Here is a 576,716-nt window from a genome sequence, read left to right as displayed (position 1 = left end):
TTATGAAGATCTGTGTGAAGGATGTGGAGGGTTCACAGACACCTGAGTCGTGGATCAAAGATGATAAAAGAAAGGAAATTAACAATATTTTAAATGAAAGGAAAATTAAAACTTTACAGAACACAAGTGACAGGATGTATCTACAGCTGTTCAGAAAAAAATATCTATAACACTAAGTGCTTTTTTATGAAAATAACAAAGTTCTAAAATCATAGATGATGCTTCCTCCTTAAGATATTGTTGCTGATGTTGTTTAGTCACTAAGTAATGTCTGACTTTTTTGCGACCCCATGGACTGTAGACCACCAAGCTACCCTGTCCATGGGGTTTCCCAGGCAAGAATACCGGAGTGGGTTGCCATTTCTTTCTACAAGGGATTTTCCCAACCCAGGGATTGAATCCACATCTCTTGCACTGCAGGCAGATTCGTTACCACTGAGCCACCAGGGAAGCCCTTAAAAAGATACAAAAGGGTAAATTAAATCCAAAATATGTCATAGGAAGCAAATAAAGATAAGAGTTAAAGCACATTACACAGAAAATCATAATACAAAAAATTAATAAAATATAAATTTTTAAGAATTAGTAAAATTTATAAACTGCTTTGGCCACCTCATGCGTAGAGTTGACTCATTGGAAAAGACTCTGATGCTGGGAGGAGGAGAAGGGGACGACAGAGGATGAGATGGCTGGATGGCATCACCAACTCGATGGACGTGAGTTTGAATGAACTCCAGGAATTGGTGATGGACAGGGAGACCTGGCATGCTGCGATTCATGGGGTCGCAAAGAGTCGGACACCATTGAGCGACTGAACTGAACTGAACTGAAATAGTTTTATTATAAAATTAAAGGCATAATATCAAGAGTGAATGAAGCCACATGATTATGGGAGCTAAAAATGTTTCAAGGACAATAAGGAACTACGTCAAACCACTTTATACCAACAAATCAACAATTTAAATGAACAAATCCTGTGAAAGACAAATTTCTAAAACTGACCTGGAAAGAAACAGAACATCTGAATATTCCTATATAACTAAGGATTGGGTTGCAACTGAAATTCCCCTCAAAATAATTGTCAGGGGAACTGTCTGGTGGTTTAGTGGCTAAGACTCCACACTCTCAATGCAGGTGCCCCAAGTTCCATTCCTGGTCAGCGAACTTGATTCCACACGCCACAAGTGGAGATCCCACTTGCTACAGCTAAGACCTGGTGCCACCCAATAAATAAACACTTTTTTAAAAGAAAGCTACAAGCCCAGGTAACCTCACTATTAATTCTATCAAAAATCTGAGTTATAGTCATCCAAAAACTCTTTTAGAAATTAGAAAAGGAGAGAATACTTCCCAATCTATTTTAAGAAGCCATCATTACATTAACACCAAAACCAAAGACATTAGAAGACAAAATAATCACCAGTGATGCCTATTTAATCCTCCTTATCTTTATCATGCCCATTTTACTAAGGAAATTATGACTCAGCCAACACACAAATTATTAATGGCGAAGTGCTGGCTAGAACTCGGGCATCTATACTTTTTATTACTAAAGTCATGCCTATATGATATTATACATATTTCAATGCCATTCTCCCAAATCATCCCACCCTCTCCCTCTCCCACAGAGTGTAAAGTTAAAAAATTAAAACACACACACACACACACACACACACTCTAAAAATGACCACATATTCTTATGTAGCATACCCCCTTGTATAATTAAGCCGTGTATTTTGGAAAGAATTTGATTTCCTTCTTGAAGAAGAGCTAATAAATTCTTTAATGTGTGAAAAAAATATAAAGTCATGCCCACAAGGAATCGCCCATATATTCTACTAGAAGCTATGATTTCTAGTCTGGGTCAGATTCCAGATCTGACAGCTTGTAAAACTACTACCTCTACAAATATTAGTACTTTGATACACTTTGCAGTGAAATTGTTTTGATTGGATATAGGAGTGCTTATGTGCCTGTGTGCTCAGCCGTCTCCAACTCTTTGCAACCCCATGGACTTCTGCCCACCAGGCTCCTCTGTCCATGGAATTATCCAGGCAAGAATACTGGAGTGAGTTGCCATTTCCTCCTGTAGGAGATCTTCCTGACCTAGGGATCCAACCCACCTCTCTTACATTGGCAGGCAGATTCTTTACTACTGAGCCACCTGGGAAGCTCATAGGAATGCCTCAGTTCAGTTCAGTTCAGTTCAGTCACTCAGTCGTGTCCGACTGTTTGCGACCCCATGAATTGCAGCACGCCAGGCCTCCCTGTCCATCACCAACTCCCAGAGTTCACTCAAACTCACGTCCATAGAGTCAGTGGTGCCATCCAGCCATCTCATCCTCTGGCGTCCCCTTCTCCTCCTGCCCCCAATCCCTCCCAGCATCAGAGTCTTTTCCAATGAGTCAACTCTTCCCATGAGGTGGCCAAAGTACTGGAGTTTCAGCGTTAGCATCATTCCTTCCAAAGAAATCCCAGGGCTGATCTCCTTCAGAACGGACTGGTTGGATCTCCTTGCAGTCCAAGGGACTCTCAAGAGTCTTCTCCAACACCACAGTTCAAAAGCATCAATTCTTCGGTGCTCAGCCTTCTTCACAGTCCAACTCTCACAGCCATACATGACCATTGGAAAAACCATAAGTTTCCCTAAAAAACCTACAAGTCTTACTGTAAATACATATAAATACTAACTGCTGCTGCTGCTAAGTCACTTCAGTCGTGTCCAACTCTGTGCAGCCCCATAGACAGCAGCCCACCAGGCTCCGCCGTCCCTGGGATTCTCCATGCAAGAATACTGGAGTGGGTTGCCATTTCCTTCTCCAATGCATGAAAGTGGAAAGTGAAAGTGAAGTTGCTCAGTCGCAACTCCATGCTAACTAGCATCCCTTATTTTGATGACCAGATTTTAAAGACATTGGAATATTGTAAAACTTTGGTACACACAAAAATGCAAATGTGTTTAACAATTCTTGATTAGAATAATAGAAACCAGGGTTGGAGAAAAATTTAGAGAGCAATTAATTTACCTACTCTATGCAATAATTTCCCTGGGCAAATCTGCTTGAACATTTAAAGTAGGTAGTTTGGATTCATCACTGTTGACTCTGAAATTTTAATAAGGAGCCACAGTTTTAATCAAAAAGTGAAGGTTGTCTGAGCTGTTAGCTTTATCCCCTGCCTTGAATATTCGAACATGCTTCTTACCACCTGGCCTGTACACATGAACAATGAAGAAATGAAGAAGAACTCACAGTAGTAAAGGAAATTCAATTCGTAACACTTGCCTGCTAGAGCATTTAATACTCAGCTCTTGTGAATTTGTCAGGTTGGTCACAGTTTGTTCCATTGCACAGAAAAGTAAACAGAGATCCAGAGATATTACATGGCTTGTTTGTCCAGAGTCACTTATCAAAGAAAGAGCAAGAAAAATATGACACAATTGTCTTTTTAATGTTAAAAATTTTATTCAGTGGTATGCACTTATTGACTTAATTTGATGTAAAAATTTCTCAAATTTTTCATTTCCAATAAAATAGCTTATTCTGGGTGTGGTTGTAGAGGGTTCATAATTTACGTTTTAAACAGTGAAGGTGAAGTAAGGCATCAACAGAGGAAGGTCATAACATAACTGACATTTCTTCCTCCCAATCCATGACAGAGTTGCAGCATTAGCTCTAAAATCTAAGCATTCAGTGAAAGGGCAAAATTCCGGTCACTGCTCTCTTATTTAAACAAATTAAGGTTTGAGATAAGGCTTACATTATCCACATTGCTGTATATATGACTTTTTTTGGCATATAATTGCTTTAAAATTATACAATGGAATATTACTCAGCTATAAGAAGGAACAAAATTGGTCCATTTATAGAGATATGGATTAACCTAGAGTTTGTCATACAGAGTGAAATAAGTCAGAAAGAGAAAAACAGGTATCATATATTAGTGTATATATGTGGAATCTAGAAAAACGGTACAGATGTACGTATTTCCAGGGCAGGGATAGAAACGCAGATGAACTTCTGACATTTAAGGTTAGGCATTATGAGCCAACTTCTGAGTTTGAGTGACAGGTTACATACCTTCTAATTGCCATGAAAATGAAAGGCACGGGTGGGTAATTTCATCATTTGTAAAGACATTAACATACACTAAAAGTATACATATTGGCAAAGAAATAACACTTTCTTCACAAAAGAAGAATTATGAAATGGAAATATTTCTGTGATATCTAGGTGCATGGGGAAAACATTATTAGTATTTTCTACCTAGAATTAACAGCTTCTACAAAAGTCCTGAAAAAATTATGCCAAGTGAAATAAGCCAGGCACAAAAGGATAGCTATTTCATGATTGCACCTACATGAAATATCTAGCTAAATTCATAGAGACAGAAGTAGATTAGAGATTGCCAATTCTGAGGGAGTGGGTAAGCAGTGGGGAGTTATGACTTAACAGACAAAAGAGTTTCTGCCTGGGGTGATGAACAAATTTTAAAAATAGAAAACAGTGATGGTTTACACAATGTGAATACACTTAATGCCAATAACTTGTGTCCTGAAAAATGAAAAAAAAAAAAGATGCTCTGAATAAATTACAAACCAATCTTCTAAAAGATAAGTAACACAAGCTGGCTAGCTGAACGCAGTTTTATGATACCTTATCCAGTGTTTGTTTGTTTTTCCTATTATTTCGAGATGCAAGGTCAGAGAATCTCTTTGGTTGCTGCTGAATCTCAGAAATAATCAATCAGGCAAAAAAAAACTTTCTATGCAAATCCGGTCTATTCCAGAGACATGGAACACTGACCACTGCCATAGCATTTAAATGAGCAGTGTAAAAACTAGAAATGTGTATTTAATCATTGGATTTAACCATTCATTATTTAATATTAAAACAACAAAAACCCATTCATTCAAGGAATGAATTTTTTGAGGACAATTATGTGGAAGGCACTATAAGAGAATCAAACCTGCCTTAAGACATTTATCCTAGCCTCCAAAGCATTTCATACTGTTTATGGGGTTCTCCAGGCAAGAATACTAAAGTGCTTTGCCATTTCCTTCTCCATAACTAACTAACACCACTTTGCGGACAAAAGTCCATGTAGTCAAAGCAATAGTTTATCCAGAAGTCAGGTATGAATGTGAGTTGGACTGTAAAGAATGTTGAGCGCCAAAGAATTGATGGTTTTGAACTGTGGTGCTGGAAGAGACTCTTGAGAGTCCCTTGGACAGCAAAGGGATCAAACTAGTCAATTCTAAAGGAAATCAAATCTGAATACTCATTGGAAGAACTGAATGCTGAAGCTGAAGCTCCAATACTTTGGTGACCATCGATGCAAAGAGCTGACTCATTGGAAAAGACCCTGATGCTGGGCAAGATTAAGGACAAGGGAAGAAGGGGATGACAGAGGATGAGGTGGTTGGATGGCATCACTAACTCATGGACACGAGTTTGAGCAAATCAGGGAGATAGTGAAGGACAGGGAAGCCTAGGGTGCTGCAGTTCATGGGGTCACAAAGAGTCAGACATGACTTAGCGACTGAACCCAAACAACCAAAGAGTTGGCAAAAGAAGAGGTTTGTCAATTTGTGTCCGTTACCATAACATAAGACAGGATGTGATTAGAAGCAATGTACAGCAGAGGGAAGGGCCCTTCATCAATGGTGAGCTGGGTGGACTTGCTAAGCGACTTTGACACTGCATCTTTTAGAATAAGCACATTTCACTACACACACACACACACACACACACACACAAAGAAGGGAATTCAGAAAACAGAATTTGTTTAAAAAGTAACCTGAAATAAAGGTGAAATAGAAATAAAGCATTTTTGACAAATGGTCAGCATAGTAATTTCCTGGACTGTTATTCATGAGATAATAAATATACTGTGTAATATATAATAATAAAATCATGTAATGATTTATTAAGCTTAAGATTTATCTTAAAACGATTATTTTGGTGGATTTTACTAACTTTAATTTAAGTCCTGACCCAACATCTTTATAAGTGGGGCACTCAATCTGTACCTGAAAAAGGAAATTATAAATTTAATTACAAACGCTTACTCAAATAATATATAGTTTAGTATTGATCCTGTGTATATAAGCAGTCAGATGTACCAAATTACTGTCTTTCCACTAGTCTGCATTCTTGACAGAACTACAAAGTGTTTAAAAACCATGAGAGCTTCCAATTCCTTAAAATTGTACTCAAATTAGAAATATTTCAAGAAAGTAGCAGTTGTATTGGGAATAAATGAATATAAAATCAATATTATTATCAAAATCAAAAGAACATCAAGATACACTCTATCTTCCAATTCTACAAAACAAATATTTATCTTGATTAAAAAGAATCAAACTTTGCACCCATTTTTATAGTGAACATAAATAGTCATAATACACTTTGACATTAAAGGAAAATCCAAATTTTCAGGAACCATTTCTAGGCATACAAGTGAACATGAGCTAGTTCCGGTGTGAAACCTGTGAGCAGTCCCTTGGTACCTCCTGACTCTGATGGGCATTTCTCCCCACTCAGAGGCAGGATGCTGCACTGGGTCCCGCTGAAGCCTGCCCTGCCGCTCCTTTATCACTGCATTTATAAACCTAAGCTTCTGACCTCAAGAGTTACAATTCCTCAGTTCTATCCTCTTTCCCTTTCCCTACTAAAATAAAATAATTTCTCTCTCCTGTGTTACTTGTTCCACTTCAAAATGCCTTAGACCTCATGTTCAACTTTTTGTGTAATAGACCCCTTTAACATTCTGTTGAAGTCTATGGATCCCTTCCAAGAATAGTGTTTTTAAATGTAGAGTATTACAAGGAAGTTAGTTATATTGAAATCCTGTTATTAAAATTAAAATGTGATATAATAATATCTGCTTCTTTATTAACATGTTAAACATTGATATCTGGTGAGATGTCTAATAATGCCATATTCTCCAAGGAATTCTGAGTGTAAATTATATTTTTGAAATACTGTAATAAATTTAATATGCCATAAAAATATTCCAAGACTTCTGGTGATAAAGTTCACCAGTGTTACAAATTCTACAGTGGTTTATTGCCTGTATTCAAAATTAATGAAACTGCTAATTTTGAGTGAGATGTTAGCAAGAATTAAAAGATGTAATTTTGTTACTCCACCCCAATTCGGGGATTCTGCTAATCCTCTCTCTGCCTCAGGTCAGCCTTTACTTTAATGATGTAAAATGAGGCATTTGTGCACTGTGACAGCTGAGAAGCAGCAGCATGCCTCAGGAAAAACACAAGTTTTATAATCAGTGAGACCCAAAAGTCAACCCAGGATGTGCCATCTGCCAAGTCCCATCACCTCGTGAGTAAAGGACTTGGCATTTAGCGGTTGTCTGCTGTCCCCTACGTTGAAGTCAACTCCTGGATGTGGGCAAGGGATCTACCAGGATATGTCAAATCTCTTGTCATTTGGTATAGACCACAGCAACTTCTAGAACTATCCCAGCTGAGTCTAAAGAAAATGACCTTCCTGTGTACTTCCCTCTTACGTTGTCTTACTAATCTTTCTTCTTTGGCACTTACCGTCTGTGACTTGTGTAGGCATTTAGAGGCCAACTTGTCCTTTAAAATGTGAAAGTCGGTTTGTTTATCACTCATATTCAGTCTAATAGCCTCAGAGGAAAAGCTCTGCATAGTTATCTAGGGCATCTTCTCTCAAAGGTTCCTTCTTCCCATTCTCTCTTGTTGGTGACCTCCTAGTTCTGTGTGCATCTCATCCTGTCTCCCTCTGTTTCAGTGGGGAGACTGAATGTCACTTTCCCACAATCCTCCTCTTTTGCCCATCCTCCTCAAAAGAGAATAACAAAAGTGTCCACAGAGTATTTTGTGAGCAGAGTTGATGATGCTTTAGGGCAATGGAGGAGCTGATGTCAGCACCCCTCCACCACCACCACTCCCTCAGTCTCCTCCTGGCAGCTCTGTTTTTCCAGACCTAAGCATCCTTGGGTGTTTTCTTTCCTGGTATTGGGCTGAGTAATTTGGCTCTTTATCACTTAAATGAAAACTAACCTTTTCCAGTCCTGTGGCCACTGCTGAGTTTTCCAGATTTGCTGGCATATTGAGTGCAGCACTTTCACAGCATCATCTTTTAAGATTTGAAACAGCTTAGCTGGAATTCCATCACCTCCACTAGCTTTGTTCCTAGTGATGCTTCCTAAGGCCCACTTGACTTCACATTCCAGGATGTCTGGCTGTAGGTGAGTGATTACACCATCGTGATTATCTGGGTCATGAAGATCTTTTTTGTACAGTTCTTCTGTGTATTCTTACCACCTCTTCTTAATATCTTCTGCTTCTGTTAGATCCATACCATTTCTGTCCTTTATGGAGCCCATCTTTGCATGAAATGTTCCCTTGGTATCTCTGATTTTCTTGAAGAGATCTCTAGTGTTTCCCATTCTATTGTTTTCCTCTATTTCTCTGCATTGATTGCTGAGGAAGGCTTTCTTATCTCTCCTTGCTGTTCTTTGAAACTCTGCATTCAAATGGGTATATCTTTCCTTTTCTCATTTGTTTTTTGCCTGTCTTCTTTTCTCCGCTATTTGTAAGGCCTCCTCAGACAGCCATTTTTCTTTTTTGCATTTCTTTTTCTTGGAGATGGTCTTGATCCCTGTCTCCTTTACAATGCCATGAACCTCTGTTCATAGTTCATCAGGCACACTGTCTATCAGATCTAGTCCCTTAAATCTATTTCTCACTTCCACTGTATAATCATAAGGGATTTGATTTAGGTCCTACCTGAATGGTCTAGTGGTTTTCCCTACTTTCTTCAATTTAAGTCTGAATTTGGCAATCAGGAGTTCATGATCTGAGCCACAGTCAGATCCTGGTCTTGTTTTTGCTGACTCTATAGAGCTTCTCCATCTTGGCTGTAAAGAATATAATCAATCTGATTTCGGTGTTGGCCATCTGGTGATGTCCATGTGTAGAGTCTTCTCTTGTGTTATTGGAAGAGGGTGTTTGCTATGACCAGTGTGTTCTCTTGGCAGAACTCTGTTAGCCTTTGCCCTGCTTCATTCTGTACTCCAAGGCCATGTGTTTTCATAACAGGCTGCTCCAAACATCACTGGCTTTCAAAACTGCTGCGTAAATTCCACTGGGAATCAGCCATCTTTTCTCTTCCAGTGTTTATGATTGGCAAGGCCATGGTGATTAGCATTTGTGGACCTGATTGAGGTTTCTCTGGGCTACAGGGTGCTAACTGCCTCCACTTCGTCCTTTTGTGCAAAGGTCTTATCAACAACTCTGTGGACCCTTTTGGCTCCATATAAATCTTGAGTCATGAGGAAAACTTCATCAAAGGGCAAACAGGATCCCATGCTGTTCTGTCTCCTCTCATTTATGGGTAATCAATGTCCATTTAGTTGTGTTCTCTAATGCATGGTGTCTGCCCCATGACATAAAAGGGAGAATATTTTTTATGAATGTTAATAGCATTTATTAAACTGTTTCTGGTTTCACAAAGCTAGTAAAGCATTTTTTAAACACAGAAAAAGAAGAAATTTATAATTGCCAATGCATATAATTCTTTTCCTACTAGGAGGCATAAAAAGGTTGTATTTCTAAACAAACACAGTCTTAACTGTGTCCAGTCCCCAGGAAATCTCTGTGTCAAAGCTAAAGCATAGAAGAGTTAAAAGAAAGGAAATAAGCTGTATTTGGAAGGTAGATGAAGACTGTGTAAATGGCCAAGTGCTCCCTGTTAACTGCTTTTCTACAAGAGAGTTTTATCCTGTTTTTCTTTTCCTTGTAGGAACAACATACCTTTTGATTCTTTTCTGGCCCAATAGATGTCCCTACTTCTTATGAGGCCAGTATCAGCCTGATACTAAAGCCAGACAAAACAAGACAAGAAAACTACAGACCAATATCTTTGATGATCATCCATTTAAAAATTCTCAACATCCAATGAGCATTTGATGAAAGAGGAAAGATTCAAAAGTAGAGAGATCAAAGCAGGATTTGAGGGATAAACCATAAAGGATGTGGAAAGAAACCTGCTCAATGGCTAAAAATGGGAAGAAATGGGTCTTCCATCTTGGCGCATGGACAGAAGAGAAATAAGATGAGACAGCGAGTTTACACATCCCTTTACATGCTTTCCTATTAAGTGTTCATGCTTCCATGGGGACAAATAAGAGATGGCAAGTAGGAATAGGTGAAGCTATATCACCTATGCATTAGTATAGGCTATCTCAGCAACCAACAGTCATATTTGATAATATATATAACGTACAAATGCAGAAATGTATCACAGTATCACATTTTGTCAATAGGATAAAAATGATTTTTTAATAAAAACAGCCCAGATCTATTTCACCTGGACCATCAATATTTGCTAAAATTAAATCTCCAATGGTTGTTGAGAGTCCCTAGCCACTCCCTTCCCATACTTCCTTTCTAAAAAAGATTTATTTAAATATTAAAATAAAGTCCTTAGGAGTTAGGGAAAAGGAGAGTGAATACTTTTGTGGCATAGGCTCATATTTGTTTGAAACAGACTCAATTTCAAATGTATAATCTTATAGTCACTCCATGAATTACAGTTTGAGATGGCAAAATGCAATCAATCAGGTGAGTCAAAGACACAGAGATGAACGGAGGTAGGAGTTGGAGGCAAGAAGAGTCAAATAATAAACTGTTGTTCACCTTTTTCTCTGCCACATGCTTCCTTTACTTGTCCCTGTTCATCCCTTTCTCAATCTGAGAAACTCCTTCATTCCCCAGTTTACATGGGTATTCTCTGGTGAATCTAACCTGAAAATCTGCACCGCATCCTAAATGATTTTTCCTTTGTGAACTAGATAATATTGTTTATGTCCTGAACACTTAGTTGGTACAGTTATTTGTTTTTATGCCCTTCTTAAGCTTTACTGGGTCTTTGCCTACCTGGTACTTAGAATCGAGTAGTCACTCAGTAATTTTTGAATAAACTAAATAATAAGCAATGGGAGGGCTTGTCTGAGCAGAAATCAGTGTAGGACTTTCCCACATTCCCCATCTTTTCCTTCCTCACTCACTCAGTTCTCTTTCCTTCACTTTGAGTCCTTACTTTTCTTACTTTATTCTTAATTTTTTCTCACTTTAGTGAGAATAGAAGGGGGCGGGGCACAACCTTTAAAGGAATGACATTGCCAAGGACACAAGATAAACTGATTAGAACCAACTAGATCCAAGATGGCAGACTCAACTTCCGCTTGACCTTAAGCCTCAGTGTACGCTCAGTGTAACACATCAGCATGCTACCTGACACACCCCAGGTGCTGCGGTGGTTCCAAGGATGACCACAAAAGTTCAAAAAGTGGGTGGTGGCCCAATTCCTGGAAGTCCCCACCCTTTCCCACAAATATCTGGAATATTCTTTCTACTCATTAGCCTATGAAATTACTCACCCCTACAAAAACTGACAACCCCATACCGCGGTGCCTCTCTTGCCTTTCCAGATGGCTCACAGTCTGTCCATGAAGTGTGATTCCCCCCGAATGAACTTTCTGTCTCTTTACTATAGCTCCAATTGAATTTTTTCTTGTATGAAGCCAAGAACTCATGCTTGGGATGTGACCATCCTCTCATGTCCCACTCTCTTTCCTGCAATAATATCTTTCTTATTTCTTCCTTATCTCCTGTCACTTTCTTCTTTTATCTCTTTTTCCTACTTTTCACTAGAGTTTCCATTTTTTATGAGACCTAAGCAACCCAAGTTTTACATTTAGAATTACTAAAGCTTAACTTTCAATTTTTTATTTGTATCACAGAATTTTCTCTTTGATCTTAAGAACACATGTATACCTGTGGCGGATTCATTTTGATATTTGGCAAAACTAATACAGTTATGTAAAGTCTAAAAATAAAATAAAATTAAAAAAAAATTTAAAAAAAAAAAAAGAATTTTAAGAAATGTAGAGGAATGAATGCTTTATGATTTTCTTTTTCTTTATTTCCATTTTCCCTAATCTACCCTTTACTCCCAAGACTGACTCACAATAAATTCTAACTAAAGTTATTTCAATTTGCTTTTAAGTGAAACCAAATTTTTTGAATCATCAATGAAGAAGTAACCACCAAAAGAAAACAGATTTCTTCTTCTTGGTGCTCAAGAATGCTAATTGTTGGGATCTATGTAAGCTCTCAATTAACCCAGGGGATTCTTATTCCTTATAGATTAATTTTATCCGTAGGCAGAAGAAGTTACCTGGAATTAACTACAATCCTGAAATTTTTTATTGCAGAATAATAAAATCAACTAATGGAAGATTGTTGATTGGCAGTTTTTATTTTTTAGCTTAAGACTTGGGGAGTTCTTTAGTTAAGAAGTTTTTTTCTCATAGGATAATTAATTTTGTTCTAGTCAGTTCTTATATTTAAATACATTTCAGAATAATTCCTTTTTTTTTCTATTTGAAATAAGCAATGTTCCCTTGCCTTCATTAAAATATTTACATTTCAAAACACAATATGGGTTATTTGCCTAAAGTTTCTTATTGTAACAATCCACTTTCTTGCTTTTCTTTCTCTGAGAAATAGATTTTTGTTTTGTGGAGAATCCATTGCTCAAAAAAAGTTAATTTACAATTATTTTTGACACCATATACTTTGAAAGACACTTCTCATCATAATGTCCCAATATAATAGGGAAAGATAAGTTATTTTCTTCATTTTATAGAAAACTGCACTAAATTCCCAGGAGGTTAGGTGACTTGTTCAAAGGTACATAGCAGGGAGTAGAATATACAGATTCATAATCCCTAAATACAGAGAAGGCAATGAACAAGTGTTTTTTAGAATTTTATTTCCTGATAACTCTTAAAAGTAAAGAGTTAAAATTAGAGCACTAAAGTTCTGGGTTTTGGTTTTTAACCCTTCGTATATGGTTCTTTTTTTAATATCATATTATACCGTCCAAAAGACAAGGCAAAACAGACACACAGCACACGTCTTCTTGGTAGAGGGGATGTAGTTTTCTCGTAGTAGAATACACTGGCAGACATCCTAATCACCTTGGCGTCCCTGTTGATGTTCAGCTTGTAACACCAGTGTGTATGTGCTCAGTCATTTTGTCGTGGCTGACTTCGCAACTACAGGCTGTAGCCCACCAGGCTCCTCTGTCCATGAGATTTCCAGGCACAACTCCTGGAGTCGGTTGCCATTTCCTTCTCCAGGGAATCTTCCCAACCCAGGGATCGAATCTGCATCTGCTGAGTCTCCAGCTTTGACAGGTGGATTCTTTACCAGCGTACCACCTGGGGAGCCCAGTAAAACCAGTACCACAGTGGAACATAGGCATTTGCAGAGTATTGGAAAAATTGAAAAATAAATGATCAGATTCTGATGCAGTTAAACACGCAACCATCTTTCAGAATGCCTTAATGTCTTTGTCTTGTTCAGCGTTCTTAGCTTCTGCCAATAGAATCCATCTTAGCTAGTGTGGTTGTGGTTTAGTCACTAAGTCGTGTCCAACTCTTGCAATCCCATGGACTGTAGCCTGCCAGGCTCCTCGGACCATGGAATTCTCCAGACAAGAATACTGGAGTGGGTTGTCATCTCCTTCTCCAGGGGATCTTCCCAACCCAGAAATCTCCTGTATTGCAGGCAGATTCTTTACCAAATGAGCTAGAAGGGAAGCTAGTATAAGCCAAAAAAAAGGGGGAGGGAGAGAAAAAGGTTTTATGGATTCACATTGGAAACTTTAAGAATTATTAGGCCTTGAACACCATTGTCAGAACATCTCTGACTCCAGAACAGGCCTGAGATGATAACGTGTCAGAGTGATACTGGCTCTGCCACAGCTGAAATTCTTAATTTAAGATACTGTCATGTTACCCACTGCCGGTCCCAGACACCAAACTAACTGACCTGCCAACTCTAAGTATCATCAATCTTAAAATCAAGAGCCAGCAAAGTATATTTTCCATGTTGAAACTGTTCCTTCATCTAGCTCAAATTCAAACCAGAGTCCAGGGAATTCTTGTTTCATTGGAGAAAGTGCATCATCTGTTTGGCCCTAGTGTACGGGAAGATGGAGGAGGCAATTGGGAGACGTTCTATCTTGGGAAGGCACCACTCAATAAGGCTGTGGAAATGTGGGTACATGTTTAAGAGATTTTAGAAATTTCTGAATGGCAGATGATCATTATACCTGTGCAAAAATATCACTCTTATTTGTAGGCATATCTAGAGCAAAAAGAAAAAAAATTAAAATACTAACCATGCACTATATATTTTTTTTTCATGCAAATTACCCATAGTTCCTTGTTTCTCAGGTATCTCCTTGGGAAGAAGTTCTGAAGCTAGTTTAATTTTAAAAATGTAAAGTTAAAGTTGTTCACATAATTTAGTTGTAGTTGTTTGATAATGAAATCAAAGTCGACTTTTAAAATTATGTTCTTCAAAGAGTGAGTATCTCTGGGATTAGGTGAAAAACAATCCTGTTTGACAGTGGTATGGTTAATGAAGCACACTGCTTTCTACACTTTTAGAGTTGAGCTTTTCAGACTCAAGGCACAATGTTGAAGTTTATTTGCTTTCCTTTAATATTGGCTTCTGAGCTTTCACATTTTATTTGTAAAACTTGATCAAATGTTATTTCCAGGTAGCTTATTGTAGAAGCCATCCTTCATTCAATAAGGAGATATTACTTTGTCTTGTCAAATTAATCTAATTTGTCTAGTCTTTTCTCTCTTTCCTACAGGGTTTGAGCTGCAAAAAGTTAAATAGCCAGGTGAAGGGAAGAACATTATTACCCAGATATTGTGACCATGAGATCTTATCAACAAAATCTTTTTTAAAAACTTTTTATTTTCTACTGGAATATAAACAGGGACTTCTCTTCTAACTCAGATGGTAAATCCCTGGGTTGAGAAAATCCCCTGGAGAAAGGAATGGCTACCTACACCAGTATTCTTGCCTGGAGAATTCCATGGACAGAGGATCCTGGCAGGCTGCAGTCCATGGGGTTGCAAAGAGTTGGGCATGACTGAGCAACTAACAGATAGCCAATTAACAATGTTGTGATAGTTTCAGGCACACAACAGAGTGACTCAACCGTACATATACATGCATCTATTCCCCCCCTCCCCAAACTCCCCTCCAATCCAGGCTGCTGCTGCTGCTAAGTTGCTTCAGTCATGTCCGACTCTGCGACCCCATAGACGGCAGCCCACCAGGCTCCCCCATCCCTGGGATTCTACAGGCAAGAACACTGGAGTGGGTTGCCATTGCCTTCTCCACCAATCCAGGCTACCATGTAGCAATGAGCAGAGTTCCCTGTCATACCAGCAAAATCTTGGTTTGCTAGTATGTCCGTCACATCTGACAGGCTGAGTATATTTCCTGATTTGCCATTTTGTACACTGTGGTCTAGTTTTGACTCTATCATTAGATGAATAACCTTGAACAAATCATTTAAATTTTATGTGTTTTATTTTCCACAGTCAGATCAGATCAGATCAGATCAGTCGCTCAGTCGTGTCCGACTCTTTGAGACCCCATGAATTGCAGCACACCAGGCCTCCCTGTCCATCACCAACCCCCGGAGTTCACTAAAACTCACGTCCATCAACTCAGTGATGCCATCCAGCCATATCATCCTCTGTCGTCCCTTCTCCTTCTGCCCCCAATCCCTCCCAGCATCAGAGTCTTTTCCAATGAGTCAACTCTTCACATGAGGTGGCCAAAGTACTGGAGTTTCAGCTTTAGCATCATTCCTTCCAAAGAAATCCCAGGGCTGATCTCCTTCAGAACGGACTGGTTGGATCTCCTTGCAGTCCAAGGGACTCTCAAGAGTCTTCTCCAACACCACACTTCAAAAGCATCAATTCTTTGGCCCTCAGCCTTCTTCACAGTCCAACTCTCACATCCATACATGACCACAGGAAAAACCATAGCCTTGACTAGATGAACCTTTGTTGGCAAAGTAATGTCTCTGTTTTTGAATATGCTATCTAGGTTGGTCATAACTTTCCTTCCAAGGAGTAAGCATCTTTTAATTTCATGACTGCAGTCACCATCTGCAGTGATTTTGGAGCCCAGAAAAATAAAGTCTGACATTGTTTCCACTGTTTCCCCATCTATTTCCCATGAAGTGGTGGGACCGGATGCCATGATCTTCATTTTCCACAGTGACAACATATAAACTGATAACTCATGACTCATGCTTCCCAAGCAAATTGATAAGATGGAATTGGTAGCATATGTGCATGTTCCATTGAATTTTTAAAGGAAATGTATGAGATAAACATTAAACTAGGGTTACCTTTGAATTGGAGAAGACGATCCAATATCATTTTTAATAGTTTCTATATTTTGCTTTTTAAATTGAAATATAGTTGATTTACAATGTTGTGTTTGTTTCTGGATTGTAGCTTATTACAAGATACAAATCTTCTGTGTTTCCTTCACCTTTGCATACTTTGCTCCTTTATAAGGTAACAGTATTCTGTGTTTGGGGGAATATCCTCTTTCCCTGCTTCCACTCTGTGGTCTGGAGGAACTCCCAAACACAGAATCTAATTCTCCTGGCCAGGGGTGTGAACATATACTTTCAGTTCAGTTCAGTTCAGTCACTCAGTCGTGTCTGACTCTTTGCGACCCCATGAATCACAGCACGCCAGGCCTCCCTGTCCATCACCATCTCACAGAGTTCACTCAAACTCATGTCCATCGAGTCAGTGATGCCATCCAGCCATCTCATCCTCTGTCGTCCCCTTCTCCTCCTGCCCCCAATCCCTCCCAGCATCAGAGTCTTTTCCAATGAGTCAACTCTTCACATGAGGTGGCCAAAGTACTGGAGTTTCAGCTTTAGCATCATTCCTTCCAAAGAAATCCCAGGGCTGATCTCCTTCACAATGGACTGGTTGGATCTCCTTGCAGTCCAAGGGACTCTCAAGAGTCTTCTCCAACACCACAGTTCAAAAGCATCAATTCTTCAGCACTCAGCCTTCTTCACAGTCCAACTCTCACATCCATACATGACCACAGGAAAAACCATAGCCTTGACTAGATGGACCTTTGTTGGCAAAGTAATGTCTCTGCTTTTCAATATGCTATCTAGGTTGGTCATAACTTTCCTTCCAAGGAGTAAGCATCTTTTAATTTCATGTCTGCAATCACTGTCTGCAGTGATTTTGGAGCCCAGAAAAATAAAGTCTGACACTGTTTCCACTGTTTCCCCATCTATTTCCCATGAAGTGATGGGACCGGATGCCATGATCTTCGTTCTCGGAATGTTGAGCTTTAAGCCAACTTTTTCACTCTCCTCTTTCACTTTCATCAAGAGGGTTTTTAGTTCCTGTTCACTTTCTGCCATAAGGGTGGTGTCATCTGCATATCTGAGGTTATTAATATTTCTCCCCGCAATCTTGATTCCAGCTTGTGCTTCTTCCAGTCCAGCGTTTCTCATGATGTACTCTGCATATAAGTTAAATAAGCAGGGTGACAATATACAGCCTTGACGTACTCCTGTTCCTATTTGGAACCAGTCTGTTGTTCCATGTCCAGTTCTAACTGTTGCTACCTGACCTGCATATATGCTTCTCAAGAGGCAGATCAGGTGGTCTGGTATTCCCATCTCTTTCAGAATTTTCCACAGTTTATTGTGATCCACACAGTCAAAGGCTTTGGCATAGTCAATAAAGCAGAAATAGGTGTTTTTCTGGAACTCTCTCACTTTTTCGATGATCCAGAGGATATTGGCAATTTGGTCTCTGGTTCGTCTGCCTTTTCTAAAACCAGCTTGAACATCTGGAAGTTCACGGTTCACGTATTGCTGAAGCCTGGCTTGGAGAATTTTGAGCATTATTTTACTAGCGTGTGAGATGAGTGCAGTTGTGCGGTAGTTTGAGCATTCTTTGACATTGCCTTTCTTTGGGATTGGAATGAAACCTGACCTTTTCCAGTCCTGTGGCCACTGCTGAGTTTTCCAAATTTGCTGGCATATTCAGTGCAGCACTTTCACAGCATCATCTTTCAGGATTTGAAAGAGCTCAACTGGAATTCCATCACCTCCACTAGCTTTGATCGTAGTGATGCTTTCTAAGGCCTACTTGACTTCACATCCAGGATGCCTGGCTCTAGGTGAGTGATCACACCATCATGATTATCTTGGTCATGAAGATCTTTTTGTACAGTTCTTCTGTGTATTCTTGCCACTGCTTCTTAATAGCTTCTGCTTTAATGAAGCTCATTACAGCTTTATACATCCCTGGTTCTAGTCATCTATCTAAGAGTTTGAGTGTAATTGAAACTAAACTAGTAAGAGTCCTTCCCTGACATTCATGTAGAGTGCAAGAGACAGTTTGTTTCCTTCATAGCACTGTTTCTCTAAAAATTTGGCAGACTTTAATGTTACCTGGACAGTATTGATAAGGCATAGATTGAGGAAGGGAAGCCCAGGTGCAAAGCTTTTGAGTCAGTAGGTTTGAAGTATGACCCTTGCATTTGCGTTTCTAACAAGTTTATAAGTGTTGCTAATGCTGAACCAACAGCATCAACATGTCTCTGAAGTCAGTTAAGATGATGTCAACTTAAACTCACCCAGTGAGTGCTTCCTTTGTTGTGGGGATATAGTCTGCTCGTTTTTAAGTGGCATGTGATGAAGTCAAAGCTCAAGATGTGGAGAAAAGAGCAATGAAGATACGAGATAGAAAACAGCTTGCCATTTAGGCTCTGGATCCTGTTGATCCATTGCCATCTCTGTTTTATGAATCAATAAATGTTCTATCTCATCCAAATTTGAGGTGGCTTTCTATTTTGTGAAAACAAAAATTTCATGTGGTTAGCTTCCAAAAATAAAGGAAAATTTAGTTTGATGGCATTATTTAATAATCTAAGTTTTATTTAAGAAAAATTGTCCACCCCCATTCCCCCAAAATGATGGTACTGTAGTTGCTAAGTCGCTTCAGTCATGTCCGACTCAGTGCGACCTGATAGATGGCAGCCCACCAGGCTCCGCCATCCCTGGGATTCTCCAGGCAAGAACACTGGAGTGGGTTGCCATTTCCTTCTCCATGGTACTGTAGTAGCCATGTTTAATTCTGCAGGAAGAAAATGTCTTGGCTTCTTTCTATAAAAAAATTTCATATCAAAGTTTTTAAAAGTGCTTTCCTATTTTCATGTGTCATGCATTAAAATATATTAGTACAATGGATTAGTGTATCAGTGACTGGTTCCTTAAGAAATAAGTATACACACACAGAGAGAGAAATAGATATGCATAATTATATGAATTACCACTAAAAATGGTATTAATTTCAGCAGAGCCTTTTCTCTCCTCATCATTCTCTATTGGGTTTTTTAATAGTTTATCAATAGAATTCAAATTATAATAATACAGGAGCAGCATAAAATGTCACATACTTGTAAAATGCCCACAATTTTTTTTTGCATGTTTGCACTATCTGCTTTATGAATTCTTAAGTGACTCAAACCATAGAACCTATTCAGAAGTTCAAATTTATTTCCAAAAATAAAAGTGGAAGAACAGAAGAGAGTGGTGCTGGAAAGATGCAGAAGAATTTTGATGATCCCACTAGGTAATTAACACAATAAGTAATGCCTTCTTTGCATGATCTCTCAATTCTCCCACAGAGCCAAAATCAAAGTCTTTTCATCTTTTATTACACCTCCATTTCTAAGGACCTTTTCTTTACACATCACTGAAAAGTCCTTCATTTCTCATTAATGCTTTAAGTATAAAGCTAGTCCTGGTGATGATATAATTTTTCCCAAGTCTAAATTAGGTTTCATACAGAGTATTACAAAGTCAAAAGGCAGAACTCATGCTGTTCTGCTATTTTACTTAGTGTTTATATGAATGAAGAAACACGGAGTTTCAGAAGTTTGCTTTTTCTTTTATTTTCCTTTTTTAAATCAGATATTTGTGGTTGACTTAGAATTCATTAGACAGAAAATAGTAGAAATGCTCAGTTTTAGACTTTTATGCTTGCCCAGACTTGAAAAGGAAACTTAGAGTTTATGTCAATAGAGGCCAATTGTATATGTAGGCAAGGAAAGAATCATCTAAATTTAAGCATCTTTGTGTATTTGCATTATCTGAAGCTCTATCAAACTCAAATTCCTGGTGCTATTGAAATCCAATTTTTATTGATTTCTTGTCTTCTTCGAACTTCAATTAATCAGAATTACTTCACTCTACAGACATTGCTGATACTAAACTTGGCCATTGGAATATTCACCAAAATTTTGCATCACTTTTTTTTACTATCTGCACTTTAAAATGCTAGCTATTCATTAGCAAGCATATACTAAATATCTGTTTGGAATAAGCATTACATTAGCACAATTGAGGATACAAAATTTTCTCCCTCAAGAAAATTCTAATCAACTATGAAGAGAATATACTTTACACACACACACACAATCTGTATATATACATATACACATACATACATATAGAAAATCTTTAGTATTTTTTTAATATTGTTCAATTTCTACTTTAATTGCCCATCCAATATTATGGGCAAATAATATCATATTAGTAAATTCTTGGTTGTTGATCAGTCACTTGGTCATGTTCTACTCTTTGAAACCCCATGAACTGAAGCATGCCAAGCTTCTCTGTCCTTCACCATCTCCTGGAGCTTGCTCAAACTCATGTCTTGGTACAGATAGTCATTTATATTTCAAAACTAGTTAACTGAGGATTTGTTCCTGATTGATTTCTGAGATGTAGTTAATTCCCAAGACTTATTTAGCCTTCCTTGGAGCATTGCACGATGACAGGAAGGAAGAAGGGTATTTGGACCTCATCATCGGCAAAGAACTACAGAGCCTCTTGAAAGTGAAAAAGGAGAATGAAAAAGTTGGCTTAAAATTCAACATTCAGAAAACTAAGATCATGGCATCCAGTCCCATCACTTCATGGCAAATAGATGGGGAAACAGTGGAAACAGTGGCAGACTTTATTTTTTTGAGCTCCAAAAGCACTCCAGATAGTGACTGTAGCCACGAAATTAAAAGATGCTTGCTCCTTGGAAGGAAAGCTATGACCCACCTAGACAGCATATTAAAAAGCAGAGATATCACTTTACCACCAAAGGTCTGTCTGGTCAAAGCTATGGTTTTTCCAGTAGTCATGTATGGATATGAGAGTTGGGCTATAAAGAAAGCTGAGTGCAGAAGAACTGATGCTTTTGAACTGTGCTATTGGAGAAGACTCTTGAGAGTCCCTTGGACTGCAAGGAGATCCAACCACTCCTAAAGGAGATCAGTCCTGGGTGTTCATTGGAAGGACTGATGCTGAAGCTGAAACTGAAACTCCAATACATTGGCCACCTGATGCGAAGAACTGACTCATTTGATAAGACCCTGATGCTGGGAAAGATTGAAGGTGGGAGAAGAAGGGGACGGAAGAGGATGAGATGGTTGGATGGCATCACCAACTCAATGGACATGAGTTTGAGCAAGCTACAGGAGTTGGTGGTGGACAAGTAAGCCTGGCGTGCTGCAATCCCTGGGGTAGCAAAGAGTCGTACGCAACTGAGTGACTGAACTGAACTGAACTGGAACAGAAATCAAACCGATGTCCCCTGCATTGTAAGGCAAATTCTTAACCACTGGACCACTGGAGAAGTCCTTGGATATTTTTTCATGCCAGACTAAAAAGCACATTTCCGAAAGGAGAGCCCAGGGCTGACTTTTTTGCCCCAAATATCCCTGGTGCCTGACACATAGTCTAATACAGAGCAGACTCTTGATAAATTTCTATTTAAACTTGGATGTGAAAGAGACTCCTATCTCCAAAGTTCCAAAAAGACCAAATGTGTCTGTGTCTACATGTGTGTACACATGTTCACATGTGTGTACATTACCACCATAGACAATATCAGATTATTAAAACCATTGGCAGCAAATGAATGTTGAAATTCTCCTCCCACTGCAAGAAATCTAGATGATCCTGGAAGACACAGATTTACATTTCCATCTCCTAAAGTGAGATTGTGTATGTTTACCTCCAGTTTCTATCTGGAACTTGGAAACCTTCTCTTTTCTTCCCTTGTCCCAGGTAGTCCTTGAAGGATAACTTTAAAACTAGAGGAGTGTCTGTTCTATTTAGAAACATTTATTCACATAGCATCCTTGAGTAGTAGATTCTCCAAAGCCATCATGATGTCAAATAGAAGATCTCATGATCTCCCTAAGCACACTTGTAGATATCTGACTAGGCATCCTAATAGTTGGATCAGAAAATATGGACACTGGCCTTACACTCTGAGGCAAGCTGCCCACCCTTAGTCAGCTGCAGGATTGGGAGTCAGGAGTGGGAAAAAGCTTCAGAGACTTGTTTGGATCATCCGTGTCCCCCCCTCCCTTTTGCCTTCACCTGTTGCCACCTTAAGATAAGGAGAATGTTGTCCTGTCATTAAAAGAGCCTGTGTCCTGTTTAAATTACATCTCCTGGAGCTGCATGAACCACCTGTTAAGTGAAGTGGAGACTCTGAACAGCCCTTGTCATTATCACTCAGTACATAGCAAAGACTCAATGAATGTTAACATGATTAATATGTTTACTTAGTTGAACGTGACCCCCCAAGAAGCAATAGACATTTAGTAACTTCTCAGAGGTCTCAAAGCTGCTTTACTTGATAATTTGATTTCACATGGAGAGTTGAGACTAAGTTTTACTGTGCAGTTGCCCCTTGAACAATATGGTTTTGAACTGCATAGGTCCACTTATACAGGGATTTTCTTCAATACTTACTACCTGATCCACAATTGGTTGAATCCATGGATGTGGAACCAGAACACTGGAAATAAAGGTCAACTGTAAAGTTATACATAGAATTTTGACTTTCCAGAGAGTCAGAGCTCTTAACCCCTACATTTTCAGAGGTCAATTACATTTCACAGGCACTCCTCCAAACTACATTAAAATAGAAAAATGCTATTTTTATTACTTCATTGCATTATCATCTTAATTATTCTATAATCCTTTAAAGCACTGTTCATATGCATGTCATATACATATGTTAAATACCTGACAAATAGTCAAAAGGGCTTTTTTTTCCTACAACGGAGTTATTTCTGTTTGAAATTAATACATTTCCAAGGAAAGATATCTTGTGCTGTATTAATTCATGAATCAAAAGTATAAATTAGACAGAGTTGGGTAAATGCTAAAGAGGTTTCAAATGGCAATTATCACTGGTAATTGCAATGGTAAGAATAAAACTTTCTTCCTGAGCACAAATATCTCTTTACTGAGAATGTACGTGTGAATTTAACATACCAAATGCCAAAATATTTTAGAGAAACACAACACACTACAAAATCAGAAATGAATGTTTTAATGCAAAATCATTTATAGCTTGCTTGGCTTTTCTGCTACTTTATTTTCTTTGTCTGTAGGAAACTGTAGGCTAAGAAAGGAGGGATCTCATAGTGAGTGGCTCTTGAAAAAGAGACTCTTATCACCGGAAATGAAAGAACTAACACTTAATGGCCTGGCCACAGAGAGAAGTTCTCCCCAGAAATATGACTTTCATAAGTAAATACATCTGAGAACTAGCCTGCTGTGAATGTTCCAGCTTCAAATATGTATTAGAGGCCTAAATATTGAAACGTGTTTCTTGCAATGCAAAGAACATCAATACAACTAAACCATATAGTTGACATACCTGTGCCATTTAGTTCTGCATTGCATTTGTAAACTCACTGAATAGAGATGAGCTAAGAGAGTACATGAGAAGTAAAATATAACTACAATTGATGCAAATTTTATCAAGGTTCCCCTTAATAGAAAATGTGTGTCTTAAAAAAAAAAGTAATTAGAATTATAAAGAGTGAAAGGAAGCCATGATTATACTGAGAAGCATCATTTAGAGAGCATCGTACATAAATACTTCAGTTCAGTTCAGTTCAGTTCAGTCACTCAGTCGTGTCCAACTCTTTGCCACCCCATGAATCACAGCACGCCAGGCTTCCCTGTCCATCACCAACTCCCGGAGTTCACTCAGACTCACGTCCATCGAGTCAGTGATGCCATCCAGCCATCTCATCCTCTGTCATCCCCTTTTCCTCCTGCCCCCAATCCCTCCCAGCATCAGGATCTTTTCCAATGAGTCAACTCTTCACATGAGGCGGCCAAGGTACTGGAGTTTCAGCTTTAGCATCTGTCCTTCCAATGAACACCAGAAAAGTTCAAAATTAATGAGTTAAGGGTTTACTTTAAGAAGTTAGAAAAAATATTCAGAATAATTGCAAAGAAATTAGGAAGAAGATAACAATGATGGAAACAGTTATTAACTGTAACTATACAGAAAACAATGATGCAAAAGAAAATATGAAAAACCACAATTGTTTCTTTGAAAAGGAAAATGAAATAGACAAATCCGTGATGAGTTTAAGAAAAGAGAAAAATGTGTAAAGGATAAAGGATATTAAGGAGCAAAAGTGAGAAATAAATACATATCCAGAAAAATTAAAAGAATGATAGTAACACTATAAATAATATAAACTAATATTTTTAGTAATATGAAAGCATATGAAATAGGAAAATATATATTTCTATTGCTTAGTATTCCACAAATATTTTCTCATTTACTTCATCTCTTCATTTTCCTTATTGTTTCAATTGTGTCTTTTGTGGAATAATGTTATAAATTTCATGCAGTAAAATTTAGCAAACCTATTTATTTCTTGGTTAATGCTTTCTCTGCCTATTTATTTCTTCTTGGGTCATTTTGTCTTTTATACATATATCATATAATTTACATGACTATCTAATATTTAATATATGTGTATATAAAACACAAAATGACAATATACACTATTTTACAAAACAGTAGTTTGTGAAATAATATCAGATCAGATCAGATCAGATCAGTTGCTCAGTCGTGTCTGACTCTTTGTGACCCCATGAATCACAGCACGCCAGGCCTCCCTGTCCATCACCAACTCCTGGAGTTCACTCAGACTCACGTCCATCGAGTCAGTGATGCCATCCAGCCATCTTATCCTCTGTCGTCCCCTTCTCCTCCTGCCCCCAATCCCTCCCAGCATCAGAATCTTTTCCAATGAGTCAACCCTTCGCATGAGGTGGCCAAAGTACTGGAGTTTCAGCTTTAGCATCATTCCTTCCAAAGAAATCCCAGGGCTGATCTCCTTCAGAATGGACTGGTTGGATCTCCTTGCAGTCCAAGGGACTCTCAAGAGTCTTCTCCAACACCACAGTTCAAAAGCATCAATTCTTTGGCCCTCAGCCTTCTTCACAGTCCAACTCTCACATCCATACATGACCACAGGAAAAACCACAGCCTTGACCAGATGAACCTTTGTTGGCAAAGTAATGTCTCTGCTTTTGAATATGCTATCTAGGTTGGTCATAACTTTCCTTCCAAGGAATAAGCGTCTTTTAATTTCATGGCTGCAGTCACCATCTGTAGTGATTTTGGAGCCCAGAAAAATAAAGTCTGACACTGTTTCCACTGTTTCCCCATCTATTTCCCATGAAGTGATGGGACCGGATGCCATGATCTTCGTTTTCTGAATGTTGAGCTGTAAGCCAACTTTTTCACTCTCCACTTTCACTTTCATCAAGAGGCTTTTGAGTTCCTCTTCACTTTCTGCCATAAGGGTGGTGTCATCTGCATATCTGAGGTTATTGATATTTCTCCCTGCAATCTTGATTCTGGCTTGTGTTTCTTCCAGTCCAGCGTTTCTTATGATGTACTCTGCATATAAGTTAAATAAGCAGGGTGACAATACACAGCCTTGACGTACTCCTTTTCCTATTTGGAACCAGTCTGTTGTTCCATGTCCAGTTCTAACTGTTGCTTCCTGACCTGCATACAAATTTCTCAAGAGGCAGATCAGGTGGTCTGGTATTCCCATCTCTTTCAGAATTTTATATAATATATATAATTGAATCTGCAGATGTGAAACCCATGAAAAAGGAGGGCCAACTGTCAACACTGAACCATGCTGTTTTATGCATAATAGGGACTTGAGTGTCTGCAGATTTGGGTATCTGTAGTCAGACATGACTGAGCTACTTCACTTTCACTTTTCATTTTCCTGCATTGGAGAAGAAAATGGCAACCCACTCCAATGTTCTTGCCTAGAGAATCCCAGGGACAGGGGAGCCTGGTGGGCTGCCATCTATGGGGTCGCACAGAGTCGGACACGACTGAAGTGACTTAACAGCAGTAGCAGCAGCAGGAGCTCCTAAAACCAATTCCCCATGTATACTAAGGGACAAGTGTAATAAATATAGAATTGATAATGTGTTTCATTTAATGAGGATTTTTAAGAGAAAAGGGCTGTGGACATGCATGGAACCATTGTACACAACTGTACATGCTGTGTACAATGTTGTGTATGTTTATGCAATGAACCATTATATACAATGGTACATATCATGTACATGTACTATACAATTATGAAATAAGTCACATTTTTATGGCAAGACCAGAGAAATTTAAACAAAAAAAACTTTGCCCTTTGACCTCCTCACCCCATACTGCACATTGTATATCTGCTTTATTCATCAACAGACCTCCACCACAGGCAGAAAGACTCGCTCAACCATAAAGAGCAACACTGTTTTAACATCAACGACAAAACTCTTTAAAAGATCCATTCCTTCCTGATCGGGGTCACAGGACACATCATGATGATGTTAGATCTGATTATGTAGCTATCAATAACACATCATTTGATGTACAGGCTTCTGCCTCAAAAATATTTATACAACTGTGCCTTGACATCTAACAGGTGGACGTGCTCTCAGAGTTTTCTGAGATTTCTGGGTTATAATCTTCAAAACTGCTTAAAAATAAAATTTTCTACTTCTTTCTTAGATGGACTTAATAATTTTGGTCACTATGATGATCCACTCTATAAAATGATACATGTTGTGTATGATGAGTATGTTGCATACAATGAGCCATGGTACACAACTGTAGATTGTATGCAACAATACACACAGGTCCCCACAATGACACCTGGCCAGGTGAGTGAGCCCAGAGCCAGGCAGAGCTTTGCCAGGTGTCCCTGCTACTGCAGAACTTCCCAGTGGCCTAACTGTAACCTGGGAGCATTTTAAATGGTGGGTGTAACCCAAGATAAATCTTATATTCTATATAACTGACACTTTTCTATATCTCAGAAGAAACAGACTTAGCTCATTGTATAGGAGGTAGAGGGGGTGGAGGTTACAAACAGGGGGCCAGGGAATGGATGACAGAGGGAAAAGTTCTTTCCAGCTGCACTAATTCTAACCAATGAGGTTGTGACTAGTGATTCTTGGGAGAAACCTCACATTATAGGGGTTACCTGCCAACTAAACATTGACTTTAGATATCTAAACAAAATGATGTATATTAGTGCTCACTACTGAAGGTGGAAAAGCTTTCCCCTTCATTCAGTCACACCGTTTCTGACAGTACTGTCCTGATTCTCCCACCTTCATAGAAACCTCTGGGGAGAGAAATGTCTGTATGCCCTTTCAGTTCAGTCGCTCAGTTGTGCCCAACTCTTTGCAACCCCATGGACTGCAGTACGCCAGGCCTCCCTGTCCATCACCAGAGTTTACTCAAACTCATGTCCATTGAGTGAGTGATGCCATCCAACCACCCTCTGTCGTCCCCTTCTCCACCTGCCTTCAATCTTTCCCACCATCAGGGTCTTTTCCAATGAGCCAGTTGTTTGCATCAAGTCACCAAAGCATTGGAGTTTCAGCTTCAACATCAGTCCTTCCAGTGAATATTCAGGACTGATTTCCTTTAGGATGGACTGGTTGGATCTCATTCAGTCCAAGGGATCCTCAAGAGTCTCTCCAGCACCACAGTTCAAAAGCATCAATTCTTTGCGGCTAAGCATTCCTGGTGGCTCAGCTGGTCAAGAATCCGCTTGTAATGCAGGAGACCTGGGTTTGATCTCTGGGCTGGAAAAATCCTCTGGAAAAGGAACAGCTACCCACTCCAGTATTCTGGCCTGAAGAATTCCATGGACTATATAGTCCATGAGGTCACAAAGAGTAGGACAGGAGTGAGTGACTTTCACAAGCTTTCTTTATGGTCCAATTCTCACATCCATACAACAACTGGAAAAACCATAGCTTTGACTTTATGGACTTTGTTGGCAAAGCAATCTCTCTGCTTTTTAATATGCTATCAAGGTTTGTCACAGGTTTTCTTCCCAGGAGCAAGTGTCTTTTAATTTCATGACTGCAATCACCATCTGCAGTGATTTTGGAGCCCAAGAAAAGAAAGTCTGTTGCTTTCTTTAGAGATCTCTTCAAGAAAATTAGAGATACCAAGGGAACATTTCATGCAAATATGGGCTCAATAAAGGACAGAAACAGTCCTAACAGAGCAGACGATATTAAGAGGTGGCAAGAATACACAGAAGAACCATACAAAAAAGAACTTAATGATCCAGATAACCACGATGGTGTGATTGCTCACTTAGGGCCAGACATCCTGGAGTGAGAAGTCAAGTGGGCCTTATTTCCCCATCTATTTACCATGAAGTGATGGGAGTGGATGCCATGATCTTCATTTTTTGAATGTTGAGTTTTAAGCCAGCTTTTTCACTTTCCTCTTCCACTTTCATCAAGAGGCTCTTTAGTTCCAGCTTGTGCTTCATCCAGCCCAGCAGTTTCATGATGTACTCTGCATATCAGTTAAATAAGCAGGGTGACAATATACAGCCTTGATGTACTCCTTTCCCATTTTGTAAGGAGTCCACTATTTCATGCCGAGTTCTAACTGTTGTTTCCTGACCCGCACACAGATTTCTCAGGAAGCGGGTAAGGTGGTCTGTTGCTCCCATCTCTTTAAGAATTTTCCACAGTTTCTTGTGATCCACACGGTCAAAGGAATTGGCATAGTCAATAAAGCAGAAGCAGATATTTTTCTGGAATTATTTTGCTTTTCCTATGATCCAGTGGATATTAGCAATTTGATCTCTGATTCCTCTGCCTTTTCCAAATCCATCTTTAACATCTAGAAGTTCACAGTTTGCGTACTGTTGAAGCCTTGCTTGGAGAATTTTGAGCATCACACTGCTAGCATATAAGATGAGTGCAATTGTGCGGTAGTTTGAGCATTCTTTGGCATTGCCCTCCTTTGGGATTGGAATGAAAACTGACCTTTTCCAGTCCTGTGGCCACTGCTGAGTTTTCCAAATTTGATGGCATACTGAGTGCAGCACTTTCACAGCATCATCTTTCAGGATTTGAAATAGCTCAACTGGAATTCCATCACCTCCACTAGCTTAGTTCACAGTGATGCTTCCTAAGGCCCACTTGACTTCTCACTCCAGGATGTCTGGCCCTAAGGGAGCAATCACATCATCATGGTTATCTGGGTCATTAAGTTCTTTTTTTGTATGGTTCTTCTGTGTATTCTTGCCACCTCTTAACATCTTCTGCTTCTGTTAGGACAGTTTCTGTCCTTTATTGTGCCCATCTTTGCATGAAATGTTCCCTTGGTATCTCTAATTTTCTTGAAGAGATCTCTAGTCTTTCCCATTCTATTGCTTTCCTTTTTCTTTGCATTGATCACTGAGGAAAGCTTTCTTATCTCTCCTTGCTCTTCTTTGGAACTCTTCCCATTTCTCCTTTGCCTTTCAGTTCTCTTATTTTCTCAGCTATTTGTAAAGACTCCTCAAACAACCATTTTGCCCTTTTGCATTTTTTTTCCCTTGAAGATGGTTTTGATCACCACGTCCTGTACAATGTCATGAACCTCCGTCCACAGTTCTTCAGGCACTCTGTCTATCAGATCTAATCTCTTTAATCTATTTGTCATTTCTATTGTATAGTCATAAGGGATTTTATTTAGGTCATACCTGAAATGTCTGACTTCCCTGGTAGCTCAGTTGATGAAGAATTCGCCTTCAATACAGGAGACCCTGCTTTGACTCCTGGGTCAGAAAGACCCCCCGAAGAAGGGGTAGGCTACCCACTCCAGTATTCTTGGGCTTCTGTGGTGGCTCAGCTCATAAAGAATCCACCTGCAATGCAGGAGACATGGGTTTGATTGTTGGGTTATGAAGATCCCCTGGAGAAAGGAACAGCTACCCACTCCAGTATTCTGGCCTGGAAAGTTCCATGGATTGTATAGTCCAATGGGTTCCAAAGAGTCGGACACAACTGAGCAACTCTCACTTTCAGTTTGAATGGTCTAATGGTTTTCCCTACTTTCTTCAATTTAAGTCTGAATTTTGCAATAGGGAGTTCATGAGAGTCAGCTCTCATGTAAGCCAGAGTCAGCTCCCAGTCTTGTTTTTGCTGACTATATAGAGCTTCCCCATCTTCAGCTGCAAATAATACAATCAATTTGATTTCAGTATTGAACATCTGATGATGTCCATGTGTAGAGTTGCCTCTTGTGTTGTTGGAGAGTGTGTTTACTAGGACCAGTACATTCTCTTGACAAAACTCTGTTAGTCTTTGCCCTGCTTCATTTTGTACTCCAAAACCAAACTTGCCTGTTACTCCAGGTATCTCTTGACTTTTGCATTCCAGTCCCCTATGACGAAAAAGACATATATATTTTTTTTTTATTAGTCCTAGCAGGTGGTGTAGGCCATCACAGAACCATGAAACTTCAGCTTCTTTGGGATTAGAGCTTGAGGCATAGACTTGTATTACTGTGGTATTGTATGATTTGCCTTGAAAATGAACAGACACCATTCTGCCATTTTTGAGATCGCACCCAAGTATTGCACTTTGGACTCTTATTAACTATGAGGGCTACTCCATTTTTTCTAAAGGATTCTTGCCCACAGTAGTAAATATTATGGTCATCTGAACTAAATTCAACCATTCCAGTCCATTTTAGTTCACTGATTCCTAAAATGTTGATATTCACTCTTGTCATCTCCTTTTTGACCACTTCCAATTTACATTGATTCATGTTCCTAACATTCCAGGTTCATAGGCAAGTATTGTTCTTTATAGCATCAGACTTTACCTCCATCATCAGTCACATCCACAACTGGGCATTGTTTTTGCTTTGACTCCATCTCTTCTTTCTGGAGCTATTTCTTTACTCTTCTCCAGTAGCATATTGGGTACCTACTGAGCTGGGGAGTTCATCTTTCAGTGTCATATCTTTTTGCCTTTTCATACTGTTCATGGGGTTCTTAAGGGAAGAATACTGAAGTGGTTTGCCGTTCCCTTCTCCAGTGGACCACGTTTTGTCAGAACTCTCCACCGTGACCCGTCTGTCTTGAGTGGCCCTACATGGCATGGTTCTTAGCTTCACTGGGTTAGACAAGGCTGTGATCCATGTGATCAGCTTGGTTAGTTTTCTGTGCTTTTCCTTTTCATTCTGTCTGCCCTCTGATGGATTAGAGGCCTGTGGAAGCTTCCTGATGCAACAATCTGACTGTGGGGGAAACTGGGTCTTCTTCTGATGGGCAAGGCCATGCTCAGTAAATCTTTAATCTAATTTTCGTTGGGTGGAGCTGTGTTCCCTTCCTGTTGCTTGGCCTGAGGCCAAACTATGGTGGGGTAAAAGCTATGGTAGGGGTAATGGCAGTAATGGCGCCCTCCTTCAAAAGGGCTTATGCCCCCACTGTTGCATTCAGTATGCAGCAGGCTACTGTCTTCCCACGCCTCCGCAGGAGACTCCGCAGGCAAGTCTGGCTCAGTGTTTCATGGGGTCACTGCTCCTTTCTCCGGGGTCCTGGTGCACACAAGGCTTTGTCTGTGCCCTCCAAGAATCTGTTTCCCCAGTCCTGTGGAAGTTCTGTAATTAAATTCCACTGGCCTCCGAAGTCAAATTCCCTGGGGGTTCTTAGTCCCTTTGCCGGATCCTCAGGTTGGGAAATCCATTGTGGGTCCTAGCACTTCCTTAACAGTGTGAGAATTTCTTTGGTATAATCGTTCTGCAGTTTGTGGGTCGTCTGCCCAGCAGCTCTATGGTGGGGCCAATGGCGATCTCCTCTAAGAGGGCTTGTGCCACACACCACGTGTCTCAGATCTGCTGCAGCCAGAGCCCCTGTCCCCACGGCAGGCCACTGCTCCCCCATGCCTCTGCAGGAGACACTCAAAGGCAGGTCTGGCTCAGTCTCTGTGGGGTCTCTGGATCCTGGTGTGCACAAGGTTTTGTTTGAGCCCTCTGAGCATCTCTGGCAGGTATGGGATTTGATTCTAAATGCGATTTCACCCTTCCTACTGTCTTCTTGGGGCTTCTCCTTTGCCTTTGGATGTGGGGTATCATTTTTGGTGGGATCCAATGTAATCAATCAGTGAGTAATTGTTCCTTCATGAACTCTTAATTTGCAGTATCTATATGGAATGAAACAAAAATATATTTTCTGTTTCTTCTATCATTTATCCCCTATCCTCATCCTATTCTTTGTATCTGGTAAAGGGCGGAATTTAACCATGACAGTTTGATTTCATCACCTCCTGTATCAATTGTCTTTCAGCAGGATCAGCCAATGAGAGGCACTGATGAGAGTCTGGAAGGTTTGAGCAAGGTAGAAGCTTTAGTATTTGTCTACCTTCCTGCTTTAGGTGGCACATTTGGCAACACTTTGTCTTTTCAAAACTCCAGCTTTCACCAAACAGGTCAGTCCTGTTCCCATCTACCAGCAGGAAAACACCTGTCCCCAGATCCCAGTCACCCACTGCTTTACCTTGAGTCCCTCGGTCTAGGGATTCTGATAGCCTCTTCCTGTGGCTTGTCCCTGGACTGACTCAGCATACTTTACTCCCCTCTCTGCTCCTCCATCACCTACACAACCAAGTCTTTTCACTTTATTCCTCTTATTGCAAACACTTAGAGACATTTCCTTTTTTTTTTTTTTTCTGGTAGAATATCAACCAGCAATTCCATTTGGGGATTTAGAGAGAATTCATGAAGATGATTTTTAAAAACCTGGAGAAACCATTTTCTTGTTTAGAAAACAAAGAGGTGGGACTCAAACATGGTGAACCCTGAAAGGACATGAGTCTTGTCTTCCAGATCTTCTCTATTTCTTTCTTATGTATGTTTCCTAACAACACTTGAAGAAAGAAGCATGATTCAACAGGATGGAGCAGCCAGGCTGTAATTCAATGTGCTATCTTGGGACTATTTCGTGTTTTTTCCAGGAAAAACTAGACGAAGTTCTGGATTTCAACTGAAACCCATGAACAGCACCTAAGTGGCACATACCTTGGATTGAACAGGAAGAAAACCAGGTCTGAGTACTCTCAGTGTCACCCAATCAAGACTTAGTGTCCTGGCTGTTATGTGATCATAGGACGATTCTTCCCTCCTATGCTCTAAACACAAAATAATGAGACCTCATATGTGTAAACAGAGACTGGAATGCTGAAGTCACATGGACCAAATATGTGGTCCTTCTCATTGCTCAGTCCAGGCCAAGGTGAGAAGGGCACACCAACAGGCCAAGAAAAATCACAGCATAGGAGGACACTGTCTAGCCAGCAGTCAAATCTATTCCACAAACAGCTACTTACTGCTTAGTGGGCAAAGGAAGATGCTAATCACTCTTTTCTGAAGGCCAACTCCAGGACTTCAGATAATAAATAGAACCAAATATGCCCTTTAAAGTTAAAAGAATGAGAAAATTTTGATTATTATAGTTTATTACAAGATATTGAATATACTTCTGTGTGCTATACATTAGGTCCTTATTATTTATCTGTTTTATATACAGCAGTATGTATCTGTTAATCCCAACCTCCTAATTCATCCCTTCCTCAACTTTGTGCTTTGGTAACCATAAATTTGTCTTCTATATCTCTATGTCTATTTCTGTTTTGTAAATAAGTTCATTTAAATAATTTATTTAGCTTTGACACAGAAATGATATCGTATGGCATTTGTCTTTCTCCATTTGATTTATTTCACTTACGATGATAATCTCTAAATACATCTGTTACTGCAAATGGCATTATTTCTTTTTTTTGGCTGACTAATATTATATATTACATTATATATATGTATATATATTTGTACATACACACATATATGTGTGTGTACCTACACGTATGTCCATACACATATATGTATCAACCAACCACAACAAGGTGAATGAGACTCCTGTATGGTTTCTAGGGGAGAACTAAGTGAATAGATGCTTCTTCTGATAACACAGCAGAGATTAATGGAGAAAACAACCGTTGCAGCAGCACTTCACATTTCCGTTCTCTGTTTTCTCCCATTTTCCGCACATCTGGCTCATTTAGCCAGGGTATTGCTGGGTGCGACCACATAAAAGAGCTCTACACTGGAAATCCAGACAACAGAGGGCCCAGCAGTGAAGGGCATGGGTATCCCACCATCGTCATTATAATCCGCCAGGCTCACTGACAGATCAGCTTCACTTCTTCATTTATTAATTTGTCATTTAAGATGTCAGTGAATTATTAGAAGATTGCATCCTTTCCCAACAAGGATGAGGAGGCTATTTTTGTTTCTCTGACTATTGAGAACTGAAATCAGATGCAAATTTGTGACATCTGAGCTGTTTTGGGGGGTAAATATGTGATCTCGCCCAATACAGTTTTGCAGCTCATTTTAATAGACTTTCTACCAAGTACACTGGTTTCCAAAAATAGGAGTGTGTGTCCTACATACACATTAAGACAGTACTTCCGTTGCCAGCATCTACGTTTTTTTGTTACTTACCATCTTCCCCGCATCATAAGCAATTACTTTGTAGGGTAAAGAGTGGTTCTTTCCTATGATAGTGACTCTCCCTTTGAGTTAGATTGCAAGTTCAGTTTAGAAGAATGAAAAGAACCAAAATGTCAGCTTACTGAGAGAAACAATATATTTCCACTGCTTTTTAGCAAATCATAAGCAATGTCGGAATTAAGAAAGCATTATTGGGTGGAAAAAAATTGCAAATGATGGCAAACTGGTGTTTTCAGTGCTTTTTGTTGTCTGACATCCTCATTGTTCAAAGACAGAGACCAGATCATTTCCACAAACAAATGCTAGGAACTTTTAAAACAAATGCCATCACACTGTTTGCAAATGATCAAAGTCAAAAGGAACATTGTCATGAGGGAAATGAAGACTACTAGGGAATTTAAAAGGCATTTAGTCCCTCTGCAGTCCTCTGCTAGTGGTTTTACATACTCGGTGACAATAAGGAAATGGGAGCTTAGGGCCTGGGGTGAAACAAGAAAACAAGAAGGTTGTGATAACAAGGTGACAAGGCAAAGATTGCACTGTCACAGAGAACCTCACATGGTTTAATTCCAATTTAAAGGGTGACTTGAATGCTTGGCCTGATGGAAATTTAATGATATGCTATGGTTCATCTGCACTTGTCAGCTGGCCCCAAGCTGCGATAATCAACTTTTCAATGTCAGACTCATTTACTCCTCGAAGAATCCTAAAATAGCCATTTTCTCCCCAGGACTTGCCCCAGGAATTGGCAGCAATCTGTAGAAAAACCAAAAAAAAAAAAAAAGAGAGAGAGAAATACTGAATACCATGTTTGGATATTTTTAATCCAGTCTGTAATGTTACAAGGGATTCCTGTGTCACTTTATATGCCTTTGACTTATCTTTGACTTTTTATAGACTGCGATTATTAAGAACCTGCGTATTTTCTAAATAAGAACAAAACAATCATGTTAGTCATTTATTACATTCATAGGCATGTATCCTCATGTTCAATAAGCAGAATTGGTGAATCCCCCAGAGTACAATGGTAACATATGCATGAGGGTTTGAAGTGCCACGTTAGATGACACAAAACTCCTGTTAAAGAGGGTCTGCTATGTGACTGGTCCATGATAAAAAAATATCCCGTGTTCAAGGAGCTTACAGTCTAAGGAGAGATGATCAACATAAGGCAAGTACTAAGGTAGGAATATGTGCATAGAGAAGCATCTCATTCATCTGAATGGTTCAGGGAGGTTGTCATGGAGGAAGTACCACCCGAAATGCTTATTAAAGCCTGGAAGTCAATTGACCAGAAAAAAAAAGGAGGAAGAGAGATTCAGGTAAAGGGAAACAGTAAAAAACATAAATATAAAAGCATGAAGCATTGAAATAAAGCAAGAAAGTTGTCATTGATCATAAAACAAAAGCAGGTTGGTAGCTTATGAGGCTAGAAGAGAAGGAAAGGAAACCCATGCAGAGAAAATAATGGTGAAAATGATACAAGTCGTTGTTACTTCCAGCAGGAAAACAGGTGGACAAATTTACATTTTGATTACATTATTCTCTATGAACTGAGATGGTTAAGTTTAAAAAGGCTGGGAAAAAAATGCAGGGATGTAAGCAGCCCTTTGCAGAAAACTGTCCTCAACAGGAAACCCCTTCTTGCCATGTTAGCGAAGCTATATTTTGACTAAACTTAAATCAGGGCCTCCTCATGCTCTGCTCATCTCAACCTAAGCACACTTTTCAAATCTTTTGATCGCACACTACCGTGTCTAACCCGTTGGTTCTTCCCATAAACCAAAGAAGTAGAAATGAAGATTAAGTAACCAGCAGGTGACCAGACCTCTTCCCCAGCTTCCCCTTCAGTAACCTCAGGAACGAACTGTGTGAACAAGATAGCAACTAAAGAGAGACCTCAAGAAGCTGACAAAGCTGAAGGCATGGGGGACAGTGACGACCCTGACCCCCACCCCAGTGACTAACTGAGATCATTCCCCTTTTCCCTTTAAAATTTTTGTGATGGAGTAGGATCTTCAGACTTGTTTTTTGGGGTGCACAAGTCCACCTTTCCCCAAGTTACTGGCTTTCTGATGAAAAGAAACTTTCTTTTCACCTTTATCTCTGAGCTCTCAATTCTGTTCCATAATCTGTCTGTTTTTATGCCAGAATCATATTGTTTTGATTACTATTAATTTATAGTATAGCTTGAAATCAGGTAAGATGATATTTATTGCTTTGTTCTTTCGAAGGACTGTTTTATCTACTCTTTTTTGTTTCCATATAAATTTTAGGATGGTTTTTCTATATCTATAAAAATGCCATTGGAATCTTGATAGGGATTACATTGAATCTATAGTTTTCTTGGCAGTATTAAATTTTTAATAATATTAATTCTTCTCGTTCAAGAAGAGAAGAATTAATAAAAATTCCACTTATTTGTGACTAAAAAGTAAAACAAACACCTTTCATCAATGTCTTATAGTTTTCAGAGTAAAGGTTTTTCACCTCCTTTTTTTTTTGATGCTATTGTACATGGGATTGCTTATTTTCTTTATTTTTTCTGATAATATGTTGCTAGTTTATAAAAAGGCTACTGATTTTTGTATGTTAGTTTAGCTATCCTATAATTTTACTAAATTAACTGATTTGATCCGACAACTTCGGGATGAAGTCTTCAGGATTTTCCAAACATGTATACCTTGGAGATTTTGCAGATTCAGTTCCAGTTCACTGGTATAAAATGAACATTGCAATAAAGTGAGTCACATGAAATTTTTGGTTTCCCAGTGCATATAAAGTTATGTTTACTCTATACTGTAGTTTATTAAGTGTAAGTAGCATTATGTCAAAAAATAATGTGCATACTTCAAGAATACTTTATTGCTAAAAAATGCTAACCATCATGTGATTATTTTGCAAGTTGAAATATTTTTGCTGGTAGAGGTTTTAAAATATTGCAAGCATTACCAAAATGTAACATAGAGACACAAAGTGAGTAAATGCTGCTGGAAAAATGGTGCCTACAGGCTGCTCAATACATCCTACTGCCATAAATCTTCCATTTGTTAAAACAAGAAAAAAGTTGAAAAGTGCCATAAAGTGAAGTGCAGTGAAACACAGTATGCCTGTATGTAAAATCGTGTATCTACAAAAAAGATAATTTTACTTCTTTCCAACTCTGATGACTTTTATTTCTTTTTTTTGCCAGATGGCCCTGGAAAGGACTTCCAGTACTATGTTTGTTTCTTTTAAATGAATTTATTTATTTTAATTAGAGGATAATTATTTACAATATTGTGTATAAAAAGGAACACATCTGAGTCAGTTCTAATGAGGTGGATGAACCTGGAGCCTATTATATAGAATGAAGTAAGTCAGAAAGAGAAAGACAAATACTGTATATTAGGGATATATACATGGAATTTAGAAAGATGGTAACGACCATTCTACATGAAGGGCAGAAAAGGAGATACAGACTTAAACAACAGACATCTAGGCCTATGCTGAATAGGTGTGGTGAGAATGAGCACCATTATCTTGTTTCTCAACTTAGAGGAAAAGATTTCAACCTGAAACCATTAAGTGTGTGTGTATATATATATATATACACACATATATACATATTTCCACTGGACATGGAAGCAATCCATTGTTCCATGTCCAGTGGAAATATATATATACATGTCTATATATGTGTGTATATATATATGAAATATTATCAGTAAATATATATGCACAGAAACATGGAAAGTTAGGTCCATGAATCAAGATAAATTGGATGTGGTCAAACAGGAAATTGCAAGAGGAGTGAACACTGACATTTTATGAATCAGTAAACTAAAATGGACAGGAATCGGTAAATTTAATTCAGATGACCATTATATCTACTATTGTGGGCAAGAATCCCTTAGAAGGAATGGAGTAGCCCTCAGAGTCAACAAAAGAGTCCTTGGTTACAATCTCAAAAATGAAAGATTGATCTTGGTTCATTTCCAAGGCAAACCATTCAGTATCATAGTAATCCAAGTCTACGACCCAACCAATAATGCTGAAGAAGCTGAAGTTGAAGGATTCTGTAATATATATATATATATATATATATATATATATATATACATCCTGTATATAATATATAGCATAATTAATATATATACTGATAACATTATACTTACTAACATATATGTGACATATATATTTACTGATAATATTTCATATATATATATGTGTGTGTGTTCCTTTTTATACCTGAGTAATATTTCATTGTGTATATGAGGGCATCCCTGATAGCTCAGTTGGTGAAGAATCTGCCTGCAATGCAGGACACCCCAGTTCAATTCCTGGGTTGGGAAGATCCACTGGAGAAAGAAAGGCCACCCACTCTAGTGTTCTTGGGCTTCCCTTGTGGCTCAGTATATGTAGCACAGCTTCCTTATCCATTCATCTGACGTTGGACATCTAGGTTGCTATATATATACACATGTCTATATATGTGTGTGTATATATATATGAAATATTATCAGTAAATAATAACATACATGTACACATATATGTATATATATGTATGCATATATGTGTGTGTATATATATATGGGTATATATACATACATATATAATATATATTATGCTATATATTATATATTATATATTATATTATATATGTATAATATATATTATGTTATATATGTATAATATATTATAGCATAATATATAGCATAATTAATGTGTATAATATATAGCATAATTAATACATATACTGATAACATTATACTTAATAACATATATGTGACATATATATTTGCTTCCAAATTGGGAAAGGAGTGCATTAAGGCTGTATATTATCAGTATATACTATATATATATACATATACTGATAATATATATATATATATCCTGTATATAATATATAGCATATATATTTTTCTTTACAGCATCAGAATTTACTTTCACCACCAAATACAACCACAATTAGAGGCCGTTTCTCCTTTGGCTCAACCTCTTCATTCTTTCTTGGGCTATTTCTCTGCTCTTCCCCTGTAGCATGTGTATGTCTGTCTTAGTCGCTCAATCATGTCCAGCACTTTGCGACCCCATGGACTGTAGCCCACCAGGCTCCTCTGTCTTTGGAATTCTCCAGGCAAGGGTACTGGAGTGGGTTGCCATTCCCTTCTCTAGGGGATCTTCCCAACCCAGAGATTGAACCTGGGTCTCCAGCATTGCAGGCAGATTCTTTACCATCTGAGCCATGAGGGAAAACTCCCAGTAGCATATTGGACACCTACCAACCTAGGGGTTTATCTTTCAGTGTCATATCTTTTTATACAAAAGTACTGTTCATGAGAAATGCTGGGCTGGAATATCAACAACCTCAGATATGCAGATGACACCACCCTTATGGCAGAAAGTGAAGAAGAACTAAAGAGCCTCTTGATGAAAGAGAAAGAGGAGAGTGAAAATTTTCACTTAAAGCTCAACATTCAGAAAACTAAGATCATGGCACCTGGTCCCATCACTTCATGGCAAATAGATGGGGAAACAGTGAAAACAGTGGCTGACTTTACTTTTCTGGGCTCCAAAATCACTGCAGATGGTGACTGCAGCCATGAAATTAAAAGACGCTTACCCCTTGGGAGGAAAGTTATGACCAACCTAGACAGCATATTCAAAAGCAGAGACATTACTTTGCCAACAAAGGTCTATCTAGTCAAGGCTATGGTTTTTCCAGTGGTCATGTATGGATGTGAGAGTTAGACTATAAAGAAAGCTGAGCACCGAAGAATTGATGCTTTTGAACCGTGGTGTTGGAGAAGACTCTTGAGAGTCCCTTGGACTGCAAGGAGATCCAACCAGTCCATCCTAAAGGAGATCAGTCCTGGGTGTTCATTGGAAGGACTGATGTTGAAGCTGAAATTCCAATACTTTGGCCACCTGATGCGAAGAGCTGACCCATTAGAAAAGACACTGATGCTGGGAGGGATTGGGGGCAGTAGGAGAAGGGGACGACAGAGGATGAGATGGTTGGATGGCATCACTGATTCGATGTACATGAGTTTGGGTGGACTCCGGGAGTTGGTGATGAACAGGGAGGCCTGGCATGCTGCGGTTCATGGGGTCACAAAGTCAGACACGACTGAGTGACTGAACTGACTGACTGACTGTTCTTGGGGTTATCAAGGCAAGAATACTGAAGTGGTTTGTCATTTCCTTCTCCAGTGGACCATGTTTGTCAGGCCCTAACTAGCAGCCCTGATAGACAAAGTGCCTGAAAAACTATGGATGGAGGTTTGTGACATTGTACAGGAGGCAGTGATCAAGACCATCCCCAAGAAAAAGGAATGTAAAAAGCTAAATGGTTGCCTGAGGAGGCCTTACAAATAGCTGAGAAACGAAGAGAGGCTAAAGGCAAAGGAGAAAAGGAAAGATATGCCCATCTGAATGCAGAGTCCCAAAGAATAGCAAGGAGAGATAAGTAAGCCTTACTCAGCGATCAATGCAAAGAAATAGAGGAAAACCATAAAATGAGAAAGACTAGAGATCTCTTCAAGAAAATCAGACATACCAAGGGAACATTTCATGCAAAGATGGGCTCAATAAAAGACAGAAACGGTATGGACCTAACAGAAGTACAAGATATTAAGAAGAGGCGGCAAGAATACACAGAAGAAGTATACAAAAAAAGATCTTCATGACCCAGATAATAACGATGGTGTGCTCACTCACCTAGAGCCAGACATCCTGGAGTCTGAAATTAAGAGGGCCTTAGGAATTATCACTACAAACAAAACTAGTGGAGGTGAAGGAATTCCAGTTGAGCTATTTTCAACTCTTAAAAGATGACACTGTGAAAGTGTTGCACTAAATATGCCAACAAATTTGGAAAACTCAGCAGTGCCCACAGGACTGAAAAATGTCACTTTTCATTCCAATCCCAAAGAAAGGAAATGCCAAAAAATGTTCAAACAAATGCACAGTTGCACTCATCTCACATGCTAGCAAAGGAATGCTCAAAATTCTCCAAGCCAGGCTTCAACAGAATGTGAACTGAGAACTTCCAAATGTTCAAGCTGGATGTCGAAAAGGCAGAGGAACCAGAGGTTAAATTGCCAACATCTTTTGGATCATCAAAAAAGTGAGAGCATTCCAGAAAAACATCTGCTCCTGCTTTATTGACTACACCAAAGCCTTTTAGTGTGTAGATCACAACAAACTGGAAATTCTTAAAGAGATGGGACTACCAGACCACCTTACCTGCCTCCTGAGAAATCTGCACACAGGTCAAGAAGTAACAGTTAGAACCAGGCATAGAACAACGATTTGGTTCCAAATTGGGAAAGGAGTATGTCACCCTGCTTATTTAACTTATATGCAGAGTACATCATGCGAAATGCTGGACTGGATGAAGCACAAGCTGGAATCATGATTGGCAGGATAAATATCAATAACTTCATATATGCAGATGTCACCATCCTTATGGCAGAAAGTGAAGAGGAACTGAAGAACCTCTTCATGAAAGTGAAAGAGGAGAGTGAAAAAGCTAGCTTAAAACTGAACATTCAAAAAAAGAAGATCATGGCATCAGGTCCCATAACTTCATGGCAAATAGATGGGGAAACAATGGACGGAGTGACAGACTTTATTTTCTTGAGCTCCAAATTCACTGCAGATGGTGACTGCAGCCATGAAATTAAAAGACGTTTGCTTCTTGGAAGAAAATCTCTAACCAACCTAGACAGATATTAAAAAGCAGAGACATCACTTTGCTAACAAAGGTCTGTCTAGTCAAAGCCCTGTTTTTTCCAGTAGTCATGTATGGATATGAGATTTGGACCATTAAGTCAGCTGAGTGCTGAAGAATTGATGCTTTTGAACTGTGTTGTTTGTTGGAGAAGACTCTTGAGAGCCCCTTGGACTGCAAGATCAAACCAGTCAATCCTAAAGAAAATCAGTCCTGAATATTTATTGGAAGGACTAATGCTGAAGCTGAAACTCCAATACTTTGGCCACCTGATGCGAAGAAAAAAAAAAAAAAAAACTGACTCATTTGAAAAGACCCTGATTCTGGGAAAGATTGAAGGAAGAAAGAGAAGGGGACAACATAGGATGAGATGGCATCACCAACTGGATGGACGTGAGTTTGAACGGAGGAGAAAGGAGCAACAGAGGGTGAGATGGTTGGCTGGCATCACTGACTCAATGGACATGAGTTTGAACACATTCAGGGAGATAGTGAAGGACAGGGAAGCCTGGCAGGCTGGAGTTCTGGGGTAGCAGAGAGTCAGACATGACTTAGCAACTGAACAACAGTATATATCATTAATATTACTATATATAGTAATCTTAATAGATTCAGAAAAAAACATTTGACAAATTCTGTATTTGTTCATGATGTAAACTAAACAAATTAACTGTAGAAAAAATGTACCTCACTAATAATATATATGTCATTCTATTAATGGATATTTCATATTGACTAGTTTGTGTATTTTAAAATATCCTTGCATACCAGGTATAAATCATGATCATTGAGAATGATTTTTTTAATGTGCTTCTGTATTCAATTTGCCAGTAATAAAATATCTTAATTGCTGTAGATGTATATGAATTCTTGAAACCTGGTAGCATACATGCTCCAGCTTTGTTCTTCTTTCCTGTGGCTATCTTGGGACTGTAGGTTTTTTACATTACCATTTAAAGTTTAGAATCATTATTTCAATATAATCCTCTCTCTTCCAAAAGCATAAATAAATAAATCTCTAATTCTTAGATTAGAATGTTAGTAAATTAATAAATCAAGTTGGGAATGCTAATCTAAAGGTTTGGGGTCATTAATATAGTATAATTCTCCTTTTAGCTAGGTCTTCTTTAATTTCTCCTAACACTAAAAATCTTGCACATTTTTTCATTGAAATATTCCCTCAGTTTTTAAATAGTTACATCATTTTAGGTTATGTTTATTTTTAATTTCCCATTGCTTCTCACTACTATATAGAGCTACAATTTGTATTTTACATTAACCTAATGCGACTGATGTTGAAGCTGACATTCCAATACTTTGGCCACCTGATGCAAAGAGCTGACTCATTTGAAAAGACCCTGATGGTTGGAAAGATTGAATGCAGGAGCAGAAGGGGACAACAGAGGATGAGATGGTTGGATGGCATCACCGACTCAATGGAGATGAGTTTGAGTAAACTCCAGGAGTTGGTGATGGACAGGGAGGCCTGGCGTGCTGTGGTCCATGGAGTCGAGAAGAGTCAGACACAACTGAGTGACTGAACTGAACTGAACTGAATAATGAGTGATGCTGAGCATCTTTTCCTGTGCTTACTACCTATCTGTATGTCTTCTTAGGAGAATGCCTCTTTAGGTCTTTTTCCCACTTTTTGACTGGATTGTTTGTTTTTCTGGTATTGAGTTGTATGAGCTACCTGTATATTTTGAAGATTAACCCTTTGTCAGACATGACTGACATGAGTCAGACCTGACTGAGCAACTGAACTGAACTGAATATCAAGAAAGCTTGCCAAATATGCTATTTCTAACAGTTTATTTCTATATGTATTTTTTAATTTTCTATACACATAACCATGTCATTTGCAAACAACTTCAGTTGTATTTCTTTCCACACTCTGCCTTTATTTTTTGTTTAATTTTTGCTTGATTGTTTGTTTGTTTTACTATACTAGATGGAAACTTCAATAAAATGTTAACAAAAATAACAATAAATGTTTTACTTTTCAGTGATAAGGGGGAAATGTTCAGCATTTGACCATTAATTATGATGTTAGCTACTGGGTTTTTGAGAGTAGACTTTATAAGTCTAGGGAAGGTAGATTCTTTTCTTAACTTGCTGAGGTTTTTAAATCATAAATGACATCTGAGGTTGGCAGAATTCTATAATGACCGCCACACTCCTGCTCCCTGGTGTGGTTGCCCCATATAATCCTCTCACTTAATTGTGGAAAGGACCTGAGGATATAATGGGATGTCACACCTGTGATTAGATCATGTTGTCTCACAAAGTTGAATAAGTTTTGAAGATGTGATCAAATCTCCAATCAATTGGCTGTGAGTTAATTAAAAGGGAGATTATTCTGCCTAAGCTAATCATGTGAGCCCTTTGAAAGAGAGTCTAGAAATCAGAAACTGTTGTTCTAATGATCTTGCAGCTATGTTTGGAGAGGATGTATGAGAGTATCTATGAGGGGACAAGTGGCAAAAAGCTATTATTACAATTCAGCACCAATTAAGATGAGGCTTCCCTGGTGGCCCAAACAGTAAAGAATCTGCCTGCAATGCAGGAGACCTGGGTTCAGTCCCTAGCTTGGGAAGATCCCCTGGAGAAGGAAACAGCAACCCACTCAGCAAAGGCTCTTTGCTGTTTGCAAAACAGCAAACCCAACCCAAGTATTCTTGCTTGGGGGAAAACTCCATGGGCAGAGGAGCCTAGTGGGCTACGACTGAGTGACTCACACACACACACACACACACACACACACACCAATTAAGATAATCATTTTTTTCCATCTTTAGTCTGGCAATGTGATGAACTGTATTCATTGATTTTACATTTAAAACCAACTTCACAGTCCTGCCATAAACCTCATTTGATTATATTTGCCCTTTTTACATTTTACAACTGGGATGTTTTGTTTAGAATTTTGTGTTCATAAGAGATATTGACCTGTAGTTTTCCTTTCTTGAGTTGTCTCTGTCAAGTTTTGGTATTGGTGTTATGCTGATTTGTAAAATGAGTCAGGAACTGTTTCTTCTCTATTTTCCTAAGGTATACTGATGTAAAATTGATTTTATTTGTTCTTTAAATGTTTGGAAGAATTTACCAGTGAAGTGATTAGAGACTGGTGAGATTAGTAAGAGTTTCTTTTTAATACAGTCAGCTTTTCTAACTGTATTATAACTAGATTTTCTATTCTCACCTTGTATGAGTTTTGATGCTTTGTTTTCCAATGAATTTATCCATTTCATCTATATTTTCAAATATATTGGCATGATGTTTGCATAGCATCTTAGAGCCTCTTAATAATCATGAAAGATGAGAGTGAAAAAGCTGGCTTAAAATTCAACATCCAAAAAATTAAGATCATAGCGTCTAGTCCCATCACTTAATGGCACATAGAAAGGGGAAAAGTAGAAACAGTGACAGATTCTTTCTTCTTGGGCTCCAAAATCACTGCGGATGGTGACTGCAACCATGAAATTAGAAGATGATTGCTTTCTGGAAGGAAAGCTATGACAAACCTAGACAGTGTATTAAAAAGCAAAGACATCACTTTGCCGACAAAGGTCCATATAGTCAAAGCTATGGTCTTTCCAATAGTCATGTACAGTTGTGAGAATTGGACCATCAAGAAGGCTGAGTGCCAAATAATTGATGCTTTCGAATTGTAGTGCTGGAGACCTTTTAAGACCTTTGCTGTCCCTTTGGACAGCAAGGAGATCAAGCCAGTCAATCCTAAAGGAAATCAACCCTGAATATCCATTGGAAGGACTGATGCTGAAGCTGAAGCCAAAGAGCCAACTCATTGGAAAAGACCCTGATGCTGGGAAAGATTGAAGAGAAAAGGAGAGGAGGGCAGCAGAGGATGAGATGGTTGGATAATATTACTGACTCAGTGGACATGAACTTGAGCACACTCTGGGAAATAGTGAGGAACAGGGAGGCCTGGCATGCTGCAGTCTATGGGGTTGCAGAGAGTTAGACATGGGTTAATGACTGAACAACAACAACAACAACAATATCTATTGAACTGAAGACAGCCTTCCTTTTTTATTTCTATGGTAAGTTTTTTTTTCTCTTGGTTTCTTTACATGCTTTCCTAGGAATTTAATCTTATCAAAGAATCAAATTTTTGCTCTCTTGATATTCTCTATTGTATGTCCACTTTTTTCATTGATTTCTGCCCTTTTCCTTTTAATTCCCTTCCTTCTATTTTTTGTTTGTTTGTTTGTTTGTTTTTGAGGTTGGAGTTCTTTATCTAGATTATTAAATTGCTTTTTTCAGCTTTTCCTCTTTTAATATATGTATTGATTTTAACCTTTTATTTTTCAAATACATGCATTTCCTATTAAATTCAGTACTGCTTTAGCTAACTAACACAAGTTTTTCCATAGCACACTCTGTAAAATTTAAATCCTTTCAATTTGTTGAACTTGCCCTATAACCAGCATATGGTCAACTTTGGGAAACATTCCATAGGCACAAGAAACTGCCCATTAATATCTGTGTCTAGTGTTGTATGAATTTTAAGCTACATAATAGCTTTTTAAAAAATCTTCTATACCTTTACTTATATTTTAGCTGTTTTCTGTATGAAATTATAAGTGAGATGTGCTGGAATAGGCAACCAAATTGTAGATTTGTTTTTCTCTTTTTTCTATGACTTTTGCTTTATATATTTTATACTGTGTTATTTTAGCTTTTGTTTGAATGAAAGTGTTTCCTACTTACCTTCTTTGAAGAAATTTGTCAATGGATATATTAATAAAATTCTGGTTTCTCCTACTTGGAGTTTATTGAGCTTCCTGAACTTAGGTTGATGTCTCTCAGTTTTGGAAAACTTTTGACCATCAGTTCTTCAGATTTTGATACTGCCTCATCCTCCTCTCTCTCATCCTTCTGAGAATATAGTTATACATACAATGAATTAAGTCAGAAAGAGAAAAACAAATATCATATATTAACACATATATGTGGCATCCAGGAAACTGGTGCAAAGGAACCTATTTGCAGGATGAGATAGAGATGCAGGTGCAGAGAGCAGATAGGTGGACATGAGGGGGGCAAGGAAATGGGATGGGATAAACTGGGAGACTGGGATTTCCATACGTACACTGCTGCTGCTGCTAAGTTGCTTCAGTCGTATCTGACTCTGTGCGACCCCATAGACAGCAGCCCACCAGGCTCCCCCATCCCTGGGATTCTCCAGGCAAAAACACTGGAGTGGGTTGCCATTTACTTCTCCAATGCAGGAAAGTGAAAAGTGAAAGTGAAGTCGCTCAGTCGTGTCCGACTCCTAGCGACCCCATGGACTGCAGCCTACCAGGCTCCTCCATCCATGGGATTTTCCAGGCAAGAGTACTGGAGTGGGGTGCCATTGCCTTCTCTGCTACCAAGTGTAAAATGGTGGGGAGCTGCTGTACATCACAGGGAGCTCAGGTCTGTGCTCTGTGATGACCCAGAGGGGTGGGATGGGGAGGTGAGAAGGAGGTCTAAGAGGGTGGGGATATATGTATGATATATGTATGATTTACTTCATTGCACAGCAGAAACTAACCCAACATTGTAAAGCAACTATACTCCAATAAAAACAAACAAACAAAAGTCTGAATGTGTCCCACCCATCTCTTACTAGTGCTTTGGATTTTCCATTATATTTTCCTCTGTGTACTGCAACTTGGATATATTTTATTACATTTATTTAAGATATATCATTTTGTATGCTATTTAACCCATACATTGAGTTCTTAATTTCAGACATTGCATTCATATCTACAAAAACTCTTTTTTTTTTGTATACTGAAACCATTCAATGAAATTCTCCATCTTTTCATTCATATTTTTAAATATTTTTTTACAATGGTTATTACATCTATTGCTTCTATTGACAGCCTTTTCCCTTGGTTATTGTCACGTTTTCTGCTTCACGTGTCTCAAATGTTTAAATGTATGCTATATACTTGGCCATAATAATTAGAATTGTCCCTTGATGTCTGTGGCGGATTGGTTCCATGGGACCTCTCTCTTTTGCACTAAAATCCATAGTTGTTCAAGTCTGCCAACTAAAAATTGACACTTTCCAGCGTGGCAACCCACTCCAGTACTCTTGCCTGGAGAATATCATGGACAGAGGAGCCTGGTGGGCTACAGGCCATGGGGTCACAAAGAGTCAGGCATGACTGAGCAACTACACCTAACACATCTGCCTCTAAAAGGATGAAGTCACTAGCTGCTGCAGTCTCTGAGCTTCAACACACCTGAAAAGAGTTCAGGGATGAGATCAGGAACGAGGTACCCTGTGTTCTGGAAAACTGGCAGAATAGGCCTTTAGATAATTAAATATTTTCAGATTTTATGAGCTTAAATTCTTGCATCTTCTCATATCTAGAAAAGCACTAAAATCTTTAATGGAGACATGTGACTAGCTGTAACCTCCACAAAACTAGCAGCAACCTTCTGCAAAAACGTGTATTTGATTGCATGTACTCTCCCTTCACCCAAACCATATATATATATAGACCTCCTCCTCATCTCTTACAAGCAGTTTCTCGGAGCTATCTGAGAGGCTATCTTCTGGACTATAGTCCTTATTTTGCCCCAAATAAAACAACTCACAACTCTCACATTGTGGGGCTTTTTGGACAAGTCTTTTATATAAAATAGCATAATATTTGTGTATAACTTGCACACATACTCTCATATACTTTAAACCATCTCTAGGTTACTTATAATACCTAATGCAATGTAAATGTTACGTAAAAAGATGAAAATACAATATAAATACTATATAAATAGTTGTCAGTGTACAACAAATTCAAGTTTTGATTTTTGAAACTTGGTAGAATTTTTAAAATATGTTTTGCATCTGTGGATGCAGAACTTGCAGATATGGAGGGCTAACTGCATAGATATTGACACTGAGTTGTGTCAATTTCCTAAAGAAGGTTAATCTTATCTTCTTCAAGAGTGATATGGTGAAGAATGGAACCCCTCAATTTAGTCAAGAACTGAGCAGGGTCAGGGCTACAGAAAAGTTTGGTTAAACTTAGTTGTGTGTGTGTGTGTGTGTGCGTGCGCATGCATGTGTGTGCCTGGTTGCAAATATTTCAAGTGCGTGTTTCAGGCTCTCTTCAGGCTTGTCCTTCCCCGCTTTTGGCAGCAATGTAGACACTCTGTCTCCCCCTTCCCGTAACTACTCATAATATCCCAGCATTCAGAAATATTCCAGGAGGCTCAAATAATATATTCTCTTTCAAATATTATAAATATTAACTGTTGAACACTAATGTTAATTATTGACTACCTCAAGCTGTATTTTAATAAGGAAAATGATATTTGAGAAAGCTAAGTTTAAATACAAAAAAGCATCATTCTACTCAAGGTCATGTGTGTGTGCCTACTAATTGCTAAATCATGTATGACTCTTTGTGACCCACCAGGCACCTCTGTCCATGGGATTCTTCAGCCAAGAATACTAGAGTAGGTTGCTATGCACTCCACAAGGGGATCTTCCCAACACAGGGATCCAACCCATGTCTCCTGCATTGCAGGCAGATTCTTTACCACTGAGCCACCTGGGAAGCCCATACTTAATGGCATAACACCTCTATATATCAACAAGATAAATACAGGTGGTGACCACACACTTGGGTGATTGATTTTTTGTGAGTGCCTTTTGGAAAAATCTAATTAACAAGAGTCACTCAAGTGAGCACAAGACCTAATATTTAGTATTTTGTAAGTTATAATTTGCCTTCTAATGCATATATTCAAATTAAAATTCTATGATAAATAGACATATTCCAATACTCTTGCCTGGAAAATCCCATGGACAGAAGAGCCTGGTAGGCTGCAGTCCATGGGGTCACTGGGAGTCAGACACAACTGAGCGACTTCACTTTCACTTTTCACTTTCATGCATTGGAGAAGGAAATGGCAACCCACTCCAGTGTTCTTGCCTGGAGAATCCCAGGGACAGGGGAGCCTGGTGGGCTGCCATCTATGGAGTCACATAGAGTCAGACACGACTGAAGCGACTTAGCAGCAGCAATGGCAGCACCAGCAGCATACAGTAGTCATGTTTGGATGTAAGAGTTGGGCTATAAAGAAAGCTGAGCATCAGAGAATTGATGCTTTTGAACTGTGGTGTTGGAGAAGACTCTTGAGAGTCAATTGGACTGCAAGGAGATGCAACCAGTCCATCCCAAAGGAAATCAGTCCTGAATATTCATTGGAAGGACTGATGTTGAAGCTGAAACTCCAATATTATAGCCACCTGATGCAAAGAACTGACTCATTGGAAAAGACCCTGATGCTGGGAAAGAGCGAAGGCGGGAGGAGAAGGGGATGACAGAGGATGAGATGGTTGGATGGCATCACCGACTCAATGGACATGGGTTTGAGTAAGCTCTGGGAGTTGGTGATGGACAGGGAAGGCTGCCAAGCTGTAGTCCATGGGGTTGCAAAATGTCAGACACGACTGAGTGACTGAACTGAACTGATGATAAACAGCATTACCTAAACTTTATTTCTGATAGAATAAAGGGTATATGGAGTTTCCCTAGTGGCTCAGCAGTGAAGAATCCACACTCAGTGCAGGAACTGCAGGAGACACGGATTCCATCCCTAGGTCAGAAAGATCCTTTGGAGGAGGGCATGGGAACCCACTCCAGTATTCTTGCCTGGAGAATCCCATGGACCAAGGAGCCTGGTGGGTTACAGTCCATAGGGTCACAAAGAGTCTGCCATGACTGAAGCAACTTGTCACACATACATACAAAGGGTATATGTTATAAGGACCTAGGATAATTCATCAAAGTTTATTGTAGTCAATCAGGTAATAATTCCAATCTTCTTCAAACTGTTTCTTACATATAACTTTCTATAACTTTAGGCTAATGATTGTTTTTTCTCAGTATAGAAACATATGTGTTATAAATTGGTGAAAACAAAAATAAAACTCTATATGTATATTCAATACTAACTTTACAAAGCATCATGCATAACAAAAATAATGTAAGAATACAAAGTTGATTGACATATATGAGAGAACACTGATCAATTTTTTAAGTTTATATAGATGATAAGAGGCAAGTTTTTCTGTTGATTTCATTTTGAAAAAAATACTGATTCACTGTTATAATTTGAAATATGAAAAGTTGAAAACTATTACTATAACATAAATGATTATAATGGATTTTGTCCTGGAGAAAATACCAATATTACAATCAACAGTATAGTGATTTAGGATATGACTAAATAATACAAAACAGGGAGTAGAGGCACAGATGATTCTAAAATACTCACTTCACAGTAGGAATTCAATTGGAAAGTGTTACATACCCAAAATTTTTCTTTCTGCCCCTGTGCTCCTCTTAGTGTGCCCCATCTAGAAATAATAATAAAAATTATTGGCATGGTTAAATATGCTTGATTTGCATCTTGATAAAACACAAATCATTGTGGGAATTATAGCTTTTCTATTTCCCTCTGTCCCACCATGTCTCACTATGGAACTATCATCATTGCCTACAGAAAGGTGAGTGTACTCTTTCTTTTTAACCAAAGCATCATTGACTTTTTAAGAGTACACTTATCTAGCCCAAATGGCTTGAAATCAAACTCATTGATCAAAGGAAATAAGCCTTAGGGTAGCTGGGATGCAAGGATTTAAAGTATTTAAATATGTCTTCCCTCTTTATGTCTCATCTTCCGAAACTCTACTAAAACTCTCCAAGAATACTGATAAAACCATGATGTAAATAAAGATAATTGCTATAAAAGTGTGTTTTTGCAAATATATTCATATGCATATATTATTCTGTAAAATGACTAATATGGGATTTCCCTATATACATGCACATATGGAAATCAAATCCTATATTCTCAGTAAATGAAGAGGGAAAAGTTGCAGAATGTGAAAAGGAACTTAAGAGCCTATTGATGAGGATGAAGGAGGAAAGTGAAAAAGCTGGCTTAAAACCCAACATTAAAAAAACTAAGGATGATGGCAACCAGTCCCATCACTTCATGGCAAATAGAAGGGGGAAAAGTGGAATCAGTGACAGATTTTATTTTCTTGGGCTCCAAAGTCACTGTGGATGGTGACTGCAGCCATGAAATTAAAAGATGTTTGCTCCTTGGAAGGAAAGCTATGACAAACCTAGACAGTGTATTAAAAAGCAGAGATATCACTTTGCTGACAAAGGTCCGTATAGTCAAAGCTACAGTTTTTCCAGTAGTCATGTACAGATATGAGAGTTGGACTGTAAAGAAGGCTGAGCACTGAAGAACTGATGCTTTTGAATTGTGGAGAAGATGGAGAAGACTCTTAAGAGTCCCTTGGACATCAAGGAGATCAAACAAGTCAATCCTAAAGGAAATCAGTCCTGAATATTCATTGGAAAGATTGATGCTGAAGCTCCAATACTTTGGCTACTTGATGTGAAGAGCTAACAAATTGGAAAAGACCCTGATGCTAGGAAAGATTGAAGGAAAAAGGAGAAAGGGGTGGCAGAGTATGAGATGGTTAGATAGCATCACTGATTCAGTGGAAATTGAAAGTTGCTCAGTCATGTCCAACTTTTTGTTACCCCATGGACTTTACAGTATGTGGAATTCTCCAAGCCAGAATACTAGAGTGGGTAGCCTTTCTCTTCCCCGGGGAATCTTCCCAATCCAGGGATTGAACCCAGGTCTCCTGCATTGCAAGCGGATTCTTTACCAACTGAGCTATGAAGGAAGATATCTCACTAACTCAATGTACATGAATTTGAGCCGACTGTGGGAGATAGTAAAGGAGAAAGGAGCCTGGCTTGTTACAGTCCATGGGGTTGCAGAGTCAAATGCAACTTAAAGACTGAATGATGAGGATGATTCCATTCTCAATGTAACAGATAACAATTCATTAAAAAAAAAAATCAAGGCTTAAAACACCTCTTCTTTTTTTCTGATTAAACCCAGTGACATAAATGTTACTAACATGTTCTATTTACTAATGAAATATCAAGACGTGTCCAAGATCCTAGAGTGGGTATGTTGAACCACGACTCCAAATCCCATGTTCTTCTCAATATGTTATATTGCTTCTCTTATAAACATTCAGTCCCCAACTGCAATGTGTTATGAATTGCATCAGTTTTATGTGGAGAAGCATATTTATCACCACTTCCATGTGTTTTGGTGGATTATGGGAAAATAATCCTGCTCACATCAATTAATCCCTAATAGTGTCAGACTTTATTTTTTTGGGCTCCAAAATCACTGCAGATGGTGATTGCAGCCATGAAATTAGAAGACGCTTACTCCTTGGAAGGAAAGTTATGACCAACCTAGATAGCATATTCAAAAGCAGAAACATTACTCTGCCAACAAAGGTCCGTCTAGTCAAGGCTATGGTTTTTCCAGTGGTCATGTATGGATGTCAGAGTTGGACTGTGAAGAAGGCTGAGCTGCGAAGAATTGATGCTTTTGAACTGTGGTGTTGGAGAAGACTCTTGAGAGTCCCTTGGACTTCAAGGAGATCCAATTAGTCCATTCTAAAGGAGCTCAGTCCTGGGTGTTCTTTGGAAAGAATGATGCTAAAGCTGAAACTCCAGTACTTTGGCCACCTCATGCAAAGATTTGACTCATTGGAAAAGACTCTGACGCTGGGAGGGATTGGGGGCAGGAGGAGAAAGGGATGACAGAGGATGAGATGGCTGGATGGCATCACCAACTCGATGGACGTGAGTTTGAGTGAACTCCAGGAGTTGGTGATGGACAGGGAGGCCTGGCGTGCTGCAATTCATGGGGTCGCAAAGAGTGGGATACAACTGAGTGACTGAACTGACCGACTGACTGACCCCAAATCTCAACATGAGAGTGGTTTTCCATTGTATAAAAATCATTCTGGGAAAGATAAGAATTTGCTGTTCAAATATTATCAATATGTCCATTTCCCAGTAAGCTTTTTTTAATAGGGTATAAATAGAATGATGATGCGGTACCATAGAAGTATTGTTTAAAGATGGCAGGTTTATTGTAAGAATCTTGGGGGCATTCATGAGAATAAGAAATAATGCATTTGGATCATTTGATCCTGTGACTAAGAGGTTATCTCCTCCTTCTTCCCCAGTGGCTCAGATGGTAAAGAATCTGCCTGCAATGCAGGAGACCTTACTTCAGTCCCTGGGTCAGGAATATCTCCAGGAGAAGCAAATGGCAACCCACTCTAGTATTCCTGCCTGGAGAAGTCCATGGACAGAGAAGCTTGGCAAGTTACAGGCCATGGGGTCACAAAAGAGCTGGACACAATTTAATGACTAACACTTTCACTTTTCAAACTGATTCAGTTTTCAAAATCATTTTTCAACTTTATAATTACATCTGCATTCTTTTATTTGTTCTAAATAAGCTACTGACACTGAAAATTTTACCAGTCAAATGATTTGACCCCAAATATTCAAGAATCATTGTGTGCTTCTACCAGTAGATCACATCTAAACGCTGAGTTGCTCATTTTCTGCTCGTGATGGCTATCATGTCAATTTCAGGAAGGTCAAATTCTGGACCCCTCAAGAAAACATTCTTTCAGGCAGTCTGTCCACTAATTACTTTAGCTATTTATACCAAATACAAAATACATGACTAAATCGGAAGAATCTAAGGAGCCACTTGACTCCAAAACAATATAGGCAGGAGAGGACCCCCAAATCTGAGATCCATCAGCTGTGGTAAGAAGTTGAGGTACATCATGCTTGAGGCACTAAAGAGCCTCATAGGAAAGAACTTCCATTAGAGAAAGAGGTATCTAGACACAACGAGCTCAATCCAGTAGTTAAACATTTGTCAACAATGAGGAGGAGCCATTGAGAGTATAATCCATTCCCTGTCACTCCAATATGTCCAAATAGAGCTCCATAATGAACTCAGCTAAGTTTGGAGTTGGGGCAGAAACAGGTCAGACTTTTTATTAAAATCTGAAAAAGCTGTTTCACTAAAAGCTGTGTATGCCATAAAACACTTTTAGTAATACTCAAAAATAGAGGGTAATGATAGAAATGCATAAAAGTTTCTTTCCCACTTTGTAAGAGATTTCTACCTTCCTAGGCTCCACTGCATTGAGGATGGTACATGGGAAGACAAAGCAGTATACCAGAAGGAATTGAAAACACATAATGGCAAAATACACCATGAAGTAAGAATTGCATGTATTATAAGCCCATTTTAGATATCCCTAGCACTCTCAGAAATATTGAGACTGTTTTGGAGCATGAAGATCCACAACTGCATATGGGGTTAAGATATACCAAAATGATGACTACCCAATAATTCCATTACCAACAATCAAAGACTAACTACAGTGGACCTTTGAATAATATGGGCTTGAATTGCATAGGTCCACTTGTATGGAGTTTGTTTTCACTAAAAACATACTACAATACCACAGGGTCTGAAGTTGGTTGAATCCATGGATGCCGAAGTATGGGTGCTGAGAACAGCCTGTAAAGTTACATTCAGGATTCCGAGCGTGTGGGGCTCGTGCTCAACCTCAGCGTTATTCTAGGGGCAACTGTAATCCTAACAGCCCTAAGAAACAGCATTTTCTCACAAAGAAGAAGTGTAGTTGTATAATTTTTCTTATTCTATATCACTGAAAAAAAGTAAATAAACTATTCTGTAGACATCTAAGAAGTAAAAACTTTCACTTTTACTTTTGTTCAAGTGTCATATTTTTAATATGTTCCTAATATTTTGTTATGACTATCTAAATAATATTTTAATGATATAATAGCAAGCATTCTTATCTTATAAGATAGCCTATCAACTCTTTGGAGTTGCCTTAAATTTCTTTTCAAGTAGTATTGCTATTTATTATCATTTTAAGATGCATTATTTTGAGCACCAATCATTTTTAACCCAGGGAGAAAGTCGGTGTTCAAATCATTATAAACATTCTCAAGGTAGACAGAAAAGTTCATTAAATCCTTCAATAAAAGTGAGAGAGGAAAAGGAAATAAGTAGGATAAAGCTGATAATTTCAGGGGTTTGGATGCTTGTGAAAAAAAATTATAAACAAAGGATGTTGACCTTTATGCAAAATTCAGTCAGAAAGAACATATCACACCTCCGCACAGAAGCTATTGTTCAGTTTCCCTGTGTTACAGCCTCTGTGTCAAATGACAAGCAAGTTTCATCCATCAGAGACTCTAACGTTTGCACTACAACCTTCAGCTATCTTTTCTTTCCTCTGTCTTCTGTGGACAGTTCCTAAGATGGTAACCAAATATCCCATAAAGTGACAAGAAGTGTTATAGCAAGGTAGACGTGTGGGTTATTTTCTAAATATCCCAGGATCTGCATGACTGGGAAGAATCAGACCCTAGATTATTAATATAGTGAATGCATATATATATATATATATATATGAATAGTATATAGTGAATCCATACACACACACACACACACACACACACATTTATACTTTCCTGAATTGTGGTACCGGATTTTGCTTGCCATTGTACCAACAGGTTGAAAATTTTAGGAATGTGTATATATTTTTACAAATATCTACTCATCAGACAACAAATGTCTTTGGGGACATGAGGATTTTCTTTACATTAATATTTGCTCAAAACCTGTTTACACTTTTCTTTGCTTCCCTTGTACCTCTTCAATTTGAGAAGTATTCACAAATATTTGTTTAAATGGACCAGTACCTTAACTGTCCTTTGCTGAGATTCTTTCCCTTTTAAAATAAAGATGTTTTATATAAATTATTCCAATTTGGGGGGCTACCCCACATGGCATGTGGGATCCCAGTTCCTCAATCAGGCATCAAGCCCATGCCCCCTGCAATGGAAGGGAACCACCTTAATTAACCACTGAACCACCAGGGAAGTCCCTAAGATTGTTTATTAGGGAGGGATGACTTGGGAGATTGGGATTGACGTACACATACTACTATATATGTGTGCATACGTGCTAAGTCTTCAGTCGTGTGTGACTCTTTGTGACCCTATGAACTGTAGCCTGCCAGGCTCCATCTGTCCATGGGATTCTCTCAAAAAGAATAATGGAGTGGGTTTCTATGCTCTTCTCCACGGGATCAAACCCACGTGTCTTATGTCTCCTGTATTGGCAGCCGAGTTCTTTGCCACTAGCACCACCTGGGAAGCCCATTGCTATAAATAATATATAACTAATAAGGACCTATTATATAGCACAGGTAACTCTACTCAATATTTTGTAATGACCTATATGGGAAAAGAACCTTTAAAGAAGAGTGGATATATGGATATGTATAACTTAAACTCTGCCTTCTGGATTTATCTTATATTCTTACTTTCAGGTAGTTCTGGAAACATTACTCTTTTGCATAATATTAAGTCTTTCTTAGAGAGACCATAAATTCTGCAAAGTAAGCATTAAAGATGATGTAAGATTTTGTATTGCTAAGGTTATTCCCTTTGAAAAGGATGTTATTCTTTTCAGACAACTGTACTAAATGATACTAGACTTCCTAAAATGCTGTTTTAAGTTCTGTCTAAATAGTAAAATCATTGGAACTAAATAAGTATTTTGTATCAATATAAGATTTTAAATGATACATTTTTTTTCTCTCCTTTGGTTTCACTTGATTTTGCCATTGAGACCCATTTATCCAATGATGGTCATATTTGACATGGTAAATAAGAGAAAACTGAATATGCAATTTTCTTAAAGTAATATTGATATTACTATAAGTATTTTTTTAATATGAAAGCACAGAATCTCTTGTGTATTTCATCCATTTATTTCTGCCTTTATTCAGCAAACTACTCTTTGCTGCTAAGTCACTTCAGTCATGTCCGACTCTGTGCGCCCCCATAGATGGCAGCCCACTAGGCTCCCCATCCCTGGGATTCTCCAGGCAAGAACACTGGAGTGGGTTGCCATTTCCTTCTCCAATGCATGAAAGTGAAACGTGAAAGTGAAGTCGCTCAGTGGTGTCTGACCCTCAGCGACCCCATGGACTACAGCCTTCCAGGCTCCTCTGTCCACAGGATACCAGGCAAGAGTACTGGAGTGGGGTGCCATTGTCTTCTCCAAACTACTCTTTAGTACAAAGAAAATACATCTTCTCCCTTCAAGATGCTGATTATCTAAAGGGAGTGATGTTGGGAAATGAAAAACAAATGAATTTTTGTATCTTGTTCATGTCCCTGGATATGTTCCAGTGTCTTCTAGTTTACAATCTATGGGAACTTGAATAGAATTTGTATCCTACTGTTGTGTGAAATTGTATAAATCTTAATTATATTGAATTGGTTCAAAATTAAAAAATAGTAAAAAATAAATGTCATGGACATGTAATATACAACTTAGAGAATATAGTCAATAATATTGTCATAACTTTGGTGATAGATTGTAACTAGGCTTATTATGGTGATCATTTACTAATGTATAAAAATATTGAATCTCTATGCTGTATATCCAAAACTAATATGCTATTGTATCAAAAACTATAAGAATAAATTGAACTCTATAATTACTACCTTTTTGAAAGAGTGTTTCACAACTTTTCTATAGGTTACGGATGAAGAAATTAACTGTGAGGGCAAAGACAACTCCCTTCGCAGAGTGGAACAGAAATTCTTCAGGTGGAAATGGAGTGTAGAATTGTAAGCACTTAGTGCAAAGTCACGAGAGAGCAGTGAAACGCTATTGCAGCCTATTTTTACAGCAGCACTCAGTCCAGGGGCTGGAGGACAGCGGTGGGAGTGGCTCAGCCCACAAAGAGCACTCCAGGCTACAATGCTTGGCGTTTACAAAGCTGCTGATAAAGAGTCATCCAAATTTGGGATGTCACATGATCCGGGGACAACTTTGGTGTTAGCATAGGAATAGATTCCAGAGGGAGGATTCATTCATCTTAATCCCACAGTTTAAGATGAATGTTGTCATTAAAGCAAGACATAATGAAATGCCCAGTAAGAATGGAAGCCCTCTCAGTCAAATGCTGATTCTTTTTACAGCTGTGTCTCCAACTCCTGAAAAAGTGACTATCACAGAGGTAACCCTCAATAGACACTTTTTGGAGCAAGTACTGGGAATGAACAGGAAGGCATAGGTTTGAGAGCTATTTTGGAGATAAAAGGGAGGGAATTTACTGGCTAATATGTACCAACTGAAAGGGAGAAGGACTTGAGGCTAACTGCAGGATTTCAAGGTTGAATGAGCAGGAGGGTTCATCAAATATGGCAAATCTTGGTGTACACGTCACATGATACAAAGATGTATTCCTGACAACTGGGTTGACTGATCAACACCAAGGCTGTAATTACAGAACTGCTTGTTCTTCTTGGGAGTTCTCCCTACTGATAGTGGTTCTGCTTATTCACTTTTAAATTCATGGTTGTTCAGGGGTTCTGACAAGTAAAATACTGAAATAAAGAAGGAAAGCTGATGATTTAAAATAATGGTGAAAGTGACTTTCTGCAGAGTGAGAACCGGGAGGAGGAAATTGCAACCCCCTCCAGGATGTTTGCCAGGAAAATCCCATGGACAGAGGAGCCTGGTGGAGGCTGGTGGGCTACAATCCATGGGGTCACAAAGAGGTGGATACAACTGAATGACTGAGCACACACACACATGTAAAGTAAGGAATTCTGTGATGAGAACAATTATTTTCTAACCTACAAAGTCAAGATCATATTTGCTTAAGAATCAAGTTCTTTAAATCCAGCTAAGAATTTGGAGTGACAAGAAGAAAAAAATATTATATTGATGGTAAGTATATTACACTGTGATCCAAATATCTAGATCAAAATGTTGCAATGCTTCAGATAATTTTCACTTCTGGGGTCCCAGCATTTATCCAATAGACTGAAAAGAGGAATTCAAACTCATGTTTTCTGGGCAGACCAGTTCCATATCAGTGAATACAGATCCAGACAGATAAAAAGCAAAGTTTCTAAACAGTGGACATGTAAAGAAATTTGATGCAGTACAGACAACTAAAACCGGAAATTTTGGAGGAAAACAGGGAACAGATACATTAAGAGAGCCTGATATGAAACTCCAACCCTTCTTATTGAGGAAATGAAAGTCAGATAGGATACAAGTATAAAGAAACCACCAAATGAGTTTCAAGTCATAACAATGATAAGACTACTCTGGATATAGGACTACACTTTTAAAGGTGAGACTACAGCCAGATAATTAGGGCTCTTTAACACAAAGATTTGAAAGATAACTGCATTAATAATGAGGCAAAGATACACAGGGATTTGCTGTTTTATGAATGTTCTAGTGGAGACACTTAGTAACTTCATTCAAAAAATTACTCAGGCTTGGGGAACATGGCCATCTTGAATAGGACAGAGAGCCATCACAAAGTGCTAATTAATGCTAGATCAGAGATGAATGAGAATAGTTTGCATGGGAAAGTAAAATAAAATGATGGTCTCCCCCATCCTCCTTCATTTTTCTACTGAAACAAAATGTACGTCAAGCCAGGGTTCACCGAATCTAAGATTGGCTATTTTATTGATGCATTCTGCCAGTGAGCTATAAACTTTATCATTGGTTGAAATAGCATATGGAGATTTCTGAAAGACCAGTTTTTGTATGAAAGTGTCAGAGAAGATTGTATATTTTGTGTGCTCCTTAATTAGTCACCCAAACAACACTGTTTATTGAGTTGCAGGAATATTGCTTACACTACCCTATTGTAATATATCAGGAAGCAAAAGGATTGCTGAGTGTACTATCACATTTAATTTGACCTACAGAAAGGATTATGGAGGAAATTGATGACAAGGTTGTACTCAGTTCATGCCCTGGTCAGAACGACCCGCTGTGAAACTGGGAGAAGTATTCCTCTGCATTTACTATGTTGACAGATTATGTGCTGAGATGTCTGCACCATGAGGAATGTGCTGGGAGAGACTGTAGGACCAAAACTATCTGTCACCATCAGTGACAGTGAACTAGGGCAATATCTAATGAAGCTACACTGTGATGGAAAACTTCAGCCCTTTGATGTTGGGAGTAGAAATGGCTTTCTATCTTCTTATAAAATCTTAGCACTGAAAGGAGCCTTTGGGTTTGAGTATATGACTAATAGGCTAAATCTGGTCCACAGCCGGTTTGGTTGTTTGTTATTTTATTTTATTTTTTTATTGCGGGAGAGTTGACTTACAATGCTGTGTTAGTTTCAGCTGTACAGCAAAGTGACTCAGTTATGGGACAGTCAAGCTCATGCATCTACGTATTATTTATGTCAGCAAATGGCAGAGTTGAATAGTCAAGATCAAACAATTTTGCCAATTTAATCTGACTGTAATCCAATTTATTTCCTTCACAGATAATGCAACTGAGGCCAAAAGAAGTTAAGTAACAGTTCAAAACTATGTAGTAAGTGGCCAAATTGCCCTAGTGGCCAAGGAACACAAGCAACAAAATATAGGACCAGAGGCAGAAATGGGTGGAGTCCTTTCCAGCTGTGAAGAGGCAGTGAATGACGGGACTTGTGCAATTTGTAGCGGATGCCAAGGGAGAGGGGGCGCAACGAGAGAAGAGAAGGACATAATGCCAGGGGTCGCCCTTTGTGACTTCATGGAGGTGTCATGAAAGGCCTGGAGTGGGAAGGGCTGTAGGCAGCCCTAGAAGGATAATAGTGGTGATGATGAACAAGATGGGCTAAAATGAAAAGTGTGGGGATGGAGTCAGGAGGGACAGCTTGGCTGTGATAACAACATTCCATCAGGGTTGCGTTCACTCACATCCAGCCAACTCATGTATACACAGAGACATTATTAACCTAATTATTAGAATCATGGGGATGAAAATAATATTTGAAACACTTATTTTGAGGATCAAATGAATTAAAGTTTTCGTTTAGATTCACAGGTAGAACATGGCATCAGTCCCATCACTTCATGGGAAATAGATGTGGAAACAGTGTCAGACTTTATTTTTTTGGGCTCCAAAATCACCGCAGATGGTGACTGCAGCCATGAAATTAAAAGACGCTTACTCCTTGGAAGAAAATTATGACCAACCTAGATAGCATATTCAAAAGCAGAGACATTACTTTGCCAACAAAGGTCCGTCTAGTCAAGGCTATGGTTTTTCCAGTGGTCATGTATGGATGTCAGAGTTGGACTGTGAAGAAAGCTCAGCACCCAAGAATTGATGCTTTTGAACTGTGGTGTTGGAGAAGACTCTTGAGAGTCCCTTGGACTGCAAGGAGATCCAACCAGTCCATTCTGAAGGAGATCAGCCCTGGGATTTCTTTGGAAGGAATGATGCTAAAGCTGAAACTCCAGTACTTTGGTCACTTCATGCGAAGAGTTGACTCATTGGAAAAGACTCTGATGCTGGGAGGGATTGGGGGCAGGAGGAGAAGGGGATGACAGAGGATGAGATGGCTGGATGGCATCACTGACTCGATGGACGTGAGTCTCAGTGAACTCTGGGAGTTGGTGATGGACAGGGAAGCCTGGCGTGCTGCAATTCATGGGGTCGCAAAGAGTCGGACGCAACTGAGAGACTGAACTGAACTGAACTCATTCATCACCTATGAAATTTATTTTTTCTGCCACCTCTCCCTTTGTTAGTGAAACATAGACTTGGCCAGACCTTCTCTTTGACCTTCTCTTATAGAAGGAGTCAATCATATCCTACATGTTTTTGTTCAGAAACATGTAAATCATCATAGCAACACATGCTTTTAACAAAACCTCCGAATTCATTCATCCATCAGAATTGTTATATTCCTGGAGCAGAAGATAAAATCCTGAGCCTAGATTACAACACAGTAAGCTTCTATTATTGGTTTGGTCACAAATTTTATTTGGGTTTTTCCATAGCATCTTACGGAAAACCTGAATAAATCCTTTGGCCAACCTAATACATACTTTCTAAAAATGAATAGTGATTATTTTGAAAGTACTCTGTCTTTCAAGGGGCAATCTTGAAAGTTCACAAACATACACTTTACCTAATCTTCATGTGAACTCTATCATATTTAAAATTTTGAGGACAATACCTAACCTAGTGATAAAGAATCCACCTACCAATGCAGGGGGCATAAGAGATGCAGGTTAAATCCCTGGGTCAGGAAGATTCCTGGAGAAGGAAATGGCAACCCATTCCAGTATTCTTGCTTGGATAATTCCATGGACAAGAGAAGCCTGGCAAGCTATAGTCTACAGGGTCGCAAAGAGTCAGACGTAACTAAGAATGTAATGACATACCTACCATAGAAGGTATTAGATTAGAAAACAGAAGTAAAACAGAATCATAATAATAACATACCAAGCTACAAAAAGGAAAAAGCTAAATTTGAAAGGTAGCACTGTGCCAGGGACTCATAATAAAGCTCCATCATACAGGCCTCCCAAATCTGAAGCATTCACAGGCATTAAAACTCATCTCAGCAGGAAGGTAAAGTGTGCTTTACCAGTACCTGAAAGCCACTCTCAGCCTTGTTGTAATCCAAGTTCTCCATAAATCCAGGAAATTGTCTATAATCACCTTCCACAATCGAAACATTTGTTCACGTACCTTGTCTTTCCTCGATATTTACCAAATACAAAATTATTATTTCAAAGTACATGTTTTACACAACCCTATAGAATTAAAATGTATATGAAACCAATGTAAATGTAAAACCAAACTCCCAACTACCTGTCTGACTTTCTTGGTGCAAACAGAATCATACTATCTAACGTCATAAGAATGTTATCACATTTATCAAAGAAATAAAGTTTTCCCTTCTATAGTCACATTTCTCTTTCCCTTCTCATTTTTATTCAATTGCTTGTCTTCTCGGAATAATTGGATCATTGTCTAAAAAGAATAATAAGTTGAAATGATAAGGGTAAAAGTACATCATGTCCTTGATCAGTACTCACTAATGCCGTAATTAGAATCAGCTTCATATTATACTTTTAAAAATTCTTAAAACAGATTAAGGTAATAAATTAAAAAGTTCAGGAAAATACAATTTTTTATAGATATTAAAGAACATGTAAAATGAGTAGCCTACTAGGAAGCAGACACAGTGTCTCCTTAATCGTAACAACAAGACAGTGAGGAAACTGTTGTTACTCCAGTGAGAAAACTGAGATTTAGAGAGATTAAATAACCTGCCTGAGATCACCCAGGGAGCAGGGCAAGGACCAGCTTCTGCACCTAAGCTTGTCTTTAAATTACATGTCCTTAATGCTCTACAGAGTTGCCTCCATAATCAAACTTAGTCTGTACTGTTCTGGAGCAAAAACAGTCTTAGAGACCTTTCCATGTTAGTGTGTGTGCATTAGTCACTCAATCATGTCCTACTCTCTGTGACTCCATGGACTGTAGCCTGCCAGGCTCCTCTGTCCATGAAATTCTCCAGGAAAGAATACTGGAATGGGGAGCAATTCCCTTCTCCAAGGAATCTTCTGGACCAAGGGATCGAACCAGAGCCTTCTGCACTGCAGGCAGATTCTTTACCATCTGAGCCACCAGGGAAGCCCTGTGCATGTGTATGTACACATAAATATGTGTTTTATGTATATATTTATATATGCTTTAAAGGTGTGTTTTTATGAATGTCAACAGAGATTTCAAACAGCTCTTTTTATTTTTTATCTTTTTATTTAATTTTTATTTTATATTGGAGTATACTTGATTTACAATGTTGTGTTAATTTCAGGTGTACAACAAGGTCACTCAGTTACACATAAACATATACCTATGCTTTTTCAGATTCTTTTTCCATGTAGGTTATTAAAGAATATTAAGCCAAGTTCCTTGTGCTATACAGTAGGTCCTTATTGATTATCTATTTTATTAATATACACAGTAGTGTATATATGCTTACCCTAATGTAATATAATCTCTCCCTCACCATGAAGTTTCCCATTTGGTAACCACTAGTTTGATTTTGGGGCTTCCCTGATAGCTCAGTTGGTAAAGAATCCACCTGGAATGCAGGAGATTCCAGTTCAATTCCTGGTTGGGAAGATTCCCCTGGAGAAGGGATAGGCTACCCACTCCAGTATTCCTGGGCTTCCCTTGTGGATCAGCTGGTAAAGAATCCAAAAACAATGTGGAAGACCTGGGTTCAACCCCTGGGTTGGGAAGATCCCATGGAGAAGGGAAAGGCTACCCACTCCAGTATTCTGCCCTGGAGAATTCTAAGGACTGTATACTCTGTGATGGACCGCGGAGAAGCACACTGGCTGTGACAGATCGCACAGAAGTGTGGCCAAGAGGAGCTACCCCTTGTCCAAGGTCAGGGGCGACAGCCAAGAGCACCAGGCTGTGATGGCTAAGGAGCGGCCAAGAGGAACTACCCCACATCCAAGGTCAAGGGCGGTGGCCGAGAGGAGCAACCCCACATCCAAGGAGCAGCAGCTGTGCGGGCGCAGGAGGGCCTAGAGGAGCTACTCCACATTCAAGGTCAGGAGGGGCGGCCATGAGGAGATACCCCTTGTCCAAGGTAAGGAGCAGTGGCTGCACTTTGCTGGAGCACCCATGAAGAGATACCCCACATCCAAGGTAAGAGAAACTCAAGTAAGACAGTAGGTGTTGCAAGAGGGCATCAGAGGGCAGACACACTGAAATCATAATCACAGAAAACTAGTCAATCTGATCACATGGACCACAGCCTTGTCTAACTCAATGAAACTAAGCCATGCCCTGTGGGGCCACCCAAGACAGGAGGGTCATGGTGGAGATGTCTGACAGAATGTGGTCCACTGGAGAAGGGAATGGCAAATCACTTCAGCATTCTTGCCTTGAGGACCCCATGAACAGTATGAAAAGGCAAAATGATAGGATACTGAAAGAGGAACTCACTAGGTCAGTAGGTGCCCAATATGCTACTGGAGATCAGTGGAGAAATAACTCCAGAAAGAATGAAGGGATGGAGCCAAAGCAAAAACACTACTCAGTAGTGGATGTGACTGGTGATGGAAGCAAGGTCCGATGCTGTAAAGAGCAATATTGCATAGGAACCTGGAATATTAGGTCCATGAATCAAGGCAAATTGGAAGTGGTCAAACAGGAGATGGCAATAGTGAACGTCGACATTCTAGGAATCAGAGAACTAAATGGACTGGAACGGGTGAATTGAACTCAGATGACCATTATATCTACTACTGTGGGCAAGAATCCCTTAGAAGAAATGGAGTAGCCATCATGGTCAACAAAAGACTCTGAAATGCAGTACTTGGATGCAATCTCAAAAATGACAGAATGATCTCTATTTGTTTCCAGGGCAAACCATTCAATATGACAGTAATCCAAGTCTATGCCCCAACCAGTAATGCTGAGGAAGCTGAAGTTGAACGGTTCTATGAAGACCTACAAGACCTTTTAGAACTAACACCCAAAAAAAATGTCCTTTTCATTATAGGGGACTGGAATGCAAAAGTAGGAAGTCAAGAAACACCTGGGGTAACAGACAAATTTGGCCTTGGAATACGGGATGAAGCAGGGCAAAGGCTAATAGAGTTTTGCCAAGAGAACGCACTGGTCATAGCAAACACCCTCTTCCGACAACACAAGAGAAGACTCTACACATGGACATCACTGGATGGTCAACACCAAAATCAGATTGATTATGTTCTTTCCAGCCAAAGATGGAGAAGGTCTATACAGTCAAAAACAGGAACGGGAGCTGACTGTGGCTCAGATCATGAACCCCTTATTGCCAAATTCAGACTTAAATTGAAGAAAGTAAGGAAAACCACTAGACCATTCAGGTAGGATCTAAATCAAATTCCTTATGATTATACAGTGAAAGTGAGAAATAGATTTAAGGGACTAGATCTGATAGATAGAGTGCCTGATGAACTATGGACGGAGGTTCATGACATTGTACAGGACACAGGGATCAAGACCATCCCCATGGAAAAGAAATGCAAAAAAGCAAAATGGCTGTCTGGGGAGGCCTTACAAATAGCTATGAAAAGAAGAGAAGTGAAAAGCAAAGGAGAAAAGGAAAAATATAAGCATCTGAATGCCGAGTTCCAAAGAATAGCAAGGAGAGATAAGAAAGCCTTCCTCAGCAATCAGTGCAAAGAAATAGAGGAAAGCAACAGAATGGGAAAGACTAGAGATCTCTTCAAGAAAATTAGAAATACCAAGGGAACATTTCATGCCAAGATGGGCTCGATAAAGGACAGAAATGGTATAGACCTAACAGAAGCAGAAGATATTAAGACGAGGTGGCAAGAATACACAGAAGAATGTACAAAAAAGATCTTCATGACCCAGATAATCACGATGGTGTGATCACTGATCTAGAGCCAGACATTCTGGATGTGAAGTCAAGTGGGCCTTAGAAAGCATCACTACAAACAAAGCTAGTGGAGGTGATGGAATTCCATTGAGCTCTTTCAAATCCTGAAAGATAATGCTGTGAAAGTCCTGCACTCAATATGCCATCAAATTTGGAAAACTCAGCAGAGGCCACAGGACTGGAAAAGATCAGTTTTCATTCCAATCCCAAAGAAAGGCAATGACAAAGAATGCTCAAACTACCGCACAATTGCACTCATCTCACACACTAGTAAAGTAATGCTCAAAATTCTCCAAGCCAGGCTTCAGCAATACATGAACCATGAACTTCCAGATGTTCAAGCTGGTTTTAGAAAAGGCAGAGGAACCAGAGATCAAATTGCTAATATCCGCTGGATCATGGAAAAAGCGAGAGAGTCCAGAAAAACATCTATTTCTGCTTTCTTGACTATGCTGAAGCCTTTGACTGTGTGGATCACAATAAACTGTGGAAAATGCTTCAAGAGATGGGAATACCAAAACACCTGACCTGCCTCTTGAGAAACCTGTATGCAGGTCAGGAAGCAATAGTTAGAACTGGACATGGAACAATAGACTGGTTCCAAATAGGAAAAGGAGTTCGTCAAGGCTCTATATTGTCACCCTGCTTATTTAACTTCTATGCAGAGTACATGAAGAAATGCTGGGCTGGAAGAAGCACAAGCTGGAATCAAGATTGCCGGGAGAAATCTCAATAACCTCAGATATGCAGATGACACCACCCTTATGGCAGAAAGTGAAGAGGAACGAAAAAGCTTCTGGATGAAAGTGACAGAGGAGAGTGGAAAATTTGGCTTAAAGCTCAACATTCAGAAAATGAAGGTCATGGCATCTGGTCCCATCACTTCATGGGAAATAGATGGGGAAACAGTGGAAACAGTGTCAGACTTTATTTTTCTGGGCTGCAAAATCACTGCAGATGGTAATTGCAGCCAGGAAATTAAAAGACGCTTACTCCTTGGAAGGAAAGTTATGACCAACCTAGATAGCATATTAAAATGCAGAGACATTACTTTGGCAACAAAGGTCCATCTAGTCAAGGCTATGGTTTTTCCAGTGGTCATGTGTGGATGTGAGAGTTGGACTGTGAAGAAAGCTGAGCTCTGAAAAATTGATGCCTTTGAACTGTGGTGTTGGAGAAGACTGTTGAGAGTCCCTTGGACTGCAAGGAGATCCAATCAGTCCATTCTAAAAGAGATCAGTTGTGGGTGTTCATTGGAAGGACTGATGCTAAAGCTGAAACTCCAATACTTTGGCCACCTCATGTGTAGAGTTGAGTCATTGGAAAAGACCTTGATGCTGGGAGGGATTGGGGACAGGAGGAGAAGGGGACGACAGAGGATGAGATGGCTGGATGGCATCACCGACTCGATGGATGTGGGTTTGAGTGAACTCCAGGAATTTGTGATGGACAGGGAGGCCTGGCGTGCTTCGATTCATGGAGTCTTACAGAGTCCGACACAACTGAGCGACTGAACTGAACTGAACAGAGTTTGATTTTGAAATCTGTTAGTCTGTTTCCATTTTGTAAATAAGTTCATTTTGTATCTTGTTTTAGGTTCCAAGTATAATTGGTATCATATGATATTTGTTTTTCTTTCTTCACTTAGTATGATATTCTCTGGGTCCATCCACATTGCTGCAAATGACATTATTTCATATGAATTCTTTTCAAAATCATTTGTTTTAATCAGAGGCTAATTACTTTACAATATTGTGCTGGTTTTGGCATATATTGACCTGAATCAGCCGTGGGTGTACATGTGTCCCACCATCCTGAAGCTCCCTCCACCTGCCTCCCCATCTCATCCCTCTGGGTTGTCCCAGTGCACCAGCTTTGGGTGTCCTGTGTCATGCATCAAACTCGCTCTGGTCATCTATTTTGCATACGGTAATATACATGTTTCAATGCTATTCCCTCAAATATCCCAGCCTCGCCTTCTCCCACATAGTCCAAAAGTCCGTTCTTTACATCTGTGTCTCTTTGGCTGGCTGCCCTGCATACTGTCTTTCTAAATTACATATACACATATATATATGTGTGTGTGTGTGTGTGTGTGTGTGTGTATTAATTATTTTTAAACCAACCCTCCTACCTTGCCTTTCCCTAAATGAAAATACAGCTGTACTTTTTTCTATTGCTTTGTTTTATAAAAGCAATAATTTTTGCTGTTGTTAATAACAGCAGTTACAGAGTTAACAGTCCTGGTCAGTGTTTCAGATGACAAATCAATGAAAGACCAATGTCAAACAAGAGAAGCGCAGGGAGCACAGACTGTGCTGTCAGCTTGATTCAGCATTGACAGACAAGGCAATTGATGCCATCCGCTCTGAACACCGAAGTAAAATAAAATCAGTTTCACCTCCCTGGGTCTCTCTTCATCTCCACTCTTCTGTCAATGAACTCAGCTCAAAAGATCCCAACTGTCTGTATAGCCACTCAGTGGCTTTTCTGAATGAACGATAGCTTCCCCTAGCCAGCTGCATCAAAACAGTGGGTCTTGTTTTATTTATTAAGGCTCTCAGTGTTATTTATCTCAGTATCCTCAGCTCCTAGCATGTATAAATTTAAAATATTTGAAAATAGTAGAAAAAAAATCAAGCCAACTTTTTATAACTATTTAGATGATGTCACTTATTAAAACACCCAGGATGATTTTATTTTCCATTTCATCACTTCCATTTTCTCAGATTAGAAGTTCAACTTTCATTCACAAGGAAAGAATATGAATAACATTTCAAATTTGAGAATGTCATTTACAATTATTAACCTCTTCAAAATGTTGCATATTGGGGGGGGGGGGCGGAATTCAGCAAATTTTAAAAGGTTTTTGGGATTTCCCTGGCAGTCCAGTGGTTAAGACTTTGCCCTCCAGTTCAGGAGGTGAGGGTTTGATCCCTGATCAGGGAGGTAAGTCGCTCAGTCATGTCTGACTCTTTGTGACCCCATGGACTGTACAGTCCATGGAATTCTCCAGGCCAGAATACTGGAGTGGGTAGCCTTTCCCTTCTCCAGGGCCTCTTCCCAACCCAGGGATCGCACCCAGGTCTCCCACATTGCAGGCGGATTCTTTACCAACTAGCTGCAATGTGGGAGACCTGGGTGCGATCCCTGGGTTAGGAAGGGCCCCTGGAGAAGGGAACGTCTACCCACTTCAGTAATCAGCCTGGAGAATTCCATGGACTGTATAGTCCATGCATCACAAAGAGTCGGACATGACACGACTGAGCGACTTTCAGTTCACTTCACTCCAGGCAGCTAAGATCCCGCATACTTCACAGCAAAGCACCAAGACATAAACAACAGAAGCAACAACATAACAGATTCAATACAGACTATAAAAATGGTCTACATAAAAAAAAAACTTTAAAACTTAAAAAAAAAGTTGTTGAATTATATATCTAATTACAAATACGGCCCAATCGATCCCCACTGTTGATATTATTACTAATAACAGTAAACATTTATTGAATGTTCCCGTATATCCAGCATATGAGTACTGTGTCTGCATGATCCCATTTTTTCCTCACAAACATCCTTTTATCCCTAGCTTACAAAAGAATAAACATCTAAGTAAATTATAGCAATAGCTTTGATATAGATTCTCTAATGTCAGTCCAATGGTTTATTAAACAAGATTAGTATTGAACTGGTTTCAGCTGAATATTGGGTCTGCAACTAACCAGCATGTAATCTCTGGAAAATCTCTATTGCTATGCCCTCTTTTTTTATATTAGGTTATTGGGAAGGGAAAATCCAGGGTCCTTTACAGATCTTAGATGGATAAAATATTTTAAGTTTGAAAAGTAGCAAATTATCTAATCAATTTAATCAAATTATCATTCTAATACTTCTTTTATTTTTAATACTATTTACAATTGGAATATTTCAATACAGTAATAAAAGTAAAATAAAATAACAATTTAGCAGTCAAATAACCTCATCTTTAATATTGTGTTTAAGAAAGATATAAAAAGCTTAGGGTATAATGAAGAGAAAAAAAGTTTTATAAAAACAAAATCTATTAAAAATAGCATTTCTCTAAAGAAAAATAAATGCAAGGGACTTAATAGCCTTTAAAGTAAGAAAGCTTATGTTATGTTATTTATAAATAAAACATACAAGTTCCAATTTAAGTTGCTCTGAGTATTTTTTTTTGTTTTAATATCATTAGATAAATAAACTTGAAAATAACTAGATAAATATTGAAAAATGAGAGCAATATAGCAATTTGAAACAACCTGATAAAATAAAGCTGTAGGAAACTGAACAATGGCATGTCTTTTGAGCAGAACACCCCGAGTCAAACCATAATAAATGTATGTAATAATTTAATAAGCTATAAAAGTGCACTTCAAAGGGTAAAGAAGGAATGGATTATTTATTATGTGGCCTTCTTGCTTTTAGTTCAGAGTTTAGAGAAAAAAATTAGATCATCACCACACATCATTCACCCAAATATCTTCCAGGTAGATCTTTGACTTAATTGCCTTAGAAATAGAAGTTTGAAAATCTAGAATAAAAGGTAAAGCATTGTCCAGGTCAAAGGCATTAAAAGTAAATTTATGAAGCCGAAAATAAACTGGGATTTAGTCAATAGTATAAAAAAGTCAAGTTCCCAATACATTATGAGCTCATACCCATCAAGATTTTAAAATTGAAGTCTCTGCTAGAAAAATGAATAAAGGACAAGAATGCTAATGACCTTTATTCTAGGGTCACTTCCTACCCTAGTCCTCACCTGCACACTCTTTGGTGAAGATTGCCCCCATGCCCAGGCTTTCAAGCACTTTGATTCCATCCATTTCAAAACCACTTACGCTTGGGGCTGGTGCACTGGGACGACCCAGAGGGATGGAATGGGGAGGGAGGAGGGAGGAGGGTTCAGGATGGGGAACACATGTATACCTGTGGTGGATTCATTTTGATATTTGGCAAAACTAATACAGTTATGTAAAGTTTAAAAATAAAATAAAATTTAAAAAAAAAAAAAAAAAACCACTTACATTTCAATGCAGTTACATTATATGGGTTCTTTGTTTGTTTTAATTGCTGGAGATCAGCCAAAACGGTGGAGTAGAAATACCCTGAGCTCACCTCCTCTCACACAGTGTGTTTACAGGGCTGTCTCCACTACCAGACTGGAAACAGTTCAAGACCAGGCGACTGTATGAACATGACTTCCCAGAGCTCAGGCCTGCCACCGTGTGTCAGGGGAAGAAAGAGTCTTTTTCGTTTTGAATGTTATTCAGTTTGCACTACTTGCTTTATCGCAGAAACTGAACAGTGGATCTTGTTTATTGAAATCCCATTTCTATTCTTTGGTGACAATTTCTGCTCTTAGATACACCTGCATCTCAAAGTACAATGACCCAGAAACAGGCTGAACTGAGTTAAACTGAACATCACAGAACAAGGGGGAGGAGAATAACCACCTGGGCACTTGGAACTTTCACTGAAAACCAAACAATGTGCTGCAAAGACATACAACTTCCTGCAGAGTCGATGGAGGACAGGGAGGCAAACCTAGAGGTGCTGAAGCACTCAGACCAGGGGAGGCCCCCGAATAGGTAAGTAAATTATCATTACTAGAAGAGTGCTCCAGGATTAGGCTGCCTTTTAGTCTCAGTTGTCACTAGATTCCCCCTTGCTCTACTCGCTACCTATTTAATACTTCCAGTGCCTTAAGTGGATTACATTCTCTCTTACTGTTAGATTGTCCATTTTCTGCTCACTTTTTCTCTTCTCTTTCCACGTAGCTCTAGTAATTCCTCTCTGCTCTGCTCACCTCCACAGCAGGTGTTGCTGCTTCCCTGGAGTTTTCTCTGGCCCCCAGAAGTGGAGTCATGTGCCTGCCTATATGATGCACGCCCTCACGACTCAGTTTAAATTCCTGTTGTGTTTGCATCTCCACACTCGAGACATTGTGTGTGGTCAGCACTGCTTGCTCCTCTCTCCCTCTCTGTCTCCCCATCGCCTTCTCTGCAGCCCCTGTTTCTCTCTCCCCACCTGCTTGAAAACAGGAGCAGAGCAGGATATTTTTGCTGTTTGTATTCTTAATGCCTAGCACCGTACTTGACATATATTACATACTCAAAATAAGTTTCTTGCTGAAAAATTAGGAAAAAGTCTTTACATATAGAGTAAAGGTGTGTGATCAAAGCAAAGGATAATATAAGTTTATATAGGAAAAAGGAATACATCTATTTTTACCCTAATGTAACTTTTTGTAAAACAAAAATTAGAACAATTCCTTGAGAAAACCTATGTGGTAAAAATACACTGAGTGAATCTTGACACTGGACCTTCTTTGATAGATAGATATGGATGAATAATAGATGGATGGAAAGAATGATATAGATAAATATAGTTAACATTTATATATAACCAAACCCCATGAACAGCATGAAAAGGCAAAATGATAGGATACTGAAAGAGGAACTCCCCAGGTTGGTATATGCCCAATATGCTACTGGAGAGCAGTGGAGAAATAACTCCAGAAAAAATGAAGGGATGGAGCCAAAGCAAACACAATACCCAGTTGTGGATGTGACTGGTGATAGAAGCAAGGTCCGATGCTGTAAAGACCAATATTCCATAGGAATCTGGAATGTTAGGTCCATGAATCAAGGCAAATTAGAAGTGGTCAAACAGGAGATGGCAAGAGTGAATGTCGACATTCTAGGAATCAACGAACTAAAATGGACTGGAATGGATGAATTGAACTCAGATGACCATTATATCTACTACTGTGGGCAGGTATCCCTTAGAAGAAATGGAGTAGCCATCATGGTCAACAAAAGACTCCGAAATGCAGTACTTGGAATCAATCTCAAAAATGACAGAATGATCTCTGTTTGTTTCCAAGGCAAATCATTCAATATGACAGTAATCCAAGTCTATGCCCCAACCAGTAATGCTGAGGAAGCTGAAGTTGAACGGTCCTATGAAGACCTACAAGACCTTTTAGTACTAACACCCAAAAAAGATCTCCTTTTCATTATAGGGGACTGGAATGCAAAGGTAGGAAGTCAAGAAACACCTGGGGTAACAGACAAATTTGGCCTTGGAATACGGAATGAAGTAGGGCAAAGGCTAATAGAGTTTTGCCAAGAGAACACACTGGTCATAGCAAACACCCTCTTCCAACAACAAAAGAGAAGACCCTATACATGGACATCACCAGATGGTCAATACTGATATCAGATTGACTATATTCTTTGAAGCCAAAGATGGAGAAACTCTATAGAGTCAGCAAAAACAAGACCGGGAGCTGACTGTGACTCAGATCATGAACTCCTTATTGCCAAATTCAGACTTAAATTGAAGAAAGCAGGGAAAACCACTAGACCATTCAGGTAGGATCTAAATCAAATTCCTTATGATTATACAGTGAAAGTGAGAAATAGATTTAAGGGACTAGATCTGATAGAGTGCCTGATGAACTATGGACGGAGGTTCGTGACATTGTACAGGAGACAGGGATCAAGACCATCCCCATGGAGAAGAAATGCAAAAAAGCAAAATGGCAGTCTGGGGAGGCCTTACAAATAGCTGTGAAAAGAAGAGGAGTGAAAAGCAAAGAAGAAAAGGAAAGATATAAGCATCTGAATGCAGAGTTTCAAAGAATAGCAAGGAGAGATAAGAAAGCCTTCCTCAGCAATCAATGCAGAGAAATAGAGGAAAGCAACAGAATGGGAAAGACTAGAGATCTCTTCAATAAAATTAGAGATACCAAGGGAACATTTCATGCAAAGATGGGCTCAATAAAGGACAGAAATGGTATGAAAGCAGAAGATATTAAGAAGAGGTGGCAAAAAATACACAGAAAAACTGTACAAAAAAGATCTTCATGACCCAGATAATCATGATGGTGTGATCACTCACCTAGAGCCAGACATCCTGGAATACAAAGTCAAGTGGGCCTTAGAAAGCATCACTACGAACAAAGCTAGTGGAGGTGATGGAATTCCATTGAGCTCTTTCAAATTGAAAGATGATGCTGTGAAAGTGCTGCATTCAATATGCCAGCAAATCTGGAAAACTCAGCAGTGGCCACAGGACTGGAAAAGGTCAGTTTTCATTCTAATCCCAAAGAAAGGCAATGCCAAAGAATGCTCAAACTACCGCACAATTGCACTCATCTCACACACTAGTAAAGGCTCAAAATTCTCCAAGCCAGGCTTCAGCAATACGTGAACTATGAACTTCCAGATGTTCAAGCTGGTTTTAGAAAAGGCAGAGGAACCAGAGATCAAATTGCCAACATCCGCTGGATCATCGAAAAAGCAAGGGAGTTCCAGAAAAACACCTATTTCTGCTTTATTGACTATGCCAAAGCCTTTGACTGTGTGAATCACAATAAACTGTGGAAAATTCTGAAAGAGATGGGAATACCAGACCACCTGACCTGCCTCTTGAGAAACCTATATGCAGGTCAGGAAGCAACAGTCAGAATTGGACATGGAACAACAGACTGGTTCCAAATAGGAAAAGGAGTTCGTCAAGGCTGTATATTGTCACCCTGCTGATTTAACTTACATGCAGAGTACATCATGAGAAACGCTGGGCTGGAAGAAGCACAAGCTGGAATCAAGATTGTGGGGAGAAATATCAATAACCTCAGATATGCAGATGACACCACCCTTATGGCAGAAAGTGAAGAGGAAAAGGCTCTTGATGAAAGTGAAAGAGGAGAGTGAAAAAGTTGGCTTAAAGCTCAACATTCAGAAAACGAAGATCATGACATCTGGTGCATCACTTCATGGGAAATAGATGGGGAAACAGTGGAAACAGTGTCAGACTTTATTTTTGGGGGCTCCAAAATCACTGCAGATGGTGATTGCAGTCATGAAATTAAAAGACGATTACTCCTTGGAAGGAAAGTTATGACCAACCTAGATAGCATATTGAAAAGCAGAGACATTACTTTGCCAACAAAGGTCCGTATAGTCAAGACTATGGTTTTTCCAATGGTCATGTATGGATGTGAGAGTTGGACTGTGAAGAAAGCTGAGTGCCAAAAAATTGATGCTTTTGAACTGTGGTATTGGAGAAGACTCTTGAGAGTCCCTTGGACTGCAAGGAGATCCAACCAGTCCATCCTAAAGGAGATCAGTCCTCGGTGTTCTTTGGAAGGAATGATGCTAAAGCTGAAACTCCAGTACTTTGGCCACCTTATGCAAAGAGTTGACTCATTGGAAAAGACTCTGATGCTGGGAGGGATTGGAACAGGAGGAGAAAGGGGTGACAGAGGATGAGATGGCTGGATGGCATCACTGATTCGATGGACATGAGTTTGAGTGAACTCCACGAGTCAGTGATGGACAGAGAGGCCTGGCATGCTGCAATTCATGTGGTCGCAAAAAGTTGGACACAACGGAGCGACTGAACTGAACTCAACTGATAGTACTATTAAAATAGATATTTTGAAAAATGTAAAAAGTTTTCTAAAACATTTTCAGACTCTTATTTCTAATAAAGTGGAATGATAATTCCATCTCATAAGGCGTTTTGAACAGGATTGTGTGTCAGTGCTACTTCAGCAATTATAAATATAGTTGTTATATTAATCAAATGTATTTATTAATTGGTTTAATCTTATAGATGGGGAAACAGTGGAAACAGTGTCAGACTTTATTTTTCTGGGCTCCAAAATCACTACAGATGGTGACTGCAGCCATGAAATTAAAAGACGCTTACTCCTTGGAAGGAAAGTTATGACCAACCTAGATAGCATATTCAAAAGCAGAGACATTACTTTGCCAACAAAAGTTCATCTAGTCAAGGCTATGGTTTTTCCTGTGGTCATGTATGGATGTGAGAGTTGGACTGTGAAGAAGGCTGAGCACCGAAGAATTGATGCTTTTGAACTGTGGTGTTGGAGAAGACTCTTGAGAGTCCCTTGGACTACAAGGAGATCCAACCAGTCCATTCTGAAGGAGATCAGCCCTGGGATTTATTTGGAAGGAATGATGTGAAAGCTGAAACTCCAGTACTTTGGCCACCTCATGCGAAGAGTTGACTCATTGGAAAAGACTCTGATGCTGGGAGGGATTGGGGGCAGGAGGAGAAAGGGACGACAGAGGATGAGATGACTGGATGGCATCACTGACTCAATGGACGTGAGTCTGGGTGAATTCCGTGAGTTGGTGATGGACAGGGAGGCCTGGCATGCTGCGATTCATGGGGTTGCAGAGAGTCGGACACGACTGTGCGACTGATCTGATCTGATCTATAGAGCAGTAATTATTAGAATTTCCCAATAAGATTCTCTAAAAGCAGAGCACATAATCACTGAGGGCCTAGGAGATGCAGATCGAGTCAGCTCTCCACAAACTGAAATTTGTGTTTCTGTGTTTTATTTTTTTTAAGTTTATGAAAATTTGGAATTCTACTTGAAGATATACCTCTATTTGTTCTGATATTATAATATTATTGACAACACTTTTATACTTCCCAGCTGACTCCAGCTGGGTAGAGTCATATCAATGAGCTTTAGCCAAACAGACATGAATGGACTAGAAAAATCATTTCTGAGTCAAGGCTTTAAAAGAAGTGAATTTAAAAAGTCCTCCTCATGCTCTTCTTATTTTCCAGACACAGAATAAAATAAAAATATGTGACCCTAAAAGATTTCAGAGCAACAAAGTAGAAAAAGCTTGGGTTCCTGAAACAATACTGGGGAAAGCCACCCCAAATGTAACACCTCCGATCTTGAACTATTAAATGAATAATATGCTTCTATAAATGTACTTGAATTATCAAGTATTTTGAGTATGTTTATTGCAGCAGCTTGTTATTCAAAGCAGTGCACCCTCTAGCCCCCCTCCCAAAAAGAAAGAACTAAGTACTTTGCCATTAAAGATGCCTGAAGACCCAAACTCAATGTTTTTGCATTCCCTATACTGATTATCACATATTTATTTCCATTTTCTAAGTAAGTGTTCATTGATCTGTCTTAGACTTCGCCATTCATTAAAAACCTCTAATTAAAACATCTGCTCAGAATGTAACAATTTGCCAGGGGTTAAACATAACATAGCATGAAATTTCAGGTTTACCATTCAGTTATTATTTAGAAAGGAAGAAGGGGGAAAATGAATGGGGAAAAACAAGTGGTGGCCCTAATAAAACTACATAAAAAAAGGTTCAGTTGCACTTAATAGTGATTTGTGTTCCTGGAATCCTTTCTGTATGTATGTTTAGAAAATATGAGGAAATTATATTAGAAATTTAGCTCTGAAGCATTATTTTTACTTTTTTAATGAAATATAGTTGAAATATAGTTGATTTAATAATGTGGTATTAGTAAAATGAGTTTTATATATATATGTATATTTTTTTCTTACATTCTCTTTCATTGTAAGTTATTACAAGGTGAAGCATTACTTTCATAGTCTCTTTGGGGTAACTATCTTTAAATGGATAGATGAATAGATAAATAAATATATAAGACAGATAGGCAGAAATCAAGCGTTTAGGACCTAAAAGACGCTGAGTATTCCAAGATAATTAGGTGCTAACATATAAAATTATGACTTAGTCATTCTACCATGATGTTCATAATCTGTAAAATATTACCTCATTATTACATGATTACTTTTTTCTCATAAACAATAAAAATAAAACATTAAAGCTCTAAAAGGTAAGAAAAATAATTTAGAGAATCATAAAAATCACAGAGATTAGAATCATCATGGTCTCTAGTCCAGTGCTTTTTCTATTTTCTTTGAATCCATCAATGCTTTCTTTTCATCAGACTGATCAAGTTTTCTGCTATCTTACTCATATCCTAAACCCCTTGCTTTTCCGATGCCTCATTGCACCCATATGGAGAACTGTCTGTCTTAAATGAACTCATTTCTCTTTGCATCCACCAAGTGCTGATTACAGCTGCAGAGATCATATATATGAGGCAGACGGCACCATCAGCAAAGTTAGGCAATTCCTGTTGGTTCCTGGGGCAGCTCCCTCACCTAAATATCCAGAGGACCATTGCAAACCATCTCTATTCTCAAATTTCTGATCATTCATCCTCCCACTACCTCTTCCCTCTACAGTTAACCTCACCTCCCAATTCCTGGAGGTTAGAAAAAGAAAGCAATCTGATAGGAATTTTCCTCAACTTACCACTACCTTTCATGTTAGAAGTTTCATTTAACCTCCTTAATGGCACACCACTCCAGTACTCTTGCCTGGAAAACCCCGTGGACAGAGGAGCCTGGTGGGCTGCAGTCCATGGGGTTGCTAAGAGTCGGACAGGACTGAGTGCCTTCACTTTCACTTTTCACTTGCATGCATTGGAGAAGGAAATGGCAACCCACTCCAGTGTTCTTGCCTAGAGAATCCCAGGGACAGGGGAGCCTGGTGGGCTGCCGTCTATGGGGTCGCACAGAGTCAGACACGACTGAAGTGACTTAGCATAGCATAGCATTCCTTCTCTGATATAATAGACTTGTCACTCAGTCTTTCTCTGAGACAGATGTCTTCACATACTCTGGATCCCAAGCTTACAGTTTTCCAGTTTTCTCCAGATCTTACAATAACCACTTTTTAAAATATCCTCACTGGTTTCTGCTCTTTCTTTGCAGACTCATCATTTTCTAGCCAGTTATGAATATTAGCTTTTTCCCATGCCTTAGCCTCAGTCTGTCTTGCTTTTGTGCTTTCCTTATTCTGTTCAGCACCATCCATCTTCAACCCTTGCCTCTACTATGACCTCGAGATCCGTGTATCTACCTGTCTTCTCTAACATCTATCTGCATTTTTATGTCTCGAAGACATCTTGAAGTCACCAAGCCCAGTAGGGAATACCATGTCTCCATTGTATCATCCATTTCAATATTAAATCCACATCCTATCTTCCAGCTTTTCTCTTGAAATCTTTTTTGACTCACCCTTATTTTCTCAACTCTTTCACCATCTAAGTCCAGACCATTATCTTTTACTGTGATTATCACCATTTGCCTTTTGTATCACATTCTTTATATTTATTGCTTTAACAATGCAATATTTTTTAAAAATACAAAGATCATACGACTTTCATATTTAAATCTTCAGTGACTTCCCTTTGGTCTTAAGGTCCTTAATGGAATACTTAGTATCTTTGACTAAATTCTCTACACTAGCCTACAAGTCCTTGCCTTTCAAGATTCAGCAAACACAACTTTCTTTGTGTTCATGTACTACTTTGTATCCTTCTGACCACAAGGACTTTACACAAGCTAATCCCTTTGCCTGCTACTAAACAACTCATAAATCTTATCTCCTACTTTTTTTCCTCAAGGGTCTTTCTCAGATCTTCAAATCTAGATCAGATATTATAATAAATGTTAACACTTTCCACCCTGCCTTGTTAAATGTATCAAAACTTCCCATTTTTGAGTGTTTTTGGTTAATATATAGCTGCACTGTGAGGGCAAAAGCTGTATGTTTTTGTTTTTGTTTTCATTTTTCTTTTCATATCTGATACCGAGCACAACATGGTGAAGAAGATGGGCTTTCTTTTAATGTTTGTTGAATATGTAAAAAAGAGAAATGACTCATTCTGTGTCCAATTTTAAGTAACATTATGGATTTGCATCAACCTTTCAGAAATCTCTGACTTGGATTTTCAATAATTTACTCAAGCCAAATGCCTTCACAGTCATTTTTGGAAATATGCCCAATTTCTATCACTTTGCAACATTTTAATGTATTTCAGTCAGTCAGTTCAGTCACTCAGTCATGTCCGACTCTTTGCAACCCCATGAATCACAGCACACCAGGCCTCCCTGTCCATCACCAACTCCCCGAGTTCACTCAAACTCATGTCCATTGAGTCGGTGATGCCATCCAGCCAGCTCATCCTCTGTCGCCCCTTTCTCCTCCTGCCCCCAATCCCTCCCAGCATCAGGGTCTTTTCCAATGAGTCAACTCTTCACATGAAGTGGCCAAAGTACTGGAGTTTCAGCTTCAGCATTGGTCCTTCCAATGAACATCCAAGACTGATCTCCTTTAGGATGGACTCGTTAGATCTCCTTGCAGTCCAAGAGACTCTCAAGAGTCCTCTCCAACACCACAGTTCAAAAGCATCATTTCTTTGGCACTCAGCTTTCTTCACAGTCCAACTCTCACATCCATACATGACCACTGGAAAAACCACAGCCTTAACTAGATGGACCTTTGCTGGCAATGTCTCTGCTTTTGAATATGCTATCTAGGTTGGTCATAACTTTCCTTCCAAGGAGTAAGCGTCTTTTAATTTCATGGCTGCAGTCACCATCTACAGTGATTTTGGAGCCCAAAAAAATTAATGTATTTGGGGTTGTTTAATTTAATTAAAAAAACTGCAATCCTCATTCACAATCTACTTGAAACATCTTTGTTATTTTTTCATCTGTTTTCCTTGGACTTTCTCAATGTTTGCTTTCCTTTTGGCCTCCACCTTCCAATTGTTTGCATTTTCTCTCTGAGTCAATTTTTTATACGTTAAAAATTTAACACTTTTGACCCCAGACACACAAACAGATAAACTTTAGCATAAAAATTCTGGCCTTTCATAAACACAATTGTGTTTGCCTAACAGCCATACATCAATTCATAGAATATAAATTTGATGAAGACCCTGTGTCTATTTTGTTTCCTGATATATCCCTAGCTTCTTGACAACACACCTGGAACATAGAAGTACTCAATAAAATATTTGCTGAATAAATAAACTTTCACATAAAGCATTATTGAACAATGGCAAAAATATGTCCTAAAATAATTTTTATTATTCTCTTTTGTAACAGAGAGATTATTCCTCAGTAAAATCCTGTCCCACAAGCAGGGATGACAATGACTTATCCACATAACTTCCTGTAACTTTCTAAAATATCTAGCTGCTACTTTTTTTTAATTTGAGTTTTAGTGATAATGCCTGGAATAATATGCAAAAGCAAATGCCTTTAAGGTACTACTTTATACTTCCAAATGAGGGTTTAAAGAAAGTTCATAAGTGTTGGTGGACAAAGACACAGGATGAGCTGTCACTTATATAGAGGACCATAACATAGAGACCACTGGCCACAATAAAAGTATTAACTATCATATTCTTCATTGTGTGATACACTTTCACCCCACATTTTAACATCTCTAAGTTGAAATCCATTGAATAATCAATGGAGTTGCTTAGTTTAATTAGTAACATTTCTTTCTTCTTATTATTATTATTGGCATATAAAATAAGCCATGTTTCAAAATATCTGGCATTTTTAATTCAGTTAAATCCTTTCATGATCATAGTATCCAAAACAGAGGTTTTGGTAAGAAAAGAAAGAAGAGTAAACTAAAATGGTGAGGAGTGAAGTGGACAAGAAGATCTAGGAGGAAAAAAAAGGGGGGAAGTACCAACCAGAGGAGGATTACCATGAGGGCTGTGAGCATGTCTAATACTATGCTTCAGAGTACTTTTGAAATGAGAGTCCTTATATGAAATCTGTCAGCCAGACAAAGCTTCCTAATGGAGCAGTGGCTGTGAGGAGACAGAGCATCCCAGGTGTAACAATTAACACAAAACATCTTCTGAACACTGGCAGAGGACCCCAGACATCCAGAAAGTCAAACCAACATCCTTGGAATGAGTCCATGAATCTCTTGGGTGTTCTTGGCTGTTGAGAGCCATTTCACTATAAATCTAGAGATTTTGTCTTTTGCGCTGTATGGCCTGAGAAGTCTTGATGCTATTGTAAGAAGTCAGGTCTGAATCCCAGAGGCAGGAGACTTAAACTAAGACTTTGGACCTTCAGAGAACTCCTCACCATGGAACATTAATAGACAAGAGCCCACCCAAAGTCCTCCAACTCAACACAGACCAAGCACCACCCAAGAGCCAGCAAGCTACAGTTCAGGATGCCCCATACCAATCCTTCAGCAAAACATGAGCACAACTCTGCACATCAACAGGCAGTCTGCCCAAATCCATATTGAACCCATAGATACCCCAAAACACACTACTGGACACAGCACTACCCTCCAGAAAGACAAGATCCAGCTCCATCCACCAGAACACAGGCACAAGTCCCGCCAACCAGGAAACCTTCACAAAACACTGGTCCCAACCTACCCATGGGGGATAGACTCCACAATTAAGAGGAACTACAACCTTCCAGCCTGCAGAAAGGAGACCCCAAACTCAATAAATTAAACCAAATGAAAAGATAGAGAAATACACAGCAGACGAAGGAACATGGTACAAAGCTACAAGACAAAACAAGCGAGGTGGAAATAGGTAGTCCACCTGAAAGAGAATTTAAAATAATGATAGAAAGATGATTTAAAATCTTGAAAGCACAATGGAGGCACAGATAAGTAGACTGGAGGTATGTTCAAGAAGAAGCAAGAAAGGTCTAACAAGGACTAGAAGAATTAAAAAATAATCAACAATGAACAATGAAATAACTGAGCGTGAAAATATCCTGGAGGGAACCAACAGTAGAGTAACTGAGGCAGAAGAATGGATAAGTAAGCTGGAAGATAGAATGGTGGAAATACCTGAAGCAGAGTAGAAAACAGAATAAAAAGAAATGAGGACCGCCTCAGAGACCTCTGGAACAACATTAAACATCCCAACATTCAAATCATAGGTGTCCTAGAAGAAGAAGACAAAAGGAAAGGTCATGAGAAAATATTTGAAGAGAACATAATTGAAGGTTTCCCTGGAATGGGAAAGGAAATAGCCACCCAAGTTCAGGAAGCCCAGAGTCCCATACAGGATAAATCCAAGGAGAAACACCAAGACACATATTTATCAAATTAATGAAAACTGAACACAAAAGCAAATATTAAAAGTAGCAAGGGAAAATCAACAAATAACATACAAGAGGACCCCCATAAGGCCAACAGCTGACCTTCAACAGACACTGTGCAGGCCAGAAGGGAATGGCAAGATATATGTCAAGTGATGAAAGGGGAATAAACTACAACCAAGATTATTTTATTCAGCAGGGATCTCATTTAGATTTGAAGGAGAAATCAAAAGCTTTAAAGACAAACAAAAGTTAAGAGAATTCAGAGCCACCAAACCAGTTCTTCAATAAATGCTAAAGGAACTTCTCTAGATAAGAAACATAAAAAGAAAGGCCTATAAAAACAAATCCAAAACAATAAAGTAAATGGTAACAGGATGATACTTATCAATAATTATCTTAAATGTAAATGGGCTAAATGTTCCACCCAAAAGACACAGATTGGCTAAATGGATACAAAAAGAAGACCCCTATGTATGCTGTCTACAAGAGACCCACCTGAGACCTAAGGAGACATACAGACACGGGGCTGGAAAAAGCTATACCATGCAAATAGAAATCAAAAGGAAGCATGAGTAACAATACTCATATCAGATAAAATAGACTTTAAAATAAAGACAGTTATGAAACAAAGAAAGACACTACATAATGATCATAACTGACATATTGTTAACCAGGCTCATCAAGAAAAAAAGGGAGAAGACTCAAATTAATAAAATTAGAAGTGAAAAAGGAGGAGTTATAACAGACAACACAGAAATACAAAGGATCCTAAGATCCTACTATGAGCAACTATATCCCAATAATATGGACAACCTGGAAAAAAATCGGCAAATTCTTAGAAAAGTATAGCCTTCCAAAGCTGAACCAGGACAAAATAGAAAATATGAATAGGCCAATTACAGACACAGAAATCAAAGCTATAATAAAAAAAAAAATTCTTCCAGTAAACAAAAACCCAGAGACAGATGCCTTCAAAGGTGAATTCCAACAAAAGTTTAAAGAGCTAACACTTATCCTACTCAAACTCTTCCAGAAAACTGCAGAGGGAGGAAAACTCCCAAACTCACTCTATGAGACCAAGAGCACACTAATGCCCAAACCAGACAAATATGCCACAAGAAAAGAAAATTATAGGCCAATATCACTGATGAACATAGATGCAAAAATTTTCAACTAAATTCTAGCAAACAGAATTCAGCAGCACATTAAAAAGATCATGAATCATTACCAAGTGGGCTTTATCCTAGGGATGTAAGGATTCTTCAATATATGTAAATCAATCAATTTGAGACACTATATTAACAAACTGAAAGATAAAAACCCTATGATTATCTCAATAGATGCAGAGAAAGTTTTTGACAAAATTCAATACCAATCTATGATAAAACTCTCCAGAAAGTAGGAACAGAAGTAACCTACCTCAACATAATAAAGGCCATATATGACGAATCGACAGCAAATATTATTCTCAATGGTGAAAAACTTAAAGCATTTCCTCTAAAATCAAGAACAAGACCAGGATACCCACTCTTGCTACTCTTAGTTAACATAGTTTTGGCAGTCTTAGCCACAGCAATCAGAGAAGAAAAAGAAATAAAAGGAACCCAGATTGGAAAAGAAGTAAAACTCTCACTGTTTGCAGATGACATGATTCTTTACAAAGAAAACTCTAAAGATGTCACCAGAAAATTACTAACACTAATCAATGAAAATAGCAAAGTCAAAGGATGCAAAGTTAATACACAGAAATCACTTGCAGTCCTATACACTAACAATGAAATATCAGAAGGAGAAATTGAGGAAACAATCACATTCACCATTACAGCAAAAAGAATAAAACACTTAGGAATAAACCTACTTAAAGAGACAAAGCACAGACATTCAGGTTGCCAACAAAGATCTGTATAGTCAAAGATATGGTTTTTCTACCAGTCATATACTGATGTGAGAGTTGGACCATAAAGAAGACCGAGTGCCAAAGAATTGATAGGCAATTCTTATCAAACTATCAATGATGTTTTTCACAGAATTAGAACAAATAATTTTACAATTTGCATGGAAACACAAAACATCCCAAATAGCCAAAGCAATCTTGAGAAAGATTGGAGCTGGAGAAATCAATCTGCCTGACATCAGACTATATTACAAAGTGACAGTCATCAAGACAGTATGGTACTGTCATAAAAAAAGAAATATAGACCAATGGAACAAGACAGAAATCCTGGAGATAAATCCATGCCCTATGGGGACCTTATCTTTGATGAAGGAGGCAAGAATATACAATGGAGAAAAGACAGTATCTTCAATAATTGGTACTGGGAAAGTTGAGGAACTACATGTGAAAGAATGAAATTAGAACACCTCATAACACCATACACAAAAATAAACTCAAAATGGATTAAAGACTAAAAAATATAAAACTCTTAGAGGAAAATTTAGGCAGAACACTCTTTGACATAAATGACAACAAGATCAACTATGACCTACCTCCTAGAATAATGGAAATAAAAGCAAAGTAAACAAATGGGACCTAATTACACTTAAAAACTTTTGCACAATGAAGGAAACTATAAGCAAGGTGAAAAGACAACCCTCAGAAAGGGAAAAAATACTAACAAATGAAACAGCTGGCAAAGGATTAACTCTAAAATATACAAGCTGCTCATGTGGGTCAATACTAGAAAAACAAACTACCCAATCAGAAAGGGCAGAAACACTAAGCATCCATTTTTTCAAAGAAAATGTACAAATGGCTACTAAACACATGAAAAGATGCTCAACACTGCTCATTATTAGAGAAAGGCAAATCAAATCTACAATGAGCTATCAGCTCACACCAGTGAGAATGGCCACCATGAAAAAATCTACAAACAAGAATTGCTGGAGAGGATGTGGAGATTAGGGAACTCCCTTGCATTGCTGATAGGAATATAAATGGATACAGCCACTACGGAGATTCCTTAACAAACTAGGAATGAAACCACCATTTGACCAAGCAATACCACTTCTAGACATATACCCTGAGGAAACCAAAACTGAAAAAGACATATGTACCCCAATATTTATTGCAGCACTGTTTACAATAGCTAGGATGTGGAAGCAACCTAGATGTCCATCAACACATGAATGGATAAAAAAGCTATGGTATATATATACAATGGAAACTACTCAGCCATGCAAAGGTACAGTTCTAATGAGGTGGATGAACCTAGAGCCTATTATACAGAATGAAGTAAGTCAGAAAGAGAAAGACAAATACTGTATATTAGCACATATATATGGAATCTAGAAAGATGGAACTGATGATCCTGTTTGCAGGGCAGCAAAGGAGATACAGACATAAAGAACAGATTTAGAGTCACAGTGGGGGAGGAAGAGGGTTGGAGAGAGTAGTATTAAAACATGTGCATCACCATATGCAAAACAGATAGCCATTTGCTATATGGGAATTTGCTATATGATGCAGGGACCCCAAAGCAGGTGAACTGTGACAGCCTGGAGGGGTGGGATGGGGAGGAAGGTGGGAGGGAGGTTTAAGAGGGAGAGGACAAATGTATACCTATGGCTGATTCATGCTGCTGTGTGACAGAAACCACCACAATACTGTAAAGTGATAATCTTCCAGTTAAAAATAAAATAAAATGATGAAGAGCAAAGAAATTTAAGTGTTTATCTATCTACCTACTGTAAATATATAATATATATATCTATAATATAATGCCATGCATATGGAAATACACAACTTTTATCACCTTATACTGTAATCACTTGTGAATGTCTCTACTTTATTCCCTAAACTCCTTAAGAACAGAACTATGTATTAATCTTCCTTCTATTGCTCAGCGATGGGCATTTGATAGAAGTTTAAATTCATTAAGTACAAGTGAGTTAAATCTGATAGCTTTGTGTTTGACAAATTCATAGCAAATAGAATTTGACGCAATAAATTTGTAAGGTATTTCATAGAAGTACACTAAGTTCTCTGATAAGGAACATTAACTTACTTGGGTTATTTGATTACTCTCTAATTCACTGATGCGTTAATTTTCTGAATACAGTAATTACCAAATCAGGAATTACTAATAGAGAAATGAATAAAAATCTACTGCTTCAGGGCATTTAACAATGCCCAAGGGCCCTAACATATTTCTGAAAAATAAACAAAATCTCCAAAAGTTATTTGCTCACTAGAAGAATTAGCCTTGCTAATTGTCACACATATGAGATAAATTTTTAAGTGTCCCAATCTTTTAGGAGTTTATAAAAGTGAACACATTATTTCAATTGACACACTCAATATGGAAAATATACAAACAGTGCAGAGTGATTAAATACAAACACATTCATATTGTTCAACCCCAGCATGAACAAATTTAGGAGTAGAATGAAGAAAACATGATCAGCATGGCAGGAGAGAGATAATAAAGAATCAGTTCTAATCAATCAAGAAAGGGTCCACATCAAGGTTGCCATTTCCAGAGTTCTCTGAATAATAAGAAAGATCATTTCAATCACCCAGTGTGTGGGAAAAATTTTTCCAAATCATGACTATTACTAGGGGAAACAAAAATTGATAATGAAACGTACATAGGAAAGAGATTTAGAAGAAACAGGACTTTCAAACTGAAGGGAAATGGAATTCAAGTGGCACTGAATTCCCAGTTCCAGTAGCAGTATAAAGGAATTTTTTACTCTGTTTGCCTTTCTGAAAAGTCACTGAACAATTAAGAATGGAAAAACAAAGTAAAACAAGACAAGTTTTCACAATTCTCACATAGATTTAAACAAATAATTTTACATTGAATAAAGGAGATCTTACCCTGTCTTCCTGCTTAATCTCTACCATTTGTAATTCCATCCAAACCTTCTCTCCACATCCTAGCACACTTTGGTTTTGCACACTTTCCTTGATCATCCCATATGTAGAATTCCAATAATCTATTTCCTTGCCCTTAGAACAGTTTCTTAGGATGGATTCCCAAGTAAGTGAGAGACATGCTTTGGTACCTTTCCTAAAATAATGAGTTGATTTTTCACTGGATTTTAAAATAATGACTAAATAATGTCAAGGTTTTATAATTTTTAATTTGTATGAGAAGCTCTCATACCAAGGGGAATTCTGGCACCTAAATGCACTACATAATCTATTTTCAATTTTATTTTCAAGAAGTATTAAATGAAGACTTTTGAGAAATCACCTTACCCAGTGAGTTTGACTGCATGTGTCCGAAACTTTCGATATTTTTCTGAGTCTTCATTTGTGCTGGTAATGTGTCTATATATCCCTGTCTTATAATTGAAGAAATCCTCATGAACTTGCATTATAGCTAAAATAAAACCCAAAAGGATAAATGACATGATTTTAAATCATTATCTTAAAAAAAAAAAAAACCTTCAGAAATTCTTACAGAACAGTCAACAAGTAAATTACCAAGGGTAGAATCTAAAAAGGAATTTTGCAGTTCCGCTTAATTTTCTTTCCTACTTAATTGATTGAAACATTTTCTAGTTCTCTTATAAAAGTAACTTTTAGCTACTTAGCATATTACTTAAAGTCACATTATACATTTAGAACTCGATCTTTTTTAATTAACAGAAGCACTATTATCAGGAGCTGAATCCTTGCAGGAAACCCACTACACACTGGTGATCACTATTTCTCCATTAACCTTGGGCTTCTCCACCAGTCCCTTAAAATTCCAATTAAGCTATCAGTGAAGGGTGAACCTAACAAACAGGGTTTAAAGTAATTGTCCTTCCTCCTTAGAAGTAAACACAAAAGTTTCCTTGGTGAGTTTAAATAAAAAGTAAACCCTTAGCAAAAGACTACTCTGAGAAGATTGCATCCGTCCAGCTCTGGGGAGCTAAGCCAATAGTGTATTCTTTAGAAAGGAAGAGTTTATACTCTTCAGAAAGGAAGAGCTTATATTTTATAAAACTCTTCTTTCTTCCCTCACCTAGATTATTTCTTTTTCTTTTCTGTATTGTGGCTGTTTTACTGAAAGGCTTGAGCAATTTATGGTGGATACTTTAAACTCCTCTAGAAGACATGAATTGAAAGCATTTTTATTTGGGCTAGTTACATATACCTTGACAACTGTGCACAATGCTTGTCTTAGTTTGATGTGAATTTTAAATAAAATAAGAAAGAAAGCCACTAACGTTTGACAGATCCTAAAATGAAGCTTCTCCTCCAAAGTCAAGTATTACTTTTGATTTCTACTTTTTATTTCATTTTTTCATGTTGCATGCCTTTTCTGATGGTGTCCAAATACTCATAAAAGAGATGAAATCTTTATTTACTTGAACACACCTTTCCATAGGATGTTAAGAATTTATATAACTGTACTCTATTCAGCTCTTTCGTTTTGTCCTCTTTCCTGGACCTAAACTTCTTTTTAATTCTACAGATTTTAGAAGAATGCACACAGTACCATTTATTCGTCAATCTATCCCATTTTACATTCTTTTGTAAGGCAGAGGGGGAAAATGTTGTACCTTAGCACTGGCAACAACACGCAGACAGCCATGTTGCATCTACAGCAAGATGAGGCAACCAGCATTTATAACTGTGAAAATATTGCTATTGGCAATCTCTTCCATAGAGCTACTGACCCCATTAGCATTCAAAGCACCATAAGTAAAAAGTACTCTTCAACGCAGAAAAATACCCTCCCCAACTAAAGAAACATGAATGAGATGCCATGACAATTAACTTGAAGATGGATTCCTCCTTGAGTTTCTGACACCAAACAGACCTGATGATCCAACTACATAAGCTACCATAATGCAATTTTACTTCTGGAAACCACACAAACTTATTACACTCTACCCACACACAAGGGTAGGATACTGAGCTCTGTCTTCTGCTCTTGCTTCAGCCTGGCAGGAGAAAAGTTCTCAACAAACATTGGTTCCATGATGCTGAATAATTTGAACTTCAACTTTATTATTTTCAAATTTTACCTCTTTATTTTTGATTCAGTCTGTAAAATTCATGAATACTTAAGTATCTGACCATTAAATAAACATAAGCTATTCTCAATTTTCAATCATTATGCTGCAGATTTCTTTTAACTGATTAAAAGAATGAGAGAGAAACTTTAAACAGTAATATAATGATTTTAAAGACTCAAAGAGGTTTAGATAATTTGACCAAAGTCATTTAAGTAGGAAATGTCAAAATTGGAATTTCAAATTTAACCTTGACTTCAAATGCCTCGCTTCCTTCAAGTTTGTCACACAAACTCTAGTTAATGAAGGATATATTTAAATTACACATTAATTCCCTACTGTTTTTCTAGCCTTCAAAGATTACACAACTGAAAGGAGAAAAAAAATTTCTTTTTATTCATTTCAGGTTTTGTGTATGGCCCCAGGATTTTAAAAACTGAATTCAGGCCATGTTCAGAATAAGCTTTGGTTTCTCAATAAATGTTAAGCCTTGATAAAGATCAATAAAAGTCTTTCCAACACAATTTTAAAATCTGTAGTTCCTGTTATCTGTTGAACCAATATTGATTAGGCCGGCATTCAGAAACACAAAAAATACATATAACCAATAGTTCTATGGGTATACATCAAATGTTTTCAATTTAATTTTGGTTTGTTTAACCTAATTATTTTATTTATCAATTCCACTGCAGTGATAATATTAATATATTTTTGGACTTTTCAGTATTCGCAGCCTGAATTTCTACTTTAGGCCTCACTGGTTTTGTTCTCCCAAGCATTTCAAGGCAATATTTAATACTGGAAATATACACTGTGAACTTATTTTTATTCATACCATTGGTGCAAAATAAATTCCAATAGATAAGCAGAGGAACTGTGTATCAGATATAATATCTTCATATTAAATCAATGGACATTTTATAAATTAGCATATGATTTCCTTATTGATTTTAGCTTACTATCCATAACACATTTTCAAAATAGATCAAAATGGAAAGCATTTTATAAATCACAAAAATCATCCTGGCTTATTTGATTTCTTTTGAGCTCATAGGAAAAGGGAAGTGTCTACTTTGTTTCTATTGCTAAACCTTCATTTTTTACAATCCATTATCTAATCCGTTTAAGCTGAAGTGAGAAGATTTTTAACACTATGTATGAGCCAAATATAACTAAACAATGAAACAAGCTCTCAGCATTTCCTGTTTGAATGTCTTTTGGGTCCATGATCACTTTGTATAGACTAAGCTGACTTTCATCCAATGTGTCAATAACATTTGTTCAACAATTCAATTTATGAATGAGTCTGTCTTCTTCAAGTACAAGAGGAGCTAATGAGGCTATTAGGTGAGTGTATCTCCTATAATTACATTGGTTTTACAACCATTGAATCTTTAAGAATTATCTAAAAGCAAAAGATGTCTATCATTTATTAAGCTCTTTATATAGGAGTTAAACGCAAAGTTTTTATTAAAGGAATAAATAAGACACAATCATATTTCATCCAAGCTTACCTTGTGTGCATGCTAAGCCACTTCAATCAAGTCTGACTCTTTGCGACGCCATGGACTGTAGCCTTCCAGGCTCCTCTGTCCATGGGATTCTCCAGGCAAGAATACTGGAATGGATTGCTATGCCCTCCTCCAGGGGATCTTCCCGACCCAGGGATCAAACCCGTATCTCTTATATCTCCTGATTGACAGGTGAGTTCTTTACCACGAGTGCCACCTGGGAAGCCCAAGCTTACCTTGAACTGGTCCATTTTGCATGATTTCTCTCATGATCTCAGTTTCCTGGAGGGAAAAATATCAATGAACACCATTATCGTTGTCAGAGTACACTACACCTATTGTTTGGTCTGTAATGTTAGGGGCTGTACAGTCAGCTCAGGAATTATGGAACCCAGAGTGCCTTGACAACTTGCAATTTACTCTTAATCATACTTTGAAATACTTGCGTGTGAATCTCCACATTGGTGAAGTTGCTAAAGACAAGACACACACATTTCATCGACTCTTACCACTGGCAATAAATTTGGAACAAAGAGAAAATATAATAATTTTTATGGTCAAAAAGAAAAAATTAAATAAAACACTGTTTTATCAGTGGAAAGTAGTGTCATCTCCATTCTTTGGACCACAACAGTGATCCCAGATGATTATTTTGTGAGGTTCCTCAGTTTTAGCATACAAATATTTCTCTGTTTTCATCCACCGTGTAATGCAACTTTTAGGAATGAAGAAGCTCGTTCACATATGCACTTTGATTAGAGTACATCCCAGAAACTAGGACAGAAACAAATATTAACCCTGCACCAGTCCTCCAGATATTTCCATTTTGGTGGAGTAGACAGACAATCACATAACTAACTGCTAAGTAACATAACTATGAAATACTAACATAACTCATCATGATATACTAAGCTTGATTATAGAGACAAGCACAAATACCGTGGATGCAAACAAGAAAGGGACTTTGATTCTGCCTAGAAGTCAAGAAAACTTCTCAGAGAAGGTGAAGTTTTGACCTACTTCCTTGACATGGAAGTTGGCGGGATAACCACTGGGTGTGAGAGGAATCATCACCCAGTTAAGTAGAAGCAAAAAGGGCCGGTGCATGTGGGGAGCAGACAGCTGTCAATTTATGAGGAACATTATGGGCAGGTGAGGAATGGGTAGGTTGGTTGGACATGAGTCCAAAAAGCAGTAGATCAGAACCAAGTCATGAAGTTTTGACCTACTTCCTTGACATGGAAGATAACCACTGGTGTGAGAGGAATCATCATCCGGCTAAGTAGAAGCAAAGAGGGCCTGGTGTCATGGTAAGAATGTTGAACTGTATTCTACAGATAACTGAAAATCACTGAAGCTTCAAACAGTCTGAAAGTGAGAATGTCTAGGTGGCACTGATAAGATGGAGTAAAATTCTCCCAGGATTTTAACATGACAAACCGGAATCCAGGGGAATCTTTTTCCCACCATGACTATGTCCATTTCAAGTATTTTGTGGAGTAAGGCAAAGGATGAATAAAATAAGCTAATACCACAGAAAAGTCAATGAAAAAAGGTTTGCTTTAGCTTTTATCTGTCAAGTATGTATATATGTATGTGTGTATAGGCTTCCCTGGTGGCTCAGTCAGCAAAGAATCCACCTGAAATGCAGGAAATGCAGATTCAATCCCTGGGTCAGGGAAATCCCCTAGAGAAAGAAATGGCAACCCACTCCAGTATTCTTGCACAGAGAATCCCATGGAAAGATGAGCCTGGCAGGATCACAGAAGAGTCCATGGGGTTGCAAAAGAGCCAGACACAACTTAGCAACTAAACCACCATTTACTTTATATACACATATATACGTGTGTGTGTTATATAATAAACATAATTATAAAACTCTATTCCCAAGGACATTTTAAAATTTAAGGCAATCATTTGCACAGCTATATAATATAATATTATATTGTAATATATTGTAATATTGTAATATATAATATTACAAAGATCAAAAATTATACCCAAATTGGAAGTCCTTAATAAACACTTCAATAATATCAAAAATTATATCTGAAAGCATAGTATTATTTTAGAATATACTTGTTTGTAAATAGTTTTATTAACAGTAGTATATATTTTTGAGAAAGCTAACCACTAAGAAGTCTTGCAATTCAGACTTACATTGGAAGAGACCCTGTACGGAGGAGAACACTGGTAGATCCTATTGGATTTCTCGATGCTGTTGGGACATGGTGTGGTGGCATGCCGTTTTCCCCGTCCATCAGACCTACTTGCCATGGCACAGCCATTGTTGGTAGCATTTTGGTCCTTGAAAAGTGGATAGCACGCATGGGATACCAGTCTACGAGGAGTAGGCAAAGAAGTAAAGGTAATACTTAGGAAATGCAGTAATGACCTATCTCTGTATGATTTTACTGATTTGCATATCTGTAAATCATTCTGGCAACTTACATGTAAGTTTCATGACACTGAACATAGTCGTTCAATCATATGAACTCTTTCCCCGCCCCATTCCTATATCTTCGCTATAGTTTTTTTCATGGTAAGGCATTTTATTTTAAATATAGCAGTGTGTACATGCCAATCCCAAACTCCCAATCTATCCCTTCCTCTAACCCTTGCCCTCTGGTAACCATAAATTTTTTATCTAAGCCTGTGAGTCTGTTCTGTTTTATAAATAAGCTTATTTGTATCAATTTTTTTAGGTTCTAAAACCTTGCTCAAATCCATTGTAATAAAGACATTTACCTACCAAATAGAATTTTGTGAAGATGAAAAGCAATGATTAATAAAATATGTGGTAATATTAATAGGGGAAGGGCTCCTTAAGTCTTCATTTATAACCATAATATAAAAAAGCCAAATAGATAGCCAAAGGGAATTTGCTGTATGACTCAGGGAACTCAAATTGGAGCTTTGTAACAAGCTAGATGGGGAGGAAAGAAGAGGGAGTTTCAAGAGGGACATGTGTATACCTATGGCTGATTCATATTGATGTTTGGCAGAAACCAACACAATGCTGTAAAGCAATTATCCTTCAATTAAAAATAGATAAGTTAAAAAAGCCAAATTAATATGAAAAAGAACAGGTATTATCATAATCAGATGGAGTATTCTGATAAATTATATGTTTTTATTGTTATAAATACCTTCTCATAGGACTTCAATTATTATGTGCTTATAATTCATGATCCTTCAAGAGAAATTATATATACTCCTACAGTATTGAAGCTAATAAAGTAGAAAGTGATCAGATATATACATTATACAAATGATAAAAGAATTTGGTTTCTGATTTTGAAACTGAACAAAGAAAAATACAAATTATTTGGATCCAAATCTAACACAATTCATTGACTACAGAAGCAGACAATAAGGAAAATAAAACAGTGAATTTATTTTATGGGTAGCTGATGTTCAGCTGGCCATAGAATTATGGTACTAGGATTGCCTCAAGGAAATTCAACAGTGTGAAAAAAGTAAGAGAATCTGAGTAAGGAGCATGATGAAAGCTAAGCCACTTTGACAAAACGTACCAGTGGATTACTTGGGGATAATGAGTACTATGGATTGAGGTGTGTCACCCCAAATTCATGAATTTAAGCTCTAATCACCAATGCAATGGCATTTAGAGGTGGGAACTTTGAAACATAATTAGTTTTTTGTGTGTGTGGTAATATAACTTTATTTAAACCAGTAGTGAAAATATTCACATTCTTGAACAATATACTAGATTGGAAACAAACCATGATTATCAGATCATCCATGAACAAGGTAAGATTATGGACAAAATTTTCAGAAAGAAGAAAGCATATAATTCATATATATATATATATGTGAATTAGCACTTTCTTTCCAGAAAATGTTTCCTTATGCTAACTTTTCAAATCTCCCTACAAAACTTCTGCTCCATGTAAGTTTAGTTATTCTGTATTCATTCATTTTCTCTACTTTTCAAACATTTGTGTGCTTTACTTTTCAACCATAGATTTATCTTTCTATATACAGATTATCTATATCATCTCTATATACAGATATATAGTTATATCAGTATAGACAGATAATTAGCTTTAAATTAAGTCATGAGGGTGGGGATCCTCATGCTGAGATTAGTGCCCTGAGAGACAGAGACGTCTCTCTCTGCAAGTGGGGACTCAGTAAGACGTCAAGCCAAGAGCGGGGGTCTCACCAGAAAGTGATTTGACTTTGAGTACATTGATCGTGAACTTAGCTTCCAGAAATAAAAACTCTGTGGTTTAGGCCAGAGTTTATGGTATTTTGGTATGTTAACCTGAGCAGATTAATACAAGGAGATTTAATTGGTTTTCAATGTTGTTATATTTTTAAGCTCCTGAAGGGCTTTAACTTTTATTATAGTAAAATAATACAAACAGAGCTGACCAAGCACTATTAAATCAGGAAGGTAATAGCCCAAGTTGCCCATTCTAATCACCATCTTATTAGCAAAGCATTAGATACACATTTTAAAGAACTTTATAAATACGTAACACCCAGTCTCTTATAGCACACCCAGAGCACTCAGTGGATGAGGAAAGAACACATGGGCAGCACATACACCAACTATTAGTTATCAGCTGCTATTTCCTTTGCCAAATAACTCAGCTTTTAAGTAGATCTTAGACACACGGTGCTGCATGGGTATCAGACTACATGAGAGTAAAGAAATACAACCTGCATCGTCTCATCAGATGGGATTAATGTGACAATGATGTTGATGAGTTGAGGCGACTATACAGCATGTCTTTATATCATTCCTCTGGGTCTTAGGCTAATTTCCCCCTGGTATCACCTATTAATCTGCCTGGGGAACTAAGAGTCTCAAGATAAGTATGAACTCTACCCTCCTTGCGGGATTCTACAACCATTTGGCTCAGAACCACAAGAAGACAATGCTTACTTGTCTCGATTAATTTAGCTAGAAAAGTATACATTTTTTCAAACAATTGTTTCTGATAGCTTATAACTTCAGTAGATACCAAACAGAGATTATATTTAAATGAAATTCCTGTGTTTATATAGATGCAGCATATATATTTGTAGAGTTTGGGGAAAATGCAAAATGTTTTTTCCCCTTATTCTAACCCAAGCAACACTCTTAAGAATCCTAGAGATACATGTTGGGGAGCTATTTACCCACGTTTTCTCAGGTACCACCAAGCCCTATCAACACTTCCGCTGTTGCATCCATGGCGCTTCTTGGCACAGCAAGAGATCAAATTCTGAGGGGATAGGTTGGCGGTGTATCGACCTTGGGACTGAATTGCTATGCGGTCAGCTGCCACACCTGCTTCAAAGAGAATATTAATTAGTATTCAAATGGCATATAATATTGCCAAAATTTGCATAGATAGCCCTGTTTGTGTGAATCATTAAACTAGTCTCTGAAACTTAATGGAACTTAAAGGCCAAATGTGATGCATATCCCAACACACTCAACCGTGTCATAATTTCACTCATAGTTTATGTCCGGTTTTGGCATTGCTTCATTATGTTACTGTCTTCAAAGTCTGTTCTAGTTCCTTATTCTTTTCATGTTCTTTATACTTCTGAATTCTTTATTAAGAAACCTGTCAAGTGAAACACCTTGCAAGCAAGAGTCATATCTTGCTTACATTTATATCACCTGTACTTAAAATGTGTGTGTGAATACATATAATGAATATATATATATTCATTATATAATGAATGTAACTAACCTGAGGCAATCAGAAAAGCTAATCACAGAAATATTCATTGAAAATGTATCCATGTTAATCTGATATAGTGGAATAAATTAAATTTTGGTTTTAAAACTAACTGAGACTAGCATGAATCTACATTATAAATTATCACTAATTAATACTTATGTATGGAATCTAGAAAGATAGTTCAGATGAACCTATTTGCAGGGCAGGAATAGAGACGCAGACAGAGAAAACAGACTTGTAGATACAGTCTGGGGAATCAAAGAGTGGGACAAATTGAGAGAGTAGGATCAACATACGTACACTACCATGAGTGAAATAGATAACTGTGGAAAGATGCTGTGCTACACAGAGAGCTCAGCTCCTTGCTCTGTGATGACCTAGAGGGCTGGGATAGGGGGATGGCTCAAGAGGGAGGCGATACATGTGTACATACAGCTGATTCATTTTGTGGCACAATAGAAATCAACAAAACACTGTAAAGCAATTAAACTCCAATTTAAAAAATTATCAAAAAGCTACATAGCACACTTCCGTGCTTATAATTCTCTTGAAGATCATGTTCCTAATCTCAGTAGATGTCGAATTCACCTTGTTTTATGTGTACGTCTACCCTTTGTGACTGAACATTCCATTTGTTTAAATAATCCCCTAGCACGGTTGTTGTTAACATGTGTTCCTTTCCCCAGCACACATTTGTTCACCACCTGCTAGGTGGCAGGCACAAGACTGAGCAGTAGAAATTGCAACAATGAACAAAATCAAGAGTCATCATCCTAACCTCATAGAATGATAGACTGGGGAAACTAATCAACCAGTAGCAGAAAACTATATATGTGAGCATTTTGATCACGCAACCATGATAATATGTGTGTGGAGATCACAAGAAAATTGGAGTCAGTGACATTTTGGTACAGACTTTTGTTGTTGTTGGAGACCCGATATAGTCTTCTTCTTAATCTCCGACTCACTTTTGATTAAAAAAGCACATTCATAACCTTTCTTCTACCTATCCACTTTTCTCAGAAGTTATAGTTTTTACTTATCAAAATTATCTGTGTACTGGAATCCCTCACAGTGCTAGTTTAGCATTATTAAATTAGCACTGAAATAAATTCTTTAAAAATAATTCCTTTACTTATGTATTTCTGTATATGTATTTATAAAACGTAATTACAGCACATGTACAATTCTGTAGTATAACTGCTGGCATATTTTAGATGCTCAGTGTGTGCTGGATCTATAACCTCCTACTTGCTCCTCAATTCCCATGTATTTTGTGCTAGGATACATTTCACAGGAGCAAAAATCATTATACCTCTATCTCTCTTAGTCTCAAGAAAATAATTCCCTGTTTCATAAAAGAAAATAGAAATTCCTTGATGCTTTGACTTTCAGTACAAGGGCTCAGAATCAAGTGTTCCTGTAACCATTCTCTGGTTCATAAAAGACTTTCACAAACAATACTGAAGGAGTCAGAAACCTGCCTCTGGGGTCACTTCTGGGACTTCTTGCCTTTCACTTTGGGCAGGTCACTTCTTTTGTTTGTGCCTCTTTTATAAAAGCAAAGGCTTGAAAATGGGGACCTCTACCTTCCCTTCCAGCCCCATGAATCTAGATTCCAAGCAAAGAATAAGAGCTTTAAATTCTAATGATATTCAACATGTTGCTCTTATTACAGACATTCCTGAATCTCAGTGAAGGTGTAATCCAAATTCTCTTGAAATACTTAGAAAAGGTCAGAAGATTTAAGAATGACTCAGTTCAACAAATTGTTTTCCACTCTTTATATGAAAACTTTCACCGGGCTTTACCTCTGAGACTCACACTGCTATTTTTCCTGCTTATTTTATTCTGTCTCCAAGTTTGCTCTGCAGCAGGCATCACCCCTACCATTCGGAACTCCTTCGCCTCTTAGCTTCTGACATCTTGCTTAAATTTTATTTAGCTATATAACTATATTTTTACATGTGTGCATATTTTTAATTGTCTTCTTTATCCCATTTTATAATTTTTAGCTTCTTTGAAAGACAACTTTTCTCATTGTAACCACTGCTATATTGAATATGCAGGATACAAAACTGACATCAGAGGGACAGATGGACTTGGCCCTGTGCTGAGGCCATCTATGGGACTGTGATCAATGGACCCCAAAAATACACAGTCCAGATCAGCCTAGCAAGTCACTTTCAGTATTTCACAGCAAATATTTTTCCTAAGACATCTTCAGAAATGCTGGTCTAGCTTAAACTTAAAGTAAAATTATTATATATCCCTTAAGAGGTGTAATACATTAGCCACATAAACATAAAATGGCAAATGATGTATCTGATTAAATCTGTCCCCATCCATTTGAAACAAGGCTCAAAAAGATTCCCATGCCAGAGAATATTTACGCTGGGGGAATAAGCATTACCACAGATGTAACAGATGGAGACACTCCAGGGTGAGCTCAACCAAATGCATCTTTTCTAGAACAAACTAGCTTATTCTATGAAGTGATGGTATTTAGAGAAAGTCTCAGCACTGCTCTGTCCCAAGAAGTGCCACCCTTCAGAGCCTGTGAAGTTATTTCATGATGCATTCAGAACTTGGTCTGTTTTTGAGGACTCTTGGAATTATTTCTAAGCCTAGAGCACAGTTTTATGAAACTGATCTTTGAGAGTAGACAATGTTGTGTGAGGTCTAATTGTTGTAATATAATCAACACATTTTGAGGATACTTTGGAGACCAAATCTTGGGATTAACCTGAGTACTGATGTACTGGCCTTGTGAAACTGTATGAAGTTGCTGTAATAGAGGTGTGTTATCCCTCACACTGCTTTTAGTGAACTTTTTTTAAGTCTTTATTGAATTTTTTACAATATTGCTTCTGTTTTACTTTTTGGTATTTTGGCCACAAGACATGTTGGATCTTAGCTTTCCCACTAATGATCAAATCCACACCCTCTTCACTGGAAGGCAAAGTCTTAACAACTGGGCCACCAGGGAAGTCCCTCCTTACACTTTTGAAGTAATTTGGAAACTACTCTTGTTAGATCAGTTGTTTCACTGTAGAGTCAGAATCTACAAAACTGATTTTATCTAAAATGAAATAAAGGGATGGTATGGGGAAGGAGGAGGGAGGAGGGTTCAGGATGGGGAACACATATATACCTGTGGCGGATTCATTTTGATATTTGGCAAAACTAATACAATTTGTAAAGTTTAAAAATAAAATAAAATTTAAAAATAAATAAATTAATTAATTAAATGAAATAAAGCCCATTTAATCCATTATCACTTAGTTCTGAAGTATCTACATCAAATATATTAATTTCATAATTAAATATATTTCTGCAGATCTAATCAAGAGAAAAGAATATAAGAATTATTTTATACATACAATATATATGTATAACATACATATTAGGATTGCAGATAGTACTATGGGTAAAGAGGAATCTTATACTCTTCTTATGATCTGGCCTTAACTCTCAAAGAACAAACACATTTTGGCAACTTTTCTCTGTTACTCTTTTGATCTACTCTCTATTTAAAATTAGTCTGTGATGATAAAGACCAATTTCAGAGTAAAAATGGGTTTTTATTTAATCTTCAGGCTGCTTTCTCTGGTTAAAGTAAGATTTTATTTTATTGACCAAGTGATAATATTTAGATGTTCTAAATTAAAAACCCTTTTAAGTACTATCCCAGTGTCTAGAGTAAAAGGGAGAATTTGTAAGTAAGTAATTAAAATGACTTTATTACTTGCAGTGGAAAAAGCCCAGGATGCAGCACAATTTTTTTGATCCAAAGGGCCATGGGTCCATCCAGGCCATTTGTAAGATGCAATAAAGAATTCTGGAAGATCAGTAGTTTCAGTTGAAGAAGCCTAAAGAAGAAAAAGAAGCAAATATATGAGAGTTTTTCCAATTTATCCCAATAACCATTATAAGAAATCCCCATGCCCTGTTATAATGTTTTTTTATTTTGTACATTCAACTGTTCTGAATGACATTTCTTAAATGTATTATTTATGTAACACATCTATTTCACTCTATGTTTAAAAATAGCAATTCAATGTGGGGAATCATAACATAGTACAAAATTGAAAGAATACGTAGAATGTGTTTTCTCAGTTACTATATAATGCAATAATTTTGGCCACTGTTTTTTGTTATCTTGAATATCCTGCATTTCCTTACATGCTGCTATTTAGGTGATGGGATAAAAGTGTCAAATTCTCAAGCAGATTGTGCTAGAGTGTCTGCATGAAAACTCGAAGAGCAGTGCCTAGAAATCCTAGAAATCTGGGTGGTTTTAGATTCTTATGTCATCAGATTGGCCACACAGCAGAATCTTGGAGTTGAAGCAGAATAAATTTGCTTCTCTGAGTACATAGTTTCAGAGACATAGACATGAACTCAAAGTCTTTCTACCTGGGACAGAAATACACCTACCTTCTACATTACTCATACTTTCATTATTGGTTAATCAGTGTGCTTTTAGGAGTTATGATATTAAGCTGCCCCATGTTCCAGAAAAATAGCTAGATTATCATTGTTATTGCAATTTATCACTTTAGAATTCTAATTTAATAATGGAGCTGGGCTATTTCCCTCCTGCTCTGTGGAAGTAATAAAGGTATAACACATTTTTGCAGGGTTGAGCTATTCAGAATTCGACATCCACTTTCCAAAGTTGGGAGAAGGCAATGGCACCCCACTGCAGTACCTTGCCTGGAAAATCCCATGGACGGAGGAGCCTGGTGGGCTGCAGTCCATGGGGTCGCAAAGAGTCGGACACGACTGAGCGACTTCACTTTCACTTTTCACTTTCCTGCATTGGAGAAGGCAATGGCAACCCACTCCAGTGTTCTTGCCTGGAGAATCCCAGGGACAGGGGAGCCTGGTGGGCTTCCGTCTATGGGGTCTCACAGAGTCGGACACAACTGGAGCAACTTAGCAGCAGCAGCAGCAGCAGCAGCTCCAAAGTTGGCCAGAGAACTTTGTACATGGGAGGTATGCAGTAAATACCTGATAATAATGAGGAAATACACATCTATCTGATAGACTGCATAACTTTAAGAACATCATTTCCTCCCCCAGGCACATTCTTATAATAATAGCATTTATTTATTTTTTATGATTTACTGTTTAAAAATAAAAGTATATTAATGAATAATCCTTCTCCATAAGAAAAGGTGATAAACAACAGGCAAAATACCATATTTATTAAAACATATTTACAGTATCTATCACTAAGTCAGATCAATTCATGAAGCTCACCTGTCAGATCTTACAAGACTTTTTACCAATTATTTAATATTGCTTTTCTTTAAAATAAACCCTTAAGACTTGAGACCCAAGAAGCACATATTACCTTGAAATTTTATTTACTTTATGACACCAGACAATCTGATATAATAAACACAGGGCAAATTTTACATCTCATTACTCCATGATTATTGCATTCCTCTATAAAGTAAGAATGTTTTCAAGAGCTAATAAAGAAAAGTAAACACCACAGAATAACAGCTTTTAGTAGTTGGTAATGAAGTCTGACTTCATTAAATGATTTTTTTTTCCCTTGGTCAAAGGATAACTTAATAAAGCAAAAAACTCAAGAGGATCAGCTGACAGAGACAGAAATTCCAAAATGACAGTGACCTAAAGATGCAAAAATTTAATTTTAAAAAGTTTTACACTATTACAGATGGCATTTTACTTTCATTGTAATGTTGAAAAATTTCAGCCACATTCTGTTTTCAGATTAAGATTAGTCAAACTTGAACAGTCTCCCACCTTAATATTTCAATTTTGATTAGAGATTAAATATCCTGTAAAAAAATGTAAGAATTAAAAGCATTGGTGAATGCTGGAGAATATTTTACAAGAATTGTTGCATTTAATAGAATCAAAATCTCTAAAAGTAATGGACACCCAGTCACAGAGCAGATTGAGAACTAACTAATCAAATTCTGGACGTTCTAGACAGTGTTACTAAGAGCCCATATTTGCACAGTATCCACTCGGTGAATCACCCCTTCATCTCCTAGTTGCACTTATTCCCACTTAAATGTGGATAATGAGTGACCCAAGAATCAGAAGAAGTCAACAGAAAATATTATTCTCTTCTGACCAAGTTCAGTGGCCATGCATACCAAGAAATTTCTTCTAAGCTACTTAATATTAGAGAAGAAAGGGCTAACTTCCAGGTGATAATGGCAAAATGAATTTTTCATCTTCAATAATATTTGCTTTCATGCTTGAAATCTGAAAGAGTTTTGCTTTGTTACTTGGCCAATTTTGTTTTTTTATACGGAACTAGTTTCTTGTAAATATCATTAATCAGTGACCACACTATGACAGGTGGAGCTAGTCCCTCAGGGCTCCTGCTTTGAGTAGGCTTTCCTTCCATTTATAAGTTTTAGTGATAGCAATTTTAGTTCAGTACCTGCAGGCTCAGAAAAATGACTATATTTCCTGGTCTCCCTTGGCTCCCAGGTGTGGCCACATTACTAAGTTCTGTCTCATGGAATTTTACCCCTTTTTATTTATCCTTTTCAGAGAAGGCAATGGCACCCCACTCCAGTACTCTTGCCTGGAAAATCCCATGGGCGGAAGAGCCTGGTAGGCTGCAGTCCATGGGGTCGCTAAGAGTTAGACACGACTGAGCGACTTCACTTTCACTTTTCACTTTCATGCATTGGAGAAGGAAATGGCAACCCACTCCAGTGTTCTTGCCTGGAGAATCCCAGGGACGAGGGAGCCTGGTGGGCTTCTGTCTATGGGGTCACACAGAGTCGGACACGACTGAAGTGACTTAGCAGCAGCAGCAGCAGCATTTATCCTTTTATCTTTTTTTTTTTTTTTGGCTTGAACCCAGGACATTGTCAAATGTAAGAAGCATCCCAGCTTCAGAGGTGTGATAATAAAGAAAACGTATCTCTGGAAATTGATGAACTGCTCTCTCTTAAGATGACTTTCTCAGAACACTAGTTCTGAGAAATTTTAATAGATAATTGCAAGAGGAGCAGCTGATTAATCAAACAGTTCTAAGAAACACTGGCTTTAAAAATTAGTCTTTGTTGTCCTCACTGCAATACTTTTTATAAACTACCTAAGTGCTGAGAGGCTGTAAGAAACAAAAATAATGTTTGTGATTCTCAATATGCGTGACCCAATGCAACATATTCTACTCTATTTCATTTAACATCATTTTTGCTGTGAAGTAGATCAGAGGACTAGTGTTTCATGGAACTCACTTTGGGAAGAATGATCATATAGACTAGATAGTTTCTAATTTGGGGAGTCCATGTAACCCAGAAGGACCCTGCAAGATCATCTGGAAACAGACCCCCACCCGTGTCCTCCACCTGCCTTTTGTCTTTAGAAGTGAAGTGAAAGTCACTCAGTCATGTGCAACTTTTGCAACCCCATAGACTGTAGCCCGCCAGGCTCCTCTGTCCATGGGATTCTCCAGGCAAGAATACTGGAATGGATTGCCATTTCCTTCTCCATGTCTTTAGAAAACTTTAATTAAAGAATGAGTTTAATTAAAGGAATGAGAAAATGCAAATAGAAAGGAAAACAGTGAAGCAAGACAAAACAATAATACCTTAGCCATTAAACAAAGTCCAAGGCCTCCTTTAGTTATTCCTCAAGGACTCTAGATAAATATTCAAGTCATGTCCTTTGAGCTGTTTTTCAGACACTGAAACCCCCACCAGGTGGGAGAAGTTAACTATATGCTGCCTGCAAGGACTTAGATCCCAGACCGCTTCCAACCAGAAGGTTAATGATGTGGACTCCCACTTGCCTCACCACCAACCAGTCAGAAGAACGTCCACAAGCTCACAATGCCCTCTTTGACCCGTTGCTATAAAACTCACTACCCTCTCCAGGTCAGAAACACAGTCTTGAGGGCACTAGCCCGCTGTGGCCCTCTTGCCTGGCAAAGCAATAAAGTTATTCTTCTCTGTCTCACACAAAACTCTCTCTCTGAGTTTCTATTCAGCACCAGTGAACAGAGGCCATATTTCGGCAACAGCCAAAGAGCAGGTATCTATTTTATCAGCACACCTCAGGAATCACCTCAGGAATCTACTTTTTAACAGCCCCCAATTTTTGTTCCCAAAAAAGGGAAAAAGTAAATTTTCACATTTCTCTCTCAAAGATATGTCCTGTGGTGATCAATTCGGCCTCACAATGTTGATTCAATTACATCACAGTGCTACGCATCAGGCTTCGACTAGTAAAGAAAATAAACTGAAAACTCAGAAACAGACTGATAACACATTCATTCTGCCACAAGTTCAGCTGAATGAGGAGTGAGGACAGTGTCGTGTTTCCTCAAGTTTGCTGAAGGGTTTGTGATTCTATTTTGAGGACAGAAAGAAAGAAAAGAGAGAGTCTGGAGGAAACATAAGGAAATGCTTGATGCTCTTTGAATTTCAAAACGCTTGTTTCAGAGACATCCAATTCTGCCCCTGGTTCTTCACCCACAGAGTGGAGGAGATGCTGGGATGAACTAAGGGAAGTGCACACTTAAAGTCCACCACGACATCTGCCTGTCATGGTGCCGCATCACTGACACCTACTGTAAGCTGTGACAAACCTAGACAGCCTGTTAAAAAGCAGAGACATCACTTTGCTGACAAAGGGCTGTATAGTCAAAGCTGTGGTTTTTCCAGTAGTCATGTAAGGATGGGAAAGTTGAACCATAAGGAAGGCTGAGTGCCAAAGAATTGATGTTTTCAAACTGTGGTGCTAGAAAAGACTCTTGAGAGTCCCTTGGACAACAAGGAGATCAAACCAGTCAATCCTAAAGGAAATCAACCCTGAATATTCATTGGAAGGACCGATGCTGAAGCTGAAGCTCCAATACTTCGGCTCCTGTTGTGAAGAGCTGACTCACTAGAAAAGACCCTGATGCTGGGAAAGATTGAGGGCAGGAGGAGAAGGGGGCAACAGAGGATGAGATGTTTGGATGGCATCACCTATTCAATGAATGTGAATTTGAGCAAGCTCTGGGAGAGTGTGAAGGACAGTGAAGTCTGGCATGTTTGCAGTTCATGGGGTCACAAAGAACTGGACACAGTTGGGTGACTAAACAACAACATGATGAGAGGTAAAAAAGACCTTGGGAATAGTCACCCTGATATTTCCCAAAGGTACCTCATTGCTCAATATTTACCCACACTAAAATACATTTCAGAAAATAATAAGCAACTTCCTCCTAGAGAAACAGATTTAGTCAATCAAATACTATGTTTTATCTAGATAATGATGATCCAGGTAATGAAGTAATTTTTTCTTTCTCACCTCAATGATCAGTGGTTTTAAAAGTTATATAATATATAAAATGTTATTTTACTTTAACTTCCAACAAGCAAAAGAAAAAGATGCCGTTTTTTATTTGTTGGTGATGCCAACTTAGACACACTAATATCATGCATATTGAATGTCTGAGAAAAGACGTACTAGTAAACAATGAGGTTATCCCCCAAATTTAGAACATATTTAAATACATCAACCTGATACCATATAATGTAGTAAAGTTACAGGCTTTAAATGTTTATTATTGTTTATTTATTTGGCTGCATCGGGTCTGAGTTGTGGCATATGAACTCCTTAGCTACAGGTTTTAAATGTTATACCAGCTTTATTAGTATTTTAATAGTTTCCAAATAGCTCCACCTAAGAGGTGAGTCTTATTTGTGATAAATTAGTTAACTTCATTGTTCTTCCAGGGAATGAATAACAAAGCTATTAAAATTATATTTTTTAACTAAGCCAAGTAGAGAAATGAACTCTGACTTTCCCCATCTCTATTTGAAAACAGTATCTTTTATTCAAAATATTTGCAATATTTATAATAGGACATAACTCAGGGAAGCCTCTTAAAGTTATCTCTCAAATTCAATGCACTTGAACTTGACTGAAAAACAATCAGGTACAGAGCTGTTCATTTGATTAGATTAGACTTGACATGATTTGATTTGATTTGATTTAGGAGAAGAGTAGAATTTTCAGGTTCACCAGAAATACATAAAGTCCATCAAGGCCAATAAATCCAGAACACTCTATTTATGAAATAAAATGCTCTAAATAATGAAGCCTTTCATTATTTAGCTCTTACAGAATTTACCTGTTTCAGAAATCTGCTATTCTCCCAAGGTTAATGAAAGGAAGAAAGAGCAAATTTACATATTATATAATAACATTTCTGTTATGCTCAACTATTATATGAGCATAATAGATTATGCTCAATCTATTATAACTGTGTGGAAAGTACTTCTTATTCATCATTTCATGGACTTCTCACAGGCCTGTGAGCTGGGTACCTCTGCTATAACCATTTAAGCCAGACTAAATAAGACCCAAGCACACAGCATGCAGAGCTCATGTCCATCAGGGCATATGAAACACAGCAATGTGACTAAATGCACTGCCTACATGTACTTATCAACAGACCTCAACTGTGCTCCTTCTGTTGGTTTCAAAGGACCTCAGTTTTCAGTTCAGTCGCTCAGTCCTATCTGATTCTTTGCAACCCCATGGACAGAAGCATGCCAGGCTTCCCAGTCCATCACTAACTCCCAAAGTTGCATGCCAACTTTGCCTACAATCATAATAATTATTTTCTTTCTGAGACACTTAGAAACCTTTGTTTTATCCCTGAATGTATTTCTGCTCCCTCCAGTACTTTTCTTTCAATATTTTAGCATCTCCTAAGTGTGTTCTGTGGGCTTCCCTGGTGCCTTTACGCTTTACCATCTGGTAAAGTGTCTGCCTTCAATGTGGGAGACCCGGGTTAGATTTCTGGGTCAGGAAGATCCCCTGGAGAAGGAAATGGCAACCCACTCCAGTACTCTTGCCTGGAAAATCCATGGACGGAGGAGCCTGATAGGCTACAGTCCATGGGGTCGCAAAGAGTCGGACACGACTGAGTGACTTCACTTCATTAAGTGTGTTCTGTGGAATATAAATCCTGTGGAATATTAACCATCATTATAAGCAAAGGAGAAAAGGTTCTATGATGTCATGATTTCAGGAAACATGGGGTAAAAAAAAAATGTCAATGAAGTGACTCTTTGGAAGAAAGATACACCATTTCACAAATATATTTGACCACAGATAGGACACTTTTATTCCAAACCTTGCAGGATTGATAACTAATGGCACATATGTCGAGAAATATTGAAATAAGTTTCTGTGTTTTCTAACCTGTTTTAACTGTGTTTTTAACGGTTTCTAACCTGTTTTTCTACCATAAAGAGAAAAAAGTCCTAAGTGGTAGAGTTTAAATTTTCAGGGAGCGATGGTCTTCTGAAAACCAGCTCCCCATCAGTCCCACTGTGAATTTACCAAGACAGCACACAAAGTTCCAATGGGCTGACAGAGAATTGTTGATTAATTTAATTTAGAGGAGAACAATTTGGAACAGGGTTGTCTAATCAAGGCATTATTTTGAACAATCTCAAGAAAACACCTTTAAGAAAAAGTTAGGCAAATGTTGACCAGCCGATGTCATTTGACTTGACATTAGACGTAATTCTAAAGTATACCTGTGGCGGATTCATTTTGATATTTGGCAAAACTAATACAGTTATGTAAAGTTTAAAAATAAAATAAAATTAAAAAATAAATAAATAAATAAAGTGGGTGGAAATGAGTCTTCCTACAAAACAAGGATCTGCATGGTCTAGTCAGGACCCTCTTGCCCTCTTTCTTTCCCCTCTCTCACTTCCTCTCAGTCAGTCTGCTTGTACCAGGGAAAACAATCAGTTTTTGTTTCCTTTTGTCGGCTCACCCTTAGGACTGTCATCCAGGAAGAGCTACCAAAATCTTTAAGCTAGACCTTTCTAACCTCCCATGATCAGTATATTCTATTCCTCATTGTTACACATCACAGCCTACAAAAATTCATTTGGGTTGAATTAATTCATATTTTGGGGGGCTCCAAAATCACTGCAGATGGTGATTGCAGCCATGAAATTAAAAGACGCTTACTCCTTGGAAGGAAAGTTGTGACCAACCTAGATAGCATACTAAAAAGCAGAGACACTAGTTTGCCAACAAAGGTCTGTCTAGTCAAGGCTATGGTTTTTCCAGTGGTCATGTATGGATGTGAGAGTTGGACTATGAAGAAAGCTGAGTGCTGAAGAATTGATGTTTTTGAACTGTGGTGTTGGAGAAGACTCGTGAGAGTCCCTTGGACTGCAAGGAAATCCAACCAGTCCATTCTACAGGAGATCAGTCCTGGGTGTTCATTGGAAGGACTGATGCTGAAGCTGAAACTCCAGTACTTCAGCCACCTCATGCGAAGAGTTGACTCATTGGAAAAGACTCTGATGCTGGGAGGGATTGGGGGCAGGAGGAGAAGGGGACAACAGAGAATGAAATAGCTGGATAGCATTACCGACTCGATGAACATGTATTTGGGTGAACTCCGGGAGATGGTGATGGACAGGGAGGCCTGGTGTGCTGCGATTCATGGGGTCACAAAGAGTCAGATACGACTGAGCGACTGAACTGAACTAAACTGAGCTGAATTCATATAGATTAACCAGGTTTTTTTTTTTTCATATTTATATGATCATGGAACTCTTTATCAAAGACCTGTTGATAAGCCACCAACCTAGCTCAGAAGACATATTATGGGAACAATGGCTTCAAACAAGCCGGGAAGCCAGGAAGCCAGCTAGAGAAGATAAGAGCTTTTCCACAAACCAGGAATGACTCACAGTTCACCTTTCCCACTCAAGATAAAGAATATGATAAATCTCAGTTCTCATTCAGGTAATGTGCTCGAGGAAAAGGACCTGTCTTGGGCTGGTGATGCAGGGTTCTCAGAAAAACCATCCCAACTGTTGGTAACTGCCTATCCAGTTAGTACAGTTAGTATGTAACACACCATCCTATGTTGAAAATTGCATTTAAAAAATGTATTGGGGAGGGGGGGAGTTATCCAGAAGCAAACACACACAAAATAATTCATTTCTACTGTATTCAGAGTCCATTTGATAATTGGGGGTATTTTGTGTTATATGTAGTCACCAGGCTAAGAATTAACCTATTTTTAAAGCTCTTCCTGTAGCAACTGGTTTAACTCAGTTCATTTGATCCCATGTTATTCACTGAAGTACTTGTTATATTTCTGATTTTCTAATATTTGACCAGATACCAGGACAATTTCAACACTCAGAAAATTTTTGAAGAGACTTCAGCCTTGAAGCTACTATACCTTAGAAATGGGAAGCTATTTCCTTGCTTTGTATCATAAGTGGGCAGCAGAACTCTTACAGATCAGCCAAATTTTCCTTATTGCCTTCCTGGAACTACTTGGCAACTTTATTACATTAATTCATAGTGCTAGGTAATTTAAATTCTCCCAAAGCTCTAATCGTTTTTCATTTAAATATTGCTTTAGTGACTTTTATGCAAACAAATCCCCAGGAGCCAATAAGTGATTTAGAATTAGATTTCCTTTTTCTATGCTATAAACTGTGGCAACCTGGGAAAGAAATGTACCTCATTTCTCCCAGAATATAAAATACTCTAAGTTGCAAGAAAATAGAGCTTCATAAGATATGTTAGAAAGAACTCAGAGAAAATGTATATCGACACCTAAATGAATATTTGGCTTAGTGGGCCCTCACTAGAAGCAAGGGAAAAATATTCCTTACAAAGGGGATGAATTTCTTATTTTCCCAAACAATTCTGTCTCTTTTTATCCAGATAAGGACAAAAATGAAAAAGAAAAAAACCAGGAAAAAGTACCTCTTTTTCCAACTGATCATATAATTAAGTCACTCAAAGTTATGATAACCTCTAAAGATGTTATAATTTACTGATTGTAGAAAAAAATCCAAAAATATATCTATTGTAGCTGTTCAGTCACTCAGTTGTGTCTGACTCTTTGTGACTCCATGAACTGCAGCATGGCAGGCATCCCTGTCCATCACCATCTCCTGGAGCTTGCTCTAACTCATACTCATTGAATCAGTGATGCCACCCAACCGTCTCATCCTCTGTCATCCCCTTCTCCTCCTGCCTTCAATCTTTCCTAGCATCAGGATTTTTTCTAATGAGTTGGCTCTTCTCATCAGTGACCAAAGTATTGGAGTTTCAACATCAGTCCTTCCAAAGAATATTCAGGATTGATTTCCTTTAGGATTGACTGGCTTGATCTCCTTAAAGTCTAAGGGACTCTCAAGAGTCTTCTTCAATGCCACAGTTAAAAAAAACATCAATTCTTTGGTTTTCAGCTTTCTTTATGGTCCAACTTTCACATGCATACATGACTGTTGGAAAAACCATAGCTTTAACTAAAGGGATCCCTGTAGATAAAACAATATCTCTGCTTTTCAGTACACTGTCTAGGTTTGCCATAGCTTTTCTTCCAAGGAGCAAGCGTCTTTTAAATTTCATGCCTGTAGTCAACATCTGCAGTGATTTTTGGAGCCTAAGAAAATAAAGTCTATCACTGTTTCCATTTTTTCCCCATCTATTTGCCATAAAGTGATGGGACCAGATGCCATGATATTCATTTTCTGAATGTTAAGTTTTAAGACAGCTTTTTCACTCTCCTCTTTCACTTTCGTCAAGAGGCTCTTTAGTTCCTCTTCATTTTCTGCCATAAGGATGGCGTCATCTACATATCTGAGGTTATTGATATTTCTCTCGGAAATCTTGATTCCAGTTTGTGCTTCATCCAGCCCAGCATTTGGCATCATGTACTCAGCATATAAATTAAATAAGCAGGGTGACAATACACAGCCTTGATAGACTCCCTTCCCAATATTGAACCAGTCCATTGTTCCATGTATGGTACTAACTGTTGCTTCTTGACCTGCATACAGATTTATCAGGAGGCAAGTAAGGTGATCTGGTATTCCCATCTCTTTCAGAATTTTCCAGTTTGTTGTGATCCACACAGTCAAAGGCTTTAGTGCCATCAGTGAAGCAGAAGTAGGTGCAGTCAATGAATCATATTTGCTGCTTAGAAATATATCTAAGCTGATCATTTCAGAAAGATATCTGGCTCCAAGATTAAAAGCCATTTTGCTATTTTGAACCTGAATGGGTCAAAGTTAACTGATTCTACAGGAACACTCAGGACCAGTTGGGGGACAGATCTTTTAAAGTCCTGTCTCTGCCCGTGATATGGAACAACTTAGATGTCTATCAACAGATAAATAGATAAAGAAGATATGGCACATGTATATATACAATGCAGTATTACTCAGATATAAAAAGGAACAAAATTGGATCATTCATAGTGATGTGGATGAAACTAGAGTCTGTCATACAGAGTGAGGTAAATCAGGAAGAGGAAGATATCGCATATTAATGTACATACTATGGAATGTAGAAAAATGCCACAGCCGAACCTATCTGCAGGGCAAGAATAAAGATGAAGACATAGAGGATGCAATTGTGAACACAGTAGAGTGGGAAGTGGCTGACATGAGCTTAGAGACTAGCATTGACATATATACACTGCTGCTGCTGCTAAGTCGATTCAGTCATGTCCGACTCTGTGTGACCCCATAGACGGCAGCCCACCAGGCTCCCTGTCCCTGGGATTCTCCAGGCAAGAACACTGGAGTGGGTTACCATTTCCTTCTCCAATGCATGAAAGTGAAAAGTGAAAGGGAAGTCGCTCAGCCGTGCCCGACTCTTAGCGACCCCATGAACTGCAGCCTACCAGGCTCCTCCGTCTATGGGATTTTCCAGGCAAAAGTACTAACATGTATAAAATAGTGGAAAAATGCTTCTTGTACACACAGTGGACTCTGCCCAGTGCTGGGATGACTTAGAGGGGTGAGATGGGAAGGGGAGGGAGGCTCAAGAGGGAGAGAATAAATGTATACATATAGCTGATTCACGTTGTCGTACAGCAGAAGCTAACACATTGTAAACCAATTCAACTAGAATAAAAAAAATTGTAATAGTATAGTTCTGGCTCTGCCATTTAAATAATTCTAGGTGGCTTCTCTCTACTTCAGTGTGACTTAGCCTCTCTCTTTCTCAGTGTTCTTGTCTTTAAAACACAGATAATCACAGTACCCACTACATCAAGCCAAGAATTAGATGAGATAATGCATGCAAGTGCTAATAAGAGTGCTTGGCACACAACTACTCAATCCATGGCAGCTATTGTGATCTTTTCGCATACTAGTTATAATTTAGCAGCGTCTGCTACTGGAATGTGAATTGGAATAATAACTCAGGGGATTACATCTTCCGAAAGCAAAGCACATTAAACATTTAATGAGAAACTTGTGGATTTACAACTCATCCAACAGCAAACAGCAGCACTGCCTGCTGTCAAATGCTGAGAGCTTCCAGACAGCCAGGAACTGACATCTTCATTGCAGAGTGAAGTGTCAGTTCTTTAGCAGCCTGGACATTTGTTCTTTGGGCTTTTTTTAAATTTAATTTTTATTTTATATTGGAGCATGATTGATTTTCAATGTTGTGTTTGTTTTAGGTGTACAGCAAAGTGATTCAGTTTGTCTATATGCAAATATTCATCCTTTTTCAGATCCTTTTTCCATGAAGTTTATTAAAGAATACTGAGTAGAGTTCCCTGAGATATAGGGGGTGAGTTATGTTAGTCCCTCAGTCATATCTGACTCTTTGAAACCTCATGGACTGCAGCCCTGAGGCTCTTCTGTCCATGAAATGCTCCAGGCAAGAATACTGGAGTGGATTATCATTTCTTTCTTCGGGGTATCTTCCTGACCCAGGTATTGTACCTCAATCTCCTGCATTGCAGACAGATTCCTTACTATCTGAGCTACCAGGAAAGCCCCAAGATATACAGCTCTCTTTTTTGATTATCTATTTTATATACAAGGGCTTCCCAGGGAGCTCAGTGGTAAAGAATCAGCCTGATAGTGCTAGACGCAAGAGACACGGGTGGCAAAGAATCAAACCATACAGGCACGCACACAATGTGTATATGCTAATTCCAAACTCCTAATTTATCCCTCCTTTCCAGCTTTCCCTTTTGGTAACCATAAGTTTGTTTTTGAAGTAAGTCAGACAGAGAAAGAAAAATATCTTATGATATCACTTATATGTGGAATCTTTAAAAAGTACAAATGCTCTGGGCATTTGTAACAGGCCTTGAATATAATCAACATCTCAACTGAGAGGTCCGCACGTGGGGTGGTAAAGCTGCAGCTCTAAGTTAGAGGTCTGTGATAACTAGAGAAGCAGAAGTCTCTTTATACAAGACGCCTACGATCAGAAGATAACACCTCTCAGTTACGAAAGGGAAAACTAAGTCAGTAATACAGAGCACGAAGGTGTTAGGAAACATGGCAATTTCATGAAGGAGTTTGCCAGCTTGTCAGGCAAAGTTTGAAGGTGTTCTTTAAATGAAAAATGTGAGGATTTTTGAAGATAAACTTTATTAATCATCAAAGCATACTCATCTGCAGTTACTGGCATTTATTTTTTTAATTTCATGATGGAGAGTCCAAGGGAGCCAACAAAACTCTGTTTTGATGAATTCACAAAATAACTAAGTTTACTTAAAAAAATATAAATAAGGACAATTAGTGATTTGCTTAAGCACTGAGTCACTGGAAAGCCAATTATCAGAAACATGAATTTCTCTGAAATGATTAGCAGTGTAAATGGACACACCATCATTCTTGAAGAGACTATATCTCATTGATATTAGTGAACTTACAAAGTCCACATGAAAATTTTGAGGGCAGTAACAACCATTTTGGAGAAAGGTGTTTGTTTTTTAATGACAAAATTATCTCAGAATGCTTAAAACTCACTCTTTCAGTTATTTTAAATGATTTTATTTGCAAAGCAGAAACAGAGACAGAGACATAGAGAACAAACGTATGGATACCAAGAGGGGAAAGGGGGTTGAATGGGAGGAATTGGGAGATGGAGACTGACGTATACACTAGATAGATAAATGATGAGAACCTACTGTATAGCAGAGTGAACTCCACTCAATGCTCTGTGTGACCTAAACGGGAAGGAAATCCAAAAAAGAGGGGATATATGTAAATGTGGGCTTCCCCCGTGTCTCAGTGGCAAAGAATTCACCTGCAATACAGGAGACACAGGAGACGTGGATTTGATCTCTGGGTCAGGAAGTTTCCCTGGAAGAGGAAATGGCAACACATTTCAATGTTCTCAACTCCAATACTCTCACCTGAAAAATCTCATGGACAGTGGAGCCTGGTGGGCTACAGTCCAAAGGGTCACAAAAAGTCAGACACCTCTGAATGCCTGAGCATACGTATAATTACAGCTGATTCACTTTGCTGTATAGTAGAAACTAACACCGGAGAAGGCAATGGCACCCCACTCCAGTACTCTTGCCTGGAAAATCCCATGGACAGAGGAGCCTGGTGGGCTGCGGTCCATGGGGTCGCTAGGAGTCGGACACGACTGAGCGACTTCACTTTCACTTTTCACTTTCATGCATTGGAGAAGGAAATGGCAACCCACTCCAGTGTTCTTGCCTGAGAGTCCCGGGGACGGCGGAGCCAGGTGGGCTGCTGTCTCTGGGGTCGCACAGAGTCGAACACGACTGAAGCGACTTAGCAGTAGCAGTAGCAGTAGAAACTAACACAATATTGTAAGCCAACTATACTCCAATAAAAGTTAATTTTAAAAATTGCTTTAAATTCACCTATGAACACACTTATATAAACACACATATACATGAATCAAACTGAGCAAATACTTACGGTCACTTCATTCATGCTCAGAAGCAAGGGGCTGGGTGGTAAGGTACCAAGGCGGTATTTGAAACCCTCCTCTAATGTCATTCCCCAGAACTGGCTATAGTTCTGGGCTGTCCATCTGCCTTACAAATGAAAGAGAAAAAATAGGTACAGGTTATATGATGTCACTTTCATCAGTATAGGTTCATGTGTTTTTCTGAAATTACACAGAAGCAAGTCTGACAAAATTGGAACCATTACTGAAACCTAGGTATTTGTTATATTAATGATGCATTATTGATCACTCTAATATGGAAGCATACCACTCTTCTTAAATTAGGTCTATGTCAATGATTTAAATACCTCATTTGAGGAAACTAAGGTTGTATCAACACAGATTAAATTTAAGAATATGAAATCGCTACTTACAGTGAAGTGATTTTAGTAAAAGGCCAATATGGGTAGTTTCTTTTAAAAAATCATTAAATGCATTTTAGAAAGAAGCTTGAATGTTCAGAAATGTATTTAAAGATTAAATAAGGTAATGTTTTATTTATAATTTAGATGTGAAAAGAAGTTGACTGTGTAAAAAGAAGTATCCATGAAAAATTAAAGACAAATAGTTACACTTAAAAAGATTACAGCAATGCTAATTAATTTTATTGAAATATTTAAATATTGCAGCCATGAAATTAAAAGACGCTTACTCCTTGGAAGGAAAGTTATGACCAACCTAGATAGCATATTGAAAAGCAGAGACATTACTTTGCCAACAAAGGTTTGTCTAGTCAAGGCTATGGTTTTTCCTGTGGTCATGTATGGATGTGAGAGTTGGACTGTGAAGAAGGCTGAGTGCCAAAGAATTGATGCTTTTGAACTGTGGTGTTGGAAAAGACTCTTAAGAGTCCCTTGGACTGCAAGGAGATCCAACTAGTCCATTCTGAAGATCAGCCCTGGGATTTCTTTGGAAGGAATGATGTGAAAGCTGAAACTCCAGTACTTTGGCCACCTCATGTGAAGAGTTGACTCACTGGAAAAGACTGATGCTGGGAGGGATTGGGGGCAGGAGGAGAAGGGGACGACAGAGGATGAGATGGCTGGATGGCATCACTGACTCAATGGACCTGAGTCTGAGTGAACTCCAGGTGTTGATGATGGACAGGGAAGCCTGGCGTGCTGCAATTCATGGGGTGGCAAAGAGTCGGACACGACTGAGCGACTGATCTAATCTGATTACATATAAATGAGTTAATTTGTGTTAAGTGCCCAATAATCTTAGTCATTATTAACAATAATATGAATTCAATTGATGTAAAATTATATAACAAAAAAGCACATAATTTTCTAGAAACATATTTCATGCCATACATAGAAAAGGAGGCTTTGTTTTCAAAATCTTATGTTGATATTTGAAGAAAATTCCTTAAGAGATGATAGGAGATGACAAATGAAAAAAGATGAAAAGTAATTTAATCAATTTTGATTAATTTAATCAGAAAAAGATGAAAATAATTTAATCAATTTTGTTTGAATTAGCTACAACTTAAGGACAATATATTTTCAGTACTTAAGTCAAAACTAAACTTTATCCTATTGTGTTTATCACCAAAATTGCTTATAATGGGAAAGGGTCTAAGGAATGATTCAAGATACAACTTAATCTTCAATAATATGCCTGACAAGTTAATGCTTTTCTTTTATAAGATCTGTTAGTTCATAAAAGCTTAAGCAACTTTAAGCCACAATGTTTAAATATGATGTCCATCATCCAAGGAATTTCAATAAGGAAATTTCTGAATATATTAGATACTGCAGCCTTTATTTAGGAGACTACCAGGGCCAGCCTTAGGCAAAATCATGATGTCAGTAACGTATGTTTTTGATGCTCTACACTAGTAGTCTTCCGACAATGAGATATTTGTGGGTCTTTTAATTAACCATTCAATTTAGTAAACAGGGATCAATTTTAAAAGATAGAATATGGGGAAAACAACAGGAAATATTAGAGTTTATCAGACAGAGTGAGAGTAGGTACTATTTCTATACATTTAACTATATATATAGGTGCACACACACACGTGTGTGTGTGTGTGTGTGCGCTGTTGTTTAGTCACTAAGTCATTTCTGATTCTTTTGTGACCCCATGGACTGTAGCCACCAGGCTCCTCTGCCCTCGGGATTTCCCAGCAACAGTACTGGAGGGGGTGGCCATTTCCTTCTCCAGGTTATCTTCCCAACCCAGGAATCAAACCCTCTTTTCCTGCATTGGCAGGCAGATTCTTTACCGCTGAACCTCCAGGGAACTCTGTATATTATATATCTTTTTTTAAAAAGAAATTTAAATATTGAAGAAATATTTAAAATATTTTTACACATATATTTTCTAGAAAAAAATAAATTTCATTATTTAATGATATTGAATATATTTCCCTGTGCTACACGGTAGAACTTTGTTGTTATCCATTCTATATGTAACAGTTTGCATCTACCAACTCCAAACTCCCAATATATCTCTCCCCTACCCTGCCTCCTGCTTGGCAATCACAAATCTGGATATTGAATATATTTCCCTGTGCTACACAGTAGAACTTTGTTGTTATCCATTCTATATGTAACAGTTTGCATCTACCAATTCCAAACTCCCAATCTATCTCTCCCCTACCCTGCCTCCTGCTTGGCAATCACAAATCTGTTTTCTATGTCTGTCATCACTTTCCAAGTTAGCATTTACTGAATATTCTTAATTTATGGATCATATTCTCCAATAAACACTGGGAACATAGAAATAAATAAACTTCTCAACCTTCAAAAATCTCATACCCTAAAAACTGACAAAGAGAGAAATGACTTCAGTTTGTGTTATTTATTAGCAGTAGGTCAAACCCTGATCAGAGTAGAGAATTGAAACATAACTCTGCCTGAAGCAGTTAGAACAATTTTTTACAGACAGTGACTTTTCAGTGCTCATCCTAGAAGAATGAGAATGAGTTAGGTAGCCAGATGTGGGGGAAGATAGAATTTATTCTAAACAAAGGCAACTCTGGAGCAAAGCATATTTGAAATTGGGAAGCACATTTAGCGAAGAGGAGATACGTAATGCTTAAACTATGAGAGAGACCAGAAAGACAGGCTGGAAAGAGTGTAAATGATGAGGCAGTAAAGCATTTGGGCCAAATTGTCATTTATGCAGAGGAGCATAATTATATTCTAAATCAATGGAGTGTCATTGAAGAGTTTTCAACAACAAGAGTGACAGAAGCAAAGCTTTGTTTTAGAAGGATAGCCATGAAAGTATAAAGGATTGGTTTGAGGTTTCATTAGGCTGGAAACAAAAGAAAAAGTCAGATCACTTCAAACTAGGCTTGATCAATAAATGCACTAGAATATAGCATAGAAATATAGGAAACAAATTTCTAAAATAAGCTTTGTGAGAAAAATAAGAGCCTAGTGACTGAGAGTGAAGAGGGAAAAAGCCTGAAACTAACTTTGGATATTCTGGCTTAGTTGACAAGGTAGAGGGAGTTGCCAGTAACCAAGGACAAGTCAAGGGCTAATCTTTTTAGTTTGGGGTATTTTTGATTTGACACATCATTGAGAAATCAGGACCAACTTATTCAATAGACTAGACATTGAGTTCATAACAAAAAATCAGGTTTAGAGATATGATAGATTAAAAATGGGCACAAATTCTTCTCCATTTCTTCCCATTAATAAATGGAGTTCATTTCTCCAATTGTTGAAAGTGAGCTGGCCTGGTGACTTGCTCTGCTCAGTAGAAAGCAGTGAAACTGGCAATGTGAAAATTTCAAGCCTTGGCCTCCAAAGGGGCCATTTCTAGCCTCCACTCATGTCCTGCTTGAACACTGTCATTATATGAAGAAGCCAAGGCTGTCCTCCTGGATACATGTGGGCCCCCAACAACCAGCACCAACCACCAGCCATAGGAGCGAGGCCACCTAGACAGTGCAGCCCGGCTAAGGCTCCAGATGTCTGTGGACACATGAGTAACCCAAGGAAAGATCAGGAAAAGAGCCTCAGCTAAGCCCATCATGTACTGCTGCTGTGAACATAAAAATAAAGCCATGGGTGTACATGTGTTCCCCACCCTGAACCCCCCTCCCACCTCCCTCCCCACCCCATCCCTCAGGGTCATCCCAGTGCTCCAGCCCTGAGCACCCTGTCTCATGCATCAAACCTGGACTGGTGATTTATTTCACTTATGATAATATACATGTTTCAATGCTATTCTCTCAAATCATCCCACCCTTGCCTTCTCCACAGAGTCCAAAAGTCTGTTCTTTACATTTGTGTCTCTTTTGCTGTCTTGCATATACGGTCATCGTTACCATATTTCTAAATTCCGTATATATGTGTTAATATACTGTACTGGTGTTTTTCTTTCTAACTTACTTCACTCTGTATGATAGGCTTCAGTTTCATCCACCTCATTAGAATTTATTCAAATACATTCTTTTTAATAGCTGAGTAATATTCCATTATGTATATGAACCACAGTTTTCTTATCCATTCATCTGCCAATGGATATCTAGGTTGCTTCCATGTCAATGTATGGCAAAAACCACTACAATATTGTAATTAGCCTCCAATTAAAATAAATTAATTAATTTAATAAAAAATGAAAATAAATAAATAAAGCTTGTGCATCTGTTTGAGTTTCCTGAGCCATACAGCAAATTCCCGTTGGCTATCTATTTTACAAATGGTAATATAAGGTAAGTTTCCATGTTACCGTATCAACCTAGAGGGGTGGGATGGGGAAGGAGATGGGAGGGAGTTTCAAAGGGGAGATGTATGTATACCTATGGCTGATTCATGTTAAGGTTTGACAGAAAACAGCAAAATTCTGTAAAGCAATTATCCTTCAATAAAAAATAAACTAATTTAAAAAAAAAGATTCCACTTGCTGCAAGGTGCAGCCAAAATAAAGAGAACTTTTTAAAAAGAAAGAAAGAAAGCTTGTGGTTTTAAGCTACTAAATTCCGAAGTGATTTTGTTACATAGCATCAGATAACTGAGACTGTCTCTTTCTCCCTTCATTCCACTAACTTGCTGGTTATCACTTGTGCTACGAATTTGGGATTTATAACAGCCCTATCATTAGAAACCCTTTTACAAAGCTATGGCATGTGGGCTCCTCAGCTGGATTGTAAATTCCTCTAAGACATTATTTATTTGTATCCTCAGCAGTGCCAAAAGGGAAACACATGTTTTGTTAATATTAATTGCATGAAAACATAATACAAGGAACAAATAAGCACCAAAGTAGGTTATGCAGAATGAATAAAGGCTTGGATCTAAATACTACCAAGATGACAGAAATAAATGCTTTAAAGCAAAGGCTGCATATATTTCCATGTAGGTTGTTTTTAAAAGAGCCTAAAATAGACACTGAATGATATAAAATGATTTCATTTTCACACAATGAAAGCAATTTGAACATCAGAAACAGTAAATATCTGAGAATTAGAACTTTCTTTTAAATTCAAGGACTTTCTACACTCTGTCTTTTCTTCCCTGATAAATAATTTTAGTGTTAGTCCTTTTCTTCATCACTCATCTCTTTTACTTAACTCTTGCGGGCAGAGAGCAAATTGGCCAAGATGGTGTGTTCAGGCTCCCTCTCCCCATGTTTTGTAAACAATGAGTATGCAACAGCAGAGATCATTTATAGCACTGCACATGCCTGTCACGAGGTACTCACTTGCTCACAGGTTGTGTGCAGTACACATATATGTGAGCTCCACCCATAAAGTCAGGGTTTTACTGTGATGTCATGGCTGTGTCTGTTGGATCAGTCACGAGAGGAGAGAATTTTATGGCTGCTGCATCAGCCAAGAGAGAATACTGCTATGGCTTCCGAACCAGCCAAGAGAAAGGCTGTGTTAGAGCTGTTGTGCCAGCCAGCAGAGAATAAATGTGCCTGCAGTTCCTTGGCCCCTCAAGTCTCCTTCCAGCCTCTTAGCTCACAGCTTGCCTCCCCTGGGTTCAAAGAACAGTGTCCACAGTGGGATACAGCAAGACAATTGGTGCCACAAACAGGATGATCAGCGATACAATTGGCATAGTTGGCAGGATATCCAGCAGGTAGGGGAGTCTGAGGCTCCACTAGATGGAGGAAGCCAGTGGCCACCAGACAGCATATGGTACTGGTGGCCTCTGTTCTCTTGACATGGGCTCCAGTTGGAAGACTGGGAAGTGGTGGATGGTTCACTGGATAGTATTGAAAAGGGGTTACAGGCAGTGAGTTCCCATTTGCCAAACAAGGTGGCAGGAACTGCCTGGCACCGTGGGGTGTGTTTTCCTGACTGCCCTGAAGGAGAATACTGATAGTGCTCTCTGTGATGCCATGCTGGTGTGCAATGTGCAGAGACACGTGGAAGGACTAGAACAGCGTATATTGGTGTTAGAGCAAGAACCCCGTGGCCCTGAAGAACCCAGCATCTATGACAGCGAGGCGGTAAGTGACTGATGATGAACGTTATGAGCCCGTGGGTCCCCGCTAGACAGTGAGGCCCGCTGTGCAGCAGAAAGTGAAGCATGAGCAGCCTAAGGCCAAGGAGGGGGGCATCGTCAAGGGATCCCAGTGTGACCGAGTTCATGACATATACTCAGATGGAGTTGGTCAACTTGGGTAAGCGGTTTCAGCAAATGCACAGGAAACACTTGGAAGCATGGCTTTTGTGACTTTGGGACACAGGGGTGGGCCCCGCACCTGAGAGGTTTTGCAGGTCCTTAGTGAGAGAAGCCCTGGAGAAGGAAATGGCAACCCCACTCCAGTGTTCTTGCCTGGAGAATCCCAAGGACGGAGGAGCCTGCAGGCTACAGTCCATGGGGTTGCAAAGAGTCAGACACAACTGAGCGACTTCACCTCACTTCACTGAGAGAAGTAGAGAGACGGCATGCAGGACGCCATTTTGAAAGTGCGAATAGCCCACAGGGGGCCCGAGCTAGCAGGGGTCCCAACTGGGTTACGCAGATGCAAATGTGTGCTAATTTATGGGGAGTGTACTGTAAAGTGTAATCGTGTGGGTGGACTGTGAACAGGGACCACAAAACATCCCTTCCTTGCGGGGTGGGCCTGGTGCCTGTGGGGAGTTTTGTGTGTCCTTAATAAAAATTCCACAGGAATGGAGTTGCCCCTGTGGAGGCTTTCCTCCAGTCTCACAAGGACAGACAGTGGACTGGACTTGGCCATGAACGATAAAGGCACTCCGCGTGCGGTGGGTGACTCGTCTAGCACCATGAGGGCAAGGACTGCAACATGGGTCCCAAGTGATACCTGGTGTTGGGCTTTGCTCTGTGTTGGGGATGTAACTGCTGTTGTAGCTACTGCTGTTGCAAGATGTAAATCCAAGGGTTAGTGTTACTGGCCAAAGGAGTATCACAGATGGACGGCGCATAGAACGTGAGCGAGAGACCCTGAAGGGGTGGAGTGTGGGGAGAGAGCAAATTGGCCAAGATGGCGTGTCCAGGCTCTCCTGCCCCACATTTTGTAAATAACGACTGTGTAACAGCTGAAATCATTTATAGCACCGCACATGCGCGTCATGAGGTACTCGGTTGGTCATGAGTTGTGTGTGGTATCTATGTGAGCTCCAGCCATAAAATAGGGGAAGTTACTGCTGTCTCACGGCTGTGTCCATTGGGTCAGTCATGAGAGGAGAGAACTGCAGTACGTCCGCTGAGCCAGCCGAGAGAGCGGCTGTGTTATGGCTGCTGTGCCCACCAGGAGAGAATAAACCTGTCTGAAGTTCCTACGGCTCCTCGAGTCTCTTTCCAGCCTCTTAGCTTGTGCCTTGCCTACCCTGGGTTCAACGAACAGTGGGCACAGTGGGATACAGCAAGACAATTGGTGCCACAAGCAGGGCGATGAGCGATACACCTCTTTTTCCCCTTTGTCTGTATATATTTTCTTTTCCTGCAATTTTATTTCGCCTTTTTTTTTTTTGAGTCATCTATATTTGCTACTAAAAGGTAAAGCCCATGCCTCTGACATATTCCTAGAGTACTCTCAACAGTAAATGAACAATGGGAAAATGCTTCCTTCCAAGGGAGATAGCATTCCCAACAGATCTAGACTCTTTTATGACTTTCTTTCCACATTGCTTTAAGTGGTGGTTTCTCTTGGGTTCTGTGACAACAGAAACGTTGGCTGCTTATCTTGGCTTCCTGGAAGTGTGTGCTTGTTAGGGCAAGCATTTGAATCCTTTTAGGAACCTGATTCAGATAATCTCTCATAATGACACATACTCTCATGTTTTTTAAATAATTTAAATATCACTTAGCCACGGAAAAGAATTGATTTTCCCTAGAAATACTTAAAATGTCATCATATTATCACCCAAAATATTGGTGAAACACACACAGAGCAGTTTAAAATGGCTTGAGAATATTAATATCAACAAATGTGACTTCTGTCTTTCATGTCTTCCAAGAAAATACTCGGAGTATGTTGAAAATTAGTGCCCCATTGTGCTGGGAAACATACAGCTTAAGTGTGGAGAGAAATGATATTTTTAGTTTTAAAAAATTCATTTGAGGATGACTTCACTTTTATAGTTGCTAGACAATAGATCTTTTCAAGTGAAATCTTTTCCTGAAGGTGGAAAATGTTATCAAGGGTAGCGAAATCCTGAGGCAGAAACCATCCCACCACCCCTCTTCCTTCCAGTTCTGTAAAGAAAGCCAGTGTTGACATCTTCTCCTTATTCCTTCTGTGAAGTGGCAAAGTGACTTTGCTAATCTACAGAGCATCAAACAGTTATTTTAAGTGTCAATCAGCCCAAGTTTCTGTTCATTAGCAAAGTAAAATGGCCTGACCTTTTGACTCAACTATGAGTGAAATTGGCTAGATACCAGTCATCTCAGTGAAACTGTCTAGATGGACTGGTCTTTTGGAGAATCCTCAAGATAAAATATTACTCTCTTAAGATAAGATTCTGCACAGGATAGCTTGAGCTTGTGATTGGCTGCTGCTGCTACTAAGTCGTTTTAGTCGTGTCCAACTCTGTGCGACCCCATAGACGGCAGCCCACCAGGCTCCCCCGTCCCTGAGATTCTCCAGGCAAGAACACTGGAGTGGGTTGCCATTTCCTTCTCCAATGCATGAAAGTGAAAAGTGAAAGTGTGATTGGCTAGGTCAGGGCAAATGTGGAAGGAAAGAAAATAAACATGAATGAATCAGTTTGCTACTTCCTGATTTTGTCTGACTACTTATTTAAACTAAATTTCTTCCTACACACCTCACTCATACCATGACACTGCTCCTTCCTGAATAATTTAAGACCATGCTCCATATTTCTCCTTTGTACATTTTAATTTTTAGTTATTTGAAGTTTACCTCTGTGTATTCCAATTTCACATGCCTTTCTATCTCCCTCTCCATTTCTCTCACACTTTTTTTTTAAATTATTTTAAAGAATTATCTTTTTTGCAGGTAAGTGATAAGAACTACATTGTTTGAAACGTGAAGGGTAACAGGGAGGTGGGCACCAAAAATCCCAGAAAGCAAAATTTTTCTCACCCATAGTCTCCTTTATTGACATGTTCAATTAATCCTGGTTGAACAAGGCATACATGCTGGGAACATTTCCACTGCTGTCCTGAGCATGTGCTGTAAAAATACAAACATTATGAAAATGACTGGGCCTTTTAGGAGTACATTTACGAAATTAGTACCCAGAGTTGCACCTTGTTAAGGCATAAAATATATTTTTGATTAATGTTAATGCTTTGATTAATGACTATTTAATTCTTGACAAAAACAAATCACAATACGTTCATTAACTATGCTACAACGCAATATCTTCTACTCCAGGCAGTTAATGAATGAAATGACCACTCAGTCATTGAAGTTTGAAAATAGACAACAATGAAGACAGCAGATTCAGCATGTGTAATTGCAAATTTTCTGCAGGATAATCATTTTAAGGCAGTCTGATTATAATATATTTAGTTACTGTGCTCAAGGAAACACGATTTGATTTGCCTATAGTACATCAGAATGTTTGTAATTAATGGGTGTGCTTAGTGGACTGTCACTAACATCAAACTCAAACATTAAAAGAAATATTCATGTGTAGATTTGGCACATCTATTAAAATTAAATATGTTCATAAAGACTACTGATCTGTGCTATCTTATGATTCTGTGTATCTGTATTTAAACATATGCTTTGTTTCACAGATATTCCTTTTATTTGAAGAAAACATACACAGTAGAATTCAGTTCTGGGCCACTTAAATTCATTACCAGGAATTGCAGTTTTCTTTAATTACTGCTCCTTCTTCATAATGTTGACCATCTCTGTGACAACCTGTCAACATAACATGTAAACAAATCAAAATTCTAAATTGATTAATAAAATGCATTCACATAACAAGTACTGTAAAATTGTGTTTAATGTTCTCAAATATGCAAAAATATTTGATGCCAGTCTGACAGAAATCTACATGGGGTTTTTGTCAGGGTTTGGCCACCTCATGCAAAGAGTTGACTCATTGGAAAAGACTCTGATGCTGGGAGGGATTGGGGGCAGGAGGAGAAAGGGACAACAGAGGATGAGATGGCTGGATGGCATCACTGACTCGATGGACGTGAGTCTGGGTGAACTCCGGGAGTTGGTGATGGACAGGGAGGCCTGGCGTGCTGCGATTCATGGGGTCGCAGAGAGTCGGACACAACTGAGTGACTGATCTGATCTGATCTGATTTATCCAATTTTTCTGTATTTGTTCCATAATCTTCTATCCTTGCACTGTGTATTTGTCCCAACTGAGAGGGTTTGTAAAGCATTAAAAACTAGATTACTGAGGTATTAATCACTAAACACACTCAAAAAATAATTAATGTGTTTAAAGAAATAGGTAAGCAGTAAAACAGTGTTTGAAATAATTAATAGCATTTCTCATCTTAAAATCTAATCAAGTCTCATGTGGATATAAATAGTTGCATATGAAGGAACAAAGTTTTGGACCAAAATATGAAGCTGTTTCAGCGAATTCACCTTACAAAGAGAAACTCTATTTTTTCTCCAGAATGTGAATCCAGAGGAAAGTTTATAAGATTGCAGCCCTTTGTGTTCTAAATCTAAATGTTCCTCAACTATTAACCAAAAAGTGAAAGTGTTAGTTGGTCAGTTCTGTCCAACTCTTTGCATCCCCATGGACTGCAGCACTCCAGGCTCCTCTGTCCATGGATTTCTCCAGGCAAGAATACTGGAGTGGGTAGCCATTCCCTTCTTCAGGGGATCTTCCCAGTCCAAGGACTGAACCTGGGTCTTCCACACGCAGGAAGGTTCTTTATGGTCTGAGCCACCGGTGAAGTCACATTAACTGAAACTTTTTGCTGTTTTACCAGATTATAGAAACTACTCCAAAGAGATCAATGGTGAATTATCATTGCATGAAAGCCAATCAGAAAGACATGGTAAAACAGTGCACTAGCTAGAAACTAAATCCATTTGTAAATATAATATAACTTACCCAAATTACCGAATTAGCAAAAGTAACAATTCACTCCTATGTCACATGAAAACTTTTTTGATGGAAACGCAACATTGAGAGATCACATCAATGGCCCCTAGTTAAATGAAATGAATTCTAACTTTTTTTAAAATATATTTATTTTTAATCGGAGGATAATTGCTTTACAATATTGTGTTGGCTTATGTCATACATCAACATGAATCAGCCAGAGGTATACCTATGTTCCTTCCCTCTAGAAGCTCCCTCCCACCTCTCACCCCATCCCACCCCTCTAGGAATTCTAACTTTTTACTGTATATAATAATAGGAATAAATCTACATATTTAAAAATCATTTCAAGGGACCTGGTTTAACTACAAGCCATAATGTCACAAAAGCCAATTTCAGATTAGCTCTCTTCCAATTTTTCAAGAAGTTGTTTCTCAGGGAACATTTACAGCTGCTTTTTTCAGCAAGCACCATGTTCTCACAGTTCAATGTTTTGCTTAATGAATTTCAAATCTCCTTGTATTTGCATCTATCCATCCCTTTTCCGTGTATTCCACCATCACAGGAAGAGAGAAGGAAAACACTTCTTTTGTGGCCCACAGGGGAGGAAAATGACTCAACTTTAAATTAAGTTCAGAGTTTTAATTACTACCCAGGATTAAACACTTTTTGTAAATAAATTTCTATGTTTGCAATTTACAAAGATCCTAGAACTTTTCGTTACCTAGGCAAGCAACAGTAAAAATTCAAGCAACAATTAAGTGTCATTCAAAGTCAAGGAAAGTACTCCACTGACTAGTTCTAAAGGGTGGATAAAAGTGGGGGGAAAAGCTGATTTTTAAAATTTATTATACTGGAGTATAGTTGATTTACAGTGTTATGTTAATTTTTCCTGAACAGCAAATGATTCAATATGTATGTATATATACACATGTGTGTGTGTGTGTGTGTGTGCTCAGTGGCTCAGTCATGTCTGACTTGGACCCCATGGACTGTAGCCTGCCAGGCTCCTCTGTCCATGGAATCTTTGAGGTAAGAATACTAGAGTGGGTTGCCATTTCCTATACCAGGGACTCTTCCCAACCCAGGGATCAAACCCGTGTCTCTTGTGTTTCCTGCATTACAGATGTATTCTTTACCACTGTACCACCTGGGAAGCCCTATATACATATATATATCTCACATTGTTTGAAACCTGAGGGGTAAAAGGGAGGTGGGCACCAAAAATCCCAGAAGCAAAAATTTTCTCACATACACACACATATATATGTATGTATGTATTATGCCAAAGAATGCTCAAACTATCACACAATTTTACTCATCTCACACGCTAGCAACGTAATATTCAAAATTCTCCAAGCCAGGCTTCAACAGTACATGAACCATGAACTTCCAGATGTTCAAGCTGGATTTAGAAAAGGCAGAGGAACCAGAGATCAAATTGCCAACATCCACTGGACCATCAAAAAACCAAGAGAGGTCCAGAAAAACATCTACTTCTGCTTTATTGACTATGTCAAAGCCTTTGACTGTGTGGATCACAACAAACTGTGGAAAATTCTGAAAGAGATGGGAATACCAGACCAACTGATCTGCCTCTTCAGAAATCTGTATGCAGGTCAGGAAGCAACAGTTAGAACTGGACATGGAACAAATCAGGAAAGGAGTACGTCAAGGCTGTATAGTGTCACCCTGCTTATTTAACATATATGCAGAGTGCAGCATGAGAAACACTGGGCTGGATGAAGTACAAGCTGGAATCAAGATTGCAGAGAGAAATATCCATAACCTCAGACATGCAAATGACACCACCCTTATGGCAGAAAGTGAAGAAGAACTAAAGAGCCTCTTGATGAAAATGAAAGAGGAGAGTGAAAAAGTTGGCTTAAAACATTCAGAAAACTAAGATCATGGCATCTCGTCCCATCACTTTATGACAAATAGATAGGGAAGCAATGGAAACAGTGGCAGACTTTATTTTGGGGGGCTCCAAAATCACTGCAGATGGTGATTGCAGCCATGAAATTAAAAGACGCTTGCTACTTGGAAGAGAAGTTATGACCAACCTAGACAGCATATTAAAAAGCAGAGACATTACTTTGCCAACAAAGGTCTGTCTGATCAAAGCTATGGTTTTTCCAGTGGTCATGTATGGATGTAAGAGTTGGACTATAAAGAAAGCTGAGTGCCGAAGAATTGATGCTTTTGAACTGTGGTGTTGGAGAAGACTCTTGAGAGTCCCCTGGACCAGTCAATCCTAAAGGAGATCAGTCCTGGATATTCATTGGAAGGATTGATGTTGAAGCTGAAACTCCAATACTTTGGTGACCTGATGTGAGAACTGACTCATTTGAAAAGCCCCTGATGATGGGAAAGATTGAAGGTGGGAGGAGAAGGGGATGACAGCGGATGAGATGGTTGGATGGCATCACTGACTCAATGGACATGAGTTTGAGTAAACTCCGGCAGTTAGTGACAGACAGGAAGGCCTGGCATGCTGCGGTACATACGGTTGCAAAGAGTCAGACATGACTGAGCTACTGAACTGAACTGATGTTGTATGTATGTACGTATACATATGTATATCTTAAAGCTGGTTTTTATTCATACAGCTTAAATGTTTCTTGTCCAATGTACCGGTTATATAGATAAAGGGACCAGAAATTACAAAGGTTCTAATTGAAGGAGGCTGTCCCTTCTCTGACCTGTTCCCCAGCTACTAATTTTGAAGCCAAGAGAATGCTATCCCCAGGCCTGCCCAACATCATTAGTACTATGTCTAGTGTTATCAAAAGTTACATTTCTTCATCTTCCTTCCTTAATGTCAAGTCAGAATTGACTATCAGAAACAATGTTTGCTACAATCTCACTTGAGAGGTGGCTTCTTAAACAAAAACCATTATTTGTTCATCTGAGCCTGGACGAAGTACTGACAAAGTGAAGCATCAGCTTCTACACTAATACAGAAATTCAGTTCACCCCCTTCCTCTGCTCCTGCCTGACTCCAGTGTATCCTTCATCCCCTGAACAGAATTTAGAGAGCTCTCTTAAGATCTGTGTTATGTCACTCCCTGCTTAAAAGCCTCATGTTTTTCTGTATTAAATTTAGACTAAAACTGAACCTCTTACAAGGACTTGTAAGACCTTATCCAAAGTGTCTCTTCCATAAACTGTGTCCTCACCTCTCCTAGTCTACTGCCTGGAGTGGTATTCCCAGAGGAATGAAGGATTTGCCTGATACAGATAAGGGTGGAAAGAACTGGATGAACTTAATTTGGAGCCAAAGCAAATGGGATTAACTATTGGAGAATCAGGAAAAATAAGGGTCACAGAAGTCTCACTAAGATTTTTGCTTTAGGGATAGAGAAGCAGTGATGCTATTATTGAAATAAGGAACAGGTTTGTAGTGAGAAATCAAGCTTCTGCTTTACATATTTTAGACTAAGATCAAATCTAAGTTAGACATCCTAATGGAGAACATCAAGTATAGTAGGAACGGAAGTCCAAAGTCAAGTCAAGGCTGGAACATGAATTTCAGAGCCAGTAACATACATATCTTTAAGTTTTTGAGAATAAATAACAGTCTCCTTGAGAGAGTGTTTGTAGGTAAGAGAAAGACATCCAGGACTGAGCTCAAACACTGTAACCAACAGACATTCAGAGAAACAAACTAAGAAGAACTGACCTGGGAAGAAGAGGGGAATTCAGGGGATGGTGGAGTCCTGGAAAGCAACAGACGTATTCCAAAGAAGCAGAAACAGTCACCTACATAGAGTGCAGCTGAGGGGGTCAAGAAAAGAATGGAGATCTGGGATTTCCCTGGTAGTCAAGTGGTTAAGACTCTGCACTTCCAATGCAGAGGAGGCAGGTTTGATCCCTGGTAGGGGAACTAAGATTCCACATGCTGAATAGCAAAAACAAAAAATAAAAGAGAATGGACACCTGAATACTGCACTTGAAAACATGGAAGTCTTCAATAACCCTGCCAAGATAGAGCTTGGTAAAGTAGCAGGGGAAAAGGTCTTGTAGGAATGAGCTGATGAGAGGTTTAGAAGTCAGGAAGTGAAATGTTTCTTTCAGATATTTTGCCATTAAAGGAAAGGAGGAAATAAGATAAAACTAGTTAAGGACATGGAGATGAGGGTGGGCTTTTTCAAAGTTGGGAGCTACAACTACCCACCAGCGTCCTGCAAGAGAATGTCTTGTAAATGACATTTGCTCACTTTCTTAGTTATTTCCTCAGGAAAAGTTCCAAGAAGTGGAAGTTCTGTGTCAAAACTGAGGTTTGGACATCTTTAAGGCATTTAATTCATATCATCTTTTTTTTTTTTAATGATTTCACCAATTTACACTCACCAGCAGTGAAAAGATGAATTATCCTGTGTCACTCTAAGGAATAAACTGTATGGTTCCCATGCTAGGTATCACTTCATCATGGAAACAGAGTCAGGATTAGAAATTAATCTTTGATGTCTAGCTCCATCTCCCAAGCAATGTTTGTATCCTGTTTTGGATTCTGCTAGTTTTAAATAAAAAATATTTCTTTTAAAATGTTCATTTGAAAATATGATTGATGATTTAAAGGTAGTAGAAATTGAGTTAAAGAAAAGTTGGGAGCTACAAAAATACTTACATAAATCAATAACTTTGTAAACTGATTAATCCAGAAAAGAAGGAGGAAAATGATGGTTTAGGAGAGAAAGAGGGGAAAAAGGGGAGAGAGGAAAGAAGAGAAAAGGAAAGGGGAGGGAGGGAGGAACGGACAATTGTAAGGGTGGAGATCTTGAAAAGACAAGAGATGATGGGATTCAGAGCCCAAGAAGAGGAATCTACTTCATGGAAACAGTAACCAAGATGGCAGTACGTTGAAAATTATGATAAGAGATGAAAGAATCCCTGGTGTATTTATTTTCTCAGTGAAAAGCGTTCAGTGTGAGGTAATCAAACTGGTTACACCTTGATATAAATAAATAAATAAGTAGATAGATGCATAGTGGTGACTGTTGAAACCAAATGAGTTTTGCAACATTATCAGCCATTATTAAAAGAATTAGGTAAATCAGATTTTTGGAAAGTTAAATAAGTCTCTTGATTTTAGAAAAAATGACAGTATGCCTTATGATCCAGCAATCCCACTGCTGGGCATACACACTGAGGAAACCAGAATTGAAAGAGACACGTGTACCCCAATGTTCATCGCAGCACTGTTTATAATAGCCAGATGTCCATCAGCAGACGAATGGATAAGAAAGCTGTGGTACATATACACAATGGAGTATGACTCCGCCATTAAGAAGAATACATTTGAATCAGTTCTAATGAGGTGGATAAAACTGGAGCCTATACAAAGTGAAGTAAGCCAAAAAGAAAAACACCAATACAGTATACTAACGCATATATATGGAATTTAGAAAGATGGTAGCAATAACCCTGTATACGAGACAGCAAAGAGACACTGATGTATAGAACAGTCTTTTGGACTCTGGGAGAGGGAGAGGGTAGGAAGATTTGGGAGAATGGCATTGAAACATGTATAATATCATATATGAAACGAGTCGCCAGCCCAGGTTCGATGCATGATACAGGAAGCTTGGAGCTGGTGCACTGGGATGACCCAGAGGGATGGTATGGGGAGGGAGGAGGGAGGAGGGTTCAGGATGGGGAACACATGTATACCTGTGGCGGATTCATTTTGATATATGGCAAAACCAATACAATATTGTAAAGTTAAAAAAGAAAGAAAGAAAAGAAAAAATGACAGTATAATATAATTTATTTTAAAATACTCCATCATAATGTGTTCTACTATCTGTGTTGGTCCCAACATCACTTCAGGGAAGGCAGTTGCCTGCTTTAATCAGGAGTTTGCATCCATAGGTGGTCAATATCATTTATCCTGAAAGTCCAGACTCAAAGGCAGCTCCTACAAGGTGTTCCACTATCCATCTTTTAATGAACACTAGAGTATAACATAATGAGTGCCAGATATGGGCTTTCATTGGTAAAATTAGTGACTTGCTAATCAGCATAATGGATATAAGCAATCAACTCATCACTTAACAATATTCAATTTATATAGATTAGTTTAAATAGTTAAAAATCATATCCCACTCATACTCCCCAGTTTTTTGTATCTTTTAAGATCAAAAGACTTCATGCTTAAACCTGATACCCTAGGATTAATCTCCAAAACATCTGTCCAGCCACTGGGTAGGAGGATTTATTATAACCTGATAATCTGTAATATTATCAGATATGGGAAAATGCCAATAAATTTTTCAAGCATGGTAGATATGGCAACATCTAACAGGATGGGGACCTGAGATTTCATGATGCTTACACAGGTTTATAGACTAGTGTAGGTCTCCGTACCAATGTATATTTTTGTAATTATCAGTATGCACAGCAGAATTTGGAATGTGATTTATCTTCATTGTAATGTGGTTAGGGAGGTTGTGAAAGGGTAAATAACTCTGATTCAATTCAAATGTCAGTGATTTACATCCTTTTTTTTTTTTAACCAGTGTGAACATAGAAGTTGTGTATAATCAAATTAGCTTATGTCTGTTCACAGCAGATGGTTCACTAGACTCTTCCTTAATATCTGCCACACTAGAGATTTTGTCTGGAAAATCCAGTCTAGTTGCATTTCAAACTCTATCACTTTTTTTCTGTATCTGACCTTTGAAATTCCCCAATGACTGGAAGTAACTATATGTCCAACTTCCAATTTATACAAAAGGGACATTATAAACAGGGCTTCAATGAACATTGGGGTACACATGTCTCTTTCACTTCTGGTTTCCTCAGTGTGTATGCCCAGCAGTGGGATTGCTGGGTCGTATGGCAGTTCTATTTCCAGTTTTTTAAGGAATCTCCACACTGTTCTCCATAGTGGCTGTACTAGTTTGCATTCCCACCAACAGTGTAAGAGGGTTCCCTTTTCTCCACACCCTCTCCAGCATTTACTGTTTGTAGACTTTTGGATAGCAGCCGTTCTGACTGGCGTGAGATGGTACCTCACTGTGGTTTTGATTTGCATTTCTCTGATAATGAGTTATGTTGAGCATCTTTTCACGTGTTTGTTAGCCATCTGTATGTCTTCTTTGGAGAAATGTTTAGTTCTTTGGCCCATTTTTTGATTAGGTCATTTATTTTTCTGGAATTGAGCTTCGGGAGTTGCTTATATATTTTTGAGATTAATTCTTTGTCAGTTGCTTCATTTGCTATTATTTTCTCCCATTCTGAAGGCTGTCTTTTCACTTTGCTTATAGTTTCCTTCATTGTACAAAAGCTTTTAAGTTTAATTAGGTCCCATTTGTTTATTTTTGCTTTTATTTCCAATATTCTGGGAGGTGGGTCATAGAGGATCCTGCTGTGATTTATGCCAGAGAGTGTTTTGCCTATGTTTTCCTCTAGGAGTTTTATAGTTTCTGGTCTTACATTTAGATCTTTAATCCATTTTGAGTTTATTTTTGTGTATGGTGTTAGAAAGTGTTCTAGTTTCATTCTTTTACAAGTGGTTTAGGACATGGAAGCAACCTAGATGTCCATCAGCAGACAAATGGATAAGAAAGCTGTGGTACATATACACAATGTAATATTACTCAACCATTAAAAAGAATACATTTGAATCAGTTCTAATGAGATGGATGAAACTGGAGCCTATTATACAGAGTGAAGTAAGCCAGAAAGAAAAACACCAATACAGTATAATAATGTATATATATGGAATTTAGAAAGATGGTAATGATGACCTTATATGCGAGACAGCAAGAGACACAGATGTATAGAACAGTCTTTTGGGCTCTGTGGGAGAGGGCGAGGGTGGGATGATCTGAGAGAATAGCATTGAAACATGTATATTATCATATGTGAAATGAATCACCAGTCCAGGTTCGATGCATGATACAGGGTGCTCAGGGCTGGTGCACTGGGATGACCCAGAGGGATGGGAGGGGGAAGGAGGTAGGAGAGGGTTTCAGGACGGGGAACACATGTACACCTGTGGCTAATTCATGTCAGTGTATGGCAAAAACCACTACAGTATTGTAAAGTAATTAGCCTCCAACTAAAATAAATAAATTTTTTAAAAACGGGACATTATTTACTTATTTGGCATATTGTTTTTAAAGCTTAAGATAATATGTTTTTAAGTCCCAGGTTGAAAATAATTACAGTATAAGAAATTACTGTAATTATTTTCAACCTGGGACTTAAAAACGTATTATCTTAAGTTTTAAAAACAATATGCCAAATAAGTAAATAATGTCCCGTTTTTAAAAAATTTATTTATTTTAGTTGGAGGCTATCCATATCATGCAGTTAAATAACTGAAAAACATTTAATAAATCAGTGATTTTGTCTCTAGCATCTCAGAGGAAAGTCACTTCATACATGCAAAAAATTACTACAAATAGTATGCCATTTGGAGAAGGCACTGGCAACCCACTCCAGTACTCTTGCCTGGAAACTCCCATGGATGGAGGAGCCTGGTGGGCTGCAGTCCATGGGGTCGCTAAGAGTCGGATACGACTGAGCGACTTCCCTTTCACTTTCCACTTTCATGCGTTGGAGAGGGAAATGGCAACCCACTCCAGTGTTCTTGCTTTGAGAATCCCAGGGACAGAGGAGCCTGATGGGCTGCTGTCTATGGGGTCGCACAGAGTCGGACACGACTGAAGCGACTTAGCAGCAGTATGCCATTGTCTATTTATTTCATATAATTGTATCTTTTTCAATATTGTGTAGTGTTATTTTCTTTCAACAAGCTACTTTCATAAGAAAGAAAAAAACAAAAGAAAACAATTACCTCATGAGTACAGTTATGATGTGAACCTTTTGCCTCTAAATAAAATAATAAATTGCTTCCCTCCATCATGAATGGAATAAAAGCTATACTGGGAACATAAGTTCTACCTAAAACATAACCCTAAATAAAAACAGAGCACATGTCAACTTTATCTATATATGTTAAGGTACCAGTTATATTCTTCTAGTATGTATGTATGAGGTATTTCATTTAAAATGAGTAAACAATAAAAATAAAATAAAATTAAAAAAAAATAAAGTCTTAGCAAAGTCTTAGCTTTAAAGCAAAAACAGACATAGATGAAGTAGCAGTTTCTTTTCTAAATGGGCTGTTGCTGCTGCTGCTGCTGCTATTACTGCTGCTAAGTCACTTCAGTCGTGTCCAACTCTGTGCGACCCCATAGACAGCAGCCCACCAGGCTCCGCCGTCCCTGGGATTCTCCAGGCAAGAACACTGGAGTGCGTTGCCATTTCCTTCTCCAATGCATGAAAGTGAAAAGTGAAAGTGAAGTCGCTCAGTCGTGTCCGACTTCGCGACCCCATGGACTGCAGCCTACCAGGCTCCGCCATCCATAGGATTTTCCAGGCAAGAGTACTGGAGTGGGTTGCCATTGCCTTCTCCATCTAAATGGGCTACAGGGCTCAAATAAGGAAAGCTCAAGTATGCTTTAGCACATCAAAAACGCTGCAGCTAATACATAATACTCACTCTCAGCATTCGTGAAGCCGACCCTGCTCGTACCTGACACCTTTCAATGAATTCTTATTATAGGATAAAATTTAAAATTCTTGATATAGCCTATAAGTCCCAGCGAAATCTGACCTCTACTCCTCTCAAACCCCTTCTTATGTCACCTTCAACCCTCCGCCAGCCATGACTCTCAGAAATGGTGGCCTCCATCCAGCACCTAGTCCACACCAAGCTCCTGGCCCCCAGACCAGGTTCTGTCAGCTCCTCAGGTGACCACACCCCTCACTCCCCAAGCTAATACTGTATACTGCTTTCCATGTTGACATTATATTCTGATAGGCTTTCCCACAGCACCGAAATGTTTCCTTCTGAGAATTTAACACAATTTGCGACTGGACAGTGCATTTGTTAAATATCTTACACCACGCATCCCCCCCCCCCCGCGCCCCCCCTCCATGCACACACACACAAAACTTGACTATCACTCCCATAAGGATAAAGTGAAAGTGAAAGTGAAGTCGCTCAGTCGTGTCGGACTCTTTGCGAGCCCATGGACAGTAGCCTACCAGGCTCTGCGATCCATGGGATTTTCCAGGCAAGAATACTGGAGTGGGCTGCCATTTCCTTCTCCAGGGGATCTTCCCAACCCAGGGATCGAACCCGGGTCTCCTGCATTGCAGACAGACGCTTTACCATCTGAGCCACTTCCCCATGGTTGCCTCAGCAAAAGTGCAATGTCTGGCATGGTGGAGGCAGTCAATGAATATTTTTCAATGAATGACAAGCTCTCCCATTTCTGATGGACTGTCTAATTGCTGTTTGCTAGGAAAGGCAAAGGTCCAGCAGGAATGACCATGCTGTGGAAATTTTAATGTAGCATGTGTGTGTTTTACAAACAAGATGGCACTATTGAAAATGAAAGCAAAAGTCAGCATCTGGATTTTGCTGTAAGGATACAAATCCTAATTTGTCCTGCACTGTCTTCTAATAGTAATTTCCACTCACCATCACCTACTTATAATTATGTGACAGAGCTTTGAGGAAACCTGAATTTTGCCTCATATAAAGTGGAGCAGGAGAGTTTTGTTTTGTGTTTTTTGCAAACTTTAGATATATTGATTGCTCAGAACCTACAGTCATTCTACTATAATTAAACCAATAGAGCAAATAACACCGTTCTCCTTTTGAATTATTGAGTTGACCAAAATATTCATTCAGGTTGCTCTATAGAATGTAACAGAAAAACCCAAATTAACTTTTTGGCCAACCCAATATTTGTATTTATTCACTCAGTCTTAGACTTTTACAACTACTCTGTATGAAGCACTGTTTTGTTTTTCACAGTTTAAAATCCCTGATTGGCAAAATGAACAAAAACATACAAGGAGAATCTCTTTGGTGTTACTTAGGCAGGGAGGGTGGCCACCTTTATTATGCTCCTGCGTTGGTTTAAATGGCATTGCTGTAACACAGGTTCTAATGCCACTCAATGAGACAATAAGTAAAATGTTACATACATCTGCAGAGGATCAATTTTGTGACTTTGATGTGATTCTCTGAGGTTACACTCAAAAAAGCAGGAGAGGTTGTTTTTTGTCAAGACGTTTTACAAAGAAAGAATTTTAAGTAATTTTTTATAAGGTGAGTGGCTATTCAAAGCAGAACGGAAAGCAGCCTTCGTGGCCAGTCACACCAGGACTTTGCCGAAGGTGCTAGGCTGAGGCAGGTGCCGGCATCTGAATCAAAGCATGTTAACAAACCAAAGAAATTTAACCTGGTGATCAAAGTATTCATTTTTCATTTCAACTTAAGAAAGGAAGGGAGGAAAGAAAGGAGAGAGAGAGGTAAGGAGGGAAGGAAGGAAAGATGGAAGAGGAGAGATGGAGGCAGGAAGGAAGGAAAGAGACAGTTAGACCTTGTTATGAACTAGGGCAATGCTGAAACACATTCCCGAATCCTACCTTCTGGGGACCAAGGCTTTGTGCGAGGAGGCCAGCCATTTTCTTCACGGCAAAATGACTTGTAATCAGGACAGCAATCAGAATTTTCCCTTTCACAGAATTTATCACAGTAACACAGCGCGTCCACCTCATAGAACTGAGTCACGCAGCCATCATCTCTGTCTGAACAGCAACCAAAACTTCTACAGTACTGCCCTTCGAAAATGGCTCTTTTGAATCGAGGACCTTCCAAAATGGTGTGATTCCTAGTGAACTCAGCTCCTGGGTCCACTTCTAGTTGTGATAAATACTGTCTCTCCATCCAAATTTCTGTGGTGAGATAAGCAAGGATTAAGATCTTATATCCGGCCCACATTCTCCAGAGGTCAGTCAGCAAGGCTCCCACTGGTTGGTATGTTCGATCCCCTTGGCCTTGGGGCTTCTCCTTGGAGCCTAAGTTCTAATCATCAAGACAACTCAGCGTGAATCCTGAAACTGATCCTTTACTTGAACTGAGTGTATTTCTTGTAGTTAAACATTAATCAAGAATTTCAATGCTTGCCAAAGATAATGTGCATGTTAGCAATAGACCATTGTCATTCCTCCAATGTTAAAATTTTATATTTCATATTACAGGAGAAACATCCGTTGCCATAAAAATAAATGCATAAAATCTTAGGTGTAGATGATACATTGAATATTGCTTGCCTTCAAAATAACCTAGATTCTTAAATCAAAAACCTCTCTGGAATACACATGGCCCAAATTTTGGCAGCAAGGACTACTGGCAAGGTGTAGGAAATTCAAAAGTCAAAAACACAATTATTCATCTCACCTACTTGCACTGCCACTAAAATCCAGACTCTCCTGAGATTGCCTGCTCCGCTCTGTCATATCAGTAACAAATGCCCAGTCACATACGGGCTTGATAGCGCATCCATACAGCACTCACCTACCAGAAGCATTTTGATTTCAAAACTTAGTGGAGTCTAATTTAGCTAGAAATTCCCTGATGGTGACCTTAGTTTTCTCTCCCTGAATTTCTGCTTGACATCAATGCAGGGGTCTGCAATATCTGAAAGGCAGTTTATAGTCAAGAAGAGTCAGTGATCTGAGCTAAGGAGCTGTTGGGGAGCGGGGAGGGAAGAGATGTGAAGGAAACTCAAAGGTCAAGATATCGTTCATGTTTCTGTAAGGCTGTGGGTTTTGCCATCCTGTATTTACTCATTAACTATAATATCTTCCTTTGGATTAGAGACAAATAACCAGCAGACAATGATTCACCAAGAGCGTCTGGGTTGCCTCGTGGAAAGGACTTGTCCTGAAGATCAGAAAACCTGGATCCTTGCCCCTGAGCTACTATTTAATTGGCTTTAAATCTTGGGTTCATGATTTGCTTCTCTGGTCCTCAGTTATTTTCCTATAAAATGAGAGTCTTTCTCTCCAAAGTTAATTCATAACTCCAACATATCAAACGTATTCCCCAACTTTGCTCTGTAAATTATTTAACTCATAATTTTATCTTCATTGTTTCCCTTCCTTTGGCACCTTTCTTTCAGACTATAAACTAGTGCAAGTCTTTATCTTTTGTTGTTTTAGTTTAATATCATCTTGGCGTCGATGTCCATAATCCTACCTGTGCAATCTTAATTCTGCTGCCTCTGATTCCTTGCCACCCACTGAGTCACTAAAGTACTGCAAAGTGCCATTTCCAGCCCCATTCAATCATCTCTAACCTCGATTCTCATTGACCTGAGTCCATATCATCACACCTGAATCCTCCACAGCATTTAGCCCTGTACAGTGAACTTGTCAAGAACAGGAGCCAAAGAGACTTATGGAAATCAATTTCTAGTTTCACCAATGATTAGCAACACATCTTTAAGAAAGAGGATTAGTCTCTCTATGCTTCGATTTCATCAGCTGCAACATTTAGATAATAAAATTTATTCCCATATCAGGTGGCTGCAAAATTTAAATGAGATAATACATAAAGGTCCTTAGCACATCAATAGTTCAGTCACTCAGTCGTGTCTGACTCTTTGCAACCCCATAGACTGCAGCACGCCAGCCTTCCCTGTCCATCACCAACTATCGAAGACTGCTCAAACCCATGTCCATAGAGTCAGTGATGCTATCAAACCATCTCATCCTCTGTCGTCCCCTTCTCCTCCCACCTTCAATCTTTCCCAGCATCAGGGTCTTTTCCAATGAGTCAGTTCTTCATGACAGGTTGCCAAAGTATAGTAATTTCAGCTTCAGCAGTTCTCCCAATAAATATTCAGGACTTATTTTGCTTAGAATTGACTAGTTTGATCTCCTTGCTGTCAAAGGAATTCTCAAGAGTCTTCTCCAACACCACAGTTCAAAAGCATCAGTTCTTTGGTGCTCAGCTTTCTTTATTAGGGGCCTCCCTGGTGGCTCAGAGGTTAAAGCGTCTGCCTGGAATGCGGGAGACCTGGGTTCGATCCCTGGGTTGGGACGATCCCCTGGAGAAGGAAATGGCAACCCACTCCAGTACTCTTGCCTGGAGAATCCCGTGGAGGAAGGAGCCTGGTAGGCTACAGTCCATGGGATTGCAAAGAGTCAGACATGACTGAGCGACTTCACTTTTGCTTTCACTTTTCTTTATAGTCCAACTCTCACATCCGTACATGACTACTGGAAAAACCATAGCTTTGACTAGACAGACTTTTGTTGGCAAACTAATGTCACTGCTTTTTAATATGCTGCCTACGTTGGTCATAACTTTCCTTCCAAGGAGTAAGCATCTTTTAATTTCCTGGCTGCAATTACCATCTGCAGTGATTTTGGAGCCCAAGAAAATAAAGTCTGTCACTCTTTCCACTGTTTCCCCATCTATTTTCCATGAAGTGATGATGGGACCAGATGCCATGATCTTAGTTTTCTGAATGTTGAGTTTTAAGCCAACTTTTTCACCCTCTTCTTTCACTTTCATCAAGAGGCTCTTCAGTTCCTCCTCATTTTTTTGCCATAAGGGTGGTGTCATCTGCATGTCTGAGGTTATTGATGTTTCTCCCAAAAATCTTGATTTCAGCTTGTGCTTCATCCAATCCAGCATTTCACGTGATGTACTCTGCATATGAGTTAAATAAGCAGGGTGACAATATACAGCCTTGACCTACTCCTTTCCCAATTTGGAACCAGTCTGTTGTTCCATGTACAGTTCTAACTGTTGCTTCTTGACCCGCATACAGATTATTCAGGAGACAGGTCAGATGGTCTGGTAATCCATCTCTTGAAGAATTTTCCACAGTTGATTGTGATCCACACAGTCAAAGGCTTTGGCATAGTCAATAAAGCAGAAGTAGATGCTTTTCTTGAACTCTCTTGCTTTTTCGATGATCCAGTGGATGTTGGCAATTTGATCTCTGGTTCTTCTGCCTTTTCTAAAACCAGTTTGAACATCTGGAAGTTCTTAGTTCACATACTATGGAAGCTTTGCTTGGAAAAATTGGCACACTACTTTGCTAGCGTGTGAAATGAGTGCAATTGTGCAGTAGTTTGAACATTATTTGGCATTGCCTTTCTTTGGGATTGGAATGAAAACTGACCCTTTCCAGTCCTCTGGGCACTGCTGAGTTTTCCAAATTTGCTGGCATATTGAGAGCAGTACTTTCACAGCATCATCTTTTAGGACTTGAAATAGCTCAGCTGGAGTTTCATCACCTCCACTAGCTTTTCTCATAGTGATGCTTCCTAAGGCCCACTTGACTTCACAGTCCAGGATGTCTGGCTCTAGGTGAATGATCACACCATCGTGGTTATCTGGGTCATTAAGATATTCTTTGTATAATTCTTCTGTGTATTCTTGTCACCTCTTCTTAATATATTCTACTTCTGTTAGGTCCATACCATTTCTGTCCTTTATTGAGCACATCTTTGCATGAAATGTTCCCTTGGTATCTCTAATTTTCTTGAAGAGATCTCTAGTCTTTCCCAGTCTATTGTTTTCCTCTATTTCTTTGCATTGTTCGCTTAGAAGGTCTTTCTTATCTCTCCTTGCTATTCTTTGGAACTCTGCATTCAGATGGGTATATCTTTTCCTTTTCTCCTTTGCCTTTCACTTCTCAGCTATTTGTAACGCCTCCTCAGACAACCATTTAACCTTTTGCATTCCTTTTTCTTGGGATGGTCTTGATCCCTGTCTCCTGTACAATGTCACGAACCTCCGCCCATAGTTCATCAGGTACTCTGTCTATCAGATCTAGTCTGTTAAATCTATTTCTCACTTCCATTGTATAATCATAAGGGATTTGATTTAGGTACCTGAATGGTCTAGTGGTTTCCGCCACTTTCTTCAATTTAAGTCTGAGTTTGGCAATAAGGAGTTCATGATCTGAGCCACAGTCAGCTCCCAGTCTTGTTTTTGCTGACTGTATAGAGCTTCTCCATCTTTGGCTGCAAAGAGTATAATCAATCTAATCTCAGTGTTGACCCTCTGGTAATGTCCATGTGTTAGAGTCATCTCTTGTGTTGTTGGAAGAGGGTGTTTTCTATGACCAGTGCGTTATCTTGGCAAAACTCTATTACCTTTTGCCCTGCTTCATTTTGTACTCCAAGGTCAAACTTGCCTGTTACTCCAGGTGTATCTTGACTTTCTACTTTTGTATTTCAGCCCCCTATAACAAAAAGGACATCTTTTTGGGGGTGTTAATCCTATAAGGTCTTGTAGGTCTTCATAGAACCATTCAGCTTCAGCTTCTTCGACATTAGTGGTTGGGGCATAGACTTGGATTTCTGTGATATTGAATGGTTTGCTTGGAAACAAACAGAGATCATTCTGTCATTTTTGAGATTGCACCCAAGTACTGCATTTTGGACTCTTTTGTTGACTCTGATGGCTACTCCATTTCTTCTAGGGATTCCTGCCCACAGTAGTAGATATAATGGTCATCTGAGTTAAATTCACCTGTTCCAGTCCATTTTAGTTCACTGATTCCTAAAATGTCAATGTTCACCCTTGCCATCTCCTGTCTGACTACTTCCAGTTTGTATTGATTCAGGGACCTAACATTCCAGGTTTCTATGCAATATTGTTCTTTACAGCTTATTCACACTCTTTACAACTTATTAGCATTCATGCTAAATAAGTATTAATTATCATTCAAAAGTATATTCTCCACCTAAGAACTCTCTTGTCCTTCAAATCCTGCACTTTCACTGAGAAGCAAATGTCAGAGAATGAGATGGTTGGATGGCATCACTGACTTGATGAATATCAGTTTGAGTAAGCTCCGGGAGTTGGTGATGGACAGGGAAGCCTGGCGTGCTGCAGTCCATGGGGTCACAAAGAGTCAGACACGCCTGAGTGACTGAACTGAACTGAACTGAACTTCATTCTCCCCTGCTTCTCATCCCATTTTTCATCAGGCCCCCAATTCATCTTCTTCTTGGACATCATCTTGGACTCACTTCCTCTCCTTTTCTATGGTCATTTAAAATATGTTTTTATAATATCCTCAATCCTTTTCTTCCCTGGTCCTCTCAAATAATCTTTCCTCATTATTCTTAGCATTAAACCAACTTAAAAGCCATAGACTACAAAGATCTTATACAATGTGGACCTCCAGCTTTGGTATCTCTCTGGCCTCAATTTAACCAGTTTACCCTGGCTCATATTGGTCCAGCCATCACACTAACTTTGCTCTTGTTCACCATGCCGCACACTCTCCTATCTTAGAACCCTGGCACTTGCTCTTCCTTCTCCTTGAACCATGTTTCCCTGAATCCCCAAGACTTCATTTCTCACCTCTTTTAAGTCTTTCTTCAAATGACACCTTCTCTGAGAGTTCTGGTCCACATTTGCTATATAAAATGACACCACATCTCCAACCCCAGCTCACCCTAATACACTATAATTGTATTCATCAATTATTTGCTTTCTATATTTCTCCTCTAGAAAGTTCTGTAAAATCACAGAATTTTGTCTAATTTGTCTGTTGCCTATTTTATCTTCAGCCTTTAGTTCTTGACACATATTGGGCACTCAATAAACATTTATTTCATAAATATGTGAGTCCTACCCTTTTCATTTTCTATGCTTGTACGATGTCTCTTAGGTACTATTGGAGATGACCCACCACAGTCTTGGTGCCACCACGGATTTTCAGATTTTTGTCTCAGCTAAGCTTTTAGATGTTGCTCACATGTCTTTAACTTGTTCCTTTCATAGCTATTGATTTCTTAACTTCTCAGAGATCATCACTTTCCAGGGAAGATGTTCTCTCAGAGGTTACCAAGGAGACAAAGATGGTAAATGTCAGTCCTATTCCTTCCTGTCATCAAACACATAAACCCATGTCCATCTGCAGCCATCCTTCCCATCTTCTTTCCAGACTCAGAAGATGAGGTGTCATCCTGTCCCCAAGCAATCCTTCCACCTATGATGCTTAAATCTGCCACCATTTCTCTTCGTCCTTCACTTATCTTTTAGTGCCCATACATATTCAAACCCTTTCTCATTCAGTGACTTCAGTCCATGAGTAGGATTGCAGCAGATACTACTGTCACTCTACACATATTACCATCTGCACAGCTTACCATTTTAGGACAAGCTGGCTGAAACTGTAACACTGTGATTTACGGACCAGAATCCTCCCCTTCTCCAGTCCTTCCCCACCCCAATCCAAGAGAGCTGAGAATAAACACCTTCTCTGAAACCCAGGAGCAGTCTTTAAAGAACGCATGGATGAGTGTATGTATAAGTACCTCTCCTTGTTCTTTGAGGGGTTATCTCTGATATCCACATGCACATTGCTTTCACCCTGAGGTAGGAGTGGGAACCCTGCGATTGGGAGGGATTGAAAGTGGTGCCCTAACTTCTTTGTTTCCAGCACATGGCTAAATACTGCAGTTCAAGTGTATCTATTAATTATACTATCTCATTTCAATCAATTTATGGTCTAGAAATTAACTAAAGCTTTCAAATATTCCTGTAAAGAAACTTCATATTGAAAGTGACATATTGGACACAAATTCCACAACTAATAAATTCCTTTAGACTAGCAGTTTTCAACAAGGGATGACTTTACCTTCCAACAGAAATTTAGCCATGTCCAGACTTCATTTTTTAGGTCACAGACTGTTTTGTTTGTCTAGACCACAAGGATCTAGTGAATGGTGGCTAGGGATACTGCAGAGCTTCCTAGAGTGCACAGCACAGAGCTCACAACAAAGAATTATCTGGCCAAAATTTTCAGTAATGATGCTGTTTGTGAACCTTGATTGACACATTACAAACATTTTAAAACAACCAAGAAGAAATCAGAAAAAGAAAATGAAATGATCATGTTTACTTGCAATTTGGATTTACATGAAGGTTGATCAGATGAATTTCCAATAAATGACTTCTTTGAGATAATAACCAGTAACAGTAATACATAAATATTGGAGTAGCTTTTCAACAAATTGGATGTAGGATATGCATAACTAGAAAGATCAGAGCCCGCCACGCCACACTCTTTCTACATGACCATTCTCCTTGGACGTGCTTCACTTCAGATGAAAAGAAAAGCACTGCATTCCCTCTTCTTGTGATTTTTCCTACCATCATTACACAAGAACAATGAAGGGAATCAGAATCTTTAGATGTTTTCTTGGAAATAATTAAGTTAATCAAATATGTTTCTTAACACTAGATCTTAGCTAGATGTGTGAAGATTGACGACACTAGAAATTTTAGCCACGCTTATCCAATCATCATCTGATTCAGTTTCCCCTTCTGTGGTTTCAGTTCCCCGTGATCAAGTGCTGTTTGAAAAAATTAAGTGGAAAATTCCATAAGTAGGCAATTTTTTTAAGTTGTTAATTTTTATTGGAGTCTAGTTGCTTTATAATGCTTTATTAGCTTCTTGCTGTGCAGCAATGTGGATCAGAAATACATATATATAGCCCTTCTTTTTTGGATTTCCTTCCCATTTAGGTCACTGCAGAACATTGAAGAGAGTTCCCTGCTATCCAGTAGGTTCTCATTAGTTATGTATTTTATACATAATAACGTATATGTGTCAGTCCCAATCTCCCAATTCATCCAACTCCCTCTTCCCCCCTTGGTATCCATATTTTTGTTCTCTTCTGCATTTCTGTTTCTGCTTTGCAAGTTAGTTCATCTCTATCACTTTTCTAGATTCCACATTTATAAGTGATGTTACACAATATTTTTCTCTTTTTGACTTACTTGTCTGTTTGACAGTCTCTAGGTCCATCCACATCTCCGCAAATGGCACTATCTCACTCCTTTTAAAAATCACACACTGTTCTGAACAGAGTAATGAAACCCTACACTGTCTAGCTTCATCCCACCCAATATACTAATCATCCCTCTGTCTGGTGTGCCGTGCTGTGCGTGCTGCCCACCTGTCATCACTTATTGGCCATCTCCATTATCAGATTGACTGCCGGGGCATCCCAGCCCCTATGTTCAAGGAACTCTTACCTTACTTAATGCTCATGTCCCTGAAGCACTAGAGTAGTGATGCTGGCATTTCAGACATTCTCTAACTGTGCCCAACTTATAAATGAAACTTTACCATGGGCACATTTGTATAGGAAAGAAGCATAGTGGTATTCATATACGGTTGGTAGTAGCCAAGATTCCAGGCATTCACTGGGGCTTTTCAAATGCACGCTCTGTGGTTAAGGGAGTAGTACCACAATTGGAAGATTTAGATATATTTAAATAGGCAAATATAGGGAGAGAGAGAGAGAAAGAGAGAGAACAGGAAGGCGGGCTTGCCTAAAACAGCTTATTTTATTGGCTTAATTTCCACCATTAGAGATTTCTCTCTTCAAATTATGGAGGCTGCCAAAATGTCCTGCAGGAGCAAGTGCTCTTCGGTGAGGTGAGTTAAGAATTACCAAGTCAGCTCTGAGGGCCTGGGACTTGGTCCCCTCACCTGCATGAGAGGTCCAGGATGATCTAATGATGTGGTGGGATGGACCAGTGAGGATGTCAGAGTGGGGATCGGTTTGAGGCAAAGGGATGTGCTCACCTTCACACACTGGGCCATCGGCAATAGTTTGAGGCTACATTCTTATTTCTACTCCACTGGGTTTTCTCAAATTTTAGAATAAAAATTTTCAGTGAGACATAAAACCTCTGCCTACAATGTGTAGTTATGTTTGGATTAGGTTGCTAAGGAGGCCTGCAAGATTTTATACATTATAACTCCAATATATGTCTGTGTATGTACATGGGTCTGATTCCTGGTTCAGGAAGATCCCCTGGAGGAGGGCATGGGATTCCACTCCAGTATTCTTGCCTGGAGAATCCCATGGATTGGGGAACCTGGCTGGCTATAGTTCATAGGGTCACAGAGTCAGACACAACTGAAGTGACTGAGCACACATACACACGTACATTGTGAAAACACTCAAGTGAAAGCTACTTCTCTGTGGAAGTTTATGGTGCAGACTTGCAACTGTACATTGTTAAGAAACTTGAAAAAAAAAAAAGTCAAAACTTAGTAGATCCATGAAATGGAAAAGAGTATCATATACTGGATGCTGGGCCCAGGTCCAAGCTAGAAGCAGTTTGCCTCAAAACCTTCTCACCTCTCACAATAATTAAATAGGTACTTTGGTTTTACTTTTCCTCTGTTTTGTTTTGTTTTTTAATTTTTTTGAAATGGCAATTTCAACATCTCATTCTATTTTTTAAAACTTTTCCAACATAGAATTGTACCCACACCTATTTATGTAGCATACATTTCCAGATGAAGATAGCCTCAAGAGAGTATTTGGTTTAGACCAATAATCATCTAAGCAGACTCTAATGGGCTGAACGGATGCATCCAATTTGGGCCTGGAAGGAAAATAAGAGTGTTCTACTCTCTCTCCATATATATATATATATATATATATATATATATATATATATACTGCTAAGTCACTTCAGTCGTGTCCGACTCTGTGCAACCCCATAGACGGCAGCCCACCAGGCTCCGTCCCTGGGATTCTCCAGGCAAGAACACTGGAGTGGGTTGCCATTTCCTTCTCCAATGCATGAAAGTGAAAAGTGAAAGTGAAGTCGCTCAGTCGTATCTGACTCTTAGCAACCCCATGGACTGTAGCCTACCAGACTCCTCCATCCATAGGATTTTCCAGGCAAGAGTACTGGAGTGGGGTGCCATTGCCTTCTCATATATATATATATATATATATATATATATATACACGTATATACATACATACATATGCCAGACATTTATGTATATGCGGCTAAAGATTCCACCTGCAATGCAGGAGACCTGGGTTTGATCTCTGGGTTGGGTAATCCCCTGGAGAAGGGAATGGCAACCCACTTCAGTACTCTTGCTTGGAAAATTCCACGGACAGAGGAGCCTGGCGGGCTACAGTCCATGGGGTTGAAAACAGTCAGACATGACTGAGTGACTGAACAACAACATAATCCAGGCACATTTGGAGGAGGCATAGATTAATAAAACTTAATTTTTACAGAATAACCCAGTCTAGCCAGAGAAGCCAGCTTGTCAAGAAAGCATTGCAAGTAGCCGTGATTAGAGTTATTACAGGATTACAGGGGTATTCATAGGGTTTAGCGAGCACACACAGTGGCCCACTCATCCTGCTGGAATTAGGGAAAACATGACTGTGGAAATGACATTTCAGTTGAGTTGTAAAAATGGATTGGAAACTTGGGGTTAGTAGATGCAAACTGTTATATATGGAATGGATAAACAACAAAGTTCTACTGTGTAGCACAGGAAACTATATTCTGGGATATAACATAATGTAATAAAATATAAAAAAGAATGTATATATGTGTATAACTGAATCACTATGCAGTACAGCAGAAATTGAAGAAAAGTGAAGTGAAGTAGCTCACTCGTGGCAGACTCTTTGCGACCCTGTGGACTGTAGCCTACCAGGTTCTTCCCTCCATGGGATTCTCCAGGCAAGAGTACTGGAGTGGGTTGCCATTTCCTTCTCCAGGGGATCTTCCCAACCCAGGGATCAAACCCAGGTCTCCCGCATTGTGGGCAGATGCTTTAACCTCTGAGCCATGAGGGCAGAAATTAACACATTTTAAATCAATTATACTTTAATAATAAAGAGTAAGTAGGATATTTGCGATGTAAAGCAGATGGAATTCTAGACTGAGAAACAGAATATAATAGGTGACATATTTGAAAAACTGATAAGGTTCAGATAATTTTGTACCTTAAATGACAAGGACACACTAAGTATAGATTTCATTTTAAAAAGGAAAAGGAATGTGAGTCAGTTGTTATATATTTTCACTCATGCTCAAAATTTTTTAAGTAGCATCACACACTTTCCTTTGGGTATCTGCTCTTCCTCCAGGCCATGGACTCCTGGTCTAAGTGACCACCCCAGGTCTTCATCCTACCACTTCCTAGAGGTCTCATGGGACACAAACTGAGCCCCTCATTCAGTGGGGTCACTGGCATGAGTTACTCAGACACTAACACCCTCACAACTGACCAGAAGGCCCAGGATCCTCAGTCGGTCGGCTTTTCCTTCATTTCTGTGAATACCAAGATCCTTCAAAAACCTCTTTGGGGAAGATTTTGGTTGACCATGGTCGGTACCTGACATTTGTAGTGGATTCTTAGACTGGGAAGCTAGTCCAAATTCACAACAAGACAAGGATATGGTCGGACGGCACTCGCTGTTAGATCACCACACTGGCAGAAGAGAGCATGGATCAGATGAGGTTGGGGACCAGGAAACTATTGCAGGAGTCTTGGCAAGACTAGTGAGAACCTGGCCTTGAAAGGTGGTTCTGAAACAGAGCTAAATAAGAGCGATATGAAGGAAGTAATACTTATAAAGTGTCTTATTGGATGTGAAGGCAAAGGAATAGGGGCCTCCCAGGGTGAGTTCCAGGTTTCTCACACTTAGAACTAGTGAGTAGCATCAGCTACAGAAGAAGACCTCTGAGCAAAAATTAGCTCAGTTTGGAATCTATTATTTGATTTTTCTGATGTGTTATCCAGATAGGGGTGTCTAATAAGAAACTAACTTCCATCTTTGCTTAAGTATATATTTGCAACTCACCAACATATACTAAGAACCATGAATATGAATAGCTTTGCCCATCATCAGCCAGAGCTGGAGCAAGACACTGGCATGAATACTGAATAGTCTAAATGTGTTTGTAAGGAAATTCATTTTAGAACCTCATGGGCTATAACTGAACATTTTAAAATCATTTTTCACAAACTATATGAAAATTCCAAATATTCCTCAGGCATATGTTTTATGAGAGACATCACTGTGTATCAGAATGATTCTTAGCTTTGTTTTTTTTTTTTTTCTCAAGACAAGAGTCAGTTGAAATCCCTTACCAGCCACATGACATGAATCAAGCTGTTTTATATTCTTATGGATTTGGTTAACTCACATATCAAAATTGGAAACATAATACCAATCTTACAGAGTTGTTTTGAGGATTAAATAAAATAATCTATGGGAAAGTATTAGAAATAGGCAGAAGCTCTTTTCCTTGCAAAGGATTAGTTTACAAAAGGTTGATCTTAAGCCAGTGTGTTTAAAATCCAAAGGGGACCCATTCTTTTAGCTTGTGGTCCTAATGCATTTCCTTAAAATGACTTAAAACTAAACATAATCTTATCCTCTTTGCTGATATGCACTTATTTAGAAATATTTTTCAAAACCTGATTGTTTCACTAATATGAAATGTGTGAATAAGACCACTTTCTCAGTGATCTCTGCGCAAGTGAAAGTGGATTTCCTATAATATGGCAGTAACACTTACTGCCTCGTCACTAGTTTTAATTTGGAAACTTTGAAAAAGCTTTGAGTCTGTTGAATCTCCACCAACTTGAGGCAATCATCCTAAATGTATAAAACCAGCACACCCAATTTTTTAAAGCCTTTTTATTTACATACCCATTGCCTCCCTTCTGACATCCTAACCCAGGGGTTCACACTGGCTGCAGAATAGAGTCACTGGGAAAGTAAAATTTATAAAAAAATAAAATTAACCAACCTGGACATGACTTAGCTACTGAACAACAACAAAAAGTAACAATCTGCAGATCTTGTCTCAAGAAATGATTATTTCATTGGTATGGTATGAAATATGGTCAAACTCAAAAACAATTGCTGGAATCCCACACTCAAAAGCTGTTTCATTTCTTTGATCACTTTTTCTTATCTCTTGTCTGTTAATTTTAGTGGTACAGACCCAGGGCCTTCCTTTAAGTGTTTCGTGATTTGCAATATGTGCTCTGGATTCATTGAAAATGAATCACTCCATACTCTTCTGTAATACTCATCCATTTCTTTATCACTTTTAATTTATAAAAATTGTATCTACTTTTCATCCCAACATGTCTTTTCATTTTGGCACGTATTTTGTACTTATCTACCAGAATGGGGGTGTTCATGATAATAAGAGACTAACCCATGCACAGCAGACTTCCTGTCTATGACTCACAAAACGTAATAACCAAAAATGACCTAAGTGTGTCTATTGGTGGTAGGTGCTTTTAATTGCAGCACAGTTTCATTCACAAAATGAGAGCCTATGAATTGAACATTTATGAGTGGAAAAGCTTCCGTGAAATGCCATTTGCAGCAACATGGATGCAACTGGAGATGATCACACTAAGTGGAGTCAGTCAGAAAGAGAAAGACAAATACCGTATGATATCAGTTATATGTGGAATCTAAAATATGATACAAATGAAGCTGTCTATGAAACAGACTCAAGGATAAAGAAAACAGACCCAAAGTTGCCAAGAAGAGAGAAAAGGAAATGGGGAAGGGATGGACTGGGAATCGGGGTTAGCAGATGCAAACTATTATACGTAGAATGGAGAACAGCACAGAGAACTATATTCAATGTCCTATGATAAACCGTAATGGAAAAGAATATAAAGAAAGAATGTGTATATACATATGTATAACTAAGCACTTTGCTATACAGCAGAAATTAACAACATTGTAAATCAACTATACTTTCAGGCTCTTCCATCTATGGGACTCTGCAGGAAAGAATACTGGGGTGTGTTACCATACCCATCTCCTGCATCGGCAGGCAGGTTATTTACCACTAGAGCCACCTGGGAAGCCCCCCACCCTTACACAATAGCGAGGGATATAAACAACACATCTGTACAACTAAAATGACTTCATTCAAAATACTGTGTTCAAGAAGAGAAAGTATGGGGTCTGGAGTGAAGGAGGACCAAATTTTGGTTTTGATATTAAGCCCTCATATTTTGGTGCATTTCTTAGAACTAACTTAATCTTTATGCAAGTCAGTTTCAAAGTGCAATGACAATAAGTAGACCAGTTCAGCATATTTCCTCCCAAGCAGGTTGTCTGTGTGAAGGACACTGACAGTGTAGACCATCAGCCAAGTCAAACCCACTTCTATATTTCTGCCTCTCCTGCAATATGGTGCAAATCTCATGTCCACACATTTTTGCTGCTTGATTCAGAGTCAGTCTAGGCGCCTAATGACTATCTGAAACCATATCCAGCCTCTGCACCCCAACACTGAATGAAATCTTGGAGACAGAGTTTGAGTGAAGTAGAAAAGAATGGCTTTATTGCTTTGCCAGACAAAGGGGGCCACAGCAGGCTAATATGCTGTCAAAATGCTGTGTCCCAACTAAGAGGGGATAATAAGGGGTTTTATAGTAAGGGTTCAAAGAGGAGGGCATGATCAGCACGTGGACATTCTTTTGATTGATTGGTGGTGAGGATAAGTGGGCATCAGCATCATCAACCTTCTGGTTCCAACCAACCTGGGGTCTACATGCTTGTGCCCAGCATAGAGTTAACTTCTTCCACCTGATGGGGCTTTCAGTGTCTGCAAAACAGCTCAAAGATACTGTTGTGTGCATCATTTGAGGAGGAACAAGGAACCTGCTCCAAGGCTGCACTGTTGTCTTCTTGACTGCTCCTCCCTTGTCTCTGCATCCTCTCTTTTCCCTAATTAGCAACTGTTTGAACTTGCTCCTTGGAATTCAGGGAAGGTCAGAGGGGCCGAATAAAGCATATTTCCTGTAACTAAGAAATTAAGGACACAGGTTTCAATGCCCAGGAGCCCCACAGGGTTCTGCGCAGTATCATAGCCAATGAATTCATATCAGATTCTTATATTTTATCCCTGAAAACAACAAAATCTTCAGCATTACAAAGTACTTCAATCTTGTAAAATTTGCATTACAAAATAGCTCTCTTAGCTTTGTGTCTAAATGATACTCAGATTATTCTATAGCTGTCCACAATAATATACTGGTACTTTTGTTACAAAGGTTCCTTTTACATAATTTTTCAAAATAACTCCTAGTTTGAACATCACTTAGGTAAAAACTGGTTGCAGATTTCTAATAGCAATTGTTTGTTTTTCCTGCCCTTCTTTGAGGTGGAAGTTGGTTCTTCAATAAACATTCAAACAGGGCACACCGATGTATACAGCATCTTGAAGAAGTGTAAAAACGAAAATAGCTGTATACTATATTGTCATATTGAAAAGCTTTATACTATATGGTGATACTGAGATTGACTTATGCAATTTTAAAAGTAAAGAATAAAGTTTTATGGAATTCTATTGCTTTATCTAAAGGACAAAAAAAAACAGAGACCATTTTGGAAAATGATATGCTCAATTAGATCAGAATATTTCAGATCAGTACAGTTATTCAGTTGTGTCTGACTCTGTGATCCCATGGACTGTAGAACAGCATACTTCCCTGTCTTTCACCAACTCCCAGAGCTTGCTCAAACTCATATCCATCAAGTCGGTGTTCCATCCAACCATCCCATCTTCTGTCATCCCCTTCTTCTCCTGCTGTCAATCTTGCCCAGCGTCAGGATCTTTTCCAAGAGTCAGTTCTTCACATCAGGTGGCCAAAGTATTGGAGCTTCAGCTTCAGCATCAGTCCTTCCAATGAGTATTCAGGACCAATTTCCCCTAGAATTGACTGGTTTGATATCCTTGCAGTCCAAGGGACTCTCAAGAGTCTTCTCCAACACCACAGTTCAAAAGCATCAATTCTGTGGCACTCAGCTTTTTTTAGAGTTCAACTCTCACATCCATACATGACTAATGGAAAAACCATAGCTTTGACTAGACAGACTTTTGTCAGCAAAGTAATGTCTCTGTTTTTAATATGCTGTCTAGGTTTGTCTTAGCTTTTCTTCCAAGGAGTAAACATCTTTTAATTTCATGGCTGCAGTCACCCTCTGCAGTGATTTTGGAGTGCAAGAAAATACAGTCTGTCACAGTTTCCATTGTTTCCCCATTTATTTGCCATAAAGTGATGGACCAGATGCCATGATCTTAATTTTTTAAATGTTGAATTTTTAAGCCAACTTTTTCACTCTCTCTTTCAATTTCATCAAGAGGCTCTTCAGTTCCTATTTGTTTTCTGCCATAGGGGCAGTATCATCTGTATATCTGAGGTATTGATCTTTCTCCCTGTGATCTTGATTCCAGCTTGTGCTTCATCAGTCTGGTAATTTGCATGACATACCCTGCATATAAGTTAAATAAGCAGAGTGACAATATACAGCCTTGGTATACTCCTTTCCCGATTTGGAACCAGTCCTTTTTTCCATGTCCAGTTCTAACTGTTGCTTCTTGACCTGCATACGGATTTCTCAGGAGGCAGGTCAGGTGGTCTGGTATTCCCATCTCTTTAAGAATTTTCCACAGTTTGTTGTGATCCACACTATCAAAGGCTTTATCATAGTTAATTAAGTAGAATTAAATATTTTTCTGGAATTCTTTTGTTTTTTCTGTGATCCAACAGATATTGGCAACTTGATTTCCACTTCCTCTGCTTTTTCTACATGCAACTTGAATATCGGGAAGTTGTCAATTCAAGTTCTATTGAAGTCTAACTTGGAGAATTTTGAGCATTACTTTGCTAGCATGTTAGATGAATGCAATTGTGCGGTAGTTTAAACATTCTTTGGCATTGCCTTTCCTTGGGATTGGAATGAAAACTGACATTTTCCAGTCCTGTGGCCACTGCTGTGTTTTCCAAATTTGCTGGCATATTGAGTGCAGCACTTTCACAGCATCATCTTTTAGGATTTGAAATAGCTCAACTGGAATTCCATAACCTCCATTATCTTTGTTCATAGTGATACTTCGTAAGACCTACTTGACTTTAGTATCAATTCTTCGACATTCAACTTTCTATGATCCAATTCTAACATCCATACATGACCACTGGAAAAACCATAACTTTGACTGTATGGACCTTTGTGGACAAAGTAATGTCTCTGCTTTTTAATATGTTGTCTAGGTTTCTTTTCTCAATCTAAACATCAGAATATTTAGGAATCTCACTTCTCACATTGCTTCACTTATTGGCTATGATGTCTTTTGAAATCTATAGTCCCAGCCTTGATTTTGCCTCAAATCCCTTACCATATTTTAACTGTATACTGGACACGTCCTTTCAGATATCTCTCATTTAAAGAGGAGTCAAAGTAGTGAAGGAATAGGTGGACATGGAGTACATCTCTCTCCACAGATGCATGAAAAATACATCTTCACATGCAGAGGATCTTGCTGAGAACCAGGTGAGTACTGGCTGGAGCCTCTGACCACTGGAAAGGAATATGTAGATCCATGAAAAACTCGACAGAATGAAAAGATAGAGAAGTATTTTGTGAATGAAGGAACAAGGTAAACACCCACAAGACCAAATAAACAAAGAGAAAAGAGGCAAACTGCCCGAGAAAGAATTCAGAGTAAAGATAGTAATATGATCCAAAATTTTGAAAATAGAATAGAGAAAAGGCAAGGCTAATTTAATACACTTAACAAGGACCTACAAGAGATAAAGAGATAGCAAACAGTGACAAAGAACACAATTACTGAAATTAAAAATACTGTAGAAAGATTCAATAGCAGAATAACTGAGGCAGAACAATGAATAAGTGAGGTGGAAGATAGAATGGTGGAAATAACTGCTGAAGAGTTGAATAAAGAACAAAGAATAAAAAGAATTAAGGACAGTCTCAGAGACCTCTAGGACAATAGTAAATGTACCTACATTTGAGTTGTAGTGGCCTAAAAGAAGCAGAAAACAATAAAGGTACAGAAAAATTTTGAAGAGATTATAGTTGAAAAATTTCTTAATGTGGAAAAAGAAATAGTCAATCAAGTCCAAGAAGTGCAGAGTCTCATATGAGTTAAACCCAAGGAGAAACACATTGAGACACATATTAATCAAACTAACAGAAATTGAACACAAATAAAAAATATTAAAAGCAACAAGCAAAATACAAGGGAAACCTTATAAGCTGATCTTTCAGCGGAAACTCTCCAGGCCAGAAGGGAGCAGTGAGATATAGTTAAAGTAATGAAAGGGGGAAATCTACAACCAAGATTACCCAGCAAGGATCTCACTCAAAATTAATGGAGACATAAAAAGAAAAACTTTACAGAGAATCAAAAGTTAAGAGAATTCATCACCATCAAACCAGCTTCATGATAAATGCTAAAAGGATTTCTGTAGGTAAGAAAAACAAGAGAAGAAAAAGACCTACCAAAACAAACCCAAAACAATTACAACAATGCCAATAGGAACATATGCAGGTCAGGAAGCAACAGTTAGAACTGGACATGGAACAATAGACTGGTTCCAAATAGGAAAAGGAGTTCGTCAAGGCTGTATATTGTCACCCTGTTTATTTAACTTATATGCAGAGTACATCATGAGAAATGCTGGACTGGAAGAAACACAAGCTGGAATCAAGATTGCCGGGAGAAATATCAATAACCTCAGATATGCAGATGACACCAGCCTTATGACAGAAAGTGAAGAGGAACTCAAAAGCCTCTTGATGAAAGTGAAAGAGGAGAGTGAAAACGTTGGCTTAAAGCTCAACATTCAGAAAACAAAGATCATGGCATCTGGTCCCACCACTTCATGGGAAATAGGTGGGGAAACAGTGTCAGACTTTATTTTTCTGGGCTCCAAAATCACTACAGATGGTGACTGCAGCCATGAAATTAAAAGACGCTTACTCCTTGGGAGGAAAGTTATGACCAACCTAGATAGCATATTCAAAAGCAGAGACATTACTTTGCCAACAAAGGTTCGTCTAGTCAAGGCTATGGTTTTTCCAGTGGTCATGTATGGATGTGAGCGTTGGACTGTGAAGAAGGCTGAGCGCCGAAGAATTGATGCTTTTGAACTGTGGTGTTGGAGAAGACTCTTGAGAGTCCCTTGGACTGCAAGGAGATCCAACCAGTCCATTCTAAGGAGATCAGCCCTGGGATTTCTTTGGAAGGAATGATGCTAAAGCTGAAAGTCCAGTACTCTGGCCACCTCATGCGAAGAGTTGACTCACTGGAAAAGACTCTGATGCTGGGAGGGATTGGGGGCAGGAGGAGAAGGGGACGACAGAGGATGAGATGGCTGGATGGCATCACTGACTCGATGGACGTGAGTCTGGGTGAACTCCGGGAGTTGGTGATGGACAGGGAGGCCTGGTGTGCTGCGATTCATGGGGTCACAAAGAGTCAGACATGACTGAGCGACTCATCTGATCTGATCTGATATTAATAATTACTTTAAATGTAAATGGATTAAGTACTCCAAACAAAATAAACAGACTGGCTAAAAGGATACAAAAACAAGACCTATATATGCTACCTATAGGAGACCCACTTCAGACATAGAGCTGCATACAGATTGAAAGTGAAAGGATGGAAAAAGATATCCCATGGAAATCAAAAGAAACCTGGAGAAGCGATTCTCATATCAGACAGACCTTAAAATAAAGGATATTAAAGAGAAAAGGAAGGACACTACAAAATGATCAAGAGATCAACCCAAGAAGGCATAACAATTGTAAATATTTATGCACCAACATGGGAACATGTCAATACATAAGGCAAACTCTAACAGACATGAAAGGGAAAATCAATAATAGCACAATAATAGTAGAGGACTTTAACACCCCCACTTACACCAATGGACAGATCAGTAGGACAGAAAATTAACAAGGAAACACAAGCCTTAAATGACACATTAGATCAGATGGACCTAGTTGGTATCTTCACTCAAATGCAGAAAACTACACTTTCTTCTCAAGATCACAAGGAATATTCTCCAGGATAGATTACATCTTGGGTCAAAAATCAAGCTTTGGTAAATTTAATAAAATTGAAAATTTTCAAGTACCTTTTCTGATAATGCTATGAGGCTAGATATCAAATACAGGAAACAAAAAACTGTTAAAAAAAACACACACACAAATACATGGAGACTAAACAGTATGCTTTTAAATAGCCAATAGATTACTGAAGAAATCAAAGAGGAAATAAAAAAATTGTTGTTGTTCAGTCACAAAATGTGTCTGACTTTTTGTGCCCTCATGGACTGTAGAATGCCAGGCCTCCCTGTCCTCACCATCTCCCAGGGTTTGCCTAAGTTCATATCAATTGAATCAGTGATGCCATCCAACCATCTCACCCTCCACTTCCCTCTTTGCCTATTGCCTTCAATTTTTCCCTGCATCAGGGTCTTTTCCAGTGAATCAGCTCTTCACACAAGTGGCCAAAGTATTGGAGCTTCAGCTTCAGCATCAGTCCTTCTGATGAGTATTCAGGGTTGATTTCCTTTAAGACTGACTGGTTTGATTTCCTTGCTGTCCAAAGAACTCTCTAAAGTCTTCTCCAGCACTATAATTTGAAAGCATCAATTCTTTGGTGGTCTGTCTTCTTTACGGTCCAGCTCTCACACTTATACATGACTACTGGAAAGACTATGGCCTTGACTATGTACTTTTGTTGGCAAAGTGATGTCTTTGATTTTTAATACACTTTCTAGGTTTGTCATTCAAAATATAACTAGAAACAAATGACAATGAATACATGATTACTCAAAATTTATCAGTTCAGTTCAGTTCAGTCACTCAGTCATGTCTGACTCTGCGACCCCATGGACCACAGCAAACCAGGCCTCCCTGTCCATCACCAACAGCCAGAGTTTACTCAAACTCATGCCCATTGAGTCAGTGATGCCATCCAACCATATCATCCTCTGTCATTCCCTTCTCCTCCCATCTTCAATCTTTCACAGCATCAGGGTCTTTTCAAATGAGTCAGCTCTTCGTATCAGGTGGCCAAAGGATTGAAGTTTCAGCTTCAGCATCAGTCTTTCCAATGAATATTCAGGACTGATTTCCTTAAGAATGGACTCGTTGGATCTCCTTGAAGTCCAAGGGACTCTCAAGAGTCTTCTCTAATACCACAGTTCAAAAGCATCAATACTTCGACGCTTAGCTTTCTTTATAGTCCAACTCTCACATCCATACGTGACTACTGGAAAAACCATAGCCTTAACTAGATGGACCTTTGTTGGCAAAGTACTGTCTCTGCTTTTTAATATGCTGTCTAGGTTGGTCATAACTTTCTTCCAAGGAGTAAACGTCTTTTAATTTCATGACTGCAGTCACCATCTGCAGTGATTTTGGCACCCCCCCCAAAAAAAAAAAATAAAGTCTGACACTGTTTCCACTGTTTCCCCCATCTTTTTGCCATGAAGTGATGGGACTGGATGCCATGATCTTTGTTTTCTGAATGTTGAGCCATAAGCCAACTTTTTCACTCTCCTCTTTCACTTTCATCAAGAGGCTCTTTAATTCTTCTTCACTTTCTGCCATAAGGGTGGTGTCATCTGCATAGCTGAGGTTATTGATATTTCTCCTGGAAATTTTGATTCCAGTTTGTGCTTCATCCAGCCCAGAGTTTCTCATGATGTAGTCTGCATATAAATTAAATAAGCAGGGTGACAATATACAGCCTTGATGTACTCCTTTTCCTATTTGGAACCAGTCTGTTGTTCCATGTCCAGTTCTAACTGTTGCTTCCTGACCTGCATACAAATTTCTCAGGAGGCAGATCAGGTGCTCTGGTATTCCCATCTCTTGAAGAATTTTCCACAGTTTATTGTGATCTACACAGTCAAAGGCTTTGGCATAGTCAATAAAGCAGATGTTTTTCTGGAACTCTCTGGCCTTTTAAATGATCCAATGGGTGTTGGCAATTTGATCTCTGGTTCCTCTGCCTTTTCTAAAACCAGCTTGAACATCTGGAAGTTCACAGTTCACGTATTGCTGAAGCCTGGCTTGGAGAATTTTGAGCATTACTTTACCAGCATGTGAGATGAGTGCAATTGTGTGGTAGTTTAAGCATTCTTTGGCATTGCCTTTCTTTGGGACTGGAATGAAAACTGACTTTTTCCAGTCCTGTGGCCACTGCTGAGTTTTCCAAATTTGCTGGCATATTGAGTGCAGCACTTTCACAGCATCATCTTTTAGGATTTGAAATAACTCAGGTAGAATTCCATTACCTCTACTAGCTTTGTTTGTAGTGATGCTTCCTAAGGCCCACTTGACTTCTCATTCCAGGATATCTAGGTCTAGGTGAGTGATCACACCATCACAGTTATGTGGGCTGTGAAGATCTTTTTTGTACAGTGTATTCTTGCCACCTCTTCTTAATATCTTCTGCTTCTGTTAGGTCTATATCATTTCTATCCTTTATTGAACCCATCTTTGCATGAAATGCTCCCTTGGTATCTCTAATTTTCTTGAAGAGATCTCTAGTCTTTCCCATTCTATTGTTTTCCTCTATTTCCTTGCACTGATCACTGAGGAAGGCTTTCTTATCTCTCCTTGCTATTCTTTGGAACTCTGCATTCAAATGGGTATATCTTTCCTTTTCTCTTTGTTTTTTGCTTCTCTTCTTTTCACAGCTATTTGTAAGGCAATGGGATACAGCAAAAGCAGTTCTAAGAGGGAAGTTTATATCAATACAATCCTACCTCAAGAAAGAAGACAGCAAGAAAATTATTGAATTGACAAGCTAATCTTCCACCTAAAGCAACTGGAAATAGATGAACAAAAGAAATCCCCAAAGTTAGTAGAAGAAAAGAAATCATAAAGATCTGAGCAGAAATAAGTGAAAAAGAAATGAAGAAAACAATAGCAAAAGATCAATGAAACTAAAAGCTGGTTCTTTAAGAAGATAAACAAAATTGACAAACCATTACCCAGACTCACCAAGAGAAAAGAGAGAAGACTCAAATCAACAAAATTGTAAATGAAAAATGAGAGGTTACAAAAGACAATGCAGAAATATAAAGGATCATAAAAGACTACTATGAACAAGTATATGCCAATAAAATGGACAGCCTAGAAGAAATGGACAGATTAATAGAAAAGTTCAACCTTCCAAAACTGAGCCAGGAAGAAATAGAAATTAATTACAGACCAATCACAAGCACTGAAATCAAAACTGTGATCAAAAGTCTCCCCTAGGGGAGGGAGGAGGGAGGAGGGTTCAGGAAGGGGAACATGTGTATACAGTGTGGTGGATTCATGTTGATATATGGCAAAACCAATACAATATTGTAAAGTTAAAAAATAAAATAAATGTATATGTTTAAAAAAACAAAAACCAAAAAACACTTTTTGCATCAGCTGACCAGAGTCCGCGTAGGAGGGCTCCAAGGTCTGGCCAGACAGACTGACCCAGGTAAGAGACTGGCTGAGCGACCGACGGGCTGACAGGCTGGGGCGGCCTTGGCAGAGGCAGGTACGTAAGGGGTTGGGAGGGGTCAGCTTGGGGCCGCCCAGGTTGAGGGACGGGGACCGGTTTCCGCCCTCACTGGGCCCACGGACTTGGACACTTGAAGCCCAGGAGTGCAGAGACTTCAAGCCCGACTCTGGCCCAGGCCCTTCTTCCCAGGAGGGGGTTCAGGATTTAAAAAAAAAAAAAAAAAAAAAGGAAAAAAAAAAAGTTTCCCCTAAAGCAAAAGCCCAGGGCCAGATGGCTTCACAGGTGAATTCTATCAAATATTTGGAGAAGAGGTAAGATCTATTCTTCTCAAATTCTTTCAAAAAATTGCAGAGGGAGGAACACTTCCAAACTCATTCTACAAGGCCACCATCACCTTGATACCATATAACTGTGATACTGCTAAGTTGCCTCAGTCGTGTCCAACTCTGTGCGACCTCATAGATGGCAGCCCACCAGGCTCCTCCGTCCCTGGGATTCTCCAGGCAAGAACACTGGAGTGGGTTGCCATTTCCTTCTCCAATACATGAAAGTGGGAAGTGAAAGGGAAGTTGCTCAGTCATGTCCGACTCCTAGTGACCCCATGGACTGCAGCCTACCAGGCTCCTCTGTCCATGGGATTTTCCAGGCAAGAGTATTGGAGTGGGTTGCCATTGCCTTCTCCTGACAAAACTCAGTACCCATTTATAATAATAACTCTTCATAAAATGGGCATAGAATAACCTACCTCAACATAATAAAGGTCATATATGACAAACCCAGAGCAAATAGTATTCTCAACAGTGAAAAGCTGAAAACATTTTCTCTAAGATCAGGAATAAGATAATGATGCTCACTCTTGACAGTGTTATTCAATATAGTTTTGGAAGTCCTAGCCATGGCAATCAGAGAAAAGAAAGAAAGAAAAGGAATCCAGAATGGAAAAGAAGATGTAAACCTTTCACTGTTTGTAGATGACATGATACTACACATAGAAAATGCTAAAGATACTATTAAAAATTACTAGAGCTAATTAGTGAATTTAGTAAAGTCATAGGATACAAAATTAATACATAGACACCCCTCACATTCCTATACACTAACAACAAAAAATCAGAAAGAGAAATTAAGGAATCAATCCCATTCATCATTACAACAAAGGGAACAAAATACCCAGGAATAAACCACTGAAGGAGACAAAGACCTGTGTACAGAAAACTGTAAGACCCTGCGGAAAGAAACTGAGGTGAAATAAACAGATGGAGAGACCCAGCATGTTCTTGGATTGGAAGAGTCGATATTGTGAAAGCAGCTATACTGCCAAAAGCTATCTACAGATGCAACAGAATCCCTATCAAGTTACCAGGGGCGTTTTTCACAGAAGTAGAACAAAAAATTCACAATTTGCATGGAAACACAAAAGACTCCGCATGGCTAAAGCAATCTTGAGAAAGAAAAATGGAGCTGGAGGAATCAATTTACTTGATTTCAGACTATATTACAAAGCTACAGTCATCAAGATAGTATGGTACCAGCACAAAGACAGAAATATAGATCAATGGAACAAGATAGAAAGTCCAGAGATACACCCATGCACCTGTAGGCACCTTATCTTTGACAAAGGAGGCAAAAATATACAATGGAGAAAAGACAGTCTCTTCAATAAGTGGTGCTAGGAAAACTGGAAAACTATGTATAAAAGAAAGAAATTAGAACACTTCCTAACACCAAACACAAAAATAGAGTCAATATGGACTAAAGACCTAAATGTAAAACAAGACTCTAAAACTCTTAGAGGATAACATAGGCAGAACACTCTTTGGCATAAATCACAGCAAGATCCTCCATGACCCACTTCCTAGAGTAATGGAAATAAAAATAAATAGAATCTAATTCAACTTAAAAACTTTTGCACATCAAAGGAAACCAAAAACAAGATGAAAAGATAACCCTCAGAATGCGAGGAAATAATTGCAAATGAAACAACTGACAAAGGATTGATCTCCAAAATATATAAAAAGCTCATGCAGCTCAATATCAGAAAAAACAACCCAATCAAAAAATGGGCAGAACACTTAACAGATATTTCTCCAAATAATACATACAGATGGCTAATAAGCACATGGAAAATTATAAACATCACTTATTATTAGAGAAGTGAAAATTAAAACTATCAGTTATCATCTCACACCAGTCAGAATGGTCATCATCAAAAAATCTACAAACAATAGATGCTGGAGAGGGTGTAAAGAAAAGGGAACCCTCCTGCACTGTTCATGGGAATGCAAATTGATACAGCCACTGCGGAGAACAGTCTGGAGATTTCTTAAGAAAAAAAAATTACAAATAAAACTATTATATGACCCATTAATCCCCACTACTGGGCATATGCCCTGAGAAAACCACAATTCTAAAAGACACATGTACTCCAATGTTCATTGCAGCAGTATTTACAATAGCTAGGGCATGGAAGCAACCTACATGTCCATCAACAGATGAATACATAAAGAAGTTGTGGTATATATATGTATATATATGTGTATATATATATATATATAGTCTATACTGCACATATATACATTGGAATGTATATAATTGTATATACTGTGTATATGTATATATAAACATTGAAAAATTACTCGGCCATAAAAAAGAATGAATTGGAGTCAGTTCTATTGAGATGGATGAACCTAGAGCCTATTATACAGAGTGAAGTAAGTCAGAAACAGAAAAACAAATATCATACACTAACTCCAATACTTTGGCCACCTCACGCAAAGAGTTGACTCATTGGAAAAGACTCTGATGCTGGGAGGGATTGGGGGCAGGAGGAGAAGGGGACGACAGAGGATGAGATGGCTGGATGGCATCACCGACTCGATGGATGTGAGTTTGGGTGAACTCCAGGAGTTGGTGATGGACAGGGAGGCCTGGCGTGCTGCAATTCACGGGGTCGCAAAGAGTCAGACACGACTGAGCGACTGAACTGAACTGAACTGAACACAAATATATGGAATCTAGAAAAGTGGTACTGGCAAACCTATTTGCATGGGAGCAGTAGCAATGCAGACATGGAGCATGGACTTGTGGACACAGTGGGGGAAGGAGAGGGAGGGTGGAATTGAGAGAGTAGCACTGAAACATGTACCTCACCATATGAAAAATAGATAGCCAGTGGGGATTTGCTATATGATGCTGGGAGCTCAATCTGGTGCTCTGTGACAACCTAGAGGGTTCAGAAGAGGTGGGGTGGGAGGGAGGTTTAAGAGAGAGGGGACATATGTATACCCACCTATGGCCGACTCATGTTGGTATATGGCAGAAACCAATACCTTACAAAGCAATTATATGCAATTTAAAAATTAATAAAAAAGAAAAAATACCTCTCAGGACACTTAAACTCAACATTTGTAAAACTAAATTTACCTTCTGCCTTTTCCACCCTATTTTTGCCGCCAGCCCTACAACAACACACACCCAAACACACACACATCCCCATACTCAGACACACACACCCAAACACACACACACACAAACACACACACACACACACACACACACATTCTTCTATGTTTTAGTATTTTTCAGGACAGACTAGCCTTATTCTGCAAGAACATCCCCAATCTTAAAGCATGACATGAAAAGTCTGTTTCCAGCTCACACAATGTCCTTCCTGCCTGGGCAACAATCCAGAGCAGCTGCCTCCTCAGCATGACGCAGGGTTCTCAGCTGCTTCGAGTCTGTGGCTCTACCATCTCCACATATGGTCTCCCTCCTTCTACGAAAGAGGAAGAAAGAGAGGAGATGCCCTGGGCTTTCTGTGGCTTCATCCCAGGTTGCAGCCATAACCTCCACGCACATCTCACCAACTGGTAATAGCTACACTGTCTCTCCTCACTGCAAGAGTGTTGCCAAGTCTAGTCATCCACATGGTAGAGGATGGAACAGAAAATGAAAACTATGAAGCATCGTCTTCGACTAAATTTCTTAGTTCAGATTCCCAGACCAGAAATTAGACTTCATCCCGTTTTCTCCATCATCCTCACACTCTATCCATCCATAAGTGTGTGTGTGCATGCCAAGCTGCTTTAGTCATATCCTTCTCATTGTGACCCTATGAACTGTTGCCAGACAGGCTCCTGCATCCATGGAACTCTCCAGGCAAGAATACTGGAGTGAGTTCTCCAGGCAAGAATACTGGAGTGAGTAGCCGTGCCCTCCTCCAGGGGATCTTCCTGGTCTTCCAGGGGATTTCCTGCAGCTCCTGCATTGCAGGTGGATCCTTTACCATTGAGCCACCGGAAAAGCTCATCCATCCATAAGTGGATATGATTAATTTTGCTTTCTATCTCCTTAATCAGCCCGCTTTTCTTTATTCCCCCACTTAGTAAATTCAAACTCTCATCACGTCTGTCTTTGATGACTGTAGCCACTTCCTCACAGAGCGCCCTGCCTCCAGTATTTTCTCTGATCAATTCTCTACACAGCAGCCATGGTGATCCTTTTAAAACACAAACATGATCGTATTGATTTAACGTCAGCTTAAAATTCTTCAGTAGCTCCCTGTTGCTTAAAACAAAAAATGCCCAGACCTGTAAATATGACTTGTAAGACTCTATATCACCCAGTATGTTCTCACCTTTCTATTGCATCTTTTACAGATTCACTCCTTGTAGCGAGTACTGTGCTGTGCTGCAGAGCCCCTTCAAGTCCTGGCTCTTTTCTTGAGACTCTCAAAGGTGGCAGTTGACAGGTCACCGCTGAGACCTTTTTCTGGAATTGTCTTCTGTCAAAGGAAGCCGCCTCCGCCAGGGTGACTCCTTCACCCCCGGGCAACATTTATCCAAGGTCAGTGGAAAATACAAGGACCCTCTCCTTGCTTCACATCTGTGATAATGTTAAAGAGCCATCCTGGTTCTAGAACTTGCTATGGGGCAGCCTGAGGTCCCTGCTGTAACTGCATCACAGCCCAGCTTCTCTGGCGGCCCAGCCCCGCCTCCTTCTTCCTCCTTGACAGGCGCTGTCAGCTGAGCACACTTCCCAGTAACTTTCTATAGTGACATCTCGGTCTTAGACTCCATTTCTGGGGGAACCTAAAATGTGCCTCAAACTGTCCTGTGAGAGAGAAAGTCACTCAGTCACGTTGACTCTTTGCGACCCCATGGACATTACCAGCTGAGCCACCAGGGAAGCCCAAGAATACGGGAGTGGGTAGCCTGTCCTCCAGGGGATCTTCCCAACCCAGAGATCAAACCGGGGTCTCCTGCATTGAAGGCAGATTCTTTACCAACTGAGCTGTAGCCACTTGAAATACTCACAGCACCCAGAATGTGTCCTTTCTCCCTTTCAGACCTATACTCATGTGATGTCTGAGGACTGAAATGCCAATCCCACCTCCTTATTCTGCCTGATTAAACTCTGCTTACCCTTAAGGATGTGGCGATCACATGATCTCAATAAAGTGCATCATAATCGGAAGAAGCCTTCTCATCAAGTCCACATTGGATTATGGCAGATATATACATATATAACAATATATATAAACTAATATAACTAAATATAAACTAATATCACCTAAAACTAATACAACACTGTAAAGCAATTATACCCCAGTAAATTTAATTTTAAAAAACCATACCCAAACTCTGAGCAATGCAATGTTCTTATCAAATCGCATTGCAGTTCCCTGTGAAGTAGGCTCCTGAGTTCTCTCAGATATATAGTGAAAACCATTTGGGATGGCAGGAAAGACCAATCATAAAAATCTGTGATCCCAGTTATTTGCCTCTGGGCTTGAAGCTCAAATATATTCCTTCTTTTCTTAAAAAAAATTCTGAACTTAGTCTGTGCTAGCACTCTGGGTTCTTAGCACCTTCTTCTGACCTGGGAACCTCTGAATCCCCAGAACTCTACACAGGGGTGAAGAGATCTCCCCAGATTCCTCCTTTTGCATTGTCCACATGATTACCCACAGACCGGGTAGATATGGTGCCAATCTGAAAGCTGAGATTTGTCCAGGAATCTTCAGTATCCCCCACCTGACATCTTTCCCTCCTCTTCTCTCACTAACATCAAGGGTAGAAGCTGGCTTTCTCCATCCTCCGCCAATCCCCTCAGATCTCTCTACCCTTGCCATCAGCTGCCTCTTCAGGGCAACCCACTTATCTTTGGATATGCTAGAGGTGTAACCAAATAGGACTCTATGGGATCTTCCCATGGCAGCTCCTCCCCTCAGGTCCTGTTTTAGCTCCTCTCTGAATTACCTACATAATAGTATCTGAAGCACATTTCCTGAGTTGCTGTACAGATGCTAAAAAACCCCACCAAGTGGGAGAAATTAACTACTGATGACCAGGAGTGAGTAGCCCTCAGACATACTGCAGCATGAGAACTGACAATGCTAACCTCTGTGACATGGCCCTGTCACCTCACCATGGACGAGTCAGAACTGTATCCATGCCAACTGCACACCCTAGGATGGCCCCCCTCACCTGTGACATGGCCCTGTCGCCTCACCATTGACCAATCAGAATTGTATCCATGCCGACTGCACACCCTAGGATGGCCCCCCTCACCCGGCCCTAGGAAGAATGCTTTGCTGAAACTTATCCAGGAGTTCAGGTGTTTTGAGCATCTACCTGCCCTGGACTCCTTGCTTGGTGCCTGCAATTAAACAGCGCACTTTCCTTCACCACAACTGGTATCAGTAGATTTTCTTTACTGCATGTGGGCAAACACACTCATGTTTGGTTCAGTAACAAGGAAAAATAATTTAGAAAATCATTTCCTCTCTTACAATCCATTGTGGAGAGACTGACTTCCTTCAAAGGCCAAGAAAGTCAGCTTTAAAATTTAAAACCAATCAGTGACCTCTTTTCTAAGTATTATCTTCTCTTCTCCTTTCCTGGAATACAAAGTGTGGAGGCTCAGCTTGAGGAGGAGTTGCAAAGAAACACATTCAAGAAGATATGAAAATGTGTGGGCTTCATATTTGAAAAAAACTGACCCATATCACATCTATTCGTGTATCTACCACTCCAGGGTATGTTTCCTGTCAGCAGGAAGCATTTTTATTTGTCTTTGGAAATTCCATGACTAACAGAGGGCATAGTACATGGCAGGTACACAAATATTATTTGTTGAAAGACATTCAGAATTTCTCCAAATCTGACTTCAGGCCCGTTACAATGTTTCTCTGGTTCTAAGGAGCTCCATCTTCCATGTCTGTAACACTTGCCTCTTCTCTTCTATTTTCTTTTGAAAGCCAGGAACTTCTTATAATTTTTTATATTGAAGTATAGTTGATTAACAATGTTGTGTTAGTTTCAGGTGTATAGCAAACTGATTCACTTATACATATATGTGTATCTATTCTTTTCTCAAATTCTTTTCCCATTTAAGTTGTTACAGAATATTGAGCAGAGTTCCTTGTGGTATACAGTAGGTCCAGAGTTCCCTGTGGTATACAATAGGTCCTTGTTGGTTTTCAGCTTTAAATATCAGTTCAGTTCATTCACTCAATTGTGTCTGACTCTTTGCAACCCCATGAACTGCAGCACACTAGGCCCCCCTGTCCATCATCAACTCCCAGAGTCCACCCAAAACCATGTCCATTGAGTTGGTGATGCCATCCAACCATCTCATCCTCTGTCATCCCCTTCTCTTCCTGCCCTCAATCTTTCCTCAAAAAGCATCAGGGTCTTTTCAAATGAGTCAGCTCTTCACATCAGGTGGCCAAAGTATTGGAGTTTCAGCTTCCAAATCAGTCCTACCAATGAACACCCAGGACTGATTTCCTTTAGGATGGACTGGCTGGATCTCCTTGCAGTCCAAGGGACTCTCAAGAGTCTTCTTCAACACCACAGTTCAAAAGCAGCAATTCTTCGGTGCTCAGCTTTCTTTATAGTCCAACTCTCACATCCATACAAGACCACTGGAAATACCATAACCTTGACTAGAAGAACCTTTGTTGACAAAGTAATGTCTCTACTTTTGAATATGCTATCTAGGTTGGTCATAACTTTCCTTCCAAGGAGTAAGCGTCTTGTAATTTCATGGCTGCAATCACCATCTGTAGTGATTTTGGAGCCCAGAAAAATAAAGCCTGACACTGTTTCCACTGTTTCCCCATCTATTTCCCATGAAGTGATGGAACCGGATGCCATGATCTTCGTTTTCTAAATGTTGAGCTTTAAGCCAACTTTTTCACTCTCCTCTTGAAAGAGATGGGAATTCCAGACCACCTGACCTGCCTCTTGAGAAACCTATATGCAGGTCAGGAAGCAACAGTTAGAACTGGACATGGAACAACAGACTGGTTCCAAATAGGAACAGGAGTACGTCAAGGCTGTATATTGTCACCCTGCTTATTTAACTTATATGCAGAGTACATCGTGAGAAACGCTGAGCTGGAAGAAGCACAAGCTGCAATCAAGATTGCTGGGAGAAATATTAACAACCTCAGATATGCATATGACACCACCCTTATGGCAGAAAGTGAAGAAGAACTAAAGAGCCTCTTGATGAAAGTTTTAAATATAGAAGTGTGTTTATGTCAATCCCAAACTCCCAGTCTGTCCCTCAACATGTTACCGCCTTGGTAACAAAAGTTCCTTCTCTAAGACTGAGTCTGTTTCTGTTTTGTAAATAAATTCATTTGTATCATTTTTTAAGATTCTGCTTATAAGTGATATCTTATGATATTTGTGATATCTGTCAGACTTACTTCACTTAGTATGATAATCTCCAGGTCCATCCATGTTGCTGCAAATATTGTGTCTTCTCTTTTAATTTCAGTTAAAATATATCCTCTGAGATACTGTTTCCCTCCACTTTTACCAGTAATCCACACAGTAGGATTACTAAGAAAAATAAACTAGATCCTTGTACATATAAACAAATATACTTTTATTTGTACTTGTGGTATACACTCTATGTACTCAATTTTGTCTGTTGATGTTAATTGACTGCTTTTTATCTTCTTCAACTATTACCCCAGACTCTAATCTCATATAGATAGAAATTTATTTTCATATCACTTGTCTTTGGTATACATTTTTTCTGCATACAATTAAAAAATAATGTTAATCAGCACACAGAAATAGATGAGTAAAGGAGTGAGACTTTAGTATTATAAATAAGTGCAAGATATTTATTCTGATTAGATAATGAGACACACAAGAATTTCTAAACCTAGCTAAGGCTACATAGCTGCAATAATCAAAATAATAGATAGCATTTATTGAACTATTACTGAGACAGACTACATCTTGAGAGTTGTACATGTATTACTTCACAGACTCTTAGAACATTATTGAGAATGTTCCCATTTTACAAATGAGTTTAAACAACTTTTCTAAAGTCATACAGTTGCTATATGTCAAAAATAATAATTCAAAGTAAGACATTTTAGTCTAAAATTCATATTTATTACAACACTGTCTACTTTCTGCATATGTGAGGAATCTTTTGTTATTTCTATGAAATATGCTTTCTACTATACACACTAGTTTTATAGTGTAATGAAAGGTTGTGGTTGTCACACAATGAAGTGATTTTAGTGGGTTCAAATCCCAAAGAAAGGCCATGCCAAAGAATGCTCAAACTACCACACAATTGCACTCATCTCACGCTGGTAAAGTAATGCTCAAAATTCTCCAAACCAGGCTTCAGCAATATGTGAACCGTGAACTTCCAGATGTTCAAGCTGGTTTTAGAAAAGGCAGAGGAACCAGAAATCAAATTGCCAACATCCACTGGATCATTGAAAAAGCAAGAGAGTTCCAGAAAAACATCTACTTCTGCATTATTGACTATGCCAAACCCTTTGACTGTCTGGATCACAACAAACTGTGGAAAATTCTGAAAGAGATGGGAATACCAGAGCACCTGACCTGCCTCTTGAGAAACCTATATGCAGGTCAGGAAGCAACAGTTAGAACTGGACATGGAACAACAGACTGGTTCCAAATAGGAAAAGGAGTATGTCAAAGCTGTATATTGTCACCCTGCTTATTTAACTTATGTGGAGAGTACATCATGAGAAATGCTGGGCTGGAAGAAGCACAAGCTGGAATCAAGATTGCTGGGATAAATATCAATAACCTCAGATATGCAGATGATACCACCCTTATGGCAGAAAGTGAAGAGGAACTAAAAAGCCTCTTAATGAAAGTGAAAGAGGAGAGTGAAAAAGTTGGCTTAAAGCTCAACATTCAGAAAACGAAGATCATGGCATCTGGTCCCATCACTTCATGGGAAATAGATGGGGAAACAGTGGAAACAGTGGCAGACTTTATTTTTCTGGGCTCCAAAATCACTGCAGATGGTGACTGCAGCCATGAAATTACAAGACGCTTACTCCTTGGAAGGAAAGTTATGACCAACCTAGATAGCATATTCAAAGGCAGAGACATTACTTTGCCAACAAAGGTCCGTCTAGTCAAGGCTATGGTTTTTCCAGTGGTCATGTATGGATGTGAGAGTTGGACTATGCAGAAAGCTGAGGGCTTAAGAATTGATGCTTTTGAACTGTCGTGTTGGAGAAGACTCTTGAGAGTCCCTTGGACTGCAAGGAGATGTAATCAGTCCATCCTAAAGGAGATTAGTCCTGGGTGTTCTTTGGACGGACTGATGCTAAAGCTGAAACTCCAATACTTTGGCCACCTAACGCGAAGAGCTGACTCATTGGAAAAGGCTCTGATGCTGGGAGGGATTGGGGGCAGGAGGAGAAGGGGACGACAGAGGATGAGATGGTTGGATGGCATCACCAACTCGATGGACATGAGTTTGAGTGAACTCCTGGAGGAGGTCATGGACAGGGAGGCCTGGCATGCTGCAATTCATGGGGTGGCAAAGAGTCAGACACGAATTAGCGACTGAACTGAACTGAACTGAAGCACAGGACAGCACACACTTCAACACAGACACTTTAACTAGAATCCTCTGCTTTAAAATCAGGCCGTCTCTTCTTACGGCAGGCTTTAATGGAAGTTCCCCCAAGGTGATCCAATTTACTCTAACAAACCACACTTTTTATTAAGTTTTCTGTCTATGGGATTATGCAGACAAGAACACTAGAGTGAATTGCTATTTCCTTCTCCAGGGGATCTTCCCAATCCAGGAATCAAACCTGAATCTCCTATGTCTCCTGCATTGCAGGTGGATTCTTTACCTGCTGAGCCATTGAGGAAGCCCCTTATTAAGTCTAAGCTAAGCTAAAAATAAATTGGAAAATCTATATCTGAGTATTATTAGAAATGGACATACTTATCAAGAGCAAAGAATGCTACAGGAAATATATATACAATGAAGTCTGTGAAAAGAGATGTTTTGTCTCTAAGTGTTGCAGTGACCATCTGGGTTAGCAGGCTATGAGTTTTAATATCATTATCAATCAGTTAAACCTTCTTTTGGTTACAAGCAACAGAATACAACTTGAACAAATGAAGGCAGAAATAAGAACATTATTGGAAGGGTACATGGAGAACTTCTGTAAGCAGGAAGGCAGGTGGCCCTTTGGAATCAATGGGACCAGTGACTGAAAAGCCAGAGGAATTCAGATGAGTCTCTCTCTAATCTGTATTTCCCTTTATGCCTTTCTTTCTTTTGACTCTCCTTGCAAATTATGTTTCTGTGTTTGCCTGTATCCACTGTGGAAAATGACCCTGAAAGCTTCTGAGACAGCTTAACATGCAGCATCTTACACGAAAGGTAAAATTAATTTTCTCAAGTCAAAATCCAAATTTATGGGGGAGGAAATGTATTAGGCCAGCCTGAAACATGTGCTCATCATGACCAGTTAGATGTGGACTGAGCAACATTCTTGAACGGGGGTTTCGTTTCTGTGCAGTTGAGTCGGACCTGGGGGCATCGTCACAGTTGTATGTGCACCAAAGCCCCTGCAGTGGCTGTGTACATAGAAGAGCTGGGGCGTTCCTAGAGAAAAGAGTGTGTGTTGGGAAACTTACCTCAACCAAGAAAGGTGGGGAACATAGATAGCTATGATGCTCAAACATGCTTGTGCATGTCATAGATATTGGAGGCACAAAAGAATACTATTCTGCATCACAGCCTCAAACACCCTTGCAGGAGGTATACACGGTGCACCCTTTCCTTCACCTGGGCTACTCTCAAGGCCGAGACTGGCTGAGAATGAGTGAGGCTCAAGGAGAAATAAAGGCTAAAGACACTTATTTTCGCTTGTTCCTAGTGATCTGAAGGAAAGAAGAAGAAGACTCATCTTTATTGTGTAGGGCACAATATCATTTCTTTTCACTTATTTTCTCTTTTCATCCTCACAGCAATACTTGCTGCTGCTGCTGCTGCATCACTTCAGTCGTGTCTGACTCTGTGTGACCCCATGGACAGCAGCCCACCAGGCTCCCCTGTCCCTGGGATTCTCCAGGCAAGAACACTGGAGTGGGTTGCCATTTCCTTCTCCAATGCGTAAAAGTGAAAAGTCAAAGTGAAGTCGCTCAGTCATGTCTGACTCTCAGCGACCCCATGAACTGCAGCCCACAAGGCTCCTCCGTCCATGGGATTTTCCAGGCAAGAGTACTGGAGTGGGGTGCCATTGCCTTCTCCAACAGCAATACTTAAACTACCTCAAAGAGGTAATAACTTTCCTAATATCAAATATAATATGTTTTAAAAAGAGAGACTTAAACCCAGGCCTGTCTTAGTCCAGAGACTGTGCTCTTTTGTTTTTACCATGAAAAAAAAATGCATTTTAGAATAAAAACGGAAAAATAAAACTCAAGTTCCAAAAGACTAGGGTAGCAAAATATAAGCTACAAATAGGACAGTAAAGCATATGGATGAAGAAAACATGAATAAATCATATGGATGAAGGAAACATCAGGGTAAGGAGAAAAGCCTTAGCTAATATTAATTTAAAAGGCTCATGATCTGGGAGGGAGTAAAAAAAGGCAAGAATGACCATGTAGGTAATGTGATAAGTGATGGAATCTGTGAGATATGCTTGGTAACTAGCACCGTTACCAATGGTTCAGGATTCTCCCTGATCATTGCCTAGGAAAATTGTGTCATATAACTCAGGACTTGGACAGCTTGGTTAATGAACAGTCTGTTAGTGAACTTTGACGCTCTGACCACAGTTCCCTGGGCACAACCTTATTTAACCATTTTTGCTTAGTGAAACATTGTTTGGTACACATTAATCAGGAAATCTCAAGAGTATAAATTCCAGGAAGATTTTGAGATATTACTTGGTGACAGAAGGGGTAGAATCTTCATTTCACAGATTAAAAAAAAAAAAAAGCCCTAACAGAACCAGTGACTCAGCCAAACACACACCAAGCATCCAGTTAGAGTCCGATCCTACCTTCTACCCAGCCCACTGGGAAGGGGCAGGGCTGAGCCTAAGGCAGGGCTAAGTGTGTCCCCAAACAGAGGACCAGTCCATGCTGGCAGGGGAAGGGCCTGGACCTGAGGTCAGATGGTGCAGTCCTCAAATCAGCCACTCCATGTTTAAAGCAAGTTATCAGAACATAGCTTAAAGGGATTTCCCTGGTGGTCCAGCGGTTAAGAATCTGTCTGCCAAAGCAGGAGATGCAGGTTCCATCACTGCTCCAGGAAGACCCCACATGCTGCAGGGCAGTTAAGCCTGTGCACCACAACCCCTGAGCCTGCATTCCCTAGAGCTTGTGTCGGCAACAAGAGATTAGCCCTGACTTGGAGCAGCTAGAGAGAGCCTGCATGCAGTGATGAAGACCCAGCACAGCCAAAAATAAATAAATTTTTTAAAGTAAAATAAAAAACAAATGCATAGTTTAGACTCTCCACAGGTCCTCAGCCTTAATGCAATAGTCGTGTTCAGCTACTGTTCACTTACCACAATAGTCTAATGTTCTTATTTTCGGAAAAACAATTGGAAGGAAGCTTTCAGTTGATCGAAGACTCCCAGGTGGTGCTACTGGTAAAGAATCTGCATGCCACTGCCAGAGTCTTAAGAGACACAGATTTGATCCCTGGTTCAGGAAGATCCCCTGGAGGATGGCTTGGCACCCACTCCTGTATTCTTGCTTGGAGAAATCCCATGGACAGAGAAGCCTGGTGGGCTACAATCCATAGGGTCACAAGAGTCAGACATTTTTGAATCAACTTAGCACGCATGCATGCACAATCTCCTCTACAACACAGGATGGCAGGTGTCGGGGGAGGGCCATATAGTGATTTAGTCTTGCACACCCCTCCCCTGGTGGAGCCTTGTTACCCCTCTTTTCTGAAACATTTTTTACTTTAAATTTTTTTACTTTTTTTTTAACTGAAGTATACTTGATTTACAATATTTCAGATTTACAGCAAAATAATTTGGTTACACAAATACATATATATACATGTACAGTATATATAAATATTTTCCAGATTCCTTTTCATTATAGGTTATTACAAGATATTGAATGCAGTTCCCCATGCCATACAGTAGGCCCTTGTTGTTTTTCCTTTTTATATATAGCAGTGTGTACCTGTTAATCCCAAACTCTTAATTTACCCCTTCCCCTCCACCTTTTCCCTTTGGTAACCATAATTTTTTTTCCCTAAGCTTATGAGTCTATTTCTGTTTTGTAAATAAGTTCATTTATATCACTTCTTTAGATTCCACATGTAAGTGATATGGTATTTGTCTTTCTTGGTATTTGTCTTTCTCTGACATTTTAGTATGACAATCTCTAGGTCCATCCATATTGCTTCAAATGTCACTATTTTATTCTTTTTTCTGGCTGAGTAGTATTCCATTGCCTATACATACCACATCTTCTTTATCCATTGACCTGTTGGTGGACATTTAGGTTATTTATGTGTCTTTGCTATTGTGACTAGCGCTACTTTGAAACTTTTAATAATAGAGTGATACACGACACCATGAATGCCCTAACAGTGACACTAAGGCAGCCCTCTGTTCCCACACTGAGCAATCCAGAAGATAGTTTAATTTCAATTCAGTCTGGTTCTGAGTCTTCAGCCCACTCTCACAAATTTATTGACTCTGTATATAATCCCGTTTAAATGAGATACAGAGAGGCATAATGAGAGATTTTCATTTGTTGCAAGTTCAGTTTATCTGGGTTCACTTGGGATGCAAATATTTGGTTTTAGCTTTATTTTGGTTTTGCTTTTGCTTTAATATTTGTTTTACTTTAAAAATCTTTATTGGAGTATAGTTTACTTACAGTGTTTATAGTTGCTACTGTATATTGAATAGATAAGTAATATGATTTTGCTTTTCTAATGTCACTCGTCCTTAAACATGATCTGCTTGGAAAAGCTAAGGTCTAAACACCAGGAAGATTTAGAAACGTTTCCGAGGGCTCTAGAGTGCACCCTCCTTGACTGCACTCCCAGCACATTTACTCCCGAGCTGCCCTCTCTGCTAATCCACCCACCCTCCTTGGCCTTGGGGGGCAGTACTTCATCCTTTGTCTCAGTCTCACATCCATCCCCCAATGAAACAATGCCCCATCCTACAGCCAAACACTGTGGTACCTCCTATCCTTCTGCAAGTCTGCAATTAACAGGAGAGCCTGGAGGTAACTGCAGCCCAGCACAGCACAGAGCAGATGTTCCATATAAAAGTTATGAAATAATTGAATGAATCAATTAATTGATAAGTCCAAACCCATTTTCTTGGAAAGCTGCTTTTGTTACCTGAGTTAGCCAGAAATTTTTCCTTAGGTGAAGAATATTAAACCCCAAGGAGGTCTAGTAACAATGTGAATTTAGTCATGTTACTTAACATCTTTCTGCCTCAGTTTTCTCATCTGTGAAATGAAAAAGACAATAGTAAATAATGGCATAGTACAAAAAAAAAAAAAAAGAATGCTTGGCGTGTAATAAGAGGTCACTTAATTTGAACTATTCTTTTTCCAAGGGGAGTAGCAAAATGAAACATGACGTTATAGTCTCTCCCCCATGTCCTCTGCCTGCTTTGTCTGCAGACAACCTTTAGCCAAAGAATAAGTTTAATCAGAGAACTGAGAAAATGCAGGAAAAAACGGAAAACAGTCAAAGGAGATCAAATAAGTTTAGTCATTAAGTATAGTCAAGGACATTTAGTTCCTTCCCAAGGGCTATAGATAACACTATGAGCCATATCCTGTGAGCTGTCTTATAGATACTGAAACCTTCAGTAAATGGGAAAAGTTAACTACATAAAAACCAGACTATAGCCATGATGTTGTTGTTGTTCAGTCGCCGCTGAGTCAGGTCCTATTCTTTGCTACCCCATGGACTGCAGCATGCCAAGATTCCCTTTCCTCACTATCTCCCTGAGTTTGGTCAAACTCATGTCTGTGGCGTCAGTGATGCTATCCAGCCATCTCATCCTCTGTCTCTCCCTGCCCTCATTCTTTCTCAGTATCAAGGTCTTTTCCAATGAGTCAGCTCATTATATCAGGCAGTCAAAGTATTGGAGCTTCAGCGTCAATCTTTCCAATGAATATTCAGGATTGATTTTCTTTAAGATTGAGTGGTTTGATCTTACTGTCCAAGGGACTCTTCTTGAGCACCACAATTTGAAAGCATCAATTCTCTGGTGCTCAGCCTTCTTTATGGTTCAACTCACATTTGTATATGACTACCAGGAAAACCACAGCTTTGACTATACTGACTTTTGCTGACAAAGTGATACCTCTGCTTTTTAATATGCTGTCTAGTTTTGTCATAGGTTTTCTTCCAAGGAGCAAGTTTCTTTTAATTTAATAGCTGCAGTCACCATCCACAATATATTTTTGAAGCCCAAGAAAATTAAATCTGTCACTGTTTGCACTTTATGAATACCATAATCTTAGTTTTTTGAATGTTGGTTTTTTTAATTAATTTATTTATTTTAATTGGAGGCTAATTACTTTATAATATTGTGGTGGTTTTGCCATACATTGACATGAAATCAGCCACAGGTGTACACATGTCCCCCATCCTGAACCCCCCTCCCACCTCCTTCCTCACCCCATCCCTCTGGGTTGTCCCAGTGCACTAGCTTTGAGAACACTGTTTCATGCATCGAACTTGGACTGCTCACCTATTTCACATATGGTAATATACATGTTTCAATGATATTCTCTCTCTCCCTCACCTTCTCCCACGGAGTCCAAAGGTCTGTTCTTCACATCTGTGTCTCTTTTGCTGTCTTGTATATAGGGTCATTGTTACCATCTTTCTAAATTCCATATATATGCTTTAATATACTGTATTGGTGTTTTTTTTTCCTGATTTACTTCACGCTATTTAATAGGCTCCAGTTTCGTCCACTTCATTAGAACTGGTTCATATGTGCTCTTTTTAATAGCTGAGTCATAATATTCCATGGTGTATATGTACCACAACTTTCTTATCCATTCATCTGACAATGGGCATCTAGGTTGCTTCCATATCCTAAATATTGTAAACAGGGCAGTTCTATTTCCAGTTTTTTAAGGAATCTCCACACTGTTCTTCATAGTGGCTGTACTAGTCTGCATTCCCACCAACAGTGTAAGAGAGTTCCCTTTTCTCCACACTCTCTCCAACATTTATTGTTTGTAGTCATTTTGATAGCAGCCATTCTGACCAGTGTGACATGGTACCTCATTGTGGTTTTGATTTGCATTTCTCTGATAATGAATGATGTTGAGCATTTTTTCATGTGTTTGTTAGCCATCTGTATGTCTTCTTTGGACAAATGTCTGCTTAGTTATTTGGCCCATTTTTTGACTGGGTCATTTATTTTTCTGGTATTGAGCTACTTGTATATTTTGAAGATTGATTCTTTGTCAGTGGCTTCCTTTTCTATTATTTTCTCCCATTCTGAAGGCTGTCTTTTCACCTTGCTGATAGTTTCCTTCATTGTGCAAAAGTTTTTAAGTTTAATGAAGTCCCATTTGTTTACTTTTGCTTTTATTTCCATTAATCTGGGAGGTGGGTCATAGAGGATCTTGCTGTGATTTACGTCAGAGAGTGTTTTGCCTATGTTTTCCTCTAGGAGTTTTATAGTTTCTGGTCTTACATTTAGATCTTTAATCCATTTTGAGTTTATTTTTGTGTATGGTGTTAGAAAGTGTTCTAGTTTCATTATTTTACAAGTGGTTGACCAGTTTTCCCAGCACCACTTGTTAAAGAGATTGTCTTTTCTCCATTGTATATTTTTGCCTCCTTTGTCAAAGATAAGGTATCCGTAGGAGTGTGGATTTATCTCTGGGCTTTCTATTTTGTTCCATTGATCTATATTTCTGCCTTTGTGCCAGTATCATACTGTCTTGATGACTGTAGCTTTGTAGTATAGTCTGAAGTCAGGCAGGTTGATTCCTCCAGTTCCATTCTTCTTTCTCAAGATTGCTTTGTTTTTTGGTTTTTTGGTTTGTTTGTTTTTGTTTGTTTGTTTGTTTGTATTTCCATAAAATTGTGAAATTATTTGTTCTAGTTCTGTGAAAAATACCATTGGTAGCTTGATAAGGATTGTATTAAGTCTATAGATTGCTTTGGGTAGTAAACTCATTTTCACTATATTGATTCTTCCAATCCATGAACATGGTATATTTCTCCATCAATGGTGAATGGTATAGTTTCCTTAATTTCTCTTTCTGTTTTCTCATTGTTAGTGTATAGGAATGCAAAGGATTTCCGTGTGTTGATTTTATATCCTGCAACTTTATTATAGTCACTGATTAGTTCTAGTAATTTTCTGGTGGTGTCTTTAGGGTTTTCTACGTAGGGGATCATGTCATCTGCAAACAGTGAGAGTTTTACTTACTCTTTTCCAATCTCAGTTCAGTTCAGTTCAGTTCAGTCACTCAGTCATGTCCGACTCTTGTGACCCCATGAATCACAGGATGCCAGGCCTCCCTGTCCATCACCATCTCCCGGAGTTCACTCAGACTCACGTTCATCGAGTCAGTGATGCCATCCAGTCACCTCATCCTCTGTCGTCCCCTTCTCCTCCTGCCCCCAATCCCTCCCAGCATCAGAGTCTTTTCCAATGAGTCAACTCTTCGCATGAGGTGGCCAAAGTACTGGAGTTTCAGCTTTAGCATCATTCCTTCCAAAGAAATCCCAGGGCTGATCTCCTTCAGAATAGACTGGTTGGATCTCCTTGCAGTCCAAGGGACTCTCAAGAGTCTTCTCCAACACCACAGTTCAAAGGCATCAATTCTTCAGTGCTCAGCTTTCTTTATAGTCCAACTCTCACATCCATACATGACCACTGGAAAAACCATAGCCTTGACTAGACGGACCTTTGTTGGCAAAGTAATGTCTCTGCTTTTGAATATGCTATCTAGGTTGGTCATAAATTTCCTTCCAAGGAGTAAGCATCTTTTAATTTCATGGCTGCAGTCACCATCTGCAGTGATTTTGGAGCCCAAAAAAATAAAGTCTGACACTGTTTCTACTTTTTCCCCATCTATTTGCCATGAAGTGATGAGACCAGATGCCATGATCTTCGTTTTCTGAATGTTGAGCTTTAAGCCAACTTTTTCACTCTCCTCTTTCACTTTCATCAAGAGGCTTTTTAGTTCCTCTTCACTTTCTGCCTTAAGGATGGTGTCATCTGCATATCTGAGGTTATTGATATTTATCCCAGCAATCTTGATTCCAGCTTGTGCTTCTTCCAGCCCAGCATTTCTCATGATGTACTCTCCATATAAGTTAAATAAGCAGGGTGACAACATACAGCCTTGACATACTCCTTTTCCTATTTAGAACCAGTCTGTTGTTCCATGTCCAGTTCTAACTGTTGCTTCCTGACCTGCATACAAATTTCTCAAGAGGCAGGTCAGGTGGTCTAGTATTCCCAACTCTTTCAGAATTTCCCACAGTTTGTTGTGATCCACACAGTCAAAGGCTTTGGCATAGTCAATAAAGCAGAAATAGATGGTTTTCTGGAACTCTCTTGCTTTTTCCATGATCCAACGGATGTTGGCAATTGGATCTCTGGTTCCTCTGCCTTTTCTAAAACCATCTTGAACATCTGGAAGTTCATGGTTCATGTATTGCTGAAGCCTGGCTTGGAGAACTTTGAGCATTTCTTTACTAGCGTGTGAGATGAGGGCAATTGTGCGGTAGTTTGAGCATTCTTTGGCATCTGGAATCCTTTTATTTCTTTTTCTTCTCTGATTGCTGTGGCTGAAACTTCCAAAACTATGTTGAATAGTAGTGGTGAGAGTGGGCATGCTTGTCTTGTTCCTGACTTTAGGGGAAATGCTTTCAATTTTTTGCCTTCGAGGATAATGTTTACTGTGGGTTTGTCATATATGGCTTTTATTATGTTGAGGCATGTTCCTTCTATTCCTGCTTTCTGGAGAGTTTTTATCATAATGGGTGTTGAATTTTTCAAAGGCTTTCTCTGCATCTATTGAGATAATCATATGGTTTTTATCTTTCAACTTGTTAATGTGGTGTATCACCTTGATTGATTTGCAAATATTGAAGAATCCTTGCATCCCTGGGATATGGCCCATTTGGTCATTATGTATGATCTGTTAAATATGTTTTTGGAGTCTATTTGCTAGAATTTTGTTAAGGATTTTTGCATCTATGTTCATCAGTGATATTGGCCTATAGTTTTCTTTTTGGGGGGCATCTTTGTTTGGTTTTGATATTAGGGTGGTGGTGGCCTCATAAAATGAGTTTGGGAGTTTACCTTCCTCTGCAGTTTTCTGGAAGAGTTTGAGTAGGATAGGTGTTAACTCTTTTCTAAATTTTTGTTAGAATTCACTTGTAAAGCCATCTGGTCCTGGGCTTTTGTTTGTTGGCAGATTTTTCATTACAGTTTCATTTCCATGCTTGTGATGGGTGTCTTAAGATTTTCTATTTCTTTCTGGTTCAGTTTTGGAAGGTTAAACTTTTCTAAGAATTTGTCCATTTCTTCCAAGTTGTCTATTTTATTGGCATATAGTTTCTGATAGTAGTCTCTTATGATCCTTTGTATTTCTGTGTTGTCTGTTGTGATGTCTCCATTTTCATTTCTAATTTTCATTTCTTCTCCTTTGTTTCTTGATGGGTCTGGCTAATGGTTTGTCATTTGTTCTATTTTCTCAAAGAATCAGCTTTTAGTTTTGTTGATTTTTGCTATAGTTTCCTAATTTTTATGATTTCTTTCCTTCTACTAATGCGGGGGTTCTTCATTTCTTCTTTTTCTAGTTGCTTTAGGTGTAAAATTAGGTTATTTATTTGATTTTTCTCTTGTTTCTTGAGGTAAGCTTGTATTGCTGTGAAGATTCCCCTTAGACTGCTTTTACTGAATACCATAGGTTTGGTGGTGTCGTGATTTCATTTTCATTTGTTTGTACATAAATTTTTATTTCCTTTTTGATTTCTTCCATTATTTGTTGGTTATTCAGAAACGTGTTGTTTAGCCTCCATGTGTTTGTATTTTGAATAGTATTTTTCCTGTAGTTGACATCTCATCTTACTGCATTGTGATTGGAAAAGTGAAGTCGCTCAGTCGTGTCCAACTCTTTGCGACCCCATAGACTGTAGCCTACCAGGCTTCTCTGTCCATGGGATTTTCCAGGCAATAGTACTGGAGTGGGTTGCCATTTCCTTCTCCAGGGGATCTTCCCTACTCAGGTCTCAAACCTGGGTCTCCCACATTGTACATAGACGCTTTACCGTCTGAGCCATCAGGGAAGTCCTGATTAGAAAAGATGCTTGAAATGATTTCAAGTTTTTTGAATTTACCAAGGCTAGATTTATGGCCCAAGATGTAATCTATCCTGGAGAATATTCTGTGTGCACTTGAGAAAAAGTGAAATTCATTGTTTTGGAGTGATATGTACTATAGATATCAATTAGGTCTAACTGGTTCATTGTATCCTTTAAAGTTTGTGTTTCCTTGCTAATTTTCTATTTGGTTGATCTATCCATAGGTGTGAGTGGGGTATTAAAGTCTCCCACTATTATTGTGTTACTGTTAATTTCCCCTTTCTTACTTGTTAGCATTTGCCTTTAACACTGAGGTGCTCCTATGTTGGCTGCATATATATTTATAATTGTTAATCTTCTTCTTGGATTGATCCTTTGATCATGATGTAGTGTCCTTCTTTGTCTCTTTTCACGGTATTTATTTCAACGTCTATTTTATCTGATATGAGTATTAGTCTCCAGTTGCATGAAATATCTTTTTTCCAGCCTTTCATTTTCAGTCTATATGTATCCTTGGTTTGATGTGGGTCTCTTGTAGACAGCATATATAGGGGTCTTGTTTTTGTATCCATTCAGCCAGTCTTTGTCTTTTGGTTGTGGCATTCAATCCATTTACATTTAAGGTAATTTTTGATAAGTATGATCCCATTGCCATTTACTTTGTTACTTGGGTTCAAGTTTATAAACCTTTTCTGGGTTTCCTGTCTAGAGAAGATCCTTTAGCATTTGTTGGAGAGCTGGTTTGGTGGTGCTAAATTCTCTCAGCTTTTGCTTATCTGTAAAGCTTTTGATTTCTCCTTCATATTTGAATGAGCTCCTTGCTGGGTACAGTAATCTGGGTTGTAGGTTTTCCTCTTTCATCACTTTAAGTATGTCCTGCTATTCCCTTCTGGCCTGAAGAGTTTCTATTGAAATATTAACTGTTATCCTTATGGGACTCCCCTTATGTGTTATTTGTTGCTTTTCCCTTTCTGCTTTTAATATTTGCTCTTTGTGTTTGATCTTTGTTAGTTTAATATGTGTCTTGGGGTGTTTTGCCTTGGGTTTATCTTGTTTGGGACTCTCTGGGTTTCTTGGACTTGGGTGACTATTTCCCTCCCCATTTTAGGGAAGTTTTCAACTATTATCTCCTCAAGTATTTTCTCATACCCTTTCTTTCTGTCTTCTTCTGGGACTCCTATGATTTGAATGTTGGGGCATTTAACCTTGTCCCAGTGGTCTCTGAGGTTGTCATTATTTCTTTTCTTTTTTCTTTTTTCCTCTCTGCTTCATTTATTTCTACCATTCTGTCTTCCACCTCACTTATCCAATCTTCTGCCTCAGTTATTCTACTGTCAGTTCCCTCAGAGTGCTTTTTATCTCATTTATTGTATTATTCATTACTGATTGACTCTTCTTTATTTTTTCTAGGTCCTTGTTAAACATTTCTTGCATCTTCTCAATCCTTGTCTCTAGTCTATTTATCTGTAACTCCATTTTGTTTACAAGATTTTGGATCATCTGTACTATCATTATTCTGAATTCTTTTTCAGGTAGACTCCCTGAAAAAGAGAGTATCTCCTCATTTTTTGTTTGGTTTGGTGGGCATTTATCATGTTCTTTTATCTGCTGAATATTTCTCTGCCTTTTCATTTTGTTTAGATTGCTGTGTTTGGGGTGCCCTTCTGTCAGCTGTAAGTTCATGGTCCCTCTTTATTGTGGAGCCTGCTGCCTGTGGGTGGAGTTGGACAGGTGGCTTGTCAAGGTTTCCTGGCTAGGGGAGCTTGCATCTGTGTTCTGGTGGGTGAAACTGGATCTCTTCTCTCTGAAGTGCAACGAAGCATCCAGTTGTGAGTTTTTGTGTGTCTATAGCTTTGGCATGGCTTTGGGCAGCCTGTCTTTTAATGCTCAGGGCTGTATTCCTGCTTTGCTGGAGAATTAGTGTGGTTCAAATTAGAATTAGTCTTGCACTGAAACTTGTTGGCTCTTGGGTGGAGCTTGGTTCCAGTATAGGCATGGAGGCTTTGGGGTGAGCTCTTGTCTATTAACGTTTCCTGGAATCAGGAGTTCTCTGATGTTCTCAAGTTTTGGAGTTAAGTCTCCTGCCTCTGACTTTCAGTCTTATTCTTACAGTAGCCTCAGGACTTCTCCATCTATACAGCACAGATGATAAAACTTCTAGGTTAATGGTGAAACAGTTATTCACAGTAATGGACACCCAGAGAGGTTCACAGAGTTACATGGAGAAGAGAAGAGGGAGGAGGGAAAGAGAGGTGACCAGGAGGAGAAGAGGGGGAGTCAAAAGGAGAGAAAGAAATCTAGCTAGTAATCAATTTCCTAAGTGCTCTCCACAGTCTGGAACACCCAGAGAGATTCACAGAGTTGCATAGAGAAGAAAAGAGGGGAGGAGGAGATAGAGGCTACCTGGAGGGGAAAAGGAAAATTCAAAAGGGGAGAGAGCAATCAAGCCAGTAATCACACCCCTAAGTGAAAACGGATACTGGAAATTAGATTCTTAAAGGTACAAAATTGATAACAAATACCTAAAAGCAAAGATTAAAAATCTAGAGTAGAGGTTAGATTCTCAAAAAAAAAAAAAAAAAAATTAAAAATGCAAAACAAAATCAATCACAAAAATAATAAATAGGGTCTTTTTTTGTAAGGTAATAGTAGATTATAAAAATGAAAATTAAAGGAGTAATAAAGAACTTAAATATTAAAAGAATTAAAAAGTGATAATGGTAAAAATATATCTAGGAATTTCTCTGGCGCTATTGAGGACAGTGTGGGGTCAGTTCAGTTTCAGATAGTTCCTTGTTCCAGCTTGTACTTGTTCTCAGGTCTACAGGCCACCTCCAATATTTAGTCAATGCTAACTACAGGGTTTTAATCTGTTGCACCTGTCACTTCCAGAGCAGTTCCCTCTTCTTTGTTTATTTTGGCTTCCTCTTTTTGCAAGTCTCTTCATTGTCTAATTTCCGTCCTGACACCAGGGGGTGAAGGTGGTCACTTACTTAGGCTCACTTGTTCAATTGTGTTGTGGGGAGGGAGGGACATTGCAAACAAACATCACTGGCATGTATTAGGAGTGTTCACTGTGTATGGACCACACTGGGTTTGTCCCAGCTCAAGGTGGCGTGTGCTTCCTGGGTCTACACTGCTCAGGCTCCAGGGTGCTCTGCAGGAGCACTGTCCAAGGCGGGCCTTGTGTTTCCTGCACTTCCCAGGTCTAAGCCACTCAGGTTCTCGGGTACTCTGCAAGGGCACATACTCAATTGAGTGTGCATTTTGTACCCTTCCCAGGTCCGAGCAGCTCAGGTGACCATGTTCTTGGCAAGTGCACTGTCCCAGGTGGACCATGTATCTTAATCACCTCCCGGGTCCTGGCTTGTGGTTTCCTGGGTGCACCATGAGAGCACTGTCTCAGGTTTACTGTGTGTCTCCTCTGCGTAGCTGATCTCAGGCTGCGATGCTCCTGGCAGATGTCAACCATCCAGGATCCGAGGAAAACGTGGTTAGTAACTGGGACCCTGCTCACAGTTTGGTGGAGGATGCCAGCCTCTGCAGCTGAGATTGTAGCAGCCCTTTGCCTTCCAGCTCTGGCTGTCACATGAATGTTGAGTTTTAAGCCAGCGTTTTTACTCTTCTCTTTCACCCTCATAAGAGGCTCTTTCGTTCCTCTTTGCCTTTCTGCCATGGGACTTCCCACATGGCACTAGTAGTAAAGAACCTGCATGCCAATGCAGGAGACATAAGAGATGCAGGTTTGATCCCTGGGCCAGGAAGATCCCCTGGAGAAGGAAACGGCAACGCACTTCAGTATTCTTGCCTGGAAAACCCCATGTAGAGAGGAGCCTAGAGGGCGATAGTCCATAGGGTCACAAAGAGTCAGACACAACTGAAGCAACTTAGCACAGCACATCTTCATAACCTCAGCACATCTGAGGTTATTGATATTTCTCCCAGTAATATTGATTCCAGCTTGTGAGTCATCCAGCCCAGCATTCCACATGATATGCTCTGCATAAAAGTTAAATAAACAGGGTGACAATATACATCCTTGATGTACTCCTTTCCCAGTTTTGTACTCCTTTCTCAGTTGTTCCATGTCTGGTTCAACTGCTGCTTCTTGACCTACATACAGATTTCTCAGGAGACAGGTAAGGTGGTATTCTCATATCTTTAAGAATTTTCTAAAGTTTGTTTTGATCCACACAGTGAAAGGCTTTAGAGTAGTCCATGAAACAGAAGAGAGATCTTTGGGAATTCCCTTGCTTTTTCTATGATCCAACAGATGTTGGCAATTTTATCTCTGGGGTTGGACCCCAGTAATCCTCTGCCTTTTCTAAATCCAGCTTGCACATTTGGAATTTCTCCATTAACATATTATTGAGCCTAGCTTGAAGGATTTTGAGCATTAGTTTGCTAGCGTGTGAGATGAGAGCAATTGTGCACAAACTGAACATTCTTTGGCATTAACCTTCTTTGGTATTGGAATAAAAACTGACCTGTCCCAGTCTGTGGCCACTAGGAGTTTTCCAAATTTGCTGACATACTGAGTGCAGCACTTTAACAGCAAAATCTTTTAGGGATTTGAAATAACTCAGCTGGAATTCCATCACCTCCACTAACATTGTTCATAGTAATGCTTCCTAAGGCTTACCTGACTTCACACTCCAGGATTTTCTGGCTATAGGGAGTGACTACACCATCATGGTTGTCTAGGTCATGATGATCTTTTCAATATAGTTCTTCTATGTATTCTTGCTACCTCTTTTTAATCTCTTCCACTTCTGTTAAGTCTTTTCTGTTTCTGTCCTTTATTGTGCACATCTTTGCATGAAATGTTCCCTTGGCATCTCTGATTTTCTTGAAGAGATGTCTAGTCTTTCCCATTCTATTTTTTTCCTCTATTTTTTTGCATTTTTCATTTAAGAAGGCTTTCTCACCTGTCCTTACTATTCTCTGGAACTCTGCATTCATCTGGGTTTATCTTTCCCTTTCTCCTTTGCGTTTTGCTTCTCTTTTTTTTCCCAGCTATTTCTAAGGCCTCCTCAGACAACTACTTTGCCTTCTTGTATTTCTTTTTCATGGAGGTGGTTTTGGTCACTACTTCCTGTACAGTGTTACTAACTTCCATCCATAATTCTTCAGGTATTCTGTCTACCAAATCTAATCCCTTGAATTTATTCATCAATTCCACTGCATAATCATAAGGGATTTGATTCAGGTCATATCTGAAATGTCTAGTGGTTTTCCCTACTTTCTTCAATTTAAGCCTGAATTTTGCAATAGGGTCAATGATCTGAACCACAGTCATCTCAGGTCTTATTTTTGCTAACTGTATTGTGTTTCTCCATCTCCCTATGCAAAAGATATATAATCAATCTGATTTCAGTTATGACCATCTGGTGATGTCCATGCATAGAGTCATCTCTTGAGTTGTTGGAAGAGTCATTTGCTATGACCAGTGTATTCTCTTGGCAAAAATCTGTTAGCTTTTGCCCTGCTTCATTTTGTACTCCAAGGCCAAACTTGCCTGTTACTCCAGGTATCTCTCAACTTCCTACTTTTGCATTCTAACTCCCCCTAATGAAAAAGACATCCTTTCTCGGGTCTTCATTTTATTTTCTTTGGCATTATTGGTTGGGGCTTAGACTTGGATTACAGTGCTATTGAATAGTTTGCCTTGGAAATGAATCAAGATCATTTTGTTGTTTTTTGAGATTGCACCCAAGTACTGTATTTATGACTCTTTTGTTGGCAATGAGGCCTATACCATTTCTTTCTGGGGATTCTTGCCCACAGTTGTAAATCTAATGGTCATCTGAATTAAATTCACCCATTCACACCCATTTTATTTCACTGATTCTGAAAATGTCAGTGTTCACTCTTGCCATCTCCTGCTTGACCATGTCCAATTTACCTTGATTCATGGACCTAACATTCCAGGTTCCTATGCAATATTGTTCCTTACAGAATCAGACTTTCACCACCAGACACATCCACAAATGAGCATCATTTCCACTTTAGCCTAGCCTTTTCTTTCTTTCTGGAGCTATTTCCCTACTCTTCCTCGGTAGGATATTGGACACCTACCAACCTGGGGGGCTCATCGTTCAGTGCCATATCTTTTTGCCTTTTCATACTGTTCATGGGGTTCTTGAGGCAAGAATACTGAAGTGGTTTGCCATTCTCTTCTCCAGTGGACCATATTTTGTCAGAACTCTCCACCATGACCCTTCCATCTTGGGTGGCTTCGCATGACATGGCTCATAGTTTCATTGAGTTACATAGGGCTGTGACCCATGTGATCTGTTTGATTAGTTTTCTGTGATTGTAGTTTTCCTTCTGGAGACTGTGGGATTATAGTTCTTACTTCTTCTGTCTGCCCTCTGATGAATGAGGATAAAAGGCTTGTGCAAGCTTTCTGATGGGAAGGACTGGATGTGGAGAAAACTGGGTCTTGCTCTGTTGGGCAAGGCCTTGCTCAGAAAATCTTCAATCCAACAGTCAGGTGATGGGTGGGGCTGTGCTCCCTCCCTGTTAGTTGTTTGGCCTAAGAGGACCCAGTCCTGGAGTCTACAGGCTCTATGATAGGGCTACTGGTAACTTCCAAAAGGACTTATGCCAACATGTCTGTGATATAAGCCACCACAATCCCAAGAGCTGGTCTCAAAGAAATGGGAACATACTGACCCTGGAACTGAAGATCAACTCTACTTAAGCAGGATGCTTATTAGACCATCTCATGATCAATTTCAAGATGATTGTTTGAGCTAATGCACTGTTTCTGCATGATCCCACTCCCTCCACCTATAAAAGCTCTTGCCTCTTGCCCATGATTGTCAGTGGGGGGATTCAGCCTTTGGGTAAGAGTTCCCTGTTCCCACAACCCTGGTTCCTGGCCTCCAAAATAAATCAAACTTTCTTTCCACCAACTTTGATTTTTTTGGCTTTTGATCAGAGAGCAGCAGGACCCCACTTTTGGTAACAGTTGTGTATTGATGGGTAATTATATGGGTGATATACGAGTGGGTGGATTGCAGATTGTGAAGCAGAAGCACACCACCCAGCTCTTGTTTCATTCTCAAGCACACCACCCAGCTCTTGTTTCATTCTCAAGCAGCACCCGGGCATCTAGATTATGCCAGTTCCCATACATTCTCAAGATGAGTCGAGAAAGAAATCAGTTCTTTGGATAGTTCCCAAAAGCCAGCATGGTGGGCTACAGGTCCAGTCTTTTCTCTCCTTCTCTAGGAGTCGAGAGTTTTCCTCTCAACTATATGGCCACATGCCAGGGCTAGGAATCATTGTAAGACAGTGCCATGAATTTTCCTGCTGGCTTTGATGCACCTGAATCTGTGCTTGACTTAACTGGCTTCTGATTCTTTCACAAAAAGAACTGGTCCCTGTATTGTTATTGAATTAGTGTCTCCGTGCAAGGAAGGAGGGAATGGGACTTCCTACTGTAACCAAGTGGGAGCCTACGAGGCCTTCCCACCCCTCACCCACATCCTCTGCCTGCCTTTTGTCTGTATAAAAAACTTAAATCAAAGAATAAATGTAACCAGAAGTGAGAAAATGCAAAAAGAAAGGAAAACAGTCAAGCAAAACAAAATAATAATTACTTTAGCCATTGAACAAAGTCTAGGACCTTTATTTAGTTCCTCCTCCAGGACTATATATAATATTCTGAGCATGTCTTATGAGCTGCTTTGCAGATACTGAAACCCACACCTGGTAGGAGAAACTGTGTGCTGCCCACAAGCACTTAGATCCCAGACTGGTTGGAACCAGAAGCTTGATGGTATTGATTCCCAGTTACCTCACCACCAACCAATCAGAAGGATGTTTACAAGCTGACCACACATCCCACAAACCCCCTCCCTCATCCTGTCTTTATAAATATTTCCCTGAAATCCATCAAGGAGTTGAAGTCTTTTAAGCACTAGCTTCCTGAACTCCCTGTTTGGCACCTGGAATAGAGCTATTCTTTTCTAATTCACCCAGAACTCTGTCTCTTAAGCTGCAATTCAACACCAGTGCACGGAGGTCAGGTTTTGGCTTTACCACTTTGCCTTTTTGCTGACTTCACTCACCTATTGTGTGTCTTTCTGAGAGCTAAGGAATTCTTACTAAAAGGCAGATTTTCTCTTAAATCTCTTGGATAAGAATTAGGTCCCATCTTACACCATCGATGACAGTGGGCTCCAACTGGCACCAGGAATTAGGACAAATAAGTTTCCATTTTAGACGCAAAATGTTGGGAAGAGAGAATTTCTTTCCTGCAGGAAAAAATAGTGGTTTGGAAATTTGGAGGAAGGAAAGATGCATAGGACACAAAGGCACCAACATTGCAGGATGACTATGTTTTGTGGAATCTCTGCCTGTATAAGCAATTCGAGTCAGCCTGATCTTGCATGATTCTGAGAAAGAAATGACATGTAAGGCAGCCAGGACGATCCACTCACCAGATCAATTTCCTAAAACTGGGACATGGGACAACCCTCCAGCATGCATCTCTATGCATCTTAGAGGACCTAGCTGCCTCAAGCACAATGTAGAGGCTTGAGAGCCTCTGAAGTGGAGATACAGGGTCTAGGCGGGGCCCGCAAAGTTTCTTATCCAAGCCCAGGATGCCTCATTTTGGTGGTGCTGTTGACTCTGACTCGTTTGGGCAACTAAAGAGAGGTTCAGACATTTTTTAAAAAAACATTTCAAATCTCAGCGACCCTTAAAGTTCAGTTTCCAGAGCATCAGCCCCACTTGCCCAGGGATAAGGGGAGTACTGGGGATTTGGGTTGATTTAGACAATCAGAGAGAACAGTCCTCAAGAAGGAGGAAGAAGAGCCCAGAGGAAAGGAATATCAAAGAGCCAATTTGCAACACGTCAGGGCAGGAGAGGTAACAGGCTTCCTCTTGAACATAAACTATAACCATTTGATTATGGCTACCTGAACCTCTGTGTGAGTCATTCTGAACACAAACCTAGACTCTGTAGCTCAAGATCAAGATTACAAAAGGGTTCTTTGTGAATAGAGGATGCAGGTTGGGAAGACTGGCATCCAGTTTGCCATTCTGGCTGAGAAGAATTGTCTCAGCCCCTTGCACCTAGGATCTGTAAGAACACTTACACAAACCGCCCTATCAGCACTCACTGGTCTGTACTGAAATATTCAAAAGGGAGTATAGATTATTCTATAGCCATCAGAATGAAAACAAAGGAATGCTTATAACTCAGCTTCTAGTAATGAAGTAAAGGAGTGTGTCTATTTGTGTGTGTATATTCGTATGTGAGGGAGAGAAAGTGTGTGCATGCGTGTGTGTGTGTGTGTGTGTGTGTGTGTGTGCTGGAATGTACTGGGATGTTATAGCAAAACCTGAATAAACCTTTTGGCCAACCCAGTTAGTTGGAAAACACTTAGAAACTGGAGAACTGTGACCACGTTTAAAATGGAAGACCGATTTAACACCCCATCTGCTTCTGTTCGCTTGCGTGCCTCCCTCCCATCCCCGAATCCGGCAGCAGTGCTAACAGGCTGTGGCACCCCGAAAGCCCAGGGCCTAAGAGCTGACAGGGAAGTGTCTGCCAGGAAAACCTTCACTGAGGCTGTGTGCAGACGGGCCCTGCCAGCCAAGGACACTCTCTTCATAGGAAATATCTGAAACTCGCTCCACAGGGCAGATCAACAAAGCAGAACCTTAACAGGTGTACAAAGCACATTTTCTTAGTTAAATTCTGGCTCCAGGCTTACATGGAAATAGGATACAAGCTGAAAGGACTGGTCAGTCAGCTGCAGATTTCCATTTATGTTTCCTATAAATTGTAGAGATAAAGCACTTACTACTTAGGAAATGGCCTGACATGACTTATTGGTAATAAGCCCCCCAAAATTATCTTATAAAACAAAAGAGACTCTTCTGCTCCATTTAAGTCTTCTAAAGGAAGCACACCTCTCATGTAGCCAATCAATAGAAGCTGAAAAGTTTTCTGGGCATTTTTCCAGAAAGTCAAGTGCATTTTTAATTAACAGCACTTTTCGCTGTTTCTCCCCATATTATTATCTACCACTGAGACAGAGTGAAAAAGCACAGGTCACCTTCCCCATAGCTTATCATTCAATTCATAACCACAATAGCTCAAGTCTAAGGTCAAATCTCTCCTATTCCCTTTGCTATGTAGGTTGGTCCTGGAGCCTGAAATCACAGCTGCATCAGAGAGCTGAATATGGCAAATTTTCTAAAAATAGGGTCCATAGAGTTAAGGGATCAGCCCCTCGAGGAAGTCAGATCGGAGCCTAGGATATGGTTCAAGGTCAAGTTGTGGTCTGAAGGGAGCCTGGTGATGAGGGAGAGCATGACCGGGGCATGGATTTCAGTCCGCTCCCCATTGTTATCCAACGTTTTGCCCCTATCAGTACTGCCACAAAGCATGCTGCTGCTGCTGCTAAGTCGCTTCCGTCGTGCCCAACTCTGTGCGACCCCATAGACGGAAGCCCACCAGGCTCCCCCATCCCCGGGATTCTCTAGGCAAGAACACTGGAGTGGGCCACCATTTCCTTCTCCAATGCGTGAAAGGGAAAAGTGAAAGTGAAGTCACTCAGCCGTGCCCGACTCTTAGCGACCCCATGGACTGCAGCCTACCAGGCTCCACCGTCCATGGGATTTTCCAGGCAAGAGTACTGGAGTGGGGTGCCATTGCCTTCTCCAGCCACAAAGCATGCCTTCAGCGAAATATTGCACAGAGATTTCTTTCTTTCTATTGCTTTGATTTTTTCACTGTTTTCATTTTAGAGATTCTGCTCAGGGTCTGAGTCACCATCTGTAGCCCTCTGGAAAATGTTATTTTTTTTTTTAACATTATTTACTAAGCTTCCTCTGACTATTGTATAGTTTCATGTTTAAAAAATTTATTCTCAGAGTGTTCACTTAAGGTAAGTCTAGACTCAGGTGCTGAAGGGATATTATTGAATAATTCCAAATAAATCCATTAGAAAACCTTTATGAGAAAAAATTAAAGTGTGTTCATTAAAATAGTAAACAAAAAGTCTTTCTAGTCAAATATATTGAGAATAATATGTTCTAAAACATGAGGGAAATATAACTTTACAACAGACCACAAGAGTATGTGGAAAGTCCCCAAAATGTAATATATATTTTAAACAAATTCAGTAATAATTCCTAACTACTATCTGATTACTCTAAGGCCTCCAGACTTGCTCTAAGCAAAACAGTCTTTCCTTCTTACAAAACAAATTATCTTCTCACACTGTTTATTTCATTTCTAATAGATAGTTTTTATCAAGTATGAAAATACAAGGCAGTACAGTTAAGATTTTTGTTCCTAGACCTAATTGTAGAATTGTCTGCTTCCCTAATAAATAAGATTCTGAGAATTCTCCTTATTACTTAAGGTTTCCATGAGCTCTTTCTTCTTGTAGGTTACTTCAGAGGCTATAAAAGGCAATATTCAAGGGACTTCCCATGTTTTCCAAATTGAAATTTCACAAGAAGATAGAATCCTATTGGAAATACACCATGAGAAGTCCCCAAACAGAATAGATACATGTGTACGTATAACTGAACCACATTTTTATATACCTGAAACTAATGAAACACTGTAAATTAACTATACTCCAGTATAAAATTAATTTTTTAAAAAGCCGTATCAAGAAATCAGGGTTGTAAAGGTTAATGGACAGGGAGGCCTGGCGTGCTGCGATTCATGGGGTCGCAAAGAGTTGGACACGACTGAGCAACTGATCTGATCTGAAAGGTTGATAGTCCAGCTTTAGAATGACTGCCCCAATTTACTCTGAGTTTAATTAACTGTGAGAACACATTCCACCTTGTGTCCTAGAAACCACCCAAGCAGGGCCAGGAGGAGGAGCTCTGGTCACCCACTGAAGTCACTGGTCTTAGGATAATTCTTCACTGGCTCCTCCCCTCTCTAGCTCACTCCTTCATTCCTTTATCAGGGTTGCCTGTGGTCACTAGACATGGAACAACAGACTGGTTCCAAATAGGAAAAGGAGTACGTCAAGGCTGTATATTGTCACCCCGCTTATTTAACTTTTATGCAGAGTACATCATGAGAAACGCTGGGCTGGAAGAAGCACAAGCTAGAATCAAGATTGCTGGGAGAAATATCAATAACCTCAGATATGCAGATGACACCACCCTTATAGCAGAAAGTTAAGACGAACTAGAGAGCCTCTTGATGAAAGTGAAAGAGGAGAGTGAAAACGTTGGCTTAAAGTTCAACATTCAGAAAACGAAGATCATGGCATCCAGTCCCATTACTTCATGGCAAACAGATGGGGAAAATGTGTCAGACTATTCTTCTGGGCTCCAAAATCACTGCGGATGGTGATTGCAGCCATGAAATTAAAAGATGCTTACTCCTTGGAAGGAAAGTTATGACCAACCTAGACAGTATATTAAAAAGAAGAGACATTACTTTGCCAACAAAGGTCCATCTAGTCAAGGCTATGGTTTTTCCAGTGGTCATGTATGGATGTGAGAGTTGGACTATAAAGAAAGCTGAGCCCCGAAGAATTGATGCTTTTGAACTGTGGTGTTGGAGAAGACTCTTGAGAGTCCCTTGGACTGCAAGGAGATTCAACCAGTCCATTCTGAAGGAGATCAGTCTGGGTGTTCATTGGAGGGACTGATGTTGAAGCTGAGACTACAATACTTTGGCCACCTGATGAGAAGAGTTGACTCATTTGAAAAGACCCTGATGCTGGGAAAGATTGAGGGCAGGAGGAGAAGGGGATGACAGAGGATGAGATGGTTGGATGGCATCACTGACTCAAAGGACATGGGTTTGGGTGGACTCCGGGAGTTGGTGATGGACAGGGAGGCCTGGCATGCTGCGGTTCATGGGGTTGCAAAGAGTCAGACATGACTGAGCAACTGAACTGACCTGTGATCACCTCCAAGATAAAGTTATCACACACTAAATACTTGTCTTTCAATCTACTCACCAGGGAGCCCAAATAAAGACACAGCCTCAGTACCTGTCTGTTCCACACCTGCTGCTGCTGCTGCTAAGTCACTTCAGTCGTGTCCGACTCTGTGCGACCCCATAGATGGCAGCCCACCAGGCTCCCCCGTCCCTAGGATTCTCCAGGCAAGTATACTGAAGTGGGTTGCCATGTCCTTCTCCAATGCATGAAAGTGAAGAGTGAAAGTGAAGTGGCTCAGTCGTGTCCGACTCTTAGCGACCCCATGGACTGCAGCCCACCAGGCTCCTCCACCCCTGGGATTTTCCAGGCAGGACGTGGGTCACCATTGCCTTCTCCTAGTCCATATCTATCCCTGCTACCTTCTTCCCTCCAAGCAGCCACTGTGCTCCCAAGTTGCTCAGGGCTCTGACACTATCACCAACCAATCTGAAAATCACGCTCTTTTCCTGGTTCTCCCCACAATCAACTTGTCCCTCTGTGCCTGTGCTCTCAGCACTCTGATCTTTGCTGAGAAAATGAACAGATTGGACAATGGCACTCAGATGCAGCTCACTTTGGTAGAAACAACACAGTAGCGAAAGCAAAAGGCCTAGTGCTAGGTTTATCCATCACTACCTTGGTGACCTCAGTCAAATAATCCTTCAGGTTCAAGGTCTTTCCATCAATGATATGAAGAAAAAATACCTAAGGGACAACTGCACTGATTTAGAGGGTCTAGAAGTTTCTGAGAATTGGAAAATTCAGCATGGATAGGACAACATGTTCAAACTTCCTGTCTTAAGCATTGTCTTTAATGATGATAAAGCCTGAGTTTTCATAGTTCAGATCTTCAAGTACAGAGAAGTTGGAGACATAATAGCCCTAACACATTGTTGTGGTAATAAAAATGAGGACTTACATTCAAAGGAATAGTAATGTGGAAGGATGTAGTCCAATTAAGCAGATCTAATCTGATTATGCAGACTTAAAATCAAATAATTGTAAACCTGGGTATATATACATTCCAGAGAAATTCTCATAAAGGTACATAGGAGGTTACAAGAAACCATATACAATAAGTCCCATACCTATAAACAAGTTCCATTCTGAGAGTGTATTCATAAGTACTGTGTGTTCATAAGTTCAACAAAGTTAGCCTAGATGCCCAACTAATACAGTCGGCTGTATCGTACTGTACTGTAATAGGTTTATAACACTTTTCACCCAAAAACACATTAAAAAATGAACAAAAAGTAAAACATTTTTAATCTTACAGTATAGTACCTTGAAAGGTACAATAGTTCAGGACTGCAGCTGGTATGCAGGGGCTGGCATTGAGCGAATAGGTGAGAAGGGTTTCTGACCGGAGGATGGAGAGGAGGTGGGAGATAGAGCTGAAGGATCATCAGCAACAGGAGACAGGACAAGCTGCAGTTTCACTCACACCTGATGCCGATGGCCCAGGGTCTGGTTCCTTACTGGAACCAGATGCACATTCACATATTTGAAAGTTTACAGCTTGAAGGTTCGCACGTAGGGGACTTACTAGACGTCACAGCTGATAGAGGGTAAAGAGAGGCGCTCTGAGAGCTCACCCTGGAGCAGATGGGTAGCTGAGATGTGAAGAAGGCAGGTGGGTAGCTGAGATGTGAAGAAGGCAGGTGGGTAGCTGAGATGTGAAGAAGGACCTCAGGTAGCTGAGGCGTTTACAGAGCAATAGAGCTTACACACCACAGGGTGAAGTGAGAAAAAAAGAAACGAAATATAAACTATATCATTTACATTTATTAAATATATATGCAGCAAAAAAGAATGCACATCTTCAAAACATATATAGGTAAAGAATATATATCAAACACAAGAATATGTACCTATAGCAAGAAAAGAGAAGATAGAAATCCTTAGAAAAGTTAATCAATCAATCGTCTGAACAAGTACACAGGAGAGGGGTCTTGCCCAAACTTATAAGAGCAATGAACTAGGGAGTGTGATCGACTCAACCTTTTGTTCTCAAAGTCAAAGATGAGTGGACAAACAATTGAATAAATGGCTGTCTTAGAACCTGATTATCTGGTGTTAGTTCTGTCTTTAGCATTTACTAGCTTGATTTAACCTTTTGGAGCCTCTTCTCACAAACATAAAATATGAATAACACTATTACCTGCCCCACAGGCTCATTGTGAAGGTTAAATCAAATTCGTGGTGCCGGACACATGATCAGAACACAGTGGATACCAGAGATGATGATCAATAATCTAAAATGATGCCTCACACAGGCTAGCAGGTAGAGAAGTAGTGTTTGGGGGAGAAGAAATGAGCATAAAGCATTACTAGGGCTCCACTTCTCCTCACCCACTAATGAAGGAGATGATAAGGACTTTGTATTTCCAGGCACCAGCTGGAAATACAGGATGTTTTTCTTCACTTCTGCTCCATCTTTATTGCTGCAATACAGCAATGGAGCCATCCAAAATGGTGCGTGGAGGATGAGGAGGCCAACTGTTCTGTGGCAACTCTCCTTGCTTTGCCCTGGGCAGGATGATGAGGGTGATGGAGCAATGGTCTGAGGGAGCAATGGCTCCAAGGAGAATGTGAGTTGGGCACGAGGGTACGTAGTGTCTACCAAGTCCTCTGCTACCAGGGACTCGATGTCCAGAACCATGGTGGATTCTTCATTGGTGTACTGCCCCAATTGGGCAGACAAGACAAAAGCAGCCACTTCGAGAAGGTGAGGAGTGGAAGCTGGGGGTGGCAGCTAGGAAAGAAAGGGAACACGGCCAATATGGCGGACACTGGGTGTGCTGGGGTGGAGGGGAGGGAGGCTCCCGGGACTGTCTGCAACAGGGTGGTTTGCTCTCCGGTCTCGGCTGCTCCCAAGATGATGGGTACAAACTAACTCTGAAGCAGCCTCTGCAAGAATCACGTGGCAACAGTCAGAGAATCAGTGATGGAGGACAGTTCAGCAACACGACCTACACTTGACTGTCTGCACGTCCCAGGAAACGCAGAACCCAAACAGGACAGGACAACAGCACGTGTCTGTGTCAATACCAGCTTTCACACCTTCAAGAGTTTCCCAGTGAAGCCCTGAAAGCAGGCAGGGACTCCTTTTCCAAAAGCTACTTTTTTTTTTTTAATGTGTAAAAATAATTAAGCAGTAAGGAAATATAACCTGATTCAGACAGTAACGTATGCATAAAATAAAACTGGTGTTGAAAAATCATCACGCCCATCCGTCTATTTCCCCATGTTTCTTTTTTATTTGCCTGCTAAACAGAGGGGCGTGTTAGTATTGCTGTCAGCTTAATGGAAGGCATTCAAGGCTCTAACAGTGGTGGGAGAAACTGTAGGGAAATCTCTTCTAAGCGGGGTGTTAGTGACTACTGCCATGTTATATGTCCGCAGGGAACCTTTTTAGTTTCACTGCAGCTCATAAGGAAAACACTAAGGCTGAAAAAAAAGAGTGATAAAAGTTAAATCTAGCAAGTGATTAGCACCAGCGTTCCAAAAACTTCAGCCCAGCCTGAGTGTTCACTTCTGCTCCATCTTCATTGCTGCAAAATAAGAGGAAACAGTAATCAGGTTAATGGAGAAAGAACTTTAAAAAACATGCCCATTCATATTCAAGTATAGCATTTCATATAAAAATGATTTGGAGTAGGAAGTTTTTGTTTGTTGTTTTTCTCGGTAGCTGTTTTTTGTTGTTGTTATACAGTTAATGGTAGGATAAAGACACCCAGTGGTACCTTCAAATCAGACCCCGGTCTCTCCAGAGCTCAGCACAGCAGTTCTGACCTCCTGCAAGGGGTGACAATGGCTTTGAGGGGCTGGTGCCACCTTGAGGAACAGTCCTGCCATATCCCACCCACAACCCTCATCCTTCAGTGACTTGGCTGCTGCCAACTTTTTCTTTAGTGTTAAATGCATCATTCCCTAAAATGTAGCCTCTAAATCACAGAGAAGGTAAAGTGAACTGGGATTGGATTTCCAAAATGGGACATTACAAAAGCTGCTAAGTCGCTTCAGTCGTGTCCGACTCTGTGCAACCCCATAGACGGCAGCCCACCAGGCTCCTCTGTCCCTGGGATTCTCCAGGCAAGAACACTGGAGTGGGTTGCCATTTCCTTCTCCAACGCGTGAAAGTGAAAAGTGAAAGTGAAGGCACTCAGTCGTGCCCGACTCTTAGCGACCGCATGAACTGGAGCCTACCAGGCTCCTCCGTCCATGGGATTTTCCAGGCAAGAGTACTGGAATGGGGTGCCACTGCCTTCTCCGATTACAAAAGCAGGAGGCAGCAAATGAACCTCTTGCCTTTTTTTCACATATTAATTCCATTGGCTTCCCAAGGCTGCTATGGAGTAGGGGGGTGGTTCCACTGATTTCTTTATCCTTCAATCTCTGTTTGATAAGATTACATGGTCTGGAGCAGATAAGGTAAACTTAACTGAGTGGAGATCAGTATTAGCAGATTATACCAGTCTAGAAAGAAGTATAAAAGGAAGTATCAGAGAGGAGGACAAAAGAGAAATTTAGTTCTAAAACTGTACTCTAATAGAGCAATGTGATAAAATGACATTGAAAAGAAAGACCATAACTATATATTTGCAGGTGCCAATGCATGGCTATCAACGGAACATTCCAAAAACGCTAGTGGAAATTGAGGGAGGTCAGTGTCTCTTCTGCAGGCAACTCTCTGTTTTGTGATTTGTTGTTTTTGTTTTAATTTTTTTGGGGGGGAGTATGGTTGATTTACAATGCCATGTTAGTTTCAGGTGTACAGCAAAGTGATTCAGTTACACATTTATATGCATTTATATGCACATTTATATGCATCTATTCTTATTTAGGTTCTTTTCCCATATAGGCCATTACAGAATGCTGGGTATAGTTACCTATGCTATACAGTAGGCCCTTATTAGTTATCTATTTTATACATCATAGTGTGTATCTATCATAGGAAAAGGAATATAGTTCTCTGTGTTGTAGTAGGGCCTCATTGATTATTTTATATATAGCAGTGTTTATATGTCAATACCAACCTTCCAATTTATCCCTCCCTCTCCCCCATTTCCCCCTGGTAACCACAGGCTTGTTTTCCACATCTGTGACTCTGTTTCTGTTTTACAAATAAGTTCAGTGTTTTTATTTGTTTGTTCTGTTGGTTGGTTTTTTGTCCTGAGCCAGACCAAGGGGTGAAGAAGCCACGGTCTGAGAGAGCTGTGGCTCAGAGCCGCTCCATAGGGGATACAGGGGACGTGCAAGGCCTGAGGGAAGCAGACAGGAAAACTGCACGCAGCAAAGCCAAGTGGCTGAGCAGGACAGAGGAACAGGACATGCCTGAGTCACAGAGGAGAGCCTTCCTTTGCCAGATTAGGAGGAGGAGGAGGAAAAGTTGCTAAAAACAAGAGGTAGCTGCACCCCTGTACTGATTTGTTCTGGCCACAGAAAACCAATAGTCATGAAATAAATGAGTTGTGGTTTTCAACATTTGAATTCTCTGAAGTTTTAGAATGAAAGGAGAAAAATGCCTCAATGGCATCACCTCCTTTTTCCTTCTAATAAATAAAAATGAGCATGTTTTTTATTTTCCTGAGAGTAGCAACATTTGGTGGGCTTCCCGGGTAGCTCAGATGGTAAAGAATCCGCCTACAATGCAGGAGACCCTGGTTCAATTCCTATGTCTGGAAGTTCCCCTGGAGAAGGGATAGTCTACCCACTCCAGTATTCTTGCCTGGAGAATCCCCATGGACAGAGGAGTCTGGCGGGCTACAGTCTATGGGGTCAAAAAGGGTTGGACACGACTGAGCGACTAAGCACAGCAGCAGCAACATTTGGTATTTGAGATATTTAAAGAAATCATCATCTTTGACTAACTCTTATGAAGGGCTGTGTATTTTATATACTAAGCACTTTATACACATGAATGTAAATCTTCACCATAATCCTTTGATCTAACTTTACAGAGAATGAAATTGAGGCTCTAAAAGATTAAATACCATGCCCAAGAACACAGTATTCGTAATTACTTATTTGTTCAATGTTTCCCATTTGTTTTTGTTGGTCACACAGTCATTAGTTTGCTTCATCCATATTAAGGCATATAACATGTTTGACTTGTAAATGGTAAACTCTGCCCCAGAAGAGTTTCAACAGAGAATTTAAGGATATACAGGATTATAACATACAATTAAATATTGGACAAAAGGCCCTTTCAATTCTCTTTCAAATGTAAGATGTTATAATTATAGAAATAATTAGATCAGATAGCAGAGGACTGGGCATCTCATGCCCTGACACCAGGCTGGGAAACTGAGCACCATTTCTCATCTCCTCTGAACCCACTGAAAGGTCAACGCCGTGCTTACCACCACTATTGAGCAGTTGGTTTGAAATGACATGATGTTATGACAGGTTGAGTCAACATTTTATACCTTTTGTGACTTATCTATTTTCTTTGCCAATCTCAATGTAGGTAAGGAGCTGAATTACTCAGGAAAAACAAATGTCTACATTTAAGAAATATGTAAATCATTAATAAAATAAATAAATTATAATTTTCAGGCTACTTCCCAGCAGTGAAGGCTCAGTATTATATCCTGTCACCAGCTGCACAACAAAGTTATTTTGAATAAAAAATATATATACAGGAAAGACCATAAGATATTTAGAAAATTACAATTTTGAAAAGAGTCACATTCCAACAGTGGTTTTGTTTAAAGTTAACTTTAGGTAATAAGTGATGCAGTGTTGTGAAACTTTAAGCCAGTGTGACAGAAGGACTTTCTTAAAGAATGTGCTGTGTAAATTGATTTTTCCTTCCCTTTCAATATATAACCAACTCTGAACAAATTTATCTGTCAAATGAAAGAGAATGATCTACACATGTCTTCTTGTAAAGATGAAGCCAGACTTCAGGTATACAAAGCAAATTGTCATTTCCAGAAAATGTATCTAATAATTTATTAACAGTTACATATTAATTTTTTCTGAAAAATTTAAAATATATTTTGGACATTTGCATAACTACTAAAGTTGGTGTAAAAATACAAGATCTAGCATCAGAATTTATTATCCATAAGACAGAAGTGACAAAATATTCAGCAGCTAAGGTCCTATGTGGATAGGATTGTAGGTGGAGAATGCAGGTCTAATGGATTCTAGGAAAGACAATGTTGAATTTGGAGTCCAAAAAATTTAATATCTGGTGACCTGAGCCCTGAATAGTTATTAACCCTGATTCTATTATTTTGTTTTGTTTATCTTGAAAAGCTAGTGCCCACAAGAAGGTCAGTCCTTCTACTTTCTGACTTCTGCTCAGCCTTTTACCATGATTCATTATAATATAAAACCCAACATGAATCTATTGAAATGACTTTGAGGGAAAAAGCCCCAAATTGAAAGTCTACAGCCTGTATTGAGGAAATAAAATTAAAATAAATATTTTTTACCAACCCTCACCTCTCCTATAATATTTACAACTGAGTCCCGAGAAAAGAAAAATCAATGAGACTTTTTTCTCTTTAGTGGCTACTTTAGAATCAGACTCTCAGCTTCTGGTACTACTATCAGCCAGGTGTAAGGACAAATAAAAATGTTTGAGAGGCTTAATTACCCTTGCTGAAAGTAAAGGAAGAAATTTCCCTCCCTTGTTCTTAGAGCATTTGTTTCAGAAAACTTGTCTCCTCTCTTGGAAATGGAGATAAATCCTTGTGAAATCTAGATGGGCATTTTACCAGTTTTAAGACTCAGAAAAGTCTCAAGGACTTGACAACCATCTCCTTTAAAGGTAAACATCCAAAGGAGATAGAAGAAGCCTTATCTCTAAGTTTTTCCCAGGTTCTCAGGAAGGATGGGAGTCTAACTTTAGTTGACACCTGGCTCAAAGTTGTAAAAATAGCTCCTGTCATAAAGATAGAAGTTTCTTTTTCCTTTGTATAAAGTCAATGAACTAACACAGGTGGCCCTCCCAATTACCAGGTGATTTAGAATGAGCTAAGTGGAATAAACACTATTTGTCAAGTCTCTTATCTGAGGGTAAATCGAATTATTGTTTATCTTGAGAATGTATATATAATGGGTTAAACCTACTTGGCTATATGAAGGGTGAGATGTCTTCTGTCTTTGTGATCTTTTGGTGCTTGTGATACACATCACAGTCTGGTTGAATGCTTAGTCAATAATAAAAGTGCTTTTTCTTCTCTACTACCTTTGTGAGGAGGACTCTGGGGTTGGTAAAAAAATATTTATTTTAATTTTATTTCCTCAACACAGGCTGTAGGCTTTCAACACAGAAAGGTCATGTTGATAGGGTTCACTGCTGCAAATCTGGTGGTCAGATATCTTTCTTTCTATTTTTCCTTGCCCACCTGGATGCCTGGGCAAAGTAGGGATCTACTCAGGTATTCATATGAGGTGACCTGGACCTCCAACCAGTTGTCAATCAAAGCATATGAATTTTCTTCTCATCAGTAGTTACAAATATACAGATACCAAGGACTTCTATAAAGTTACAACCTTGAACACTGCAATTCAAGATTTATCAAAGTTTGATTTTGATAAATAATATTTATGGGAAATTGCTTGCAGGGCACAGAGTGGGCCCATTCCTCTTGATAATTCCATTTTTACCCTTGAATCAAACAAAAAAATGAGAGTGGCTTCCATGGACAAATAACTTATTTTTCTCATTTCTGTGTTCTCATTTGGAGAATAAAGATAAAGGAATGAGACACTTGTCCCATAAAATTAGAGCTTGAGACATCAATGGAGGTTCTGGAATTAAAAATAAAATGAACACAAAATCTTCTATACACAAGAGCAGCAAATCGATCCTAGACTGTCACCTTGCCAGCAGAACTGTTATCTTGCCAACTCAAGTATTTATCAAAAATCTGCAAAGAGAAGGAATAAGAACACAGGAGAAGAATTTGCCTAGTATGTGTTTTATGAGCAAGTAGTGACTGATTAGCTCTCCAGTTGTGTTAATAACAAATGGATCTGAAAGTTCAGAACCAAATGCATATTTAATCTTGGAAATCAATTGACCCTCAAGTTAAAAATGAAATAGGCCTAGGACTGCATGGAGCAGGTGATGTGAAGACTGGCAGGTCGGTTATATCTCATTCCCAGCCTGACTTTCACATTTAAACTTGTAGAGAGAGCAGTGAGCTATCTGGACTGGTTGTGGATCCGAGTTGCTGAATTCACCAGACATGAGGAATACAATCAGAAATGATGATGATGACTGTTAATGGAAATTAATTTTTTCTAAGTAACTATAACCAGAAAGCATTTATCTCAGGCAGAGAGTCTGCTCTAAATGAGATGGTGTTATATGTTCACCTACTGGGAGATTACTGCAACGGTGTCAACAATTGTTGGTGGGAATGTAAACTGGTAAAGCCACTATGGAAAATAGTGTAAAGGGTCCTCAAAAAAAACAAAGACAGAGTTGTCATAGGATCCAGTAATTCCACGCCTGGACATATATCCAGACAAAACTAATTCAAAAAGATACATGAGCCCCTATGCTCATAGCTGCACTATTTACAATAGACAAGACATGGAATTAACCTAAATGTCCATCAACAGATGAGTGGATAAAAAAGATGCAATGTGTATACACATATATATATGTATACACAACTACATATATATATACACATATACGTACATACATATATACACATACATATATATACATATATATACACATATACACATATATACATATATATATGTGGAATACTACTAAGCCATACAAAAGAATTAAATAATGTCATTTACGGCAACATGGGCGGACCTAGAGACTATCATACTAAGAGAAATAAGTCAGAAAGAGAAAGACATATACCATGTGATATCTCTTATATGTGGAATCTAAAATACACCACAAATGAACATATCTACAAAACAGAAATGGATATAGAGAACAGGCTTGTGGTTGCAGGGGAAGTGGCAGAAAAAGGGAGAAAGATTGGGCGTTTAGGATTAGCAGGTGCAAACTACTATATATGGGAGAAGGCAATGGCACCCCACTCCAGTACTCTTGCCTGGAAAATCCCATGGACGGAGGAGCCTGGTGGGCTGCAGTCCATGGGGTCATGAAGAGTCGGACACGACTGAGCGACTTCACTTTCACTTTTCACTTTCATGCATTGGAGGAGGAAATGGCAACCCACTCCAGTGTTCTTGCCTGGAGAATCCCAGGGACGGCGGGGCCTGGTGGGCTGCCGTCTAGGGGGTCGCACAGAGTCGGACATGACTGAAGTGACTTAGCAGCAGCAGCAAACAGCAAAGTCCTACTGTATGGCACAGGGAACTACATTCAATATCCTTTGGTAAAGCATAATGGAAAAGAATATGAAAAAGAATGTATATATGTATAACTGAATCACTTTGCTGTAGAGCTTAAGTTAATAACAATACTGTGAATCAACTGTATTTCAATGAAATTACTTTAAAAAAATAAATGCAAAGGAACTCAAAAGAAAAAGAAATCTATGCAAGTGACCGTCTTTGAAAACTGATCAGCCAGCTGATCACCATGGTTAAATCCATTATTTAGGGATCTTGCCTTCTTCTTCCTCAGACACAACTTAGCAACCTAACAACAACAAAAGCCCCTGGACTTAATTCACATCAGATGTTACGCCCAACCCCAGTCTAAGTACTTTCCAAACCTTGTGTAGAATGTCAAAGGAAAAAGAAAATATTCGGTTTTATTAACTCAGTAACAGTGAATCTCAATGTAGAACAGATCTCTCAAATGTAACCTACCATAGCTTACAGTATAGGCTAAACTTTTATGACAGTAGACAGGAAGAATTTGTGACCCAAATCTTTATTAATGCAAGTGAAGTGAAGTGAAATCGCTCAGTCGTGTCCGACTCTTTGTGACCCCATGGACGGTAGCCTACCAGGCTCCTCTGTCCATGGGATTTTCCAGGCAAGAATACTGGAGTGGGTTGCCACTTCCTCCTCCAGGGGATCTTCCCGACCCAGGGATCGAACCCAAGTCTCCCACATTGCAGGCAGATGCTTTAACCTCTGAGCCACCTGGGAAGCCAGCATTCCCTAAAGCAACATTGTTTTATGATTTCAAATTTTTGTTTCCAAGATTGACTTGATTGGCTTTTCTAGATGACAATGAAGGAGCTAGAATTTGAGGCTCTCAACTCCGCTTGTACATGTAAATCACCAGCAGAGATTTTACACCTGCCTTCGCCCACCTCTAGAAATTCTTGACCCACTCCTGGAGAATCCCAGGGACGGGAGAGCCTGGTGGGCTGCCGTCTGTGGGGTTGCACAGAGTCAGACACGACTGAAGCGACTTAGCAGCAGCAGCAGCAGCAAAGATTCTTGATTCCATTTTCCTAGTGGAAGTGCACTATTTGGGCTTTAAAAAGTCCTAGGAGGGGACTTCCTTGGTGGTCCAGTAGTTAAGACTCTACTCCCAGTGTATGGGCCACAGGTTAGATCCCTGGTTGGAGAACTAAGATTCCACAGGCCACTGGGCACGGCTGAAAAAAAGTCCCAGGAGATTTTAATGCTGAGCCAGAGCTAAGAACCACTGTCCCAGATGAGCAGCTGAACTGTTTTGAGTTAGCTCTTTTTAAATGGACTTTATAAAGCATAGGACTTATAAAAATAATGACCAAATTAAATCCCACATTTCAGGCAGATTTGTTACTAGCTGAGCCACAGGGGAAGCCCTTTCAAGTGGACTTTATAAAGTATAGGGCTCATAAAAATAATGATTAAATTAAATCAAGTAAATCTAAGGTTGTTTTTAACTGAATTCCTGAACTATCACTCATTATCAGAGAAATGCAAATCAAAACCACTATGAGGTACCATTTCACACCAGTCAGAATGACTGGGATCCAAGAGTCTACAAGTAATAAATGCTGGAGAGGGTGTGGAGAAAAGGGAACCCTCTTACACTGCTGGTGGGAATGCAAACTAGTACAGCCACTATGGAGAACAGTGTGGAGAGTCCTTAAAAAACTGGAAATAGAACTGCCTTATGATTCAGCAATCCCACTGCTGGGCATACACACTGAGGAAACCAGAAGGGAAAGAGACACGTGTACCCCAATGTTCATCGCAGCACTGTTTATAATAGCCAGGACATGGAAGCAACCTAGATGTCCATCAGCAGATGAATGGATAAGAAAGCTGTGGTACATATACACAATGGAGTATTACTCAGCCTTTAAAAAGAACACATTTGAATCAGTTCTAATGAGGTGGATGAAACTGGAGCCTATTATACAGAGTGAAGTAAGCCAGAAAGAAAAACACCAATACAGTATACTAACGCATATATATGGAATTTAGAAAGATGGTAACAATAACCCTGTGTACGAGACAGCAAAAGAGACACTGATGTATAGAACAGTCTTATGGACTCTGTGGGAGAGGGAGAGGGTGGGAAGATTTGGGAGAATGGCATTGAAACATGTGTAATATCATGTATGAAACGAGTTGCCAGTCCAGGTTCGATGCACGATACTGGATGCTTGGGGCTGGTGCACTGGGACGACCCAGAGGGATGGTGTTGGGAGGGAGGAGGGTTCAGGATGGGGAGCATACGTATACCTGTGGCGGATTTGTTTTGATGTTTGGGAAAACTAATACAGTGTTTCAGGTTTAAAAATAAAATAAAATTTAAAAAAAAAAAGATTAAAAAAAAGAAAGAAAGAAAGAAAAACTAGTGCCTACAAATAGCAGGATCAAGCAAAAGAAACAGCAATCTGGAAGTCCAAAAGGCAGGCTGCTGTCTTCAGGAAATGAGAGAAAACCAAGAGGGGAATTCTGAGATCTGCTCAAGGTCCTTCCATGAGTGTCTGTTTGTACTGGGTTGGCAACTAGCATACTTTACTCTCTAGACCATATGGTCATAAGACCAGACTTGCTTTATAAAAACAGGTAGTTTTCTTGTTTGGTGTTTTGAGGGTAAATAAATACCAAAAAGAAGATTTGGGAAAAGTGCACAGGTAAATACTACTGTGGATCACACATCATAAGAAATTGTCTAAAGTTATTAAATCACTCCCATAGGTGCCAGTGTAACTAAGTAAAATCCTGCACATGGATGCCTAAAATGGTAGTTTAATTATCAAAAACATTTCTTCTTTTATTTTTTTAGTGTGATATATATTTATTTTTATTGAAATGTAGTTTGATTTACAATTTTATGTTAGTTTCTGGTGTGCAGCAAAGTGATTCAGTTATACATATAATATTAATATATTATATATAATATATATAACCCCTAATGGAAAAGAATCTGAAAAAGAATGTATATTATATATACATAAATATATATATACATATATTCTTTTTCAGATTCTTTTCCATTATAGGTTATTACAAGATACTGAATATAGTTCCCTGTGCTCTACAGTAGGACCTTGTTTAACTATTTTACACACAGTAGTGTGTATCTGTTAACCCACACTTCCCAATTCACCCTCCTCTCTTTTTTTCCTTATTAACTTTGTGATTTTCTATATCGATGAGTATGTCTCTGTTTTGTAAAGAAGTTCATTTGTATCATACTGTAGATTCCATGTATGTGATATCAGATGACACATAGATTATCAATAAATGGATACCTTCGGCTCCTCTGTAAAATGGGAAAAGTAATACTCAACTTACAATGTTTTTTGAAGATTAAGTAAAACAATGCATCTAAAGTGCACAGCATGTTAACATATAGTAAACTCTCAACAAATTGGTAATTATAATCATTCTTAATGCTGGCATGTGTACACAGAAATCAACAGGCTTCTGATAAGAAGAACTGCTAAAATTGTTCAGCAGTACAACTTGGCTACATGTATCAAAATTTTCCCATTACACCAATAATCCTGGTTCTAAAAAACATCAGAGATATGGTCAAGGATACAAATCCATGCCTATTCATAGCATGCCTTTATATTGTAATAACTAAGGTTATAGCAGAGGGACACATCAATACTGTATGTTAGACATTTCAAAATTTGCATAAATTGGGATGTCAGTTTGTGAAATATGCCCCAAATTGTAGAAAATATACTTGGGGGAAAAATTCAGATTTCATTTATAATTTTATTTGGAATATTATTATTATCTCTCTTTCATATTATTGTATTATATATATATTTTTAAACTTGGAGGTTACAAAATTGAGCATGACTAATTTGTAAGGGTATCTAGAATGAATGCATGAATTCACTTTTTACCTTCATAAAGACAAGTCCTTTAAAAAGTACTTTTTTCCCTCACCTTTACCACTTTGCCTAAAGGGATATAAAAGAAAACAATGCTCAATTATTCTTGCTCCACAGAAAATTCAATTTTTTTATAGAATTTTTTTCTTACCCCTTTGATATAGCATTTTTAAAAAATAAGAAAGGTCTTTTCATTTACTTTTCTCTGTCAGCTCAAATGTGAAAGTGGCTCAATATTTGAATGTGATTTAGAGCTATATTTTAGATGGCACACTTTTGCCTGTATGCTACCCACCATGTGCAAAATTCACTTGGGAGTTGGAAAACTGAGCTACCAGATGGTCCTGGGATTTCTGACTCAGAAGACACTTATAAATATTATGGGACATTCAGTGACCTTCTAGAAAAAGAAAACAACAATGGCTTCACATAATGAATCCAGAGAGAAAAATCACAAAAATAGATGAGATAGAAGTAGTTTGTGATCAAAGTGCTAAATACATGGGCACCTCTAGTACCACCTTCCACACTGAGAAGCAAGAATTTACTCCTTAACTATCAGATGCTTCTGAACAACACAGAGTAGGCCAGTTCATTCTTTCTTTAAAATAAAACAGACTTTATTAATTTTTAATAGAAGATTAGCTTACTTCTACAATCCAGTATTACATGGAGATGGATAAGCAGATGTTCAATTATATTCTACATTTACCTCTTTGGAATCAAGGGTTTCGTGTTCCGGAATAGCCATCATTGGATGACTCAGCTTCACAGAAAAGACGCCCAGGATGTGATCAGAGATAGAGGTAAGGAGAGATAAAAGTTTAAATTTAAGTTGGCAGTTAAATGATGATGCAAGTATATTATTGCTGATCATAGTAGATTCTACCAAGTGTAAACATTAAGATTTGATTGTTACTAAAAACAAAGGAAGATATTCTTAACACAGAAAAAATTTTTAGCAGATGGTGAATCCTTAGAGCCTAAAACCACATCTTATTTCTCTCTGTGTCCTACATACACTCGAACAGTGCTTGGCACACAGCATAGACAGTTATTAAATGTTTACTGAATGAATGAACTGTTAACATACACTGGCAGTTCTCAGAGAGAGGAAATGAAGTTAAATCTATTTTCTCACAACAACCCTCAAACTGAAAAGCTCCAAAGCAAAAGAGACAAATCATGTTCAGGCCAGCAATGCAGATGCCTCTGCAGATAGTTAATGCCTATATGAAATGTAGAACACTGTGCATTATTGTAAACATAAAGAATCTCTAAACACAAGGGCTTCATAAACACTGCAGTCTTACCAGATGCCACCATGATAATGCAGTTTACAACATAGTGGCACATTAACAGAGGGAGGTTCTTTGGTTTTTATAGGAATTTTTTTTATTATTGCATGGGTTTTCTGAGCACTATACATACCCTTAAACCTATTAGGAAAGAAGAAAGTCATAGATATGCAAGCAAAAAAGGCAGGCAGACAGAATGAGGGACACAGACAAGGGGAAGGCAATCATTTGTAATAGATCTGTTTACCCCCTTTATTTTTTAACCGTCTCTCCTCACTCCAGCTTTAAAGTAACCACGATACTTGATTTCCCAGAAATGTCCCAGCTTCTACTATGATCCTGGGCAAATCCAGGCTATGGAAATAATTGCCTGCCCTTTACTCTCATCTTATCCTAATTTGATCAGTGAATCATCAGATCAGTAACCAGCTCCAAGGCAATTCGGAGGATCCCAGGAGTGCAGTCTTGGCCCCAGGAGGACATCACCAGTGGCTGCCAGGGAGGCCAAGGAAGTCCCATCTCCTTAAAGTTTCCTGAAGTTTCCCTCTGTTCTAGCCCATTTTCAAGAATGGAGCCTGCTTTTATTTAAAGCTATAGCTTTGTTAAATCTGTCCCAACTGTGAAATACCCTGGGTGTCAAAACATCAGGGCTCCTAGAATCCTGAGATCATTGCTTTAAATGGAAGCGTGATCTGGCCCCAAACCAACTAGAGATCCAAACAGCTTTCCAAAACTCAGCTGAAAGCACTTGCTTTCTCCTGTTGATCAGGGTCCCCTGACACCCTAAACCTGGCTTAGGATCAGATGTACCCCTTCAAAACTCAAACCTAAGTCCTGGAGACAGCAAAATCTTAAGCATACCTAGGCTAAGAGGTACGGTAATTATATGAATCATCAGAGTCTGTACAAATGTCAATCTCCATTCTCCTAAGATACAATAGGATAAAAATCCTGAAATTTTAAAATGTTGTCCCAATAAAATATTTAACTGACATTGGAAAAGCAATTGAGTAATTATCTGATATCTATTTTACATTTTATTTTTTCAATATAGGTATTCATTCATTTAAATTCTAAAATATATTTTAATCTGGAATTTCAAAAACTATGTATGAGCTATCTTAACCAACAAAAAATAACAGCAAATGACTGATTCTAATTAACTGGTAATCCCCAGATCACTTATATTTGGCTTTGGAATGCTTTCTTCTATTTATGATCTTGGGACCCAGTAGGTTTGCTTTTTGATTATCCTTGAGGTGACTAAAAACATATAAACTGTGATACTGTTAATGGAGTAAGTCATAATAATTTATAGTTTCTTCACATGACAAATTCATTATATGTATGTGTTTATATAGGCTTCCCTGGCGACTCAAGTGGTAAAGAATCTGCCTGCAATGCAGGAGACCAGTGTTCGATCCTTGGGTCAGGAAGATCCCCTGGAGAAGGAAATGGCAACCCACTCCAATATTCTTGCCTGGAGAATCCCATGGACAGAGGAGCCTGGCAGGGTACAGTCCATGGGATTGCAAAGAGTTGGACAGACTGAGCGACATCACTCACTCACTCACTCATTTGCTTATACAGTGTTAAGAGCAATCTAGTGAGGTGAGCACTAATTTTACCCTGTTTCACAAATGAAACAAAAGCACCAAGAGATGGGATGATGACTTCTTCAAAGGCTGGAGCTAGTAAGTGGCAGAGTCATGATTGGAGTCTGGGTGACAGTCTCTGGAGATGGTGTTTTCAAAGCAGCGGAAAGTGGTAATACGCCGCTGGGAAGACGCTCGGGAGTGCGCAGTGGGGGCAGACAGATGGAGGGAGTGGGGTGTGTGCCACGTTGCAAAAGGGAAGGCCAGGTGCTAAAGGCAAGAGCATACAGTTCAGAGATCAGAAGCAGTTCAGAGTGTCTGGGGCAATGCGTGTCTCCACACAGGAGACGCAAGACAATGAAGCTTGGATGTCAGACGAGGATTCTGGGCTTCATTCTCTAAAGAGTGAGAAGTCCTTGAATCTCCAAGGGAGACAGGGGCACATGCGATCAGATTGTCACGTCAAAAGACATCGCCCTGGCTAAAGAGCAGAATACAGATGGGGGAGGAGGGGCTGGAAGACCTGCAGGTAATCAGAGAGAAAGAGAATAAAGAAGAAGGTTTAAATGAAAGCAGTACCTTAGAGAATAGAATGAAGTCAAGTTTCCCTGGCTGACCCTAGATCCCCCCTACTCTCCAGGGTGAGTGAAGGAGCATCGGGTTGACATGTTGAAATTTTGTTGATTAGGGAAGAAAAATCACAAAATGTTCCAAGGAAATACAGTAAGCCTCCTGCATACGAGCCTCCGAGTTGCAAACTTTCAAAGCTGGGACCACCTGCGCATGCGCCTCCATGTCCAGTCACGTCAGGCATGAGATGCACTGCTGCGTGCCTCCCTCTCCTGCTGCCGGCCCCGCAGCTCCACCGTCTCCCACCTCCTCTACCCCCCATCAGTAGCTCTTCTAGCCTGTTCACTCGATGCCAGCCCCTGTATCCCAGCTAATTGTACTGTAGACCACTGTACTTTTCAAGGTATTGTAAGATTAAAAATGTTTTCTTTTGTGTGTTTGTTTTTACTATTATTGGGTGAAAAGTATTATAAACCTATGACAGTACAGTACTATATAGCCAATTGTGTTAGCTGGGTCCCTACCCTAGTCTAACTGTGTTGAACTTCTGAACAAACTGGACTTACAACACGCTCTCCGAACAGAACTCTTTTGCATGTAGGGGACTCACTGTCATGCTGAGGTTGGCATGCATGCTGAATACAGAGGTTTTGTAAAGCATAAGAGATGGAAATGCCACGTGAGGAGAACAAACATGGCAGGGACAGCCTCTCATAGTCAGAATGAGAATGAGGACACTAAAACATGGAAATATATCCCATATGTTAATAGACGGATGACGTGCTATCCAGAGAGTTAGTGGTTACAGGGGGACGGCGAGAGTCCTCCCAGCCTGATTACTTGGTGGTGAACGTGCTGGAGAACAAATTACTATTTTGTCTCAAAAAAAAAAATACCCTGAAAAGTTATTAGTTTTATCATCAGACCTTTATTCAACATAGACAGATCAATGAAATGGAAAGCTCGGGTGAAATGCGACAAAACATCCTTTCATCCCAGATGGAAACTCCAGTCACAGATATTGTGTAACACTCATCAGACCTTTGCTGACTCAGCACTGGGGGCTGATCAACAAGCGGTGTTTGAATGAGCCTTCGGTTGAGTTTTATTACCCTCATGATCACAGCTGCCACCCAAATATAAAGCCTTGTGGAGTATTTCTCACCCGTGTGGGGCTTCCTCACAAATGTCACTGCATCTCCAGGGCTAACTTCTGCGACAAAGACAGATAAAAATCCCCTCCAAGCAACTGGAGAGACTCCTACAGCGAGAAGGAAAAAGAACTATGCCAAATGTGGTGAAATCGCTTAATGAAGTCTTAATCTACCTGAGGAACGGCATCCAGAGCACTAGCTTTTATGAATCAGCTCTCGCTCCTGCTCAAAGATGTAGCAGATTTTTCTCACCTGCCAGAAATGACGAACCTGAGGAAGTGCAGCAAGAAACGTTCCCATTTTTAAATCGCCGAGGGTGCTACAGCTGCTTTTCAGAATTCACTCCTCAGGATTGCTTTTTAGCTGAACCACATCCTCTTGTAAACTTCCTTCACTGTATTCATCTTCAGGAAGCTATCCCCCCTACTTCTGCCTCCTACCAAGATTTGTGAACCACTCAAGCTGGAGTGTAAAGTTAAGAACATCTCTCAAAAATAGACATGACGATTACCGAAGGGCCACCTACATAGAGCTCTTTGCTTTCTGAGTACAGTGTTGTCATGGTGAGACTGTGAGCCACTGGACGCCAGGTCCATTTGATGCTATTGACCTTTAGGTTGACTAGACCTGGTACAGAGGCCATGCAGCAGAGGAGACACAGAACATATATTGAATAAGTAAATTAGTAATGAAAGAGGGAAGGAAGGAAACAGAGGAAAGAGTGTTTTCTGATTTACAAAACTATAGAAATTCTGCATTGGTGAAGAACTGGACTTGTTTACTACATTCCCCAAAGTCTTCTCACTGGTAAGAAACTTTGCAAACTAGGGATGCTAAAACCAGTTCTATGGCACTTGTGTGTTCTGCTTAAATCCCTCATGATTCTTCAGCTTCAGGAAGACAAATATACTATGATATCCCTTACATGTGGAATTTGAAAAAGTGGTATAAATGAACCTATATACAAAATAGAAATAGACTCTCAGACATAGAAAACAAACATGTGCTTCCCAAAAGCGAAAGGTGGGAGGCAGGGATAGATTGGGAGTTTAGGGTAAACAGGCACACACTACTGTACATAAAATAGATAAACAACAAAGACCTACTGTATAGCACAGGGAACCATATTCCATATCTTGCCTATGATAATTAATAATAACCTATAATTTAAAAGAATATATAGATATATATGCACGTGTGTGCTCAGTCACGTCAGTCGTGTCTGACTCTTTGTCGCCCTATGGACTGTAGCCCACCAGGCTCCTCTGTCCTTGGGATTCCCCCGGCAAGAATACTGGAGTGGGTTGCCATGCCCTCCTCCGGGAGATCTTCCTAACCCAGGGGTCGAACATGTGTCTCCTGTGTCTCAAACAGATTCTTTACCCACTGAGACACCTGGGGAAGCCCATATACATATATGTATAACTAAATCACACTGCTGCACACCTGAAGCTAACATAACATTGCAAATTAACTATCCTTCAATTTTAAAAAAAGGGGAAACATAATTTAAAAAAAGAACTGAAGTTAGTCATCAGTCTCTGAGTCAAGAGATTCTACTTGCAGGTTTGTATCTTTTTCTCTTGAATTGCTCAAGGGGCCTGCAACACTAGGCCTTCAGGCATCCTGATCTGTTGGGGGCCAGCGTGAGGCACTCCGCCTGTGGCAAAGGTCATGAAGAAGGAGGCTTGACATACGCAAAGGCGGGATCGAGCCTCAGGAGTCCCCCTGGAAATCCTCGAGCATCTATCCCCATAACCAGAACCTGCCTACTTTACTATTTTGTGCTCTCACCTTCACCTCTGACTTTATGGGGGGCTGTCCCCCACCACCTCTTTCAGAGAAGGAGTTAACTTAGAGCTCTAGTTAATAATAATTCCTGGGTGTGACAGGAGTGTTTCAACCTACAAACTCCTCTGAAGGTTCTCTAGCCTGCCAGACAGGCTTGTCCGGCCACATGTGATTGCTCACAGCCTCCCAACCGTGAGAGGCATGAGATGCTTTAAACCTTCTAAAAACAGGTTCCTTAGAAAAGTTAGAAAACTATTAGTATAAGTATAATGGGCTGATTAGAAATTGTATTGGTGAAGGGTTTTTCATTTGCTGAGCCAATGTTTGTTGCTAAGTCTCCATATCCCCTGCCCTTACACACATTAATGAATATATAGAAAAAATAACTATTAACCTTTAATATTAATCACGTTAGACCTTAGGCTAAGTAAATTCTTTCCTTAACTAAAACCCACTACACCCTCATCCTATAGGAATATAACTTTATTTGGGTGGCGTCTGTTTTAAGAATAATCACCCCTGGAGAAATAAGTGTCCTGGTTGACTGACTGCTGTCACAAGGAGAGGGTCATAAATTGTCAGCAGGCCCCCTGGCCAGAAGATGATGTAACACCCCTAAGACCTCTGTATACATTTGTATGAAACACCTGACTTTGATAAAAGTCAGGACTGCTGACCCCGTGTGACTTTTGCATAACATCTCAGTGTATAAAAGTAGACCATGGAAAATAAAGAATTGGGATCAGTTCCTCGAAAGACTGGTCTCCCCATGTCTCTCTCTCTCTCACTCTGGCTGAGTCTCCATCTGGAGTGCGGAACCCACCATGCTTACTAATTATGCCTGGGCTTCTAAGATCCGACCGGGGAGGCCTCTGTGTCTCCTCTCCTTCGGGAGAACAGATGGACGCCTGCGGCCTCCGTAAGTGGTGCAAACTTCTTGTCTTGAAGTTTTATTGGTCCCCCATGTAAACCAAGCTACTCAGCCTCTTTTCTCCACTGAATTTTCCTACTGAGCTATCCTTATTCTATTACTCTTTATATCTTTAATTAATATCTAATTGAAGCTATTGTATCCTGATCCTCGCCGACGCCGTCCCCGCTTCGAATACCCTGGATCAGCCGGGGCTGGACCCCGGCACTGATCTGCACAGCACTACCCTTGTTAGATGAAGCTAATCTCCAGGCAGCACAGTGCCCACCACTCCCACTGAGGGAGGTCAAGGACCAGAGATCACCTAGGATCGTGCTTACACCTAAAAGTCTGGTTTACTTCACTCACTTAGGGGGTCTGCCTGGCCAAACAAAACATTTGAGATTTTATTCCCTGATTCACAGCATATCCCAGCACTGAGGAAGCACCGGGTAAGTCCTGTAAATTTCAGATTCTGACGCAGCAGGTCTGAGGAGGGGCCTGCATGTCTAACGGGTCTCAGGTGAGGCCAACAATCCCAGAGGTTGAGGAGCCAGACCCCAGAAAAGATCTGTGTATGAACTGATGGAATCGATGTGTTGTTCAAATATTTGTCTATTGACAACTGAAATTAGCTATATCCAAAGTTCTTAATCAATTAAGTTACACAGAAGTTGTGTAATTAAATACTTTTCTATGAAGGGTTTTATTGAGTAAGTGTTCATGGGCCAGACACTTTGCTGGATGTTAGTGAATGAATAGACATTGTCCCTCCTCTTGGAGACTGCAGTGCAATGGGAGAAGCAGATATTAACTATATAATCAGGATTCAGTTCAGTTCAGTTCAGTCACTCAGTCGTGTCCAACTCTTTGCGACCCCATGAATCACAGCACGGCAGTAGGCCGAAACAAACACAAAATAATGTGTTTGAAGGACAAGTTCAGCTTGTTATGAGGGTTCATCACAGATAAAGTGGATCTGGTCTAGAACAAAGGAATCTCTTCCCAAGAGGCTGAAATCTACATTGTAGATTCTACGGGATAATCCTCCTAATAGCGATAAGAGGGGCAGAGTTCATAGGGGTGAATAGCTAAAAAGAAATTACTAACCACTGGGCTGATGGGAAAACAGGGAGAAATATCAGAATGGATGGACCAAACGAGTGAGAAAATCAGGAACCCAGGCTAGAGAATCACTGTGCAGGCATTCTGCCTGCGTCAGCTCCACTTCAGAAGCCAAATGGAAAATACTCATTAAATAAATCAAGGCTGTTAAATAGGAATCTGTCTCATTGCCCAGAAAGACTACAAGCTGCTAGAGGACAGGGCTTCTAATATGCTAGTACTAGCTGATTGATTTTACTGCTCAAGATTCTATGCTTGGTTGCAGGAACATGGGTAGACCTAGAGATGATCATACTAAGTGAAGTAAGCCAGACAGAAATTACTGTATAGAACTGTAGAGACACAAAAATATCATATCGCTTATATGTGAAATCTAAAAAAAAAAGAAATGATAGAAATGAATTTGTATACAAAACAGAAATGGATCCACAGACATAGAAAACAAATTTATGGTTACCAAAGGGAAAAGGGAAATTAGGGCTATGGGATTAGCAGATACAAACCACTATATATGAAATAGATAAACAGCAAGGACTTAATGTACAGCACAGGAAACTATACTCAGTATTTTATAATAATCTATAAGGGAAAAGAATCTGAAAATAATTTATATATATACATATATATATACACACATATGGCTGAACCACTTTGCTGTACATATGAAACTAATACACTGTTGTATAATAAATCAATTATACTTCCATTTTTTAAAAATGGAAATTAGACTATGTGCATTTTGAAAAATATGCCTGGGATAAAATATGCCTGGGACAAATTTAACTTTGCCTGGGACAAATCTGAGTTTGCACTTAATGAGAGCAGTTCGTGATACAGGCTATGAGGATGCAGCTGTTCATGACAGTCAGAAATATGCTATTCCTATCCATACGTCTTAAAGATGTCATCAGTATTAGCCTGGGATTTTTTTTTTTTAATTACTAAACGATTTCAGTAGCTTGAATATTTATTTTTAGAATTTAAAGGTATAGTGTTGACTATTTCAGGCAATGCCCAGAAGTTTACACATTTGTCTATGCTACTAACTTCTGATGTAAATTGGGGAAAACCACTTTGTCTCGGGACCTCAGTTTTCTCATCTTTAAATTCTGGCTGCTAACTAAATGATTTCTAGTTCCTTCTCTCCTTGGATTATTGTGTTCATTGATAAATGCTATCTCAGGAGAAAAAAAGGAAAAAAGTTCTTCCTTTTTGGAATCTCCTGCACTGAGCCACAGCTGAGGCAGAAGTTATATCTACAGGGAGGGTAAAAATGACCTCCCTGTGGAACCTTACCTGGGATCCTTAATATCAGTTCTTAGCTGTGCCACTTGCTCCGTGTGTAAAGTTTCATAAACACTATGAAATTTCACAGCATTCTTTTGTGCATTCACTGAGTATCCTCATGTGAAAGTCAAAGTGTTAGTCGCTTACTCATGTCTGACTCTTTGCAACCCCGTAGACTGTAGCCCACCAGGCTCCTCTGTCCCTGGGATTTTCCAGGCATATTTCCACTCAATACTGGAGTGGATTGCCATTTTCTTCTCCAGGGAATCTTCCCAACCCAGGGATCGAACCTGGGTCTCCTGCATTGCAGGCAGAGTCTTTACTGTCTGAGCCACCAGGGAAGCCCCAATGCTGAGCTGGAATTTGGTATATTAATTGTTTTATAAACCTATAGGAAACTCACCATTAAGTGCTGATCATTAATATCATTATATCAGTATCTAAAGAGCAGTAAGTCTAACACCAGCAAGAAAACAGGAATTTTCTGCTTTGATCTCTGTGATAGATCTTTGGCAATATTGCTGAAGATTCCCCAACTATGCTATTTTTTTTATTCTTGGCCTTCTCTCTTTGACCCTAGGAGGCCCAGACTCAAAATGAGTTAGAACCCCCTTCTCCTCCAAAGACCACCTTTGAAAGGGCAGCAGATGGTATTTTTTCCATCTATGCATTCAGCCTATTTTGAAGATAAACACCACATCTCCCTGTTTACTCACATTTTTCATCTAAAATTGCTTCTTTCTCAACTGAAAAACTACTTCCCAGAGGGGATTAACCACACATTTGCTTTCTTCACTGCACAGCTCCCAGGTTGGAATGGAAATGAAGCAAAATCTACCTTCTAACAATATTCTAGGACTCAAATTCTGGAACCTGAAATTGGAATTGACAAGGAAGCATATTTGCTGTTTTTTATTTCCTCTATCCTTTAAGGGGCACAATTAGTTGCTTAGTACTACAGGCAAAGCACCCTTTTCCATTGTTCTCAGTATCTCACACTCACTCCAGTACAATCATAAACCAAATGTCTCCTTCACAACAGATAATGTTAGTGGCATTTTTCTCCCCCATTCTCTCTCTTCTACAGACTAGAAGGGGTATTAGCCATTTTATTCCAATGTGACACACAATTCCTGCCCTGCCTTAGCTCCACCCCAGCTATTCCTAAATTGTAACTAGCTATTCCCAAGTTGCAAGGAATTTATCCCAGAACCCAGGAGTGTGTCAACAGATGTCAACTGGCATATCATAAAAATTTGGAAGTGGTTTTGAAGAGGAAGAACAGGCATGATTGTGATGAGGTCAATCCGTGCCCCCGTCCCCTCCAGAGGCCCTGACCTGACCTCTCTCTGCTCTCTCCTAACACGACGCTCCCAGCCACCTCCTTGAGGGAGCTGATGTGTAAATGGCTGGGAGGCAGATGAGCTGAGGACGGTGAGTCTACAGGTCAAGCAAAAGGCTGCCTCCTCCATGGCACCTGCCAGCCCCACCTCCCTGAGCTTGGATTCTGGTTCTCCACATCCACATCTCCCTGTTCATTCTTTCAACTCACCTTTCAGGAATGATGTCAGCACGTCCTAACACTCATCACATCTGCTATATGCCTTTGAGCTTTCAGTACCCCCATGCTCCCTGCCCCGCACCAGGCCCTCCCCAGCTCTGTCATCCGGCCAGGCCCTGCAACTGGGTCTCGGTTGGCAGTCATTCCTGATTGCCCCAGCCTTGCATCCTTGAGCCTTGTTGTAATCTAAGATCTCCCCTCTAGAGATTCTGTCTTCTTTTCCGATGTTCCTGCTAGAACTGCAACTTCATACTATGATAGTTCTTTATCTAAATATCAAATCATAAAATAGGTGGAGTATTTACTGGTTGCTAAGAAGCCCATGGAAAAACCTATGTTTAGTTATGTTAGCAGGTTTCAGCCATTTCAAAGAATGAATGAGATCTTTTGAAAGTCAGGGTAAAAATGCTACCAACTTTGTCCAAGATTTTTATCACCTAGCATTTGAGACAGTGTTAAAATGGCATATAAATACAAAAGCATAAACTATATTCTCAGCCATACAAGGCCTCAGAATATTTGCCAAATAAAGACCTACCTTGAAACTTGCTTGCATTCAGGACTCAAGCAATAAAAACAGGAGGCAGCAAGAAATACAGAAAAGTAAAACACCCTGAATAAGTATATCATTGCCATTAAAAAGCCACAAAAGAACTATGGAAGAAAGAGGAAAATGATAACCACCACATGCCAGGAATAGAGATCTAGAATTGAATGGTATCCACATGATGAAAGACAATGAAAGGAGCCAAGTGAGCAAATAAAACATGGATACTGACAGGGGTGTATAAAAGTGAAGGTGAGTCTCAAGCCAAGGACATTGTAACAACAAAGCAGGATGGATAAATTCTAAACTAATAAATTAAATTCATGTCTTTTGGATGGAAAACTTGGAAGAGACACAAAATTATAGTGATGGAAAATGTAAAATAATACAGCAGAATTAATGTCATGTAACGAGATAATCTCAGACACAAAGAGAAGTCTCTCATGTTAAAATAAAAAATCAGGAGGGAGAATATCCACTTAATAAGAGACACAAAGAAGACATATAAAAGTTGGAAAGAAAGGAGGAAAAGATCTACTGTCCAAGATGAGCCAAAATAAAACTAGAAGAACAGCTTATTATCTTTGAAATGGAATTTAAGAAAAAAATTTGTGTAAGGGGCAAAAAAAATTATGTACTGATTAAAAAAACAAACACTGAACAAGAAAATAGAACCATCAGAAACACACATTCCTAATCCTATAGTCCCAAAGTCTTAAAATGTCCCAATGGTTGACTTGTAATATTTGGGGAGTGAACTTACACACAGCTAGGGTATCTCAAAAGTTAAGAAACTGTTTCAGTGTCCAGTGGGAGCTAAATAAATACTTTGAAATAACCTGAGGAAAGCTCTAATCTACTGAGATATCTTTCTTCCACAAAAGAGATTTCTATTTGAATCACAGGATATATGGACCATGTGAGGGCAAATGAGCATCGTTATTTGATGACTGTTAATCAAGTGTCTAATTGTACTTCAATCAGTCATACATGGGTAAACTTCAACAAATTTAGCAATCAGAAACAAGTTTATGGTCAAATTTTAGTAAAAGAAAAAAAACAGTGGTCACATTAAGCAACAGGAAGCAATACAGGAAAATTTTTCCCTGAAGTTTCAACATGAGACTACTTGATTGTATAAATGCCATATTTCATATATGGCTTTTGTTACATGGAGTAAATAAAAGGATAACAAAGCAAATTAAAGGATGAGACCAACAATTAGGTTGAACAATGTGAAACTGGTAAAGCTAACGTTCTTCTAAGTCAAGAACTGTTGAATAATACAATTTCATAGGGATCAATCTCATATATAAGATAGCTGTTTATCTAACCTTTTAATGCTGTTCTTTTTCTTAAATGTCTTTTAAGAAATACATATTTAACTCTCTTTTAGACACATATATATGTATTGAACATATATATATACACACACACACACACACACACACAAAAAGAAAAAATACATATATTTTAAAGACTCAGTATGAAGATAAATGCCTCCATCAGGGATTTCATTTACTTCAGAGCCCACAGCTGCCTCCTTCCACAGACCGTTGCCCTCTGCTGAGAAGGGGGTCCAAATACTGAGTTCCTTGACCCTCTATGCACACGGAGGTCCACAGCCAGTGATGACAGATGAGGGGTATCCAAGGGCAGCTCCTTTGCCTCAAGGGTGGATGACCTTGCAATTTATGGTCCAGAGCCCTCTCCCTGTGAACTAGGCTATGGCTAGACTGTCTGAGATCATTCTTTCTCTTCTCCCTGCCCTTCCCAATCATGATATACACTCTCCCTTACGGGATGCTTTTGTGGAGAACCACATCCTCAGCAGATCACAAACTCCGAACCCCTATCTCAGGCTCCACTGCTAAGGAAACTGGTCTAAGACACCATGCAATGGGGATGGGGCAGGTGGCAGCTGAGTGCTGTGAAACGCAGAGGGCTCATTTTTCCTTAGTGTCTCCATCTGAATAAGGTCCAAATGAATGCCTACAACATAGAAACATGGTTCATCAATTCTAAGGGGCTGGTATGTTATTTTACAAGAGTTGTGAAATGAATCTTTCTCCAAATATACTTTTCTTTGCTAAGAATTCCATCCAACCTGCCTTCTACTGCACATCTCTTTCGAATCAGCAAATTATTTTCATGGTGATTTTATTAAAAGTGTTATAATAAAAACCTTCAGCTAGGTATCAGCACATGAGTTTATAGAGAGAGAGAGAGATAAATGGATTATTCTTCATTTCCTGAAAGAAATGTACAAGTCAATTTCTTGTGACTATATTAAGTACATTTTTAAGTGATAACTGACAATGAGATAACCCAACACACGTCTGGTTTTAAATGCCAGCCTGTCGTTAGGCTTCTATAGTGTTGAGTTGTTCTTTCGGCCCTCTAGTGGAGAACCTAGCAAAATACTGACTGATTAATACTTTCTTTTTCAGAACCACCAACAACTCATTGGCATTCTTTGTTTTAATGTTAAAAGTCCAATTAATTTGCATTTAGCCATTTTAAACAGGACATTCTTTATGAACATATTATACGAATTAATCCATTTCAAAGACAATTTGGCACAGGCCAACAGGTTTTAGTTTCCTGAAAAATATCAAAACATTAAAAACCAATTTCGAGTTTATAGAGCTTTTCCTCCTATTCCACCCACCTCAAAGGTTTTCTCTTCTACAGAATCTTAATAGTTATCCAATTCCCATTAACTCCAAAAGTTGTCAGAGAAATTTTAGAATTGAGCAACACGGTTTATCTTCCTGATGATAGAAAATAAATTACCTTCGTTTATTCAGACAGAAGGATTTCTAATTATGTAGAAAGAACACAAACAGACGTTATTAATGGGGAGGATAAAAAGAGGTTTTGCTTCCAAAAGTCAAGGTGACTTTTTCACTGAGGTAGCTATGGCTACTGCTACTGCTGCTGCTAAGTCGCTTCAGTCGTGTCCGACTCTGTGCGACCCCATAGACGGCAGCCCACCAGGCTCCCCCATCCATGGGACTCTCCAGGCAAGAACACTGGAGTGGGTTGCCATTTCCTACCTCAGTGAATTTTTGTCAGTTTTAGGAAAACAGCGGCTCTCTCAGCCTTTAACTTTGGAACTGTGGCTGCCTAAGAAGGTTGGAGCCTGGGATAAAATATGAAAAGTGTACGTGGTTGATGATGAACCCAGCCTCAAGCAATCACTCACGCCAACCCACGGGTGTGTCACACAGCCATCTTTAGCCCTCAGTTTCCTCATCCAGAAACTGAAAGAAGTGAGGAGGTCTTGATGGTTACTTAGTTCCTGTCCTGACATCTACATCCTGCCATCTAACTAAAAGAAAGCCTGTGGTTCCAGAGCAGAGGCATCCAAGAACATGGTAATGCGGCTTCTCTGACAGATTATTGTGTGTGTGTGTGTGGTGGTGGGGGCGGGGGGGGGGGGGTGGAAATTCCTTAAGAAAAACTAGTCAAGTACCAGCTGTTAAGCTAATTCTGTGGAATCCTGTACACGTCATTTACACTTTCTGAGCCTTGGTTTTTCATATGTAAAATAAAGGGGATAAAATCTACTTTACGATTGTTTTGAAATTTAAATAAAATACTGTCTATAAGGGAAGCAGCCTATACGCTATGTTTTGTAAATATCAGTTCCTTTCACAGAGAATCTTGGAGACGCCTCATCTCACAAGTTCAGATGAGCCCCCCGCACAGGAGGCAGAGCTGTCTGGCAGTATTACCTCTTGCTAACTTCAAACCATACTTCTGATTCCAGCTGTTTCCTCAACACTCTGGGCTGCTTTCATTTTCTCAAGTTTTCCCTATTTCTTTTCTTTCCCACCTGGAAACCATCCCCACACTGTTCCCTCTGCTTGGATGTCCAGATTGGACCCAATTTTCTTTATGAACCTTAGATGAAAAATCATTCCTCACTAAATATTCCCCGATTCATCAGACGGGATCAGGACCACTGTTCTATGCACTCGTAACTACTTGTCATCTGTGTGGCCGCTGTCACGATGATCATTTATAATGATTTTTTTTTTTTTTGCTTATTTGTTTAATTTCTGTGTTTCCCCAAATAGAAAAGAGGTACCTGACAAAGGCCCTTGCTTCCCAATGCATGAGCAGCACAGACACACTGCTTTGCAAATAAGAGCTACTCAATATATCTTTATGAAATGAATATAGTACACTTTGTTAACTGCCAGACTCGAGGGTTCTCAGACTTTGTGTTATAATAAAAAAAATTTCAAGTTTTATGCTCTTTGTTATTCTTGGGGAATTAGGCTAGAAGTTGGACAAGGATTTTGTAACCTTGAACCCAATCACATAACTTAGGGTTCATTTTCTCCTTCTAAAGCTATGCCCAATTGTAAACTACTTATCTCAAAGGAATGCTGCTTTATTCTTGAAATGTATTCATAAAAGATTTTTTACATCTTTAGATCTAAATATTTAGAGCTTACATTAGAAAAGCAAGTTTTTATTTCAAAGCCCCTTCAGTCTTTGAATCAGTTGGTAAAAGACAGAATTACTTTAATTTTTCCCTTCTCCAGCTGAGCCATAATCTGCTTTAATTTCTGTTGATTGATTTCTGTTAAAATATCAAAAGAAACTTCAGGGGAAAAAATCTCATTTCAGTGGAGCTACTAAAATATTTAATGCATGTTGGAAATATGCCTTTAATATTAATATTTTAAATTATTGAATTTCTATAGATTTCCAGGGTCAGTTCTCTGAGTAGCTATGTAATGATTATGCCAGTTAAGATATTCTCAATCCCATGGTAAAAATATACATTTTACTAATGAATTAAATTCGAAAATTAAGATATAGGAGATGAAACTGGGGAAAAAGAAACAAATGAGAAAAGTCAACCTTTATAGGGTGAAATATCCAAGAGGAAAGAAGGGATAGTCGTATCTGGGAAGAAGGCTAAAGCCTGTGCCCCTGACTCATCCTGTATGTAAAAGTTTCTTTCCTTCCTTTGTCTTCCTATCTCATTCACACTCCTGTGCCAACCCCCCAATAATCCATAATACGAGAACAAAAGTCAACAGAATCTAATGGCCCCAAAGAGTTGACAATTACAATTGGTTTTTTTTCCCCCTCCTATTTCTAATACTGTACACTTCTTATTCATAATCCATCTTCTAGGTAAATTCTTCACTATTCTATTAATAATAGACATCTCACCCTTGGCTTATTGTAAGTGGAGTGATCCTTTACCTAAAGAAGGCAAATAATGGATGGAATTGAGCTGAAAACACCTCCATTTTGCTCATTGAAGTCTCACTTTTTCATCACAGACAAGTTATATTTCCTTTTTATTCTTAATCTACAATATCAGCAGCAGCTGCTTGGAAAACAGCCTAATAAAGATGGATCAGTAAATATTCTTTTAACATATCATAAGGAAAAAATACATTTCAAGTAAAATGCTTCATCTTTCTTAGCAAAAATGTAATGCTAATATAAAGCATTGCTATATTTTAAAATCTCTTTTTATGAAAAAGGCACTTTAATTTCTTAAAAGAATTAAATTATAAAAAACTGCATGTTGGCAGTTGTGGTATTTTTTTTCAAAGAGAAATGACTTTTAATAATTGAAGTAGCACACTGGGAAAAAATATGTGTACCTGGGATTCAATAAGTCCAAGAATACTGGATATATAACCACTCAATCCAACTGTAAATGTTACAAGCTCATGGGGACAATTTTGACTAAGAACTCAACATTACCTTTTACAACCTACTCTAATTAGAAGAAAATTCTGTGACTTATGTTAGTATATACACTATTTAACAGTTGTGTTTCCTTTAACTTACTAGAGGTTATGAGAAAAAATCCATTATAATCAAACACTTGCAAAAATGTCAGTATAAACAGGTTTTCTTTCTAAAGTTATTTTTCATATTGAAGTTCATTTTCTTGTTGAATCATTACAGAATTTAAAAAGCAAAAGAGGAAAATGTTGCTTATCATAGAAGAAGCATAAAATTTTCAATGGAGCAGAAACTTTAAGATCACTCAATTCAGTGGAAGTTCTGAGTTTAGAAGTTTCAACTGAGTCCCATTAATCTACATTTTTCTAAGCTCTTCAGGTAATTCCAATACAATCAGCCAAGGTGATCTCTGAGAGCAAAAGTTTTGGAACCAATCCCAATACCGTATTATCACAGCTAAGAAAAAAAGAAACCCACAGGAAAAGAGCGAAGCATGTGGCACAATAGCATCTATATAAATTTAATTATAAATACACAAAATAATAATGCAATTTTGAAAGAAAATATACTAGCAACAATAGTGTAGTTGCCAAGGGGAAGAAGGAAAGCAAAGTGAAAAATTAAAATGAGACAGAATACATATGTGAATAAATTTGGAAGGATAAAAGTACCGAATAGATTGTAATAAAAGGAAAAAGTCAATTTTAGATGAGAGTAATGTCCTACTAACTACACTGATGGATTGTTTCTTTACTCCAGCACCAGAATTCTACAAACAATAGGCAGCACGGTGAAAACATATAAAACTGTGTACTTAAGGTGAAATGTGAAAGCCGCATGTATTGGTTGATCATGGTAACAATTCTAAGCTAGAGATTCTATTTTTATTGCTATTTTATAGGTAAGAAACTAAAGGACACGTTTGAATTACTTTTCCAAATATAAGCATAAAGCAATTCATTTATTCAACAAGATTGTCAGCAACCGATGTCTTCATTACAGAGTCTGAAGACAATCTTAAGCTGGTTTTCATTGTAAGTGCACCCACTGATCTGGAATGGGCAATGGCAACCCACTCCAGTACTCTTGTCTGGAAAATCCCATGGACAGAGGAGCCTGGTAGGCTGCAGTCCATTGGATCATGAAGAGTCGGACATGACTGAGTGACTTCCCTTTCACTTTTCACTTTCATGCATTGGAGAAGGAAATGGCAACCCACTCCAGTGTTCTTGCCTGGAGAATCCCAGGGACAGCAGAGCCTGGTGGGTTGCCATCTATGGGGTCGCACAGAGTTGGACATGACTGAAGTGACTTAGCAGCAGCAGAAGCACACTCACTGATCAAGTCAAGGCACTTCTGCTAATGAGAAGGCTCAGTAAAAATAACTGAAATCACACCACTTTAAAAATATTTATTATTGACTAAAATGGTTTGTTACATTAATATACCTGTAAAATATTGACTTTCGAAAAACTTTTTAAAATGAAATATTTTTTTTAAATGGAAAACACATCAGTATGCTTTAAAAATAAAAAAGATGAATGTTTATCCCACAGAGAAGTTAATGCCTTCTTGTCTCTGTGGGAAACCTTTAAGTCTAGCCATGGTGTCAGCAGCCCAGGGGTCTGACGCAGGAGAGAGAGTGGGAGTGGTCATGACCTTGGGGAGACAGGAGTGAGTAGTGAGGTCTTAAAGTTCCCTGCCCCAGAGCTGAACCTGGGAAGCCTGGGTGAAAACCAGGAATCCTAACCACTAGTCCACCAGGGAAGAGTGGCTGGAATAGAGCCACTCTGGCTCTTGTCCCTCTTGAAAATAAGACTTCAAGGATACAGAGCTGTAAAAACAGGCACAAAGCTGATGATGAGAGGCACAGCTCAGTCATCTCTGCATGGGAGGACATGCTGAGAAGCAGTTTATTTATTTAAGACAGAGGCGAGGCAGAAACACACACCCAGAGAAGAGTGCGGGCGTCCTCCTGAATAAGGAGGGAGAAGAAGATACTTACATCATCATTTATCTGTCACTTATATCAGGCAGTTCCTCCTGGCCCTTGTTTTCCCCTAGCCAATCATCCTGCTTCATTTCCCACATCTGACCTGGTCCAGGGCCCTCTTGGACAAGCAAGTGCATCCTTTAGCCAAGATGGATTCCCCAGCAGGGGGTCGCTGGGAGATTCACAGTGCCTATTATGGAAGAGCAGCCCCTCTTTTTTTGACCCCCAAGGAACTTTTCCGCACATGTGCAGTCAGGGAAGTCTCCTTGACCCTAAGAATGACAGATGTGGTCATCTTATCTCTTTACTCCAGCAGAGCTCAGCTCCTGCCATGAACTTTTTCCTTGAAGCATCCAGGGAAAACAAATCTCCAATGTACTCAGTTTGATAAATTCTAGCTGCTCAGCCATGGAGCCAATCTACCTCCCACCTCAGTCATGGCTGGGAAGAGTATTCTGGACAGGAAGAAAAGAGGTAGAAGATGAATAACTCTCTCCTGCTCAGAAGGGAAAGCTATAGTGGTAGAAAGGATACGCCAGAGATAAGCACTGGAATATTCAAATTGAAAGTGCTGGAACCAGCCCTTGCATAGAAAATACAAAACAGAATTTAACAGCAGAGGAACCTATGGGAGGGCATGTATGTAAACAAATCAGCTATACTTAGTCCTCCAGGGACAAAACCAGACCAGAAATAACATGGAAAGTGGTTACAAAAAAGGCTCAAAAACTTCAGTTTTTACAAAACTGAAGGTGAAATAAAATGGCTGGATAGTCACACAGGCAGCCCCCTAAATAATCTAATTTTTAAAAATGACAGAAGATATCCTCAGAATGCCTGTGAATTTTCTCCTGGGGCTTCAAAGCTGTCTCTCTGTCTATAAAAATCTTATTCTTCCTTGTAAAATCTCTCCAGCTTTCCCTGTAAATAGAGCCTTCCAGAGTAGGAAATCCCAGCCTTCCTCCTGCCAGCAGATGAGAAAAGCCATCTGATGGTGACGGCTTAGTTCTGTCTCCTCCCAGCTCTAATCATCGCTGGCATGCGTTTGCTTATTGCTGGTGTAGACTGGCAGAGCAGAGACTCTGGGGAAACAAAGATGAGAAAGAACATCCTGTCAACACAGCCTATGGTTGTGGTAAATGAAAGGTCAAAAACGTAGTTGGGATAAGAAAAGAGGAAAAAGCGCACAAGGCTGAGAACTTCAGCTGGAATATGAAAGTGGGCCACAAGAGTTGGAATCCTGGGTTGACTTAAAATGCCTGTGAGAGTGGAAGAGAGAATAAATGAGGCAGAGGCTGGAAAACAGATGTTTGGGAGAGCAATAAGCTTTCCACAGATGCACGTTAGAGGTATGTAGGTTTTCTCACCTGAGGGTCAAGAAGGTAGCTGAGACCCCAGGGCAGTGCGTCAGTGGGCCCAGAGAAGAGGAGTCTTTCTAAATGAACTGAATTCTCACAAATAGAGGGTGGACAGCATTAGACCTAAACATAAAAGATGTGCTGTGAGTGGGTCGTTTTTAGCTTTGCAGATAAACATGTTTAAATGCATTGCAAGATGGAGGGTAAAATGGCCAAATGAGTCTAGATGAGAGACAATTTTAAAACTGACTAGCAGGTCACAACAGAATTTTAGAGAGTAGGCAAATTCACAAATACAGACTCTTGCAGAGTTCCTACGGCAAAGGAGGCAAGAACAGGAGAGGAGAATATGTGGAGGCTCTAAGCTGATGGTTCTGAGATGAGCAGGTTCCACGTCTACCTGCTCCTAGCATGTAACTAACAATGTTTTCCAATGCATGCTATAGAGATTCAGGAGTACTGACCTAGAGCCAAGGAGGTCATGCTGTGCAGGTGAAGAAAGAAGGATGCAGTAATGCATTATTGGATTGATGGTCATGGACCAACAGGACTGCGGACACCCTGCAGATTCCAGCATCCATGTTCAGGTGCGGAGGATCAGAGGTCTCCTGCCTCCACATACCATTCCATTCAAGGCCCTCTGTAAGCTCACTGGAAACTGGTGGTAGCCCTCAAAAATGGTAGATCCTTAATTGATGTAAATTGTACTGAATGTACCCATAAACCTTTAAATTGACTCAGATTTAGCTTCTGCTTAAAATAGAAATGGGGCTTCCCTAGTGGCTTAGATGGTAAAGCGTCTGTCTGCAATGCAGGAGACCCAGGTTCGATCCCTGGGTTGGGAAGATCCCCTGGAGAAGGAAATGGCAGCCCACTCCAGTATTCTTGCCTAGAAAATCCCATGGACCACGGAGCCTGGTAGGTTACCACCCATGGGGTTGCAAAGAGTCGGACATGACTGAGCGACTTCACTTTTACTTTCACTAAAATAGAAATAATCTGAAATTTGTATTCAAACATCTTGTGCTCCTAGTGAATAAGTTGGGTCATTTTAGTATTTGTTCATCATTAGCACATATTTGTTGCTCTACCTATAATGTGAAAAATATCATATTAAGCATGTCGTGTCCTAGGTGGACACTAAAATAATCACAACAAATAAATACATGATAACCTTTAATATGCACGAGATACCTTGGCACAGGCAAAGGTTATAAAAACTGAAAGAAAAATATCACTTTGAGTGCTGATGCAGGGGGAAACTTCACAGAGGAGGAGGGATCATTTGATTAGGTCATGAAATTTGAAAATGATTTTCATAAGTAAGGTAAAAAGCAAGAAGGTATTTTTATATGGGGGGAATGAGTGGGCGAGTTGAATAGCAAGAAATTCCGAAGGCACACCTGGAGGAAAATAGCAGATTAGTTTAAGCAAAGTGGAATACTAATAAAGCGTAGTAAAAGATAAAAACATGACAGATATAAGAAGAATCCATGCAACTTGGTGAATGAGTAGCTATGACGACAAAGCAGAAGAAGCGTAATAGGTGAATCAGGTTTCAAGTCTGGGGGCTGAGCATTGTGGTATTGACAGAAGGAGGGAAGCCAGAACAGAACTGGTTTGAGGTGACATGAGATGATGAGTTTGAGGTGACAATATGACATCCTAGGGGAAATCACAAGTAAGCAGCTGAAGGTATAATTCTGGATCTCAAAGGAAAAACAGAATTGGAAATGTGGATTTGAGGATCATCAGTACAGCTAAGATCATCCCAGAAGTCTGTGAGTGGGTGAGTGTCACGTGAGGCAATTAGAGACAAGACACAGAGGAAGAAGAAGTGTCCACCAAGAAAATAAAGAAGGAACAGTAAGGGAGTTGAAATGTCCATATTACCCCAACAGCAGAGTGAGGTCAGAGATCCAAGAGTGAATAATTAACAGTGTCAACTGCGACAAGGGATAAAAGAGAAGACTCAGTTAAATTCAGCTGAGTTTGTTGACAAGCAGTTTACCCTTAAGAGAGAAATCGCAGTAGAATGATAAAGGTGAAAGACAAAATGTTTTCAAGAATGAATTAAAGAGTGAGTTTACAGAGGGGGATGAAAATAATGGCTACTGACCCCTTTGAGGGAAAGAAAGTCTTGAAATTACTAGGTTTGCAACGTCGTGAAAGAAAAGGATGGAAAAGTATTCATTTTAGTTTGTGTTTCGAAGTTTCTGCACTCAAAGAAGAGTCCATTGGAAAAAGAACAAATGGAAATGTAAGAATGTAATGGGACTGACAATTCAGGAAGAGCTGAGTCATTGGAAAAGACCCTGATGCTGGTAAAGACTGAAGGCAAAAGAAGAAGAGGGCAGCAGAGGATGAGATGGTGGGATAGGTCACTGACTCAATGGACATGAATCTGAGCAAACTCTAGGAGATGGGGAAGGACAGGGAAGCCTGGCGTGCTGCGGTCCGCAGATCACAAAGAGTCAGACGTGACTTAGCAACTGAACAACAGTTAGTAACAAGATCTAACTCTTACATGATCCTCATGTCCCAAGCACTATTCTAAATACTTTACACATACTAGCCCATCTTATCATAGTCTAATAAGGTAGGTACTCTTATTATCCTCACTTTATAGATAAATAAATGGAGACATTTGGAGGCTATATAATGTACCCAATATCACCACCTGGAAAGAATGGTGTCAAGAAATGAACTCGGATGGACTGATTGAAGACATTGCACACTTACCCACTGGGCTATGTTAGTTACAAGGGTTAAAGAAGGAAGTAAGAGTAATGACTCCCTTCATGAGGTGGAGGAAAGAGAGGACATACTGGTATAACCAAGATATAAAGGAAAGTGCCTGATCATCATCATATGTGATAGGATGTCATATAAGGTTCATCATATGAACTTATGAAAGTAGAAGAGATCAGGGATTAGTGTAAAGATTTAGGGCAAGAGAGGAGCACACACTACAGATGCAACAGAAGAATAAAACCTGTCAAACATTTTTCTGTAGCTACAGTTGATAAAGAAGCCCCAAAGATAGCTATGTAAGGTCAAGTTCAGTGTGGATCTCTGGGGCAGGGGTGGGAAGGTTTGAGTTTGGAGATAAACCTAGCAGGTAAGGCTGAAAGTGAAGCCTGGGAAGGATGTTAGGATATTGAAGAGAAGTTAATTTAAATGACTATGTTTTACAATTCCAGACAAGTTATTTCATTTAGTACACTGTTGGCCATTACAAGTTTAGTAAACACAAAGGTCAAATTGAATAATCCATACATTTTAATAAGAGCAATTAAAATATCAGACTAAGCAACTGAATATTCCATCAAGAAATGTTAACATTATTATTTCAGATGTGAATGTTTCTTTATTCAATATCAATAAATCTCAGACATTGAAAGACAAAATCTATTGCGAAGTTTTTATAAAATGAAAATAGTTGTCCAGCCTCAAATGGCTGTGATATATTTTTCTTCACAGGCAGACCAGGAAAAGGCTAAAACATGGATGAAATACTGACTTTATCTTTGCTGAATGTCTCCAGGAAACACTACCAAAATGTCAAAGAAAGAACTATTTGGAGCAATTGATATTTATAAAATACAATTATAATCCTATGATGCTCATCGATGACATTATAAGAAAATGGTGTGTTATCAAAATATTAACTCTAATAGCTAAATGAATTTCATAGATGTTGGCTAGTATTAAAATAGGGAGAATTTAAAGCAATATAAAATCTTTTAAAAATACTATACTCTCCATGAAATACTTTTTCTAGACCAAGAGTTAGAAGCAACCAAAGGTCATACAAATGCTATCCTGAACTTAGCCTAAAAATACTTTGTTTGCAGAAAATGATTACTTTTTAAAAATTTGCTACTTTTTCCATAAATTTTTAAAGTTGATATGTTGTATTTTCATTTTTTGTTTAGTTCAAGAAATTTTCTTTCTCTTTCTCTTGTTTTTTTAGCCACATGGCATGCAGGATCTTAGTTCCCCAACCAGGGATTGAACTTGCTCTCCCTGCAAAGGAAGCTCAAATCCTCAACCACAGGACTGCCAGGGGAGTCCCAGAAATGAATACTTTAAAAATTTAATTCAGGGTTAACCATTCAATCATGATAAATGCTATTAAATATAAAAAGCAAAATTTTCCTCATAATTGTGCTCACTTTTTGGATGATCTTTTGGTGTTTAGATTGGATTGATGAACAGTTGCTTTTTTTTAATTCTTTAGGATTCAAGGAATATTACTCAACTGCATACACTCTGGAACATATGGTCTTGATTGATTTCCAAGTATAGAGGTATATTTCATTAAATATAGAGATTTTGCAAAAACAAATACTTTAAAACAAGATTTTGAATTTAAAAATGATTTAACTGGTGATTGATTTTGACTAGTCAATTCTTTTAGAAAAGTTTCTAAATCTGAGAGCCTATGCTAGCCAGGACGTCCTTATGGTGATGCTCAGAAGAGCAAAGAATGCTTATACATAAGCCTCTTGTGCTACTGACCGCTTGCTTCTAATAGAATATTCATGATTACATTCCAAAGCCAACTATAAAATTTTTGCTTTGTTAAAAATATATTTTAGGTACTGAACGCCTCATTATTTGTTACATGTCTCACCACCATACATTATAAGGCAAATAGATTCATTTTAAAATAAAATATCAATATTCTGTTACAGATATCCATAGAAATTCTAAGTATTCCATTGCACACTGACTACAATTATAAATGCTTCCTCATCAAGGCACTGTCATTTTGAGACGTTTTTAAGAACTTTGAACTGAGACTAGAAGATAAATTTATAATGGCCTCTTGTCAGGCTTTGAAGCATGTCTTGGGATTTCCACTTTGGGATCACAGCATGAAACAATAAGCAATGCAAATCAGGAAATGACTCTGAAAGGAAACAAATACTTCATACTTTCCCAAGGTTAATTATTATCTTTTTGTAAGGACATGTGCCTTCCCACAAATATTTAATATTCTTAATATACTTCAATATTTGTAATATATGTTTTCTCCACATTTAAAAGTTAAGCATGGGGCATTCTCACCTTATTATATGCGTTGTAACTAAACAAGGTGTGAGAATTCTCCTGTTCATCACTCAAGGAGAAGGAGGACAAGTGGCTGAAGGGTCCGGGGGTAAGACCGTCAGCATGCGGGCGGGTCTGTGGTCGCAGTAGGGACTTAGCAGGAGGATGGAGTCTAGTCTGATATAAAGGATGGAGAGAAACAGGCTTGGGAGGGGCAGGCACATCCTGGGAAGAAGAAAGGCATAAAGAGGATGTTAGTGGGCAAAAGTCATGCTTACTGGAAACTGAGTCTAAGTACTATTGATGCTGGGCTTCCCTGGTGGCTCAGATGGTAAAGAGTTGGCCTGAAATGCAGGAGACCTGGATTCGATCCCTGGGTTGGGAAAATCAACTGGAGAAGGGAATGGCTACCTATTCCAGTATTTTTGCCTAGGAAATCCCTTGGACAGAGGAGCCTGGCCAGCTACAGTCCATGGGGTCACAAAGAGTCAGACAAGACCAAGTGGCTAACACATACACACTATGGACGCTGCATCAGAATATTTTACTAGCAGGAAGTAAATCTCTCCTTACACTTTGGATCCTCACAAGACTTCTGCTTTTACAGTGCATTGTCTGTCTCTTCCAGTAATTTCTGTAGGTTGCCCACCTCCAGCCTCTCCTGCAGAACTGAACTAGTATCTGCAGTGACTCCTGATGGGACCACATTTGTTTAAGGACAGAACTCATCCCAAAGGCAGGAAGATGGGACTAAAGTCTCTAATGAAGAGGTAAGAGTGGAATTTAACTTAAAAGTACTTGTGATTTGGTCTGGAAGAAACAGGGGGAGGAAAGTGGGAGGGCATCATAGAGAATATCAACTTATGATTTAAGCCATAGGGCCATGAGTTTCTGGGTTGGGCTGAGTATGAGGAAGAAATCAGAGAGAGGTGAGTCTAGAAAAAATGAACGGAGATGTTCATTCCAGGAAGTGTGTTATTTAGGGAAGAAACTGGAGAGCAAACAGATGAGCTCAACTGTAGAGGAGAGAGTCAATGAGGTTTTAACCAAAGAGGGTCTTTCCACCCCTGGAAAGGGATGCCTGTGGAAGTCGTGAAGGAAATAAGAACTAGTAGATGAGACCTTCAATTATGTGAAAGGAGCAAAAAAAAAAACCATCCTGGGGGGAAGTCTCGAGCTTACAAAGAAAACTCAAAAGAAGGGCCTATATACATAGTTATCATAAAAGAAAAGGGTTATTATTTTGCAGATCTTTTTTAGGCACCTCTTATATTCCTGAAATTTTTACTGTAAGATAATAAATTGACAGTGATTATCCTACAATAAAATTCCTTAGGGCATAAACCTTATAAAATGAAATCTGTTTTATTCACTTTTGTAACCTCAGCATCAAGCATAATGCCTTAATGGAGCAGATGTTCAATGCAATAATGACTAAATTTTCCAAAGAATATGATATATTCAAAGAGGTCAAGAATGCATTCAATTATTTCATTATTTTTCTGTTCTATTAGCAATAAATGAATGTATTTGGCTGTGTGAAATGGAAATTTAGTACAAAATAATGCACATTACTCAAAATGACAGTTAAACAGGAAAATTCAACTTTTGAAACTATTCAATTAATATTATTTTCTGTTAGCCAAATTGATTTTGTCAAAATCATGATTGATTAAGTCCTAATTTGTTTTCTAAAATTTATGCTGAATCTGTTTGTTGTATCAGAAGATGCCTCCTGCAATGGGGTCAAACTTACTTTAAAAAACTTCAAAACATACTTTAAAAATATTTAAGCAAGTTAATCACCCTGATACCAAAACCAGACAAAGACAACACAAAAAAATAAAACTACAGGACAATATTACTGATTAACATAGATGTAAAATCCTCAACAAAATTTTGGCAAACAGAATTCAGCAACACATCAAAAAGTTCATACAGCATGATCAAGTTGGGTTTATTCCAGGGATGCAAGAATTCTTCAATATATGCAAATCAATCTATGTGATACACTGTATTAACAAATTGAAAGATAAAAACCATATGATCATCTCAATAGATGCAGAAAAAGCCTTTGACAAAATTCAGCACCTATTTATGATTAAAACTCTTCAAAAAATGAGATGGAAGGAGCCAACCTCAACATAGTAAAGGCCATATATGATAAGCCTACAGCAAACATTATTCTCAATGGTGAAAAACTGAAAGTATTCACCCTAATATTAGAACAAGACAAGGGTGTCCACTTTTGCCACTATTATTCAACATAGTTCTGGAAGTCCTAGGTACAGCAATCAGAGAAGAAAAAGAAATATAAGGAATCCAGATTGAAAAAGAAGAAGTAAAGCTCTCACTTGTTTGCAGATGACAGATACTGTACACAGAAAACCCTAAAGATAGTATCAGAAAATTACTAGAGCTAATCAGTGAAGGTAGCAAGGTTGCAGCATACAAAATCAATATACAGAAATCACTTTCATTTCTATATACTAACAATGAAAAATCAGAAAGAGATATTAGGGAATCAATCCCATTCACCATTGCAACAAAAAGAATTAAATATCTAGGAATAAACTTACCTAAGGAGATAAAAGAACTGTACACAGAAAATTATAAGACACTAATGAAAGAAATCAAAGACAACATAAACAGATGGAGAGATACTCCATGTTCCTGGGTAGGAAGAATCAATATTGTGAAAATGACTATACTGCCAAATGCAATCTACAGATTCAATGTGATCCTATCAAATTACCAATAGCATTTTTCACAGAAGTAGAACAAAAAAATCTCACAATTCATATGGAAACACAAAAGCCCTGAATAGCCAAAGTACTCTTGAGAAAGAAGTCTGGAGCTTGAGGAATCAACCTTCCTGACTTCAGATTATACTACAAAGCTACAGTCATCAAGACAATATGGTACAGACACAAAAACAGAAATATAGACCAGTGGAACAAGATAGAAAGCCCAGAAATAAATCCATGAGCCTATGGGTACCTTATTTTTGACAAAGGAGGCAAGAATATACAATGGGGCAAAGAAAGCCTCTTCAATAAATGGTGCTGGGAAACCTGGACAGCTACACATAAAAGAATGAAATGAGATCACTTCCTAACACCTATACAAAGATAAACTCAAAATGGATTAAAGACCAAAATGTAAGACCAGAAACTAGAAAACTCTTAGAGGAAAACATAGGCAGAACACTTGATGACATAAATCAAAGCAAGATCCTCTATGACCTACCTCCTAGAGTAACGGAAATAAAAACAAAAGTAAACAAGTGAGACTTGATTAAACTTAAAAGCTTTTGCACAGCAAAAGAAACTTAATATAAGCAAGGTGAAACGACAACCCTCAGAATGGGAGAAAAAAATAGCAAATGAAACAACTGACAAAGGATCAATTTCCAAAATATACAAGCAGCTCATACAACTCAATACCAGAAAAACAAACAACCCAATCAACAAGTGGGAAAAAGACCTAAACAGACATTTCTCCAAAGAAGACATACAGATGGCTAACAAACACATGAAAAGATGCTCAACATTGCTCATTATGGGAGAAATGCAAATCAAATCTACAATGAGATATCACCTCACACCAGTCAGAATGGCTTATTAGTTTCTGGTTTTTTACCTCATGTTTATTTTAAATATCAAGCAAATACAAATCTACATTTCACTTCACATATACAGACACATATACAGACTATAAGATACATTTATTAAAAAGAAGCAATCTATACACAGTGTTCTGAATTTTTTTTTTTCCATTTGACAACAGTTTGGGGACATTTCAGTACATGAAAGCTATGGATTCCCTATGAGCCACATTACTGAGTTATCTCACTGGTTATAACCACCATTCAGTGCTTCTCTTGGAAGTCCCAGGTATATAACCTAAAATGCCAAATCAACTAGGACTGTCATAAATTTGGCTCTTCTTTGCCAGTTTGTACAATTTTCAGGATTTTCTTTTGTCTAATCCCATTGGCTAATGCCTCTAACATTATTACTGTTAAATAACAGTCATGTTAATGTGCAATTTTAATGGGAGTCTTGTAGTATTTGCCCACTAAAGGTGGCTTTTAGATTAAAATGTATCCTAATTATGTTTTATTTCTCAATCAACTGTTTGATTGTTTTATCAACTAATTACATTCCTTAATTGATGTGAAAAGTGGTTAATATGAAAATTGAGTAGTAAGCACAAAGAATAATTGTGTAAGAAAAAGTCAGCATTGCTGTTGATTATTGACAGTACCTAGGAAAAGAGAAACTGCACAGGCTCTGGTTTATAGTCCAGGTTCAGCTTGTTTTCCTTGAAAGCTTTTTTTAATTAATTTATTTTAATGAAGTAGAGTTATAAATTTTCTTCCAAGGACTAGTTTAAGTATGTCTGATAAGTTATAATAGATGATTATCTCATTATCTTTTTTTCAGGTAGAAATTTTATATTTAATTTCTTTTTTAATCAAATAATTTGTTGAAAAGCAAATTTTTCAATATATAGATGACAGGGATTTTATGTTTTCTAAATCTGTTATTAATTTTATCAGAGAAATTTCTCTACTATTTTTTCTTGGCAATTAATATTTTTATTGAGGTATATTTTATTAACAGTGTTATACAAATTTTAGATGTACAACATTATGATTCACAATTTTTAAAGATTATTCTCCATTTACAGTTACTATATAATATTGGCTATATTTTGTTGCAGGATACAGTTGATCTACATGTATATTAATTCAATTTACTTAAGAGGATCTATCTTTATGTAGTTTCCTATATAATCTGTCATAACCTGAAAAGTGAGATCTTTATCACCAATATATTTTCACTTTTTCTCACCTTATGTCTCGCCTTTGCCTTATGAGTGTTGATCCTATATTCTGATGTTTAGATACCCTAATAACTGTATCTTCCATGTGATTTTTATCTTTTAGCATATAAAGGGGTCTTATTTGTCTTATTGGGAGAAGGCAATGGCACCCCACTCCAGTACTGTTGCCCGGAAAATCCCATGGATGGAGGAGCCTGGTGGGCTGCAGTCCATGGGGTCGCTAAGAGTCAGACACAGCTGAGTGACTTCACTTTCACTTTCCACTTTCATGCATTGGAGAAGGAAATGGCAACCCACTCCAGAGTTCTTGCCTGGAGAATCCCATGGATGGAAAAGCCTGGTAGGCTGCAGTCCATGGGGTCGCACAGAGTCGGACACAACTGAAGCGACTTGGCAGCATTTGTCTTATTTAAGGAAATTCTATTTAAGAGCCTCTTGATGAAAGTGGAAGAGGAGAATGGGAAAGCTGGCTCAAAACTCAACATTCAAAAAACTAAGAACATGGCATCTGGGCCCATTACTTAATGACAAATAGATGGGGAAAAAATGCAAACAGTGACAGACTTTATTTTCTTGGGCTCCAGAATCATTGTAGATAGTGATCGTAGCCATGAAATTAAAAGTCTTGCTCCTTGGAATAAAAGCTATGACAAGCCTAGACAACATATTAAAAAGCAGAGACATTACTTTACTGACAAAGGTCAGTATAGTCAAAGCTATGGTTTTTCCATTAGTCATGTATTGATGTGAGAGTTGGACCAAAAAGAAAGCTGAGCACTGAAGAACTGGTGCTTTTGAACTGGGTCGTTGGAGAAGATTCTTGAGAGTCCCTTGGACTGCAAGGAGATCAAACCAGTTAATCCTAAAGGAAATAAGTCCTGAATATTCATTGGAAGGACTGTGCTGAAGCTGAAGCCCCAATACTTTGGCCACCTGATGCAAAGAACTGACTCATTGGAAAAGACCCTGATGCTGGGAAAGATTGAAGGCGGAAGGAGAAGGGGACGACAGAGGATGAGATGGTTGGATGGCATCACTGACCCAATGGACATGAATTTGAGTAAGCTCTAGGAGTTGGTGATGGACAGGGAAGCCTGGCGTGCTGCAGTCCATGGGGTCACAAAAGTTGAACACAATTGAGCAATGAACTGAACTGAAGGAAATTTTGGCCAGGAGTCAACCTTCCCAATATGAAGATTATAATCTCTCCTCTTTTGGTTTGTAGCACCTAGAACAAAACTTTGTCATCCTCAACTCTTCTCATTCACTGGGTTTTACAGTCCCAGCTGTTGTTTGTTATCCAATCTGGCAGGCTTTTCTTTTCCCTTTATAAAAATTTTGTTTATCTCCACAGTAAATGAATTTTTCCTGGACTGTAAGTTTTTGCAAGAGGTTCATATGAGGAAGGGACAGTTACCTGGGATTGTCTTTGCGCTCCAAAGATACAGGGTTTGGGGTGTGAGTCTCTCTAGCCTTTATTTTTCCTTAAATAATGAAGACTGTCATCTGTATAGTATTTTATGTGGCAACTTATCTGTGTCCAGGCTGCCACAGAGAGAGCCTCCTACAAGTATGACTTACTCTGAGATTCACAGTATAGCCTCACCTCTTCTATGTCCCAGAACGAAATCAGGTCAGGTATCTTCTGTTACCAACACGTGCACCCATGCAAGGACACGTGGTTGGGGTTTGCACATTAAGGTGTATTCCACACATTCAAGAAGGGTGTTTACTGACTGTAATCTTACTCCATTTCCTCCCAAAACTCACATCTGCTCACACTCGGCACTGATCTCAGCGGCCTTTAGTTATCGCCTCACTGCTTTTTGTTTGTTTGTTTCTCCGCCTTTTTGCTTCCAGATGATATCAATGATAAAATGTGATTCATGGCTAACTTGATAGTGGTCATAGTCAAGAACCTCCTTTACAGCTTTGAAAAACACTCATAATGCATAGGACAAGACTGAAGTGACTTAGCAGCAGCATGCAGCAGAATAATGCATCATGAACTTTTTAAAACAGTTCGCCATAAGGAGATAACTTGAACAACTCTGGACGAGCCAGAATATTTTCTTGGTTCTTCTCTATCTCATTATTGTAAATCATGTAAATATCTTTTATATCCATATCCCTATATTCCTATTCCTATATATAGGAGTCTTAACTATATGCATAAAATCATATGCATATATGTAATATATATAGTGTGTATGTGTTTCTACATCTTCCTTTTCTCATAGCTTATCTATGAATATTTATATAATTTGCAACCTCATAACACAGTCCATTTTATATATATATACTCCATTGCTAATTATACCTTCACAGCTTTCTCGAACAATGATTTCATTAAAGGCACTTATTTTAGAAAATAAAATATATTCTGACTTAATTTTCCTTTAAGTATTTCATATTTAGAACACAAATGCTATAATGAGAATATTTTTATATTTATACTTTGATCCAGCTGCATAATAAAACTCCAATATAATGTAATTTGCTCATTACTTTTTCAAACATTCAGAGGTGTTTTCTATGCATCTTCTAAAGGCATCTGACACAAAGGAGTAAATTTCAGTTCATCATTCTTTTGTTTTCTATGTATCATATTTCAGTGTTTACTGCAGTAGGAAAAAATAAATGTATCCCCAATGAAATTGGATTTTTAATTTCTTCCTTTATTAAGGTTCCTCAGAAAAGATTTTGTCATTTACTTAAGGAAAACTTTAATACTTAGTGCCCCTTGCCTTTAAACAAGCAAGCTCTGGCAGTTGGTGATGGACAGGGAAGCCTGGCATTCTGCAGTCCATGGGGTCGCAAAGAGTCAGACACAACTGAGCGACTAAACTGAACTGAACTGCCTTTAAACATTCCTGAAAATTGCACAGCATCTCCAAGTCCTAGATGCCTACTTTGTAAATGCCTTACTAATTATGATGCCATAATACAATTATTATTTAAAATTCAAAGCAAAAAACTATAAGCTGAGGGCTAGGTATACTAATTACTTTGCCAACAAAGGTCCATCTAGTCAAGGCTATGGTTTTTCCTGTGGTCACGTATGGATGTGAGAGTTAGACTGCGAAGAAGGCTGAGCACCAAAGAATTGATGCTTTTGAACTGTGGTGTTGGAGAAGACTCTTGAGAGTCCCTTGGACTGCAAGGAGATCCAACCAGTCCATTCTGAAGGAGATCAACCCTGGGATTTCTTTGGAAGGAATGATGCTAAAGCTGAAACTCCAGTACTTTGGCCACCTCATGCGACGAGTTGACTCATTGGAAAAGACTCTGATGCTGGGAGGGATTGGGGGCAGGAGGAGAAGGGGACGGCAGAGGATGAGATGGCTGGATGGCATCACTGACTCGATGGACGTGAGTCTGAGTGAACTCCAGGAGTTGGAGATGGACAGGGAGGCCTGGCGTATTGCGATTCATGGGGTCGCAAGGAGTCGTACATGACTGAGTGACTGAACTGAACTGAGGTATGCTAATAATTAAATAGTTACAAAACAAAAACAAACTCAGACAGAGGACAGACTTGTGGTTTCCAAGGGAGAGGGGGTGGAGCAGGGATGGGCTGAGAGTTTAGGCTTAGCAGACACAAATTTTTATATATATCGAATCAATAAACAACAAGGTCCTACTGTTTATAGATTAGGGAACTATATTCAATACCCTATGAATGGAAAAAAATATGAAAAAGAATTTAGTGTATAACTGAATCACTTTGCAGTATTCCAGAAATTAATACAACATTGCAAATCAACTATACTTCAATAAAAGTTTAAAATGTAATGAAAGCAGATATAAAATCTTATTTCAAATATTAACATATATTAGGGAATCTAGAAAAATGGCATTGATGAATCTATTTGAAGGGCAGGAACAGAGATGCAGACATAGAGAACAAACTCGTGGACCCAGCGAAGGAAGGGAAGGATGGGACAAACTGAGAGACTAGTATTGACATAATCACTGGTGCTGCTGCTGCTGCTAAGTCGCTTCAGTCATGTCCGATTCTGTGTGACCCCATAGACGGCAGCCCACCAGGCCCCGCCGTCCCTGGGATTCTCCAGGCAAGAACACTGGAGTGGGTGTCATTTCCTTCTCCAATATATACACTACCATGTGTAAAACAGACAGCTAGTGGGAAGCTGCTGGATAACACAGTGAACCGCACCTGATGCTCGGTGACATCCTAGAGGGGTGGGATTGAGGGTGGGTGGGAGGAAGGCTCAAGAAGGAGGGAATATGTATATACTTATGGCTGATTTGTGCTGTTGAACAGCAGAAACCAACACAAGATTGTAAAGCAATTATCTTCCAATTAAAACTAAAAATTAAAAAAATTAATAATTTCAAATTTGGCCTCAGTTCAGTTCAGTTGCCCAGTCATGTCCAACTCTTTGCAACCCCATGAACCACAGCATGCCAGGCCTCCCTGTCCATCAACAGTTCCCGGAGTCCACCCAAATCCATGTCCATTGAGTCGGTGATGCCATCCAACCATCTCATCCTCTGTCATCCCTTTCTCCTCATGCCCTCAATCTTTCCCAGCATCAGGGTCTTTTCAAATGAGTCAGCTGTTTACATCAGGTGGCCAAAGTTTTGGAGTTTGAGCTTCAACATCAGTCCCTCCAATGAACACCCAGGACTGAGCTCCTTTAGGATGGACTGGTTGGATCTCCTTTCACAGAAGAACTGTACAAAAAAGATCTTCACGACCCAGATAATCATGATGTTGTGATCACTCACCTAGAACCAGACATCCTGGAATGTGAAGTCAAGTGGGCCTTAGGAAGCATCACTACGAACAAAGCTAGTGGAGGTGATGGAATTCCAGTTGAGCTATTTGAAATTTGGCCTACTTTTTGTAAAATTCCAGTAGGTTATCAGTGTTTATAACTTATATTTATGGCTGACAGCAGGCTTATCCTAGACCTAGGTGTTATATGACCTCTGGTCACTTCTTGTTGTTTCTTATTCATTTTCTATATCAATAGTGGTATATTCAATCTAGATTATTTTGCAGAAGTTATTAAAATAAAGGTATTTGCTTACTGTATGAAGAATATTTAAAAATAGTTGAAATGATAAATGTTGCATCCAGTTGGGCACACAAACTGTAATAAAAGCCAGCTGAGGACTTTCTGTCCATCGCACAAAGCTGGAGAGCCCTGACCCTTGCCTGGGAAACCTCACTTAGGATATACATGAGTTGCCAGTGTCCAACACTCAGTCCTACAAAAGAGACTAATGTAAAACCACATGCATCAACAAAGCTTAAAATCTTTCTTAGAGAACGAACTTATGATTGCCCGGGGGGAAAGAATGGTGGGGAGAGATAGTTGGGGAGTTTAGTATCGACATGTACACACTGCTATATTTAAAATGAATAACCAGCAAGGTCCTACTCTACAGCACAGAGAACTCTGCCCAGTGTTATGTGGCAGCCTGGATGGGAGGAGGGTTTGGGGGAAAATGGATACACGTATATTCACCTGAAACTATCATAACATTATTAATCAGCTATATACTTCAATACAGAAAAAAAAAAAGCTAAAAAAAAATCTTTCTTACTGTTTTTGGTAAGAAGCCAACTTTTACTGTAAATGCCTAGGTAGTGTATTTGTAGGCTTTGCAAATCATGTATTTTGTCACAATTACTCCTGCTATGATATCATGGAAGCAGCTTCGGATAATACATAAATGAATAGATGTGGCCGTATGCCACTGAAACTATATAGAAGTAGTAGTGGATCAGATCTGACGCATAGGCCATAGCTCCTAAATCTAAAGGTTTTTAAAAAACAGGCATTAATACAATATTTATTATGTCTGGCCTGCACCCCACCTCCCTTCCAGTGAATTATCTTGACGTTGGTACCTTTTTCTTTGGAGATCACTATTCTAGACGATTCCTGACAATGAACATCATTCTACTCTGATTTAGCATTAAATCGATGAATCTCATAAGGTTCTAGTGTTTGAGGGAAGAACGAGAACCCTAAAATTCTCTTGTCTATGTTTCTTTCAGCAAGATATGTAAACATAGTAATTTCCCATAAAATCCATACAGTGTTTTTCACTTACTTGAGAATTTTCTGTTTCAACATAAAAATACATAGAACAACTTTTTCAAAATAAGCTTTATTTAAGAGGTTGGTTTTTAAAAAGGAATTATGTTATAATATCCTGCAAAACTCCAAGAACACAAGAAGTTATGAAGCAAATAATATTTTTGTTCATTAGAGAAAAATTACCAAATATGCAGTGAATAAATTCATTTAGCTGCGTTTGTTAAAAGAACTACAGTGCCTGCAGAATTAGATACTGACAGAGGCATCCGAAAAATAATGCTATAGCAATACCTAATACATTCATCACTCTAGAAAAAGCCCACTTTCTATTTAGCATCAAGTCAAATTGTTCAACGGCAAAAGTTGTTTCCATTTATTTAACACCAAAGGGCATTGGAAGGCATATGGACTCTTCTCATTAAAGCTGGCACATCTGAGGCTTTTTTGTTCCATCTGGTTTTCAAAAGTTACTTCCTTTCTTGTTGTTTAGTAATGAAGGGTGAAAATCCACTTTCCCCTTGCTTCTGCTTCCCCTCGCACCCCCACATAGCTATCTGTGCCTGTGGGAACTCAGAGCACCGCTGGGGGAAATTACGGGAGCCTTTAAATCCATCTTCTTTTTCTTCTTCCCACCTCTTTGGGAAAACAACACTTATTTTTAAATGCAGCACTTATTTTCAGCTTTTCCTTCCTGCCTGAAGCCTAGAACAATTTAGAATCAAAGGGACAGCATTTCTGCTACAGTTTTAATTTCAAACAGCAGTGTTCATAAAGGCAAGGACAATTACAATGTATTTCTTAAAGAGTGCCTCCTTCAGCCAAAGATGTATCAACATTTTAAAGATATGATCACAGAGACTCCAAATTACTAGGAAGAGATTCAAATCATTGATAGTTCACTACATCAGACCAAAATAAATAAGGTCTCTTAATTTTGAACATATGGCATAACTTCTTGCTTATCAACTGCAATTTTGAAGCATTCATATGCGTTTTAAAAGCAGACATGCTTAAAGCAACACATCTATTTCAGGTCCTGATTTGAACCAAAAAATGTAAAGTTGTGAAATATGAAAAAGGTAGCATATGCTTAGCTATCTCAAATTCTCTATTTTAAAAAGAAGTTTTTAAAGGATTAAAACATAATTTTGAAGACAGAATTTGTATTATTTAGTGCTGAAAGTTTGTAGTTAGCTGAAAGCAAGTTTCACAGAGCAGATAACATAGATAAGTGAAAGTGTTAGTCGCTTAGTCGTGTCCAACTCTTTGTAACTCCATGGAGTATATCCCACCAGGCTCCTGTGTCCAGGCAAGAATACTAGAGTGGGTTTTCATGCCCTTCTTCAGGAGATCTTCCCAATCCAGGGATTGAACCTGGGTCTCCCACATTGCAGCCAAATTCCCTAGTGAGGAAGCCCTGGAGAAGGAAATGGCTTCCCTGGGGAAGAAACTCCAGTATTCTTTTTTATTTTTTATTTTAAATTTATTTATTTTACAATTGAAGGATAATTGTTTAACAGAATTGTGTTGGTTTCTGCCAAACATCATCATGAATCCACTCCAGTTTTCTTGCCTGGAGAATTTCATGGACAGAGAGGTGGTGGGCTACATACACCCCATGGGGTCACAAAGAGTCAGACATAACTAAGCAACTTTCACTTCACTTTACTTCTTTACTGTCTGAGCCACCAGCAAAGCCCCTTAAACATAAATAAACATGAAGATATTTGATAGAGACATGCTCATGGGAAAAGAAAGAGGAAGTATTTTATAATCAATCACAGTGGGCACCAGAGAATGAAAATGCGGAGTTTTATGTTTTTCTATACATATAGTTCAGTTCTTACCCCCCCATTCTGATCTGGAGGTTTTTGTGAGGAAAGGCACAATTTAAGGTGAAGAAGTAAGAAAGTAACAAAGAAAAGAGGCTTCTCTGACTTCCTACTAAAGTGTCAGCAAATACATTCTCTTCATGGTGGGAAGAAAGAAGAGAATGTATTTGCTGACACTTTAGTAGAAAGTCAACTCCTTTCTTCCAAAATTATAGTACTTCTAGAAGAAAGAGTAACAACAGTAAACATTTAGAAAAGTGTATTCCCTTTAATGCGGAAGGCAATGGCACCCCACTCCAGTACTCTTGCCTGGAAAATCCCATGGATGGAAGAGCCTGGTAGGCTGCAGTCCATGGGGTCGCTGAGAGTCGGACACGACTGAGCGACTTCACTTGCACTTTTCACTTTCATGCATTGGAGAAGGAAATGGCCACCCACTCCAGTGTTCTTGCCTGGAGAATCCCAGGGACGGGGGAGCCTGGTGGGTTGCAGTCTATGGGGTCGCACAGAGTCAGACAGGACTGAAGTGACTTAGCAGCAGCAGCAGCGACTTAGCATTCCCTTTAAAGTGTCCAGAGTCCTTTCACAGTGACTGGGGGGACTTTTCTGGCAGTCCAGTGGTTGAGAATCTGGGCTTCTACTGCAAAGGGCCCAGGTTCAATCCCTAATAGGGGAACTAGGATCCCACATGCTGCATGGACAGGCCAAACACATTTTTTTTTAAGTCATAAATGAGCATGAGTATGTGTACCATTAGAAATGAGATTAGTAGTCCCAGTTTTCAAGGACAAAATAGAAGTTTCTGAAGTTCGGAAAGTTGACTGATACTCCCAAGATCACACCAAGCCCGTTCCTTCCATTGCCTTCTGTCACATTCCTCTCCTTTGTAGGAAGCAGGAAAGTCACTGCTGGACCAGTGAAAGTGAAAGTCGCTCCATTATGTCTACTCTTTGTGATCCCATGGAACTCTCCAGGCCAGAACACTGGAGTGAGTAGCCTTTCACTTCTCCAGGGGATTTTCCCAACCCAGGGATTGAACCCAGGTCTCCCATATTGCAGGCAGATTCTATACCCGCTGAGGCACCTGGGAAGCCCAGTAGTCTCCAGTAACAAACCAACCCTCCAGTCATGGTAGGGTCCCTTAATGGATAAGGAAACACCAGGCCATGGAGTATGTAGCCTGAGTGTGAAATCAACAGTCAGAGAGAGAAAGTGCAGAGGGCTGCAGAGAAGGTTAAGAGTAGCAGGAAGGCAACAGAGATTAAGGTTCAGATATTTACAAACCACTAGAATCTAAGCACAAAGGGGACAGGGATATTATCTGCCCTGTTTCCTGAAAAGTCATCCAGGTTTTTTACATAGCCTGGCACAAACATAAATGGCTGGAGGCTAAAAGGAAACAGAAGGGAAGTGAGTATGGAGAGACGTAGCAAAATCATCCATCAGGAAATCATGGCAAGAACCACATACCAGCGGTTACTGTCCATCCCTTTCTGCTCTGTAGGTCTGCACTCCATGGCCCTTCCACCAACCTGGGCAGCTAGGGCTTAATACCATCCTCATATCTAAGGGTAGGATTTGTAGTAACAGTTACAACTGAATTTCAAAGAGAAATTTGGTACATTTCACATATGCTGTGCTAAGTCACTTCAGTCGTGTCCGACTCTGTGTGACCCCATAGATGGCAGCCCACCAGGCTCCGCCGTCCCTGGGATTCTCCAGGCAAGAACACTGGAGTGGGCTGCCATTTCCTTCCCCAATGCATGAAAGTGAAAAGTGAAAGTGAAGTCGCTCAGTCGTGTACGACTCTTAGCGACCCCATGGATTGCAGCCTAACAGGCTCCTCCGTCCATGGGATTTTCCAAGCAAGAGTACTGGAGTGGGGTGCCATTGCCTTCTCCGACATTTCACATATAAGAACCACTAGAGGTAGCCTTCACATTGTATGTTAACAAAGTGTTACAATTTTAAAGAAAAATGATCTTGCAATTTTTAATATCCTGAGGTTTTGTTCCTTTGAATCTATTATTGTTTTACCGAGAACCTTAAGTGAAAACATTGAGGTTCAGGAACAAAATTGTGTTTCCTGTACAGAGCTGTGTCACCTAGTCTAGCATCACCTTATAGAGAGATTTAGAAAAGCAAAAATTATCCCCCAAGTTCACTGCAAGGATTATCCCAAAGTCTTTTGTGGTTGTGAAACAAAGGAATTAAAGTATGGTATCTTCTGTATTTAAAGAATGCAGAAATGGGAAATTCAGATATGGCAAAGACTTACAAAAACATCTTCACTTTCATTATAGAAACATTGTTATTTAAATTTTAGTCTGCCTACTTGGCCTTCCTATTCAGGATGTTTGCAAAGGAAATAGCTGTCAAGTTTGCAAATGGAAAAAAAATAATTTAAGTAACCAATACCAGGACCCCGATAAAGGCTGTTATATGTTTGTGACTTTTATAGGAATATATGTATACATACATGCATGCGTGCTAAATCACTAAAGTCATGTCTGACTCTGTGTGACCCTATGAACTTCAGCCTGCCAGGCTCCTCTGTCCATTGGATTCTCCAAGCAAGAAAACTGGATTGCGTTGCTGTGCCCACCTCTGTATACATATATATTTAAATTTAATTTTGAAAATATATCATTTCTCCCCCCCCAGGGATTTTAGTTTAAGGAAAAGCAAAACAAAACTATAGTTATTCAAAGTGAAATAATGACTCTGAATCATATTGATGGTTTCTTAATACTCCACACATAGGAATTAAATAGGATTTTTTTAAGGAAAAGTCAAAATAAAAGTTTATCTACCCTAAATTGCTCAATCAAAAAGAAAAAAAAATCAAAGTAAGCTCTCTGGAGATGGGTATTATTTGTCATGATTTTGACCTAGATAGTAAATTAAAAGATTTTCCATCTCTCTAGAGTTATGACCTGATTAATACTCGATCTTTTTTTTCCCCTGGTTTTTGGATCACCTAAGGATGTGAAACCTCAGAAGCATCCCGATAATATTTAAAGGCATGAACACAAAATTTCACAGTAAGGAGGTACCTTTGAAAGTACTTCATACAACACCCTCATTTGCAGATGTATAATTAAATTCAGGAGCAGGAATGACTTAGTCCAACTTAGTGTGATGCTAATGTTTTAACAGTTACCATCAGACTGCCCCCCTTTTTTGAATTTCTCTTTTAGTTAATTGTCCTGACACCTAACAATTGGGGAAATACAAGAAAGAGAGAGAAATGTTTGGGAAAGTAGGGAAGCTATAATCTTGCTGACAAAGCCAGAGCCGATGCAAATGCATGTCCCTTGTCAAACAGGGCTATCATTATGAGTAGAGGCTCCGTGGAATGTGGAAAATTTCATAAATGGAGACTTGTTCATCTCTTCTGTGTCAATCAAATAGGAATAATTGCTTAGTTCAAACACAAAAAAAGTCACCTAACCAATGTTGGTTGAACAGAAATGTCCCTGGCATGGGTGGCATTAAGCATCATTAATCATAAAATTCTTGGAACTGGAAGGGAGACAAGAGATGGGCTAGTCTAGGGCCTCTCAACTCTTGTACTAGTGACATTTGGAGCAGAGTAAGTCTTTGCCCTGGGGCACCGTCCTGGCCACTGCCGTCATGTTTAGCAGCTTCCCTGGCCTCTGGCCACTGCATGTCCGTAGTACCCCAAGCTCCAGGCAAGATAATAATGGCTGGGGCAATTCATACCAGATGAGAACCACTGCCCAGTCTAGCTCCCTCTCTTCATCAATCAGGTTCAGAGTTCACAGATGCACTGGGTAGAACTGGCTAACCACACAATCACAACTACACACACTTCAGAGCTCTTTCCACAAAACCAAGCTGCCCTACTTCCCCTTTGGTTCAGTTATACATCAGAATGAATAAAGGCATCAGATCTTGCCTGAATGAGAGGTGAAACCAGTCCAACCTAAGAATACACTGCAAAGGGTCCCCCTGGTGGCTCAGCTGGTAAAGAATCCACATGCAATGCAAGAGACCCTGGTTTGATTCCTGGGTCAGGAAGATCCCCTGGAGAAGGAATAGGCTACCCACTCCAGTATTCTTGGACTTTCCTGGTGGTTCAGATGGTAAAGAATCCACCCGCAATGCAGGAGACCTGGGTTTGATCCCTGGGTTGGGGAGATCCCCTGGAGGAGCGCATGGCAATCCACTCCACTATTCTTGCCTGGAGAATCCTCAAGGACAGAGGAGCCTGGGGCTGCAGTACATGGGGTCACAAAGACTCAGACATGACTGAGTGACTAAGCACACGCATACGAGGATACACTGCAAAGAGCCAATCCTGCTATGAGATGCAATTCACAAGGGTCTAAGGCTTCCCAGAATCCATTAAGCCACAGATTGAGAAAAACACCTCTATTTTTCTGAGCTTACCCAATGGGATAAATATCACATATACTTGTTTTGATTTGAGCAGGTAAAATATGCTAAGCCTTTCTGCTCTACTAGACAAGGATAACTGACAATTCAGTTCTTGGTAAGCGGTTTCTTACCAAATGCATTTTCTGTTTTCAGAAATATTAAAGATATAGGGGTTCATAAAGCAAATTGGTATTTGGAAGGCTGGGCTATAGTAGAGTAAATTTCACTTAGGATGTCTAGATTTGGAGATTAGAACAATATTTTGAAAAACTCTAAAAACCTACTAGCTCTTCCATCTCAAAGGAATCGCCAATCCTTTACAAATTTACTGCAGATAGCTCTTTTCACATAGCCTTTGAGATAAAGAAAAATACACTTTAATCCTGTTTTCTATTTTTCCATATATTTATTTTAAATCACTCGCTTCACTAACCTGATCTCAGTTTTTGCAGGTTGGACTGCTGAAGCTCTTTGGTTTCTTTAATGGGATTTAAAAAATAGTTTATTTACCAGTCTGAGCTCTCTGCTTCCTTCTGGCCTATGCACTCTCTTGGCTGTTCTTCTCATTTGGATTTATCATTTTCTCTGCCAATATGACAAGCTTAAAGTTATTTTATCTTAGATCACAGTGAGGAAGAGAAGGTTCCTAATTCTCTTCATATGAATCAGCTTCAAACTTCCATATCTTCCTGTGACCTTTATATCTGTCATCATACAAAGTCTGTCTAATCTCCCCCACACTTACACACACTCCCATGTATAAAAGAGATAGCTAGTAGAAACCTGCTGTATAGCACAGGAAGCTCTGCTCTGTGCCCTGTGATGACCGAGGGCCAGGGGATGAGGCAAGGGTTGGTGCGGAGGAGGTCCAAGAGGGAGGGGATGGGTGTATACACACAGCTGATTCACTTTCTTGTACACCAGAAACCAACAAAACGTTGTAAAGGAACTATACCCCAATTAAAAACATGTATTATAGTGAAATTCCTAAAAAGTAAAATACCTAACAATCTCTCCAATGGTTAGAGATTGTAACATTTATTCTAAACACATTAATCTTAGCATTTATAGTCAAAGAATATATCCAGTTTTTAGTATGTCCTCCTCAAGATGTATTCTACTTGGATTCCATTTCTCATGGGTCAAGGAAACATTCAATTAAAAAAAAAAAAAAACAGAAAGAAAGGAAACCATAAGCCCCTCACCCCAGGTTGCATTTTGCTACATATATTTATTTTGATTAACTAGTCCCCAAATCATCTTAACAAAGCTGTGGGATTGAACCTGTTTGGGTGGAGTTGGAGGAGATCATTGTAGACAGTGTTCTGGTATATCAGACAAAGCCATTGAGTTCTATTCATAGGCTGATGTTGATTCAAAGTTCAACATGGGTTGAGAAACAGAATCCTCTGAAGTAAAACATAAGATGCATATTTTTTTCACAAATAAAATGAACTTTCTAATTTTTGAATAACCCTTATTTTGCCTATTACTTAAAATTATTTTACACAGCTACCTTCACTCTTTTGAAATCCTGTTGAATGATACTTTTAAGGTGAGCACAATAGAGAATTTTAAATTCTATATTTTAACAAAACCTTATTTTAGGTACTGTTTGTCTTGCCTTTCCCTGGCTTTTCTCAAACAAATATACAGAGAAAAGCTTAATTTAAAGCTGGAATATTCAAAGAAACTTAATTTTTTTTAATTTATTTTTAATTGGAGGATAATTGCTTTACAATATTGGGTTGATTTCTGTCCTATATCAACATGAACTAGTCATAGGTATACACATGTCCCCTCATACTCTCCAGCCTCCCTCCCACTTTCCATCCCATTCCACCCCTCTAGGCTGTCACAGAGCACCAGGTTTGAGCTCCCTGGGTCATTCAGCAAATCCCCACTTGCTATCTATTTTACACAGGGTAATGTATATGTTTCAGTGCGACTCTCTCAATCCGTCCCACCTATACTTCCCCCACTGTGTCAAGTTTTGCTCTCTATGTCTGTGTCTCCATTACCATCCTGCAAATAGGTTCATCAGTACCATTTTTCTAGATTCCATGCTGTTGCTGCTAAGTCGCTTCAGTCATGTCCAACTCTGTGTGACCCCATAGACGGCAGCCCACTAGGCTCCCCCGTCCCTGGGATTCTCCAGGCAAGAACACTGGAGTGGGTTGCCATTTCCTTCTCCAATGCATGAAAGTGAAAAGTCAAAGTGAAGTCGCTCAGTTGTGTCCGACTCTTAGCGACCCCATAAACTGCAGCCTACCAGGCTCCTCCATCCATGGGATTTTCCAGGCAAGAGTACTGGAGTGGGGTGCCATTGCCTTCTCCACTAGATTCCATACATATGCATTATTATATGATATTTGTTTTTTTTCTTTCTGACTTACTTCACTCTGTATAATAGGCTCTAGGTTCATTTGCCTCGTTAGAACTGACTCAAATGTGTTCCTTTTTATGGCTGAGTAATATTCCATTGTATATATGCAGCACAACCTCTTTATCCACTCATCAGTTGATGGACATCTAGCTTGCTTCCATGTCCTAATTATTGTAAATAGTGCTACAAGGAACACTGGGAAGATGTGTCTTTTTGTCTCATTGTCTTTTTCACATTGTTCATATGTTCTTTGTTGCTTTTATGGTTTCCTCAGGGTACATGACCTAACAGTAGTGGGATTGTTAGGTCATATGGTAGTTTTATTCCTAGCTTTTTTGAGGAATCTCCATTTCTGTTCTCTGGGGCTTCCCAAGTGGCACCAGTGGTAAAGAACCCTCTTGCCAGCGCATGAGACATAAGAGATGCAGGTTCAATCCCTGGGTTGAGAAGATGCCCTGGAGGAGCGCATGGCAACCCACTGCAGTATTCTTATCCGGAGAATCCCATGGATGAAGGAGCCTGGTGGGCTACAGTCCACGGGGTCACAAAGAGTCAGACATGACTGAGGCAACCACACACGCACACACACACACTCTTCTATATAGTGTCTGTATCAGTTTGCATTCCCATCAACAGCGCACTGTGGCAAGAGGGTTCATTTCCTCCACACACTCCAGCATTTATTGCTTGTAGATTTTTTGACGACGGCCTTTCTGGCCAATGTAATGTGATACTCACTGTATTTTGAATTGCATTTATCTAATGAGTGAGGGGCTTCCCAGTTGGCGCTAGTGGCAAAGAACCCGTCTGCCAGTGCAGGAGACCTAAGAGATGCAGGTTTGATTCCTGGGTTGGGAAGATCTCCTGGAGGAAGGCATGGTAACCCACTCCAGTATTCTTGCCTGGAGAATCCCATGGACAGAGGAGCCTGGCAGACTATACAGCCCATGGGGTCATAAAGAGTCAGACTTGACTGAAGCAATGTTGAGCATTTTTTCCTGTGTTTATTAGCCATCTATATTTCTTCTTGGAGAAACGTCTATTTAGGTCTTTAATTTTAATTTTTTTTAAAAAAAGAAACTTAGCCTCCCAATTAGAATTGATAAAAATTTAGATTTAATGAATACAACTTTTTATGCCATAGACCTCAATCCTATCAGATGTAGATAAAAATGAAACTAAAGGTTAAACTCAACCACAACAAAAAACAGAAAAAGAGGAATACAATTTACATGAGAGGCTCTAAATATGGTCATGGTCATCTCTCACAAATAAAGACATCTGAGGAGTTAACGAAACAGGACATATTTGCTTAAAGTTTTCAGATCGTCACTGTTTCCCAGTGGATTGGGGGACAGGTGCTACGTATTCACTATTTGTTAAACTATTAATGCTCTGAAGCTTCACTAATTTTTAGAATTCAGTTGCTTAACTAATTATTAGAAGTATTCTGTCTATTATGACAGAATTGACAAATAAGTCTTCTTTATGTGTTTGTTTTAAAGCAAGTAAAAATCTAAGATTCCTAATCCTACAGAAAGCAGCAGAGGGGGACAGAAGACGTCTCCCTTAGCTGTGCAGACCCTGCAGCCCTTAGCTTCTGTCTTCCATGATACATACACAAGGTCAAGAGAAAGCTTAAAGCAATGCTAATAATAACAATAATAAATAAAAGGGAGAGATAAAAGCCTAAGTTTGAAGAGGGGAATCCTAACTGATTATATCCTGGAGGAAAAAGTGTATTCTGTCTCCATAGGACAATTTTTCACTATTAAAAAGTTTTATTGTACTGATGAGAAATTATCTATTACATATAGTACATAACCCATATATGAAAATCATCTATTATCTATTACCTATAGAGGAGGAAAGAAGGAAGGCATGCAGGAAGAAAGGAAGGGAGGGAGGAGGGAGGAAAGAAATAAGAAGAGAAAAACGCACAAGGATTTCATTACATGAATAAGAAAAATAACCTGGTAGAACTTGGAGAAGCTGAATCTCTAGGCTTAACTCTTCAAAAACAAATGTAGCCCTACAAGGAATTTAAGCTCTGTCTCCCCAAAACTATTCACCAAATCACTTAATCATTTCTAGATCTGAAAAGGTTAAACATTTTAATCTGAAAAAATATTTCCTAATAAAATATTAACAAGATAAAAGATAATTTTATGATAAAAGAGAGTGAGCCACCTTGATTGAGAAATGTTGAAAAAGGTAGCAATTTGTGGCAAAAACAGAAGTCATTCAGAAAAAAAAGGCAGTATTATCTAGTTCACCTTTTGACATGGTGAGTGTCTGCTCAGTAACTATAAAACATGAGTGACATGAAGAAGTGCAGGGGACGATCACAGTAAAAATATAATTTGATGAATAATTAGATAGAAATCTGAAAGTCATCCACATAATCATTAAAGTTGAATGTCAGGCAGATAGTTTGGTAGGGCAGTCAGATGGCTAAGAAAACTCAGAAGTAAAATAAAGAATGTAAATGCTACAACAAAGAAAATTCTCTAAATTATCCTTTTACATTCTCTATGGTACAAAGGAAACTCATTAAATGATCATTTTCACACAAAAACATGCAATTTTCCTGTTGAAGCAAATTAGAAGGAAAAGAAAATTTAAGAGGTATACATGCTAGAAAGCATTCTTTTTCATTTAAGAGAAAAGAAAAACATTTGCAGGAAAATCAGATTAAACTACAATATCACCCCCCCTCAACTTTCAATTCTGTCCAAAATATTTTTCCTATATTTCTCTATGGCTTCAAGAAAGAAATGATATATCTAACAGTATGGGTTGAATTACTAATTTATAAAGAATGAGAGGAAAATGTTTTATACATGTCATATAACATTTCAATTCTGTCCAAAATATTTTTCCTATATTTCTCTATGGCTTCAAGAAAGAAATGATATATCTAACAGTATGGGTTGAATTACTAATTTATAAAGAATGAGAGGAAAATGTTTTATACATGTCATATAACTGAGGTTAGCAATTGCTTTTGCTTTTTCATTGGAGTTGAGACTCCAATGCAATTCACTTTGTCCAATTAAATACATTGAATGACCAGAAAAAAATCAATATATTTTGAAAACTCACACAGATAAACAAAAAGCCATGCCTCTCTTCAGTATCTTTATTTTCATCAGCGAATTGATTTTCTAAACCTTTATATCTTCTGGATGTCCATTTGTCCAACCAATTCTGTTAATTATTTTCCAACCCAACCTTTAGTTATTAACAAAACTATGCTTCAAAGTACATCATCATAGTTTTATATCTATATATGGAGTGTTGAGGATATTCTGTAAGAACTCAAAAGGGCGACAAATTGATATAATAATGGATTGAAAGGTAATTTCAGAGAAGCCTAAGCTTCATTCTGAAGTGTCTTTGTTTAAAAATTCATCTAATATAGAATGGTAGATCCTGGCCTATGCCATTTTGATGCAAAAGTTGTTGATTAATAAGTCTCAATGACTCAATTATGCATTTGGTTTCAAACTTTGCTTTTAATACTCAGAGGGTATCTCCAGGCAAAATTTCAGTTCATTATCAGTTCAAAAGACTGCCCTATTGTACCTTCTGAAGCTATAGTAAATACATTTCCATCTGGTCTCATCATCTTTGGTGTCTGACATTTTGTAACATAGAGTTTTGAAATCATATTTTATGGCACTGAAGCTGCCAGGGGAAATTTACTGACTTAACAATCCCATTCAGCACTTCCTGTCATGTGGAACTATCCCCAGGACGAGGCAGATTAGTGAATATGAGCTGCTCCAATTTGGCTCAACTGTCAGGCTGAAGTATTCTCCATTACATGGATGGCTGAGATCAGCTGAGTGTGGGGAACCATTCAATTTATTCTGTGGCACCAGTGAAGGAGACAATAATAGTGACCAGAACGGAATACACTTGAGTAGACTCCCTCCTGCTAAGTTCTGATGAAGCAGCCACACTGAAACCATAAATTGTTGCTACTCAATGTATTGTTTAAGGAACTCGCAGCAGCTACACCTGGGAGCTGCCTTTTGTATCTGCCTCCATTGTCAATTCTGGCCACAATGAGATATTAGTTACAGCTCAATCTAGAGGCCAATTGATAGCATACGCAGTTTCCTGGTTTCTTATTATACGCATTTTTCCTCTCCTGCAAAGTCAATGAATAAAACCAGGCAAAGTATGGAATTCACTTTTAAGTACTCTGTTAGACTTCTTTGAATTTTGATAGTCCCCTGACACAGAAGTTAGGATACACACAAGAATAAATTGATTGAAAGAAAATATAAATAAGTTTATGTCTGTGGCACCAAAATACTTAACAAAAGAACTAAAATTGTGCACTAATTATCTGAAAATACATTGGTTTATGGTGTATATACATAGAACTTTAAGCTTGCTATATAGTCAGGAAAAGCTGTGAAAAGAATTGGCAACTTCTTTTAATGAAAATAATTTCCTACACCTGAAAATGGAATTTATCATTCCAGAGGACAGTAAATTGTGATACTGTATAGGAAGATTAACTTGATATTCTGCAAAGAATCTTGTTCAAGGTAAAATGCATAAATTTGAAACTATACTAATAAAAAAGAATACAATTTTTACTTTATAACATTAGATCATATTTAAAGAATATATTGCATGGATAATATGTGAAATTTATTTTGTGTCAGCATTTTATCATATAACAATAGATAACTTTTATAAATTTTTATAATAATCCCTTATTGTCTAAAATGTCACATTAAGCCTCTAAATGATTAGTATCTTTAGATATCTAATGAATGCTTTTACTGATAATGGAAACATGCTTTCCTAAGAGGAATTTCCATTTCTTTTATGTGCAAATTTAGTGAACACAACCTTATATATCAATAGGACTTTTCTAATTTAAATTGAGGGCTTTTTTCCCCCTGAAAAATGGAAAAAATTGCCTCTAATTATCATTTTCAATGATATTGCTGCTAAGTCACTTCAGTCGTGTCCGACTCTGTGCGACCCCATAGACGGCAGCCCACCATGCTTCCCCGTCCCTGGGATTCTCCAAGAAAGAACCCTAGAGTGGGTTGCCATTTCCTTCAATGATATTAGTGCCCTCTAAAAATGTTTAACTTATTGAAATCCTATCAGTTTTCACAAAGTATATACAAATAAGCAGAAAATATTATCATCTCCATTTTATAAATAAAAACTATAGCTAAGCATGAGAAAGTATTTATAATGAACTTTTTCAAGACTTTGAGCCTGGTCATATTCTTAGATTTTAAGTAAACCAGATTTTAAAATTTGAAGGATCCTTAAATACTTCATCAGAACACCTCATCTTATGCATTAAGATACTGGAACGGGGCGAGATGAAACGCCTTGCTCAGTGTCATAAAGTGAGACGAGATATTTCTTATGTTTCACAAATATGAACAGAATTTCTATTTCCAAGAATTGGTTAGTTATCATTTTCAAACTAAAGTTTAAAGAGTACAGCACTTTATGTTCCTTTGTAAGTCTATTCTATTATATATTACCAAATGTGGTGGTGATCTTGTGTTTCCCGGTTATATCCACAAAGGTTTCTGGATTGTTTGCATTGCTTAAGCACGTAATAAAGTTTGAGATATAAAATATATAACCTATGCCTATTTGTTGCATTGGAAGAAGACAAACAAAGATGCAAGTTTCTCTTTGAGATAATGTATGAAATTTTATACTGTCTAAATGTATATCTTCATGCTTTCCCCAAATGTCTTATAAAGCATCATTAACAACCTTCCAATAAACATTCTCCAACAATAGGATATATAAGGGGGATTTACCTTTTTAGTACATAAACAAACAAAAAAATACCTTAAAATAACTTAACCTCCTATTCCCTACCTGGCACCACTCAATCTAGGGGATCACATCATCTCTACTAAGTTGATAGGAATCCAAACAATAGATCTTTTGTCAAATGTACTAAAGTACTACCAAACCTAAAAAACTATGTCACTTCAAGAGGAAACGGTATTTTAGTAACAAGATGCGACATTATATCACATGAAGACTCCATGATGTCTTCATAGAAAGTAATGTCTTAATCCCCAAAATAATACCAGCACTAGGTAGAAAAATTTTAGACAAAAGCCTTTAAATACTTCCAAACATCCTGGAAATACTTAAGAATTTTTATTATGCAGAAAATGGAGCTTTTTTTAAATTGCTAAGGTTATTCCAATGACATTTTCCTGCACATGCTCTATTCATTAGGGCATCTCTGTATTTTGTACAGTTATTTATCCAAATATCAAAGACATTTTCATGTGTACACTCACCTGCTCAGAAAAGAAGTCACTGTTATCCTCCAGGTATTTACTGAAAGGGTTGGGTTCATAGACTTCCTCCTCTTTTTTCAGTAATACTTTGGATTTTACTGGTACGGGGCGAATTACTCCAGGCTTTGTCTTCATGAATGTCAATGATTTTTTAGAAATAAAGAAAAAAATACTATTAAAATGAATACATAAGTGTATTAATTCATTCAAACGTTCTCACAGCAATTTATTATTTTTAATTTTTAAATGCTTTTATAAATACATAAATAGCCAGAAATCAAAAGATTTTAAGTAAAGTAGCTTTAGTTTTAAGTGACCTGTTATACAGTAATCAATTTAAAAAGATCTACTATCATGACATTCAAAATGCCAAAACATCTTCATCTGTCTAGTCAAGTATCTTTACCAGCACTTTCAGCCAATAAATATTTCATTTGACAAATATTTAGTGACGGCATCCTCAGGGCCAGGCAGCATACCCATTTGGGGCATGATAGGAGAGATGAATTCGGTACAATTCACCAAGTCCATAACAACTTTCTTCTTCTGGAAACTGCCCCCGCCCTCCACACCCTAAAATCCCAGAATCCATGTTCAGACTCCCGATAATGAAACCAGACAGGGGTGGCGTTCTGACCCGAGAGGGTAGGGGCTTCTCCCAAGAATATGGAGCAGGGCTTTAATCTGCTCTTTAGTCATGCTAGGAGATGGAAATGATACTATGTAAATCTGGGAGCTTTGGGAAAGCCTTACTCTGCCATAAAAGCAGATCTGATGAGATCAAGAAAAATACAGCAAAGTATAAGGAGAAGCAGCCGGTAGAGGAAACACACTTGAGGGCTTTCCAGAACTGAATGCCAAAACATCCCTGGAACCAAGCAAGATTTCTGGTCTGAGACTCCCTGAGACTTTCCTTTTCTTTAACACAAAATTCCCTTTTGTAAACTCAGGTTGACCTCTATAATTTGCAATCAAAAGTCTGAGTGAATAGGCCAGTCATTCAAAATTCATGGATTTATACCCAACATCAGTTAGACAAGAGAGGGAAAGGGAGAAATGTAGTTTGGGGCAATTTCAAAATGATGTTTCACAAACACAAAAGTCTTGTTACATTGTAAAGTGTCACAAAATGACGGATAAGTTTACAGAAACATCCCAAACAATAATTCGATAAAAAGTTGTGACATTTTTTTCTGTATGAGCACTTTGCTGTAATCATTCTTATCAGGTCCATTTCTTTGCAGAAAATAGAAAATTAGCTCTCTTCAGTCCGTGCTGATGCTCACTAGTTAAGCCTTAAGGATGAATATCTATCTTGCTGCCATACAAGCCATTGGTTATGTTTTGAGGCTTGAATAAGTACCACTCTGCAACAATTTTTTTCAGCTCATATTTTCCCAGGCGACTTTCATTTCTGTGCCAACTGGGCAAATAAAGATGGAGGAAAGTCTCTATTTTCCACAGGCTGGGCTGGGAAATATCTCCCATTTAAGAAACTGATTTCTTTCCAGAGGGGAAAAGTAAGCAAGTATTAGGTTGGTCCAAAAGTAATTGTGATTATGCATTGCTGAACTTTGCTGTTTGATATTGGAATGCATTCTCAAATAAACGTGGTTATGTTATATATCATTTTAATGTGCATTTCTTGCTTTATGTTTTTTGCTGATGACTTACTACTTGCTGCATATTTTGTATTTATTTTAGACTAGGGAAATGATTTTAGACCAAAAGCAACTTTGAGCAATTTTCTTATTCAAGTTCAAGATGGTAAAGCAGCGGAGACAACTTGCAGCGTCAACAATACATTTTGCCCAGGAACTGCTAACGAACATACAGGCAGTCGTGGCTCAAGAAGTTTTGCAAAGGAGACGAGAGACGTGAAGATTAGGAGTGCGGTGATCAGCCATCAGAAGTTGACAGCACCCAACTAAGAGCCGTCATCGAAGCTGATCCTCTTATGACTGCATGAGAAGCTGCTGAAGAACTCAGTGTTGACCATTCTATGGTCATTTGGCATGTGAAGCAAATTATGTGTAAAAGCTTAATAAGTGGGTGCCTCGTGAGCTGACTGCAAATCAAAAAGATCATCATTTTTAAGTGTTATCTTCTCTTATTCTATGCAACAATAACAAACCATTTCTCAATCAGACTGTGATGTGTGATGAAAAGTAGATTTTATACAACAATCAACAATGACCAGGTCAGTGCTTGGACTGAGAAGAATCTCCAAAACACTTCCCAAAGCCAAACTTGCACCAATAAAAGGTAATGTCTGGTGATCCACTACAGCTTTCTGCATCCCATCTGAGAAGTATGCTCAGTAAATTGATGAGATGTACTGAAAACTGCAATGCCTGCAGCCAGCACTGGTCAACAGAATGGGCCCAATTTTTCTCCATGACAATAATAAACCACGTATCACACAACCAGCGCTCCAAAAGTTGAACAAATCTGGCAACGTTACAGTCACCTGACCTCTCTCCAACTGACTACCACTTCTTCAAGCATCTCAACAACTTTTTGCAGGGAAAATGCTTCCACAACCAGCAGAAGGTAGAAGATGCTTTCTAAGAGTTTGTCGAATCCTGAAGCATGGATTTTTAGGCTACAGGAATAAACAAATGTATTTCTCACTGACAAAAACATGCTGATTGTAATGGTTCCTATTTTGATTAATAAAGATGTGTTTGAGCCTAGTTACAATGATTGAAAATTCACAGTCCAAGACCGCAATTACTTTTTCACCAACCTAATAACACCCAATTATATGTGAAATTGCACAGGTGAGCATACACATGAGAGTCATATCCTCCAATGAACCAACACGAGAACAAAGCCCAGGCAAATACTGATTTCTACAGCCACCTGTAACGGGGAAGCCTGATATCTCGGTCATAATGCAAAACTGTCCAGATTTCAGGCCTCTCTTTTCCACACGACTTCCTATTACATTTCTCGTTCCTGCCACTTCTATTCCTGTTCCTTCTCCTAATTTCCACCTCCTTTGGAAAGTAGGAAATCAGTACAACCCCAGTACTTAGGGTTTACCAGGTTCGAAAGCCAGCATGGAATTTTAGGAGCTAAGCTTGACAGCAGCAGCAGAAAGATGAAAGCAGAGGCGAGAAATCTGGTCAGATGCACATGAGATGCTAGAAGACTCTCCCTGCCAGGAAAACAAGGTCCCCTGGTCCCCGCATTGCTAGCAGGTTGATGTGTTGGGTTATCCTGACCTGGAACCTTCCACTCGGATCATCTCTCTTGGTTTCCTCAACCTCCAGGGTGAGTCCAGAAAAGACACTCTTCTGGTTGGTTGGATATCAAATATTAATAGCTTTAATATCAGAATCAGTTACTTATGTTTCATATTTGTTTCTCTACCAGGCCTTATGCTTTATGTTGCTATGAATTTCCTGAATCTGATGGTCGTCTGACCATTCGACAATGATTCTTTCCCTATTTTCTCTACTTCAGATTTTCTATTTTCTATTAGAAAATAGAAAAATAGTTTCTAATTATAACTAGTCTAATTAGATTTCTCTATTTCAGATTTTCCAGATGCTCTTTACTTGGATTCTGTGTCCCTCGTCTTGGCCTACCAGAAGTCTCTGAATTTTCCTCCTCCTAGTTTGCTTCCTTAGTCTCAGAATTATTGCCCCACGCTGATTCTTCCATTAAATTCACCACCTCTTTCTTTAATCATGATTTTTTTTCTTTTTCTTTTTTTCTTCCCCCTGAACCTTAACTTGCTGTCACTCACCAGTCAGCATTTAATGGACAGGGAAGTCAACTCTATGCAAAAGAATACTAAACACTGTTTGCCTTTGACATTGTTCACACTTCCCATCCTATGACCTTTACCCAAACCCTCCACACCCAACTGTGTCTCAGTGTTTGGTCAAACTGGAACTCGAACCCTGGCAGCCCAATTCTGAACCTCACGCACTCTCCGTGAACCATGGTACACAATCAGTCCTGACCACGGCAGGCCTCTGCACCTGCTCATACCATTCCACTACTGCTTTGAAACCTGCCTCAAAGGCTGAGCACTCATTGTAGACAGTGACACCATCATTATCCCAAAGACTCCAATTCCATATATTACAGGCACCACATTCAATATGTTAAATTGATTATCTCAGTTCCTGTTCTCAACACCCTGTGAAAGAGTCAGAATCCGTAACATGCCAAAGCCATGCAGATAATATGTGAACAACTCAAGATTTAATCCAAGTCTGGTCTGATCATAAGCCCAGGATTTTAATTACTCTGGATGATTCATTTTTAGCTGCTAAAGCATTGACAGATCCAGCTAGACTCACAAGTGATACAAATATCATTCTAACGACACCAGGAAAAGTCACTCCATCTAAGTGGAGAAATAAAACAGGTAATAACTCCCCTTCTCAGCACAAAGGACACAGGAAGAAAAATAAGAAAGTGCTTCAAAAAGCAAATTTCAATGTACTGTGATAAACCTCTTGAGAAATGGTTTACACTGTACATAAGACATTTTTCTTCTCTTTTGGAGCTATATTTTGGGGAAATAATTGCTAATCTTTTCATTCTTGCTATTAAAATATTTTCCCCACATTCAGAAAAATAACATTATCATTGTAGAAGGGATGATCAGACATTTTATTTTTAACTGGAACCAGAATACTATGATTTTGATTAGTTATTACAAGTTTTAAAATCTGAGAACCTCATTAGAGCCAGGTGAATATGTGGGCTTTGAGTGGATGGATACTCTGTCTGTTTATATTCTTCTTGACACAATTCCAAGAGTGCTAGACTCCAACAATCACGGAGAACTCTACTCTCCATTTGCTTTGAAGAGCAGAGTAGCTCACACAGTACTGATAAATTCTCTGCTTTAAACTAAAATATAGCTGATTTACAATGTATTAGTTTCAGGTGTACAGCAAAGTGATTCAGTTACACATATACATATATAATGTGCATATGTAATTACGTATGTATTCTTGACATTTTTAAAGTGCCTCAAAGACAAAACAACCATTGTCTTAGAGCTTTGAAGCATCCTTCTATCAGATCATCTATCAGATGCTCTCTGGAGCCATTTTTCCAGTTGAGATCTAGTCTATGTCAGGAAATGTAGTGTCTACACGGAGGTGAACAAGACACACCTCGTGTTCTCAGAGGGCTCACAGTTCAGGTGAGTTAAGCACGTTACAACCACCGTGTAAGTCAAGCCACATCACTGGACTCCTCTCAAAGCTCCTCTCTAACTCCACCTTCTCACTTAGAATAAAAGCTAAAACCCTTACAGGGGCTGCAGGGAGACCTACTCTTTCACTCCCCAAACAGCCTCCCCTTTCCCATGGAATCTCCTGCTCTAGACCTCTCTCCCTCACTGTCCCCTCTGGCACACACTGTGTCTTCCCTCCTCTGGAGTTTGAACTTGGCCTTCACATTGTATGGAACTCTCTTCTCCCTTTCTAGGATTCTCTTTCGATTCTTCATGTCTCTGCTCAAATGCCACATCATTATCAGATAGGTCTTCTCTAACGATCTGTATAAAAGATCTTACTTGCCCTATTTTTTTTCCATCTGACCTCAGTTGACGTTTATTTTCTTGCTTCCTCCACTAGAATGTAAGCTCTGTGAGGCCAGAGATCATTGTTTTCTTCACTGTTATCCTTCTAACACCTAGAACTGTGTTAGGAACCTAGCAGATGCTAAACAGACATTTGAAGGATAAATAAACTAATTGACAGGCAGAAGCTCAATATGTAGGCTGCTGCTGCTGCTGCTGCTAAGTTGCTTCAGTCGTGTCCAACTCTGTGCGACCCCAGAGACGGCAGCCCACCAGGCTCTGCTGTCCCTGGGATTCTCCAGGCAAGAACACTGGAGTGGGTTCCATTTCCTTCTCCAATGCATGAAAGTGAAAAGTCAAAGTGAAGTCGATCAGTTGTGTCCAACTCTTCGCTACCCCATGGACTGCAGCCTACCAGGCTCCTCCATCCATGGGATTTTCCAGGCAAGAGTACTGGAGTGGGGTGCCATGGCCTTCTCCGAATATGTAGGCTATAATCCATCAAAGCCTTAAAAAGTTTTGACTGTCCATTTAATGTCTCCTCTCATTTTTCTTGGACTTCCCAGCTGGCGCTAGTGGTAAAAAAAAAACCTGCCTGCCAATGCAGGGGATATAAGAGACATGGGTTTGATCCCTGGGTTGGGAAAATCCTGTTACTGCAGTGCTTTTGCCTGGAGAGTTTCATGGACAGAGGAACCTGATAGGCGATAGTTCAGGGGGTTGCAAAGAGTCAGACATGACTGAAGTGACTTAGCGTGAACACACTTATTTTTCTTGGAATGACTTTTTGATTACAGCATAACCAAGGAAAAGGGAACATTACAAGACAGAAGATCCATACTACCTTTCACTCCTAGAGAACTAGAAGAAGGGATGTGGATTGGTGAGCTCTACCTTCAGAGATGAGTAGAAAGCAGAAGTTACCATCTTTGATGATACAGGAAGTCAAGACCAGGGACCACATCTTTAAGGACTTTGCAAGATTTTAACTCTATTTTTTAAAAATAATTTCTTTCCCCCCGTTTGATTACAGTGATAAGCAATAAAACTAACACCACCAGGAGACAATGATGTCATGTTCTTTGGAGAATTCGAGCGTGGGTGAGACTTGGGAGATCACATCTAATTCTATTCTTAGTCTTAATGGAGAAAAAGCTCAAAAGGTGCAGTGAGTGGAGTCCCAGGGCCTGGAGGCAGGTTTTAATGGTCTGTGGGGCGCTGGTTCCGCTGTTCATACTCATCAAGTAAACACTTATCCGAGAGCATTGTTACTTTCGCACTGTAAAAAACAGACATTGTCTCTGTCCTTTGGAACTTATAACTCTATGACAATAGGTTGGTATTGTCTCTGGCTGGAGACCAAAGTTTAAAAGTAACTGCCAGCACTGATCTAGAGAATGCATTATATAGATAATGCCTTCTTAAAACAACATCTTTCTTAAATTAACTCCAACTAGCAGACTGTGTTTTTAATTGCTTTCGACTGCAGTAGCAAGCTCTTGGGTCACATGATAAGAAAAGAAAACACTCAACAACAACAAAAATCAGCAAAGGAAGTAACAGAACATAGCACATAGAAAATCCATGGGTCTGGCTAGGAATTCTACTAATTTGATGGATCCAAAGAGTGTGAAAGTACCATCGCTACTTCTTTTAGCCATTTGCTTCTGTCTTGCCTATATTCTCCAGTGCTTTTGTTTTTGTTTTTTAAGTTACTGGGGCAACAAACTCAAAGAAATGCAAAAACATTCTCCTAGTCAAGATTGTTGACAAAAGCAACATTTTCTAAAGTATTTAGCTGATTCACTCGTTCAATTAATAAATGTTCATTAACTCCAATTCTTTTTTAAATAAAAATGTTAATGTGCTTGTAGCAAATACTTAAGCATTTTTTCTCTCAAAGAAATATCTCAAATTTTAAAACATTATAGTACAGAGTGAAGCTTCCAAAATTGGGGAAGAGGGTGTGGACAGATTTTAATACCACCCATTAGCTGCAGGACTTTTGACACATGGTAGACTTCAAAGTGTTTTTCATCAGAATAATGGAAATAACAATTCCTGCCATACTAAGTCACAAACTGTGCAAATCTAATAAGATAATATGCATGACAGAACTTTGTAAAGAGAAAATAGCATAGAAGGAAATTGAAAAAGAAAACAATTCTTTGCTTTTTCTAGCTTTTGTATTTATAATTCAGAGTACTGATACCAAAGGATCTTGATTACCCAGGAAAATGTTTATCTGATGACCTTTTAAAAAAATGTCTTATGGTTTTTTGATTAGCTTGTAAAGAATCTGCCTGCAATGTGGGAGACCTGGGTTCGATCCCTGGGTTGGGAAGATCCCCTGGAGAAGGGAAAGGCTACCCACTCCAGTATTCTGGCCTGGAGAATTCCATGGACTGTATACTCTTATGGGGTCGCAAAGAGTCAGACATGACTGAGTGACTTTCACTTTCACTATGATAGTTGTATTACAATAAACATATACAAGATTTCAATAATTATAAACCTATTCCACAGCTCAGAAAACATCTTTTGAAATGTACACAACACAGATTGCCCAGATTGAAATATCTCAATAGTTAAAGAAAAGCCAATAGCATGACTCAAACCTGAGGCGGCATCCATGACAAATGGTGCAGCACTTAAGCATGTTGTGTCAAGGCAAATTAGTCAAGAATAAACTGCCTTTAAGCTTAAAGAAGGCATCAGTTCTACACAAACGCTTTCAGGGCTGCAATTTCTGAACAACAGAGACCTCAAGGGCTCTTAGAACAGTCATGCACCACTAAAACCAGACACATCCATGGGCTTTCAGAACTGGGAACAAAACATATGAAAGGTTAAGTACTCTTCTGTATAATGTTCCAGGAAGATGCACTTTGCTCTTACCTGTAGTCATGTGGTTTATTAAATATGTTGTTTTGTACTCTCTAGATTCAGTGTTGCGTCTTGGGCAACAATGAGCATTTTGCAGTGGCATAAAATTTCAAAAGCAAAAGCCAGTGTCTTCTAACCTTAGGTTCCCCATCTAACTGCCAAAGGAGACCAGTGCTCACCCATCGTGTTGAGCCCAACCTGTTTTCCTACTCAGAAAAAAAAGACGCTGCCAGCCTCTGTTAAGACGGTGATGACCCAGTCCAGGAATTAGGAAAGCTTTGTGAAGGGTCAGCCTAGATATTGGATCTTCCTTTCCTTCTGTTCCCTTTCGGATGCTAAAGGATTCCCTGTTCACAGGTGTGAAGCCTCAGAACCCTACTGGACTCACCCAGCCCCTCCTCTTCGGGAAGTGATCATATGTGCCCTGTGAAGGTCACACTTCCATAGCGTCCTGATTTCCCAACAGCCTTTTTTTTCCCCCTCCTTGAATTATCTAAAATCAATAATGATTCCTTTTTAAAAATCACACAACAAAGATGAGCATGAACCCTGTGATCTTAGATAATCTATTCAAACTCTGTGACCCTGTTTCTTTATCTGTAAAATGGCCACAAAGTAAATTTCAGAGATAATATTTCAGAGACTTTTTGTGCAATAAGAGACCCTCTGACTTAGTGACTAAACAACAACACACCCAACTCCATACAGGATTACACTGGCAACGTCACATATTATGATATATGAGCCTTGCGATGACCCCTTCAAGTTGACACAGCAGTTGTCCCAACCTCCATTTTCCAGGTAAGTATTTCCAACACACTCTCATCTCTAAGTCCCTTCGCAGTTTTGATGTACTATGTTTCTGTCTAATAGAAGAGAAACAGACATAGTTGGTGAACAAGTTTCAAAAGGATCCCCAAAACACTTCTTTCTGAGCCTAATATTACATAACTTGGCTTGCAGCGTAAACAGTGGAAATATTTTAATAGTAAGGGGAAAGATCACATTTCTTTTCTTCCTTGAAGTGTTGAATTGGCATAATTATAATGTAATCAGGTAAGCCAAGTTAAAATGAAAAAAAAGTTTGGTTTTTTCTTGGTCTATTCTTTTTGTTTAATTTATTTTTTAATTGAAAGATAATTGTCTTACAGAATTTTGTTGGTTTCTGCCAAACCTCAACATGAATCAGCCATAGGTATACATACGCCCCCTCCCTCTTCAGCCTCCTTCCCATCGCCCTCCCCACCCCACCCCTCCAGGTTGTCACAGGGCCCCTGTTTGAGTTTCCTGAGCCATACAGCAAGCTCCCACTGGCTACTTGTTTTCCATATGGTAATGTAAGTTTCCACGTTACTCTCTCCATACATCTCACCCTCTCCTTCCTTCCCACCCCTACCCCCCTGCCGTGTCCATCAGTCTGTTCTCTATGTCTGTGTCCCTCTTGCTGTGTCCCTCTTTCATCAGCACCATCTTTCTAGATTCCAGATGTATGTGTTAGTATATGATATTTACCTTTCCTTTTCTGAAGTAAGTACTTCACTCTGTATGATAGGCTCTAGGTTCATCCACCTCATTAGAGCTGACTCAAATGTGTTACTTTTTATGGCTGAGTAAAAAGCCAAAGCTCAAAAACAAAACGGCTTCTGTATTAAGCTTAGGCTACCATAGCAATCCATCATTTATTTTCACTTCAAACAATTTATTACTTTTCTCCCCTAAAATAGGAGTCAAATAATTTTAATTAACTGCTTATTTCATGCAAAGTGTACAATATTTATTCAATATTTATTTACATAATTTAACCATAATCTATCATATGTTCCCCCAAATTTTGTTTTCCTGTGTTGTACACATGTTTATACATGTATAAACAAAAAGCAATACATACACATGTGTATGTGCCATCAGAATTACCTGTAATATGGCATTTATATGCATAGCATATGTTACAAACACACACATATAAATGTGTGTGCGTGTGTATATATATATATTTATACACATATTGGTTTTTCAAAGGTATTCTTATTACTCATTTTATTCAGAACTTAACTCAAAAGAGAATTCATAATGGCAAATATTGGAAATCCACTCATAAAAATGAAAAATTATAATTTAATTCATAATGACAATACTTAAGGGCAGAAATATTATAAATTCTTTAAGAAGCAAATTTATACACTATCACTAGTATGTAATTATTTCTACACTATTCCATACTCAGGGAATGTAAGTACAGGGTTAATGCGATGAGATAGAAGTCAGTGATTAAATTGAATAATTATATCAATCCAAGGGATGTTCTTTTTGTGTGTGATAGCTTCCTTGAAAATAATCACTTCACAAAACTACCTAGATCTCAAGTGCCTTTGGGGATTAAAACTTAATTTAAAACTTATTTTAAAACTTGGCTAAAAAATTCCTTGAACTCTCTATAGAAAAGGTCTAAAGTAAATGCAAAAAATATTATCATCAACATCAGTTAAAGCAATGCCCCCTAGAGAACACAGGAGTCAAATTCATAGAATTATTTGATTAGGCCAAAAAAAGTTCATTATCACATTTACAATGAGTCATTCATACTATATCCTATTTCATGAAATCATATTTACTTTCTCAAAATGTTTTGTAAAATATTACATCAAGACTGACATCTATACATATATCAACATATATCTATATATGTATCATATATATGTCATTCTGATAATACATATATACATTCACACGCAGTCAACACCTAAAATCTATTTTTTGTGTACTATGTTGAGTATACAAATATTTCTTGATTTTCAAACATTACTCTCAAGAAACAGATACATATATCATTATTTTAAATGTTAAAATAGCTATAACAACAGTTCCATATCTAAAGTGGGAAATTGTTCAACTTCATAATATTATCATAGTGCTTGTTTCCATGGCAACGCCTTTGCTCCCTTGAGCTAGTAACCATGGACTCTGCCCTAGAGAGGCTTGGGCAGAGTGTAATTGAATGCTTTCGTTGCTCAGATAGGAAATTGAAGCCCGGGTTCTCCGATTCCTGACTTCTCACTGTCAGTCCAGTAGTTAGTGTCCGAGCAGGAAGTAAAAGGTAGGTCTTCTGGCCCCTGTTCCAGCATCCTGTCAACTACACTATACTGCCTGCCACTATTTGTTAAGCCACAGAAAAAATAAATAAATAAATAAACCAACAGACACTAAATGCATACACACAAGCACACCTCATATACAAACTATACATACAAACACCAACATACCCAAGCCATTTGCTTCAGTCAGGCTATTTTAAGAGTCAAACAACATTCTTTATGATTTTCTAGCACTACAAATAAAACACTGTTATCATTTTGGCATGATAATGACAAGATGACTTGTTGGTTATGGATGTAGGATATAGAAAGAATTGCTTAAAAAGAGAAGAATCAGTATCACACTACTTTTCCAGATATTTTCATTCATTTTACTAGTTATTTTCATTCCTTTTCAATTCCTTTTCCGTGTCTATTGTTTAGGAACCTATAATTATAAACAGTTAAAACTGTTTATATTATTACATGTAATAATATCTAGGCAGTTTATATCATGGTTCCCATTTGCTAACCACTTTTGTAACAATAAGAAATATGAAACACTGTAAGAAAAAGTAATTTTTCTATTTCATTAAATATTTATCTATAAATAACAAACAGATCCTAGAGCCCAGATCTGTGTTGTCCTACAGAGGAGCCACCAGCCCCCTTGGTGGGCCCTTGAAATGTGGCAAGTCTGAATTGAGAGATGCTGTAAATATAAAATACACTGCAGATTTCAAAGACTTTACCCCTACAAAAATAATGGAAAATAATCTCAATTTTATACTACTGTATGTTGAAAGGATAATGTGTGTATATTAAATAAGTAAAATATACGATTTAAATTAATGTGACCTGCTTCTTTTTAGTTTTTTAACATGGCTACTAGAATATTTAAAATTGCCTATGTGATTTATATTGGTGGTTCATACTATATTTCTGCTGCTCATCCCTGGTTTGATCATTCTTTATCTTCCTGCCTGAAACATCTCATTTCCTATTTCCCCAAGTTCAGAACCTACCCTACACGATTAAAGATGACCTTGTTCTTGAACCCTTTTCTGATCTCTCCCACCAGGAAATGAATCCTTGCCTCTAAAACATCAGTATCTGCTTCCAGCCTTGACCACTCTATTCTAACACCACTACCAGGGTGCAAGTTACCAGCAAACACGGTCTCTGTATGTTTTTATGCATGTTTGTAGCCTATAAAACAACCAGCATGGAGCTTTAAAGCATCAGTAAACTTTTACTAGACAAGTAAGCAAAGAAATTTACCCATAGTATATTTGTCCTCAGTTCACTTTTTAAAAAATTTATCGATTTATTTTAATTGGAGGCGAATTACTTTACAATACTGTAGCGGTTTTTGTCATACGTTGACATGAATCAGCCACAGGTGTACATGTGTCCCCCATCCAGACCCCCCTCCCACCTCCCTCCCCACCCCATCCCTCAGGTTGTCCCAGTGCACCAGCTTTGAGTACCCTGTTTCATGCATCAAACTTGGACTGGTCACCTATTTCACATACGGTAATATACATGTTTCAATGCTATTCTCTCAAATCATCCCACCCTCGCCTTCTCCCACAGAGTCCAAAAGTCTGCTCTTTACATCTTTGTCTCTTTTGCTGTCTCGCATATAGGGTCATTGTTACCATCTTTCTAAATCCCATATATATGGGTTAATATACTGTATTGGTGTTTTTCTTTCTGACTTATTTCACTCTGTATAATAGGCTCCAGTTTCATCCACCTCATTAAAACTGATTCATTTTTGTTCAGATAAATCTATCTTGAAAGATTAGGATTTTCTAAAATACTAGGTCTATAATTTAATAACAGGATACATACCAGCTGACTCTCTGGTACTGTAGAAGATGGTGAGGAGAGGTTTGCCTGCAAAATTATAAACATAGTGTCTTTTAGTGAAATTCATAATTTAGTAATTATATCTGTTTAAGTATTCTGAAGTTTTTTATTATTAAAATAATACATATCAATTGTAGAATTTTGACAGATATTGAGGAAAAATACCATTATGTCAACTCTAAAATAATTGTTTTACATTTTTTGCTCATTGCCTTTCAATATTTCCCCTACACATTTTCATTCAGCTCACATAGTGGTAAATCTGATGTTTTCCATAGTGCTTTTCCTTAGTATCTTAACACAAGCACCAGCAAAAGGCATAAAAAATTCTTCAAGGCGATGTAATATTTCATCCTCCATACATTCCATATTCTACTTACACCAACACTGTTAGCTATTTATCTTTATTTATAGTAAAAGAAAACAACAGATTTTTCCTTAAATTACTCATATTAAAAAAATAAAGCTTTCATGAAAAAAAGTCTTTGGTTTTTTTTAAATTGTTTTAAATTAATATTGTTTCATCATTCTTGGTTCCTGAATTTCACACCTTTCTTCTGGATTTAGTTTCCTTCTCATTGAAGTAAATGTTTCGAGAGCTTTTTTTTCCAGAGCTTCCCATCTTGAACTCTCTCTGAAAATGTCTTTATTTTGTTCTCCTCTTGAGCTAGAATTTACCTGAACATAGAATTCTAGGATAATGGTTATTGTTCCCAGCATCTTGAAGATACTGTCCACTTGCTCTGACTTCTGTTACCTGCTGTCAGTCTAAACATTGTAACTTGGATTATCTGTCTTCGCATTTCATTAGTGGTTAAGGTTTTTCTCCAGGGAATTCTGAAAGCTCACTACGATGTGTCTGAGGGTGACCTCCTTTTACGAATCCTTCTCTGGGGCTTGGTATAGTCCTTTACTCTGAGTATGCATATCTTTCTTTGCTTCTGGAAAATCCTCTAGGAATCTCTTCACATATTGCGTCTCTCCTACTACATCTAATCTGTTCTTTACAGTTTCAATGAAATATATGTTGGGTCTTCTGAATCCATCCTTCATTTCCATAAAATTCCTTGTCATATTTTTTTATCCCATTATGCTGCATTCTGGATTGTTTCCACATAAGCCTGACAGTTAATGAATCAATATTAATATACATTAAACGTGGCCATTGGATTTTATATTTTTACGACAGCATTTTTAACTTCAAGGAGTTCAATTTGATTCTTTATCAAATCTTTTTATGGTGTCCATAACTCCTTTTAACTATTTCAACATTTTTATTCTATTTATATTTCATTCCAGATTTTTATATAATCTCTCATGGTTAAATCGGGCTTCCCAGGTGGCACTCACCAGTGCTAAAGAACCCTGCCAATACAGGAGACATAAGCAATGTCCAGTTCAAACCTTGAGTCAGGAAAATCCCCTGGAAGAGGGCAAGGCAACCCACTCCAGTATTCTTGCCTAGAGAAATCCTATGGACAGAGGAGCCTGGTGGGCTACATCCCATAGGGTCACAAAGAGTCAAACATGACTGAGAGACTTAGCACACACACACACGCATGATTAAATCTGCTGTTTCTTGTATCTGCTGATTCTCCTCCATGCCTCTGTCCCAAGATGTCCTTCACTCATTTGGTGACTTTTTAGTTTTGATTTTGAGCTCCTCTTTAGTCAGGGTAATTTTAGCAAAGATGTTTGTAGGTATCTGAGAAACTCTGGGTTGGAAAACCATGCCAATAATACATTTCATGTTTGCCCTGGTGGGGCCCCAGGAGTTTCACTGACTCTGGGCAAGCTTCCATTTTATTTCATCAAACGCACAGGGGCGCAGGTCCCCACATGTTCAAGTTTCACAGGTTTGTTGTTGCGTGTACTCTCAGTTGTGTCTGACTCTTTGTGACCCCATGGACTGTAGCCCACCAGGCTCCTCTGTCCATGGCATTTTCCAAGCAAGAATACTGGCTTGGGCTGCCATTTTCTGCTCCAGGGATCGTCCTGACCCAGGGATCGAACCATTGTCTTTTGCATCTCCTTCATTGGCGAGCAGATTCTGTATCAACTGCACCACCTGGGAAATCCCATTGAACTTGCTCCAAATCCTTCATCTTCATATGTTGAGCACCCATTTTTTTATGGATGTGCAGGGGTGCAGGGTACCCAGGAGTGCAGGGTAAAGATGTTGGAAGGATGTATGTCTATTTCTATCCCACACTTCATGGATAGGGAACCTACCAGACACCTGGATGCACACAAAGGATTCATTTCGAGCTCTCAGATTCACTATACAGTGAAAGTTAAACTCGAAGTTCCTGGCTCCTAGGTCCTGATGTACCTGTGTCCTACAGAACTTACACTTATTTCCCCACCTTATATCTTATTTTCCCACTTGGAGCTCTCTCCTCATATCTGGCACCCACAGTTTCACTTTCTTTCTTGTAGTTTGAGATACATATATACCTTAACAGTTACATTTTCTCAAGCTATTCTGCCCTTAAATGGGAGGCTGGGCTTCCATATCAGCTCAGTTTTCACCATTGTTGGGAAGTGGGCAATATATATAATTTTTTTTTTTTTTTTTTTTGCTGTACCACGTGGCATACAGGATCTTCCTAACTAGGGAATCAAACCCTTGTGCCCTGCATTTAAAGTTCAGAGTCTTAACCACTGGCCCAGAGAAGTCCAGGAAGTGGTCAAATACAGATGCACAATTTTAAATATACTTGGCTAAGACACAATAAAGCTGTGTTTCTAAACTATTTCTATTCCTCTTGAAATTGCAAATATGTTCAGGGTTTATGACAGATGAGTCAACGTTGTCTTCACCCCCTGAGAGGTGAATGATGACTGAACACCGAAGGCTGAGTGATTCCCGTGGTATTGCCAAGCACACAGGAGTGTGAATCACTAAACGTGATAACCAGGCACCTGCAGTCCTTCTTGTATTGTGTCCATCATTGTTTGTTTTTTATTTTTGACTCATGCCATTCTTCACCAAGATGGCCACTGATCACTGTCATTCCTGGTGGCTCTAAGGCAGCAGGCTGTCCAGGTTAATGGCTTCCTACCTCTAGCTGTCCTGGCCAACAGCTGTGGACCAGGTTAGTGTCCACTGAGGTTTCTGACTCTTCCGTGCTACAGAAAATTGTCCTTCAGAACGCTCACTCACCAATTGCTCAGTTCACCGAAGCCTTCATTTTTAACCTTGTAATGCAATATGAGTAATGGTTACTTCTAATGTCTAAGGATCGTTTTCCTTTAGTTAGTTTTTCACTATTGGAATACTGAGAGACTTTCTCTACTCATTTCCTTAGTTAAACGGCTTCTATGAAATATGCTGAACTAAATGTGTCTTGATGGAAACAACACATAGTTAAGGGGCTTCTCTGGTGGTCTTGTGATTAAGAATCTGCTTTGCAATGCAGGGGACCCTGGCTCGATTCCTGGTCCAGGAAGATTCCACATCCAGTGGAGTAACTGGGCCCGTGTGCCACAATTGCTCAGCCTGTGCTCTAGAGCTCAAGCTCCGCAACTGCTGAGCCCACATGCTGCAGGTACTGAAGCCCACGTGCCCTAGGGCCCGTGCTCCACAACAAGAGAAGCCAAAGCAGTGAGAAGCCAACACACCACAATTAGAGAGTGGTCCCGCTCACCGCAACTAGAGACAGCCCACAGGGAGTGAAGACCCAGCACGGTCAATAAACAAATATTTTTAAAAGCATAGTTAAGTTTTTATCTCAATAATTTTAAGGAAAAAAGAAGTCACCCACTAAAAATATTTGCACAATCTAACTACATTACTAACATTTTTCAGTACATTGTGCTAAATAATACCAGACTGTCATAGAGAAAAAAGATAAAATGCTCAGGCAAATATATTGATTAAATTAGGGAAAAACCCATATATCTTTGTATTCAATCTCCACAAGTCCCCCAGATTTCTTCACTGAGAATGATGACATAACATTAAGGTGTTTTAGACATCCCCAATACATTTTTATTTCATCTAATATAATGGACTTCGTATCACTATTATGAGAAACTATTTCCAGGAGGAGAAAAAAAAATAGAATTAAATTTGAACTTGAGGGTGGAGTAAAGCCACTGCAGATCCTTTATCAAAGAAAAAGAATATTAGTTTATGTGTATTATCACTAATAAAACCAGACTCTCTCAACTAATCTAGTTGTGTCAAACCCTTAGAGAAGCCTCCTTCTCCTTGCCCAATATGGTTTGAGATTGTTTATTAAATTCTGTAGCTATAGTTATGTTACCAATATTCTAGCAATGATTTTTCAAGAGTAAGGAAAGATTGTTTTGGTGAGCTGAGACTGGAGCTGTGAATAGTGAGAGGAGACTACTATATTTAAACAACTGCCCATTGGTTAAAAAACTAAACTAAGGAAGAGAAGGAACATGGGGTACCTAAAAACAAACCTGAAATTGGATGTGAACTGCACTAAGCTTAATAGTCATTTGATCTATCCATGAAGAACATCAGAGAGAGTGTAAGAATGGTTCTTGTGTGAAACAAGGTCTTATGGTCTATATTCTGTAGCCTTTGACATCATTTTAATTACTAAAGAAAGAAAAGGTAGAGAGTGCAAGTATTTTAACCCATTTATCATCATTGAAAACCAAAAAAACACAAAACTTTTTAAAACAAACAGAGCAGTCAAAAAATTGTGAAAATCAAAACTTCTTATTTCAAAGAAAATCTGTTAAAAAAGCAAATTACATGCAAACTAATAGAGTTAGACTAAAGAAAGAAACAAGGATTTGAAATCCACTGAAAAATGAATTGCCAAAGACCTCATGCCCGAGGCACATAAAGAAAAACCAAGCTCCTCAGGCTTTTTCTAATGCTGCTTTTCCGTGCAATCTGCAGCTGTTCCCTATGCTTGACTCATGGGTATCTGGCATCACACTAACAGACACCCTTTTGGGAGATTGAAATAAAATCAAGGTGCAGCAAGTAAAAAGTGCTAAACACTTGCTTTTGCCTTCTACCCTCTGCACTAACACTTTTAGGAGTTTTTTCTCCAACAGTTATGTCCCTCTCAATTCAATAGCATTAAAGTGTTTCTCTTTGACCTTTTCTCTGTTGACTTTGATTGTCCTGAGTTTTCTTAAGGCTCAAAGGATTTGAAGTCCACTGACAGTGATTTGGGAAGGGCTGGGAGCTGGGCGTAATCAACCTTAATATCCATTCTACTCTTAGGGTGAGAGAGTTCTTTGTTTTGTATAGAATGGTGGGGAGGATCCAGAGGGGAGTTTTAACTCCAGGCTATTTTTTTGCCCTGTAACTTTCCTTCAACTTATGCTGAGCACCGAAGAATTGATGCTTTTGAACTGTGGTGTTGGAGAAGACTCTTGAGAGTCCCTTGGACTGCAAGGAGATCCAACCAGTCCATTCTAAAGGAGATCAGCCCTGGGATTTCTTTGGAAGGAATGATGCTGAAGCTGAAACGCCAGTACTTTGGCCACCTCATGCGAAGAGTTGACTCACTGGAAAAGACTCTGATGCTGGGAGGGATTGTGGGCAGGAGGAGAAGGGGACAACAGAGGATGAGATGGCTGGATGGCATCACTGACTCGATGGATGTGAGTCTCAGTGAACTCCAGGAGTTGGTGATGGACAGGGATGCCTGGCGTGCTGCGATTCATGGGGTCGCAAAGAGTCAGACACAACTGAGCGACTGATCTGATCTGATAAGTAGAATCTGAAATATGATACAAATGAACATATCTACAAAACAGAAACAGACTTACAGACATAGAGAACAGACTTTATCGAAAAAGCAAGAGAGTTCCAGAAAAACATTATTTCTGCTTTATTGACTATGCCAAAGCCTTTGACCGTGTGGATCACAATAAACTGTGGAAAATTCTGAAAGAGATGGGAATACCAGACCACCTGACCTGCCTCTTGAGAAATCTATATGCAGGTCAGGAAGCAACAGTTAGAACTGGACATAGAACAACAGACTGGTTCCAAATAGGAAAAGGAGTACATCAAGGCTGTATATTGTCACCCTGTTTATTTAACTTATATGCAGAGTACATCATGAGAAACGCTAGGAAGAAGCACAAGCTGGAATCAAGATTGCCGGGAGGAATATTAATAACCTCAGATATGCAGATGACACCACCCTTATGGCAGAAAGTGAAGAGGCACTAAAAAGCCTCTTGATGAAAGTGAAAGAGGAGAGTGAAAACGTTGGCTTAAAGCTCAGCATTCGGAAACTAAGATCATGGCATCTGGTCCCATCACTTCGTGGGAAATAGATGGGGAAACAGTAGAAACATTGTCAGACTTTATTTTTTGGGGCTCCAAAATCACTGCAGATGGTGATTGCAGCCAGGAAATTAAAAGATGCTTACTCCTTGGAAGGAAAGTTATGACCAACCTAGATAGCATATTCAAAAACAGAGACAGTACTTTGCCAACAAATGTCCATCTAGTCAAGGCTATGGTTTTTCCAGTGGTCATGTATGGATGTGAGAGTTGGACAGTGAAGAAAGCTGAGCACCGAAGAATTGATGCTTTTGAACTGTGGTGTTGGAGAAGACTCTTGAGAGTCCCTTGGACTGCAAGGAGATCCAACCAGTCCATTCTAAAGGAGATCAGCCCTGGGTGTTCACTGGAAGGACTGATGATGAAGCTGAAACTCCAATACTTTGGCCACCTGATGCGAAGAATTGACTCATTGGAAAAGACCCTGATGCTGGGAGGGATTGGGGGCAGGAGGAAAAGCGGACGACAGAGGATGAGATGGCTGGATGGCATCACCAACTCGATGGACATGAGTTTGCGTGAACTCTGGGAGTTGGTGATGGACAGGGAGGCCTGGCGTGCTGCGATTCATGGGGTCGCAAAGAGTCGGCCACGACTGAGCAACTGAACTGAACTGAAGTGGGAAGAAGGGTGGGGAGGAAAGGATTGGGAGACGCAAGGTGTTACTGTATGGTGCAGGGAATTTATTTAATATTCTGTGATAAACCAACATGGAAAATAATATGAAAAAGAATATATATGTATAACTGAGTCACTTCTCTGTACAGCAAAATTAACATGTGTGCATGTCTGCTCAATCATGTCTGATTCTTTGCGAGCCCATGGATTGTACCTACTAGACTCTGCTGTTCATGGAATTTCCCAGGCAAAAATATTGAAGTGGGTGGCCATTTCCTTCTCCAGGGGACCTTCCCAACCCAGGGAGTGAACCCTCATCTCTTGAATTGGCAGGCAGATTCTTTACCAGTGTGCCACCTGGGGAGCTCCACAGCAGAAACTAACACACAACACTGTAAATCAACTATCCTTCAATTTAAAAAAATTAATCCAATGGTAAGCAGAGGAGGTACCAAGACCATAGAGATATATCCGTGAGACATCATATCTTTCTTGCTTCTTATTGCTTTTTCTATCTGTAGACCTTACCCTGTATGAATATCTCACTACAAGTCACTGTAGCAGTTAGTAATATATCCCCAAATGTTCTAAGTATAAAAAGTAGAGTTGGAAGTATTTTAAAAGTTTGACTCAGTAAGTTAGGGAATGATGATTCCATGTTGCTATGAACATAATTGGTAGGCAGAATAAATAACCATGGGGACCAGTGGCAGTCACAGTCTCCATGTGTCACAGTTTAAAGATCAAACCAAGGGAAATGTGGGTGAAATATGGCACCTTCATGTTTGATGATGTGTAAAATGATGATAAGGACCAAGGCATAAGAGATGTCTCAAGTCATTTCTCTTCCTCCTCATTTAGCACAACTGATATAATGATCTTCCATTTCTTCCTCAGCCTCTCTCACACAAACATATCTTAGAAATATTTCTGAACCATCAAGAAAAGAAAGAAGAATGATCAGCAGAGTGGAATTTCTTGCTGAAACTGTTCATAACTCATCAAATATCTGGTCACATCCTACAGAAGCAGATGCGGATCCATGTCTGGATGTAAGTGGATTGGATTCGTCACCTCTTACCCTAAGATCTGTGGCTGCATTAGGGCATGTCTGCCCTGAAACACTCCAGCATAGCAACGTTTCCAGCCATAGCAACAAGGGGACTGTGTGTGCTGGCTAAATTGGAGAAGATGACCTTTATTTGAATATCTGTATATAGAGAAGGAAATATTCTTAATAAAGTTTGACACATTTTTAATATACGATGATATTTTGAAAGCAATATATTTCCATTGTAATGATATTTTTCTGTCCCTCCAGCTCATTAAAATGAGATTTTTTTACCTCTATGCTATATTATATTCAATAAGCCTGTCTTTGTTCTTTCTCTGGCACTTAAAAGTAATTTCTGAAATGTAGTGACTTTATTAAATGAGTTGTTATCAATAAAATGTGACTCCAAGTGAGAGTTTTTTGGGTAAATTAGTAATAAGTCCAAATACTTGCCCTATTTTCTGAAGTTGCTCTTTATTAAGAAAGTATACTGTGGTTTTGAATTACATGAGTGAAATGAAATTATACTGGCAGTAGTTAATGAAAAATAATAAATAGTTACAAAGACATGTATAATGTAAAGGAAAAAAAATGACATTCCCCTCCAGAGATGTTAGTATGAAAACAGAATCAAACGGAAACTTAATTAGAAAATTCATTCCTTAGGGGGAAAGAAACTCTAAAAATGAGTGCCATGGTAAACAATCACTCATAGGTTAACTGATAAATTATGAGTTAATTTACACATAAGAAAATAATTTAAAACATTAGAAATATTTTAAACATTATCATCTCAGATGTTGTCACCAGATACAAAATTACTCATTTCAAGTTTAGACTGAAGGTTTGGGGTGATGAAGAAATAATTCAGACCCAGAAAATGAATACTAATGTATAAAATATTTAAGGAAGACAAATTGTTTTCAGCTGCTGTTGGTGCAAACAAATATTAACGACAGGGGCTTTAACATGAGGAAGACCTAGGTTGGATTTTTCTCCTCTGTGACTGTTTCCTCCTCCATAAAATAGAAATTTGAAATAATCAGACCCACATCATAGGACTGGCATCATGTTAGATGAGATAGTTAAAACTCATCTGTAAGAGCTCAAAACATTAGTTATTATGATTATTGAATTTGGCATCTGTTAAAAACAATGAAGTGAAATATGAATGATAATATAATTAATCCCACAAGTGACCTGTGATGATTAGGACCACTCAATGTGTTTGTTAGCCTCGTTTAAATTCTATTACACTTAAGAGAACCTGAATTAAATTACTTTGAAATAAACTGCAATTCAAGAACACCATGAATTGAAGAAAAACCTTGACTTTACTACAGTAAAGTAGTCGAGTATGGTACTTTACTACAGTAAAGTAGTAGAGTATGGTACTTTACTACACCGGGCTCATCCTAAAAAGCAGACTATGTGGAATGTAACAATGTGTGCAATCAAGATGAAGAAAAGGACATGAATTGTTTTACAAGGATTTTCTATCTTTTTTCTTTTTTTGATGAAGGAAAGCCAGCCTGTCATCATAGGCCCCATAAAAAGGAATTAGTCGTGTAATTTCTCGTTATTTAATTAAACCACTCTCATCATCCCAGGAAAATCAGAAATCCAATGAACATACTACATTGAGAATTAGCATCTTTGTACATTTGTTTTAACGTCAGTTCTCAACACCAGTTCTCTGTCTCGCTCTCCTCCATGTGAATCTCGCTCTCCTCCAGTTTCTGTGAACAAGTATCTTGCTCTTTCCTGTTTTGATTGTTTATTGTCGTCCCCATCCTGCGCTTCACAAATGGGGACACCGCTGTTCTGCTCGTCCCTCACACCCAGTGACTCTGCAGAAGAGCTAGGGCATGGCAGACACTCAGATATTTGTCAAGTCAGTGGGGGAAAAGGGGAAAAATGAATAATAGGGCTAGAAACAGACTATACTTTCTACTCATCACAGTTCATAGATTATATAGGATAGTTTTTTAAAGCGCCCCCGACCCCTCCAAAGTAGGGTTTTGAGTGGAGTGTGCTAACCAGCTGAGGATACTCCACAGTGTAACAAAACTTTTTCTTCTTGGTTCTTCTTCCCTTTTCTCCTCTGAGGTGCAGAAGTTGGTAAACTGCATGATCCCTGCTTTGGAATAAAATCTAAGAAGGGCAATAACACACCTACTCCTAGCAGATGTATACTGCAAAGATGACTGCTTTCCTCAAAGTTTTGAAGAGAGATGGTAGAATGTTGAAATGTTACAACCTGTAGGATTCTCAGATTTGCTTTTGAGTTTCCATGGGAGAAGAAAGGAGAAAAATATAAAGATTAATTAAGTGAAAACTATTCAAGTCACACTTAATATGATGCACTTATAGCTCTGTTAATAGAAATATTAGAATTTCTAGAAGAAAATATTACAGAATCAGTGGGGAGAGATAAATTAGGAGGTTGAGATTAACCTCCTAATTATTATATTATATTATTATATGTACCGTAGAATATATAGAATAGATAATCAACAAGGACCTAAAATAAAGCACAGGAAACTCTACTCAGTACTCTGTATTAACCTATTTGGGAAAAGAACCTGGAAAAGAACAGATCTATGTATAGCTACATCACTCTGCTGTACACCTAAAACTAACACAACATTGTAAATCAACTATACACCAGTATAAAATTTCATTTTTTTTCAGTGCAAAAAGTTTTGAAAAAGAAAATATTCCAGTGTCATTCTTTTTTAAAATCATGGTATATTGTATTTAAGATCAATTGTTCACATAAGATTAAGGCTTATAACTAAGGAAGACTTCTGTTCTAAAATTTCATTTTTCTCCTGGAAAGAAATGTCAGACATCATTTAGTAAATGGAATAACTGAAGCCAAATATTTACAAGTGTGACTTCCCTATGATGGCACCAGAAACTAGTTTTCGCACCCCACTGTAAAATTACGCATCTAGTCTTCCAAAAGACATGGACATATCGGAGCTGTCACAACGATTCAAATGTCATTTTGTGGGAGAAAGTAAAAAACAAATCTTCTCCAAGAAACCAAATTTAATCAAAGTCAAGAATCTTATCTGAGTAAGAATTGATATTTGTTTGAGTCTATATTAAATCTACTTGATGATTCAGTTAACTTCAGTTAACTTTGAATGATTCAAATGTTGTCACAAAGTTTGGGGCAAATGTTAACCTCCTTTAATTAAGTCAGATAACAGAAGAATAATTTGAAATAGCCTCTAACTATGGAGACTGAAGCAGCCCCTGTAGGATTATTGCCATTGCTATCAAATTACTCATCCCCTGGAGTGATGGAAGAAGGCATCCTTATTTCAAATGAGCCTAAATCAGACTTGGGTGCAAACTAAGAGTAGATGAGAAAGAAAGGAGAGAGTAAAGAATATTCTAGCTCTTTTTTTCTTGGATCTGGCTTTTGTAGAATGTCTTAGTCACAAAAAGTATAGAAACATCTCTAAGGACTTTCTTTTCTTACATTCAACTAAAGAATCAAAGAACTAGCTAAATCATGGTGCATCCAGTCTTCCCAAGATAAGGAGGAGGAAGAGAAGTGGAGAGACATAGACGAAGGGGAAAAAAAGAAGGAAGGGAAGGACAATCATTTATTGAGTCATATCTGTGTCAGGACTACATTAAGGACTTTTCATACATTAACCACTGTAAATCTTACATCAACCATTAGTATCCCAATTTTGAAAGTGTTTGTCACTCAGTCGTGTCTGCCTCTTTGTGACCCCATGGACTGTAGCCCACCAGGCTCCTCTTCCATGGAATTTTCCAGGCAATAATACTGGAGTGGGTCACCATTTCCTTCTCCAGGGGATCTTCCCAACCAGGGACTGAACCCAAGTCTCCTGTGTCTCCTGCATTGCAGGCAGATTCTCTACCTGCTGAGCCATTGGAGAAGTCAATATTATAGATTAAAAAAATCTAAGGCACAGACAGGTTAAATGACTTTCCAGGATTCTGGAGCAAGCAGCAACAGTGGACGTGAACTTGGGCAAACTTCAGGAGATGGGGAGGGACAGGGAGGCCTGGCATGCTGCAGTCCATGGGGTCTGCAAAGAGCTGGACACGACTGGGCGACTGAACAAAAACAACAAATAGCCACCAAATGCCTCCACTTTTTAAAGTATTTGCTTCAAATAACTTCCAGGAATAACAGAAAATAACAGTGAAACTTCTAAATAATGTTCTAAGCAGTGTTCCTATCCATACCCCCTAAACATCACTTCCTGAATGTGATGAAGCTCAGTAACTTCACTCAATTCATTATCTGCCTTGGGAAGGTTCAAATAAAGGCAAAAATGTATATACTGAAAGAAGACTGGTCACAAAATTTATATTTACTAATTGACTCTGAATGATGATGACGATACTCGAAGATATAAGCTAAAAGGAATAGTTTGCTGGTTTGTTTTAAACTAAATATTAAACACTTCCTTAGGGAACAGTCTTATTTACCCCAGAATATGTTTGGTCAGATGCAGAATTTGACTGCATGATGGGTTATTTAGTGAATAAAGAGTAGGAATGGGGTGAAGCTACGTGTGTGCATATAGCACATTCAGAACCAACTTGTCACAACTTATTGAATCAAGTGTGTGAGTTTATATCTACATGCACATTACTAATACACTTTTGCTCAAAAGTGGGACTGATTTCTTTGTTAAAAATTTAAATTCAAGAAAGCAGCAAACTAGTCAAAATCAACTAAACTGGCAATCCCATTGGAAATACACAAATCTTAATATTTCAAGTATATGAGTGGACTCTATCATAATAAGCATGATAAATCATTACAAAAATGAAAATGCTATCTAAGCACAGATAATTAGAAAGACAGAAAGCAGGTATTGGAGTTCTGTTTGATTCAGCCAAACTAATTAGATAAGTAAGACCTCACTTAAGAAGGAATTCAGTCAATATACTTACCTGAAATAACTGATTTTTCCACCTCTGGGCCAATCACACCATCCTAACTCTTCCATTTATGAAAAATTCAATTAATTCAGCTCAGATGATTGTATAATTGAGTTCACCCCAAAGCATACCCAAGCACCCATTACGACGTCGAGCAGTATGTATAATTATAAAGCGACTTACATATTTGGTTTCTCGACCAGCTGCTCTTGGAAGAGTTGTAGGCATCTGTATGAAAATAAAAACAATTATGCTACTGAAGTAATCAAGAAAATATGAAAAGATTTAACTTCTGGGATATGTGTTCACCTTTCTTTTCCTATTAAGACTTTCTAAACAGTACTCCATCTTTTCTATATAAAACCTCCTGTTCCTTTGAAATTTATTTCACTAAGCTTTACTTTCACTTTATTATTCTCTTTATTGTTGTTATCAATCAGTTTTGAAGAAATTATATCTTATTTATTGATGACGTTCACTCATGGATCATAATAGTTCCTCACACAATTTCAGGATTCACACAGAAGTCTCTATCCCTCAATTCTTTGAGCTGTTCAACTCCAAAAACATCCTCATCTGCTCCATTTCAATCATCAGCTCCCAGGACTGTTCCTAGATGTCACTTCACAAATAAAATGGGAAACTTTTGAAATTTCATTTCTCACATCTGTCTTTTAGAACTCTACTTCCCATCTACCATCTTCATTTTTCAAATATCCCAACACAACATTTCTACAGCCTCACTGAGACTTCAAAATTAATGAGCCTTCCCAGCTCCATTACATATGCTTCATATTCTCAGTCGTTTTAATATATTAATTTATCTTGCTTCTTTCTCTCCTTGTGAGACAAATTCACAAAAACTAACAATAAAAACATAGATGGATCATATTATATATTTCCTCTAAATTTGCACTTGAGATGCAAAACATGGCTAGAGGAACCTTCTCAATCAAGCTAACTGATTTCATTATAAATTATGAAATAAATTTGTACATCAAGCACATTACAATAAAAATGAAGAATTAGCTATGGATACATGGGCTTCCCTTGTGGCTCAGCTGGTAAAGAATCCGCCTACAATGAGGGAGACCTGGGTTCCATGCCTGAGTTGGGAATATCCCCTGGAGAAGGGAAAGGCTACCCACTCCAGTATCCTGTCCCGGAGAATATACAGTCCATGGGGTTGTAAGGAGTCACACGCTACTGAGCGACTTTCACTTTTTCACATGCAAATGAACCTGGGTTGCAGGGAGAAAGAGACTCCAAAGCAGCACATGGAAAGCATTTTATTTCATGGAAGTTTTGCATGTTGGATGTGGTGGTGGTTATATAACTATATGCTTTGTCAAAACTCAAAGAATTGTACACTAAATGGGTAAATTTTACAATGGGTAATTATACCCCAATGAACCTGACTTTTAAAACAGAATTATATAAGCTACAATAAAGAACTGAACATAAAGACTGAAGAATAGAATAGATAGTGAACAAATTCTTGAACTGGAATATCAGACCAAGGAATCTTCTTGGAAGAATTAGGAAACAATAAATAGAAAAAAAAAATATGTAAAGATGAAGACATGGAATATAGAAACAAAAGTGACAAAATCATATAGTGAGAGCCCTAGGAAGAAAGAAACATTTGAAAAAATTATGACTAAAAATATCCTAAATGTGAGGGGAGGACGAGACTGAAAACTTCAGATGAAAGGCTAAAGAGAGGATCAACTCAGATACATAAAAGAATACACACACACACACTTAGACACATAATAGGAAAAATCAGTAACATCACAAAGACAAAATTCTAAAACATTACAGTGCTACTCTGTGAATGATCACTCTGCAGTGGTGGAGTAAATATCATACGGACAAAATATTTCACAAGTTATGTTGTTGACAAGAAAGAATCTAGGCCAAAAATCTGTTGAGAAAAGGGGACCTATAATTTTATATCTGGCAAAGCTATAATTTAAAAGAAAGGGTAAAATGCTAATCTCAGGAATACAGGCAATAGAATCAATACAAAAACACTGAATACACTTTTCAGCAGGAGTTAAAAAAAAAAGAAAAAGAAATCTAGGAAAAATCTATGAATCTTTCAGAAATCAGGATCTAAATAAAGATCAAGCATCTAAATAAAGAATAAATCAAGAAAAATATCACCATTAAAATTCAAATATAGAGGTCCAAAAGATACTAGCAAACTGTGTGTGTATATATGTACATATATAGAGCTCTTGGTTAAAGCTGGAAAGTGCAAAATGCTGTGGTATTTAATTTTGGAAAAATACATTTGTAAGTCTGAAAATTGATAGGAAAATCAGCACAATTATTGTTTTTAATAATTTACATCTAATTATGAACAGTAACAAAAATGCAAACTGAAATTTTCTTCATTTTCAAACCAATAAATGTCAAAATATCCTAAAGAAAACATTTTAAGTAGAAAATATACACTAAGATGACAGGAACTCATCCTAATAGAAGAAGAATTGCAATAACTGTTAATGGCTTAAGGTCCCAGATCAACAGAATTCCAGATTAAATATAAAAGTGATATTCAGAAAAATGTTGTCTTGAAGAAAATAAGAGCCTACAAAAGATAAAAAGTAATAGAAAATAGTAAAATTAAAAAAATAACAAAGTATATCTAGGAAAACATGGAGGAAAAACTACAGATACATTGTGCTTATCAGATCAGTGTTTTCATACAAGACTAAAAAGAACAGCCTTCCATGTGGTGTCCTAAATGCGAAAAAATTCGAAGAACGGATATATTTATACATGTTGTACATTCACCTTGTCACACAGCAGGAACTAACACATCATTGTAAAGCAACAATACTCTAAAAAATTAATTAATTAAATTTAATTTAGAAAATAAAAAAGAAGGGACTTTAAAAAATAAAAGAAGGTGTACACAAAATTAAATTGAAAAAAGAAAAAGTAGGTTTGGTGTAAAATTTTTTTTCTCTGGTTGTTTTCTTTTTTTCCTGGATGGTGCCAGAAAAAATAAATATGATTTTTATGAGTGTCAAAAGTAGAGAAAACCACTAGACCATTCCCATATGACCTAAATCAAATCCCTAACGATTATACAATGGAAGTGAGAAATAGATTTAAGGGACGAGATCTGATAGAGTGCCTGATGAAATATGGATGGAGGTTCATGACATTGTACTGGAGGCAGGGAGCAAGACCGTCCCTAAGAAAAAGAAATGCAAAAAAGCAAAATGGCTGTCTGAGGAGGCCTTACAAAGAGCTGAGAAAAGAAGAGAAGCCAAAAGCAAAGGAGAAAAAGAAAGATATACCCATCTGAATGCAGAGTTCCAAAGATAGCAGGGAGAGATAAGAAAGCCTTCCTCAGTGATCAATGTGAAGAAATAGAGGAAAACAATGGAATGGGAAAGACTAGAGATCTCTTCAAGAAAATCAGAGATACCAAGGGAACATTTCATGCAAAGATGGGCACAATAAAGGACCTAAATGGTGTGGACCTAACAGAAGCAGAAGATATTAAGAAAAGGTGGCTAGAATACATAGAAAAACTATAAAAAAAAGATCTTCATGACCCAGATAATCACAATGGTGTGATCACTCGCCTAGAGCCAGACATCCTAGAATGTGAAGTCAAGCGGGCCTTAGGAAGCATCACTACAAATAAAGCTAGTGGAGGTGATAGAATTTCAACACAGCTATTTCAAATCCTAAAAGATGATGCTGTGAAAGTGCTGCACTCAATATGTCAGCAAATATGGAAAACTCAGCAGTGGCCACAGGACTGGAAAAGGTCAGTTTTCATTCCAATCCCTAAGAAAAATACCAAAGAATGCTCAAACTACCTCACAAGTGCACTCATCTCACACGCTAGTAAAGTAATGCTCAAAATTCTCCAAGCCAGGCTTCAACAATGTGTGAACCATGAACCTCCAGATGTTCAAGCTGGTTTTAGAAAAGGCAGAGGAACCAGAGATCAAATTGCCAACATTCGCTGGATCATCGAAAAAGCAAGAGAGTTCCAGAAAAACATCTATTTCTGCTTTATTGACTATGCCAAAGCCTTTGACTGTGGATCACAATAAACTGTGGAAAATTCTGAAAGAGATGGGAATATCAGGCCACCTGACCTGCCTCTTGAGAAACCTGCATGCAGATCAGGAGGCAACAGTTAGAACTGGACATGGAACAACAGACTGGTTCCAAATGGGAAAAGGAGTACATCAAGGCTGTATATTGTCACCCTGCTTATTTAACTTCTATGCAGAGTACATCATGAGAAACATTGGGCTGGATGAAGCCCAAGTTGCGATCAAGATTGCCAGGAGAAATATCAATAACCTCAGATATGCAGATGACACCACCCTCATGGCAGAAAATGAATAAGAACTAAAGAGCCTCTTGATGAAAGTGAAAGAGGAGAGTGAAAAAGTTGGATTAAAGCTCAACATTCAGAAGACAAAGATCATGGCATCTGGTCCCATCACTTCATGGCAAATGGAGAAACAGTGGAAACAGTGGCTGACTTTATTTTTTGGGCTCCAAAAACACTGCAGACAGTGACTGCAACCATGAAATAAAAAGACGCTTATTCCATGGAAGAAAAGTTATGACCAAACTAGACAGCATATTAAAAAGCCAACAAAGGTCCATCTAGTCAAGGCTATGATTTTTCCAGTGGTCATGTATGGATGTGAGAATTGGACTATAAAGAACGCTGAGCACTGAAGAATTGATGCTTTTGTACTGTGGTGTTGGAGAAGACTCTTGAGAGCCCCTTGGACTGCAAGGAGATCCAACCAGTCCATCCTAAAGGAAATCAGTCCTGAATGTTTATTGGAAGGACTGATGCTGAAGCTGAAAGTCCAATACTTTGACCACCTGATGCGAAGAGCTGACTCATTGGAAAAGATTCTGATGCTGGGAAAGATTGAAGGCAAGAGGAGAAAGGGATGACATAGGATGAGATGGTTGGATGGCATCACCGACTCAATGGACATGAGTTTGAGTAAACCGAGGGAGTTGGTGATGGACAGGGAGCCCTGGCATGCTGCAGTCCGTGGGGTTGCAAAGAGTCAGACACGACTGAGTGACTGAACTGACTGAAAAAAATTCAAAATAAATTAAAAAATCAAAAGAATAGCCTTAAGTTCAAAAGGTCTGTATATGCTAATAAAGGCTAGAAAAATGGCAGAGGTAAGATAGAACAACACATAAGCAACAACAGTATAGTTTCAAAATCAGAGTCAAATAAACCCCACTGAAGCCTTAGTTTCAAAATCAGAGTCAAATAATCCCCACTGAAGCCTTATTTATTCTTTTTTCTTGGCAGCTGTCACCACGTTCACCTTCTCTTGAATGCTGTGCTCTTGTAGCTTCTGTGCTGCCACGCTGCCCTGACTTTGCTCTCAGAGTGGACTTCCATTCTCCATGATTGGACCCGCCACGTTTCCTTCCTAGGATCTTCATACAGGGTGCCCACAACATCCAAATATTAGTCGCCCCCTCCCCAGCCCTCCTACCATTGCCAGATACACAGGCTTAAGGCCTGCTTGACACATACCTTGAATTTATCCTGTCCAAACAAACATAGCCTCTTCATCTTCCACATTATATTTCCCTGTCTGCACTCAATGCAGAGACCAGGAGCTCTTCCAAGATTCTCCTCTGCTTTTCTACACACATCCAAACCCAAGCAAGCCTGTAAGATCTCTTTCACACCTAGTTCTTCTCTGCAACTCCTCTGCACCCACTCCATCGAGACCACCATCACTGATCCTCCTAGCCTCGGTAGCCTCCTTACAGCAGCCATCAGGATCTTTCTCAGCAGTTTCCTATTGCTGCTGCTGCTGCTGCTGCTAAGTCACTTCAGTCGTGTCCGACTCTGTGCAACCCCAGAGACGGCAGCCCACCAGGCTTCCCCGTCCCTGGGATTCTCCAGGCAAGAACACTGGAGTGGGTTGCCATCTCCTTCTCCAATGCACGAAAGTGAAAAGTGAAAGCGAAGTCGCTCCGTCATATCCGACTCTTAGCGACCCCATGGACTGCAGCCTACCAGGCTCCTCTGTTCATGGGATTTTCCAGGCAAGAGTACTAGAGTGGGGTGCCATTGCCTTCCCCCCATATTTTTATATCTTCACATTTTCCCATGGAACTCAAACTTCATGCCATGGCATGTAAGCGTCCTCACCAGCCCTGCCCCTGTCTTCTCAGCTCATTTCCCACTGTTCAGCCCAGGCTTACCACACTGCAGCCACGCTGGCCTTCCTCACACGCACACACTGAGCTCTTGCCTGTCAGGACATCTGCAAATACTTACTCCTCTTCCTGAAATTGATTATCCCTGATCTTTATATGACTGGCTTCTTTCCATCTTGATCTCAGTTTGAATCCTACTTTCAGACTGCTATATCCAAAGTACACCCCTCAGAGTGGAGAAAATGGAACGCTCTTGCAGTGTTGGTAGGAGTGTAAACTGGTGCATCCACTATGGAGAACATTACAGAGATTCCTTAAAAAACTAACAATAGAGCTACCATATGACCCTGCAATCCACTCCTGAGCATACATCCAGAGAAAATTCTAGTTTGAAAAAATACATACACCCAATGTTCATCGCAGCACTATTTACAATAGTCAACACATGCTGCTGCTGCTAAGTCACTTCAGTCATGCCCAACTCTGTACGACCCCATAGACAGCAGCCCACCAGGCTCCCCCGTCCCTGGGATTCTCCAGGCAAGAACACTGGCGTGGGTTGCCATTTCCTTCTCCAATGCATGAAAGTAAAAAGTGAAAGTGAAGTCGCTCAGTCGTGTCCGACCCTCAGGGACCTCATGGACTGCAGCCTTTCAGGCTCCTCCATCCATGGGATTTTCCAGGCAAGAGTACTGGAGTGGGGTGCCATTGCCTTCTCCGAGTCAAGACATGAAAGTAACCTAAATGTCCACTGACAGAGGAGTTGATAAAGAAGATGCAGTACGTATATACAATAATAAATTACTCAGCCATAAAAAATAATGAAATAGTTCCATGTGCAACAACATGGATGGACCTAGCAATTATAATACTAAATGAAGCAACTCAGACAAAGACAAATACCATACGATATCATTTATAAGTGGCATATTAAAAAAAGATACAAATGAATTTATTTACAAAGCAGAAACAGATCCACAGACAGAAAACAAAGTTGTGGGTACTAAAGGGGAAAGTGGGTGGGGGAGGGGTACATTAGATTAGAATTAACATATATACACTCCTATTAATATATATCAAATAGATAAAAATAAGGTTCTACTGCATAATATCAATATAATACTACTATACTCAATATTTTATAACAACCTATAAGGAGAAAGAATCTGAAAAAGAATATCTGTGCATATTATACCTAAATATATATATATTTATATAAATATATATATACATATATTAACTAAATCACTGTGCTATAACCTGAAAAACTAACACAACATTGTAAATCAACTCTACTTCAATTAAGAAAACAACTAAGTACCCCTGTCAAGCTACTCTGCCTCCCTCACCTTTATCACCATGGTGCCTCACAGTGCCAAGCCCATCACTAACAAATACTTGCTAAATAAAATACTTGCCTTAAATTTAATGGCCTGGAATAATGTCGTTTTAACTTATAAGCATTAAATATGTGTTAAATAAATAAATAATATAGATGATTACTCACATTATTTCTTAAATCCTATCCCTGTCACATTTAATGTAATATGGGGTATTTTTATATGTTTAACAAATGAAAAGAAAAAAAAATACCTAAAATTTATTCCATAGCTCTGGCAAATCAAAACTTCCCATCTTTAGATTAAAAGACATAAAGAATATACAACAAAATAGATTACAAATAGAGAAGGTGTAACTATTTGCAGGTCCTCTCTATGAAAATATAATTCTTCATACAGACAGATTAATTACCTGGCTTCAATGTCATTATTAAAGGATATTTGTCTATAATGTTCCAATTGAAAGTTAGGAATACTTTTAATCATAGGCAATTCTATACATTTAAAATCTACTTTAAACATGACATTGTAAGTCAACTATACTCTAATAAAAAATTTAAAATAAATGCAATCTACTTTATATATATATATATATATATATATATAATTCTAATTTTGAAAAAGAATAGGCAAAAAAGCATTTATACTAATTCCAAGGGGCAAAATAAGACTGGCCTAAAAAACTAACAATTAACAATAAAAGAAAAACCACAATCATTTTAAAATTTGGATAAGTGGATCTATACAAAATATTCAAAAGAATAATTTGGAGAAATGTAAATTTTATCCCAATGAATGAAAATGACTATATGATAAGAAGGAAATATTTAAATATTTAATAATAACAATTAATGCTTTAGTAGTCCTCAAATAATATAAAATATCCAGGATTCAGTCTCTCTGAGTCAAAGAACAAGGAAATAAATTTAGTCAACCAAAAGAAAAGAATTCCAGAAATAAAGACGCTTGCTCCTTGGAAGAAAAGTAATGGCCAACCTAGACATCATATTAAAAAGCAGAGATATTACTTTGCTGACAAAGGTCCATCTAGTGAAAGCCATGGTTTTTCCAGTAGCCATGTACAGATGTGAGAGCTGGACCATAAAGAAGGCTGAGTGCTGAAGAATTAATGCTTTTGAACTGTGGTGTTGGAGAAGACTCTTGAGTGTCCCTTGGATGCAAGGAGATCAAACCAGTCAATCTTAAAGGAAATCAGTCCTAAATATTCATTGGAAGGACTGATTCTGAAGCTGAAGCTCCAGTACTTTGGCCACCTGATATGAAGAACCGACTCATTGGAAAAGACCCTGAAGGTGGGAAAGATTGAAGGCAGGAGGAGAAGGGAATGACAGAGGATGAGATGGTTGGATGGCATCACCAACTTGATGGACAGACATGAGTTTGAGCAAGCTGTGGGGATTGGTGAAGGACAGGGAGGCCTGGAGTGCTGCAGTCCATGGGGTTGCAAAGAGTCAGACATGACTGAGCAACTGAACTGAACTGAAAGCTCTTAGACTAATGAAAGCTCTTACCTCATTAGTCATTAGACTAATGAAAGATCTTACCTCATTTTCCATTTCTTCAAAGTCTAAGGGTTGTGAATTACATAAGGACTGAAGCTATGGTTTCTGATTAGAATAAGCCACAAGCTCTACATGCAATTCCATATTTGAAACGTCAACATATGACAACATAGCCCCATATTTTGGCTTCTAAACTGTTTTGAATGTAACCTACAGATAGAAACAGATTTTACTCCAGCCTGTACACACAAGCCTATACCTCTACATGTAAACAAATTGAAAGAAATAGCAACAATATCTACCCACTGGTTGGAATAATAGAGTCTGATGGATAGTTTACATTCTTACTGTTATATTTTTAAAATAATCATCAGCACATTATCTTTTTAAAATTTATTTTGAATTTATTTTTCTGGCTGTTTGGGGTCTTCATTGCTGCATGTGGGCTTTCTCTAGTTGCAGCGAGTGGGAGCCACTCTCTAGTTGCCGCGCTTGGTCTTCTCATTGTGGTGGCTTCTTTTGTTGCAAAACACAGGCTCTAGGCACACAGTCTCAGTAGCTGCAGCTTGTGGGCCCTAGAACACACAGCCTTCAGTAGCTGCAGCACACCAGGCCATCAGCTGTGGCTTGTGAGCCACAGAGCATGAGTTCAGTGGTCATAGTGCAGGGGCTTAGTTGTTCACAGCATGTGCAATTGTCCCACATCAGGGAGCAAACCTGTGTCCCCTGCACTGGCAGGCGATTCTTATCCACTGCACCACCGGGGAACTCTCTTACTATCCTATTTTTAAAATGCTGTTTGCTAACAAAAAAACACAATACTGGTTGCTGTCCACTAATTCCCCAAATCACTACCGGGCCCTGACCTTTATTTTAAAAATCATTAACCTAGTAACTCTTATGGTTGAGTAAATTATATTAAATATATATACATACTTTGACTGTGTCAGAACCCAAAAAAGTCTGTAGGGAACTTGAAGGAGAATCAGAAGAATGCTAGGGAAAAAAAAAAAAAAGGACAAGCTTAGGATGCATCCAGCCTAGTCAAGCAGAGGGAAATGAAGTGAAGCGAAGCAAAGGTTTGAATTGCATGGTCTAGTCTAAGGCATTACCATAGACAAGGAATCCTGTAAGACCTTATCAATGGTAGCACAGAGCTCTTCAGTTTGCTGCCTGAGCTGTGCAGGGGAACACAACTGGAAGAATTGAAACCAGGTACTGGGTTAGCAAAGAGTTTCGGGATTGTATTTCAAAAGCAGGGGTGGATCTGAAGCCATTACCTCCAGAGGTGGGTCTAAGGTGCTGTCCTTGGAAATGCTGTCCGTCTTGGCTGGTTCGTCTAGTGCCTAGTGATAATAAATGAAATGGTTCTCATGTGAGGCTTTTAGTCAAATATACAGATAGTAAAGTCTGAATTCAAAAAAAGCTCTGGATGTCTCAATGTTTCCAAGAATAATCTTTGAATCATTTCATGAGCTACTGTCTGACACAGAGGCATTGCCCACAAATGTCTACGTTCTGCTGTGGAACTAGTACCTCCAATATAAGAAACCTTGTAGCTCCTATCGGCACCCCACTGGCTTTTCAAGGTAAACATGTGAGGGGCTTTTCCCTTAGGTGGGAACCTTAAAAGTTGGGACATTCGATGTTCAGCCTAAAACCTAAGGGAGGAACTGGGAGCTGGAGTTGCCCTCCCAATTGTTTGACACCGTACCAGGGGTAGAGTTAATGGCAAGAGTGTATCTCAGCCTTTCCTGCCAGGTTTGATGTGGGTATTTTCTTATTAATCTGAGATGTTGGAGTCACTCAGCTGGGTTCTGGATTTCTCTCAGGGGGAATTTCTCCATGCGCAGTTTGCACATTCAGCCTATCATTGGGAGGAGAGGAGTTCAGAAGCCATCATGTTGCCACCTTGGTCTCTCTCCTTCATCATGTCTAATATTTGTGTCTACCTGCTTTTTTCTTAATCAAATTCCAGGTAGGATTATCCATTTCTAATCTCTTAATTGGACTAATTTTTGGCTTTGATCTTTGGCATACTCATTCCATTTCAGTCATTTCTGCTTATGACTCACTATTTAATTCTTTCTATAGTCTTTGGATTTATCCTTTTTTCCCTCAAAGAATCCTTTTTGTGGCATTCTGCAAGTTATGATATGTATATGATCACTATTATACAATGCTAAACATATTTTTTTAATATTTCCATTAAGTTTCCTTAGACTTAAGAGTTACTTCAAAGTAGTTTTTCCTTCTAATTTTTAGGAATATAAGTTTTTTATCCAATTTTTAAATGACTACTTATTTAGTTAGAACCAAAGAATTTCTTCAAAGTAGTAATTTCTTATGTAGTTTGATATTTATGGTATAAGACATGTTTTATGTAAATATTCCATAATATCTATTCTCTAATTGTTGGCTGCAGAGTTCCATGTGTATGTGTGTGTATGTATCAGATCAAAATTTTTCATTGTCTTTTCCAAATCATGTTTAGCTTTATTGCATTCTTATGCATGTTTATTCTTATTAACAATTGAAATCATAAAATATGACTTAATTGTTAATTTCTCCTTGTGATCTTAGCAATTTTGCTCAATGTCATTTGAAGTCATTTTATTAGCTACCTTCATAATTAGAAGAAGCATACCTTCTTCATGAATTAAATATTTGTATTTATAAAGTGTCTCTCCATATCCGTAACAGTACTTTGGGTCTTAATCTCTATTTTGCCTGATACAATCAAATGTTTTTATTAGTACTTTTTACTATATCGTTGCCTTTTTATTTCCAACTCTCTGCACCCAAACATTAGAAATCAGTGTTTTTTATAAATGTCTGGAATTCATTTCTTAATCTGATCTAATAATGTTTTTTAATATAAGGTAACATTTATTATCATTTGTTTCTAAAATATATTTGTTTTACCTTTGTCTCACTTTTTCTCTTTAATTTTTATTCATATTTTGAATTGTTTAATTGATTAAAGCTAATAAATTAAATTTACTGTAATTTATTTTTTCCCTGCACTAATTTGGATATCATGCCAGACAAGGCTAAGGTTCACCAAATTACTTCATTTTCTCAGGCAAGGATATACATTTCCTTGAACTTAAGAATTTAGGGCTTGTGACTGACTTTTCCTAAATGAATGTGAGCAAAGGTGATTCATAACTTCTGATGAAAGTCACTTAAGGGTGGATATGACTTTTCATCATTCTCTTTCTTCTTCAGATACCTGAAAATGCGAGACGGAAAGAGATTACATCACTGAGCCACGTTGAATCGCCAAGTTGAGCTGTACCCCCTTGTGATGTGGGAGAAAATGAATATTTATTAAGCTAGCTCCCTCATTTCAATAACACAGAGGAAATTGTCTGGAAGCTATTTTTTCAAAATCCACTCCTTTACATTAAATAAAATATAAAAAACTAGCTATGGTCACCTAATAGAAATGCTTGAGCTTTCCTTTTTCCTACCATTAAAAAAAAGTATCTCTTTTCTTCTCCTCCATCCTTCCTACTTAAAATTAATTATGCATAATAGATAGCAGGGAACAGAAAATATCATAAAGACAACTCCTTTCTGCTGTTCAGACAATTTAATTTTTCCTCGACATGGTGTTTTAACCACTTCCTATTTACCCTGTGGGTTGGGGTGAGGCGGGGAAGGGGTTCCCACTCTATAGTGCTAGGGACCCCTGAATGCATGACACTGGGCAGGTGAAATCAAGCAGAGTTTAATACTCAGAAGTAGTCATGGCCCAGGGGAAGAGAGTGTGTGTCCCATCAGGGCCACAGAAAAGTTGTGCTCAGGAAACAGTAAACAGCTAGGGGCTGTGGGAGGCAGGCTTTGTAGGATCAAGTGAGATGTCCCTGGTTCCTTAGAAGGCTGTGGTCACCTTGCCTGAATAACTACACACTGCACCTGGTCGGTCTGACAGGGAGAGTTGGGGGACCACGTCTGGAGAAGCGGAATGGGGAAGAGAGCTTGTAATTAAGCTATCTGAGGTCCTCCCAGTTCTACCAGATGCCAAGCACATAATATTGGGCCTTAGTTTTAGGCTTTACACCACATATGGCTTCTATGATAATAATTATAGAAAAGAAAAAAGTCAGGAATTAATGATCAGAATTAGGAACAAACTCCTTAGGAGAGAAGTCTGATCCAGCCCTTCCTTGCCTCGCCACCAACACCTTCTACCCACTCCTCCCTTGCATGCTGCTCTTTAACCACAAGGGACTTGGGTTTTTGAACTTGTGTTAACCTTCTAATCACACATCATCAACTCCACCTAGATGGATCTTTCCTCCACCATCAGCTCACCCTAAAGATCTTAATCCAAGTCCTTTATAATGGCTTTTGGCATTTGAACCAGGCAAAGTCTTTCACTCCCTCCTTGAGATACCACATCATTCCACACATGATTTAAAAATATTGTATCATCATTATTCTTCGACTGTATCTCTATCCTACTGGACCACTTGTCCTACTACAATTATGTAACTGTGGCATTTATCTTGGTAGCCTCAGGATATAGCATATGATATGTCTTCAGGAAAGACATTTAGGATGAACTGGAACCAGGGTAAACTGGCAAATAAATGGAGTTAAATGAATCATAGAAAGAATATGATTTCAATACGCCTCAGTAAAATGCTCTAGGGAAGGAGGTTGAACTCTGAATATTTTAAATAACAAATAATTTATTTTCCCACATTCCAATTAAATTTGTTTACCATCAAAGATCTGAGTATGTGATCAGTTTAATATAATGAGCAAATATTATTTTAGCCAAAATCAAATAGGGTTATTATCCTGGTTACTTCATAGGAACTTACTAAGCAAACACATCCTTTATTATACAACTTAAAACACTGATGTTTACTCAAGGAATAAAAAAACTATCTACACAGAATACTTGGAAAATTAAGGAGGATAACTAGTAGTATTAATATATCAGCAATGCTGAAACCTTGAAATGAAGACAATACTCAAATTGCATTAAAATTTGGAGGGGGGATTATTTCGAGTTTAAATAGCCTTGAAATTTTCTAGAATTGATTTTTTTATTGACAAGGAATTCTCTGTCAAGTATATCATCTTGATCCACTCCTAGCAGACTTTTTTTTTCCCACTGTGGTACAAAATGTATTAAAAAAAACATACATTAAATCTCTATTAACATGAAGTGTAACCATAGATTGCTTTTTGACAACTTAGCAGGACTGTATTGATGTTTCTTATTCATTTTAAGTGAAGTTCTCTCAGAACACTCTCCAGTAAAAGGTTTTATAAAAACATATTTTCCACCAAATTGGAAGATAGCCAAGCAAGGCATAAAGAGAACATACTTTGAATCCCATTTTTCAAGATTCTTAAGTAATGGTTAGAAGTATTCTGATTAAAAGTTGTTATATTTTGCTCAGCACAACCAACTTTGGGGCCCAGTTTTTGAAAAGACACATAGTCTCTTTCTGACTTTAAGAAAAAAATAGTTTCTGAATTCAGTATGATTTTCTAATTAAGGGCCAAGAACCAAGAACACCATTGAAAATCAAAGTCTTCGTGAGCTATGCCTACGCATCGTAAAAGGTGTTCCTCGTCCAAAAGGAGCAGCTCTCATGGAGCCCCAGTCACTGTCAAGTAAGATATGTTAAACCAGAAGACTGATCAGAACCTGCTTTCTTTGGAAATAGGATTAAGTGCTAAAAATCTGAAAACAGAATGAATTAGTTGCACTCTAAGCAGAATTAGAAAGTAAACTGTTTCCAAACAAAAAGTTATCTAAAAAGACTGGTGAACTTTTTGTGATGCCACGACTTTCTAACTGGATTGGATTTCAAAAATTTCATGGGTAAGTACTGTATTTTAGTAATGATAAAATTAACCTCCCAAAAAACAATTCAGGCAGAACCCAAATGTTGCTATACTTTGTTAACCAGGAATTTGGTAGAAAAATCCTCTAACCATAAGAGATTTGCTTGATTTTCAGTCATTAATACAAAACCATTTGTAAGACTGGAGATATTCTCAGGCAAATAAATCTCATTTTGATTCTCTAGTCAGAGAATAGCTTTCAGACCTGAAGAAAGGGGGGAAATGTACACTGTAAGCCAAAGGGGTTTCCATTATAAAAGTATAGCTTCTTTAAAGATCTAGGAATATTTATCAGTAGATTATTTTCATGTGATTGGTTTAAAATTCAAGAATTGAGGAAATTTACTTGGTGTTTTTAATCCCAAGATCTTTGGAGGGTTAAATATCTGTTCCTCACACACAGAAGGAATGGATTTTTGGCAAATCATTAGGCTAGTTTCAAATCCATTCATCAAGGCCCAATGGCAAAGCCTCTGGACTTTTTCTTCATTTAATCAAGGATATCAGAAGGATGTTTCTGATTTCCAGCCGGCACCTCCTCCACTGTAATTCACCTCCTCTCTTTCAGTAACTTAAGGAATTGTGCTGGTCTGTAAACCCTCATTCACTCAAGTCTTGTCAGAACTAAGCCATTTCCAATTCCCTTTAACTGTTCCTCATTAAAAAAAAAAAAAAAAAAAAAAGCTTTTGCTGCTCTAATTTAATGAATATTTAAATATATTTTAGCAAGTAATAAAAAAATTATCTAAAACCACCATCTCTTGCTGAATATTTCACATTAGCTAATTAGCTCAGCATCACTGTTGCATGCTGAGGAGGGAAAAGCCAGGGGGTAATTGGATCCCACTTGAGGTCCATTTCAGCAACTTACTAGCCCTGCTGCTTTTGGAAATGCAGTTGACATCTTGGAGCATCAAAATCCTTACAGAGTTGTGAAGATAGTAAAGCATTTAGCTCAGTGTCTGATACACTAAAGGACTCAATATGGCGGCCGTCATGGTATTCTTTAAAAGGCACCAAGTCTAAAACCAACTTGCTTTCCCTGTAACAGAAGGCCCTTTGTATCTTTTCCATGGAATTAGCGTTAATGAGACTTATTCCACCCCAAAGCAAGACTCCTAACTACCATACACTAGGTATCTTTATTTTTATAATCCTATGAGCAAAAATTTGGCTTAAAACCCTGTGATTGGAAATTTTAGAGACCTACCCAGGTGAAAACTGAATTAATTTATTCAATGAATGCTTAACAAAAACTACTGCATTTTCTCACAGTTTATAGTAGGGAAAAAGAAAAATCCAATATGTATATTTAAATATGGTTTAATAAGTGTTTTAAAAGAGTAGTTGAGTGGTAGACAATTGCCCAAGGGCAACCAGTTAGTATAGACTTGGGTCCTGGGCACTTCTCCACTGCTAAACAAATTGGGAACACAGTTACTTCTTGAAGTAACCTAAATTAAGACACTCACTCTAGTCTAGACCATATGCTTAAGTTAGTAACCAGATTTTGTTAAATTTTTAAGACATGCATTCATCTTAAAATAGTCTCACCCAAAGACATATAATTAATCTGATTGGAGTTTAAAAAGTCACCTTTAAAGAAATTAAACTGGCAACTTAGAATAAAACATTTACATTGACAAGATATCTCAAATCTTTACTTTTCTATTTTTTTAGCATAGTTCTCCCTATTGTCTTTGAAACAGCTGTTTATATTCTCCTTCCACCAGGAGAAATAAAATGATTTTTCCTGTAATCTTCATTTAAATAATTCTGTAGTTTATAGGTGCTATTTATAAAATTGATTCACTCTAAAATTCTTTCAAACACACATAGGTTATGAATTAAATGCACAGTAATATCATTTGTTGGAAAAATTAGTACCTAACTGTAGCCTTGATTTTATCCCGAGAAATATTTGTGAAGAAGGCAATAGATAAAATACTTCCAAAGAAAAAGTGTATTATTTCATGGAAAAATAGCAATCACCATGAGACAATAAATATTCGTATTATTTGATTACAAGGAAACATTCCTTTATCTTTCCTATCCTTAAAATAATTGCACAATAAAAATAATAATCCATGTATTTAGAATATAAATATGTTTCCTTCAGTTTCACTTTTTACCTATTGCTATTGGACTTAGATGATAAGAAAAATTAGTCAATAAGAGAGAGATGTTTAACATTCTCTGAAAAGGATAACAGTACCCATATGGAGAATAAAAAATAATGTCCATATCAAAATTATTTCCTCTACAGAACTTGGTATATTGTTGAACATATTGTAATAAGGACAGTCATGAATGCAAATTCATCTAATTATTTTGTTCCTGCTTTATAATCACTTGTATTACATCCTCATCTCAGTCTTGGAGAAGATGATTATTGGCAGGAGATTAAGTCAAAGACCTCGATGCCAACACATTAAAATATGAAGGCTGACATTCATCTTTTCCTGTAAAGCCTTAGTTAAGGCTTAAGCTAAAAATGCTTTCCTCCTAAACATTCATGGAGGGGAAATGATAGAAAATGGAATAAGCTATAAATTTAAGTTTGATGTGGACAATAAATTATAGAACAGAAGTACCAGATACTTCATACCCCTTGTCAACAAAATGCACACTTTTGAAAACTATGGGCTTCATCAAGGGGTGATTAAAGCTGAAACCAGTTGGGGGATTCAATGAGAGCTTAAGGTCTAATCAGAAGGGATACCTGTATTTCAATTTGGAGAAAAGTTTGCTTTAAAAAACAGTATTTTTTTTAAAGTGATTCTGGTTCCTCATTAATTATACTATATGCTATAAAACAAAATATGGTATAAAAAATCTGACTGGGGGAGAATTGTTGAACTATCTTAAGATGAAGTAAATGGGTTCATTGCATCTTCAAGGTGGTCCCCAGCATGGGCCCTAACAGAATCCCGTAATGACACTGTGGCATCACCCTTCTTAATTGTAGTGTTCTGCATGATATTAAAGGGATCTCCAAAAAGTTTCTGGGATTCAACATATTCCAAACTACAAATCCTCCCCCAAATAGGTGAGCCTCTTATTATTATAGTCCTAGTTTACCCACTCCATTCAGAAATAAGTCCCTTTGATTTTGATGGCATAGGATGAGTTCTATCGTATAAACCAGATTTATTTTTTTAAAACTACAACCATGAAAGAAACAACACAGTATAATTCAAGAAATATGACGGAAAATATATAAACTCTCATAAAATCTTGGGATAATATTTTTATGATTTAAAAATTCTTAAAAGTAAAGTCTCCCATTGGGGAGTACATAACATAGGAAAGCCAACCAAAAAAAAAAAAAAAAAAAAAAAAACATGGAATTATAAAAGGCTCTAAAGAAAAACAAGCATCATGTTATATTCTGTGACCCTGAAGCAAGTCAAGTATTTGTGGTCCAAAAACAATATCTTAGCCAAGAGACAATTATCCACACTAGATAAATGTATTGCGTGCTCAGTCAGGCTAATCCCTGGTGAATAAATGCTTCAGGTATTTTAAATTAGATATCATGATATTTACAGATGTTGTACTAAAAACAAAAATGATAATTTTACTGAAGAGCATGTTTTATTTGAAATTAAAAACACAAACCCTCTACTTTATGAACTTGCGTTAGGTTCAGTAAAAACCAATACCACCAAAGATGTTTATGAAATGGGTTTTGATGAAATTTGAAATTAAGCTAATCATTCTTCATTTTTAATGACTGACTAATAAGGTATAATCCTTAAAATCCATTGAACTGAAAAAGACAGAAATTCTGAAACCAGGAAGTCTGCATGGCTGGTGAGGGAAGAGCTTCTCTCACTTCTGTGAAGGCAGGCCCTTGTGAGCAGATTTTGGAAACGTCCATCTAAATGGGCAGAGGGTCTATGGTGAAGGAACACTTCTACTACGACTCCACGTAGTAACTCTAGACATAGGATAAGGGGCATCTGGTGACACGGTGATGGTGTCACTTCCTCACGCCTCCAGAAATCTCCCAATATTGGAAATCTCCCTTTTGGGGGAGTGGGGGGTGGGCATGCAGCATGCAGGATATTAGTTCCTCAACCAAGAACTGAACCCGTGTCCCCTTCAGTGGAAGCTCAGAGTCTTAACCACTAGACCACCAGGGAATTCCCCTATGTTATCCTTCAATGAACCATAGAAGGTCAAAATTCAGAAAAGAAGCTAGAGGAAAAAGCTACCCATCTGCCTGCAGCCAAGTAACTCCCACCCCACCTCAAAGGATTCAGAAATATAGAGCATACTCTGGGCCACAGCTGGATAACAGTTCCTTATCAGAGATACATAATGTAAGAGATACTGTCAATTAATGTTCACTTATACACCTCTTAGCATTCCCCACTAACAATTCCTATTTTTTAGACAAAGCAATATACAGAATATGAGAATATACAGTTTTATTCTCCAGATCATGCTAAAATGTAGATTTTAGCATGTAGATTCAAAAACCAGTGGTCAAAATATCACCTGGTTGCAAACACTAACATTTGACAAATAATAATATTATTTGAAACACTATAATTGCACACACACACACACAAAAATGGGCTTCATGCAATCAAAGATATATTGCCTAAATAAATAGCATAAAAATAACATAGGAACTATACCATGTCATAAACTTGGTAATTGATTTCATTCATTTCCTCCACTGGGACTTCATTAGAGCCTTTGTAATGGACTTGTGAAACAAGAGGCTTTAATTTAATTTACCCACTGAAGCAGAATCCTGTAATTTTATAATGACTCTTAATAGCAAATCAAAAATGCCCTGGAGCCATGTGAAAGCAGCTAGGTCACTGGAAAGGATTTCCACCTTCTATCTCATTCATGGAGGTCAGATCAGTGAGATGGATAAAGATGTTCAGACTGTGATCGGATTTAAGAGGTTAAGTTAGGTGCTTGGCTAATGCATTTCCACCCTGTGGAAGTCACGTAGTGTGTTAAAGTGAAAGTGTTAGTCGCTCAGTCGTGTCCAACTCTCTTTGGCCCCATGGACTGCAGCCCACTAGGCCACTCTGTCCATGGAGTTCTCCAGGCAAGGATACTGGAGTGGGTTGCCATGCCCTCCTCCAGGGCATCTTCCCGACCCAGGGATTGAACCTGCATTTCCTGTGTGTCCTGCACTGCAGGCAGATTTTTACATCTGAGACACCTATGAATCACTCAGTTTGAAAGGTGGCCAGTTGCCCAGATGTAACCCCATTTTACCTCTACTCCGTCGATTGACCAATGTGAACAGAAGTGGACACCCTTACATATTTTTTTAAGATTTTCTATGTGGACTTTATTTTTAAAGTCTTTATTGAATTTGTATCATCCTGCTTCTGGTTTATGTCTTGGTTTTTTGCGAGGCATGTGGGATCTCAGCTCCCCAACCAGGGACTGAACCCACACCTCCTGCATTGGAAAGTGAAGTCTTAATCATCACGAGACCACCATCCTGGAAACACTTAAATTTTAACAATTATTTAAAATTCCAAAGGACAGGGATATACTCAGAGATACACGATGTAATCAAGTTTCCCAGAGTTGCCTGACAGCTCCTACCCAGACTCTACTGATAAATTAATGATATCTCCAATTCTACTCACCAAGATGCTTTCACCATGTCATCCTAAACTAAAAGCAGCATTTTATTTTGGTAAATGCAAAACTTGAAAACAGAAATTTTCTAAAAAACATGAGCAATCTTAGAAAACATCACCAAAATTTACTCCGCTTTTGAGCCAACACTGACCTTCTGTTCCAAAAGCAATGTGTTTGTTGGGATTGCTGCAAAAGCCTTGTAGCTGGACTTGGTCTTGTATTGCTAGAATGGGGGGTAACCAGAAAGTAAGAATGGAGTTGAAAAGGGGAAAGAATGTGACATAATTTTAGACCAGTTCTACTAAGTTAAATGACATGTTATCAAATGAAGGAAACAATGATTATGCTTCAACAACTTGCTTTTGACAGAAAAAAAATAGCTCTTCCTGTTGATGCTTTATTAGAATGAAAAGCAAAGAAATACCACAGTAAAACATCAGCCTAGGGATTATAGGCAATTATATGGTATATCATTTCAGAGTTTAAAAACATTCCTTTTTACAAAGTTATATGTAAATTTCTCATTGGCAGTATGCCCTGACAGGAAGACTATTGTATAAATATTTGGGGTATTTTTGCTTGATTCTCAAAGGAATGTGGGTCTTTTTTTATGGTGCTGTAATTAACAAATATTATGCCAATAAGTTTAATTGAACTTGATAGTCTCTTGCATCATTTATAAAAACAGTGATCAGAACACATAAAATCTGGTAATAATGCTTAAAAAGTAGTATTTTGAATAGATGTGATAGCAATTTAACTCCATAATGGGAAAACTAGAAGGCCACTAGAAGGTCTTAAATTCATTTTTTAAACTTCATCACCCTCTCCTGCACTTTCCAATACAGTGATATTAAAGAATCAAAAGATAAAATATTCCAAGTTTTAAGTAAAAGTTGGGGTAATCCAATTCAGTTTTGTAGAGTATTTGGGGTCAAGCATGAGGAAACTGTAGAAATCAGGATCATAGACATAATCAAAATCCCAGTGTTGACATTGCTCTGGGTGCCAAGTTCAAGGTTCCTCTCGCTTCAAAAGCTCCTGTCTCAGGCAGCTTCCCCACCGGCCCCAGAGCTGTGGGAAACTGGCGTACAGCACCAGGCTGTCTTCATCCCCTGCAAGCAAACCAAAGGGTCTACAGAAGAAGACAGAGCAATCAAGTAAAATAAAAAAATGCCAGGGACGGAAGAAGCAACACTTCGGCCCCTTCAAGCCCTGAGTCTCTCTGTTGACCTGGTACAGTAAGCCCCCTACATATGAACAAGTTGTATTCCAAGAGCGCATTGGTAAGTTCAATTTGTTTGTAAGTCCAACTAAGTTAGCCTAGATACTCAACTAACACATTTGGCTATATAGTACTGTACTATAATAGGTTTGTAATACTTTTCATACAAACAAAATGTACATTAGAAACACAAAAAATGAAACATTTTCAAATTTACAGTACAATACCTTGAAAGGTTCAGTACTATAGTACAACAGCTGGGATATAGGGGCTGGCATGAACGTTCACATTTTTGAAAGGTTGAAACCTGAAGGTTTATATGTAGGGCACTTACTATACTGCTATAGTCTCCAGAAAATAATGTATTTAGATTAATGATTGAAGCAAAATACCATCTCAACATGGAAAATAAGAGCCGACATCTATAACTAGGCAAATAACATGCATTGCCTCATTTAATTTTGCAGAATCCCTATAACTAAACAATCATTAAGCAAAGGCTATGTGGTGAGTTCAGATGACTCATCTAAGACCACAGCCCATATAAAATCTAAAAGATGTGGAATGCAGGTCCACCAGGCCCATATTTCTCAATAAGATATCTTCTCCCAAGGAATATCTAAACAGATAAATAATGCAGAAAAAATGTTATTAATACTCCACAGTGGTTTTGTGGGTATTTAATTGCAACAATAGTTGCAATAATAATTAACAATCACTACCCTCTAAAACGGAGAAGGCAATGGCACCCCACTCCAGTACTCTTGCCTGGAGAATCCCAGGGACAGAGGAGCCTAGTGGGCTGCCGTCTATGGGGTTGCACAGAGTTGGACACGACTGAAGTGACTTAGCAGCAGCAGCAGCACCCTCTAAAAGCTTACTAGGTACCCTCTAAAAGCTACCTGTGTATTATCTCCCTGAGTTATCAAAACAAACCTATGACGTAGATACTATATTACGTTCACTTTATATATGGAAACTAAAAGGCTTCCCTAATAGCTCAGTTGGTAAAGAATCCGCCTGCAATGCAGGAGACCCCAGTTCTATTCCTGGGTCATCAAGATCCTCTGGAGAAGGGATAGGCTAACGACTCCAGTATTCTGGCCTGGAGAATTCCATGGACTGTATAGTCCATGGGGTCGCAAAGAGTCGGACACGACTGAACGACTTTCATTTTCACCTCAAAGCAGAGAGACGTTAACAAAGAACTTATCTAAGGTCTGCTGCTGCTGCTGCTGCTGCTAAGTCACTTCAGTCGTGTCCAACTCTGTGTGACCCCATAGACGGCAGCTCACCAGGCTTCCCCGTCCCTGGGATTCTCCAGGTAAGAACACCAGAGTGGGTTGCCATTTCCTTCTTCAATGCATGGAAGTGAAAAGTGAAAGTGAAGTCGCTCAGTCATGTCCAACACTTAGCGACCCCATGGACTGCAACCCACCAGGCTCCTCCATCCATGGGATTTTCCAGGCAAGAGTACTGGAGTGGGGTGACATTGCCTTCTCCGAGGTCACTAGCTACTAAATCATCGCTGGGATTTGGACATGGGTGCTCCAGGTCAACAGCCATGACTCACCTACCATAGGACCTCACCTCATCTTTCAGGGTGCATAATTATTTATAACCTTTGCTCGCCTATCCTCAGCTGCTCTAAAGAATATAGCTGAAAAGCTTGGTCAGAGCAATATTTTTCTGTTATACACGTAATGCCATATAATATTAGAATCAGAAGTGAAATTGAAGGCAATTTGGTTCAACCCGCTTAGCGAAAGCATCAATCTCTCTGATCCCTTGTTCAGCCACACCTCCCAAGGTAGCACGTTTTGCTCTGTTAGAATTAGTACAAAATTCTCCGTTATACTGAGACAAAATATGCTTCTGCTAACTTACTCCTAGAGGATATTGGTCCTTTTTTTCCCTGTTTGACTAAGAGCTCTCTTCTGTGTAATGGTTATACTGCTGTCTCTATCAACCTTTTTCTTACTGATCCTCAATTGAAGAACTCCACTATCATTTTCCTCTGTCAATATTCGTTTAACATTTTTAAAATTTAATTTTGATTTTATATTAGAGTATACTTGGGCAGTGGCACCCCACTCTAGTACTCTTGCCTGGAAAATCCCATGGACGGAGGAGCCTGGTAGGCTGCAGTCCGTGGGGTCTCTAGGAGTCGGACACGACTGAGCGACTTCACTTTCACTTTTCACTTTCATGCATTGGAGAAGGAAATGGCAACCCACTCTGGTGTTCTTGCCTGGAGAATCCCAGGGACGGGGGAGCCTGGTGGGCTGCCGTCTATGGGGTTGCACAGAGTCGGACACGACTGAAGCGACTTAGCAGCAGCAGCAGCAGCAGCATACTGATTTACAGTGTTTTATTTTAAAAATGATACAAATGATCTTATTTACAAAACAGAGGCAGATTGACAGAATTTGAAAACATTTATGTTTACCAAATTCTGTTTACCAAATTTGAAAATTTATGTTTACAAAGGGGAAAGGTGCCGGGAAGGATAAATTAGGAGTGTGGGATTAACATATACACACTACTATATGTAAAAATATTAAAGATATGTTTAACTAGATGTATTTTTAACACAAGGCAGAATATCATCATCATGTACATGATATTGACAATAAACTCAATTAATACAGAGAAGATAATAATCATAGGAATTGTCTGCTTAGTTTTTGTGTTATGTTTAGAATACAGAAGAGAGTGAAATTGAAGTCATTTTATATATTACTGGATCACAGTGAGTATGCTAGAGCCTCAAATTCCTAATTCTTTCATCACTTTTTTAAATTAATTTATTTTAATTGGTGGCTAATTACTTTACAATATTGCGGTGGTTTTGCCATACATCGACATGAGTCAGCCACGGGTGTACAGGTGTCTCCTCATCCAGAACTCCCCCTCCAACTCACCCCCCACCCCCATGGAGAACAGTGTGGAGAGTCCTTAAAAAACTGGAAATAGAACTGCCATACAACCCAGCAATCCCACTGCTGGGCATACACACAGAGGAAACCAGAATTGAAAGAGACACATGTACCCCAGTGTTCATTGCAGCACTGCTTACAACAGCCAGGACATGGAAGCAGCCCGGATGTCCACTGGCACATGAATGGTAAGGAAACTGTCCTACACAGACACAATGGAATATTACTCTTTCATTTCTTTTTAACATTTGGTTTATATTTGGTTCGTCATTGTAAACTGTAAAGTTAATAATTTTATGTTATTTCATGAACCATTTTTATCTTCATTCAAGCCACAGATTAAGGATAGAAAGCTCTTGCCTACTGGATTCTGCCAACCTGATGGGCATTGATCCATCTTGTAAATTTACTTGGATACAGCAGTCCAATTAACAGAGTCATTTGACAAATTATTATTGAGTATCTACTTTGTGACGTGTATTGTTCTAAATATTAGAGATTCAGCAGTAAACAAAACTCACAAGACTTTACTGTCCAGAGTTGATATCTCATTGAACTGAAACAAACGAACAATAAATAATTAATAAAGAAAAGTCCTAGAAAGATAAATAATATTCAGAAAATTAAAGTAAAATGATGAGATAGAGAGTGATCTCAAGAATGCTTTGGATTAAACATTCAGAACAAGTGGGAATTCACAGGAATACATCACTAGACCTCTAATAGGTCTAGTGGAAGATAGGAAGAAAAGGAAGATATCTTTCCTTGTTCATGATATCATGAGAGACATCACGAAAGCTGGAACCTGGAAGTCATTCAACAAATGTCTATTGCTTTAAGAAAATCTCTCACTTCCAGTTATAGTTGTTTTTCTAAACAATCACAAACTAAGAATTTGCCATAATTTTCAGAATTTACCTTGGAATTTTGTGTGGAAAAAAAAATTGCTTGCTTCTTTTTTCTGGTAAATCTCTTCCATAATTTACAATAGTTTTGCAATAGAAGTCGTAATTTAATCCTTCTTTTTTTGTGATATAATTTTTCTAGACCAGGAGATTGTACTTCTTTACAGCAACCAGATGTCCTTTCTCATACTTCATCTATCTGGAGCCTTATGCATCTCTAAGATATATTTTCCCTTCATGGATCAAGGCAAATTGAACATGGTAAAGTAGGAAAGAGCAAGATTGAATATCAACATATTAAGAATCAAGGAAGTTCCAGAAAAACATCTATTTTTGCTTCATTGACTATGCCAAAGCGTTTGACTCTGTGGATCACAACAAACTGGAAAATTCTTAAAGACAACCCTACCTATCTCCTGAGAAATCTGTGTGCAGGTCAAGAAGCAACAGTTAAAACCAGACATGGAACAATGGACTGCTTCAAACAGGGAAAGGAGTACATCAAGGCTGTATACTGTCACCCTCTTTATTTAACGTATATGCAGAGTACATCAAGCGAAATGCTGGGCTGGATGAATCACAAGCTGGAGTCAAGATTGCCTGGAGAAATATCAATAACCTCAGACATGCAGATGACACCACCTTTATGGCAGAAATGCAAAAGGGCAAAATGGTTGTCTGAGGAGGCCTTACAAATAGCTCAGAAAAACAGAAGCTAGAGGCAAAGGAGAAAAGAAAAGATATACCATTTGAATGCAGAGTTCGAAAGAATAGCAAAGAGAGAGAAGAAAGCCTTTCTCAGTGATCAATGCAAAGAAATAGAGGAAAAAAATAGAATGGTAAAAACTAGAGATTTCTTCAAGAAAATTAGAGATACCAAGGGAACATTTCATGCAAAGATGGGCACAATAAAGGACAGAAATGGTATGGATCAAGACAAGCAGAAGATATAAAGAAGAGGTGGCAAGAATACATAGAAGAACTACAAAAAAAAGATCTTCATGACCCAGATAACCATGATGGTGTGATCACTCACCTACAGCCAAACATCCTGGCATGAGAAGTCAACTGGGTCTTAGGAAGCATCACCACGAACAAAGCTAGTGGAGGTGATGGGATTCCAGTTGAACTATTTCAATTCCTAAAAGATGATGGTGTGAAAGTGCTGCACTCAATATGCCAGCAAATTTGGAAAACTCAACAGTGGTCACAGGACTGGAAAAGGTCACTTTTCATTCCAATCCTAAAGAAAGGCAATGCCAAAGAATGCTCAAGCTACCGCACAATTACACTCATCTCACACACTAGCAAAGTAAGGCTCACAATTCTCCAAGCCAGGCCTCAACAGTACGTGAACCATGAACTTCCAGATATTCAAGCTGGATTTAGAAAAGGCAGAACCAGAGATCAAATTGCTAACATCCACTGGATCATAGAAAAAGCAAGAGAATTCCAGAAAAACATCTATTTCTGTTTTATTGATTATGCCAAAGCCTTTAACTGTGTAGGTCACAACAAACTGTGGAAAATTCTGAAAGATGTGGGAATACCAGACCACCTGACCTGCCTCCTGAGAAACCTGTATGCAGGTCAAGAAGCAACAGTTAGAACCGGGCATGGAACAACAGACTGGTTCCAAATTGGGAAACATCAAGGCTGTATATTTTCACCCTGCTTATTTAACTTATATGCAGAGTATATCATGCGAAATGCCAGGCTGGATGAAGCACAAGGCGGAATCAAGATTGCCAGAAGAAATAATAACCTCAGATATGCAGATGACACCACCCTTAAGGCAAAAAGTGAAGAGGAACTATAGAGCCTCTTGATTTGGAAAAGCTGGCTTAAAACTCAACATTCAAAAACTTAGATCATGGCATCTGGTCCCATCACTTCATGGCAAATAGATGGGGAAGCAGTGGAAACGACAGACTTTATTTTCTTGGGTTCCAAAATCACTGCAAGTGGTGACTGAAGCCATGAAATTAAAAGATGCTTGTTCCGTGGAAGAAAAGCTATGACCAAGCTAGACAGCGTATTAAAAAGCAGAGACATTACTTTGCCAACAAAGGTCCGTCTAGTCAAGGCTATAGTTTTTCCAGTGGTCATGTATGGATGTGAGAGTTGGACTATAAAGAAAGCTGAGCACTGAATAATTGATGCTTTTGAACTGTGATGTTGGAGAAGACTCTTGAGAGTCTCTTGCATTGCAAGAAGATCCAACTAGTCCATCCTAAAGGAGATCAGTCCTGAATATTCATTGGAAGTACTGATGTTGAAGCTGAAACTTCAATACTTTGGCCACCTGATACAAAGAACTGACTCATTAGAAAAGACTCTGAGGCTAGGAAAGATTGAAGGTGGGAGAATAAGGGGATGACAGAGGATGAAATGGTTGGTTGGCATCACTGACTCGATGGACATGAGTTTGAGCAAGCTCCGGCAGTTGATGATGGATAGGAAAGCCTGGCGTGCTGCAGTCCATGGGGTTGCAAAGAATGTCACATGACTAAGCAACTGAACTAAACTGAACTGAATGGCAGAAAGAAAGATAAACTAAAGAGCCTCTTAATGAAGGTGAAAGAGAAGAGTGAAAAAGCTGGCTTGAAACTCAACATTAAGAAAACTAATGGCATCTGGTCCAATCACTTCATGGCAAATATATTGGGAAAAGGTGGAAACAGTGACCAATTTTATTTTCTTGGACCCAAAAATCACTGCAAATGGTGAGTGCAGCTATGAAATTAAAAGACACTTGCTCCTCGGAAGAAAAGGTATGACAAACCTAGACAGCATATTAAAAAGCAGAGACATCATTTTGCCAACAAAGGTGCATCTAGTCAAAGCTACAGTTTTTCTAGTAGTCATGTACAGATTGTGAGAGTTGGACCATAAAGAAGGCTGAGCACAGAAGAATTGAAGCTTTCGAACTGTGGTGCTGGAGAAGACTCTTGATTGTCCTTGGACTCCAAGGAAATCAAACCATTCAATCCTAAAGGAAATAAGTCTTGAATATTCATTGTAAGGACTGATGCTGAAGTTGAAGCTCCAATACTTTGGCTACCTGTTGAGAAGAGCCAACACTTTTGAAAAGACCCTGATGCTGGGAAAGACCAAAGGCAAAAGGAGAAGGGGACGGCAACAGATGAGATGGTTAGATAGCATCACTGACTCTTATTGCCATAAGAGATGCCTTTTATGTTCACTATATTTCCTCTGTGTTTTCTTAACAATATTCTAATTTGGAACATATTTCTTCTTCAGCATTTCAAGGCTTCCAGGTATTAAATCAAATATATTGACTTCTCTTCTTTAGTTTAAAATTACAAATCACTCCAATCACTGTTATTATAACTCAAATAATAATAATAGGCTGTAATATTACAGACTGGAATCACCATTAACAAATCATACAAGGTAGAACCAACTAGGCTGACTTTGAATCCAGCAAAAAAATTCAATGATAACTATTATATCTCTTCAATTTGCAATCTATGCTTTCAGCCATCATTCAATAAATATTTCTTAAATATCTACTACATGACAGGTGCAGGGCAAAGTTTAGGTTTAAAAAAAGAACTGGTATTTTGTATGCAAGTTTATCAGAGCTAATTCTATTTATAGGCAATGCTAGATATTGCAACATAAATCCTGGGTGTGAAGATGAAGTTAGCAAGAACACCCTTCTCCTTCAGAAAATACTTCCCACCACTATTTTCACCATCACCCCTTCATTACGTGTGTGCGTGTGTGCATGCTAAGTCACTTCAGCTGTGTCCGAGTTTGTGCAACCCTATGGATTGTAACCTGCCAGGCTCTTGTGTCCATGGGATTCTCCAGGCAAGAATACTGGAGTGGATTGCCACGCCCTCCTCCAACGAATCTTCCCAACCCAGAGACCGAACCTGTGTCTCTTACATCTCCTGCATTAGCAGGCAGGTTCTTTACCACTAGCGCCACCTGGGAAGCCCAGGTAAAAGTGTCAGTCACTCAGTTGTGCCCAACTCTGTGGACACTATGGACTGTAGCCCACCAGGCTCTTTGGTCCATGAACTTTCCCAGGCTAGAATACTGGAGTGAGTAGCCATTCCCTTCTCCAGTGGATGTTCCTGACCACCCAGGGATTGAACCCAGGTCTCCTGCACTGTAGGCAGATTCTTTACTGTCTGAGCCACCAGGGAAGCCCACACCCCCCATCACTGACACGTTAAATCCACCACAGGCTCTAGTAATAAAGAGCTATGCGACCTCAAAACAAACTGTGCTACTTGCCTGGAGAATCAGGGATTTGAACTTATGGTTACACTTTCAGTACAGCCAGCTTCTCTGTCTAGAAGCATGCATCACATGGCTGAGAGCATCACTCCGAATGTCTGCTTCCTGCTCCTCAGGGACCATGTTTACATTGCCCTAGTTAGAGTCTCCCTGAGATGAAAGCTCAAGCCAAGCCCTGATCCAATTCACAGGAGGAGGCTGCCCAGACACGTCCCTTACATCTGAATCACTGGCAGAACACAAGGTCCACACTGAGCCTGATAACTGAAGTGCTGTGGGCAGAGCAGGCTGGCTGTAGATAATGGCCAGGCAGAGAAGCTGCAAGCTACTAGGAGAAGTTCCCCGGACAGTTCTTCCCAGGTCCCTTCTCCATGGCTGATTTATTTTTTTTGTGTTTCTAGCAAGTGTATAGCATTTATTTCATTGTATTACAAGATTCTGCCATCCTTATTAGCCTCATAGGTCATTTAGAGGAGAGATTTTATATTATTTCCAACACCTAGTACCAACCTGGCAAAGAACAAATGTTCAGCAAATATTTGTTGAAATAAATTGAAACATTTAATTAAAAATTACAGTAAGATTCAGGAGGTATAAAAAAAACAAAATTTTAATTCCTCATCTGCTGTTTAAGTCTTAGAAAAGTCTCTTAGAGTTAAATTGCACAATCATCCCTTAGTAAAAATGCAAAACTCCCTGAGGAGTAAAAAACTAGGGCTTTGGTCAGTCATTGTCACTTGAGTGTGAATCCTTCCTAAGATGAGTTTGGAAAAGCTAGCTGAAGAGAAGCAAAAGAATGGGATACAGAATTGGTTAGTTCTGAGATAGTAGGGATGTGACAATCATGAAAACCTGGAATCCCCAGAAAGGTGCCAAGGTGGAGGAGGTGGAGGAGAAGACAGTGAGACAAAAACAGAAAAAGGAAACAAAAAGATACCCATGTCTAGTATCAGCTATTTTAATGACATTTTACATACAGCTGGCTTTGATCATGGCTGAATGTTTGCTAATTACCTACAAAATATACCCAGAAATATTATCTTCTCCTTCACCGCCACCAGAGCCACCATCGTCCATCACTCCCCCACCCCAGGTGGTTGCAACAGCTTCCTAAGGTCTCCTATTTTCCCTCTCACCCTCCAACGGTCACAGCATAGCAGCCAGATAGATTGAATTGTGTCAAATGAATGAAACTGGGTCATTTGTAGAGATGTGGATGGACCTAGAGACTGATACACGGAGTGAAGTAAGTCACAAAGAGAAAGACAAACACTTTTTATATTAAATATATTAAAATGTATAAGTGGAATCTAGAAAAATGGTACAGATGATCTTATTTGCAAAGCAGAGATAGAGACAGACATAGAAAACAAATTATATGGATACCAAGTGGGGAAGGGGTTGGGATGAATGGGGAGATTGGGATTGACATATATATACACTATTGATAGGTATAAGATACAAAACTAACTAATGAGAACCTATTGTATAGCATAGGGAACTCGACTCAGTGCTATGTGGTGACTTAAATGGGAAGGAAATTAAAAAAAAAAGAGGGGTTATATATGCATATGTGTGATTTCCCAGATGGTTCAGTGGTAAAGAATCTACCTGCAATGCAGAAGACATGGGTTCTGTCCCTGAGTCAGGAAGATCCCCTGGAGAAGAAAATGACAACCCTCCCCAGTATTCTTGCCTGGGAAATCCCACGGACAGAGGAACCTTGTGCGGGCTATAGGCCACGGGGTCGAGAAGAGTCAGACTTCACTTAGTGACTAAACAGCAACAACAATATGTCTATGTGTAGCTGATTCCCTCTGCTGTACATTAGAAACTAACACAACATAGTAAAGCAACTACACTCCAGTAAAAATTAAATAAATTTAAAATATAAAACATTCCAATGGTTTCCTGACTTACTCAAGTTAAACATCAAAGATTTAGCATAGTAAAGAGTCCGAAATGCAGTACTTGGATGCAATCTCAAAAATGACAGAATGATTTCTGTTCGTTTCCAAGGCAAACCATTCAATATCACGGTAATCTAAGTCTATACCCCAACGAGTAACACTGAAGACCCTGAAGTTGAACTGTTCTATGAAGACCTGCAAGATCTTCTAGAACTAACACCAAAAAAAGATGTCCTTTTCATTATAGGGGATTGGAATGCAAAAGTAGGAAGTCAAGAAAAACCTGGAGTAACAGGCAAATTTGGCCTTGGATACAGAATGAAGCAGGGCAAATCTAACAGTTTTTCCTAGAAAACACACTGGTCATAGCAAACACCCTCTTCCAACAACACAAGAGATGACTCTACACATGGACATCACCAATTGGTCAACACCAAAATCAGACTGATTATATTCTTTGCAGCAAAAGATGGAGAAGCTCTATACAGTCAGCAAAAACAAGACCAGGAGCTGACTGTGGCTTAGATCATGAACTTATTGCCAAATTCAGACTTCAATTGAAGAAAATGGGGGAAACCACTAGACCATTCAGGTATGACCTAAATCAAATTCCTTACGATTATATAGTGGAAGTGAGAAATAGATTTAAGAGACTAGATCTGATAGAGTGCCTGATGAACTATGGACAGAGGTTCATGACATTGTACAGGAGACAGGGATCAAGATCATCCCCAAGAAAACAAAATGCAAAAACAGCAAAATGGCTGTCTGAGGAGGCCTTACAAATAGCTGTGAAGAAAAGAAGCCAAAAGCAAAGGAGAAAAGGAAAGATATACCCATCTGAAAGCAGAGTTACAAAGAATAGCAAGGAGAGATAAGAAAGCCTTCCTCAGTGATCAATGCAAAGAAATAGAGGGAAACAATAGAATAGGAAAGACTAGAGATCTCTTCAAGAAAATTTGAGATACCAAGGGAATATTTCATGCAAATAGGGGCTCAATAAAGGACAGAAATGGTATGGACCTAACAGAAGCAGAAGGTATTAAGAAGAGGTGGCAAGAATGCATAGAAGAACTATACAAAAAAGATCTTCATGACCCAGATAATCACGATGGTGTGATCACTCACCTAGAGCCAGACATCCTGGAATGTGAAGTCAAGTGGGTCTTAGGAAGTATCACTACGAACAAAGCTAGTGGAGGTGATAGAATTCCAGTTGAGCTATTTTCAAATCCTAAAAGATGATGCTGTGAAAGTGCTGCACTGAATATGCCAGCAAATTTGCAAAACTCAGCAGTGGCCACAGGTCTGGAAAAGGTCAGTTTTCATTCCAATCCCAAAGAAAGGCAATGTCAAAGAATGCTCAAACTACCACACAATTGCACTCATCTCACACGCTAGTAAAGTAATGCTCAAAATTCTCCAAGCCAGGCTTCAGCAATACATGAACCATGAACTTCCAGATGTTCAAGCTGGTTTTAGAAAAGGCAGAGGAACCAGAGACCAAATTGCCAACATCTGCTGAATCATCAAAAAAGCAAGAGAGTTCCAGAAAAACATCCATTTCTGCTTTATTGGCTATGCTAAAGCCTTTGACTATGTGGATCACAATAAACTGTAGTAAATTCTGAAAGAGATGGGAATACCAGACTACCTGACCTGCCTCTTGAGAAACCTATATACAGGTCAGGAAGCAACAGTTAGAACTGGACATGGAACAGCAGACTGGTTCCAAATAGGAAAAGGAGTACGTCAAGGCTGTATGTTGTCACCCTGCTTATTTAACTTCTATACAGAGTACACCATGAGAAACGCTGGGCTGGAGGAAGCACAAGCTAGAATTAAGACTGCCGGGAGAAATATCAGTAACCTCAGATATACAGATGACACCACCCTTATGGCAGAAAGTGAAGAACTAAAAAGCCTCTTGATGAAAGTGAAAGAGGAGAGTGAAAAAGTTGGCTTAAAGTTCAACATTCAGAAAACGAAGATCATGGCATCTGGTCCCATCACTTCATGGGAAATAGATGGGGAAACAGTGGAAACAGTGGCCTACTTTATTTTTCTGGGCTCCAAAATCACTGCAGATGGTGATTGCAGCCATGAAATTAAAAGTTGCTTACTCCTTGGAAGGAAAGTTATGACAAAGCTAGACAACATATTAAAAAGCAGAGACATTACTTTGTCTACAAAGGTCCATCTAGTCAAGGCTATGGTTTTTCTAGTAGTCATGTATGGATGTGAGAGTTGGACTGTGAAGAAAGCTGAGCGCAGAAGAACTGATGCTTTTGAACTGTGATGTTGGAGAAGCCTCTTGAGAGTCCCTTGGATTGCAAGGAGATCCAACCAGTCCATCCTAAAGGAAATTAGTCCTGGGTTTTCATTGGAAGGACTGATTTTGAAACTGAAATTCCAATATTTTGGCCACTTGATGCAAAGAGCTAGCTCATTTGAAAAAACCCTGATGCTGGGAAAGATTGAAGGCAGGAGGATAAGGGGATGACAGAGGATGAGATGGTTGGATGGCATCACGGACTCAATGGACATGAGTTTGGGTAGACTCTGGGAGTTGGTGATGGACAAAGAGGCCTGGCGTGCTGTGGTTCATGGGGTCGCAAAGAGTCAGACACGACTGAGTGCCTGAACTGAACTGAACTGAACTGTGATAATCTATAAGGGAAGAGAATCTGGAAAACACCATATGTGTATATATATACTGAATCACTTTGTTGTACATCTGAAACTAACACAGTATTGTAAATCAACTATGCATCAGTAAAAATAAATTAAAATATATTGAAAACTTAGAAGTGGTCCACAAGTCCTCATAGGACCAAGCTCTCCCAGTTACATCTCCCTCTGACAGCCTCAGCTTCCCCCACTCACTCTACTTTTGCCACACTGGCTCCCTATCTGTTCTTTGTACCGGCCTGGTGGTCTGTGGCCTTAGGAATTTTTCCTGACTATATTCTCTCAAGAAGCATCACCTCCACGGATGTCGCCCTCTCAAAGAAACCTATCTGCATCACCCAATATAAATTTATGAAAACCACCACCTCTTGCCCTGATAGACTTTTCTCCATGCCACTTATGATCTCATAGACAAGAAAATTTACTTATTGAGAAGGGAGGATCGTTTCTCTCTCACCGTAGATTGTAAATGCTCTTCCAGCAGGCATTTGTGCAATTTTGGTTCAACATCTTCACAACTTTGAAAGGTATACATAATAAGCACTCAATACATATTGATTGTAGGAATGAGTGATTTGTTTTGAGCCCACATAACCATTTTTCCTCATGGAGGTACATTTCATATTGTTTGTTTCCCAGATTACATGAGGATCAGCAGAAATGGAGAAAGTCGCATGGAAGCTTACCACCAAGTTTCCAGTGTGATATATTTGGAAATGTTATGATGCCTCAAAGGAATGAGAGTTTATAAATAAAACATCAGCTGTAAAAGTTCAGGAAATATCAAAAAGCTCCCAAATGATTACCTAAATAAGCTACGTGCCCAGATAGCATTCAAGCCAGGGCAGCCACATCACTGACCCTCACAGAGCTCCAGACCATCATCAGTGAGGGGCAAAATGAATGAGTTTTTGATACAATGACCATCCCAAATTTCCATATGGAATGCCATGATAACCCACTAGGAGAAAAATATAAACTATTTTATAAGTGAAGGCCAAATATATTAGAAGCCCAAATACAACTCGGTGGATTAGCTTTCTGATATTCAGGCTTTCCCAAGGCGAAAAGAAAGGTCTCCAACAATACACATGTTGATCAAAGAGCCGTGAGAGCAACATTTAAGGAGACACCCATCCTGTCTAGGGCCATGATTATAATGTAAAGTAGTATTTTCAACCATATCTGAAATTAAAATATAGCCATTACATTATATAGACTCAGAACCTTCAGGTTCTATGAGAAAGAAATATCAAACATGTCTTATCCCTGAATTTAGCTCAGCATTATCCAGCTGTTCCATTTTATTTTCATATCAAAGGAGAATACAGCCCAGGCTTGGAACTAATACCTTCCAGGCACTGATGTTTTAATTTGATCATCTTCCATATTATAGGACCACTCTCCTCTTGGGATCTGGCACTGAGGGAAGCTGATCTAAATCTGAAACTCTTTGACTTCAAAGAGTGTTCTGTGCTCAGGTTAGAACCACAGTGGAAAGAGCCAGATAAGAAACTCCACAAAAACACAGAAATTATTTGATATCCTGAAGCTTTTGTCTATTTCCTCCTATCAATCTATAAAATAATCTTAGCAATTTAAGCAAAGCTAGTCAAACATCAAAAGAAACTGAGAATTGGGGTAAGCTTTATCTCTTCCAGTATCCATCAGTGTTTATTTTAAAGAACTTTATATATGCAAGTTTATATATTACTACTTGGAAGGAAAGTTATGACCAACCTAGATAGCATATTCAAAAGCAAAGACATTACTTTGCCAACAAAGGTCCGTCTAGTCAAGGCTATGGTTTTTCCTGTGGTCATGTATGGATGTGAGAGTTGGACTGTGAAGAAGGCTGAGCGCCGAAGAATCGATGCTTTTGAACTGTGGTGTTGGAGAAGACTCTTGAGAGTCCCTTGGACTACAAGGAGATCCAACCAGTCCACTCTGAAGGAGATCAGCCCTGGGATTTCTTTGGAAGGAATGATGCTAAAGCTGAAACTCCAGTACTTTAGCCACCTCATGCAAAAAGTTGACTCATTGGAAAAGTCTCTGATGCTGGGAGGGATTGGGGGCAAGAGAAGGGGACGACAGAGGATGAGATGGCTGGATGGCATCACTGACTCAATGGACGTGAGTCTCAGTGAACTCCGGGAGTTGGTGATGGACAGGGAGGCCTGGCATGCTGCAATTGATGGGGTCGCAAAGAGTCGGACACAACTGAGTGACTGATCTGATATATATATATATATATATATATGGATTCCAGGGATCGAACCTGGGTATCCTGCATTGCAGGCAGACTCATTACCGTCTGAGCCACCAGGGAATCCATATATATATATATATATGGATTCCCTGGTGGCTCAGACGGTAATGAGTCTGCCTGCAATGCAGGATACCCAGGTTCGATCCCTGGGTGGGGAAGATCCCCTGGAGAAGAACATGGCAACCCAATCCAGTATTCTTGCCTGGAGAATCCCCATGGACGGAGGGGAATGGTAGGCTACAGACCATAGGGTCGCAAAGAGTCGGACACGACTGAGCAACTTCACTTTACTTTCTTTCATATATATATATATGTATATGCTATGCTAAGTCACTTCAGTCGTGTCCGACTCTGTGTGACCCCATAGACGGTAGCCCACCAGGCTCCCTCGTCCCTGGGATTCTCCAGGCAAGAACACTGGAGTGGGTTGCCATTTCCTTCTCCAATGCATGAAAGTGAAAAGTGAAAGTGAAGTCGCTCAGTCGTGTCTGACTCTTAGCGACCCCATGGACTGCAGCCTACCAGGCTCCTCTGTCCATGGGATTTTCCAGGCAAGAGTACTGGAGTGGGGTGCCATTGCCTTCTCTGATATATATACATATATATATATATATACACACACACACACACACACACACACACACACGGGCTGATTTTTACCTAGAGAGATAATAGCAAAAAAAAAAAAAAAACAAGGAGGAAATAAATATGCTAAAGAAGAGTGTTATTCAAGAGAAACTAATTTTTCAGAAGTTATTATAAATTTTATCCATTATATGAAACATTTTTCTGTTCAAAGAAACAGATAAAAATGGATAAATTATAACCACTCTTCATATTTTAATACAGTTCATCAAATTTTATCATGCATTTCTATAAGCTTGAATTATATGAACTTGGAAATAAAGAAACTAAACAGGAATAAATAAAGCAAATGCCAAGAATTCTTCAATACTGGGAGTAGTAAGTGAGCTGTGGAGGAAAAGGTCATCGAAAAACTTGATTTTAGGACAAAAAGATTTTATCAGAACTCCCTTCAGGTTCATCCTCTTCCAACTCTTCAAAAACAGGGCAAAACATAAACAAAGCAGCTGCTAAGTCGCTTCAGTCGTGTCCGACTCTGTGCGACCCCAGAGACGGCAGCCCACCAGGCTCCCCCATCCCTGGGATTCTCCAGGCAAGAACAGTGGAGTGGGTTGCCATTTCCTCCTCCAATGCATGAAAGTGAAAAGTGAAAGTAAAGTCACTCAGTTGTGTCTGACTCCTAGCGACCCCATGGACTGCAGCCCACCAGGCTCCTCTGTCCATGGGATTTTCCAGGCAAAAGTACTGGAGTGGGGTGCCATTAACAGAAACTCTCTAAAGAAGCCAGTGGAGTAAAACTACTTTTCACAAAGGTAAAGAATAATTTAAGTATAATGCAGTGTGGTTTAAGAGATCATTGTGAATAAATTCAGGAAAAGGTAGTGTTTAAATCACCAGGTTTTTTTTTTAATACATCACAAGTGAATTCCATAATAACATATATGTATTGAAAAAATAACCACCAGCTCATTTACTTCAAATAAACCACTTTTTCAAATTTAGAATTAGGGTAAAAGATTTCTTCCATCCCATTTGCTTTTTAAAATAGAAGGACTTCATAATCTGGAAAAAATACATTTTAAAATGATCCAAATATTATATCAATTGATCATTCTAATCATCTCATAATGATTATTTCCTTCCTAAGAATTAATAAATCGGGCTAAAATTATAATGAATATGAGTTATTGCTTTGTTGCAGTAAATCTCAGTTTAAAAAAAAATGGCTTCAAGATTCGGTAGACTTCAATTAATATAAATGTCATCTCAGCCAGCATAAGAAACATTACCTGAGCAAGCTATTCATTGAACAACAGTTTCTTAGTACAGAGAATGGAGAAAATAATATGACCAATCTGATACGGTCATAACAAAATTAACAGACATAGTCTCTTCTAATTAAATTTTAACTGCTTTGTGTAACTACTATGATGGTTCATGATTCACAGAGAGTATTCGATCTCTCTTTCTGTAATTATCATTTTGCTATTATCACTAGTTGATGATAAGACCAGTATTCTTATGTGTCCACATACCTTCATCTGGGACCATCTTCTGTATATTTGGTCAGGTCGTTTAACATTTCTGAAATGCCAACTGCGTTCCTCTTCATTAAACTAAATCCTAAACATTGGAACATAAATGTTCCAACATTTCCAACATTTATGACAATGTACCTCACTAACCATATCCCATAATATTCTCTGAATTCAGTGAACTTTTATAATTTTATACATAATCTGTATTATACTGTTAATATTGCCTTTGTCCTTGTTTTCTAGGTTTACTGTAAATTTACTAAGTCTCTACAGCTTCTCCACATTATATATATATATATATATATATATATACATGTATGCGTGCATGCGTGCTAAGTCGCTTCAGTTGTGTCCGACCCTTTGTGATCCTACGGACTGTACCCTACCAGGCTGCTCTGTCCATGGAATTCTCCAGGCAAGAATACTGGAGTGGGCTGTCATTTCCTTCTCCAGCGGTCTTCTGACCTAGGGATATAACCCACATCTGTTTGCGGCATTGGCAGGAGGGTTCTTTACCACTAGTTCCACCTGGGACGCTCATATATATGTATGCTTTTCTGCTACATAAAATTTGTTTTTTAAGATAAAGGATTATCTCTTCCTTAAAAATAAAACACACAACCTCTAAAAAGCTATTAGAGCGGTGGGCATACAGTAGATACCTAATGCACGCTTTTTAAGGTGAATCATATTGTAAACTTATTAGGTTAAGATCTTCTTAATACAAGATCATGTGGCTCTTTCATCTTTTCCACGATTAGTTCACCATCCTGACAGTGATAGAATTGAACACAATCTCCATGGAATCAACCTGGATGCTCTAATGGTGTTATTTCAACACACTGAACTTAAAATCCCTATCCCTTTCTAAATACAGGCATTTTCATAATTTTATTTCATGTGTATAATAATGACTGGATTCTAAGCTATCTGTCTAACCACAGATAAACTCCACATCCTAAGTTACATGGGAACAGCTGGGAAGCTGGCAGAGGTGCCATTCTAGGGCAGAGGTGCCTTCTTCCAGGACAAATGAACCATGAATGCTATGGGTAACTCCTTCAAATGTTTCCCTTCTCATATTAAAATAGATGCTGATCCACATCCTTGTTCAACAGGTTATGTTGGAGCATTTAAAAGTCAATATTTCTCCTCTCTTAATTCTATTTCCCTATACCCAGCCTGTCCACTCTTTCTGTATTTTATAATCATTATGTATTTAGTGTTTAGAATAAAGCAAATAATTTTCACATACAAAGGAAATTTCTATTCTATTTTGACATATATGTTAATATATAACTAAATACATATTGATTTAGCTTGAGGTTTATGGAAAGCAATAAAGAAATCAACATTGTAGAAGGGGGGAAAATTAATAATAATAAATAAATGCCAGCAAAGGAAATAGAAAGTTTTCAAATTGACTTGGCAATCATCTGGGGCTTCACATATAAAATTCCATTTTACACTAATCCTATCTACTATTCTATCAGTACAGGATATCTTGGTGGATAATACAGTTCATGTTATTAAATAAATCATAAATGTATCATATTCCCAAATCTCATCTAACTGCTCTAAATTCCATCTTTGGGATCAATAATATAACTCATTATGCCCGGGAAAAAAATGCCCTTAAGGCCATAGATATAAAAAGTTACCATAAGAGGATTTGCAAAATCAAAGAGGTTTTCAGAAACATGCATAATTTTAAACAGATTATAGTTCATCCACACATTCAAATCCACCAAGTCTTACATCCTCTTGCACTACCTCCTTGTAGGAGCAGAATGAATATCATAATCATTGATTTTCCCCTGGAAAAAAATTCTTCTCTTTTCAAAAGAAGCATGCACCATGCAACGTGCAAAAGAAATACCTTGGGTTTCTTATTCTCAGGGCCTGCTGACATGGACAATGCACAAGGTGAACTCAGCTCCTTGGTTCTTGTTAGAGAGAAGGGAGGTGACGGAGCTGAGACAGATGACCTGTGGTCAGATATAGAGCTTTCGGATTTCCCAAGTCTTGAAGGCAGGGTAAGATTTGGGTGCAGCGCGGAGGGACTGAGCTGGTGTGCTTTTGTGGGAGGATTAGCCAGGGGCAGAGCAGAGGACCCCAGACAGGAAAGAGAGGCAGAGCTGGAGCTGGAGACAGGGGCTGGGGGTGGAGTAGACGGAGTCTGCCCTTGGCTAGAGACCGGCGCTTGTGCGCTCTTAGATCTGTTTATCAGGTTTGAAAGAGCTGGGGACGGATGGTAGCGTCTCTCTGGTGAGGAGAGCATGGCCCTTGGGTTAGTGGGAGGAGACACAGAAGACGATATGGAGGAAGGTGATGTAGAGGCATGCGAGCAGATATCCCTGGGCTTCCCTGGGCCTCTGGGCTCAGCATCCTGTCTGCCTTTCGAAGACAGAGGAGAAAAGCTTGGAGGGACGGGAGGCAGACCCACAGAGCTGGAGGTACTGGTTTGCAGCTGGGAAGTCACTGGGCTGCTCTTCAGAGTCGGGGATGGCATTTTCTCTACAATCACAGAAGCGAAGCTGCTACTGCCCTGTTTTGGGGGAGAAAGGGCCGATGCCTGGGGAGGGGGTGCAGCTTTGGTGGGAGAAAGAAAGGGGAAGGATGGCTGGCTGAGGTCGGAAACCGGGTTTTCCTTTTGCTCTGGAGACCCTGATCGCAGGGAGCAACTTGAGAGGGATTTCTTAGGTGTGGGTGGGGTTTGTTTGACTTTTTGATCAAGCGTGAGCGTGGAGGAAGCCAGGGAGTTGAGAGAGAAGGTGGGACAGGAGGCCGGGGAGAGGGGCCTTTGGTGAGAAGGGCTGGACTTCAGGATGGCGGTGAGGACGGAAAGCCTGGAGGGCACCGGGGGTTTCACCCCTGACCTCGAGAGGCTTCCGCTGGAGGACGCTTGGCTACAGACCGTGGAGGAGGAGCCGTGGAAAGGGGAGGGGAAAGCTCTGGGACTCGGCGAGAGCGAGTGCGTGACGATGCGCACGGGGATGTAGGAGGCTGCACTCGACTTCAGAGAAGCACCGGAGGCTGGTGAAGGAGAAGAGGCTCTCGGACTCTCTTTGGGACTAAGGACGTTCGAGGTGACCGTCTTCTTGAGGACTTCAGAAGTCTGCCCCGTGTTTTGCTGTGCTGTGCTTGGACTGGATGAAGGAGACCCTGATAACTGAGCGGGTTGGGGGACCTGTGACGTCGAGGACGTGCCCTTCGGTGCAAAAAAAGGTGCAGAGTGAGCAGAAGTTTGAAAGTACGTGGTTGTTTCTTCCACCAGGGCCCCGCGGGCATCCAGCCTCCTCGAGTGGAACTCCTCCAGGACAGAGGCTCTGGCGAGGTCGCCTGGGGCAGGTGGTGTTTTCTGATTAGTTGGAGAAACAAAGGAGAAAGCAGGTGGTTTACGGGCAAGCTGCTCAGAGGCAGTGGGAGAAGTTAACTAGAGGAAAGAGAAATAGACAGGGTCATAGGACATCATTTGTGAAACTGTCAAAGCATTCTTGTCACTCGTGCGTTTATGCAAACAGTCCTATTCGTTTACACAAAAGGAAGCCCTTAAACCTCCCCTCAAATGGAAGAAACTCAGTTTTGCTAATGAGGCGTTTCTTTGAATTTGAAATAAAATATAAATAAATGGTGAACTCTTAGACACTAGATCTCATTTATTCCCCGGAATAAACATCAATATAAAATTGTATTTGTATGTCTCCCTTTGGAAAATAATTCATTGACAAAATCTAAAAGAGCTATCTTCTTTTGGAATTGGGTGATTTGAAAAGATTTAAATCATCATTAATATAAATTTCAAAATGCACTTTGGAAAAGGAAATAGCTTTTCTTCCATTGTAAGACTATAAACCATAATATGATAAAAATGATTACAATATTTCAAGAGTCATTTTGATATTTGGCAAAACTAATACAATTATGTAAAGTTTAAAAATAAAATTTAAAAAAAAAATGTTAATAAATAAATAAAAATAAAAACTTAGACTTTTCCTACACATTGTAAACCTGAAAATAATGGCCAGAATTCAAAAGATACAGCACCCAACATCAACATACAATGATAAATTGAGAATGAAAGCCAAGGTTTATAAGTTTTAGCTTATTAAAAATATTTTCCCTAATTACTTGTCAGAATGAACAGTTAACAAATGATGTGAGTTATGCTGGAAGGAATGAATAGATAAGCATAGTACTTTACAAATGCAATCTGCCTGAAACAATGCAATTCACCAATCCACATCAAATAAAAAGAAAATAAAGAAATCATGTCCAAAAGTGGTTAGGGAGAGCCCATAAAATAACTGGGTATCTATATTCTTGTGCTGTTTTTTTTTAATTATCCATTATTTTAAAACAAGTACTGAAATTATAAATGATTCTAAAGTCAAATCTTTTAAAGAGCAGTTTCCTTTCAAAATTATTGAAGGGAGTCTATCAGTCCATAAGGGAAAGGAAAATATTTGTACCAAAGAATTTAGAACATATCTGTTATCAAAAATATTAATAAATATTTATTAAGTTATATATGTATATAATATATAATATTATATATATTACAGTATATATCAGATAAGCTTACAACCATAATAATTAACTTAGCAAGAGCTTCATTTATAAACTCAGTAAAAGATATTTCTTGATTTTGCTTTTTAACATGTTAAAATGGTGCCCATCAGACCGAATGCAAAGATTTTCACATCAGAGCTTTGAGTCCTAAAAATATTTAAAACTGATAAATGCAAACAACTCATCCAAAACTTATGTTTCTGAATTAATGTACCCAAAATATTCCTTTCTTTTCATATGTAAATTTGTTTGTAAATTTGCAACACAGAATTCTTGCCACATAAATAATTTTTGAATATTTTGGCATGTAACCCAGAATATCTGAAAATCAGGGATAATTGAAAATTAAGCAGAATTCAATAAAATTGAGATAGAAAGTTTAACAACCTCCTCACATAAGTTCTACTTAGAAACAATTCTGCTTATCCAGTGTTTGTAAAACCAACTCATAAGATTAGTTGTAAGTGAAAGTTCTCTGTTTCCAATGATTGATCTCTTCTCATAGAAGGAATGAAGAAATTTCAAGACTATGTAGAGTCTCTTTTTATGTTATGCCATAGCTTTTGGTATAAAAAAATTTTAAATTAATCACAGCCACAAAAATCCCATTAACTTTTCAGCCATGTTTCCAAATAACTTCATTTCATATAACAAATTCACTAATTCATCCTGATTATCCTGTAAAGTCACAGGACTGTGATTTTGAGGGTCTCATCAGAAGAAAAGACTCTTCTCTCCAACTTCCTCAAGACCATGGCTTCTAATTAATTACCAAACATTCTATTGCATGAAGTCCTGTCTTACCTAATATAAGTAATTCTAAAACTTGATTACTGAAGAACTAAGAAAAGTTCAAAGAGAAAGATTCTGAAGAGTCTAAGAATGTTTTTATTATATTTTTCTAATCAATGTACTAATAAGCATTTGCAATATATTTTTGGAATTTTATATTATCCTAATTTATACTAAAATAAAAATGTGGTACCATATTCTTATAAAATTCCCAGGAGAGGAGAATGCCTTTTGTAACATATAAATGAAAAAGATTCATTTCTTGAGTTCCTCTTATTAATAAGTTAAAAAAAAAAAAGAGGGTATAAAGACATGAATAATTTTATGCAGAAAGAAAGGATGGATACCTGTCAAAATTTAGTCAACTTACTCAGAATAGGCCTTTTATTTTGCCTCTCACCTGTAAACCCCTTACAGGTGATAATACACTTCTCTAAGATGCCTGCAAATTATTTCAACCCCTTCCTCCTCTCCCATTAATACCCTCTGTTCTGTTCTCTAGGTTTGTTACTGATGTACTCTAATTCCTTCTCTCTCAAGCCTGTTCTCTGTCCTCTCCTCCATTTATCTTCTAACCTGACCTTTGTTGATGCCTTTGCTTCAGAAACTTCTCTAAAAACACTGCTGACCGTGTTCTCTCATCCCCAGCTCTCTTCTGATTCCTTGAAACCCCCTCACCATACGCTTCCTTCCAAATCATTTCCAAAGCTTTCTCCTAGAAAAACTATCCTGAGCTCTGAATACATTCACAATAATCCCCATAACAGAGGATGCTTGCAATGTTCTGCTCTCATCAGGTGGATGATCCTTATCCTAAATCCACCCTTGGATCCTGCATAATAGAGATTATCAGTTATTTGAACAACCAATCTCTGTAATAGAGCTGCCTTGTCATTTTAGTAAGTCTAAAATTAACTGTTTCTCAACACTATTCACAATAACCAACATATGGAAATAACCTAAATGTCCTTCAACAGATGAATGGATAAAGAAGATGTGATACATATGTAAAATGGAATATTATTCAACCATAAAAAAGAATGAAATAACACCATCTGCAGCAACATGGATGCAACTAGAGATTATCATACTAGGCAAAGGAAGTCAGAAAAAGAAAGACAATACCATATGGTATCACTTACACGTGGAATCTAAAATATGACACAAGTGAACTTAACTTCAAAACAGAAACAGACTCAGAGACAGAAAATAGACTTGTGGTCGCCAGGGAAGAAAGGTTTGGGGGAGAGATGAGTGGGAGACTGGGGTTAGCAGGTACAAACCATTACATGCAGGATGGATAAACAAGAGCCAACTATATAGCACAGAGGACTATATTCAGTATCCTGTGATAAACCATAAATGAAAAGACTTTGCAAAAGTATATATATATGTGTGTGTGTGTGTGTGTGTGTATAATTGAATCATTTTGTTGTACTGTAGAAATTAACACAGCATTGTAAATAAACAATACTTCAATAAAAATTAACAAATAAAATTAACTGCTACTGTGTATATTCAGTTTTTTCCCAGCGTGTCCATGGATTCTGAGACATCAGACTCCAAGCCAGAGTGCCTGATCTGCTGCTGCCTGATGTTCTGAAGAGCGACAAAGATTTGATCCATGTTGGTCCATATATATAGTTGTACTCTTTCCCCTCAACTGATACAGTCATGCAAGGCAGAAACTTCTGATTCTCCAGTGTCCTCAAATGCAGTCCTTACATTATAACAGCTAGGTCTCCCAACATACCTACTACTCTGTCCTCTTCTCACAGATGGACATTTATAGTGCCATCAACACCTCCCCATATCTACCATGAACTGATTGTTCCTTCACAACAGAGCTCTTCTCTTATGACCCACTCTCATCTCCCTCAACCCCTGCTAGTTTGCATTTTAGGTTTTAAAATTACTTTTTTAATCTCAACCTTTTGCAAGCACTGTCAACATTCTGTCTTGTTCTTTTGCAGATCCACTTGGCAAGTTGTTATTCTTAAATCAGTCCCACCAACTGTCCTTATGCTCCTAGATCTAGTTTACCTAAAGCCACTATTTTAAAAAATCTAATATAATCCTGTTGATTGGCAGGGCCACTGCACTTATTTATGAGTTTGTCTTGCATAAGGGTATCAACTGAGAGTGAGAAAGACGTTTCCTGAACGAGGCAGAGGGGGTCCCTGTCTCTAGTTCACCCATGCGCTGGTAAGGCACTGTGGATGGGCACCAACATAAATGTAAGCTCTGTAAATCTCAACAGGGCTGTGTACCACTCACCTTTTGTGTGGACTGTTTGGGATTTTTTTCCCTCTCTTATATTTTGACCTCAGCTTCCTCTCCTGTTCTAAACAACAGCCTTCAACAAAGTTCACACTCTCCACAAACTCTTTTCCCAACACCACCCTCACTGTATTCAATAGATGACCTGCTGCTGCTGCTAAGTCGCTTCAGTCGTGTCCGACTCTGTGCAACCCCATAGATGGCAGCCCACCAGGCTCCCCCGTCCCTGGGATTCTCCAGGCAAGAACACTGGAGTGGGTTGCCATTTCCTGACCTAGGTTATTTTTATCCAAGGAAAATTGAGACTATCAGGAAAATTAAATTTTTCTAGAACTTTCTTTCTCCCCTTTCATTCATTCTATGGACATATAATGGACTTTCCCTTTTTAAAATGCAAATTCCCCAGTGTGCTCTGCATTCCAGCAGCTTTTGTTTTCTCCAGGATCCCATTTCATCAGTCCCCTGCCCCCCCATAAGCTATGTATCCATCTTTTTTTTTTTTTTTTTTTACTGATTTGCTCATCCTAAAAGCAGAATACTTACAATCTTTAAAAAGTAATAACTATCATGTAGTGGACTGTAAAAATACCCACATTTTTCTACTCTTTTTATAAGAAAGGCAAAGTCCTTTTCTTCACTTACCCTTTAACCTCAACTGGCCATATGACTTGTTTTGACCAGTGGGTCATTAGCAAATGTAATATAAGACATATTGAATTGAAAAGCACTTGTGGATTGGTGCTTGCTGGCTTGCTGAGTGGACAGCATCACCTTGATGTAAATGAGCCCAGTTCCTCACTGGAAGAACTACAAGACCACATCTCAGTTAACCAGCCAGCAGCTGACCCAGAAGCCAACTGCAGGCACATCAAGAACCACAGTAAAGATCACCTGAGTCTGACCCAGATCTGTAGAACCACCCAGCTAAACACAAACTGTTGATCTGTACTTTTTTTTTTTAGCTAAATAAATGGATGCTGTTTGAAAACACAATTTTAGCACAGTTCATTAAGCAGCAAAAGCTAACCGATAAAAGCATGTGCACATACATGCACCAAGTTCTGTGGCATCCATAAACACCCCATTCACAGGTCCACGTAGCTTTATTCTGAGTCACATCTGAATCTATATCTTTGTATTGATTTCCTTATTTCTTGTGGCCAACAAATCCTAAAGTAACTTCCCACAGAAGCCCTCATCGACTGCCTTCATAATCCCCTCTTAATTATAGATGGAAACTGTGACTTGCTTCTAGCTAATCGAACCTGGCAAAGGATTTTGCAGATGCATTTAAAGTTCCTAATCAGGTGACTTTAACTTAATCACACAGGAGATGCTCCTGAGTAGGCATCACCTAATGCAATAGAGCGATCTGTTTCTTTAACTTTACCCTTTGTATTCTATTGCTTATGCTATAGCATATTGCCTATAGCCGGAAATATACAGGAGAGCCCATTCGCAAGGCTCTTAATTTTAAAGGCATAACATTTTCCATTCTTAAAGAGATAAAAAGCTGTGGAACAGAGAATAACATCTATCTTGTTGGCAGTTTATAGGAACATCATGACCTGACCTATATGGACAGCTGCAAGAACAAAGGATTCCAAACCAAGAAGTCTGCAACAACTAACCACACTTCCTTCCTTTTTACTATTGATTAAAAAAAAAAAAAAAAAACTGAATACTAACTTGGGGAAGACAGTTGCTCGGAACAGTGGCTTGCCATCTTTTTGGTCTGCTCAGTTAAGTTCAGTTCACTTGCTCAGTCGTCTCTCATTCTTTGAGACCCCATGGACTATAGCATGCCAGGATTCCCTGTCCATCACCAACTCCTGCAGCTTGCTCAAATGCCCGTCCACTGAGTCAGTGATGCCATTCAACCATCTCATCCTCTGTAGTCCCCTTCTCTGCCTGCCTTCAATATTTCTCAGCATCAGAGTCTTTACCAATGAGGCAGTTCTTTGCATCAGGTGACCAAAGTGTTGGAACTTCTGCTCCAGCATCAGTCCTTCCAAAGAATATTCAGGAATTATTTCATTTAGGATGGACTGGTTGGATCTCCTTGCAGTCCAAGGGACTCTCAAGAGTCTTCTCCAACACCACAGTTCAAAAGCATCAACTCTTCAGTGCTCAGCTTTCTTTATGGTCCAACTCTCACACCCATACATGACTACTGGAAAAACAATAACTGACTAGATGGACATTTGTTGGCAAAGTAATGTCTCTGCTTTGTAACATGCTATCTAGCTTGGTCATAGCTTTTCTTTCAAGAAGCAATTGTCTTTTAATTTCATGGCTGCAGTCACAACCTGCAGTGATTCTGGAGCCCAAAAAAATAGTCTGTCACTGTTTCCATTGTTTCTCCATCTATTTGCCATGAAGTGATGGGACCAGATGCCATGATCTTAGCTTTTCGAAGGTTGAGTTTTAAGCCAGCTTTTCCAATCTGCTCTTTCACTTTCATCAAGAGGCTCTGTAGTTACTCTTCACTTTCTTCCATAAGGGTGGTGTCATCTGCATATCTGAGGTTATTGGTATTTCTCCTGGCAATTCTGATTCCAGCTTGTGCTTCATCCAGTCTGGCAATTCACATGATGTACTCTGCATATAAGTTAAATAAGCAGGGTGACAATTTATAGCCTTGATGTACTCTTCCCAATTTGGAACCATTCCATTGTTTCATGTCTGGTGCTAACTGTTGCTTCATGACCTGCATACAGATTTCTCAGGAGGCAGGTAAGATTGTCTGGTATTTCCATCTCTTGAAGAATTTTCCAGTTTGTTGTGATCCACATGGTCAAAGGCTTTGGCATAGTCAATAAAGCAGAAGTAGATGTTTTTCTGGAACTCTCTTGTTTTTTCGATGATGCAACGGATGTTGTCAATTTGATCTCTGGTTCCTCTGTCTTTTCTAAATCCAGCTTGAACATCTGGACATTCTCAGTTAAGTTCAATACTGTTGAAGCCTCGCCTGGAGAATTTTGAGCATTACTTCACTAGCGTGTGTCATGAGTGCAACTGTGAGGTAGTTTGAACATTCTTTAGCATTGCCTTTCTTTGAGATTGGAATGAAAACTGACCTTTTCCAGACCTGTGGCTACTACCGAGTGTTTCAAATTTGTGCACATATTGAGTGCAGCACTTTAACAGCATCATCTTTCAGGATTTGAAACAGCTCAACTGGAACTCCATCACCTCCACTAGCTTTATTCATAGTGATGCTTCCAAAGACCCACTTGACTTCACGTTCCAGGATGTCTGGCTCTAGGTGAGTGATCACACCATCGTGATTATCTGGGTCGTGAAGATCTTTTTTGTACAGTTTTTCTGTGTATTCTTGCCACCTCTTCTTAATATCTTCTGCTTCTGTTCGGCCCATACCATTTCTGTCCTTTATTGTGCCCATCTTTGCATGAAATGTCCCCTTGTTATCTCTAATTTTCTTGAAGAGATCTCTAGTCTTTCCTATTATACTGTTTTCCTCTATTTTTTTGCATTGATCACCAAGGAAGGCTTTCTTATCTCTCCTTGCTATTTTTGGAACTCTTCACTCAGATGGATATATCTTTCATTTTTCTCCTTTGCTTTTCATTTCTCTTCTTTTCTCTGCTATTTGTAAGGCCTCCTCAGACAGCCATTTTGCCTTTTTTGCATTTCTTCCTCTTGGGGATGGTTTTGATCACAGTGTTACGAACCTCCATCCATAGGTCTTCAGGCACTCTATCATATCTAATCCCTTGAATCTATTTCTCACTTCCACTGTATAATCGTAGGGGATTTGATTTAGGTCGTACCTGAACTTTCTTCAATTTAAGTCTGGATTTGGCAATAAGGAGTTCATGATCTGAGCCACAGTCAGCTCCCAGTCTTGTTTTTGCTGACGGTATACAGCTTTTCCATCTTTGGCTGCAAAGAATATAATCAATCAGATTTTGGTATTGACTGGTGATGTCCATGTGTAGAGTCATATCTTGTGTTGTTGGAAGAGGTGTTTGCTATGACCAGTGCATTCTCTTGGCAAAACTCTGTTAGCCTTTGCCCTGCTTCATTTTGTACTCCAAGGCCAAACTTGCCTGTTACTCCAGGTATCTCTTGACTTCCTACTTTTGTATTCCATTTCCCTGTGTTGAAAAGGACATCTTTTTTTTTGTTTGTTTGTTTTTTGATGTTAGTTCTAGAAGGTCTTGTAGGTCTTCATAGATCTGTTCAACTTCAGCTTCTTCAGCGTTACTGGTCAGGGCATAGACTTGGATTACTGTGATATTGAATGGTTTGCCTTGGAAATGAACACAGATCATTCTGCTGTTTTGGAGACTGCACCCAAGTACTGCATTTCAGGCTCTTTTGTTGAGGGCTACTCCATTTCTTCTAAGGGATTCTTGCCTGCAGTAGTAGATATAATGGTCATCTGAATTAAATTCATCCATCCAGTCCATTTTAGTTCTCTGATACCTAAAATGTTGATATTCACTCTTGCTATCTCCTGTTTGACCACTTCCAATTTACCTTGATTCATGGACCTAACATTTCTGGTTCTTATGCAATATTGCTCTTTACAGCATCGGACTTCACTTCTATCACCAGTCACATCCACAACCAGGCGTTGTTTTCACGTTGGCTCTGTCTCTTCATTCTTGCTAGAGTTATTTCTCCCCTCTCCTCCGGTAGCATATTGGGCACCTACCAACCTGGGGAGTTCCTGTTTCAGTGTCATATCTTTTTGCCTTTTCATACTGTTCATGGGGTTCTCAAGGCAAGAATATTGAAATGGCTTGCCATTCCTTTCTAAAGTGGACCACATTTTGTCAGAACTCTCCACCATGACCCTTAGTCTGCTAGCTTTCTGAATAAAGTTGCTAGTTCATGTCCCAATAACTCTTCTCTCAATTTATTGACCTGACATATTGCAAGTAGTATGAGCTTGGACTTGGTAATACTACTCAAGTGGGCCCTTTAAAAGAGGTTCCAAGTGCTAGCAATCAAAGTAACAAACTCTCTCTATTGCCAGCTTTATGAAGCAAGCTGCCATGAATTCTACATCCTCAAGGGAATGAATTCTGCCAACAACACAGGGGAATTTAGAGACAGACCCTTCCCTATAAAAGCCTGAAGATGAGAGGAACTTGACATCTCGGTTTCAAACTTGTAAGACCCAGCTCAGCTGTGCCCAGACCTCAGATCTACAAAAATCTGGAGAAAATAAATAGGTGCTTTTTTTAAAGCCACTAAATTTATGATAATCTGTTATGCAACAATAGGAAAGTAATACTTCCCCCCTGATTCTTAACAGCTTTTACCCCATGCTCTTCCACAGAATCTGCCATCAGCAATGTTCACAATGGTTTATTTTTGCCTTAAGCTCCACAGTCACTTGAATCCCTTATCTCTTCTGATTTCTCTACAGAATCTGGCTTCCAATCTTGTCCTCCTTTTCAAAACTGTTTATCTGTGGCCTGTATTTCATCACTCACCCAGCGTACTTCCTAGGATATTTGATGAGCTCTTAGCTCCTTCTATTTCTACCCTCTCCTTGCGTGTCAGTACTTCCCTGGCTGTCCCCACTGCCTGGAATGCCCAGGCCCCGGTGGTCGGCCAAGAATACTTTGGCTCATCTTTCACATTTCAGCGCAGACGAATGTGAACCCTTCCCGGTAGTCCAGGCCAGCCTAGGCCTCCTCCTCTACATGTGTCACTCTCCCTTGAACATATCACCTTTCGTTGTCATCGTTTCCAGGCTGCATCTGTTTTCCAAGCCCCTTGAAGGCAGGTACTATGTTTTTGTTTTGTTTTTTTTAAGTTTACTTCTGTAGTGTCTAAGGCCTGGCATGTTACCTTCTTGCAGGAATGAAGAAATAAATGTCCAGTGGGTTTAGGAAGGCCAGAGAGCAGGATCATGGGAAAAGGAGGATCATTCATTCATTCATCAGACACTTTCTAAGCACCTACAGCGTCCCAGGCATGGGGGTTAGGTGATAGGGATAAGAAGGTGAGCAGATTTTTTGTCTTCACAGGGCTCAGAAATCTACTGGGGTAAGAGAGAGATAGAACGGCTACTCTGATATAATGTGCCAATACGAACAGGGTATTTCAGTGTAAAATAAAGGCCTAGGACTATAATAAAGGTTTCTATGTATAATGCCTGTCCAAATGATTTTCCAGACTCTCTTTTCCACAGATCCCTAAAATCCAGTCTCTTAATTACAATAATATGTGTGCCAATGTCCAAATTTCCCCTAATTTGTTATAAGAACCTCCTCTATTTGACCACCATTAGTCCTTTTGATCTTATGTTTCATATCCTTTCTTAAATTCTGACGTCCAAACTGTGTTTGAACCAATATATAAAAAATTTCCCTCCACCCATGTTCTTTACCCTATGCCCCTGAACATGCCATTTCTAACTTTTTTAAATACAGTGAGTCATTTCTGAGAATGTACCATGGGCTAGGAACTATTCTAGCCTATACAGATGATCACATTCAATGCTCACAAGGAAGGTTGATAGAATCGCTCAAAGGAAGACACTAAAATTTACGATTTCAAGTCACTACCCAGATGGGCATGACTATAAGTTGCCTGTCTCATTTTTGCTTTTTCATACCATCTCTCCAAAGCATGACCCCTCTTTCCTCACCACTTATCTACTCTTCAGCTTGATTTCTGCCCATCACCACACTCACACTGTTCCCATCAAGGTCATCCAATGACTTCCTATATTTATAGGAATTGTCTATTCCTGTAAATGTCTATATTTAATGGAGTTGGAGGGCCCTACTTTATTTGGCTTTGTTCTGTATTTTATTTGACTTGCATTATATTTATAATATTTTCTATTGCGCTACATGTTTTTTCATAAACCATGTTCTAGAATAATATTTGAATAGAAGGCAGCAGGCAGCCCTTTGGAGACGAGCTGGTCAGATGCTGGACAACCTCATCCCCACTCCCAGAGGAGGTGTGTGTCCAAGCAGGTAACCAGGACAAGGCTCTAGGCTCACACCTGGGGCAGCAGAAGGGGTCCCGTGTTCCAGACTGAGACAGTGGCCAGGTCAGACCCCCACATGCCTGCCTCCATCCCCACAAATCTTCTAGTTTTACTAGTAGTCAAAGAAGAGAAAGCCCCTCCTTTCCTCGCAGGGGCCACACCTTCCCATAGGGGCCCCTAGGGCTTCAGCTCCAGTTCTATAGGCTAAAGGCCTTCTGATCTTTCCCTTCCCTTTGATCTTGCCCTCTTGATCTCTTAGCTTCCAATCTTCTCTAAATCAATCAGGAGCAAATATTAACCTGACTGTCCCACCTGGCAGAATTACTTGCTGCTGCACAGTAAGAAAATCTGGCAAGCAGCTAGAGAGTATGGAAGTACAGAGTTGGTGAGGAAAGCTGCCTGCTTCAGGTGGTCTCCTGACATCAAAGGCAGAGAACCGTGTGTTTCCTGTGTGATAATCCCATGTTCTTGCTGAAAACATGTCATGCTGCCAGAATGTTCTTTCACGGATTGGTATTCTGTGTTCCCAAATGGATGTAATTGATACCAGATTCACTTGATCTTAATAAAGAAAACATTATTGAGATACCTTAAAATTACTGATTAATTCATGTTTGTATATTTTGCTATCTTGGCCCTGTTTATCATTTTTTTTTGTGGAAAGTCTCTTTAGCTTTCCCTGCATGAAACCCCCCTCTCCAACTTTTTCGGTTCCCTCTCAGCCTTCTTCTTTGCTTCTCATCTTTCACAGGTTCTGGATACTTTACTGTGTCCTATCTTGTATCCTGTGTCTTCCTATGCTGCATTCTTTCCATGAGTAAACAATTCCATTCTCATAGCTTCAGCTTATGTGCCAAATACCTCCAGTCTCCCATCTTCCTCCCATGTCCAGATTCATATTAGTATTCCCAGCCTCTTTCTAGACAGCATCATGCTGTACCATCAGGCATCTCAAATTCAACATCAGATGGCTCATCTCTTCCTATCCCCTCCCAAGACCTGTTATTCTTTTCTCATTAATGCTAGCATTCATTCAATTTCCTTGGTTACAAATTTCATTCATTGTTTATTTTCCTCCATGTATTGTCAAGGAGCAAATTCAGTTCATTCTATGCCACAAAGTCGCTCTTTTTGTTCCCATGGTCACTGTCTTTGCTCCAGACTTTATCATAAGATTTTCAGATAAATCACTCTGTTTTCATGTATCCATATTCACCTCTCCTTTTAAGTCTAATCCTATCCCTTGATAAGACATTCTTAGAAGTCTACACCAACATTCAAGAAATTAACTTTCAAAATCATTCTGAATTTTGAGAGGATTTTGATTCAACTGCAGATATAACTTTTTTACTTTTGACTTAATGCTTTAAAATTACAGTCCTTAATGATTTTTAACATAATGTACTTTTAATTTATTTTTTATTGAAGAATAATTGCTTCACAGAATTTTGTTGTTTTCTGTCAAACCTCAACATGAATCAGCCATAGGTATACATATATCCCCTCCCTTTGAACCTCCCTCTCATCTCCCTCCCCACCCCACCCCTCTAGGTTTACACAGAGCCCCTGTTTGAGTTTCTTGAGAGTGAAAGTGAAAGCTTCTCAGTCATGTCCGACTCTTTGCGACCCCATGGACTATACAGTCCATGGAATTCTCCAGGCCAGAATACTAGAGTGGGTAGCCTATCCCTTCTCCAGGGGATCTTCCCAACCCAGGGACCAAACCCAGGTCTCCTGCATTGCAGGTGGATTCTTTACCAGCTGAGCCACTAGGGAAGCCCTTGAGTTTCCTGAGCCATACGGCAAATTCCCGTTGGCTATCTATATTACATATGGTAATATAAGTTTCCAGGTTACTCTTTCCATACATCTCACTCTCTCCTCCCCTCTTCCCAAGTCCATAAGTCTATTTTCTACGTGTGTTTCTCCATTGCTGCCCTGTAAATAAATTCTTCAGAGCCATTTTTCTAGATTCTGTATATGTATGTTAGAATATGATATTTATCTTTCTCTTTCTGACTCACTTCACCCTGTATAATAAGGTTCTAGGTTCATCCACCTCACCAGAACTGACTCAAATGTATTCCTTTTATGGCTGAGTAATAGTCCGTTGTGTATATGTACCACTTCCTTAAAAAACTAGGAGTAGAACCACCATATGACCCAGCAATCCCACTCCTAGGCATATACCCTGAAGAAACCAAAACTGAAAAAGACACATGTAATCCCATTGTTCATTGCAGCACTATTTACAATAGCTAGAACATGGATGCAACCTAGATGCCCATCGACAGATGAATGGATAACATAAGTACTTTTACCTAAACATGCCACTTCAGCAGAAATATTTGGAACACAAAATACACTCAACCCAATATTTACACTGACTATGTTTAAGGTGATACAGTAGCCACTGTAGGGAACAAAGTGCTTAATAAAAATGGATTCAAGGTGAACGTTCCTTTTAAACACTTTACAATCTGCTAGGCAAGATAAGGCATGAACCTAAATAGTTACATACAGATTGCAATAGGATCGTTGTTATAGAAGATGTACAGAAAAAGCTACTAGAATTATCTTGAAGAAGCGTTTGCTTTCACTGAAGGAACCAAAGCAAGCCTCATAAAGGAGTTAATATCTGAGCAAGGACTTCAAAGATATGAACTTTGAAATATTTCTGTTTTTTATACACCATTTGAACCTCATGTATATGCAAGACACTCCAGAAAGTGCTACAGATACAGAAATGAACAAGAGACAGACTTTCCCTTGACTTCAAATTGTTCTCAGTCTAGCGAGAAAGATAAAATCCAGTATTACAATCAGGTGAAAAGGAATTATATTGGAGATTTTCTAAAAATACTACAACCTACAAGGAAAATTACAAAGATGTAGGAAAGAAACTAAATCCTCTTCAAAGGGAATGTCTCTTGGAAACGGTGCTGCTTGGGCCTGGCTTAGGGTTTCAGGTAGCTGAGGTTACATGAGGATGGGCTGGGAAGAGAGCAGCGTCACACACAGAAGGTCAGGGGTCAGGGGTCAGGGGTCAGGGGTGTGATGCGTGAACTGTGATGACAGGTCAGGAGTGCTGAAGAATAGAAGCATGAGATGCGGATAGAAAGTGACATCAAGGCTAGGTAATAGGTTAAAGGCCACACTAGGCCTGAGGTACATCTTTTTAGGAATAACTTCATAAATTACACAATACACAGATTCATTTTTACCAAGTAGACCAGAAATAGACTTAATCAACTGCCTCTCTGATTGAAAAACTGATGTTGTTGGCATCAGATAATCCAATCATGGGATAATCTTTAGGCTTTTTACATTAAGCTTCAACTACTGGCTACCCTGGGCACCCCTCAGAGCTCAGTCAGTAAAGAATCTGCCTCAATGCAGGAGACCTGGGTTCGATTCCCAGGTCGGGAGGACCCCCTGGAAAAGGGTATGGCAACCCACTCCAGTATTCCTGCCTGGAGAGTCCCCATGGACAGAGGAACCTGGCAGGCTACACCCCATGGAGTCATGAGTGGACACAACTGAGGGACTAAACCACCACGGGCTACCTTGGCTTCTCTGGTGGCTTAGATAGTAAAGAATCTGCCTGCAATGAGGGAAACCTGGGTTCAACCCCTAGTCAGGAAGATTCCCTGGAGAAAGGAATGGCAACTCATTCCAGTATTCTTGCCTGGAAAATTGCCATGGACAGAGGAGCCTGATGGGCTATAGTCCAGGGGGTCACAAAGAGTTGGACACAACTGAGCAACTACCACTAACACAGACTGGCCACATTCAGCTTCTCAGACAGCCTTCTGGCCTCTTGCCTCTTCTGTTTAGTTTATATTTGTCAGTAACAGTCATCTTATTTTTATTTCATGATAATCTACTATTCATCACTCCAATGGATTACTATAGGAAATGGAATCCAAGACAATGGCTATTCACAAACACTTTAGGACCCAGGTTTCCTCCACCTGGAGTAATCATAACACTCAGCCACTACTCATGAATTAGGCTGAGCTATGCCTTTTCATTTGGAGCTTTGATAACTGTAACCTTTTAACTAACTTATTTTGGCCCCCTGAAAAAGATCCCAAATGTGTGTTTTGTCTCTAGTTTGCCCTCTATATATTAGGTAACATAAAAAGAAAATAAATGACCAATTTAGCAGTAGAAATACAGTAGTTGAGGAAAAGGATAAATTAAAAATCTAAACATTGCTTCATTAAGAATGTTTTTCCTTATTTATTTTATTTATATTTGGTGTCATCATGTTTACGTGTTCTTTAAAAGTCCACATTAAACTACTCTCCACTGACTATGGAAGCCTCTACATCATCAACTTGCTTCTTTCATCATCTTTCCTGAGGCAAGAAAGAAATGTTTAAGCCTATCTCTACTTACTGGGAATATGTTTAATTAGATTATTAGAATTTTTCCAATAACTAGGTAAGAATAAAGTTCAAGAGGAAATAAATGTTTTAGTCCAATAGACTGGACAGTGGTACCGCAGTGAGAATCTTTTATCACCCAAAGATGCTATGAGGATACTGGATGCTTTAAGTGACATAAATACATCATCAGGAAGTCAATGAAGGCTCCAAAAATAAAGACGTGGCACCAGAGATTTAAAAAGTGCCTGCCCTACAGTCTTGCAGAGGTCCTAGTAGTACCAAAAGGCCAACTCACCAATAAAAATGTTCTCCCAGCTACTTTAGGTAGCTTGCAAATACCTGGTTTAGAAGACTCTAAACAGGACACCGTGATACTGACTCACGCTCATTGTCACAGAGGGCTCTTCATTGATTCATTTTTCACTCTCAAAGCCAAGCCAGCCTCTGCATTCCTGACATTCTCTGCTTTATCAAAGTCTGATAACTTCCTGACAACAAATAGCCATTCTATTTTTGTTTTCCCTTCAAAATTCCCCCTTTCTCCTCCTTCTTTCCTGTCATCACAGATAATGGGTCTCCTACTATATCAAAGACTCTCCACTTAAAAGGAACCATTCAATCTTGCTGCTAAATTTTGTGGTGGGATCAAACTGAAAAATTCTTAAAGAGATGGGAAGACCAGACCACCTGGTCTCCCTCCTGAGAAATCTGTATGCAGGTCAAGAAGCAACAGTTAGAACTGGACATGGAACAACAGACTGGTTCCAAGTCAGGAAAAGAGTATTTCAAGACTCTATATTGTCACCCTGCTTATTTAACTTATATGAAGAATACATCATGTGAAATGTCAGGCTGGATGGAGCACAAGCTGGAATCACAAGCACAAGATTGCCAGGAGAAATATCAATAACCTCAGATCTGCAGATGACACCACCCTTATGGCAGAAAGTGAAGAGGAACTAAAGAGCCTCTTGATGAAAGTTAAAGAGAGTGAAAAAGTTGGCTTAAAACTCAACATTCAGAAAACTAAAATCATGGCATCTGGTCCCATCACTTCATGGCAAATAGATGGGGAAACAATGTAAACAGTCATGGATTTTAATTTTTTGGGCTCCAAAGTCACTGCAGATGGTGACTGCAGCCATGAAATTAAAAGATGCTTACTGCTTGGAAGAAAAGCTACAACCAAGCTAGACAGCATATTAAAAAGCAGAGATATTACTTTGCCAACAAAGATCTGTCTAGTCAAGGCTATGGTTTTTCCAGTAGTCATGTGTGGATGTGAGAGCTGGACTATAAAGAAAGCTGAGCACTGAAGAATTGATGCTTTTGAACTGTCGTGTTGGAGAAGACTCTTGAGGGTCCCTTGGACTACAAGGAGATCCAATCTGTCCATCCTAAAGGAAATCAGTCCTGAATGTTCATTGGAAGGACTGATGTTGAAGCTGAAACTCCAATACCTTGGCCACCTGACACGAAGAACTGACTCATTGGAAAAGACTCTGATGCCGGGAAAGATTGAAGACAGGAGAAGGGGATGACAGACATGAGATGGTTGGATGGCATCACTGACTCAATGGACATGAGTTGGAGTAAGTTCCAGGAGATGGACAGGGAGACCTGGCGTGCTGTGGTTCATGGGGTCGCAGAGTTGGACACAACTGAGCGACTGAACTGCCTGCCTTCCTCCCAGATCACTGAGGCCAGCCCTGCTTATGGTGGTTTCCAGGAACACAGTCAATATTTCTCTTAAGACACAGAGGAGGAAACGATTTTCCTTACATACTCTTATTCCTAGTGTATCCTTTTACTCTTCTTTTACTAGTTTAAAAGTCACGTATCTACATGTCATATCTAGTTGATTTCTATATGTCATATCACATCTCATCTTTGAAATGTGCTTCCTGATGCACCCAGCCCAACAAGCACTCTAAGAAATTCCCTTTACTGACCTTATTCAAGCATTTTCAAAAGGAAGAGTTAATATTCACCCAAATCCACCCCAGCTAAGCATTTTACATGTTCGCTTCAACCAATTCACAGTATAATTTATCCAATCCTTGGGAATTTATTATCTTCATTTACACTGTGATGATTTGTGATCTTGGGATTTTAGCTTTTTAATGTTTTTTTTCCTTAAGAGTTTTGTATGCCTCGATCCCTTCAGTAAACAGAAGGCCTTTGCAGACAAGGAATATGAAACATTTTTTTCTTACTCACAAGAAGAGAAACCTACCTGCCCGTGTCTTTGCTGAGGAGCCATCACCTGAGGCCGTTCAGGATGCGACGGGGCCTGGAGGTCCGCCCCTCGAGTTTTGGGGCGCACCGCATCGGAGGCCAGACAGGAGGAGATGGCGAGAGACGCGGGCCGAGCGGCCGGGGGGCCTGTCCCCACCGGGGGTCCCTGGTCACCTTTTCTGCCCGGGGCTTCCTCCTCCCCCTCAGAGTCCACAATAAAGACATATTCCGCTTTGAAGAGGTCACTTTGCTGCATTCCTTGAGGTTTCTTCTCTTTAAATTCCCTTCCTTGGGAAGCCTTGTCCTCAACCTCTGAAGGGCAAGTCAGTGCTCCTCGTTCTTTCTCCTGTTGGTGCCCAACATTCAAGGTCAAGTACTCACTGGAATCAAACTGCAATAAATGGAGAAACATAAAAGAGTTGATGTTGCTTTGATACTTGCTTCTTTTCTACATGTACTCTTAAACACTTAACTTGCTTATATTCTCAAGGACAAAAGGTTTTACAAATATACCCCCAAATCAAGTTGACATAGGAGAGTTTGGGTTGAAGTTAATGGCTTACTTTTAATAACTCACTTGTATGTCATGCTCCAAACCTAAGTAATTTAGGACTCAGAATTAACGTCCACAAACAAACATGCTTTCAAATAAATTTTGATATGACTTTTTAGAAAGAGAGGATGAGGGCAATGTCTTCCATAAAGACATTCACAAAACAAATGGGAACTGGTCAGCCATGGGCTTAGTTAATAGTGAAGCAAAACTTGTACAGCCTGCATAAGCTGGGGGTAGGAAATGAAATCCCATTGAAGGGTTCTAAAATAATATGCATTCTTCTAAAAATCTAAGAAGGAAAGTAAAATTGGAACAAAATGCAGAAAATTCAGACAAAATAGTCCAAGCCTATGGGAAGAACTCATGAATAAGACATCAAAAAGACAGATATTTTTAGCATAAAGTGTTTTCTACTGTTATTTTAGTTTTTATTTACAATCCTAAATATTTTCCCATTCAGTTTTCTATGAACACATAGGAGGTTTACAAGACCAGGAATTAGATAGTTTTCTCATGTTACCAAAGCATCTTTTTTCTAAAATGGTACCAGCAATGTACACCAAGACTATGTTTAAAAGACCCAATACTAATTTCCTTGGTTTTGATAAGCGTTGTTGTTGTTGTTGTTGTTGTTGTTAGTTACTAAGTTGTGTCAGACTCTTTGCAACCACATGAGCTGTAGTCAGGCTCCTCTGTCCATGGAATTTCCCAGGCAAGGATGCTGGAGTGGGTTGCCATTTCCTTTTCCAGGGGATCTTCCTGACCCAGGGATCAAACCCTCATCTCTTGCTTGGCAGGTGGATTCCTTATCACTGAGCCACCTGGAAAATGCTGATACTAATCTCTTTTTTTTTTTCTTTTTTTTTGGCAACATTTCCCTAAGTCTAACATTATTTCAAAATAAAAAGATATAAATAAGCTAAAATAAACTAAATGTCAACTATAGTCATCAGTTTAATGTTTGCTAATATGTATTATGTGTTGCGTGAGTGAAGATAGAATAATCAAATCATTGATGAACTAAGAGTCAAATTCATACCACCAGACCACACTTTTCAGCTGATGATGACATAATCAAGATAAAATATTCTTTGCCTCTGATGTGGAATTTTCTGAGAGTGGTCATTTCGCATATTAAATTACAACACTATGTAGTAACAAGGGCCCTTGTGTCTCAGATAGAAAAGAATCTGCCTGCAATGCAGGAGACCCGGGTTCAATCCCTGGGTTGGGAAGATCCCCTAGAGAAGGGAATGGCAAACCATTCCAGTTCCAAGGACAGAGGAGCCTGGTAGGCTACAGTCCACGGGGTTGCAAAGAATCAGACACGACTGAGCGACTTTTCACATCCAGTAACAAAACCCAAATTAGAAGGAAGCTTAAATTAAAAATAGAAGGATTCAAAGACAGATTGCTTATGATGGAAAGTAGCAGAATAACTAAGAGCTGGCAAAATTGAACTCATTTTTGAAAATGCTATTAATGATCTACAATAACTCCCTGCTTCCACAGTCCAACATTCTCTATTTGTTTATTCTGATGTATTTTTTACAGCATTTCTTACCACCCGAGGTTTTATTATATGTTTTTTATTTTTTTCATTGTCTGTCTTTCCAATAACAAATAACTTATGAGTTGACTTTATTCATCCAGAATCCACAGCACCAAGCACACAGCATGTGTTCAAGGAAATAGTTTTTAAATATACAAAGAATGAGGGATTATTTACCCTGCTGTATTATAATATTGAACTGCTTAAAAAATAGGAAGAAAAATGTTTACTCTTTTAAAAATGTGGTTGTGTAGGTACCATTGCCATCTGTAGATGAATATCATTAGTTCAGGAAGCTTTGGAAATCTGCAACCAAGATTGATTCATACGTCTATAGTCTCATGAACTCGGAACACCTAATCACAAAGGATCCCTTGAATATATTGTACGTACTTGAGTACCGTGAGAGAGAAACTTCCGAGAAGTGTCTTATGTAGCTTTCAGAATTTCTCTAAAATAATTTGTTCTCACAATAGTTTTTGAATTAAGTCCCAGGTTCATGGACATATTACTGCTTGCTAGATAAGATGCTTTCATATAGACAAGGAGAATCAGATAATTTTATTTCTTACAAAGCTGGCTCAAAAATACCACAAAATTCACACAGGAACATTTTTTTATAAGAGGACAGTATTAAAATACATTTTAAAGAAATAAAAGTTTTTACCCAAAAAGTTGTTATTTTCACACAAGTAATTTTTAGTTTTTTGTTTAATTTCATTTTCAGCCTTGGTCTCACTTTAGATAAATATAATTGGGGTATAAATACAATTTTATAATCTACTGTATCATTTAACATAACATTAACATGTTCCATAAAATTGAATAATCATTATAAGTTTGTCAAGGTGCTGCTATCAGATGCTTAGCTTTTCTCTGTTAGATATTAGGCTCTTTTTATTTTTCCTAATTATTTTCCTACATAATACTTTTTATCTTCTGTAGTATTTCTCTGGTATACATTTCCACTTAGATCATTGAAAGGTTATGAAAAGTTGTATGATGTGGATAAGGGTTTTCCATCCAAAATTGTACAAATTCACAAAACTAGCAGCAAAGTGTGAGCATGACAATAGGTCCACAAGTGCCCTAAACATGGAATATTATATTTTTTAACATTGTTAATCTATTACACATAAAATAGCTCCTCACTCTTTGTCTAATAGCCTTTAAAGATAAATTTAAACTTTGCAAAAAATTTTGTATTTTTATTTTAAGGTACATCTGGGAGGGGAGGTGCCAGGAGGCATAATATATCACGTGAACAACAAACGACAGGATGTCAAATCAAAAGGGATGAGAATAACTTATTGTAGAAAACCTGAGGTTTGATAACACTGAAGTACCCATTACATAGTTATATTTTTAGCCACTCTTAGATTTCCACGTTATCTCACTTTAAGTAGAGAAAATAAACATGCATACAGATTTTCATGTTGTTATTATGGATACTTTAATTACTGGACATAAAAATAATAAAAATAATCCTACCCTATTTACAGTTTCTGGAGTCTTATCACTTGGTTCCTCAGGAATTTTAACAATGTACTTAGACGTGTCACCCAGCTGGGAGTGGGTTGGCAGTCTTCTGACAGTGGGGACAAATGTGAAGATCAGAGGTTTGGCTTCAGAATCACCAGAAGAGACCTATGAGACATGTAATAAATTAGACTTTCAGTCTTATCAAAGGTTTATCTTGACTTTACTTTCTATATATTATGGTATTTTCCTGTTTATTTTAATAAACTGCCTACTGTCCTGTGATTACATGAATGATTGCCAAAGAGAACAGCTATTAAAGAATTCATAGTGCATCTGATCCTTTTTTTATGAAAATATTTATCAGTGAATGAAATAAAGCCCCAGGAAGATCTTATTGTAGGACATGGCAACAGAAGAGTAGGTTGACAAGCTGAGCTGCTGGAATGCTACACGTTAACATGGATAAACGTGTAGCATTCCAGCAGTTCAAGCCCTGACGTTAAAAGATGCTTACTCCTTGGAAGGAAAGTTATGACCAACCTGCTGCTGCTGCTGCTAAGTCACTTCAGTCATGTCTGACTCTGTGCGACCCCATAGACGGCAGCCCACCAGACTTCCCCGTCTCTGGGATTCTCCAGGCAAGAACACTGGAGTGGGTTGCCATTTCCTTCTCCATATGACCAACCTAGACAGCATACTAAAAAGCAGAGACATTACTTTGTCAACAAAGGTCTGTCTAGTCAAGCCTATGGTTTTTCCAGTGGTCATGTATGGATGTGAGAGTTGGACTGTGAAGAAAGCTGAGCACTGAAGAATTGATGCTTTTGAACTGTGGTGTTGGAGAAGACTCTTGCGAGTCCCTTGAACTGCAAGGATATCCATCCAGTCCATCCTAAAGGAGACCAGTCCTGGGTGTTCATTGGAAGGACTGATATTGAAGCTGAAACTCCAATACTTTGGCCACCTGGTTCCGAGAGCTGACTCATCTGAAAAGACCCTGATTCTGGGAAAGATTGAGGGCAGGAGGAGAAGGGGACAACAGAGGATGAGAGAGTTGGATAGCATCACCGACTCAATGGACATGGGTTTGTGTGGACTCTGGGAGCTGGTGATGGACAGGGAGGCCTGGCGTGCTGGGGTTCATGGGGTCGCAAAGAGTCAGACACAACTGAGCGACTGAACTGAACTGAACATGGATAAGTCAATTTCAACCCAGACCACATGCTGTGCTTGTGGTGACCCCACAGAGGTCAAGGACGTTCATCCATTTAACCCTGGGTTAGCAGGTTCAAACTGGCTCATAAGCACCGACTACATGTGAAACCTCAGACATGCATCATCAATGAGTAGGCTAAAACGTGAATGGAAAGTTGAAAATGTACTTTCCTGGCTATCAATATACCAATGCCTCTTCTCAAGGACATACCTTCTCTCTCATTCATCCTTTATTCATTCAAAAATTATTTTGTTAAGTTTTTACCATGTGGCAGGCACTCAGGAGCCAGAGAGACAACAGCAAAAGGGAACAGTTAATAGATCTCTCACAAGTAGGAAAATGGTGTGCACAGAACAGGAAGTGAAGCCGCTCAGTCGTGTCCGACTCTCTGCGACCCCTGGACTGTAGCCTACGGGCTTCTCCATCTATAGGATTCTCCAGGCAAGAATACTGGAGTGGGTTACCATTTCCTTCGCCAGGGGATCTACCCGACCCAGAGATCGAACCCAGGTCTCTCGCATTGGGGGCCGACGCTTTAACCTCTGAGCCACCAGGGGAGCACAGAATAGGAAGGGAAAAAGCAATGATGGCTGGACGCCTGCTGAGTCCCGGAAGCTCCATAAAAGGCAGCACCTTGAATTTAAGTCCTGGTGGAGGGGAAGAGAAGGCTCTCCCACGCTGAGAAAACTAGATAAGTAAAGGCATGGAAAGCAATACTGCGTGTAGATCAAGCCCGGGTTTTGCCCTATTGACAATGAGAACCAAGTGATGGGGAATGATTTAATCACGTCAGAATGTCGGGTGGGTGATGCTGGTCTTAAAAGACCCAAGCCTGGCGATCAGGACAGAAATCGAAGAGTGGTAGATGGAGGACTGAATGGAAAGATGGCAAGAGAAGATGATGTTGGAGATCTCTTTCAAGAAGTTGGATGAGAAGTAGGAAGAGAGATGGAGAGAAGTTAGAGAGGAAAGTCCGGTCAAAGAGATGCCTCTGTTGGTCTCTAATGGGACAGACATGAAGACATCTGTAGACTTGGGGAAGGAGCCAGTAAGAAGGAATGTGAAACTCGGTCCTGGAGGACACAGGCAGGACAAACCAAAGGAAAAGGGACGTCAGAGACTCCGCCCTTCCATTGCAGGGGAAGGAAGGAAGTGAAGTGAAGTCGCTCAGTCGTGCCCGACTCTTTGCGACCCCTTGGACTGTAGCCTACCAGGCTTCTCCGTCCATGGGATTCTCCAGGCAAGAATACTGGAGTGGGTTACCATTTCCTTCTCCAGGGGATCTTCCCGACCCAGAGATCGAATCGGAGTCTCCCGCATTGGAGGCAGATGCTTTAACTTCTGAGCCACCAGGGAAGCAGGCGACGTAGGTTCAATTCCTGGTAGATCAATTAAGATCCCACATGCCACACAGTGAGGCCAAAATATAAATAAATAAAAGTAAACAACAGAAAGAATATAGCCTCCTCTGTGAACAGAGAAAATGAATGAAGATACAGAAAAGATCCCACTGTGGAGCACTGGGAGAAGCTGGAAATGACAGGAATCATTTTGCATTTAAACCATATTTGTGATGCAATTAGCCCCATCTAGTCAAGGTGACACTACCATGTTGCCACCTCCCTGCTCGTCATAGGAAATGCAATGGTCCCAGCAGGGCCTCCCATGCTCCTCTCCCTTCTAGCCATGCCACCACGCCTTATCTCAACATGCCCTTTAACCCCATCACATCAGCCCCTCAAGAAACCCAGCCATCCCTGTATCCCTGTGTGCCATGTACAGCCCTAGTCTTGTTCCTTTCTTGTCCTTGTAACTACGCAGGACCCTCTGAGGCCTTCCCAGAATAGACCCCCAACTCATGCCCTCCACCTGCCTTTTGTCTGTAGAAAAACTTTAGTCAAAGAATAAATTTAATCAGAGAAACTAGAAAAAAGGAAAACAGTCAAGCAAGACAAAATAATAATAGCTTAGCCACTAAACAAAGTCAAAGACATTTAGTTCTTCCTCAAGGACTATAGATAATATTCTGAGCCATGTTCTTTGAGCTGTTTTGCAGATACTGAAACCCTCACCAGGTGGTAGAAGTTAATTGTATACTGCCTACAAGCACATAGACCCCAGACCGGTTGGAACCAGAAGGTGAATGATGTGGACTCCAAATTATCTCACCACCAACCGATCAGAAGAACGTCCACGAACCGACCATGCCCTGCTCCTTGAACACTGACTCCTCATGACCCCCTCCAGTAAGGGATGCACAACCGTGCAGGCACTGGCCCACTGTGGCCCCCTTGGCCTGACAGAGCATAAAAGCTATTCTTTCTCCTTCATCCAAAACCCTGTCTCTACATTTCTATTTGGCACCAGTGATCAGAGGTAGAGTTTCAGAAACATACACTTATCCAGCTCTTGGAAACTTCTCATCCTTCACTGTCTGGAATTCAGGCAGTCGTCACACAGCCCTGCACATCCTGAACCTCTTCTTCGCCTGCTCTAGCTCTCAGTAAACCTCAGGCCCCTCTGAAGGCCTCTGCTTCCCAGCAAGTTCTCAGTGACCGTCTCCTCTCACACTAGGTCTAGAATAGGAGAAGCGTCCTCCTTGTTGTCTTTATAGCTTCCAGACCATTCTTCTTCTTCCCTCACCCCTACAAACTTCTAAGTCTAAAGCTCCTGCCATGCACCAGATAACGCCCTTCACTACCTACCTCTCCTTGTTGCAGTCATCTGCCCACAACCAAGTCAACCCCTTCTTTCTTTGAAGATTTAGTTCTAGGGTTAATTCCACTCCTTCTAACGCTATATCCCACGGGTAATTTTTCTAGTAGCATATGTCACTGACCTCTACACTTCGTTGCCCTTCACATCCCTGGCAACAACCAACAGCCACAACAACCCTTCCATAATTTTGGAGTGTTTTCCTTCTCTGACCAACACTTCTTTCCACATCATTCCTCTGGTTCTCTAACTCCAGCATTTCTGGGAACCCATTAAAATGGAAGTCTACCGATCCTTCCAGCAGTAAGTTTTCCCGGATTCCTTTTTTTAGCCAGTTTCAATGTCTGATGCAACTACTCCTGTGGACACCCCTCCAAAGCCTTGCCTTCTCTCACGTCATCATCCCCTTTGGGTAAATCATGGTGCTCATTGACTCTAACCCCTACCAACCCTACTCTGGCATCACAGAGGTAAATGTGGCTGGGGAAAAAGTTACAGGACCATGCTTGCTGGTTTCACTTAAGATGCGTGGCTCTGAGCCTCAAGTAGGTCCTTTCATACTACTCTATAATCATACTATATTTTTTATTAGACTATGATTGCTTTACAATGCTATGTTAGTTTCTACTGTACAACCAAGTGAATCAGCTATGTGCAAATATATCTCCTCCCTCTCTGACCGCCCTCACACTCCACCCCTGATCCCACTCCACCAGGACATCACAGAGCACCCAGCCAAGCTTCCTGCCCTTTATAGCATGTTCCCACTAGCTATCTATGTTACACAGCGTAGCATATATATGTGGGCTTCCCAGGCGGCTCGGTGGTAAAAAATCCACCCACCAATGCAGGAGATGCAGGAGACATGGATTTGATCCCTGAGTCAGCAAGATCCCATGGAGGAGGAAATGGTAACCCACTCCAGTATTCTTGCCTGGAAAACCCCTTGGACAGAGGAACCTGGAAGGCCCCAGTCCATGGGGTCACAAAGAGTCAGACAAGGCTGAGCACACATGCATGCAGAGTGTATCTGACAATCCTAACCTCCAAATTCATCTCACCCAACTCTTCCCCCTCCATATGCATATGTCCGTTCTCTACATCTGCGTCTCTATTCCTGCCCTGCTTCTCTCTATCTGGAAGAGAAAAACAAATATCAGATACCAACATGTATATGTGGAATCATACTACACATTGATAGATCCAGAGCCCATTTACTCTCCCACGCACATAGAAAGCTCACATCTCTGCTTTCTGCAAACACCTGCATCTTCTTCCCCATTCTCACTCTGAGCTAAAAACTTTGTTTCCCATTTCACTGAGATAATTGAAGCAAACAGAAGAGAACCTCCAAACCCCTCATCACAGCTTCTAGTCACCCACCTACATCTTTGTCCTTTTATCGGACCATCAGTCCTTCTATTCCACTCCTACTAAACCAAACCTCACGTGATTACATTGCCTTCTATAATACTTTCATTTACTTAAGATCTTATTAAATGCCTACCAGGTGCTAGGCTTTATTTTAGGGCTTGGTGATATGAACAAAACCTCTACCCATTCTAGTGGGAGGGAGACAGGAAGCAAAATAAATAAGAAAAAGGTAGAATTTTCAATTGAGCTAAGTACTATGAAGACTAGTATAATAATCCACAGGAGAAAAAATAATAGGTAAAACTTGGGTTGGCTATAATTTAAAGGAAAAACTTAGAATTTGCTGAAAAATTAGATGCGAGATACAAGAGGCAGACAAGAGTCAAGACATACAAAGTTTTTGACCTGAATAACTTAAAGATATGAGATAGTCTTCATAGAAGTGAGGAAAATAAGAGGTGGCACTGGTTTGAGAATAAAGATCAAATCTGATATGACAAAAATACATCCAAGAGGAAATGTGCGGATAGGAGAAGCAAAGTTCAGAGCAGAGTCTGTGCTGGAGATAAAATTATTAGGATTGTTAACCTATACATGGCTTTGAAAACCACGAGACCAAATGAGATCACCAGGGATGTGGGCACAAACAGGAAAAAAGAGGTCCAGGGTTGAAGCATCCAGGCTCTACCATTTAGTGGCCCAGTAGCTGAAGAAGAACTCGTAAAGGTGACATTGGATTTTAAGATAAAAATAAGCCTGGAACATCATTGACAGCAATAAGAAAGAGGCCAGACCATGAATAATAAAAGGATCGACAGGCTATTGTGAGAGTCCAGCCCAAATGTAAATCCAAGAATTTGTCATGAAAGCAATTTGCTTGGTTGTTGGATAATCTCTCCAGGGATGCTCAACTGCCTATCACAGGAACAGAGAAAGTGAACTGCAGCATTTATAGAACTGATGTTCAGAGTTGGTTCTGGCAGAAGAACATTGTGCATGTCAGGAAACTGAGGGCACCAATGGGAGAAAAGCAACGGGTCAGCCAGGGAGCTCAGTGCAGACAGGAAGAAGGGGGACCTCACTCTAAGAGACTAGCAGGCTCTGTGGCTGAGAAATCAGATCTGAAAGCACGGTGGGTATTTGGGAGAACAGTGCGGGGTCACAGTACAGGATGCAAGAGAGAGCTTGAGATCCGGTAGCATGGTAAGTCCAGCTGATTATCAGTTCTAGGCTTATAACCAGGTACAGTTAGGATTCAGGTTTCTAGAAACAAGGCACATTCCTTAAGAAATAAAAAATACACAGACCAACCCTTCTGAGCCAACTATCATTTTTCAATATTATTTTCTGCCTTTCAAAATAATTGTCATTATTCCTCCATAACAGTCAGGTCACAATTCTCAGGTTGTAGCTTATCATCAGAAAATAATAAATCAATGGAGATAAGCCTGAGTACTTGAGATGAAAAAACAGGAAGGGCACTGAGCCTGTGAAGGTCAAGGAACTGGGAGACCAGAAGGCCAACAAGACTCTAGTTGTGACAACAGAAGCCACTGGGGCTGCAGGGCGGGGCTGGAGAAGACAGCACAGAACACTGCACGAGGCAAGGCTCAAGTGTCACCAGGATCAGCTGACATTGGGGACAGGAGATCGCTAATCAGATTTTGTGTGTGTGAACACACAATCAAATAAAGAGAACTAGATATCCTTGCAGGAGATTTCACCAAGTTATAGACGGTCTAACGAACTAACTCTGGACCACTTACTGCAGAAAACAACTTTCTGGTAACCATTTTCCTGGGCTCCAAAATCACTGCAGACAGTGACAGCAGCCATGAAATTAAAAGACGCTTGCTCCTTGGAAGAAAAGCTATGACAAACCTAGACAGCGTCTTAAAAAGCAGAGACATCACATTACTCACGAAGGTCCGAATAGTCAAAGCTATGGTTTTTTCAGTAGTCATGTATGGATGTGAGAGTTGGACCCTAAAGAAGGCTGAGCGCCAAAGAATTGATGCTTTCAAACTGTGGTGCTAGAGAAGACTTCTGAGAGTCCCTTGGACTGCAAGGAGACCAAACCAGTCAATCCTCAAGGAAATTAATCCTGAATATTCATTGGAAGGACTGATGCTGAAGCTGAAGCACCTGATGCAAAGAGCCAATTCACTGGAAAAGATCCTGATGCTGGGAAAGACTGAGGGCAAGAGAAGGTGTCGACAGAGGATGAGATGGTCGGATGGCATCACTGATTCAATGGACACGAGTTTGAGCAAACATTGGGAGATAGTGAAGAACAGGGCAGCCTGGCATGCTGCAGTCCATGGGGTCACAAAGAGTCAAACACAACTTAGCGACTGAACAGCAAACCAGAAAACTAAGACACCTATGCCTTCTAGAAGCAACGCCTATTCTTTAGGGCATAAAAATTACACAGCAAATCCTCTGAGCCAACTTTCATTTTTCACTATTATTTTCTGCCTTTAAAAAATTGTCATTATTCCACCATGGCAGTCAGGTCACAGTTCCCAGTTTGTAGCTTATCACCTGAAAAATAATAAGGCAATGCGTTCCTTTGTAGGAAGAGACATGAGATCCCTCAAGAGATTCGGGGAGTCCAGTAGCCTTCATCAGTGATACACAATACAAGACACTTTCCAGAGGGAATTTTTTTTCTAGGAAGGTTTCTTTACATGACTAATCTCATCAATATTATGATAGATGGAGAGAGGTTTTAGCAAGGAAATCACTGAGGATAGCTCAGATAATTTATCACAGAATTTCATTTGGGTAAGAAATAAAGACAGTCCTTTAAGAGTCAAAGAAGAGGTGAAACTGACTTTGTCCTCAGGTTCTGTAGGCCTGTCCTCATCTCCCCACAGAATGATTACAGGTCTACTTTAGGTTCTATCTAGATGAAATTTAAACACTAATGTATGAAAGACTTCAATTCACTTCCCTGTGGTTACAAAATATGTATCACCTTTATTAACAATAAGTGGTTTTACTTTCTAAAGCACATACAATGACAAAAATTTACTTCCCCAAAAGGCCTGCTACATAAGTTCCCAAAATACAAATAGAACGTCACTATTGATGCATCGTAAACTATTGACTTTTTAAAGGCTAATAGCTACAATTTTAGTGAATAAAATGGAAATGTGGTACAAGAAACACGGATGCTTCAATGAATAAGGTGTGCTTTTAGAAGGATGTCTTCAAAGGAATTTCTAAAAGTAACCATATGTTGACAATGAAAGCGACTGAAAATAAGTAAAATTGTTTCCTTCTCCTTTATTGCTGTATTTTCCTACAAATAGCCACAGCCTACATAAAATTTCTTCACCAGGTAAAGAGAACATTTTTTGAGAATTTTTAGTTGAACCAATACATAATATCATCAAGAATAACATTAAAAATGGAAAATCCAATAGTACTAAAGGCTTATTCATCTTCCTAGGTTACTGTCAGAAGATCACAGATAAATTCCTGTCCACACATGTAACCTCAGATCATCCTCAAAAAGGGGCAATGGTTTGGTATTTGCTTTTAAGCTGAGAGTACAATGTTGGCATGTGGCTCTTTTCATCACATTTCCGTACCATCTTCTTATCCTACCACGGATGCACAGAGTTTTTGCACAGAATTTAGTTGGAAAGGATTTGAAATTACACTAGCTATGCTATACAACAGGCTGCTTGACTGCTGAATCCCTTATTCGGGAAAGAAAAAGAAAAATTTTGTTGTTTACTGCACACCGTGGCCAAGTTCCAAAAAGCCCAGAAATGAATCGCTATGGTGATGAAAAATCATTTTCCACACAAAGCAGAAACAGATGCATGTTAATATCATTGCATTGGTTAAATGCCAATTAACACTTTCCTTTGTCAGCGTTGTTTAAAAACACATCTCAGTTCTTATCCTTGGGAAACTAGTTTAATAATAGAAATTAGAGCTGAAAGGATGAAAAGCTTTCCCTAAATATGGTTTCAAGCACTTGAAACTCTGAGACTGTCACCTTCTCACCGGCCAGCCAACCAATAATTTAAGAAACTGCTTTCCCTCATGCCATGCGGGCGGACTGTTTCTTTGCTCAGTTTCCAGGAGCAATGCCTTCCTTCCTTCTCTTTCTCGAAACGCTCTCTTCTTCTGATGTTGACACCCACACTCACAGATGGCCACTAGCCTCTTGTTGAGAAGAGACAAGACAGGGTGTCAGCGCTCACACTCCAAGGACCGTCCTCAGCATCTTCTTCGGTTGCCAGTAAGCAGCTTTGCTCTATCTGCTCATCCTTTCCACTAACTGCCTATAACATTTCATTTTGACATAGTCAAATTTATCTACACCCGGGCATCTCTCTCACAAACCCTCTTGCAGCAAACACCACAGTGCACAGCCTTTCAAAGTTCTCAAAAGCAGGAAGGAAAGCCTTCCTTTTACCTGGGGTGTGGTCTGCACGCTCCCTGCTAAGACGCACGAGTTCATTTGGAAGGAATTGTTCCCGCAGTCCCTCGGAAGCCCCTGGGTTTCTGGAAGCATTGATTCATCCCATAAGGGAGTGAGCAAACCAATGAGTGAGGTGGGAAGGGAGCTGCTCCCTGAAACAACACACACACTCGCGGGGAGAAAAGAATTCTAAAAAGAGGTAATGTGGACTCCTCCCTGAACAGAAGAATTTTTGTCAGCTCCAAAGAGCAGATTCATGCTCAGACAGTTTTTAGATTTGGAACTTCAGGAGAGGTCAGATTGACTGCTGAAATGGAGCCAGTAGAAGTAAAAAAAAAAAAAAAAAAAGAATCGCCACCTATATGCAGTTCCCTTTTCTTTTCATGCACATAGTCCAATTAAACATTCTGCAAAAAGAACAGAGGAGCCAGATTGTACAGCAACAAGAAGCTGATTGAAGGGCCCGCACAGCTGACAATCTCAGCAACCAGTTGGTCACACTCGCTGAGAACATTTAGAGGCACAAATACACGCAAACACTGGGTCTAAATAAAGAACGAGAAAACACACAGCGATTCCTTCATAAAATCAGTAGCTTTAATTCTTGGTCCTTGGCATGTACGTAGTGAGCAACGCTACACCAGCATCAGCAGTGACTGAAGTCTTGCTATTAACCAAATCTGCTCTCAAATAGAGCTTGGAATCAAAAATCTGTCAAAACAACATTCCAAGGTTCCTGGAAGACAGTGAGTGTCCCGACTGCAGAAAACTTCCAAACTTTACACGTGGAATTGATTGGCGTCTTCCGTTTTTGTACTTCTATTTTCTGAGTATTGATTTTTCTCCAAATCTGTAATATCTGTATTTGTGCTTTGGCGATGAAAGTTGTTCTGTTGCAAGAGCTGGTTATAGACCAAAAGCTCTGGGAAGGAATGAAGGAGTTATTTTAGGGACCTAGATTATACCACTTAACATTTTCCCTGCTTATCAGAAGCACGAATTTGTGGGAACACTACAAGTAAAACAATTGTCGAAAGTGGTGCTGGGGAAAACTAGCACCCTGGGGAAAACTACTCCAAATAACCTAGTACTTGTTTTTCAGGCAAGGCTTTATCGGGGCCCCTGCTGCAGTGGTGGGGAGGAGAGCAAATGACAAGTTCCCGTGTCTGCTCTCTCCCTGAGGAGGGGCAAGCATTCCTCACACTGGGAGAGGGTACGGGTGTGTTCAGGGATTGGGCCAGGGGGCTGGCTGGCTTAGGTGGCTTGCCCATCCCTCTGATGGTGTTGCCTTTTCATACTGTTGACAGGGTTTTGAAGGCAAAAATACTGAAGTGGTTTGCCATTCCCTTCTCCAGTGGACCACGTTTTGTCAGAACTCTCCACCATGACCTGTCTGTCTTGGGTGGCCCTACACAGCATGGCTCATAGTTTCATTGAGTTAGACGAGGCTGTGGTCCATGTGATCAGATTGCTTAGTTTTCTGTGATTTTGGTTTTCAATCTGTCTGCCCTCTGATGAATAAGGATAAGAGGCTTACGGAAGCTTCCTGATGGGAGAGACTGACTGTGGGGGAAACTGGGTCTTGTTCTGATGGGCGGAGCCATGCTCAGTAAATCTTTAATCCAATTTTATGTTGATGGGTGGGGCTGTGTTCCCTCCCTGTTGTTTGACCCAAGGCCAAACTATAGTGAAGGCAATGAAGATGATGGCGACCTCCCTCAAAAGGTCCAACAAAGGCCTGTCTAGTCAAGGCTATGGTTTTTCCAGTGGTCATGTATGGATGTGAGAGTTGGACTATAAAGAAAGCTGAGCACTGAAGAATTGATGCTTTTGAACCATGGTGTTGGAGAAGACTCTTGAGAGTCCCTTGGACTGCAAGGAAATCCAACCAGTCCATCCTACAGGAAATCAGTCCTGAATATTCATTGTAAGGACTAATGCTGAAGCTGAAATTCCAATACTTTGGCCACCTGATGCGAAGAGCTGACTCATTGGAAAAGACCCTGATGCCGGAAAAGATTGAAGGCAGGAGGAGAAGGGGTCGACAGAGGATAAGATGGTTGGATGGCATCACCAACGCGATGGACATGAGTTTAAGTAAACTCCGGGAGTTGGTGATGGACAGGGAGGCCTGGCATGCTGCAGTCCATGGGGTCAAAAAGAGTCAGACTGAATGAACAACTGAACTGAACTGAACTGATGGTGTTGCATGCAGGAGATATGTACAGTATTCTACTTTTGCTCCTGACACCGAGGTTTTTTGCTCTCAGCTCTTCAGAAATGGTAATTGGGTTTTTTGGTCTCTTTGTATCTTTTGTCCAACATTTGTCTAAATTGCACATACACACATTATGTTTAATACCATACAATTTAATGATCTAAATTTTTAAAGTGAATACTGTAAGACATCAGAAAATAAATTGTGCCTTTTTCTATGCAAGGTATATTTGTGGATACTTTTGCCCTCAAAGAGCTTACAGCCCAAATGAGAATATAAAACAGGTGTATGAATAGAGAGATGCAAAGTGAAAAAGAAAAGAAAAATTCCCATACTGCAGTTCTCAAAGTTGATACATAAATCACTTGAAATCAGGTTAAAATGCAGTTTCTTAAATATCCTGTGATAAACCACAATGGAGAAGAATCTGAAAAAGAATGTAAATATGTATATAACTGAATCACTTTGTTGTACAGCAGAAATTGTACATTGTAAATCAGCTATATTTCATAAAATATTTTTAATGCAGTTTCTGACTGCGGAGATCTGAGGTGTGGCCCAAGATTTGACATTTCCCACGAGCTCCCAGTGGTGCCTACCTACTGGTCTGTGACACTATGAGTAGCAAAGACTTAGAGGAACTTTTGGAGGGTGGTGAGATCACAGTCATCTGGGGTGAGTAGTTCGAGGATAAAGAAATGTTCAGGCTGGACTTAGAAGAACTGGAGCCTTCCTGGTGGCTCAGATGGTAAACTGAGAGAGTCCCAGGTTTGATCCCTGGGTCAGGAAGATCTCCTGGAGGAGGGCATTGGAACCCACTCCAGTATTCTTGCCTGGAGAATTCCATGGACAGAGGAGCCTGGAGGGCTACAGTCCATGGGATGGCAAACAGTCAGATGTGACTGAGTGACTAACACTTTCACTTTCACTTAGCAGAGCAGGGGAGTGAGACCTCTGAAGATGAGGCAGAATAGCCCTTATTTCAGGCAGAGAGAAAAGCTTGAGCAAAGGCCCCTATCAGACCAGCAGTAAGCAGCAGTGAAAGTTGCTCAGTCGTGTCCGACTCTCTGCGACCCCACAGACTATACAGTCCCTGGAATTCTCCAGGCCAGAATACTGGAACGGGTAGCTGTTCCCTTCTCCAGGGGATTTTCCCAACCCAGGGATCAAACCCAGGTCTCCCACATTGCAGGCAGATTCTTTACCAGCTGAGCCACCAGGGAAGCAAAAGAATACTGGAGTGGGTAGCCTATCCCTTCTCCAGGGGATCTTCCCGACCCAGGAGTCAGACCCAGGAATAGAACCAGGGTATCCTGCATTGCAGGCGGATTCTTTACCAACTGAGCTTTGAGAGAAAGCCTCAGGGTGGGCTGCAAGGCATGGGGCCAAAGAGTCAGATAACCCACTGGCTGGAGGACCTTGGGTGGGGTAGTTACAGGACCTCTCAAAGGCTCAGTCCTCCACCAGTGAAACGTGAATCAGAATAGTACTTATTTCACTGGGTTCACAGAACAGCACTTATTAAATTCAGCATGTAAAGCTCTGTACCAGGCAAATAATGTGTGTTACTGCCGTGAGGACTATTGTTACTCAGTAGAACCCAGGTCTCCTGCACTGCAGCAGATTCTTTACTCTTTGAGCCACCAGGGAAGCCTGGTAAGTAGTGTACATCAGAATAAAGGCAAATAAGGTTCAGTGTGGATCATCAGAGACCTTTTTTTAATACACCATTTTAACCTTTGCAAAGGGTACAGTTTAGTGAGCACGTTAAGGACACCTACATTGCTGTGCAACCGTCATTACTAATCATCCACAGAACTTTTTTCATTTTGTCAAATTGATGTTCTGCTCTGATTGAGCAATAATTCCCCATTCCCCACACCCCCCATCCCCAAGTAACCACTGTTCTACTTTCTACATCCAGACTCATCTCTCCTCTTCTTTGTAGATCATCAGAGATCTTGAATTAAGGTGTTTTGATGTTATTCAGTAGGGAATAGGAACAAAGATTTGTATATATGAAAATGTATATATTGGGTTGACCAAAAGGTTCATTCAGGTTTTTCCATACCATCTTATGGAACGAACCTTTTGGCCAACCCTGTATATGTATATGATTTTCCTTGAGTCATTTTACAACATGAGAAACAATGACATTAATCCATTATTTTGCTATATACACATGTATGTATATAATATATTTATCATCGTATATGTATATACCACATACACATAAAAATCTTAATTCGTAATCCCTACTGAATAGGGTAGCCTTAACAAATCCTAGAGACCACACTCATCTCCACGTTCTGTCCTTTGTCAATGGTTCATAAGTTTATGCCACATGAATTCAAACAATCAGGAAGCTCTTTTCCAAAGTCTCATTCTGTCCTTCCCCCTCTGATCTTTCCTTTTTCTCATTCCCTCTGCCAAGCAGAAAGCAATATTTAGACATATTGGTATATCATATTTGGGAGAGGAAATATGTTATCCCCTATCCTTTGCCCTATTTGAATTTTTCCTTGAGTCATTTTACAATATGAGAACCAATAAAATTAATCCACTATTTTGCTATTTTCTCTGTCTCTTTAATCATTTTCTTTCCCTTGTTTTATTAATAATTGTTGGTATTATAGAGTATTTCTTATATTGATGGAAAACATAATTTTTTACTTAAAAAAAGCATAATAGCCATGCATTATAGTAGCATGCTTCAGTCATCTGGCTAGTAACTACATACAGCCTCCCAGAGCACATGTATCTAGAAAAATTTCTATAGAAACCATCCTCAATGGAACAGAAAGTGATGGCACCTCATCAAAAAATAGGCCTCAGTCGTGGATGATGAAGACCAAGTGAATTAATGACACAGGATCAAGGCTGGGAGGAGGGGAGAGTCTAGCCTCCAATTACAACTACTGTTTTCTAGAGATAAGAAGGTCACCTAGGGTCTGCCTAAGACCATGAAGCATTTCACAAATAGAGTTTTAATGATGTCTGTTTTACTAAAGAACACAAACTGTTCTGTTGAATAATCGATTCCCAAAAGAAAGTAAAGTTTGTTGAAGTTTGCAACCGGCAAATACAATCCAAAATTCTCTTTAAAATCTGGCATTACTGATGGCTGAAGTAGGGCATCCTTCCCACTTCTTAACTATACAGATATTACTGCAGTACCTTCCAGCCAAGAGACTCTTAAGGTATTGCTGTTAAAACAAACCGTATAGAACAAATAGTCTCTCTTCCTGACATGGGAAACAAATTGGAGGAAAAAAATAGACATATCCAGAAAAGTTTGCTAAGAAACATGTAAGTGATCAAACAGATCCAGCTTCTATTTACTTCTTCATAGCAGGTGCTACTATTAAAATCAATATATAGCCGGACTTCCCTGGAAGTCCAGTGGTTAAGACTTTGCCTTCCAGCACAGGGGGTACAGCTTTGATCCCTGGTGGGGGAGCTAAAATCCCACACACCTCACAGCCAAAGAACCAAAACGTAAGATAGAAGCAATATTGTACCAAGCTCAATAAAGACTTTTAAAAATTGATATGGTTATATGTACCGGGAATTCTTTAATATCTGGTTCCCTGATTGGAATGAAAGCGCTAGAACACTGGGAAATTTCTATTTTTTTCCCTGCTGTATCCCCAGCATCTAATACAGGAACTATCACATAGTGGGGGCTCAATAAATGTCCATTAAATAAATGAATGACCACGTGCATTCATGAGAGCTGTATGGAGGTCTCAGAGAAGGCAAGAGAGATTTCCGTGTTCAAGGAGTATACAGTTGTTAGGGAACCACTGACCGAAACCACCTGCCTTGGCCAAGCACAATGAAAACCATTTCCCTGAGTTGCTTCACATCAGGAGGTATCCTGATAAGGAACACGCTGTGGCTACAGAACACTAACCAGGGTAATTTGGGAGGGGCACAAAGGAGGGAGGAGACACAAGCCCATAATATGTCCTACCAACCTCCCAGAATCCCTTGCACTGATTTCCATCTTGGCTGAGAGACACACCATCAGGAAGGACCCTAAGTCAGACCAAATATGGGCCAAGCAAGATGACTGGCCAGAGACAACCTGGAAACTAACCCCACTGCCATAAACCTGGAGCCGCGAGACACGTGGCAGAGCAGTTCTCCTGGGTTCCCTGACCCTGCTTCTCTCCACCTGGGCGCCCCTTCCCAATAGTGTCTCTTGCTTTGTCAGCGCGTGTGTCTCCTGGGACAGTTCATTTTTGTGTTTAGACAAGAGCCCACTTTCATGCCCTGGAAGGACGCCCCCTTCCTGCAACACAATAAGAGTGATTTAATCACTGTATAATTTTGCTTCTTTGAGGATAGATCAGATATAAAAACAGCAACACCCAATGCCAAAGCTGTGAATGTTTTAAGGATGGATGCAAGGAATCAGCATCCAAAAGGTATGTGAGGGGCCGAGGTTCTTGGAGGAAATGGAGAAGCTTCTCTGGTCTAAATCACTCCTCCCAGTCTTGGCTGCTGTGGTCTGTCACCCTGGCCACCCCACATGCTCCACCCACTCATCACAGAACAGATTGTATCCTACATATACTATGTATAAATACACCACTTAACAAGTTTTATGTGATGCTATTCTTGGTGCTTAATATAGATCATCTCTTGAATTTCTCACAACAAGCCAGCAAGAGAATTATGATGTCCATTAGATGAGTAAGAAAAATAAGACTCAGGGAGATTGAATTACTTGCTTAACCAGCATAAGATGCAATCAGATTTTAATCCTGCTGTGCCTGGCTAGAACCCAGGTTCACATGGACTCTTATTTGCTAACTGCCTCTGCCAGTCTTAGCTTAGAAATACTCATTTACAAAAAAGTGATAAGAAAGGTTTAGGAATCAGTAGCCAGCAAAGATTTTGTTTTTAACAACATTAAAGAGAATTGGTCTCAGATGAACATTTTCCCCAAGCCTCCGGTATTCATTCCCAAAATGTGGCTGGCTACACACTGACTTTTCTACCTTTCATCACTGTTATTCTCTTATTATTTCCATGTAGTTCTATATAAAAGGAATGCATCATTATTTTGCAACATACATAACTTTAAATTGGAAATGAGATGACAGCAAAAAGTCAAATTGTATTGGTACAAATGCTAAAGCTATCTAAATTTCAATATGGATAGTGCAGCACAGACTCAGAAAAATATTGTTGAATGATTAAATCTGTTTATGACAAGTATTTCCTTATATTTATAAACAATATTTATCTTCAAAAATATCTAGAGTAATGTGTGATCTCCACTGTTTTATACCTTCAATATATTAATTATTCTAATAAACAATATTTATTTTTGATAATATCTAAAGTAATGTGGGAGCCCTGGCTTATGGTCTACACCATCAATGTATTAATTCTGCTAATGGAAACAATGAAATGTGAAATCAGATTCCAATCATAAATCTACTAATTATTAGCCGATGAAAGCATGTAGTTACTTTAAATCCAAGTACTTGTGTTTCTCCATCTATACAATGGGCATAATAAAGGCATCCAAATCTCAGAGGGTGAATATGAAAATTAAAGACATATTTCATACGTCTCATGACATATAAGACCCCAATGTTTGGCCCCACACAAAGCAGGCGCACCATAAATGTTAATTTCTCTCTTTCTTTCTAGGACAGATGAAATGTATAAGATTTAACAAAAATCTCTAGTGGATACAGTCTCAGAATATGCCTGTGTTTTCTTGCAGTGTCCTCTGTTTTCCCCTTAATGTGTTCACTCCAAAATAAAACAGGAAGGCATATTTTAATCATCTTCATCCTTGTCACTGCCATCCTAAATATCTTTTACAGACCCTCTGACTTGCCCACAATCGTTGAAGACTGGATTCACCACGAGTTCCAGAACACTCCAGCAGCATGTTAATAGACCCAACATTCAAGGCTCCTTCTCCTACAGAATCAATCACAACTTGGACAGAAGGTTTGTCCTGAAAGTCCATATGCAGAGTAATTGGCTGAAAAGATGCCGGTGAATCAAAGCACTTTGGGATGATCCTTCCTTTTGATTTTAGGTTTGACACCATAATTTCCACAGAGGCAAAAACCAGCCAATGGCTACAGTAGCCAGTATATTCCCCCAGGATGGGACATGTCCTGGGACCAACACTGCCGAGTAGTCTTCCATGAAGACAGTCATTAATGATGGCTTTTTGAATCACAATGGCACCCCTGGTACTTAACCTTGAGTAGACACTAAATGTTTGTTTGTTGGGTGAATTCATTAATAGTGCATGCCTACCCTACAGAAAAGAAAAGGTCAGAGACAAAGGTGTTAGGGGTCAAGAGTAAAGAAATAGAAAATCAAAAGCAAAGCTTTTCTCCCCACGACTGACCTCATTAGAGGTAAGACAGGAGCTACTGTAATTTAGCCTTCCACTGTCACTTGTCCGACTACATCGCATTATATAATAGAATGTTTCCTAGGTCAGAAATGGCTAGCATTTCAAATGCGGGATGTTAAGAGGCAACACAGGAGATAATACAAGGAAAACATGTTTCTTAAGTGTCTTCTCTGTGTGCAGTGAAGTACTACACAGCAGGCAAGAAGGAAAAATCTCAAGTTAATAAAATAGATCATTTTAAAGTAATTTATACATCATGAAAAGGAAACTGAAATAGCAACTATTTACCCCCCCAAAAAAAACACTTTACCTACTTTTCAAATTTGTCCAAAAATTAGAATAAAGAGACTATTAAAGATTTGCAATGGCTTCCTTATTTCCATAAGGAAACTAGATTACCTAAATGCACAGGGATTTGGGATACTTAAATGAAATGATACATGAGACATTTCCACCATATGATAAACTCTCAGAAATGATCAGTTGTTGTTGTTCCTGTAGGCGTGCAATCTAACATTAAGTATACATTTAAAACCAAGAAATGTCAGTTCTGTAATCATTTTAAGATTTCAAAAAATATACTATTACTGAATATATAATCCTAAGTGCTTTTCTTTAAAATCAGTATTTTGAGTTCTTTTTTTTTTTTTCCTCTGATCAACCTTTACTATTTTTTCTTGCCTTTAGATTTTTACATCTGTACAGTGAAACTCTCTTCCCACTAATGATTTTGCTCACTGATAAGTCTGCATGGAAAGGCAAATCTATTCCCTTCAAATCTGCCTATTCTTATAACCAGCAGATTCTAACCAGAAACACTTTGCAAGAGTTTTTCTGGTTTTAAATACCATCATACTACGTTATTCTAAAATCAAACTATAGGGTTCCTGGTAGAAATATTTTAAGAATCACTTCTCAGTATTTTGAAAACACATATTGACGTGAATAAATCCAGTTACCTGAAAAGGTTAAGGATGCTGTAAGGCTGTCTTCTGTAAGTCTTAGATTCCAACAGGCTGCACATGTGCATGGTGTGCAGGAACATGTATATATAGAGAGAGATTTTTTTCAGATCAACATGTGACTGTGTAGGCGATAAGTGAGCCTTCAAACTATGCGAAAATAAGTTCTAGAGGTTCTAATGACATTCAGCTGATCAGTCTGTAGGCATAAAGGAATCTGAGATACACAAAAAAATCATTATTCCAGTGCCTAGTTATTAAAATGTTTTGCTGCAAAAAGAGAATGCCCTCTTTCTTTCTGGAGACATTTACTAAGGACCATAAGGTATCATTTCAAGGCTCTCAACAAGCTCACCATAAAAAATGCAATATATGTTTTCTTAATATTTTCAAATTTCACTTTAATTTTTTAAACTATTTTTTATTTGAAAACTAACATAGTAAAAAATCAAACAAAATGGATTCCTCTTCAAAACAGATGTTTAGGGAAAGAAGAATGAATAATCACTAAGTACCCTTAACAATTCCTATGAAAATGGATGTGGGATTTTATCTCAGAAAATAGAACCTCTGTGGACTCTTGCCAACTCATTACTTTTTAAAAAAAACTGTTGGCTTTTCCAGACTCTTAACCATGAGCTCAGCAGCCAGACTGCTGGGCTTGGGTCAGAACTCTGCCACTAAATAACTGTGTGTGTGGCTTTACATAGATGACTCAATTATCTCATCTGCAAAATGGGAATATCCAGAGTAGCTACCCCATGGGATGCACATAAACCCTTAGAACAGCATTCAGCATGGCCTAAGCAATCCATAAATAGTCACAGTTACAATCAACCATTGCTAACAATAGAACAACCATATAGAATTTAAACCCTGGTGGCTAAGATGGTAAAGAATCTGCCTGCAATGTGGGAGATCTGGGTTCCATCCCTGGGTTGGGAAGATCCCCTGGAGGAGGGAATGGCAACCCACTCCAATATTCTTGCCTGGAGAATCCCATGGATAGTGGAGCCTGGCAGGCTACAGTCCATGGGGAGGCAAAGAGTCAGACATGACTGAGCGACTAAGCATAGCACATAGATTTTAAATAATTAATCCATTTTTTTCCAACCTTCCTCCAACCATTCACACATCCTATTTCCAACACTTCTAAAGAATGAGTAGCCTCTTACTGCTCAGATCATTGACTTTTTTCTGACCGTCTGAGTTATAGACATTGTTGGCTCTTTTCACGGTCAGAGAAGTCTTCCTCTGGGTCTCTCGGAGCCCTCCCCACCTGGTTCTTCCCCAGTCTCTCCTCTGCTTCTCCTTGCCCAGAAGAAAGAGCCCAGAGACTCAAGCTTCCTCTTGCCTCTGCCTGATTGCCTCCATCCAGAGGGTTGCCCTCAGCTCTCACGGTTTCAACCCCCACCGGCACCTCCATCGCAGCCCTCTCTCCCCAGTCCCAGCTCTGCTCTCTGATGCTCCGATCAAACATCAGATGTTTGATCTGAGCATCAGAGAGCAAGTGGTCGGGCTGGGGGGCTTGACCAGTGGGGGTTTAAAGCCCGGCTCTGCCCTCTGCGAGCTGTATGACTTTGATCAGTTTCTTCCTTCCTCAAAATCCCCATTTCCTCATCTATAATAGATTGTGTAGAACATCTACCCCATAGGCTCCATTCAACAATACAACAGATGTAAAGCGTTTGACATAGTTCCTGGTCCACAGAAAGGGCTCAGTATTCAGGGAGTAGGGGTGGAGGAACTGGGGAGATGTCATTAAAAGTTACAAACAAAACTAGAAGACAAATAAGTTATGCAGACCTTATAAACTTGACACTAGAAGATGAATAAGTTATGGAGACCTAATGCACAGCATTGTGATTAAAAACAATACTATATGTTTCAAAATTGCTATGATACTAGGTCATAAATATTCTAAGAATAATTTTGTGACCTTAAAAAACATGTTAGATAAGTATTAATATTAACATTCAGTAGAATATGTCCAAAATCTTCTGTCATTCTCCATCATATGTCAAATAATTATTCTTCTTCATAATTTCTAAAACATTTTATTGCCACCATTATTTTCAAGACACTACATTTTAGGGGTTTTATTATTTTCTCTGATTTGTTTCCATCATCTGAAGGAAAACATGGTAATATATTCTTCAATTGTGATAAAAAGAATTTTTTTCACCTATGTATGTTGCTGCCTAGTTTAAATGTTAAATTCTGCAGCCTCCCTTACTTATAGGTGTGGCCATGTGATTAATCTATGATCAGTGAGATATAATTAAAAGTAAGGCTCCTTAAAATTGTGTGACATGCCCTCTTTGTCTCATTTTTCATCCTTCTGTCTGGGATGTGGATGTGATGGATAGATCTCTAGCAGCCATATGAGACCCTGATAAGACCCATATGAGACCTTTTAAGCTTTACTCCGAACACGATAGAATGATTCATGAATTGGCAGGAGGAGCCCCCAGTCAAGGTTTGGGCCGACAACCTCTGAACATTTTTTTAAATAATCTGAGAGAGAAATAAATGTTTATTTTGAGGTGTCTCTCTTGTCTACAGTGAGGTATGATCGTAAGTGAATTAAGAACATCTCGATTTCTGATTTTCTCTGACATGCACCCACCCCCTTCTAGCCAGGCCACGTTCCTTGCACTCTTGCAGTCACTTTAGTTCCCTTTGCCTGTCAACTTCTAACCCCCCAGGGGTCTCGGTTGTGCTCAACAAAGCAGTCCAGAGCCAGCAGGAGCCTATAATTGATTTTTTCTCCCTCTTATCTAAATGTTGTAGCATTTCTCTTCTGGTCCACATTATCAGTTATTCCCATAGGGTAACCTTGCCTCTTGGATTATTTGTAAGGTCATAAATAACCAGGGGTTGCAGGTTGGGTTCTTCAGAAACAGATCCTGAGATAAAGTTCAGGGTGTCAATTATTTATGAGGGATCAACACCCACGAGAGTGATGAGGCAGAAGCAGGACTGGGCAGAGGGAGACGCTGAACTGTATGTGAACCTGATGGAGCCTGGCTGACTGTGTAGGGAGCTCGGGAGTGAGTGTCATAATGAGAGCATCCCGCATCCAGCCAGACGGCCCAGGCCTCCGCCCCGTGTCCTTAGCAAGACGTCACTGCAGGAGGGGAAGACCCTGAGTGGGGTGACAGGTCTGCCCCCACACTCCACGCACTTGGCAGCAAGACCTCCCCCAAGAGGGAGCCGGGTGTTCACCTCTGTGCCTTGTGTCTGAATTCCCTGCTTCTCTTCCCAAAACACCAATCTTAATATTAAACCAACAAGTGTTTGATAAATCTTTACAGAAAACTGCCTTAAAACTTACTCTGTGTCTAACTAAGAAACATAATCAGTATGAACTTCCTGAGATGAAGCCCCTCACCCCCTAAAAAAAGGGTATTTAAATGTTCCTTTATAAGAAAAGGTCTTATAAAACTTTTTCCTTCTGCTTCCTGGAATCAACACTGACTTCGGCCAAAGCTTGTGTTGCAGAACATGCCTTTTTCACTTAATTCCTCTGAAACCTCCCACCACGCTGGACGCCGCCAGGGGCCTCCTAACACACACCCCGTCTGAAGGAGGAGTACGTGGGTCCAGCCGCTCCTATGAGCGACCCCGTGCTCCTGGGGACCGTCTTCCCAGGACCACAGCCCACTGTGTACCTGGAGATCGTGAAAGCAAGCTCACGATGAAAACACTCCCTCTGTTACTACGTCTGCTCTTCTCTGGTATTTTCCAACCCCCCTCACTCTAAGCTCATTCAGGGGGGAAATCTCAGCAGGGTCTCCCCAGTTTCTATAGGTCTCTTGGCTCATCAGGAAAAAGGTACCTTTCTTGTTTACTCTGCCCGACTTTCCTACCCCAAATACTCCACCCAGACCCACCGCACTCCGGTTACAGAGGGGGCTGGCAGAGGATTGCGGAGGGGGAGGGACTGTGGAGCGGGAGTTATGGAGCCCACAGCTGAGTGAGGTTCTGACTGTGCTCACAGGCTGAGGGGGCAGCCGCAGGGGGGAAAGTCACCAGGGCTAAATGATAATAATAATACCAGAAATAATAATAATAAATGAAAAGCCCATCCAAGAATCCGCTAAGACCTCTCCCTTGGTCCTGGCCGCTTGTGAGCAGAGGAAGGAGAGCCAGTGTTCCTGGGATGCATCTGGGCTGTAACGGACACTACCACTTCAGCCTAGAGATGAGCAAGATGGAACAATCCCCAGGTGAGCTCGCTTGGCCGGGCTGCCAGCTGCAATCCCTCTACTTCTCCATCCGCCGCTTCCCACATTGTAACTTTATGGTAATTTTTCCAGTCGGAGCATCACTCATCTGTTCTCTGCTACAAGGATAGCTTCTTCAAGAGCCCATGATCTTCACAGGTCGGCGATGGAGGGTGGCGGTGATGCCGCCCGACATGCCATCCACGGCCAAGCCACCTCAATGGAGTTCCCGTTTGTTAAGGCGCCACTTAGTGTCTTCGAAATGTTTGTGTTTGGATGCTGTTTTCTTCATCTCCCCAAGCGAGCGGGCCTTGTCAGAAAGTCAAACTTCAAAAGTGACAAAGTGCTCTGATTATGGAAGGGTGGCTTTGTTGCCAGGGAAACAGCTTGCAAGGGAGAAACAAATCCTATTTGTGAATGTATAACCAGGAGAAGAAGCAGATGCTAAGTTTCTGAGTGGGTCTAATTTACTTTGAGATGTACTGGATGGGAAGAGTGGGTTCCATTTTTTAGGCCATAGATTAGCAAAATTATGCACTTTAGAGGAAATCTTCTTACTCTAGCCTAGAAATTATGGATAAAAACAAATTACTTATTCTCCTTTTCTTAGCTTTGCAAACCAAAAAAATAAAAAGTCTAGAAAAGCAAACAAAATTTTCCCAGGAATTCCCATGGGATCCGAGAAAATGACCCCAGGATGTACCACAAAACCCAGCACAGGAGAAGGCCTCTTACATACTTAAGCATGATTGTAGAGGCGGAAAAAATTGTGAACACTTCCCACATATTTTCTAAGCTGTTGTCCAGAATGAAAAAAAAAAAAAAGTGTGAAGAGGTTAGTGTGCACTTTGCAGAAATGAACAAGGAACAGTTTTGGGCCCCCCTCAGAATACCTCCCCTCCCTGCTGATGAAGCCTGAAATCTAGAGCTTCGTTCTTTGACCTTGTGGCAAGTTTCAGATCCTTTCCTGGAAGTTAATTTTGATACCAGGAGAAAGGAAAAAAACCCTTTAAATGTGAGATATCAGCCAATCTAAAGAGTGGTTTCTATAATAGGATGAAAGAATTTGGAGCTGGTGGCCAAAGAAATTAATATAATTTTTATCATCATTGTCATCATTATTACTATTAACACCCCATCATCATCTCTATTATTATTATTATAATTATCATCACCAACACTATCATAATTCACTGAGACCTCTATCACTGTTACATAATGAGAATAGCTGCTCTTCTTTAGAATTTACCATGTACCAGAAACCGTGTTTTACATTCATGATCAAGTAATTCTCAGGAGTTGGCAAACTTTTCTGTAAAGGGCCAGAGAGTAAATATTTTAGGCTTTTTGGATCATCTCTGGCACAACTACTCAGCTCTGCCATCGCCAGGGAAACGTGGCCACACAAACATGCACATCATGGGCACCCTGGTGGTTCCATTCAGCTTCACCCACGAAAGCAGACCGTAGGCCAGGTGTGGGCTGCTGCCCCTGGCTTACCAACTAGCACCATTTCATCAGTATCCTCACAAGGCTGTGAGCTCGGCGGGAGCATCTTCATTTCTCCAGTGAGGAAACCAGGCATGTCAGAGACTGAGTCATTTGTCTACGGTCACATGGGAAGCAGACGGAGGGCAGAGTGAGACCTGCCACCACCAAGGCAAATACCTGCTCCCCACCTCGTCCGAGTCTGATCCACATACCCCGTGCTGCTACTCAAGCTGATTTTAGAAGATACGTTTATAAACAGTTTAAGAGCTCCATTTATTTTAATATGCATGAAAAACATATAACCAGAAAACTCAACATTTGATTTTATTAATGGTTTTTCTTCAGATGAAACACAGGAACAATCATAATAATCATTTGTGTGCCTTTCTATTTTTAGAAAATAAAGAAAAGATATATCTGTTGACAAGAGGGAAAATCTTTTGTAATACCCATTCAGTATGTAGGTATCATTTTGGCCTTTCAAAAAAGCTTTCATTCTCTGCTCTCACTTGATTTGCACAGAAAGAAGAAAAGAAGTGTGATATTATTATCCCCTTGTGGCAGATAAGATAAACCAAGATACAGAAAGGTCAAATGGTTTCCCAAGGTCATGCACTGTGAGAGTGGCCTGAGACAGAGCGGGCAGTTTATATAGCCCCAGCTCCCTTTTTCCTCCTGCTGTGTCATCCACGTGGGCTCCCCAGGGCTCAGAATGTAAACAGCCAGCTGAGGAACTTCTTGTTTCTCCCACAGTATCAAGGTAACTAAAAGCCAGCAACATGAGTCAGGTTTCTTGGGCCTTGGTGTTACAGGCCAGTCACCCAGATGAACAAGTGTGTGTGGGCATGCACAGTGGCAGTGGGTAAGGCCTGCCCCTGATTTCCATCAGAGCAGGCTGAAAGCCTTTTCTGTTTATTTGCTTGGTTTTTGTTTTTTTTTCTACTCCACTTGGATAGCAGAATCTTAGTTCCCAGACCAGGGATCGAACCCAGAAAGTCCTGCAGTGAAAACTCCAAGTCCTTATCACTGGACTGCCAGGGAATTCTCTGAAAGAACTTTCCAGATTAGCCATAAATCACTTTGTAAGTACCAAATGCTAAATGAAATGAATATGAAATTCCATATGTGTTTTTAAAAGAATGCTTGTTTTAGCTGCTAAAAGACGCTTACGCCTTGGAAGAAAAGTTATTACCAACCTAGATAGCATATTGAAAAGCAAAGACATTACTTTGCCAACAAAGGTCCATCTAGTCAAGGCTATGGTTTTTCCAGTGGTCATGTATGGATGCGAGAGTTGGACTGTGAAGAAAGCTGAGCACTGAAGAACTGATGCTTTTGAACTGTGGTGTTGGAGAAGACTCTTGAGAGTCCCTTGGACTGCAAGGAGATCCAACCAGTCCATTCTGAAGGAGATCAGTCCTGGGTGTTCTTTGGAAGGAATGATGTTAAAGCTGAAACTCCAGTACTTTGGCCACCTCATGCGAAGAGCTGACTTATTGGAAAAGACTCTGATGCTGGGAGGGATTGGGGGCAGGAGGAGAAGGGGATGACAGAGGATGAGATGGCTGGATGGCATCACCGACTTGATGGACATGAGTCTGAGTGAACTCCGGGAGTTGGTGATGGACAGGGAGGCCTGGTGTGCTGCGATTCATGGGGTCTCAAAGAGTCGGACACAAATGAGCGACTGAACTGAACTGAACTGAAGATATTGGATCTTAGCCAAGTCACTTCCTGTTCAAGGACCCCAGATTTTTCACAAAACATAGCTGCTGGACTTGATCAGCATTTGTTTGTTTTGATTGTTGTGTTATTTGGGTTTTTCAGGGGATTATAGTTTATTCATCTACAAAAGAAAACCTAGATGTATTTCAGAATAAGCAGATTGAGAAAAAGAAAACACCTCTAGCTTTTCTATCAGTTTCAGGAGCTCATCCATAGCGCAAATACAGCCATGCCTTGGAGAAAAAGCATCACGACACTGAAAGATATTTCTACAGTTTAACTTAGGGAAACTTTGTTCATTTCCTGAACCAGTCCTGCGTTTAATAAAACACAGACTTAGAAAAAAGATGGGGAGTAAGAATAGGAGGAAGAGATAGTTAAGGAGTTTGAGATCAACACGTACATATTGCTATATTTAAAGGGGATAACCAACAAGGACCTACTCTATAGCACATGGAAGTCTGCTCATGTTGTGCGGCAGCCCGGATGGAAGGGGAGTTTGGGAAGAACAGATGCGTGTATATGCATGGCTCAGTGCCTCTGCTGCCCACCTGAAACTATTACAACACTGCCAACTGGCCAAACTCCAAAATAAAATTAAAAGTTAAAAAAAAAAAATGGGTACCAGACAGTAATAAATAGATTTTAGTAAAAAAATTTTTCACTAGACCAGTGTTTTTCAAATCACAGGTTATGAACATGAATAAATTGTGTTCAGTATTTTTAAATGAATTCACGAGCAGAATGGAAAACAATCAAATGTAATAGAAAATATCCCAATAAGCACAATATCAGAGACTGTTTCAGATTCTCTCACACACACACAGACACACACACATGGGATTTGTGGTCCACAATTCTGAAAGCCATTGGTCCAAATGAGCTGAGCTTTGTGTAGCTGAAAGACTCAGTAACCCTCTACCCTTTTCTCACTGTGATAAACTCACTCAAACCACACACTAAAGTGATGGAAAATCAATAGAAATGTAAATCTTACCAATCCTCTCAACACTCCAAGTCTTCCAATTATTGAGAAATTCTTTATAATTCTTCTACTATTATTATAAATTGGTTCTAGTACATTGCAGACAAATTCTATTATGATGTCATTTAGATCATTACCATAGACTATGAACATATTCATTAACAATAATGACACTTTTGCTACATTATAGATATAATATAACTATACTTATATTTAAATATACTTTGGGAAAATATGATCAATAAAGAAATAAACTCTGAAAAACCTGATTTTTGTGGTCCTCCTTGCCTGCATATAAGTAAGCGTGTGTGCTTAGCCGCTCAGTCATGTCCGACTCTTCACAACCCTGTGGACTGTAGACCGCCAGGCTCCTCTGTCCATGGGATTCTCCAGGCAAGAATACCAGAATGGGTAGCCACTTCCTCCTCCAGAGGATCTTTCTGACCCAGGGACAGAACCTGCATCTCTTATGTCTCCTGCATTAGCAGGTGGATTCTTTACCCACTGAGCCATCGGGGAAGCCCATGTAAGTAAGACAAGACCAAATAAACCATTCCACAGGGACCACTTTGAAAGGAATCAAACATGTATCAAGATGTACAAAAAAGAGCAATGTTTTCCAGTTCTGATTTCCCTTTAAAGGTATGGTCAATGCTCTTGCAGGACAGGTATGTTATGATTTGCATTGAAATGGCAACTCATCAGTCTGTAGAAAAATCCAGCCAACAGAATCCAGCCCTTTGGGTTCCAATTCAATGACACTCTGCCTCATTTGCAGAAATGGTAGTGGCAGCGTGTGTGATAAATTGAATGGAAAGGACAGGAAAGACACTTCAAGAATTCACTTTCTGAAACTGAAACCCATTCTATTTTTAATCCTCTCTCGTGGGCATTTAATTCCAGATCCTAGTCAAGTCATGCTGTAAAAAGTATCCACGTTGACAAATTACCAGCACCTCACTTAGCTGCCATTCCCCTTCTGAAAACCATCTTCATGGATTAGTATTCAGAAACACAAGCTCAGTTAAGTGTGTTTTGCAGAATAAAGACTCTGAAAACTGAAGAATGAAAAGGAGAATTATACAACTTGGAAGCACAAAGTGAGAGAATAAATAAGAAGTTTTGATTGTGCTGAATGTTTACAAGCTCTCCAACAGCAGGCATGAGTATAATTTAAATAAATGCACAGGTGGACACCTGGGGTTTAGAAGGATCACCAGAGGTGATCCTCGCAGAAGCTGAACACATAGCACGGTTCCCAGACAATAAGGGCCAAGTCTTTGCTTGTTCCCACTGTGATCAGGGAACGGCTAGATTTCATTGAAGTAATAAAAACTAGCATTACCACTGTATAGCCCAGGGCACTCTACTCAATATCCTATAATAATCTATATGCAAAAAGAATCTGAAAAAGAATGTTTATGTACATGTATAGCTGAATCACTTTGCTGTACACCTGAAACTAACACAGTGTACATCAACTAAACTCTAATATAAAATAAAACATTTTTTAAAAATACCATTTATTTGGAACTCACTGATTTTTCTTCCAAAGATCTTGAAAACTCATCCTTACTCCTATCTTACTGACAAGGCCAATCTCCTAAAGAGATTCTGTGAATAAAATCTTCCCTATTCTCTATTTCATCTTAAATTCAATTGACAAGTATTTTCTCTCAAGCATCGAATAAGAATGCCTATAGTGAAGACACTGTTATTCAACAGAAAGAGAAGATATTAGTTCAAACTTCACTGAATAAGAATTTAGAGGCTTCCTCTGTACAAGATGCCTTCCTCAAAAGACCTGTAGATTTTATAGTATTTCATTTTCCATATTTAATAAATGTCTTTAAAAAATAAAAGTTTTAAGAAAACTCCAGTGGCTCAGTTATTACTCATCAATCTAGAAGGGGTTCTCTGCTGGGACTATTCTACTCCCTGAAGATCATGGCTGGAATCACTTCTGATTGTCGCAAAAATGGGGAGGAGTGAGCTGCTGGCATCTAGTGGGTAGAGGCCGGGGTGTTTCTAAACATCCTCGAGTGCGCTGCTCAGGCCGCTCAACAATAGTCTGTTTGGCCCAAAATGTCAGCAGTGCTGAGGGTGACAAAACCTCTTTACAGCATTTCCCTGACAACAAAACAGACAAACAAAAATATGAAAATGAACGATTGTGACGATGCTATATTTTGGTCTGTGCGTGCCTGAGTGCTACGTTGCTTCAGTCACGTCTGACTCTTTGTGAGCCGATAGACCTTAGCAGGCCGGGCTTCCCTGTCCATGGGATTCTCCAGGCAAGAATACTGGAGAGGGTTGCCATGCCCTTCTCCAGGGGACCTTCCTGACCCAGGGATGGTAACTGCGTCTCTTACGTTGCCTGTGTTGCAGGCGCTTTCCCACTAGCACCACTTGGGAAGCCCTATTTTGGTGAAATAGTTGGCTTAAATACTCGCTAAGTGACTTGCTTCCCTACCTTAACCTCAAGTAGATGGGATTCAAATTCATGTTTAGCAAAGCTGCAGATCCCTTCATGACTCTCCTACTTTCTGCCTCAGGATTGCTGGAGAATTTTAAAGCCATCCATACCAAATCTGCAATCCTATCTTCTGTGTGTGTGTGTGTGTGTGTGTGTGTGTGTGTGCATGAGAGAGAGAGAGAGCTTCTCCACCACCACCACCACACACACACACACAGACATAGTACTTAACACAGATGGAATGCCCTGCACACAACCGGTTCTCCTTCCATTGTGAAGCCTGGTACCCACATCAACCAATCGTTCAGAGTGAGAGGGTTAAAAAGACTGCCTTGGAGTCAGAAGGATGGAGATTGTAATGGTCAAAGAAAGTTGCTTTTAGATAGAAGGTGAAAATTAAAACCAACCACAGTAAAAAACTTAGAATAAGATTGTCAGACATGCCAACTGATGACAGAGTGGGAGTGTCTTCCCAGGAGGGGTTAGAGTAGTCTGAAAGCCTAATTGATTCTAACAGAGAAGAGGCATCTTCAACGTAATTCTTATACATGAATGTCTATATCTCAAGATGTCCTTATAAGCTTGTGGGTGCACTTTATACAGCCATCTGAGACTTTTCTGCCAGACAAGACACAGGCAGAACTTTATCACTGAGGAACAGTTGAGAAGAAAATGTAAATCCCTTAAGGATCAGATCTCACTCATGATGGGGAGGTGAAGTCTGAGACCCTCTACTTATGTTTCTTGCCACTTTTAATGTGCAACAGCAAAAGAAAAAGAAACCAAGAATCAGGTAACAAAAGCACTCTCATCTCTCTAAAAATGATGCTTCCAAATTAGAGACAAGGTTATTTAAGAGGTGGGGAGGTACTATCCATAAGGATTCATGGGAAATTGGTTGCAGAGGTGTGGGCAGGTAAGGAGGTTCGATCCAGGGACTTACCACCAAGGCACTGGATCAAGGTGAGTCTCATTCAGAGGATATGTTAATGGCCTCATTTGGTTACTATCCCATAGTTTTTTAAATATGCAAGTTTGGCAGCTGTTCAAACGAAATGTTTTTAAAATATGCTTGTACAATATAGATTTTAGTTTAAAAATAAACTCAATATTTGGGTTTAATTCAGGGTTTAGTAAATTCTTCAAGGATATTTGGTGTAATGGGATGTAACATTTTATTTTGGCTTTTTGAGATGATGTTTCAAGGGGATTCTGATTCTGGTTTCACAAAGACTCAAATGTTCAGGTATGAAAATTCTGTGGAGGGACAGTCTTGGACTTTAAGCTCTTTTATTAGCATTCTACCCATGAGAAACAGAAATATCCTAAACCATTCAGCACACCTGTCATTCTTCAGAACCAAAATGCATTTCAATCACATTCTCCACTCTATTAAGAGAAGTACAGTTTTGAATCCTGGAAGGAAAATTATCTTGTGGCCTTGGAATACAAGCTTATTCAGGTAATATAAAATGCCAAGCAGCCTACAATTCCAGCTCAGATAAGGTAATTCATAATTGTATTAATATCATGGAAAACAGGTATTTCAGCCTTGTTGAAATATTATTGTGAAAGGACTTCTTTTTATCATCAAAGTAATGTAACTCAGCATGGCTACAAGTGTAGAAAATCTCTGAAAACCCATATACGTCTTCTAAATTGTGAGTCAATTTAATTACTAATTTAAGTAAAACTCAGAGAAAACCAAGTGTCTTTGAAAAGAAAGATGCTTTTGTTGTACTTTTGAATGTATTTTTAGTTATAGAAATAATTTTTTTTTAAAAACCTTCAGAATTTTGTCTAAATGCTTTACTTTCTTTCTTTCTTTTTTTATGTTCCACTGCTGCTGCTGCTAAGTTGCTTCAGTCGTGTCCGACTCTGTGCAACCCCATAGATGGCAGCCCACCAGGCTCCGCCGTCCCTGGGATTCTCCAGGCAAGAACACTGGCATGGGTTGCCATTTCCTTCTCCAATGCATGAAAGTGAAAAGTGAAAGTGAAGTCGCGCAGTCGTGTCCGACTCTTCGCAACACCATGGACTGCAGCCCACCAGGCTCCTCCGCCCATGGGATTTTCTAGGCAAGAGCACTGGAGTGGGGTGCCATTGCCTTCTGCGTATGTTCCACTAGAAGCGTTCAAATTATTTGCATTAACTTCAAAAATGTTTTAATTGGGAGGAAAAACTTAATTTTAAAAAAGTTTTAAGAAAGTATATTTAGTTATCATTCATAGCATAAGAATGAGCATATTCACTAAAAGAGATGAAGAAACTCCCTTCTAGTGGGTCAGCATTCTCTATCATGTTGCATATATAAGACACCCTTAAATGTTTAATACACTAAGTCTTCTTAGGGGTTAGCACATAGGATTGTTTAGGCTGAGGTGGGGGTATCAGAGCACATATGATCTGCATATAGCAGTCTCCAAGATTCCTGGAGTATGCACCAGGAATAATTAATAAAATAATCCATGTGCATGCTTTCACTATATGAATATTTGTTTATTTATTAATTATCTCGTGTGTGTACTCCTGCACAAACATATAATGTAAAAATTGCACCTAAATGGAAATCAAAATGGTGAAAATAAAAATTAATACAGATTAATAACCCCCGCGAAGCCCTAATAATGGAGGAGACAGACGGACCCCAGGCTGAGCAGCTGCAACCAGTCTCCTGCTAATACTTCAAGATAAGATACCAGAAGAAGCACCAGGCACGGACTGGGTGGAAGGCAAAGTGACCACAATTTCCTCACGCTTGTGGTCAAGGGGATTTCCCAGCCTGACACATGTGCAGAGAAGGTACTCCATGTAGGGAGGGTGTAAGGGAGGAAGCAGCTGCCAGCGCACAACATGTTCTGCCAACCCCCAGAAACCTTCCAACTGAAATCCATCTTGGCTGAGAGATGCATATGACTACCAGGAAGGGCCCTGAGTTGGGTTAAACACGGCCACAAGCAAGACAACCGGCCAGAGACGACCCAGAAGACCGCCCCCATGAAAATGATCTAAGCTGCCCCGAACTATTGGGCACAACTCACTGTGAGTTCATGTACTCTTCTACACACATTGCACTTTGCTTCTAATAAATGCTTGATCTGTTTCAAACTTTGGGCTCTCTGCTGAATTCTTTCTTCAAAGAGGACAGGGACCGAGACCCTTCTTCCAGCCACCTCACTGCTCAGATCACTAACAGGTTGCGTTGGCACAACAACCGAGACGTGGCACCCACTCTGAGACTGCTGCGATACATGTAACGCAGGCTACTCAAGCGTCACGCACAGCTGGCTTTTATGAGGCACTGGTTTTGGAACATCATAAGGAGTGGCAAAAAATACCCACCAAAGCTGAGAAGCTAGTTTGCCCTAAAATCCAAGGGACAATGTGCTTTAGGAGACATTCTTTGATGCCCTTAACATTTAAAGAACAGCCTAGAGAGATGGTGGGGATGGATGAGTGGCATGTACAAAGTGAAGTCATGACCCAGTCTTTATGGCTGGTCATGCTCTCTGGCCTTTTCCAGTTCTGGCTTGGAGACTGTCTCATCTGCCACAGAACCCCAGGGAAGCAATGAAGGGTAAAACAAATCTATACTTTGCCAGCCCTACACTCAAGCGCCTTGCCAGTCCCTCATGTCTCCCGGTTAGGTTATTCACACACACCTTTTTCTCTCCTGAAGCTCCAGCCTCGGACCTTTGACACCTTCAGGGAGCTAGGTGCCTCAGAGACCTCACAGAAGTTTCTCTTTTCCTGGATTTTCTTCAGAAAAGACAAACTCTTTTACCTGAATTCTAAAACCACCTGGTTTCAACTAAATGTACAACATTTGGAAAACACATTAGTATAAGAAGACACACATTTCTTCTTTAGAACAGGAGCTCAAGTGAAAATAACCCTAGGGTCCTTTCTTAAGGCTCCCAAAGGCAGCTGCTCAGCTGAAGAAGTTGAGCTCAACACTAAACTCAGCCTCTCCAGATGTTTTCCTGTTGGGCACACTCCCCAAGCAGGGCTTCAGGCTCTTCCAAAAGACTGGCAGATGGGCCTTCTGGCAAAGGGTAAGGATCTCAAGGGCAGGTAGAAGAAACTAGAAAAGGAGTTTCCTTCATAAGCATCTGAATATCTCTCTGCTATTTACAGTTTTCTTAATCAGTCCAGTAAATGACAGCATCATTCAGGCTAAACCTGCTTTCCTCGGTTCAATCAGAGTAGTGTTCCCCCAACAAATGCACCCACGTGGGTTGAGAGCTTGCACTCTTTCTCTTTCACTGCCACGCAGATCTAAGAGCATGGGCCCTCCAGTGCAGAAGTCGGAGGGCCCAGGAGAAGCCACCAACAGCTTCCAAGGATGCTCTTACCTGAAATTCCTTAGCTCTTTTTTTTTTCCCTAAAGACTTTTTTATGCAGACCATTTTTTAAACTCTATATTGAATTAGTTTCAAATTTGTTTCTGTTTCATGTTTTGATTTTTTTGTCGGTGAGGCATGTGGGATCCTAGTTCCCTGAACAGGGATTGAACCTTCATTCTCTGCATTGCAAGGCAAGGTCTTATCTACTGAACCACAGGGAAGTCCCTCCCTTACAACTGCATTCATTTTTCTTTTGTCCATACTTTTTCTCCTTGATTTCCCTTTTTCCTTTCTTTCTTTTCCCTTCCGTTTCTTAAAACACTTTCCCTCCATGAAATATCTACCTCAAATGAGTCATTCAGTTCATTCTTCTTAATTGATAAACAATCTAAACCCTGAAGCTTATTGCTAGCAACCTGAACCTTCTAACATCCTGAGAGGTTTATGTCTCTAAGGCAGATTTTGTAATAGCCGCCCCACCCCTGACCCTCCACCCTTAGAGCTATGGAAGAGTTGCTTCTATACTATGTCATTTTGGTTCTGGTACCATATTCGTATGGAATTTCCAAGGCCATTCCTACTGTTACCTCCTCAACAGTGTTCATTCATCTGCTTTTTAAAAATAAATGTTGATTTGAGCATGAGTGGTGTATCATTCGGTTCTAGAGACAGCGGTGACCTAAACATACAAAATTCCCTGCCCTCTTGGAGCCTCTATTCTGGAGGAGAGAGAGACAACAAAAGAAAAAAGCTATATATTAGAGTGCAATAGTGCTGAGGATGGAGAAGGAAATGGCAACCCACTCCAGTGCTCTTGCCTGGAGAATCCCAGGGACGGGGGAGCTTGGTGGGCTGCCGTCTATGGGGTCGCACAGTCGGACACGACTGAAGCGACTTAGCAGCAGCAGCAGCAACAGTGCTGAGGAAAAGATAACAGTGGCAGCTGGATACAGAGTACCAGGAAGTGGAGATGGGAGTATGATATATTTAAATAAAGTGAACAGGAAGACTTCCTTGAGGTGACTTTTAAAAAGGACCTTGAAGGAAGTAAGGAAATGAGTCATGCTGATCTCTAGAGGAAACACCTCAGGAAGAGAGGATGGCAAAAGCCAAGAACCCGAGGTGGGAGGAGATCTGACAGAAACAGAGCCCGGGGTGGCTGAGGACCAGTGATCCTGGGGAAGAGTCCCTGGAGACGGCCAGGAGAGGCTTGAGGAACCCAGGTCAGATGCGAAGACCTGTCCACCACTGTGAGGACTTGAGTTTTCATTCTGAGTAAGAAGGGAAACTCTTGGAGTATCTGGAGCAAAGAAGTAACATGATCTCCTTATCCTGTGGAAGGGTCATTCTGGCTGTATTAGGAATAAATAAAAGGACATGACAATACAGAGATAAATAAATTGAGACTTGCAATGGGGAGGGGAGGAGAACAGCAGAGGGACACTGGAATAAGCCTCTTTCTCCAAGGACACTTTTTTGTATAGTTTTGACCACTGAAATCATGCTAGTCTTTAAAATATTCAAAAAGGTAAAATTAACAACAATGGGGAGGACTCGCACTAGTGACTATAAAGAGAAACAAATTAACACAGATATAAAATTGACCACATAACACAATGGAAAACAAAAGAAGTTAATCCAACTTCTGAGTTTAATATATATGCCAAAAAAAAAAGGCTTAAAACATTAGTATACAACTCAAAGATCTTATAAAATTGAATATACCCTTAGAATCATGTCCCAGATCAAGAAACAGAACTTCTCCAGCACTGGACATGTCCTCATTCTCCCTTCCTGTTGCTATCAATCTAATAATGGCCGATCAAGGGTAATCGCTACCCTAGCTTCTAAGAGCACAGAACAATGTCAGCTGTGGCGGGGGCAGGGGAAGGGTGAGAGGGGGGTGTGTTTGTCTTTAAACTTTTTGTTTTCTATTGGGGTATTCTATTGTTGATTCTGCTCACAGCACCAATCGTTTCTCTGTATCTCACTGTGCGCACTGTTCACTGAACCCATGGTAGGTAAGGTGAGAACTAAGCGGCCTGAAGAAAATGCGAGGAGTTCCATCTGCGTAGGGACTGCAGATGCATTTATTTTCTCCTGGCTGGTACAGCACAGTTCAGTACAACATAACTACACACAACTCTTCAGGGCTTTTCCAGGTGAAGCTTATATATACTTAGAGGACAAAAAGTAGCCCGTGGCCAAGAGAATACCTCATGCAAAGTCACTGTTTGCAGAGCACGCCGTGAGAGGCTATGAGAGCGTGGGGCGAAAGAGCCTGACTGACGCCATCTTGGTAATTTCCCCACAAGTATCAACGGGTTTTCTTAGCTCTATGTAAATAGACTCATATGGCATGAAGTCTTTTAAGTCTGACTTGTTTTCCTCAATATTGTATTTTAAGATTAATGTATATTGTTATGTGAAGGTGTAGATCCTTCACTGTGGGAGAAAAAAGATATAAATGTGAAGGGGGAAGATCAGAAATAACCCCAGTTCAGTGGATGGTAGAGATGACTAGAAAAATATTTGCTTTTCCTAGTTGTTTCTGCTGAAAGGACTTAGAGGCAATGATACCCCAGAAACACCTAAATCTTGATTCCTGTATGCCATATCCCCTTAAAAAGGACCAGGGTTGGAGAAATAACCAAATCCAAAGTTGAGTCAAGAAATCTACAAGATGATACTGAGACAGGCTGTGACCTGGAACCCTCTGCTGCGGTGCTGCAATGCTTGGACCCGGACAAACATCTCCTCCAGCAACAAAATACAAAGAAACTACAAGGGACTAAAAATAGCTGTGTGCATGCACAGTTGGGGCAAATTATGGACTGCTGCTAAGTCGCTTCAGTCGTGTCCAACTCTATGCGACCCCATAGACTGCAGCCCACCAGGCTCCCCCTTCCCTGGGATTCTCCAGGCAAGAACACTGGAGTGGGTTGCCATTTCCTTCTCCAATGCATGAAAAGTGAAAAGTGAAAGTGAAGTCGCTCAGTCGTGTCCAACTCTTAGCGACACCATGGACTGCAGCCTACCAGGCTCCTCTGTCCATGGGATTTTCCAGGCAAGAGTACTGGACTGGGGTGCCATTGCCTTCTCCGAAATTATGGACAAGATACAGAAGACAAAAAAAAAAAAAATTAGTTGCCACTTTTGAAGAACTGGGAGCAAAAGCAGGGTACTGCACATGCCCCCTGCACACACCACCACCAAAGCGGTGAGCAAATCAGCTAAGCCACCCCTCCTGCCCAACCCCTGGACTCACCACTACCCTCACCCCACATAAAGAACCAGCTCACCCCCTTTGGTGAGTGAGCCAGCAAGGGAATCTGTTACTTGTTTTTGCTCCCCTCTGCTGCAGCAGGGGCTCCAATAAAGCCTTGCTTAAATTTCTTGTCTGGCCTCTAGTCAATTTCCATTGATCAAGGAGGCCAAGAACCCTGGTTGGGAACAATACTAAAAATTCCACCTAAAACATAAATACATGGGTAGGGGGAGAAAGTTCTTCCTAGCATGACAGTACCAACTAAAAGTAGAAATAATATCAGAGTTAGAAAAAAATGAATCCTAATAAGTGCCAAAGCCATCAGATAGAAGGCTGAGAACAGCACGTACAGTCTCAATGCCTCCTCATAGATTGCTAATTAATTGCAAGGAGAGAGGAAATATTTTACAGGAGATGAATATGATAGACATCAGCTTATACAAGTAATCAACATGAACGTCAATAAAAAAGTAGCAAACTGAAATCATGTGCTTTCTTATGTGATAATAACAGGAATACATTGCTTGTATTTCATTCTAGATGAAAATATGAATCTCATTATGAGGGAACAAACAAAAACACCCAAATTAAAGGACTATCAAACGAATATGCTGCTGTCTTCAAACTGTCAATGTCAGAAAAGACAAAAGTTGAGAAAATGTCCTATATAAAGAAAACCAAAAAGACATAACATCTAAATAGAACACATGACTCTGGGTTACATTCTGAATTGAAAAGAGATGATGCTATAAAGAACATTGCTATAAAGAGTAGTTCACTAATTTTGCATTAATCCAAGCAAGAAAGAATGAGTTTGGGATGAAGGTATAAGCTGTGGAAATTAATATAAAACATATGTTCAAAAACAATACTATATCTGTGGTAAATTTCCTAAATTTTATAACTGTAATGAGTTATATTAAGAAAATTTTCTTGTAATTAGAAGATTCATGCTGAAGTATTTCGGAATTAAATATTGTGATGTCAACATCTTACCCTGAATTGGTTCAACAAAAATGAAGATGATAGATGATGATGGTGAAGATAGAGATATAAAGCAAATATGGCAAAATGTTAAATAATTGGTGAATCTAGGTGAACATTATTTGATGTTCATTGTACATTTCTTCGAGTTTTTCTGCAGCTTTGACATTTTTAAAATAAAAAAGTAAAAACTTTGAAAAGAATATATCTATTAAACATTTTTAGTTTTAATTATGCATACCTCAGTTTTAAAAAATCAGAAATATCAGCTATCAACATGCTATAATGAATCCTTTGTTAGCCTGAAGCAAAAATACAATGGAACTGTCACTATTTTCTTATTTCAAATGCACAGAGAGTTATTTGGCAATAGATGCTAATCATACTGGCTTATTTAAACTGATTTGTTATGACAAGATGTCCTGGGAAAGAACAGGTATAGGGGAATCTGAAACTTTGCAAAAGAATAAAATTTACAGTTAAAAATAGAAGACAATACACTTTAGGGGAACAAGGGGCAGCAAAGAGGGCAGGTTGGAGGCAATAATTTTGCACAGACAAGGAAGTATGGGTTTGGGACCAAGGCGATAGCTGTGGAAGAAGTGAGAACTGGACAGACTCTACTTTCAGACCAATGATGAGGCTGATGGACTGAATGTGGGGTATGAGAGAAAAAGAGAGGAGTCAATGGTTGCTCCAAAGTTTTGGACCTGGATAAGAAAGTAAATGTGAGTAGATGCTTACACGAGGATGAACACTGGTGGGCAGGATGAACACTGGTGGGCAGCTCTGTACACAATGAGTTCTTCAAAGGAAGGGAGGATGGAGGGCTTCTGAGATGAAGGTTCCATTTCTTGATCTGGGAGACGCTTTAAAGTGACATCGCTACAGATGATATGGACATTAAAAGAATAATAAGGGAACACTGTGTATGAGTGTATGACCATGAAACTATCAACTTTGGGTGATTATAATGTGTCTATATAGGTTCATGTATTACAATGAACATATCACAAATCAAATCAATAAAATTAGAAATGAAAATGGAGAGATCACAACAGACAACACAGAAATACAAAGGATCATAAGAGACTACTATCAACAATTATATGCCAATAAAATGGACAACGAGGAAGAAATGGACAAATTCTTAGAAAAGTACAACTTTCCAAAACTCGACCAGGAAGAGATAGAAAATCTTAACAGACCCATCACAAGCACGGAAATTGAAACTGTAATAAAAAATCTTCCAGCAAACAAAAGCCCAGGTCCAGACGGCGTCACAGCTGAATTCTACCAAAAATTTAGAGAAGAGCTAACACCTATCCTGCTCAAACTCTTCCAGAAAATTGCAGAGGATGGTAAACTTCTAAATTCATTCTATGAGGCCACCATCACCCTAATACCAAAACCTGACAAAGATCCCACAAAAAATGAAAACTACAGGCCAATATCACTGATGAACATAGATGCAAAAATCCTTAACAAAATTCTAGCAATCAGAATCCAACAACACATTAAAAAGATCATACACCATGACCAAGTGGGCTTTATCCCAGGGATGCAAGGATTCTTCAATATCCGCAAATCAATCAATGTAATACACCACATTAACAAATTGAAAAATAAAAACCATATGATTATCTCAATAGATGCAGAGAAAGCCTTTGACAAAATTCAACATCCATTTATGATAAAAATCTATCCAGAAAGCAGGAATAGAAGGAACATACCTCAACATAATCAAAGCTATATATGACAAACCCACAGCAAACATTATCCTCAATGGTGAAAAATTGAAAGCATTTCCTCTAAAGTCAGGAACTAGACAAGGGTGCCCACTTTCACCATTACTATTCAACATAGTTTTGGAAGTTTTGGCCACAGCAATCAGAACAGAAAAAGAAATAAAAGGAATCCAAATTGGAAAAGAAGAAGTAAAGCTCTCACTGTTTGCAGATGACATGATCCTCTACATAGAAAACCCTAAAGACTCCACCAGAAAATTACTAGAACTAATCAATGACTATAGTAAAGTTGCAGGATATAAAATCAACACACAGAAATCCCTTGCATTCCTATACACTAATAATGAGAAAACAGAAAGAGAAATTAAGGCAACAATTCCATTCACCATTGCAACGGAAAGAATAAAATACTTAGGAATATATCTACCTAAAGAAACTAAAGACCTATATATAGAAAACTATAAAACACTGGTGAAAGAAATCAAAGAGGACACTAACAGATGGAGAAATATACCATGTTCATGGATTGGAAGAATCAATATAGTGAAAATGAGTATACTACCCAAAGCAATCTATAGATTCAATGCAATCCCTATCAAGCTACCAACAGCATTCTTCACAGAGCTAGAACAAATAATTTCACAATTTGTATGGAAAAACAAAAAACCTCGAATAGCCAAAGCAATCTTGAGAAAGAAGAATGGAACTGGAGGAATCAACCTACCTGACTTCAGGCTCTACTACAAAGCCACAGTTATCAAGACAGTATGGTACTGGCACAAAGACAGAAATATAGATCAATGGAACAAAATAGAAAGCCCAGAGATAAATCCACGCACATATGGACACCTTATCTTTGACAAAGGAGGCAAGAATATACAATGGATTAAAGACAATCTCTTTAACAAGTGGTGCTGGGAACTCTGGTCAACCACTTGTAAAAGAATGAAACTAGAACACTTTCTAACACCATACACAAAAATAAACTCAAAATGGATTAAAGATCTAAACATAAGACCAGAAACTATAAAACTCCTAGAGGAGAACATAGGCAAAACACTCTCTGACATACATCACAGCAGGATCCTCTATGACCCACCTCCCAGAATATTGGAAATAAAAGCAAAAATAAACAAATGGGACCTAATTAACCTTAAAAGCTTCTGCACATCAAAGGAAACTATTAGCAAGGTGAAAAGACAGCCTTCAGAATGGGAGAAGATAATAGCAAATGAAGCAACTGACAAACAACTAATCTCGAGAATATACAAGCAACTCCTACAGCTCAACTCCAGAAAAATAAATGACCCAATCAAAAAATGGGCCAAAGAACTAAATAGACATTTCTCCAAAGAAGACATACAGATGGCTAACAAACACATGAAAAGATGCTCAACATCACTCATTATCAGAGAAATGCAAATCAAAACCACTATGAGGTACCATTTCACGCCAGTCAGAATGGCTGCGATCCAAAAGTCTACAAGCAATAAATGCTGGAGAGGGTGTGGAGAAAAGGGAACCCTCTTACACTGTTGGTGGGAATGCAAACTAGTACAGCCACTATGGAGAACAGTGTGGAGATTCCTTAAAAAACTGGAAATAGAACTGCCTTATGATCCAGCAATCCCACTGCTGGGCATATACACTGAGGAAACCAGAAGGGAAAGAGACACGTGTACCCCAATGTTCATCGCAGCACTGTTTATAATAGCCAGGACATGGAAGCAACCTAGATGTCCATCAGCAGATGAATGGATAAGAAAGCTGTGGTACATATACACAATGGAGTATTATTCAGCCATTAAAAAGAATACATTTGAATCAGTTCTAATGAGGTGGATGAAACTGGAGCCTATTATACAGAGTGAAGTAAGCCAGAAAGAAAAACACCAATACAGTATACTAACGCATATATATGGAATTTAGAAAGATGGTAACAATAACCCTGTGTACGAGACAGCAAAAGAGACACTGATGTATAGAACAGTCTTATGGACTCTGTGGGAGAGGGAGAGGGCGGGAAGATTTGGGAGAATGGCATTGAAACATGTAAAATATCATGTATGAAATGAGTTGCCAGTCCAGGTTTGATGCACGATACTGGATGCTAGGGGCTGGTGCACTGGGACGACCCAGAGGGATGGAATGGGGAAGGAGGAGGGAGGAGGGTTCAGGATGGGGAGCACATGTATACCTATGGCGGATTAATTTTGATATTTGGCAAAACTAATACAGTTATGTAAAGTTTAAAAATAAAATAAAATTTTAAAAAAAATTAAAAAAAAAAAAAGAAACCATTCAAAAAAAAAAAAAAAAATAGGAGAGGTTATGGATGTGTGAAGGCAGAGGGTATGTGGGAATCTCTGTACCTGCCCCTCAATTTTACTGCGAGCCTTAAATTGCTCTAAAAAATAAAGTCTTAATAATTTTCAAAAATGGTTAAATAACATCTCACAAGGCCATACGCCAAGTAAATGGTAAACCTGGAACTCAAATCCAGGTCTTTCTGATGCCATGGCAGCGTGATCTTAACCAATATCCTACAATGCTTCTCAGAGAGATGCCTCTCAGAGATGTAACTTGCGACATGGCCAGTTGGAAATGAAGAGACTGGACTCAAGAGAAAGGAGTAGGCTGGAGATGCGCTCTCAGCGAGCCCCGTCTCGTCCTTCAATTGGTTACCCACTGAAGGAGCTGCCATCTGGAGACTGGGATTTACTGAAGGTGAAAAGTCTCCCACAGGTGCAGTTCCTGGAGAAAAGCCATCTACAGGCTAAGCGCAATGGATTTGAAATCAGACCTATCCGTGTTATTAGATCTTCCAAGAAGTATGCACTTGTTGCAGAATCTGAACACATTTCTATAGTAACTTGACATCATCTCAAAGAACCTTCAAGTTGTGACATATATAACTTCCAGACAGAAAATAAATGAAGTCAAGACAAAATTTTATAGAAGGTCACAACAGCTGAATTTCTGGAATAAAAACTTAGTATTCAACTGCTCCCTTGCCTCTGAGATAAAAAGGCCTTTACGATAGTCAGGATATATTGGGAACAGTTACAGCTGTGCTACCCTGGGGGAACAAGCTTAAAAGGCAATGAAAACACACTAATCTTCCCAATTTGACAAATTCTAGAAGAATAAAAATGCCTGAAATTGCAAGACAAAGACCACCTCTATCCTTATTAACCAAAATAAAAAAGGTCGCTAGCTATTTCATCTGTACACATATCCACCTGCTAGAAGGCATAGAAAAACAATCAAATCACTCTGGAATGCATTCATGGTGGATTAGATAAATCCTTTTCTCTCTGTCCCATTTCAGTGGCACCTAGGTAATGTGACCCTGACTGCATGAGCAACGCCTCACAAACAGAAGCTGCCGGAACATTCGGTACCCATTCCGTATGCCATCCTCCCAGGCCCGATATACCCAATGCCCAGTGTAATTACATACAGCACCACAAACTACGGTCCTATCTCCAGCTACTACTGTGGACAAAGCTCAGTTTCAAAGGGCACCCTTGGGGAGAAAAACACAGAATGAAACTTCACAAGTGGAGTGCAAAGTGTCAACTGAAGAGCCTAGGAATGCTTGAATGCCAGGTTAGGAAAGAGTGAAGGGTGGAAGAGGGAAAGAGGGGGAGAAAGAGAAAGAGAAAAAGCAGTGAAGTTCAAAGAACGGCCAAGGTGGGGAAGTGAGAACCGTGGCTTTTGATTTTTGCTCTCCTAATGCATAGCTAAGAATATGTTAAGGAGTTAGAATTGCATTTTGAAATACATTTCAATACATTTCAAATGTATTTCAGTATGTTTCAAAACATTCAGAGTTTAGTTACATCTTAAACAAAAATTAATTCCTTATTAAATTCATGATGCTCCCTCCAACCCAAAATTTACTCAAATGATTTCTTGTTACATAAAGTTACAGTAAAATCAACTTTTCCTGGAGTAATTCTAAGTCGAGCATGCATCAGTCCACAGCAACTTGAACATCTATCTCCTGCTATATTATAAACAGTCACATCAACTACAACATACTACCGTGATATGAAAGAAGAAACACGAAGATAGGAGACAGCATTGTCAATGTCAAAATCATGACACAGTAACACTAATAAGGAATTTCACTAGTAATGCCAGACAACTCACAGAACATTCCAGTCCAAAGTACCAGCTGCCCACAGAGCCTGGTGCCATGTGTCAAGCTGGCAGAGGTCGAGAGAGCAATGGTTGTAACGACAAGGTCAGGGTTAGCCAACAGACTCTAATTGGCAAACACTTGCTGGTGTCAGCTGCTGATACTGATGAGCTGTGAAGATGGCAAAGCACTGTACGATCACGCCCCCCTTCCTCCTGCCTCCCCAACAACTCTGGACCAGAAATAGAGATGCATCTGTTATTCAAATCGCATCTGAATATATTAACCTATTTCAACCTTAGTTTCGTTCTAAGAAAAATTCTTTGCCTGGAAATGGAGGGAAGCCCTATTTTAAAGGTTATGAAAAGGGTCTAATTTGTTTTGGTTGCAAACGTGTTGTTTAGTCACTAAGCCACGTCCTTCTCTTTTATGACCCCAGGAACTATAGCCCGCCAGGCTCCTCTCTCCATGGGATTTCCCAGACAAGAATATTGGAGTGGGTTGAATATTGAATCCCCTTGAAGATTCCAGGGGATCTTCCTGACCCAGGGATCAAATCCACACCTCCTGTATTGCAGGCAAATTCTTTACCACTGAGCCTGCAGGGCATCCCTGGTATGTATGTACACATATGTTCATATGTACATTATGTGTATATATCAAATAACTAAGGCTGACAGAAACTCCTCAAATTGAAAGCCTTAAGTACAGCCTCAAATTTACAATAACATCCATATTAAATTGACACTCTCAAGTCAACTCAAGCAATTTTTCTAGGTACCATCTATGTGCCAGGGACCAAGCAAATAAAAATGAAAAGGTCTGTTTTTGCTCTCACTTGAATTCACAGCCTTATGAGAAAGTGAAAGTCACTCAGTCACGTCTCTTTGTGACCCCATGAAATATATAGTCTATGGAATTCTCCAGGCCAGAATACTGGAGTGGTTACCCATTCCCTTCTCCAGGGGATCTTCCCAACCCGAGCATCGAATCCAGCTCTCCCATACTGCAGGTGTATTCTTTATCAGCTGAGCCTTATGAGAGACAGAGGCAAACAGAAAATATTGCAGAATGAGGTCACCACTACGTTAACCCACCAATGGGAGAAATGCCCTGCATATTCAGAGCTGGGGAGAAGACACTGGCAGTACACAAATTTTTTAAAAAGGATTTTTAAGTTAAATATATATATTTCAAGGGCTCCATATAGAGCAGCCTTTAAGAACTGGAATAATTAGCAAGTTATGTAAGGAGAAAATTCACAGAATGAGCAACAGAAATAGCAAAAACAAAATAGGACAAGATATGCAATCTGCCTCATAATCAGGAAAGTGCAAATGAAGCGCATAATGAAATGTCATTTCCTCCCCAACCAAAGTGGCAACACTAGATGCTGCCAGGATGCAGAGGAACAGGTAATGTCACACACAGCTAAAGGCAGAGTAAGGCCACCTTAGAAAGCAGTTGGGCAGCGTCTCAGAACAGGGGACCGTGGGTACATGCCATGACCAGCGATAGGTGCATAACCTAAAGAAACTACTGCACATGGTCCAAGAAATCACGTACCTGAATATTGTATTGATGCTCTCCATTAGAGGAAAACGAGAGTCCAAAAGCCCATAAACTTAAGAATAGATAATTGAGTGTGATGAATGTATCCAATGAAATAGTACAAAGCAATAAAATTAATTCCCTAGAATTATATCAACATAACAATATCCTAAAAATAGACTATTTTGAAAACAAGCAAATTATAAAAAAAATAACTTCCATGACATGATTTGTGTGGTATTCAAATAAAACACAAACTAGCTACATATAGATTACAGGTGGTATTAGTATAAAGTGCTCATGAAAATCATAAACACTAAACCCAGGACAGTAAACTATCCTGAGAAAAGTACGATAGAAAGAGGGAGATAAGAAGTTTCCATTATACAGAGTGAAGTAAGCCAGAAAGAAAAACACCAATACAGTATACTAACGCATATATATGGAATTTAGAAAGATGGTAACAATAACCCTGTATATGGGACAGCAAAAGACACACTGATGTATAGAACAGTCTTTTGGACTCTGTGGGAGAGGGAGAGGGTGGGATGATTTGGGAGAATGGCATTGAAACATGTACAATATCATATATGAAACGAGTCGCCAGTCCAGGTTTGATGCACGATACTGGATGCTTGGGGCTGGTGCACTGGGATGACCAAGAGGGATGGTACGGGGAGGGAGGAGAGTTCAGGATGGGGAACACATGTATACCTGTGGTGGATTCATTTCGATATATGGCAAAACCAATACAATATTGTAAAGTTAAAAAATAAAATTAAATTAAAAAGAAAAGTGAAAGTGAAAAAAAAAAAAGAAGTTTCCATTAATGTTTAAAGATCATTATTTCTCTTTGTTATGGATCGGAACTACTGTAAGATACTAACAATAAGCTCCAAAAATGAAACAAAAGCAGAGGCAAACAAGCAATTGGCTCTGCCTCAAGATAAATGACAGTGAAACTAGAGTGAATAAAATGGTGATGAGTCATTGGTGGTGGTGGTGGTTCAGTCACTAAGTCGTGTCCGACTCTTGCGACCCATGGACTGCAGCCTGCCAGGCTCCTCTGTCCATGGGATTCTCCAGGCATTACCTGGCATCAAAAAAAAAAAAAAAATCTGCCATGGAGAAGTCAAAATGTACTAAAAATTTTTGAGAAAAATATTTTGATCCCAACACCAATTTAGAGGGTCCGCTGCTTTCTGTTCATTGATTGCAACTGAGACTGAACAGTCAGTGTGATCAAATACTCTGTGTAATCTGCACAAGCACTAAATGTGCCCTTTTTCATCTCCTCCAGTGGAAACCCACAAGTATCTTACGACTATGAAGGCAGCATCTCCCCAGGATCTTGCTCCTCTCTTGCTCCTCTCGAAAATCAGATTGCTTGAAAGCAACTCACTTTCAGGGCAAAATCTTTTTGTGATACTGAACAGTGCTGGATCCCACTGTTAGGGTTAGGCTGAAAGGAAGAGAGAAACTGCATCTGTCTATTGATACCTCCATGCAGCAGTTCGGCAGTGCAGTAAACAAATACTTATTAAACGCCTACTGTGTTCCTGCCACTGTCATGAGCAAATGGAGGGAAAATTACACATGATCTATTGCTTGCAGGAAGATCCGAGAGGGACTCGCAAATAAACAAGAGCACGGGAGAGGGATCCATTAGTGCCAGAGGAGACCAGGGGAGGTGGGGAGATAGGTCTGAACAATAAAATAAAATAAAACAGCACTTTGCAGAAGTTTTAAAGGGCACTTCAGGCAGAATCCCAAAGTCATGAATCTTAGGGTTGGAATAGAGTTCATTTAAAACAAGGTCTCTGAGATCAGGGTGAGGAAGACTGGGGGAAAGAGGGCATAAAAGGAGATGAGATAAATGTTCTTTCACCAAGCCTAGTGATGAAATCTCAAGCAGGAATAAATGGTGCGCCTCAGGTAAAAGAGAAAGTGCACAGTACTTTCAGAGTTTCTTCTGGTTCTTTGGATAGATGGTATATCTATCTATCTACATAAATTTTTTTTCAGACAAATATTTATGTATCTATCTATAGGATAGAGAGGTCAGAAATAAAAGCTACCTATTTATGGCCAATTAATCTTTGCCAAAAGAAGCAAGAATATACAATGGAGAAAAGACAGATTCTTCAAAAAGTGGTGCTGGGGAAACTGGAGAGCTACATGTAAACGAATGAAATTAGACCATTCATTCAAACCACATGCAAAAATAAATTCAAAATGGATTAAAGATCTAAATGTAAGATACTATAAAACTCCTGGAGGGAAATATAGGCAGAGCATACTGACATAAATCACAGTAATACTTTTTGGATCAATCTCCTAAAACAAAGGAAATAAAAGCAAAAATAAACAAATGGGACCTAATTAAACTTAAAAGCTTTTGCACAGCAAAGAACACCATCAATAAAATGAAAAGAAAACATACTGAATGGGAGAAGATACTTGCAAATGATGTGATCAATAAGGTCTTAATATACAACGTATACACATAACTCACATAACTCATACAACTCAACATCAAATTGAAAAATGGGCAAAAGAACTGAACAGCAATTTCTCCAAAGCGGAAATGCAGATGGTCAACAGGCACATGAAAAAGTACTCAGCATCACTAGTCATTAGGGAAATGCAGATTAAAAGCACAATGAGACATCTCTACACACTTACAAGAATGGTTATCCTCAAAAAGAACACAAGTAACAAAGTTAGCAAAAACGTGGAGAAAAGGGGAACCTCATACACTGTTCGTGGAAAAGTAAATTGGTGCAGCCACTGTGGAGAACAGTATGGCAGTTTCTCAAAAACTAAGAATAAAACTATCATGTGACCCAGCAATTTCACCCCTGGGTATATATCCCCCCCCAAAAAAACAGAAACTAATTTGAAAAGATTCATGCACCTCAATGTTCATAAGCAGCATTATTTACAATAGCTATTTACAATTGTAATTTACAATGACAATAATTGTACAATCATTTACAATGGAAGCAACCTAAACATCCATCAACAGATGGATGGATAAAGATGTAGCACACATACTACTCAGCCATAAAAAAAAAGAATGAGATTTTGACGTTTGCAGCAATGTGGATGGACTCGCAGAACATTATGCTAAGTGAAATAAGCCAGACAGAGCAAAACAAATACTGTATGATATGAGTAACCTGTAGAATCTAACAAATACAACAAACTAGTGAAATAAAAAGGAAGCAGATTCACAGATATAGGGAAAAAACCAGTGGTTACCAGTGGAGAGCAGGAAAGGGAAGGGGTAATATAGGGGTAGGGAGGAAAGGGGGTTATTAGATTATACTAAACCATGTCTGAAGGAAGCAGAATCAGATTCACAGATACAGAGAACAAACTAGTGGTTACAAGTGGAGAGTGGGAAAAGGGAAGGGGCAATATAGGAATAGAGGGGAAAGGGGGTTATTAGATTATACTAAACCATGTTTGTGAAGCTTTTGATAACTATAAAGCACTATAGAGTTTAAAGAATCATTCAATTTAAAAACCTTTTTAAATTAAAAAAAAGTTTCTGCTGGTTCTCTTAGTAGTTGGTAACTTTTTTTTCTCAGATAAAGATTTATATATAGCTGTAGAGATGATAGATAAATATGTGCTGAGTTTCTCGATTGTGTCGAACTCTCTGCAGCCTCATGGACTATAGCCTGCCAGGCTCCTGTGGTCTGTGGGATGGAAGGAAACTTCTAAGAACAGGATACTCTATACCCAGTGTCAAGACTTCCCATCCTGTGCTGTGGAGTAGATTCATCCCCACCAGCTTTCTAACCTTCGGTAAAAGTCGACTCCGTACAACAGTGTTGTGCTGGTGGCATTTGAAGGAGTGCAGTAAGAGGGGAGACATCTAAGAAACAGCACAGAAAGAGGAAGAGTGACAACCAGAGGGATGGTTGAGGATCCGTCAGGGAAGGGAGGGAGAGCAGGAGGCTATAGGAACGGAGACTACATGATCTTGGCGAAACTTTTAAAATACTCATTTCCCATAATATGGGATAAGGAGAACTAAGGCAGCGTATTTGGAAATTAATGGTAGAGATGACAGTTCAGAGCTGAAGTGCTTTCAAATATTCAAGACATCATAGCTTCTGTCATATGCATATTATACACACACACACACACACATGAAAGACTAGATTGATAGTACACATAACAAATGCTGGAGAGGGTGTGGAGAAATAGAAACCCTTCTGCACTGTTGGTGGGAATGTAAATTGGTGCAGCTGCTGTGGAAACCATTATGGAGGTTCCTTGAAAAAACTAAAAATAGAATTACCATATGATCCACAATCCTACTCCTGGGCATATATCCAGACAAAATTATAATTCAAAAAGATACACGGAACCCTTGGCTACACACTATAGCCAAGACATGAAACCAACCTAAATGCCCATCAACAGATGAATGGACAAAGACGACGCGGAACATACATACAATGGAATACTACTCTGCCGTGAAAAAGAACAGAATAATGCCATTTGCAGCAACATGATGCAACTAGAGATTATCATACTAAGTGAAGTAAGTCAGAAAGAGAAAGACAAATACCATAAAATATTACTTACATGTGGAATCTAAATTACGATACAAATGAACCTAAATATGAAACAGGAACAGACTCATGGACATAGAGCACAGACTTGTGGGAGGCATGGACTGGGAATCTGAGATTAGCAAACGCCAACTATATGTTTAGGATGGATAAACACCACAATACTACTGAACAGCCCAGGCAAGTTTATTCAATATCCTGTAATAAACCATATTGGAAAAGAATTTGAAAATAATATCTATAACTAGATCACTTTTCTGTACACCAGAAAGTAACACAACATTGATAATCAACTTTATTTCAATTAATTTTTTTTTACAAATTTCCTAGTAGAAGCATTTACATTTTTCAACTTTAGTAGTACCCAATATAAAACATAGTAGATGGCAGAAATCATAGTTCTGCACTTACTAAAACACGATTCAGTGTACAGTTAAATTTGAATTTTAGATAAACACCAAATAAGCTTTTAATATAATTATGTACCAAAAAGTATCTAGAATGAAGAATTTTTTAGTATTAGTGTGTTCCAAATAGTGTGTTCAACATACTGAAACTAAAAATGTACCTGTCATTTATCTGAAATTCATGTCTATATTCATGGAAACACTAGTTCCATCCTTTGTGCCCAAACAAGAGCTAGACATCTCCTTTTGTCTACTAATTCTCTGTGTGGTATTTTATGAGCACAATTTTTAGGGAGAAAATAGGGGAAATTGATTACACGTCTGTTTTCAAGCATTGTTAATCTAATCTGTGAAAGCCTGAAGCAGTAGGTATCTCAAAGGCTTTGATACAACAAAGAGCCCCCTGCTTGTCAGGAGCAGTAAATGGAACCAGTTGAAATATTTCTGCCAAAATGACAGCAGGTCAGGTGGTCACACAACCTATTCAGAGTCATTATTCCATTTTTCTGTCAGATTGCTGAGTGAAAATGAGAACAACCTGGACCAGGATTGCAGAAAACTGTTAATTTTGACCTGAATGTAAAGCTATTTTCTCATTAACGAAAAAAAATGGTTCATAATCCTCAGTAACAGTTGAAATAATCTAACTACATGTCTGGCAAGAAAACATATGTCCTAAGTCATGTATTTGGAAGATAAATGCTCTTGACTGAGCTTTATTCATCTGTTTCTTAAAGCATTTACTTGCTTGCTTGCAGACTTTATAAATGCTCTGCTGAGGTCAGCTGGCGCTCTAAGCTGATGCTGCTATGGGCCCCACTTTTTTTATTAGTACATAAACAGAACGCATTTACATTTTCCTAACATTAATAAGACAGTCTCTGACTGCTATAGTGTTATTCACTCAGTCATATCCAACTCTTTGCAACCCCATGGACTGTAGCCCGCCAGGCTCCTCTGTCCATGGAATTCTCCAGGCAAGAACACTGGAGTGGGCTGCCAGGCCCTCCTCCAGGGGATCTTCCCAACCCAGGGAGCGAAACCAGGTCTCCCACAATGCAGGCAAATTCTTTACCATCTGAGCCATCAGGGAAGCCTGATTGCTTTAGAGGGTGTAGTTTTTTAAACGTCCTGCCAGTTTTAATTTTTTAAGGAAAAGTAGAGTTTGGTATGCTTTTAAAGCAAGACCATGTTGAGTAACTATTTTGAATATTGAACATATTAATACAGTCTACTTTTTATAGGTTCACCAGAAATGGTCTAAACCAGGGATCTACAACTAAGGTCTGCAAGACCAATGTGTCTTGCCACCTAGGCTGGAAAAGGAACTTTCATTGGAATACAACCACACTCAATGTTTATTTATACATTGTTTTTTTGCTACAGCCACAGGGTTGAGTAGTTACAGCCTTTAAAGCCTAAAATATTGACTCTCTGGTCTTTACACAAAAGACTTGCCAACCTCTGGTCTAAACAAACATTTGCTGCCAGGCAAGGGGACCGATCACTCACCTAGAGCTGACTTGGCAGCTTTGGTAAGTCAGGCCTTGCATAGTGAAGAGACAAAGTTCAAAACACTGTCAACTTGGAAAAGTCTCCTCAGGCAAGGACAACAAAAACAAAAGAAACAAATGGGGCTACATCAAGCTAAATGCACAGTGAAGGAAGCCATCAACAGAAAAGGCAACTGAATGGGAGAAGATATTTTCAAATGATATATCCAACACAGAGTCGATACAGAAATATATAAAGAACTTATATAACTAATCGGAGAAGGCAATGGCACCCCACTCCAGTACTCTTGCCTGGAAAATCCCATGGATGGAGGAGCCTGGAAGGCTGCAGTCCATGGGGTTGCTGAGGGTCAGACACAACTGAGCAACTTCACTTTCACTTTTCACTTTCATGCATTGGAGAAGGAAATGGCAACCCACTCCAGTGTTCTTGCCTGGAGAATCCCAGGGATGGGGGAGCCTGGTGGGCTGCCGTCTATGGGGTCACACAGAGTCAGACACGACTGAAGTGACTTAGCATATATAACTAATATCAGAAAACCAAATTGTTTAAAATGGGCAAAGGAGCTGAGTAAACATTTCTGCAAAGAAAATATACAGATGGCCAATAAGAAAAGGTATTAATCATCACTAATCATCAGGAAAATGCAAATCAAAACCACCCTGAGAAAATGCCTTATCACATGTCAGATGGGCTACTGTCAAAAATACAACAAATAACAAGGATTGGTGAGGATGTGGGGAAAAGGGATCCCTTGTACACTGCTGAAGAAAATGTAAATTGGTTCCATCACTAAGGAAAACAGTATGAAGGGTCTTAAAAAAACTGAAAATAGAACCACCATGATATGATCCAGCAATTACACTCATGGGGATTTATCCAAAGGAAACTGAAACACTGATTTGAAAAATACTATTAGAGTTTCAAAACACTAATTTGAAAAATTCATTGCAGCAGTACTAACAACAGCCAAGATATGGAAGCAATCTAAGTGTCTATCAACAAATGAACAGATTAAGAAGGCGTGGTATACACACAGAAACACACAGATGATGGAATATTTCTCAGCCATAAAAGAAGAATAAAATCTTCCTATTTGAGGTAACATGGATGGACCTGGAGAGTGTTATGCTCACTAAAGTAAGTCAGACAGAGAAAAACAAATACTGCATGATTTCACTTATATGTGGAATCGAAACAAACAAAACAGAAACACTCACAGATACAAAGAACAAATTGGTCGTTGCCAGAAAGCAGGGGTTATGGGGGCATGGGTGAAATAGGTGAAGACCATTAAGAGGTACAAAGTTCCAGCTATAAAGAAACTCAAGAGAAGAGAATGTACGCATGGGAACATAGTCAACAATACTGTGTGGTGACAGATAATAGCAGTCTTATCGTACTGACTATCCTTATGAAATGCATAAAAACAGCAAATCATTATGTCGTACACCTGAAACTGATAAAATACTGTATGTTAATTATAACTCAAAAATAATATAAATAAACATATGGAAAAATAAAAAGAAATCAATTGTGGTGATGATCACACAGGTATGTAGTGCGCTAAAAACCACTGAATTATACACTTGATATGAGTGAATTGTATGGTGTGTGAACTTTATCTCAATAAAGCTCTGTACACACACATACAAACACACTCTATCTACAAAGGGGCGGCCTCCTCACTCAGCCTAATGCAAAAACCATTTTTAGTGGGTCATTCACCTCCATCTTGCACTCCTGGCAGTGAAACTAGATAAGTTAGTTATCTAGTTGCTATAAGAATCAAGTTCGACTCAGTTTGATGTCTTTCTCCTTTTATCTTTTTGAAACTAAAAAAATCCTTTAAAGTTGCCTCTGGCACATCACACCCTCACTGCCCATCAGAAAATACTAGCCAAAATCAATCTTAGAAACACTACCAACCAGTCTTCATCATCAGTTAATACACTTTCATTTGGGGAATGCAGGAGATACATACTTTTCACACAGGGCTGTTTTAGATGAAACTGTTGTATTCAGGCTTTAATCTTGGTGGTGCCTCCAGCACACTGTGCAGAATTTATTCTCTGAAGCTTGGGAAAAGCCACGGGGACCATCTATTGGGTTTCTCTCTGTTTCCAGCAAACACTGGCCACAGACACGCCTCACTGCAGAAAATAAATGCCTTACATTGCATTTCTTTTCATGCCATTCTACTGGCAGTGCCCTAGAGATGCTCTCCTCCAGAAAGATGGTCCAGTGGCCTTTCCAAATTTGTTCAGACAAAGCCCAGAGACATCAATCAGGTGTGGATTGGGTAGAGGAAGTATCCACACTTGCCTCTACTGCACAGTCAGCCCATGATTTTTAGTTAGATTTATGGTTATTGGGAGTGCGACTGGTGGCTTTGGGAAGACCAATGGAAATTATTCTGAAGAGCCTTAGGTATTCCACCCTAATCCACCCAATGCATCCATTCATCCCAAGCTCATGAGAGCAGGAGAGGATGGGTGACTGCAGAGAGGTAAGTGCTTCCCCAGGGAGGAGTCAGAAATGTATCATCTGATGCTCACCAGAACTGGAGGCTTTAGTAGACTAAATACCTGTGAAGTCATTCACTTTATTATTGAAGCATTCTTAACTGGGACACAAATGATATTCTCATTCTATGAGACACTTGTCACCCATTAAAATGAAACCCATTAAAATGGTACTGTGATGATGAAATATTCAAATCCACTCTTTCAACTGTAGTGAAATGAAGGACAAATTCAAGTCATGGATTGGCTTTGAGGACTGACGCTTGGAGGTATCAACTGGCAGACTCTAGAGATGTACCTGAAAGGCAGCAGCCCTGGTGCTGGGCTCTGAGTTATTGGGAAAACTTCCTTACTGGCCTGGGAGACCAGGAGGCCCTCAGGAATGAAAAAGGAAGGAGCTCTTTGTGAGATGTGTCTGAAGTGATAACTTGCCTCCTGACTATGGACCCATATCAGTTAGTTCAGTCCCTCAGTCACGTCTGACCCTTTGCGACCCCATGGACTGCAGCACGCCAGGCTTCCCTGTCCATCACCAACTCCTAGAGCCCACCCAAACTCATGGCCATCAATTCAGTGATGCCATCCAACCATCTCATCCTTTGTCGTCCCCTTCTCCTCCTGCCTTCAGTCTTTCCCAGCATCAGGGTCTTTTCCAATGAGTCAGTTCTTTGCAACAGGTGGCCAAAGTATTGGAGTTTCAGCTTCAGTATCAGTCCTTCCAATGAATATTCAGGACTGATTTCCTTTAGGATGGACTAATTTGATCCCCTTGCAGTTCAAGGGACTCTCAAGAGTCTTCTCCAACACCATAGTTCAAAAGCATCAATTCTTCAAGGCTCAGCTTTCTTTACAGTCGACCCATATCAGTTGTGGTCCAAAAAAAAAAAAAAAGCCCCTTTTACTCTTTAAAATATCTCAAGTCTGGAAGCATCATGGAATCTTTCAATAGTTACTAACAAAAATCACTAATATTTATCCGATAAATGGTATATGGTAGAGATTTTCAACATTTGCCAGACATGATAGAAATCCTATTTATAATAATGACATACTTAAAAGCTACTTGAAAGAATTTGATCATAAACAACAAGGCCCTACTGTACAGCACAGGGAACTATATTAACACTGTGTGATAAACCACATGCATAAGCACACAGCCACTCAGTCCTGTCTGACTCTTCGCGACCCCGTGGACTGAAGCCCACCAGGCTCCTCTGTCCATGGGGATTCTCCAGGCAAGAACACTTTAGTGGGTTGCCATGCCCTCCTCCAGGGGATCTTCCCAACCCAGGGATTGAACCCAGGTCTCCCAAATGGCAGGCAAATTCTTTACCGTCTGAGCCACCAGGGAAGCATGATAAACCATAATGAAGAAGAATATAAAAAAGAATGTACTGATATACATATTTATGTATAACTGAATCAAAGCAAAAATTAGCACAAGATTGTAAATCAACTATAGTTCAATATAAATAAATAAATATGTGATCCAACCAGTAAAAGATCTGATGTTGCTCTTAAAATTCAACAAACCAATCACAAATCTATCTCCACACAGTAGACAAAAGCAAGGACAAATAAGCATAAATCGCCTTGAATAAAAAATTCAGTAAGAGATACACAAGCATCTCTCTGATTATTATTCAGGGACTTAGGAAAATCTTTTTTCTCAAATGAAAACAGCAGCTGTGCTTTTGCAAATAAAGAAGTCAGAAATCTTGAAATTTATGAGCAAATTAATGCATTTCTGTCTATAATAATAATTTCCATGTATCAGCTGCTCTCCGTGTACCAGGCGTTTTCCATGTAGAGTTTCTCCATCCTCACAGCCTGAAGGCCCCCTGTGATTTCAGACAAGGAAACTGAACACTCGCCTCCAGCAGCGTAACTAACAAGTGACACACTGAGGCTTTGTTGTGCTGCTCTGGTTCCCCAGTAGATAGAAGTTTCTAGTTATAAGACAGGAACAAAGAGACAAATCATTTGCATAAATTAGGGTAAACCCATTTCTTTCTCCAGGGGATCTTCCCTACCCAGGGATAGAACCCGAGTCTCCTGCCTTGCAGACAGGCGCTTTACCATCTGAGCCACCAGGGAAGCCCAAGGCTTCTTTCAGTTAGGGACAAACCTCAACCCAGTATATAAAAATTATTCATCTTTCAGGACGACAGCTTAACTAAGGTACCTCCACTGTGATCAACAGCTGTTTGTTTTTGAAAGTGAGATCATGAAAGCTAACAGGAAAGCAATGTGACTTTAGGCCCTACTCTACAGCACAGGGAACTACAGTGAATATCCTCTGATAAATCACAATGGGAAAGAATATTAAAAAGAATGTGTATATATATATGTATGACTGAATCACTATTCTGCACAGCAGAAATTAGCACAGTTTTGTCAATCAACTAGACTTCAAATTTTTTTTTTTTTAATGTGGCTTAAATTTCCCTTTTCAGGGAATTCCCTGGCAGTCCAGTGGTTAAAACTCCACACTTCCATTGCAGAGGGCACAGGTTCTATCCTTGGTCAGGGAACTAAGATCCTGAATGCCAAGTGGCAAAAAAAAAAAAAAAAAGATTTCTATTTTCCTCCAGAAAGAAAATCAGTACTTGGCCGTTCACCTCCCAGAGCTGGTCTGGAGTCCTGCCATGATTAGTGACGGAAGTCTTCCATCCCATTCAATTCACAGGTCTGCAAAGTGCCAGCAGTTTCCAGAGTGAAGCATTCGGTTCACTATAAAATCAATTACCTTATCCCATCTATAGAGCAGGAACATCCTGGCAGCTGTTTGTCTATAGTGCCTCGAAAAAAATAACCATAAGATAATGAACTTGGTGGAATTTCTACTTTAAAACTCTTGGAAAACATGACTTAAGAAAGTACGGCTCAAAAGCAAAAGAAATGACTGAAGGAGAAACTGAAGACAGAGTAAGCTTAGCCTGGTTAAACACACATGAATGCTAGACTATTTATGACCAACTTATAAAAAATTTTATTATAAATTATGGAGTTAATATGTGACAGCAAACCTGAAAATGAGCAATGAAATGTAAGTTTTAAGTGAGCCTGGGTGCACCTCTATTAGCTGTGATTATGCCACTAGGGAATCTGTTAGAAATGCAAATTCTCAGGCCCTACCCCAAGTGTGCTAAATCAGGAACTCTGGAGATGGGACTGAGCAATCTATGTTTTAGGAAATTCTAAAATTTGAGAACCACTATTCTAAGGCCCATGAACTCAGTGTCCTCATGTACAAGAATTGACTAAACATATACTTGGACTGCAAGGCGATCAAACCAGTCAATCCTAAAGGAAATCAGTCCTGAATATTCGTTGGAAGGACAGATTCTGAAGCTGAAACTCCAATACTTTGGCCACCTGATGCGAAGAACTGACTCATTGGAAAAGATCCTGATGCAGGACAAGACTGAAGGCAGGAGGAGAAGGGGACGACAGAGGATAAGATGGTTGGATAGCATCACTAACTCCATGGACGTGAGTTTGAGCAAGCTCTGGGATTTGGTGATAGACAGGGAACCCTGGTGTGCTGCAGTCTATGGACATGGATCACAAAGAGTCAGACATGACTGAGCGACTGCACTGACTGATACCCTTAGGGCTAACCAAAGGAAAAGTGAACCACAGTAATCCTCAGTTTATAGAAATGAAAAGTTTACTTGCAAACTATTTTGGTTTTCTATGAGAACATAGCAAAATGAACTAAAATGCTCAGCCCAACCCACAAAACCAATTTAACTTCTAAAATTAGAACTCTCATACTAAAAAATGCAATTTAATAGGCATTGTAACGGAATGTCCTTCCAGAAGTAACTATGGAAAATTGAAAGCTGATACATGAGAGAGGTCAAGGAAGGAAAAAAGGTTCTCCCAACCCCTCTCCCCCAAGGCTCCCACCCCCACTTCTGTGCCAACTCCACTGGAAGAGAAGGACAGAGTTTGAAAACCGGGCAGAGACTGAGTTCCCCCACCAGAAGGCAGTGAGTGATGAGTACTGCATTGGACCTCTGATAACACGTGGCAAGGCTGAGGGATGAATGGCAAAAATCTCCAGAGATTTCAAGGCTTGGAGAAGGCAATGGCACCCTACTCCAGTACTCTTGCCTGGAAAATCCCATGGACGGAGGAGCCTGGTAGGCTGCAGTCCATGGGATCGTGAAGAGTCCAGACCCAACTGAGCGACTCCACTTTCACTTTTCACTTTCACACATTGGAGAAGGAAATGGCAACCCACTCCAGTGTTCTTGCCTGGAGAATCCCAGGGACGGCGGAGCCTGGTGGGCTGCTGTCTCTGGGGTCGCACAGAGTTGGACATGACTGAAGCGACTTAGCAGCAGCAGCAGCAGCAGTCCCCTAGAAGCTGAAAAAGAGTTAACAGCAGCCCCTGAGGCAAAAGAAAAAGGAATGCTTAGAAAGAGTTTATTTGCATCCAAGAGCTGTTTGTTACCAGGCATCTGAAAGCAGAAACAACGAAATCAATCACTTACACAAGCCAGTCACAGAGGAGAGGAGAGCTAGAGTACTTCTGATGACAGATTCAGACAAGACTTTGTTCTTGCTCCACATAAAACTCCCTAAAAGGTATCACAGAGGTATCTCAATGTAAATCACAGGATGCTTCAAGCAACAGAATGCTGGGAAACTCTGAAACCTGGTTACTAACCAATGCACACCACCATCGGCAGTGCATTGTCTCACTTGGCATGTGCAGAGTCTAAGGGGCCAGAACTAGCTTCACGCTGAAGCAGAAAAGGCAGATGCCTAAATCCTGGGATTTGAAGTCCAACAAGGTCTGTCTACCCCCAAATTATAACATATAGCTCAAGAGGTCAGATTTTTTTTTTAACTTATATCCATATTAATGTTATCTACAAAGAAGTTATTAATACTTTCTAAGTGTTTCTGCCATTCCTCAAAGGATCTTTGAAATCTCTCTCAGCGTTAACTTAAAAACTAATTTAAGAAAAATGGCTTTGCTGCCTTAAATTTACACCCTTTTTCTTTTCATCCTAAACAGTTTATCTCATCATGACTTTTGACTTTTTCTTAAAATCTGCTATTGAAGGATAATGATGTATCATGGACTCAGAAGATTAGGACTCTGTCTATGAAGAAAACTAAGCTTCCCCAGGAAGCTTTTGATATTATAAATAGTTTGCAAATGTTTTTATAGCCTATGGAAGAGACAACTTTGATAGAGAATGCATCCATGCATATTTGATTTTGTCTTGTTTGTTAAACCATATACCACTATTACAGGAAAGTATATACCCCCATAAAAGAGGACCATACACTACTTGAATTTCCATTATTATTTTTTGCAAGCCATTTCTCTCTCCCTGCAGGTCTTATTTTAAAATGCAAACGCCTAGGAAAGAAGTAATGCATTGTCACGTTACAATTTATAGCAGTGGAATATACATTTTGTTTGCATTAATCCTTAAGTGAAATTTAATATTTTCTTCAATTATGAATATAATCAATCACTGTAGAATTAGCACTATAACTTTAATTCCTAAAGAAATCAATATTTTTATATCACATTACAAAATAACATTACAGATATAGCAAAATATCAACGATTTCTACTTGAAGTTATAAGAGTTATTAGGCCTATCTCCAAATCTTGCTATTTAATGAATGAAGCACATATTACTACATCACAATTTTTAAAAATATTCTGATGCCTGTATTTCAATATAAGTGGTTTCCTTTGTTGTATGTATTTTATAGCATGCATGTAAAAATCATATGCTAAGAAGGGAACCATCAACTTCCAAGACTGAAAAGAGGTGGCTCAAAAAATGAAATGAGTTGCCAGTCCAGGTTCGATGCACGATACTGGATGCTTGGGGCTGGTGCACTGGGACGACCCAGAGGGATGGAATGGGGAGGGAGGAGGGAGGAGGGTTCAGGATGGGGAACACATGTATACCTGTGGTGGATTCATTTTGATATTTGGCAAATCTAATACAGTTATGTTAAGTTTAAAAATAAAATAAAATTAAAAAAAAATGTTACAAAATGAGCTCATTTATTACATATATTTTTAAATTAAATTGTAGTTGATTTACAATGTTATGTTCGTTTCTGTTGTACGGCTAAGTGACTCAGTTATACATATAGTGAAGTCACTCAGTCGTGTCCGACTCTTTGCGACCCCATGGACTGTAGCCTACCAGGCTCCTCCCTCCATGGGATTCTCCAGGCAAGAGTACTGGAGTGGGTTGCCATTTCCTTCTCCAGGGGATCTTCCCAATCCAGGGATTGAACCCAAGTCTCCTGCATTCCAGGCAGACGCTTTAACCTCTGAGCCAATATACATACATTCTTTTTCATATTCTTTTCCATACTGGTTTATCCCAGGGCATTGAATATTGTTTCCTGTGCTGTAGAGTAGGACCTCATTGTCCATTTATTTTAATATATACTACTCAATTCAGTTCAGTCGCTCAGTCGTGTCCAACTCTTTGCAACCCCATGGACTGCAGCACACCAGGCCTCCCTGTCCATCACCAACTCCCAGAGCTTACTCAAACTCATGTCCATTGACATGATATTATCTGCTAATCCCAAATTCCCAAATCATCCCTCCACAACTCTCCCTCCCTCTTGGCAACCACTCTTATGTCTGTTTTCTGAGTCTATTTTCTTTTTGACCAGGTCAGCAAAAGATTACAGGATACCATAATAGCTGTTGGAAAGAGTTCCTCAAGATTAGAAGGTAAATTTCATGTGTAATAAACTCGGCACACCTTGCCTTTTCTAGAAACAAAAGCAGGAACATAGTCCTCTTAAAGGCACATTAATTACTCAAGCTGTGAGCTTGGAAATCATGAGCTGGATGCACCAACTCGGCTTCCCAGCTGGCTCAGTGGTAAAGAATCTGCCTGGCCAACGCAGGAGACACAGATTGGATCCCTGGATCTGGAAGATACCCTGCAGAAGAAAATGGCAACCCTCTCTAGTATTCTTGCCTGGGAAATGCCATGGACAGAGGAGCCTGGCAGGCTACTATCCATGGGGTCTCTAAGACTCAGACATGACTTAGCAACTGAGCATGCCTGCACTCTGCCTCTGCAACCAAAACATCAGCAGAGAATCTCTGGGTAAAGCAGTCCAGTTTAACAGTTTACTATTATACAGGATGTCAACCATGGAGGAGGTAGGGAAAGAAAGAGTGGAAAATCTGACATTATATCAAGCCGAGCTAGTCCCAGCATGATATTAAGTAGCTGAGAAAATTGAAGGAGAAACAACAAAGCAGTGAATGAGGCAGGAAGCTTAGTCAGGAGGTGAGCTGGACAGCTCTCCAGGGAAAACAGTTGAGTCGTGCGTGGGTGTCACAAATGGTCCATTCCTTAACGCTTAACACTAAAAAGTAAAAGCAATCATTTCATATGGCTTACCTCTGAAGGGAGCAGAGAGAGAGAACTAGAACAAAATGAATAACTATAGAGGACACATTGGCACAAGATGAAAAAAGCTTAGCAGAGGGGGAAAAAAAAGCATGTTGAATAAGTCAACTTTGAACTTGACTGCTTCATATTTTGCCAGTATTTTTTCACAAGTTTCCAAAGAACCTTATTGGTGAAACACTAGGTTCTGATGGTGGTGGTTGTTTAGTCGCTAACTCGTGTCCGGTTCTGTTGAGACCCCATGGACTGTAGCCCGCCAGGTTCCTCTGTCCATGGGATTTCCCAGGCACAAATACTGGAGTGCGTTGACATTTCCTTCTCCAGGAGATCTTCCCAACCCAGGGATCAAACCCACGTCTCCTGCTTTGGCAGGCAGGTCTTTAACCACTAAGCAAGAAATATGATATATCTCCAGCTGTGATTTAGTCCATTATGTTTGAATTAAAAATACAGCTGACTTGCAGAGAAGGTGATGGCACCCCACTCCAGTACTCTTGCCTGGAAAATCTCATGGGCGGAGGAGCCTGGTAGGTTGCCATCCATGGGGTCGCGAAGAGTCAGACATGACTGAATGACTTCACTTTCACTTTTCACCTTCACGCATTGGAGAAGGAAATGGCAACCCACTCCAGTGTTCTTGCCTGGAGAATCCCAGGGACAGGGGAGCCTGGTGGGCTGCTGTCTATGGGGTCGCACAGAGTCAGACACGACTGAAGTGACTTAGCAGCAGTAGCAGCAGCTGACTTGAGTCTTTTTTAAAGACATTTTCAAAAATTTTTGAGTATTTTACATAATTTTGGAATAAAGAGCACTATTTTCATCATCAAACAATTGTTAAGGTCTCTACCTGGATGTTTATGTAAATATATCTGTACTATTTGCTATCTGTAAACATCCCAACAAGAAAGATTAAATCACTTAATTGAGAAGCAAAGAATAATATTCATTGAATAATGTTGAAATTGTCTCAAGAAGAAACAAATATATCTCCTCTTTCTAATAAGCAATTAAAGTGATAGAAAAATATAAATAAAATGAATGAAACTGTGACCTCTGGGCTCAGACCTGGAGACACAAGGAGAATTCTTAGGATGCTTGGAAGACAATGAACATGAAGTAACCTATCCAATGTGTTTGTGTATTAATCAGGGCAATGAAAACTGCCTGGGGTAGCATACAACACTGACATCTGTAGGTGATGGAAGGAATGTGGAGGACATCGGTCATATTGTCCTCTTCCTTGTGATGCTTCCTCACCTCCAATCACATCTTCCACCTTAACTACTCTAGGAGTTGACATGGTCCATCTACCTGGCAATGCACAGGAGGCACACACCTGACCGCACTTAATCCCTGATTTTCAATCTTAGGTTTGATATGTGAGTCAATAAAATATTGTTTCAACCTAAACTATATAAAAGTTTGATTTGTATCACTTATCCAGTTCTAGTGAAAATCATGAAGATAGTTAATGTTTCATGGCTTCCTGGGTTTTCTCAGTCTCCGCCTACAATGTTCAAGCTATAGGCTGTGTACAGAACAGCTTTTAACTTCGTGACTCAAATATTAAAAACATAGAACTCACTGTGGGCAATTAGCCCTCTAACCTAAAAGAATCTCAAAATGCTGATGGCTTGTTTAGACGAGAACAGTAAAACTTAGCCTGAACTTGGAAAAAGTGATCAAACCTAATTCTAGAGAATGAACTGAAATGAGCTGATGATTTTAAAGGACAAATTTTTTTAAATCCCGAAGGTGGTGGAGGAGCAGGTGGACACGGAATACATCTCTCTCCATGGATACATCAGGAATATACCTTCAGACACAGAAATACATGCAGTACACCAGCTGAGAATGGACAGAAGCACCTGACTAGTGGAAAAGAATATATAGAACCATGCAAAACTCAGTAGGACGAAGGAACTAGGCAGAAAAACAGGAGTGTTAGTAGGACTGGAACTGCCCTCAGTGGGTGGGGGAACTGAAGCAGGGGTCCGATCCCCACAGAGGGGCCATTGCCTGAGTCAGTAAGTAAGTGTTAGTCGCTCAGTCCTGCCCAACTCTTTGCTACCCCATGGACTGCAGCCCACCAGGGTTCTCTGTCCGTAAGAGTTTCCAGGCAAGGATACTGGAGTGGGTTGCCATTTCCGTCTCCAGGGGATCTTCCCAACCCAGGGATTGACCCCGGGTCTCCCACACTGCAGGCAGATTCTTTACCCACTGAACTACAAGAAAGCCTGTGGCAGCCTAAATGGAATGAGAATCGGACAGTCCTTGTCGCAGCCATACATACCCCGGACAGGGACGAGGGTCCCCTGGACGGCGCAGTGGCTGGAAGCTGGAGCCTAGGGATTGTGGAGCAATCCCAGGGTGAGGGATTGCTCACCCTGGAGCAGTAAGTGGAGAGACTTATCGAGGGGATGTGAGGGAGGAGACTGTGGTGGGAAATGGCTGTGGAGGAAAGCCAGGCAGCCATGGAAGCAAGGCGATACTGCTGAGTCACGCGTAGCAGGTGGAGCCATCACCATAGCCTTTCTCTCCCCACACGCCAGCACCAGCAGCTGAACAATAAAGATGCTGGCCCAGCAAACGCCTGACGCACTGAACTACGGAGCACAGCCCCTCCCAGGCTGCCCCTTTAAGTGCTGCCTCGCAGATCTACAGAGCAGGACCCCACCCAGGGTGCCCCTCTATGTGCCTGACGCGCGGAACAACAGAGAAGGACCCCAGGCAAGGGAGCCCTCTAAGTGCCTGAATGGGCCGAAGAGGCCTTCTGATCGCCAGCTACAAGAGGCTCGAAAAAAGACTCTCATAGGGCCGTAACTCCTGTGGTGGAGGCAGTCCATGTCCCTGCACACTTGGCACCGCCAGGGTCCCCACAAGCCAAGCAGCTGTGCCACCTACATGCTCAACTCTCACGGGGCACAGTGGCCACAGGCAACGGAGGAGCCTGGTAGGCTGCAGTCCATGGGGTCGCTGAGAGTCGGACACGACTGAGCGACTTCACTTGCACTTTTCACTTTCATGCATTGGAGGAGGAAATGGCAACCCACGCCAGTGTTCTTGCCTGGAGAATCCCAGGGACGGGGGAGCCTGGTGGGCTGCCATCTATGGGGTCACACAGAGTCAGACACGACTGAAGCGACTTAGCAGCAGCAGCAGCATGAAACCTAATTAAGCTTTTGAGGTTTTTTTTTCCTCAGTCACATTTTTCATCATTGTCATTAATCTCTGCCTCAACACTGGGCTTTTGCAGTTCTGTGGAGTTTTCCTTTTTCTTTTCTCTTTTTTTTAATTTTAATTTTTAATTTTTTAAACCTGTTATTATTTTTTATACATTTCTTCCTTTGTTTGCTTTTTATACTATTCTTTTCCCCTTGCAGCTAACCTTTAATGTATATAAATCTTCTTTATCTACCTCTATTTAATTTTGCATATCTATCCTTTCTTTTCTTTCTTTCCTTTCCTCTCAACATATTTGTTAGTTTTACTTCCATTGCTTTATTCCCCAGTTGGCACCTTGCTTTAGGTTGTTTTCCAATTTGTGCTTTAGTTAGCTTTGTTCTTTGGAGAAGGCAATGGCATCCCACTCCAGTACTCTTGCCTGGAAAATCCCATGGACAGAGGAGCCTGGAAGGCTACAGTCCATGGGGTCGCTGAGGGTCGGACATGACTGAGCGACTTCACTTTCACTTTCACTTTCATGCATTGGAGAAGGAAATGGCAACCCACTCCAGTGTTCTTGCCTAGAGAATCCCAGGGACGGGGGAGCCTGATGGGCGGCCGTCTCTCGGGTTGCACAGAGTCGGACATGACTGAAGCGACTTAGCATCAGCAGCAGCTTTGTTCTTAACTGAAAGGTATAATTTTGGTTTCCTTTGTTTGCCAGATAGGTCTATTATACTTTATTTTTGTTGGACTATTTTGATTTTGCTTATGGATGTATATGTATATGTGTATATTCAGTCACACTTTTTATTGTTGTTATAAACCTCTGCCTCTGTGTTGGGCTTTTGCAGTTCTATGGAGTTTGTACATAATGCCTATCCTCCTAGAACTCTTTCAAAAAATTGCAGAGGAAGGAACACTTCCAAACTCATTCTACGAGGCCACCATCACCCTGATACCAAAATTAAAAAAAAGAAAACTATAGGCCAATATCACTGATGAACATAGATGCAAAAATCCTCAACAAAATTTTAGCAAACAGAATTCAACAATACATCAAAAAGCTCATACCCCATGATCAAGTTGGGTTTATTCCAGAGATGCAAGGATTCTTCAATATATGCAAATCAATCATGTGAGACACCATATAAAAAATTGAAAGATAAAAACCATATGATCATCTCAATAGATGTAGAGAGTCTTTGACAAAAACACCCATTTATGATTAAAACTCTTCAGAAAATGGGCTCAGAAGGAACCTACCTCAACACAGTAAAGGCCATATATGATAAATGTACAGGAAACATTATTCTCAATGGTGAAAAACTGAAAGCATTCCCTCTAAGATCAGGAATAAAACAAAAATGTCCAATTTCACCACTATTATTCAACATAGTTCTGGAAGTCCTAGCTACAGCAATCAGAGACGAAAAGGAAATAAAAGGAATCCAGATTGGAAAAGAAGAAGTAAAGCTCTCACTGTTTGCAGAAGGCATAATACTGTACACAGAAAACCCTAAAGATAATATCAGAAAATTACTAGAGCTAATCAGTGAATTTAGCAAAGTTGCAGGATACAAAATCAATACACAGAACTCACTTGCATTTCTATATACTAACGATGAAAAATCAGAAAGAGAGATTAAGGAATCAATCCCATTCACCATTGCAACAAAATAGATAGCCAATGGGAATTTGTTGTATGGCTCAGGAAACTCAAACAAGGGCTCTGTACCTAGAGGGGTGGGATGGGGAGGGAGACGGGAGGGAGGCTCAAAAGGGAGGGAATGTATGTATACCTATGGCTGATTCATGTTGAGGTTTGACAGAAAACAATAAAATTCTGTAAAGCAAGTATCTTTCAATAAAAAATTAATTTTTTTAAAAAGGACAGATTTTATGTCTATTTTCTAAAGAAACTGCTACCTTAAGGATTCTGCAGAAGCTGTTGAAGGTTCATTAGGTACTATTCTGAAAGAAAGAGTTAAAGTGCCAGTTTTAGATGTTCCCCTTTGTTTTATTTCTGAACTATGTTTTACTGAATGTGCTGGGCATTTAATGCAATGAGAACTGTGAAACAGCATGTCAAACTCCATTTCTTTCTTCTTTTTATCAATTTCAGTATATTTGATTAATTCAGCTACAAATACACACTGTATCCTGAATTAATCTTAGTGTCCTGCTACAGATCAAATGCCAACTCATGAAATTTAAAATTCATGAGTGCTTCTCGCATTAATCTCAACCTCCATCTCTCCTAGAAGAGATTATGCCTCAATAAGTACATGCCTGTGGGAAAATTACAGTGCCTTTGCTGTCCATAAGGATGTTGGAATTTCATAAGGTTTCCCAAATATTTTCATGTGTCAATGCCACTGATGAAGGCAGAAAAATGTACATAATTCATTTTGGAAAAAAAAAATCTCATCTGCTTTAAAATGAGAACGGGACTTCTTTTTCCTCTAGATATCACTGACATTGAATACTTAGGTTTGAGATAAATCACCACTTCATCAAAGCAATCTCTTTCTCCACTTAACTTTCACATTATTTTTTGGATGAGGCATCACTTTCTACTTAGTATTGTATTGATTTGTGGCCATGTTTATCCTCCTTATTTGACTAGAAAGTCACCGAGGGCTCTGAGTGTGGTTTTTACATCTGGAGCAATTGTGGCACCTGATTAAGGGCTCTGGACAATGAGGACGTTCCTTAAGTGTTTGCTGAAGTAACAAATCACCCGCAAACCCAATCTATTTCTCATTAAATTATAATAATATAATGCTGGAAGGAACGTTTATTGCCTTCCCTCACTCAGTATGAATCTACACTCTGTTTAAACTGGCCTTCCTAAGTAAGGAAATTTTACAGTGTGTTACACATTGTGATCTAAACCCCAGAAAGTCCTCTTGCCTCTAAATATTCAGAAATTTGTGTTACTATGGATACACACACTCATACTGCTTAGAATTTCCTTCTAAAATGAGTAAAGAAGATGCCATCAGTCATTCATACATCAATTGGAGTTAGTCAAAGTAGTTCTTTCCTGAAAACCTCAGGAATTAGGATAAAAGGGGTTTATGAGCCAGATATGTTGCACACCGTTAATGCTGATAGAAACAAATTTGCTTATTGCTTTTAGAGGAAGACCTGGCTATGTGTATGAACATACATGCTGATACATAGAAATGTTCATGCCTGTAGCCTAATAATCCAATGTTTGGAATTTGTTTTAAGTAAATAATGTGAAAATGAAAAAATGAGCAAAGATATTTATAACAGTATTTTAAGAGGAAAATATAAAACTAATACTGAGTCAAATAATACCAAGCCAAAAAATCAATAATAGAAAAGGTATTTGATATTTATATAAAATTTTGATGACTGACTCTACACTTAAGATAAATGTAGAAAGGATACAGAAAATGATGCTGAATGGACAAAAGAAAATATGAAATTATATATTTTTTTATTACAACTACATATAATTTCATTGGTATGAAAACTGGAAGAGATCATCCAAAAAAGGATTACCTATATAGTTATCAGAGTTGGAACTCCATTCTGAAAATATTACTGATAAAGCAAAAACTATTAAATCTGCAAAAAGTTTCAGGTGAGGACCAGGAATAGTGTATAAACTTATATTGACTAAGTATATTGGAGGTGGCCTGGACTAGACATTTCATGAAGGGCTGTGGCAGCCCATGGAAGGAATAACAAAACCCACAAGACTGGAGGACACCAAAAAATTAACCCAAGTGATTCAAATGCTGTCTAAGATTGACCTGCCTGAAAGATCCCAAAGTTATAACTTCATTTAGAATTAATCTAAGTCTCAGTGGTATATTCTCCCTTGTAGTTTCTCTAATGCCTTTATGCTCTAGTTTAAGACTTTTGTGATTGCTTTTCCCTAGGAAGAAACAATGATTTAGCTAGAATTCATACTCAATGCAATTCCTTTAATACATTTAGTCATTATCTTTACATATGCATCTAAATCCTCTTTAAAATAGTAAGAAGTCTCTATCCTTGATTCCTTTTAACTAGAGGTAACTCTGATGAAACAAGAAATGATTCATAATAATTTAGTCCTAATAACAAGTGAGAAGGCAATGGCACCCCACTCCAGTACTCTCGCCTGGAAAATCCCATCGACGGAGGAGCCTGGTAGGCTGCAGTCCATGGGGTCGCTAAGAGTCGGACACGACTGAGCGACTTCCCTTTCACTTATCACTTTCATGCATTGGAGAAGGAAATGGCAACCCACTCCAGTGTTCTTGCCTGGAGAATCCCAGGGACAGGGAGCCTGGTGGGCTGCTGTCTCTGGGGTCGCATAGAGTCGGACACGACTGAAGCGACATAGCAGCAGCAGCAGCAGCAACAATGACAATAGCAGACACAAAATGAGTGTATATCGGGCAGCACTCCGGAAGTTTGGTGTGGAGCAGCTCATTTTCATCACATAACAATGAAATGACACGAGTACATTCATAGTTTTCAGATTAGAAAATCAAGGGAGAAAGAAATTCATTATCCCAGATTTTCTAACTAGTTTGAGCAGAGCTGCGATTTATGCACCAAACATCTAAATGAAAAGCCACTCAATCACTTTCAATTCTACCTCTCTTTAGGCATTAACTCCCTCCTGCTAAAAAATCATGAGGGAGTTAATAATTATCTTAGCAACATGGAAGAACTCTATTAAGGGAGATCTCCTGATGGGCTTGCTAATTCTAGATTCTCTCAAATCTGAACTCAGAAGTAATTATGATACAGTGTGTTATACAGTTAAACTCCCTAATACTTAAAAAATTATCAGTTGCTGAAGATGAGTTATTTGGTACTGTGTCAATTAACTCCTTTGTCTCCAGCATTCCTGAATCTCCTCTTTCTTCCAGATTCTTAATGGTTCCGAAGACCTACAAATTGACCTTGACTCACATAAGGGGAGAAATGTTTATCTTGTGGGTTTTTTTGAGAGGATTTTGGAAGAGACTTTGAGTCTCAAGAGTGTGAAACACACAGTCTTCCTTACTGTGCTGATAAATTAAATCTCCATATCATAGTGGGCACTGATGCTTTCGAGAAAGAAGTTGAAGGGGACAAAACTCCTGGCTTCTGTATTTTAGCCACCAGCAGACAGTGACTTGATACCATGAAAATTTGCAAACTTTTAATGCTCCTTTCTCCAGCATTGAATAAATTAATCACACACCCTGGACTATAAATCAATGTATGCCTTGTTGTTGACTCTTGATTCTGAGGATTGATTGGCGTTAACACAGAAAATCCAATGAGGAAAAATTAGGCAGGTCCACCATAATTTCTGTCTCTTATTTTTATGCTTTTCTTTTAAGTCAAAATTATCCCCAAATATCTGTGTTATTTCCAAACTAGAGCCAACAGCTTTTTGGAGTCATAAAAGCAGAATTCATTAGTATTAGAACCTCAAGCAAGGGAAGTTCAGTCAAGGTACAATTTTTAAAATGGCTTACCTTATTTCCAATGAAACACTCACTGGAATTTCTGAGAAAGCAAATTACTTAATTTAAATCTATAAATGATCTTTCTGACTCTCCATTTGTACCAATTAAGTGTTCAGGGTAGAATTCTAAAAGTACCCAATGCATTCTCTAAAAGTACCCATTGCCCAATATCTACCTTTGGCAATAAAATATGGAAGATTTTTGCTCTCTGTATTAACAAAGCTCACACATATGCATGCATGCGCGCACACACACACACAACACTGCCCCAACTGTGCCATCCCTGGGACACAGGATATAACTGATTGTGTCTATTTTAAGTTTTAGCTTTTAGAGTAAATCTATCTTAAGCAGATTTACTTACTATGATAATGTTTAATTAAATACAAATGGTTTAAATGGCTTAATACATATTTGCATTACAAATTACATTGTACAAGTTACAATTACATTGTAACTAAATGATAAGCAAAGAAATTAATTCTATGGAAAGAGTTTGTATGTGGGCTCCCAGGTGGCTCAGCATTAAAGAACCTGCCTGCCAATGCTGACTCACGTTATTGGGGTCGATCTCTGGGTCAGAAAGATCCTCTGGAGGAGGAAATGGCAGCTCACTGCAGTATTCTTGCTGGGATAATCTCATGGACAGAAGAGCCTGGTGGGCTATAGTCCATAGGGTCTCAAAGAGTCAGATACTACTGAGTGGCTGAGATTGATGGCTTGACAGAGTTCGTATACCATTGTTAAATATGCCAAAGTCATAATATCTTTACCATATGCAAAATATTTCTTCCAAATATTACAAAATAATTCAGCTTCAAATGGAACTTTTGTCCAATTAAGTTTTCAAAGCACACATACATAATTGACAAGAGAGTTTTCAGGTTAAAAAATAAGCGAAGTAAGGGGAGAAACATCAGTGAAGTGAGGGACCACAGGAAGAAGAAAAAGGTCTCATACTTTGGCCTATTTTCATTCTGGCCCTGAACATTCATTTACCATTCAACAAATATTTATTGAGAACCTACTAAGTGGCAGACACACAATCTGGATCCCTGTTTAAAAATATACAAAGAAACAACTTTAAACTTGAATTTTTCCTTATTTTCATTTGTTTGCCAATGACCATAGGCAATTTCTTTCATTTTTTTCCACTTTAAAGACATGAGAAATGGATGTTAAAGTTAAGCCAGGATTAACAGAGGCTTAGAAAGGGATTCTGTTGAGGAGTGAGTAAGCGCTTCTGTTCCTCACCTCTCTCTTTTTTCCCATCCATCCTATGACACTCCTGCAGGCAGAAAATGAAAGGGCCTCCCCTTTCAGGAAAAAGTGTATAAATTAGATTGTAGTTAAAAGTTCAGAAAAGTGAGCAAGTGGAGACTAGCCTAGACTGTAGATCATCAGAAAGTCTAAAGCAGATTTGACTTCATCTAAAGTAGATTTGACTTCTTTAAAAACCTTTTATAGGTTTTTAAAAAGGTTTTTAAAGAAGCCTCAGTTATTATAAAGGTGTTTTTAGGGCTACTGACCTGACTGTGATTCACAGAGTGAAACGATCAGAGAGAAAGTCTCTTAAAATATTCTGTGACATTAGCTGTTGGGGATAGATGGATTGATGGATTAAATTCAAACATTTCAGAGAAAGGTTTGTCAGAACATGACAACAAATTGGGAAACTGGGACTGACCTATATACACTACTGTGTGTGAGACAGGTAGCTAGTGGGAAGCTCAGTATACAGCACAGGGAGCTCAGCTCAGTGTTCTGTGGTGCCCTGGAGGGGTGAGGGGTGGGAGGGAAAGGAGATCCAAGAGGGATGGGACATATGTGAACATACAGCTGATTCACTTCATTGTACAGCAGATATGAACACAGCATTGCAAAGCAGCTCTATCCACCCACCGCTCAAAAAAAAAAAAAACACCAATGTGAAGACACTTATTGAACTGCACAGTTAAAAATGATCAAGTAAAAAAAAAAAAAAGTTACCTATTATCTCTAAAAAAATGTATTTTGGCGGATGTATTACAGTGTCTACTATACCAATCTATATTACAGAAAGCGTCTCCCATATAGGAGGCTGAAGGAGTTCTAGAGTGAGGTTTTCATTTTAACAACACACACACACACACACAAGAACTTGACAATGGAGAGGAGTCGGGGGTAGGGCAAGAGGGGAGGTGATTGCTGTGATTGGGATAGTAAGAAAAGAGGGAGCCAACAGCAAGAGAGCTAACACTTGAGGATAGCATTTGGATTTGAAGTAAGGAATACTGCAGAAAGTTTCCGAAGTTCTAATGTTGAAAGTAATTTGTTCTCTGCTCTGGTCCATTGGCTCCCATCACTCAGATGAGAAAGGACCAGAATTGACGACTTGCAAGGCTATTACCTTGTTTATCACAAAGGTGTCTGATGTAAAATCAGGTCAGCTGGAAAAGACTTCAGAAATCTCCTAAAATGAAATGTTTTAAATGCGAGGAGTGAAAATAAGTACATTGCAAAGCAAAGATTTTTAAAAGAGAGTGGCTTAAAAAAAAAAAAAGGATCGCACCAATTCAAGAGAGTAATGGGATTTGTCACAAATACCTGAGCAACCCAGGACTTCTGAGCTGACCTTCGATTTTTCTTCCCTCCCCTTCTGGCCTTTTCCTCTATACCCATGTGACACTTACCCTTTAACTTTGCCTTTCACACCTGCATTGTTAATGTTATTATAATCTGCATTCATTTTTTCCACTAATTCCCCAGTGGAAACTCTATGAAGGCAGGAATGACACTGTACTCATTTTTGTATCCAAATACTGACACGGTGTTTAATACATAAAAAGGTCTCATTTTATTCAAGACTATTTTATTGGAATATAATTACTTTACAGTGTTAGTTTCTTCTGTATAGGAAGTGAATCAGTTATCCATATACATACACCCCTTCCCTCGTGGCCCTTCCTTCCAGCCCCCACATCCCACCCCTCCAGATCACCACAGACACTGAGCCTTCATCCCTATGCTTTAGAGAAGTTTCCCAGAAGCCACCTATTTTACCAAGGTTGCTTCCATGCCCTAGCTATTATAAATTGTGCTGCAATGAACACTGGAGTGTATATATCTTTTAAATTCAATTTGTATGTTTTGTCTCTGGAATTAACATAAATTCTTCTAAGGTTGGAGCCCAATGTCCTGCATAAAACCTTGAGCAAAATGGAATAATAGTCAAGGAAGTTACTTTCGTATTTTGTATTTTTGTACACTTTACAATCAAGAAAAAAACATACACTATCACATTTGATCTTCAAGGCAGTCTAGCAAGCCAAAGTTTCACCCCCAGGTATGGATAAGGAACAGATGCATATTTTAAGCCATCAACTCAGGACTACATGGCTGGCAGGCACTATTTGGAGCTCAGCTTCCTCTTAATACAGGCTGGCCCACTGCTTATTTGGTCCTTGTCCTCAGGACAAGTCACTTAATTAACTGAACCATCTTCACTTTCTTATCTCCATCTTCTTCCTGAACCAGTTGCTTTTCTACCAATAAGAAGACATACTTGCAAAACAGAAGCAAGTTGGGAAAACTGCTTCAAGGGGTAAAATTAACAACATTAAAGTGAAAGTCACTGAGCTGTGTCCAAGTCTTTGCGACCCCATGGGCTGTAGCCCACCAGGCTCCTCTGTCCATGGAATTCTCCAGGCCAGAATACTAGAGCAGGTACCCATTACATTCTCCAGGGGATCTTCCCAACCCAAGTACCAAACCCAGATCTCCTGCTTACAGGCAGATTCTTTACCATCTGAGCCACCAGGGAAGCCCAAATTGTAGATGACAATTTCTAGTGACTCAGACACTTCCCCAAGACAGCTCAATACCCTTCCATCTTTGGTAAACTTCCCCCCATTGTCCACATTGAACCTGAAGAAAATTGTCAACCACAACACAGATATAAATTTCTTTACCTCCCAAAATTGATAAAAGCCTAAACTTCTGTCCTTAGTAAATATCCCTAGATGTCTCTCCCCTGTCTGTCCCTATCTGATTGCCTCCCCAGGGCACTGTGGCTAAATATATACATTGGCTTGGGTGTCTTCTGTGTCTTCTGTCTGTATCAAATATATATATTTTTTTTTTTTCTCTTCTATCCTTATACTGTGACTGAATCTTTTTTTAATTCTCTCCTTTTCCAACCTTCTTCCTGCTAAATTATTGTTCTTACTAAATAATTTTTTATTCTGTAAGCTCTTTTGCAACTATCTACTTCCAAAAATAAGATACTAGAACAATTGTTACTTTTGTAACCCTTGACTAATGTATTGTACTTCAGAGCAAACAAAAATGTTTCTCACCTCCGTTCCTTAGGTTTCCTTTTCATCTAAAGATGCCGAGGGACTTCCCTGGTGATCCAGTGGCCAAGACTCCATGCTCCCAATTCAGGGGGCCTGGGTTCAATCCCTGATCAGGAAACTAGATGCCACATGTCACAACTAAGAACCTGCATGCTGCAGTGAAGATCAAAGATCCCACATGCCAAAACTAAGACTCGGCACAGCCAAATAAATAAATATTTTTAAGTAAAAAAATAAAGACACTGAAACGTTATTGATACATGTATGACTGGGCAGATGGAATAGCACAGCTCTGGTCAAGATGCAAAGTGGGAGCCACAGCTCACGACTCTGACCTCCACACAGAATCACTGAACAGGGCACCGGAAGGACGCTCTCATCCAGCTGAGGGCCGCTTCCTGTGCTCTCTGACCTGGCCCTTTGAAGTCACTTAGGAAGGTGGGCTGTAACGGTAAAAGGTCAAGTTACAGCACGGGTAAATAACATCTCCCCTAGGATTTCTTACATCTCAGTTGAACTCATTAGGAAAAAAAGAGTCATTAAAATATTAACAACTATGATTTAGGAAAATGTCATTTATCCATGAAGCACTTTCGATTTTTGGCAAGAATGCCATGTATTTAAGATGTAATACTGCCATCTTTTAAAAGCAGAGTAGATAACTACAGCTTTCAGTGGCTCTGGAGGCATCTAGGTATTTCTGGGACATATTTGAAACTACATAAGATTTCTCCAAACATGATTAACAGATTATGTCAATTCCACGTTTCCATTGCTCTAATTCTTCCCATTTATAAACTGAGTGTAATAATGTTATACAAGAGCATTTCACTGACTATCTTAAAAAATCTTTCAACAGAAGTCTACTTTTTGGACAAAGTCTTGGGAGAAATCAATACATACCCACTGTGAATGAAATAGGTCTCATGGTCAATCTAGGTTCAAAATATTTTGAGAAAATACCCATTGGAGAAAAGAAACTAAATATAATCAGGCTAATGGAGAGATAGTTCCATTAATAAATCTAAGTGATAAAGAACAAAGTCAGACTCTTTCTCTCTAAACAACCATTAACTAGCTAGCCAATCACTATAAAAAAAATCTAGGAGATGAGGAAGGGAAGGACTGAGAGTTTGGGATTAACAGATGCAAGCTAGAGTATATAAAATGGATAAAGAATAAGGTCCTACTGCATAGCACAGGGAGCTATATTCAATATCTTGGGATAAACCATAATGGAAAACAATATAAAAAAGAATATACATATGTATAAATGAATCACTTTGCTGTATAGCAGAAATTAACACACTGTAAATCAACTATACATCAATAAAATTTCTTTTATCTTTTTAAATAAAATTCTTTTAAATGCTAGCCTTTAATCATGCCAATAATAGTAACTCACTACTTATGGTCAGCAGATATTTAAAATAACACTCCCTGATGATTCCACGGTTGGTCACTCACTAACTCTGTGACTTTGCACCTTTATGTCATTTCCATAAAATAAGAATTTTGTAGATGTCTTTCCCTTCTTATATTCCAAAATTTTATCATCAAACTTTAATTCATTTCCTATGTAAGTATTTTTACTCCTCATATAAATTAAAGAAAGTAGGGAAAATCAATACACCATTCATATATGACCTATATCAAACCCCTTATGTTATACAGTGGAAGTGACAAATAGATTTAAGGGATTAGATATGATAGACAGAGTGCCTGAAGAATGATGGATGGAGGTTCATAACACTGTACAGGAGGTGGTGATCAAAACTATCCCCAAGAGAAAGAAATACAAAAAGGCAAAATGGTTGTCTGTGGAGGCTTTACAAATAGCCAAGAAAAGAAGAGAAGTGAAAGTCAAAGGAGAAAAGGAAAGATATACCCATCTGAATACAGAGTTCCAAAGAATAGAAAGAAGAGATAAGAAAGCCTTCCTAAGTGAACAATGCAGAGAAATAGAGGAAAACAATAGAATGGGAAAGACTAGAGATCTCTTCAAGAAAATTAGAGATACCAAGGGAATATTTCATGCAAAGATGGGCACAATAAAGGACAGAAATGGTATGGACCTAACAGAAGCAGAAGATATTAAGAAGAGGTGGCAAGAATACACAGAAGAACTGTACAAGAAAGAGTTTAATGACCCAGATAATCATGATGGTGTCATCACTCACCTAGAGCCAGACATTCTGGAGTGTGGAGTCATGTGAGCCTTAGGAAGTATCACTACAAACAAAGCTAGTGGAGGTGATGGAACTCCAGCTGAGCCATTTCAAATCCAAAAAGATGATGAGATGATGCTGGAAAAGTGCTGCACTTAATTTGCCAGCAAATTTGGAAAACTCAGCAGTGAGCACAGGACTGGAAAAGGTCAGTTTTCATTCCAATCCCAAAGAAAGGCAATGCCAAAGAAAGTTCAAACTACCTCACAATTGCACTCATCTCACACTGCTAGCCAAGTAATGCTCAAAAGCCTCCAAGCTAGACTTCAACAGTATGTGAACTGAAAACTTCCAAATGTACAAGCTGAATTTAGAAAGGGTAGAGGAACCAGAGATCCGATTGAGAGCATCTGTTGGATCATAGAAAAAGCAAGAGAATTCCAGAAGAACATCTACTTCTGCTTCATTGACCACACTAAAGTCTTTGACTGTGTGGATCACAACAAACTGTGGAAAATTCTTAAAGAGATGGGAATACCAGACTACCTTACCTACCTCCTGAGAAACCTGTATGCAGGTCAAGAAGAAACAGAGCTGGACATAGAATAATGGACTGGTTCAAAATTGGGAAAGAAGTACATCAAGGCTGTATATTGTCACCCTGCTTATTTAACTTATATGCAGAGCACACATGTGAAATGCCAGACTGGATGAAACACAAGTGAGAATCAAGATTGCCGGGAGAAATATCAATAACCTCAGATATGCAGATGACACCACCCTTATAGCAGAAAGTGAAGAACTCAAGAGCCTCCTGAGGAAAGTGAAAGATGAGACTGAAAAGGCTGCTTAAAACTCAGCATTCAAAAAATGAGCATCATGGCATCCAGTCCCATCACCTCATGGCAAATAGATAGGGAAACAATGGAAACAGTGACAGACTTTATTTTCTTGGGCTCCAAAATCACTGAGAATGGTGACTGCAGTTATGAAATTAAAAGACGCTCGCTCCTTGGAGGAAAAGCTATGACAAATCTAGACAATGTATTAAAAAGCAGAGATGTTACTTTGCCAACAAAGGTCCATCTAGTCAAAGCTATGGTTTTTCCAGTAGTCATGTATGGATGTGAGAGTTGGACTACAAAGCAGGCTAAGTGCCAAAGAACTGATGCTTTAGAACTGTGGTGTTGAAGACCTGAGATCTCCTGCAAGGAGATCAAACCAGTCAATCCTAAAGGAAATCAACTCTGAATATTCACTGGAAGGACTGATGCTGAAGCTGAAGCTCCAATACTTTGGCCAACTGATGGGAAGAGCCAACTCATGGGAAAAGACCCTGATGCTGGGAAAGATTGAGGGAAGTAGGAAAAGGGAAGAATATAGGACAAGACGGTTGGATGGCATCACTGACTCAATGGACGTGAGTTTGAGCAAACTCTGGGAGATAGTGAAGGACAGGGAAGCCTGGTATCCTGCAGTTCATGGGGTCACAAAGAGGTGGACACAATTGAACAATAATTCCTCATATGCTAGTCTCCGTTCAAGTTTGAGAATAAAGAGGAGATTAACAGGAATTAGCAGTATTTAACAGTATTATGACAAGACACATAGAAATGCCTGAGTTCAGCCAATCACCTCACCTTCAGGGCACTCCAAGGGAGCCTCATGTGCCAACACAAATCAAAGTAACATTTTATTAATAACTGTCCAAATACCAGAGTCCCCAGTGAAAGGCTTTGATGAAAAGTCAGAACCAATATGAGGCCTAAGCACCATCTTCTACTCCACTGAAAACAGCAGAACAGTATAGTCAGGTTGAGAGGAAGAGAGGGAAGAAAGGAGGGAAAGCAAGATGTTTGAGCACGCTGGCTTCTATCTTTGAAGATGCAGTGGTCAATGAAGTCTCTCTCTCTCTCTCTCTCTCTCTCTTGTTCTATCTCCTTCTCTTTCTTTCCTCCCTGCCTTGAAAAAAATATAACCAATAAATACATCACTTTCTCAATGACAATGTCTTGTTATCATTATGGACTTAGGATTTGCCTTGCTTCTTGTCAATATGGAAACCATCAGGGTCAACACAGGCCTTTAAGCGCCAATATGCTACCGTGGATGAAGGGGTTCCGTTCACGTCCATGTAACTTTCTCTGTATGTCCTCCCTTTTCTCCCTCTACCTGTCCAGTGTTCTTGCCTGGAGAAGCCCAGGGACAGGGGAGCCTGGTGGGCTGCCGTCTATGGGGTTGCACGGAGTCGGACACAACTGAAGCGACTTAGCAGCAGCAGCAGCAGACATTTGGTTCCTACTGAAAAACAAACTGAATTACAACTGCTGTTGAGCCAATAATCGATACTTGAGGGGTCAATGCCAGCAACACGTTTTCCTAAGAGGCTTGGGGAGGGGTCTGGTCCTTCTCATTTAAACCAATTCAGTTCTTTGTGATTCTTCTGGATTTATCTTAAAGGTCACATTCCCAAGGAAGCTTTTCCTAGCCTTTTGACCTAAATTAGATAATGTTTGTCTTATGCTCCCCTTTGGTAATGCTATTTACATTGTTCAGTTCAGTTCAGTCACTCAGTTGTGTCCAACTCTTTGTGACCCCATGGACTGCAGCACACTAGGCCTCCCTGTCCATCACCAACTCCCGGAGTTTACTCAAACTCATGTCCATTGAGTCGGTGATGCCATCCAACCATCTCATCCTCTGTCGTCCCCTTCTCCTCCTGCCTTCAATCTTTGCCAGCATCAGCGTCTTTTCAAATGAGTCACCTCTGCACATCAGGTGGCCAAAGTATTGGAGTTTCAGCTTCAACATTGTTACATATTTAAAAACTGCCTTTGTTATTAGAATGTAAGCCCTATAAAGGCAGGCAGGCAGGTTAGATAAATGTCCCCTCCCGCCAGGCAGTCACAGCGCTCTGCCCAAGGGCAGGCAATTCTGCCCAAACTTCAGCCCCACTCACACCTTGGTGGGAACAGACATTCGCACACAAGATTCTCTAAAAGCAGAGACCAGATTTGTGCTTTTACCACTGTATCACTGTACCTAACATGAAGTCTGCCATCTGGATAAAGCTTGATAATTATCTAACAAACTGAATTTTAATATTGAAGTTCTGACACTTGAAATAAAAGATGTAATTATAAATTGAGCCTTTCAATGAATTTTCCCAAATAATTTTCCTACATCTTCCTCTTTCACCCTCTTAAAACACACATGCACACATATCATCTTCATACACACTGTACATTATTTTTTGTTCCTAGCTTCTAATCCAAACTTATTTGTTTATATTGGTCTGACTAATACAACCTGGCTTTACAATGAATGTTTCAGAGGTAAATTGGGAGAAACTGAGGAAATTAACACAGTGTATTATTACAGGTTAGATTCTTCTTTTCTGTTAAGAAGTATGGATATATTTGTTAAACGTGTTGCCTCTATTTTTACCTCCCTATCCCAAACAAAATGAAAAGATCTCCTGCATTTTCTTGATAAAAATGGAGCTCCATTTAACCACAGAGATTACATACTGCATCTTGGAATCCTTAGAGCAAAATATTTTACTTCAGTCAGGACATGATCTAAAACATATATGTGGGTGATATGTGAGTGTGTGTATGAAAAAGAAGTTCCCAATAATTCCTTCTCCAATGCATGAAAGTAAAAAGTGAAAGTGAAGTCGCTCAGTCGTGTCCAACTCTTAGCGACCCCATGGACTGCAGCCTACCAGGCTCCTCTGTCCATGGGATTTTCCAGGCAAGAGTACTGGAGTGGGGTGCCATTGCCTTCTTCCTCCCAATAATTAGTTATCCCCAAATAAACTGCCTCAAAATTTACATAACTTGTCGCTTGCCATGACTGGCCATAATCAACCATAAATGGGTTAGTATTTATCACAAGTGTCCTAAAGAGATTCCAGCAGAACAAAGAAAGCTTGAGAAGATTTGTATTCTCGATATTTCCTAAGAACACAAGTGGTGCTGCCTGAAAAGTGACTACAATCCCCATGAATGCAAATTCACAGCTATTTTATTAACGTATGATTATGTATGGACCAAGAATTAATAGAATTGTTAGAAACACACTTTGTTGTGAGTTCACTGAAATAGGAAAATCCAAGATTAGTTTTCCTTCCTTCTACAAGGAAGGAATCCAAGGTAGCATCCATACCATGGTTGCAGCCCCAGAATTTAGAGAGATTCCAGCGCTCAGATTCCATGATCACAGCCCGAGTCTTCATCTACCCAGTGGCCCAGCCATACTAGATAGGGCTTTTAGTGTTCTGGGTTAGAATCAGGCTTCTGTGGGAGTAAATGACATCTCTGATATTAACTAACTGTCCACGCCCTTGAGTGAATCATTTAATTTCTCAATGCCTTGTTTCCAGATCTGAAAAATTACGATGAAAACAATACCAAAATTATCTGGGCCACTGGAGGGAGTAAATAAATGAGCCAGTACATAAAGTCCTTAGGATCCTGCCTGACACAGGCTCAGTTCAGTTCAGTCACTCAGTCATGTCTGACGCTTTGCGACCCCATGAATCACAGCACGCCAGGCCTCCCTGTCCATCACCAACTCCCGGAGTTCACTCAAACCCATGTGCATCAAGTCGGTGATGCCATCCAGCCAATCTCATCCTCTGTTGTCCCCTTCTCCTCCTGACCCCAATTTCTCCCAGCATCAGAGTCTTTTCCAATGAGTCAACTCTTCGCATCAGGTGGCCAAAGTATCGGAGTTTCAGCCCCAGCATCAGTCCTTCCAATGAACACCTAGGACTGGTCTCCTTTAGGATGGACAGGATGGATCTCCTTGCAGTCCAAGGGACTCTCAAGAGTCTTCTCCAACACCACAGTTCAAAGGCATCAATTCTTCGGTGCTCAGCTTTCTTCACAGTCCAACTCTCACATCCATACGTGACCACTGGAAAAACCATAGCCTTGACTAGACGGACGTTTGTTGGCAAAGTATTATCTCTGCTTTTGAATATGCTATCTAGGTTGGTCATAACTTTCCTTTCAAGGAGGAAGCATCTTTTAATTTCATGGCTGCAGTCACCGTCTGACACAGGTAGTACTGGGTAAATGTTAACCTTATGTCTTTGGATAATTTTCTCTTTTCAGGGCCTTAGTTTTCTCATTCTAAAGCATGTACAAAAAGAATGTTCCTATCTTAGAGCACTGTGAAAATCACAGGAGAAAAGGAAAATTGCTTTGGAATAGATCAGCTTCTACACAAATGCTAGGAGTGAATAAAAATAATATTACAGACAGCTAAGCAAATTTTTTTCTTTCTGCCTTCTTTTCAGTAGAAAGTACTTTGTAACTTTTTTCTTCACTCTGCAAGAGAAATGTTTCAGGAAAAAGAGCTAGGAGTTTTACATCAAAGTAGACAATTGCTGTAGCGATAAAGGCATTCTTCCTGGTAAGCTTTCAGAGACGGCTTTTAGCATTTTTCTGCATATGGAAGATTGGGGCTTTTTCATTATCACAGAGTGAACTAAAAACAGGCTCCACAAAAACATAAAAGCGTTCTCTCTAGAAAGCGGAACAGGGCCCTGGCTTCTGGGCCTCCCACTGCTGACTTCAGCAAGTATTCCCTGTACTGTCATTCACAGAGCAGTCTGCCAAAGATGCAGGGAGCAGAGTGACCTCCAACAAAGAGGAAGAACAGCATCTTCTTCAAGTGGGCAGAGAAGCTGGAGAGCAAAGCCTCTCCAAATCTCTCCCAAAGGTCTGCCTGACCTTTCGCATTCACGCTGCAGTCCAGGGCATCCTCTTTCAGGCTGTCAGTGGAATCTTCCAATTTCCCAAACTTGCTCAACTCAGGGCTGAAATTTAAAGCCTTGCATTTAGAAAGCCAGGAAAGGACTGCCTTTGTGCTTGATGGGCTTAGTGCATCGGCGGTTCAAGTGCATCAGGCTGAGGGGACAGGAGCGTCCCATCGGGGCACACGCTCACAACAGCACGGAAGCAAGCCTTTAAGGTGAAGAGGTCATTTCTCTTGCCGTTGTGTAAAGGGTTGAAAATATTTAAATATATGTAGTTTATTATATACATGTAATAGTAGATATAAAAATATATACAACATAAAAATCATCCTGAATCTCACAACTTGGACATAACTGAGATAACATTAGACCTAACAGTCTAAGCTCCACAGGGTCAGGGATCTCACATAAGGATGAGCCAGGAGACAAGATCCCAGCCTGGAAGAGCTCAGCAGGGCTCCTCTCCTTGAGATGTCACTTGCTTAGGTGGTCTCTACAGAGGATGAGACGGCTGGATGGCATCACTGACTCGATGGACGTGAGTCTGGGTGAACTCCGGGAGTTGGTGATGGACAGGGAGGCCTAGCGTGCTGTGATTCATGGGGTCACAAAGAGTCGGACACGACTGAGTGACTGAACTGAACTGAACTGAACTAGGTGGTCTCTGTCACTCTATTTTAAATTTCCCCCAGTTCTCCCTGAGTAAGTTTTCTCCATAGCACTGATCACATTTGAACATTATATATATTTATTACAATATATTGTTATATATTATATAAATACATTTATAAATATATGTGATATAAATGTTATAATAAATTATTGAATATTAAATATATATTACTGATAATTTTTCTTCATGTCATGTTCATTAAGAAATGTAGTAGATCATAAGTGATCAGTTTAATTCCATCTTATATATTTTTCCTATTTATTTTGCTTATTATATCTTTATTCTCCCTAAAACAGTGGTTTGCTCTGATTCCCAACTTTAAACAGTGCCTGGCATGGAGCAGGCAATCAGTAAATATTACCAAATTATTGAGGAAATAGAGATTAAATCAAACATACTGCAATGCACCTTTTTCCTAATAATTATGAACTAGTTTAATTAATTTTAGTTCATTCAATCATTATAAACCAGTCCAACAAGAGAGGACTTGGTAAATAAATTATGATTCTTCTACAAAACAAAATATGTCAAAATTTTGTATTTTGATATTTCATTTTTGATATTTCATAAAATATTTTGATATTTTACAGCATGTAAATCATCCTGAATCTCACAACTTGGCAAAAAACAAGTTAACATTAAACCTTAGAGTTTGTTAGATTTTGAAAGTCAGATTATGAGAGACTATGCATAATACGATCCTATTTTCAATACGTATACAAATCATATTGATGTTGTGTCTGGCATGATGTTGTGTGCTTGGGCCATCTGGATGGAAAAGTGTACACAGGAAACTGACATATAAAAAGATAACAATGAGGAAATAGAACTGCCTTATGATCCAGCAATCCCACTGCTGGGCATACACACTGAGGAAACCAGAAGGGAAAGAGACACGTGTACCCCAATGTTCATCGCAGCACTGTTTATAATAGCCAGGACATGGAAGCAATCTATATGTCCATCAGCAGATGAATGGATAAGAAAGCTATGGTACATATACACAATGGAGTATTACTCAGCCATTAAAAAAATACATTTGAATCAGTTCTAATGAGGTGGATGAAACTGGAGCCTATTATAGAGAGTGAAGTAAGCCAGAAAGAAAAACACCAATCCAGTATACTAACGCATATATATGGAATTTAGAAAGATGGTAACAATAACCCTGTGTACGAGACAGCAAAAGAGACACTGATGTATAGAACAGTCTTATGGACTCTGTTGGAGAGGGAGAGGGTGGGAAGATTTGGGAGAATGGCATTGAAACATGTAAAATATCATGTATGAAACGAGTTGCCAGTCCAGGTTCGATGCACGATACTGGATGCTTGAGGCTGGTGCACTGGGACGACCCAGAGGGATGGTATGGGGAGGCAGGAGGGAGGAGGGTTCAGGATGGGGAACACATGTATACCTGTGGTGGATTCATTTTGAGGTTTGGCAAAACTAATACAATTATGTAAAGTTTAAAAATAAAATAAAATTTAAAAAAAATAAAAAAAAACACAAAGAGTTATAGATAAAAGACAGTGTACTAGACAAGCACATACAGTGACTTCCTACGCCTAAATTCACTCTCCTTATTCATATTTAAATGAATACTTGCCAGCTCTGCTCTATATACAAGAATGATGAATACAGAAGCAGCCAGTAATATAGGAAAATAACTCTTTAATTTCCTCATATTTTGCCTTAAGTAAATTCAAGAAGAAAAATATTATACTACATTGTGTGTCTGATAAAATTATCTAAACACCTTTCAAAATCATCTGTTTCTAAGAAAGGGTATGAGTAGTCCTTAAATTAAATAATAATTGATGAGAGACTCCAAGGGGACTGTAATTAGGAAGTATACACAAGGTAAATAATTGTCCATTGATTTTTTATTATAGTGATTCCCTGGTGGTCTAGTGTCTAGGATTTCTTATTATTATTAAAACTCCAGGATATTGCAACTTTGAAATGTATACCTCAGCAAATAGCTGTAATTTCATGGAGAATCAGAACAAGTGATTTGTTAAAAAGCAAAAAAAAAAAAAAAGATAACAATGGCACAACTAGATAAAAACTATAATGAATATACCTGCATTTCTTCTGCTTTAGAACAGGTCTGGCTCCTTGAGAAAATGGCCAGGTAAAAGTGGGAACAGTTACCTCATTAGAGAAAAGGTACTTTATACATATATGTCACGTTAATGGCCAAGCTGCCAGGGAAAATGTTATTTTATTGGGAAACATGACGACGCGATGTTTTACTTACCATTCAAAAGCAAAGCCACTAACTACTTCTAACCACAGTGAGATCTTGCAAGGGACCTACAGCTTGTAACTGCTTTGATGGCTTTAGCCCTGATCGGAACAGTGTGGGAATCAGAGAATTGTGAAGAAGGACACTTCTGTTCACTGCTCACTGAAGCCCGTGGTGCTGCATCAGCTGTGGTCCTGAAATCGCAACAGGATTCTTCTCCTTGGTTTGTTTCACCGTCCCTAAGTCACCAAGGAAAGCAGAGACTTGGAAACTCGATCTGACCCAACCGCCCTGTTTGTCATCAGGACAATGTGTCACTTGCAAGTTCATCCAGTATCTTCCATTCCAGGGCGGGGAGCAGCTAAGAATAGCTGCAGCGTTTGACTCTAAGCGGCCTGCCGGGAAGCCCAGAGCCGACTGCGTGACTCATGATGGGATGCAAATTCTTGTGCGAGCGCTGATACAGAGGAGCCTTTCAGCGAGGGAAGGAGAGGGTGCCTCTTAACGAGCTGCCCTGGCTGCCAAGAACTTCCGCCCCCCTTTTGGTCTTTTAGTGACAAAGGGCAAACCTGGAGATAGGCAAGACTCCAAAACAGCACTAAATGGCACGAGGCTTAATTTCTCTCACCTAGCTCAGATAACGAATTTGGATGCTTTCCTTTAAAGTAAAATTTAAATTCTGAAATAAGCTTCGGTCATAAACAACATCATAAGCTAAGATAGCAGAACCAAGGCTTAAACAGGTTGGGAGTGCTTCCACAGTCTTCATTTCAAGGGATTCCTATATTATTTATTATATTAGCCACTATGTGTATTCGCATCAGCTAACCATTTCAGATTACCTCAGATGGATCCCACTCTCAAATACTCACTTAAAAATCTGTAAATAAAATGAAAATAATGCTAGCAGTGAATATTTATTCAGCTTGGCACCGTGCTAAGCTCTTTAGGTACATTTTCTAATTAAATTGTTACGATCACTCTGTAAAGTATATTAGATTATCATGCCTGAATTAAGTTCAGTTACTTGCTCACAGTCACAAAACTAGTCATCATGAGAACATCCTGCAATTTGGCATTCTTTCTTCCATTTTCATTTCAAGACCACCTGCTGTGGTAAATCAAGAAATTAATATTGAACTTTATAATGAGATTTCACACAAGCATCTGTCTATGGTAAGACTACTAATTCCAACCTTATATTGTATTCACCCAGAATGCAAATTAGAAGAAAAGATGGATTTTTTTTCTCTAAAGTGTGGAAAAGAGACATCATTAATGCTCACCATTCTCACGTGAGATTTTAAAGGTAGAAAGATGTAAAGATCAAAATAAAAATGATTCAAAATATTCAAGAATTCTAGTGCCACATACATTCTTTTCTCTAGTGAAATAGCTGATACCTGACTTCTGAACCACAAAGATGGCAATTCTGCACAGTTCAACCCTCAGATAGCACAGTGATGCTCCAGGATGTGAGTTCAGGACCAAGCAGACCTTCAAGACTTGCTCTTCACACTTTCTTGCTCTCTGATTTTGGCACATTATTATCACTCTCAGTCAAAGGTCCTCATGTTGTGAAATGGGGCTAATGAAAGTTCCCACCTTTGTGAGGATATAATTCGTACAAAGCACTCACAGGAGCAACCATCCAGGTCTCAGCAGTGAAGGATGCGCTAAGATGATTATCACGTAAGTCCTCAAAGAGCCTTTCCTCTAAGAGACAGGAGACAGCAAGCTCTGGTATACTTTCCATTTTTTTAAGAACATCAGCCATATTGCATTAGGGCTGTGCCCTTAATGACTTCAAAGTGTACCTATTTAAGCCCTTACTTCAAGACTTTCCGACCCATATGTCACGTGTATGAGCAAAGCAACTTGTTAGATGACTTCAGCCCCAGCCAGTTTCTAACGGTAACCTCAGAAGAGATGCTGAGCCTGAAGTACCCACCGAAATCAATCTAATTCCAGACTCACTGAAAGCATCTGAGATAATCAGGTAGACAAGTGATTCAAAGTATCTGAGAGGCTCGGGTACTTTTGAACGATGCCAGCAAGCCCCGAGTCCACATACCTTCCCCTTACAACATCTCCTCAACCTAAGTAGACCAGCGCATGATACGAGCCCACGCGTGCAACTCTATTCCTTTTTCCGTGAAATGAACACCAGAATCACCTCAGCACCCAGTGAAGATCCGGCACCCTGATTTATTCTCTCATTCTAGAATTATACAGTCAAAATTTGTCACCCCATGTTCTCATTTTTCTCTCTTGTGCCATCACTTTCCCTATTTCAAGAAGAATAAATTTTTGCTTATAATTTCTCTCTAAAGAGACAGGGAAAGGAGGACATTCTTGAATGTGTGGTTAGACTTGTCATTATAACTCCCTGGTTTTTAGCACATTGTGTAAACATGACTGACTACGTTTATCCATATTATGCAGATAATCATTTACTGTTTCAATTACTTTGTGTAAAATAAAAGTAAATGTTCGTGTCCTTTAAAAACAAAAATGCTAATTAATTCTCTAAAATCAATGTTACTAAACATTGACTAAACCTTTTCTTGCCAGAGTTGCAGGAAGAATAAAGATATTTTCAGTGGATGGTTGAACAATAACTAGACGAACTTTAAACTTTTTTCTGCCCTAAGACGCACAATTCCCTGACTCCATAGTTCCTGTACCTTCCAGCCCACTTCACCGACCCTGTAAGGCTATTTATCATCACTGTCCACAGCCACCCAGTTTGTCATTCATTACCACCTAGGATGATCATATATTCCTTCCCCAGGACCAAGTGACTGGGCAAAGTTATGCCCATGATCTACCCCTGATAAGTTAGCGTTTGCACTCATAATTTTCCAGCTTGTGACTATCACCATCCGTCTCTTTCGTCATACCCCATGAGCCTACCTAAAAGTGAAGCCAACACAGAGAAGCTAGGACATGGAGAGAGAGAAAAGCAGAACAGCAAGGAGACGGAGAGAGTCAGAATTCTGCACACATCTTTTGAACTCCTGGATTCAGCTGTTCCTGAAGTCCATATACCTGTGGTCTTCTTAGTTATACCAACTAATAGAGTCCTTTTTTAATAAAAGCAAGTTTGCTTGGATTTCTGTGATCAGCAACCAAAAATACATGTAAAATAAATGACAAGGACATGCTGTATAGCACAAGAAAATATTCAATATCTTGTAATAACCTATAATGGAAAAGAATCTGAAAATGTAGATAGATAGATAATAGAACTCCTAAAATAACACAACACTGTGAATCAACTATGCTTCAATTAAAAAAATATATAAACTTGTAAAATGGGTGGCATAATGCCTAGCCATAGTAAATGCTCATTAAATTATATAAATATACAATTTAATATAAAGACCACACACTGATCTCAAGCATACAAAAAGTACTACACAATGTATCACAAACAAAACACAGATGACTAAATCAGCCTTCAGGGTATTGCTCTTCAAGTGTTAATGCTATGTATTAACTCTTAAGTTCAAATATTAAGTACGTATAACTTCAAATGTTAATATGGCTATTGTCTTTCCAGTAGTCATTATAAATATGAGAGCTGGACCATAAAGAAGGCAGAGTGCCAAAGAATTGATGCTTTGCAACTATGATGCTGGAAAAGATGTTTTATCTTTTTTTATTTATTTATTTTTAATTGAAGGATAATTGCTCTATGGTACTGCATTGCTGTTGCTGCTGTTAAGTCGCTTCAGTTGTGTCCGACTCTGTGCGACCCCATAGATGGCAGCCCACCAGGCTCCCCCGTCCCTGGGATTCTCCAGGCAAGAACACTGGAGTGGGTTGCCATTTCCTTCTCCAATGCATGAAAGTGAAAAGTGAAAGTGAAGTCGCTCAGTCGTGTCCGACCCTCAGCGACCCCATGGACTGCAGCCCACCAGGCTCCTCCGTCCATGGGATTTTCCAGGCAAGAGCACTGGAGTGGGGTGCCATTGCCATCTCCAATGGTACTGCATTGGCTTCTACCAAATATCAATATGAATCAGCCATAGGTTTACCCATGTCCCCTCCCACTTGAACATCCCACCCACCTCCCTCCCCATCTCAACCCTCCAGGTTGTTATCAAGCCTCAATTTGAGTTCCCCAAGTCATACAGCAAATTCCCATTGGCTGTTTATTTTACATATGGTAATGTATATTTTGATATTACTCTCTCCATACCTCTCACCCTCTTCTCCCCCATCAGCTGTGTCCATAAGTCTGTTCTCAATGTCTGTTTCTCCATTGCTGCTCTGAAGATAGGTTCATCAGTACCATCTTTCTAGATTCCATATATATGCAGTAGTATATGATAATTGTTTTTTGGAGAAGACTCTTGAGAGTCCCTTGGCTTGCAAGAAGATGAAACCAGTCAATCCTAAAGGAAATCAACCCTGAATACTCACTGGAAGGACTGATGCTGAAGCTGAACCTCCAATACTTTGCCTACCTGATGCAAAGAACCAACTCACTGGAAAAGACCCTGATGCTGGGAAAGATTGAGGGCAAAAGGAGAAGCGGGTAAAAGTGGATGAGGGGGTTGGATGGTATCACCTATTCAATGGACATGAACTTGGGCAAACTCCGGGAGATGGTGAGGGACAGGGAGGCCTAGTGTGCCACAGTCCATGGGGTCACAAAGAGTTGGCACAACTTGGTGACTGAATGTACCCACACAGAATAATGGGAGAACACTAGGTCTCAGGAGGAGCCTGAGTGAGGTTGTCAGGGAGAAGAGGAGCGGAGAGACGAGCGCAGAAGGGATAGAGGTCAATTCCTCCTGAAGGACCTGGGGAAACCTTCCGGAAAAAAGTTGGCTTTCAGCTGGCTTTGCTGAAGGGTTGGATTTCAAAAGCCTGAGTTGGGGATGTGGTCGATAAACAGCTTCCAGAGGTGGTCAGCAACACGAGTACAGAAACTTGAAAATTCGCCATACGTTTGTAAACAAAGTGACCCTGGATCCACGAGCATTCACGTGAAAGGTAAGTGTATCAAAGTCATACTAGGGAAAGAACACCAGGAGAACTTCCTGTCTCCAATAGGCTTTCAGAATTCTCAAAATCTCAAGTTTGGGGGATAAATACACAGATGCCTGTGAAACGCATCAGAATATTCAGACTGCTCACCATTGCCTATGGGTACCAACTGGAACAAAACGCATTTTTCCTCTTCAACCCTGGGGATGGTTCCTATTGCAATGCCCAAATCTGGACGTAGCTCTCTTCCACCTTGCCACTGCTCTCCTTCTTCAATAATGAGCTGAACTTCTCCCAAAGAAATCCAGTCGGCGTCCTCCACTTTCCCTCCAGCCTCTCACTATACAACCCATCGGAGGCCGCACAGCTGACTAAAACAGTCATAGAGAAATTTAGAGCAGAGCTTCAGGTTTCTGTCCTACGTACGGCTTATTTGTGGGATCTTGAGGAAAAAATATTTAATCTCTGTCGACTTTGGTTTCCCTCTGTAAAAGTTGGGCAATGGAAACCTCCCAGCTCTTGCTGAGAAAGTTAAATGATGTCCTCAGCCCAGCAGTTGTGACAGTGTAATCTCTTAATACTTGCTACTTTTTCTTCTTGTCGTCGTTGTTAATTTTTTTCATTGTTCTCTGGCATCCACACTCACATTCACTTGGAACACCTTAGCTGAAGTTCAACAGTGACGCTAGGTCACAGGTCAGCAGTTATCAGTCCCCTTCTGTCTCCAAGGCTGCATCCTTGCCAGACTCCTCCTGACGCTCCCCTCCACCTGCTAACTCCCCACCGTCAGAGTTTTCACTTCAACCTTCAAATATAGAGATCCTTTCTCTATAGACACTGACTCTTTCTCTTGGTTCAAACTGAATTGTAACATGTACTGCTGCTACTGCTAAGTCACTTCAGTCGTGTCCGACTCTGTGTGACCCTATAGACGGCAGCCCACCAGGCTCCCCCGTCCCTGGGATTCTCCAGGCAAGAACACTGGAGTGGGTTGCCATTTCCTTCTCCAATGCATGAAAGTGAAAAGTGAAAGTGAAGTCGCTCAGTCGTGTCCGACTCTTAGCGACCCCATGGACTGCAGCCTACCAGGCTCCTCCGTCCGTGGGATTTTCCAGGCAAGAGTACTGGAGTGGGGTGCCATTGTCTTCTCCATGTAACATGCACATGCATAACCAAATCCCTTTGCTGTACACCTGAAATTAACACAACATTGTGAATCACCTACTTGCTGTTGTTGCTCAGTCGCTAAGTCATGTCCGACTCTGTGGACTGCAGCACACCAGGCTTCCCTGTCGTTCACTATCTCCCGGGGTTTGCTCAAACTCATGTCCATTGGGTAGGCGATGCTATCCAACCAGCTCATCTTCTGCTGCCCTCTTCTCCTTTTATCCTTTTGCTATTTGCTGTTGGTGGTGTTCAGTTGCCCAGTCCGACTCTTTGTGACCCCATGGATGGCAGCACACCATGCCTCCCTGTCCCTCTTCATCTTCTGGAGTTTAACCAAGTTCATGTTCATGGCATCAGTGATGCCATCCAGCCATCTCATCCTCTAACACCCTCTTCTCCTCCTGCCCTCAATCTTTCCCAGCATCAGGGACTTTTCCATGCGTCATCTGTTCACATCAGGTGACCAAAATACTGGAGCTTCAGCTTCATCATCAGTCCTTCCAGTGAATATTCAGGGTTTAACTCCCTTAAGATTGACTGATTTTATCTTTCTGCTGCCCAAGGGACTCTCAGGAGTCTTCTCCAGCCCCACAGTTTGAAGGCATCAAGTCTTCAGTGTTCTGCCTTCTTTATGGTCCAGCTGTCATGCTGTACGAGACCACTGGGAAGACCATAGCCTTGATTATACATATGGACCTCTGTTGGCAGAGTAATGTCTCTGCTTTTCAACACACTAAGTTTGTCATAACTTTCCTGCCAAGAAGCAGTCATCTTCTGATTTCATGGCCTATCTTGACCATTTTGCTATACTCCGATGTAAAATAAATTTAAAAAACAAACTATGAATTGTGCGCACTTACTATTCTAGCTCTAATTTTGCATTTCCAACCCCCTGCTGTGATATCTATCTAGTTCAGTTGGCAGAGGCTCAGCCTCAATGCCTGCAGTGGAATTTGTCTATATCCACACACCCTGTTCCTCCGCAGCAAACAGCAGGACCATCTTCTTGCCTCCAGGGTCCTATTATCCATCTTCCATCTCCCTCCCTCCTTGGAGCTAATGATCTGTCCAGCCCCAGAGATTTTTTCCTTTCAGTGGACTGGCCCTTTCTCTTGGTCAGCTCCCCAGCACCTGTGTCAAGCACTCTCCCACCCATGTGTCTTATAACTTTGGCCTGAGATATACAGTTTAAGAGAAAACGCTCTGGAATCATGCTATCTCAGCCATGAGGAACTGTCACATGAAAGGCTCTGCACTGAATTCCAAATGCTGCAGTTTCATTGCAATGTTTCCAAACATCATAGTAATTTGAGTCAATTGTAGGTCACATAATTTTTGTGTTTTCAATCTAACACACAATACTTCCAAAAACTATTTGTTACTTCTTTTCTCCCTCAGCAAGGGCCAGATTTCCTTAGTTTTTGTTCATTTTTTAGTGCTAACAAACAAGGCTACACTCAGCAGCAAGAAATAAAATGACTGAATAACCAGATATGATTTCAAGGGGCAGGAAATTTCTCTGTCCCTGGCTCACTGGCAACAAAGTATCATTTCCAAAGTTGTTCTCCCATGATCATAACTACATTTGAAGAAATAAGCCAAAGAACGTTAATTTCAGCAACTCATAAGAACAAAATAATGGACACAGTTTTAATGTCAAATAAACAATGGGTTAAATTATTTAGGGTACACCCATATAATACAGCCATGACTATCAGCATGTTTAAAGATATAAAATATGTCATCATAAATTAAGAGGATGGGCTGGTGCACTGGGATGACCCAGAGGGATGGTATGGGGAGGGAGGTGGGAGGGGGGTTCAGGATGGGGAACACGTGTACACCCATGGCAGATTCATGTTGATGTATGGCAAAACCAATACAATATTATAAAGTAATTAGCCACTAATTAAAATAAATAAATTTATATTAAAAATAAATAAATAAATAAATACTACTGGGAGCAAGTGGGAAAAAAATAAAAATAAAATTTGTATACAGGATGATTTCATTTTGTTATATGAAGAATGTACCCCAAAATGAACAAAAGTTGTGTTGGAGAGATGGGATCATGGAATTTTTTTTCTCTTTATTCAACTACTTTCCATGTATTCTACAATGAAAATGTGTTAAATTACAGGAAAGGGGAAAAAAGAGTTTTATTACCATCAGAAATAATAGTAAAAAAGTAATATTCATGTCTTGTTGTTGTTATTTAGCTGCTAAGTCGTATCTGACTCTTTTGCAACCCCGTGAACTATAGCCAGTCAGGCTCCTCTGTCCATGGGATTCTCCAGGCAAGAATATTGGAGTGGGTTGCCATTTCCTTCTCTAGGGGATCTTCCCGACCCAGGGATTGAACCCATGGCTCTTGCATCTGTTGCATTGACAGACAGATTCTTTGCCACTGAGCCACCAGGGAAGCCCAATACCCATGTCTTAAAAATAGCCTTTTATTGATAACATTTAGTGTTAATATAAATTAGGTTACTCAACATTTGTGGAAAGTATATATTGCTGGATTCTTAGAAAAGAGGAGATATGAATTTCTGAAGATACTAGGAGGAAAGGAAATATAACCACTAGTGACTGCATTAGTCAAAGAGAGAGGAAAATAAAAATACAGCTTTCCCACTTACCTAGGGAAAGCCTCACCTAGGTAATCTTACCTAGAGAGAGCCTTCCACCAAATACAGCTGCCAGTAAAGAAATGCAAAATTAGAGTCTCCACCAAGTGTGCGGTTACTCCCTCTACATCCACAGCAACTCACTTGCATAATAAAATAGGTCATGATGATTCACAAAGAAATCAAATTTATATTTTTGCCACAAGCATGTTCCTTAGTTTTAAGGCTCTCCAAACTTAGCCATGCACACAAGGCCAGCACAGCTCACAAATTTCAATAAGGGAAAGATAATTCCACAATTTGAAGCCAAGTTTAAGATGGCTATATTTAAGATAAATATAACATTTGAAACAAAAATCTAGGATACCTACATGTCAAGCATGGTATATAATCTCATGAACTATTTCTTGTTACATAAGCTCCGTATGAAACTTTGTTTCTCATTTTCCTACTGCAGGTGGGAAGAAAGTTGATACACCTAAACTGGGCTGGAGAACTTTTTCAAAAATAATTTTGTTTTGTAATTCTCTTTCGGTGGAGCAACTTGTAGGATCTTAGCTCCCTGACCAGGAATTGAATCCAAGCCCTCGGCAGTGAAAATGCAAAGTCCTAACCACTGGGCTGCCAGGGGATTCCCAGGAAGAGCTTTTTCCAAAGAAATTTTTCAAATAGGAATCCTTGGTTCCCTGAATCCTTTCCACTGGTCAGCTCTGGCTGTTTCTTTCTACTATTTGTAGCATTGATCTCACTGATATAACACCCCCCTAAAGTCTGCACAGTGGAAGTCCAAATAAAGTAATGGTTTTCTCATGGTTACCAAAGGGGAGGAGGAGAGGGGGAAATTGGGCTTTGGAGATTAAGAGATATACACCACCATGTACAAAGTCAACAACAAGATCTGTGTACAGCACAGGAAACTATATTCATCATCTAATAATAACCTATAATGGAAAAGGATCTGAAAAAGCATAATATATAGAAGTGAAGAGTGTAACAATCACTTTACTGTACTCCTGAAACATTGTGAATCAACCACATTTCAATTTGAAAAAAGTTACAAAGAAGAATAAATAAAATACCAAAAACAGATTAATTCATGGTTTTAGAATGAATTTTAAGGTCTTCTTATGGTTTTTGTTTGTTTTGTTCTGTTCTGTTCTGTCTGCTCCTTTTGCTCATGAAGCTTGCATCTCAACCAGGAATTGAATCCTGGCCCTTGGCAGTGAAAGTCAGCAGTCCTAACCACCGGGATGCCAGCAAACTCCCTTTAAGGTCTTCTTTTGGAATCATGTTATATTGGAAAAAAAAAAAAAAGCCTACCATCAATAGAAAAGATTGCTTTCAAACACCCCAAAATTGGCAAAAGCTATCAATTGACCCATGTATTTGAATAATAATGAGCATGTGCCTATTGGCTTGAAATGCTTTCTAAACGCTGAAATTTTTCAAAAGAACAAAGAACCCAAGGTGTGTATTTTAAACATTACTGAGAGATCCTGGGACATAGAGTGTCCTGTTTGGGCCAGAGCAACTCATGGGACAGACAGCAGTTCCGCGTCCCCCGGGGAGCCCTGGTCACACTTGCAGATGGACAGCTCAAGGTGAGACGGAGGGTGGCTGCCTGGTCTTCCATTCCCAGTCCCTCCTACAGAATCGTGGCAGCTTCTACAACAAACAGATTGTGGCTTTTCATTCTTGAACAAGGTACCACTGATCAAGGATATTGTCACATTTGTCAAATTTAAGGACTAAATACCTCAAATGACCAGATCCTTGACCATCTTTGCTGTGACTCCTTGAATCTGCATTAACAACAGAGTGATAATGTCAATGTTCTTTTTTAAAAGACCAAGAAATTTGGCCTCCACTCTGCCTGTTTCTCTGAGCTCAGACAGTAAATAATCTGCCTGCAATGCAGGAGACCTGGATTCAATCCCTGGGTCAAGAAGAGCCCCTGGAAAAGGGAATGGCAACCCACTCCAGTATTTTTGCCTGGAGAATTCCATGGACAGAGGAGCCTGGCAGGCTACAGTCCCCATGGTGTTCCAGAGTCAGACATGACTGAGTGGCTAACACTTTCACTTTCACACTTTGACTGCAAAGGAATAAAGAAGCACCAAAGTCATCTCTTTGGTAATTTTTGTAACTTTAGGTAAAAATTTAACATAAAGTAGCAAAACACATCACTTCACGTACATCTGAATCTCTTTGGTTCCATGGCCAATATAGCACTCCTGGCCAGCTCGCCTCACGTTTTCGGGTTAAGTGAGGCTTGTCTCTTTCTCTGCTTCTCTTTGTTCTCATCCATGCCACACTCGTTGCCGTGCTAAACTCCCTATAATGCCTGTCATCTTTAGCACTTGGGTCACCTGAACTATTGGATTGGCAAAAAGTTCATTTGAGTTTTTCTGTACCATGGAAAAGCCAAACAAACTTTGTGGCCAACCTAATACTTTCTAAGTATTAGTTGAGACTGGACTTGATCTATTTGCTCCATCTTTCTCTCCAAAGTAGCTATCCGTTTTCTTTCTACCTAGTAACTAATCATTAGCAGGCATCCTATTCCCTAAGCCTAAAAGAGTCCAGTCCATCTCTGTACTGGATATCTTTCTCTGTCCTGGCTCTGGTGGCTGGGTCTCCTGGTTCAGTTAGCTTTATACAGAAGGGAGTGGAAAATACACTTAGTACAAAAAAAAAAAAAAAAGTATAGGGCTGTATGCCAGCAAACTTGGAAAACTCAGCAGTGGCCACAGAACTGGAAAAGGTTTTCATCCCAATCCCAAGAAGGGCAATGCCAAAAAATGTTCACACTTCCTCACAATTGCACTCATTTCACATGCTAGAAAGGTAATGCTCAAAACCCTGAAAGCTAGTCTCCAACAGTATGTGAAGCGTGAACTTTCAGATGTTCGAGATGGATTTGGAAAAGGCAGAGGAACCAGAGATCAAATTGCCAACATCCACTGTACCATAGAAAAAGTGAAAGAATTCCAGAAAAACATCTGCTTCATTGACTACACTAAAGCCTTTGCCTGTGTGGATCATAACAAACTGTGGAAAATTCTTAAAGAAATGGGAATACAGACCATCTTATCTGCCTTCTGAGAAATCTGTGTGCAGGTCAAGAAGCAACAGTTAGAACGACACATGGAACAACAGACTGGTTCCAAATTGGGAAAGGAGTACGTCAAGGCTGTATATTGTCACCCTGTTTATTTAACGTCTATGCAGAGTACATCATGAGAAACGCTGGGCTGGATGAAGCACAAGCTGGAATCAAGACTGCCGGAGAAATATCAATAACCTCAGATATGCAGATGACACCACCCTAATGGTAGAAATGGACAAGGAAATAGCAAACCACTCCAGTATTTTTGCATAGAGAATCCCATGAACAGAGGAGCCTGGCGGGCTACAATCCATGGGGTCACAAAGAGTCAGACACAACTGAGCAACTAACACAACAACACAATGGTAGAAAATGAAGAGGAACTAAAGAGCTTCTTGATGAAGGGAGAAAGCGTCTGAGTCCCGAGACCTTTGCCGGCAGCTTGGACGGAACACTTAGAGTGTGACCGGCTCTAAGTCTTTCCAGAAGACACGTGTCCCCTGCTGCATGTCCTGCTCCTCTCCTGTCCGTGGTCCCGTCCCTACTCGCCAGGCCTGCTAAGGGATGAAGTGACGAGGACGACTGTGATGGTTAGTTTCATGCGCCAGCTAATCTGGGCTAAGGAATGTCCAGGTAACTGGGGAACATTATATCTGGGTGTGTCCGCCAGGGTATTTTTGGAGGAGATTAGCATTTGAATCCCATGACTGAAGAAAGAAGATCTGTCTGCATGACTCTGAATAGGCATCCTCCAATCCTCTGAGAGCCCCAGGAGGACAAAAAGTCAAAGGGTGGGTGAATCGTCTCCCTCTCTTTGTATAGATTTTAACATTTTTTAATTTTTAAAATGTTATACAATTTTGAAGGTCACTTTCCAGTCACAGTTATTACAAAACAGAGGCTCTGTCCCCCATGTTGTACAGCTCATCCTTGAGCCTATCTTACACCCAGGAGTTGCTGCCCCCCACCCCGCTCCCCTACATCACCTCACCACACTGCCATCCCCACTGGTACCCTCTACTTTGCTCTCTGTATCTGTGAGTGTGCTTCTTTTTGGTTTTATTCACTAGTTTGGTGTATTGTTTAGACTCCACATGTAAGCTATTACCATACTGTGTTTCTCTATCTCTGAATTGTCTCTTTTTGAGCCCTGTCCTCCGACCTCGGGGTTCCTAGTTTTTGGGCTTTCAGACTTTGACTGAATTATGCTACTGGGTTTTCTGGTTCTCCAGCTTGAAGACAGTGTATCGTGATATGTGTCAGCCTCCATAACCATAAAGGCCACAATAAATTTCCTCTCATATATCTATATTCAGATAGATACTTAGATATCCTATTGGTTCTATTCCTCTGGAGAACTCCGACTAATACAATCATAATGATGATGATGATGATTTCAGATAGGGATTCCTACCTTTCCAGATTTCAAAGCATTGTGATATACATTACAAATACATGTATGTGTAGATATATTCACACACAGACAATTGGGTTGGCCAAAAAGTTAGTTCAAGTTTTCCATTATGAAAAATACATCTATATATGTTACATATATATATATATCACACATTACCTATATTTATACCAACATATATTGTATATATTATCATGGCATATCTTAGCAATTGTCATGTCAGATTTACAGAGGAGGAACTTTATCCTAACTGTGTGTGTATTAGTCATTCAGTTATGTCCAACTCTTGTGACCCCATGGACTGTATTCCGCCAGGCTCCTCTGTCCATGGGTTTCTCTAGGCAAGAATACTGGAGTGGGTTGCCATGCCCTTCTCCAGGGGATCTTCCCAACCCAGGGACTGAAGCTGGGTCTCCTGCATTGCAGGCAGATTCTCTACCGTCTAAGCCACCAAGGAAGCTCTTATCCTAATAAATAAGAAAACGGAAGGAGAAAGTTTTAGCAAGTTTCAAGAAAGTTGCAACAACAAGAAAGTTGTCCCTGGTCAGGTTGGAGTCTTGTGCAGTCTGCTGCCATTGATTCCCAGACTTTGCAGCTCCTCCGCTCTCTATTTCCTCACCATGTTTAATTTATATCACAGAATACTTGTTTACGGATATTTTGTAGACACTCCTATGTAAGTTCGCATTTTGTCCCCAACTAAACTGTGACTTTCTGTTGATAATCTCAGTTATTACATTGTTCAATTTTCTGCCTACTGTTGTCAGAGACAGTCATGATTTTAAAGAGAAGTGATTCGTTCAGGATTCTAAAATCAGTTGCTAGGGGAACAAGCTAAAACTGCAGCCATTAATCTGTAAGTAAATTTGCTGTAATTCAAAAAAGGAGGAGGAAGAAGAGGGAGAAGGAGATGGGAGGGATGGAGAGGGGGCGGAGGAGGAGGGAGGGGTGGGCGGGGAGACGGCAGGGGAGCAGGAGAAAGCTGACAGTGGTCGTTCCTCCACCCTCATATGCATCCTAACTGGAAACGCACACACACACATAAATACCGTAGGTAATGGGAGGAATTTGGTCCAAGCGATATTTATGGCACTGAAGGAAGTTGTCAGTTCCTAATTTACAGAAAGGATACATGGAGGCTAAGCAATGGACAATCAGACTGTTGAGAAAGTGACTTAAATCTCAGGGAACTCTGCTGCCCGTATGACCAGCATGAATTCCTCTCTTCCCAAGAAGAACCATGATAGGGTGAAGCTCCTTCCTCCACAAATCAGGTGAATTGGGGGAAATCAATCTGATTTTACACAAAAAGCCTAGTTTCTAAGCAAGCAGTTTTTCAGTAGGTGGTACCGCCCTCCTAGTGGAGCTTGGAAACGTGTGAAAGTGTTTTTGGTCATCACAGCTTCACGTGCTTCGAGCATTTTGTGTCCTTGGGAATCTAAATAAGCTGCAATGAAAAGGACGGCAATTATACCACCCCAATGCCAACAGTGGACCTGCTGGAAAATACTGCTTTCAACAAACCAGTGGTTCATTATTCTGACAATGGCAAAAATTCCTGAATAGACACAACCAATGGTACACACACGGCAAATACACACATGAAAAGATGTTCGACATCCTTAGTTATTAGGGATGCAAGACAAAACATGATGAGATTTCAGTACATACCTATTAGAATGGCTATAATAAAAAATGTTGAAAATAGAGGAGGTAAAATACATGTAAGATACAGAGCAACTGGAATGCTCACATATTACAGGTGGAAATGCTTTTGCAGTGTTGCTACTCTCAGAAAACAGTGTGGCAGTTTCTTATAAAAGTAAAAATACACCTCCATGACCCCAAAGGCCTCTCCTAGTTATTCACTCTAAACAAACGAAGGCTCATGCCCACACAAAAACCTGTACACTAATGTATGTAACAGTTCTGTTCATAATAGCCCCAAACCAGAAACAATCCAAACGTCCTTCAGCGGGTGAAGGGTTAAACAAACCTTGGCACATCCATGCAATGGAAACTTCCTCCACAATAAAGAAACAAAGTATTGATCTAAGGAGGTGTGCAACAGGCTGGATGGAACTCTAAGGCACTGTGCTGCCTGAGCTTAGTCGCTCAGTCATGTCCGACCCTTTGTGGCCCCATGGACTGTAGCCCGCCAGGCTCCTCTGTCCACAGGGATTCTCCAGGCAAGAATACTGGAGTGGGTTGCCATGCCCTCCTCCAGTCTAAGGCATTACGCCCTGTGAAAAAAAAGCCAGTCTCAAAAGGTTATATACTGTAAGATTCTATTGACCTAAATGTCTCAAAAATACAGAAAAAAGAGACATACTTTTGGAGACTAGATCAGTATTTGCCAGGGGTGAGGAGAAAGGGGAAAGATATAACTACAAAAGGATCACTTTGAAATTGCATATTATGTCTCCACAAGGGACTTTTTTTAGGAGGACTGAACTGTTCTGTACTCTGATCATAGTATATACAAATATGTATGCATGTGTTAAAATGTATAGAACTGTATATTTTTTAAAAGTTGATTATGTGGTATGTTACTCCAAAACTAAAATTTTTAATGAGATCAATAATTAGTTACCAGATATATTTATTCACTAGCTTTCTCCTTTGCAGCAGGGTTCTCAAGAACAAATAAAAAGTTATTTAGCAAAGGATAAGTGTACATGTTAGAAAGTAATAGTGCATAAAAGAGAGAGAGAGCATTGACTGGGAGATTTCAGTGGGGAGAAGTCGTCTCTGGATAAAATTGGATAAGAAATCACTTCTGAATAAGATGAGGATGGGTCAGAGGTAGCCTGAAGCGACTTAGCAGCAGCAGCAGCAGCAGAGGTAGCCTGGATCTTAAAGGATTGGTAGATTTTTACATTTCTTTCCTTTTATAGTTAACAGTATTAGTAATACAAAAGTAATACATGCCCGGGTAACACATTCCAACAATACAGAAGGGGAAAACTAATTGGTAAAAAACACACACAGTTACTACTAACCCCACACCCCAGAGTAACCGCTGTTAACTTGGACACAGCTTGGTTTATGTCCTCCCATTTTTCTATGCGTGCACAAATGTTAAACAGATACAATTCATTGACCAGGCTGAACTCAGTAGAGTTCATGAAATGATTTTATTTTTCTCCAGTACCTATAACTGTGCTATCAGATTGCTCTGTATCATCCCTTAAAAACAACTTGAGAGGATTCCACAGCTTTGTGGTACCTTTCAGCCACTAAAGTCTATTTAAAGCAGCAGTTTTGGGGGGAAGAAGTTTTAGCCTAAAATGATCTCAAGCTATACATAGCATGCCAAGGATTTGAATAAAATTGCAAAAAAATGAAAGAGAAAAAATCTGTCTTGTTTAATATTATCTTACACTTTCGATGTTGAATATGCATGTTTAACTACATTAATAATTTATGAGTAGACTTTTGATTATTTCATCTATGTCCCTAATGACTTACATATTCAAATTTGCCCAATACTCAAGGGCGTCCCTATCAGAAAAATGGAGAATCGCCTTCCATTCAAGTTCACTCTATGTCAAACATATTTATAAATGGAGATTTTAGTTTTTTTTTTAATAATAATAATGTCTTTAAAAATAATAATAATAATGTCTTTTTCCCTTATTTATCAATATATCACTTACGAGTTATCAGAGCAATTAGATCTATCTTCTTTTTTTAATGACATGACTTAGCTAACCAGTCACACATTGACAAGCATTTAGATTGTTTCCGACTTTTGCCATTACAAAATATTGTCACATGAAAGGTGGATGTACCTTGTGCATTAGGTTCCTAAGGCTGCAGGAACGAATTACCACAAACTTGGTGACTTAAAACAACAGGGATCAGGACTTCCCTGGAGTCCAATCGTTAGGACTCTGCCTTCCAATGCAGGGGATCTGGGTGCAATTCCTGGTCATGGAATTAAGACCCCACATGCCACATGGTACAGCCAGTGAATAAATAATCAACAACAACAAAAGATTGTTTTAAAAAACAGGAATATATTCTCTCACAGTTCTGGAGGCCAGACGTCCAAAATCAAGAAGTTGGCAGAAGGATGTGGGAGAATCCTTGGCCCTTCTGGCTTCAGGTGACCCAGATGCTCCTTGACGTCTTGGCCACTCGCCCCAAGCTGCCCCTGCGTGTCTGTCTGCTTCACTTCTCTCAGGACATTTGTTCTTGGATTGAGTCCATCCTAACTTAGAAGGATCTCATCTTGAGATTCTTTATTGTACCCACAAAGACTCTTTCTTCAAACGAGATCACACTCACAGGTTCTGTCTGGTCAAATCTTTTTTTGGCTGTGTTGGGTCTTCACTGTGGCACCCAGGCTCCTCTTGTCGTGGAGCACAGGCTCTCAAGTGTGCAGGCTCAGGAGTTGCCAAGCACAGGCTTAGGTGCCCCACTGCATGTGGGATCTTAGTTCCCCAACCAGGGATCAAACCCGCATCCCTGCAATGGAAGGCGGATTCTCAACCACTGGACCACCAGGGGAGTCCCCGGTCACATCTTCTGAGAGTCTGTCCACCTCATGACACCTTGTAACATGTGAACACAGAGTCTGTAAGATCTTGCTGCATGTGCGTTTAGTCACTAAGTCACTAAGTCTGACTCTTTTGCGACCCCATGGACTGTAGCTCACCAGGCTCCTCTGTCCATGGGATTTCCCAGGCAAGAACACTGGAGTGGGTTGCCATTTCCTTCTCCAGGGGATCTTCCTGACCCAAGGATCAAACTGAAGGTTCCTGCTGCATCTCCCGCATTGCACGTGGATTCCTTATCGCTGAGCTATGGGGGAAGAGAAGTGCCCCACCTAGATTACAAGGTGTTTATACCCAAATTGTGATAGACATCACACAAACCCTGGATATTCTTGGCCTCTTTCATGTTTGCTAATTTTAAAAAAAGGTTGAAATGGTGCCTTGTTTTCGTTTGTAATTCTTTGACAATTAATGCAAGTAAACTTATTTATTCTCATTAAAGATGAAAATCCTCATGAGCATTTTCTATTTCTTCATCTGGTTTACGTTCTTTATTTCTTTGCTGTGATTTTTTAAAAATTAACTCACTGATTTGCACTTGCTCCTGTTTGATAGGATGTGGGTATATGAAAGAGAAAGAAGTCGACATTTTTAAATCTGGCCTCTCCTTCCTTCTGGAGGTTCCGGGTCTGAAAAACTCAGGTCTGGAATTTGGGTGAGGGGCAATGGCTCACACCTTGGGAGCCCAGGTCAGGACTCTGGTTGCCAGACCTAAGATGGGTCAGTCAGCTGGTTTGTCTGTCTCTTCTGTTGATACCAGATGAAGCAGGGCTCAATCGGTGGTCCATCTCCAGTAAGCAGTATACACGGTAGCTGAAGACATAGGCTGTGAGCCAAACATGCTTCAAGGAAGGAACAAGCTAGCTCCTCGCTGTGCTGCTTTGGACAGTCAGCCTTGGACAGTTGAAAAATGAGCAATATACAGAAATAAGATGCTGAGAACCCTTTGCACCTGTTTTTCTGTAGGGAATGCCCCCCCCGACCCCCACTTCCTCCTCAGGGTGTGTCGGCTCCCGAGAGAGGCTTTCCTGAGTGTTTCTGAGCAGCCCGCACTCATTCTCTGGCCTCCAGCCATCTCCAGTCCTTCTTGCTGTTTTAATTTCTTTTTCCATTTATTGTTACCTTGTTTATTCATTCGTACGGCTACTGTCAGCTCTCTCACCACCCTCCCCTACAATGCTGGCCCCATAAAGGCTGTGGTCCAATTGGTCATGTCTACTCCTGTATCCTCAGTACCTAGAGTGACGTCTGACCCACAGTACAGACTTAACGGGCATTTCAAGTAGTTAAAGTAGAGGAATGAATGGCTGATGAACAGTAAATGTAAGTAGTGTAAGTAGCCTTGCACACAGTAAGTGCTCAAAAACGACACTGAGAAGCAATATCTAAACCTCTGGGATTCTGCTTGTTACCAAACCAGACGGGTCCACTCACCTGCAAACAATAAAGTCAATCTAGTAACCCCATCAATCTAGTAACCCCAAGTTGCAGTGATGGAAAGTGCAATGTTTATTGCAGGTGTCAGGCAAGGCGTCCAGGGCAGCTAGGGCTCAAAATACCCAAACTCCCCGATGGCTTTCAGCAAAGCATTTTCAAAGGCCAGGTGAGAGAGGGGTGTCCCAGGGTGTGTGATCAGCTTGTGCATAATTCTAACGGTGAGGTAACTGGGAAGGGTCACAGGTGTTCATACTATCAATCCTTAGGGGGCTATATGCTCATGATCATCAAGTAGCTATTTCTTCCACTTGGTGAGGATTTTAGCATCTATGAGGCTTCCTGGGTGGCTCAGACAATTAAGAATCTTCCTGAAGTGCAGGAGACCTGGGTTCCATCCATGGATCAGGAATATCCTCTAGAGAAGAGAATGGCCACCCACTCCAGTATTCTTGCCTGGGAAATCCTATGGACAGAGGAGCCGGGCAGGTTACAGTCCATGGGTCACAGAGAGTCAGATACGACTGCGCAACTATCACTTTCACAAGGACTTAGCATCTGTGAAACAACTCAGGAAATGTGCATCAGATATATTATCTGGCTACCTCAGAGAAGAGCTACAGCAAAGGACATGGGGTAGAGCCTCATAGGGTTCTGCGTGGCTACATGCTTATTAAATTAAAGAAACAAGGAGGTGGTTACACTGAGTGGCTTCAACCTGTCTTAGTAGTCCCTGTAAGCAAACCAAAACCTAAGACTGAAACATCTCAAGGTCGAGAAATCAAAGCCCGAGGACACCAATCACAAACAGCCAACCTGACTTTCCCAAATGAGGGGCTGCTTAAGTCACAGGCCATCAGGTCATCTCCTCCGTCTGCTTCCCCTTCTTTCCACAAAACTCTTCCCCAGTGCCTGTCAGTGGACAGCTCCCAACAATGTCCTGTTTGATGCTGCCCAATTCAATGGATTTATGCTCAAATAAAACCCTTAACATTTTTAGTATGTCTTGCCTTATCTTTTTTTATATATTTACATGTTTAGGTATAGTGTGTCTTTTAGTTTCTCCTTATTTCTAAATAATGCATGTGCATGTTAGTTGCTCAGTCATGTCTGACTCTTTATGACCCCATGGACTGTGGCCTGCCAGACTCCTCTATTCATTGAATTCTCCAAGTAAGAATACTGGGGTGGGTTGCCATTCCCTTCTCCAGAGGATCTTCCTGACCCAAGAATCAAACCTGGGTCTCCCGCATTGTAGTCAGAGTCTTTACTGACTGAGCCACTAGGGTTTGTAAAAGGAAAAATTTTTTTTTTTAATTTTTATTTTGTATTGGAGTGGCTTCCCTGGTGGCTCAGATGGTAAAGAATCTGCCTCAAATGCAGGAGACCCAGGTTCCATCCCTGGGTCAGGAAGATCCCCTGGAAAAGGGAATGGATACTCCAGTATTGTTGTTGAGGAACTCCATGGAGAGAGGAGCCTAGAGGGCTACAGTCCACGGGCTCGCAAAGAGGCGGACATGATTGAATGGCTAACACTTTCACTTTTCATAGCTGATTAACAATGTTGTGATAGTTTCAAGTAATAGCAAAGGGACTCACTTGATCTTTTTTTAATTAACTTATTTAACTGGAGGCTAAGTACTTTACAGTGTTGTGGTGGCTTCTGCCTTACGTCGACGTGAATCAGCCACGGGTATGCATGTGTCCCCCAACATACTATATTCAGCACAAAAACAGAACTTGCCGACAAGCGCCTGGGCTGGCAAATCCTCCTTCGGGTCATTGGCATTGTCACTGTCACTGTCTTATTTTTAAATATTCTACGGATCCTAAAGGGAAGAACTCTGTAGCTGTGATTTGGTTTGGGTCTAGAAATTGTTACTATTTTAGTGTGGCTGTTCACCAGTTCCCCCACAACTCCTGTAACACAGAACACACATTGTATGTCTTCAGTTCAGTTCAGTTCAGTCACTCAGTCATGTCCGACTCTGCAACCCCATGAATCGCAGCATGCCAAGTCTCTCTGTCCATCACCAGCCCCCTGAGTTCATCCACACCCACATCCTTCGAGTCAGTGATGCCATCCAGCCATCTCATCCTCTGTCATCCCCTTCTCCTCCTGCCCCCAATCCCTCCCAGCATCAAAGTCCTTTCCAATGAGTCAACTCTTCGCATGAGGTGGCCAAAGTATTGGAGTTTCAGCTTTCGCATCATTCCTTCCAAAGAAATCCCAGGGCTGATCTCCTTCAGAATGGACTGGTTGGATCTCCTTGCAGTCCAAGGGACTCTCAAGAGTCTTCTCCAACACCACAGTTCAAAAGCATCAATTCTTCGGTGCTCAGCTTTCTTCACAGTCCAACTCTCACATCCATACATGACCACTGGAAAAACCATAGCCTTGACTAGACAGACCTTTGTTGGCAAAGTAATGTCTCTGCTTTTGAATATGCTATCTAGGTTGGTCAAAACGTTCCTTCCAAGGAGTAAGCGTCTTTTAATTTCATGGCTGCAGTCACCATCTGCAGTGATTTTGGAGCCCAAAAAAATGAAGTCTGACACTGTTTCCACTGTTTCCCATTCTATTTCCCATGAAGTGATGGGACCAGATGCCATGATCTTCGTTTTCTGAATGTTGAGCTTTAAGCCAACTTTTTTACTCTCCACTTTCACTTTCATCAAGAGGCTTTTGAGTTCCTCTTCACTTTCTGCCATAAGGATGGTGTCATCTGCATACGTGAGTTTATTGATATTTCTCCCGGCAATCTTGATTCCAGCTTGTGCTTCTTCCAGCCCAGCGTTTCTCATTGTATGTCTTGCTGCTGCTAAGTCACTTCAGCATGTCCGACTCTGTGAGACCCCATAGACAGCAGCCCACCAGGCTTCCCTGACCCTGGGATTTTCCAGGCAAGAACACTGGAGTGGGTTACATTACTTCTATTCTTTTAGCTTCATTTTACAGTTCATTTTACAGGGTGGGAGCTGGGGGCAATGAGTAAAGGTCAAAAGGTTCAAACTTACAGTTATATGTTCTGAGGATGTAATACACAGCATGATGACTATTTAAAAAAAATAAGACTGAGAGATTTAAGGATAGAATTTAATAAGGGCTCTTCATTTTCTCATCTTTTATGTTTAAATCTTGGAGTAAGCCTGCATCATGCAGTTTCACACACGGGGCCACCATCCATTCACTCATTTTAAACCACTGGGGTCACACAGGTCAGCACCACACCAAAGAGAATTTTCTTTCCTATAACTTTTTTAAAATTTTGTGTTTTACATTGGAGTATAGCTGATTTACAATGTTGTGTTAGTATTGGGTGTACACCAAAGTGATTCAGCGATATATATACATATATCCATTCCTTTTGGATTCTTTTCCCATTTAGGTTCTTACAGAATATTGAGTAGAATTCCCTGTGCTACACAGTAGGTCCTTGTTGATGACATGCTCTATATATACAAGTGTGTGTGTGTTCATTTCTCTTGTCAGCGAATTTTCTAATTTGTGTTTTCATCACCAACAGCCATTCCTTCAAACCTGAGAGATGGAACTGTCTACACCGCAGCCCAAGAACTTTCCCTTTTGAAGGAAAAGTGGTCTGGCTTTAAGATCTGTCTTGGCCATTAACGCACTTCAGTAACATTCACCTATTTAAAATCCAACCTATTTATTCCTCTTGAGTTATTTTATTTGTGCTTGTTTGTTTTCAAATGGCAGCTCCCAGCATGATTTTCAGATGAGAATGATTTAAAGTTCATAAAATGTCATTACATGGTACTATTTTCTCTAACAAATTACCCAGGAAAATAAGATGCAAGTCAAACTTCAACCACTTAAACTTTTTCCATAACATGATCAAAATGATAGAAACACCAGCTTCCAAAGATTTCCTACTATTTTGCTCATCCTCTTTATTAGTGAAATGTTTATTGTTCAAAGATCTACAGCATGTCTATTTTTTAAAATGCTTTAAATTGGTTTTATAGATTTTTATGGTTATTATGCCTTTTCCATTCCAACTAGAGATATATTTTCCAATAATAATTTCTGTGATGGGACTGTGGTCTTTTTGAGATTCTCTCCGAGTAGAGTTGTGATAAAACATTCATTTCAACTTTAATCATGGATTTATTAAGGAAAATTCCTCCAAAAGAACATTCTGAATACCCAATATATTACAATTTCTCAGTTACCACTCACACCACATCCAGTTCCATAAGAGAAAAAGAAATCTCAGATTCTTAGGGAACAGAAAGCAAGGCTGCGGCAAGGTAAAACTGTGACATTGGGACTTCCCTGGTGGTCCAAGGCTTCACCTCCCAACACACAGGGTATAGGTTTGATCCCTGGTCAGGCAGCTAAGGTTCCACATGCCCTGTAGCCAAAACACCAAAATATAAAAAAACAGAAGTAATGTTCTAACAAACTCAAAAAAGACTTTAAAAATGGTCCACAGAAAAAAATATCTTGTAAAAGTGTGACAATGCATGGAAAATTCCAAGGACTGTGCCTATCTCATGACACATGCTCAAGATCTTTTATTGGTTTTTATTCAAATTCCCTAATGTGAAAAGTAAATGGACCTTCTTACATACGTGATAAGAATGACAAAATGGAAAAAATTTTGAAAGTTTATATGTAACAAAGACTGATTCGGTTGCTGAGTAAGAAAATAAGGATCCTAAAAGAAGCAAGAGAATGAAATCACAGTAATGTTTTTTTTTTTCCAGCAATGCTAAAAACAAAGCAAAGTTCACTAAACCTTTCTAAAGACATCTGAAAGCAGAGACCAAAATTTCAGAAAGCATGATTGTTCGTTGGGACTTCATGGATCAATAACTGTCTTTTTTTTAAGATTCATCATCATGTTATAAGTAGAAAGAAAAATTTAAAACCAAAAAAAAAAAAAAAAGAGGAAAGATGTACTCTCCCCATTAAAAAGAATAAATTGAATAAACAAATTATTTTATGAAGGAGATTACTTTGTTCTTATTTTTCTCATTTACTCTAGAGTGAGTAACACTTGTCATGCTTGTCACAGACAAGCAATAATCCACAAACCATTTTTGGCAGCCAGTCTTCTAGAAAACACCATGAGTGAATGAGAGACTTCTGAGATCTGCCTTCTTTACTCAAGGACCTTCAATTCATCCAACCATACATAAGAGAAAACCTCACTCTGAAACCAGTTACCTTTACTTAGACGGGAGTCAGTTCAGAAAATAAGTCTACTGATAACTTATCAGAGGGAGTTTGCAACAGCCTAGTATGTATCGTGGGCTTCCCAAGTAGTGTTAGTGGTAAAGAACCCACCTGCCAATGCAGGAGACATAAGAAACATGGGTTTGATTCCCTGGGTCCAGAAGATCCCTGGAGGAGGGCATGGCAACCTACTCCAATATTCTTGCCTGGAGAATCCCATGGACAGAGGAGCCTGGTGGGCTACAGTCCATAGGGTCACAAAGAGTTGGACACAACTGAAGCGACTTATCACACACATACGCAGTATGTATTGTATGGGCACTCAGGCCACATGTCAGGACCACAGCTGACCCTCAGCAGAATTCTGAGGGGCAGGAGAGTCAGGGGAAGCATAAATAAGAATTTTCTGAACACCATACACCCTGATCTAGGTGGTATTATCTCCCATTAAATCATAAAAATATCATCAATTGATACTAGTGTTGTTATTCAGTCACTCAGTCATGTCCAACTTTGTGACCCCATGGACTTCAGCACGCCAGGCTTCCCTGTCCTTCACCATCTCCTGGAGCTTACTCAAACTCATGTCCATTGAGTCAGTGATGCCATCCAACCATCTCATCCTCTGCCGTCCCCTTCTCCTCCCACCTTCAATCTTTCCCAGCATCAGGGTATATTCCAGTGAGTCAGTTCTTCGCATCAGGTGGCCAAAGTATTGGAGCTTCAGCTTCAGCATCAGTCCTTCCAATGAATATTCAGGGTTGATTTCCCTTAGGATTGACTGGTTGGATCTCCTTGCAGTCCAAGGGACTCTCAAGAGTCTTCTCCAACACCACAGTTCAAAAGTATGAATTCTTTGGCACTCAGCCTTCTTTATGGTCCAACTCTCACATCCATACATGACTACTGGAAAAACCATAGCTTTGACTAGATGGACCTTTATCAACAAAGTAATGTCTCTGCTTTTTAATACGCCGTCTATGTTTGTCATAGTTTTTCTTCCAAGGAGCAAACATCTTTTAATTTCAGGGCTGCAGTCACCATCTGCAGTAATTTTGGAGCCCAAGAAAATAAAGTCTGTCACCATTTCCATTGTTTCCCCAACCCACTTCAGTATTCTTTCCTGAAGAATCCCCCAGGACAGATGAGCCTGGCAGACTGCAGTCCATGGGATCATGAAAGTCGGACACAACTGAAGCAACAGAACACACATGCACACATATATATTTATACATATATATACATATATTCGGAGAAGGCAATGGCACCCCACTCCAGTACTCTTGCCTGGAAAATCCCATGAACAGAGGAGCCTGGTGGGCTACAGTCCATGGGGTCGCTAAGGGTCAGACACAACTGAGCGACTTCACTTTCACTTTTCACTTCCATGAAGGAAATGGCAACCCACTCCAGTGTTCTTGCCTGGAGAATCCCAGGGACGGGGGAGCCTGGTGGGCTGCTGTCTATGGGGTCACACAGAGTCGGACACGACTGAAGCGACTTAGCAGCAGCAGCATACATATATTCTTTTTCATATTCTTTTCTGTTATGGTTTATCACAGGATATTGAATATAGCTCTTTGTGCTCTACAGTGAGACCTTGCTATCCATCCATCCTAGACATATCAGTTTGTATCTGCTAATCCCAGACTCCCAATCCTTCCCTTCCCCACCCACCTCCCCTTTGGCAACCACAGGACTGTTGTCTATGTCTGGGAACCTATTTCTGTTTTGTAGACAGGTTCATTTGCGTTGTACTTTAGATTCCACATAGAAGCAACTGCCCAAACTTTTTGCTTACACCTTGCCTTTTGTGTCAACCAAGGACAAGACCAGTAAGAATCATAAATGTTTACTGTGCCCTTGTGACTCTCAAAGGGCAATCCTGAGGAAACGCTATTCCAGCTTTTCTGAGGTATAATGGACAAATAACACTGTAGAATATTTAAACTGTTCAGTGTGATGATGATACAGGTATACTTTGTGAAACAATCCCCCCACCAACCTGGCTAACACCTCCAGCACCCCACCTATTCACCTTTCTTCCCTTTGGTGAAAACATTTATGTTTCACTCACAGCTAATTTCAACTATGATAGCGTGTTATCAACCGTAACACCACATTACACATTAGATTCTCAGGCCTTATTTATCTTATAATTGAACTTTTGCTCCCTTTCACCAATCTCTCCCTATTTACCCTTCCACTAGAGGAGCCTGGTGAGCTGCCGTCTATAGCGTCGCACAGAGTCGGACACGACTAAAGCGATTTAACAGCAGCAGCAGCAGCAGCCCTCGGAAACCACTTTTCTACTCTCTTGAAAGAACATTTGAAAGTCCAGGTATGACCCTCAGGTTCCCAAGAGGGTGTGTGTGTTTCTCTCCCACTTGTACTCTGCAGTCACTGAGTATCATATTGGAGATCTCTCTTCCCTCCTCCCTCCTTCCAGGACTGTTGCATGACAGATAAAATAATTTTTGCTGTGTTCAGTCAATATATTTGGGTCTACTTATAGCAGCTACTTAGACTAAACTTCTAATACAAGTTAATTAGCCTAGTAATTTTCCCATTAAAATTTAGCAACTGGCTGGAATTACAGGGAAATAGGTGTCAGTAGGAGAAGGCAATGGCACCCCACTCCAGTACTCTTGCCTGGAAAATCTCATGGACGGAGGAGCCAGGTGGGCTGCAGTCCATGGGGTCGCTAAGAGTCGGACACGACTGAGTGACTTCACTTTCACTTTTCACTTTCATGCATTGGAGGAGGAAATGGCAACCCACTCCAGTGTTCTTGCCTGGAGAATCCCAGGGACGGCGGGGCCTGGTGGGCTGCCGTCTACGGGGTTGCACAGAGTCGGACACGACTGCAGTAACTTAGCAGCAGGCGTCAATATTTTTACATGTGTTATTTCTATCAATAACTTTTGTTATGAGGGCTATCATTACCTTCATTTCACAGACAAGGATTCTGATATTTAAAGAAGTTAATAAACTTGCCAAGATTACAAGTTAATGCACTTGACAAGGTTAATCGCCCCAGGTAACACAGTGAACTGCGGGAGCCAGGAACGATGCCAATGTGATGTCAAGCCAAGGCCCCATACCACGATATTTATAATCCCTTTGGCCCTGAGTTACACTAGGCAAATCCAGCTCAACTACTCGGGGACAGAAACTGGCATTTTTTAAACCAATAAACTATTCTCTTTTTTGTCAGTGTTTTAATCTTTGCCCAATATTTCTATACTGCCTTTTTTTTTTTAACTTTTTAAAAATTTATTTATTTATTTATTTAGGCCTTGGATGTCTTTATGGCTTTTTTTTTTTCCATCTCATACATGATATTTTACATGTTTCAATACCATTCTCCCAATCTTCCCACCCTCTCCCTCTCCAACAGAGTCCATAAGACTGTTCTATACATCAGTGTCTCTTTTGCTGTCTCGTACACAGGGTTATTATTACCATCTTTCTAAATTCCAAATATATGAGTTAGTATACTGTATTGGTGTTTTTCCTTCTGGCTTACTTCACTCTGTATAATAGGCTCCAGTTTCATCCATCTCATTAGAACTGATTCAAATGTATTCTTTTTAATGGCTGAATAATACTCCATTGTGTATATGTACCACAGCTTGCTTATCCATTCATCTGCTGATGGACATCTAGGTTGCTTCCATGTCCTGGCTATTATAAACAGTGCTGCGATGAACATTGGGGTACACGTGTCTCTTTCCCTTCTGGTTTCCTCAGTGTATATGCCCAGCAGTGGGATTGCTGAATCATAAGGCAGGTCTATTTCCAGTTTTTTAAGGAATCTCCACACTGTTCTCCATAGTGGCTGTACTAGTTTGCATTCCCACCAACAGTGTAAGAGGGTTCCCTTTTCTCCACACCCTCTCCAGCATTTATTACTTGTAGACTTTTGGATCGCAACCATTCTGACTGGTGTGAAATGGTACCTCATAGTGGTTTTGATTTGCATTTCTATGATAATGAGTGATGTTGAGCATCTTTTCATGTGTTTGTTAGCCATCTGTATGTCTTCTTTGGAGAAATGTCTATTTAGTTCTTTGGCCCATTTTTTGATTGGGTCATTTATTTTTCTGGAGTTGAGCTGTAGGAGTTGCTTGTATATTCTCAAGATTAGTTGTTTGTCAGTTGCTTCATTTGCTATTATTTTCTCCCATTCTGAAGGCTGTCTTTTCACCTTGCTAATAGTTTCCTTTCATGTGCAGAAGCTTTTGAGGTTAATTAGGTCCCATTTGTTTATTTTTGCTTTTATTTCCAATATTCTGGGAGGTGGGTCATAGAGGATCCTGCTGTGATGTATGTCAGAGAGTGTTTTGCCTATGTTCTCCTCTAGGAGTTTTATAGTTTCTGGTCTTACGTTTAGATCTTTAATCCATTTTGAGTTTATTTTTGTGTGTGGTGTTAGAAAGTGTTCTAGTTTCATTCTTTTACAAGTGGTTGACCAGATTTCCCAGCACCACTTGTTAAAGAGATTGTCTTTAATCCATTGTATATTCTTGCCTCCTTTGTCAAAGATAAGGTGTCCATATGTGTGTGGATTTATCTCTGGGCTTTCTATTTTGTTCCATTGATCTATATTTCTGTCTTTGTGCCAGTACCATACTGTCTTGATAACTGTGGCTTTGTAGTAGAGCCTGAAGTCAGGTAGGTCGATTCCTCCAGTTCCATTCTTCTTTCTCAAGATCGCTTTGGCTATTCGAGGTTTTTTGTATTTCCATACAAATTGTGAAATTATTTGTTCTAGCTCTGTGAAGAATACTGTTGGTAGCTTGATAGGGATTGCATTGAATCTATAAATTACTTTGGGTAGTATACTCATTTTCACTATATTGATTCTTCCAATACATGAACATGGTATATTTCTCCATCTGTTAGTGTCCTCTTTGATTTCTTTCACCAGTGTTTTATAGTTTTCTATATATAGGTCTTTAGTTTCTTTAGGTAGATATATTCCTAAGTATTTTATTCTTTCCGTTGCAATGGTGAATGGAATTGTTTCCTTAATTTCTCTTTCTGTTTTCTCATTATTAGTGTATAGGAATGCAAGGGATTTCTGGGTGTTGATTTTATATCCTGAAACTTTACTATATTCATTGATTAGTTCTAGTAATTTTCTGGTGGAGTCTTTAGGGTTTTCTATATAGAGGATCATGTCATCTGCAAATAGTGAGAGTTTTACTTCTTCTTTTCCAATTTGGATTCCTTTTATTTCTTTTTCTGCTCTGATTGCTGTGGCCAAAACTTCCAAAATTATGTTGAATAGTAATGGTGAAAGTGGGCACCCTTGTCTTGTTCCTGACTTTAGAGGAAATGCTTTCAATTTTTCACCATTGAGGATAATGTTTGCTGTGGGTTTGTCATATATAGCTTTTATTATGTTGAGGTATGTTCCTTCTATTCCTGCTTTCTGGAGAGTTTTTATCATAAATGGATGTTGAATTTTGTCAAAGGCTTTCTCTGCATCTATTGAGATCATCATATGGTTTTTATTTTTCAATTTGTTAATGTGGTGTATTACATTGATTGATTTGCAGATATTGAAGAATCCTTGCATCCCTGGGATAAAGCCCACTTGGTCATGGTGTATGATCTTTTTAATGTGTTGTTGGATTCTGATTGCTAGAATTTTGTTAAGGATTTTTGCATCTATGTTCATCAGTGATATTGGCCTGTAGTTTTCTTTTTTTGTGGGATCTTTGTCAGGTTTTGGAAAATTGCTTCCCAATGTTGTGTTGGTTTCTGCTATACAACAATGCAAATTAGCCACAATTATACGTGTATCATCTCCCTCTGGAGCCTCCCTCCCCGCCCCTCACCCCAGCCCCCTAGGTCATCACAGAGCGCAGGGCTGGGCTCCCTGAGTGATAAAGCAACTTCTCACCAGCTGTATGAGAGGTTTGTGGGGGTTTTATAACATAGCTCATATTTTCTATAGATCTATGCTTTTAAAAGTGCACTTTCAGTGATTAAATATATTTGGGCAAGTGTCATTCACCATGGTAAAAAACCCAGAAGCTTTTGAAATTTCCCCTTTCTGCAGGTGAGGCATGAAATCCAGGCATGACATCTCCATCAGAACTTTCAAGAATCTAAGTTCTACCCTCCCAGAAGGTTATAGAATCACATTAATCAAAACTGGAAGGAACCTCATATGATCCAGTCCAATATTTTCTTCTTACCATGAGGACGCTGAGACCCAGAGAAATGAAGTAACTTGTTGCAGCCATGCCTAAACTGATGGTCCAGCTTTCCTCATTCTTCCTGCAGTTCCACTCAGCTTCACTCAGAGATTGACAACAAGAGGTCCAAGAGACGAGCACCACGTGCTGTTCCCTGATGACCTCATGACACGATGTATGATGCTGGGGGTGCGGGGGCGGGGATTTACACCTGTGAACAAAACGCTTCCACACCTTTGAATAAAGTGATATAATATTCTATCCACTGGGAAACTGAAGGAAGTACAGCTATTTGTCTATGGCCCTTCTCTTTCTCTTATTGGATTCATTTCACAAGTAAATTAACCAACATTTAGGAAACCTGGGCTGAGTTCTCCCTTTCTTTTCACGGTCAAGGGCATCGGCTGCACCAGTAGCTCTGCAGCCCTGAAGCAAGGCCACGAAAGAGCCTCTCTCCCCTCCTCTATCCCTCTCTCTCCATCTGTCTCCCTCTCTCTCCCTCTCTCACACACACACACGCACACACACACGCGCACGTGCGCACACACACACACGCACGCGCGCACACACACACACGCACACACACACGCGTGCGCGCGCACACACACACGTGCGCGCACGCACGCGCACACACACACAATAACCTGATACACAAAAAGGAAAACTAAGTTCATGCTCTTAAAAAAAAAAAAATTTCAGTAACTAAATTCAGGTTGTCCTTTTGCTAAGAACAGAAGCAAATGACGTTTGTCTGTTAGAGAAAACTTCCGACTTTTCACGAGTCATCCCTGACCCCTGGAATCATTCATTCCCAGATCTCTATGCAGGAGTAAGTTAAATACCAGCTGCCCGCGTGCCCTGGTTTGTCTGGGACAGTCCTGGTTAGTGCCTGTCGTCAGAAAGAAATTATTAATCGCACCCCTTTTACTCTCAAAAAGCTCCCCATTTGAATCATAAAGTACATTGTCACCTGGTCAAATAAGAACTTTAAAAATCTGTCCATCACATAAAGAACCTGATTCTTACAAATATACGCCAATAGTATCAGAGGGGAAATTAAAATGGGTGGTCATAAAAACAAGATGCTTCCCATGAAACTATCTTTTTATTCTTTAAAGTTATAAAATTTCAGGTAGCAATCTATCTCAAAGTAAGTTCTTATAAAGCTCAGATTTGCAAAATACTGCAAACATCTCACTCAGAAAATATTTCCCATCATCTTCCTAAAACAGTAATCTTGTCCACCTGAATCTTTAAGCAAACTGATGTTTCGTTCCACCATTCTCAGTGTTTCTGTAGGAGTATTATTTGTTATTTGGACCCAAACACTAATTAGAAAGCAGGTAATTGGAAACATAAAATTTATCCCAGAATATGTTCTTGAGCAAATTTAACCATAAAGAAAATTGAGTTTAGAGACAACATGTTATGGTGGTTCAGTGCATGGACTTGGGGGCAGCCTGGGTTTGCAATGAGCTTTACCATTTACTAACTGTGAAACTAACCTTTTTCACCTTGGTTTTCCCACACATAAAACTAAAACAGAACTAATATCAATTTTGGGAGTTAGAGCTATTTATGGATCTATATATCTCCAGTATGTATAGAGAGATGCCAAGGTCATAGCAAAACTATTGATAGGTAAGTATTAACACAGGTGGCTGTTGTTGAGATGATGAAGCACTCCTCTGGTGTTTGAAAGAATGTATAATACATGGGATTATTTTGTCATGGATAATTAGAGTGCATATGCCATTCCAATAAATGATGCTGAAACATCTGGACATCCAAAGACAAAGAAGAAGATGGAAAAGGAGGGGGGCAAGGAGAATGGGGAGGAAAATGAAGAGAAGGAAAGGGAAAGTGGGGAGGAGGAGGAGTAAGTATCAACCTAAAATTACTTCTAGTACTTTAAATACTTGGAAAACTAAAAATGATCCTTTTTATATCTCAAGTACTATTTTCAAAATCCCAAAGCCAAATGCACAAAAATTCCAGACAGAAGTATGTGCTCTGTTCTACCTCATCCAGCGTGTACGATTGTTGCTGCAGAATGTGTTGGGATAACCTACCTCACAGCACTGGGTTTGGTAGGAAAAGAAAATGAATCTTAGCAAAATATAAACCCCTCAAAAAATAATAATCCTCAAAGGATAATGCAGATTCTATTGATGTCCTGAGCATCTCATTAATCATAACTGCCAGTGGTAGAGTTTCCAGGTATCTGAAAATGCCTAATTAATTGCCATTTTTCATAGTACCTAACTTTTCACAAGGGAAACAACATGTTCTTGGAGCAAAACTGAAGTTCAGTTAATTATTTTAAAATTGTATTAAAAGATAGCATCACCGTGGCTATCCTTCTCCCCACTCTGAGAAAGTTCCACGCCTCTGCCCTTCTTTCCTTACTCCAGGAACCAGCCCCTGGGCTCACAGGAGTCTGCAACCCTCCCTGCCACACGCAGGCCACACCCTGGCCACGCTGTCGCCAATGCTGAGATCTGCAGTTCTGCACCCCCATCATCACTGCCCACCAATGGCCACACCAAGACGTCCAGGGCTCTGCAATGAGGATGCGGACGCCTTTGCCAAGAACACTGGCATTTAGTGCTTTCCACGCTGCTCAAAGACTCCCCGGAAGACAACTCTGCTCATTTTTTTCTCACGAGCAAAACGGCTGAGGTCGAATGAAAGATCACCCAGAAGGGAAGGTGACCTGCCAATACTTAGGGTCCCTCATTTTCTATGGACAAAACTGTAAGAATCTCATCTGTCTTTTACCCCAGGAGTCAGAGATAAGTCTCTCCCTGGGAGGATTTTCAATGTCTCTTAAAAAAGAAACTAATACAGTTATGTAAAGTGTAAAAATAAAATAAAATTTTAAAAAAAATAAAAAAAAAGAAGTTTTTGAAAGTGCCAAGCTACCAGCTCTCCGGACATGGCTGAATCTTAAGATGAATTCAGTACAGGCTTAGTCTGTGATCCTTACTACTTAGGAAGTCAGATAAAGTGCACTACACACCCACATGTACGTGAAAGTCACACCTGTGCAGTTAACCAAGATTTATCAGGTACACACCAGACATGGACCTCAATGCCAGGAAAATCCAATTCTTGTCCTTGAGGATTTTGTGGTCTGGTGGTGGCCCAAGGCTGTTTGGCTAAAAGATGAAAGCTCTCAAGAGTCTATAAATCTGCTCTCAGGTGAGGAATAGTGCACCAAATATCAGCTGACCTTGCATTCTTCTCTGATACAATCTCAGTTCAGCAGGATCGTAAAAACATGAACATTATATGTTATATATGAACAATATATATACATACATTATATGAACATTATTATGAACAAAAATAACTCTGAGCTATTTGAAATTTAATAAAACTAAAAAAATGTAGTTCAACTCACAGTATTGCAGACTTTATCTGTAAAGAGAAGCGCTGCCCAAATACATTCACTGATTTGCTTGCTAATATTCTTCCCAAGTAGAAGGTCCATAAAAGACTCATTCATTCCACACTGCACAATATCTGTATTTTTGTAGGGAAAAAAAAGTGGAGTATATTGTCCACTATCCCACAGCCCTTAAATTTCCTCATATAATATTATCGTGGATTCGTAACTAATTTCTCTACTGTGTCCATTATTCTTGCTTTTACAAACAATATGGCAATAAACATCTTTGAAACTAATATTTGTACATTTCTGTGCTTCAAAAAAATTCTTAGAGTAAAATTACCTGGCCAGTAGATATACAAGTATCTAAGGCTTCATTATATATTATGCTCCAGAAAAGTTGTCCCAATATAAGCCCTACTTGTAGTATAGGAACTATATGTTTTATGGAAAAATTCTAAAGTAAATAAATGAACCATTGGTGGTTTGCTTTCCCAGGAAAATACATTATGTCCAGGGAAGAAAAATGGCAGATGAAGTAAGAGACATAAATTATAATCTCCTAAAGAGAATAAACAGCTTCTGGATTTAAAACTTTTTTCAATCCAACAGCACTTTTAACCATATTTATGATGTTGAAGCTGAAACTCCAATACTTTGGCCACCGGATGGGAAGAGCTGACTCATTTGAAAAGAGTCCTACCCTGATGCTGGGAAAGATTGAAGGCAGGAGGAGAAGGGGACGACAGAGAATGAGATGGTTGGATGGCATCACTGACTCAATGGACATGAGTTTGGGTGGACTCCAGGAGTTGGTGATGAACAGGGAGGCCTGGCATGCTGCGGTCCATGGGGTCACAAAGAGTCGGACACGACTGAGCAACTGAACTGAACTGATGTTCTTCTTTTAAACATTCTACACACACATGCACTAGGATGCCTTCCTAACGATTCACTCGACTCCTCTGCTCCTACAAACACCCAGCCTTGATAAGTCTAGCAGTCACTGGCATATTTTTTATTAATTGTATGAGCTACATATTAAGTATGCCATAATTATTTGCACTGCACAATTTAGCCCTTTTGTTCTCTCCCTACATATAATCTACATTAATGTAATATAAGTATTCTCCACTGAGTAGAAACCATAATGTCTTTCAGAATGGGTGCCATGTTTTATTAGAGAAATGCAAATCAAAACTACAATGAGGTATCACCTCACAAGGGTCAGAATGGCCATCATCAACTGCAAACAATAAATGCTGGAGAAGGCATGGAGAAAAGGAAACCCCTACGCACTGTTAGTGGAAGTGTAAATTCAAATAGCCACTATGGAACATAAACAGTATGGAGGTTCCTTAAAAAACTAAGCATAGAACTACCATCTGACCCAGCAATCCCATTACTGGACCATACACCCATAGAAAACCATAATTCAAAAAGATCCATGCACCCCAATGTTCATTGCAGCACTGTTTACAATAGCCAGGATGTGGAAGCAACCTAAATGCCCATCAACAGAGGAATGGATAAAGAAGATGTGGTGTATATATATATATATAATGGACTATTACTCAGCCATAAAAAGGAATGAAATGGTTCATTTGGAGAGATGCAGATGTACCCGGAGAGCATCATACAGAGAGAAATAAGTCAGAAAGAGAAAAACAAATATCATACATTAATGCATATATATATGGAATCTATAAAAATGGTATAGATGATCTTATCTGCAAAGCAGAAACAGAAACACAGATATAGAGAACAAATGTATGGATATCAAAGGGGGAAGTAGGAGGCTATGAGGAATTGAGAGATCGGGATTGATCTACAGAAACTACTGATACTATACATAAAATAGATAACAATGAGAACCTACTGTATACACAGGGAACTCTACTTAATGCTCTGCAGTGACCTGAATGGGAAGGAAGTCCAAAGGGAAAGGATACACGTATATGTAGGGCTGATGCATTTTGCTGTCCAGTAGAAATTAACAAACACTGTAAAGCAGCTTTACTCCAATAAAAATTAATTAAAATTAAAATAATTGGGAAAAATAAAATAAACACTCTTACTTTTAAAACTTTGTCACCCTTCCAGGAGAGACAAAATAAAAGCTTAGAATTTTGATGAAGGCACACCTTCTAAGCATTGCCTCTGGTTTGAAATCACATCCTCAGGACTTCCCTAGTGGTGCTGTGGTTAAGACTCCTTGCTTCTACTGCAAGGTGTGAGGGTTTGACTTCTGGTCAGGAAACTATGATCCCACATGCTGTGTAGCGTGGGCAAAAATTTTAAAAAAGAAAAAAAGAAATCACATTGTCTCGCAGAGGACAAACCCCAGACACAAATCCAGGGTTTGTGTAACTTGTATCCCATTGTGATTTCCTTTTGTCTAATGGCTCCTGTTTATTGAAGGCTTGTTGTATGCAAGTGCTTTTCCAAAATTTCCTCATTGCCAGTCCATATAATGGCCCTGGGAGGCGAGTCACATCCTGTTTTAGAGGTAAGGAAACCGAAGCTGATGTAGAATGATCGCGTAAGAGCCTGGATTTGAACGCTCACCCCAGAGTCCCTGCACTGAACCACCGCCATCACTATTCCACAATGAAGCAGGTCCAAACTATAACTTTCCTCATTTTCCAACTTTCAGAAACAGCATAATATTTTTAATTACACGCTAAGGCAATGGCACCCCACTCCAGTACTCTTGCCTGGAAAATCCCATGGACGGAGGAGCCTGGTGGGCTGCAGTCCATGAGGTCGCTAAGAGTCGGACACGAGTGAGCGACTTCACTTTCATGCATTGGAGAAGGAAATGGCAACCCACTCCAGTGTTCTCGCCTGGAGAATCCCAGGGACGGGGGAGCCTGGTGGGCTGCCGTCTATGGAGTCGCACAGAGTCAGACACGACTGAAGTGACTTAGCAGCAGAATATTTCTTGGCACACCATATACCATGGCTTATACAACATTTATACATCAGAACCTCTCTCTCAATGAAGAATCTGGGTGTTTGACAACACTCACCACCTATTGAAAAGATTTTCCAACACTGAACATTGAGGAAGATTGACTTTTGACACGTCTTTTGGTTCAAGGACACTGATGGAACCCAGGCGTTTCCCTCACATCCTCCTCTGGACTACATTAAAAGGAGAGAAAAGGAAGCTAAAAGAATAAACCCACAACTATAAGAGACCTATCATAGGAGGGGAATCAGCATGAAGCTGTGCTCTGTAAGTTCCTGGAAGATAGGAGATGGAGGTGCATTGCGCTATGAAGCAGAGCTGCAGCTAGGAAGGGGCCCTGATAGATGTCTCTCCAAACCCTGGAGGCACCAGAGCCAAGGAAGGCAAATTTCACAGGGCAGGACTGTAGATGGGCTGCAAAGAAGAGAATTCTTTGGCGGTCTCTAAGACCCATCCCGCTTCTTCTTCCACTTGCCGTGCAAAGGAGAATGGGTGGGCAGAAAGTCACAAGCTACACGCAGAGAACTCCCAGGCTGGATGGATGAATGAATGAATGAGAAGAAGCCAACGGAACAACAAACACACAGGAATTCCCAGGTTGAAAGCTGAGGCCCACTGGAAAAGCAAAACGGAAATCAAAAAACATTTGATTTTTTCCATATTACCTTCACGTTTTCTAAAAGAGCTGCCCATTCTCTAATAAGCTTATTAATTCAAGCTGACATTTTCTCATTCAGCTTCCCCATGATGACGTGATATCCCAGCAAAGTGTAACAGGTTCAGGAAAGCAATCCCGTGAGCTCTCTCCTCTGCTCTGAAAATGAACGTCATCAAGTCAGTATTTACGAGCATGAAGTGGTCTCTGAATGGCTACGTCCTGACAGACACAAGGCCAATCTTGGAGAAAAAACTGTGGGGACATCTTCCCCAGAAGCTACCTCTGCAAGGAAACCCCCACTTAACTGAGAAGGAAAGTGACGAAAGGACGCTCCAGAAAATCTCAGGTTATAAATAAAAGAGAAACGCCGGCTGTTAAATCACAGACACCCTCTCGCCATTTTAAAAAGCCATCTCCTTATTTTTATGATCAGGCAGCAAAACAAAGCCTGCGACTCTCTAACGTGCTTGCATCACTAACACCACAGTCTGCTTGCCATTCCCTGGGGGGAGCCATACCCCGGACAGCACGCCTGGCTAGTTAAGTCATTGTAATTCCCACAACGAGAACCTAGGAACCACCTCACCGCAGTACAGGGTGTTACAAACGTCGCTGTGAAATCACAGCTCGGTGAGAGCCTACCATCCATCTTTCTTCTACTCGTCATCACACAGAGCTCCAGCAAAAGACCCATTCAAACAGCGCATCTCAGACTTACATTATCAGCAGACACTGCTTTAATTAGCAGTGATTTTCAAAGGACTGGTTTGGCTTCGAGAACTTCCTGTGAACCATAAAGTAGAAATCTGGATCCTTATCAGTTTCACTTTACTCTTCACCTCCCTGCCCTGGGTTCTAATAGACACAGCCTTCATTTTTTTCCCTTTGAGAAAAAAGAAAAATGGAAATGGTGGCTAGGATTTTGCCATTCGTGTGCAATCCACTTTTTTCTCAACCTCAGTGATGCAAAAGGGACTAAAATTAGAGTTGCAAAGGGACCAAGTTATCTGTGTCAGGCACATTGCAAGGAGCAGCGAGAACTACAAGAGGGAATGAATACGCCCTAAACAAACCATCTCAGAAATAACATTTAAAACACAGAGCCCATACTTTGTAAATTGCTACTCCTGATGAAAACACAGAGCCCACTTTATTTTATGTACTGCTGTAAGAAAACAGAATGCCTTATTTTGATAATATCTCAGTGTTAATATTGAAGCAATTACATGCTTCTTTCTTCATCGATTCCATAATTTTCCCCCATGATCCAGTTCTCAAATCTTTGTCATTTCTCAGTGAAAACATTGAAAATATATGCAATTCAATTTGTGAGCACTGAACTGTGAACTTTCTATACTGCAAGGAAGGTTTAATCTAATCACGAGGACTTCTGTTTTACATTTGGTCAGTGATGACATAAAAACACAAATTATTTCAATGTTTGTATAAACAGACATTCTTTGCCATGGAAAAAATTTAATCAGCACACAGCCAAAGGGTATTTTGCTACAGACTCAAAAGTTTCAGAGAGAATAACAATCTTGACAAATCCAACCCAGCCTTGTACAACCTAGCCTCTTAGCTAGGACACCAAAGTGAAAGCGAAAGTGTTAGTCACTCAGTCGTGTCCAGCTCTTTGTGACTCCATAGATTTAGCCCCCCAGGCTCCTCTGTCCATGGGATTCTCCAGGCAAGAACACTGGAGTGGATTTCCATGCCCTCCTCCAGGGGATCTTCCCAACCCAGAGACTGAACCCAGATCTCCTGCATTTCAGGCACATTCTTTACTGACTAAGCCACCAGGGAAGCCCCAGGACACCAAAGGTTAAGTGACTTTTCAAAAGCCAGACAAATACAACCTTCCCTAGCCTCAGATACAACATGCTTTTCACCACACAGGCACTTAGGAAGAGGAAGAAAGCCTCTTCTTTGGAATAAGAAGTCCTCATCACACACACACACACACGTGTAGGTTCTCTGTTCTGATTTTCATAGATATGTCAGAATGGTCCCCAGAACACACACACATACGTGTAGGTTCTCTGTTCTGATTTTCATAGATAAATTAGAATGGTCCCCAGAACACACACACACACACACGCACACGTGTGTAGGTTCTCCGTTCTGATTTTCATAGATACATTAGAATGGTCCCCAGAACACATACACACACACACACACACACACACGTGTAGGTTCTCTGTTCTGATTTTCATAGATATGTCAGAATGGTCCCCAGAACACCTGCATGCACTCACCTTACCCTAACTCATCATTTTCCCAGCCTCACCTTATTCTGCCATGATGCCCATTAAGATTCAACTACAAAATTGGTGCAGCCATTATGGAGAACAGTATGGAGGGTCCTTAAAAAGCTAAAAACAGAGCTACCGTATGATCCAGCAACACCACTCCTAGGCATATATCCAGACAAAACCATAATTCAAAAGGATGCATGCCCCTGCACCCAGTGTGCAAGGCAGCACTGTCTCCAACAGCCAAGACGGAGCAATTTACACGTGTCCACTGACAGAGGAATGGACAGGAAAGACTTGTGTGTATATATATGAATACACAAAGGAGTATTACTCAGCCAAAGAAGGGATGAAATAGTGCCATTTGCAGAGACATGGAACAACGCAGCAATGGTCATACAGAGTGAAGCAAGTCAGAAAGAGAAAAACAAGTATCATATAACATCACTTATACGTGGCATCTAGAAAAGTGGTACAAATGAACTTATTTGCAAAGCAGAAATAGAGTACAGATGTACAGAACACACTTAAGGTTCCCAAGGAGTGAAGGACGGGCGGGATGAACCGGGAGATGGAGACTGACATAGACACACTACTCTACGTAACACAGACAACTCGAGAGGACCTACGGCAGAGCAGGGAACTCTACTCGGTGCTCTGCGGTGACCTAACCAGGAAGGAACTATACAAAGAGGGCGATGCATGCATATACGCAACTGATTCACTTGGCTGCACAGCAGAAACAAACACAACATTGTAAAGCAACTACACTCCAGTAAAAATTAGTTTTAAAAGAAGACTCAGTTCCCACTGCTTTGACAGTTTCCCACTGATTCCCATGACAGTGACTCATCACCATTATGGCATCACGGCGTCTCATCTCCTCCCTCCGTTTTTTATTTCATGCTACAGATTCTTCAGATAGCTTTAAAAATGTGTTACTGGCTCTATGAACAGGAGGCCAGAGAGAGGTGGCTGCTGCTACTGCTGCTAAGTTGCTTCAGTCGTGTCCGACTCTGCACGACCCCACAGACGGCAGCCCACCAGGCTCCCCCGTCCTTGGGATTCTCCAGGCAAGAATACTGGAGTGGGGTGCCATTTCCTCCTCCAATGCATGAAAGTGAAAAGTGAAAGTGAAGTCGCTCAGTTGTGCCCAACTCTTAGCGGCCCCACGGACTGCAGCCTAACAGGCCCCTCCGTCGGGTGGGACTATTTCTCATGAAAGAGAGCTCTAAGAGTAGTTACTTAGTTTTTTACCTTGACTTGCCAGTGGTCAGGACTCATGGTTACTCTGTGCAACTATACATCTTCACCTAGGGTGAAACCAGAGTCTTCTTACTACTCACAATGCTTGAGGGCTGTTTCAGTTCTTTGGAGAGCGTGTCTTAATCAATCAACTCCCTAATACCTGGTACAGACTGATCAATCCTATGCCCCTCTACTGACTTCTCAGAGGAGGTCTACCCCTGTAAGATATGAGACCAACTGACTTGATCTCACTAAAAGTTCGGAAGTGATGCTGAGCTCAGAAATTCAGAGAAGCTAGTTCTGAGTTTCCTCTGTTTGCCTTCCAGTCAAGGGAGGCCTACTGAGCCGCTTACCATAAAATTGTGTTCAGTACCACCCATCTGTTTTGTGAAAAATAATTATTTCCACGGAGCATGTTGAGTGTCAGCTTATTACAGAGCTTTGGCTCTCTCAAACAGTTAAATTCAAAATATACTGATGACGAACGGGCCATCTAGGGAGGCGCGTAGAATTCACAGCAGGCACCAGAGACGTGCCAGAGAGGCCAGCGGCATTCTCACAGACGAGCAGATGCCTGCCATTCTCCGCGACGGCGCCGCCCGTAAAGCCGAATGAGCCAGTAGCATGGAGGAGTTAAGGTTTGGGCACAGATTAACTCATATCCTCTACATCAGAGTAACCAGACACAGTGGACATTTCGAACAACTTCTCAGTGAAGTCCAGAACATAGCACGAGTCACTGGACCACTCTCACAAATAGCAAAGAAATGGAAGGAAGTTTTCAAGATAAATAACCAAATGTCAAAGAAAAGGAAATATTGTTTGTTTGTTCTCCACTTCCCTTCATTTTGGCCATCACCAGAATTAGTTTATTAAGGATCTAGGGTAATCAATTATGATAAAAAGATACAGAGATCCAGCACCTTTTCTCCAGAGAATTACAAACTTAAATTTACCACTTATTGTATTATGTGATGCTACCTTGTCAGAAATAATGCGTAGATCAGAAACAACACTCAAGCTGTACAGAAAATAATCTCTCCATAACACACCAAAAACATTGGCAATAGTATACACTTTTTTGTTCAGATATGTAAGCACCTACTGAGTGCCTGTTACCAGGGACCCTAGTTAGATAAAATAAGAAAAATAAATAGGTTTGCAGATGTTGGTTTGATGCTTTGGGAGCTTGCTGGGTGAAATTTGAAATTGGTTATCATACAGGGAGGGTTAGGAGAGACCAGAGAAAGGGCAGAGACTCCAGAAGGTGGGTGGAAGGTTTAATAAACAGGGATCTTACATACACGGCTTTCTTGGGCATCGTCAAGAGAAGTGAATCTCCTGGATTGCCTGTCAGAATCTTAGAAGTTTACAGAGAGGTCCTACCTGGGTCCAGTCAGACCATCCCACCCAGACAGTCTCAGCATCCCCTTCTTCTCAAGGCTGCATCCCTGAAACAGCTCCCACCATGGGAACAGTAGACAGAATTCATATTCTAAGGACAGGGAACCAGGGACGAGGCTTCCACTGCCTGGGTCTTGCTCTTGGGTCAACCAGAGGTCATGTTCTCTCTGTGATCTCCTCCAGCAGTTGATATTATAATGAAACAAAATATGTTACTGCATAAAATGCTTCACGATTGTTCTCATTGTTAAGACATTCTGATGAGTAATTATATATAGTCTTGCTGTCCAGAGTCTATGTAAGAATGAAAAAATTTGAAATGTTTATGTTTTGTACCCTTAGAATATTTCTAAGCTACTTATGCTTACCATTATTCCTTTATAATCTACTAAAAAACAATCAAAACATAATAATCTCCTCGATGGCCGAGGCTTTATCAAGCATGTTCCGTGGCAGCCCTTAGCACATGTCTTGTTCAAATGGGCATTCAGGAATACATACCGATCTGAAAGGATCTTTTTGTTTCTCAGGACAGACACAAAATTGACTCTTTGAAAATGCTCCAAACAAAACTCAACAATGATATCGGGAATTATAGCCAAAACAGTAGTTTTGTGTTTTGTTTGCTAACAGATTTCTTCTTAGAAAAAGATTTTATTTTTATTATTGAATCTATAAATTGATGATTGATTTAACCTTAAAGTACTACCCTTCACTGGATTTTTAAATGTATGTTTTGTATGCTTATATTTTACCCATCATTTTTTCTTCCACATCATTTATCTTTCATTGTATTCAAAAGAGTCATGATTCTCTTTCCCTGAAATTGAGGAGAATGTTTTTGTGGATCCTAAGAAAATCTACATGTCATAGGATAAGTCTTTCACCCTCAAATTTAAAATAAGTAAAAAAATTTTAATAAAGGTAAAATTTTACTTAAAATACCAGTTTTCAGCTTCTTATATTATACACATCCTGTTTAACAAACTGTCAGATGATGAATTTCTTTCTCAATCTCAGATAGTTACTTTTACTCAAAAAAGCAATATTTTTTGAGTAAAAAACACAGCAGTCAGTTCCACTGTGTTCATTTGTTTCTACCAAGCATCCGTATAAAATGAGTTGGCTGTTGTACCCTTCTCATTATGATGATTTTTGTGATATTTATTGAACATTTATTACTTGGGAAGATAGACTTGTCTCGAGATATACTAACTGATGTGATAGAAATTATTAGACTTATGTGTAAGATCTATTTGTTCTTATCAACTTTTAAAGAAAGAAACCACCATTAAGTCAAAATGCTCTGAGACGCATGACTATTTTTACTCTGTTAATACTGTATTTTCTATTTCAGTTAAAGATCAATGTAAGTGAAATTCTTTGTTGATGCATTTAATCATCTAAAAGAAAAGGAGTTTGGAGAGTAGTCAAGATTTCTTGCTTTAATTTTACTTGTTATATTATTTACTTATTTTTGGAGTAGGAAATGGCAACCCACTCCAGTATTCTTGCCTGGAAAAACCCAAAGATAGAGGACCCTGGCAGGCTACAGTCCACACGGTCACAAAGAATCAGACACGACTGAGCAGCTGAGTACTAGCACTATTTACTTATTTATCTATTTATCTGGACAGGTAACTTTCCCAAGTACTGAACTTTATTTACTGTGTTCCTGCCCTCCCTGAGAACCGCCTATGCTCAGTACAGATTGGACATTCTGGCGCCTTCCGATCCACCCCAGATTTTCCTGCAAATCTCCTGGAAATTAATCAGGGGCCAGTCCTAGGCTTCCCCTCCAGACTAAAGTCCATGAATGTTATGACAATTACTCCCTCTAAAGAGAGGTTTTTGCTCACTTCTTGATTCAGAGCTGTGTTCCAGAGAGATTCGGGTACATTTGACCTCCCGGGCAGTGAAACATTTATATACCAAGAGTTCGTTTTCACTTTTGTTCACTTGCCCCATGTCCACTATGTTTATTATTCCTCTAAAAGACTGCCATTGAGCTCTGGATCAAATTTCACACTCGTTCATAGCAACTCTTACTGGTGTATTTATTAACCATCTATCTGGTTCCATCAAGGTTTTATAACTCCTAAGCCTTATAGTTAACATATCTGAGTGTTCCTTTTAATTTGAAATGCATTTCAGCTTTCTCTTTCTATGTAAACAAAGCCTGGATATGTACTTGCTAAGTAAGTCAGGCCAAAAGCAGTTTGAAAATAACAGGTTCAGCCGAGGGACTTCACATACATTATAGTTAATGCTCGTAACAGCCTTCCGATTAAGTATCACTGCTCCCCATCAACAAGTGACTTAACTGAGACATGAAAGGCTTAAACAAAATCCCATCATCCCACATTTAGAAGTGATGGAGTGAGGATTCTCATCAGATCTTCCTGATTCAAAACCCCCGGTTAGTTCTACAGTAATACATGACTTTTTAAAACAGTCCAAAGGCAAAGCAGTCTGGGGCCATGACATGTTTAAACAAATCACCTGAAGAGAGGTCCACGGTCAATATTCAAAATGACCCAAATCCTTTAAGAAGAAGTTTTATATATTTTATCCAATATATTTCTTTAAGACCTTGAAATTCTAACATACGTTAGGAGTTTTCAACGCAATATGGTTTTTTCTTCCTTCTTTCAGGTTTTAATATCGTTGCTAGTGCATATATCTCAATGTCAGACATCCAGAACAACACATTCTCATGAGTTCAAGAAGCCACAGTCTTATAGTCAATACAGTTTTAGTTTTTGCTACTTGTACAGCTATTAAAATAAGCCATGCCCTGTTCTAACATTAACTCTGAAGCCTCAGTAACTTTATAAACATAATTAATCTTCTAAACCTATCAGGTGAACCATGAACAATACATTCTAATCTAGGTTACAGCACATTCTGTGTTTGAGCAAACAGAAGTGACCACTGTGTTTCTGACACTAAATTTCTTAGCATCAAGGTAAAGCAACTTTTACAAATTTTACTGCCAAAAACTAAACTTTTTCAAAAGTAAATTTTATCCTTACATTTTATCATTAATTTTTTCCATAAAAAAATTAAAATTGTCCATAATACTCAGATTTCCCTTGACACTCATTCCTGGTATCTCTGAAATTGAGTTTTGAATATTCGCTAAACTTCATATGAGTAAAGAAAATAACCTCCCAGTATTGAGGTGACCACCACCAGGTCTCAAAATAAATGGATCCTGGTTGTTAAAACAGAGATAAACCATATCATTTAACTAAATCTAATTTACCCACATTCTAGTAATGACATCATATTAATAATTTTATCACATTGTTTTCAGTAAAACGCTTGGAACTCATTGATTTCAAGGTCATTGACCAGAAAAGCAGGGAAATATAGGTGCCTGGTATAACTTTTTCATACTATAACAACTGATTTTTACTCTGCTAGTTACATCATAAATCCGTGTTTGTGAAATATCAGCCTTACCGTCAGTTTCTCCTCTAAATTCTCATTTAATAAGCTTCCTTTTCCATGCTTTTCAAAGTCCATGTTGAAAGAGAATGAGAGAGAGAGAGAGAGAGAAAAGGCAAGATTCCGATTCTGTCTAGAAAATGATGTGACGTGCTTACATGTTAGATATTGCAGGACATTCCAAGTTGTGAGAGCCCAGGACACTATCAGAAAGCCCTGGCGATAATTTCTGGTTAGCTAGTGTTTCCATTTATAGATGTTCAAACCCCATAAACAGAGCCCTGAAGAGACGTCAGGCAGCTGGCCTTAGATAATGATAAATGTCACTAGATAAGAAAGCAACCCCTCAACAGGAGATTATCCCTACATGTTAGGTTCCTGAGCCAAGAAAGATGTCTGTGACAAAGAGCCACTGTCAAAAAGTTCATGAATAGCCATTGCAATTGAATAAAACATACTATAGAATATGGGCCTAATAAACAAATTTTAAAAGGACGAATGTGTTGGGACTTCCCTGGTGGTCCAGGGGTTGGGACTTAGCCTTCCAAAGCAGGGAGAGAGGCAGGCGGGTTCCATCCCTGGCTGGGGAGCTAGGATCCCACATGCCTCACAGCCAAAAAAAACAGAAGCGATATGGTGATAAATTCAATAAAGACTTTGAAAAATGGTTCACATCACCTACTAAATAGCACATGGAACTCTGCTCAATGTTAGGAGCCCCCGGATGGGAGAGGGGTTTGAGGGAGAGTGGATACATTGGGCATGCTTGGCTGAGTCACTCTTTGTTCATGGAAACTATCACAACTTTGTTAACTGGCTACACCCCAATATAAAACAAAAAGTTTGAAAAAAAAATAAAATTAAAATGATCCACATCAAAAAAACAAATCTTTAGATACAATCTAAACCTGGCATTCAAGCCTCTGTACTAATGTAAGCTATACAAATAGATCATCTTTTTTTTAACCTCTGTATCAATAAATGAGAATAACGCTTAAAAAAAAAACTTTGCAAAATAAAATTAAAGGACAAATGTGATGGTCTTATAGCAAACATGAATCAGCCAGCCCCATTCTTTCTAATTCCAATTTGAATCCTGGCCTTATTTTGCAGTTCAAAACTTTAAAAAGTCACTTCAAGGAAAGCACAAAGTTAACTAATTAAAGCTATTCAGACACACAATGTATATATTCAAGAGGTGTTGTCAACTTCATATCATGAAAAGTAGGCAAATGATGTCTACAAACTTCATAAAGGAAAAGTGATATTTTTCCTTCACAAACCTGATTATTTTTTTCATTATCCTGGATTTTCTACTGAGAACAAAGTTATGACATAGAACATGAAACTCACTTTTTCCAGTCGAACAAATGTTCCCAGAATTCTTTAGAAATAGTTATATGCCTGAAAAAAGTTAACTGTGTAGGGCGATGGTAATTAACTCCCTGTTTTTTACAGAGAATTAGATACGTGGATGGCAATAAAAACGGCTTTCAGAGTAAGTTAAGACTGATCTACCGGTGGCCTACTCCCTCAGGCTGTTTCAAAGATCATTTTCACACCTGTTTGTGATTGTAACTCACATTTCCTATCAGTTTTTCCCCCACTTTTTAAAGAAAACATTTCAGGAAACGTGTTGCGAGGCTCTGACCTTTGGCGTGATCACAGCTGGTTCTCTGTCATCAGGCGGGGTGCACTAGGCTTAATATGCATCAGGATGGAAGTGCCGAGGATTCTAGAAGTGAAACATTTAGCAGAAATAAACCTAGCCACCACTGTTTCAGGATGAGAATTCAGAAACGTCTATCAGATTCATGGGCAAAAGTGGTTTCCCTCTTCGGCTCTCCTCAGATCCAGAAAGGGAATCACACATGTTAGTTATTGTTCTGACAAGCTTGGAAATGTAAGTCTTAGAGGCTGATTAGCATGCAAGATCCATACGCGTCGAAAGCAAGGCAAGAGTTGACATTTCATATGAGGATGAAACAGAGCAGGACCTTATGGTCCCTCCCCTCCATGTTCTCTGCCTGCCTTTTGTCTGTGAGAAACCTTAGCCAAAGAATAAGTTTAATCAGAGAAGTGAGAAAATGCAGAAACAAAGGAAAAGAGCTCAACAAGATTAATCACAGTAGTCATTAAGCATCTAAGAACTTTAGTTTCTTCTCAAGAACTACAGATACTATTCTGAGCCATATCCTGTGAGCTGTCTTACAGATACTGAAACCGCAGATGGGAGAAGTTAACTACACGGTGCCCAGACTGTAGGCACGACACAGCGTCGCAGTTCTGAGAACTGGCCTCAAAGAAACGGGGAAAAAATGACCCTGGAATTGAAGATTAACTATTTAAAACAATCAAGATGGCACTGATCAGACCACTGACGACCAATTTCAAGAGGACTGTCAGAGCTGACTGTACTGTTACTGCATGGAGTCCCCTTCCTCCGTCTATAACAGCTCTTGCCCACTGATTGTCAGAGGTGGGATCGGATTTTGGATAAAAGTCCACCCTCCTCCTCCCACCCCACCCACCGCTTGCCGGCATCCAAACTAAAGCAATCTTTTCTTTCCCCAACCTTGCCTCTTTATTGGCTGTTGAATGGTGAGCAGCTGGACCTCACTTTCAGCTACAAAGGAGACGTCCCAAAATCTCTCTAGAGAAAAAAAGAAACAACACAACCCAGCATACTATGGCTGCAAAAGAAAACTTGTTCAATGCTAGTATAATACCTGAAGGTGAAATCCATGATCCAGCTGGGAGTAAAGGGAGGGTGGGATGCAAAGCTGGTTGGGGAAGGAGCAGATGCCGGTGATAATGAGAAAAATGGAAAGTTGAATTAAACAAACGTGTGCTGAGTATACATAATGGATGAAGAGTACTAGGTGCAGGCAGATTTTTTAAATAATGGATAAAAATAATAAAAAATGCTAAGATATAATCTCTGCTTTCCTTCCTTCAACAAGCTCACAATGTAGGTGTGACTGAATATAAATAAGATAACAGCATCTTACACAGCACACCCAACAGCACTCACCATGTGCCAGCAACAGCTGTAAGAGTTTGCATCTACTATCTTAAGTACTTCTCTAAACCACTTGTAGGAGGTAGATACTATTCTACCTACTTTGTTAAACACTTCTAGGTAGGCACTATTATTTTCCCCATTGTTACCAGCTGAACTGTCTTCCCCCCAAAATTCACAGTGGAAACCCTAACCCCCCAGTCTCTCAGAATAAGACAATATTTAGAGATAGGATCTTTACAGAGGTAGCTAAGTCAAGATGAAGGGAGCCGTGTGACTCTGCAGAGATAGCTGGCTGATCAGAAGAAGGAGCATGTTTGCTGTTGTTGATAAACAGGAAGGATAGCTCTTGGCTTCCGTTGGACCAGCAAGTGTATGAGGGTTGGCTTTTATATGGGCATAATTTTACCTAAGGAAAGCTCCTGGTCCTTCAGTTCAGTTCAGATCAGTTCAGTCACTCAGTTGTGTCCGACTCTCTGCAACCCCATGAATTGCGGCACGCCAGGCCTCCCTGTCCATCACCAGCTCCCAGAGTTCACTCAAACTCACGTCCGTTGAGTCGGTGATGCCATCCAGCCATCTCATCCTCTGTCGTCCTCTTCTCCTCCTGCCCCTAATCCCTCCCAGCATCAGAGTCTTTTCCAATGAGTCAACTCTTCCCATGAGGTGGCCAAAGTACTGGAGTTTCAGCTTTAGCATCATTCCTTCCAAAGAAATCCCAGGGTTGATCTCCTTCAGAATGGACTGGTTGGATCTCCTTGCAGTCCAAGGGACTCTCAAGAGTCTTCTCTAACACCACAGTTCAAAAGCATCAATTCTTCAGTGCTCAGCTTTCTTCACAATCCAACTCGCACATCCATACATGACCACTGGAAAAACCATAGCCTTGTCTAGATGGACCTTTGCTGGCAAAGTAATGTCTCTGCTTTTGAATATGCTATCTAGGTTGGTCATAACTTTTCTTCCAAGGAGTAAGCGTCTTTTAATTTCATGGCTGCAATCACCATCTGCAGTGATTTTGGAGCCCAAAAACATAAAGTCTGACACTGTTTCCACTGTTTCCCCATCTATTTCCCATGAAGTGATGGGACCAGATGCCATGATCTTAGTTTTCTGAATGTTGAGCTTTAAGCTAACTCTCTCACTCTCCTCTTTCACTTTCATCAAGGAAAGCTCCTGGTCCTTAAACATATGTAAAATATATTTAAACATATCCCTCCAGAGTCACATGGCTCCCTTCACCCTTTATCCAGAGCTTCCCCAGTGACCATCTAATTTAGCATATCCTCTGTCCATTCATTTGCTGTCTTCTACTTTATGCTGCTGCTGCTGCTAAGTCTCTTCAGTCCTGTCCAACTCTGTGTGAGCCCATAGACGGCAGCCCACGAGGCTCCCCCATCCCTGGGATTCTCCAGGCAAGAACACTGGAGTGAGTGTGGTGCCATCACCTTCTCCGCTTCTACTTCATAGTTCTTATCATTCTGCCAGCCTATCATTATACATGATATTTGAAGCTTTTGTTGTCATTGTTGTTTAGTTGCCCAGTCATATCTGACTCTTGGTGACCCCATGGACTGCAGCACACCAGACCTCACTGTCCCTCAACATCTCCCAAAGCTTGCCCAAGTTCATTTCCATTCATTGGCAATGCCATCCAACCATCTCATCCTCTTCTCCTTCTGCCCTCTATCTTTCCCAGCATCAGGGACTTTTCCAATGAGTTGGCTGTTTGTATCAGGTGACCAAAATATTAGAGATTCAGCTTCAGCTTCAGTCCCTCCAATGAGTATTCAGGGTTGATTTCCCTTAAGATTAACTGGTTTGATCTCTTTGCTGCCCAAGGGACTCTCAGGAGTCTTCTCCAGCACCACAGTTCACAAGCATCAATTCTTTGGTGCTCTGCCTTCTTTATGGTCCAGCTCTCACAACTGTAGACCACTGGGAAGACCACAGCCTTGACTATATGGACCTTTGTCAGCAGAGAAATGTCTCTGCTTTTCAACACACTGTCTAGGTTTGTCACAGTTCTTCTGCCAAGAAGCAATCATCTTCTGATTTCATGACTGCAGTCACCATACACAGTAATTCTGGAGCCCAAGAAGAGGAAATCTGTCACTACTAATGGGGCCAGATGTCATGATCTTAGTTTTTTAATATTTAGCCTTAAGCCAGCTCTTTGACTCTTCTTTCACCTTCATCAAGAGGCTCTTTAGTTCCTCTTCTCTTTCTGCCATTAGAGTGGTATCATCCACATATCTGAGGTTGTTGATGTTTCTGCCACCTATCTTGATTCCAGCTTGCATTTCTCATGATGTGCTCTGCGTATAGGTTAAACAGAGTGATGGCAGACAGCCTTGTCGTACTCCTTTCTCAGTCTTGAACCAATCAGTTGTCCCATACAGGGTTCTAACTGTTGCTTCTTGACCGGCATACAGGTTTCTCAGGAGACAGGTAAGATGGTCTGGTATTCCCATCTCTCTAAGAGTTTTCCACAATTTGTCATGATCCATATAGTCAAAGGCTTTAGAATAGTTGATGAAACAGAGACAGATGTTTTTCTGAAATTCCCTTGTTTTCTCTATAACCCAGCAAATGTTGGCATTTTAACCTCCCTCTTCCTTTTCTAAATCCAGCTTGGACATCTGGGAGTTCTTGGTTTGCATAATGCTGAAGCATAGCACGCAAGCATGACCTTACTAGCATGGGAGATGGTGCAATTGATTTGAAGTTTATCCATATCTAACATTTATTTTCAGTTCATATCTCCTACTACAGTAAGTCCCCTACACACGAACCTTCAAGTTGCAAACTTTGAAAGATGCAAATGTGTGTTTCATCAGTGCCAAGTGCAAATGAACCTGCAGGTTGCTCTCCAACTCCTGTTGCTGATGATCCTTCACTCCACCATCTCCCACCTCCTCTACCCACTCCAGTCAATAACCCTTCCTGCCTGTTCATTTGAAGACAGCCCCTGTATGCCAGCTGTTGTCCTGTACTGATGTACTTTTCAAAGTACTATACTGTAAGATTAAAAATGTTTTATCTATTTTTTGTGTTTGTTTTTTATGTATTATCTGTGTGAAAAGTATTATAAACATATTACAGTTCAGTATTACGTAGCTGATTGTGGTAGTTAGTTACCTAGGCTAACTTTGATGGACTTTACGAATGCACTCTAAGAAAAGAACTCATCCATATGTGGGGGACTTCTTGTACTATATAAGCACAAGAGGGTGCTTTATTCATCACTTTATCCAGGCACTTAAAGCATGTGTGTGTGTGTGTGTGTGTGTGTGTGTGTGTGTGTTTCAGTCACTTAAAGCATAGTAAGGACTAAACAAAGGACTTGGAAAGAGCACAGGAGAGAGGAAAGAAAGGAAAAAGCAAAGAAGGAAAAAAGGCAGAAGGGAAGGAGCAAGAGACAGGAGTGAAATGTATCCAATGGATATAACTTAGGGAGCTTCCCTGGTGGCTCAGTGGTAAAGAATCCGCCTGCTATGCAGGAGCTGCAGGATCAATCCCTGGGTGGGTAAGATCCCCAGGAGGAGGGCATGGCAACCCATTGCAGTATTCTTGCCTGGGAAATCCCATGGACAGAGAAGCCCAGCAGGTTACAGTCCATGGGGTCATGAAAGAGACATGACTGAAGGGAGCTAAGCATGCATGCATGGATGTGACTTAAGACATTTATTGCATTGATATTTAGACAACTTTTGATAGAAAACATAGGAATAAAATGCATGTTTATCCAATACAAATTATACTTCAGATGAATACAATATTGATTGTTCACTTATCTTACTCAAACCACTAACAATTAAAGTGAAGAAGAAATAGACTCAGGAAGCAGGAAGAATTTAATTGACTTGCAGATTCTGCCACTTTCTAGCTGGGTCACTTTCAGGAAATTAATTCTCCGAGTCTCAGTTCCTTCTCCCTTAAGTAAAGGAATGGTATCAACCTCTTAATGTTCTGACAAACATTGAAATGTGGTAACATGTGAAAAGAACTTAACCCACTGTCTGCCATCAAGCAAGTTCTTGGTGAAGGTGTGTGCCATTAATCCCCTGGGTTTCATAAAGTTTATCTAGGAAAAAAGTTAACTTCAAAGATAATGTCAAAATCCTAACAATGTGGCATTGTTAAAATTAACAGAGAGAATGGGAGAAAATATTCGCAAATCATTTATCTGATAAGGGACTTATATCCAGAATACTGTTTCTGTCCTTTATTGTGTCCATCTTTGAATGAAATGTTCCTTTGGTGTCTCTAGTTTTCTTGAAGAGATCTGCAGTCTTTCCCATTCTATCGTTTTCTTCTATTTCTTTGCATTGTTCACTTAAGAAGGCTTCCTTACCTCTCCTTGCTATTTGGGAAAGATTGAGGGCAAGAAGAGAAGAGAGTAACAGAGGATGAGATGGTTGGATGGCATCACCAACTCAATGGACATGAATCTGAGCAAACTCTGGGAGACAGTGAAGGACGGAAGCCGGACATGCTGCAGTCCAGGGGGTCACAAAGAGTATGACGTGACTGAGCAACTGAACAACAACGATCCAGAATACATAAAGAACTCTTACAATTCAAAGAAAAAGATGAACCAATTTAAAAAATTGACAAAGGGGCTTCTGTGGTAGTCTAGTGTTTAAGAATCTGCCTTGCAACGCAGGAGGTGCCGATTCAAACCCTGCTTCGGGAAGATCCCACAGGCCGCAGGGCAACTAAGCCTGAGCACCACAGCCACCGGGGCCCACTCAGCCTAGAGCCTGAGCTCACAACAAGAGAAGCCCCCACAGTGAGAAGCCTGTGCTCCACAACTGGACCGTAACCAGCCCGCAGCAGCGAAGACCCAGCAGCCAAACTAAATAAACGTATTTTTTTTAAATAGGCACAGGATTTGAATAGGCATTTCTCCTAAGAAGACAAACAAATGGCTGAGAAGCACATGAAAAGCTGTGCAACGAAACTGTGATTAGGGAGCACAAATCAAAACCCCAAGGAGATAGCAGTTCGCGCCCACTAGGACGGCTAGAATCAAAGCAGACAGTGACAAGCCTTGGCAAGGATGTGGGTAACCAGAACCTCGTATGCTGCTGGCATTACAAATTGGAACAGTCACATTGGAAAACAGTGTAGGAATCCCTCAAAATCTTATAGATACAGTCACCATATTAGCCAGAAATTCTAATGCTAGGTATACACACAAGAGAAGTGAAAACATATGTTCATACAAAAATTTGTAAACAAATGTTCATGATAGCATTGTTTGTAACAGTCCAGGTTCAATGCAGGATACAGGAAGCTTGGGGCTGGTGCACTGGGATGACCCAGAGGGATGGTATGGGGAGGGAAGTGGGAGGGGGGTTCAGGATGGGGAACACGTGTACACCCGTGGCGGATGCATGTTGACGTATGGCAAAACCAATACAATGTTGTAAAGTAAAAAATATAATAATAATAATAAAAATTTTTTTAATGTGAAAACATAAAGGGGATGTATCACAGAGGTGTATTTCTCAGCAATAAAAAAGAATGAAGTCCTGATACATGCAACAATGTGAATGAACCTTGAAAATATGGTAAGTGAGAGAAAGTAGTCACAAAAGCTACATATTGTGATTCATTTATATGAAACACCCAAAATAGGCAAATCCATAGAAACAGGCCATAGTTGCCAAGGTTTGAGGGGCAAGGCAGACTGTGGAGAGACTGCTGATGAGTAGGGGTGGGATTTTTGAATGTGATGAAAATATTCTGATGTTAGATAATGATGATGACATAAAAACTCTGAATATGCTAAAAGCACTGAATTGTACGCACACTTTAAAAGAATGAATTTTATGGTATGTAAATTATGGTTCAATGAAGGTATTGTTTTTAAAAAACAGGAAGATCTATAATTCCTAAGATGGGAATTTATGATTTTTTTTTCCCCAGGAATATAATATGAGCAACAGGTCACTCCAAACAGGAAATTAAAATCTACCTTACATTAAGCCAGCAAGAACTCCATTCAAACATGAAGCAAATGACCCTCAGTCAATGATTTTTGCTTCGAGACACTGTCACCTCACTCTATTCCTCATCACCATATGCCTGGTGTGGCTGGGAAATACGGCTCAGATTTTGTGCCCATATTCAAACATTGGGGGAAAGTAGAGTTTGCCACTATTAAAATGGCTTTTTTTTAATTCATTTATTTTTTTACTGAAGGATAATCACTTTACAGAATTTTATTGTTTTCTGTCAAACCTCAGCATGAATCAGCCATAGGTATACATTTGACCCTCCCTCCCATCTCCCTGCCCATCCCACCCCTCTAGGTTGATACAGAGCCCCTGTTTGAGTTTCCTGAGACATACAGCAAATTCCTGTTGGCTACCTATTTTACATACAGAGGGCTAACAAACACATAAAATGGCTTTTTTATCTACTAGGTCCAAGAGTTAATACAGGTTGGTTTTTTTTTTTTGCTTTTTTAATAGTGGTGATTTTCCCCACGCGTGCCGTTTAAAGAACTTTCACCTCCACGACAAGAGCACCGGTAAGTGCTCTACTGCTGAAATCTCACAAGGTAGGTGGACACCTCAAGGTGTGAAAAACCAATGCTGTCTTCTTTCTAAAAGAATGACAGTCTGCAAGCATTGTGTAGACAACAAAGATCTTCCTCACTGTATGCTCCAAGGATAAATGTCTTTTTATTAAAAAAGGATCCTCTTCTGAGACAAGGAACACCGTTTATATGGGTTTCTTATCATTCTCCACAGCATCTCCAAGACTAGGGTCTTACGTGTGCTCCACAGTCAAGCCAGAAGCCCAGGTAACGCCGCCTGTTTCGTAGTGATGCAGGACCCTGCACTCAGCACAGGCCTCCAGGTGCCTCAGTGGTCCCAAGGACCCCATCCCCCACCCAAAGGATGTGTTTCTGCGGTACCCAGGCACCAAATGCACATCTAGCTGGACCCCCCTCCACTGCGAACTGAGATAACTTTGGTCTTGTTGGTGTTGCTTTTGGTTCAAAATATATGCCTCTATCTCTAGGAGACTCTGTTTAATGGTCCGGTGGGATGAGGGTGGCCGTGGGGAGTGACAGTGAAGAGCCAAATGCAGCGAATGGTTCCCAGAATTCCCTGAGTTTATTTATCCATTTTGACCACTGTGAACTCGCAGGCAGCAGTTGGGAATTCTCATTTTACGAAATCTGTCTCATCTTCTTGTCTGTCATCTGACAAATAGGCAAATACTCAGACTTTAACCTCTCACGGTCACCAGGTTTAAGCCTCTTCATGGCTTCTGTGGACCAGAGGTACATGCCCACCGCTTGTGAAAAAGACCATGTCCACAGAGCAAGTTCTTAACATTGAATCTATCACTATGTAATATACGTTTTTTGAAAGTTGAAGCTGCCAAGAGGACACAAAAGCAAATCCCCAGATATCAGTAAAGGATAATTGCATTAATGACAGCTTAACAACTTGGTACCTTTGTAGTTATCCCTCTTCAATGAAGCATAAACCTTTTCTACTAGAATTTTACTTTTTTACTTCTTCTGATACTATTTGTGCCCTTGTTTTTGGTTCTGGGCCATATTTTTTAAATGATTCTGGGCAAGACAGCTTAGTCAATGGGAGGAAAAGCATATTTTCTATATAAAGTATTTTCTTTATATTTTATCTAACATAAAATATTTTATTTATAAAATCACCTTTGATGGTAGAGCACTTTTTTGGCACATTAGAAAATAGTTCAATTAAGTGAGAGCTGTGAGCACTCTGAAAAGTGTTACCTTTTCAATGCGTGCATCTTTTAAATGCCAATTCTTCTATCAAAACTTGTTGAAAAATAAAATGTGAGGTTTTTAAAAGAAACACTAATAACGATCAACATGGAGAGAGAGCAACGATTCTGATATGAAACAAAAGTCTTACCTCCTGTTACACAATTTGTAACACACGAGCTGAATAAAGTCAGTCTGGGATCCAAGACCAGCAAGTTCCATTTTCTCAACTGTTCTATACTCAGCACCCACAAGATATATTATTTATACAGAGTATATAAACACTGTATTTACATATATACAAATATTTGTATATACACAAATATATACACTATATGTATATAGCAGATACACTTCATAGTAGTCAATAAATCTCTCTTTCTCTCTCTCAGACACAGACACACACAGACACAACCACAGACACACCATTACTGTCTCAGGAGTGAAGACAACAGTCAGATTAAACTAACAAGACTTCAGGAAAAAGGATTCAAAGATGGAAGTCTTTACTTTCTGAATATTAGAATCCCGTGTGTGTTTCTCACATCAGAAAGGAGTTCTGGATTTAAGTTTTCCTGGGTCTTTGTGGCTTAATCAAAGCAATGAGGTTTCACACCATCACTCACTCCTCCCCCAACCCCAGCAACTTGGCTGTTGTAGTTGTCTTGACATGACAAATCACTTTGCCCCCAAAGTCACAGCTCCACGCCCTTTAAGACAGCGAGCCTGGGATATACTTTCAGTTTTATCATTAGTAAATGAAACACGTTCCAAGGCAGCCGTGCCCTTATACAGAAAAAAAGCTTACCTTTCAACTGACTTGGAAGCAGCCAGCAGGGCGGTCATCCGTCAGGGAGGTCACCGGCCACATTCCCCGAGCAGCTGACCCTGTCAGTCTTTGGAAATACTGTTTACTCTGTAACTAAAGTTGGATCCTGGGCACAAGTCACCAAAATGAAATTTTAAGAGTTAGGCGTAAACCTCATCCCCACTGAGACCTCTTCATGAAAACAGGAGTTGTGAAGGTTCCCTAGATGATTTCTTGATAAGAATTCTCAGCAACTGTAGAGATCTGGAGTCCAGAGTTGAAAAGTTTTACAATATAGCCAATTATCTAATTTTCAGTGTACTGACAAAAATTGTTTAAGCTTCCTTATGGACATAAATGACAGATGAGGAAAAGGTTACTGAAAATGGAGTTTCTCTTCTGTTTGCTTCAACTGGATTTTTTAAAGTAAGGGTGAAAGTCCTCCAGAAATGAAATGACAATTGATCCAGAGAAGGTAAGTCAGAATTATACAAAGGGTGGCTTGTGGCAGGCTGAACAAACCCCACAAGTGGGTGGGGCACTTGCCCTGAGATTCAGCCTCCAGGAAACACCAAAGAGCAGGCTGTTGGTTCACAAACTAGCCTTAGCATCAAGGGAGAGGAGAACAAGGCAGACACTCCAGACTGGCGGGTGGCAGGTTTAATCAGTGAGGGACCTTACAACCGAGGCTTGTCTTTGGTGACCAAAGTGAGTAGCTCTCCACACCTGTCCACCCACCAGAATCTTAAAAGTTTACGTAGAGGTCAAGTTGGGTTCAATTTTGTCCTCCATTCAGATGGTCTCAACAACTCAAAGCTCACTCCGGGCTGTGTCCCCCTTGGGAACTGTGGTCAGAATGTACATTTCAAGGAGAGGAGAGGAGGAAGTGATCTCTGACGACCTGGGTGCAGCTCGCAGATCGACTTCCGGTCACATCCACTCGATGACCACTGCCAACACATTCCTTCGCCACACCTTCCTCATTTCCCACAAAATTTTCCTCTAATTACTCCCAACAGAAGCAAGTCCACATTACCTCAAAACCTGCTAATTTTGCATCCAGCCTGCACACCAGGTTATTCAATCTTGGCCTCTGGTCCTTTTGGAGGATGTTTTTAAACCACCTCCCAAGAGACTCATTGTGCCAAACAAATTATAAATCACTTATTTGATTTATTTCCACTTATTCTGTGGAAAATATTTCAGGTTGGCCTTGTCATCCCATCCAGTATATCATCCCACTCTGCATTCTACAATAAATAACATATTTGTAAAAGAAAAAAATCACAGCATCTATTTGTCATTTGGAATTCTTCACATCAGTACTGCCTTCCATTATTTCCACTAATTAAATTGATTTATGTTGTCAATTTCTAAGTGAATACTCATGTAAACAGCAGTGTTATTAATATTTCAAGGCATCGTTTCCTTTTTCATCTAGTTCAATAATTTGACAATGACTGGAGGACAGGAGATCGCATCGCTGTGCTGGTGCCGACAGCTTCCTGGAAGGACCGCACCATCTACTGTCAGGAGCTTGGAGAGAAGTGAACAGAATTCTGTACAGCAACACACCAAAGCAGGCTGAACCTGAGAAGTGCTGAATTTGGAGAGTAAATGATGTGCGTTGAGAGCCAAAGGAGACCACTTTGGTTAGGACACTGGAGGTGATTCCTCGAAGACTGGAGCTGGGTCACCCTAGTCCTTGCTGGTAAAAGTGGTCTTTGAACAGCAACACGGACCTCACGTGGGAGCTTGTGAAAAATTCAGAATCTCAGATGCCAGGCCAGACCTACAGAGTCAGAATTGGTCATTTTGACAAGACCCCCAGATGATTCCTGTGGGCATTAAAGTTTGAGAACCACTGATTTCACTACTTTTGGAATTGATAGAGATATATGGGTGTATCACAATAAACTGTGGAAAATTCTGAAAGAGATGGGAATACCAGACCACCTGACCTGCCTCTTGAGAAATTTGTATGCAGGTCAGGAAGCAACAGTTAGAACTGGACTTGGAACAACAGACTGGTTCCAAATAGGAAAAGGAATACATCAAGGCTGTATATTGTCACCCTGCTTATTTAACTTATATGCAGAGTACATCATGAGAAATGCTGGACTGGAAGAAACACAAGCTGGAATCAAGATTGTGGGGAGAAATATCAATAACTTCAGATATGCAGATGGCGCCACCCTTATGGCAGAAAGTGAAGAGGAACTCAAAAGCCTCTTGATGAAAGTGAAAGTGGAGAGTGAAAAAGTTGGCTTAAAGCTCAACATTCAGAAAACGAAGATCATGGCATCTGGTCCCATCACTTCATGGGAAATAGATGGGGAAACAGTGGAAACAGTGTCAGACTTTATTTTTGGGGGCTCCAAAATCACTGCAGATGGTGACTGCAGCCATGAAATGAAAAGACGCTTACCCTTGGAAGGAAAGTTATGACCAACCTAGATAGCATATTCAAAAGCAGAGACATTTCTTTGCCAACAAAGGTCCGTCTAGTCAAGGCTATGGTTTTTCCTGTGGTCATGTATGGATGTGAGAGTTGGACTGTGAAGAAGGCTGAGCACCGAAGAACTGATGCTTTTGAACTGTGGTGTTGGAGAAGACTCTTGAGAGTCCCTTGGACTGCAAGGGGATCCAACCAGTCCATTCTGAAGGAGATCAGCCCTGGGATTTCTTTGGAAGGAATGATGCTAAAGCTGAAACTCCAGTACTTTGGCCACCTCATGTGAAGAGTTGACTCATTGGAAAAGACTCTGATGCTGGGAGGGATTGGGGGCAGGAGGAGAAGGGGACGACAGAGGATGAGATGGCTGGATGGCATCACTGACTCGATGGACGTGAGTCTCAGTGAACTCCGGGAGTTGGTGATGGACAGGGAGGCCTGGCGTGCTGCGATTCATGGGGTCTCAAAGAGTCGGACACGACTGAGCAACTGAACTGAACTGAACTGAACTGAATTGCTCTTCATCCTGTTCACAGCACCAACTGTCTCGCTGTTCACACTGTCCGCACCGTTCGCTGAGCCCAGGGTAGGCAATGCGTGAGCTAAGAAGCCGGAAGAAGACCGGAGGAGCTGGAGAAGCTGCAGACGCATTTATTCTCTTCCGGCTGATGCAGCAGCCGTACCAGTAGTCTCTCCTGACTCACGCAGCCGCCGTAGCATTCACGCTATAGTCTCGCCTCTCATAGCCAACCCGAGGGACACAGCCCTGATGCAGCAGTAATTCCCGCTGCTTTTTGGGTGGCAGTCTTATCTCCCTACAGCCCAAAGTAACTCACGACAGTGCAGGGTTATAAATGAGCTCAGCTGTTAGTCATTATTTACAAAATGTGGGGCAAGAGCGAGAGGCCAGGGGGCAGGAGAGCCTGACAGGCCATCTTGGCTAATTTGCTCTCTCCCTACAAGGGGTAACGTAATGGAGGACAGACTATGAAAGGGCGCTTGAGGAGAGGCAGGTAGGCTTGGAGAACTTACAGAGTACATAGGAGGATTTATGTCTGCTACTAACAGTAGAAATAAAAACTCCACGACCACTTACTATGAGCCAGTGATTGTGCTAAGTGACTGATACAATGCTGTCCCATTTCATGCTCTCAACAACCCGGTGAGGACGCTACGTCATTTTTCAGATGAGGAAGCTGAGACTTACAGAGGTTAAGTAACTTCTCAAGTTCACACAGAAAAGAGCAGAGCCACGCTTCCCCTTGAGCCAGAGCTCTAGGCCACTCCCTGCTGTAAGCTTCGGATTCTCTGGACCAGCCATGAATTCCGGTCCACGTCGTCCTGATAAAAGTTCCCCTGAAGAGCGACCAAAGGGCCTGCATCTGACAGGTACATTCAAGGAAGCCCAAGCTCTGTCCCTCCATACTTACCTTTTTCTCAAAGAATCTTTCTCCTGATAAAATCAGGAGAGAAGACGGACAAGATTGTTCTGGTGACTAAGGTAATTGCTTTTTCACTAAAAATTTAACTTTTAAAACATTTTATTAACAAGTTCACACACACTGTAGAAAATCTGGAAAATACAAAGAAGTACAAAAAGGAAAATTTTAATTTTTTGTAAAGCTGCAACTCAGTTACACCACAGTTAATGGTAAAGCACATTTCTTTCCAGGTTTTTCTTTATATAGTTAGAATTTTTAATATAATCAGAATGGGGACTGGTGTTTTTATTGAATAAATACATTATGAATACTGTCTCCTATCACTAATGCTTTTAGTCTTGACCATTTCTGACGGTTGGGTGGTGGCAAACATAATTTTTGTCTGTCCGGCCAAGATCCAGGGGCAAAGGTCAGGCAATGACATTGGTGAGAACCACCAGATATAACCTACCTTAATGGACGTCTCTCTTCTTTATCATTTTAAAAATGAAACTGGTCACATTAAGTTTGCTTAACATAACAGAATACCCATAGGTTAGAAGCAAATGAAATTATCATACTTCCCCAAAATTAGAAAAATAGGACCATTAGAAATACTGTACTTCTATGCCCATGAATGATGTGGTTTCTCATTTATTACAAACAGCAAGTCAGCAAGGGCTCTTGATAAAATATCTGTTGTTTTTTAAAAATACATCAATTATTATTTTGTTGTAAAAATATTTTAGTATAATGCAGAATCACTTTGGATAATAGTGGATAACTTTTTAAAATATCCCAAAGTAGAGACATCTTACTTACATAGACTTCATTCCAGCTAAAATCTGAAAGTATACCATTTGAAAGTATGCCATTCATGGGTATTCAGTACATTCACAGTGTTGTGAATCACCCCCCCAGGAGACCCCATGACTATTAGCAGCAGCCTCTGCCACAGCCCCTCACACCCCTTAGTCTATTTACTGTCTGTATGGATTTGCTTATTCTGGAAGTTTTGATAAACAGAATTATACAATTTTTAAAATTGTGAGAAAAACAATAATAATATGAATAATATAAGGACACAAGAATATCCTATGGCATTCAGCCAGGCCTCATGAGGGCTAGAACCAGAAACTAAGACATCATCAGAAACAAGTTTTTCTCTGGGGTCCCACAATCTTTTATTTTTACTTTCTTAATATTTCTGCTTTCTTCCTATTTTTCTGAAAATTTGCATTCTTTCTACAAGCATGGGAAGATGCCTGTACCCCCCACACATGTCCTTCAATCCAAGGCATACATACCACCTGACTTGCTTTCTCTGAATTCCCAAGTGTAAATACCCTGGAGAGAAAGTCCATCTCCCTACCTTGAGTCAGATGACCACCATGATCCAATCTGGTTTGGATAACAGAACATAGAGAAGGAAGAAGCTGGGGCAAGGTCACCTGTTCTCAGAGGAATGAGAAGAGGAGATGCAATCAAAGGGATGCACTTAAATTTGGAAAAATAAAAGCAATAATATTTGATGGATTTTTCTCTTTTTTCTATTCTTAGATTTAATAATATTTCCTTCCAGGCTTTTTCTCTATACAGGAAATTTTAATTGCAAGAATAATGTATTAATTTTAGACCTAAACAGAGTAATTTTTTATCTTACTATAAAATCTTGAAAAGCATCTTTTATATCAACAAGTGAAGCTGCAGTTAGTGAATATGCCACATGTCACTAACCACCCTCAGGTTGTGGGAAGCTTAGCTTGTTTCTAGTTTGCCATGGTTTAAAAAAAAAATGAGACATGCATCTTGGTGTGCCAAAAATTGTTTCTCTATTTTAAATTATTTCCTTAAAGTTGCCTTCCTGAGGCTGAGTTTTGGCAGATTAAAGAAAACAAGTAAATCATCCAAATTCCTCATAGAGATTGCTAAATTTCTTTCCTAAAGGGTTACATAAGTGTGCTTTTGATAGCCTCACCAGCATAAAGTATCAGCATATTTAAAAATTTGCCATAGTGGAAACTTCACAAAGACATTCACTAGTGTTCTTAAGGTAATATGAGTGCAAACATGGTTTCTTCTATATGATTGTGAGACACAACCACCACGCATTGTTCAGTTAGTATCAAGCCTCCTTGGGTAGCCAGGATTGAACATGGCAGTCTTCTTCTGTACCTCTCTTCATTCATCCACTTGTTAGCTTCTGGTCTTGGTTTAGTCGCTAAGTTGTGTCCGACTTTTGTGGCCCCGTGGGCTGTAGCCTGCCAGACTCCTCTGTCCATGGGATTCTCCAAGCAAGAATACTGGAGTGGGTTGCTATTTCCTTCTCCTGTTAGCTTCTGAGCACTGTGCAAAACTTGGAGATAAAATATTGATTCATAGACCCTGTGCCTAAGGCAATTGCTGTGCAAAGAACAAGAAAGATAATAATTACTCAGCTGCCCTACAGAGCTTTGGAAACCCTTGGTGAGGTTTAGCCAACAGGTCCTCTGGCCAGTGCTGGTCCAGATCTACACTTCAGAAAGCCCGAAGAATGGGGGTAAGTAGTCCTCTGAATGCATCCCAGGCCCAAGCCTAGACCCACCAAGCACATGTCTGCTTAACTGAAAGAAGAATGCCTCTTTTAAAATATACCTTACTCAGATGATCAAAATGGTAAGCCCAACTACAACATCTGAGGCAGACAAAACCTACACTCAATAGTAGACCATTATGATAACACTCCCTCCTTCCTTCTCTCTCTCTGACTGATGACAATTTATTAATGTGAATTTGCTCCCAATTTGAGAAGTTCATCAAGGCATAATTTAGAATTAATAAACTGAGGGCAAGAGCATACAACGAATGCACTTCCCAAGTTAGACAGGGGTTTAACGTCACCACATAAAAACACGTCTCTGTGATTTTCCAAGTACCAGCTGTGCACTGATCAGGAACATGAGAGGAATTCTGTTAATTATCATTACCCAGAGAAAAATAATTAGTTGCTTTGTGGAGAGAACAAAAAACAAATGTTGCCATTTCCATTTTAATTTCAACCACTGAGCTTGATAAAACTCAAAATTGGTCCATTTTGTGAAAATCATAAGCTCATTAGCACAGCATTAGCAGATTGCATGTTAATCTTCATGTCCATGAATTAATTTGTACACCATTCATTGGATGATTGATGCATTTTTTCAGGGGACATGAAGTAACTGCCAACCAGGAAGTAAGAAGGGTGACTCAAACACCCTTGAAGAGGATAAAGCAAGTCAACTTTCTCAAGATTTCAAAGCATCATAAAAGTTTGTTTTATCACATTTTCCTTTTCTTCAGTCTTGACAAACTGACTTTCATTCTCCTCCACACCCTGCAGGTGAATTTCAGAGCCATCAGATCAGTGCAAGGTAGAGTATAGCCAATAGGCACACGAAGAGATGCTCAGCCTAAATAATCATCAGTTCAGTTCAGTTCAGTCCCTCAGTCGTGTCCGACTCTTTACGACCCCATGAATCGCAGCATGCCAGGCCTCCCTGTCCATCACCAACTCCCGGAGTTCACTTAGACTCACATCCATCGAGTCAGTGATGCCATCCAGCCATCTCATCCTCTGTCATCCCCTTCTCCTCCTGCCCCCAATCCCTCCCAGCATCAGAGTCTTTTCCAATGAGTCAACTCTTCCCATGAGGTGGCCAAAGTACTGGAGTTTCAGCTTTAGCATCATTCCTTCCAAAGAAATCCCACGGCTGATCTCCTAAATGCAAATCAAAACCACCATATCACCTCACACCTGTCAGATGGCCATCATCGAAAAGGAAAACAATAAATGTTGGAGAGGATGTGGAGAAAAGGGAACCCTCATACACTATTGGTGGGACTGTAAATTGGTGCAGCCACTGTGGAAAATAGTATGAAGATTTCTCAAAAAACTAGAAATAGAACTACCATAGGACCCAGCAATCCCACTCCTGAGTATATATCCACAAAAACAGAAGTAATAATTCAAAGAGATGTATGCACCCTAATGTTGATAGCATTATCATTTACAATAGCCAAGCTATGAAAGTAACCTAAATGTTCATCAACAGATGGATGGATAAAGATGTGGTGTGTATATATATTATATACATGGGCTTCCCTGGTAGCTCAGGTGGTAAAGAATCTGCCCGCTATGTCGGGAAGATACCCTGGAGAAGGGAATGACAACCCACTCCAATATTCTTCCCTGGGAAATCCCACAGACAGAGGAGCCTGGTGGGCTATAGTCCATGGGGTCGCAAAGAGTTGGACACAACTGACTGACTAAAATTTTCACTTTCATATATATGTATGTGTGTGTGTGTGTGTGTGTGTGTGTGTATATATTATGAGTGGTATTTCATTGTGTATTAAATACCACTCAGCCACAAAAACAGAGTGAAGTTTTGCCATTTGCAACAACATGCATGAACTTGGAGGGGATTATGCTAAGTGAAATTAATTGGAAAGAGAAAGACAAATACTGTATGATATCACTTATATGTGGAATCTGAAAAATACAACAGACTAGTGAATATAACAACAAAAAAGAAATAGACTCATAGATGTAGAAAATAAATTAGTGCTTACCAGTGGGGAGGTACCAACTATTGTGTAAAAAATAAGCTACAAGATTATAGTGTACAACATAGGGAATATAGTCAATATTCTAGAATAACTATAAATGGAATGTAACCTTTAAAAATTGTGAATCACTATCTTGTACATCTATAATTAATATATCATACATTATCTACGCTTCAATAAAAAAAGTCAGATCAACTGTAGCATCCTCTTCTCAAGAATCGTCAGGCATAAGGCCCCACGTGGTCTACCTGACAGAGAATTACAGTCAATAGAGACCACTATAATTTGTTTGAAACAGACTGTGGTATCTGAAATACTAAAGACAATGCTAGGCTGTTCAAGTAGCTCACAGACGCTAGAACATGCTGGGGAGACCCAAGAATTGTTTTTTTAAAGTTTGGAGCTCGTAGGAAGCCAACAGAATTCAAACTGCAGGCAGACATTAAAAAATAAATAAATAAATAAAATAAAATCTAAGAAAATTGGACCCCAAGGAAAAATAAGCAGGCACACCCTTGCCCCTGCATCTAGAACTCTAAATCCCAGTTGAGGCCAATCCATTTCTCTCCACATTTTTGTGCCATTAATTAAGGAATTTATGTGTATCATTAAATAACTCCCAACAGATCAGATTTGCCACACAGATTCAAACAAGAGCTTGGAAGAGAATATTATTTGAGTCCAATGTATACCTTTATGGATTTAGGCATTTATTTAAATTCCCTGAGCCTTTGTTTCTTATCAGAAAAAAATGGGAACAACAACTCTCCTGTAGTATGGTTTGAGGGATAAAATATAAAAAGATCCCTGAATATTAGTACTATCTTTGTGGGAATTCTTCTTCCTTTCATCACCCTGAGTTGTTGTCAGAAGAATACGTTATCTGAACAACGAAATTCCACAGCCAAGCGTCCGTAGACAGAAGCTACAGTTGCAGTGGAGGGAAACGAGTCTGCCTGCGGCAAACGTAAGGCTCCGCCTCCTTGTCATGTGCTGCGTGCCGATTGGTGGACACAATAAGCCACGGATATAAGCATCTATAATTAGTATTGCTTCTAGAGCAAAGTTTCTTTTTAAAATTTTTCTCCATTCTTCAAACCTGTAACCAACATTGATGTAAACAATTTTTTAATGTGGCTTCCTCATGATTATCACTCACAGGAACAATCAGCCACGTTAAAAGACTAAGTGCTGAGGCTGCCCTGGTGGTGCAGTGGTAAAGAATTCACTTTGCAATGTAAGGGACACTGGTTTGATCCCTGGTCCAGGAAGACCCCACATCCGCACCAAAACTACTGAACCTGTGCACCTCGAGCGTATTCTCTGCAATGAGAAACACCACTGCAACACGAAGCCCAAGCACCACAACAAAGAGTAGCCCCCCGCTCATTGCAACCAGAGAAAAGCCCACACGCAGCAACAGTGACCCAGCACAGCCAAAAATAAAGAAATCTTAAGGGGAAAAAAAACAAAAGATAGTGTTCCGTTGGCCCTGAATCCATATGCTCCTGCCCCAGTGCTCAGGGATTCCGCCCACGGTTTACACTCTAGTCTCATCCACTGGGATCATGGGGTCAGAGGTGGTGGACTACGTCGACCCCCAGGGCCACCTCCTCCTTCTCCATGGAGGGTGGCGAAGGACTGGTGGAGAATAAGGGGGCGGAAGCCAGATAGTATATGTGGACAGCTTTGTATTGATGCTGCACACGGCTTCCATGAGGTAGCTGGGATCCTTCTTTCCCTTTTACAAGGGAGGAAATTGTGTCTAGTAAATGTTGAACAATTTTCCCAAGGCCCCAGCTAGGAAGGAACAGGATTAGCCGCAGATTCGAAAGGGAATCCACCCTACACCTTAGTCTCCAAGGATGTAGGTGTGGGGGCGGTGTGGGGGCCAGGCAGGACCAGAGGAGGGAGTTCAGAATCCTGTACAGTGGTGGCTTTAAAAGAGAGATCCTGAGAGTCAAGGATTAATGGACAAGGGAGGGTCGGATCTGAGCATTTCCACTGTAAGACTTTGGCTCTGCGAAAAGCCATGGATGAGCCCCTGGGTGGATTGGTCTGGCTTTAGTTGGAGAAGCAAAGGCACCAGGAGTGTCATGGCAATAGAGATTTACTATAAGAATTAGATGGAGTAGAAAATGGCAACCCACTTCAGGATTCTTGCCTAGGAAATCCCATGGACAGAGGAGCCTGGTGGGCTGCAATCCATGGGGTTGCAAAGACTTGGACACAACTAAGCACCCACAACAATAACATAGGAATTAGAGCTTTCACAGCTGTGGGAGGAGCAGAAAGGTCTAGAATAGTTATAGGATAGAAGTCATTAGCCTCTTTCCAGGGTACACCAACCTCTGCACAAGACAGAGCTCAAAGAAAGATCTGAGAAGCCAAGCACGGTTAGTCTGTGAAGTGGAGCCATGAGGGGAGCTTGGGGGGAGTCTTAGGGGGCTGTGGCCTCTGGCGGTCATTGCCTCTGTGGGTCTGAGGTCAAGCATCTGATGGTGGACCTGGGGCCAGAGCTGGGCAGCAGGTCCAGTGGTCAGGAAAATGAGCGGGCCATCAAGTGAAGGACAGCGAGGACAAAATGCGACTTGCCAGGAACGTCTATGTCTTTTCATCTCTGGATCTGGTGGGCTTCCATTTCTGTATTTTCACCCAAGCTCCTCTCTTCACCAAAACTAAGAGAAACTAGCCAGAAAAGGGATTCAGGATATATGGCCCAAATTCAACCAAGTTATCAATAGGCACAATTCAACACAGTAAGTGAATGCCGGAAAACCAGTTAGGTGGATGGTGGAGAAGGAGAGTGATTAAAAAAAAAAAAAAAAAAAAGAATAGGACTTAGTAATCTAATCACACAGACCACAGCCTTGTCTAACTCAATGAAACTAAGCCATGCTGTGTGGGTCCACCCAAGAAGGGAGGGTCATGGTGGACAGGTCTAACAGTATGTGGTCCACTGGAGAAGGGAATGGCAAACCACTTCAGTATTCTTGCCTTGAGAACCCCATGAGCATTATGAAAAGGCAAAATGATAGGATACTGAAAGAGGAGCTCCCCAGGTCAGTAGGTGCCCAATATGCTACTGGAGATCAGTGGAGAAATAACTCCAGAAAGAATGAAGGGATGGAGCCAAAGCAAAAACAATACCCAGTTGTGGATGTGACTGGTGATAGAACCAAGGTCTGATGCTGTAAAGAGCAATACTGCATAGGAACCTGGAATGTCAGGTCCATGAATCAGGGCAAATTGGAAGTGGTCAACCAGGAGATGGCAAGAGTGAACGTCGACATTCTAGGAATCAGTGAACTAAAATGGACTGGAATGGGTAAATTTAACTCAGACGACCATTATATCTACTACTACGAGCAGGAATCCCTTAGAAGAAATGGAGTAGCCATCATGGTTAACCAAAGAGTCCAAAATACAGTACTTGGATGGAATCTCAAAAATGACAGAATGATCTCTGTTCGTTTCCAAGGCAAACCATTCAATATCACAGTAATCCAAGCCTATACCCCAACCAGTAACGCTGAAGAAGCTGAAGTTGAATGGTTCTATGAAGATCTACAAGACCTTTTAGAACTAACACCCAAAAAAGATGTCCTTTTCATTATAGGGGACTGGAATGCAAAAGTAGAAAGTCAAGAAACACCTGGAGTAAAGGCAAATTTGGCCTTGGAGTACGGAATGAAGCAGGGCAAAGGCTAATAGAGTTTTGCCAAGAGAATGCACTGGTCATAGCAAACACCCTCTATCAACAACACAAGAGAAGACTCTACACATGGACATCACCAGATGATCAACACCTAAATCAGACTGATTATATGCTTTGCAGCCAAAGATGGAGAAGCTCTATACAGTCAACAAAAATAAGACCGGCAGCTGACTCTGGCTCAGATCATGAACTCCTTATTGCCAAATTCAGACTTAAATTGAAGAAAGTGGGGGAAACCACTAGACCATTCAGGTATGACCTAAATCTATTCCCTTATGATTATACAGTGAAAGTGAGAAATAGATTTAAGGGACTAGATCTGATAGACAGAGTGCCTGATGAACTATGGAATGAGGTTTATGACATTGTACAGGAGACAGGGATCAAGACTATCCCCATGGAAAAGAAATGCAAAAAAGCCAAATGGCTGTCTGGGGAGGCCTTACAAATAGATGTGAAAAGAGAAGTGAAAAGCAAAGGATAAAAGGAAAGATACAAGCATCTGAATGCAGAGTTCCAAAGAATAGCAAGGAGAGATAAGAAAGCCTTCCTCAGTGATCAATGCAAACAAATAGAGGAAAACAACAGAATGGGAAAGACTAGAGATCTCTTCAAGAAAATAAGAGATACCAAGGGAACATTTCATGCAAAGATGGGCTCGATAAAGGACAGAAATGGTATGCACCTAACAGAAGCAGAAGATATTAAGAACAGGTGGCAAGAATACACAGAAGAACTGTGCAAAAAGAGCTTCACAACCCAGATAATCACGATGGTGTGATCATTCACCTAGAGCCAGACATCCTGGAATGTGAAGTTAAGTGGACCTTAGAAAGCATCACTACGAACAAAGCTAGTGGAGGTGATGGAATTCCAGTTGAGCTATTTCAAATCCTAAAAGATGATGCTGTGAAAGTGCTGCACTCAATATGTCAGCAAATTTGTAAAACTCAGCAGTGGCCACAGGACTGGAAAAGGTCCATTTTCATTCCAATACCTAAGAAAGGCAATGCCAAAGAATGCTCAAACTACAGCACAATTGCACTCATCTCACACGCTAGTAAAGTAATGCTCAAAATTCTCCAAGCCAGGCTTCAGCAATACGTGAACCATGAACTTCCAGATGTTCAAGCTGGTTTTAGAAAAGGCAGAGGAACCAGAGATCAAATTGCCAACATCTGCTGAATCATCGAAAAAGCAAAAGAGTTCCAGAAAAACATCTATTTCTGCTTTATTGACTATGCCAAAGCCTTTGACTGTCTGGATCACAATAAACTGTGGAAAATTCTGAAAGAGATGGGAATACCAGACCATCTGACCTGCCTCTTGAGAAACCTATATGCAGGTCAGGAAGCAACAGTTAGAACTGGACATGAAACAACAGACTGGTTCCAAATAGGAAAAGGAGTACATCAAGGCTGTATATTGTCACCCTGCTTATTTAACTTATATGCAGAGTACATCATGAGAAACGCTGGACTGGAAGAAGCACAAGCTGAAATCAAGATTGCTGGGAGAAATATCAATAACCTCAGGTATGCAGATGACACCACCCTTATGGCAGAAAGTGAAGAGGAACTCAAAAGCCTCTTGATGAAAGTGAAAGTGGAGAGTGAAAAAGTTGGCTTAAAGCTCAACATTCAGAAAACGAAGATCATGGCATCCGGTCCCATCACTTCATGGGAAATAGATGGGGAAACAGTGGAAACAGTGTCAGACTTTGTTTTTTTGGGCTCCAAAATCACTGCAGATGGTGACTGCAGCCAGGAAATTAAAAGACGCTTATTCCTTGGAAGGAAAGTTATGACCAACCTAGATAGCATATTCAGAAGCAGAGACAATACTTTGCCAACAAAGGTCCATCTAGCCAAGGCTATGGTTTTTCCAGTGGTCATGTATGGATATGAGAGTTGGACTGTGAAGAAAGCTGAGTGCCAAAGAATTGATGCTTTTGAACTGTGGTGTTGGAGAAGACTCTTGAGAGTCCCTTGGACTGCAAGGAGATCCAACCAGTCCATCCTAAAGGAGATCAGTCCTTGGTGTTCATTGAAAGGACTCGCGCTGAAGCTGAAACTCCAATACTTTGGCCACCTCATGCGAAGAGTTGACTCATTGGAAAAGACCCTGATGCTGGGAGGGATTGGGGGCAGGAGGAGAAGGGGACGACGGAGGATGAGATGGCTGGATGGCATCACGGACTCGATGGACATGAGTTTGAGTGAACTCCGGGAGTTGGTGATGGACAGGGAGGCCTGGCGTGCTGCGATTCATGGGGTCGCAAAGAGTCGGACACGACTGAGAGGCTGAACTGAAGTGAATGAATATACTCAGGTTGCACTAGTGGTAAAGAACCTGCCTGTCAATGCAAGAGAAGTAAGAGATGCAAGTTCGATCCCTGGGTTGGGAAGACCCCCGGAGGAGGGCACAACTTGCCTGGAGAATCCTGTGGACAGAGGAGCCTAGTAGGCTACAGTCCATAGGGTCGCACAGAGTCAGATACGACTGAAGCAAGTTAGCACGCACATAGCATGCAAGCAAATATAAAGAATTTATCTTTACAGTTAACTTTAGCTAATATTAAAAATATAGTTATTTATAAATATGTTATAATTTACAACAGTAATTTACAAAAATATAATAAGTCAAATTCTAGCATTCTCAAAGGATTTTAAGCCTAAGTACTGGGGACTCCCTTTGCCTCTTACAGCAAAGCTTATTGTTTCTAACAAGAATGTATTAAACTGACAATGTCATTTTGAATAATCATTTTTAAAACTTCAAATATGAAATATTCTTCATAAAAAACACTACCAAAACTTTTTAGAAGGAGAGTATTTCATAGAAGTGATACACAGTTATACTCAACTCTAACAGGTTTTCTTGTCAGTGTGAAAAATCATTCCAGATTTTCAGTTGTGAAAATTCTTATATTCAGAGGACTGAAGACTTCAGATATATGACTTCAATAGCAAAAGAATAAGACATATTTGGGATTTTGGCTTTCCAAATATTTGATGCCGTAGACCAATCCCCTGTTTCTTCCAACCCCTGAGAAACCAAATCTCATTCCTTGTCATTTCTAGTTCAGCTCAGTTCAGTCGCTCAGTTGTGTCTGACTCTGCAACCCCATGGACTGCAGCACGCCAGGCTTCCCTGTCTATCACCAACTCCCAGAGCTAGCTCAAACTCATGTGCATTGAGTCAGTGATGCCATCCAACCATCTCATCCTTTGTTGTCCCCTTCTCCTCCCATCTTCAATCTTTGCCAGCATCAGGGTCTTTTCTAATGACTCATTTCTTCACATAAGTTGACCAAAGTATTGGAATTTCAGCTTCAGCATCAGTCCTCCCAATGAATATTCAGGACTGATTTCCTTCAGGATGGACTTGTTGGATCTCCTTGCAGTCCAAGGGACTCTCAAGAGTCTTCTCCAATACCACAGTTCATAAGTATCAATTCTTCAGTGCTCAGCTTTCTTTATGGTCCAACTCTCACATCCATACATGACTAATGGAAAAACCATAGTTTTGACTAGATGGACTTTGTTGGCAAAGTAATGTCTCTGCTTTTTAATATGCTGTCCAGATGGTCATAGCTTCTCTTCCAAGGAGCAAGAATCTTTTAATTTCATGGCTGCAGTCACCATCTGCAGTGATTTTGGAGCCCAAAAAAATAAAGTCTGTCACTGTTTTCATTGTTTCCCCATCTATTTGCCAAGTTGTCTAGTTAAGGCTATGGTTTTTCCTGTGGTCATGTATGGATGTGAGAGTTGAACTGTGAAGAAGGCTGAGCACCGAAGAATTGATGCTTTTGAACTGTGGTGTTGGAGAAGACTCTTGAGAGTCCCTTGGACTGCAAGAAGATCCAACCAGTCCATTCTGAAGGAGATCAGCTCTGGGATTTCTTTGGAAGGAATGATGCGAAAGCTGAAACTCCAGTACTTTGGCCACCTCATGCAAAGAGTTGACTCATTGGAAAAGACTCTGATGCTGGGAGGGATTGGGGGCAGGAGAAGAAGGGGACGACAGAGGATGAGATGGCTGGATGGCATCACTGACTCGATGGACGTGAGTCTGAGTGAACACCGGGAGTTGGTTTTGGACAGGGAGGCCTGGCGTCCTGAGATTCATGGGGTCACAAAGAGTCGGACACGACTGAGTGACTGATCTGATCTGATGTGATCTGATGGGACCAGATTCCATGATCTTAGTTTTCTAAATGTTGAGTTTTAAGCGAACTTTTTCACTCTCCTCTTTCACTTTCATCAAGAGGCTCTTTAGTTCTTCTTTGCTTTCTGCCATTAGGGTTGTGTCATCTGCATATCTGAGGTTATTGATATTTCTCCTGGCAATCTTGATTCCAGCTTGTGCTTCTTCCAACCCGACATTTCACATGATATACTCTGCATATAAGTTAAATAAGCAGGGTGACAATATACAGCCTTGACGTACTCCTTTTCCTATTTGGAACCAGTCTGTTGTTCCATGTCCAGTTCTAACTGTTGCTTCTTGACCTGCATACAGATTTCTCAGGAGGCAGGTCAGGTGGTCTCATATTCCCATCTCTTAAAGAATTTTTCAGTTTATTGTGATCCACACAGTCAAAGTCTTTGGTGTAGTCAATAAAGCAGAAATAGATTTTGCCTGGAACTCTCTTGCTTTTTCGATGATCCAGTGGATGTTGGCAATTTGATCTCTGGTTCCTCTGCCTTTTCTATATCCATTTTGAACATCTGGAAGTTCATGGTTCATGTATTGTTGAAGCTTGGTTTGAATAATTTTGAGCATTACTTTACTAGCGTGAGATGAGTGCAATTGTGCGGTAGTTTGAGCATTCTTTGGCATAGCCTTTCTTAGGAATTGGAATGAAAACTGACTTTTTCCAGTCCTGTGGCCACTGCAGAGTTTTCCAAATTTGCTGGCATATTGAGTGCAGCACTTTCACAGCATCATCTTTTAGGATTTGAAACAGCTCAACTGGAATTCCATCACCTCCACTAGCTTTGTTCGTAATGATGCTTCCTAAGGCCCACTTAACTTCACATTCCAGGATGTCTGGCTCTAGGTGAGTGATCACACCATCATGGTTACCTGGGTAATGAAGATCTTTTTTGTATAGTTCTTCTGTGTATTCTTGCCACCTGTTCTTAATATCTTCTGCTTCTTTTAGGTTCATATCATTTGTGTCCTTTATTGAGCCCTTCTTTGCATGAAATATTCCCTTGGTATCAATTTTCTTGAAGAGATCGCTTGTCTTTCCCATTCTACTGTTTTCCTCTATTTCTTTGCATCGATCACTAAGGAAAGTTTTCTTATCTCTCCTTCCTATTCTGTGAAACTCTGCATTCAGATGGGTATATCTTTCCTTTTCTCCTTTGCCTTTCTCTTTTCTTCAAATCTCATTCCTGGTCATTCATACGAACCCCCTAACCTGTCCAAGATAATTGATTGAGGTTCCCCTATTTGACTCACATGGTAAATAAGCCTCAAAGACACAGAAGAAACAGGTCTCTAACTCCCTTTAAAAATAGCAAGATTAACAGACTTCAGGTAAACCCATGTGGGCAGTGAACACTGCCTTGGAAGTGAAGCCACAGGCACAGAATGAGAGGCAAGGGGGCCTGGCCCCTGTCTTGTCTCTATCACACGGTCCCTCTGAGAACCTACTTGTTCATCATTAAAATGAGGGAACTAGACAAGGTCATCTCTATCTTTTCTTTTTGTTCTAGAGGTCTAATACTGCCATAGTCATAGGTTCAATAAATATACCCTCACCCACCCTCTGAGCAAAACATAAAGCAGACCTTAGTCAACGACCAGTCTATCACTGGTCACAGGCCCCAAAGCCTCCATACATATGGCCTTCCACTCTTTGGCTTCCTTTTTTATAAGAAGCCATAGAGCTTTAAAACTGTGCCTTTTTTTTTAGACCAGTAGCCCTTTCTGGTAATACTTTTTATGACTCCTAAGGACGATAAGTGATAGCCCCTTTCATCTAAGGTCCTCAGTACCTAGTTACAGTCCTGGTGACATATACCATCCTACTCAAATATCAGTGACAACCTCATCATGTAGACAGAGCTGAGGACATTACAGATATTTTTCAAGGAGACTCAATGGGTTAACAAAAACCAAGGAGACATCATGCCTGAAAAGTCACAGTCTTATTTTCTTCTTTTTGTCATAACCTGCTGAGGGATTTTTTTTTTTTAAGATGGTAAAGTCTATCAGATAGTAATAATTTTGCAGGGTGCAAAAATTGTGTAAGATAATTAGAAACAAGATTCATAATAGAGAGGTGCTTCATGGTTGTTCACTCAAGCAGACTAGTAGCCAATGTAAACTCAATGAAATGTGAAGTTTGTGTCAATAGAAACAAAATTATGTTGATGTAGCTTGACAAGCGTTGCTAGTGTGCAAGTTAACCCAGTAATGTTTCCTCAAGAAGATGTATAGTATACACACATGCATATGTATACACACATGCATACTCACACATTTATATACACACACATATATATAGGCACGCACAGATATATATACACACATAATATATATATGCATAAATTATATATACATATATGCACATCTACGTGTCATGCAAGTGTATGTTCCTCGATTCTTTGTCTCATCACAACAAAGATTTGGAGTGACGGACATTAAAGCCCCCTTGGCATGTCACAGCTCTCGGGTCTTGGATAGACCGTGTTATAGCTCTTAGGTCTCGAAAGAGCCATGTTATAGCTCTTAGACAAATCAGTATTACAGTTCAGTGTTACAGCTCTATTTTATTTGGAAGATAGCAGGAAAATCCATCTCTGAGGCGTGAGGGCACGTCGATCCAAAGACGCGAAGAGAAGAGTGCCCCAGCGCGCGGGAGAGAGAGAGCTAGCTTTGGCTTCTCTTTTTATATGTTTTTCTCTACCTCGGCCTGTCCTATGTAAACTGGGCCAGCCAGGAGTGTTGTTTTACCTGAGGTCCTCACTCTGGTCCTCAGACCTTCTTTTGTTTTATTTTTGCGAGCTTTTCCCTTCTTTGTCTTTTAGCCACCACCATTTTGGACTCCTTTTCCCTATTCTACCTACCTTTAACTTATATGCAGAGTACATCATGAGAAATGCTGGGCTGGAAGAAGCACAAGCTGGAATCAAGATTGCCAGGAGAAATATCAATAACCTCAGATATGCAGATGACACCACCCTTATGGCAGAAAGTGAATACGAACTAAAAAGCCTCTAGTTGAAAGTGAAAGTGGAGAGTGAAAAGTTGGCTTAAAGCTCAACATTCAGAAAACGAAGATCATGGCATCTGGTCCCATCACTTCATGGGAAATAGATGGGGAAACAGTGGAAACACTGTCAGACTTTATTTTTTGGAGCTCCAAAATCACTGCAGATGGTGACTGCAGCCATGAAATTAAAAGACGCTTACTCCTTGGAAGAAAAGTTATGACCAACCTAGATAGCATATTAAAAAGCAGAGACATTACTTTGCCAACAAAAGTCCATCTAGTCAAGGCTATGGTTTTTCCAGTGGTCATGTATGGATGTGAGAGTTGGACTGTGAAGAAAGCTGAGTGCCAAAGAATTGATGCTTTTGAACTGTGGTGTTGGAGAAGACTCTTGAGAGTCCCTTGGACTGCAAGGAGATCCAACCAGTCCATTCTGAAGGAGATCAGCCCTGGGATTTCTTTGGAAGGAATGATGCTAAAGCTGAAACTTCAGCACTTTGGCCACCTCATGCGAAGAGTTGACTCATTGGAAAAGACTCTGATGCTGGGAGGGATTGGGGGCAGGAGGAGAAGGAGATGACAGAGGATGAGATGGCTGGATTCCATCACTGACTTGATGGACGTGTGTTTGGATGAACTCCGGGAGTTGGTGATGGACAGGGAAGCCTGGCGTGCTGCGATTCATGGGGTCGCAAAGAGTTGGACACAACTGAGCGACTGAACTGAACTGAACTGAACATACATATAAACACAGATACAAATGTTTTATACACACACATATATATATTTTATCCACACATATATACTCATACATGTATAATATATACATATATATTTACACACATACATTTATTTATACATGCATATATATACACATCTATTTTATATATATATACATACATATATACATATATACACATATACCTATGGAGGACACAAACCCTCTCTAAATAAATACTTCATGTACTGAACTAGAGCTTGCAAATATAAATGCCTTCCGATCAACCGACCTTTAATCAGTCTAGTGGGCACTTATGAAACAATGGGAAGTGAGGACCATAGTGAACTGGACACCTCTGGTCCTTCTGCAACTCCAGGCTATTGTTGCTGTAGGAGAACACAGTCCTGGTCTTTCCAGATCTTCTCTTTTTCCAGAGAAACTGGATTCTTCTACGAAATCTCCTGATTTTAAATGTGGGGAAATATTTCAATTTTTTATGCTATACAAGAAAAGAAAAAAAGCATACAAACACAGCACTAGTCACACCATAGGGCAGATTAGGCCACCATGATGTATATAGCTTGACATATATATCATGACATGATATATAGCTTCTATTGAATTCCAATGTTAATACAACAAAGTATTTGGCTTGTTAGCCCGGAGGTCCCAGGATAGTAGAACCAAAACCAACTTCTAAAGAATGAGAACCAGGTGAAACTAAAAGCTAATAGTATAATTAACAAGGATAGGACCAAGACCAAGGTCCTGAAAAAGTGAAGTGTTAGCCTAAATTTCCATCCCTTGCGCCTGTGATCTGAACATGGTTCCTGAGTAAACTGTGTACCCGATCACCTCCAGGCCTTTGAATATGCTTTCCTGATGCCTGGACACCCTCCATTTCCTCCCCTCACTTTTCAGTTCAGTTCCATTGAGTCACTCAGTCGTGTCTGACTCTTTGTGACCCCTTGGACTGCAGCACACCAGGCTTCCCTGTGCACCAACTCCTGGAGCTTGTTCAAACTCGTGTCCATCAAGTTGGTGATGCCATCCAACCATCTCATCCTCTGCCGTCCCCTTCTCCTCCTGCCTTCAATCTTTCCCAGCCTCAGGGTCTTTTACAATGAGTCAGTTATTTGCATCAGGTGGCCAAAGTATTGGAGCTTCATTTTTACTGAGTACCTTATCTTCATGATCCAGATTCTGGGCCAAGTCTCACCTGCCCCAGATATCAGCTAGCAATCTCCACACTAACCCTGCCCCAGATATCAGTTAGCAATCTCCACACTAACCCTGCCCCAGATATCAGTTAGCAATCTCCACACTAACCCTGCCCCTGGCAGTGCTATGCTCTGGGGTTTATCCAGGACACGACTATATTTGTCCATTTTCTTGCACTTTTTCCTGGATGAATCCAGAGGGTCCTTAAAGGCAAAAATCTCTTTATTAGAGTTTACAGTCTCAACTTTTAAAATACTGTCTGGCACATAGTTTGTATTTCTTAAATGAATATTTACTAAATAGTAATGTAATCGAAAAAGCAAGAGAGTTCCAGAAAAACATCTATTTCTGCTTTATTGACTATGCCAAAGCCTTTGACTGTCTGGATCACAATAAACTGTGGAAAATTCTGAAAGAGATGGGAATACCAGACCACCTGACCTGCCTCTTGAGAAACCTATATACAGGTCAGGAAGCAACAGTTAGAACTGGACATGGAACAACAGACTGGTTCCAAATAGGAAAAGGAGTATGTCAAGGCTGTATATTGTCACCCTGCTTATTTAACTTCTATGCAGAGTACATGATGAGAAACTCTGGGCTGGAAGAAGCACAAGCTGGAATCAAGATTGCTGGGAGAAATATCAATAACCTCAGATATGCAGATGACACCACCCTTATGGCAGAAAGTGAAGAGGAACTCAAAAGCCTCTTGATGAAAGGGAAAGTGGAGAGTGAAAAAGTTGGCTTAAAGCTCAACATTCAGAAAACGAAGATCATGGCATCTGGTCCCATCACTTCATGGGAAATAGATGGGGAAACAGTGGAAACACTGTCAGACTTTATTTTGGGGGGCTCCAAAATCACTGCAGATGGTGACTGCAGCCATGAAATTAAAAGACACTTACTCCTTGGAAGGAAAGTTATGACCAACCTAGATACCATATTAAAAAGCAGACACATTACTTTGCCAACAAAGGTCAGTCTAGTCAAGGCTATGGTTTTTCCAGGGGTCATGTATGGATGTGAGAGTTGGACTGTGAAGAAAGCTGAGTGCCAAAGAATTGATGCTTTTGAACTGTGGTGTTGGAGAAGACTTTTGAGAGTCCCTTGGACTGCAAGGAGATCCAACCAGTCCATCCTAAAGGAGATCAGTCCTGGGTGTTCTTTGGAAGGAATGATGCTAAAGGTGAAACTCCAGTACTTTGGCCACCTCATGCGAAGAGTTGACTCATTGGAAAAGACTCTGATGCTGGGAGGGATTGGGGGCAGGAGGAGAAGGGGATGACAGAGGATGAGACAGCTGGATGGCATCACTGACTTGATGGACGTGAGTTTGAATGAACTCCGGGAGTTGGTGATGGACAGGGAGGCCTGGCGAGCTGCAATTCATGGGGTCGCAAAGAGTTGGACACGACTAAGCAACTGAACTGAGTAATGTAATAAAAAATCTGATAGCCTTTCAGATAAGTAATTTTTAAAGTAAAATATTATAAGTAGAAAAATATTTTAAGTTATAATATTTATATTTTTAGGTTACAGATCCTCCTGTATCTATTTCTAAAATTATAAACTAAAGTCAGGCACTTTTCCTTTCTTCCTGCTTGATAGTAGATATGATGGGTGGATTGATGGCAACCTTTTTGTGACTATAAGGAAAAGACAAAGAAAACACAGATATCAGACTTGATAACATTTATCATTGAACCAACTCTGCCATCTAATAATGTCTGAACCTTTGAGGAAAATGCACTGTTTAAAAAAAAAATTAGTTATAATACTATAAAGAATAGCAGCATTTACTCAGAGATAGAGAACTATCCTAGGAGGTACTTCTGTTGAAGGTAAATAAGATATTATTCCATATATGAACTAAGTCTAGAGGAAATTAACTTAAAGGAAAACACCTAAGAGAAAAAGAAACTATGAATTAGGTTATTATTACTTGCTCTTTCCTCCAAACTAATGCATGCTCTTCCAAAGTTAATCATTAAATAGGAAAGCTATTTTATTCCAGCAGAAAATGACAACAAGTAGGTCATTTGTACCTAAAGAAAAGAATTAGTTACACCAGACACACAAGAACAAGGTAAAAATCTATACAATGACTTTAATCACTTTTTTCCAGTAAAATATAAGAAATGAAAACACATCCATGGTTACTTTAGAGTCATTGACTATAGAGTTTTAATAAAATGTGCTTAAAATAAAAAGTATGAAATTTTAATATGCTAATAACTTCATGTTATGTAGACTGTTTCAAGTTATATGGTTTTTATTAGCATTTAAACATATTTATTTATTTTTCAACTTTTTATTTTGTTTTGGAGTATAACTGACTCACAACGTTGATAGTTTCAGTTGAACAGCAAAGGGACTCAGACATACACATACATGTATCCATTCTCCCCCAAACTCCCCTCCCATCCAGGCTGCCACATAACACCAAGAAGAGTTCCATGTGCTAAACAGTAAGTCCTTGTTGGTTATCCATTTTAAATATTGCAGTGTGTGCAAACAACCACAAGTTCATTCTCCAAGTCTGTGAGTCTCTTTCTGTTTCGTAAATTCATTGTATCATTTTCTTTTAGATTCCACATGTAAGAGATATCATACGATATTTCTCCTTTACTATCTCAAGTTATATGATTTTTAACTCAAATTTCTAGTATTTGCAAATGAAAAACAATCTATATGACAGATGGATTTTTTTTGACCTCTTTACAACAATTTCTAACAACTTAAACTATGAGTAAGGCAGTGTGACTCAGGAACAATATTAGAAAAATATAAGTGTCAAAAATATGCCGTTGTTTTTCTTGGAGGATAAGACGATTTAAAAGCATTACTGAAACCATCTGAATAGGGGAGGCTGCCTCCATTGGCTCATCCTCCATCTTGATGTCCCCTGGGTCTTGAGATCCCAGGTCAGGGGCCTCATCTGAAGCAGAAGCACTCGTCAGAAAAATCCCAGGTATCTTTGAGATAATCAGAAGTTGTTGACTACTCAAATGTGGGGTTTCTCAAAAGGAAGGAGGCTAAACAAAAAAAGATGAACCAAAGGCCAGGAGTCACCATGGAAGATGAGTAATCAAGTAAAGGTAATCACTGACAAAGGTGTGACCAGAGCATGAATACAGCAATGGGGCAAATGCTTTAGGCAGTAGAATGTAGAAGAAGGAGACAATGGATCCAGTTAGGGATAGAAAAGCAAATAAAAGCCCTGTGCACTTCAGGAATGTCAGTCTGATTTTGCTATTTTATTGGCAGTTTTGGTGTGTGGGTTATTTTGTATATCATACGGTAGTCAGTAATGAGATGACAAGGGTTCAACATGTAAAATATCATGTATGAAACGAGTTGCCAGTCCAGGTTCGATGCACGATACTGGATGCTTGGGGCTGGTGCACTGGGACAACCCAGAGGGATGGAATGGGGAGGGAGGAGGGGGGTTCGGGATGGGGAACACATGTATACCTGTGGCGGATTCATTTTGATATTTGGCAAAACTAATACAGTTATGTAAAGTTTAAAAATAAAATTTAAAAAAAAAAAAAGGCCACATTACAATATGCACAGATGTTGATAAACTGAAGAAGAACCTCGAAGTATTCAATGCCAGAACATATTTTTCCTTCTAAAATATACTTTTAACAGCTACTAAAGCAAAATTACTTGCATACTGGTTTCATCAAAATCCCAAATGCTAATCGATGAATGTGTTATGTGCAAGCATCGATTTAGTAGGCAGATTCACCAAAATGAAATCCTTGTTAGTTTTTTGTTATGAAATACAGATGAGAAAAAGCCAGAGGGCAGATCCTCAAATCCTTGAAAACAAGTCTCTCCAAGTTTAGCTCTCCTATGGCTGTTACATGGCTATGACTCACAGAAAAGTAGAAAAAATCCCCATCCAGAATGCCAGATCAACATAAAAGTTTAAAACTGCAAAGAGTGGGAGCCATCAAGTCACACTGGAAATGAGGTCCCTGCACACTGAGATTTCAGTATCTTGTAGTAAATCATGTACATTTCTAGGCTCTGTGTGCCTGGAATTTTATTCATATAGAACATGCATAACTGATTAGAACCACAGTAGAATCTACTCTGAAACAAAGGCATGGACAGATGGGAATAAATCTGGATGAGAAGATACAATGAATAAGTTCCAGAAAATGGAAGCAAGTGTTTCTTGTATTCTATAACACACATTACAGACAAATACTCAAAGGCGAAGTTTTGTAGACAGATCCACCAATTATTAGGTAACAAAATAATGGAAGAGAAATAAAACAAAAAAAATTAAGTTGGTTACCTAATAATATATTATTATTTAGAATCAATATATTAATAACTATAACCACAGTAGGGGAAAACCTAATTTGAATAATTTTTAACAGTTTTGACCTATGAGCTATTTGTCCTCCATCTCAGGCTGGGCAGGAAGATGGGAGAACTAGAAAGATCCTGAACTCTTTTTAGCAGGTTTGTTTCTGTAGTGGTTGTGGGTGAAGGTATTCTGATACCATTTCAGATGTAATACAGGACTGAGCAAATGATTCATGTCCTGATGTTTCTGGAAGCTAAGATTCTCACTGGGAAAGAAGAGACACATAGATGTGGGAGGGGAAGGTAAGCAAGGTAAACTGGAGGGACTTCCCTGCAACGCAGGGGCCTGGTTACCAATCCTGGCTGGGGGATCTAAGATCCCACATGCAGCACCAGGGAGGCCAAGGAATTTAAAAAATAAAAGAATAAAAAGAAAGAAAGGGGTCCCATCCTTACATTCAAAACAAAGAAGTAGTAAACTGGAATCAGAGATACGAGCATGAACTCATGATACTTAAATGTGTGTATGTATCTATGCATATACATGCGCCCATGTGTAGACCATGTGCGTACGCACATGCGTACTAACGCGTGTAGTGCACGTGTATATTTCCTGGCTCTTTCCACTAAAAAGGCTCAGAAGACAGACGCTCCAGGAACATTAAGCACAGGCCGGGGCAGACCTGGATCTCTTAACACCACGCCCCCTGACAAGAAACCGGGGTCCTTGGAGAAGTGGCTGAAAGCCAGGCTGGAGAAGAGTGAGGCTGGAGCTGCCGGATGAGCCTGGAGCTTTTTTTTGTTTGTTTTTTTACTTTAATGAACCTTTTCTGTTCACTGAGCAGTCTGGACAGATGATGAAGCACATGGCTCTAGAGCCGACCTGCCCTTCCCAGGCTCTGCTCTGACCTCACTCACCTAACTCACAGGGGCAGGGTGGAGGTTTCAGCCAACCTCCTAGGGCTGAGATGTGTCAGACCAGTCCAGGTGAGGGAGAAGTTAGCCTCCACCTCCCACCCCACCTGGCTTTGTGAGCAGAAGGTGAAGAGCCCTTCAAGCTTGGAACATTCAGTTGCACCGGAAGGTAAGGATATGCTGCCAAGAATCATGGCAATATGACCCAGGCACAAGGAACCATCTTGAAGGGACTTTACTGTCCAAATTTGCAATAATCTGAGCTCAAAACTAAATGAGAATGATAATTAGATGCCACGTGGGGTGGGTGGGGTAGGGATACACGAGGCCACGTGTCCACACAGGTAGCACACGCAGGGCGGGGACGCGAGCATTCTTGTTTCCGGGACAATATTATGTGCCGACTCATACCTGTGGATAAAGTGGGTCAGGATGACCTTTCCAGGTGTTACATTCAGACAGTAAGTTTTGTTCTTGCAATTTAAACAGTGCACAGATTAGCCCAGGGTAATGTTTCTTCTCTGGGCCCTGGGGTGATATTCTTTTTCTTAAAGTCAATATTTAACTGCTAGGAAGAGAGTCACCAATGTGTGATGAACGCTCTAGAGGAGACAGCAAAGACAGAGGACTGAGATCACAGTTTCTTCATGGCTCCTCTGAACATGAGGGTGATAGATCTGTAAAACAAGAGGTTTAATTGAATTTGTATGACAAAATGAGAACATTTCTTGATGGGAATTTAAAAGTTCTGAGCATTGCTACTCAAAGCACACAAAAATGAAAAACAATGAGAAGAAAAACTCCACATTGGCCTAGATATCCCCAGGTGATCCAGCAAGAACATTTTCCTGTGATTTGATAATTGTACAAAGCTTTGTCCTTTTTCTCCCTGCCCTACTATTTTTTAGAGAGCATAAAGCTGAACAATAACATTTATTTTAAGCCTAAGATACTGGCAGTTGAAATGTGGATTGAGTCCAATCAAGACCAAGTCCAACGCCACCAGAGCTTTTAAGTGAGCATGATAAGAAGGCTTTCCAGTAGATTAAAAGAAACAGAACATTCATATAAAAAGGCAAATAAAATCCAGAAATCATGGGATGGAAGAGTACAAAGCCAAGCAGGGAGGAACGGTAATGGCAGAATAAAGGAGGAAGTCAGACAATTGCACCCTTGAAATGCTTTAAAAGGTCAGAGAGTAAGATGAGAAAGTGGGGGAAATAGTTGTTCTAGGCAGACCAGCTGGAAGCAAACGTTCTCTGATTTCTGTAGTATGGGCCCAGCAAAGAAGCCAGCCCACACACGGTGGGAGCTGCTCATTTTGAAGCCAGGATATTTTATTGAGGAGATAGACACTTTGATAAGGTAATGTCCAACAAGGAAACGCTGGCACTGTCAAGCTGAATAAACCTGAAACATCACCACTTGGGCTGAACACACCACCCCATTTGAGATTAAACTCACCAAAACCATATCAGCATTTAAAACATATATTTCTGAGACTATTCAATCAGGGTCATTGTGAGAAAATACTTTTTGAATGTTTTAAATCATCACTGATAAAAAGGATATTTCTATTTTGTAAGACATTTGTCACTTTTTCTTCTTTTGCTTTCGTTGAAATGTATATAAGAGAAGCCTATTAAAACAAGCAAAATAGCTTTAACAACTGAGAGAAACCTAACGTTTGAAACCTAATGTCATGAAACATTTTCATGACAAAAATATCCATACATTATTAGGAAAAGTGCTTATTTCCAGGAATAAAAGCTAACTCTTTCTGGTCATCTGTTTTCTTTTCTAACTATCTACTCTCACTGAATTTTCCAGGATACGTATATGTGGTTTTTCATTATGCTGCAATACTGAAGACTGACTCATGTTTCAATCTTTTTTAATATAACTTGCTTTCTTCTAGGAGATGGTTCTAATAAGAATACTTCCTGAAATAGAGATAAGATTACATGATGGTATCTTGGACTGACACTCACAATCCAGCCCTTGTGTGAACAAGGATATCACCCTGCAGTATCATATTAAAACCAGTTCTAAATCTGACTTGGACACTATAAGCTCTGTACATTTTTTTATTGGAATATAGTTACTTTACAATGTTGTGCTCGTTTCTACTGTGAACAAAGTGAGCTGGCTATAGGTATACATGTAACCCTCTTTTCTGGGTTTCCCTCACATTTGGGTCACCGCAGAGCACTGAGCAGAGCCTCCTGAGCTATACAGTCGGCTCTCATTAGTTATCTATGTTATCCATGGTATCAATAGTGCATGGGCTTCCCTGCTGGCTCCGTGGTAAAGAAACTGCCTACCATTGCAGGAGACCCAGATTCAATCTCTGGGTCAGGAAGATCCCCTGTGGAAGGAAATGGCAAGCCACTCCAGTATTCTTGCCTGGAGAATTCCATGGAGCCTGGCAGGCTACAGTCCATGAGACTGCAACAGAGTCGGACATGACTTATAGCAACTAAACAGCAACAACATTCTTTTTCTAGATTCCACATATATGCATGAATATATATTTGTTTTTCTCTTTCTGACTTCACTCTATATGACAGCCTGTAGTTCCTTTTAAATTAGAAATTTTTCAAATTTTATGTAACAAAATTTGAGGCATATGCACAAGAGTTTTTAATCTAGTATGTCATCAACTCAAACATAAACTTCCTGACACCATGAATCGTGGCTCATGACCTCTGCTTATGACCTGCACAGCACCTAAAAGGTGAGGGCACTCCTTCCTTCCACTTTTTTCTTTTCCTGATCCAATCCATTTGATTCCACAGTACCCAGGTAGGTAATTAAAGGGTCAAGCACAGATCCAGCAAACGCTGGAAACAGTTGCTAGGCTGCAAGAGTGGAGCCTGCTGCCTGAGGGTCATCTCCCCCCCTCCCACCCCTCCCCTCCTACCTCCTCCCCTCTACCTCCTCCCCCATCTGCAGGGCTGCTCCCCCAGCAAGATCAGGACAATGCTTTGGTATTTTGAGACTAGCTCCAAAGGTTGATGGAGCCACAAAGCCCCATATAGAAATATGTGAAGACATTTAGGGAAACTCATTAGTAAAAGAAGAAAGACAAAAAACTGGGTGTGAAAAACTTCAGAGTATACAGCATCTTATAAATCAAGAATTCAGGAACCTTCTCCCACAGTAAACAGTGGTGAAGTGGGCTGTGTTGAGAGTCAATTTATAATAACTATTTTTATGGTATTAGTACCAGACAACTTTTTTTTTTCTTTCTGAGATTTTGTACAAATAATCCTTTCCTACCTTATGTAAATATAACTGAAAATTAAATTACAAAAGACTTTTAGGTATTTGCATTATGGGGACATAAAGTTTTCAAAAACAGAGAGATAGGTTAATTGCTGCAGGTTGGGTTTCCCCAACACAGACAGTGAGCTGAATAGAAGATCAATAGCCCTGAAGTGTAGAGGACAAAGCTGGATTGGACAAAGGGAAAAGAGAAACTTCAGCTCCCACCAATAGGGCCCATCAGAGCAAGTCCAAGTTGGGTGGCGATGGCTGGCTAGGCTTTTATCCCTTCTGCCACATCAGCCCCTGGAGGTGGACTGCTTGCGCAGAGGGAGACAGGACGAAGCATCTCTGTCATTGAAGCAGACGTGAAGGACACACGACAAGTGTGGGCTGTCTGCCCACTGCCCTCCCCAAAGACGGCCGGCAAGCTCTTCCTTGAAGAAAGACCAGGGCCACACACTCCATGCCCACCAAGCTGGCACTCATTGGCTAGACGACAGTCCTAGGTAGAAGCCTCTTCCAATGTCATCTGTATCTGGGAATTCCCTGGTGGACCAGTGGGTAGGACTCTGCCCTTCCACCGCAGGGGGCCCGGATCGATCCCTGGTTGGGGAACAAAAATCCTACAAGCGTGCGGTGCCTTAAATGGTGCATTCCATTTAACAACAACAACAAAAATTTAGCATTCAGACATTACTTTGGAAAACACATGGAGAGCCACTCTGAGGGAGGCGGCCTTGAGCTTGTCTCCGTGTCTGTTGAGCCAGTTACATCAGCAAGGTGGGCGAGCATTCTCCTCTGTAAAAGCCACCATCAGCACCTCTCTGAAGCTGGGCTCACAGCTCTGCAGCCTGCTCGGGTTTGAGGAACCCACAGCAAATAGCAGACTGTCCTTCACCTTTAGGAGCTAGAAAAGGTGAACCATAGCAATCTTTGGCTTGCTAGTCAGGTCCCAGCCACAGACCAGCAAGGAGGAGTGGTTTCCTTGTAAATGCAAACAGCAAGCTCCCCAGGCCCCTCTCTAACAGAGCTGCTGGCTCCTGAGAAGCAATACTGGGAGCTGACTGCCTGATCGCTCCCCTCAATCAGGTGGTCCCTAGACCTGCTTTCCTCCTCCAGCACAATCATCTTCACCCTCGTTGCTACGGGGATTATCGTGAGGATAACCATTTGTGAACAAGCGCGGGTTCAGGCAGTCCTCTCCAGTCTGACGTTTCTCTCATGATCTGAACACGGCAATGCTGAGAACCGAGCCTGGAGTCCAGAGAACCCCCGCCAGGTAAAGGTCATCATGGCCATGAACCCTGGACTCAAATGACACTTTATCATCATTCAGGCTGAAGACCCAGTTACTCTGACCCCAGATTTCATCCTGACTCTGAACCTTTCCCCACAGCTGTGAGTCTTTCGAAAAACCTTTTCTAGATCTCTCTTTTTCTCATCTGAAAATAGGGTGGGTGAGGGTATGGTTGGTATAGATGATGACCAACTCCAAAACTCCAGGGGGGAAGACACTGCTGTATGGACCCAAAGGGACAGCTCTGTTCTCTCTCATAAATCAGTCACCCGGCAAGTGAAAATAAAATGTCTATTACCTATTAAGGGATACTCAGCATACCATTTGGGTATGTGGTGCTACAGGCTTGAAATGATCTCCTTTCTCTCTTAGCCAACCCAGAGTTTGCCTTAAAACCAGCAAGACCCTAACTTTGGTTATTCAAAAGTTCATTCAAAAAAAAGCAAACTCTCTTAAACCGCAGTGAAGCCATTCTCAGATCCCCTCCTGGGTGAGCCTGACACCTGCTGGCCTCCAGCTCCCCTGCACCCACACTTCAGAAAGAGCATGTTTTTGCAAGATTCTAGCTAAATACTCTCTATGCAAATGTATATGATCTAGAATTTTCAGATTCTAGAAAATCGCATCTGGAAAGAATCACATCAGGATGTTTATGCAAGAGAGGGATTTTGAGCAAGACTCCACTGTATCTGAGTGAGCCATTTAAGAATTAAGGAAGTACATTTCAATAAATAAATTAATTTCAGTCACACACACATATGCAGAAGGATCTGAAAATTCTTTAAAAAAAAAAAACTCTTCTAAATTCCCACTCATCATTTATAGGAATCTGTAATCTGTTAGTGATACTTATGGGTTAATAGAAAATCAAAGTGACAGATAATATGAAGTAAAGTGAGAAATAAAGGGAAATAGAAGGTGAGGGAAAGAAAGAAAGATGGAGAAGTGGGAGTACTTCCATGTGTGCTCAGTCGTGTCCCACTCTCTGTGACTCCACGGGCTGTAGCAGGCCAGGCTCCTCTGTCCATGAAATTTCCCAAGCAAGAACACTGGAGTGGGTTGCGTTTCCTACTCCAGGGGATCTCCCCAGACCAGGGATGAAATACAGGTGTCCTGCATTGTGGGAGGAGTCTTTATTACTGAGCCACCAGGGAGGTGGGAGTAGATACAGAGAAATAGGCAGGTCCAGGCATAAAGAGATGAAACCAAAGCAGCCAGAGTCAAAGGATAGTGAATTGGGAAGCAAGAGGGTAGATCGTTTGCTTCTCCAGACAAAACCTGCCCAATATGGTAGAGCAACTCGACCCAAGAGCATTTAAGCTGCCTGGTGACTGGCACACAGCACTCAGCTGACTGCTCTCTTAAGCTGCCAACTTTATCTCTGAGACAGCCCACGGTGAGAGTGTAAGTTCTTGTCCTTATAGTGAAGAACGCATTTCCGAGGTAACACTAAATTCAAGAGTTTCATCTGAAAGGGGACTTCTTACGTGAATCAAAACTACAATGAGGTATGACCTGACGCCAGTCAGAATGTCTATCATCAAAAAGTCTACTAAAAATGTTCAGTATCTTGTAATAAACTATAACACAAAAGAATCTGAAAAAGATATATATACATAACTGAATCACTTTGCTGTATACCAGAAACTAAGACAACATTGTAAATCCACTATATCTTGATTTTAAAAAGAACCATAAAATGCAGATAAGTTATTATTTTTTAAATCTACAAATAATAAATGCTGGAGAGGGTGTGGAAAAAAAGGGAACCCTCCTACACTGCTGTTGGGTATGTAAACTGGTATACCCACCATGGAAAACAGTATAGAGGTTCCTAAAAAACTCAAAATAGAGCTACTATATGACCCTGCTTTTTTCCCACTCCTGAGTATATATCCAGAGAGAACTCTAACTAAAAAAGATACATGAAAAAGATGTTCGTATAGAAATGAATTTATTTACAAAACAGACTCACAGACATAGAAAGCAAACATACTGTTACCAAAGGGAAAATGGGGAAGGGATAAAAAGTAGGAGCTTGGGATTAATAAGTACACATTACTTTATGTAAAATAAACAAGGTCCTACTGTAGACCACAGGGAATTATATTCAATATATTGTTATAACCTATAGTGGAAATCAAAAAAAGAATATATATATATATATATACACACACACATACACACACATATACATATATAACTGAGTCACTTTCCCATACATCTGAAACTAACACAGCACTGTAAATCAACTATAGTTTAATCAATCCATCAATCAATGGGACTTCTTAAAATGTCACTGAACGCTTTGTTTCCTTAAAATCAATTTCTCAGTGCTAATATAATTAGTCCTTCTTGGAGAAGGGGACAGAAATGTAACCAAGACATAAGGAGTACAGTATATACAGTCAAGGCTGCATATAGTCACCCTGCTTATTTAACTTATATGCATCATGAGAAATGCTGGGCTGGATGAAGTGAAAGCTGGAATCAAGATTGCTGGGGCAAATATCAATAACCTCAGATAAGCAGATTACACCACACTTATGGCAGAAAGCGAAGAACTAAAAAGCCTCTTGATGAAAGTGAAAAAGGAGAGTGAAAAAGTTGGCTTAAAGCTCAACATTCAGAAAACTAAGATCATGGCATCCGGTCCCATCACTTCATGGCAAATAGATGGGGAAAAAATGGAAACAGTGAGAGACTTTATTTTCTTTGGCTCCAAAATTACTGCAGATGGTGACTGCAGCCATGAAATTAAAAGACACTTGCTCCTGAGAAGAAGTTATGACCAATCTAGACAGCATATTAAAAAGCAGAGACATTATTTTGCCAACAGGGGTCCATCTAGTCAAAACTATGGTTTTTCCAGTAGTCATGTATGGATGTAAGAGTTGGACTGTGAAGAAAGCTGAGCACCAAAGAATTGATGCTTTTGAATTGTGCTGTTGGAGAAGACTCTTGAGAGTCCCTTGGACTGCAAGGAGATCCAACCAGTCCATCCTAAAGGAACTCAATCCTGAATATTCATTGGAAAGACTGATGCTGAAGCTGAAACTCCAATACTTTGGCCACCTGATGCAAAGAATTGACTCACCTGAAAAGACCCCGATGCTGGGAAAGATTGAAGGCAAGAGGAGAAGGGGACGACAAAGGATGAAATGGTTGGATGGCATCACTGACTCAATGGACATGAATTTGAGCAAACTCTGGGAGTTGGCGATGAACAAGGAAGCCTGGCGTGCTGCAGTCCATGGGGTCGCAAAGAGTCAGGCTTGTCTGAGAGACTGAACTGAACTGAACTGAAGACATTTATATTGGGATATAATAAAATATACACTAGAATTCATCTCAATATGCTTAATGTTATATAAAAATATACTTCCTATGCTGTAATTTTTCTTATCCTTTGTTTAGGGTAGAAGTCAGAAGATGAACATTCTCCTCTTAGGTCAGATCAGATCAGATCAGATCAGTCGCTCAGTTGTGTCTGACTCTTCACGACCCCATGAATCGCAGCATGCCAGGCCTCCCTGTCCATCACCAACTCCCGGAGTTCACTCAGACTCACGTCCATCGAGTCAGTGATGCCATCCAGCCATCTCATCCTCTGTCGTCCCCTTCTCCTCTCGTCCCCAATCCCTCCCAGCATCAGAGTCTTTTCCAATGAGTCAACTCTTCGCATGAGGTGGGCAAAGTACTGGAGTTTCAGCTTTAGCATCATTCCTTCCAAAGAAATCCCAGGGCTGATCTCCTTCAGAATGGACTGGTTGGATCTCCTAGGTCAACCACTTATTAAAGGTGACAATTAAAGCACAATTGCACTCACCTCACATGCTAGTAAAGTACTGCTCAAAATTCTCCAAGCCAGGCTTCAGCAATACATGAACCGTGAACTTCCTGATGTTCAAGCTGGTTTTAGAAAAGACAGAGGAACCAGAGATCAAATTGCCAACATCTGCTGGATCATCGAAAAAGCAAGAGAGTTCCAGGAAAACATCTGTTTCTGCTTTAATGACTACACCAAAGCCTTTGACTGTGTGGATCACAATAAATTGTGGAAAATCCTGAAAGAGATGGGAATACCAGACCACCTGACCTGCCTCTTAAGAAGCCTATATGCAGTTCAGGAAGCAACAGTTAGAACTGGACATGGAACAACAGACTGGTTCCAAATAGGAAAAGGAGTATGTCAAGGCTGTATATTGTCACCCTGCTTATTTAACTTATATGCAGAGTACATCATGAGAAATGCTGGGCTGGAAGAAGCACAAGCTGGAATCAAGATTGCCAGGAGAAATATCAATAACCTCAGATATGCAGATGACACCACCCTTATGGCAGAAAGTGAAGAGGAACTCAAAAGCCTCTTGATGAAAGTGAAAGAGGAGAGTGAAAGGGTTGGCTTAAAGCTCAACATTCAGAAAACAAAGATCATGGCATCCGGTCCCATCACTTCATGGGAAACAGATGGGGAAACAGTGGAAACAGTGTCAGACTTTATTTTTGGGGCTCCAAAATCACTGCAGATGGTGACTGCAGCCATGAAATTAAAAGACACTTACTCCTTGAAAGTTATGACGAACCTAGATAGCATATTAAAAAGCAGAGACATTACTTTGCCAACAAAGGTCTGTCTAGTCAAGGCTATGGTTTTTCCAGTGGTCATGTATGGATGTGAGAGTTGGACTGTGAAGAAAGCCGAGTGCCAAAGAATTGATGCTTTTGAACTGTGGTGTTGGAGAAGACTCTTGAGAGTCCCTTGGACTGCAAGGAGATCCAACCAGTCCATCCTAAAGGAGATCAGTCCTGTGTGTTCATTGGAAAGACTGATGCTGGGGCTGAAACTCCAGCACTTTGGCCACCTCATGTGAAGAGTTGACTCATTGGAAAAGACCCTGATGCTGGGAGGGATTGGGGGCAGGAGGAGAAGGGGACGACAGAGGATGAGACGGCTGGATGGCATCACCGACTCAATGGACATGAGTTTGAGTAAGCTCTGGGAGTTGGTGATGGACAGGGAGGCCTGGCATGCTGCGATTCATGGGGCTGCAAAGAGTCGGACACGACTGAGCAACTGAACTAAACTGAACCTCCTTGAGACTCTGTTTCTTTATCCATAAAATGGGGACACCAACAAGCTAGTCTGGCCACCTTAGAGGATTATGAGAATCAAATGAAGTAATGTCTGTGAAAACACTGTGAAATTTTCTGAGTTAGAGTTTAAAACTGTGGAATCAGGGTCTTCCCTGGTGGTCTGGTGGTCAAGACTGTACACTTCCAATGCAGAGAGTGCAGGTTCCAATGGATTAGATCTGATAGTCATAGTGACTGAAGAATGATGGACAGAGGTTTGTGATGTTGTACAGGAGACAAGGAGCAAGACCATCCCCAAGAAAAATAAATACAAAAAGTCAAAATTCAAGAAAAGAAGAGAAGAAAGGCAAAGGAGAAAAGAAAAGAAATATCCATCTTAATGCCAAGTTCCAAAGAATAGCAAGGAGAGATAAGAAAGCCTTCCTCAGTGATCAGTGTAAAGAAATAGAGGGAAAAAATAGAATGGGAAATACTAGAGATCTCTTCAAGAAAATCAGAGATACCAAGGGAACATTTCATGCAAAGATGGGTACAATAAAGGACAGAAATGGTATGGACCTAACAGAAGCAGAAGATATTAAGAAGAGGTGGCAAGAATACACAGAACTGTACAAAAAAACCTTCATGACCCAGATAACCACAATGATGTGATCACACCTAGAGCCAGACATCCTGGAATGTGAAGTCAAGTGGGCCTTAGAAAGCATCACTATGAACAAAGCTAGTGGAGGTGATGGAATTTCAGCTGAGCTATTTCAAATCCTAAAAGATGATGCTGTGAAAGTACTGCACTCAATATGCCAGCAAATTTGGAAAACTCAGCAGTGGACACAGGACTGGAAAAGGTCAGTTTTCATTCCAATCCCAAAGAAAGGCAATGCCAAAGAATGCTCAAATTACTGCACAATTGCACTCATCTCACACACTAGTGAAGATGCTAGTGAAGTAATGCTCAAAATTTTCCAAGCCAGGTACTGAACTGAACTGAGAATTTCCAGATTTTCAAGCTGGATTTAGAAAAGGCAGAAGAACCAGAGATCAAATTGCCAACATCTGTTGGATTATAGAAAAAGCAAGAGAGTTCCAGACAAACATCTATTTCTGCTTTATTGACTATGCCAAAGCCTTTGACGTGTGGATCACAACACACAGGAAAATTATGAAAGAGATGGGAATACCAGACCACCTTACCTGCCTCCTGAGAAATCTGTATACAGGTCAAGAAGCAGCAGTTAGAACCAGACATGAAACCACAGACTGGTTCAAAATAGGAAAAGGAGTACATCAAGGCTGTATATTGTCACCCTGCTTATTTAACTTACATGCAGAGTATATTATATGAAATGCCGGACTGGATGAAGCACAAGCTGGAATTAAAATTGCAGGGAGAAATATTAATATCCTCAAATATGCAGATGAAACCACCCTTATCACAGAAAGCATAGAGGAACTGAAGAGCCTCTTGATGAAAGGGAAAGAGAAGAGTGAAAAGCTGGCTTAAACTCAACATTCAAAAAACTAAGATCATGGCATCCAGTCCCATCACTTCATGGCAAATAGATGGGGAATAAGTGGAAACAGTGACAGACTTTATTTTCTTGGGCTCCTAAATCACTGCAGATGGTGACTGCAGCCACGAAATTAAAAGACTCTTGCTCCTTGGATGAAAAGCTATGATAAACATAGACAGCATATTAAAAAGCAGAGACATTACTTTGCTGACAAGGTCCATCTAGTCAAAGCTATGGTTTTTGCAGTAGTCATGTATGGATGTGAGAGCTGGACCACAAAGAAAGCTGAGCACCAAAGAATTGATGCTTTTGAACTGTGGTGTTGGAGAAGACTCTTGAGAGTCCCTTGGACTGCAAGGAGATCCAACCAGTCCATCCTAAAAGAAATCACTCCTGAATATTCATTGGAAGGACTGATGCTGAAGCTGAAGCTCCAATACTTTGGCCACCTGATGCGAAGAGCTGACTCATTAGAAAAGACCCTGATTCTGGGCAAGATTGAAGGCAGCAGGGGAAGGGGATGACAGAGGATGAAATGGTTGGATGGCATCACTGACTCAATGGACATGAGTTTGAGCAAGCTCCTGGAGTTGGTGATGGACAGGGAAGCCTGGCGTGCTGCAGTCCATGGGGCTGCAAAGAGTTGGACACGACTGAGCAACTGAACTGAATAGATCCCTCCTTCATTCCCTTTATTCAAACTACCATGGAAGAAAAATTGAATGCACCCTTCCTTCCGGTCAGTTAGAAGTGACTTTATTGGGGCTTACATGATAAACCAAATGAGGTTACTCTTGTGAGTAAGTTCTCACATGAGTCGCTAGCCACCCCGTCATCTTGTGTACCTATGACTCAGGCCACAGAACAGGGATCCCAGACAGAGATGCACATTTCCCAGGTCCTGGGCAGCACTATCTCACAAGTGAACTTTGATTCCACGGAGGCAGAAGGACTCACAGAGAGGCGTGAGTCACAGGGTGATGTCACCCACTGACATCGTTTTCCACTCATTTGGGATAACTCCACTCCCACACACGGCTGAGCTATTTCCCTTAAAATTTAGAACTTTGAGACCTACAGAAGCAGTTTTCACCTTAGAAATAACCATGCCTAGAAAACAAGAAGCTGGAAAAGCAGGCTCTGAGAAGTTCCTTTCAGAATGATGGTATTGGTTTTCACTTTTATTTGCATAGCTATGTGAAAAGTGGATCTTACTTATAAGTTCATGAACGTCTGCAGAAAAGTCCAAGTAGACAGCACGTACCCCAGGGCAGACAAGAAAGAAAAGATCAACACTTCAACTTGTATTCATTTGTTTACCTCATTATTTTCAAAAATCATAAATTTGTATGTTTTATGATGAATGTAAGAGAATAATACCACAATGCATTTAATGAATTTATCATTTATTATGCTCATCTGCATTTAAATAATTCATATATAAATAGAATTGTTCATTTAATATCAGTGCCTCATCCTGCAAAAGCTGGCAGAACACAAAAATACAGCAAAGAATATTTAGAGACTATACTCTGTTTAATTCTGTCAAGTAGAAAATGACATGTTGCCTGATATGTTGTTTGGTCCTAAAAGCTCAGTCTGTCCCCAGCTTACAAGTGTCAGAGACTAACACGAAAATGCTAGAACTTTGATCCTAGAAGTGAGTCCAGTAAGACAGTGAAAGTGCATTAATATCCACGGGTCACGACTAGAAGCAGGACTGACAGAGCTGGGCCTAGCGCCGTTAGAGCTATCAGCATGTAACACACACGTGACCGCAAGCAAAGCTGTGAAAACACCAGGTCACACACCTGGTGTGATGTTTATATTTCTCAAGAGAAGTCGTGTCACAGCATTGCAGCCCCTAAGGCTAATGTGAAACTGAATGCTTCTTTAATTCAAAGTCTGGGAACTTCAAGAACCTGATCTTCAAGATGGCACAATCAAGGCAAGAGAAGCTAACCTGGTGATCACCTCCTCAGAGAAGTGAAGTGCCTACATGGACCTACCTGACATATCCAGAAGTCACAGGCAGAAGGGTGGTAAGACCTTGCCCTAAATACAGCACCGGGGAGCTCTCTCCCTGTTACACGTGGAACGTACGTGATTCACTTTCCCGATGAGGCGTCAGCAGAATCAGGTCAGCCAGGTTCTGAGACAGTTCCTTCCTGTGGGGCACAGAGTAACTCATCACATCCCTTTTTGGTTACTTCTTGCTGTAAATTTTAAAATAAAGATTATCTATAGGATCCTCCATTCACCTCACATGGCCGAATCCAACCCCCAAGGCCATGAAGATGACTTTCTCCAGATTTAACGAAGACACTGGGCATGACTGACCCTCCCCCCTTTCCTCCCACCCACCGCCCATCATGACTCTCTCAGTAAAGTGCTAATAAGGAGGGTCATAAATTCAAGTCCTCAGCTATTTCCAAGGACCAAAGCAAATAGGAAAATGCATGCCAAAAGGGGGAATTGCCAAAGAGTATCAAAATTATGCTTCAATAAATAGACAAGTAATTAACCAAGGGCTTTTACCCAAGAAATTATTGTTACTTATCAACCTAACATATGATTTACCCAGGTTTGCAGTTGAGAGAAAATAGAGACTTTGGCTTACTTTCCCCGCTACATACTGTTCCTTACTTGGATAATAAATGGCCACACAGAATATCTAAATTATAACACTAATTAGCTTATTCCAGCAATCCCATTCCTGGCCATATATCTGGAAAAGGTGAAAACTCTAATTTGAAAAGATGCATGCACCCCATGTTAATTGCAGCACCATTCACAAGAGTCAAATCATGCAAGCAGCATAAGTGTCCTGCAACAGGTGAACGGATAAAGATGCGGTACACATATGCAATGGAACGTTTCCCAACCACAGAAAAGAATGAAATACTGCCATTTGCAGCAAATGGATGGAACAGAGCTGTCATACTAAGCGAAGCAAGTCAAAGACAAATATCATCTATCACCTATATGTGGAATCTAAAATATGATACTAATGAACTTATGTACAAAACAGAAACGCACTCGCAGACACTGAAAACAAACTTATGGTTACCAAAGGGCAAAGGAGAGGAGGATAAATTAGGAGTTTGGGATTAACAGATACATGCTATTCTATATAAAATAGATTAGGCAAAAGGGGCTTACTGTGCAGCACAGGTAACTATATCAATATTTCATAATAACTTAGAAAAGAATCTGAAAAATTATACATAAGACTGAATCACTTTGCTGTACATCTGAAATTAACACAATATTGTAAATCAACTACATTTCAACTTTTAAAAATAATAATATAATTAAAGGAAAAAACTAACAGCTTCATCCATCCATCGAAACTCCAGCATGGACATGGAGAAGAGCCAGGTGCTCTGTGTGCTCAATCATACTTTTGGATTAAGGGCGCCTTATGTCATGTAGTCATGGCTGATCAACTTAAAAATACTGCCACGTGAAGAATTTTTTTAAAGACTCTTAAGGTAGCAAATGCCTTTAGGGATCCTATAGACATCACCTTCCTCTTGTCCTGGAAGTAGAAAATGCTCAAAGCTGAGTAGACTTCTCCACAGATACTGGGGGCCAGACACTTTTCAGGACTTAGTAAGAGACAGTCACCTTGCTCTCTTACCTATAGCCCAGGTCCAGCACCATATATCCCATTTGGCTCTTATCCCTGCCACACACACCTCAGAAAGCTTCATGCCCAAGACCACAGGCTCCAAACACAGTCCAGTTCTGAATCCCAGCTTTCCCATTTGCTCGCTGTGTGACCTTCACAAGCTCTTTAACTTCTTGGTGTCTCAATTTCCTCATCGCCTAAAACGTATCTTATTGCACCTATACGAAGATTAAGTAAGCGAATATGTAAAGGATGCTCTGTACTCAGTGATAATGACTGGGGGCTGGAGGCGGAGGGTTGAGAGGATGCAATTGCCCGAGTTGGAAGGCCACCCCTTGGCGTGCGAGGAGGCAGAGGAAAAAGAGGGTGGTTTCTTCTCCTCTTGAATGAAACCAATCAAAGAGGGCTTTAAGAGAATCCTTGGTAGAAACTGGGGGTCTCAGGAAGGGGAGCTGGCGCCTCTCCCAGTGGGTTGCCAGCTGAGCTAGCCTGCTTCCCGAGACAGGAAAGAGTGGCGTGGACAGCAACCAGAGATGGGAGAGGCGGGTGGCCCTCAGGCGGCTTGGCCAGGGATGCTGGGCTTCCCACGGCCGAATGCACACTGTGGAAGACAGCTGAAGCTGAGAATCCTTGCTGCTTCTCTACCCAAGATAGCTGTCCACTGAGCAAGGTGACTGTGAGGTGAGTCTCTGGGGGTGCCACCCAAAGGGCGTTAGGACAGCAAAAGGTGGCACCAGATCGCTGGTGGGAATTGGGCTGCAGCGAGGCTCTGGGCCCTCTGAGGTGTTTCCAGGGCCCCTGAAGAGAGAGCGAGGTTGTTGCTGGTTTTTTTTTTTTTTTTTCTTTCTTAATTTTTTCTTATTATTTTTTGAAACTCTGTTTTCTTTTCTATTTTATTAACTTTTTATTGGAGAGAGAGCTAGTCTTTGTGTAACTGGAAAAGAAGGTGGGCAGGGTGATCACGAGCAGCAGTGACCCATTGCCCTTCCCCCGCGAAGCCGCAGCACATCAGAGGACTCAGACCCGGAGGAGGAGGCAGGAGGCCTGGGAGGCAGGGAGGTGGTCACACACAGACACACACATCCCACCCCAGACCCCAGGACAGCAGCCTGGCCAGAGGGTGATGGAAGGGGGGGGGGGGGGGGGGCGGAGCTTAGATTGAAACTGTACTGAACTGAGGCAAATACACACTGAAAACATCTGCAAAGTTAGTACATGCGTCTGGAGAGTCATCGCAAGGCAGCCCCTGAGGTCTGAGAGATGGCGGCTGGATTCTACGCTGAGATGAAAGGAGCCCTGTTTCCTGTTTGAGTCGCCGTGAGTTCTGACTGATGAATAAATTGGGGCTACTAACTCCTAAATCCAGCCTTCTTGTCAATTTGCTGTGGTGTAGTTGCTAAGACATGTCCAACTTTTTGGCAACCCCGTGGACTGTAGCCTGCCAGCCTCCTCTGCGATTTCCCAGGCAAGAACACTGGAGTAGGTTGCCATTTCCTTCTCCAAGGGATCTTCCTGACCCAGGGATGGAACCCACATCTCCTACATTGGCAGGCAGTTTCTTTACCATGGAGCCACCTGGGAAGCCCCTTAACAATATGTCAACTTTTAAAAATGCACAATGTGAGAGTTGCGAGTTAAGTTTCATTTGGGGCAAAATTAGGACCAGGAGATAGCATCTCAGAAAGCTCTGAAACTGTTTCTAAGAGGCAGGGGGAAAGGTTGGTGTGGATGCACATATTTTTTTTACAGAAGGTTTCTGCTCGTCACGAGGCACAGTCTTCACCGTGAACGATTTTAGTGCTTTTCTAGATCTGAGGAGATTCAAGAATTAGGCTCACAAAATCAGCCCCTGAAAATATCTAACTACCGGAAGGCCTGCTCTGCCAGTTTCCACTCCCCACCGCCAGCACACAGAGCCTCTTTTCTGCTCTCCACCCTGCACTCCTTTCAGGGAGTGTTGAATATCAGCAGCAGCACATGGTTTAATTCTTGTGCACGTTGATGGCAAGTGCCCATGGCAATGTCTTAGAAAGCAAAAAATTAATCTCATACAAATATAATTACCTGGAATTATCCTTCTTTCAACAAGACTTGTGGGGTGTTGTCTACTTTGTAATCCTTATTCTCTAAAATCTGATCCAACCTTCCACTCATGGGAGTGGATTTCACTCTACAATCAGCCCCTGGATCCACAGCTGACTGGACCAGCAGGGATCACCTGACCAACGGGGTCACCTGATCACTGAGGATCACTTGTTCTCCAAAATCCAGAAGTCCATCATACTTTACAAAACAACAAAAACCTTCTACAGAGACAATTCTATGAAACCAGAGCATAAATGAAATTATATTTCTCTAATAAAGTCAGGAATTATTCCCCTTGTTTGGGTTTTTTGGTGGTTTTTATTTAATTCTTCATGTTTGTTTGGCATAGGCCAGCAACAATACTTATATCATTTATATCCTTTTTTGGTTTGCTTTGCTTGTTGTCAGTTTTTAAATTTTTTAACCTCTTTGATTTTTAAACAACAAAATATATAACAGAAAAAAATTCCATAGTACTTGCTTTGCTGCTTTAACTCATTCATTTTTCTGGTATATTAGATGAAATTTGGTTTAAATGGAAAATGATAAAGATCTCCAGGCAACCACGTCTTGACCTTTTCTCATTTTAGTCTTTAATTTCATTACTTTAAAAGGGTTGACATGTAAAAAAAAAAAATCATGATAAAAAGCATGAAATAGATCCATGTTCTCTGAAGTGGGGTACACACACCTGGAGAGATGCACACAACCCCAAAATAATCCACCAGAGTGTAGGAAAGAATCTAGGGCTTCAATTAAATTTTCATCATAGTCTTTTATACTTCCATTTTTCTATATGTATGTCTTATGATGGACGTCGTGTATTAGTCCAGTATTCGGTATGCTGCTGCTGCTGCTGCTGCTAAGTCGCTTCAGTCGTGTCCGACTCTGTGCGACCCCATAGACGGCAGTCCACCACGCTCCTCCGTCCCTGGGATTCTCCAGGCAAGAACACTGGAGTGGGTTGCCATTTCCTTCTCCAATGCAGTATTAGGTATAGACGTATCTAAATAGACATGTATGTATCAGGTTTGCACGCTCAAAAAAGCGTACTCTTGAAAAAAAGCCTCTGAGACAGACCAGAAATCGCCACTTTTCCTGACCTACCTGCTTTTCCGTCCTAGGGCACAGTGCCATCTAGTGGTGTCTGAGATAATACAGCCATTCGAGTTGGGTAATTTTTCCATCTGTTGTCATTCAGATGGCAAGATCTGCAAATACTAACCTTCTAACTAAGCGACAGGTAAATTTAACTACATTACAGGAAACTACAACGACTATTCCTATAGCTTCCTGCTGGTGCCTCTGTCCCCCTAAAGACAGAGCCTTCCCTGAAGCTACCAGGCTTTCTTCCCTGCCTCATTTATGCTTCTCTGTCTTCCAGGTCTGCCCTCCTTCCTCCTTTAAATCTGTTTCTGATCACACCAGGGAAAGGCCTGCGCCTTCCTCTGTGCTTCTAGGGCACTTGTCTGTCTGATGATTTGCTTGTGTATCTGTCTACTAGTCTATTAACTTCTAAAGCAGCAGATCCAGCAGAAAGATAATAGAAGACACACATATAAGTCACACTTACAACTGTAAATATTCTAGCAGCCACATTTTAAACAGCAAAAAGAAACTTAAATTTATCTTAATATATTATATTTAATGAATCCAAATAATATCATTTCAATATGTAATCAATATAAAATTACTAAAGAGATAGTTCCTATTTTTTTTTCATAATAAGTCTTCAAAATCCAGGGTCTGCTCTATATTTATAGCACATCTCAATTTGAACTAGCCACATTTCAAGGACATGTGTTTAGTGGACTGTATTGAAGAGTGATTTCTAAAGGCAGAGTCTGGTATCTCCTTACAATTTAATAAGTGCTTAATGAATGCTTCCAAGATAAATAACTTAAAGCTGATAATGCTGCTAGATGTTCTCTGGGAAAATCTGTCCTTTGTATATCACAGATTGGGTCTCTGTAAATAGACACCATAAAGAATGTACAAACAGGCCTCTCTTACAGGAGAAAGAGAGTCTGGCCAATCATATCAATGCTAATTTTGTTCTAAAAACTCCCTTTAGAGGTAAGCTTTCTGCGTGTGGATTTCAATGTATTGAATAATTGTAAAATTAGCAATTGTCAGACTCCTAATTATGCACCTAGATTTCACCTTATAATATGAATATATTTTAATTACTTTTTACATATCTTCTTGCTATGCCAGCACAGAACACTTTTTAAAAGCAAAAACTGCTCTGTTTTGTGCGTTGCTGTACACTCAGGGTGGAGAAGGAAATGGCAACCCACTCCAGTGTCCTTGCCTGGAGAATCCCAGGGACAGGGGAGCCTGGTAGGCTGCCGTCTCTGGGGTTGCACAGAGTCGGACACGACTGAAGCAACTTAGCAGGAGCAGCAGCAGCAGCACACTGAGGGCCTGTGTACGGCTGGCATATAGTCAGCATTCTAAGATGCTTGTTGATTTGGGAAATTTGAGAGCTTGGATCAGTGTATGTTCTATTTTTCTCTGGATTTGTGAGTTTCATCTATTTTTTTCATTCATCTCAAAATCAGAGTTTATCACTATATGCTAAGTGTTGGAGGCAGAGAGGATTCCAAATTATGACTCCTTCCTTCAGGTCAATGCACAGTAAAATGCAAAATGTAATCCTATCTCAGGACTCACCTTCTCAGACTGCTCCCATATCCTTCTCATGGGGAAGACTGGACCTTACTGGTGCCTATTGCATTTTTGTCTCCCTCTGTCTCTGGTACACTCTTTTTTTGTTGTTGCTACAAATGCAACATGTTTCTAAAAACATTGTGATACCATAAATTCAAAATAATGCAAACACGGAACTTCCCTAGCAGTCCAGTGGTTAAGGCTCCACACTCCCAATGCATGGGGCACAGGTTCAATTCCTGGTCGGGGAACTAAGACCCCACATTGCAGTGCATTGGGGCCAAAACAAAGCAAAACAATCCAAAAAAAAATATCCTGATAATGGATGGCCATTTTTTCTGCATATTTATCTTAATCACTTGGTATAGCAATTTTTTAAAATTTTAGATTGGAGTATAGTTAAATTACAATGCTGTGTTAGCTCCACGTGTACAGCAAAGTGATTCAGTTTTGCATACACACATATCTATTCTTCTTCAGAATCTTTTGTGACAGCCCAGGGAAGCATGTAATCCTTCTTAGATGCTCCAAGGAGTTAAATAATCCCTTCAAAAGTCAACATATTAATAAACCGAACCAATAGGAGAAGTTAAATATTCTGACTCTTAGGCCATGTCTCCACTATTACGGTTTCACCTCTGAAGTTAGACAGTGCATCTTCCACGTCATCTAATCTGTAGTTTATTACTGTCTTGTATTTAGAATAAACTTCTGGTTTTTTCTTTTTCTTTCATTCGTATCTTATAAGGTTAGTCCGCAGGGATAGAAGTAAGAACTTAACCTCCTCCAGAACTCTGAGTATGAAAGCAGTGATGCCAGCACAGAATAAACTCGATTGGTGGTCTGCAATAACCCTCTAGACCCAGTGTTGAGGGCCGTCATGTACTGATGTGCAGGCTGGGCACTGCGCAAACTTGCAAAGTGCCAGTCAGGCGCACGGCGTGTCAACCTCATCCAGCAGCCGTGGGAGTGGTTACCTCCAGGTCCACATGGAAACAACCCCAGAAATCAAATCAGGTCCCAAAGAGTGTAAACAAAGGCAGGGATGTCTGAGGGAAAATGTGGGGCTCACAGAGGGCCCTAGTCTGGCCTTCACAGCCAGCGGGCAAATGCCTGCAGGGCGGGAACCAGGCCCAGGTTTGTTCAGACCCAACTCTGTGCCCAGCAGACCTCGTTCATAACCCCAAATAAATAATAAAGAAAGAAAGTGAAGTTGCTCAGTCGTGCCCGACTCTTTGCGACCTCATGGAGAGTAGCCTGCACCAAGCTCCTCCGTCCACGGGATTTTCAAGGCAAGAGTACTAGAGTGGGTTGCCATTTCCTTCTCCAGGGAATCTTCCCAGGATTCGAACCTAGGTCTCTCACGTTGTAGACAGACACTTTACCATCTGAGCCACCAGGGAAGTCCCAAATAAAAAATTATTTATTTATTTAAAAGCATGCGTGTTTCTGGGAATCCCCTGCTGGGTAAGACTCAGCGCTTTCACTGCCAGGGCCAGGGTTCAATCCCTGGTCAGGGAGGTAAGATCCCACAAGCTGCACAGTACAGCCAAAAAAAAAGAAAAAAACATAGATGTGTCTCTAAGGGCTTTGCAAAAGGCAAATACTACGTGGGTTAAGAATCACAAAATAAGTACAGGTGATTCTTTTCACTTATAAAGTCCTTGAAAAATACCAGAAATTGCTATTCCAACATTCAATTGGCATATAACTTGAAGTCCATATCCACTCCTTAAAAGTGAATGACTCTTAACAAAGACAGCTTTACTCATTTTACCTAAACTGATAAATAATATGAGCAATCTGGAAAAGCTTCTGAAGACATTTCATTCTAGGAAGAGAAAACAGTCAAAAGACACAACTCGATTTGGAGCTTTAAGTAAGCGTGTGACACCATCAGCGGGTTGAGACCCATCTTCATCATCCGTCTGGCTGTTTGGTTCCTCCTGGTACGCAGGCCATTCTGGCGGAATTTTTCTCGAGCAGCCTGTCAGTCAGGGCCAGGCTGAGAACACAGAAAAATTGTATCCAAACTTTCTCCCATAACTCACCCTTGGCTTCAAAAGCAAAGAGAGGGGAAAAGAAAAAAAAAAGTGGAAAAGAGTCACTGCATTTTCAATGCTGGCCATTCAGCTGCAACTTCTAGAGTCAAAGCCGGTTCATTCTTGTTTGCAGACATGCAAGACTTGGCCAAGTTCACTCTCCAGCCCCTGCAAAGCACAGGGAGAACGCACAGGTTCATCAAGCCTCGTTACTCTTCAGACCTCAGCACGGGGTCATTTGTGAAACGATCAGACTCCTCTGAAGCCGAGCACTGAGGCCAGGACACTGGCTTAATCCCAGATAGTCTACCTTTCCGTTGGTCAAGACTTAGTCAAACGTGACTTTGAGACTATCCTTTCATGAAAATGAACTAAATCATCTCAGGAAGGAAAAAAGTCTCCATAAACCATTTAACTCAAACAGTCAACGTTTATAGACACACAGAGCTTTCTGCTGGGACTTCTGGAGCATGCGTGAGTTAAGGTTCCTGCCTTCAAGGGCGTGTACAGACGACAACATGCATTCAAATGTGCACACGCAAGTGGAGTCTAAGAGTGGAAGGCAGCATACACTGAGGGGGTGAGGAGTAGATAAGAGGGCAGATGCTGAGCCACCGTTTGGATGTAAATCCCGGTTCTACCGTCCTGTGACCTTGGGTAAGTGACCTCACCTGTCCATAACTGGAGTTACTCCACTGACTGTGTGATGAGTAAGTACAATAAGAACAACTTAGAACAGTGCTGAGCACACAGTAGAAACTCAGTTCCACAGAGAGAAGCTGTAATTTTATAACTAGGAACAATATACATGGGACAGGAAGGGCTTCCAAAGTCCAAACTAGGGGGAAATCGCTGTGGCTTGGTGGATCAGAAAAGGTTTTCTGGAGAAAATATTAGCATCTGAACTAAGATTGGAAGAGGAAATGTGGGGATTCAGGGGACTGGATTCAGGACAACCTAGTCAGAGGAATGTTTTTTCACTGGAAAATAGGGGAAGATGAGGTTGAAGGATGCGTTGCTCATTGTGGGATAGCCAGGCACCAGGACGAGGATGGTGGATTTCATCCTTAGGACAACAGGAAGCCCTAGAGGTTCCTGAAAAAGAGAATGATGGACAGGAGTAGTTGTCTTTACAAAGGTTAATTCTGCAGTGCCTGGAAGTGAGCCTTGGAGGAGAAGCTGCTCGTGGGACGATTGCAGTGATTTAGGTACAAAAGAATGAGAAATAAAAAGGGTTAAGAGCCAGCACAGGGACTTCCCTGGTGGCCCGGTGGTTAGGACGCTACGCTTCCACTGCTGGGGGCTGTGCATGCTGCACAGTGTGGCGGGAAAAAAAAGAGTCAGCACAGGCTCTCATACAAAAACTACCAACTGGCCACAGTTCCAGAACAGAGACGAGAGGAGGGTTGACAGCATCAGTGACAAAAAGAATGATGATGGTACTGGCGCAAGCAGGCAAATCCAGAGCGCTGACTTTTTTTTTGAGCCGGGAGGAGGAAGTCAGAATTGCCTCCTGGACATAAAGACTTCAAAGTAACAGAGCAAAAAGCAATCCCATAAAGGCAAGTGGAGATGTGAAATTATCACAGGAAAGAAAGCTAAGATCAAACAACTGGTGGAGGAGCCTAAGATGATGGGAGCCAGAAGAACGGATGGATTCACAGAGTGGGATTAACGGAGACTAAGAATTAATGGATAAAAGAAAGAAAAAGACACACTTGGAAGAAAGAGCATGGCTTCTTCAAGGAAGGCGCTTTGATTTTTTTTTTCTCCCACAATGGCCATGATGGAAAAGTACTTAAAATGGTAAAAGACGACAGCTGATGCTGAAGCCTTGGTTTAAATCAGTAAATAAGTGTGCCAAGAATAAGACCCCGAGCTGGAAGCTGAGGGAGCAGGGGGTTCAGGGAAGCGGGGGTGCCAACCACAAGGGTCTCAGCCCTAAAACTCCATAGCATTCTGTTCATCTCTAGGTGTGGTGCTGGGAGTAACTTCAGTTGCTCTTTGCACTATTTTTATTTTCCAGTATTCCTTAATTAGAAAGTTTAACCTTTTAAAAGTATGAGGAAAACTATTATAGAAGCTTATAAGACATCTGTCTATAGGAGTAGGCTTCATTTTAACAATTTTCAAGGAAAATGTAGATACTACATGTGTGTGCATGCTCAGTCACGTCCAACTCTTTGCAACCCCATGGACTGTAGCCCAGCAGGTTCCTCTGACAATAGAATTTTCCAGGCAAGAATACTACAGTGGGTTCCCATTTCCTTCTCCAGGGGCTCTTCCCAACCCAGGGATCAAACCCACATCTCCTGCACGGGTAAGGGGACTCACTACCAGCTGAGCCACCAGGGAAACCCCATTTATAGACACAGGTATATTCTATTTTAGAGGAATTTACATACCATTTTTATGGAGGAAAATCAAATGCATGCCAGTTATTTTTTATTTCTATTTTTAATACATAAGATGCCTACAGCAACAAATTAGTTTAAAAAATTGTTTTTAACTAATCCAGGCCCCTGCCATAGATTCTAAAAATACTCAAACACCTCATCTATCTAGTCAGTCCGTCAGTGCATACTGAACGCATTGGGGAACGCATCGGTAAGCAAAAATTAAAAGTACGTACCGTCTCTGTGGAGGAAAGGGAACTGTGCTACATTGTTAGTAGGAATGTAAATTGGTGCAGCCGCTATGAAAAACAGTAGAGAGATTCCTCAAAAAACTAAAAATAGAGTTGCCATATGATCCTAAAATCCCACTCCTGGGCATATATCCAGACAAAACGATAATTCAAAAAGATATGTGCACCTCCATGTTCATAGCAGCAGTATTTACAATCGCCAAGTCACGGACGCAACCTGAATGTCCACAGACAGATGAATGGATAATGAAGATGTGGCACTCTTACTCAGCCATGAAAAATAATGAAATAATGCCACTTGCAGATCCACGGTGGACCTAGAGATTATCACACTAAGTGAAGTCAGTGGAGGACCATATATCCCATCACTTATATGTGAAATCTAAAGCACAACACAAATGACTGCAACTTTGAAAAGAAACCAATTTACATAGAGAACAGACTTGTAGTTGCCAAGATGCAGGGAGGGATGGCTGGGATTAGCAGATCCAAACTAGTACGTACGGATGGATAACACCAAAGTCCTACCATACAGCACAGGTAACTGTATTCAATATCCTTTGGAGAAGGCGATGGCACCCCACTCCAGTACTCTTGCCTGGAAAATCCCATGGAGGGAGGAGCCTGGTGGGCTGCAGTCCACGGGGTCGCTAAGAGTCGGACACGACTGAGCGACTTCCCTTTCACTTTTCACTTTCATGCATTGGAGAAGGAAATGGCAACCCACTCCAGTGTTCTTGCCTGGAGAATCCCAGGGACGGCGGAGCCTGGTGGGCTGCCGTCTATGGGGTCACACAGAGTCGGACACGACTGAAGCGACTTAGCAAGCAACTAAACTACAATGGAAAAGTATATGAAAAAACACATATGTAACTGAGACACTTTGCTGTGGACCTGAAACTAATACATTGTATTAGCATGTCAACTATACTTTAATAAAATAATCTTTAATGTACCCTCTCTACCCACGTGGGATGGAATTTCCCCTTGGCCATCTTCCACTTCTGTCCCCACTGCCCCGCACAAGTCGGAGGCCTCTGTGTGACCAGCGTCTTCTGAGGGCGGGGCAGCAAACGCAGAACCCCTGGAACAGAGCGCAGCCTCGTTCCCTCGTCTCCCCCTACCTCCTGGAAATTCCGTCCAGCTCTCGCCCCCTTAGAGCCTCGCCTCTGCCCTGAGGCTGGGCTCCTCTCCTCTGCGATCACCTCCCCTCCGCTCACCCTTCTCAGAAACAGTGACCTGTTTTTCTACCTGCCAGTGGAAATTTTTCAAGTCCTGTTTCTTCACAGCGTTGTGCCGGTTAGCTCTCCGGCTGTGTCCCGGACCTGTCCTGACTTGTAAACTCTCCACCTGTGGTTCTCGGTTGGAGCTGGGTGTTGGCATCACCCGGAGGGCTTGTTCAAACAGAGGGTGCCGGCCTCACCCACAGAGCTGCAGATTCAGTAGGTCGGGGTGGGGCCTGGGAATTTGCATTTGTTAATTCCCAGGAGACACTGCTGTTGCTAGTGAACAGTCTGTCACACTCTGAAAACCACGGTCTACAAGGTTTTTGAACACGCTTTCCTAACAACAGACTCGACTCAACTCCTGGCCTCAGCATCAGCCCCACAGAGGGAACTGAACTTTTAAATAAGTTGTTCCCTCTCTTGGGCTTAGGCAGGGCCATGTCCCTTAGTAACATTTTCTGCATCATCTTCAAGACATTTGTCCTGCCTTTTGTTCCAAGTGTGTTCCTGTAAGGAGGATTCTGACTCCATCTTTTTTTTTTTTTTTCCAGTTCAGGAGTTGGTATTTTATTTGGGTGATAGCATTTGCTGAATGTATTAAAAGTGGTTGACTTATCTTTTTTAAAAAAAATCTTAAAAAATTAAAAAACAATTTTTTTAAAAAAATCAGCCAATTAACAATGTTGTGATAATTTCAGGTGAACCGTGAAGGGACTCAGCCATACACATACATGTATCCATTCTCCCCAAACCCCCTCCCATGGAGGCTGCTACATAACACTGAGCAGAGCTCCATGAATTCTACAATAGGACCTTGTTGGTTATCCATTTTAAATATAGCAGTGTCTGACTCTATCTTGAATGTTTGACCACCGGCAGCTCTCTGCCGATGAAAATAATCAATAAGCCATCAATAATAAGATACATATGAGTGTGTTTATATAACTAATTCACTTTGCTGTACACTTAAAATTAATACAATTTTGTAAATCAACTATACTTCGATAAAGTTTTTTAAAAAGAAAATTAAGAAAGAATATATCCAAAGCAATTTAAAATATGTCTGAAGTAGCCATCAATATATAATCATTTTTTGTCAATATCAACCACATCCCCTTTTCCTAGTAGAACTCTTTGCTTCTGCAAACATGTAAAATATTCATGAAAAAAATGGAGGTTGCTTTTTCCTGTGCTTGTTCCAATAAAAACTAATGAACTCTGAAAAAAAAAAAAAAGAATAGAAAAAAGTTTGAGTCAAACTGAGGGCTAGAGCCAGGAAACTAACTTTTCAGATTACTCTGAGAAACTGCTCCCGAGAAGCAGGGTTTACAGCACAGTTTTCTGTCTTGTCCAAATAAAGAACATTAAACAAGTCAGGGAAACACTTCAGAGTTTCAAAAACAGACGCTGAATACATACAGCATGTCCAGCAGGGCCTTGGCACCTGTGAAGGGAGACTTATCATCCAAAGAGGACTGGCACTGGGTTCCCAGGAAAAGGAGCATTTCATCTTTATTTTTAACACAGATTTCCTTACTTTTCTTTAATAACTAAAGCAGATGTACAATGTATATTTGATATGCCACAAACAAGCTATTGTAGATAGCATCAGATTCAAGTTAACTCATGTCTAAGGCAGAAGGACTTCCTTCTACCTCAGTACACAAAAATTCCTTTTATCCTCTCAAACCTCACCCTCCCTCTTCCCCTTATCCCAGCATCTGAGAAAGCCTGAGTGCTCCCTGCTTGTGCAGGGGGGCAATTCAAACCACAGCATTCTCTCTGCACGTGAGCCCTTTCCCCAGCTCACCCCTCTGACCACAAAAGAAAAGGCCAGCCCCCTTCCCTCGCTAGCTCAGGCCATTCTGCACCTGCATGAGCAGCCTGCCTGCTCAGCTCAGAAATCCCCATTATGTAACTAACGAGCCTTCTCACATCCCTTTGCTGTATGACATCATCAGTCTCAACATCCAGCGCAAACTCTGAAAAATTCCCCCAGGGCTTGGAGGCTTTTTGTTTTTCTCTTTACATCTAAAAACACCCAAGAAAAATTATTCTATGCAACCGAATAAGTAGAATGAAGGAAAAAGCTAACATATGGAATTTGAGACACCTACCCCACCACCATCACCCCACCAGGTTACTGGAAACAGGGTAGAGGAATTTTAGGGGGAGAAAATGAAAGGAAAGTACTCTGGAAATTCACACCAGTCCAGCAGAAAAGTCCTAAAGATACTGACATTATCAGACTGCCTTACAGAACAAAGATACACCATGTCAGCCGGCTCCATTCATGCAAACAGAGCTTCCAGTCAGCTTCATGCCCCACTTAAAATAAGCAGCTGGGGAGCTCCCTGGTGGTCCATGGTTGGGACTCTGCACTTTCACTGCCATGAAACCCCTGCTCTGGGAACTAAGATCCTGCAAGCCATGAGGCACACAACAAAAAGTTAAAAATTAAAAAGAGTAAGCAGACAAGTAAGGATCACCAGACATTTGAGGAAACTCAAATGAAAGACAGATCAGAGCAAATAACAAGAAAAAAAAGTAACATAGGAGATACATGCAATGCAGGAAGAAAAAAAAATTCCTCACAAAATACCGTGAATATCTTCAAAAAGATAAGAGACACTATTACATTCATGAAGTAAGAACAGGACACTACTCTTTTGCAAAAAACATACTTGGGGGAAAAAAGGAGCTCTGAGAAATCAGAAATACAATAGCAGAAATAAAAAACTTGGAAGAAGAAATCTTCCAGGAAGTAAAAAAATATATGGAAAATAGCAATTAAAAAATAGAGGAGAAATCCAGTAGCTCAAAGATCCAAGCAATAGAAAATCCAAAAAGAGAGAACAGAGAAACAAAACAGTAAGTAATCAACATAATAATTTTTTTCAATTCCCCATATTCAAAGAATATTAATTTTTACCTTGAAAGGTGCACATAATTCTAACATACAGATAAATATAGATGTACATGATGCTGTTGCATTGTGAAATTTCAGAACAACAAGAAGGTAGTGAAGATTGTGAAAACTTCATTTTTTTTCTTGCAAAAGATCAAGAATCAGAATGGCATTGGAAAACCTACCAAAACTCTGGAAATAAGTCAAAATTACAAGGAAAAATAATTTCCAAACTAGAATTATGTACTCAAACTATTGATTAAAAGTTACAATAAAATTAAATATGTGTGTGTGTGTATATATATATATGTTCTGATATGCTATGCTATGCTAAGCCACTTCAGTCGTGTCCAACTCTGTGTGACCCCATAGACGGCAGCCCACCAGGCTCCCCCGTCCCTGGGATTCTCCAGGCAAGAACACTGGAGTGGGTTGCCATTTCCTTCTCCAATGCATGAAAGTGAAAAGTGAAAGGGAAGTCGTTCAGTCGTGTCTGACTCTTAGCAACCCCGTGGACTGCAGCCTACCAGGCTCCTCTGTCCATGGGATTTTCCAGGCAAGAATACTGGAGTGGGGTGCTATTTCTGATACGGTAAGCCTAAAAAATCTTTTCTCAGAAACTACCAAAGGATGTGTGTGTGTGTGCTAGTCGCTCAGTCATGTCCAGCTCTTTGTAACCCCATGGACTGTAGCCTACCAGGCTCCTCTGTTCATGGGATTTTCCAGGCAAGAATACTGGAGTGGGTTGCCATTCCCGTCTGCAGGGGAGCTTCCTGACCCAGGGATTGAACTCAGGTCTCCTGCATTGCAGGCAGATTTTTAACCATCTGAGCTACCAGGGAAGCACCTCTGAGCTACCAAGGAAGTCCAAAGGATATGTTCCACCAAAACAAGGAAATAAACCAAGAAACAGGAAGACAAAGGAAGTAAAACACAGGTAATCCAACATCAGAGTGAAAAAAAAAAAAAATCACTAGGAAGATGGTGCAGGCAGCTCCTGAAGAACTGATTCTGAAACAGGTCTTGAGAGCAATTAGGGAATTTTGAGCAAACTGGGAAACAGCAAGGGATTTCTTCAAGACGATGAGATAGAACTTAACGTGACTAATTATATTTGGGCAACTGATAGAATGTGGGACTAAACTGGTGACAAGCATATAAGATAATGGAGCAAACAATTATTAACTCCAAGGAAAATACAACACTTTACAAGAGAGAAAAAGTAACCATTGTATGCCACTTCCCTTGTCTGTAAAATAGCATTTTTATTTTTTGTTTAGTTTGTTGAAAGATAGCTGATTTACAATGTTGTGTTAATTTCTGCTGTGCAGCAAAATGATTCAGTGATATACAGATACACATTCTTTTTCATATTCTCTTCCATTATTGTTTATCCCAGGATATTGAATAGTGTTCCCTGTGCTACACAGTAGGACCTTGTTGTTTATCTAGTCGATATATAATAGGTTGCATCTGCTGATCCCAAACTCCCAATAATCCCTCTCTAACCCTCAAATAGTGTTTTTATAGCAAAAAACAATAGCATTGAATATTCTTTTAACCCAAATTTTTGTACAACTGTATTAGGAGGGAGGGGGGAAGGCAGAAAGTCAAAATGGATAGTAGGTATAAAAGAAAAAATATCAAGCAAGACAATCAATACATTATGACTAAAAGTATAAAAGTTTAGTAATAGCAAAGTTGTAGCAAAGAAGTAATAACAGAAATCTGCCATATAGGGATATGGGAATAAATCTCAAAAAAAAAAAAAATCTCACTTTGGAAGTGGTTGTTGCTAAGGAGTGGAAATTGGGAGATGTCCAGTGGACTGCCAAGTTTTTATTGGAAGCCCTGTACACTTGCCCAACTTCTTAAGCTCTGTGCACATGCAGCTTTAAATAGTTTAAATATAAACTACTCCTACTTTTACAAAATAACTTACCCAATAAAAATTCCTAAATTTTTTTCTTGATTTTTTATTTTTTTGACCGCACCACGCAGCCTGTGGGATCCTAGCTCCATGACCAGGAATCAAACCTGTGCCCCCCGCATTGGAAGCTCAGTCTTAACCAGTGGACCACCAGGGAAGTCCCTGATTTTCTTTTTTAACACCTATACTCTCCCCACAAAGAATCTGAGATGACATATCAAAATATACATGTAACTAAAAAGTCAATGTGAATACAGAAGAAAATCAAGGGAAAGGAGAAAAAGAAACACAAGTTTCTTAACGAATTACCAAATTCATAGTAACTTTTATGTCATTTTATTTCTTCAATTGAAGGCAATGAAAATATAATGATTCTACCAGGAGTTTGTGTGATTTCACTTTGTTTAATTTCGCTTTGTTTTACAAGAAGTCTGCAACTCTTTTTAGATGTGAAAAGGGTATTCTCAATCCTTGGAAAAGCTGAGAACCACTCAACTAGAAAATTATTTCTGACTCGGAATTTGGAGCTGAGCTCCTTTTGAAAAGTGAATCTACGCTGTTAATATTCACATATGAGCTCTGCTTCTCCCTGAGGACAAGCACACAAAATAGAGGCTGTTGTGTTTTCTGTAAACCTCAGGCTATGTTTTAAATATTTATGTGTAAGAGGAATATCTGAGCCAATACTGCTGATGCCAGGGGAATTTCTGCAAATGGGAATATCTATGAACGCGTTTCTCTGAGAAATAACTGTGTCCACATCAGGGCTGCTTTCTGTTTGTCTTTGTAATAGATGCAATAGCCTAGGAAACTGTCAAGGAGTTGCTTCTGTTTCTTAAAAATAATATTCCGATTACCATTAGGGACACAATTAGCTCTTAATCGACAGTGGCCTGCGTTTTGTATTTTCTAACTTTTGTATTTATTAAAGTAGCAACTTAAAAAACTCTGCAAACCGCCCAGGTCATGAATTTAGAGTTTTCTTTGTTCTAAGTTGTTATATTTTATTTTCTAACACTTGTTATTTTTCTTCACAAATAGCTGCAATTTACCCAGAAGGAAATTCACCAAAATATTAAGGAAGTAATTATTTTCTTTGCAGGGAACAGCATTTTCTAAAAGAAGAGCAGAAAGGAAGAGGGTGTCAAGAGAGGAGAAAACAACCGAGATAGAAACAAAGCACCATCATCCCAGGTGTGGCTTTCTGAAAAGTTTTTATAAAACTCATTGAGAGTGGCATTCTGTGTTTTTATGTCACTCCCCTAAATGACTAGTAGTTCAAGAGCCTGAAAAACTTAAGAAGAATATTCTTGTTTCCCAAAGATTCTGTATGGAGGAATTGCACAGAGCAGTTATGCCACCTATCTCAGGACACACAGCCAGTCAGTAATACATCTCAGACCAAGGCAGGGCCACCATCTCTGGAGCCAGTTCTGCTCTTGCCATCTCCAAATTAGGCAGATACATGCAAAGCGATTGACAAATAAAGATGTGTTTCTGTGAATAAGTGGAGACTCAATCACTCCACTTCAGATGTTAAACTTCTCTGTATTGTACTGTCAAACTAAGAGAACTTTATTCTTGCATCCTAAAAATAACTAGTAGCTTCTAAATATGTGGGTCTAGAGAAATCGATTGCAATGGATAAATTATTTCATCTATACACCACAGCACACATGTGTGCATGCACACATACATACGCTAATATCCAGTGAGGTCATTTGCCACCTAGCAGAAGGCTTGCAAGTGGCAAGGTGGCAGCATTTTCCTGCATGGACAGCTTTGCCTTGAAGGACTGCTGTGTCTGTCTGTCACTCCTGGAATGTGAGTAACCTTGCGTGTCTCTAGAGATATGGCTGGAAACTTGTAAAATGCTGAAAGCAGAATCAGAGAAATCACCTCTTCCAACAGTCACGACCAACTCCTTACTGTACATGTAGCTTCTCTGATTTCTCATGAAAACTTCACAGGCATTTCTCTGGTCACTGCTGTTGAATCTATTATCTGAGAGATCACCAAAGGATTGGCTCCTGCTTTAGATTTTAAGAAGAAAAATGAATGTTATATAGAAAAATGAAGAAGAAAAATAAGTGCTATACAGCCTCTAAAAAATGTGATAAAGCAGAACGATAACATCCATCTAAAAATATATCACTCACCCTGTTGGTGAAAATATTCTAAGACATAGAGAACGTCTTTAATAGATTATTTTCACTCTTTGCTGTATTTTATTCCCGTCCTTTCTTCAAACATTCTAATGCTACCAGCATTATACCCCTTCCAAATCATCCTGCTTTCCACATCTTCACCTCGTCTTAAGAGAAATGCCTGAGCAAAGCTATTCCTTTAGTACATTCAAGTTTAAAGGCTTACTGATTTTTTTTTTCAAAATAGAACATAGAGGGGGATAAAAGTGAAGAAATAGAATTAATTATTACAATGAATATAAATAGAATTATTATAAATAGAAATATAATTATTTCATTTAGTCACTCAAGGAGACAGTGATTTGGAGGGGTTTTGCTGACTCTGCAAAATTTTTTAAACTAGACTTACCAAAATAAGAACAGCCTATTGAAGTAATCAGTAAACACCCTTAAAAGCTAAGCAATGCTCACAGTGATGAATAATTACAGAGAAATGATTGTTTAGAATACATGGGAAAATGTTTTAAATCACTGAAGCATATTTATTTGCAAAAGTGATATCCTATAAGAAACAGTATAGTGTCAACTGACAGACAAGATCTAAGAAGAAAATCTTCTAAATGCTCTGAAGCCAACTCCAGTACTGGGTCAAGCCCTGGAAAGTTCAAACCAAACTTGAAAAGATAAATAGCTAATTCTGAAAAGCACAGTTGGCACACACTGTGCATGAACAGTATTTTATTAAGGGAATATTTTTCACTCCTTGGCAAGGAGATATGTTTTCCATGATTCCATCCACATTCGAGGGACTTATTCAATAAGTTTAAGTCGTCAAATGATCTTCTTCTCCCTGCCCACCCCTTTCCTGATCCTGAGAATAGAAAAGTCCACTAAGTGCTTCTCGACGGTACCATGGCAACACGCCATCAAACGCAAATGGGACTGGTGCTGAGAGGATGGGGACAATCAATGCGACCCACACTAGCCGGGCCGAAAGGACCGTCCAAAATGGCAACATCACCACCTTCACTTACAGCACACTGTTTTGAACTATAAGTAGGAGCACATTTCTTTAGTTAATATTTCATTTTATAGCTGTGAGAAAAAGCTTAAAAACTAATTTTTTTAACCTAGTATATTCTATTTCCAAAGACCTATTCTCACACATTTCCAGGTGGGCGCTCTCTCTCCTCGGCTTCTTGCGCTGGACTGACTCCCCGTTCTGTTTTTCATTAGCTAAGCTGAACCTGTCCGAAAAACCACGAAGACTTTCCTTTCCCCGTAATGAGCCCCAGTGGGAACCTGGCAAAGGAGCTCTTCAGAGGTTTCAGGAGCCTGTTACCCACATCCTGGGAGTCAAGATGGGTAATGGACTTTCCCACTAATTTCATCCTACTTGGAGGGTATAGGCACCAGCCCAGGTAGGTTGGGGCCAGAAGTGTTTAAGATGCTTGCAAAGAAGTGCCTGTTAAAACAGAAGTGCAGGTCTCCATGCCCCTGACTCTGACGAGGGGAGAAAGGAAAAGAACTCACTGATCACACACACGCGTATCTTCGTCGTCACCATCATCCTGCCATTTTCCAGAGGCCATCATTTAGGAAGTTTCTTTTGCACATTGTTTTGCTTCTCAATTTTCTTTAATTACAGCAGAAATCACTAGGAATAATAAATATTTCCCACATTTACAAGTTAAAAATAAGAAGTGTTGAATTATTAAACAAGCCTGATGTGGGGAAATAGGAGAAAACCATTTTTGTCTCCAGCCCGAAAATCTGGGCTGTTCCTCTGACTTTTCCAGTTACTTATAACTGAAGCAAACATTCTCGACCCAGAAATGTGACCCGGGCCTCCATCACAAGCTCACAGGCGAGAGATGGAACTTTCCCCCGGGGAGGTCATGTCATGCCTCTGGCAAGATGCCAGCCCCGCAGAGGTGCCCACACTGCCTGTGCCTGCTCGTCAGCCAGGCCTACCATGATGAGGAAGGATGTGTGAGGGAAGGGGACGAGGTCAGGGAGGGGAGCCCCCACGGTGCCCCTGGTATCTGGCCTCATGCCCTCTGGGCCAGGCCATGGGCAACACGGACCATCCCCCTCCCCAGTCCTGGGTCCTTGCTGTGGCAACCTCGCTCCTCCAGGCGAACCTCCTCCTGCAGGTCTCCCCGACAGGCTGCTTTCAGCTCTGAGCAGCCTCTGCCGCTCTCAGCTTCTCTGCACTTTCAGGCGGCCCCTAGGACCCCTTCAAGGGACCCCAGCCTGCACCTTAGGCCTGCACCCGCTCTCAGCAGGAGCGCCCTCACGACAGCTCTGGGTGGTCTGCTCCAGCCCGACCCTGGAGCCCGTCTCCTGGCTCAGCTGCCGATCTGGGCTCCAGACTGAGCTTTCGTAGGAGGACCCCTCTTCTACCCACTGGGGCTTTGTAACTGTGAAAGGCCCAGAACTAGACGTGTGGGGGGTCCTACTGAAGCCCTTTCCTGAGGCCACCAGGAGGGGATAAGACACATAACTGGGGGGTACTGGGAGAAAGATCACTGGGCTCCCTGAGGCAGGGCTGTGACTCCCCTCAGACTGGGGATCCCTCAGGACTGGGCTGGTCTCCCCTCAGACTGGGGCTCCCTGGCACTGGGCTGCGTCTCCTCTCAGGCCCCAGCTCTGGGCAGAGCTCAGTCCCTCCGCCACTGGGACTCCCTGAGGGCAGGGCTGTGTTTCCCCTCAAATCTGGGCTCTCTGAGCCAATTTTTATGCATTTGCATAAAATTAGAACTTTTTATGTGCTTTTTGGAATAGCACATAAAATAACCATGTATTTCATAAGAATGAAAGGGGCCATGTGCCCTTTTAAAACTTCTAGTGGAGTAAGAAGGATCCTTTATTTCTCCTGTTTGTCTCACTGGATGCTGAACACTGACATTTACTTTGAATTTTTTTAGGTTGATAAGGGAGAAACAGAGACTGCAGCAAATTAAAGAAATAGGAGACCGTGCATTTGTCATTTTGTAATATTATTACTAAAATATTCCCAATAAGTGTAAAAGAATCCAACCTCTCCTGCCTCTTGATGAAGTAAAACTATTACTGACAAGATGTATCCTCTGTGGTTTAGTCCTGATTCGAGATGTGGAAGACTGTGAAGCCTTTCCTGGCATTAGCAGTCAGATTGTAATAACCAGAAGGAGTAGCAAAGAGTTGGACACGACTGAGCGACTGATCTGATCTGATCTGATGGATGAACCACAGCAGAAAAGAATAGTGTTGTTTTTTTTAAAGTGCATGCGTGTGTGTCACTGAATGACTTTGCTGTACAGCAACAATTAACACAACACTATAAATTGACTATACTTCAAGAAAAATAAACAAACTCACTCTGTACATCAGCCTAGAAGACAATTTAGGGCATTTGGACTCAAGAAACAGTTTCATTTAAGAAGTCAATAATTTCCTAATCTCTTTCAGGAGATACAACAAATACTAATTTTTTAAAAAATGAGTCCCAGAAGAGAATTTGAAATTGAACAAATAATCAGAAAACGACCAGATGTTTAGGATCATTGGAACGGATGCCTCACCTGCAGTGGGGGCAGCATAGATGCTCCTCCAGAAGTGGGGTGCTCCCTGCCCAGCTGTCCAGTGAGCTGGCCACTGCTCTGCATCCCTGGGCCCCCCTCCAGCCAAGGAGCTGACCTCCAGGGAGGCAGCTGCCTGGTCTGAGTTGACCCGCCTTGGCAGTGCAGCCACATCAACCACGGCTCAGGGGTGAAAGGCCCCCTCTCTGCTTCACTTGGGCTCCCAGGCACCCGCCGGATGGGCTGAAGCCGCTGCCCCAGAAGCCTAGCTGTTCGGCTTCCCCCGATGCCCAGTCCTGCTTCTCACACCCTCTTTCAAGGGTCACCACAGAGAACATTTGCCAGCAAGTCTCTATCTCAGTGCCAGTGACCTGGGGACTCACAGCAATGGCAAAACTAACCAGAAGTAAAGTGGTTTCTAGCGTGAACTTTCAAAGATGGGAACACGCATCTGGTTCCGGCAAGGAAGCAGAACCTGTGCCAGCAGCGTCAGGTGGGAGTGACAGTTCAGCTCCCTCCATCTCCTGTTGCTGGTGATCCTTCTGCTCCACCATCTCCCACCTCTTCCCCCCTCTTCTGTCAGAAACTCTTCTTACCTGATGCCAGCCCCTGATGCCAGCCCCTGGATGCCAGCCCCTGGATGCCAGCCCCCGGATGCCAGCCCCTGGATGCCATACTGCACTACTGTACTTTTCAAGGTACTGTACTTTTCATCATCAAGGACCGGAATGCAAAAGTTGGAGGTCAAGAGATACCTGGAGTAACAGACAAATTTGGCCTTGGAGCACAAAACGAAGCAGGGCGAAGGCCAACAGACTTTTGTCAAGAGAACCCACTGGTCATAGCAAACACCCTCTTCCAACAACACAAGAGAAGACTCTACACATGGACATCACTGGATGGTCAATACTGAAATCAGATTGATTATATTCTTTGCAGCCAAAGATGGAGAAGCTCTATACAGTCAGCAAAAACAAGACCGGGAGCTGACTGTGGCTCAGATCATGAACTCCTTATTGCCAAATTCAGACTTAAATTGAAGAAAGTGGGGAAAACCACTAGACCATTCAGGTATGACCTAAATCAAATCCCTGATGATTATACAGTGGAAGTGACACATAGATTTAAGGGATCAGATCTGATAGACAGAGGGCCTGAAGAACCATGGACGGAGGTTCATAACATTGTACAGGAAGCGGTGATCAAAACCATCCCCAAGAAAAAGAAATGCAAAAAGGCAAAATGGTTATCTGAGGAGGCTTTACATACAGATGAGAAAAGAAGAAAAGTGAAAGGCAAAGGAGAAAAGGAAAGATAAACATATCTGAATGCCTGAGAGCTGGGAGCTAGGCCAGGTTTTGTGACCTCCCAGGGAGATGATTTCAATCTGGGGTCAAAGATGAGGCTTGATCACTTGAAGCTTTTGTGTAATAATGTTTTATTAGAGAATAAAGGGATAGATGAAGCTTCCGACATAGGCATCAGAAGGGGGCAGAAAGAGTTATTTTTTAGCAAGGAGTTATATATCTGATACAACCTCAAAACTGGGAGAGTTGCATCAGGCACCTCTCCCACAACATGCATTTGGGGACGGCATTGGCACCAGGTGAGTCATCCCCAGTCATAAAACAATTGATATGAATCTTAAAGAAAGGTAGATTCCAAGGCAAATACATTGTTCATTAACATAGCTTAAGAAAAACATTTCCATAAGAAAAACCCATTGGTTAGCTCAAGGTTTGAGAAAAGTTAAGCTCAGGTGGAACCAGGTCTCATCATGACAACACAGAATTTAAAAGAAACCTTTAAATTTTGTATAGAGAAGGGGAAAAAATGTCTGCCATTTGCAGTTTGTCTCCTCTTGATGCTTAAGAGAAAAAAAACCTCTGCCACGTGCAGTCTATTTCCTCCACTTGGGGACCCCTAGCCTTCCTACCTGTTACCAACTCAGATCTCTTCGAGAAAATTAGAGATACCAAGGGAACATTAAACGCAAAGATTGGCACAATAAAGGACAGAAATGGTAAGAAGAGGTGGCAAGAAAACACAGAACTATACAAAAAAAAAAAAAAAAAAAAAAAGATTTTAATGACCTAGATAACCACAATGGTATCATCATTCACCTAGAGCCAGACATCCTGGAGTGCAAAGTCAAGCAGGCCTTAGGAAGCATCACTACAAACAAAGCTACTGGAGATGATGGAATTCCAGATGATCTATTTCAAATCTCAAAAGATGATGCTGTTAAAGTGCTGCACTCAATATGACAGCAAATTTGGAAAATCCAGCCAATGGAAAAGGTCAGTTTTCATCCCAATCCCAAGAAAGGCAATGACAAAGAATGTTCAAACTACCACACAATTGTACTCATCTCACACACTATCAAAGTAATACTAAAAATTCTCCAAGCTAGGCTTCAACAGTACATGAACCAAGAACTTCCAGATGTGCAAGCTGAATTTAGAAAAGGCAGAGGAATAGAGATCAAATTGCCAACATCCACTGGATCATAGAAAAAGCAAGAGAATCCAAGGAAAACATCGACTTCTGCTTTATTAACTACACTAAAATCTTAGACTATGTGGATCACAACAAACTGTGGAAAGTTTTAAAGAGATGGGAATACCAGATCACCTTACATGCCTCCTGAGAAACCTGTATGCAGGTCAAGAAGCAACAGCTACAACTGGACATGGGACAATGGACAGGTTCAAAATTGGGAAAGGAGAACGTCAAGGCTGTATACTCTCACCCTGCTTATTCAGCTTATATGCAGATTACATCATGCGAAATGTCGGACTGGATGACACACCAGCTGGAATCAAGATTGCCAGGAGAAATATCAATAACCTCAGATATGCAGATGACACCACCCTTATGGCAGAAAGTGAAGAAGAACTAAAGAACCTCTTGATGAACAGGAAAGAGGAGAGTAGAAAAGCTGGCTTAAAACTCAACATTCAAAAAACCAAAATCATGGAATCCAGTTCCATCACTTCATGGCAAATAGATGGAGAAACAATGGAAACAGTAACAGACTTTATCTTCTTGGGCTCCAAAATCACTGCAGGTGGTGACTGCAGCCGTGAATTAAAAGATGCTTGCTCCTTGAAGTAAAAGCTACGACAGTGTATTAAACTTAGTGTATTAAAAAGCAGAGACATTACTTTGCCAACAAAGATCCATCTAGTCAAAGCCATGGTTTTTCCAGTAGTCATGTATGGATGTGAGAGTTGGACTATAAAGAAAGCTGAGTGCCGAAGAATTGATGCCTTTGAACTGTGGTGTTGGAGAGGACTCTTGAGAGTCCCTTGGACTCCAAGGAGATCCAACCAGTCCATCCTAAAGGAAATCAGTGCTGAATATTCATTGGAAGGACTGATGCTGAAGCTGAAACTCCAATACTTTGGCCACCTTATGTGAAGAACTGAGTCATTAGAAAAGACCCTGATGCTGAGAAAGATTGAAGGCAGGAGGAGAAGGGGACGACAGAGGATGAGCTGGTTGGATGGCGTCACCAACCTGACTCAGTGGACATGAGTTTGAGCAAATCCCAGGCACTGGTGGCAAGACAAGGAAGCCTGGCGCGCTGCAGTCCTTGGGTTCGCAAAGAGTTGAACATGACTGAGCAACTGAACTGACTGTAAGATTAAAAATGGTTTATTTTTGTTAGTTTTTGGTGTATTATTTGTGTGAAAAGTATTATAAACCTATTACGGTACAGTACTACATAGCCGATTGTGTTAATCGGGTATCACCAGTACTCTTGCCTGGAAAATCCCATGGATGGAGGAGCCTGGTAGGCTGCAGTCCATGGGGTCGCGAAGAGTTGGCACGACTGAGCGACTTCACTTTCACTTTTCACTTTCATGCATTGGAGAAGGAAATGGCAACCCACTCCAGTGTTCTTGCCTGGAGAATCCCAGGGATGGGGGAGCCTGGTGGGCTGATGTCTATGGGGTCGCACAGAGTCGGACACAACTGAAGTGACTTAGCAGCAGCATGCTAACTATGGTGGACTTACAAACAAATCGGACTTAAGAATGCACTCTTGGAACCAGACTCATTTGTACACAGGGGACTTACTGTGTAAGTCTTTACATGGTCTTCTACAGTTTCCCTATTTGCCATTCAAGGATTGTAAAGAAACTACTTCAGACAGTAGAAGTCAGAGTAGCAGGGAGCCACAGGAATTGAAACGGTGCCTACATACTGTGCAATTCGTTTAGAAAGCGAACAGCGAAGTTCATTTCAGCCATAGTTGTAGAAAACCGTCAATTTCTTAGGCTAAAATGCTATCAGAGAGGCAGGCAGAGGCTGATTTGATACAATGCTTGAACATAAAGCCTAGTGCAACAGAGAGTCCAGTGGTGGGGGATGGGGCCGCCACTGCAGATGCCCAGCACAGGGAGACTTCTCTCTGGCACCTTTAATACAGGGAGAAAACCTGCCTGGGATTCTTATTCTATGAGAACATCGTACCTTTCTTCCAAAAGTGCACTAGATACCAGGAAACTACATTTCCATTTTAAGTTTTCCCAACAGGCCTGTCAAGCAGGCAAAAGCCTTTTCTCTTCTGGAATCACCTTCTTTACCTCCTGACGAGTCCTGTTTCCAAGCCCAGTCTCCTCTCCTGCCCCTTACGCACCCCACCCACATCACAAACACCCACTACACCTCCCTTTCCCCTTCTTTCTTCTCCCCTCCTCCCCTCCTTCCCCCAACAACACACAATTTCCTACCAGTTCAACTATGGATGCCAGTCAAGTGTAAGAAGCTTCCTGGGGTGTCATTACCCTCTGCCATTTTAATTCAATTGGACTTCCCCCCCACCACCCACCCACCCACCAAAGGTCATCGCTGCAGCTGATCGGCTGAAAACCTGGCTAGAGGGGGCCGATCCAGAGGCTGGGCTGGAATAACTTCTGTGCCTGTCTGCCATTTTCTGTCATCACCACTCCCGAACTACTTTTTGATCGGAAGAGTTTTGCAAACCCCGGGGGCTGGGCCTGCCCTGAGAAGTGACCGTTGGAGGAGTTGAACAGGCCTGGTTCAAGCACAAGAGCTGCCGCTGTGAGCAAATCATTAATCCGATTTGCACCTCAGTGTCCTAGTCTTTTAGATGTGGATACGACCACCAAGCTCAGAGTGTCGTGGGATTTAAAACCTAATTGAACTAGTGTGTATTCTGCAGTCTGGATAGTGCCTGACATAACAGTGGTCACTCGGAAAAGGACAGCTATTATCTCTTCTTCTTCTACTGATGATAAAGCCAAAGGAGTCCCCTTGAGTACAGGCTGGGCCCAGCGACTCACTTCTAACAAAGAGCAGGAAATGACAAACATCGGAAAGAAACACACGTGACTTTAGAATGGAAAACGCTGGTCCTGTCTTTCTGTCTTAGATCCAAGTAGAAAAACGCAGTTGGCTTTTATTTTGGTTTTGCTTGCAGCCGTGTCCCAGATCAGCCTCAAGTCCATGAGTTTCAACCAGGTAACCAGTCCCCTCTGACTTGGACCCAGGGTAGGGCTCTGGGAACGGAACCTGGGGTCAATATCATTTCCTGCAGAAGCACAATGCAGGACTCTGGAGTGCAGATGGATTTTGGTGTCTGCAGCATAAAGAGGAAAAACGGGACCACCCAAGAAAAATACATACGAAAGGAACGGAAAGCTGAAGGTAAGACGCCGGGAATATCAGGAAGTGCAAGGACCAAAGAGGACAGTGAGAGATATGTGAGGAGAAGCAGAGGAAAAGAATGTCAGGGGAGGCGAAGGTACGGGCTTCAAGCTATGGAATCAGGTCCATCACTGGGTAATAAAATCAATTACTCGACTGTGAAGTAATTTACACTGACGAAGAACGAAACTGGACTAGGGTTCTTGTATACAGTTAAGGATACACTGGGAAACATTAGTTTCTGCTGAGTAGATGTACCTGTTTACTGGGTTACCATGTAGAAGATTCCTTCTTAAGTTGAGTTGCAGTTTTTAAAAGTTGGAAAAACACTGAAGTTTCAAGGAGGAGAGGGTTCTCCACAGAGCCAAATCCAACAGATGGGTCTAGGAAAGCAAGAGCTGAATCAAAATGTGCACACTGGGTATGGTCATTATTTTGCAAATATAAATGTATCACATCAACTCTTGCTACACCTTAATACATCAGTTATATTTCAATAAAGCTGGGGGAAATGTTTGTCAAATATGGCAACAGAGGCCCAGTGGCCAGGTCAGAATAGTTTCCATGATGTGCTGGAGGAATGCCCACAGAACTGGGTGGAGGGGGTTGGGGTGGGAGGGTTATAAGGGGAGAGAGCAAGACCACAACTCTTTTTCAAGAAGGTTGGCAGAGAACAGGGGAACAGGTATTTACAGGGGGAGGACTTAAGATCAAGGTTATCGCTAACTTAGGCTATTATAGTTTATAAGAAGCAACTGAAGTTAAAGGGCAAAGTGGGTCATTGATGCACCGAAGTCAGGAGAGAGGCCAGGAGAGCAGGTTGTGGCCAGGGACGTCTGGAGAAAGGCCAGTTCAGCGCGGATGCCCAGGGGACATCCCTAGAGGAAGACGGACATATAGGAAAGCCTGCCTTTCCTCCATAAAATAAAGCGGGCGTTCAGGCATCCTCACGTGCCACCTGCACAACCTTTAAAACACTGCCTCTTCCCCATAGCATGCTGCGTGTGTGTGTGTGTGTGTGCTCAGCGGTGTCTGACTCTCTGCGACCCCACAGACTGCAGCCCACCAGGTTCTTCTGTCCGTAGAATCTTCCAGGTGAGAAACTGGAGTGGGTTGCCACTTCCTTCTCCAGGGGATCTTCAAGACTCAAGGATCGCATCTCTTTGTCTCCTGCATGGGCAGGTGGAGTCTTTACCAGTTGTACCACCTGGGAAGAGATGAGATATTATTTCAGTTATGGAGATGACAGGTCACATTGCTTAGCCAGGCCTAAGATGGTCCTGGGGCCCAGAAAGGGCACCAAGGGTTCACCCCAGACCTCTCAGCATTCTGAGAGGAGGTGGTCCCAGAGCACCCCATGTTGACAGAGCAAGCAGCCAGGAGGCTGTACTCTCGGTGGTGGAGCAGCAGGGCCCAGGGTGTATTCAGCTCTCTGAAGTCAGCCTCTGCAGGAAGCCAGGGTTTCCAGATGGGAATCTGGCTGTGATAAGCAGACAGGACACAGCGCCCTCTGGTGGCAAGAGAGCCATATCGGCCGGATAGAAGCAGAAACCCCTTGTAAACTTTATCTGTAAGGGGCCGGAGAGTATTTTAGGTTTTGAGGGCCAGTTTCTGTACATAAGCAGATAAGCACAGACATGCGCCAACAAAATTTTATTTACAAAATCAGTAAGTGAGCCACAGTTTAAGGACTCCTGCACTTAAATATTTTAATAGAAATGTTGTCCAAAAAACTTTGCCATTGTTCTCAGAGGAAATCTTGGCTCAGAGAAACTCCATCATTTAGATAGTGATGGAATAAACATTACACAAGGCTTAAAAATGCACAACTTATTGGAAATTCTATGATAAATGATTAGTACCACTAGTCATATGTCTATGAAACCGTTGTAATTAAAATTAATTATATATAATTTTGCTTTAGTTAATAACAAAGGATGATACCACTTAATATTTATGAAGATATATTTTTTTCCATACTAACCCATTTTAAGGATCGTCTTTGCAGGGAATAATGGATTTATGGAGAAAAATGAAAACTTGGGCCCAGTTGACTAAATCAACTTGACTTTAGCTTCTTGAGACACTAAAGTGAGTGCTGGCCCATGTGAAGGTTTAGAATCACAAGTGAGGTTTAGCATCCTGAAATGTTTTGAGATAGCACGGTTGGGAGATTTCCTCCAACAGCCGAGGTGTAACGGCAGATCGTAGGTTTGGAATTTTGGGGGTGGAATGTCAGGCACAGACACACAAATGAATATAATGCCGTCTCTGCCATCGGGCAAGTCAGGAAGTGTTGATCTGCTGTAACCCCGCTGGCCACGAGCACTTCCGGGCTTCCCCTGGGGCACTCCCGATCAGAGTTTCTGATCCTGGAGGCACCGCCTCAACTCGCATTAGCTTAGATGTGTTAACAGAAGCCTCCAACCCAGCACTCGGCTACAGAGACCAGGTGCCCTGTGCCCACCTGTGGGACCGCTGCGTGCACACTTCAGGACAGCAGAGGAGCGGGTGATTCCTGAATGCCTGCTCTGTGCCACCTCTGTCCCCTAATCCTCTAAAAAAAGAGATGGTATTCCCATTTAAAAATGAGTCCACTGAGACTTGGAGAAATTAAGAAAAACCTCTCAAGGTCTCAAAATTAAGTAAGTGCTGTGTTACTTGCTCAGTCACGTCTGACTCTTTGCAAACCCATGGAGCTTGCCAGGCTCCCCTGTCCATGGGATTCTCTAGGCAAGAATACTGGGGTGGATAGCCATTCCCTTCTCCAGTGGATCTTCTTGACCCAGGGATAGAACCCAGGTCTTCTGCCTTGGCAGGCGATTCTTTACCATCTGAACCCACAAGGGAAGCCCAACCAAGTGCTGTAGCTAGATTTTAAACCCAGCTTTGCTTAACTCTAAGGCTTCTGCTCCTTCCAATGCAGGGGGCAGTGGTTCTCCACATGTGGATGCTGAGCCAGCAACAGCTACACCTGGAAATGTTAGAAATGCAGATTTGGGGGCCCCAATCCAGCCCTCCTGAGTCAGACTCTGGGGGTGGGAGCCAGCAATCTGCTTTAACATGGCCACCAAGGGACTCTGGTGCTTGTCGCCACCAAAAAAGAGAGGATCCTGTAGTGGTCCTGGATCACAGGACGGTGAGCAGAAACAGGCTTGGCCTCCTCCTCCAGGCAGGAGGCAGGGCAGCTGGGCACTGATTTTTCTGGCCACCCCGTGCCAGTTCCTTGAAGAGCAATGTGATCCTATCCCCAGTAGCTATGACTAGGGGGAAAGAACCAGTCCAGAGCTTTGGTACTCTGTTGACGTTTTTCTTCTAACAACCTGTGTGCTACCTGGAACTGTACACAGAGATGGGAAAGAGGAGGTTGGGTCACTGGCTTAGGCCAGTCCTCACAAACGCCCAGCCCTGGGTATCGAAAGGTCTGCTTTTGTTCAGGCCCGAGCACACTGCCTTCACCTTCATCTGCTGGTGACGCCAACCCAGTGCGGGGGCTGGGGAGGGATGGGGCACGAAGCTGGCAGCCAGCAGTGGGAGGGGGCAACGTCCAGCAGGGACCCCATCCAACCAGCGGTTTTTCAAGAGTCCTGATGAGAACACAAGCCAGAGGAGGGTTCCCTCCCACCTGTCAGGGTTAAGGCACGTGTTAGGACCAGGGTTAGGTTTAGGGTGAATGCCTCCCCGGGTGCATCTGCCCTCAGGCTGAGAAGCCTGAGGCCAGAACCTAAGAACCTACATCTACAGCAATGCCCTCTGACCCCCAGCTGTTCCAGAATGATGAAAACCAAGAGCAACCCCCACCCGACAGACCCAGCCCAGAGCCCGTTGCCGAAACTCCCCAAACCATCCCCGAAACTCACCCCACCCAGGATGCCTCTGGGCCAACGGGCAGGACGACAGTCAAGAAGAACATGCAATGCCCAGACAAGTGAGCATGTTGTTTTGTTTTTCCAAGAACTGTTGCTCGAGGTTTAAACAAACAAGCCCTCACACCTACAACCGGGAAGGGCGAGCAGCAGCTGCCAGGTGCGTGAACACGGGATGCTGGGGTTCAGACAGGAGCAAGCCTGGTGCAAAGCACGAGCCTGCGCTTGAGAAAGCCCCTCTGAGAAGCCTCTGCACACTCATCAGATATAGGTGTCACGCCACCCAGCCCCAAAGGGCCCGGGTTTCCTGCCACACGAAGACTGACTGCACAAGGCCATCTCTTCGTACAACCAGGGATGTTGAGCCAGTTTCCAACAAAATTAAATCCTGCCAAATCAAATGAGCTTTTTTTTTTCCCCCTACTTTTCTGCTTCTATGGTTAAACCATAGTTCCTAAAGGGGAGTGATCGTTATTTGTCAAATCTTTCACACCACTTTTTAAAGGGAGGATCTGAAATAAACCACGAGTCACCTTTCTTACCTCCCCCCAGACTGCACCAAGGTCAGGTTTCAGCACTCTTGATCTCCAAGGCTTCTTGAGCTGTCTTTTCTCCCACGGGAGGCTGTGAAAGGCAGCGAGGTCGAGGATCGGTCCTAATTAATTAGCTCACTCACTCTAGGGCTAACTGCCAATTTTTGCAACATGTTGGCGCTCTCTCAAGAGTCAGTTCCCCAACTGTCACTTCAGTCAATGTTAAAAAACATATTGATTTCTTTTCTGGTCACCCACCAAGCCCTTTTTCTCCCAAGTTTCTTGAGTATTGCAGACATTCCAAGATGGTAGAACAGAGATCCCATGAAAATGTTTGCACCTCTTGCCATAGGACACCATGTAGAGTAGGGAGGGGAGGGGGTGGCAGGGATAACATTTGCCACCCTAATTGGGCACAGAGGAAGATCCGCGTCTGCATAGATGCTCTCAATGTCACAGAGTTCTACGCCAATCTTTGTTTACGCATATGTGCGTACTAAGTCTCTTTAGTCATATCTGACTCTTTGTGACCCGACTGACTGCAGCCCACCAGGCTTCTCTGTCCACGGAGTTTTCTAGGCAAGAATACTGGAGTGGGTTGCCGTGCCCTCTTCCGAGGAACTGTCCCTTCCCAGAGACCAAGCTCACGCCTCTTGCATCTCGTGCTTTGGAAGCAGGGTCTTTACTACTAGCACTACCTGGGAAGCCCAGGCTTTGTCTACAGCCTAGATCTAAAGGATCTTGATAAATTAAGACAGAACCATCACCTCTACAATAAATACAGCTCTAAATATAACTGCAGCTTCACAGTGTTTCATCTGGGGGCTAAGGAAAATAAATGAGTTATGGAGATCAGATCCTAGTCAATGGAGATGTGAATTGAATTTCAACTTTGTCATTTACTTTTGATGTTGTGAAAGTCACGAAAATTATCTGAACCTTGGTGGGGAGAGCTCAAGATGGTGAAACAGGATGTGGAGCTTGCCTCCTCCCACAAACACATCAAAACTAGCTGAATCCTAATTGTGACTTTTGCAAAATGCATGCTTGCAAAATGGAAACAACCTACCTCAGAGGTTGTTCTGAAAAACTGGAATTGTGCTCAGTCCGCCCGGGACGTGGCGTGTAGCAAGTGCTTAGTAAACAGCAGCCTTTGGAACCACTGTTTCACTGCACCGGGGTAGCCTTAGAAATTAAATGCTGGTGCCTCACAAGCCCTTGGAGAATCAACCCAATCAGATTCTCTCAAGGGCCTGGGCCTGTTAAAGAGAGGGACTGTCCACCACCACAGTCTACACTGTCCGTCTGCCAACTGTGAGACACAAAAGCTCACCTTGAATCTTCCGCACAGCCTGCTGAACAAAGGCAACCAGATCAAGTTCTTCTGGTCCGTCTCCCCATCCATCCTACCAGCTGTCAGCTTTTCAAAAAGCAAACACTCCAGGAAGATGGGAGTGGACTGCATGCTCGCCAACGCAGGCTGCGTTGATTTCTTTTATCCAGTAGGTTTTTTCCCAAAAATGCTCCACGTGTTAAATCTACTTGCCCTTCCTGGGACAGAGAAGCCTCAGAGATCTCCCTCGGAGAGAGAAGGGAGAGAACCCAGCAGGAGAGGAAAAGGGGGGATTCACAAAAGTCAAGGGCGAACCAAAGGGAAATAAGACAGTAAATGGGCACGAGACCACAGCTCAGGGCACCGAGAACTTGGCGGGGGCAGGGGGGGTGGTGGCGCGGTGTGCAAACCCAGAGACCTTTTCTCAATCAGGCATTTAACGGTTTCCCAGTAGAAACGAGCTTTCCCTTGAGAACACCTAGCTGGTAACTCGAGTTACAATGAGCAGTAACCAGGTCAAAGTGTTAGTCACTCAGTCGTGTCTGACTCTTTGCAACCCCAGGGACTGTAGCCCACCAGCCTCCTCTATCCACGGAATTCTCTAGGCAGGAATACTGGAGTGGGTAGCCATTCTCTTCTCCAGGGGATTGTCCTGACCCAGGGATCAAACCCAGGTCTTCTGCACTGCAGGCAGATTCTTTACAGTCTGAGCCATCAGTTACCGGTTACAAGGGGATGGTTGCTAACCTAACCATTAAGCGAGCTGCAAATTCCCTGGTCCATTACATAACCCATGGGTCTCTAGAGAACATCACAGGAGAGTTTTCAGATGAAGTTTTCTCCAACAGAGAATAAGCGTGTGTCCTCATTTCCGGTGAATATGACCCCGGTGAACACACACTGCTGAGCCCATGGGAGGAAGTGCAGAGCTGCTAATAACACCATTAGAATAACAACAGCAGCAAGACCTGTAATAATCACAGACGCAGGCTTCCTGAGAGCGTATGTCCTACGCACCCTATCTCATCCTCAGGCTGAGCCTGTAAGAGGCATCACTGCCCCATTTTAGAAATGAAGAACGGGTGAGGTTAAGTTGCTTCTCCAAAGCCACATTGCAGCTCTGGGATTCAAACCCAAGCACATGATTCCAGTGGCTGTGCTGTGCTGATTCAAAATTTTAGACTCCAAATGCTGCTGCAAAGGTACACTTGCACTCTGCTTCTCCTGGGGTTTTTAAATTATTTCATTGTATAGTCTTTTCCTCATGGATGTATTTTAGAATATAATTTGAGGACTCCCCTGGTGGTCCACAGCTTCCCAGGTGGCAAGAGTGGTACAGAACCCACCTGCTAATGCAGGAGACATAGGCTCAACCCATGGGTTCGGAAGATCCCCTAGAGGAGGGCATTGCAACCCACTCCAGTACTCTTGCCTGGAGAATCCAATGGACAGAGGAGCCTGGCAGACTCCAGTCCATAGGGTCACAAAGAGTCAGAAAGGACTGAAGCGACTTAGCATGCACGCTGGTTGCTGTTGTTCTGTCGCTCAGTCGTGTCTGACTCTTTGCAACCCCATGGACTGCAGCACGCCAGGCTTCCTGTCCTTCACTAACCCCCAGAGCTTGCTCAAACTCATGTCCATGGAGTCGGTGATACCATCCAACCATCTCATCCTCTGTCATCCCCTTCTCCTCCTGCCTTCCTTCCTTCCCAGCATCAGGGTCTTTTCCAATGAATCAGCTCTTCGCATCAGGTGGCCAAAGTATTGGAGCTTCAGCTCCAGCATCAGTCCTTCCAATGAGTATTCAGGACTGATCTCCTTTAAGATGGACAGGCTGGATCTCCTTGCAGTCCAAGGGACTCTCAAGAGTCCTCTCCAACACCACAGTTCAAAAGCATCAATTCTTCAGTGCTCAGCCTTCTTTATGGTCCAACTCTCATATCCATAAATGACTACGGTTAAACCCATAGCTTTGACTAAACAGACCTTTGTCAGCAAAGTAATGTCTCTGCTTTTTAGTATCTGTCTAGGTTTGTCATTGCTTTTCTTCCAAGGAGCGTCTTTTAATTCACGGCTACAGTCACCATCTGCAGTGATTCTGGAGCCCAAGAAAATAAAATGTGTCATTGTTTCCATTGTTTCCCCATCTATTTGCCATGAAATGAGGGGACTGGATTCCATGATCTTAGTTTTTTTAATGTTCAGTTTTAAGCCAGCTTTTTCACTCTTTTTTCACTTTCATCAAGAGGCTCTTTAGATCCCCTTCACCTTGCCATAAGGGTGGTGTCATCTGCATACCTGAGATTATTGATATTTCTTCTGGCAATCTTGATTCCAGCTTGTCATCAGTTTGCATGATGTACTCTGCATATGTTAAATAAGCAGGATGACAATATACAGCCTTGATGTACTCCTTTCCCAATTTTGAACCAGTCCATTCTTTCATGTCCGGTTCTAACTGTTGCTTCTTGACGTGCATACAGATTTCTCAGGAGGCAGGTAAGATGGTGTCGTATTACCCTCTCTTTAAGAATTTTCCAGTTTGTTGTGATCCACACAGGCTTTAGTGTAGTCAACGAAGCAGATGTTTTTCTGGAATTCTCTTGCTTTTTCTATGATCCAACAAATGTTGGCAATTTGATCTCCGGTTCCTCTGCCTTTTCTAAATCCAACTTGTACATCTGGAAGTTCTCAGTTCACATACTGTTGAAGCCTAGCTTAAAGGATTTTTAGTGTTCTTTTCCTAGAGTGTGAGATGAGTGCAACTGTTTGGCAGTTTGAGCATTCCTTGGCATTGCCTTTCTTTGGGATTGGAATGAAAACTGACCTTTTCCAGTCCTGTGGTCACTGCCGAGTTTTCCAAATTTGCTGGCATACTGAATACAGCACCGTCACAGCACCATCTTTTAGGATTTGAAAGAGCTCAACTGGAATTCCATCACCTCCACTAGCTTTGTTTGTAGTGATGCTTCCTAAGGCCCACTTGACTTCACACTCCAGGATGGCTGGCTTAGGTGAGTGATCACACCATCGTGGTTATCTGGGTCATTTGGCTCTTCTTGTATAGTTCTTCTGTGTATTCTTGCCACCTCTTCTTACTATCTTTTGCTTCTGTTAGGTCCATACCATTCCTGTTCTTTGTTGTGCCCATCTATGAAATGTTCCCTTGGTATCTCTAATTTTCTTGAAGAGATCTCTAGTCTTTCCCATTCTATTGTTTTCCTCTATTTCTTTGCACTGATCACTTAGGAAGGCTTTCTTACCTCTCCTTGCTGTTCTTTGGAACTGTGTATTCAGATGGGTATATCTTTTCTTTTCTCCTTTGCTTTTCACTTCTCTTCTTTGCTCAGCTATTTGTAAGGCCTCCTCGGACAATCATTTTGCCTTTTTGCATTTCTTTTTCTTGGGGATGGTTTTGGTCACTGCCTCCTGTACAATGTTACAAACTTCTGCCCATAGTTCTTCACGCACTCTATCAGATTTAATCCGGTGGAACTATTTGTCACTTCCACTCTGTAATTGTAAGGGAGTTGATTTAGGTCATACCTGAATGGTCTAGTGGTTTTCCCTGCTTATTCTTCAATTTAAGTCTGAATTTTGTAATAAGGAGGGCTTCCCTAGTAGCTCAGTTGGTAGAGAATCAGCTTGCAATGCAGGAGACCCCAGTTTGATTCCTGGGTTCAATTCCTAGGTCGGAAAGATCCGCTGGAGAAGGGATAGGCTACCCACTCCAGTATTCTTGGGCTTCCCTGGTAGCTCAGCTCATAAAGAATCCACCTGCAGTGTGGGAGATATGG

At 39.9% G+C, this 576,716-nt stretch overlaps 2 protein-coding genes, 2 long non-coding RNA genes and 1 other non-coding gene across 15 annotated transcripts; 2 read left to right on the top strand and 3 right to left on the bottom strand.

The window, feature by feature from the left end:
• Nucleotides 1–33,847: 33,847 nt before the first annotated feature.
• On the bottom strand, nucleotides 33,848–140,747 carry TINAG (tubulointerstitial nephritis antigen). 3 transcript variants are annotated; one of them, XR_006640255.1, is made up of 12 exons: nucleotides 140,292–140,747; nucleotides 127,607–127,670; nucleotides 126,879–126,968; nucleotides 117,359–117,473; nucleotides 102,385–102,508; nucleotides 98,083–98,236; nucleotides 95,089–95,269; nucleotides 93,165–93,210; nucleotides 89,667–89,790; nucleotides 51,728–51,773; nucleotides 47,117–47,284; nucleotides 35,285–35,421 (listed from the first exon to the last, which is right to left on the bottom strand). XR_006640255.1 is itself a non-coding variant. In XM_045163423.1 (11 exons), exons 1-11 carry the CDS (start codon nucleotides 140,644–140,646, stop codon nucleotides 35,287–35,289), a joined length of 1,434 nt encoding a protein of 477 aa, XP_045019358.1. In that variant the 5' UTR covers nucleotides 140,647–140,747; the 3' UTR covers nucleotides 33,848–35,286. The 3 variants fall into 3 exon arrangements, 2 of the variants coding, with proteins under 2 accessions (XP_045019358.1, XP_045019360.1); XM_045163423.1 differs by lacking the exon at nucleotides 47,117–47,284 and having other exon boundaries at nucleotides 33,848–35,421; XM_045163425.1 differs by lacking the exon at nucleotides 47,117–47,284 and having other exon boundaries at nucleotides 33,848–35,421; nucleotides 98,083–98,233.
• Nucleotides 140,748–200,184: 59,437 nt separating this feature from the next.
• LOC102412913 (muscular LMNA interacting protein) lies at nucleotides 200,185–499,320 on the bottom strand. 9 transcript variants are annotated; one of them, XM_045163412.1, is made up of 16 exons: nucleotides 488,627–488,829; nucleotides 478,921–479,069; nucleotides 475,294–475,415; nucleotides 354,555–354,710; nucleotides 350,954–351,346; nucleotides 331,574–333,130; nucleotides 311,509–311,580; nucleotides 301,133–301,198; nucleotides 300,965–301,048; nucleotides 300,789–300,848; nucleotides 290,972–291,016; nucleotides 277,860–277,904; nucleotides 264,489–264,617; nucleotides 238,634–238,840; nucleotides 213,351–213,404; nucleotides 200,185–201,973 (listed from the first exon to the last, which is right to left on the bottom strand). In XM_045163412.1, the coding sequence occupies exons 2-16, from the start codon at nucleotides 478,946–478,948 to the stop codon at nucleotides 201,968–201,970; spliced, it is 3,024 nt and encodes a 1,007-aa protein (XP_045019347.1). In that variant the 5' UTR covers nucleotides 478,949–479,069; nucleotides 488,627–488,829; the 3' UTR covers nucleotides 200,185–201,967. The 9 variants fall into 9 exon arrangements, with proteins under 9 accessions (XP_045019347.1, XP_045019348.1, XP_045019354.1 ...); XM_045163413.1 differs by lacking the exons at nucleotides 478,921–479,069; nucleotides 488,627–488,829 and adding an exon at nucleotides 487,289–487,440; XM_045163419.1 differs by lacking the exons at nucleotides 475,294–475,415; nucleotides 478,921–479,069; nucleotides 488,627–488,829 and adding exons at nucleotides 482,426–482,481; nucleotides 487,289–487,364.
• TRNAC-GCA lies at nucleotides 234,331–234,402 on the top strand. The gene has a single exon. It is a non-coding gene; the product is annotated as a tRNA-Cys (tRNA).
• On the bottom strand, nucleotides 464,582–472,401 carry LOC123465143. Its single transcript, XR_006640254.1, has 2 exons — nucleotides 471,888–472,401; nucleotides 464,582–464,848 (listed from the first exon to the last, which is right to left on the bottom strand). It is a non-coding gene; the product is annotated as an uncharacterized LOC123465143 (long non-coding RNA).
• Nucleotides 499,321–547,622: 48,302 nt separating the features above from the next.
• LOC123330342 lies at nucleotides 547,623–559,314 on the top strand. Its single transcript, XR_006546197.2, has 3 exons — nucleotides 547,623–547,744; nucleotides 556,901–556,992; nucleotides 559,182–559,314. It is a non-coding gene; the product is annotated as an uncharacterized LOC123330342 (long non-coding RNA).
• The last annotated feature ends 17,402 nt before the right edge of the window (nucleotides 559,315–576,716 follow it).

Source organism: Bubalus bubalis, chromosome 2 (assembly GCF_019923935.1).
Source record: "Bubalus bubalis isolate 160015118507 breed Murrah chromosome 2, NDDB_SH_1, whole genome shotgun sequence".
NCBI classification, from domain to species: domain Eukaryota; kingdom Metazoa; phylum Chordata; class Mammalia; order Artiodactyla; family Bovidae; genus Bubalus; species Bubalus bubalis.
This window is presented reverse-complemented; position numbering and strand designations above follow the sequence as displayed.

Bases quoted from the DNA above. Each gene is read 5' to 3' on its own strand.
- TINAG (XM_045163423.1), bottom strand. From the start codon at position 140,646: ATGTGGGCCGGATATAAGATCTTAATCCTTGCTTATCTCACCACAGAA. The intron at 127,671-140,291 runs GTAGGATTCGGG...TTATGTTGACAG, and splicing joins AAAGCCTTGGTCCCCAGAAG to GTTGTCACAGAGATGGTCAA. The intron at 93,211-95,088 runs GTAAGTCTGAAT...TTTTCCCTCCAG, and splicing joins CGTACAGGGTCTCTTCCAAT to GAAACTGAGATCATGAGAGA.
- LOC102412913 (XM_045163412.1), bottom strand. From the start codon at position 478,948: ATGGGCAGCTCTTTTAGAAAACGTGAAG. The intron at 351,347-354,554 runs GTAGGATTATTT...CATTTATTGCAG, and splicing joins CTCCAGAAACTGTAAATAGG to TTTGATTCCAGTGAGTACTT. The intron at 238,841-264,488 runs GTGAGTGTACAC...TCTTCTTCCCAG, and splicing joins GTGACTTCTTTTCTGAGCAG to GATGTGCCTGCCCCTCCCAA.